Below are 576,716 nucleotides of genomic sequence, written 5' to 3'. Positions count from 1 at the left end.
AGGCTGAATTGAACTCAATCATCCTTCTTTGCCACTTTTAAATGAAGCATTCTGTTCTGTCATCAGGTGAAAGGGAGAACAATACCTTCAAGATCTTATTTGCAGATACAATATTATGAGAAACTTGGCACAGATTTATGTATCAGCTTGTAATGGCACAATTAGGATCTTTAGCTGCACAGGGAAACATAGGCCAAAAGGCATTTTTCATTCTTTGAACGAGCACCAACCAAACATGGAAGGCTGTTGAAGTTAAAGAAGCAAGACTTCCAGTTACATTAATAAGTTTTACCTAGTGATGCTTTTCCTGGGCCCAGAAAATGACAGATCCAGAAAATGACATTTGTCCCAGCAGGGATTCTAAAACTGTGCTGTAGGTATTACTTATGTTGGTAGGGTCACAATTAACACACCAGATGTGCAGAGAAAGGGGAGCTTCTTCATTTTCTACAAGTGATAAAATCTTTCTCAGAAGCTTCTACCCTGCTGGGTGGCTGATGGGAGTAAAGGGTGGGGAGCAACAGGCTTTAACTTTAAATTTGCCTATTAATGATGTTTCAGCTCTTCTGGGTTACACAGCCTCTTTGAGATAATTTTTTAGTCAACTCAAAGTTCACTCCCTAATGGAACTGTTCTCCTTTCTCCTATTCTTTCACCAAATGATGTTTGAGTGCAGGGGATAAGTTAGTCTTCATGATTGGGGATGGAGAGGCCCTTGGTCTCATGCTGGTACCTAGGCAGTTGTCTATGTTAGGCTGACTGGTCTAGGCTTTGAAGGTGCCCTAGCTGGACATCCTACTGTGTTCACCTTTGAAATGAACAGCTGTAATTAATGAAGTTCTTGGAGAACCAGGCCATCTCCCTTGGTGAATGACTCAAAATTGGGTCTCACTACTCAAACTTGAAGCTGCATTGAGGTCTGTGACCTCCATTTGGTAACCTCCCAAATTTTTTTCTAGATTAGAGCTCAGAACATGTCATTTCCTTACATCTTCCTTTTCTCTTTCTACCATTGCACATGACTGAAGGCACAATCTTCCTATTTTCTCTTCCTTTGTAACTAGGGCTTCCCTTTCATTGTCTTAATCAGCTCAGGCTGGCATAAGAAATTACCATACATTGGGTGGCTTAGACAACAAACATATGTTTCTCATGGTTCTGGAGGCTGTAAAGTCCAAGATCAAAGTGGCAGCGTTTCAATTCCTAGTGAGGGCCTCTTCCTGGGGTTTGCAGATGGCCCTCTCCTCATTGTAACTCACATGGCAAAGACAGAGAAATAGAATGGAAGGAGGCTCCTTTCCAGCTCTCCCTAGGAGGGCACTAATCCTTTCATGAGGATTCCACCCTCATGTCCTAATTACCTTCCAAAAACCCCATCTCCAAAGGGCATCACACTGGGGATCAGAGTTTCAATAGAATGAATTTTGGAGGAACACAAACATTCCATCCATAGCAACAATAGTTTGGATTTCTTTGCCCTGGGTGGTGCATCCCCCAGCCCACACCTTCCCAGACGTCATATGATTCATGCCCAGCCTTAGAGGTAAAAAGTTTCAAGAGAATAAGATTTAAGGGATAATAAAATACATAGCATAGTATTTTCAAAATTTTATCTCTATTACAAAGCACCAAAATAAAAGCCTTTTTGAAAAGTACAAAGTTAAAATATCAGCAGTGTGTCTGTGTGTATGAGAGAGAGCATGTGTACATGCATGTGCATAGTTTTCTATGTCTATACATGTGTACACATGAAGTAGAGGCCTGTAAAGACTCATAGGGAGTACAGCCTTCTCAGCCTATGAGGGCAAGACCCTTTTGAATTATTCCACGTTTCACAATGTCAAAACTTACAGAGTATTTCATCACCTGCCATAGGTAATGGTGCCTTGAAAATAGACATGAGCTGTCAGCCCAGAACACGCTCCCCTCTAGGAACCTGAGTATTTCCTCCAGGAGGTATCAGGGAAATGTCAAATCATTGGAGACCGCCTTTCCAACCCCAGCTGGCCTCAGCCCAGGATAAAATACATGTTTCCTGAGAACACTTCATAATTTAGACTCCACGACAGAGGTCCCTTCTAGATTTTCCACACAGAGTATTTATTCTGCTCTCCCCAGACTTCCTCATGGAGAACAGACATACTACCCCTACTACAGTCTATGGATTAAGCTGATGTTTAGACAATCTTTTGTTTTCCCTCTGGAATAAAGTAAGTCTGTGTTTCTCTCCCAAATAGTATCCCAGAAGTTATTCTTAAGTAGACTCAATCTTAGGAAGAAATTGAGTAAGTAAAGAGGAAGTTGAGTAAATGAAATTTCCTACAGTAAATTCCATCTGCTAAATAATTATTTGTCATAAACTCTGGAGGAGTAAATTGACCTAACATGGTACTCATCACACCTCACTTATAACCAGTCTCTTTTTATAGCCAAGGATACAGTCTGATGGCAACTTTTAGTTACTCACATATTATTTATGAGTTTTATCCATATAAAATTTACTGGTAATCTGCTCTCCCCAGTTTTTTTTTTATTGCTGACAATTGAAAGAGGAGTGTAATTGAATTCACTTTATAATACATTGCTTTTTTGTCAAGGAATATATAATTATAAATAAATTGACTTATTCAAAACTTGGTTTGAATATCCCAGGTTGAAATTATCCTTCTAAATAGTATTGTGCAAAAAGCCTAGATTTGGAAAATTAAGCAGATCTGGATTGAAATTTGGCCTCACTACAAGCTATTTTAGAGGAAGTTGCCTTCTGTCTAATTTGGTCATCTATAAAATGAAACAATATTCTTACAGTAATTAGGAGGACTAAATGACATCAAGCCTGAAATACCTAAAACCATTCTTGGTAAATTCAGAATACTTTTTTTTCCTCTTCTGCCCTGGAAACCAACTCTAACAGTACATTATTAGCAGTTTTACATGTATAAAATGTAGGGAGGAGAGAAACCAAGGTCAGATAAATCTGCATGCAGTTTCCACTGCATGATCATGTTTCTGCTGAGCCTTGGACTCTGTCGGAGGCACCTAAGTACTAAACATAATATAACATAGCATAATAATCAACCTAAAGGGGATGGTGGGTGGTCAAGAAAGAACAGTATCCTCCAGGTTTGGACCCAGAGGGGAAAGCTCCCACAACACGGGTCCTCTGTGCAGCCAACCTTGAGACATCACTGACAGACATGTCTCTTTGCTCAATATGCCTTGTGAATGGGCCAGATACAGAGCACTGAGCTAAATAAGAGAGACGTGGCAATGAACAAGACAGTCCTTGCTCATTGTCTGTTTGGGGAACCAGAAAGTAAACCCGCAACTCAAATTTGGTATAGTAACGGCTAGCTGAGAAGGAAGTACTGAGTGCCATGATGAAGAATTTCTCAGAGGAAGTAGCATCCAAGCTGTGACCTGAAGAATAGGAGTGATCCTAAGGCTACCAATGCCGATACATACCTGAGGAAATCGGCTACTTTGTTTTCCATATAACTTGACTCAAAATTTCTGCTCTTGTCATAGTCTATTTTTATGCTGAGTATAATCTTATCTTTAGTCCACAACCAGTTTGTTTACTTTCCCAATGTTTCTCAGATATATATAAAATTAGTTACTAACAGCTAGTTATTTCGTTGAATTCCCTAGAAGTCACAGGATCCTCAATCAGTTGCCCATTCATGTAAGTGTAGGCTGCAGAAATTGCTCTTATAGTGAAGTAATGTCATGTTAACAAAGCATGTACTAGTTTTTTTATTTTAGTGTGTTCAAAGTTAATATTTGATAATACCCAGTTCAATGGATTCAGATGACAGGTTTCAAAATGCAATTTTAAAATGGCTAAAAATATATACACCTTTATCTTGTAAAGCTCATATAATTTGTACTTGTGTAAATAAACTGGGAACATGTTTGTTTACCTGGAATCTTTTTTGATATCACTTACAGAAACCTAATTCAAATTAGCTTAAACTGAATCAAAGAGAATTTATCAAATTATCAGATATGGGTAGATCCAGGTCTTCAAACATTGCATTGGTGCTCCTTCTCTCTCTCCCCCTTCCTCCCTCCCTTCCTTCATTTATCTCTTGGTTCTGCTTTCTCTTTGGGCATTATGGCAAAAATAATCCCCAACAACTCAACTCAAAACATATGTTAGATTTAGTTATGACAGAGAGAAGTCAGGGCTTCTTTACTAACAAATTCTGCAGAACTCCTGAAGATGCCTCTAATGGGCTAAATTTAAGTCATGTGACCATTTATGAACAATCACAAGAGCAGAGAGGGGGTGCCCTAGTTGGCCAGATTGAGTCACATGCCTGCCATCATGGCACGGGAGACACCTGCTTATAGCCAACATCTTCAACAGGTTGGAAAGGACAATTGCTGAAGGAAAAAGATATTGGGAAGACAACATAACAGCTATTCATTATAACATAAAATGATCAACTGTGATACCTTTTTTTAGCTAGGCCAGGAGAGCATTTCCGTGTGTGAGGCCTTATTGCTAGTTCACCTTGCAATAGTGCCACCTCTGCTAAAGAATGAGTGAGAATTATCTACAGCCCCTGCATGTATTTACAATCATATTCCAGCTCAAAGGGAATGAGCTCTCAAAAGTTAAACTTAAGCCCCAGGCTCAGACTGAAATAGGAGTTTTTAACGGGAAAATCAGAGAAATTTCACCTGGGATGAAATATCTATGAAACACATATGAACATCCAAAGGAGGTAAAGGCAAGTTAGGTCTTCATACTTCACACTTAATACTTCAAATATGGGAACTTCTTAACTGGTCACAAAAACATCCAGATAACAAGGCTTAGAAGGGGACATTTCATTTTAAGGGAATTGTGGGGCAATCAAAAAGTTCCAAACTGTGCAATAGAGATTTACAAAATATAAATGCAGTGAAAATTAGGGAAGTATGGATTATTTAGTGGACAGAAAAAGAGAAAATGATTTCTTAATTTTCTCTTTGATTCCCCCAGAACCATGTAACAGCTTAATTGCAAAGAGATGCTTTAAGCAACCATCAAAAAACATTAAACTGCTTTGTGATAGGAATTGTGCTAGAGGCTGAAGACAGGACAATAAATGAGGCATGGTCTTGGCCTCAAGAAAGTCAAAGTTTTATGGGGAAAAAAGTCCCCTTCAGCAGACAATTAAAATATAATATTCTACAATAAATGTCTATAGAAGATTCTATTACAACATACAGTAATTTAAGAAGTCACACCTGCAACTCTGCCAATAGATATATTCCTCTATATTGCCTGAAATTCCACCATTAGAAGTTGGTCTATCTGAGTTGGAAGGCATCTTTTTAAAATTTCAAATAGCTCTGATGTGAACACCATCTTAATCAGGATTGTTAGTTTTCCTTACTCGGTGTGAATTGATCAGTCTGATCGTTTCCCCTCTGAAGCACCTCCAGGCAGTAAACTCAAGAAATGGTGGTGTCTTGGGGCTTCAGGAACAAGGGTAATAGAAGAAGAGAACATTGGATCTGTGGGACTGGGGAACCCCCAAAGCCAGACTTCCTCTAAGAGACCAATTAAGACTCAGGCCAGCCCAGCATAGCTGCTTCCTCTTTCAGTGCACTGATGCACTGTGTATCAGGACATTAAAGAACACTCGATCCTATAGAATGGACAATGAGTCACTGATTCGATTACTTGGCTGGCGATGCACTCATCAGGAAGAACTGAATAAACTCTCCAACTGCACATCTTCTGTCTCCCGTGCCGAGGTGACCAGGCATTTGGGTCTTCAAGATATGGAGGGAAGTTTGCTAGGTAGAAACGAACCCAGGCAGACAATCACTAATCAAGCCTATGCACACCCACTGAGACAATTAAGCAGAATTTATCTGGGTTTGTATAGAAAGGCCACGATCTATACTGGGAAGAACTTGAATCCCTAGGGCCTGTAAATGGGATGAGATGTGCAGATTCTGAGAGGGTTGTGGGAATCTCAAATCACATCTGAGAAGACTTTATAGGCCTGGGCAAGGACAACAAGAGTGAGGCACCGCAGACTGGGGATGAGGTCCTCCTCATATCTTATGGATCTGTGTAAACCCCAGGATTTCCATCCAACAACATGAAGAAAGGGAAGGGAGTCATGAACAGTGAGTGTAGAAGACATCCCCTCAATCTTCATGGATACGCCTACATTGATAGAGCAATGTAGCAGTATTTGTACATTGGATAGTGTGGAAGAGTCCATTGCCTATTACAGAACTAGCTAGAAGTTATCTTTTCAGTGGGAGGAAATGCAAGATCAAAAGAGAAGATACTTAGAGGAAGGCAGAACACACACAGTAGTTAATTCCCCATAGTTTGTTGTAAAATAATATCAAGTGTTTAGAAATGGTCATTTGACCTAATATGGCCAATGATAGGAGGCATGCTGAAAATTTCTAGGAAAGGATTCCTCACTCCTAAGAAAGAGATATAAAAAAAAGAGGTGGTCCTTCTTCCTCTGAACATTGTATGTCCAGATGGGACTGCCAGAACTGCTACAGCCATATCACTATCAGCCCGAGGAGGCAGCCAACACATGAAGAGGCATAGCTAAGAGATTGGCTGACAAGTGGAGCTGGAATCCTGGCATAGCCCACACAGAGCCATCACTTCTTGTTACATAAGTTTCAATATTGCTTAAACCAGTGTTCTGTGACTTGCTGCCAAGAGCATTTGCTATACAAAGTACGACTGTTTTGGTGTGTTCTCTCCACACTAGCCACAGTTGGTGCATTAAGCTTCAACCTGAACAGTGGATCTATACACTATGTAATGGCCCCTCATTTCCCCAGTCCTACCTATTTTCTATCATATACCAAAGTGCTGTCACCCCCAAACAACCCCGCCAGACTGTATCTTTGCTTAAACACCTCTACGGGCTTCCCATTTCCCATAGGGGCAACTCTCTTCCATGGCAGACAAGGCCCTTATGCATTGGGCTTCACATGCCATCCTGTCATCTCCCGCCACTCCATGCCCTGTACCTGGAACATAAGCCATTCTGGCCTTCCCTCTGTTTCCCAACACAGTAGCTCTTTGTGTCTCTTAGACCATTTGTGGAAGGATTGTGCTGTCTAAAATGCCCTTTCTCATCTATTCTATCTGCATAGAAAAGTAGACTTTTCCATCTATACTTGTCTCTGGGAAGCTGTTCCCTGACTTTTCTTTTCTGTGTGTTTCTTAGCACTTGTGTCATATCATCTAGGACCTTTTTAAATATCTGTTTATATGCACTAGTTCTCCCCATTAGCCTGTGCACCTATGATGGTTAATTTTATGTGTCAACTTGACTGGGCTAAGGAATGCCCAGGTGGTTGTTAAAACATAATTTCTGGGTATCTCTGTGAGGGTGTTTCTGGGATAGATGAGCATTTGAATCAGTGGACTGAATAAAGAAGATCTGCCCTCACCAATGTGGTCAGGCATCATCTAGACCACTGACGGCCCTGACAGAACAAAAAGGCAGAGGGAAGACAAATTTGTTTCCCATTTGGGCTCAGACATCCCCCTTCTACGCTCAGCATCTATGCTCCTGGTTCTTGGGCCTCTGGACTTGGACCAGGACTTACATCATTGGTTTACCTTGTTCTCCAGCTTGCAGATGGCAAATAGTGGGAATTCTTGGCCTCCACGATTAAGTGAGCCAATTCCATAAGTCGAACAAATCGATCACTTTTGATGGATGATATAGATAGATAGATAGATAGATAGATAGATAGATAGATAGACAGACATAGATAGATAGATATATCCCATTGGTTCTGTTTTTCTGGGGGACATTTACTAATACAGTGCCTCTTGAGACCACCTCTGTAACCTCAGTTCTGGACTCATCCATAATAGGAACTTAGTGTTCCTGGAACAAATAAACAAACGAATGAATAAATGAGTACAATCCAGGATTTCAGAAAGTCAGAAACAAATTCTATAACATCTGGAGTCCTTCTGCGAAGTGAGCAACTACTTCCCACAACTCTTGAGGGTATCACAGCTAACCAGTCCACTAATACTTTCAACCCACACAGTGATTTGTTCCGCCACCTTAAGCTATATTCCTGATTACTGCTAATCTAAAGAGCAGGATCACTCTGGTGGGCATGACAATTTTCTACTATGCTTTAAGTGTGAATGCTGACTTTCGGCCACAACAGAGTTATTTGCAATGTTTGCTTAACACAAGTGTGACATCGTGTTAAGAAATCTAATTCAGAAGCATGTTATGTAGTGATGCAGAAACCAAAACAATTATCTTATGTATTTTTAATTAACTGGCTCCTACATATATTTATTGATCAGACACAAAGCACATATACATATTTTTAATATGAAGCATTTCCAAAGAAGAAAAATGCTGGTAGGAATTAAAATTTTGTCCTATTTTTACATAAAGTGGTATAAATAGTAACATTTATGCATGTAAGTATGAATGTATGTTAAAAGAGAGAAAATAAATCTGTATGGAAATACATAATAGGGAAGAACACAAATTTTTATGCAATTTTTGATGCAATTTTTATCAAGGGGTTCGCATCAACTGCTTGCCAATAGGACACAAACCATGGCATCCCAGGTCTGCAAAGCCACACTGGTCGCCAGCAGTTTGAAAAGTTGGCTGTAAATGAAGGTTTTCTAAGTGGCTGCTTATGATGCCATGTTGGTGGCATTAGTGCCTGGGAAATATGAAGAGCTAAATGCTTCCCCCATTTCATTTTCTAAATTTCATAGCCTGATGGCAGTAGGGCTGCAGGCACTGTATTCTGAAAGGATTATTGCACTTCCTGAGAAGTTAAAGTCACTCAGCTTTTGCCCCCATGGCTTGGGACACCAACCGAGACATACTGCAATCACACAGCTGCAATAGACTGTCTCTCATGGCTTACTGCTTAATGATATTCCAAACATTAGATCTCCCTTCTATTATGTAGCCTCTTTGCCACCAACTCCCTTTTGCTTCTTTTAAGCCTTTTTTCATTTTTGTATTTACCTTATTTATCTTACCTTCACACTTCCGTGACCTGATTACCCTTAGACATAATCATCTCCGGTTTTCCTTTATGTATCAGTGGCTGCCACTTGATATTATGGTGTTATTTTAATATCATAATGGAAAATGATAAAGGCCAATCAATTACTTTGTATTATCCATTGTGTTCCATTGGGATTGATTTTCCTCTATGTAATCATGTTTGCAGCCATAAAAACAAAGATTAAAAAGGGTTTTCTATTTTTCATATTCAAAAGACTCATATTAGTAACTCTGCTTCATAATGTTGCTGCTAAGAGAGCTAAAGCTCATCTAGAGAAATGGAGTCCCTGGGAGGTGGCTTGAGTGATGGGCAGGACCCAGGGCTAGTTCTAGGACACTGGTCCGCACCTCAAGTATTTATTTTCCCTGCTGTTCTCTGGAAAAAATCTGGCATCACACTTATGATTTAATAAATGGCAATCCTGTGTCGGCTGCACAGTTTTGCACATCAGAAGAGGTTCCCACATTGTCACTTTGCCTTCTCCTCACCACATAAACTGATGAAACTCTCCCATGTCAAACAACCTAGAAATGTACCGATAATGAATCTTTCCCAGTGCGGCTATGCCATTCACTCACTTAAACTTCAGCTGCCTGCTGAGGCTCTCAGTCCTTGAAAATAAATATACATTAGATGCAAGCAGGGTACATACAAACGCCAAGAAATAATACAAAGCAGGGTGAACAGCTTGCAGGAGGAACCTACGGAAGACTCCAGTCTCTCTACAGCAGGGAGATTCTCTGAGTGCGGAATCACCTTCAAAGAGACGAGCTACGGAGACTAAGTCCTCTAATCACTAGCTTTACATGCACTGAGATTGACAAGCTGGTGGGCAGCCCCAAATGGCAGCCTTAGGCATGATAGAGAACTTAGCTTCTCCATAGCCCAGCTCGGCTGCCGGAACTGTGCTCCCTGCAATTCCCATGGCCAAATGGGTAGACGAACTGTTTGTCTTTTGTTTGGTGTAAAAACCCATAGAGAAATCCAGCTTGTATGCAAGCTCTGCAATGCTAGGGTTTTATCTGACCTCACTTTTATTGCTCAAATGCTCCAGACTCTCTTTCCCTTCCTCTCGCTCAGCGATTGACCCTTTTCCTTGAAATAAGCAAATAGCATATATTAAAAATCATTTCAGGCTATGGGGATCCTGGAGCCAGGGATGAGGATCAGAGTGTGTGACATCAACATTCTCCTGCAGTATGCAGACACATAAGGATGCTGGTGAAATTTCAGAGATTATCTCCTGGAGCTGCTGTGTCCCCTGTGCAGGAATCTGGAGGCTCCCTGGTGCCTGGGTTCAGCTGGGGAGCTCTGCGGCCACTGGCCCCTGGTTCTCCCCTCTAGAGGCTCATGAGATTCAGTTCTCAGGGTCCTTGGCTCTGGAAATTGCTGCTTCTGTCAGTTACTACAGCTTAGACTCAGTGTACATTAGGGTGTGTTAGGACATGGCATGAATCTTATTTGCTCCTATTCTTATGAAAATGTGTGTATTACCTGTGTGTTTGGAAGGTGCTTCACAAAACTATTCTGCCCAGCTCCCTCCCTATAGATTCTGAGTTACACTTACCACTTCCCAATTCTAGAGACTTTCTCTTTTGCAGCTGCCTCATCTAGGGGAGTCCCCCAGGGGCCACACTGTTGCCTGACAAGCAAATGAAGCCAGGAGGAAGCAAGAAAGGCCGCTACAAAGCCATCCTCTCTCGCAGCAAAGCCCTAAGCTCCTGCTTGCTCATTTGATTAAAACAAAGTCTCCAGCTGCCTCCCACAGCACCCTCCCTTGGAGAGTTCATGCTCAGAGCCACCGAGTAATTTTTATTGTATAACAAACAGTTGCTTAAATAGGTTGTCTGCAAATGGTCATTATATCCGCCTCCGCCTCCACCTGCCACAAATCTCCCAGGGTGGGGGGCAGGCCCTGGCAGCTGTCGCCCTGCCCACCCACCCCTCAGCAGCCCTCATAAATAAGCTCCAGTATCAGCAGGACCAAGAGAGACCTGCAGTGGTAGGAGTGGCCGGACGACCTGGAACTTTGAAGGAAGCGTTCCAAATGCTTTGTGGCACACTTAGCACTTTGAGAGAAGGGAGGCTGTGGGAATAGGGTCAGATTTCTTCTGCAGGGAAATTACTCAAATAGGTTTTAAAATTTATAGTCTGTGTTGTGATAATAAATAAAAATAAAATATACTCCCCCCAACTCAGAGTTTCTTTGGCTGCAGAAGTCCTCTGGGGTTGGCTCCCTCCACTGCTATGCTGTTTAGACAGAAAACTGGAGAGTAGTTTTCCCCGAAGCTGCTCCAAGGCTCCGGCTTCTGTTCCCAGTTGAATTTGCATTCCACCGGCTTGATTCCTCCTAAAAGGCACCTTCCTTCTCTGCAGACTACCGCTGACCACCCTGACCCCCTCCACACCTCCTGTTCACTCCCACTTTGGTTCCTTCTTTCCTTTGGTTTCTGTCCTGCTTGGCCAGAGAAGCCCCTCCCAAATCACAAGCAGCTTCGCTAAGCCATTGACAGCACACACTGATGTCTAATAACAAAGCATTGCTCAATGATCCTCACCCTATCTACCCTGTTGGTCCCAACTCCAGTGCCACTGCCCCCCATTCTGGCTCACATCTGCCTGCTGCATAACCCAGAAAGGAGACATGCAGAATTAAATTTAAACATTCAAAATCTAGGGTTCCAATTGTGGGTGCAGTTACATAATTACAACACTTACAATATAATAGAATAACATTGTTTAGGGTAAGATTTTGGAGTTGCACTAATGGATGCTTTTTTCTGTTTTCTGTAAACAATCTTGATATACTGAAGAGGAGACATTGTCAGTAATCACAGTACTTCTCAATGCATGTCGTGAATTGTGTCCAAATGTAAGAAAAGCAGACTAGTTTTGAAATATCAACATCTGCCCTAATTTACTTGCTTCTGCATTACGGTTCTAATTGGACTCAATATAACCTATTGCTGTTGGATCCCCTCGGGGTCTTGGAAAAACTAGCAAAAAAACGTGGAATGGATTCCATGTGTGAAATCTACAGGCATTTTTTTTTCCTTCACCTTTTATTAAGTTAGAATTTATAACACTCCACAGCCCATATGAAAAGTATTTCAACTGATATCAGTGAAATTATCTCCTAAAACTAATCTCTCACATAAAAATTGAACTGGATGAACTTTTCTTGTAAGCAGCTGACAGGTGAGGAATCTTCAGTGAGATAACTTCAGTTTTGGAATATTCTGACATTAAACATATCCTTTGGGCAAATAATTCAAGTCATTTATAAAAAGCCTTTTAAAAGTGCATGTATCTGAAATCATTTTGTGCCTATATTAAATTTCATGTAATCTAAATCAATGACCATTTGCAGGGCCCCTTTTCTAGGGCACAGCATTATACATATTCTGGGGGTATTTGCCACATGCTTATTATTTTATTCTTATGACAACACCCCAGGAGTATTCTTTTTAGAATATTTTAGAATATTCTTGGGGTGTTGTCATAAGAATAAAATAATAAGGATATCTCTGTAGGAACAAAAGCAGGTCTATTTCTCAAAACATATTTATCATTGGAGGAAAAATGACATACAATTATCTTCCTTAATAAGAATTAATATCCGTATTAAGCACCTTATGCATTACCCATTTTGACTTGCATGACAACATTTTAAGTCTCATGACCCCCATTTTACAGATAAGGAAACTGAAAAGGTTAAGAATCATACTCAGCTGATACGTGGCAGAGGCAGAATTAAACAGAGGTTAGTCCACATATCACAGAAGCGTTATTACAAGAGGAAGACCTAAAATTGGCTTTTGTTGTTGAAGATGGTTTTTAATGCAGGCAGAATTTAGTGACTGTAGAAGAGCTGATGTTTGAAGATTGTTAGAGAAGGTCCCAGAGGAAAAAGTTGGGTCTGCAAAAAGGAAAGTAAACTTTTATGACCATGTTGTTGCAGAAGACTTGGCAGCACTAGTTACTCTCACAACTGCATGTATTGCTCTGTTACTTAATCAGTATTATACAGTGCCACTTAATCCTTTTTATGACTTAGCTTGTCTTGTAATGTGGTTGTACTGCTGATAAACCCATTCACAGGAATAATGTACCTTTAAAAAATCGACACCATGCTCTGTTTTTAACGTAAGGACATGTCTATGTGGAAGTTTATTATGTCCCAGCATTTATGACAACACTGACATTAAAAACAGGGTTACCCGGTAAAGACTTAGGAAACATGAAACCATTTTTAAAACAAGTAGTTATTACACTGTCCTCTGAGATTCTGATTACAGGGCATGAATCCTCTTGAACCATGGGTTAAAAGTACCCAGATTTAATTTTTATCATAACATATGTATTAAGTATGTAACAGCTAAAACCACAGTAAAAAATTTAAAAAGTAAAAAAGAGCACCTCAGTCCTGAAAACTTACACAGATTTATTTTTTTGACTCGTAAAGACAATATTTATTGTAACCTTTTTTGTAAAAGCTTTTTCAGTCAAATATCCATTCAGCTAGCAGTTTTAATTTTGCTAAAATAAGCATGCTTAAGTGGAAGAATTTTTAACATCACATTATAGTGACAGCATCAGTCTGCTTCCTTTGAGAATCAATTAGCAGCCAAACAACTATACAGACTCTGTAATGATACAAGTCTGTGGTATTTCCCCAAATTACCTGCAGCAAGGTAAATGGCATGAGAGCTTTGGTCACCAGGGAAAGCATGAAAGGATATACCACACAAGCATGAAGTTATTTAGGAAAAATATGCAGGAAAAAAAAAAGTGTCTGAGGCTACACGGCAGCTGTTTCAAATAATAAAATACCATTTGCATCTCTGCAGAGGGTTTTAGTTTTGTCGGCTGGTTGTGTCCCACACATTTTTTCCTGAACTTGCTGCTCATTTTTTTGAGCTTAACCAGTTACAATTAAACCATCAAGTAGGTACACTTGTTTGTTTCGGGTGTGTAAGAGACAGTAAAGCTTCATTTCAAATAGAGATACCCAAGAGGAAAGGGTTAGAAAGTGCTGTGCAAAGCTGTGAAACACTGACTAGCAATTTAAATTGGAATCAGACAATTCAGTGTGAATAGGGAAAAAAAAACAAAAACAAAAACCAAAAAACAAGCCCTCACATACACAATGTGTGTGAAGGGGCTGAGGATGGCAGAAAAGGTTTTATTTTTAGAAGTCCTTGCTAACTTCTTTATAAGCATCTCAATCTTTGTTAAAAAGAAACAGCAGATACGCACATTTCCTTGGGGGAGCATTTTTTTTTTCATATAAAATTTTAGTAGTTGGCTGCCTACAGTGAGGCTTTTTGTAACAGAATATACAAATTGTGTTTTTTATGGTTCCTTATTTATAGTGAAACAACCATTTTAATAAAATGATCCACTTAGATTATTTTATTGCTTTTCATTACGGATCTTCATATTTCTTCATTTGTTCTCATCTTTCTCCTGGCTAAAATTAAAATATTTGACTCTGCAATTAATCACAAATGAATTTGATTTTGGAGTATTTTATCCTTTCCAAAAGATTTGCTAAAATATCTTTCTACAAATGTAGAAATCAAAATCAATACAAACCATTTGGCTGTTCATAGAAGTCGCTCCTGAGCTGAGTTAAACGTTACTTAGAGCAAATATCTAGCATTTATTTATGGGGCAGGGGAAAAGGCAAAGTAAACTTAGTATGAGAAAGAACAAACTGTCCTCTCTCTTTTCAAATTATACGCACAATATTGATACCTACTGAATGCATTTTTTTTTCCCCACAATGGTAGGGTGTTTTGTTTTGTTTTGTTGGAGGGACAGAGGTGGCTGTTGTTTTGTATTTAAAAATCATAATCTAAAGTCTAGTCTGTAAATGGCTTTTTCATGTGGTATGTGCCATAGTTTATCTTAAATCATGAAGAAGAAATATTGTATTCAACAATGTGACTACTGTTAAAGAAAATTCTCAATATTGTGCAACTGGATTCCAGTAAATCCAGTTTAAAGCAATAGGGCTTGCATTTGTGGAGATGAGTATGGTGAAGTGTATCACATTATATGAATGCCTTTTACATGCCTCTTAGAAACCAAAGGGCATTTAGACAGCCAACTGGACATTTATGGTTCCCCAAAATAGATTGTATCAATACAAGGTAATGATTTCTCACCTTATTTCAATATGATCTAAAGCAATGTTAAACAGAACTGATAGTATTAATGAAAAATTAATCTAAAATTTTAAATTAGGGATTTCATTTAAACACTGGAAAATCTAAGAGCAATCTCTTTGTTTTGAATTTATCTTATTGCCAAAATATTCCATACGTTGCTTTGACAACATTCGGTGCACCTAGAGATTTATAGATAAAATGGGAGATTTCAATTGGAAAATATGTGTAAAGATAAACACTGCTTTTATTATGAATTCATATTCTCACAGAATGTGTTGCAGCTTAAAATGTAAAAATATGCACACACAAACACACACACACACACACACACACACACACACACAGATCTCTCCTCTACTTAATTTCCTGAGTTAATGTTCCTTCTCAGGAAATATATACTTTGAGTAAGATGGATTAAATATGTTGGTTAAATTTTAGAATGCAATAAAATGATTATATTAAAAATGACCATATTTAAGGGAAAAATAGCTAATTTGGGCTAATTTATTATTACTCATTGCATTTAAAGAAACTTGGACTAGAGATCAAAGTGCATTTTGATTTGTTTGAAAATTGTAAATGACCCATTCCCAGTTCTCCAACCCCATAAAGTTAGAATGCAGTCTGTGAGTACTCTCTGCTCTAATCAAGAAGGAAGGGGCTTCAGCTTCAAATGTCAATGCTGTAAACATGTTAAATCTGGAAAATATTTTCTAAGCAAGCAACCATGTGTAAAATTTACCGAACTTGTCATGAAATGGCTGCAGCTGCAAACCTGCAAACTTCTCACTTCCATGAAGACTCCAGATGCTGAGACAGGGAAGAGAGGTTTCAGCTTGGCTCCCCAGCTGTTGCACCTTAGAGCTTTGCATGCTGCCATCTTCTCAGTGTTTCACCAGGTAAAGAAGCAGTGACCATTTAATATCAGGAAAGAAAATCTTGGGCTTACTTCAGAAGGTGCTCCATGTAATTTATTGTAACACCAACCCAAACATTCAATAGTAAATTAAGGTTTGTAATCTGTCCAGCTGCCTTGCTAAAACAAGTTAGTTTAACAAAAGCTTCCAAAATACAGAGGGAAAATATAGGCTAATGACAAAAGTAAGCAATCGTCATATGCTACTGCCAAAGAGGATTCCCATTAAATTATACTTATGCATCATTTCGCGAAAACTCTTTACAAACCATGTTTGCTGCTTATAGCTAAAAACATCTTGGGATAAATTTGAAACTTTGCTTTACTACAGAAATATAAAATCTACTAGATATCATCATAAACAAAGAAAATTTGATGAATTTTTAAAAATTACTAACACTACTTTTAACACCACTAACATTATACATAATATTTACAATAGGCAATCTTCTTTTATAATGTGAAGTGTTTTTAAAATGAAATCTGCACCTAAATGCCAATATCCTCTCCTTCTGCCTTCTCACTTTATGACACTAACATAGGATCTCATTCACCAAGCCAATTGAAATTTTAATAAAAGAAAGCAGGAGTTTCTAATAAACTCCTGCAGTGAGCTGATAATACTAAACATCTTTAGCAGCATGGTGTTTTTTTATTATTATTTTAGCTGTATATTAATATGCTAGTATTTGTAAACTCCCCAGTGCCACTAGATTTATTTCAGAAGCCATCACTACATTCTTCTGTTGTGAAAAGTTTATCTGACAAAGAAAAATTCTTTTTTGGTGGTTCTCCACCCAACAACCACTTGACAGGAAAATATACAACTGACAAATATATCGTGACTACGCGTCTAGTCCTGAAAGAGCTCTAGCAACTGATTTCACTTATCGTGGTGCCAGTTCTAGGCTAGCCAGGAAAACCAGCATAATCCACAACTGCAATAGAAGCATGATTTGGGCTTTTGTTGGGGATTTAGCACAACATACTGACCTGTACCTCTCACCACTATACCTCCTTGCTAGCTTTACCTTCTATTCCATCCCCTCAACACCCCTACCCTCTAGATCCCCACCCCAACTTTCCAACTAGAGGATCACCACTCCTCCCTAACAATAGGGACTGTGGCTGCATAGCTTTCATTTAAAAATAATACACAAGGATCCATGTTCACGATGTAGTTTGGAGTGTGCAGTTCAAATAAACCCATAGGGGATATTCTTCTGTGGCCCTGGGTATGATGTGGGACTGCTACTGTCACTCGTCAATGAACTTCAACATACATTGTATGTAATAAGTCTTAACATTTAGACGGTGTTTATTATGCAGCAGGTGCTGTTCTAGGCACTTACACATATGAAATGACTTGATCCTTGCTACAGCTCTGTGTGGCAGATACTATTATTATCCCCACTTTACATATACTAAACCTATGATTCAGGAAATTACCTTGCCAATGTCATACAGCGAGGAATGGCCGTACCAGATGCAAACTCAAGTCGTCAGAGTTGGGCTATTCGTCACTCTGCCTCTGTAAACGTCGTTAGATTAAGACTGAAACTGTCTGAGCAACTAGTCTTCGTTGGGGCTGCTGCTCTGGAGGACACCTATTCCACTTCTTCACCGCTTATGCTCTGATTAAGCAGGACCCCTCAGGTTTTCTTAATCTTAAGAAATCTTAATCAACAAGCAAGGAAAACAAATTCTGTCATCCTTCATCCATACTACACCTTCAGTGTAACTTGGCAAAACAGTCAAGAAACATTTTTGTTGGTATTCTTGACACAAAGTTGAAAGGAAGGCAGGAACAACTCAAGCTGTGCTGGCCCTTCCGAAACTTTGTGAGATTTAGGACAAAGTTCAAAAGATGCTTGACTTGACAAGTAGGGGATTCTGACACACAACTTTTTAAAAGCACCCTTTCTCCCAGGCAGAGCCAGGATACAAGGCTTGGTGAAAACACTGCCATTTGCAGTAAGCATCCTACACATATATCACTATAACCATGATGAACCCTGTGGTCAGACCTGGAGAACCCTGATGGCAAGAGTGCACATTTTAGGAAAGGAGAACTTTGCTTCTTCCAGAGCCCAGATACTAAATCAGTTCAACAAGACAATGGCAGCAGCTGGGGCTGAAGTTGGGAGACAGTTTAAGCAGATGTACAAAAATGCATCAACACTGACCCAAAAAATCACAAGTTTACTTTATTCTCCAAATTTCCCATCTTCATCCTAAGTCCAAGTGTTGGTTTTGAGTAGGCTAGGCAGCCATATAGGGCAGTACCATGCCGTATCTGGAATTGCAGTTTAAATGCGCTGACATTCGATTACTATCCAATATAGCTCACAATATTCAGTCACATTTTGTCCACTAGTGTTTGGCAACTGCTTTCGACAGGCAGACCACTAGAAGCTATAGGCACATTTGAAAAAAAAAAAAAAAAGTAGCATTTGGTGATAGAAATACCATATATCTTTGTTTAGAAGTAGTGGCTTCTATTAATTTAATTACTTCCCCTGTGGCTTTAAATCAAGGGCAGCTTCTGTTAAATTTAATTACTTTCCCCTGTGGTTTACATGGCAAAGGTGTCATTACTACTTTCGGAGTGCTTCTGGCCAAAGTGAAAGCTTGGATATGATTTGCTCCATTATACCAATGCCTTCCTTCATAATTTTACCTTTTCCCTCTACCCAATAGCACATTTATATGGACATTTTATTCACGAAACCTGCCCTCAGTATCTTAAAAATTATTCAATTAGTAGCATGTGATTGACAGTTGAAATCTGAAGGAAAAAAGCAATGTTGATAAATTTCAACACAAAGATACTCTGGATTTATTTCACAGTTTTACTGTACAGATGTTTATGTAGCACACCAGCACTTTAAAGGTATTATTATGCATATTCTACATAAATGTGCACTTTCTTAAATTTTCTGAATTAGATAGTTATTATCACTTTTATTTTATTAGTTCCGTGCCAAGCTAACAATTTTTACTACTAATTATGTTGACACCAATTCCAATGGCTCTTCTGCCCCCTAACTGTCAAAGTTCACATTTAAGTGTAGCTACCTAACAATGTTGCCCTTTATTGATTTATCATTGGAATATATTCACAGAAGTGAATTCCTAAAAGTTTGCTTCTCTCAAGATGAAATGGATCTTCATTAACATTCTGAAAATGAAATGCAGCCTCACAAAAAAAATAAGGCAGCTTTCAGACCATTTTAGAATTTCAGAGGAATTTTGCATTATCTTTCCCATGATTCTATGCTGATGTCAGGCTGTATTTCAACTGAAATGACAATGAAATCATTTCAATTCCATGCAATGTGCAAAAAAACAGTCAATTTTTCACTTGGCAAGCTGAAGTCTAAAGTAATTAAGCACTGCTGTGTGGGAGGCAGCTTCCTGCTCTGAAGTCAGCCTGAGATAATTACCATATTAAAGTCAAAACATCATGTGCCGCGCTGATAGATAGATGGATGGAGAGATTGGGCATCTATTAAATGATCCATTTTGTTATGCTTCCTGGGAAATGTGCCATTGATGCCAATTAAGAAATATATATTCCAAGTGAGTATTTCTAAGTGGAAAAACTTCTATCTGGTAAATTGAATTTATTATTTACTGATCATGAAGTACTTAAAGTCATAAAATCTAGATAGAGACCAACCTATGAGGAGAATTACATGCTCTGACTCGGTTTACAAACCCCTCGTTACCTAATTGCCATGTTAGCATAAAGTTCTTCATAACATTTCTAGCCAAGGTACTAAGTTATTTCTGTCAGGAAAACTCTAGTTGGAATAATAATGTGATATTGCAGATAAAATGTAAACATTCAGAAATTTCAAAGTCACAAACAGGTGAAGTGAAAAAAATATTTTTTATGTTTAAAGGAAAGATAAATAAAATATACTTCAAAGAATCTTTCTTAGATATGAAAAAGGAAATAATCCTCCAAATATCGAAGTTGGATAAGTAATTTAACAACACAGTTTGGTTGAATGCACTGCGGCAAGATGAAGTTGTGTTAAAAAAAATTCCTAGCAACATCATTTGTTAAAAGTTAATAATTTATTAATATTCTTTTTCTAGTCACCAAACATATGATATTATTTAGGCTTTTATAAAGATATCTGGTTAGGAATAAACTAATGAAACAATCTGGTCTGTGATTTAAGTAGAACAGTTTATTTTAGTGTAAATATTAGTGAAAAAATAATATATTGGCTTCGTGAAAGAAGAGGGCATCTCCAAGTCAGGTTCTTTTTTTTTTTTTTTTTTTTTTTTTTTTTTGAGTGAAGAAGAATAGCCACCTCTATGTCTGCCTTGAAGGTTATGTTTGATCTTCTCTATTTTCTATGGGATTTATTTGCCACTATTTCCACTAACTTACTGATACCATAAAATATGGGGAACTAAGTAATATCTCTTTAAAATCAGAGACAAGAACTTCTGAGGATCAAAACTAATATTTTTATTGTTGACAAAAAAAGTAGATTTTAAAATACAAAAATCTTCACTTATAAAGATTAAATGATAATTAGTTTCTCAAGGAGGTAATCTAGAGAATCAATAGGCTGCCTTAATATCATATTCCATCCATGCCCTCTGGCACATCACTTGATTGGGGGTCCCAGTGGGTCAGGCAGTCATTTGAGCCTGGCTGGCATTGCTAAATTTCAGATTGTCCTGACAGACAGTCTCGGTCAGGCCTTTGGTTGTGTGTATGTTTCAAGAGAAATCACAAAATGAATGCAATTTTAAATTACCTTGTGTGGGAGAAAAGGAAAAATAGCGCTTGTCTCTGTGACCTGGGATTCAACAGAGAAGTTCACTATCTGACTTACTGTGATCCCTTTTCCATTTCTAGCAACACCATTTTCTTGTAGATGGACAGAGAAATAGAGAAAAAGTAATCATAATGGAGAGTAGGGAGGAAGAAATATTTTCTTTGATGTGCTGTATGATATAGATACAGATACACACACATACACACAGTAAAAGCTTTCTATTTTAAGCCCGAGGGAAAACCATCTAAATTAGTTAAAAATGGAAATGAATACTTTCATTTTGTTCTTCACAGGAGTTAATACTTCCTAGTGGTGGACCATGAAATTTTACTTTGGTCCTACTTTGCTTAATATTTTCAAAAATGAAAATGTACTGCTTTCATAATTGGAAAAATAAACTCTAATTTTAAAGCATTTATAAAAATTCAGTAAGAAATATTTAGTCATTTTATAATACATTCCCAAACAAAATGAAGATGGGAGGCCTTGGGGCAGGGAAGATTGCTTTGTAATGGCTGGTCCTGATTAGAAAGGAGGAAGAGGCATGCAAAAAAGTCTAGTCAGTGGCAGCCAGCCTTCTGGAGTGTGAAGCCAGCCCAGACCATCTGAAGAGGGCTAATAATCTCAACTCTGTGGTGTATTTGGTCACTTGTGTTCCATTCTGTAGACACAAATCAGCAACTGGATTTAGAATCGACTACATGGTAGGAATTTGGTTTGATGACTAGAGCTCTGGTCTGGGAGCAAGAAGATCTAGTTTTCCGTTTCTGCCTGTGTCACTGACTTACTTCGTGAATTGGTACAGTTTAGAATTTCATTCTTTCCTTTTTCTCCATCTGTAAAACGGAGGCAGTAATATGCCCAGCAGGACCCTTTAGCAAAGCAGGAGAATTAGCAAATAGTCGGAGAAGACTACTGTACATTCAGAGCATGATTACTTTGGGGAGAATTTCAGTTCTTCATTGTGAATGTTACTATCATTTTCACCTGCCCAAATCCAGGTGCCATTTAGAGAATTCAACTTCAAACATTGCATTTATTTTCTGCCCTTTAAATGTCCATGGTTTTGAGGGTTTTCTCACCATATTAACTGCAACAGTGAAATTAGATTGTTCAGCTTCAGTTTATAGTCCATTTCATTCTTTAATTTCTGTGTTCAGAGATGATGAGTTTTGGTTTGCACTCACAGTGTTTCAGAAAAATAACATAAAATGGGCTTTCATTTGAAACATATAAACTTCATAAAAAAATCTGGCTTTACCTATTGCACTGGAATACTGTGGATATAAACAGCATAATAATATATGTGAAAACTGTTTAAGATTTTCTAAGAGCCTCCCCAACTCTCATCCCCACCCCCAACACACTTTTGTATAACTAAAACTGACTTTAAGCTACCTGCCAACGTCTATTTTGATATATTTTGATTATGCACGGGAGAGCACATTTTTAAGATAGTTCTCCTAACATGCCAAGAAATGAAATAGATTAATTCTATCTCAAACTCCTAAATCAAATAAACAAGACATCAATGCATGTAACCTTTCATTCACACTTCATCCACCACCTCATTCTTTACTCTCTTGCAATTCACCCATGGTAATCTTCCTTCTCTCAACAAATGTCATATTCAGTAACTCAATCATACATCTTAATCAAAAGCAATAAGTGTAGCACCCGACATGAAAGAACACCTACATAAACATAGGCTTTTGTGCCTTCAAGTCTCTCTCACACTGACACTGTTAACACAAGACAGCACTTCTCATCACTGGAAACACACCCCTGAGTTTATTAAGTGCTCAACGCTTTCTCTGGAAATGTTGGAACGACAGCTAGCAGTGGTGTCATCTGATTTTAAAGCAGACTGGCACTATAAAAGTTTAGATTTCAGAATTAAGAGGAGATAAGAGAGTGCTTCTTTTATTACTAAAATAGTCCCCCCAAGTTACTAGACCAATTACCTGACCCTTAAATATTATTTTTATGTGTGATTTGTCTAATTGCTCCTGGCAACTAAGACAATAAAATGGACTCTCTTCTGTCTTCAAATTTCAAACCAAGGCAAAGAAACTAGATTTTCTGATGGGATGTGCTAATGGATTTTTATCCAGTGGAGTTTCCTGTCATTTTCATCAATGTCATCATCGCCTTGGAGAGTTTGATCACGTTCACCGTGTGCCTGGCTAGAGTAAGAAATACAACCATTCTCTTCTCTCTCATATTTTTACAACTTCATTTGCTTCCTAATACTGTACTAATATTACCCTGGTTTGACCTTAATATTTAAGAGGGTACTGATAGAGGAATGAAGACTAACATTTCTTGAGCCCCTAGTACAAAGCAGACACATTGCTAGATGCCTTCACGTAGTTTGTGTCAATTAATTCTCACAACTCTGTTAGACCAGTATTATTTGTCTCCATTTTTACAATGAAGAAAACTGAGACTCAGAGTTAAGCAAGCTACATCACAAACTAGAAAATGAGGGTGCCAGACTGAATTACGTATAGTGGACTCTCAGTAAATATTCGTTAGCGAACATATGAATCCATATCTAAGTATGCTCTACTCGATGCCGGGCTGAGATTCTCTAAGTATAGGATTTAGAAAAACAGGATTTTAAACTCTAAGCTGCTCAGGACTATGTGTTTTAGTTTCAGCACACACTCTCACACCAAATTATCTTCCATAAGCTAAAAGTTGGATACTATTTACCCCCATTGTACAGATGAGGAAATTGAGATTAAGAGAAATTGTGTTCATATAGCTAGTAAATGTCAGTACCAGTGTTATATTTAGACTACCTCTTCGACTCATATTTGAAAATGTATGAGGAAAAATAGACAGAATACCATTAAACAATAACTCTACCATTGGGAAGAAAAGTAATGTTTGAAATGACTTTGTATAATTTTTTCTAGTCTGTGTCTCTCATGGTGGTGACTATTGACTTGAGCATACATACTGAATGCAAGGCCAGACGATTGGGGTTCCAGTCCTGGATGTGCCACTTATTACCCCGACTCAGTTTTCTTCTATAAGAAATGGGGATTAAGTGACCTACTTTCATTTTGGCTTACCAATGAATTTCTTGCATCAGTACCTGGAATATAGCAAGTCCTCAACAAGTATTTGATGAAGAAATAAATGAGATGGTAGCTCACAGGCAGTTACATAAAAGTGCTTGATATGTGTGAAGTTCTGAGCGGATTTGAGGAAGGATAACTGCAATTCTCTAGGCTCTGGCTCCCCCACCTCCACCCCCATTTATAGAAAGAAGCTGCCTTTTTAAGTTGCTTAACGCTGTACATTTGTGTAATTTATCTATTAATAGTTCATTTGGGTTGATTTTACACTAGTCCTTGCTACACTTTAACACAATAATGATCTTCTTACTCTGGTCTATCACAAAGATTTAGGTCAGGGGTCAGCAAATTTTTTCTGTAAAGGGCCAGATAAATAATTTAGTCTTGTGGGTCATACAGTCTCTGTCAAAACTACTCAAGTCTGCTGTTGTTGCACAAAATTAGCCAGACAATACATAAGTGAATGAGCTTTGCTGTGTGCCAGCAAAACTTTATAAATGGTGGGCAGATCTGGCCCACAGGCTGCATAGTTTTCCAAGACCTGATCTAGTATGCAAATGACCACCAGAGACTGGCATATCTTCATAGTCATTATGTTATTTCAAGTGCTTTGTACATAGTAACTGCATGATGCTACTTTGCTGAACTGAAAGAATTTTTTTAGTTGTGCTAGGTGCTATACTATGCATCCTAGAGAACAGAAAGCAAAAGAAGATGGTGGCCTCAATAGCATACCTGTTTGAGAACAGTTTACCAAGCAACACACCCAGGAGGGCTAATTGGTCCACTGTGGTCTGTCAATAGTGCTAACACCCGGCAATAGAAAGTGTTATAACAGAATATTCCTTTTGGGTTTGTGGGCACATTCCTTAATGTACAACATATTTAAGTTTCTGCAATAATGAAGTATGAGCTATAATATCACACCAATGACAAAATGAAAAGAAAGATACATAAGTGATCCTTGTCAAGTCAATTATATCAAGAAAAGCTTTTATCAGGAGCTGGTTTTCAAGAGACAGCAAAACAGTAGAGGTGGAGAGAAAAAAAAGGCATCCCAGGTGGGATGAAAAACACATACAAAGCCATAGAACAAAGCAAGTAAAAGACAAGTTGATTAGCTCACATGAAACAATCATGTTAGTGAATAACAAGAAACAATATCAAAGATTTGCACAAAACCTTGTTCACTCAGTCTGTCCTTTTGTTGTACAAATTATTAACTGGAGAACCGGAGTTATAGTGTGACCAAAATTCTCAAAAATGATTCCCATGGAAAGATATGATTTGAGGAAATGACTCTTAACTGTGTACCTCTGCCAGAAATGAATTTTATTATGCAGCAGGTAGTAGATTAACAGCAACGAATGAGTTAAACTCATAAAGAACATTCATGTTGTTAAACAATAGCCTTAGCCAACCAAAATCACTTAAGTAAAATTAGGTGTAAGGAGAGGAATAGCCCAAGTATAAGACCCAAGCACAACAAGGATTTCCTAGACCTGCCAGCAGTGCTGAATTACTTGTCTTCTGTAGTCCACACTCGCCGGTCACATGGCTGCCCCTTGTACAGTCTTGAACTGACAGTACTTGCAACAGGCAACATCTATCAAAATGCAGCCGGCTTCAGTAGGCAGGTAAAGTTCAGTAGCCAAATCTCTTTTCTTATTTTTGCTTTTATTGAAAGAAAAGTTCGTTTTACAGCATATGGGAAAATAGCAAACCCACATGCTGCCTACTTGGAAAAGCCTCCTGTTTGCACTGGGGTTAGAGTTTTGCCCTTTCCTCATCAAAAGCTATTCTCACAGCTGGGAATACTCAAATGTCTCTCAGTTCAAGGTAATACATAGGGCTCAGAGATGGGGACTCTCTTTACCATTCATCCCTGAAAAACCAGTGTTATTTAGGGTAGGAGGTGGGAAGAGACCTTGGTTCACAAATTCATTTAAGAATTTATTAGTTAAAAGAGAACTTTGGTTCCTGGGGACTGCCTTATGAAATACACCTTTCATTTTTCTAACAACCCAAGTTGGCTGTATTTCTAGTTTTATGGAGTCTCTGACTTTGGCTAATTCAAATGATAAAATGAAGACAGGCTGTATCTGTTGAAATTAAAATCCAAAAACAAAGCAAAGAAACAAAAACAAATGGACAATAGCAAGCCATAGAATTTTATATGGCAATGAATTATCTCCAAGATTCTCTGCTCCCATAATCTACCACACATACTGCAGCTTTAAAAACCAAAGTAACCCATTATCTAGAAGGCTTGAACAAGTAGATTGAAAACACTTCTCAGACTGGCATTAATTACAATTAGTAAATTGCCTCGTTTCTTCAAAAACACCACCTTTTTACTGGAAGTCTGTGATGGAATTTCTTTTTGATGGGAAGCAGAGAAGCAACTGCTTCAGTTGGGCAAGGGCACCAAGAGGAAGCATCGAGTCTCTCATCTCTCATACAAGATCTGCAGCGTGCATTCTTGAAGACAGAGTGACATCTAAAGGGATTTTGAAATAGCCAGGGCTGCTATATGGCAGCCAAACTGACAAAGTCAAGGGCATGTCATATTTTGGAAAACTGATGAGTTTTCAGGTTTCCGTGCTTGATTGTCCCAAGTAACCATGAAAAGAGGATCAAATTCCGATTTTAATGACATGCCTCAGGGTGCCCTCAGGACAACTGCCATTTTTATCTTAGATTCTGCAGGTCCTCAGTGAACAAAAGGGGGGAAAATCAGCTTTGAATAGATTCCTTACGCTCTTGTCAAAAGTAATCCAACTCTGAATATCTATATCCCAAAATATCATCACGCGGGCAGCGTTTATTAACCTGAAGAATTAATAGAGCAGAATATTTAAAATGGGGTTTCAGTTATTGATTCTCCAATTAGATCTTGTGTTCCCTAGGTGCTGTGTATAATAATGGTTTTTGCTCAGCCTCCTGCACCCGCTAGCTCGCTCTTGCTCTCTCTCTTTCTCTCAGTGTCTCTCCGTTTCTCATAAGCATGCATGCTTTGAATACACATGTGATGCATAATGACCAGATTTGGGAGGCGAGGCTGCATTTGTGGATTCTGATTATGCTTTTGAAAAATATCCTCGGTCCCCAAATTTAGTCTTTTCCAAGCTTATAATCCCCATTCTCTTTCATTCTGCACAAAATAATTTTTATTTTGGAGTTGACTATCATAATATGTGGCAGCTTAGCCAGAGAGCAGGGCCTGTGTGCTTGTTAACAGCACCCTGATGTTAACAATGAACTAATTACTTTTACTACTGATGTGCTCTGGGGCATTATTTTCTTTCTGTACGCTTTCCTACTGAACTATTGTCATTACTCAATCAGAGAGGACTGAGGAAAGCAAAAGCGAAAAAAAAGAAAAAAAGCAAACGCATTTTCCTCCACAAGGCTGAAGCCAGAGTCCCATATCCTAGGTCTTGTTTTTCTCCGTTTTCTTTAATTGTGCATTCCTTGGGAGGTGGGCATCCTTCTGATGCATTTTTGCTTATTTATGAAAAATAGTATAAAATCATGCAAGGCTCCTGGGATACTCTATCACATTTATAACCATGATGCCCCAGTGAACCGCTTAAGCACGGATCAGCTGCAGACCGAGAAGTTAACTCTTTCTTCTTTACAGAAGCTGTGTCAAAGTGGTAAAACAGTTTGTGGTGTATTCCCTTTTCAGTAAAAGTGCCTCTGGAAAAGAGAAGTATGCACATTTCTCCATTTGCACAATAGTATTTCTAGTTTTATTAGAGTTGGGAGGCACGAAAGGGAGGGGAGCAATGAGAAAGGACCACATTAGCCCAGAGAAAGCTATGATAAAAGAACACTTACAGTGGGATATCATTTGCAGCAAAAGTGTTATTTTGCCTGAAGATAGAATTTGTTCATGCGACTGATTTTCTGTGATTGTTTTCATATAAAACACCCACCCTAGACCCATTCACACATCTACCCAAACAACAATATTTCACTTTCATGTCAAAAGAAGTTGGCATAGAAAATTCAGAACAAAACACAGAACCTGAGGCATTGAAACGATAAATAATGACAGGACCTTTCAGCTAGTCTTAATAAAGGAGATTAAAGCAACATGTAACATAAGATGTATGTTAATAAAACAAGTGGTGAAAAATAATGAATTGACTCCCCTAATAATAGACACATCTTTACATTTCCATTAGTCTTTTGCCCATGCCATCTTTTTTTTTCAACACTTACAAATATATTATAACCATAGAAAAATGTTGATTATCAAGCCAGAGTGTTCTTGAAAATATGACTATCTGGGTTGCTGTTTTAAAATAAGTTTTCTCATACAGCAACTTTTTATTAAAAGCTGCTCAATCAGAGCAAGAATCAATCATTGTATGTTCAGATGCTGCTCAGTTTCCCAGAGCTGTCAGTGCCCACAATCTGCCTCAGAGGGTTGGAATTCTGATAAGAAATGAGAAATGTAAAGGCCAGAAATAATAATAATCATCATCATCTAATATATTAGTTCACCAGGGTTTAGGACCAGAAAGAAATTGGCTTCCTATTATTAATGCAGTTTGAACTTCATTGCTAAAATATTTCTTTAAGTGTGAGTCAGACACTCATTTTGATTCTTTTGTTCTTCCAATAGTTGTTTTCACACCAAGATGTTGCACGTTTAGCTGTTTTTCCTATAGAAGAGAAACTATGCTAATAGAATAGGTCTTTGTTCCTGGTGTTTCTTTCCCCCAGTTGAGCAACAGCAACGTGAAAAGAAACAGTAGAAATGGAGAAGCAGAGGGATGGCATTCTTCAGCTAGTATGCTGTATTCTCTTCACCATACCACTTGTAAGTCTGGTTTAGTTCTTGTTCTAATGTAAAACTGTAATTTTATGTTGCAATATCAGAATTTTATGAAGTTGTTTCTTTTTTTTTAAAGTAAACATCTTGAAGGTAGGACTTATAAATGAACACAACAGTAAGCAATTAAAATTGTGCCAGAATAAATCTAACAAGGATTATGCTAAACTATAATAGTTAGGCATCTTGCAATAGCTTTAGCTAGAATCATAAAACCAAAATGTGGCCAGTGCATAGATCTAGTGAAAGAACAAAAACCCTGAACTATCTCAAAATTTAAAAGCAAACCAATACTAAAAATATGTTGACTTTGCATTTTTAAGAGGTAAAAAGCCTATGATTAGAAAGCAGACAATTTAAGGATTCTATAGTATATTTCAGCAAGAGAGGGAGAGGGAGACAGGAGTGACAGCAAGAGTATTTGGGAGGGTGAGGCTTTCAATTCTTCCCAAATTGTAATTTTATTATCTAGCCAGACCTCTGTGGATTTTTGCCTCTGTTGAATAGATGATAGACTTGATTTAGATGTAAATTTTTTAACTTGGTAACAAGTAAATCAGGTTTGGTCAATGCAAAAATATTTGAATAATTTTTTTAAAGATTTTCTCAGGAGTTTCTTTACAAGTGTTTGTGAATTATTCAGCCTCAAGTCTGGACTTTCTATTTATGAAATAGAGTCTTTTGTTAATATTAAAATAATAATCTAAAATATTCCCATGTATCACATACAATAATTTTTAAATTGTTTGTGATTCAGGAAAAATTGGTGTAGAGCCCAAAATTAAGAGAAGACCTAAGTAATCATCTAAATAGGCTTAGTTCTGTGAGCCTTACATGGCCAACAACAGTGTCCTATGCACTATTTTCTCCTCAATAGGATAATGGTTGTTAATAATGAGTAAAAGATAGTATATAAGGAGGGCGTTTTGAACAATCTGAAATCAGTTTAAGTTCTCACAAAAGGAATGATCCAGACATTGATCAATTCCATGCCAGCCATTCCCACATATTCATCTACATCCTGAAGAGAAATATGAGATGTAATTACAATGTTGGCTGAGCTTAGCTGAAACTGTTGCTATCGGGAATAGCCAACAACTTCCACTCCTTATTGTACAAAATCCCCATCCCCTAAAAGGAGGGTGTCTTTTTCTAGTTCTCATTTTAACTTGAAAAATCACATCTCAGGAAACTTAATATTGCTTTTAAGTGTAAGAACAATTAAAATGATATATAATATATTCAGCTCATAACAAAGTTATCATTGAGACAACTTCCAAGATATGAAAATATATCTCGTAAAGCTTAAACTTGGTTTTGTCAGAAAACCAGTATTAAAAATAGCAAGCTGATTATATAACTTCTGGGAGGGGAAATTGAGGCATTTGCAAACAAATGAATGAAGGAAAAAAATAAATCTAAATACCATTTTCATGAATTTATAAAGAAATGAGTTACACCAGAATAAGAGTCTAAGTTTCTAGCCAATGAGTAATCAAAAATAAAATAAAATAAAAGAAGCTTTAAAAAAAAATTAGTGAAGCATGCAAGTTTTTGATAAATACTGTACTTGGAATTCCCTGGCACCTTCTCCTGAAGAATCACTCTGTACTACTTCATTTCTTGTCATGGTATTGAATTAATAAGAGCTATTTTCCTTGGCACAGTTTTATAGAATAACGAAGCTGAAGAATATATTTAATTCTCCCAATTGTCTTAATATCAAGTCGGCCCTTTAATTCTCTTCTTTCTTTTTTAGACCTCAAAGCACCACTTAGCATATAAAACACAGTAGGTGTTTTCTAAGTGCCTATTAAATAAGGAAACAGTTTAATAACTAACTGTGTACGCAAAGGTATGCTTAAAAAAAGAGTTCTTGAAGCACATTTCAAACTTATGTTTTAAGTGTTATTTTAAATATAGACACCACTAGCTGTCAGAAAATGATCCTGGATTGGCCAATGTGTTTATTTTCAACACTAGCTGACCATTACCATGTGACAGGTGTACAGATTCAAGGACAAATATAACACAGCTCTAGCCCTCAAGAAAGTCACAGTCTAGTGGAGTATGAGACAAAGTCTCTGCAATTATTAAATGAATGATAAATGTAAAAATAGAAACAGCCCCAGTATAGTAGCTCCAAGGAAGAGTATCAGCAGGATGGGGTGGGAAGCAATTCAGAGGCAGCTTCCAGGAAAAGGTCATCCAGGCAAAGAGGGAAGGGGAAGGATATAGAAAGTGATTCCAGGCAGAGGGGGCTGTGTCGGGAACCCCCAAGGCTACCTCCAGGTTTGATGTTTTACTACAAGGACTTACAGGACTTACCATATATTCACAGCTATGATTCATTACAGTGCCAGGACACAAAGCAAAATCAGCAAAGGAAAGAGTCACATGAGGCCAAGTCCAGGAGAAATCACGACAAACTTCTAAGAGTCCGCTCTCAACTAAGTCACACAGGACTTGCTTAATTGAAATGAGTTGTGAAGACACATGAAATGTTGCCAACCAGGGAAGTTTGTTAGATACTCCAGGATTTTTACTAGGGGGCTAGTCACATAGGCATCTTTTCCTAACATGTACCAAAATTCCCAACTCTCAGAAGGAGAACAACTGTTTAGCATAAATCATATTTTAGCACAGTGCAGTCATTCTTACCAGTCCTAGGAACGGTTGGAACTGAAAACCTTCTGACATCCAAGTTTTCAGATCATAGCCAAGGGAAAATCTTGTAAGCAGGACTTTCAAGAGACAGCAGTTAGCCCTGCTATGTCAACTCTTTTCTGCATAAGGGTTAACATGAATAACCTCGAATAAGCAAAACACAGCTAGAGGCATGATAGGTAGGATGACCTTATTATCCAAACTGGCACTCTTAAGAGCGAAAGGAGGATCAATTAACTATTATGCCAGGATGAGAGGTGTAAACCAGAAATGCCCAGGGTATAAACATATTGTTGTGGTAAAATATGAGACAATAGTTTGGTGCTACTGGTGTTTGGTGTTGCATGAGTTGGGTAAGGCTCAGGAGCTGGTTGAGGCTAGATGATGGAAGGCTTTGCATTTAAGAAGTTTGGGCTTTACACATGGATGGTGAAGAGCTCATGATCAGTTTTAAGTAGGAAAGGGACAAGGTCAACAGTTATCTGGAAAATCTAATATTTTCCATTGATGAGGATCTCAAAAAGAAAACTGCTTCTCTGCTCCCATCATGTACCATGGCCATATAATGTTTGATAAAGAGCATAGACCAAAACTCCTACATTCTCATCCTAGCTCTGTCACCTACTAGCTATGTGACTTTGGAAAAGTTCATCTCCTGTACTTCAATTTTCTAATTTCTAAACATGAGTAATAATAGCAGCTTCATGGGATTTTATGTAAGAATTAAATGTGCTATCCATATTTTATTGAATCAAAGGCACTATCAGCTATAAGATATATCAGAAAAAAGAAAAAGACTACCAAAAAAATTATGACTCAGTGCTTTCTCATGACTTAACGCTTTCATTTTGGCTGATTTGGTCATGGCTTTTCTCCTGTATTACTATGATACATACATAAAAAGCAAAATATAAGTGAAATTAATTGGTTATTGCTTTGAAATAAAATATTAAATTATGATCATTCTTCCTATAACATTTGCTTCACTAATGTTAAATGTTGCTGTCTTTTCTTGCCATTCTTAATATATATTCTTGTGTGGTTTCAGTGCTGAATCATAATGTAGTTATTTTACAATATCTTATTACTTAAATAATGACAATATAAACAGCCATAACCAGCTTTATGCATCCACAGGCAATGATGACTATGCCATGACTTCTGCCTGGCTGACAACAATTATAAGACGTCATATTTTATAGGACATATTCCATTTTCAGAGATATTAAAATATAAAAACAAATGTGCATTTTCAAATAAATGAAATAGAATAGAATAAGAAGTAGATTTAATGTGAACCTAATGAAGAGAGAGCCTCATGGCATCTCAATTGCATAGGCCCTTTCCAAAGCCTTGTGAGTAGTAGTATACTCACAGTCATGCAGTTGTGAAAATTTCTATTTTAAGAAGCTAGAAAAATAAGAGAAAATTAAACTAAAAGTAAGAAGAAATAATACAATAAGAAAAAAAAATCAGTGAATTAGAAAGTAGATAAACCATAGGGAGAAAACAACCAAGTCAATCATTGGTTCTTTGAAAAGATTTACAAAAAGACTGATTTTAAAAATGAGATAAAATGCAAATCACTAATATTGAGCATGAAAAACGGAATATCACTCAACAAATATTTTAGAAGATAATGAGGGGATACTATGAGTAACTTTAGCCACTATGGAAAAAGTCCTTGAAAGACGCAACTTACCAAAACTGACATAGAAATAAATAGAAAGTGTATGTAGCCCTATATCTACATGATAGACAGAATCTAACAATTATCTAACAATTATCCCCACCTCCCACTATTCATGCCTTTAAGAAATTCCCTCCCCTTGAGAGTAGGTGGGAACTGTGACTTTCTTTAATAATAATATAAGGCAAAGGTGATGGGATGTCACTTTCATGATTATGTTACACACAATTGTAACCTCCTTCTTGCTAGCAGACCCTCTCTACAGACTCTCTCCTTTGCTGGCTCTGATGAAGTTGCCCTGTAGAGATGTTCACGTGAGAGGGGACTGAAGGCATCTCCAGCCAACAGTCAGCAGGGAAGAGTCCCATATTCCCAAAGGGTACTGGATCCCATCAATAACCAGGTGAGCTTGGAAGCTAACCTTTCCCCAGTTGAGCCATAGATATGACTCCAGTCCTGACCAACACCTCAATTGCACCCTTGTAAGAGACCTTGAAGCAGAGGTCTCAGCTAAGCCATGCCTGGATTCTTGACTCACAGAAAGAGTAAGATAATAAATATGTGTTAAGTTACTAAATTTGTGGTAATTAGTTACACTGCAGAAGGTAAATAATAAAACCTATTTTTTATTTAATTTGCAATACAAAATGTTCTCACAAATAAAATTTCAGGCCCAGAAGACTTCAGTGGTTAATTCCATCAAACAATCAAGGAAAAAATAATACTAATCCCACAAAAAATGTATTTCAGAATGCAGAGGAGAAAGAACTACTTTGCAACTGATTTCATGAGGCAGCATAATATTGAACTCAAGATCTGACAAAGATATTACAAGAGAAAAAAATACAGATCAATATCATTCCTGAAGATGGATACAAATAATATATTTAAAATATATTAGCAAATAGAATACAGAAATATATAAAAAGAAAAATATATCATTACCAAGTGAGTTTATCCCAGGAATGGAAAGTTCAGTCAACATTAGAAAATCTATCAATGTAATTCACCACATTAACAGAGCAAATGACAAAAAAAGTCTCCATAGAAACAGAAAAAAAAAAACTTGACAGTATCTGTCCATGATAAAAACTCTCATCAAGTTAGAAATAAAAGAAAGTTCCCTCATCCTGATAAAGGCATCTGTATAAAACATATAGCTAATATCATATTTAATGCTTAAAGGCTGAAATTGGAAAAAAGTTAAACATTACTGTTCTCACTACTTTTCAACATTCTATTGGACATCTTAACAAGTACAATAAAAAAAGATAAATACATAAAAGATGTAAGTATTGAAAAAATAGTAAAACTGAGATTATTCACAGATGATATGATTGTGTACATAGAGAACTACATGGAATCTACAAAAAATAATAACCGATATGTGAACTTAGGTTACAAAATACAAAGTCAATATTTAAAAATCAATTTTATTTCTATGCATTAGCAATGAACAATCAGAGCATGAAATTTTAAAATAAAATTTCCAGAAGTTTCAAAAACTGTCACATACTTTAAAAAAATTGATGAAAATGTGCAAGAGCTCTACAAAAATATTATAAAACACAACTGAGAAAAATTAAAGACATAAATAAGTGGAAAGACACACCATATATACGAATCATAAAACTCAGTAGTATTATAATGCCCCTTCTTTCCAAATTTGTCTATATCTTCAATACAATCTCTATCAAAATTTCAGCAAGGATTTTTTAAACAATTGAAAGTTAATTCTAAACCTTATATAAAATGCAACAGACAAAGAATAGCCTAAACAATTTGAAAAAGAATAAGTCGAAGGACTTACACTACTTGATTTTAAGACTTATTGTAAACCAAAATAATCAAGACAATATGGTACTGGCATAGGATGTCAAATCGATGAAAAAAATGCGTCAATAAATAGACCCTGATATATAAGGAAAATTGATTTTTTTTTAAACTGCAGCACTGAGTTAATGGAAAAAAGACTTTTTTTTTTTTTTTTTTTTAACAAACAGCGCTGCAACAACTAAATATCTGCATGGAAAAATAATAATAAACCTAAATGCTGTTTCACTCCATATACAAACAATTCTAAATGTACCATAGACTTAAATAAAAAACTCAGAACTATGAAGTTTCTGAAAGGAAATATAGCACACAAGAAACTGTCTTTGCAAGCTTGGGGTAGGCAAAAATTCTTTGGACAGTACAGAAAAAGCTTCACAATGATCAAAAGAAAAAAACTGATGAATTGGGCTTCATCAAAAATAACATTTTCAGCCAGGTGCCATGGCTCACGCCTGTAATCCCAGCACTTGGGAGGCCAAGGCGAGCAGATCATGAGGTCAGGAGATCCAGACCATCCTGGCCAGCATGGTGAAACCCCGCCTTTACTAAAACTACAAAAATTAGCAGGGCGTGGTGGCGCACGCCTGTAGTTCCAGCTACTCAGGAGGCTGAGGCAGGAGAATTGCTTGAATCCAGGAAGTGGAGGCTGCAGTGAGCCGAGATCCCACCACTGCACTCCAGCCTGGGCGACAGAGAGACTCTGTCTCAAAAAAAAAAAAAAATTCTGTTTATCAAAAGACACCATTATAAAACCGAATAGGCAAACCCCAGACTGGGAAAAATTTTGGAACATGTATATTTTAAAAAGGCATATAACTGGAAGATATTTTTTAAATTCCTACAATTGAGACTAAAAATACAAACAAACAAATGAAGAGCAAAGACGTAACCACTTCAAAAAAAAAGATAAACAAATGACTAGTAAGGACATGTCAGTGCTCACGGTCAAACCCATAATATGGTACCAAATTAAACCCGTAATCTGGTACCAGTTCACACTCACTACGATGGATAAAATTTAGGAGATTAAAAACACAAAATGTTAATGAGGAGATAGAGCAGCTAGAGCTATTCTCACACTGGTGGTAATGTAAAATCTCACAACCACTTGGAAGAACTTCATGGCAATTTCTTGTAAAGTTAAATACACATTTACCCTGCACACCTGTAATTCGATCCTGGGTATTTATCCAGAGAAAATGAAAATCATCCACAAAAACACTGTATTGGGCTGTTAATAGGCCAAAACCTGGCAACAACTTAAATGTTCATCAACAAAACAATGGGTAAATAAATTGTATTATATTTATAAAATGGAATATTTCTTAGTAATAAAAAACAGTGAAGCGCAGATTCAAGTAACGACATAAATGAATTTCAAAAATATTAAGATGAGCAAAAGAATCCTGGCCTAAAAATGTACTGCATGTTTTCATTCACATGGATTCAAATGACTGATAAAGTTAATCTACGGAGACAAAAAGTGGTGACCGAATTCCAGCATGGGGGTAGGAATCGATTAAGATGCATGAGAGAATTTTCAGGGTGGTGGAAATTTTTTGCTTTTTTAGTGAGTGTAATGTCTATAAGGTTGAAAAATATCATTAGAATGCATCAAATGAATATATAAGATGCATGTATTTCACTGTATGTTAATTATATACCAATTAAACATTTTAATTTTAATTTAATTTAAAAATTGCAATCCAACAAACAGGTATTAAAAATCTACTATTTAGAAAGTACTGTGTCATACTGTGAAATGCCACATTATTTAAATTGGAAGAAGGCCAGATAGATCCACACGTTTAGCCAGGTAGCCCCATATCTGCCAGTGTTGGTTAGTTACAGAGGTTTTAATAAAACCATTAAATATATATTCACAACTAGTGCACAATTAGTACACATTTTTGCTTTTTAAAACTCAGTGGAAACAAAACAGCAACAACGAGACTTATTCCTACAGGATAAATGTAAACATCTGCCAAAACATTAGGTCTTTGAAATGCAAAGCCAGTGCATTCAAGCAGGTAGAAGGTATCAGAAGGAAATACAAGGTGATTCAATAGAAGGAGGATAAGGTTAATCACAAAAAGGCCCTTTGTCTAGGATACCCTGTGACTCCTGCTAGCCATAAAGTGACTGACTTTATAATTGTTGTCACTCATTGCTCCCAGCAAGTGTTCTATCCCAAAGACCATGACCTTATCCAATTAGCACTCACTTTGCAAGTAAAATAGTGGGAGAACCTATTCAACATACTTTCAAAACACTGTGCTGGGTCATCTCATTTGATTTTCACTGATTCAGTCATTGCAATGAGGGAGAAAAAACTCTTTTTGGACTAATTTGGCATTGATTAAGTTATCCTCATCAGTTTTGATGTGTATTTTTGTGGATTTTTTGCTGCTATTTATAGGTTTAAATATTTTGTTTTAAAATGGAATTAGTTAATTTAACTATTTTTTTAGATCAAACCTAGAATGATCATTATCAGACTATCTTTGCATTTGTTAAAGCATCTTTGTCACCAGTCATTCATCCTTCTAGAGGCTTCCTGTGGTGAAGAAAATATTGTACACCATTTTATAACTTACCTGGGAAACTACGGAAATACATCACTTGATGCACAGTAAGGTGTTCAAAAAACACTTGTTGAATGAATGAATGAACAAATGTTATGGCCATAAAGAGCCAACATTTCATAATGTCCTGCTCCAAATGGTTCAAAATAGCATTATGATAGCATGGCTCCAAACAGTGTTATAATTATATAGGATCATGGGCGTTGAGGTCAGTCTCTAAAGTCTGAGTCTTGGATTCTATCATTATTATTTTTGAGATTTTGTGCAAATTTCTTAATTTTTCTAAGCCTCGGTCTTGTCATTTATTAAACAGGGATAAAACTATTTGCACTTTATATAATTATAGTAAAAATAATGTGTACAAAGCATTTTGCAGCTGACCTGTAAAAATCTCTCAAGTACTTGTTGCTATTATTTTAAGTTTTTTCATAATTTTAAAATTGTATTATTGTTATTGTATAACAGCTAAGAACACAAACTCTGGAGCTAGACCTCTGCTCTTTAGTTTTCACATAAAGATGACAATGATGATAGTATCTATTGCATAGGGTTGTTACGACAATCAAATAAATTAACAGGTGATGTGCCTAGAATAACAAATACAGCATGAGGCTTAATTGTTCATGTTGATGGTGGTAATGTTAAAAGATATCCAACTGGGTAAATGTGATTTTAGTGTTACATGGGTTTGAATCTTAGCTCTGCCCCTTACTTAGTATGTGATCTTGTATAAGTTAATTAACCATTCTGTGCCCCAGTTTCCTCATCTCCAAAGAGAAATAATAGCACTCATCGCATACAGTTATGGTTACGATCCAATGAAAGAATACATGTACAGCACTTAGATTAGCACCCAGGACACAGTAGGTGTGTAATGAATGTTAACTATTATTGTTGCCATGGTGTGGTTATCATCGTCATCTCTGCCAAAGGAATTCATATTTATAGCCTGAAAATATTGACAGACAAAAGCCCTGTTTATAATGAACACATAGGGAAGATTCTCAAATTGCATTCCTTTAGTTCAAAAACTTAATGCTTCCCTGTTTCAAGGGCCTAATTTTCTGAACTTCTCTTTCATCTTCCTATCCATCTAGATAGTTGAAAATCTCGCACCATCAAAGGCAACCCTTCCTCATTAGCTTTGGAGGCCATTTTCTCACCAATTTAGTTATTCCTTTAAAACTAAAAATATAATAATTGCAAATCCTGTCCCATGAAGATCAAAATATGTGAGTTCTGTTCCCGAAATTGCCAATAAATTGGATTCCTTGGTGAAATCATCATTTCTCTGAATTATGCACATTCTTCCTCAAAAAATATGTCCACAAGCTAACTTGCAAACTAATACACACTTAATATACAGAAACCAACTTGGGGCACTGAATAAATATTCTACATTGGTTGTAATTGTCACCACTAAAATTCCAGGAAACCCCATCAAAGATGTAGCTGTAGCTGATCCTCAGCATTACTGGTCAAAGCTGGTCATTGCGAATCCACGCCCCCTCAACATTCTGCCCAGTGTGTAAGTGTTGTTCAATAGCCACAGAAAAAAATATAATTAAAAGACACCAAAGCTGAGCTAGAAGAGATATTAGAGGTCGTCTGGATTAATTCCTTATAAGAACAGGAAATGCTAAATAACTTTGCCAAGGCCATAAATTTATTTGGGCAAATTTAGCAGTTAAATAACAGAAATAATAAGAACACTTTACATGTAAAAGCCCTTTTTTGAGACAGAGTCTCGCTCTGTCACCCAGGCTGGAGTGCAGTGGCGCGATCTCGGCTCACTGCAAGCTCCGCCTCCCGGGTTCACACCATTCTCCTGCCTCAGCCTCCCCAGTAGCTGGGACTACAGGCGCCCACCACCGCGCCCGGCTAATTTTTTGTATTTTTAGTAGAGACTGAGTTTCATCATGTTAGCCAGGATGGTCTGGATCTCCTGACCTCGTGATCTGCCCGCCTCGGCCTCCCAAAGTGCTGGGATTACAGGCGTGAGCCACCGCGCCCGGCCTATGTAAAAGTCTTTTATAGTTTAGAGCGCACTTTCAGACCTATTATCTTATTTGATTCTCATGGCAACTTAATAAGGTAGAAAGAGAGTAAGCATCATCATCTACATTTTACAGGTAAGGAAACAGGCTTAGATAGGTGAAATGATTTGACCAAGTTAACACAGTTTGTATGTGGCAGAGTAGAAATTAAAAACCACTTCCCTCCAGATTCTCATGCCCTACTTTTCTTCTGCAATTATATTATCAAGTCATCTAACAGTAAAAAAGTTATTTTTCAAGTGTGTGGCTTTATTGCTTGCCTTGTGGTAAGAAGAATGTAGACTATTTCCTGTGCATTTTTCTAGTATTGTAGAGACATAAGGATCTGTGAGAACCTTTATCTATTCCATCCTCCAGCATCAAAGCGGGATTTCACATAAATCATATAGGGCAGACCAGGCATCTATTTGAAGATAAGATATTTTTCAAAATTCCAAGAAATGTGGCTTTAGCCAACCTCATCCACGATGTATTTTTAATATTAACCAGATTGGCAAGTCTTTTGTGTTTTACCTAGTTCTTTGTGGAATTAATAGGAAACTAAGATTTCTTTTATTAATTTAGAATAATTCTACTATTCTAAAAGTGATGATTATGTTTAAGTATCACTATGTACTTTATTTAAAATATCAAAAATAATTTAGTGGCTTAAATACCTACAAAAGGCCCTGATTAACATAATCCCGTTAGTGAAACTCATCTCCCAGACTACCATGATTGGTTTAACAACAGGCACATAATCCAGTTTCGGCTAATGGGTCAACAGGAGATGGTGTCTAGGGATTCTGGAAAAGGAGACACATTTTCACTTCCTGATGGATATGAATGAAAAGGCATATTGCCTCAGGACATGTTCAAAGCCATTTCAAGTTGGCCAGCTTTGGGCTAAAGTCAATATTGGAAGTTAGGGGGATAAACAAAATGAAATAGGTGTTTGGTGAAATGGTTGATCCACTGTATATGCTTTGTTTAGTACATTCTACTTTTAACTTACTTGAGCCAATAAATGCCTTTAACTTTTTAGCTATTTTGATACTAAGTTCCAGGTATGCAGTGCATGCCATTTGTGTGTGTGTATATGGGGATGTATTTAGCAAGCAGTGAGTTCTGGCCCTTTCATGAAGCAGAGAAGAGAATGAGGCCTTTTCTCTGGCCACAGAGACCACTGACATGTGGCAATGCCAAGCAATCTATCCTGTGACCTGCCTAGAAAGACATAGACAATGATACACTGGCAGGACCCAAGGGGAAATGGGACTGTTCCCCACCTCTCTAAGGGGTAGTCTCCCTTCCCTTGCCCCATAGTCCTGTAACACAAAACACACAGAAAACCCCAGCTTTGATCCCAAGGCCTTTAGGAGCTGGTAGACTAGGCTACCAAAACCTGACCTAAAGCCAGAAAAACCTCTGCTGCACATACTCATCAGCCATTGCTGCCTACAGATGAGATGTGCCCGCAAGTTGAATATTCCTTTACAGCAATGGGAAGGCCACTAGCAACCAGAGACAACCTCTCCCTGGCAATGCCACTCACCCGAATATCTGCTGACTCTAGCTCCAGCCACACTTCAGTCCTTAACCACAAGAAGGGAAATGATGATGCCCAGAGTGACCAGCTGACTGGTCCTGAGTCAGAGCTTTAGGATCATAGTCTCGGAGGCTACAGACAGCTATAAAAAACAAATCTGGGCAATTTAACCAGCTTCTTACCTTATTCTAAGACCCTTTCTTCTTTCCTTAGGTATCAGTAACCCAAGAAACTTCTGTCATCAAGTTGGGCATGGCAAGAAACGTGCTTTTCATTATCTGTTGCCCACATTTACTTTTGTTTCCAGGTCTTTATTAGTCAGACTCCTACGACCCATATTCAGGAAAACCCAGGCTTTGCCTTGATCCTAGCTAGCTGCTGCCAGTATTATTTACCTTGCCTGATAAGTCCTGCACTCTTACTGTCCTGATGCCAACTTATGGAAGTTCTGTTCCACAATAAATCTGAAGAGTTGGCCCCATACTGCAAATATGATTATACAAATAATACAGAATCTCAGTTTTATGTTCTCATCTCTCTCCAAACCCAAGGTCAGGTGTTCCACTGGTATATGGACACCAACTGAAGGCAGGAGGTCATCAAGCTTTGCATTTACCCCAAAGGGATCACAGTGTGTTTCCTAAAGAGTGGGTTGTTCTGCTTTTGCCATGAAAACCCCAGTTATCAATGTGAACATTATCTGTCTGAGCATGTCACCAGCTTCTGATGACCCACCAGCTCTAAGGGGATATATAATGTCTACAAAATGAGATACCAAGGGCACCTACAAATTCATCTGTATCTAGTGATGAATAAAAGGTGACCTTTCTAGTTTACCAACATACAGCTCTCACAGAACATCTCATCTAATCACTCAACCCAAGGAGACATGGCCTAATTTGATGAAATGCCAACATGCTATGTCTAGCTGGTATCCCATGAGCCAGAGCCTTTATTAACTACCTGAGGCCACCACCTCTAGGTTAACTCTGAGATATAGGTACGGTCATATACCACATAATGACATTCAGTCAATGGCAGAGCACATATAGGACAGTGATCCCATAACATAATAATAGAGCTGAAAATTTTCTATTGCCTGGTGATGGAATGTCATAGCACAATGTATTTCCTCTTTTATGTTTGAGTATGTATAGATACACAAGTACCATTGTGTCACTATTGTCTACAGTATGCTGTACAGGTTTGTAGCCTAAGAGCAACTGGCCTGGGGGCAATAGGCTATACCATTAGCCTAGTTGTGTAGCAGGCTATACCATCTACGTTTGTGTACACTACATATAGGGTACATCACAAGTACACTACATCTATGATGGGCATACAATAATGAAATCCCCTAGCCATGCATTTCTCAGAATAGATCTCCATCTTTTAGTAACACATGACTGATTTGAAAACCCTGAAGCGGAGAACTGGAACATAATCTGCCCACCAAAAAGTCTGGGGAGGGGGTTTTGCCTAAGGTATCATCAGCTTTAGTGAAAGTGACCTCAGGGCAATAAAAACACATCCCATCACTGCAGAGTTCACAGGTCACTGTCTTCCATCCACTTATTCTCCATTGTTTTGTACATTTTTCTCCAATAATTTTATGTTTGCTGGTTTGGACCATAAACCATTGCTGCATCCTAGGGGAGAAAGATCATATTTGTCTTTATCCCTCCAAATCCCATGTTGCTTCTTAGTTTCTCCCATTGTAGGCTATTAGACACCTAATTAGAGAAGGCGAGATTGTCCTGGAATTCCAGGGGAAAGGGAGAGATCATTTTTTTTTTTAGCACTTTTCCATTTCACCAGTATCAAGTACTCCAAAAGAATAAATAAAGCCCCTATTTTGGAAACCAAAATATGAGAGGGGCTTCATCTACTTCATCTTCACATACCTGCCCAGCCACTCTTGTTTAACAAAGATTTTCTGCTTTCATGGACTGTCATGCTACAGAATATTCAACTGCAGCTCCTAGAATGTTTCCAACCTTATATTAGGTTGGTGCAAAAGTAATTGTGGTTTTTGCCATTAAAAGTAATGGCATTTAAAAAAAAACTGGTTAAAATTCTCCAAGTTTTGATATACCTGTATATTGCTCACCATCCTCTAATAATTAACTAATTAACCGGAGAACTGAAGAATAACTCCATCTCCAAACTCCCGCAGACAGCAAACCTGGGCCACATCCTTGGTTTATATAACTTACTACACTTCTCAAACCACAACATTCCCTGTAACAGCAACTATGGCTTACAGCCATATGACCTTCTCTCTCTTATATTACATACAATAGGAAAAAACATGTCCTTAGAATGACCTCTAGGAAACTCATGGGTAAGCTGAGGAATAAAATTATCCTTTAACAGAAGTTTCTGAGTAGGAGGCTTCATGAAAGATAGTCTGGCTTTCCTCTAAGCCCATACATAGCCTTTGAGCCTCAAAAGAAGCTGGAAAAGGATATGCGTAGTTTTCCATCAATGCTTTTGGTCTTCCAAGTACAGTATTCTTTTTCCCCCAAAACATTCCCCTCATAATCTGCTCACCAAAAAAACTGAATTACTAAGGAAAGGAAGTGCTGGATTCATGGAGATTTCATGAACAGCTTTAATAGTTGATCCATTAGAAAGAGCATAGCCCAGAGAGCTAGACTTAGAAATTTGACTTGCATTTTCACATACTTTATCAGGTCTTATTCTGAGTAAACCAGGGAAACCCCAGCCCACTGATACTTGAAAGCTAGCTCAGTACCTTTAATAATGACACTATTTTGCCTCTTATTTGCCCTAAACATGTTCTATCTTATTTCTATAATGTATGAAAGATAGTCACAACTGTTATTCAGTGTGTTCCCTAAAATTGAAAACCTAGTTGCAGTCTAATTTTTAAGTGTTTTCACCAGGGTTATGTATTTCATAACTGATGGTGCCCAGTTGGAAAGGTAGATTTCTCTTTAGGGAAAACTTCTCGATTTGGAGCTTGAATCAACTTACTGCTTACCAGTTCATAAGATCCATGGCTACTTCTCCAGTAGAAACTACATGGACGCTCAAAGGAGCAGAATATATATCAAATGCGGATACATTTATGATTTAAGGCATTGGCAATGAAATATATATAAATAATTGTATTATTATACATTTATTTTGAATGAGTCATAAATTCTCTTCATCACTTTGAGCCCAGAGCAGCCTGATACTAACCAATAACTAAGTAAGTAAATAAGTAAATAAATAAATCAGAGACTCTTCTTTCCCCTCTTCCTATAAGTTTCTAGCAAATAACATACTTGCTGATGTTTTGGAGAGCTCAGTTATTAGGAAGAACTCTTAGGAGGAGATGTGGGCTATAATATCAAAATATTTACTGATAGTTTCCATAATATTTCCACAAGAAATAATATCGCATGTTCAAAAATAAAACTGGAACGTCCTTCTATTTTAGTTGACCAGACTCAAATCGTTACAGGTCATTTACTGTATGGCATTTTTTATGCTGCAGAAAGAGGGACCATACTGTTTCTACTCTGAAGAGAATTTCAAATCTGATCAGGAAAATAGTAAATTTCTATAAGATAGAATATGGTAAATGTTTAAAAAGAGGGAGTCACATCCATTTGGAAATCAACATAGAAGGTGTTAGGCTTTATGGAGATGGAGATTTCAAATCAGGACTTGAGAAATTAGGTAAGAATTCCAAAATAAGTGCTCTGGGAGGGTTTAAATAAATCAGCAAGGAGTGAGTACATTCATTGATTAATTAATTTATTAACAACTGAACTAATACATTCCTGAATGAGAGGATAATACACTGTTGTTCAATATGTGCTGTTTAGTTTCTAAGGATGTTGCCCTCAATAAGAACACTCGATATTAACCTCTGACAAAGTACCACTATAAATCTGAAGCCATGTATTAGTGGTTTAAATTAAGAAACAGCTGTGATATTAAAATTAAGACACTTTTGAATAAAGCAACAAGCCATATCATAGACTTCCCAGAAACAGAGGGCATTTCACATATTTCAGCATATACAGGAGTAGAATTCTATATATTTATTAATTTGATATGCATTCAATAGATATCGACCGTTTACTTAATATTGTACTAATTACTATGAAGACATAGAATAAAGTAACGAAATAGTTACTTCCTGATGGGTTGCCCAATATTTAATAGGTGAAATAAGGTATGTGAAAATACAATAGGAGAACATTTCTGGACAAAATAGGACAAACTGAGAAATGCAAATGCTACCTATGGTTTTGCTCTCCCAGGGGTCTCGAAGTATATCATAATTATCTGGCAGAATATTATTCTACAAACCACGAGTACCTGAGATGGGTCTCAATTAATTTAGAATGTTTATTTTACCAAGGTTAAGAACGTGCCTGTGACATAGCCTCAGGAGGTCCTGATGACATGTGCCCAAGGTGGTCAGGGCACAACTTGGTTTTATACATTTTAGGGAGACGTGAGACATCAATCAATACATGTAAGGTGTACATTGATTCGGTCCAGAAAGGTGGGACAACTTGAAGAAGGGAGGGGGCTTCCAGGTCACAGGTAGATAAAAGACAAACAGTTGCATTCTTCTGAGTTTCTGATTAGCCTTTCACTGAATACATGATTTGCAGGAATAGCCACGTATGCCTTTGTCTGGCTTAGTGAAACAACAGGGCAAAGGAAGCAATCAGACAGGCATTTGTCATGTGAGCAGAGGGATGACTTTGAGTTCCATCTGTTCTTTATCCACAGGAATTTCATTTTGGTCAAATTACAAAGAAAGTATGTAGCTTTTTTATTTTGGTAGCTATTTTTTTTTTTTTTTTTTTATGAGACAGAGCCTCACTCTGTTGCCAGGCTGGAATGCAGTGGTGCAATCTTGGCTCAGTGCAACCTCTGCCTCCTGGGTTCAAGCGATTCTCCTGCCTCAGCCTCCCAAGTGGCTGGGACTACAAGCGTGTGCCACCACACCCAGCTAATTTTGCATTTTTAGTAGAGACAGGGTTTCACCATGTTGGCCAGAATGATCTCGATCTCTTGACTTCGAATCTACCTACCTCAGCCTCCCAAAGTGCTGGGATTACAGGTGTGAGCCACTGTGCCCAGCCTGGTAGCTATCTTTTCTAGGAATAGAATGGGAAGCAGATTTGCCCTAAGCAGTTCCCAGCTTGACTGTTCCCTTTGGCTTAGTGATATGGGGGTCCTGAGAATTATTTTCCTTTCATAATACTTATAAGCATTTTACATGTGGATGCAAAGACGCTAAGTGATCCACATAAAACTATGTAAGTTGAGTTTTCTCTATGGTATATTGCTGGCAATATCAGTAGGCCCAGAGTTTGAAGGCCTCAAGATTATAAGTACTTGGTACAATATCATTATTACTAATTTATCTATTTATTATGAGCCTATACAAAGTTTAGATTAAAGCGAAGGAGATGTTCTGTAAAGAGACTGAAGATACAGAGGAATCTGTGCTTCATTTGATAGGGTACAGTGCAAAATTTGGGGTGGTAGAAGAAGAAAAGCTGAAAAGTATATTAGAAACTTCAGGTGCCCAGACACAAATGCTGGAGAATAATAGCTGTGGGTGTGTGGTGGTTACAGAGGATCTAGGCAGCCCCGCTGCATCTCTCTTGGCCACAAAAAGTCTTTCTGTATCCCCCAAGATGGGTTCATAAATCAACTAAAAAGGAAAGAAAGTTATCCAAAAGGTTGTTACAAAGATATGCCAGAAGAGAAAGCAGCAAAGGTGGTAAACTCAGAGACCATATGGAAACATGGGGGTCTGGCCACTTGGTGAACATCAGCATGGAGTGATGACAGTTCCTGAAGACCTGCTCCAACATGGACAGACACCAGCAAATGGCCAATGAACTTCCAGATGATACCAGGAAACTATAGAGATCCCTAGGATTTTTGATGTCACTATGAGGTGAAAAGTAAAGAACAGCAAATCATGATCAACTAAGTTTAAATTTGAAATGGCTGAGCTAACATGAAGTAACTGTGGTCATCTAGAATTAACTGGGAAATTCTCCATCATACATACAGTATAGAAAACCTGACATAGAAGCTATGTTCCATATAGAAAAATAAAGCTATGTTTTATGGCCACCTGATATTGTGGACTGAAAATATCACATCTGCTATAGATTATAGAGTGCTATGGGAAGTTTGTTGTTGTTGTTGTTGTTTTCAGATGGAGTTTCGTTCTGTCACCCAGGCTGGAGTGCAATGGCGCTATCTCGGCTCACGGCAACCCCGCCTCCCGGGTTCAAGTGATTTTCCTGCCTCAGCCTCCTGAGTAGCTGGGATTACAGGCATGCACCACCACGCCTGGCTAATTTTTTGAATTTTTAGTAGAGACAGGGTTTCTCCATGTTGGTCAGGCTGGTCTCAAACTCCCTACCTCAGGTGATCCACCCACCTCGGCCTCCCAAAGTGCCAGGATTACAGGCATGAGTCACCACTCCCAGCCAGGAAGCATTTAAGCAGAAGAATATCATAATCAGATCTGTGGACCATGAGGATGTGTATGGGAGGCAGAGAGGGAATAGACGGCAGAAGCAGGCAAGATGGCAGCCTATGCTGGCCTAGCTCAGTGCTCCTCAAATTTTAATGGACAGATGAATCATGTGCAGGCCTTGTTAAAAGGTGAAGTTTGATTTGTCCGGAGGGTGAGAGAGTCATTGAAATTCTAGCCAACACCCAAGTGAGGCTTATGCTCCAGTTCATGGAGCATGTTTTAAGTAGCAAGTGTCTAGGTGGCAGGTGACTTAGCCTGAACTTGGCAGTAACAATGGAAAAGCAGGGAAGACACAGCTGAAAAGCATCAGGAGGAAAAATGACAAGACTTAGTGACTGCTTGGAATAAGAGAAAATATTCACGATGACGCCAAGATTTTTAGGCTTGAACAACTAAGAGTATCATGGTGCTATTAACTGAGTCCTCAGAAATAAAGATTATGCAGAAATACCACAAAAGCCCTTACACATACTGATTTCTACCAGATTGGAGAAAAACACCCCTACTGTGTAAGGTTGCCTTTTTCTTTTCTCTCTCTTTGCCCACTCAAGCAGAGTCCTTGGTAGAACACTGACTGCCTATTTTTCAGCCCTTTGGTATTACTGCTTAGCACACAGGCCCCCGCACCACAGGAAGATATTTGAGATTGGGATCCATTCCTCCTTGCATACGAGGTTTTGGCTGCTTTGTTTTCATTGCACATTGTTAATGATTTGTCCCTGAACAAACTGAAAATATGCCATTAGAGAGATTAACAGATATGGAACTCCAAAGAACCTAAAAGTACTTCAGTGCAGCTTGAGAATTATAAAGTGAGTTGTTCCCAAAGTAGAAAGAAAACTATGTCAAACAGGTGTTTTAAGATTCCCCAATAGTCCAGAGAGGGCCCTGGGACCCAGCAACAGTCTTCACTTGCTGTGTGAATTTGGCTCCCAGTCAGAGAGAGAGAGTGATAAAGAGATCAGGAGAGGTCTCTGCTTCTGCTGATGCCCAAGAGTCATCATTACAGGTGAAGCAGCAAGTCAAGAATGGTCCATGCAGTTGCCAAAAACCATTTATGGAGATGAACTATGGGAAATGGCCATGCAATTTCATTTCTCATTTCAGATTCTTATTGAAGTGAGACCAGATTAGACTCAAGCCCCTGTCTGTACTGCCTGTGTGTGTTTTGGGGGAGGGAGGTGTGATGGGAGAAGGAAGGAGGAATGCCTGGTATTGTGCTTCTGTGAACTGGTTTCCTTAATGCATGAAGGTAACACTTAGAACAGTTCATAGCTTCCCCAGGAAACCATTCTAAGTGGGCCACGTGCCCAATGGTTTCTATCCCAGTTAAGTAAATAAATGAAATATGCTAATTAGCACCCTATTAGCTCACAGCAGGGAGTAATCCATGGCATTTTGATTGGAAAGAATTCTGTCATCCAAAAGGCTGGTCTGTAACAGAATGCAAACTGGTCCAATTTCCTCCCTCCCTTCCTTGTGGCAGTTGTCCAAATGTCTCAGAAGCAGACCTCACAACCGTGTGCAATTCCGAGGGTGTCACTTCACTCCATGAACGCATCTCCTGGCCTCCACTAAATCTGGCACCATGCTGCACTCAAAGCATGGATTTATGCAATTTAGAAATATGGACCTGAGCTCAAAAACACAGAGCAGGTTGGGGAGGATCTTTGACGGGGCAGGGGCAGTTCTTATTTCTTTCATTATGAGAATATCCCTACTTTTATTCTCTTGCCCTCCCAGACTCCAATCTGGAACATATTTCTTTAACTCAGGTATGCAGGCATGCTGCCATGGAGTGGTTCAGTTGAAGCAGTCTCCTTATTAAACGGTAGAGCTTTGGGGTTTTAGTTGGGGAAAGGCCAGCTCATTTAGGTTTACCTCCATTTTTATTGTTTCAGCTGCAGGGAAATCCCATTTAGCTCCTGTTTCCCTAGTACTATTTCAATGCTAGATTTACATCTTGCATCTCCTGTAGTACTTTGCAGAAGGAAGGGATTGGGGGGCAGTACAGATACTGAAGGAAAAAGCTCAAGACAAGAACAGCATGTTTTCCAATCTGCTCTTTTAAAACATCCACTTTCTAAGAGCTTTGGGGTTTTAAAGGGATTAGACATTATGACACATCTGTCAGGTTGCCACAGAATTTGTCGAAAATCCCCATAAGAGTGGGACTTATGCAATGAAGCTTAGTTATATCATGGATAGGCTTGTAACACATTTTCTGTTCTTTATACCTAAAGTTACAGGGATCACCTGTGTATTTGCTGGTGGCTGTCTAATAAAAGATGTGGGTGTGGAGGAAATAGATTTTTAATTATCTGAATGATATAGAGGTAAGTTTCCAATGAGTTTTCTTTCTCATGTTTGGTTTTCCCTTTGCATGATGACCTACTAAAACCAAATAGATTTTGAATGCCTATGGCAATGCCTCATGAAAGCACTGGTTCTCTGCATGCTCTCTTGTTTCCTCTCCAATAAAAAATCAATTAATATTAAAGTTAAAATATATCAATAGAATGTATTGGTTGTAAGTACATCACTTTTTCTTGCATCCTAGTTTTGCCTTTTTTTTTTTTTTTTTTTAGTTTCTGCTTAGGTATGAAGAGAATCTATTATCTTGATTAGATATAAATTCAAAACAAATGTTGAATACCAGCTGTTGTATTCTCAACATTTTAGAATTCAACTTTAAATGAAATCTTCAAAAAAGCTAGTCCAAGAAAAACCTCATAGTAATATTTGTGTCTCATTCACTACCATCACCAAACGATATTGATTGCAGTACCTGAAGAAATCATTAGGCACCATATGACACTGATGTCTGTTTAGAGTGTTTTTTATTCTGTATTGGAAAATAAAGCACATTACCTAAATGATTCAAATGGCAAGAAAAAAATTTATCCCTAAAAGCCATCTGTGAATTAGCATATGGGCTTCTGGAACCCAACATCTTGATTCTATATGTGAGTCAGGAGGAAAAAAAAACAAAAAAGAGAAAGAAAGAATGAAAGGAAGAAAATGGGATCCTGTCTCTAAATATAAAACAAGAAATGGTTTTATTCAATCAAGGAGATTTCAAAGAAAGTATTTATGAGAATGAAGTAGTCAGCTGGACCTCACAGAGGCTTCACCCAGGGCTGATCCCAAGAACAGTCACAAAACTTTAAGTTAGCCAACACCCAGACTCTGCTGATGGAAAAATATGTTCCTGCATCCTTGCTCTGTAAATCTAGGCACGTTCTATATCCAATATAGGCTTTGTAGTTTTGGCAGATCTACCTATCTTGAACTGGAAAACAGTTCAGTGAAGCCTGAAGAAAGAACGAAAGAACGAAAGGAAGGAAGGGAGGGAGGGAGGGAGGAAAGAAGGAAGGGAAAGAAAGAAAGAAAGAAAGAAAGAAAGAAAGAAAGAAAGAAAGAAAGAAAGAAAGAAAGGGAAAGAAAGAAAGAAAGAAGGAAAATATGAATCAAAGGCAAGAAATCTAGCTGTAGTGGCAGCCACTGCCATTACTAGGTAAGTGTTAGTGAGTCTTAAAAGACTCCTGCCTTTGTCCCTTCAGCCCAGCTCCCAGTCAAGTTGGCAAAGCATAACTTTGCTGCTTAGGAAAAGGCAACATGTCCCTCTTGCATTTATTAGATAGTGTATATCTGCCTCGAATATATAAACTAATACAAACCAATAAAGTCAGGTGGACAGAGGAATGAGGCCCAAATTCTTTTACGTACTTTGAGTTGCTGGGGAATATTTTTCCTGTATATTCACATGTTCCAAATATCTGTCTTACTTTGAGCCTGGATTTCTGAAGTAAACATGTACAACCTAGCAGTGGGAACAAAAGACAGAAATAACTCTCTGTTGACACTTTTAATTAGATGTGGTTGCAGGGCCACTCAAGATGACAATTAGCCCCACTGCAACTACTATTGACGGATTACAAGCAAACACCGCCTGCTACCTGGTAATTCTACCTGCTAATTACTTGGAAAGATTCAGTCACTCAACAACTGACCTGAAAGTTTTTGTGAATTGGAGGACCTGTTAGAGAGGGGTGGGGGACGACTTTAAAAAAACCACATGGTGAAGCTGAGAGTCAGGAGCTGCTGAAATTTTATCAAAAATATTCTTGCAGCATAATGAAGCTTTCCAGGGAGTCAATCTCCCCAGACATTTGCCTTTGCCAACAGTTACAACAATGAGGAAAACTTTAATAGTGGTGTGGCAATTATTTTTTTAATGCTGACTATGAAAACACCCACTGAGCTGTTTGCAGTCTCTGCCAAGTGGCAAGTGCACAGTGAATTTCAGCTAAGAGAAGACTTTGGACTTCAGCCCTAAAGTGATACTTAGAAGGGGCATGTGTGTCTTTCTGGATGGAAGAGAGAAGACAAGGAGGTCTGGGGCTGGGAGAAGCAGGGAACCAAGGAAGATACCAAGAAACAGATGAGGAAACACTTAGACAAGCCCACGCTTTTGCTTGATTTTCTCCTACTTCTTCTCAGTCATCCCAGTGGGATAGCATCGAGTGAAGCCTCAGGGCCTCTCCAGTGATAACAGTAGACATCAGTGTTGTTGCAGGCTCTGGCTGGGAAACAACTGACTGCTGTGGAATGCCTGTCGATGGAGGAGCAGCATTAGGGGGAGGTATCTAGCTGAGGGATTCAGATGGTGAACCAATTGCCAGAGGTCACACAAGTCACTGCTCAAGGTAAGAGTAATTAGTTTGTTTATTCAGTTGCCATTTGCTGAGTGTCCATTATGTGCTAGATGCTGAAGATGCATGGCTTCCATAGGTAATTCAACCACAATCAAAGCTGCAATGGGATTCATTCACAGGAAGGAGGAAAAAAGCACAGTTTCTTGTCTCCATGAAGCTCACGGTCCTAGAAATAATAAGTCTTTATATTCTTACTTTGTACTTGGACAAAAGCTACTTTGTTATATCCCCATTACACCCCTTATAAGGTAAGACTTGTTATCCTATACATTTACAGATGAGGAAAATAAGCCTTGACCTTGCTGAAACTCATACAGCTAGTAAGCAGCAGCACCAAAACTTAAGCTTAAGTATCTTGATCCCCAGCTATCTAAAACCGTGGTCCCTGATATCTGGGCTTTAGCTCACTTCTGAGTTTTGATGCAGCAAAACTCAACTGAAGTCAGTGCCTGAGATCTCTGAGCCCCTATTTAAGAGCTATTTCCACTCAAACTACATGCAGACCTGCTACAACAAAGGTTCGTGAAGAGACACATAATATAAATACACTTAAAGCTGCAAAGTCATTCATTAACAGAAGTGTAGATTGCGTAGTTGACAACTTGAACTACAGAATTTTTTGAAGCATAGTCTTACCACTTTCAAGAGCACTTTTGAGCTAGTTTCAATGTTTACATATCGAGATTTTATCTGACGAAATTGTATTTTGCCCAATATGTTTATCATGGCATTATTTATAATGGCAAAAAATTTCAAGATAACCTAACATTAATATTAGAGAAATGATGAGGAAAACATGGTGCCTCTCTAGAAGACAGTATTATGTAGTCATTAAAAGTAAGTATCAATAGTTATATGGCCAGGTACAGTGGCTCATGCCTATAATCCCAACACTTTGGTGGGAGGCCAAGGCAGGAGCATCACTTTAGGCCAGTTGAAGACCAGCCTGGAAATATAGCAAGACCCTGTCTCTAAAAAAAATATATATATATATAATTAACCTGGCATGGTGGCATGCACCTGTAGTCCTAGCTATATGGGAAGCTGAGATGGGGGTATTGCTTGAGCCCAGGATTTGAAGGCTGCAGTGAGCTATGATGGCACCACTGCACTCCAGCCTGGAAGACAGAGTGAGACCCTGTCTTCAAGAAAAAAAACTTTTTTTAATTTATGCAGTACAGAAATCGCTCACTCCTCTAGATTGTTTACTATGCACCAGATATTCTTCTAAACATTTTATAAACTCATTAATCCTCACAATAACCCAATGTACTATTATCATTTCCAGTTTAAATAGAAAAATTAAGCACAAAGAAAATGACAGACGAAAAATCACACAGAAAGAGAAGAGGCAGGGTTCAAACCCAAGTAAGCTAACTGCATGATTTGCATTTTCAGTCATTCCACTATATCCACTATACTGCATCTCCACCATTCAGTGAAAAACATAAGAGACAAGTTTATGTACATTTTGATTGGACCTATCAAGCACAAGCATCTCTACAGCAGAGGGTGAAAATGGAAGTAAATAAACAGAAGGGTATTAATGCTGATTACATTAGCTTCTTGTTGCTGGGTGACTAAGTTACCTCCAACACTTGGCGATTTGAAACAACAAGCATTTATTATCTCACTGTTTCTCCATGCTAAGAATTTGGGAGTAACTTAGCTGGGTAGTTCTGGCTCAAGGTCTTCCATGAAGATTGCAGTCAAGCTATTGGGTAGGGCTGCAGTCATGTGAGAGCTGGACTGGGGCTCTTGGATCTGCTTCTAAGAAGGCTCATGCATATGGCTGGTGGCAGGGGGGCTCAGTTTATTGTTGTCTATTGCCAGGAAGCACAATTCCTTGCCAAATGGGCCCCTACATAGGCTTCTTAGGTGTCCTCACAAAGTGGCAGCTGGCTTCCTCCAGAGTGAGTGAACCAAGAACAAGGAGGAAGCCACAGTGTTTGCTGTGAACCAGGCTAGAAAGTCATACATTCTCACTTCTACCACATTCTATTTGTTGGGATCAAGTCATTAAGTACAGCTCTTACTCAAAGAGAGGAGAATTAGCTTTCTTCTTTGGAAAGAAAGATTATCAAGTAATTTATGGATGTTTTTAAATCACCATAGTAGCTGGGGGATGTGGCTGATGCCTGTAATCCCATCAATTTGAAAGGCCGAGGTGGGAGGATTGCTTGAGGTCAGGAGTTCAAAACCAGTCTGGGCAACATAGAAAGACCTCATCTCTGAAAGATGAGCCAAGCATGGTGTTGCATGCCTGTAGTCCCAGCTACTTGGGAGGCTGAGGTGGGAGGATTTGTTGAGCACAGGAGGTTGAGGCTGCAGTGAGCCATGATCACACCACTGCACTCCAGCCTGGGTGACAGAGTGAGACTGTCTCTGCAAAAAAATTTTTAAATTTAAAAATTGTCTCAACTACCCTGATATAAAAATAAACACAAAAATTAAAAATAAGTTTTTTAAACTACCAGAGTAATCATATTAAGATTATGAGAGTAGTAGGTAATTTTTTCTTTCCTAGTCAAATTTCTGTATTTTTATGACTAAAAACTTGAAAAGACAAACTTGTATTTAATATTTAAATAGTTATAAACATGTCTGCAATTACATTCAATGCACTCAGCAATACATACATACATATATACATACACACATACAATCTCTCCAAAGCTCAAATTCAACTCTATCAAATATTCCTCTGGTCTTTATCACATCTTCTGAAAATGACAGTTCATCCTCAAATGTCTGAGAGGAAGGAATATTTTAAAAAGCAAGCCTGAAAAGTACATGCCTCTCTTCTGCTCCCCAAAGTATTCTGATGTCTGCCTATCAGTGCAGGCAGACCTCCTCATAAGCCTAGATGCCCTTAGAATTGTGTGAAGTTGCACAAAAACCCCATGCCTCTAGCTTTTTCAAGGACACTGCCTATTATGTCTCTCAATGTCTTCTATAGGATGCACTGCCATGAAAAACTCGCTCCCTTGCAGAATCGATGTGCCTGTTCATCCCCGAGTTGAAAAGCTTCCTGAATTTCCTTTCTTTGTCCTTGCTGCAAGGAAGCTCACAGTAATATACTGCCTTTTGCAGTGAATATAGGCCTTTTTTGTTTTTCACATGATCCTGTTTTTACAATATTGTAACCTTATTTTACATAAGTTCTTTACTCAAAAAGTCCTTTTTGGAAAGAAACAGGTAGGAACAACAGATACTGTTTTAGTGCTTATCATGTGCTAAACACTAGCAAGTTGGTTCCCCAGTGAAAAAAGAATTTCTATTTTCCTTTTAAGCATTTGGAGTGCCATTTGGGAGTGGTTGAGAGTTTTCAGTTTCTCTAGATGGAGACCTTTGGGACATTCTTTTGGAAGCAGGGAGTTGCTATTATTATCAGGAAAGTTTACTATTACTACAGTAAAGCTCAAAGCTAGTTCCTATCCATAGCTGTCTAGGGAAAAAAAAAACCTGTGAAGTCACTCCAAGTCCTAATGATGATGCTATAGATCAAGATATTGTTGTATTTATTACAATATAAACTAGAGCTAGCTTTAACTATGCTATATCCTTGCTTATGTAAAGAAATCTTTTTGAAAATACAGATTTAGACTAAAATTTGGAGCCCACATACGGAATTACTGAAGTTGGAGAAAACCTACGTTTTGAGCAATGTACTCTCAACTTTCATGATTGTCTTGTCAGGACAATAGAGTTCAGACTGTACCTCCGGGTAGGTTAGGAACATCCCCTGAAGAAAATAAGTTTCCACTGTCAGTCATGCTCAGACAGGAAACACCATGGCCTTGGACAGTGGCAAGGGAGGATCCCCACCAATCTCACATGCTGTGGACGGAGACACTCGGGGTATCTGACAATGAGAAGCACTGTGGGAGCCAGAGATTCCCATGAGAAGTGGGACCTCCGCTGCTTGGGAGCCCATAGAGAGCAAAGCAAGGACTTTCAAATGGGGATCAGAGCCTATAAACCCTAAAAGGAATCACTGTTGACAGTCATATATATAATTATTTTTGCTTGTTCACTGAACACTTGGAGGACTTTCTCTCAGTTAAGTAGTATGATCTTTATATACATCTCTAGCCTGTTTGATACCTGCCACAGCACTGACACATTATATTTCTATTTTTCTCTAAAATATTTTTCTCAAAATAAAAAAAAACTTAAGAAGCTAAGTACTTCTATATGGCCATCCCATATAGTCTATACACTCCCACTTGGATAAATACAGGAGAGCTGGCAGGGCAGACCAGACCGCTGACTTGTGGCTAATGAGCATCAGAGTCAGATGCTGGAAACACTCTCAAAGAGCTGAGTGCATGCTGTAGTCTTTTCCCCTCTGTGCATTCTCTTTCTGCCATTTATTTCTGGCAAATAGTTTTAATGCATAATGGCTGACAAGGGTAAGCAAATGAAGTGTTCAACTTGCCACAAAGAATGAGAATTATGCTAACTCTTCAAATGCAAGTTTTCTGGCTGTTCAAGGATACAATAAAGCAAGCCAAGGGTAAAGATCAGCAGTCACTTAGGTATTGGTTGGTCTTTCATGAATATCACTGCAGAGTGGAAGGATAAAGCAATATTCTTGGAAGTGGGATCTACAAGAAACCATGGCCAGAGGTGTATCACCACCTGTCTGCCCTCAAATCCTTTAGAGTGCTAATTTGTAGGAATACAGCCACTCTGCACTAAATGGACTACATGTGTATCATTTCATTTAATACTCATAACAACCCTATTATGTTACAGATTGGGAAACCAGAAGCCCAGAAAGTTTAGGGGAAAATGCTGCCCATAGTCTCATAGCTAAGAAATTATCACAGAACCAGTGTTTGACCCAGACAATCCGACTCTAGAGCCAATGTGCTTAACCATTATGCAATATTGCCTTCAGCTCTCTGCAGTGTTATTTTCTTATCATCCTCTGCATTCAATTAAATTTTATTAAATTAGACTCTTGGCTGTTTTGAGTCAGGGGAGGGAGTGGTAATGGTAAGGGAGTACGCTAGGTCCCCACCTAGAGTAGCGTTGCAAATGAGAAAAGCCTTGTGAGATGAGAAATTGCCAATGGCCCACCCCTAATATCCATTTTCCCCACCTCCTCAATGATAGGAGCACCTATAACCATGTGCCTAGCTAATACATATCTCAGTTTCCTTTGCCGACAGGTGTGGTCATATGATGAAGTTTTGGTCAACAAGATGTATGCAAAAGAATCCTTATGTGCACAAGGGCTCACTCATCTTCAATCCTTCCTCCTTCCTACCATTTAGAACTTGGATAAGATGGCATGAGCTCTAAGGCTATCATGGACCATTAAATGACCCTAACACTGGAAGCCACATACTTAGGATGGTGGAGCAGAAAAACAGAAACCAGGACTCTGATGATAGTATGAAACGGTATCATCGGGTCAGCCTTGGAAGTCCTACCTCCTTTTACATGAGCAAGAAATACACTTCTATTTTGTTTAAGCCAGTGTTGTTTTGGGGTTTTATGTTACATGCAGCCAGGGACTACCTAGGCCTGTTGCTCAAGGTTGTATTGGTTTTTTAATTTCCAAAAGCATCTGGCTAAGGAGAGGAATGAGGGCTGAAATGCAGCCGGCGTTCTCTTCAACAAACTGTGGACCCTGACATGGGGCTGAGTCCACCTGGAAAGACAGGACATCATTTTCTAATTCATTTAAAGGCCTAGTCTGTTCATGAAGTCATGGCCCTATTTGGAAGGATCACCTTTTGGTGACTGACACAAAGGCACTATATGGGCTAGCTGGAGCTTCGTTTTAATTCAAGTCCAGAGAAGGGAGCTATACAATAGCAAGAGGTTACACAAGACATTTGGAGCAGCAGAAATTGTTCAGTGGAATAATGACTACCAGGTTAACATGTAGAACTTAAAACTACTTTCTCTGGGCCAGGCATGGTGGCTCACGCCTGTAATCCCAGCACTTTGGGAGGCCGAGGCAGGTAGATCACTTGAAGTCAGGTGTTCAAGACCCCTGCCCAACATGGTGAAACCCCATCCCTACTAAAAATACAAAAATTAGCCAGCTGTGGTGGCACATGCCTGGAATCCCAGCTACTTGGGAGGCTGAGGCAGGAGAATCTCTTGAACCCAGGAGGCAGAGGTTGCAGTGAGCCAAGATGGCGCCACTGCACTCCAGCCTGGGTGACAGAATGAGACTCCATCTTAAAAAACTAAAAAATTAAAAATTAAAAAAAACTGCTTCCTCTGATGTTCCCCAAAATAGTCTGGAGACTCGTGGCTATCTACTCAAAGGAAAAGAAGTCATCATATGAAAAAGACATTTGCACATGTGTGTTTATAGCAGCACAATTCGCAATTGCAAATATGTGAAACCAACCTAAATGCCCATCAAGCAACAAGTGGATAAAAAAAATGTGGTATGTTTACATCATGGAATACTACTCAGCCATTTAAAGAATGAAATAATGGCATTTGCAGCATACGGGATGGAATTGGAGACCATTATTCTAAGTAACTCAGGAATGGAAAAATCAAATATTGTATGTCCTCACTTACAAGTGGGAGCTAAGCTATGAGGATGCAAAGGCATAAGAATGATATAATAGATTTGGGGGATTTAGCGGAAGGAGGGGGGGTGAGAGATAAAAGACTACATACTGGGTACAGTGTACACTGCTCAGGTGACAGGTACATCAAAATCTCAGAAATCACCACTAAAGAACTTACCCATGTAACCAAAAATTACCTGTTCCCCCAAAACTACTGAAATAAAATAAATCCAACAAATCTTGGAGAAAGGGGATCCAATAGAAAATTGGACTTTCTATAATCAGTAGGATAAGGGCTTAGAATAATGTAAATATTAATATGAAAAAGTGACTTTTTAAATCATAAACTGTTGTGCATTCCTTATCTCATTTAATCCTCAAAACTACATTATAATTAGGTATTATTGTTTCAGTTCTACAGAAGAGAAAGCAGTCTGAGAGCAAATAAATAAATTGTTCAAGTTCACAGCTAATAAGTGGCAAAGCCAGGATTCTCACCAGGTCTGACTCCTAAAGTTGTGCGCTGAACCACTACTCTGTATTTCAGTCTAGCACCTCCTAAGTGATCACATGTCCAAATTAGTGAAGTCTAAACTTGACTGAGCTTATGGAAATTTGAAAACACCCCATAATGGGCCCAGATGATGTGTCAGAGCCCCTTTGTTTAGAAGAAGGAAGTTGCCTTACTTCCCCAGTCATTTCTGTTTCAGAGGAGAGGCATGCTCCACAGATGTGTGAAGTGGCCAGGATTCCCACTCAGCGTGACACAAGTCCTTCCAGCTTCAAGAAGTCAGACCTAGACCTCTCTGTGGAAAGGGCAAGTCCTCTTTAATGAAATTTCTCCTCTGGAGGTACAGCTTCCCTCTGGTGCTCAACTCGAGTTCCTCTTGGGATCACCCTACCCTAAGTTATTTTAAGGCAGTATTGTTTTATGACTTATTTCTTAGTTTCCTGCTGGAAAAAAAAAAAGTTACAGCCCAGGCATTCTGCCTCGGACACTGCAAACAGCTGATGTGTAATTCGGAAAAGTATATTTTATTGTGAGTGGGAAGATATGCAAGAAATAGGAAATTATTTCTGTTAGAGTAATATCTGTTTCTTTTTCTCCCCCTTGCCCCAGTGCCCACACCCCCATCTCTGCACACACACACCTTGGCTCTGGTAGCAGAGCTCTGCACTGACACTTCCTATGTAAGATTTACCCTAGAGAGACAAAGAGTTGTTTTTGAGCAATTTTTTGCTTCTAAAAGTTGACTCAAGATTGTTTCAGGGATACGCCCTTGGATTCTCTTCTTTTTGGAGGTCTCTGTGGGTCCTCCCCAGCCTCAGATGTGCACGTGTGTGTGCGTGCATGTGTGCAACCATATAAAAAATATATATTTCTACCTCCACATAAAAGCTGATGCTTAATAAAAGGAATACTAATAAAATTGCCCTAGTACCCTGATGAGGTCAGTAATGCCTGCTTTTGCTAAGAAGAAAAATGGAAAAAAAAAAAAAAAAAGAGAAAGAGAAAGAGCCAAGTTACAGAGTGGCTGTGGTGTAAGGGAGGGACATGAGCTCGTCTCCCCCTGTGTGATTCCTGAATCCATCCACTCCTGGTGGAGCTCTATTCCCATCTGACCCCACACACAGCAAACCAGACATACCCTAGGCCTATTCCTGAAACCACTTCTCTCACAACATCTAGGAGAGAGTAAAACATTGTCTGTAAAGCAATTGCTGCGACTTGTCCTAAAACTAAAAACAGATAAACAATTCTTAGAAAATGAAAATAGTTTAACAAAACAAATCCTGAAGACTTATCTACTCCACCCAAGGGTCGAGACTTGTAGCTGCTGAGTAGAGTAGCTGACCACAGTGAAAGCTGAGAGGACGATTACACCTTATATTCAAAAGGTTTTATACAGCAGAAATATGACATCATTTCAAATTGCATATTGGCAAATTTGTACAAATTTCCACAGACTAATTTTAAATATATATTCTAAGGAAAATTATTTGTCCCGTGTTAGAAGAAAACACTCTGGGGAGGCAAGGACTGCCTCTCCTAAGTCCCAAATGCTTAGGACCCCTTTTTATGTTAATAATTGTTCAGTGATAGCTTTATGCTAATGCTAATCACATTATGTCTTTTTTTTTTTTTTTTTTGAGACAGTCTCACTCTGTCACCCAGGCTGGAGTGCAATGGTGCCATCTTGGCTCACTGCAACCTCCGCCTCCTGGGTTCAAGCAATTCTCGGGCCTCAGCCTCCCAAGTAACTGGGATTACAGGCACGCACCACCGCACCATGCTAATTTTTGTATTTTTAGTAGAGACAGGGTTTCACCATGTTGTCCAGGTTGGTCTCGAACTCCTGACTTCAAATGATCCACCTACCTCAGCCGCCCAAAGTGCTGGGATTACAGGCATGAGCCACCACACCCAGCTAATGCTAATCACATTATGTCTTACTTCATTTACTCAGTACATATCTATAATGTAGGTGCCATCATTATTCCCATTTAAGGGATGAAGTAACTGAGACATAGAAACTTTAAGTAACTCATTCAAGGCCACATCGATTTAAACCAGACCTGTCCAGAACTAGCACTTATGTTTTGAAATCCCAACCATATGCTCCAGGAGGCTTTGTCTGTATTTGTTTGCCAGGAGATGGTAAGGGGAAGGTAGAGTATCCGGAAATGTGTCAGAGAAAGGACTAAAATTGTAAGAGGGCCTCTTGTGACACCACATTCTGTGTACATCAATAGAGGAGAATATAATTTTCGTGGTGCATTTAGTAGTTTAAAAACTGCACATTTCCTTTGTAATAACCTTATAATAAACTACTGCACATTTTTCCCACAGACCAAAGTGATAAAATTATAAGCTTATGAATGATCACAAACAACTTGTAGATTCCTACTGAGCAAAGCATCATAATGTTCAATAAATGGAAGCTATTACATTGCTGTTCTTGTTCGTATTATGGAGACATAGCATCACAATGTCTTCGAGCAAAAGTGGTTTCACAGCCCTTTTCTTACCAAACTACATAATAACCTCAGGGCTATTCCTAAAGTAATGTATTACTTCATTCAGTCACTGAGTGCCTTTGCTGGACCCAACACCACAGTGGTTCCCCCTTAACAACAGGGGATACATTCCAAGACCCCCGGTGGCTGCTGAAACTACAGATGGTACCAAATCCTACCTATACAGTAGGAGGTTTTTTCCTGTGCATACACACCTATGAGAAAGTTTAATGTGTAAATTAGGCACAGTACTCTTACACTTCGGGGCCATTATTAAGTGAAATAATGGTTCCTTGACCATAAGCACTATGTTGCTGCTACAGTGGATCTGACAGCCTAGATGGTCGCTAAGTGACCGGTATGCAGGCAGTATATACAGCGTGGATGTGCTGGGCAAAAGGATACACTCCAGGGAGCACAAAATGGAATGGTATGAGATTTCCTCACACTACTCAGAAAGGCACACAATTTAAAACTAGCAAATTCCTTATTTCTGGAAATTTCCACTTAATACGTTTGGACACCAGTTGACCGTGGGTAACTGAAACCACAGAAAGCAAAACCTCGAATAAGGGGGCACTACTGTATTCTATTCACTGGAAATACTGCCAGTGAAGGAAACAAAGTCCTATATTCTAGAAGAAGAATTAGGCTTTAAATAAATAACAAGTGTGTGTTTGTGTGTGTAGAAAAAATAACGCTGATTAAGGGCTAGAGAGTGATGATTGCTGGTGCTAATTTAGACAGGGTAGTCCAGGAAGACCTCCCTGAGGAGGTGACATTTGAGCAGAACCTCATAGTGTAGCTATATGGGGAGATCAATATTCTGGCATGAGGAACAACAGGTACAAAAGTCTTGAGGTGGGATCTTGAGTTCTTTGACGTGGGAAACAGCAAAGAGGCCTGTGGCATTGGAACATAGCCAATAAGATAGAGAATGAGAGGAGACTGGAGAGCAGGCAGGGTCACATTGCGTAGGGTCACACAGGCCCTGGGATGTCAGGGCCTGATGGTTTATTCTAGTGAGATGGGAAGCCACTGGAGGGCACTGAGCAGGAGAATGTCATTTATTATCTGGCATGTTTTAAAGAATCACTCTGTCTACTGTGCCAAAAACACACCATAATACCTAATGATCCTAATGATGGGTGACAGCCACTCAGGGATTTGGAGATAACTGCAGTATTAAACGCTAACTGCAGTAATTGCTGGTGTCTCCACCTTCAATACCCACAGACATTGAGGCAAGGTAATTTGAACCTATCCCTAAGGGAAAAAATCTTAAGATGGGGCTATATACACTGAGAAATATGAACTTAAATCAGGAATATGAGCTTAAAAATTATGCATGCATCTACTGATACCATCATGGAATAAAGTAAGACAATTCTGTTCTGGAAGAAGGCAACCAGGGCACTTCTAGGAATCCCAAATGCTCACCTTCCCTTCACGATGGACAAGGAGATGCTGACCAAGTAACAGCATTACAGGAGTGTTCCAGCTGCAGGGTGAGCTAGTGTTTATTGATTTGCTTTAGATTAGTCCAGAGAGAAGAGGGAACTAGGAAGGGCTCATAGAAAACAAGAAAACTGAGGTGACACAAAGCAAAATGGGCCCACAGGAAATTAACTAAAAGAGAACCAAATTGCAGGCCTACTACGTGCCAGGCACTGTGTGAATGTGGTCTTGTTTAACTGGAACAACAACCCTGTGAAGAAAATGAAGCTCAGATATGTCCAATAACCAGCCCAAGGTCAGGCAATTGATGAGAGGCAGAGCAGATATTTAAGCCCAGACCTTTTTCTTTTTCTCCAAAGCTTGTGCTTTTTTATGCAACATTGAGTTGTGCTGATAGTGTTGGCACAGTGACAGAGAGAAAATTGTCCTAAATAAATGTGAAAATAAATCTTGGGCTATTCATTACCCAAGCTTTATAAGCAAGCCATCATCCCTGTGGCAGGGTTGAACTGCACTAGAAAAATCTCAGTACACAAATAGTAAGCATCATTCCAGTTTATGGTGCTCTTACCTGCCAGATTATAGAGGTGGGGTCTGGAGGAGAAAGTCTCCCCCCAAACAGTCTTACCTGGAACTGAAAAAATAATAAGGGAAACAGAATTCCAGCAAACAGGAAAAGGCCTCTCAGATTGAGTGAGCTATTTTATTCAGGAAACATTATGCATTAATTTTAACCAATTCTCATTTAATCTCCATCTGGTTTGGAATTTTAAGAGAACCTAAATTACTCAATATTTAAAAAATATAGTTAGCTGCCTGAGTCCACCGCATGTGACAGTGTGGATCATCATTGCCACAGGTGAATATATTTTTATGCCTTCATCCAAATATTTATTGAGCATCATTATGTGCCAAGCACTTCAGTAATTGGTCAAAGAAACTTCTAAATCCTGTTGGTGTTCTTCCTGAAACAATCAAGTCCTCCTGATACATCTCTGATTCTTAATAACAAATACCTGATGGAATGCTTCCCAATTAAATTATATATAAAATCAATTGCCTTTGAAATTTGGATCTTTACATTAGATGAAAAATATGATATACAGATGATTGCCCTTCATTTTTCAGTAGTCTTGCATCTTGTTCTCATTCTCTTAAGTCTGGTTATTATTAAGGAAAGAGAATTCTCAGCACACTATAGCATATTAATTTCCATTGGCCAAATGTCAACTAGAATGAGTATTTCTTATGTGTGGTTGGCATGTGCATGTGTGGAGGTTGTTAAAGTTTCCTGATTTGTTCCGAAACTCAGATGGGCCTGGGTGTGGAGAGATGAAAACCCCATCATGAACCAGGGCTTCCCATCTGGCTGGTCACCTTCTTGTTGCACCATCATCTCTGGAATTAACAATTGGAGGCCCTCCAAGGGAACATTCTCTGTGGCAAGTTCCCAACTGAGCTTCAAGTTACACTTCTGGAGTTAAATGGGACAGAAGAGAGCGTTATCTCAAAGGCCATCCCTGTGCTGTTAGTCCAGGGTATGCTTCCTTTCTGGAGTTCTGCCTGACACCCATCCTGCCTGCCTGCCAGACAAAGATTAATCCAGCAGAGGTAGCCAAACTGACAACCTAGGTGACACTATATGTGCTAGGGGTCTCCCTGGGGCAGATGGATATGGAGAACTTTGCAACAAAAAGCACCTCAGAGCCTGTGGTAAGCTATAATATATTAAAAGATAAATCACAGTGTTGAATTTTAGAGCAGGAAGGAGGCTATGTCCACCGTTCATTTTACAGAGGAGAAAATAGCCATCTAGAAAAAGCACGTGCTGTAACTAAAGATATTTCACTGCTAACTTGCAAAGCCAGGCCTGGTCCCCATGACTAGAATCCCAGCCCCAACTGTACATGGAGAGCCACAGTAGGCACCGCCCTGTTGCTGTGTTTTCTAGAGTTATATTCTCAATGGGATAAAAAGGAGCTCCCTCTAAAGTGTTAACTCATAACATATTCAGGCCTCCCCATAGGAGATTATCTCTCCCCCACCTCTTTTAAAATAAGTAATCTCAAACTTATACAAAAGTTGTGCCTATAGTAGCAAGAACTGTTTTCCCTAAACCATTTATGAGTAAGTTGCTAGCATGACATCCTAAACCCCTAAATGCTTTGGTGTGTATGTATCATAAACAATGATAATTTTCCCATATTATAAAAAATCTATTTATCTTATATTATCTACTATCAAAATTAGGAAATTAACACTTATACATTACTACCATCTAATCCACAGATCGCATTCAGGTTTCCTCATTTTCCCAAAAATGTTCCAGTCCAGAATCATACAATGCTTGTAGTTGTCATAGTCTCAGAATGGTTTCTCCATGTTCTCTTGACTTTCATGACCTTGACATTTTTGAAGATTACAGGACAGCTTTTGGAAAATGTACCTGAGTTTATCTTTGTTTGATATTTCCCCATGATTAGAGTTAGCTTTTTGTACTTTTGGCAAAAATATTACAGAAGTGATGCCATGTGTGCCTCATTGCATCCTACTGGCAGCACATGATTTGGATTTTTTCCATTTCTAATATTAACATTGATCACCTAACTAAGGTGGTTTCTGCCAGGTTTCTTCACTGGATAGTTACTTTTTTTTCCTTTTGCAATTAACATATATTTTGTGGGTAATACCTTCAGCCCATGTAGCCATCCCATTCTTCATCAGATTTTCAATTTATTTATTCAATTATTTATATGAATATGAGTACATTGATTCTTATTTTATTCAAAAGGTTCTAATCTAACAATGTTACCATTGCTGTCTTTTTTTTTGTTCATGGGGAAACACCTTCCTGCAGGATTCTGTGTCCTTTTGGCATGTTCTCGTCATTCTTTGAGCACTTCATTGCTTTCCAGAAGATTGTGAGGCTCGCCTTGTAACTGCCCTGGCCCATCTGCCAAACCAACCAAAGATGTGGATGTTGGTTGTACTCACTGCTAGGAGTTTGTCACTGATCTCAAGCACTCTAAGCCCACCCTAAGCACTCAAAGCTAAAAAATACACACACACAAACACACACACGCACACACACACCCCAAACTCATATCTCTCTATGTATTGGAAATCATGAATTCAAACTGGTAACTCCATTTCTAATACAACACTAAAGAGTTCTTCTTTTTTTCTCATTTCCATACATGGAAGTACCTTCTCCAACAGTGAAAAATCTGACCCACATTATTCCTAATATATTTCCTTACTTGGTCCATTTCTATGGCTGTCCCACTGTCTCCTCGCCTGGACACTTTCCTGGGGGGCAGCCCTTCTTGCCTCACTTAGGCTCCAGCACTCTATGCTGGGCCCTGACTCACCTTCATAGACACCTTTACCCCCCTGTTGGAGGGACCATGGAGGCTCCCCTCACTGTAGCTGGAAGACACCACTCTGCTTGGTCCCTGCTAAAATCTTTGTGAAGAATTGTTCAGGAAGTAGAGAAAAGGAGAAAGATGAAGAAAAAAAGGATAAAACTCTCTTCTCTCTTTTGTCTATGTGGCCAACTCCTAGACCCCTTAAGCTTCCCCATTACTCTCAGGGCCTCCATGGTCTGCCATCACTTTCTCCTCACCTGTGAAATGGCGTGAATCACACTGTGTAATGGTCATCAGCGCATGCAGGGTCACTTGCCCCAAGCTACTTTAGGCAGCTGTTATAGCCTCTTTATCTTTCTTTTTTTTAAATTATTATTATACTTTAAGTTCTAGGGTACATGTGCACAACGTGCAGGTTTGTTACATATGTATACATGGGCCATGTTGGTGTGCTGCACCCATTAACTCGTCATTTACATTAGGTATATCTCCTAATGCTTTCCCGCTCCCCTTCCCCCAGCCCACAACAGGCCCCTGTGTGTGACGTTCCCCACCCTGTGTCCAAGTGTTCTCATTGTTCAATTCCCACCTATGAGTGAGAACATGCGGTGTTTGGTTTTTTGTCCTTGTGATAGTTTGCTGAGAATGATGGTTTCCAGCTTCATCCATGTCCCTACAAAGGACATGACTCATCATTTTTTATGGCTGCATAGTATTCCATGGTGTATATGTGCCACATTTTCTTAATCTAGTCTATCATTGTTGGACATTTGGGTTGGTTCCAAGTCTTTGCTATTGTGAATAGTGCCACAATAAACATACGTGTGCATGTGTCTTTATAGCAGCCTGATTTATAATCCTTTAGGTATATACCCAGTAATGGGATGGCTGGGTCAAATGGTATTTCTAGTTCTAGATCCCTCAGGAATCACCACACTGACTTTCACAATGGTTGAACTAGTTTACAGTCCCAACAACAGTGTAAAAGTGTTCCTATTTCTCCACATCCTCTCCAACATCTGTTGTTTCCTGATTTTTTAATGATGGCCATTCTAACTGGTGTGAGATGGTATCTCACTGTGGTTTTGATTTGCATTTCTCTGATGGCCAGTGATGATGAGCATTTTTTCATGTGTCTGTTGGCTGCATAAATGTCTTCTTTTTATACACCAACATAAACTCTTTATATTTCATAGCCAAGGTCCAGCATAGTGCTTCCCATGGAGTAGGGACCCAATATATATTTGTTGAATAGAGATTACATAAATGAATGGATGATCATTTAAGTTATAACCACCTCTTTATCCCATAGATGCATTTTCCTTTTAACTAATGTCTCATAATGATTAAATGTTTTCTAGTGCTAAATGGATAAATATTGCTGTAATTTGGATGTTTGTGCCCCCAAATTTTATGTTGAGATTTGATCCCCAGCATTGGAGGTGGGGCCTAATGGGGGGTGTTTGAGTCCTAGAGGTGGATCCCTCATGAAGGGCTTGGTGCTGTCCTCCTGGTAATGAGTGTGTTCTTGCTCTGTTAGTTCCCGAGAGAGCTGGTTGTTAAAAAGAGCCTGGTACCTTCCATCTCTCTCTTGCTTCCTCTCTCACCATGTGATCTCCAGACATGCCAGCTCCCCTTCCCCTTCCACATGAGTGGAAGCAGCCTGAGTCCCTCACCAGAAGGAAATGCCAGTGCCATGCTTCTTGTACAGCCTGCCAAACCATGAGCCAAATGTATTAGTCCTTTCTCACACTGCTATAAAGAACTTCCCTGAGACTAGGTAATTTATAAACAAAGGAGGTTTAATTGACTCACAGTTCTGCATGGCTGGAGAGGCCTCAGGAAACTTACAATCATGGCAGAAGGCAAAGGGGAAGCAGACACCTTCTTCACAAGGTGACAGGGGAAAGAAGAGCCAAGGAGGAACATCCAAACACTTACAAAGCCATCATATCTCATGGAAACTCACTCACTATTAAAATAACAGCATGGGGAAACTGATCCAATCACCCCCCTCCCTCGACATATGGGGATTACAGGTCCCTCCCTTGACTCATGGGGATTACAAATTGAGACAAGATTTGGGTAAGTACACAGAGCCAAACTGTATCACCAAATAAGCCCACTTTCTTTATAATTTACCAGCCTCAGGTATTCCCATACAGCAACACAAACAGACTGACAGAAAATTAGTACCAAGGAGTGGGGCACTACTATAAAGATACTTGAAAATGTGGAAGCAGCTTCAGAACTGGATAATGCGCAGAGGTTGGAAGAGTTTGGAGGGCACAAAAGAAGAAAAATAAACAAGGAAAAGTCTGGAACTTCTTAGAGATTGGTTGTACGGTTGTGACCAAAATGCTGGTAGAAATACAGACAGCAAAGTCCAAACTGATGAAATCTCAAATAGAAATGAGGAATTTACTCAGAACTGGAGCAAAGGTCACCGTCGTTGCCATAGCAAAGGACTTAGCTGCAATGTGTTCATGCACTAGGGCCAAACTTAAGAGTGATGACCTAGGATATCTAAGGGAAGAAATCTCTAAGCAGCAAAGCTTCAAGAAGGAGCATGGCTGCTTTTAACAGCTTGTGGTCATATACAGCAGCAAAGGAAGGACCTAAAGTGGAACTTATAATTAAAAAGGAAGCAGAGCATAAACATTTGGAAAATATGTAGCCTGGCCCCATGGTAGAGAAGGAAGGAGCATTTCCAGAAGAATTCAAGGGCACTACAGAGCAACCACTCACTAGAGGGATTTATAGCACTAAAAGGGAGCCAGGTGCTAATAGTCAAGACAATGGAAAAGAGGCCCCAAAGGTATTTCAGAAATTTTCAAGGCTACTCCTCCCATCACAGGCCCAGAGGCCTAGGAAAACAGAATGACTTCCTAGGGTGCAGCTGTTCTGCTCCATCTCAGGGGGCTGCTCCCTGCATCCCTCCCTCAGTCTGCAGCTTTGGGTCAAAGGGCCGCAAGTATTGATCTGGCCACTGCCCTGAGGGCAATAGCCATAAGCCTTGGTGGCTTCCACATAGTGTTAAGTGTATAGGTGCACAGAATGCAAGAATGGTGGTGGCTTGGCAGCTTGCATCTAGATTTCAGAGTATGTATCAGAAAGCCTGGGCACCCAGGCAGAAGCCTGCCACAGGGGTGGAGCCACTGCAGAGAGCCTCAACTAGGGTAGTATTGAGGGGAAATGTAGAGTTGGATTCCCCTGCACAGAGTCCCTACCAGAGCACTGCCTAGCAGACCTGTGAAAATAGGGCCACAGCCCTCTAGACACCAGAATTATAGAGCTACCAGCAGTGTGCAACTTCAATCTGGAAAAGCCACAGACACTGGACTCCAACCCATAAGAGCAGCCATGTAGGCTATGCTCAGCAAAGTCATGGATGTAGGGCTGCTAGAGCCCTTGGGGGCACACTCTTCACACCAGTGCACTCAGGATACGAGACATGGAGTCAAAGATTATTTTGGGGCTTTAAGATTTAATATCCACCCTGCTGAATTTCAAACTTACATGGAACCTGTTACCCCTTTCTCTTGGCCAATTTTTCCCTTTTGGAATGGGAATGTTTACCCAATGCTTGTACAACCATTGTATCTTGGAAGTAAATAATTTGTTTTTGATTTTACAGTTTCCCAGCTGTAAGGAATTAATCTTGACTCCCAGATAAGATTTGGGATATTGGACTTTTGAGTTGATGCTGGAACAAGTTAAGACTTCTGGAGACTATTGGGATGAAACGATTGTATTTTGCAATGTAAAAAGAACATGAAGTTTGAGGGGTAAAGGGTGGAATGCTATGATTTGGATATTTATCCCTCCAAACCTCAATCTGAAAGTTGATCCTCAATATTGGAGATGGGATCTAATGGGAGGTGTTTAGGTCATGAGGGTGGATCCCTCAATAATGGCTTGGTGCTGTCCTAGGGGTAATGATTTCTCACTTTATTAGTTCCCACAAGAGCTGGTTGTTACAAAGAGTCTGGCACCCCTTTTCCCAGGTTCTTGTTTTCCTCTCTCAGTATATGACCTTTGCACACGCTGACTCCCTTTCACCTTCCTCCATGAGTGGAAGCAACCTGAGACCTTCACCAGAAGCAAATGTTGATGCTGTGCTTCTTGTACAGCCTGCAACACCTTAAGCCAAATTAACCCCTTCTCTTTATCAATTACTCAGCCTCAGGTATTCATTTATAGCAACACAAATGGACTAAGACAGATATCTACTGTGGTATTGTACAAGTAGATAGATGGTAGGAGTGACATCTTTATATAGGGATTGGGGTCAAATCAATCAGTCAGAAGGGATCTGTCTGCTTTTCCTTCTTGAGGGGCTACCCATGTAATAAAAATATTAAGTGTTTATAATGCTTGAGGCACACGCATTGTAAACACCTACAAGGTGCTCTGGCACATTACATGTATTCCTTTCCTTTCCACTTGTACATGGGTTATCTGACCTTCCAAGCCTAGGTCAGCCCTCATGTCATACATGAATCTTTGCTCAATAATTCTAGTCCACATGAACTCCTGGAGTTTTCTGAACTCTTCTGGAGCTCTCTGGATTTCAACTGCACTTATAGTTAGTACCACCAAGCCAGCCCTAAATTGTATTTAAATTATCTCAAAATAGACCATAAGTCTACTGAAAACAGTAGCAGGCCTTTTACATCCTTTTACCACTGTTATCTCCAACAGTATCTAGAAAAATATTAAGTGCCTAATAAGTATTTGATTGACTCAATGACTGATTAATATCTGGTAAGTAGCAATAGAAGTTTTAGTAGTCAGTATCCCTGAACCTATTGTTTTAATAAATACTCAGAAAAAAATATTCCTTTATAGAAACTAAAATGGCTATAGAGAACCATCTATTACAAGAGTAAATCTGTGAATTCTCAAGGAACCAGACAGCACTCTAAAAAGACATATCTGACATGTAAAAGACATATCTGACTGACTCTTATCCTAATAGACAAATAACTCTTAAAGCTCAACAATAAGGAAATGAACCATCTAATTAAAATATTGACAAAATATCTGGACGGACACCCCACCAAAGATGATATACAGATGGCTGTCATTGAAAAGACACTCAACATTGTACGTTATTAGGGAATTTCAAATTAAAACAAGGAAGTATCACTACACACCTACTAGAATGGCTAACATCCAAAACACTGACAATACCAAATGCTGGTGAAGATGTGGAAAAACAAGAACTCTCTTTCATTGATAGTAGAAATGAAAAATGGTACAGACATTTTAGAAAACAGTTTGGCAGTTTCTTACAAAACCAAACATACTCTCAGCATAAGATCCAGCAATCACACTCCTTGGTATTTACCCAAAAGATCTGAAAATTTATGTCTACATCAAAACCTGCACATGAATGTTTATAGCAGCTTAATTCATAATAGCTGAAACTTGGAAGTAAGATGTCTTTCAATAAGTAAATGTATAAACAAACTGTGGTACAGCCATATAATGTGTTTTACTCATACTACCTTGGGTGAGGTATGGTGAGTCCAGACACAGAACAAGAGGGAGGAATTGGAAAGAGTTTTATAGTCTGTTACACTCACAGTTCCCTGGGGAGAATACAGCATGCTATGCAAGGCCATTTGGGGAAGCACCGGGGCCACTCACAAGACAGAAGGAGAGAGGAGAACTATGAGCAAACGCCTTGACCATGGTTTCAGCAGGAAAGAATGGGCAAGTCACGGTAAGCGAGTTTAGGATTGAGTAGTTCAAATAATTTCCATAAACTCTTGGGCATAGAGGCTGTACCTGGTTGTCTATAGCCTGGCCTGGGAGGGGTTTGAGTGGCTCAATGCACGAGAGCCTAAAAAGGGAGACAGTTGGGAGTGTGTACTTAATGGGCCACTCAAGAATGGAAACTGATTGCCTCTAGCTAGAGCTCGAAACTGGGTCAATTCAATTCTTTTTTTAAAAACTATATTACACAATGAAATTTTATTCAGTGTGAAAAAGAAATGAGCTATCAAGCTACATAAAGACAAGTAGGAATCTTAAATGCATATTGTTTAGTGAAAGAAGCCAATCTGAAAAGGCTGCATACTATATGATTTCAACTATATGACATTCTAGGAAAGGCAAAGCTATGGAGACAGGAAAAAGGTCAGTGATTACCAGAGGACCGGGGGGAAGGAGGGATGAATACATGAAGCACAGGGGATCTTCAGGGCAGTGAACTCATTCTACATGATACTATAATGGTGGATACATGTGATCATACATTTGTCAAAACCCATAAAAAGTATGACACCCTTAGAATGTACAAAGGATGAACAATCCATAGAATGTGCAACTCTAATGTAAACTATGGATTTTGGTTTATTATGATGTGTCAATGTTGATTCATTAATTGTAACAAAAGTACCACACTGATATAGGACGTTGATTGAGGGGAAGGCTGTGTATGGGAGGAGGTACCAGGTATGTAGGAACTCTGCACTTTCTTCTCAATTTTGCTATGAACCTAAAACTGCTCCAAAAAATAAAATCTATTAATTAAAAAATAAAATAACACAATGTAAGTCATTTAGAAACAGAAAGCTAAAGGAAAGCTTTCCTCCGGAAATCAAGATTGGTGACAATTATGAAACCATTATGCAATAAAAAGGAATAATGAAAGGGATGATGAAACCCCATTATTATTAAAAGACAATCTAGAAAAAGGAGTCATATTCATAGAACAATTACTGAAGGGATACTACATGCTAGCCACCACAAGAAGCATTTAAATAATGAGATATTATCTCACTTAATCACATTTAATCCTTACCTGTTACTCATAAAAATGTATAATTAACCCATTTGAAAATGAAGAAGCTGAGGTTCAAAGATGATAGGTGGTTTGCCCAGATTGATTAATTCAAGGTTGCTTGCCCAGTTTGATTAATTCAAGTAAGCAGAGTTGTCTCTATAGAAGATTGTTCTTATTTATCATGGAATCTTCTCAGAGTTTAGTATACTGCTTGCTCAGAATCTTCTCTCAGAAGACTATATGATAAATAAGAACCATCTTCTATAGAGAAAGAACTGACAACTTCAAGAAAATGTGGTCATATGCACCACATCAGTCAGGGCATAGGGAATGGAGGGGTGCATGAAAAAATTAACTTTACTTGCAAAGATCCAAAAAAGAAGCAGCATTAGAGCTAGGCCTTGAAAGATGAGTACAATTTCCAATAAACATAAAATGTCGTAAAGGGTGGGTAGGAACAATGGCAAAAGCAAAGAGTTATAGAGAGCAGGGAGACCAGAATGGGTGAAGTATGGCTCCCAAAGAGGGATGTGGCATAAAAGAGGACAGAGGAGCATCCCAAGGCCATGGAGGTCGTGCCAAGGTGCGTGGACTTGACTCAGAAAGCAATGGAGAGCCACTGGATCTTTTGAGGAAGAATGTTACACAATTCAGTCTATATTTTTGGAATATCATTTTGTGTCAATGTGGGAATGCCAGTTACAGAGAACCAGGGCTGCAGACAAAGAGATCCTAGTTAAGCAATGGTAATACAGTGAACCAAATAAAGCAGAAGCAGAACAGGGTTTGTGGAAGGATCTTTATGTTCTATGAAGTAATTAGCTGGAAGTATTAAGGGTTCAGTGAGAGAAAAAATGTAGTATATTCTTCTAATTGCTTCAGAGTAAAGTAGCTTTTATCTAAAATGTTTGTCTAAATGTCACCTTCTCAATAAGGTCACTCCTAACCACCCTATTTAAAATTGCAATTTCACTCCAGACTCCTGATCCCCTTAGCATTCCTTTTTTCTTTTTTTTTTCACAAAATCTATCAACATAACTAGTAACATTCTATATAATTTACTTTATCACTTTTTTATTGTCTGTCTACCCCCACTGGAATATAAGCTTCATAAGGAAAGACACCTTTGGTATGTTCACTGAGTATCCCAAACACCTTGAGTACTGCCTAACACATAGTAGGTGCACAAGAAATATTGTTGAGTGAGTTAATGAACACAGGCATACACTGACATAATGCTAGCAGTGCTTCAAGCTAGGCAAAAGATATGGTATAAACTACAGACAATTTCAAGGATACTTAAAATCTATTTTCTTTTTATTTATTTTTATTATACTTTAAGTTCTAGGATACGTGTGCACAACATGCAGGTTTGTTACATATGTATACATGTGCCATGTTGGTGTGCTGCACCCATTAACTCGTCATTTACATTAGGTATATCTCCTAATGCTTTTCCTCCCCACTTCCCCCACCCCACAACAGGCCCCTGTGTGTGATGTTCCCCTTCCTGTGTCCAAGTGTTCTCATTGTTCAATTCCCACCTGTGAGTGAGAACATGCAGTGTTTGTTTTTTTGTCCTTGCAATAGTTTGCTGAGAATGATGGTTTCCAGGTTCATCCATGTCCCTACAAAGGACATGAACTCATCATTTTTTATGGCTGCGTAGTATTCCATGGTGTACATGTGCCACATTTTCTTAATCCAGTCTATCTTTGATGGATATTTGGGTTGGTTCCAAGTCTTTGCTATTGTGAATAGTGCTGCAATAAACCTACATGTGCATGTGCCTTTATAGCAGCATGTTTTCTAATCCTTTGGGTACATACCCAGTAATGGGATGGCTGGGTCAAATAGTATTTCTAGTTCTAGATCCTTGAGGAATTGCCACACTGACTTCCACAATGGTTGAACTAGTTTATAGTCCCACCAACAGTGTAAAAGTGTTCCTATTTCTCCACATCCTCTCCAGCACCTGTTGTTTCCTGACTTTTTAATGATGGCCATTCTAACTGGTGTGAGATGGTATCTCCTTGTGGTTTTGATTTGCGTTTCTCTGATGGCCAGTGATGATGGGCATTTCTTCATGTGTCTGTTGGCTGCATAAATGTCTTCTTTTGAGAAGTGTCTGTTCATATCCTTCACCCACGTGTTGATGGGGTTGTTTTTTTCTTGTAAATTTGTTTGAGTTCATTGTAGATTCTGGATATTAGCCCTTTGTCAGATGAATAGATTGCAAAATTTTTCTCCTATTCTGTAGGTTGCCTGTTCACTCTGATGGTAGTTTCTTTTGCTGTGCAGAAGCTCTTTAGTTTAATTAGATCCCATTTGTCAATTTTGGCTTTTGTTGCCATTGCTTTTGGTGTTTTAAACATGAAGTCCTTACCCATGCCTATGTCTCAAATGGTATTGCCTAGGTTTTCTTCTAGGGTTTTTATGGTTTTAGGTCTAACATTTAAGTCTTTAATCCATCTTGAATTAATTTTTGTATAAGGTGTAAGGAAGGGATCCAGTTTCAGCTTTCTACATATGGCTAGCCAGTTTTCCCAGCACCATTTATTAAATAGGGAATCCTTTCCCCATTTCTTGTTTTTGTCAGGTTTGTCAAAGATCAGATGGTTGTAGATGTGTGGTATTAATTCTGGAGGCTCTGTTCTGTTCCATTGGTCTGTATCTCTGTTTTGGTACCAGTACCATGCTGTTTTGGTTACTGTAGCCTTGTAGTATAGTTTGAAGTCAGGTAGCATGATGCCTCCAGCTTTGTTCTTTTGGCTTAGGATTGTCTTGGAAATGCAAGCTCTTTTTTGGTTCCATATGAACTTTAAAGTAGTTTTTTCCAATTCTGTGAAGAAAGTCATTGGTAGCTTGATGGGGATGGCATTGAAATCTATTAAAATCTATTTTCTATAAAAACATTTGTATATGATCCTAAGGATAAATAATTATGAAAGGGTTTACAGGATTAGTAAATAGTATAGAACTCCTGTCCAGGAGACCATAATTTTTACATGTACTAAAATCTTCTATTATACTCAGTATACTTAGAGATTGGGCAAAAGACTGGTAATGAGAGGGATGCTTTAGGTGCGACAATTGAGTCATAGTAAGCCCATGTCATGATTTGATGCACCACCACAGATTTTTGTTTGTTTGTCTGTCTGTTTGTTTTGAGACAGAGTCTCACTCTGTCACCCATGCTGCAGTGCAGTGGTGCAATCTTTGTTCACTGTAACCTCTGCCTCCCAGGTTCAAGCTATTCTCCTGCCTCAGCCTCCCAAGTAGCTAGGATTCCAGGTACCTGCCACTATGCCCAGCTAATTTTTGTATTTTTAGTAGATACAGGGTTTCACCATGTTGGCCAGGCTGGACTCGAACTCCTTACCTCAAATGATCCACCTGCCTCGGCCTCCCAAACTGCTGGGATTACAGGCGTGAGCCACTGTGCCTGAACCACCATGACAGATTTTTTTAAATGTATTTTATCTTAATTAGTCTTTGTAATCGTTTGTCAGCACTGTGATATGTTGTTATTTTCATTTAGCATATCAGGAAACTAAGACTAAGAAAGGCAACTGGCTTCTCCGGGGACATAGTTTGAACAAGTCCACCTGATTTCAATGCCTTGTTTCTCACTGCAGCCAAGGAAATTGTAACAGTAACATGGAAAGAAAGAAGACTTTGTTAAGCCTTTAATCTGGACAAGACACTGTGCTACTCACTTTACAACAACCCTATAAGATGGTTAATATCAGTTTACCCATTTTACAGATAAAGAAACCTAGCACAGAGAGTTGATAGAAACTGCTCAAGACCACATGTCTAGCAAGTTCTAAAACTGGGACTCAGACCTGTGCCTAATGAACTCTACAGCCCAGGCTCATAACCACTACACCATATTGCCAAGTGGGAAACAGTGATATTGCCAGATGGAACAGGCTGAGGTTTTGCTGATTTGGGGGAAGGGGAATTAGTAAAAGATAGGTTTTCACAAGGCAAGTGCAAAGAGACAACCATTCAGCAAATTAATGCAGAGTTTAAAGGGTAGTTTAAGCAGATGCCATGTGGAAGTTACCAGAGAAAACATCAGTTCTTTAAGCCAAATGGTATTTTGCGAGCATGAAGATAATGTAATTATAAGATTTTTAACCATAAAAACAAATCCATATACATAAACACTTAGCTAGAAGGAGAATAGGGCATAGCTGGGTATATTACATTAAACATGTCTTTTACTAATTAATAAGATACTGGTCATACTGAAATTACAAGCACTCAAATGCAGTGATTATATTGGGATTTGATGTATAATTACTGACGTTTATATTTACCCAGAAATACAAATCTTCCCAATCACTTCTCCCAGTGAGGGCTTCTGTGAGGACAAGGCAGGAGCAGAGAATGTCTCATGCGTGATAGTCCAGGGCACCCCTCCAACCCAGAAAATAGAGCCAGGAACTGTGCGAGAAATGGAAGTCAGAGGGGAGCTGAAGACAGGTTACTGAAATGAAGGTGCCATGGCAGAGATCAACAGCTGCCTACAACAGATGCTGTGCTTTTCACAAAAGCCATCTTGTCTTATTACTTTTGTCTGCATGTTAGAAGGTAAGGACTCCAAAGGGACAGGTGGTAAAGAGAAATAACTTGGGCGTTCACCAAGAACTTCAACATATATGAAATACCTTACTAGTCTATGAATAATTCAAAGGCTGTGAGTAGAACTAATCCATCTTTGTTACCCCAGCTCCCAATATGGGCCTAACAAGTTGCTCAGCAAATGTCTGTTGACCAAAGAATGACTGGTCTCATTATCAACAGATCTGTGGTGATTCTTTTACTTTAGGGTGTGGCTTGTACACAACAAGCGATAAAGACAACCTAGAATATCTATTTAAATAATGTAACATTTGTAACTACTTATATGTAGCCTGGGGGACCTTCCCTGCCATATTAGGAGATAATTAAAAGAAGCAAATTTCACTCATCTGACCAGGAGATTGACCTAAGTGAACTGGGTTCCAGTGTCCCATATCATATACTTAGCCAGTGCTAATGTGTGTTTGTGCATGGCAATGTTGAAAGAATGTGAAACATTTTCACATTATGTGAACTGGAAGCACAGAAAGAGAGAAACTTCCTCCAGCTGAAGAATAGAGAGTAATCTCTTCTGTTAAACAGTGAGAAGCACTCAGTCTGCCATACGATCCAGCCTGCTTATTTTGAGGAATGGAATGAACAAATGTTTTTCTCATTCTACTGCATTTATTTCACCAGCAGGCAACAACATCTCTGCCACCACCCTTCTGAATGCCATGCTCAGATGGAAGTTTTTGCCTCACTGTAAAGTTTAAAAATATCTTACAATTAGAAGTAGAAATAAACTAAAAACAATGTTGAACAGAGAAATACTTGACAGAATGGAATCCAACAAATGTATTTGGTAGCTTACTTTTCGCTAGTTAGGTGGAAGTCAATCTTGGTAAAATTATAAGTTAAAAGTACTGTCAACTAGCACACATGTGATACATCTTTGGTACTCCGTAAATATTTGTTGAATTAATTAATTAATCTTAGCTTTCACAGTGTGATACCAGATGGGAAGATTCAACATCATTGTCAAAATGTACTCAACTCTCTGCTCACCAGGCTGTGTCACACTACGCTTTGCTAAGTCTCCTCTTTCCTCTCCCCGCAGTCTCCTTCACTGGCATTCTCCTCCTCTACCCTCTCAAAGAGGTGGTATCCCCAGCTGACTCAGCATAGCTTCTTGTTCTTCTTACTCCATACGTTTCACGTGAGCACGCTAATCCTGTCTAATTGGCCTTAACTACAGCCCACATGGTAATGATGCACACATCTCCATCCCCAGCCAGACCCCTGCCCTGAGCTTCAACTCTGGAAAATTTCCCGTGTCCACCCATCATCCCCTTTATTGTCCTGCCTGCTGTGCTTCCCCAGGCTCTCATCAGTTCTCTCCGGGACTACTGCAAAGTCTCTTGTCCTCCACCTCCAGCCTCGCCCTTCTCAAATCAACCCTACTCAGGCTTTTAAGCCCAAACTAAACCAGACTAGTCACTCACTTCATGGCTTTTAAAGCTCTGTCACCCCACCTCTGCCTATGGGAAAAATTTCTACCTCTTTAGGGTGGCATGCAAGCGTCTCCATGATCTGTCTCTGCCTACTTCTCTACACCCACCCCCACTCTTTATCTTCCACTTTAGTCGCTGGCAATTCAAACTGCTTAATGTTTCACACACTTCATGCTCTTTCAGCTTCTCAGACTTTGCCGTCACTGTTCCCCTAAGCCCTACTGCCTTTTTAAACACTTGGTTCCAGTGGCCTCTCCTCCAGGAATCCCTTCATGATCTCTTCCCCTATTTCCTGGTGACTGGGTCAGGTACCGCTTGTCATGGGCCACCTTAATACATTTCTATCACTGAACTTACCACACTGCAGTAGAATAATCTAGTAATAATTCTTCCTCCTCCAACAAAATCTGCATGGAAGAGGAATAAGGCTATATTTTATTCAGCTTTGGGTTTTCAGCCCATAACATGGTGTCTGGCACAGAGGGTAAACAAAACAAGTATTTGTGGAATAAAACTGAACTGATGGTTGCAGATGTGTGCATTAATTAGCATCTCAACAATCTCTGAGTGCACAGCTACTCAGAGCACAATCAATTATTCCAATTCCCACATCCCCCTGGGGGAGAAGCTTACCCCACTCCATGCCATTCAGAGGCATGATTGCTTAACTGATATTGCCAAACTGGGTCACAAATAATGAGAAAAGTTCCATTTCCCTCAGCTGTGAAGGTTTTGAGGCACATAAAATGATACTAGAAGCCTAGCCACTTGGACTATGCATTTAGGATCATGGCACCTGTCGGTATGAATGTGTTGCCTAATTAAGTATTCTTTGGGTAACAGTGTCACAGGCCAGGACAACCAGTCTGCAAGGTAGATCTCCCCTTAACCTCCCTGGAATTTCCAATTCTTTGTCTTTACACTGTAAGCAGAAACAACTTGCCAATTTTGTTGATGCAAGCACATTCTCAAACAACTTGAAACTACTCCCAAAGACCAACAGCCATGTGAGAAAGAGATGACATGCAGTTTGTGGAAAGTAAATTCTTGATTGTGTTGGAATTAAAGGGTATATATTTTGCTGCACTTTCAAGAATTACAGGTAAGAGGCACAACAGTGTTTTACTCCTATGTTAAACAAAGAGCTGGTAATTTACTGTGCAAAATAAACAGATGGAGAAAAATAGAAAGGTGGTACCTCTGCTTTTTAACTATATTCCTCAAGGGTCGTCACAAAGAGAGAAGTAATAATTATAGCAACGGAATGAGTGTTCTCTTGCCTCTTGGAAAGATTTATAGGCCAGTTGTTTACTGCTAACTTTTGGTGAAAGACTAGTTTAAGTATGTCAAAGCTTTATGGCCTGAGTGGGAGCCATTACATATGGAAACTGACCTGACTGCTACTTATAAGGAGGTCAGAGACTGGGATTCAAGAAATAATGATGTTACCATTGCAAAGACAGAGAACAAAATTGTCCTAGGAGATCATTTTGAGTAATCAAGGCACTAGCTTTCTGCTACCTCAATGTGCAGGGACAATATGTGTGGTGACCTCTTTGAAAGAAAAAGACAAAATCTAGACTCCGAGAGGTGTTGAGTGGGCATATATTTACAAGGTTTGAAGTAAGTCACAACCAGCATCCATGGCTCACTTTGAGGGCACTAAATGGATATGAAATAAAACTCAAAATATCTGAATCTATACCTAAGCAGTGCCTGGTATCTGGCGATCTGTTGGGCTGTTACGGATTCACTAATCACAGCAAAATATACAAGACCCAAGTTTGCTTAGATTGCTTAATCTCTTCTTCATAATGGTTCTATGGGCTGATCCTTTATTTCTTTACCTGCTTCTGTCAGTTTAGTCCAAGACACTGTCACTTCATACTGGAGCTAGTCTCCTAACTAGGTCTCCTAACTAATGACTTTCCATTTTCCAGTCTCTTCTTTACATCTCTATCACACTTATCCTTTTAAATACTACTTCGGTGGCGCAAACTTCACCCACCTCCATTCTTTTAGGAAAATATTGCTTCCCTTTTCTAACCATGCATTTTGGAGTGAGGGGAAGATGCTGCTTAGCACAAATATCCCCACCCAGACACAGGGGTAAGCACCTCACCTCGAAGGGACCAATCACAGCACCCCAATCCCCTGGCCACACACTTTTTACTGACAAGGAATCAGCTAAGTTTGGCAACTTCTGCACAGGTGAATTTATTGTGACACTAGAGATGTTTAAACTTCAGGGCCTCTCACTAGAACAGACTCCTGGGAGTTGAGGGCATCCTGGGACTGGCAATGTCCTGCTGGGGAGGCAGAAGCCAGGTTTTAATCATAGAGGATTTCTGTGTAGGCATTTCTGGTAAGTTGCTTAAAGACGTCTCAGATGACAGAGACCTAAATCTCTAAGGCTCCAATAATTTGGTGAGGATTTATTTTTTCATTTCAGATAATTTTTGTCTATACATAACTTTAAATTCATAATTTTGTATTCTTTTTCTTAAAGAAGTCCCCCCAAAGTAAACAAACTGCAGACTACTGTTCCAGTGCAGAGATATATGTGCCCTAGTCTTCTCAGACTCCTCCAGGAGATGAGCCATTTTCAGCCACATTCTTCATGACTCTCCCTTCCATGTGCATCCTTGCTTCCATCCTCCTTACCTACCAATCACGCCTTCCATGTTCTGTGCTTTCCAGCTTAGCAGCCTCTGCTCACCCGTTCTACCTTGGAGTACCCTTTGGCCCATCTGGATCAACCAAAGACAGATCCTTCAGGCCCTGCTGAAACCTCACCTCCTTCATGAGGTCCACCCAGCTAAATTCACCAGAATATTCTTACTACACTGTCTTTCCGTGCTCTGTGTACAACCTGAATAGATATTTGTGGAATAAAACTGAGTTGGATTAGGATACTCATTGCATTCTACCTTGCATTAGTTACCTGCATGTTGATTTTTCCTTCTTCTTGATGAACTCACAGAGGTCAGGACTCTATTTGCCTCAAGTTTACATGTCTACAGCCCCTCTCGTAGCTTTGAACATAATAAGAGCTCAACAAATAACTGAACTGAACAGACCTGCTCATTAACTGATTGTTGATTGACTGAGGGCTAAAAATTTCTATTTTGGCAGATATTTCCTGAGCTCAGAGACCTAGTAAACTGCCATAGAGGTAATTGTTTCCATTTCTCAGATTTTTCTCCTTTAGCACAAGGAAACACACAGTAGGGAAACAGGCACGGCAGCCTTGTACTTCCTGGAGTGGGTACTGAAGTCCTGTTCAAATAATTTCTCTTCCTCTCACTATTCCAGCCAACAATGACAGCTCATGATGCTGTCCCTGTGAGTCCCTGCTGGATCTGGCTATTGGTTTGTAATGTCCCTCTGGCAATCAAAATCTTTCTTACAACTTTCACTAAATAAACCTTGCTGCAGGGTATGTGGAGAAAGGCATAGCCAGGGAGCCTAAGGCATAGATAGGTAAAGCAAAGTCACTTCCCCACCCCCGCCCCCAAATCCTCTGTTTAGGGAATAAAACCATTAAGCAAATAAATAGCAGGTCTAACCACAATTCACAGTTGTTAATCTACTTTGACTCAAGGCATGGGAGGGGGAAATAATAAAGACTGCAAATTGCACATGGACCTGGATTGCTCAGTTCAGATTCAAGGTATATCACTTGGGGTGACCTGGGGTGATTTGTTAACCCTTTTATAGTTTTTGTTTGAAGAGGAAAAAAAGTTCTTCGGGCAATGTTGAGGCACAGATTTATATGGCAGGGCTTTTCTTACACTATATAGTCCTGTTACAGTGATGCTGTCTATATCGGAGTATTTCCTTTCTGAGGTTGATGAGTATTTGAGAAGGCTTCTTCCTTTTTTGAGCTGAGGTGGTCAACACGAGCGAGGCTTCTTTCTTTCCTCTCCTGCTTCAGTATCGCACTTAGAGATGCAGAGAGAGTAGTTCAGGCCAGCAGGGAGTAACCAGAATCCACAGGCAGAAAGAAAAAAGGATTCCATTTTGGCTTGACCTCTGCCTTACTCAGGAAGATTGAGTTTGCTCTCGGAGTCTGAACAAGCTCCCAGGGGTTGGTGAGCTCTCCCGTTTGAGGCTCCCCTTTGTCACAAGGTAAAGAATTTACTAGTGAGAAATTTCAATTTCAGACCTTCAGATTGTCTTGGTTGGCCTCAAGCTCTGTCCACAGCACATATTGTAATATACTTCCTATCACTGTTTGAACATTTTTTTACCCCATGATCCTTTCCATGCTTATTTGAAAAGGGATTTTCTTTTAAAACAAAGGAATTATTGCTTCATTAGGGCCATTTTACCCATTCTCCCAAAGGATTCCTAACGGGCTATAATAATTCTTAAGGGAGTTAGTGGAGAATTCCAGCTGAATTGTGTAATGCCCATGTTCTGGTCAGTCTTCCCAGGACCAAGTGCAGCACCACTGCCCTTCCACTTAGACGCAGCATGTGGGGATCACTGTGATGGTCTGCTAGAGCTGCCATGACAAAGTGCTAGACACTCGGTGCCTCAAACATAGAAATGTGTTCTTGCACATCAAAGTGTCAGCAGGATTGGCTCCTTCTGAGGGTAATAAGAGAGAATCTGTTCCACTTCTCTTCCCCAGCTTCTAGTAGTTTGCTCCTAGTTTTTTGTGTTCCTTGGCTGGTAGATATCTGCCTTCATCTTCACCTGGCATTCTTCCGTGTGCATGCCTGTGTGCCCAATTTCCTATGAGGACATCAGTCATATTGGATTAGAGCTCACCCTAATGGCCTCCTATTAAGTACTTACATTGGCGACAATCTTATCGGTGGGGAGCAGTACACTACTCAGCCCATAATAATCGCTAAAGGGACATCAGGAGGCACTTGGAAGTAGCCTGACTTATGGTCTAGATTTTGTGTCATTTGTTATATGATAATCCTGAGTTAGTCAGAAGACATTAGGATAGCCTTCGGTAACAAATTAACTCACAGCTTAACATAATAAAGGCTCATTTCTCACAACGAAGTCTGATATGGATTCAATGCCTATTTTTTATCCAGTGGGGGCAGCTTTCTTCCAACAGTGACTCAGGGATCCAGATGACTTTCATCTTGCATTCCAACCATCCCAAAGTTCTTTCTTTCCAGCTTGCAGATGAGAGAGAAAGAGCCTTGGGAACAGGTCACTGCTCTTAACTATCTTGGCTTAGAAGTAACACACATCACAGAAGTGGGCCACAGAGTTCACAGGCAAGAATTAGTCATATGGCCTCAACTCAACTGCAGAGAAGACTGGGAAATGTAGTCTTCTACATTTGAAATATTCCAAATATTCTTCTATATTTCAAATATTCCAAATGTAGTTTTCATGGATATTTGCTGAGCACACACTACTTTTGCTATGTCCTCCTTCACCTAGAACATGATAGGCTTGATAAACTGTTTCTAGGAGAGGCAGAATAGAAAAGCATATTAGTTTTAAAATCTGGGCTTTGCAGTGAGGTTATCCAGGTTTGAAAGCTAGCTACACTACTTACAAGCTAAGTATACTTAGCCAATTTACCTAATCTCCTGTCTCTCAGTCTTCTTCCTGTAAAATGGGCATAATAGGCATAATAATACTACCTATCCCGTAAGCTTGCTCTGAGGATTGTGTTGTAAGTTTTTATTACATGTGTTTCTAGAGCATGATTCCAGAAGAAATGGGCCATTCCATTCATAACAGATAATTTACAAATATTAAAACAAAAACAATGGGGAGGGAAACATGTTGCCAAACACCAAGGGATTGGCTTAGATCTGGTTGCTTGCTGCAAAGAAAGCCGATCACAGAGATGGCAAGTATTGCCAGGGAACAAAGGCTGTATTACAGATGGTGTCAGCTGAGAGATGGGATACAAGTCTAAGCTAACTAAAATAAAGGGTTTATATAGTGGGTAGTTAGGAAGGGGTAAGCAAGAGGAGTTGGCCAACAGGCAGCAGGTGTGTCTCATTGTCCCAATGCCACGATCTGAGATGTTTCAGTTTCTCGACACTTTCTGGGAGGCCTGATGGTCAGGTTCCTGAGAAAGGAACTTAGATAAAACAAATGTCTGTTACTCAAACTTCAGTTCTACGGGAAGATTGGGCTGGTTTCAAACATATGAAATGTTCCGAAAATGTTACTGATCTCAGTCCCGAGTAATTATGTGTCTTGGTACTTAATAAAATTTATATTAAAGAATGAAGAAAGCTGGCTTTGTAGTGGCTGAAATGAGAAGAAAAAGTCATAATTTATGCCATCATTGTCAGTCATCTCATTTATAAGAGGGAGTCAGTTCACCCTGCTCCTCAAAGCTGGGGCTATGTTGTTCCTGTGGAGCTTCGTTCACCCCTTATCAAGTGAGAGATCCTCCATATTTGTGGCAAAATCTCACCATAAAAGTGAGGAAAAGTGGCAAAATCTCACCATAAAAGTGAGGAAAAGGATGCAGGTAACATCTGATCCTAAATATCATCCTGAGTGGAGAAAAAAAAAGAGAGACTGTGTTGAAAAAGCTTTTTTTTTTTTTTGGTAAAATTTTTTAATTTGAGGTAGAATCCACACAGTATAGAATTAATCATTTTGAAGTGTACAATTCAGCGGCATTTAATACATTCAAAACGTTGTGCAATCACCACTTCTATTTACTTTTAAAATATTTTCACATCCCCAAAGGTAACCCCAGCAAGCAGTCGGTCCCCCCATTTCCTCCTCTCCTAGATATTGGTAACCAACAATCTGCTTACTATCCCTATGGATTTACTGAATCTGGATATTTCATATAAAAGGAATTATACCATATGTGCCCTCTTGTGTCTAGCTTCTTTCACTTGACATAATGTTTTCAGCTTCTTCCATGTTGTAGCACTTGTTCCTTTTTATAGCTGAATGATATTCCATTGTAAAGTCTTATCACATTTTGTTTATCCATTCATCAGGAGAGGGACAAAGTTGTTTCCACATATTGGCTATTGTCAATGCTGATGCCATGAACTTTCATTTATGTGGCTTTTTTTTATTTTTATAGATTTAGAGGATACAAGTGCAGCTTTGTTACATGGATATATTTTAGTGTAGCCATCACCCAAATAGTATACATTATACACATTAAATAATTTCTCATCCCTCATTCCCCTCCACTTCAGCCCCCACCCTTCCAAGTCTCCAAAGTCAATTATTCCACTCAAGTGTTTGCCTGAATACATGTTTTCAATTATTTTAGGTAGGAGTAGAATTACTGGGTCATAGGGTAATTTTGTATTTAACTTTTGGGGGACCTGCCAAACTGTTTTCCACAGAAGCTACACCATTTTACATTCCCACTAGCAATGTCCAGGTGTTCAAATTTCTCCACATCCTTGCTAATACTAGTTATTTTCCATGTGTTTTTTTTGTAACCATATTAGTGGCTGTGAAGTAGTAACTCACTATGGTTTGGATTTGCATTTCCCTAATGATTAATGATGATGGGTGTGTTTTCAAGCACTTGTTGAATATTTGCATAACTTCTTTGGAGAAATGTCTATTTAAGTCTTTTGCCCATTTTTTTTAAAAATGAGTTTTGTCTTTTGTTGTGGAGTTATAAGAGTTCTTTATATATTCTGAATACTAGGCCCTTATCGGGTATGTAATTTGAAAGTATTTTCCTCCTTTCTACAAGTTTTCATTTTCTTGATAGTGTTCTGTGATGCACAAAGGTTTTTATTGTGATGAAGTCTATCTAATTCATCTACTTTTTCTTTTGTTGCTGGAGCTATTGGTATCATATCTGAAGCCTTTCAAAAAATCAGTTTCTTAAAGTTTGACTGTTTCATTCACAGACTAATTGAAAAGAAAATCTAATTTATTAGCCAAGACACTGAAATAATATAGAAGTCTTACATTCTCTTCGTTCATCTTTAAGAATTTACTAAAATTAGTTTCTAATTTGTAATATATTTCCAAAAAATCTATCTGTTGTTAAAATATCTTAACAAGTATGAGAAATATGCAGAGTCCAATAACATATCATTAAAGTATTCATAAGTATCATGGCCTAGAGTGGCAACAATACTATAGAAAGGATCCAGAATTTAATTAGGAAATATAGAAAATAAAGAGTAAACTGTTGGCAGTTATATCTTGGTTGGGGGTGTTACAGACTGATCCCTATTCAAATTAGCTGAAGCAATTAGATTAAAATGTATCTTGAACTTATGAGGTAGGAGTTGCAAAATAAACCTCATCTGAAGGATGTAGCTTGGGGTCCTTCTTTTTATAGCAACTATTTAAAAGTGCTTCAAGTGTCCATATTTGAGATAGAATCACTCTGAACATACACAGCCCAGATTCCACATCTGAGATGATAAAATTGTTCCCTTAGTGAGTATCTTTCCAAATCCAGGATGGTTTCCAATTAATTATAAAGATGAAAAAGTATTAATATTTTTGTGTCAAGTTCAGGAATGGATTTTTAATCATTGGTACAATTTGTGTATATTCAGTATTTAAGGTGTTTGTAATGATTTAGGATTGGCATGTTGGAGACTCTGACAGATTACCCTGGTGATTCCAATTTAAAATATGTAATTGAGTTGTGATTTAAAGTTGAAGGTGTAAGTTTTGACTAAGTTTGTAAACAGAATTAGATCATTTCAGAGAACTAGATTTACTATGTTTATAAATTTAATAATTTATTAGACTTCAATGACTTATTTAAATTCTCAAGACAGTTTTGCTCATTAGAGACATGAACTTGTCACACTGGTCAATTACCTGAAAAGCTTAAAAAGAAAACTGAATATATTATATTTATGGTTGCAGTTTCAAATTCCCACATACATAAATGAGACTGATTGTTTAAAGAGAAATTAGTTAAGTTGATCAAACACTTAATCAATTGCCCCTCAAAGTTATGATGCTTAATTCTTAAAAAATGTAAATTTTCAATGATAATAATACTTACAAATCAAACTTTAATATTTAGGGAAAACTATGGGGTTTTAACTTTAAAAATCCAATACCACTATAATTTATATTATAGGTAACTCTGATTGTACAAAGCACTGAATTTATGTGAGGTGCCCATGTGTCATAATGCCCATTCAAATTACACAATCAAGGATAAGTAGTAGTCCTAGTATAAGAGAAATGAATTAGTGAGCAATGGTCAACACAAGATAAAGTGAGTGTGGGCAATTCTGCACAATTTAGGTAAAGGCTTATTTATTTATTTGTTTATTTATTTTATTTATTTATTTATTTATTTAAATGGGGAAGGTAGCCTCCTTCCACACAGTTACAAAAAGGAAAAACAGCTTTAGAGTAAGGTATTGTTCCCTGGGTTCTCCTAGTGGAGAAATGTAATTGCTGCAACCAATGTGTGTCTCTGAAACATCGGGGACCAGACTAAATCTCAGAGAAAGACAAGGTCTTGACATTCAGGACGCTGAGCTCAACATCCTTTTAAACTGCTTGCACATGACTTTGTGGTTTTCAAATGAAAAACCTGCAACATTTTAAAAACCTTAAGGAGTGAATAACTGATAGGTTTCTCTAGTGGAAAATGAAGGCACTGGATGGCAATAAAGACCTGTCTTTGGACTCAGATAGCTTGGGTTCAAATCCGAGCTCAGCCACCTATTAAAAGAATGACTTTGTACAAGTCACTGCCCTCAAAGAAAGTTCAATTATTTAATAGAACTGTAAGTAGAAGGTAATAACTATCTCTTATGGTTGTAAAATATCATAAAGTGTTTAGCACCATGATCAACACATAAGAACCATTCAGTAAGTTACTACTGCAGTCACTGTATTGTTAGGAGTAGGAAATTTCTGCAAAAGGACATGAGTTTACCATTCACGTGGTGGCAGATTTTTTCTGCCTTCCCTTTGGCTAAGAAATACACTTTACTGTATACATTAAGTTCATGATTTTCATACACTTAGAGCAAGTTGTCTCTTTAAGAATCAAGAATGATACTGTCATCTGCTAAAAATTTGAAGAAAGAACATGAATGCTCAAGGCTTTTATTAAAATGTTGCTAGATATGAAATAACATTCTTCTCATTGAATGGTCACAAATTGAGAAATATGAAGAAAACCAGCTTGCACAGCTGTGAACATCTAGTTACTGTAAACCAAATTTTTGCTTTTGAAAACTTCATTCATACATGAAACAACTATGAAATTATTGAGATGTGATAGTTTGAGAAGCTTAGGCATGAATTTATTATTTTTTTAATTGATCTTTTAGTACTTCGCTGTTGTTTAAATTAATTCTCATGCATTGGTCACATCAGTCATTTCAAAGCATTAATAAAATGAACATGGTCACCTTTGTTCATTGTTAGATAAATTTGGGAGACCGGAGATGAATATATGGATCGTGTCCTCTAAGACCTCTGAGGCCACTTGGGAAGTTAAGTCTTCCGGAAAAACACCACATGATTCACCTCCACCTACCTAAGTTTCCAAGAAGACAGTCCTCTTATAAGAAAATTACTCTGCTAAATAAATGTTTATTACAAAAAACTTGAAACTGTGTGTAGAGACAAATAACATTTTTCAAAACAACGTATTCTGTATGGTTTCAGTAAGTACAATTTTTACTATACTCATAAAGACTTGGGGTTTCAGTTTTTAGCTAATTAAGAAATATTTTAAAGAAATTAGTATTTCAGTTTTTAATCAGAGTGAGGGAGAGGTAGGACTATCATGAATAAAGAAATTCTATACAGATATGGACCAGCTGTTCCTTATCTCCACTGGGAGAAAAAAATAAATAAATTAGGAAAGAAGGCCCTCAAATGTGCAGAAGGACACTTAGATACTGAGAATGACTGAAGAAGGTTATGAAACCTCTATACCTGGAAGTCTTTCAAAGGACAATCCATAACTACCTGGGGTGACCAGGTCCTCCTGCACCAGACGCTATCTCAAAGCCTCAATTAATCTAAATATTCTATTTTTGACAGATGTACTCTTGGGGTTTCTATGACAGGAATCTGAAATTTACAGTTGAGGAGTGCACCTTTGATTGTTAAGTACTAAAACTAAAACTAACTTGCCAATACCAAGTTAGTCTGACCCAGGATGTGGACTTTGATCTCAAAATGGTTGAATCCCAAAAATACTGTCATTGTCTTTAGAAAAAAAAACCCAAGAACTGGAGACAGCTTTTTAAGTAGTACAATTAATGTGGAAGCATCTTTCACAGATTTCATGGCATAACCTTCCATGAACCTGAGAGGGAAGATTTCCTCACACCCAGCAACTGGGAGGGTTTTTCCTTACATTCCTATTTATCCAGTTTAAAAAAAAAAAAAAAAAAAAAAAAAAAAAAAAAAAAAAAAAAAAAAAAACCTTAAAACTAAAGCACATTTAGGGCTCAGAAATTGTAGTACTTAAGAGGATTTATTTAAATCTCTCAAATAACAGCTTGAAAACAAATCCTGTTAAATGCTCCATTTCGCTATTCTTGTCAAAAATTTTTGCTTGGCCCTTTCCCTTTTATTAAACTCTGTAGCTATCCATTATGTTGCAAAATAACGTGTATGGTTGTTAGCAATCACCTATAGCCATCGGCATTTCTGGAAGCAGTTAGAAAGCAAAGCCGTGAGATTTGCCAACATGGTAAAGCTGGATTATGAAGATACGATTCATTAGAGAAAAGAAACTGAGAGAATTTTTTGGAAATGCTATGAACACACCCCTTCTTCTTCAGATCTTTTCCCCCATTAGCATCACCTGCAAGAATTATTTACTCTATGAGTGGGTGCCAATACCACGTTTTAAACTGAATATACACTGCAAAAGCTGATGGGCTTCACTTGTCCCAGAGGCAGGAAAGGTCAGCCAGGTCTTATTTGCAAGAAGACTCAAGGATTCGGAAAAGCTTTCGAACTGCTGAAACTGACATCTGACTGCCAGGGCTAAGATCCCTAAAATGTCCAGGAAGGAGGCCTCCCACAGGCTCCAAGCACGGTGACTGGGTGGACACTGTCAAGATGGAGATGATGCTGATGGTCTGATGAGGGAAACAGGCCATCCTAAGAAGGTGAGGTCAAACACTTAACCCAGGGACACAGTTGGCGGGGGGAAATTACAGGAGACAATGACTTTGAGTACCTCTCAGTTTGGTGACACTCAGATAACCTTCAAAGGAAAATGCTTATAAAAAATATTAAGTCATAGGGAAGAGTCAAGCTACTAGAGATGAAAAAGGAAGAAAGCAAGAGAGAAAAGAGAGCATTTTCCCACTTCCACGTGGAGACCACTGGAGCAAGACTGAAGAACAACTGGAACTAAGCTACTTGGAAGTAGCAACAGATAATACCACAGATACCTGGGAGCAGCATGGCTTTTGCTAAAAGTGACAGAGCAGAAATGCAAGGTGAGATATGTGGAAAGCTGCTGAGCCAAAGGACTTGATGACAGACCATAGGATACTTCTTTACTTGAAAGGAAGGGTTTTGGGGAATTAGGAATCCATTGATTTCGCTAAGCTAAAGATTATTGCTTTTCACCAATGTCATGATCCTGTTGTGGCTGCAGATAAGGATCCCAGAAGAAAGCAAGTGTAATGAAATACTAAATAATCTAAGCACTACAAGGCTTGGCCCCAGCTGCATACTTTCTTGTCAAGGGAGGTGCCCTCTGACATGATTTCTCCCAACCTTCTCTTTATCTGCCCCTGACAAGAATCCCCACAGCCTCCCTGCTGTTGATGTCCCTCCATACAGCACTGGGGCAGCATCCTGGACAGATGGTTCAAGCCTGGCTGGCCCCCAGTAGTGACCTAGAGATCCAAAAGAAACTCATAGAACCCTGCTAGGCCAAACAGTGCTATGACCACTGGCAATATTTCCATCCCCGCTCTTCCTTCCATTTCATGCCAATTCCTGTTTCCCTTACTCAAATCAGCAAGTCTGCTTCATATGCAGATGTCTACCTGTACAGAAGAAGCCAGTCTTTCCTTTTATTAGCCACCCTTACACATTTAAAAGGCTGTCTTAGCTCTCCTCTCACTTGATCTCGTGTGTGGGGGGAGGTAGGTGTCCCAAGAATGTGCCATCCACTAAGCCAACAACTTCCCTAATTATTCCCCTTGACTTCCTTATGTAAATGGAGAGGATAATAGCAGGGATAGTTCTGCCACCTCTTTTAGGTCCTGCAAGGATTTTTGGAGGTTCTGTTCAGAAGAGAAGGATTACTGTCTTCATTTCGAAAGATTTATTTGCAAATCTGAGACAAAGACCCAGTTCAATTCAACATCCTGTTACATCCAGTAAACACCTTACTAGAGGGGATGTTAAATGGGGCAGCAAAAATGCTTGTAATCAAAGAAGCAGTCTCAGAATCTTTCTTATGACAGTATCACTGCCATTCTACTGGTATAAAATATAATAGCAATATTATTTTTATTCTCATTCTATAGGCAACAAAAATGAGGCTACAAAAGGTTAAGCAGCTTGCCCAAGATCACACAACTAATAAGGGATGACAACAAAATTCTAACTCAGTTCTCTCTTGAACATACTGTAATAACATTATATGGTGGTCAAAGGTGTTGAGAGAGTTGTGATTTGATAGACTGTCACAAGTATCTCCTATTGTTTTCCCTTAAAGTGAATATTTTATCTACTTAAATCAATATCCATGTGTTGACCTGCCTGAATATTTTACATTGCTAAAAACTAAACTTCATAGTCGTAGCATCTCAAATAGATATTAAATGCACATTGACCTAAACATATGGCTAAACCCCCTATATCTACAAGATCAATTATTTGTAAGTTGACTCTTCATATTCTAATTCTCTAATAGGCTTTGTAAAATTGAGAATCCATTCTCTGTTGTGTGAGGAGAGCAGAGTCTGTAAGTATGATAGTCTTATATCAATATCTACTACTTGAGACTATCTCATATTGTACATCCTCTAATAAACAGCAGGCCAATTACAGACCAATTAGGTAATGTGGGAAAGTCATTAGTGAAACTAAATCTAGCATATCTGGATTTCCAAGCAAACACCATGCAAGGGAAACAAAAAATCAATCTGACCCAGCTTTACTCTAAAGATACTACAAGTCCAGCTATGCATTGCATCATGTCCAGTACAACACATCATTCTAATACTGGTGAATTTTAACATTCTGTCTAGGAATATCCCTGAATAATAACACATAGATTTGATAAACTTTTATAGGGCAGCCAGCTTTTAATTTTGTCCTAAGTATATTCCAATTAAAAGTCAAATGCCAACTGGATGCATCCAGAGAAAATCCTGTGTTCAACAACAAAAGCTTCAGCTGTGAGCTAAGGCAGTGAAGATTATGTGGTGGTCAAAGGTGCTGAGTTAGTTGCTATTTCATGCCAAAATGAAGACAAAATCCCTGCACTTAGGTGACCTGGGAAGTTCGGGTACAGGTGGGAAAATACAAAGAAGAGTCAAGGACACTTTGGGAGTACTCAGGATGGAATAAATTTACTCTTCTCAAAGCAGAGGAATGAATACATAGTTTACTTAAATGAATGGGATTTGAGGCTTGTATGGATTGTCGGTAACTTGACTGAAAGAATTAATTAGCACATCTAAATTGGATCAATCATTTCAAAGCAAAGAAAGAGAAGAGTCACAGAAGGAATGCACAGGTGGTGCTCATCAAACATTGTTGGAAGACAGGATAGCCTGCCAGGCCAACATGCATATAATAATTTTGACAGGTTATGCAGTAAGGACAACACAGCAAATGTAAGGTCCTACAATTAAACATCTGAATCATATATGAATTTCCTTGTTCTGATTTTATTCTTATCAAGAAATATTCTAATATTTAGCTTCTTATGGAAATTTTCTGTGGGAAGAAATTTCGCCTGTCCAGTACGTGTTCAGTATTTTTGTAAATTAATAAATTAAAATTTCAGGTTTTATGAATAAGTTTTATATCACTTAGGGTTCTCTGGAAAAAAGCAATTAAAATTAACTTTGACTAATGTAATCAAAGGAGAAGCTATTAGAGGAACAAACAGTTGGAAGACTAGAGATCCAGTCCTAGGAACAGGCAGGAACCAAAGCAACTCCAGAGACCAGAAGCTGGAAATATTAAAGTTGTCTTAGAGCTGGAGCAACCTGGACAGGGAACAGCCTCTAGGCTGCTTGACTTCCATACATCTCACCTGTCATTGTGCCATATGCACAAAATCTAAATCCCAGAAGAGAATATCTGCTTGGCCAAGCTTATTCACAGAAGTGCTCCTGGCCATAACAGAGTAATGAAAGTATATGGAAGGAGGAGCCTCTTCATCTGTAGCAGGTACCAGAATTCACTGTGCCACCAAGACAACACAAAATAAGACATAGCTATTTCCTCCTCTCAAAAAAATCAGTGCTAGTGGGAAGGAAGAAGAGATGTTTGATGGCCAGAACCCAAATGGCCACCACACATTCCCATGAGTGTTTTAATGGGACTCAAGAGTCCAAAGTCTGGTTATATTTGGGGCAAAGACAAATTTAAATTCTTAAGTCTCCAAGGGTAAGGGGCAGAGTCTGAACCAAGGCAAATTCACAAAAACAAATGTCACTTTATGAGTTTTGGAATGAAGAGCTTTTATAGGTCATACAGTCTTACTCCATCTCAACCTCCCCATTGATTACTGGTATTCTGTTACACATCATGTCTGAAAAAGATTGCTTGACCTGATAGTTTCCAAACTTGGTTTCATATCAGAATCACCTAAGAACGTCAAACAATACAACTCCCAGATTTCCAGTGCTGCAAAGAATTCTGGGGTGGGCTTAGGGATCTATAAATTTATACAACCTCCCCAAGTCACTCTGATACAGCCCACTCTACCTTACGACTATTCTGAATATTAGAAATTTCTTCCTTCTATTGACCCCAAAAGATACTAAACTGTAGATTAATACCCATTAGTACATATTTTAATTCTTGGGACTAAAATGAATAATGACTCTTCCTTCTTCTCCCAGCAGCTTTCAGAAATTTGAAAGCGACTATTCTGTCCCATTACATACTTCTTAATTTTCAAGACACCTCCAGGCCAGTTATTCCAAGCTTTTCCAATCTTTCCCATCATGCCAAGATTTTAAGTCTTTTTACCTTCCAGGTTACCCTTCTCTAATGCTCTTCAATTTCACTCTATTACTCTTAAATATTTCAAGTGATCTGTGATCAGTTCAAATATTATAATTTCTCTTTTGCAAACTAAGATCACATAGCTTATGGGTGGCTATATCTCACATAGCCCATTAACAAAGGTCTCTCAATTATTTTTGTTAAACAAGCATTATTACCAAGCTAGTCCCCTGCCCAAGTCCCCTTTCTCTAATTCTGTATTGTTACAGCTTGTTCAATTTTATTTTGGACTCACACACATGACCTTACAGTCAACTCAAAAAACTCATTTACTTAGGTTCTGCTTATCCTTCCTGTCTGTCAATCTTTATCTATACTACTAATTTTGTCCTCTAAATCAAAGTGACTGCAGAATTTCTACCCATGAGGGTCTTTGACAGTGAGCAGGAATCCACCTAGAGACAGGTTCTTAAAGAAGCATTTGCCAAACATATTAACAAGACTGAGAAAATCGCTAATGGAGGCTAATGAAATGTGGGGGATAGTTCTGCCAGTTCATCTCTTGATGTCTCCATGCATCAAATATTTGATATTCATCCCAGTCTCATCAGCAAATTTGAAAATCACACCTTTCATATTTTCAAGCAAACTATTGACAGAATGTTACACAGAACATGTTTGAAGATAGCAATATGTTTATTATCTGATATGCAACCAGATTAATACTGATTAATTCATCAGAAATGCTTGGATACTGTTGTTCAACTTGTTGTTACACTATCAAATTTTACCTCCATACAGCCTTTGTATTTCTTCAATTCAAGCTTATCATGATACAGCTGGCAAAAGTAAAAATAAAAATAATATAGTTCTAAGATCTTCCTGTAAGATAGCTTTGGCAAAGAAAAAAATAGATTAATAAGTCTTGTTTTCAGTAAATCCATCCAGTCATTCAATGGCTATCCTACAATTTTGCCTGGAATTGACATCAGTTGCCAGAGTTTACCTTTGAGTTTAGTATATTGAAAACTCCATGACAGCAGGGAACCATAATTGTCTTGTGTCCTGAGAGTCCTGCAACACTGCCTGGCACCCTGAGGGCACTCAATAAATGTTACAATATGTACTTTTTTCCATTTTTGAAAAATCAAACTGGCATTTATCTCAGTCTTTTGATTCCTCTACCATTTCTCGAGAAGTTCTCTGCCTAAGATGTGGCAAAATGGTATCCAGTTATGGGAAGGATCAGCCTTGAATAGACCCTGGGGCAATAATAGTGGAGTACTATCCCTCCCAACCAGTGATTTCATAGCTCCCACATCCTGTGGTCTGTAAATTTTGTGTCCTGAATATCTAAAGGAGTTCTTACCTTTAGCCCCTTATTCTAACACTGACCATATATGTCGGAATATGTGCTAGTATGCACCTGACTACCCTTGCATCTAATTTCTTTTAACCTGGGTGATAAATAATCTAGGCATATAATTTTTCACTGGAACTAAGCCCTGGCACGAATCCCTGCTGCTAGTGGTAGTGAACTCTTCTTTTTATTGCCAACCAGAGATTAAATCTTGCTTGTAATATTCTTGTTACTAACTTTATGCAGCAATATGACCTATCAGTTACGTACTGTTGCCATGCCCTGCTCTACCAATTCACAGGGCCCCTTGGCACCACCAGAGTCTGAATGGAATTAGAATTTGCTATCTCCTTTGTACTGAGGGGCCTTCAATGTCCATCTGATTTCTCCACATGTGGGAGTAGATCTCTGGTAAGCTCTCATGTATTCTGCTTAGTTTCCTTAGCTCCCATTTTGCCAGTCTCTCTCTGGATTCCTAGAATGTCCCCTGTTCATGGGAAGAGTGGCCTCCAGAGTGTAAGACATCTGTGCTAGGAGACTCAACATCATTTCAACCATCTAGGTCTTCTCAGAATCTCTGTCATCCTGGGCTCTATTTTCCTTGTATAATTTCAGTTCTAGTCTATGTGGTTTGAAGATTAGTTTCCTTGACAGTTAACAGAAGCAAAAACAATTGAGGAATTCTGTCTTTTTTCTTTTCTATTGATATACAACATCAGTTCTTAACATGTAAAATACACTTCCATATTTTGTGTTTTAATCTGGTTGGCATGTCACACAAACACTGGAATGGCCCAAACTAAAATACTGCCACCATATGCTGGTGAGAATGTGCAGCAGCTAGAACTTATACACTGCCGGCAGGAGTATAATAATGGTACAACCACTTTCGAAAACTGGCAGTTTCTTATAAACATATGTCTATCCTGTTCCCTAGAAATTCTTCTTCTAAATAGTTACCCAAAAGAAATAAAATCATATGCCAACAAGAACATTCATAGCAGCCTTATTCATAATAGCCAAAACAGGGAAAAAACTGAATGTCTATCAACAGGAGAATAGATTAAAAACAAAAAACAACTGTGGAATAGTCATACAATAGGTTGCTATTTAGCAATAACAGAAAGAACGAATTATTGATATAAGCAACAACTGGATAAATCTTAGAAACATTATGTTAAGCAAAAATCCCCATATAGTTTATTATTCCATTTATATAAAGTCCAGAAAAAGGCAGAACAAATCTAGGTGTTAAAAATCAGAACAGTAATTGCCATGGGGTTGGAGATTGCCTACAAAGGAGCACGAGGGAACTCTCTAAATCTTGAGCGAGATGTGTTATATGGGTGTTCACACTGTCCACACTCATTGCATTGTACACTGGCAATTTATGGAATGAATGGAGGCTGTGATTTACAAAAGAATAAACTGAGTTGAATAAAGATTCCGGGAGAATCCACGGTCAGTGTTTAACACCTGTCAAAATACTTAGATATTTTGCACATATGTATACATGCATACAAACCCCAGTGACCGAGATGAGGCAGGGGAGAGAGGGAGAGAGAGAATAGGAAAAGGGAAAGTAGAAGTGGAGTGCTATGGTTTGAATATGTCCCCTCCAGAATTCACGTAGAAACCTAATCCCCATTGTAATGGTATTAAAATGTGTTACTTTTACGAGATGATTAAGTCATGAGGGCTTTCCCCTCATCATGAATGGATTAATGCCTTATAAAAGGGCTAGGGGCAACCAGCCTAGGCCTCTTTTTGTTTTTTTCTCTCCATCCCCTCCGAAGGATGCATCAACAAGGCGCCATCTTGGAAGCAGAGAGCAGCCCTCACGAGACACCAAACTTGCTGGTGCCTCGATCTTAGGCTTCCGCCTCCAGAACTGTAAAAAAAAAAAAATGAATTTCTCTTCTTTACAAATTACCCAGTATGTGGTATTTTGTTATAGAAGCATGAACAAGCTAAAACATGAAACTGGAAAGTAGGGATAACTCTTTGGGGGAAGTTCTGCTATAAAGAGATTCCAAAAAATGGAGCATGAAGGAAATGCAGAGGCAAAATTGGCTTAAGTTTTTATAAAGTCATGAGATATTTAAGCATTTTTGTACCATGAAGATTATTCAGAAAAGAAAGAATGTATGAAGATGCAGGAAAAAGAGGGCACACATGTGGAAGTGATGTCTTTGTGAAGGTGAGAAGGGGAGAATCCAGTGTACAAAAAAGGGCTCTTCTGAGAGGCCCTTGAACAACCAGCCTGTTTCTTTAAAACACCCCAAATTCAAAGAGATGGTGTGCTTAAAATGTTTATTGCGGTATATATTCAGTTAAGAAACTAATTATTATTGGCAGCTGCTCTTCCTTTCTCTTTTCCTTGATTACACAAATTACATGCCATGGGTGATTGCACAACAACTTACACTCCTTCAAGCATGCATAGAAAGCAAACTTTGTACTAGGGAAGGATGATGAATGTGCATTAAGGGATTGTCACAAAAGGTTTTAGAAACTGATAACTTTAATGGTTATTCTCAAAAGAAAAGTACAGCAAAAAGTGGAAACATAAAAAACTTCTTGGTCCAATCGAGGTTCAAGGGCTGAGTAAAAGTTACAGTAGAATAACTGTTAATCATCCTTTTCTCATTTTGAACTGATTGAAAGCTCCAACTCTTACATAAGTGCTACAAATATCCTAAACTGCCTGTGATTTTCCTAAGCCTCACTGGTTTAGAATTAATATCGCTAAAGCTCCATTCTCACCACATACAGGACTATCTCACAAAAAAAGCCTGTGTTCACCATCGACAAATACCCACAGCTTGAGATTAATAGTCAGGATTTAGGAGGGCAGGAACCTTCCATAAAAACCACATGTGAAGGCCAAAGTGGATTTTTAATATTAGGGACAACAAGCATTAACTAATTTTTCCTACTGGAGTGCACTGTCCTTTAGTCTCTATTTTTGCTCCTAATTGTTCCTGCAGGTAGTAGGTTAACATGTAACGTACTTAGAGAGGGAAGCAATTGAACATGGCATAGATACTGAAAGAAAGGGCTCAATAAAAGAGCAGCATGTGCTCTAATCTGGCCTTTTACAACATCCACTATCAAAGAGCTTTAGGGGTTTAAGGGGATTAGATACCATAACCCATCTGTCAGGTCATTATGGAAGGAAACACTCCTGCTGTTTTCAAGGGAAGATGCCCTACTGTATATTATTATCATTAAGCATTTACAGAGTACTGTAGGCTTGCAAAGCACTTTGAAAGCATTTTTATTTGTTGTTCCTCATAAAATGCTGTCAACTCTAGGAATTATCTACAAATGAAGAAACTGAGGTTCAGGAAGATGGTAACAAATATTTCAGTCACTCAGGGAGTGGCAGGAGCTATGAGGAGTACTTGGAGCCTTCAGAAGAGGGAATACTTTCTATCTCCTCCTACCTAAAAACATGCCAAAGCTGTGTTCATGTGCATGTGTGTGTGTGTGTGTGTGTGTGTGTGTGTGTAAGGCCTAAACCAATTCTCTTGGGTTTTCCTGCAATCTTATACATTATTCCATAACGAGTACTTATGAGTTATTTTCTGTAGACACAGGATGTATCTTAACAGCAGTCGTACGTCATGATTGACACTGTTCCATATGGGAGGAGAAGCAGGATGCATTCAAGCATGAGCATGTGTAGAGATGGACTGACATATCGCAGCTATCATTTACAAAACTGGAGATCCCAAATCTAAAGCATAATGAGGCAAAAATGAAACACTCATGCCCATTCATCCGTGTTGCTTGTAATTTGCTAGAAATAATTTAGCATTCCAATAAATTCTAAGCAAGCGACTTAGTATACAGGGAAAAAGATAAAGATGTCTACTGGAAAACAGCAAAGCTATCTAATATGGGCTCCCAGGAGAGGAGCTCTAACACCCACAATAACATGGCTGCAGTTACCTGATCTCATTTCTTTTTCTGAGATTCTCCCTTCTATTTAGAACAGAATTATGGGAGTTATTTTTGTGAGTCTTACAATTGAGGGGATTGTAATTTTCTTTTAAAAGGGAATTAATCTCCATTAAGATAAGGAACAAACAGCACTGATACATTTAGACATTAAAGGGAGACATTGCCTCAATTGCTTAAATATACTGATCAAACTGGATGACTTAATTAAATGGTTATGTTTTGTATCTTTTAAAGTTGTTGTGTCTTGAAGAAAATGGAGAAAAACAATTTTTCATACTATTTTTTAATCATGAGTTGGTAAAAATGATTACTGATATTCACTTATTTATTCTATACTGAGCATCATCTATATGCTAGACACGATCTCTTTCCCAAGGAGTTCAGAGCCTGATAAAAGAGATAAGATATATTCACATATAATTATATTACAATGTATGGGGTGATGGTTCCATAGCAAATTATAGGTAAATTATCCTGGAGTTTGAGGGAAGGTCCAGTGCTTGAGAGGATTATCATCTCATTCACGGAAGCTGGGGTCAGGTAAGAAAGGAGGGGGAATATGGGAAGGCTTTACAGGACAGATTTCAACCAAGGTGCTTCTCCAAGGTTGTATAGGGATTGGGCAAACAAGAAAGGAGAAAATGAGACATTCCAGTTAAAGGCACAGGGGCAAAGAAGCAGCTGGTAGGGGAGCTCAAACAGTAGCTGGTAGTAGTTCACAGTTACTACATGCTTAGGCTAAGTCATACATAACTAGATGTAAAAGGAAGGAGGAGAGAAGGTGAAAGCAGACCAATTCGTGCCACGGTTCCCAAATCTGGCTAATCCAAGAGATCCTGAATCCTGGAGATTCTGGTTTTGGCTTCATAGATTCAAAGCCCTTCCACCCTAGCCTTTGAATCTATGTAGCTATAATTATCCAGCTACTTGCAATCCTCTCTCATTCAACTTATCACTTCATTTCATACCCAGTGCCCTACCTCTGGTCCTTCTTATCTCTCAACTGGATGATTGCAGTAGCTTCCTGCCTTGCTTTCTTATTACTGCTAGAATCATGTTTCTATAATAAAATGTATTTCCTCACTGCCATACTTCAAAGCCATTAATGGCTCCATGTTGCATAACAAAGGACATCGTATACTAGGTTAGTCAAAATCTGGGCAAAACCTACCATTTCCCCGGCACAAATGCACACATACATGCACACTCTCTAAACATTCCCTAAAACCCATTCAGCCTCCATCGGAATGCTTTTTGCTCCTCTTGTCTCCCAGCAGAAATATTAATAACATTTAGCATTTCATACCTGGGAATCCATCCTAAAGAAATAATCTAAAATGTTAAAATATCTCTCCTTAGCCTCATCTCCTGTGATTTCCCACCTCACTCTAGCTCCAGTGGTAAGAAAGTACTGGGAGTTCTCATTGCCTCTGGGCCCCTCGCAAAGGGTGTTCCCTCTGCCTGATGGCTTCCTGCGGGTAGATTTTTCCCTTCTTGCTTTTTATTTTTCTGTATTTCAGCCTTAAAAGTATCAGTTAAAACATCCATACTCTGTTGAATCTTCTCCATTCTGCTAAGCATTTAGCTATTCCCTTCACCAGTTTTCCACAACACCTTGAACACATCTCCACTATCACGCTAATCACATTGAATTATAATGGCTTAGAGGTCCATCCCTCTCTAAACCACAAGAGCCAAGAGAACAAGAAGCATTTCTTGTCTATCCCCGTGCTTTATCGCTAGCATTGAGCCCTCCAACATTTGTGAACAGTTCAAATGAAAATTATGAAAGCTTCAACCAGGAGTGTTTGGAAGTCTATAGCAGAGGTAGAATTTATAGGAATTGTTAAATGTGTATGGAGTAACTAAGAGAGGTGTCAAAGGGAAGGTCAAGCCCAGGTGATGGTGAGGATGATCTTGACAAAAGAAATCAGACAACGCAGGATGAGAAAGCCGTTTAAAAAAGAACATTGACAAATTCAGCCTGGGACTTGAAAAAAACAAGGCAAAAAAGACCTCTGAGTTCTAGGTATGGAAGAACCATGGTCTGTTCGTTCACTCTCTCTCTATCTCCTTTATCATCTCCCTCTGGCTTTCCTAGAGTTGGAGGAGTGGGAAAGGAGTGTCTAGAGAAAGAGATGAAATATTTTCACATAGACAGCGCTCCTTATAGTTCTCTATTGACTATTCCTGGCCTCTTACACGCCATCTGTAGGTCCAAATGTTAACTTTTTCGCAGGGTCTATTTGTGGGTATTTCACAGCCTCCTCAGCTCCCATGAGATGTGTGGATCAGCTCATTCATCCCTCCTATAGGCTAGGAAGTCTGGATATTTCCAGCTCTACCTATGATTCTTCTTCCTTTAGCTCTTATGCTATTGAGATGCAGTGTGGGTAGCTGTTAGTCACTGTATGACTACATAAGAATCAATAGAAGTGTAACCAGTTTATTGAAAGGGCTGAACGTAATCAGTACAAACAGGAAGCAGCTGTTATTTCCCTCCCACCACTGCCTTTCGATATGTCAGATTCCCCTTGCCTATATGCATACCTTAATGACATTTCAGGCAGCTCCCAGAGCTTTCCAGTCATTTTAAACAACAACAACAACAAAAAGCAGTCTCATTTCAGTAATTATGAGTCACTTCTAGGTAGTAAAAGGCTCTGGTAAATTTTGACATTCTAATCGCGTATCTCAACCAAAGCTTCTCCCCTCTCCCTAAGACAAGCTCAGTACCCACCTGATTCCAAGCTCCTGCAGTGGAGAGGCTTGGCATGGTCTGTTCTTTTACTCTCTCTGTCTCCTTCACCATCTCCCTCTGGCTTTCCTAGTCAGACCAGAAGGGAAGAAGATTCTAGAGAAAGAGACAAAATATTTTCACTTAGACAGTGCTCCTTGTATTTCTCTATTGACTATTCTTGGCCTCTTACATGGCATCTGTTAAATCCAAATGTTAACTTTTTTGCAGGGTCTATTTGCAGGTACTTCACAGCCCCTAACTCCCTGACGTGGGCACTCTCTGGCTAACTTCCTGTGATCCGCATATTCTCTCTCTCTCACTTGCACGTGCGTGCGCACACACACACACACACACACACACACACAGAGTCCTGTCAAGGCGGCTGGAGCCTGGTTACTTCCAACACTTGCTCCATGGAAACTATACATCTGTGTGATGCTACATGATGGGAGGATGGGCTTGTCTAACCGCTGCCCCTTCTCCCAGCACAGGTGGCTCCATAAGCGCCATAAAATCTTGACGAGTTTCCCAACACTCAATAATGAACGGCCTTTTCTTTGTCTCAGAAAGATCAGCCTTGTTAAGATAGAATGAAAAGAGAGGAAAATGAAACAGTCAGTGCTCAGTTCTGAGTTTTAAGGTAGATTTATGAAACTGATAGCAGAGACAGAAGTGTGAAAGCAAAAGCTTTTACTTGCAAGAACTAGGTTATTTTGCAAGAAAGAATTGTTTTGTTATTTTTTTTTAATTTAAAAAGTGTGGTTTGGAGAATTAAGCAAGGAATAAAAAGGCACAGCACTGAAGGCGCTCAGGGCATAAGGTTTATGCCATAAACACTAACGAGAAAGCCCAAAAGAGAGCCAGGCTACTGCACTCCAGCAGACATAAAGATAAAGAGGACTGAAAGAGGGAAAAGACAGAAATGGAGGAGAATGTGATGAGGGTGGGAAGTCAGCGAGGCCCCTGCTGGGGACCCACGCCTGGGAGAAAAACATGGTATACCCAGAAACTGCCCAGCCTTTGCCAAAGCAAAAGCCATATGTCACCATCAAGCACCAGAGTGGCTCAGGGAACTATCTCATTGTCCAAAGTCCATTCTGAGAGCAGCCAATGAACCACTGCATATGACTTGTGCTGAGAAATTACATCAGCTGTACTTTTCATCACCATCCCGGGAGAACTTACTATCCACTGCAGTCTGCTTACCACTTGGCATAAGCTCCAACTGAATCATCATTTGTGAACAATCCACCCTTCTCCCTGACCCTTTAGTGGCTCAGAACATGTGAAAGTTCCCAACACAGTGCCCTGGAATCTTAGCATGGTGGTATTACTGTGGGAAGAGAGGTCCCCAGCCCCTAGCTCCTATACATGTGTTGCACTACATAGATTGCTCTCACCCAATACCTTTAGCAGCCCCCATGCCAAAACACTACCATTATATACTGGTTTTCTTAGGATAAGGTCCAAACACACCATAAAACAACCCAACACTTGCCTAGAAGACAAGCATGATAACAACAATAGAAATAAAACCTGGCAATTTGAAAAATGCAGAATAAGGCAAAGTAAGTTTCCATTCTACTTACAAGTAGATACAAGTTAATCTTATCAGTCACCTAACCCTTTCCTCAACTTGAACATGTGGGAAAATGGGCTTTCCAGCGTAGCTGGGCTTTAAACCAATTTCTTCCTTAGCATCATATATTAAAAGCAGTATAACAATAATACTTTGCTCTCTTCCAGAAACTAAATTATGTAGAATAGGTCCCTTGCCTTATCAAAAGAAAACCAAGGAGAATATGTGGAAGAGATATGGCTATGAGGAATACCAAAGTCAAATAAACACAAGTATTTAGAGATGCTATATACTGAATTTGGTAACATGGAATTTTCAAAATTAAATACCCAAAATTTAAAAGAAAACATCCATAGTGCATTTTCCAATTCCCTAGATATTCACAGGCAAGCATTTCAGTCAGCCTTAGAGAAATTTTCCAGAAAGTCCTAAAATGTGTATTGACCATTTCAGAACCTGTCAATGCTGACCTCAACAATTCCAAGTTGCAACTCCTCCCTCCTATTGCTTTCCATATCAAGAGGCAGCATGGGTAGAAAGCCTTAATGTTCAGTTAATTTATTACAGTCCTTGGAGAAGTGACTACAAACAGTTCATATACTCTATTCATGCCTATAGCTGCAAAGTACCTTTGTCGGCTACAAGGTATTACTCAATAAAACACTGTTTTCTCTGTTTTTCAACATTTTAATAAATATTTACTAAAAATCGACTTTGGTGTGCTAGGAGTTGAAGATACAAAGATAAATGAGAAATAATCCTTGCCTTTAGGGAGTTCAAAATCTCTTTTATTTAGTATGTTTATATGGTGGCTTTTTTTTTCTATTCAATTTATCTAGATAAATGGGGTGTGTATGTTGAACTTTGTATTCATACTCTATGTTGTTATGTCACTGTGTTTGAGGGCAAATCCCATTCTCTCTTCCTCTCTTTGTAGCTCTCCATATGAATGCCAGAAGTCTATTTCTTTTTCTGATTATCTCCCTCCCTTTACTTCAAACTTCCTCCCTTCATTCTCTCTTCTTTAAAGAGTTAAGTGGGAATATATTTTATTTGTTAGAGTTGTTACATTTTTGTGTTCCCCGATCTTAAATTTTAATTTTTGCACTTCAAATTTTTCCATATTATTTACTTATGTAGCTCTTATGTAATTTTTTTCCATGTACATGTCAGTAGAACTTGACAGAAAAACAAGTTCTCAATCTCCTGAACTAACTACTCCCAGGTAAGATATATAAGATACATATACATAAATTCACACATAATGGAAGGATAATTATATTCATCACTCACTTTTACTCATTGGTATCAAAAGTCTCATTATGATTTTCATTAGGATTTGGCTTGATTTCTTTTATGCTCATAGTATGTGGGCCAGGAAAATACAATTTAAGAGCAATAAGAAACAGAGGAATAGGAGGGCCAGGCACGGTGGCTCACGCCTGTAATCCCAACACTTTGGGAGGCCAAGGAGGGCAAATCACGAGGTCAGGAGATTGAGACCATCCTGGCTAACACGGTGAAACCCCATCTCTACTAAAAAATAAAAAAAATTAGCCGGGCGTGGTGGCACACACCTGTAATCCTAGCTAATCCGGAGGCTGAGGTAGGAGAATCGCTTGAACCCGGGAGGCAGAGGTTGCAGTGAGCCGAAATCGTGCCACTGCACTCCAACCTGGGCAAAAGAGTGAGACTCCGTCTCAAAAACAAAGGAAGGAAGGAAGGAAGGAAATACCCCTAAAAGAAATCAGGAAACGGACAGATTATAAGCAAGAAGAAAAATTCTGTGATACCTAGAATATCACATGTCAATAAACTTGGCTCAATCACCATTTTACTTTATTTCATAATCCCATATAATTAACTCCCCAGTATAAAATAAAAATCAAGTTTTACAAATATATTAATCACACCCTTTTCTAAAGCACTATTATTCTAAAATCAGTCAGATTATTTACTTTATTCATTCTTATTTTGGGGCTTATTATTAAGCCTTAGCCTTTGTCAAACGTAGCTCAAAGTACTGAGTGATGAATATTATCAACTGATTTTTCCTGAAACCTTTGCCTCCTTCCAATCTACTTCATGAAATTTATGAATCCACAGCTGTAGATTGTTGCAGCTCCCTGTCTCTAACCTGCACAACATGTCTGAGTTCTCTCTGTGGGGACCTATGATCCTTTGTTCTGACGGCTGCCTTCTCTCTATGTTATGTGATCGGAGAAAGTTTTGAAGATCTTTTGGTCACGTTTCTGCATTTGGAGCTTAAACTGAAAGTCAACTGCACCACTTGCACTGCTACCCAGAGCATCTGTGTAGCTCAAACATCCCCTGCCCTCTGCGAATCCCCACAATAGTCCTTACTGACTTCAGGCTCAACTCTCACAGTGGGCCATGAGTAATTTAGTACAGTTGAAACTTAGGCAATATATACTCTGTGTTAGGCAATCTGATAGGTGTCTAGAGACACAAAATGTAAAGACAGGAACCTTGTTTTGATTAATTAGTGCACAATTTCATAAGAGGGAAAAACATGAATAATCACAAGAAAGTTTTAATGCAACATTAGAAATCAGGATTATATACCCTTAACATAAAAGACTGAGGCATTTTTTAATGGGGACAGTAGTGGCAGGTGGGGACTTTTGACAGATTTCAGGTCAGAGGAATAGTATTTCACAAAAGGAAAAGCAAGTAGATAAACAGTAGAGCTTCTTCTGAGACTTTGCATGGGGTATATGGAGTACCTGCTATGGATGAGTAAAGAGCAGCTCAAAGAGGTTATGTAAAAGGCTGAAGATGGCAGCACTAGTATTTGAAGCAGAATTAGTACACAGGTCTATCTGACTCCAGAATTCATGTTCTCTACATTACTGCCTCAGAATAGACGTCATTTACTGTCTGTGTTATACACATAGAGCAGCATGTGATGCTTGCTTAATTCCTTGTTTGGTACCTGTGCTTCCCATAATACGTTCAATCTAATTTAAACTGACTTCCTTCCCCCCACTGAAACTGCCCTTATGAAGGTGACACACAGCCTCATGTTGACTAATCCACCTCTCTTATCTTACCCAACTTCTACATAGCTTTCACTCCTTGAAACAATTTCTCCCTTCATCCCTATGACTCCACAAACCCCTGACATCTGACCTCAGACCTCAGTGGCTGTTCTTTTTCGGTCTCCCTACTACCTTCTCATCTCCTTCACCACCTCTAGTGCAGAAATACCTAGTCATGACTGTGCATCTTTCTTCTCTCTACTTCTTTCCCCCCCGAAATTAGCTCATTTCAACATCATGGTCTTAAATGTCTCTAACCTTGAATACCCAAATGGCAGAGGAGTGGCTAAAAATGTAAACTCTGGATCCAGGCTTCCTGGATTCTCATCCCCGATCCACTGATTATAAACACTTAAGTTAGGTGCTTAACCCCTCTGTGCCTCAGTTCTCTTACCTAAATGGAAAAGACAATGGTAGCTATCTTTATACACAGCTACCTTCCCTACAGCTTCACTTAGATATCAAATTTAATGTGTCCTAAACTGAATTCTGTATTCTCATCCCCTCATAAGCCTGTTCCTCCCCATGTAAATAAATATCATCATAAACTCAGATACTCAAGTCAAAACATTTAAGCACATCCTCTAGTCTTTCCCTTTATTGACTCCCAACAGCAGCAACTCTCAACTGCTGATATGTATGTATCCTCCAAAATATGTTTCAAACCTCTCCAGTTTTCTTCATCTCCTCTTTCCCACTCTAACCCTAATACCATCATCTCTTACTTAGATAACTTTAGTGGCCAACAAACTGACCTTTTGCACTTGCCACCCTACAATCTATTTTCCATATAGAAGTAAGAATTATCTTCTTCAAAGTGTATAGCAGATCACATCTCTCCTCTGCTGAAAACCTTCCAGTGGCTTCCCACTGAACTTAACATCCAGACTCTATACCATGGCCTAAAACACCCCATGTAAATGGCTCCTTCCTTTCCATCTTCTCTGTACCTCCCTCCCTGACTCCCCACACAGCAGTCACAATAGCCAATTTCTGTTCCTTAAACATGCCATCTTGTGTCACTCCAGGACTCTTGAGCTTCCATGGAATGTTCCTCCACTGGCAAAGATATATTTGATTGCTAGTACTTACAGAAGCCCCTGGCACATAGTATGTGCTCAGTATGTATCTGTTTAACAAATTGATGGCTTTATAGTTCTTTAAAGTTAAGATTTCATTCATTTAATTTCTATTTTAAATTACTAGGGGTTCTGTCTGTGTAAAGGAACCCTGAAGAGAAATATTTTTAAATGTGTAGAATCATTCTTAAGTTACAATTTTAAAAATAGGATTTTTGCCATTTTTATATAGGCAATTGTAATTGGCTCCTTATATAGGATAGATAGATAGATAGATAAACAGATAAGACAGAGACAGGTATCTACTTATACATATATACAAATGATCTAAGAACATGCTTTTTTATGAAAAAAAGGTGGCTCACTGAATACATAAAACTTGTTACAGTCTGAGATAACAATGTTAAATATAAAATTGGACCAAGGATCTAGAAATAATTACTACATTTTCAAGCCTCTGTACAAAAAGATAAGAGTAGTACCACACCACAAGGGTTCACAAGGCAAATGCCTTCTTTTGGCATTGACATTCCTAACACATGCCTGTCAACATTCTGAACAGCAAGCTGTAGAAATCATACAAATATTTATACAGAATTTTTTAAATCCACAAGCTCTTGCCTATAAAGACTTCTAAAAATAAATATTTTAACAATAAATCATTTATGTGCATTTTTTCTGAATTTTTCTTAATTTACAATCACATAAAAATACGTTTCCTGAAAGCACAGAACTGTTGCATTTATTTGTAGCCATTATCTTTTTTTTTTCTTTTTCTTCCCCTATCCTGGTAAATGCTTCCCACTCTCAAGGCTGAAAAGTACCTGAAGATCTGTAAATCATGAGTTTAATAAGTATAATAAATCATTTGTTACAGTTATTTTTAAGACTTGACCTTATCGAGTTTTAACTGATATGTTTTGCAGGTACTCCTGCTGTTATATAGAAGCAATATAAGTTTAATATTTAGTTACTGCAACCTAAGGACACTTTCTTTTACTGAAGTATGAAAACTTCATACTTCAGTGTGAGTGGAAACGGTGTCCCTAAAATAATTAAGGCAAGACTTTAAGCCACAAGATACAGCAAAGTTTCTAATTAAGGTTAATCTTTGAAAGTTCAAAATTTAGTGATGAAATCTTCAGGTTTCCATTTTATGGTCAAATGTCAGTTGTTTATATTCAAACAACTGCCATTACATTTAACAGTACTAAAATCTTAAAGAAAATTTCCAGACATACCAGTTCTCTTAAAGTTGGATATATACTGTCTTAAAATTTAAAATCCACCATTTACACATTTAAAACTATTGCAATTTTTCCTAACCTTATTAGCACAGATGGAGAAACTGTATCCTGTTGAAAGCCATTTGTGACAGGAAAAGCAATGTCAATTTTTAGACACTCATAAATGTACACCATAAGTGAAATCATAATGAAGTAACATATTGTGCATATGAAATATCTAAAGACAAAAAGATGATCTCTATAGAATGCATCATCAACTGCCATAACCCTAACTAATCACTGCACTTCATCCATCAAGTTCAGAAGCAGATGAAGTAATAGATTCCTAAGTAACACATGTACATGACCCTACTGCTTACAACGTAAAATGGCCACTTCAATATATTCTGTTACATGTGCTTATGTTGCTCTCTCTTGGTGGAAAAGCAGTACTGTTCAAATTGATTACCACTGATTTTTTAAAACTTTTCTAAAGGCTTTCATGTTAAGAGAACCAGTTTGTTTTGATACAGTATTTTCAATGCCATTTGCACAAATTAAAGTGCTAATTGCTAACCTTAGAACAGCTAGAACTACTTTAAATAATTCCGAGTTTCTAAATTGATGTGAATTAAAGCTGGTTGGAGCACACACTGAAATGTTTTCATTTATGGACTCCCAGGAGAGTTCATCTTGTAATAAACAAAGTACCAAACAAAATGAAGAGCAAGAGGGTACTAACTCTGTAAGAATTCAGCTTTGAAAACCTGAGTCACTGAAAGAAGGTGAAAATATTGGTAGAGTCTCCTAAGTGCTCCATCCCTTTATATATTTGCAGAAACAAACTAGGATTCATTTTTTAAAGTTACTGGACAAACATTAAGTGGTGGTGGAAGCCCAAACATGTAACAGAAAAAAAAAAATTTGTGATAACTGATTTTAAGATGAGAACCAGCGGTATGCTGTAGCCAGCTGGTGCCAGTTTGTGAGAGCTGAATGTGCACGTATCTTCCCAACTCCATGTTTAGTGGCATAATTTTGACAATTGAAATCTGTCATGGTGGGAGTTTTTACACTACAGAAATTTTCAGTCATTGTAAGTAAGGGTTTTGTCTTTCTTTTTGTACTTGTTTCATTTTTTTTTTTTTATTTTTTGGAGGACTGGTTGTTATTTACCAGCATACCACTAGAAATGCCAAAGAACATGCCAAAAAGAAAATCTTTCTCCCTTTGGCTAATGACATTTAAAAATGTTTCTTAATTGCAAAGGATATAAATGCCAAATAAAGGACTTCTCGGAGGAAGTCCCTCCTTTTAATACACTGATAAATCAAACAATATATAGCATTTTATGGTCAGAATAGAAACCATTCACAATGACTATTTCCTCTCTTGCAAATCAAGAGTCTTTTCAGAGAGTGGCACGGCAGTTGTATTTCTAACCAGTTCTCTACAGTAGTCAAAAACAGCTGAGTAACCTTTGGGAAATTGTTCACTTATCAAAACGCTACATTCAACCGAAGTGAAAAAATGTTTTGTATGCTGCTGTATGACTGGTAACATAGATGTTCAATAGCATGAATGAAGATGTCAAAGATGGAAGCAAAAAGTCTGGTAAAGACTTGAAAATGATGCTTCATAAGCCAAGCCCCTCGTGTGCTCACTGGGTTACCCTCACCTTTAGAAGAAGGCAAGACTTGGGAACGTTTTAGGGTCTTCCTTTCACTTGGGAGATTTACCCGTAAGTTCAGAGAAACAACTTCAGAAAAAAACTGTTAGGGCATTTAAAATCTTAGAGAAGCACCTCCTATCTAGAAAACATGAGAGTTTAAATTCTGAAGCATCACGGTCTTCTGCAGCTCACATATGTGAACAGCATGGAAATAAACTCGTAATGCACGGTCTGGTAGCTTGCGCTTGCATTAGGTACAGCGCACTGTGTGGGGAGGATTATCAAGGGAAGGTTTGATTGACTATTACTCCAGTTCTGCCTATGCCCCCAGGACCCACTTGAAGACATTATACTTCAAGGTGACTATTCTGTTGAAGAGAACATAATATTAATTAATTAATGATTACATATAAATAATGGAAAGAGACTAATTGAGCGATAGTTCAGCTAAATAGCCCCAACAATGTCACCAGCAGTGACAGCACTGCTGAGCAACTGATAAACAGTACCAGCCATGGAGGGCGGAAACAGAGCCTTTTAAATTCATCTTTTCATGTATTTCCTTATAATGAAAGCCAATCACAAAAGCATGTTTTAGGCAAAAAGATGTTAAAGAAAATATAATCATTGAACAGCAAGGGTTACTTGTTTACACAAACACTAAAACCTCAGAATAAAAAGATAGCTCATGATGTAAGATTGTTTCCAATTATTGGCAGAAGGACAGAAAGATCATCATATCAGTAACATAGAACAATCATGCTGCAAAGAACAATCAATGGAAATGCAATTTCCAATGTTACAAATCATTAAGCTGAAGATATATGAGTATCAGTTTTAAATATAACATGTAATCAGAATCTGCCGTAAAACCAGATAAACAATAACTTTGAAAAACTGTACTAAATCAATGAGGTATTCATTTAATAAAATAAAAATCTGACTTCTGGGTACAGTCATTTTGAAGGCTCTATCATAGGACATGAAAATGAGACTTCATCTCTTAACTTTAGAAATACAAAAATCTTCATAACAATCTTATGGGGACTATAATTATCATCCCCATTTCACAGAAAAGCAAAATGAGAAGCAAGGTATTAAGCAACTTATACAAGGTCAGCCCATTAGTAAGTGGTGCAGGTGGGATGTAAACTCTGGCAGTTTAGCTCCTGAGTCCAGCCTCTTAACAACTACATTACACACCTCTCATCTGGATAAAACATAAAATGTAGAAAATCCAGGAGTCCTTTCTAAAGAGAGAGGTTTTAGCTGGGTTTTGGAGGTAGGTTGTCTTTTTTTTTCTTTTTGCCTCTACTATATGCCTTTATTTATAACCTAAAATATTAGATATGCAATTCTGCCTTCTGTTAAGCAAATGACCCATTATACCTGATGTCCATAAGAGCCATTCCATCTGGAAACCAGAGCTAGTCCCTTAATTGTTCCACGCTAATAGTTAATAGAACATTTGATAGAATTCCTTACATATACCTTTGTTATTTAGCATTATGACATTTCATTAGAATTATTTAGATGACTTTTTCCTGTACTAGAATTTGAACTCATGGAAAGTGAGGATGTTATTAATAATTTGTTTCTCTGTTACCTAGCATAGCAATTGACACACAGCTGACACTCAACATACATTTGTTAAATAGAAATTACATGCCACAAAGAAAGAAAGCCTGAAAGAAACAACCTTAGCCTGCATATTAAACGCGCAGATAATTGCCCGTTTTACACCAAATGAACTTTTTAACAACAATGAAAAAAATTTTTAGACAAGTTTCCTGACCTCTATCCTTTATTCCTCATGTAAAATAGGTCAGAAAGTCTGAACGATCCTTTCTCAGACACTTCTCCTGAATCTGGATCACCACCATGCCACCCGGGGTAGGCTCTGGTCCTAACTGGCCTGGACTCTGAGCAACGGTGTCCTCACTGCTCTCCTGACACCTGCCACTCCCAGGCCCGGCCACTCGCCGTCTCAGCGCCCCCTCGCGGCCCTTCTCCACCCACCTCCGGACTTCTCAGGCCTCCCGGCTCCGCCAGAGACCCTCCCCGTCCCAGATCCCGCCAGGGCCCAGCTGCTGCCTGGGACAGCCAAAGGCCGGCCCGGGCGGTTCTTCCCCAGGTGCTCTGGGGCGTCCCGGGCCGCACTGGCCTGGCCCAAGGGCCTCGAGGAAGGCGCTCACCCAAGGACCACTGTCCCAGCGGCTTCCCCCGGCCCCGCCTGGTGCCGCCTCCCCAGCAGCCCAGGGGGGCAGGTTCTACTCGGGAAGCCTGTTTTATGTCTTCTTTCACACCCATTTCACACCGACAACGGTGAAGCTGTAGAACTCATACCTCGGCTGGGCCCCGCCGCCAACTCCTCCCGCACGGGAACTGCGCACAGGACGGGGTTCCGCCAGGGGCGGAGCTTCCGCTCTGCCCTCGGGCAGGTGAGCCGGAGCCTGGCACGTGGGCCTGGGTGTCCTGATGTGTCCGGAATTGATGGGTTCTTGGTCTCACTGACTTCAAGAATGAAGCCGCGGACCCTCGCGGTGAGTGTTACAGCTCTTAAGGTGGCGCGTCTGGAGTTGTTCGTTCCTTCTGATGTTCGGATGTGTTCGGAGTTTCTTCCTTCTGGTGGGTTCGTGGTCTCGCTGGCTCAGGAATGAAGCTGCAGACCTTCGCAGTGCGTGTTACAGCTCTTAAAGCGGCACGTCTGGAGTTGTTCGTTCCTCCCGGTGGGCTCGTGGTCTCACTGGCTTCAGGAGTGAAGCTGCAGACCTTCGCAGTGAGTGTTACAGCTCATAAAAGCAGTGTGGACCCAAAGAGTGAGCAGTAGCAAGATGTATTGCAAAGAGCGAAAGAACAAAGCTTCCACAGTGGAAGGAGACCTGAGCCGGTTGCACCTGCTGGCTGGGGCAGCCTGCTTTTATTCTCTTATCTGGCCCCACCCACGTCCTGCTGATTGGTAGAGCCGAGTGGTCTGTTTTGACAGGGCACTGATTGGTGCGTTTACAATCCCTGAGCTAGACATAAAGGTTCTCCTCGTCCCCATGAGATCAGTTAGATACAGAGTATCCACACAAAGGTTCCCCAAGGCCCTACCAGAGTAGCTAGATACAGAGTGTCCATTGGTGCATTCACAGACCCTGAGCTAGACACAGGGTGCTGATTGGTGTGTTTACAATCCCTGAGCTAGACATAAAGGTTCTCCACATCTCCACCAGACTCAGGAGCCCAGGTGGCTTCACCCAGTGGATCCTGCACCTGGGCTGCAGGTGGAGCTGCCTGCCAGTCCCGCGCCATGCACTCGCACTCCTCAGCCCTTGGGTGGTCGATGGGACTGGGCGCCGTGGAGCAGGGGGTGGCGCTCATCGGGGAGGCTCGGGCTGCACAGGAGCCCATGGAGGGGGTGGGAGGCTCAGGCATAGCGGGCTGCAGGTCCCGAACCCTGCCCCGTGGGAAGGCAGCTAAGGCCCGGTGAGAAATCGAGTGCAGCGCCAGTCGGCTGGCACTGCTGGAGGACCCAGTACACCCTCTGCAGCCGCTGGCGTGGGTGCCAAGCCCCTCATTGCCTGGGGTCGGCTGGGCCGGCCAGCTGCTCCGAGTGGGGGGGGCCGCCAAGCCCACGCCCACCCGGAACTCCAGCTGGCCCGCAAGCGCCACGCACCCCCGGTTCCCGCTGGCGCCTCTCCCTCCACACCTCTCCGCAAGCCGAGGGAGCCGGCTCCCGCCTTGGCCAGCCTAGAAAGGGGCTCCCACAGTGCAGTGGTGGGCTGAAGGGCTCCTCAAGTGCCACCAAAGTGGCAGCCCAGGCAGAGGAGGCGCCGAGAGCGAGTGAGGGCTGTGAGGACTGCCAGCACACTGTCACCTCTCACTGACAGCCCTGGCCCCCGCCGCCTCTGTACCAGGGAGAGCGCCTGGAAGGCGCCGCTGCCTCTCTCTCCCTAGGTGCCCACCTGCCTCTAGGAACTGGTGAGTTACTTCAGTTGTATGTGACTCTCCAGTGCCACAATTTAGTGTGTACACCAAACAGTGTTATTGAATAGATGAAGATGATTACCACCTGGTAATGAGTTTCCTTAGTCCCGTTCTTACAGAACCTGAAACTCAACACTAACCACCCCCGCCCCCGACTTACAATCACAAAGTAGATAGAATCTTTCTGACAATCGGGTGAGTTGGGTTTTTTTAATATGCAATGAGGAAATTATACTTTACTCCAAAGACTAGTGCTTGTTATTTTCCTCACAACAAAACTCTCAGATAGACAAAGTTGGCAACCCTATTCCACCCAGCAAGTAGATAGAAGAACCAGGATGAAACTATGATGGGAACCCACATCTTCAGCTTCCTATTGCAGTGTATGTTCTATTACATATGAAAAAGAGACAATAGAGGATAAGTAGGACGCTAGAGAAGTGAGGAAAGAGAGAATCCAGTGTTTGTAAGGAGCTTCCTTTTATTTTCCCAAAGCTTGGAGATTACTTGGCAAAGTGTGATGGTGCTACACAGCCCTTAAGAAATTTGTAATCACCCATCTAACAAGTACCTAGGCTGGATCTGCAAACTGCGTGGAAATTTTTATCACGTGTAGGAAGAAGCATGATCAACATTTCTTAGAACATTTCAGGTCCAGAAGTGGCCCTTTTGCAGTTTAGCAGGACATATATTCTCAAGAGATTCTGAGTAGCCACAGAACTTACAGAAGTTGTCATTATTTACCTACTGCTCAGAAAAACAGGACACTGACTGTGGGCCAATTTGCTAAGAAAAAAATTTAAATAATATGTAAATAAATGTAAATAATAATGCAGAAGCACAATCTGCCTTTGCTCTTTCCTATAAATATAAGAAAACGTTTTCATTAAAACAACCAAAAAATAGACAAGATTTACCCAGCACCTTTAGAATGAAAGTAACGTGGCAGTGCTTCACTGGGAAAAATTGAAGCCGAATGAGATGAAATTTAGAAACTGAGAAATGGTCAGGAAAAAACAAGAATTCAAAAAGCAAATAGAAGTATTATTTGACTGAAAAACCTGAGGCTAAAATATGAAATCAAGCTAATTTCTGAGGTGTCTACTTATTCTTTGTTTCAAGACAAGTCTGACTCCAGTTTGGGAAGAGTCAAACAGAATGGAATTAGCTAAATTTGCTTATTTTTAAAACTCCCCTCAATTTCTCCCCCAAATTTGAGTTTCCCTTTGTACTTCTCACATTATGATGTAGAACATTTACTAAACAAATACCAATTTGGACCAAAATGATATTAGGTTTTGATGATCTACCTATTTTTAGCCTAAGGACTAAGTGGTTTTCTGAATTCACATTTTCATCGTTTTAATGAAAATGAGGCAATATGCTGAAATGGTATTTTCTTAAATTGTATTAAGGTTTACATACCTAGATTTTTCACATACACTGTGTCATATACTTTTCCTCTAAATCCAATATATTATGAACACATGGGTAATGTTTTTACTGCTAACAGCATGCTGTAGGTTTAAAAAAATTATTGTTTCTTGACCTTTTACAAGTTATTCTATCACTAACAGCAGCATAGTTGTAACAGGACAGAAGTTGACTAAATAGAGTTTTATTATCCTTGATAATTTTTGTCACTGCAGTGTCTAGTTAATACTTAAAGGGTTTTTGTATGTTTGCACCTATTCTTAGAGAGGACAAGAGTTTGAATTTGCATATTCTCACTGTGTGTTTCTATTACAATATCAAAGATTGAAGGCTGCCTTAATAAAACATTTCAAAAACAATGAGAGCCCATTGCTGTGCAATAGTCAAAACGCTATTGCACAGCAATACTCATCTTAGTATTTTTGATAACCGTATAAAACAGCGCAATTTAGGTCACTAAGTGCCATCAGCATATACTCCCTAAATATACCAAATAGTGGTATATTTATTGTATTTTTAAAGAAGGAGATTAATTTAGCAGTATTTCACATGGAACCATACAGAATGGAGTAGGATAAAATTTCTTAAGGCCTAACATGTTGCTTAAAGAAAACTTAGACACAGAAAAAAATATCTGACTTGACAAATGCTGTCTCTCACAAATATGACAAACTCTGAATAAATTCCAGCTTTGAAGGAAGGAAGTCAGCCACAAACAGGCCTTCTCGTTTTGTGTAAGAAGATGCTTTCAGATGGCCAGCAAGTGTTTCTAGATATATCCTATTATTATGCAAAGTTCTCATCTGCTGATGGATGACTTTAGACTCTTATTAAAGATGAACTTTTATCATATATGACCCAATAAATAATTAATATCTATTCATAAAGGCTTGGATCACATTCTGACCACATTCTCAAGCATTTTGCATTACTTCACATGTCGTGATTATGTTGCAAATATCTAACATAACGCATGTTTATCATTAGGGTTATTTACCTCTGGCCATCCTTCCTGGCTTCAAGCCACCCTCTTGAAACCCTGGTTCAAATATTCCCCTGGAAATGACCAAATTCTCAAGTGACAAGTGCAAGTAAATTTCTTGCACCAGATTTGTCAGTGTTCATATTTATACCACCAGTCTATATTTGATAAATACATTATTAAATGCTTTGATTACTTTATTAGTGAATGAATTTGTGTATTTTGGTGTTTTCTAAAGTGTGCTCAGTAGAAGTCACTTAGTCCTGGGAGATGCGCTGCAATAAAACATGCCATGGTGAAATTAGTTTGGGAACTGATGCATGCTGCTGTCCCTTTCTGAAAAATCTCAGTGCATCTGAGGATACTAAAGACTCTGGAAGTACTGAAAGTAGAGAAACACCTTCCAATTTTTATACCGTTTCCAAATTTGCCTGACCATGGCAATGGGCATGATTGTCACTATACTGTATACATACCTGATGAATAGCCATTAAAAGATAACTCTCTGCAAGTTAAAGATTATGTTATTCTCTACAAAAGAACCAAATGCTTGTTTTTAAGGTACTATATAGTTTTCTAACACTTGAAATTATTCCAAGATTATTTCATAATTTAAAAAAGATTTTCATTCCATTAACAATGAAATTATATATATATAATTAAAATTATTTGATAAAATAGGGAGATAGCAAACTACCCATATTGGCTTCATGTTTAGCAGTCATTGAAAGAAATCAATTCAACTTTCAAAGTCTTTATAGAATATTTTAACTTTATAAAAATAATAATGAATTTTTAAAAATATATTTTTGAGTCAACCATTATACCATTTGGTTGTCAATTCCAAAAAGCAAGGCATACATGCATTAACATCCCGATTTCCTAAATTTTTATCCAAAGTTTGTCTTTTTTTTAAAGGAAAACTATTCTAGATACTTTATGCATAATTATCCTAAAGAACAATGGCATAAATGGCAATATGATATGCTTATTTTTGAGGCTTAGTATTCTAATTTTTAACGATGAGATTATAAATTACTGAAGAAAATGAACTTCATAGCGGAGATGCTGACATAATTGTAATCAGATTAGTAATACTTTTGCTATAATCCATGATGCTAGATACAAAAATGTCATTTCTAAATTTTAGCAGTCGGCCTACTAGCTAACTACGAGAGTTGACACCAATTATGTTGACTTGACCTGACTTTAATAGCAGATAAAGTTATCCCCATAGTGGTATTGCTCTCTGTACACAGTAAAAATTACTGTAAAAATGTATCTCATCACTCTGAAACCTTAATTGGGAGCCAATGTCTTCTATTACATTGTGTGTGTGTGTGTGTGTGTGTGTGTGTGTGTGTGTAAAACAGAAATAAGCATTTGATGACATATTGTAGCTTTCTTAGGTTAAACTTTTTTATTATAGTAACATATCAGAGTAATTGAAATAACTTCACCATACAGATATCACATGCTGGAGCATGACAATGCAACGCTAATTGCACACTGTATTGACATTTCAGGCATATTTTCTGTAACATTTGCATTCATATACAGGTAGTAAAGCACATGGGGATAATTTGAGTCATGATTCATGTTAGCAAATGTATTGCTTTCGAGCTAATCCTCATACCCAGAATATGCAGCAAAACCATTAATATTCAGATGTTGTAGCATGTACAGTAGTTATTGTATGAACCGAATAGCTCAGGACCAAGAATTGCTGTTAGCCTTTGAAAGAGAAATACCAGTGTTATTTCATTACTTTTGTAAGTCTTATTACTAATTTAGGAACTATTGGCCCATTGATTGTAGCTGTAGATAATACAGTGCAGTTAACGTAGAATGTGTAACTTGAGTAATTTTCCCTCAATATACGATACATCCCTTTATGACGTGGTCCAAAAAGCACCAAAAAATGGCAACAATCTCCAAGTGTGCAGTAAATTTTAATATACCAATTTTGGTTGCAAGACTTATTTGTAGCCATGTATCTTGCTTTATATGGATCCAAACAATAAATGCTTTTTTAGGCATAGAGACTTCAACCTGGTTCTTAAAAATAATCTCAGCAGACAAACTGAACTTGATGCAACAACATATTTTATGTTTTATTATTGCTGAGGCAAAACCACACCACCATAACATGCAAGGAAAACCAATGTTTAAAAGGCAGAATTTCTCTTTTCTTGAGGCTTTGTTAATACAAAGGTCAAAATTTCACCTTTGAACTAAAAAAGAAGAAATAAAGAATAGGCAGTGTAAGTAACAAAATTGTCATCATGAATATAGTTCTAAATTTTTATTTATTTATAAATCAACATTAGCCCAAAATATTTAGATAACTAATATGGCCCTTGAAAACTTAAATTTCTTAATTTAAAGAGAAAAGCAAATTTTCAAAAAATCATCAGGTCACAAGAACACAATTAATTGTACAGTTATACATTTTATTATTTAACCCCTATGACCATGTAAACTAAGACTCAAAGTTTAAATTAGCATTACAGAACAGAAAAGGAAAGTTTTCTGTCATTCTTGAGGTATTTACTATTTTTTAAAGAATATACATTTTAAGAATGAATCTGTGTTTTATAGAAAATCAAATAATGGCATTTCTGCAGCTATCAATTTTTTGATACTTTTGAAAAAGTCGAGTAATGTATATGTTTAGATCTAAAGAAATTTTGAAACTATTAGTACTTTGACATGCTAAAGAAGAAAGTATTTGGATTATTAAAGCATCTGAAATTTCAAGTTAGATACAAAATTCCATACTCATATTTTTTACAAATTAAAAAGACAGTTAAAATGAAATCTTTTTATTGATGTCTAGAAGCTACTATTATCTAGTTGGGTATAACTATTAGATGAAAAGAAGTTTAGGTTTCTTCATTTGGGTTTGGTTTGGTTTTAGTTTTAGGGAGGAAGAAATAGTTGAAACTGTTTGTGTATTTAGAAATAATTTTGACCTATGATAAAATTTCTATAGATCTTTGCATCTTACAGACAACCAAGGACATTCAACTATATTCTAGGCAGAGTTACCATTGCCATTTCCATATTTGATCCTGTTACAACTTCATTTTTACATATTTAAGGTAAATGCAATGCTACTAAAATAAAAATTTGTTACTAGTAAAATTAATCAAAATATGAATAATAATAGTTCCTTCAATAGATTATATAGAGCAAATGGTAACTAATCTATAATGCTGGATTATTCAAGTGAAAACTAATTTGCAGTCTCAGACTACATTTGTAAGTGATGATATAAAATAAAAAAGGTTGTTTCTTAGACATTTCTAGAAATTATTCAAATATTGCATAGTTCTAGAAAGCATTCCAATCTTAGATTTACTGAATGAGCAGGGATATGTTTTTCTATAGCAGAATGAAAATATGCTTTCATTGTAAGTAAACCCAGTTCCCCTATTAAAAACCTCTGGTAAGATTAAGTAGCTTTTGGAGTTTTCGAATAAAGCTATTTTCTCTCTTAGAAAAGGGAGTCACACCTGTACTATCACTTATGCTGATATGTTTTAACCTATGAATAAAAATTTATAATAAAAACTGGGGAGTATTTTATACCTCTAAATCATTTCCATGGCCTCCCGACACTTCCATGGTTTATTGTTGTGTCTTCTCTTCTTAGTTGCTCATTAGGGAATAGCACTACAGCAGACACAGTCCATAGCATACCAGGTAGTATATATAAATAATGAACACAAGGCTTTTATTCACAACTTCATCATATCAAACTACATCAGTCTAAACAGGCAAATGAAGGCAATAAAATTGTAACGCTCAAAATAAGGCCAGACATAAGTAGCTAGAGAAATGAAATTTATTTGTTGAAATCAATTTGTGGGGTACGTTCATATATTTAAATTTACTCAGTTTTTAAATTGTGTGTGTGTGTGTGTGTGTGTTTTCTGGGAGGAGCGTTTCTCCTAGTGATGGACATTCTTATTTTTTGTTTTAAATAAAAATTTTGCTCTGGTACAAAAGTTGCAAAGCACACACTCCAGCAAATTAAGTAATTATTTGTGATTTAAGATAATGCAAATGAGTGGCCAACAAACTGGGCTGTTATCATATATCAGACACTTGAAAGTTATATATATATTTTTGTGGCCAAATCATGAATTTAAAAGAAAAATGAACTCCATGACAATACTTATTACTTGTTGATCATCCTTATGGTGATTCTGTAGTATCCCAATGTTTGCATTATTTTTTCTAAAAAAAATCTATAACATATTTAAGAATTCACAAAATGGAGTCATAAACAGTGTAGTCACTGTAATTTCCTTCATTCTGACACTCTTATCCTCTTCTTCCACAAATAGCAAATTCTTCTTTGGGATGCATGCAGATAGGAAAAGTACCTACCAAATGTGGATGTTAGGTAGTCATAAGAATCAAGTAGCTAGCAATAATTTGGGAAAGAAACAAATTATTTCAGCCTAAAAAAGGCTCAGAAGATGGTTTGAAAAGCAAAATACATCGAACTTATAACTTTAGGTTGCCAATTATTCAGGCTGTGAATTAAACCAGGCCAATTTGCCCCTCTCAGTTCTCCTGCTTTGGGGCCACTTCTTGAAATAACTTTCAGAATAGTAAAAGGAGGTAAAACATTCATGAATTTTGAAAATAGCAGCTAGGAGAAAATAAAACTGTTGGGAGAAGTTTAAATAAATTCTAAGAAGTGACGGCTGCACTGATGATTTCAATGTCAAAGTAGTACGGCTTATATTTTTATGGAAAACTGAAAGCACATTCTTGGTTTTAAAAACTGTACTCAAGAAAAGGAAGTAAACTGCTATTAAACTTATGCATAACAACTTTGGACAAGAACACTTCGTTCTCTGTTTTGATTTTTAAAAAACCCTCAAGGGTACACTGATGACTTGTAATATGTGATAATTGAAATCTTCTATTCACAATCCTTTAACTGTTTCTGTGGTGCAATGAGAAACTACTGTATTAGACTTTGCAATATAAGTTGATTTCAACCTTGAGAGATTTATAAAAATAAGTTTGTCTCATTATCCTATAACACTAAAATGAGTGAAATGTGTCAGCTCTTCTACTTCTGTGAAACAGCAGAAATTGTATTTAACCATATGTTAAACCCATCAAAGATAGACTTTCCAAATAAAAATGAGTGGTATAAGACATAAAAGCCATATAGAAAGATTTTGTTACCATCATTTTCTGTTCCTTTATGTGATTCACTATGAAAAGTAAAAATGAAAGCTAGTTTACATTTTATTTTTAACCCATTGGATTGTCTTCCATTTTATTTATTTTTATCTTCTTGTTATTTATTTATTTATTTGAGACAGAGTTTCATTCTTGTCACCCAGGCTGGAATACAATGGCACGATCTCGGCTCACTGCAACCTCTGCCTCCCGGGTTCAAGTGATTCTCCTGTCTCAGCCTCCCAAGTAGCTGGGATTACAGACGCTTACCACCACGCCCAGCTAATTTTTGTATTTTTAGTAGAGATGGGGTTTCACCATGTTGGCCAGGCTAGTCTCAAACTCCTGACCTCCGGTGATCCACTCACCTCAGCCTCCCAAAGTGCTGGGATTACAGGCGTGAGCCACCAAGCCCAGCCTGTCTTTCATTTTAGATCATAATATGATCTCACCAGATCCTTACTGAAAACGTACATTATTACAAGTAGCTAAATTTCCACATAGAGGAATAAAAAGGTTGGAGAATCAGGTTATGACTTTTCTAGTACTTTACAGTGTGCTACAGTAATGATAAACCCGTTTTAAACTTCTTAATCTTATCATCAAGCAACACCAGGCTTCTAAATCTTTTTGTTTCATTTAAAATGGCTACTATATATGAGAATTTTTAAGGTATTATACTAAACCGTTTTTCAGGTCAAAAGGCATGTTATCTGGAAAATAATTTCACACTGTAATTGGATCTTCAAGATCAATTTGTTTTATATACTCTGCAGCAAAAATAACATTTCTAGTAGGAAGGAATTAATTATAAACCTAGCAAGTTCTAGACATTCACATATTTGTGTAAACAAGTTTAACATGGTTTATTACATTTCCAGAAAGGTTAAGTCTTATATTCCATTTTCTGCTAATTCTTCTTTCATATATTATTTAATATAATAAATATATGTTATTTGGGTGCATATGTGCATATATTTTCACACATATATATGTCTTATATACATAAAACAGCACTTAATGGTCATGTTCTTTGCATGTTCAACTTCAGGGGAAAAAAATGAATTGCTGTTATGTATAACCAATGGCGATCTTCCCTTCTGTTTCACAAATGGCCATATCTGGATGTAAACAAAACACTGGGGCGAGTCATTCCGGGTGAATTGTACTTCAAGTTGTAGGTTGGTGTTCTCAAGAAGAATTGGGTACTCCCTGGTAGTAAATACCTAAAAATGACAGTTAACAAATTAGATTTTTACAAGCGAATTATAACTAACTCACTAAAGGATTATGTGTTTAGCAATTTACATATTCTATATGAGAAATGTTACTGTAACAAAAATGCAATTCATATAAAAAGATTTCCTCCCCAGACTGTAGGAAAGAAGGAGAGAAGAGTTAAATATAGATGCAATATATGATGTTAGCATCCCAAGACATCCCATAAAGAGCCACTGTACTCAAATACTGTGAAACTGTTTATGTGGCTAATGTTAATTTAGAATTCATCATCAGTCCTTGTAAGTAATATGTGGAGCCAGTCAAATATTTCTTTAAAACATGTGATTTGAGAATTTGACTTAAGCCACATTATTGTTAAGCCACATTAACAATAATTGTTTGTTTCAAGGGAGGTGGAACCACTGATTATAATTTAATAATACATCATTAATGTATTATTACTATAGGTAACCTAATAGAAAAAGTTAAAGATTAACATTCCTAATTAGAATATAAATTTTATATTCTTTGATCATAGAGTACTCATGATTACAGAATATCAAAAACAATCAGCCGGGCGCAGTGGCTCACGCTGGTAATCCCAGCACTTTGGGAGGCTGAGGCAGGCGGATCATCTGAGGTCGGGAGTTCAAGACCAGCCTGACCAACATGGAGAAACCCCATCTCTACTAAAAATACAAAATTAGCCAGGCATGGTGGCAGATGTCTGTAATCCCAGCCACTTGGGAGGCTGAGGCCAGGCAATCACTTGAACACAGGGGCAGAGGTTGCGGTGAGCTGAGATCACGCCATTGCACTCCAGTCTCGGGGACAAGAGTGAGACTTCGTCTCAAAAAAAAAAAAAAATCATGATTACAGGTTGCATGTAACCCTTGCAGCCAAATGTATTTCAAAATATGTGATTTTTTTCTTCAGATTTTAGAAAGACAATATGGTGATTTATATATATTATATAGTATATATATTTATATACATTTATATATACTATATTATATAGTAATATTTATATTACTCACTGCAACCTCTGCCTCTAGGTTCAAGCGATTCTCCTGCCTCAGGCTCCCAAGTGGCTGGAATTACAGGTGTGTGCCACCACGCCCAGCTAATTTTCTTCTTTGTATTTTTAATAGAGATGGGTTTCACCGTGTTAGCCAGGATGGTCTCAAATGAGTTATGTTTTGTTTTCAAGTTTGCAAAGCTTAGGAAGTTAGACGTTGCAAGTGAGAGATTGTACACCTGTAGAATCTGTTTTCCTATGAAAAATCTTGACTAGCATTAGGCCAGTCCAATCTATATGTCTGGAGAGAAATGGTCAAGGAAATCCACATAAACAAATGCAAAAAACACTATTCAAAGTATAAGTCCTAGTAATGATGAGGAGGAAATGCTATAAAATCAGGATAAAGATACTTATGAGGAATTTCCAAGAGCAGAAGCAGCAATATACAGAGATTTATGATTAGTCTTGGGAAATAAATAGTGGGACAGTATCAAATCATTTATTTTCTTCACTTGACATTAGAATTCTCCAGGGATAGGCCCGGCGTGGTGGCTCACGCCTTTAATCCCAGCACCTTGGGAGGCCGAGGCGGGCGGATCACGAGGTCAGGAGATCAAGACCATCCTGGCTAATGTGGTGAAACCCCGTCTCTACTAAAAATACAAAAAAATTAGCCGGGCGTGGTGGCGGGCGCCTGTAGTCCCAGCTACTCAGGAGGCTGAGGCAGGAGAATGGCGTGAACCCGGGAGGCGGAGCTTGCAGTGAGCCGAGATGACGCCACTGCACTCCAGCCTGGGTGACAGAGCAAGACTCCATCTCAAAAAAAAAAAAGAAAATAGAATTATCCAGGGATAGTATCATACTCCCACAGATACATGAAAAACGGAGGGCCAAGGGCACAATTAGCTGTCTATTCTATGTTAAATAATATTGATAACTATGATAATTCTATGTCAATGGAAAATTATAGTTGTGTTATACGAATTATGTAGAAAAATGCATTATAATCAAACTATATGCAGCATTCAGATTAAAATAGCAGAACTTTCTATAATATCCATGAACATTTTGTCATGAATTATCTAATAATATCTTCTAAACCTATTACCTAATATCACAAATTATAAATAATTACTCAAATCATTAAGTTAATAGAGCAGCAAAATAACATAAAACAAACCAAATTAAATCCAAATTGCATAACAGGTGATGAATAATGAAACAAGTGATTTCTCACATCACAGATTATATAAATCATTTTCTTAAAATCACTCGGGTAATTTACATGGATTAATTATTATGTCAACAATTGGTGGGGTCATGATGATTGATCCAATATCTTTGGCCATGAAAAGGCTATCCTTCCTATCTAGGGCAAAGTTGCAAAAGAAAACGAGGTGTTTGATCAAAATCCACTATTCCATAGTAGTTCAGAGTTATTCTACCTTCTACTGAAGATACATTCTGTTGTACTGATAATTACACTGTAAACAGTAACATCTACCAACTTTCTTTCAAAGAATTTCCAAGTAATAGTTACTATTGACATTTCAGTAACATTTACATATTCTTTTGAGATAAAGATCACTATTTTGCACATGAAAAAATAAAAGCACAAAGTCCAGGATCACAACTAACTTACACTATTTTACTGAACAAATATTCAAATAGTGTTTTCTATGTGCCCAGCACTATTTGAATTGCTTTACAGATATCAACTCATTTCGTTCTCATAACAATTCTATACAGTAGATATTACTGTTAGCTCCATTTTACAGATAAATAAACTTCACGAAGCATACAGGGATCAAATGCCTTGCTCAAGGTCTCCTACCTAGTAAGTGGCAGAGCCAGGATTCAAATCCATACAGGCTAGCTCCAGCAGCAGAGCTCGTAGCAACCATACTATATTGTCATGACAATTCTACATAATTATCATTGTATACTAATTTCAGTTTTAAAACTAATGGGTACAATTATTATACTCATTTTTTCAGAAATATGAAGTATAAAATAATCTAGAAAGTAGAAAGATATTATATATGCCACAAACCTAAACTTTTTCATAGAAGCAGAAAAAGATGAAACTTTTTATTAAGACTTGAAAAGAAGTTCGGCATGAACTAAAAAAAGCATATAAAATTACATTGGAAGAAACACTTTTCTTCCCTAATGCAAGTGCTGTGGGATATTTTAAAGTGTTGCAGGGAAATACAATGGATTATTTGCCTTAATATCTCCATCAATATGTCTTGGGAAATCCAACACTAGCTGAACATCGAAGATTGTTTTTGAAATGTTCCTTGCAATGAAGTTAAATAATTTGATTTTTTTAAAGCAGGAAGACTATCTCAAGGAAGTGGGTTTACGGATTAAAGAATTTGTGTAAAGCACTAAAAAATGGGAAAAGTTTACAGCTTACCTATTTTTCTAGCTTATTCTTTACATATGAAAATGGCTAACTCATTGCTAACTCGTGCCAAGGAGAAATACCTCAGACTACCCTATTTGTTTCATAGCCTCACTCCTCATCCTCCTCATCCCTAAGGCAGGTGTGCACATCTTTACATAACCATTATATTAAATACAAACATAGAGCCCGCATTTATGTAATTCCTGATTGATGTAGAATTAGTTTGTCTTTTATATACCAATTTATTGCTGACCAGGAGGATCTCTGGAACATGAAGCATTTCAAGACTGGTAGAAATTAACCTCGAAAACATAAGCTACACCCACCTTCCTTTTCCTCTTCCTGGAGTTAAGACCAGGACCCCTGATTTCCCCAGAATAATTTTAGGACCTGGTTTGGAAAACTCAGGGTAAATAAAGTTCATCAGAATATTTGTCCTGTCTTTTTAAAATATTTATATTATAGTGAAATATATAACATGAAATGTACTATTAAAGTGTTTTTCTTACCATTTTTAATTGTACGATTCAGTGCATTAAGTACATTCACAATGTATGTAACCATCACCATTACTTTCAGTACTTTTCATCATCTGAAACAGAAACTCTATACCCCTGAAGTACTAATGCCCCATTTTCCCTTCCTTCCTACCCCTAGTAACATCTATTCTATTTTCTGTCTCTCTATGAGTTTGCATATTATACATGCCTCATATAGGTGGAATCACAAGATTTGTCCATTTGTGTCTGGCTGTGTAACTTAGCATGTTTTCAAAGGTCATCCATATTGTAGCCTGTATCAGAATTTCAGTCCATACTGTGGCTGAATAATATTCTATTATATGTGTATACCATATTTTATCTCTTCAACTGTTGATGGGCAGGGGTTGTTTCCATCTCTTGGCTATTGTCTTACAAATAATGCTTCTGTGAACACTGGTATACAAGTATCCGTTTGAGTCTTTGTTTTTCATTCTTTTGAGTAAACACCTCGGAGTAGAATTGCTGGGTCATATGGTAATTCTATATTTAATTTTTTAGAAACTCCCAAACTGCTTTCTACAACTGCCACACAGTTTTATATTTTTACCAGCAATGCATAAGAAATCCAACTTCTCCACATCCACGCCAACACTTACTACTTTGTACTTTTTTGATAATAGCAGTTCTAGTGGATATGCACTAAATCCTGTGATTTTAACTTCCATTTTTTGGGGGGAAAAGCCCCAGTTTCAAATTCTACCTTTGCCACATCTAAATCCAATATAGATTTGGATAAGCCTCACTTTTCTCAGCTGTAAAAAACTCCAATAGTTTCTGCCATGCATGGCTCACAGAGTATGGAGCCAATGAAATAGGGTACATGAATTAAATATTATTTATAATTTATATATTATGAACACTGGCCTCAATAACAAGAATATCTCTGTTCTTAGATAGATATATCCAACTATCTTAACCTAAGAACATAAATAATACCATATATTTAACTAGTCTTTTTTAAACTTTTAAATTATAAATTATAAGGTATATTAAAAAGTACATAAAACATAAATGTTCTGTTTAATGAGTATTAAAAAGTGATTACTTGTGTCATTACCACCCATGTTAAGTAACTGAACATTCCTAGCATCCCAGAGCCCTGTATTACAGTACCCTCCCTCCTCATAAAGTTAACCACTATTCTGACCTTTATGGTAATTACTTCCTTGTTTACTACCCAATTATACATTCCTTAAACACCATAATTTAGTTTTGCCTGTTTTTGATTTTTCAATAAATGGACACAATATATATTCCTTTGTATCTGGCTTATTTTACTTAACTTTATGTTTGAAACTAACCCTTCTTGCTATATGTGTAGGTGCAGTTTGTTTATTTTCAATGTTGTATAATATTCCATTGTATGAATATTAGAAAAAATGTGCCCACTCTTTCATGGACATTTGGGTTGTTTCCAATTTTTAGCTATTATGAGTAAATGCTACTATAATCATTCTAGTAAGGGTCTTATGCACATGTGCACACATCTCTGCTGAGAATTTACAGGGAAAGTAGCTGTAAAAAGCGTAGGCTTTAGATGTAATGCCAAACTGTTTGTAAAAGGTATCAACTTTCACTTTACAAGCAGGGTAAGTGAGTTCCTATTACTCTATGTTCTCATCAGCACTTGTGATGGATATGTAGTGATTTTGACATTTTGCATTTCCCTGATTATTAGCTTAAACACTTTTTCAAATGTTTATTGGTCCTTGTTTTTCAATTATCTTCCCCATTTTTCTATTGTGTGGTCTGCTTTTTTCTTAGAAATTTGTAGGAGTTCTTATATAATCTTGTAAGATTTTTTTATAGATTATATGGGTTGCAAACACTTCCTTCCATCCTGTGGCTTGCTTTTCCACCTCTTAATGGGGTCTTCTGATGAACATATGTTTTTAATTTTAATATAATCTTTTCACTTATTATTAAAATTTTTTGGTTCTATTAATCTTTGCATACCTCAAGGTCATGAAAATATTCCCCTGTATTATCTTCTGAAATCTTTATGCAGTTTTACCTTTCACATCTACATACTAATTTCATCTGGAAATGGTTTTCGTTTACGGTGTAGGTAAAGTTAAGTTTCTTTTTTATTATTTGGAAATACAATTGTCCTAGAACCATTGTTTAAACAAACTTCCTTTTCCTATTTGTCATAAATCAGGTGTACACCACTTTTGTCATAAATCAAGTCTCCAGGTAGGCATGGGTTGGTTTATGGTTTTTCTGAATGGTTCCAATGGTCTATTTGTTTATCCTTTTTGCCAATATGATACTATCTTAAATTAACTTTATTGTAAGTCTTGAGACACTGTAGTTACTAAATCCTATGATGTTATATTGCTCTGTTTCAAGATTGCCTTACTTATTCTTGGTTCTTTGCTCTTCTGTATAGTGACAGAACAAACTTTGGTCAAATTCTTCTCCCCGCCAAAAATAAAAAATAAAAATGTGTTGAGATTTATAGTAGAATTACATTGAATTTACAGATGTATGAAATTATTTAAGAAGAACTGACATATCGATAATATTGAGTGCAATGACGAATAAGACATACTTTTTCAATTTTTACATTTTCCTGCATAAAGGTCATATACATTTCTTGCTACATTTATTCCTAAGTATTAGATATTCTTTCATGCTTTTGAAAAAATTTTTAAATTTTATATCTCAGATATTTGTTGTTGATAAAGAAAAGTGCAATTGATTTTCTTATATTGACTTTGATTTACATGATTTCATCAAAATTTTTAAATTCACTTTATAATCTATCATAGATTTATTTACATTCGTATGAATACAATCATATCCACTTACTGAGTTTAGTTCTTTCTTTCAAACCTAATGCCTTTTATTTCTTTTGTCTCATTAAACTAGCTAGGACCTCTAATACAATGCTGGATAGAAGTGGTGATCACAGACAGTCTTGTTACTCATTTGAAAGGCAAAGCCTTCAGTGTCTCAGCACTAGGTATTTATGTTGTAAGTTTTTCTTAGTTATCCTCATCAAACTGGAAAACATCTTTTCTGTCTAGCTACTAAGCACTTTTTAAAGCATGAATGCATATTGAATTCTATCAAGATTTTTATCTCTATCTTTTGAAATTACCTTTTATGCTATTACTGTAGCAAATTACACTCATCACTTTTTAAAGTTATTGCATCCTTACATTGAGGCAATAGGCAGAAGTTGGTCATGATATATTATCCTATTTAAGCTTTCTGGGTTCATCTTCCTAATATTTGGTTTAGGAGTTTTGCATCTATGTTTAGGAGTGCAATTGAACTGTTATTTTCCTTTGCCATAATGTCTTGGTCAGGTTTTGGTATCAAAAGTATGGTAATCTAGGTCAAGTTGAAGAGTGTTCACTCCTTTGCTGTTCTCTGGGTGGGTTTGATAGAATTGGCCAGTGATGCCATCTACAGCTGGAGTTATCATTGTGGAAGGGCTCTTAATAATTGATTTAATTTTTTCAGTAGTTATGACTATTTAGGATTTTCTATGTCTTCTTTTGTTTGGCAGTATGTGTTTTTCTAGGAATTTGTTAACATCAATGAAATTACTACATTTACCAGCATGAAATTGTTCATAACATTTCCTTATCAAATTGTAAATATCTGTAGAATCTGTAGTAATGTCTCCCTTTTCGTTCTTGATATTAGCTATTTCTCCATTTTATATTCTTTATCAGTCTCACTCGGTATTTATCAATTTTATTAGTATTTTCTAAAATCTGCTTTCGGCTGTGTTTATCTTCTTTATTCTATGTTTGTTTCATTATGTCATTAATTTCTTCTGTTTTTATTTTTTTTTTCTGTATTCTTTGGGTATATTTAAATGTTATTTTGTTACCTCTAAAAATGGTTGCTTAGATTTAATATTTGCCTTTCCTTTTTCCTGATATATTTATTTAAAGCAATAAATATCCCTATATTACTGATTTAGCCATATTCTACAGGTTTTATTTCTAATATTTTTCTTATCACTCAGTTCAAAATATTTTCTTATGTCCATTATAATCTCTTATTTGATTCATGGATTATTTAAAAGTATATTTTTTGACTTTCCAAAGCATAGATTTGCTGTTTATATTTTTCTATTGTTTTCCAGCTTAAAGGCATTTGGTCAGAAAAAGTTCTCTGTATAATTTCAATCTTCTGAAATTCTGTGAAAATTGGGTGTTTTTTTTTTATTCCACTATATGGTTGATTTTTAAAAATTTCCCATTGTGCCTGGGGTACTGAAATCTGAAGTTAATACATTTACTTCTACATATGACAGTTAAGTCTGTTAATTTTATCATTAAAAATTTTATATCTTTACTGAGTTTTTTCTGAGAAATGATTATTAAATCTTCCTCTACAGTTGTAAATTTATTTCCTTTTTGTTTCTGTCAACTTTTGCTTTGCAAACCATCCTGAGCACTGTTACTCCTAGGAATCTAGAGTGTTGACAACAGCCACCATCTTTGGCAGGCCCTGAACTCCTATTTCATCCCCTAGGCCCACACAGCTGTCAAAAGCACTGCTCAGCACTAACAAATACTCACTAACAGGTACTGGGTTAGCAAGTACTTTTGAGCAAACGTGATATTTTGTACAGCTTTTCTAGTTATCATCAGAGGCAGGATTTAGCCAAATATTTAATGCTCTATTACCAAAAGCAGAAGTGCTAACTTGGTGGTTTTAAAAATGTTTTTTAGCTACGGAACCCCTTGTGAAATGTGCTTATATGAAAGCTCAGTACATAAAAGGTAGAAACCCAGAAATGTCTTTTCCTTTGGTATGCATATTATTATTTTTTTCTGAGAATGCAAAGTTGAAGGCCACTCTCTTCCATGTAATAGATGCCATATACTCTTTAAATCCTCTTAAGAAATATCCAGTAGATCTTTGGTAAAGATAAACCTGGTCCCTAAACCTGTCTGCTGTTAGCTCTATTTTCTATCTGTTTTAATTTTATAAGTAAATTAACCAAATATGAATCTCCTCATAAATTATTTAGGTATACTTCGTAAGTTATTTCTATTAGGTACATTTACATTTATTTATAAATACTATAAATATAAATTCATGTTTATATTACCAAGTATACTTCATAAATAAAATGTGTCAATCTATTAATAAATATTAAGTGACTTCTACATTTAAGTAAAATGTTAAAGAGTCCGTTTCTTACCTATGAGGAAAAGAAATAGGGCCACTTTTTACATATTGTTAAATTAATGTGACATTGACTTGGGTTTTAATAGCTAGATATTAGGGAGAAATGTTTACTTCTCTTTGCTCTTTGTGTTCCAATGTAGAAGAATTTCCACTACTGTGAACTTCCTGGCCTCTTACCAGAACGAAATTATCTGATTTGTGGATTTAAAAGAAGGAAACAGGCACGCATAGCTCAGCCTCTTTGTCTTTCTGGCTCTGCCTTTCTGCAGCAAGGATGCATCTTTTCTTGCTCTCCTGCCAATGCTAAAAGAACAAGACTTTATGGGCTAGTGACATGGAAGGTTTGTGTTGATTCTGATCTGCCTTTGACTGGGTGGATAAGCTGAATTCCAAAATTCAGTATTAGAAAACTCACTTGGCTCACATCTACACCATGTCCCCTAATGTAACTTTTATCAGCAATAGTACTATGGAGTAACAAAGTAATAGATGATGACCATATGTCTGACTCTAGTATTTCTCTATCAAATGGTTCTGAGCTTGGGCAGGAATGAAAATGTATTTACTGACATCTCAAAATGATTATAATCACAATACTAGGCCATCCTGATCATTTATCAGAAGTCCAGAAGTCAAGATTCCATGGTCAGAAATATCTCTTTTGACCACCAGCAGAAGAAAATAAAAGAGTCTGAAGCAACTGTAAAGCATACCTTTTTCCTCCAATGTAACCAAGAAGACTCATCCTACTTTGTGTACCCACAAAAGCTAAAAGATCTATCAACAGAAATTAGTTTATGAAATCTAGAATTATGGAAATGACATTAAAGAGTCTCAGTGAATTACTTCTTAGATTGAAATTTAAGATTTTCCTGACCATGCTCCCAGAGTATCACCCCTTAACAAGAAGGCTCTTCATTTACATGGTATGATGTCCAAAAAATGGCTATCATTCTTTTAATTCATATAAAAGTATTAACGAAAGTATTAAAAGTTTTATTTCAACAATTTGCTTCAGTCAAACCATTAAAACTGTAGAATATAACTTTGATATTTAAATATTTTAAATATTAATGGTTACCTTTACCACTATTATTGTGATCAACCAGCTTCTATTTGTAGAAGAGTTAAAAGAGGTTAAACATCCTGCAACACTACAATGACAGAATCCAAGACAAACAAAAATTTAAAATATTTCTCTTAATACTTTCTATTAAAAATATTCTGAGCCATTCTGCTGTTACAGGACACATCTGTAATAAAGTTAGTTTTATTATACTCCCTGAGTTTTTTAAATAAACAGATCAATTTCTAGATGTTTTCAAGAAAAGAAAATCCAAGCTATAGTGGTTCCATTTTCCTCATTGTTTATTCAACTATTCACTGACTTTTTGACCATCACTTAGTTTTTCAAAGTCATGGCTTAATTTCTTCTATCCTGAATAGTACTACAACTTACAAATACTAAAACTAAAGTTATATATTCATCTCTATTTCTAATGAGAACTACAGTTGTCTTGAGAAATGCTAAAAGGTACTTTCTTTATGTGTTTTTGCAGCTTAAAAACAATATTGCTTTTCATGCTTTTTGGAAAACTATTTTAACTGGATATTTGTGAAACTCATTTTTCAAATAGAACTTGACAAAACTTTACCGCCTACATATTTGGTAATGAAAGGAATAGCAGAGGCAAATTGAACAATAAAAATGAAACCAAAGGTATCTTCCCAACTGTATAGTAGGCTCAAGGATAAATGTTGAAATATCTCTATTGGAGAACAGAAGTTAAATTTATTTACCACATTTTTGGATACTCTTGCTCTGGACTTTTGAAAGTGAAGGTATATAAGTCAAATAACTTCATTTCCAAGTATGTTTTATCACCTTTAGGTTTGTCATTGCTGTCCTTGTTCAGGCCCTTAAAGGTAAATACTGTACGAATTAAACATATTTTGCAGATAATAGCATGTATGAACTTTCAGTCTTTAGCTTTTTCTCTACTCACATAAACAAAAAAACACTGTCAATTTCAAACTGTGTTTTAGCATTACTTTATATAAAACTCTCAAGGGTTAGAGAATGTGAACAAGTACCTGGAATTACCCCAGTCAGGACCAATGCCTGAAAGTGATCCTCTTTTGTCAGTTGCATATTTGTAAACCACTAGCAGGCACTGTTTACAAAGCTCCACCAGGCGCTGGCAACACTGGAGCTGCAAAGGAGTCACCACCTCCGGGCTTTTATTGAATATACTCTCCCAAGAGGATCTGTTGGCATGGAAACAGACATGATCTCATGTTGGCTGTTAAAAATGACAACCAGCTATATCACTTCCCTAGCAACAAACCAATAAGGGAAATAGAAATGGCCTCATACACTTGCAATAACTATGAATGGTTTAAAGATATATAGTAAACACAAATTAGGAAATTAATCTTTATATTAAAGAAACAACATCAAATACATATACTATTTGTCTGTGTGTGTGTTTGTGCATGCGGGTGTGTGTGTATTTGAGAGAGTGTGTCTCACTATGTTGCCCAGACTGGAGTACAGTGGCTATTCACAGGCACAATCATGATGCACTACAGCCTTGAACTCCTGGCCTCAAGTGATCCTCCCTCATTTTAGCCTTGAAGTAGCTGGGACTACAGGCATGTGCCACCACGCCCAGCACTATTTGTCCTTAAAGCTTTTAAAGCTGCCAACTCTGGATGGCTAATAGGATAGTTTTCTAACACCTCTTAAAAAATGGAGTTACTCTATATTAAGGTATTTGTAAAATACTGAGCTAATTTCTCAAAAGTTAAGTATTCTTGGAATTTAGGCTTTCTCGGAATCTGTATTTACCTTAAGAATGATCCCTTGAAATGATTAAAAAGTTGCTGAAACAATTGTTGACCTCTCTTCACTAGGAGAATTTAGGTTAATACTTGATTGTGACCATCCCTTTCAAAACACTTTTAGACATAACTATATCCATGATATTCCTAGAGCACAGGTTCTGTGTGCTAGAAGTAATGCTATCTTAACAAGTACTGCCCTACTGCAATCCCAGAAGCAGTGTGCCTTCTCTTTCATTGAACTCAGCTTATTCCAAAGCAGGTAATGGTGCATACTTCCTTGGTAAACTTCAATTTTGTGTGGGGTGTGTGTGTGTACGTGTGTGTGTGTGTGTATGTGTGTGTGTGTGTTAACCATTTCTAAGTTTACCATCATGGCATCATGGTTTATATCAGGAAACACCTTAGTACTCCACCACTAGGGAGGGAGGGAGGGAGAGACAGAGAGAGAGAGAGAGAGATTTATTCCTCAGACTTACTCCTTGAAACTCTTCAAGCCTCCAGGGGAAATTTTGGTTTGAGACTTGGTAATGATTCACATCTCATTTTGCATAAACCAATTCACATAACCCTCAGAGAGAAAAACACAGACTTTCAAAAGGAAAAAGTATTCAGGACAATATTTTCCTGGAAGTAAACTTCCCAATGGGAAACACAAAGACTCCACTTTCAACCTTCTGTGGATATTTGATATATTTTGAATTTTTTAAAAAATGCCGTAGAAACAGAAATGTATTTTTTACTAGAAAAGCTACTGTTTATTTTTTCAGAGAAATGTGGCCCCAAATAGACAGCATGTCATCAATGAATGACAGGTTTTCCTAAAGGGAGTAAGACTGAAATGAGTTAATTGAAAGAAACAAATTTTCTTCAGTGTTCTGAAATGTTCAGGACTAACTATAATAGGCTTTTAAAATACTGGGGTTTTTTAATTGGCAAAGGAATGAAAATTATTTTTATTTAAGAAACAGTAATTTGATGGTAAAATTAACTGTAAAAACAAAATTTAAATTATTGCTAAATGGAAGAAAAACCAGATATGACACATGTGTTATCAAGATTTATAGATGTAAATGGAGATATAAATCTATCTACCTAATTTGATAAAAAATGCTGGAAAAATAAATTAATTAGGGAATATGTTTATAATTAGTATACTTTGATTTAGCAGACCCTATAAAATTTCATATAAATGTGAATACATTAAAAAAAATCCTGTGTTTTGACTGTCTGCCTAGCACTTTTCTTTCTGCTGGGATTTTGGGTATGTCTATAAAAGTCTACCTCCATCCCACCCTCTACTCTTAACTTGGATATATTTATTTCTTGATACTCTTGAGCTATTTGATCAGATCAACTATCAGATCACTCATATTATGGTAATTTTTCTTTAGAGGTAGGGAAAGAACAAATAAAATGGAAGAAAGTTAAAAGGGCTTCTTCAGTAACACTCTAATCTGATGTAACTTCTTGAATAATATGTGAGTTATAATATGACCAGCTTTGGCTTCTCACTTTCTTATTCTCCCTCAAATATTTAAAATAAATATATGAATCAAGGTCCTATACATATTTATTTCTGGTGTGTATATTTACCACTACTAGCCAAGACTAAATTCTACTCTATATATTAATCCATATTTAGGTGTCAGCATGCCAAAATACTCAAGAAAATGAAAGCAACCTGCTCCATCTGGCCCTAGGGCAGTGGTGCCCCCTCTACACAAAGGAAACCTGAGAACAGAACTGTATCCCCTACTCCTACCTGCCACCTGGCATAGCTGAGTAGATGTGAAATGCCTCTGTAATACTCAAGTATTTCAACTTTCAACACTAGCAACACAAAGTTTTTTTTAAAGGTGAAGGGAGGTAAAAAAAAAAGTTAAAATACCAGTGCTTTTATCAAAGAACGCCAGGTCTCATCTACCTGCTTTTTGAATCTAAATTCCAAGGAAATAGGATCACCAAAATCCATGAATTCAAAAAGAAAAATTAAATGATTAAAAAGTTCTTTCTGGCTCTCCATAATCCTCACAGCAATATAAAAGGAAATCGCTTTAAATGACTTTTTAAAGTAATATAACAGTAAGACATAGAATACTGAATATCTTTGGCAACAAAGGAGAGTTATTCACGAAATCCAGAGACTTAGAAATCCTCACATTATCCAGTAATCCAATAATTTTCACCCACTTTCTCATCAAAACATTTCATAAAGCAGTTATCTAAAGAGTGAAACTGATTCATTCCTTTCTCCACTGGTACAAGTCCTGACTAAGTAGCCCAAAGTTAAGTAGCAGAAAGGAGAAAGGAAAAGTTGTGGTGGGGGGTCCCTAGAATTGGCCCAGGGGTTTTACTGATGCATCAAACAGAAAACACCCTTGTCCCTCTCTTTTCCTCTTCCAGGCTGCTGAAGTTTATACATACCAACACAGTAATCACCAACAGAAAGATTAATGACCTAAAAAGTATAACAACAACACATCCAATTGAAAGTGATATGAGAACAGGGAGATTCACATCATTTTAAGTAGTCTATATATTATGCATACCTTTTCAAGTAGGCATAATCCAGCCTAGAAACAGACTACCGCCTTAGAATATTCCTTAAAATTTCTTCTTGCCCTAAGATTCTAAAAGAAAAGCTTTTACATGACAACCCCCCACAGGAAAATACTTTCGCCTAGGGAATCCAAGCCAGATTCTCTTCTTTAGGGTTTACATATTAGGATTTTGAGTGGAGATGGGGCTTTTCCAAACCATGCATTCCTTCTCGCATATTACCCTGGCTCCTCTCTTGGCTTTACCTCACAAAGTCCTATTCTTCCTTTAACTCTCACTTGAAATGCCACTTCCCATAGCCACCATTCCCCAGCTCTCAGGCCTAAGTTTGAGTCCCATAGAACTTCAGACTTCCTCTATCCCAGTAAAACATGGTAGATAACTTTATTTATGGAAATTCCAAGAGATATTTCCCTAAAGTAAACATATTCCAAATGTGGGCATCATAACACTCCCAGGAGGCGGCATGTGATAAAAGGGTTACTGGGCATGGGCATCAGCAGCCTGGTAGAGGAAAAGAGAGGAACAAGGGTGTTTTCTGTTTGATACATCAGTAAAACCCCTTGGCCAACTCTAGGGAAACCTACCACAAAGATCTACATTACTCTGGTGTTTCTGGAGGTGGACAGAGGATGGTTTACTTACTTTGTTTTATTGTTGGGGATGTTGACAGGCAAAGGCAAGAATCAAGGCCTTGGATTCTTGGATATAGTCAAAGACTTGGATTATATTTTTCTAAGATTTTACACCTAACTGTGAAAGAAAGTTGAACCTTTTATTAAAATCATTCCTTAAAAACTGAGAAGAGTAGATTTTCACCATGACTGTTAGGCCTTCGGACCAAAGGTTAAAGGAGTATACATTGAGAAGGCATGATTCAAAGGATAAAGAACTATTCTGGGTCCAAACTGAGAATCAAACACACACAGTCCTATGTGACTTCACTAAATTGAGGAAGCCTAAAAAACTCATTAATGCAAAATAAAATCCGATATTAAATTCACCTCTTTAACCTACTAAATTGAAAGAAGTAGATGAGAGTGGAGTCAAATTGGTCTCAAAACTACTCCTGCCTCACCTGCACAGGCATAGTAGGCTAGGGATTTGGCTAATGCTATGGACTTGCAGTAAAACAAGCTTGGCAACCATTGGCAAATCTGCTTTGGGGAATGTCAATGAAGCACAGAGTTAAGAGCTTGGGCTTCTGACTCAGATTACCTGGATTTAAATATAGGCTCATACAGTTACTATGGGAAATTGAGTAAATTATATACTCTGTTTATGCTTCAATTCCTCATCTGTAAATGATGGTAATAATTTACTCAAAATACTTTTTGTGGAGATTATACAAATATTTAATATGTAAAACAATGTCAGACATTTAGTAAACCTTCAATAAATACTACTTACTATCCCTATGATTACTAGTACTAATAGATACCAACAGAGAAACTGGCAGGCAGTATTGTGCCAAGGAAAGGAGAAAAGGATTCTGAATCAAGTTAAAGTATGTTAGCAAAATAGTTCGGGAAAGAGGAGCCCTAGAAGCAAGGAAGCACCACTTTATGGGTATCTTTAGGGTCTGGTGTTGGAGATTATCTATGGACTCAGAGCCACAGCATTGATTTCACTAACAGATTTTCTCATTGCTCTCCATGGTAGAGAGTAGCTGGGATTCATATATAGCATCAAGCCAATGGATCAACCAACAGAAAAAAAATTTCCATTATAAGTTCAGATTGGGAGAAGTTTTACAGGGAGCCATCAACTAAGGGGCTGTGGAGTTCAAATGTTTCACTTCAGTCTCTGTAGAAATAATAGCCCAAATTATTCTCAGATTTCAACACACCCAGAGTGCCTTATTAATTCTCCCTGTTAGTGAATGGCAGTTAAGAAAAAAAATGGTAGAAAGACTGAGTCTCCAAATGATACGAATGATTCTGTATCACATGGCTAGAATATTTAAATGAAGAATATTCTGAGATCATTTCAGAATAGAACAGTCTGTTAAGGTTTTACAGAAGAGGTAGGTATAGTATGGAGCTTTACATTAGATTCAAATAATACAGAGGGTACAGAAGGTTGGGGTGGCAGAAAGCCATCCAATCAGATATTAAATGACATCAACAGTTCAGAGGAAGAAAACGACAAATTTTTAAGAAATCTGAAAAACAATGAGTTTTTTCTGGAGCAGAATTCAAGTAGGAGAGTAATGAGAAGGAAGACTGGGGAAATAAGAAGAAAACAGCATATTAGATAGCCTTGTACCTGTAGATAAGAAGTTTAAACTTAAATTATAAATGAGGAAAATCACTACAGATTTTAGGAAATGATTCTGACCGTAAGAAGGATATGAGAAACAAAAAACTGGAACAAAAATGCCTAGAAATCTATTCATTTCACTTAGCTGTCTTACCAAAAAAATGCTCCTTTTGTCTAAAATACTGTCATACTTTATCTGTATCTCTTTTATAATGATGTATTAGTCCATTCTCACACTGCTAAAAAAGACATACCCAAGACTGGGTAATTTACAAAGGAAAGAAGTTTAATTGACTCATAGTTCAGCATGGCTGGGAAGCCTCAAGAAACTTACAATCATGGCAGAAGGGGAAGCAAACATGTCCTTCTTCACATGGTGGCAGCAAGGAGAAGTGCCAAGTAAAAGGGGGAAAAGCCCCTTATAAAATTATCAGATCCCATGAGAATTCACTCACTATCAAGAGAACAGCAGCATGGGGGTAACCATCCCCATGATTCAATTACCTCCCACCAGGTCCCTCCCATGACACGTGGGGATTATGGGAACTACAATTCAAGATGAGATTTGGGTGGGGACACAGACAAACCATATCGAATGATTTGCTTTGTATATATCATACTTTATCTGCTAGAGAAATCAGAGTTTACAGGTTAAGAGCATGAACTCTGGGGTCAAGGCTAAATGAGTTCAAATCCCAGTTCCACTAGGTCCTTAGCACCTAACTGTGCCTCAGTTTCCTTATCTATAAAATAAAGATAAAATAAAACCTGACTCAAATTGATGTTATGAGAATTAAATCACTTAACACATGTAAAGTGATTAGAACAATGCATCTCACACAATAAGTAGTATGGTTAGTTATTGTCTGTGTCAGATTCAACACTGTACCTCCAAAAATATTAGCACAAAACTAAGTACTTAATGATTGTTGAAAGAATGAATGGAAACAAGCTAGTTTAGCCATGTGGGAATGTGACAGAAAAATAATAGGATTTAGCAAATGATTGAATAAAGACAGTCAGGGAAAAGGAAGATGCAGATGCCCCTGTGATATCCAACTTGTATGACTGAGAGAATAATAATAGGATTAAGGGAAGCCAAAAAAGGAAGCCATTTCTGAATAAAAGGACGTGGAATGTTTGGTTTTAGATATCTTGAGGCTAAAGTGACACTGAGTCACAGCAGCTTTAGCAGCACTAGGATTCTGGGGAGGAGGAGAAGTGTAGCCATAATTTTAGAAGGCAACTGCAGAAGAACTTCAAGGATATTGGTTTGTATTTTCTTTAATTAGGACTACCTTCTCTCCACTGAATTCAAACGAATTAGGTTGTGTTGTGTTCATATTCATCATCTTATCTAGATCAGCTTAATTGATATAAATTATAGTTGAGTGCTAAACATTACATGCAGTAAAAGAAATCCATATTTTAAAAGATCATTCAAGCATTTTATTAGGATACCTCTATAACTAAATAGTAAAATATTAAAAATGACGATAATAAAAGATGACTTAGAACTTACCCTGAATCACAGAAACAGTTCCACAGCCCTTGGCCATGACTCCAGAGTAAGCGATTAAAAACCCGGTTGAAAATCCGATATAAATTTACTTCTTCGACATCAGGCACCTTCCAGATGCGTGGAAGAACTGTACGAATGCTTGTTCTCACTATGTCCAAAACCTAGTGGAAAAACCAAAGTACTTACAGTCTAGGAATGTATATCTGTGTCTACAATTCAAAGATGTAGCTTGAGCCCAGGAGTTCCAGACCAGCCTGGGCAATATAGTGAGAACTTGTCTCTACAAAACTTTTTTTAAAATTAGCCTGGCATTATGGCCTACATCTGTAGTCCCAGCTACCTGGCGGGGGGTGGGGGGGGGACTAAGATGGGAAGACTGCTTGAGCTCAAGCAGTCAAGGATGCAGTAAGCCATGATCAAAAGTAAAAGAAATAAAAATAAAATTCAAAGAGGAACACACACACATGAACAATAGCATAGAACAAAAAGTCTAGAAATAGGCCCATGTATTTATGAAACTTCAGTGTATGACAGAGGCAATTAACTTAGATCAGTGGAATAAGAAGAGACTGTTCAATAAATAGAGATTTCAAAATTATAATCTTTATGGATTGGATGAAGAAAAGATAAAGCTGAATCCCTCATTAAATTAAAAAGAATCAACTCTAGAGGGGTTAAGGTCTTACATGTTAATAAAAATAAACTATTCTGTATCTTAGTGGAAAGTACAGGTGAGTATTTTTTGGACCATGGGCTAGAAAAATACTACTTAAGTCACAAAAAGGTATGGACCATAAAAGATTAATAGATTTTGATTATATAAAAATTAAGAACTTCTGGTCATTAAATATACCTTAAAGAAAATAAAAGACAAACTTACAAACTGCAAAAATATATTCAAAACATATATATCCAACAAAAGATTAGTATCAGGAATACATAAGAATTTTTACCAAAATTTTTAATAGAAAAAATGGATAAAACATTACAAACAGGCATTTCAGAAAAGAGGAAATAAATATGCCCAATAAACATAAAGAACAAAAATTAAGGCTATAATAAGATATCCATGTAGCTGACAAAAATTAAAAGTCTGACAATATTAAGTGCTAGAGAGGATATGGAATCTACCGGGTCTCTCAGACATTGTTAGTGTGAGTACAGATTGGTGCACAAAGGGGAAAACAGTTTGGAGTTTGGTATTATCTCCTAAAGTTGAAAATTAATATCCCTATGGCCCAGCAGTTTTATTCCTGAAATTATTTCTCATAGGTAAAAACAGGAGGCAGCATGTACACGAACGTTCATAGCAGCTGTTAACAATTGTAAACACCTAGAAACAATCAAACTCTTCAACAACAGGAGATTCAGTAAATAAACAGTGGATACTCACCCCCTCTGGACTATTATGCAGTATTAATACAGTAGTCAAAATGAATCAAATATAACACACAAGATAGAACATCTTCCTAATAAATGGTAAGGTAAAAAAATGTACTAGAGACTATATATAGCATGATACCACCCCCATTTTTTTGAGGCAACGTCTCGCTCTGTCACCCAGGCTGGAGTGCAGGGGCACTATCTCAGCTTACTGTAGCCTCAACCTCTTAGGATCAAGCTATCCTCCCATCTCAGCCTCCTGAGGAGGCGGGACAAGAGGCTCACACCACCATGCCCGGCTAATTTTTGTATTTTTTTGTAGAGACAGGGTTTCACCACGTTGCCCAGGCTGGTCTTGAACTCCTGGGCTCTAGTGATCTGCCCACTATGGTCGCCCAAAATGCTGGGATTACAGGCATGCGCCATCACCCCTGACCATGATACGCTTCTAATAAAAGTAAAAACAATTTTTAAAAACACATGGGGAATACACATAAACATTATACATATATATATGAGAGAGAAGAAAGAGAAAAAAAGAGAGATAAAGAAAAAGAAAGAGAAGGAAGGAAGGAAGGGAGAGAGAGAAAAAGAAAGAAAGAAAGAAAGAAAGAAAGAAAGAAAGAAAGAAAGAAAGAAAGAAAGAAAGAAGAAAAGAAAGAAGAAAAGAAAAAGAGAGAGGGGGGAGGGGAGGGGAGGGGAGGTGAGAGGAGAGGAGAGGAGAGGAGAGGAGAGGAGAGGAGAGGAGAGGAGAGGAGAGGAGAGGAGAGGAGAGGAGAGATGAGATTAGTGAACACTGAGTTCAAGAATATAACTACTGGGCTGGGCGCGGTGGCTCACGCCTGTAATCCCAGAACTTTGGGAGGCCGAGGCGGGTGGATCACGAGGTCAGGAGATCGAGACCACGGTGAAACCCCGTCTCTACTAAAAATACAAAAAAATTAGCCAGGCGCGGTGGCGGGCGCCTGTAGTCCCAGCTACTCCGGAGGCTGAGGCAGGAGAATGGCGTGAACCCGGGAGGTGGAGCTTGCCACTGCACTCCAGCCTGGGTGACAGAGCGAGACTCCGCCTCCAAAAACAAAACAAAAGAATACAACTACCTGGGAAATGGGGAGCCAGGGGGATGGAAGGGAATCACTCGGTTATATACGTCATTTCCAAGAACCTAGCTTTTGATTTGCGTGTTGGGTTCACAGGTGGTATAATAAACTTAAAAACACTAAATAACACTAAATAAAAGCAGGCCATGCACAAACCAATCATGAAAGAGTATCATGAAATAAGGACTATGATTAATCTGGACCACTGAAATCCTAGAGGTCCTAAAAAATTTGTAAACCCCAAAAAACTGTTTTGTCTAATTCACATGTACTTGATACTTATGCAATGTAGGTATTTCCAACAAAATTCTTTTCTAAAAAAAACAAAAAAAGAAAGGAAAAAAAAGAAACACCAAATACTAATATTCTGATCTCCATTCATCAAAGTGGATTTTTCACTTTTTGTTTTATCTAGCTATAATTATGGCAACTGCCTATACAAATGAAAGTGAAAGATGAAAAGGGAAAAAGACTTTCAAACATAAACACTAAATAAAGACATTTCTCTCAACAGACATAAACATGAAGAATTGGAAGCAGATGAAAGAATGATTTGTTTCTCTTTAAAACAGCAATATTTAAAGAAATGATGTTAGTTATCTCTGATCAAGGCAAATTTAGAATAAACATTTGTTTAAAAATAAATTTAGTAAAAAGCTTTCAAGGTGATATTTATAGAAGACTAGGAACTACAGCTTCTCACAGGGAACTGTGTGACCAGCAGCATTCCTTCCCTTCCTGTTCCAGCTTCTTGCACTGTGACGGGGGCAGTAATACAAATCCTACTGTAGGTCAGGGTGTGTCCTAGGGGAAGGGGCAGGGGATGAGGGGGGAAAACGCAATCTGTAATAAAGTAGTGTGAGAAAAACCTCATGAAAAGGCTCATTACAGGTAACAAATGCTTCTTTATAAAGAGTAATATCTTAAAACTTCACAATAATACTGAAATATGAGTATCAAGGTATTAATTCATGCCTTTAAGTTTTTACAATTTTAAGCTATTAGTTTAACTCTTTATATTTTTTAGTGTAGAAAGCAGTGCTCATGACTAATGTGATATAAGAATAAACATTAACTGTAAATGATAAATTTAAATCATTTTTCTTCTCACTTTTCCTTTCTACTTTCTGTCAATATATTAGTAAGTAATAATAGGCCAAAAGTCATAGTGCAGAAAGAAAAGAATAAAAAAGTAGCCAAGATAACCCATATATTAGTCTCAAGGATAAATATGAGTTATATAAAATAACTGAAATTGAAAAGTGTTATTGATACTGGCAATTTTAACATTACCTTAAGTTCATCAGTTTTCACATTATATTATAAAATGATTATTCAATTTTAAAATGATAAAGGATTTGAGATCACGGAGTATTCATTCATTTCTTTTTAAATACACTTCAAGGGCAACTAACATGTATCATCCACCTGCTCTATGCCAAACAATGTGCTAGGTGCATTACTTAGAGGAGATTCTTTTGACCACTACTCTGCATATACTTTCTTAATTTAGAGGGAATTTTAATAGCATGACAATACCATATTCTAGCCCATACATGACTAAAAGCAGCAACTTGAGAATGGAGCCAGGGAGTTAGGGATGGGGAAGGCTTCTGCTCCATTCCTAATGTTTTCTTCAATATGGAGATGGAAAAATCTGCAGGCACCATGGCACACCATCAGGCACCCCTACCTAAGAAGCAATTTCCCAGATTGGTGAGACTGGCATGGTTTGGGCAAACTAGGCACATTCTCCTTCCTGTCCAGAGCAAACCACTGGGAACATGCATTCCTCTTTGCTTCTCTTTGCTTTCAGTTTTCAAGGAGCCTCCACAAGAAGGCAAGCTTTGGTCCTGGGAGACCCACCCCTATAATTTGGAGGACATGGAATAACAGACTGAGGGAACAGGAACCCAAATCCCTCAACTCTCCTCTGAGTCTTCACATAAGCTCTTTCCTCTGCCTGAAACAGTCTTCTCCTTTCTCTTCATCTGATAAACTTCTATGTTTCACTTCAAATGCCACTTCTAAGGGAAACTTTATCTGCCACTGAACTATTGTTTGATATCTTAATGCCCAGTTCTTCCTTTATTAGCAATCATCGTATTTTATTTTAATTTCCTGTTTAATTAATGGTGACTGTTATGCATATAAAGGGAGTAAATTCTGCCCATCTTGGTAATAAAGTTACCAGGTCCCCAAGGCTTAAGACAAGGTCTATCATTTAGTAGGTTCCTGTCTTAGTGAGTCATTCCTTGCAAGAAAGTAACACCTATGTAGACAAGGTAAAAAATCATTGAGAGAACTTACCATGTGCCAAGCACTGTTCTAAGCACTTTTACATATATTAACTTATTTAGTCCTCAAAACAAAAACATGAGATAGATACTATTGGTCCACAGTCCCTTTCCAAAAATCTCAAGCTTAGATTCCATAATCATACATATTATTATTTCTGCAGGAAAAAAACATAAATATTCAAAGCAAGAGATAGACAAAATCAATACATAAGTTCTTGTCAGGGCATTGTCACCAAATGAATTCAGGGAGGTTAGGTTTTGCTGCCTAGGGGTTATGAAAATTTTTTTGGTCGTGAAAACATTTTGGATCCCCATTTTATGGATGAGAAAACTCAGGCACAAAGTAGATAAGTAACTTGCCCAAGATTACCCAGCTCATTGTATCCAGACCTATGCTCTTAACTGCATCCAGCACTGCCTCACAATTTAGATTTTTCAGATGCCAGCAGCAAAAGCCTAGAGAGAACCCCATTATCTCTTCTTAGATTCAGATTCATCTCTAGTCAAATGGTATTTGGGAGGAGGGTGGGATCACTGTGTAAAAACAAGGTTGCCTAGGCACCCCCTCCTTTATGGCCATGGAGTATGGAATAGTTTGTTTAGAAGGCTATACAGATGGGGAGACAATGACTGCACTTTTAGCCAAACACTCACCTGCTAATTTTAAGAAAGCACAGACCAGGCAGGCAAGAAATGAGACCGGAATGAGATAAATTAGTGCCAGTTCTACTTGTGATGCTTTTTTGGATTTCTGGTGCTTTGGGGATTGAAGAAATTGGGTGTAAGATGAATAATTTGTGAAACACAAAAATAAATGATCAGCAAGGTGCCCTTGTGTTATCTGTGGGCTTAAGTGAGGCTAACTTATAGAATATAGGTATCCATTTCCTTACATTATGACTTTTAAAAGCATCCCAATCCAACATTAAGCTCTCCAAGGGAAAAAATAAATGGGAGAGTCAGTCAATGACAACATTAATAAAATGAAAAGATTTGTCTTTTCCACATGAAATATAGCACATTTGAAGGCATAAAGCACACAGACAAATTCATATTTTGCAAGAGCATACAGATGTTGAATGACAAACTGCTCCATATGGCTGAACAGTTGGTCCTAAATTAAAATAATGGCACGAGGTGAAGGCGGTTTAGAAATAACATTAAAATCACTACATGCTGTACTACTGATGCATGCAGCAGCGATGGCTATAGGGTAAAGGCATCTTTGCTGATGCAAAATGAACAGCTCTGAACAGCATCTATGTCAGCCTGAATAAAACAGAGATGGAAAATAGTATCATCAAAATGCATGCAGAAGCAGCCGCAGTAGGTATTAAAAATAAACTGCTATTTAGAGAAGTAATACTTGATAAACAAGGATCTCTTAGCACCCTAAAATAAATGCAAATATAGTACAACCTTAATATCATTAGTTATTTCTCTTCATCCTCCACTCTTAGTTTATGTTTAGGTATCACATAAGATAATAAGCTTTTCGGCAAATCTGGCATTCTTTGCAGCCCACCAACATGACTATATTTTCATACTTCATATATATTCCTCACAAACTATATAAAGCAACTGCATTCTTGGGAGAAAGCTAAATTATGCAAGTATGGAGTTACCACAACATGACGTTAAATAAGATTAACTATTTCCATTTTCACCTGGTGAGGGTTCTTTTCAGGATTTAATTCTCATACCCTTGATCTTTACATTTTACATCCATTAAGGAAAATTTGAAGGCAAATAATTTTTTTTTAATTTCCAAGAACAGAAAAAAGGAAAGCATGTGGAAGACTCTGTGTGTATGTCATTCTAATCTCGGAGCTTTACAACAGGCTAATAACCACAAATGCCTCAATCCTGGAACAGGAAAAGTGGGACACATATTTCCATAATGGTCTCTAAATGGAATTAAGATACTTAAATAAGAATCTTGTGCCTGCATACCTTGACTGGTGCCTGGGGCATGGTAGTCCCTCAATAAATATCTGTTGAATGCATGATTAAGTGAGCAAATAAATGAATGAGTAAACAACTCTCGAAATCCCTAACAGTGTCTAGCATATTATTTGTATAAAATTGGCAACCAATAAATGTTTGTTAAATTAAAATGTATCATGCACAGTCTTTGTGGCAGCCATGGAGATGTGCCACTTAAATTAACATGTTTCAAAGAATGCAGTTAGCTGATGGCTTCCCCACTGGGTATCCACTGCAATATTCAAACCATGCTTACACTCTCCCGAGATAGTTACCAGCCAAGGATGAAGCATGGCTGGGATAAGAGTGAAGAGCTATTTCTGCTCACTGTGATCCCTTCAACAGCCAGTCTTTGTTCTGGGCTCCCCATCAGCCTGACCACGACTTTCTCAGAGATCCACTAAAGTCTGAGGTTCTTCCTACCCAGTCCTCCTCCCTTGCATTCACTGGAGTCAGACCTGCATTGTAGCCCTAAGGCTCTTCCTGCCTACCTGCGCTCTCTCCCCCCATTATCTTCCTTGGGTGTTTTCCACTAAAAAAAAAAAAAAAAAAAAAAAAAAAAAAAACTTTCACTGTTAATTCCACCTTAGTGTCTGCCTCCCAGAAGATTAAGCTGGTAAAGCTTTTCAATGATTATTGACTGACATCACAGCCAAAAGAAGGATGGATCTGATTAACATGCATCTAATGTAAATTAGTTAAGTCCTTAGCTTTCTAAACAAATACATTTTTATAATATCTACTTCTGCATTCCACAGCTGACCTACATTTCCAGGTTTCTTTTAGTTTCTTGGATGCAGTTTCTAGCTTTATAAGACAATAGCACAAGTTTCTAACTGATAGCCAAATAAATGATCAACATGTTATAGGCCAACAGACAATTTTTATACATCATTTTTATATATTCTATACAAAAGAATACCCCATATGAAGAATTCTTAGTAAAATAAAATATGTCAGAGAAACAGTCTGACACGGGGAACCTTAGTAGAAATGAAAAAATTTCAGCCTGCAACCCTTCTAAGGCTAGAGTACATTCCCTTATGATGTCTCGCTTAAGCACAAGGACCCTTCAATACTTAATGTTGTAAACCTCAGAGAAGTTCTGAGAAGTCACCTGTCCAAGGTAAAGGGCATAGGCAATACTGAACTCAAGTCCATACTGCTTCATGAGATGTCCACTACAATGGCATGTAATGAAAAGAGGTCTAGTAACTCTTTCTATTACATACTTTTTCCTCTCTAATTTCACCATATAAAGCATTTTTTCAATGCACTTTGACTCATTATTATATTAGCTCTTATATTGTCAGGCAAAAAAAAATATTTCAGTCAGTCACTGTCTGGTCACTTTACCTCTGATTTTATCGGAAATAAATTTCGGGTAGGGAAGAGGTGGAGAAAAAAATTATATATTAAATATATGTATATAAATAAATCAGCTAAACACATTTAAATTTGTTCCAATGATTATTTCCAAAATTACCTCTATATTTTTCTCTTATTCCTGTCTGGGGTAAATTTTGAGTATTTCACATAATTAATTCTAATGCTACTTATTAAGTAGACAAAATTTTTTTTAAAAAATCCCAATAAGAATCTGTTTACATTAGAGTTCAATACCTCTGTTGCTGGCTGGTTTGCACTGCTGGCTGGCTTGATGATTTGTATTCATGATGTGTATATTTGTTAGGCTTCTTTTTGTGAATATAGATAAAAGAACCTATACATTTCGGCAGGGTTAACTTTATAAAAATGGAAAGTTCTACAAAACTTTATAGTAAATTTTTAATATAAAGCTCCTTATATTAGTTACTCATGGGTAAGGGGTCTTAAATTACCTGAATAAGGGAAAGAATGTCATCACAGAATGAATGCTGCTGAAAGCTGTCCTCTGCTTATTTTCCCAGACGTGCCTCACATTTCACTATATATCTGAGAAATTTGAGTCTGTTTTGGGAAGGCCTCTTAAAGAACAAAACTGTTGAAGGGAGAAAAGGAGCCCCATAATCATGAGAATAGCAAGAAAAATTGCTATAAACAAGTTGCACCTGTTTAAATCCTGGGCTTCCACTTCTTTCACAGCCTAGGAGTAGCACTCCTCAGCGACTTCCAGGGGTCCATAAAATTGGGCATCTTTGCAAGATAAACTTGCTGTAGTTAAGATCAGCCCTTTCTGTTCTTTTAAGAGCCAAAATTCAATATATGAATTTTTCTGTGAAAAATAGAATTGTCTATAGAATTGTCTATTAAATTGTCTATGTAGAAGAATGACAGTAAACGTTTGGGTAGTGCAAACTGTGGGACTTTAACAAGCTTTTACTGAAGACAGAATACATCGTTACTTTCTGCAAGCACAAAGGAAACACAATACCTTTGATTTATACCAAAGGAAGAAGCAGTGAAGAAGCAGCAAAGGAGCTCAAAAAAAAGAGTAGCAGGGTATAAAAATTGTAATAAAGCTCCTCCCCTCACATTAGTCCTTCCACTCCCTCCACATAACAGTGTATGATTAATACTTAAAGGTGGTTGTACATCTGAGAACTGGAAGAAAAGATTACATAAAAATAGTTCACTCCAAATATTCTTAGAGTAAATCAGTATCAAAGAAGTAGATATACTGGTATATGTACTCAGTAGTAAATTTATAAACAAGCATTTATTTTTCCTCTAAATGTGGAAAGTCAATTGAGCATAATAACCCTAAAACATATGAAATTGTTTCTTCCAATTCACAAATATTATTATTCACACATATCATTTAATCATCCCGGCCGGGCGCGGTGGCTCACGCTTGTAATCCCAGCACTTTGGGAGGCCAAGGCGGGCGGATCACGAGGTCAGGAGATCGAGACCACGGTGAAGCCCTGTCTCTACTAAAAAATACAAAAAATTAGCTGGGCGTGGTGGCGGGCGCCTGTAGTCCCAGCTACTCGGAGAGGCTGAGGCAGGAGAATGGCGTGAACCCGGGAGGCGGAGCTTGCAGTGAGCCGAGATCGCGCCACTGCACTCCAGCCTGGGCGACAGAGTGAGACTCCATCTCAAAAAAAAAAAAAAAAAAAAAAAAAATCATCCCATCAATGTTTATCAGGCCTTCTCACATCACAAGTAAAAAACAGAATAGCACTGTCTTATTGCTGTCAAATAAACATCACTAACTAGTAAGGAAAGAAGGCTACAGAAAGAAGCAGCTAGCTTGCTATTGAGTCTAGAATTACAAGAGCCTAGAATGGAATCAACAAAAATTGATAGAAAGCCTTCTGCAGGTAACTACAAAATGAGACCCCTCCTCTGGCTTTTTAGAGGGATGGAAAAAATTATCCATAAATTTCTCAAGGGAGATCATAAGATAACTGAATACAAAGTGCCATGAAGATTCAAGTAGGGAAAGATATCTGCTTGTAGGGGACTCCAGATGCTTTGTGAAGGAGATGGGGGTGGACCTTCAAAATATGTGGTGTGTGAGATTGTAAAGAAGGTATTCTAGTTAGCAAGGACAGCCGAAGCAAGGTCCTGGGGTCAGGGAGAGACACTCTCTGCCTCTTTCCCTTATTCCTACCTCAATACAAACAAACGCATAGCACCGTTACTTCACAAGCTCTTTCCATGGAAATGCCTTATCACTGTGATGAATGCTCATGTACAAAAATCTTTTATACATTCAGGCAATTATTCTGTAGGATGGAATGCTGGAAGTGGTTTTGCTGACTCGTAAGATTATGAACATGTCATTTTAATAGATACTACAAATTACTTTTCTAAAAACTTGTACCAATGTACTATCTTTCTCTCTAATGGTATAGCAAAGGCCCCTTTACCCATACTATTTCCATCACTGGATATTATGTGTCTTATTAATTTTTGCTCATATGATGTTTTTTACTTGCTTTTTCTTCTTCATTAGTAAGGTCAAGGATCTATTTATATGTCAAATGGCTTTCTGAAATCCATAAGTTGTCTTTTCTTGGTCTTTCTATATGCTTTGCCATTTTATTTGTCAATATTTACAGGCAATTTTATTTTGTTGATTGATTTGCAGAAGGTATTGGCTCACTAGTGTTACTTTTCATTTTATGTGCTACACTTATCTGTCTTCCTCAAACTCCTCCTCTATCCCCCACCCAATTGCCCTCACAACTTCTGCCTCTTAAGATATCTTTTACCTTTCATAAGATTTTATGTAATCAAATCTGTTGATCTTTTCCTAAGATTATAAACTTATCCTTTGTATTTTCTTTTAAATCTTTAACATTTTCTTTTTTACATAGAAAGCGGCAATCATAAGAAGTTTGTTTTTATATGGTGAGAATTAAGGCTCCAACTTAATTTTCTTACAAATAGATAATTGCTTCAGTACCACTTAGTGGAAAAATCATCTTTTCTCTATTGGTTTGAAATGCGACATTTATCCTGTATTATTAATATCGTACTCTCTATTTTTTTAGATTAGCAACGTATCTACACTTCTCTCTCTTCTAGATTACAAAAATTATATGGACTTAAGGAAATTCAGGGTTCCAATTCTAATAAAAAGTCTGTAACTCCATTAATCGAAGCCAAAGTCAGCAACTTGAAAACATATTCAGGGCTTCCCATGTGTTTTGCAATCTGCCTCTGTCACCAGCTTTACTATACCCTCCTCAACAGTGTACTCTACGTGGCACATGGCAGGACACTAAGCAAATATTTGCTGAATGAGTTAATGAGCAACAGTGAGTTCAGCTTACTCAGATAAAAGTATATAACTTAACAGTTATCATGTAATCAGCATCAAGTTTCAGCTTATTCATGATAATTCCTAGAAAGGGCAAGTGATAGTTTGTATTACTGAAGGAATTCGACAACTTCACTCCGCTACTAAAATAGACTATCTCCCAGAAAACAATGTTACAGTGCAGTTGATGGGCCCCTCACGGTGCTGGCCACTCCACTCTTCCACTCTCCAAGACAACCATTATGTACCTTATACTCTCTCCCCAAATCTCCAGAAGCCCTCCCCAACCAGAAGAAAACTTTCCCATTTTCCACCACATTCCCGTGCGCCTGCCTTCCCCCCTGTTAGAATAAATGCTCTTGATTAGGAAAACCCTCCCCCTCTCACAGCTTACTTACTCAAGAACTTTTTATCACCTCTCTTTCCTGGGCCATTCCTCAATTCTAACGTCATTCTCATCATCATACAAACTGAAAATACCTTCATCTTAAAAAAAAAAAAAAAAAAAAAAAAAACCTTCTTGTTGGCCCACATTCCTCTCCATCTACCACCACCACATTTCCCTTTGACCTCTATAGCAAAATTCCTTGAAAAAGTGCCTGTAGTAACTGTGGTGTTTTGCCCTCCACTTTTCTTCTTCTTGTACATATTCCAAGTTTTACTCCCCACTACCCCTCTAAATTTATGATTGGAGTCATCACTAACATCCACATTGCCAAAAATTACAGTCGGTTCTTAGTGCTCAGCTTACAACCTCTGTCAGCAACACATGACACGATTGATTACTCTGTCCTTAAAATAATTTCTGTACTTAGCTTCAAGGACACCCAGTTCTCATGGTTTTTTCACATTTTACTGGCTGCTCCTTCTCAGTCCCCTTTGATAGATTCTCCCCATGTCTCTTATTTCTACATGTAGGAGTGGCCCAGGCCTCAGTCCTTGAAACTCGAGGTAGTTTCAGCTAGTTGACACCTTAAATATCTCAGAGACTCCTAAATTTTTGTTCACCATATACAATCTTAGCCCTAAACTCAAAACTCTTATACAACTACACACTCAACATTTTCACTTGGATGTCCAATCAATATATCAACATCAACATGGTCAAAATAAAAATAAAATGAAACAACAGAAACAGCAAAACCCTCCCCCTCTTTCTCCAGCATCCATCCACTCAGTTACCACCCTAGCTAAGCACCCGTTAGCTCTTGCTTCAGTTACCCTAAAAACCTTCTAGCTGGTCCCTATTTCTATTCTGCCAAATTCTCACTCCCCCAGTTCTATTCTCCACAAGTAGTTCTCATGATTCGCTTAAATTCTAACAGGCTATGTAACTTCTCTACTCAAAATTTCCCGTGGTTCCTCATCAACTGGAATAAAACCCAGTATCTTTCCATAGCCTATAAAGTTGTGATCTAGGTCCTCCCTATCTGTCCAACCTTATCTCTTACCAAGACTCCATCACTCACCATTTTCCAGCTAAAACAGACTATCCTATAAATATATAAATAAAATGGTGACTTGCTCTGCTTCATATACCCATCAAACTAATTTCTACCTCAGCATCTCTGCATTTGTTCTTCCCTCTGCGTGAAACATTGTCTCTGCAGATATCTGTATAGCATGATTCTCATTTCATTTAAGTCTCTGCTCAAATACTACCTTCCCTCTATTTTTTATCTCAATTTATTTTTCTTCATAGTACTTAGTACAGTCATCCCTCTGCACCTATGAGGATTGGCTTCAGGACCCCCACTCCCAGATAGCAAAATCCATGGATGCTCAAGTCCATGATATAAAATGGTGGAATATTTGCATATAACCTATGCACATCCTCCTGTATATTTTAAATCATCTCTAGATTACTTATAATTACTTATAATATCTAATACAATGTAAATGTTATGTAAATAGTTGTTACACTCTTGTATTGCTTAGGAATAATGACAAGAGAAAAAAAGTCTGTACATGTTCAGCACAGACAAAGCCATCCTTTTTTTTTCCAAACATGTTCAATCCCTGGTTGGTTGCACCCATGGATGTGAAACCCACAGACATAGAAGGCTGACTGTACTACCTTACATTCTATTACACATTTGTTTATTATCAGACATCTTAACTAGAATGTAAGTTCTATGAAAGCATAGATTTTTTAAAATCCACTTTTGTATCCTCAGAACCTAGAAGAGTGCCTGACACATAATAGATACTTAATAAGGGTTTGTTGAAGAAATGAGTAAACAAATGAGCAAATATACAGTCTGTCCATGAATTTGGCTTAATGATCCTAGCTTAATACATAATCCGAGAGGAAAAAACTGTTTTTGAGCATTACTCACTTTTCGTTGTTTTACAGAGTCCAATTTTATGAGCCAATATGAAGCCACTTTGGTTTTATGATACTTCCAGTTATCGATGATCTGTTTGGAAGGAGAAACATTAAGAAATTTACAGGTTGAAACCCATTTTTTAAATTAATTTGTGTAATGAAAGCACTATAATATTACTTGCAACAAATAATGCCAACTTTCATAAAAAGACATGTGCAAAGATTTCTAATACAAATTAAAGAAGTCATCTACATCCAAAGCTTTCTATTCTACTTGTATTAAGAATACAATCTCTGTGGCCCACACCTGTAATCCCAGCACTTTGGGAGGCCAAGGCAGGCAGATCACTTGAGGCCAGGAGTTCAAGACCAGCCTGGCCAATATGGCAAAACCCCATCTCTATTAAAAATATAAAAATTAGCTGGGTGTGGTAGTGCAGGCCTGTAATCCCAGCTATTTGGGTGGCTGAGGCACAAGAATCACTGGAATCCAAGAGGTGGAGGTTGCAGTGAGCTGAGATTATACCACTGCACTCCAGCCTGGGCAACAGAGTGAGACACTGTCTCAAAAACAAAAACCAATCTCCAATGAATGAAAGTCAAATGTCTTCAGGCACATAAGATTTGGCAAGAAATCCAAGACATAGATTTTTCATTTGTATTTTAGAGGCTGATTTATGACATCATTCATAGTAATAAAATATTGAATAATGCATTAGAAGGCAGCCTATATAAAATGAGAATTCTACTTTGTTTTGTTTTTTGTGCAAGTCTGCAAAACTTCTGAATATATAGTCTTGTAATATATACTGTAGTAAACAGATTAAAATATTTACCACATATAGTGAACACACAGTAAACAATTTGATGTCTGCTATAATTATTAATTATATTTTATTAATTATATAAGCCTATATATATTCTTTATAGAACAATCATGATAGTCAGAAATATTAGTTTTACTCTCCAATTGTTTAATTTTCTTCTACCTGATTCAAAAAGATGGGATATAACTAATGTCTCTAAGAAATATATAAAATAAAGTGCTACAAAGTCATTAGCTATATGTAGAAAATTTTATCAAATAAGATGACATATGTAAATAAAAGCACATCTAGCATAATACTTAACATCCAATGCTTTCTTTCATTTCCTTTGATGTAACTAAGTAGCACCTAGCTTGCAAACAAGTTACCATTTTCACTTTTTAAAAATATATATAACAACAAAATATATAATAATTGGGGGCTTTGCTTATGACTGTGTCATCAGTACATAATATAAATTGTAATTATGGGTATTTTTCAGCAAGAAAGTCTCTTTTATTGTTGTTTGTTTGCTTTTTGTTTCTACACACTTACTTTAGACAGGTCTAAAGTATATGCTAAAAACCGAAAATGCCAAGTGCATGGCTGTAGTTTTTATCTTATAACTGGCCACTAGATGGTGCCTTCTCCTCTGGAAAAAAAAACACATATATATATATATATATGTGTGTGTTTATATATATATAAAATTTATAAAATTGTATTTGTAAAAAAATATATGGCCCAAAATACATTTTTATGTATTTATAAATACACATGTGGCCCCCAAAAAACAAGGTTCTATTACTGAAGGAACGAAAAGGATGTTTGAATGAAGAAATGTAATCTTGCGTGAAGAAATGCTCTTTCACCAAAATTATCTGAAATAACTTGGACCCTCTTTCTAAATTAGGAGTAAGTCACTGATTTTAATGTGAATTTTAGGACCCTCTGACATTTTAGAATGTTCCACTGGGTGGTGCACATGTGTATGTAACCAGAAAAACACACAGCTCAGCATTAGTCATTTCAAAAATCTGACCCCAAAAATGTGACATTCAAGGTGTCACATTCGAATATTCTTGACATTTTATGCCACAGCCCCACATTTTTCATCATACCGCATTCCATATTAGTTCTTTCTAAATCTTTATAGCAGCAGGCTTAACATGATATTTGATTAATCATTAAGAACAATAATTATTTAACACTAATTATTCTCACTTGATGAAGCAGACTTATCATTAAAATAGCACTATATACTAAAAGATATTTTGCACTGCTAATTATAATCTGATCTCACTGTTCATGAATTGTAACAATTAAAATAAACCCCTGCATTTTCTAAAGCTAGTAGAGGTTGAAAAGAACATCAATTAAATTTACTATGTCATTGAGCATAATACCTTCGGAAATAAATTCTAATATTTTAAGAAGAATAAAAAGGTACCAGCTCCTTGGCATTTTAGATACATCAGATACTCACATCTTCTATCAGAAGTTCTGATTCTGCATCTGACTTTCCTGGAAACCGGATCTTCATGTCCTTGAGAACAAATAAGGTCTGACTTGTTAGATCATCTTCTTGTTCTTTTGTTTTCAGTTGCCGCAAAGACTCACTCTTAAATTTGAAAGAATACAGATATTTGGAGGGGGTCTTATTTCATTGTGCCAGTATAATCTGAAAGATATTTCTAGGTAAAAATGATGCACTTTTAACTGAAAACAATAACAATGAAAAAGGAAGAAAATTTTCTTTTACACTTGTGAATTCTTTGGATTAAATGGATATGAATCCCAAGAGTGTCTTTCACACTTCCACAAGGTTATACTTATTTGGCTCAAAGTACTAAAATAAAAATATAAATACTTAAAAAGGACTTCCTGGTCAGTTTCATTTGCTACATATACCTTAGGCAATTTTTCTTGATTAGAAAAAAAAATTCATTGTTACCAAGTGAAATTCACTCACTTATATTTCCTGACTTCCCTTTGGAAACACGATCCATATTAAATAAGCAAATTAAATAAATCCTTAGTCTATGTGAAGGTAGTCAGAGCTATCTATTTGAGCATCTAAAAGTAAGCCTTCTTACAAACTAAATTCACTACTTTCTCAATACCAAATCTCTGGGATTCATGCTAACAAGGGAATACTATGTTAATTTAACATACAGAACACATTATAAATAACATTGTACTTAAGTGTTCTAAGGAGAATTTATCATTTTTTTAACCTATTAATCAACTGTCCCATTAAGTAAAATTTTCCAAATTTCCTCAAATTTAAAGATAGATTGCATAATACACTGCAAAACCATACATTTCCTCAGGTAATTTTCAGTAATATTATCCTACTATATCAGCAAATAGAAAATAAAATATTGCTCTTCTCAGTGTTCATCTTTGAGTTCTGTGATAGAGTGAAGTCTGCACTTTTTAAGAGTCATACTAAATTGTAGGCTAAGCTAGGTGAATAATCAAATTTCAAGAGGTCATGAGTTGAATTATGGAAAGGATCTGAGGTTCAGTCTGTCCTCCTCTCATCTGATCCCCTTTGCCTGAGTACAGAGCTCCCTGTAATCTTGAAAGAGCAAAACAGACGACCTACCACTTGAGAGTTGGTAGAGCAGGCATCATTACTGTGAGGCAGATGCCTCACATAGGAGGAAGCACGGTTTAAGGAATGTGACCGAGATGCAGAAGTTGGCCGTGACACAGATATCATTTGTTGAGCAGAAAATGGGCGGGTGTCCCCACTGGAAGGTGACTGAGCAGAGATGGACCGAGGGCAGCTGACTGAACGTCTTATGGAGCCTATCAGTGATGGAGAAGAGGGATACTACAGTAGCAGTATTAACACAAGTTTTTCACTGTATGAAGTCTATATAAACTAAAGATTATAGCAGCTAGTAGTAAAGTGGCAATAAATGTCAAAGCATAGGCATCATCAAGAGAATATGAGTTTGGAATACATTTTTCAACAACAGTGAACTTGTTGCAGAAGAACCCCTGTGATGTATAAAAAATGGCCCTTGTGGGAATAATACTATCAACAATCCTTCAATGTTACATCCTCAAAACATGAGATAAGAGAACCAGAAAAAGGAAAATTAGCATTTATGGAGCACCTTCTATAAGCCAGGCATTGTGCTAAGTGCTACACTTTTATCTTAGTCCTCATGGAAACCCTCTGAAGTAGGGATCTCCATTGCCCAGAGGCTTAGAGAAAGAACTTTTTCAAGGTCATACAGCAAGACAGTGGTCAAGATCAGGTTTCAATCCTGACCCTATCTAATTCCAGTGTCTTCCCTTTTTCTATAATACCAGATGCTATCCACTATCCCTTGAGATTTGACTGGTCACTCACAAGAATCTCTCTATAGGTTAGAGATTGAACATTTTACAGCAAGATTCATAGGGAGCGCTGGAAAGGAGTATAGAGAGTGTACAGGCTAAATAGGTTAAGTTATAGAATTTAGAACCCATGAGGAAAAAAAACGGTAATAAAACAAAAGAAAAATATACAGATTATCCTAACGGAGTTTAAATATAGAATTGGTTATTATAAAGAGTAGTACTGAACAGAGAGTATTCTAATTCACAAGAGTAAATAATTTTTTTAACTAGGTTAAATTCCAATAGAAAAAGACTTAAGTAAAGAAAAAAATGTATGGAGCTATAGGGTTGTTATCTGAAGAAATATCTAAGAGAAACCATAAAATATCTTCCCCAATGCATATTAAGAACATCTAATAAAGAAAACCAACTATTCCAGATAAATTTTGACTCCTGATACAAGGAAATAGATCATCACTCAATACTATCAATATTTTTATTGTTTTTCAGTGCCTATGGTCTATATATCCTCTGTTCTGTATTCTTTCTCTGCTTGGGGAATATATCTTCATTAATTAAATAATTTAGTAAAATTCACATGAAGCCAGGTTGAATACCCAAGTATTTCTCTTCATTAGCTTTTGAAAAAAAATTTAAACCTTTATAAAGGGAATAGACATAAGCTTTATATTTAGGGATGTACTTCTAAATTAAATTTTGGAGAGTACAAAAAGGTATACTTATTAAAGCTATAAAAGATTTTTAAAAACTTCTCTTTGTTCCAATGATTAACTTCCTTCTGAACCTGAAACTGTCACCGCTTTTCAAAATGACACTGCTTCTATATTTCTAGAGAAGGGCTATGTGAGGAACATACCACTGGTCAATCTTTTTTTTTTTTTTTTTAACAAAGAACTGCACATATTTAATGTGCGCCGAGAGCAAACTTATACTAAGAAAATACCCAAGGCATGTGCTTGTAACTGCACTGTAGTCCTACTCCCTTTGAGGGGTTATGGTAATGGTTTGGTTGTATATAACCTGATCACTGGGCAGAAGGAAAATATCCTTTGTCTTGAATCATCACAGATTACTTTTTTTTCTTCTTTTTTTTTTTTTTTTTTTGCCTACACATGCTAGAAATTCAGATAGAATAAGTAGCTAGACATGCCAATGATGTTTGGGTAGGTTCACAAAAAATCTTTGTAACTTGCATATCCCTTTGAAGCTGAAATAAGTTTGAATTTTTCAAACTATATACAAGAGAAAGTGTTACGCATAATCTGGATTTTGTCCTTGATCATCAGCATCACTCTGAAGACAAAACGCAAGTAGGATTTGTGGCTGAAATGTTCCTTAATGTAAGATTAAAGAAAGAATAAACACAAAGTGAAAGACTTGTTACAATTTCTCGTGAATATAAAAATAAAATATAACTAGTAAAAAAGACGTAATTAAATCAGGCTAGATTTCAAATGAAAATTCATACTTAAAAACATTTTAAAAATCTGTATATTTTAGTGCACTATTGTCTGATATCAATTTGTTAACCTATTGGTCTGAGAACAAAGAACAATCTCAGAGTTATAAGAATGTTAGCAAATTTTCCCTAACCTGTCCTCATCCCCCATCAGTTCATGCCATTAGGGAGTTACACATCAGCTAATAGGAAAGGGAATTAAAAACTGACCAAATTTGGGCATAAAAATGTCAGCTTCTAAAATCAACACAGAGCCATACTTACACAAAGACACACTGAAAGTATTTCAGGAATCCTTAAGAAAAACGGAAGCAAATGATGAAATAGCTTACAAACTGTGTAACAGGTGCTCAATAAACATTTCTTAAATGAATGAGTAAATAAATAAATGAAATGGAACACAATACATTAATTCTCCTCCAAAGACATAAACCCGGAAAGATATGAAGTAGTAGCAATGTTTCTTTAGAGAATAACATATAAACAAAGACCATTCCTCTAAAAGCTTCATCTATTGGTTCTTTATTCCTCACGCATTTTGCCGTAAGTGTTTAAGGCCAGTTTTAAAACATCCACATTATCAGGGAAGTTAACATATTAAATACACTGCTGAGGGTAGAAAGGGCTCAGAATTGTGTTCACTGCATTATTGAGCTGGTTCCTTTAGTGGAACCCTAGGACAGTGGAGCACGAGGCAAATTGAGATATGAGAGACGAGGGTTCAGATAAGTCCTGGACTGGAGGCAGCATTAGGAAGGGGTTTTCCAACTGAATCTAGGCAAACAGCAATCCCACACTGGACATTTGGGGATGAAAGAAAAATCACAGACACAATATTGCACATTTGGAATTGAAGAATAAATGAAAGAAGAGACAAAGGAAGAGAGAGAGAATGTAAAAAGAAATACAGACAGAAGGAGAGAAAAGGAAGCAGAAAAGGAAGGGGATGGAGCAGCTGGTTGGCTGCTATCCTAAGTAGTTCCTATGCATCATAAGCCCTGACTTAAGTACTCACCCGTGATGAAAATGGGAGGGAACAAAACTTCAACTATTTCACAATTATGTAACTTACAGATACATTCAAGTCAGATGCCTAGGGATATACATACTTTTTGAAAAATATATAATAAGTGATAGTATAAAACAAAGTGGGTGAAGGAAGTAGAGAGGCAGAAATTGAATGAGAGAGAATATATTGGCTTAAGAGACACATAATCATCAGATCAGCCATGAGGCACATTTTACAAAACCCAGGCAAAAATCTGGCACCTAACAAAAACGATGAAATATAAAAGAATAGATCCTTAATCCAGCCCTTTCGTTTTCTATTTGCAGATCTTGAAAGGGATTAAGGGATGTGCCCGAGTCTGGTTAGGGAAGGAAGTGGGATGGAATCCAGGTCTCCTCACACACAACAGAGTACATTTGGCCCAAGGACCTTTTACTGGGTTTAATAATTTCAGTTCCATAATTCTTTATATAACATCTAAATTAGAAGAAATTGACTTACTGGGTTGTTGAATTAATTTGTAGTGGTTGGAGGGTTTAAGATTATATGTAACTTGCTTTTCTCTCTTCTTATTTTGGTACTCTTCTTTTTCATTTTCGTCAGATTCTGAAGAGCTGCTGCTACTATCATAACTGCTGTCACTGCTGCAGTACTTTGGTCTTTTCATTATCTCAGTACTCTCAGGCATAGAACACAGAGGCTAAAAAGACGGAAATGTGTTATTTTGTTAGAATTCTTAAAAAAGGTTTATTGATATGATTAGTTACTATTTTTAATTTCCCCCTATGCTTGCTGCTTTTTACTGAAGGTTGAGAATCCCCCCAAATACTAGTGCTGCCATGCTGCTTAGCCTACAGTGCTATGCATTGATTGTTGTTTCTGCAAAATATTCTTTCTTAGATGATATCGTCATGATGAAGAGTATGTTGTTCCTACATGATTGGAATAGAGGGCCAGAGTATCTATAAACAAAGAATAACAAAATAAAGGGAAAATATTTGAGATAAAAATATAAAAATAAGAAATATAATCAGCATTTTTCATTCCATAAGAAAGATTACTCATCAAGACTCAGAGATCTACCTTTGTCATATCATTAACGTTCAGAGTTACTCAATAAATGTGTATGCATGTGCACGCGCAAGTGCATCCATGTGTGTATGTGTGGTGTGTGTGTGTGTCTGTGTTTGTGTATGTGAGGGGGTGGAAGGAGAAAGAGAGACAAAAAGGATAAAGAGAATAAGAATACTAAAACTTTGCCTGTGAGCCTATCCATTCAGACAATGTGCAGCAAGAAGTTAGGTATCCCTTACATGACTAACTGGCTATGGATATTTATAAAAATAAAATTTTTAGTTAACTGTCCACTTTCCAAACTGCTCAAGAAGAACTGATGTCTTTTCTCAGAGTATTCCTAACTCTGGCGCGTAGCTTCTGGCCATAATAGAGTGACATAACTTTTCATTGCCCATGCTACATTTTAAAAATTAATAATATAATATGAAGTTCAGTATGGGTAAATTTTCATGGGGGAAGGATAAATTCCTCTAATAGAGAATGGAAAATCTGTAAAGATTGAAAATGCCATGCTGTTACGTGTTACCATCCCTATTAGAATTACTTGTTTCTAGTCCTCTCAATCAATGTGTTTCCAATGATGCCAACTGAAGGAATGGAAGGAAAGGGATGTGGGACAGCTTCACATCAGAAAGAATGTGCATAACCAAGAACAAGACAGTTTTATAACTCAGTCATTCTAAGAGACTATTTATTACACACACCATATGCCTCCTATTCCTGATGGGAGAGGTTCCTTCAGTTGTATACTAGTTGCTTGTTTTCTGTTAAATCAAACAAAAATGTTTTGATGTTAGCATACACTATAATGAAATCCTTGGATAGCATGGGGATTTCACTGAAAGAAGGTATACCCTCTAGTGTAACAGTGTAGAATAAAAATAAAGACAGAAATAGCATTTCATGAAGTGCCTGGAATACAGAGTGAGCCAAAAAGCATGATCTTCTTAAATTTACAGTCTTTGCAAAGGATGAAAAATAACCAAAGCAGGAAAGTAGTTTAATTCACTAAGGTACCAACTTGTGTTTAAAAGCATGTGCTCCTTCTGATGGTCTAATATTTACTAAGTACTGACAATGTTCAAAGAGATATGCATAAAAACATTTACCAGTAACACAATCATCAAACATTTTGACAATCTTGGGGAATATGAATTCTAGAGGAAGGTTGTTTCCTCAGAAGTTTAGCATACCCAGAAGAAACAGTGGCACAATCAGGCTTGCTAGTAGTGCCTTCCTTCATGTAGCAAACAGCTTTAAGTGTTCTTAAAGAGCTTGACTACATAATGAGTTATTCGACCCTATAAAGAATCACAAGGGGAAACGTACAGCTGAGCCTTTGTGTCTTATATGCACTTGGGACTTTTTGACCAATACACTGTTCAAGCAATAATTAACTAGCAGTCACAGCAACATAAACTCTAAATAGTGTCTTAACTACAAAATGGAATTTGTAAACTGGCATTGAATTATGGCACAACCATACTACTTATTTTTTATGTCCAATTTTATTATGAAGTAGGCTATATATAAAAAATGTATAAATACATGAAGAATAAACACCCACATGCCTATCACCCAGCTTAATAAAAAGAACATTGCTAATATTTTACTGCAATTCCTTTTGTACCAACCTAATACTTTATGTGATATTTATTATTTATGTAGCTAATGTTTCTTAGATTCTCAAATTAGTGAAAAGTTACTATTTCTCCTACTACAAGTACCAGTTTTATTTAACTTTGATTATCTCCAATTATTCTTCTACCAGTAAAGACACTGGAAATCAACGTTTGGTGTGTGATACCATCCCTCTAAAAAGGAACGGCTGTTTTGAAGTTTGGCTTACTTTGAACCCTTGGTAAACAACATAAAATTAAAAGTTAAAAAGTTTCTTCTAATTCAGACTGATTATGCAGACTTCAACAACTTTGAAATATAGCTGGCTTTAACAACTACAGGAAATATCTAGTTCATTTCATTTCAACAAATACATTGTTAGTTTCCACTACTTGCCTAGAATGAAAGGGATTGAACAAATCAGACAAAGTGAATTCTTCTTCCTCCCAAGAGGTTATAGTTTTGTTTGGATGACAAGCCTTATATAAATGAAACCCAGGAAAATATAAGACAATATAAAGCTGTCTCAAGGCTTCTGCATTTGCCATTCTGCCAGAAACACTGTGCCTCCAGGATATCTCCTGTCTGGTTTGCTGAATAGCAATAATTAATATACAAAGCTTAGAAACTTCCCAGTGTTTCCCAAAGTGATGCCATGACTCATGCAAGTATTCACTTTTACAGATACTCTAAAATATATTTCTTCCAAAGGAAGTATCAATGACATATTCTACAATGCCTCAATATAGAGCACATAATTCGGAACAGTCTCTGACATCCAAGATCTCCACCAGATAAGTATCTTATCTGTTAACCAGGCTCACCTGTATCATTTCACTATCCAAGAACCTTCCACTTGAGTCATACCAAACTTTTCATGTTTCTACAACATCCTATAGAGTATCATAACTCCATATCTTTGCCTTTAATGTTCTGTCTACCTTAAATGTTCAATGTTCTTCCACCTCTTTTTTTTTTTTTTTTTTTTTTTTGTGAGACAGAGTCTTGCTCTGTCGCCAGGCCAGAGTGCAGTGGCGTGATCTTGGCTCATTGCAACCTCCGCCTCCCAGGTTCAAGTGATTCTCCTGCTTCAGCCTCCTGAGTAGCTGGGACTACAAGCACACGCCACCATGCCCAGCTAATTTTTGTATTTTTAGTAGAGATGAGGTTTCACCATGTTGGCCAGGATTGTCTCAATCTCTTGACCTCGTGATCCGCCTGCCTTGGCCTCCCAAAGTGCTGGGATTAGAGGCGTGAGCCACCGTGCCCTACCTCTTCCACCTCTCTTAATGCTTAGAGCACTACTCATTTTTCAAGATCCAGTTCTAATAGCACTACCTTTCTCAAGCCATCGACATGCTACCAATCCCTTTCTTCTCTATGCTGCTGTAGCACTTTACACTCCCTTTATTATACTACTTGCCACATTACTCCCTGGTTTTTTATTTACCTGTCTGCTCTTCTACTAGCCAATGAGGTTCTTATGGATATATTTAACAAATTGAACTAATGGATTTTGAGAACCTACTGTGTGTCACACACTGGCTAGGTTCTAAGGATGCAAAGATGAAAATCTACTTGCTACCCTCAGGAACTTGCAACCTCATACTGAGGCAAACATGCAAATAATTACCTATCACAACTGCTCTATAAAAGTGTTATTTATGGAACAGCAGGAGAAAGAAAGAAGGGAAGGTCTAAGCCTAACTGGGGAAATGAGGGAAGGTTTCACACAAGCAACAGTGATTCCGCTGAAATAAGAAGGAGCCTCAAACAACAAGCCAATGACTTTTTTTTTTAGTAGGAAGACATTTCAGAAGCATGGAAAAGCATGAACATGTGACAGAACAAAGCTGGAGGCATCACACTACCTAACTTCAAACTATACTACAAGGCTACAGTAACCAAAACAGCATGGTACTGTTACTAAAACAGAGATACAGACCAATGGAACAGAACAGAGCCCTCAGAAATAATGCCACATACCTGTAACTATCTGATCTTTGACAAACCTGACAAAAACAAGAAATGGGGAAAGGATTCCCTATTTAATAAATGGTGCTGGGAAAACTGGCTAGCCATATGTAGAAAGCTGAAACTGGATCCCTTCCTTACACCTGGTACTAAAATTAATTCAAGATGGATTAAAGATTTAAATGTTAGAACTAAAACCATAAAAACCCTAGAAGAAAACCTAGGCAATACCATTCAGGACATAGGCATGGACAAGGACTTCATGTCTAAAACACAAAAGCAATGGCAACAAGAGCCAAAGTTGACAAATGGGATCTAATTAAACTAAAGAACTTCTGCGCAGCAAAAGAAACTACCATCAGAGTGAACAGGCAACCTAGAGAATGGGAGAAAATTTTTGCAATCTACTCATCTGACAAAGGGCTAATATCCAGAATCTACAATGAACTCAAACAAATTTACAAGAAAAAAAAAACAACTCCATCAACAAGTGGGCGAAGGACATGAACAGACACTTCTCAAAAGAAGACATTTATGCAGCCAAAAAACACATGAAAAAATGCTCATCATCACTGGCCATCAGAGAAATGCAAATCAAAACCACAGTGAGATACCATCTCACACCAGTTAAAATGGCCATCATTAAAAAGTCAGGAAATAACAGGTGCTGGAGAGGATGTGGAGAAATAGGAACACTTTTACACTGTTGGTGGGACTGTAAACTAGTTCAACCATTGTGGAAGTCAGTGTGGCGATTCCTCAGGGATCTAGAGCTAGAAATACCATTTGACCCAGCCATCCCATTACTGGGTATATCCCCAAAGGATTATAAATCATGCTGCTATAAAGACACATGCACACGTATGTTTATTGCAGCACTATTCACAATATCAAAGACTTGGAACCAACCCAAACATCCAACAATGATAGACTAGATTAAGAAAATATGGCACATATACACCATGGAATACTATGCAGCCATAAAAAATGATGAGTTCATGTCCTTTGTAGGGACATGGATGAAGCTGGAAACCATCATTCTCAGCAAACTATCGCAAGGACAAAAAACCAAACACCACACGTTCTCACTCATAGGTGGGAATTGAACAATGAGAACACATGGACACAGGAAGGGGAAGATCACACACTGGGGCCTGTTGTGGGGTCGGGGGAGAGGGGAGGGGGGAGGGATAGCATCAGGAGAAATACCTAATGGTAAATGATGAGTTAATGGGTGCGGCACACCAACATGGCACATGTATACATATGTAACAAACCTGCACGTTGTGCACATGTACCCTAGAACTTAATTTAAAAAAAAAGAAAATACAATAGAAGACAAAGTGTCTAAGGACAAAGAAATAGCATAGTAATTCTGAAATATAAATGGAAAACAATGAAAAAAAAATCCAAGATTTTTCTAATTCAACTCTTTCCTACTCTACTAGCAAGAACTTTGACATATATCAGAACAGCACTGGATGCAGTGGCTCATGCCTATAATCCCAACACTTTGGTAGGCCAAGGCAGGAGGATCGCCTGAAACCAGGGGTTCAAGACCAGCCTTGGCAACACAGCGAGACACCATCTCTTTAAAAAAAAAAAAAAAGAAGAAGAAGAATTTTTTTTTTAATTAGCCAGGCATGGTGGCATGTGCCTGTAATCCCAGCTACTCAGGAGGCTGAGGAAGGAGGATCACTTGAGCTCAGGAGTGTGAGGCTACAGTGAGGTATGAACATACCACTGGACTTTAACCTGGATGAGAGTGAGACCCTGTATCAAAAAAAAAAAAAAAAAAAAAAGGAGAACATGTAGATGTCATCTACATGACAGCTTTCTACTTATTTCTAGGAATTACACCTATTTTAACTAAAACAAAATCAGTGTTGCTAGGTCAGCAAAAGATGGGGCTTCTAATTAGGGTCTCTAGATTTCATGATTTGCCTTATTTATATTGTTACCCATTTATTTGATAATTATCTGTCTAGAGGTATGAGGCAAACTTAATACTTAGTTTAGAATAAGAGTACTAGCTCGGGGTCCCTTTTGGCCCTGATGGTCTTTTCACTGACATCAGGAAAATAACCAAAATGACAAATGAAACTAATAAAACAAAAAAAAACTCCTGAGTGTAAGGTATCATCATCTTCCAAACTCTACCTGCACTGGGCACACAGTCCCTGTGGTTCCTTTTTTAAAGCAGCACCAGTCTTTCTTATAGTGAGAAGTATCAAGGGCTAGTAGCATCTACTTGGTAAGTAAGGAAGGTAGAGATATACTGCACCTTTGGTCCTCGAGTCTTGGTAGTTTTTCCCATCAACTTTTCATCATCAATTTCACATTGCTCCAGAAGATCCAAAATATCTTCCTCCTTCAAAAAATATTCTAATTAAAATTACAACCACTAATGGACTCTAGAATTTTTCCAAGTTAATTCGTCTCCACAAAATAATGCAGAGCAAGGATTCCTGAAATTATTTAGTGAAGATTGCTCAGAACAAAGGAGAAATATTAAAGGGTCACGGCAAATTCTCTTGAAACTTTCACTAAAATCTGGCATTATAATTAATACATAGCCAAAATCTATTCTGTATTAATTATCCTAAACAAATATATCTTTATAGTACAGTATAGTATTAAAATCTTAGAGTATAATACTTCAATACATTAGACCATTGGACACTAAAATTTCTGGAAAGTTCATGCTGTTTTCCAGATTTTAAGTTTATGAATCATTTCTATACAGATTAGTGCAAAATGGTATTAAACCTCCAGAGAGAAAACTGATAATTGGACTACCAGTTTCACTTAGAAACATTCTAATGTGAGTATTTGCACTGGGCACTATTTAATGAAACTCAAAATTTTAATGATTGCATAAAAGTATTTTTAGAACTTTATAAAGGTTTTCATTCTATAGTCATCAAAGGTAGCAAAAAGCCACAAGTGCCCTAACACCTTTCCTGTGTTCTTCTAGGGTCATATTCTGAATCAAAAGGAAATTTTATAAAAGCATACACCCCAGTGGATATTAGGCAAGTCAGAACAATACGAGTATAATAGCTACACTGAAAGAGGTATAATCAACTGTATCATTGAGTTATTTAAGAAAGGATTCTAGAAAAGGTTTTTGAAGAAACTAGAAATCTCACTGTGCAGTAGAAATGTATAAAGTAAGTTACTCTTTGTCTCAATCTAAGGAAATTTAGCTATTGAAATCCCAAAATACTCTTATTATACATTTTTTATTAAATAATAATCTTACAATGAATTCCATGGATAGCAGTACAACATAGCCAAAAAGAAACTCAAGGAGTTCTGCTTCTGTTTAGGAGAAATATAACAGATAATACTTTCATCATAACAGCCAGAAAAGGCCAGATAAACTAAACAATCATTTTCTAAAACATCAGAAAGCTGTAGGTAAAAAGTAATGTAAAGAAACTAAATTCCAAAGAGGAACAAGCTCTTCCTAGGTGAGCAGAGATGAGTGGCCATTTTCTTCTTTGGGGTCATCTGTCATGTCTGGACATATGTAGGCAGAGATCAGGTCTAAAATAGAGAGCTCCTACTAGGATAAAAAGAATCTTCTTGAAATGCTCCCTTTTAGACTCCTGAGCTACTATATTGAGAGGTCTGACTACCTTGCTGAGAGACTCTGTAGGGAGGAAGAGATACTAGCCAGCTCCCAGATGTTCCAGCTATCTTATCTGACACAGCAGACATGTGAGTGAAGCTACCCTGGATTTCTAGCCCCAGTCGGGCATTCAGATATATGCTACTCTATGATTCACCCCAGGAAAGACAAGCAGAAGAACCACTCAACTGTGCCCAGCCACGATTGCAGAGTAATGAGCAAATAAATGAAGTGGTTTGTTACGCTGTAATAGAAAACTGATAGACCTGTTACTAAGGTGTACAGATTAGAATGTGTGTGTGTGTGTGTTTCATTTACTTCCTCTCATATGCCAGATCTACGTAGCATCAAGAAAAAGTACTATATAATGTTTGTTATAATCCAAAAAATAAGAATGCTACAAACCACTAGGTTAATTCCATGGGTTTCTTTATCCAGTTACATATACACATCTATGTAAGAAGACATGTTATTATAATATATTGATATTACAACATAATATCACAATTCTCTACTCCATAATTTGTCTTGGTAGATATCTTATTTATGAAGTAAGTTGGTTCATCATGAAATGTTACCAACTGTTAAAATAAAAAGCTTGAGGAAAGCGTATCTTAAAAGTAAAATGTTTTTATATGTCGGACCAACGTGTCTTGTCTGTAAAGACATATTGTTTAGCTTTATTCCTTTTTCTCTATATAAAACTTTCATTCTCTTACCTTCATCCTTTTCAAAGGATTATTCAACTCTCGCTGGAATGAAGCTGCTCTTCCTGAAAGGAAGGTCTGAAAGGCAACAGCTAACAAATTTTCATACTTTTCAAGTAGTGCTTTATCTTCAGGAGGATAAATTCGTCTACAACAAAATCAGATAAACCAATTTTTTAAAAAGAAGCTGTCGTAGCTCAATAGTTAATATCAACTCCATAGATAATCCTTCACTACCTATTCTATACTAGTCACATTGCCAGGTATAAGCATTTCTATACTGATTAGTGCAAAATAATATTAAATATTAAACCTCCAGACAGAAAACTGATAACTGGCCTAATAAATTCACTTAGTAACTTTCTAATGTGAGTATTTGCTGACTGGACACTAATTGATGAAATTCTTTCAAAACTTTAATGATTGCACAAGAGTATTTTTAGAACTTCATGAAGATTTTCAGTCTATTCATTAATAGTGGCACAAATCCACAAATAAAGTTTATCTAGAGAATTAGCATTAAACAATGCAGTTCCAGAAGGTACAGTAAAAGGGTTTAGTTGGGGGGAAATGGTTGAGGAAGAATGGTGATTGGGCAAATTGGATAAATATTGAACTTTATAGGAGAGTGTTCAGGTAATAAGGGATACTGCAGGAGTTTTTTACTTAGTATGGTTACTGAAGTATACAAAAATGTAGACAGTGGTTCTGAGGATCTCTTTTGTAGTGATGGAATTTGCCTCTCTAGTAGAGAGAAGTGGGTAGAAGTAGAGTGGGAGGAATGTGTTCTCATCACTACTGTTGTTGGTGTTAAGGCCATGAAAGAACACCTTACCATGAGTGCAAGAATGCCCTCACACATTCCTTTATCCTGCTCAGGCAATGTCAAAAGTTGGAAAGTGGGCAATCTTTCCAAGAACACAATGAGCTGGGTGGGGTAGGGGGGTTTGAATCTGTCAAGGGTGATATTGTGGAAGGGTTCCAGTTTAACATAGCCCACATCCCTCTCCACTGTCTCATACTTAACTCCTTCAAACATTTTCATTATTTGCCTAGTTCCTGAAAAAGTACAGTAACCACCATGGATTGGCAGGAAGAATACCAATAGACCTGAACTCTGATTTTTTTTAAAAGACCACATTATAACTAAATATAGTCACAGGATAACAGCGGGTTAAAAAGACCTCCTACAACCACCCAGAGGCTGGCTAGCAGGAGCGCTGTCAAGGCTGAACCATCTCCTTGCTGACTACCTTTCTTTCTGAAAGACAGTAAGCAAAAAGCACTTGCTTGGAATGAAAGAAAAATGCTTAAAATAAGCACACAAGATTAAAACATGAAGAATCATTGCTTTGATACTTCATTTTTTCAATCTATACAAAAATAGCAGCACAGTTACCTATAATTCCCCATATGTCGATTTTCATGTTCTTCTCGTGAGATCTGCTTTCGTACTTGAGCGAGTCTCTCTTTCTGGAAATGAGAAAAATTTTACAAATAAAATCTGACAAGTGAATTATGCAATTTAAATTGTGGGTACTTTCTTAAAACTTTCATACCAGCTCTTCTTTCCGCCTCTCCAACTGGTGTCTCTGCTGTTCCCAGTCTGAGGAGCCTGGTAAGAGCCTTTTAATTGAATTTTGACCATAGAGCCTTCTTTGAGCCTCAGCTTTTTGTTTGGCCAAGTTTCTCCTTTTGTCACTGGTCCTAAAATATAAAACATAAGACCATATTCTAGAACTCGAACAAGTTCTGATCTTATCCCTGTGAGGAGAATTTGCAGAACAGGAGACATAGTGAAGCTCAGAATCAATGTTTATTAAACTTATATATTCACTTACATTATATTCATCTAACCATACCTCAAATATGGCACTCTGGCAATAGATATGGTAAACAGAAATTCTGAAGATACAGAGACAAAATGGAAACAGTGCATGTTTTAGAGGATCAGAGAGACCTAGTTTCACATTTTGCCCCAACAATTTACCACTATACAATCTTGGGCTGGTCAATTAACTGCCTAGTTTGGATATAGTTTCCCCGTCTAAAATGTCAGCAATACTGTTTCCTCCTTGAGTTCTTATAAGATTAATTTGTGGTAACATTAATAGGTACTTAATATGTAATGGTTCTCTTCTCCTTCTTCAACCCAATTCCATTTATACTGACCACTCTTTAATACATTTTCATTTCTGACCGAAATCTCAGCCTAACAATCATCATTTATTTAAAAACATCTGCATAATCCTTCTCGTTTTTTACTCAATTATGAAAATTTACTTATAACTCTCTGATTTTTAAGGAAAAGTCCTGTTTTGGGATTATTTTCCTCTAAACCACTTTCTCTCTCTTCCCTGCCACGTAGCTGGTGAGATAACACAAGCCCGAGCATTTTTCTCTCCAGCCCCTCCAACTTAAAACTCTACCATACCATCATTGAAAGACCTAGCAGGAACAGGGTGTACTCCAGGAAAAAAGGAAAAGCAAGGCCGATTCTGCCCTCACCTTTAGGGCAAACAAACAAACAAACAAAAACAGAAAACAAAAACAAAACAGAAAGTTCTATCCTTAAGCTTACATTTCCATGCTTCTATTGTCATTAGGCTGGTAGGGCCCAAATAAGAGTGTAAACCAAAGGAAAGGAGACAAGAAGGCCATCTGGCTAGCTTCCAGTGCAGAGGTAAAAGAAGTGCTTACGTTTACATATTGCCTCATTTAATTCATCATGAGATTGCATTAAGAATATGAGTCCAAGGCCCTAAACAATAAAGAGTGTTCTTTTGCCTCAAGTATGTACCATCACAACTTGACATGTTAGGAAACTGATCCATTCTCTTTCATGACAACATTCAGGCTTGAGTGGCAAGAGGTCAACAGGTGGTCAGGTAAAAGGAATAATTTGAGAAAATAAATAAACACATCCAGAAAACTGCAAGTCATTCAGGATTACTGGAGCTCTGGGTGAATGCAAGAAACTCAGCTTCTCACATGGGCTTGAATACTAGGTTATTGAGCCTCAAATTTAACTTTACACAATGAAGGAGGACATAATTTTTTTTTTTTTGAGACGGAGTCTCGCTCTGTTGCCCAGGCTGGAGTGCAGTGGCGCGATCTTGACTCACTGCAAGCTCTGCCCCCCAGGGATCACGCCATTCTCCTGCCTCAGCCTCCCGAGTAGCTGGGACTACAGGCGCCCACCACCTTGCCCAGCTAATTTTTTGTATTTTTAGTAGAGACGGGGTTTCACCGTGTTAGCCAGGATGGTCTCGATCTCCTGACCTCATGATCCGCCTGCCTCGGCCTCCCAAAGTGCTGGGATTACAGGCGTGAGCCACCACGCCCGGCCGACATAAATTTTTTAAAAGAGGGCATAATTATATTTGCATATGTTAAAGATTACGCTCTTGGTAGTATATACAGTGGCTTAGAAGTAGATGAGAAAAGAAGCAGGAAGTTAAGATGAGATGCTATTTCATTAACAAATATAAAGTATGAGGGCTTGGAACAGGGGGAGCAACAAAGGGATTAGAGAAAAAGGGTAAGTTTAGAGTAATATTTTGGAGGAAGAATGGATATGCTCTGGTGACTAATTCAATATGAAGAATAAGAAAGAGAGATGAACTTGTGATGACACCAAGACTTCTGATTTTAGTGAGTCCACTGGCATTTTCAATGATGAATACAAATTTGGCTCTGAGTTTCCCTAATTAAGGGTAAAGGAAATGCCATGGTTTAGGTAACTCTTTAAATTTTGATTTTTTTTCATTTTATTATATCTAGAGCAATCATTTTATCATTCTATCATATATCAATGAATATATTATCATATATCCATTTAAAATGGATAAAATTTGTCCGTTTTATCTAGCATGATCATTTCTATATAGCATTCAGTTTAAAAGAAAAAGAAGACAGGAAAAGGAAATAGAAATGAAAGGAGGAATAGAGAGGAACAAAGACTAAACAATCCACAAGAGAAAAAAATAGAGGAAGCAAAAAAAAGGAATGAAAAATTAAGAAGAAGTGAAAAGAAAGAAAGATGATATGATGAGTATTCTATGAAAGAAATAAACATAGATCTATATGAATATCTACAGCAAACAAAACACTCATAGACAAGGATACTTATACACAGTTTGAACACACACAAAGAAGAATAACAAAAATAAGCACACAGAAGTTCCTTCAGACACATTAAGAAACAAAGAAAATCCAACTACCCTGAGACATTTTTTTGTATAAAGGAACGTTCCCACTTTCTGGCCTTTAGGAATATTGTCATTCTAAAAACTATTTGCATTTCTATGAATATTCACAGGCATAAATCAGCACTAATGACTCTCAGTACTTACATCACAGGCCAGAATAAAAATCTAACCAAAGCCCAAAAAGATCACCATTCATTTAGCATTTTAATTAGCATTTTCCATTCAACTATATCCATATACTGACCTAAGCAATTTAGTTTACCACTTTCTTGAGTCTTTTCCACTACTTATTACCCTATAATTCCATCCAAGGGATTTCTCTGATCACTTGCTTCACGTGCTGTATACTCCAGGAATGTAGAACCACTAGAAGTTCTATGAGCTTGTTTTGCTTTGTCTCACTTCATCTTTCTACAAGTAGTTGAATGGAATGCCCTCCCCATACCATTGTCTTCCAACTCAAATTTTATTTAGTACTCACTATTTGTTAATTCCAGATATGGCCCTGGGGATACAAAGAGAACCTGACAGGGCCATTACCCTCAAGGAGCTGACCAAATAAAGGAAGTGGGAGCAATGGCATATAAACAAAAACACAGAGTATGATGAGTACTATTTGAAATGTGGGGGGAAGTATGATGATAGCACAAAGGAATAAGTAAACCATTTTGCCTCAGCAAAGGCTTCAAATAGAATGTCAGGCTTGAGCTAGGTTTTATGAATGTGCCGACAAAATATGTGGTATTCATATACATACAATAGAATGTTATTCGGCCTTAAAAAGGAGGAAATTCTGACACATGATGCAACATTGAAGAACTTGAAAACATTATCCCAGTTACTTTAAGCCAGTAACAAAGGGACAAATACATATGATTCCACTCTTATGAGATACCGAGAGTAGGACACTCAAATTCATAGAGACACAAAATACAGTGATGGTTTCCAGGGACTGGGGAGAGGGAGGAATGCGGAATTAGTGTTTAATGGGTACACAGTTTCACTTTTGCAGGATTAGAAGAGTTCCGAAGATGGATGGTGGTGTTAGTTGCACAACAATGTGAAGTACTTGATGTCACTGAATTATACACCTAAAAATGGTTAAAATGGTAAATACTATGTTAAGTGTATTTTACCACAATTTAAAAAAATCAGTTGGCCTTCACCAAAAAGACAAAGGTGAACAAATATTAAATGAGAACAAGTGCAAAGCTACAGAAATTTGAAACTGTACCACAAAAGAGTTCTTAGAAAAGTCATTTCCAAGGCAAAGGAAAAAGAACAAGAAACAATCAGGTTGGAAAGAGATGTTAAGGGCCAGCTCAAAAAGTGCCTTGTATATAATATAAATATCAAAAAGTGCCTTGTATATAATATAAATATCAAAAAGTGCCTTGTACATAATTCTAAGGAGTTTAAACTTTATCTGACAATGTGGAAACAATCTGATCAGAGTGTCAGAGCTTATAAATCTCTCTTCTGATACTGGCATCCCTCAGGGTTCTGTCCCTGCCCTTCTTCTCAAAACACAGTCCGACTGTGTGATCTCGTCCATTAGGTTCAAGGGCAATCTATACATGAATATCAATCAAATAGATATCTCTGTCTCCTGGGGCCCTGTATATCAAATTTTCCAGTTAACATTGTCTCAAAGCATCCCAAAATTAGCATGTTTGAAACTGAATCATCTTTTTCTTTCTATCTTCCCCCATTACTTTTCTAAGCCTCTTTCTCACCTATAATCTTCATCCCAATGAATGGCACATCATCAGACAAGTCATCCAACCCAGAAGCCTAGGAATCATAGGAGGCACTGAACTCCCAGTACCTATTGCAGTGGTAGTGGACTCGAAATAAATGGTTGTTGAATGATTTGCAGAACAACAGAATGGAAGATGCAAAATGGGATGGAGGTTAGTGCTGGAAGCAGGAAGGAAGCCAATAAAATAGCCCAGGAGAAAGATAAGAAGTTTTCAACCTTGGAGAGGAGATGGAGAAATAAAGTGATAGTCAGAAATTTGACAGGATTCAGTAGATTCATAATAAAGTTAAGTATAACTCCCAGCTTTCTAGCCTGGACTTTCAGCTGAATCGTTTTGCCATTAACTTTAGCAAAGCAAAATGGATAATTACATTGTATTGTACTTATCTATGAGCATATATATCTCCCTTTTAACAACTGAGCTACTTAAGGTGGGGAAATTTTATTCATTTTTGTATCTCTAGCTTCTAGCAAATCATAGGCTCTTTAAAAATGTCCAGTAGGCCGGGCACGGTGGCTTACACCTGTAATCTCAGCACTTTGGGAGGCCAAGGCAGGTGGATCACCTGAGATCAGGAGTTCAACACCAGCCTGCTCAACATGGCGAAACCCCGTCTCTACTAAAAATACAAAAATTAGCCGGGAGTGCTGGCAGGCGCCTGTAATCCCAGCTACTCAGGAGGCTGAGACAGGAGAATCGCTTGAACCTGGGAGGTGGAGGTTACAGTGAACCAAGAGTGCGCCATTGCACTCCAGGCTTTTTTGGGACTCTCTCAAAAAAAAAAAAATCCAGTAAATATACATGAGTGATTAGGTTTAACCTTTGTGGGTTGGAGGTATTTGATATTGTTAGCAGAGAAAAAAAATAATAAACCCAAGAGGAAGATGATTGAAGGAGAAAATAATTCAACTTTGGCAATATTGAATTTAAGTGTTAACAGAACACTATCCATTCATTCATTTATTTATTTATTTACTTACTCACTCACTCACTCACTACATGTTTATCGAGTATCTATTGGACCAGGGCATCCAGGGTACATGGTCAGCAGAGAGCTGCAAATGCTGGACTAGAGCTCCAGAGTGGGGCAAATCTAGTGAGAGGTACTCCAATCTATATTGCTACATACATGTTACACTCAAAAATGATGCCACAAAAGGGAGTAAGACTGACACAGGAGAAAAGAGGGCTGAGGCAAGAATACAGTGAGAAAACAACGGGTAGGGAGCAGAAAGTAAGAGAAATCATAAGAGAAGACTAAGGAATGCTCAAAGTTAAGTAAACTCAGAGACCAGTGTCAGAGAAGGCCAGTGAGGCTAAATGTTCAATAGTAGGGTAGCATTAAATGCTCATGCTGCAAGCCTGTAGCCCATGAATTAGTCGTAAATAAGGGACAGATAGGCAATTTAACTTAATTTAATTTAATCTAATTAACAAGTATTTCAGACCCAAGGGCTCATGGGATTGTGAATGTCTTTTCTAGGTTCTATTTTAATGATTGTAATAGAATACTTATGGAGGAAAAAGATTCTTCTTATTAACCCAGTAACACCATCACAGAATGACTGGATTTTCCTTTTATTAGAGAAAAAAGAACTTTTACTTGTTCTACATATAACCCTTTTCATGTTTTCTTGTCTCTGAGGACCCCAAGCCTAATGTTTTAAAAAATTATTTGAATCTGTACTCAAATTGCATTCTGTCATCCAAGTAAAAAAAAAAGGATCAATTCTAATGCCCTCCATGTGAAATTCTGTTTTCACAGCAGTTGTGACGGAATATCCTGAACAATTTATATTCTTCCGAATTTCCTTGAGACTAAAAGCCTATGTTTACAAAATGAACCTGAAGGTCATACTATAAGCAAAGCACTGTACTAAGCACTGTGAAGCATGTAAAAGTATGTACTCTTCAACTTCAAGGAGCTTAAATCTAATTGAAAAGAAAAACCAGCTGTGCCCAGGTAAAACACCACAGAGGATAAGAGAGTAAACAAAGTGATAAGCCATATACTATGCAGACAAAAATTCCTTCTAGAGGTCCAAGAAAGGAAAGATTCATTTTGGTCAAAAGGAAGACTTCATAATAAAAGATGGGATTTGAGTCACAGGCAATAAGGAAAGGCATTCAGAGTAGAGAACAGAATAAATAATCAGTGAGAATGGGCAAGCTATGTGAGAAAAATAATGAGGCAATCAGCCTAACTAAAACAGTTTGGGTTGGAGAGAAACAGGAAATAAGATAGAACAGCTAAGGTTAAGTTATATTAGAAGCTTAGGCTTCTGTTGGTAAACAGAACTCTATTTAGGTTCTTGAGCAGAAAGATAACACAATGAAAGGAAGATCATTCCCAATAGTTTGATTAAAATTAATGTAAGTAGGGGATTTCTGGATTCACAGAACAATTCGTTCTGTCCAAAATTAAAGCACTCCATATGAAAATTAATTCTATTTAATAAATAGACAATAATTTTCCTAGTGTTCTTAGTTCCTGCTTAAGTTACTGTGATGTTCCCAGTGAAACTCAAGTCTAACACATGCACCCATGGAGCTCTCCACCCAGCTGGAGGAAGAAGGCACTTCTGAAACATAAGCCTCATTAGCATATGCTCCAAACGTTAAGAACTGTGCTAAATTCTCTGTGGAACAACACTAAGATAAAGAAAATGAATTTCTACTTTCCCTTAGTTTTAGGTCTAGAAATTTTTGACTGCTTAAACTATACATACCTCACTTTTAAAAACACCAAAAACACCCACAGATAATGTCCTGAATTGATACCATAAATGGCAAAGTCAAAAGACATGCACACACAACAAAAAAACTAAACACAAGGCTTATTTAAATAATAATAGTAAACTTTCATGCAAAAAACATGTATAGGCATATTGTTTGGAAACATCTTAAATTTTAAAATTGCTTGGAAGCATACCATAACTCTGCCAGAACTCTTGAATGATAAATAAATTGAAATCATAAAATCACTGAGCTTAAATCACCTCAGAGGCCCTTTAATCCAATACTCTAAGCTCTGTTGGAACACTTCTAATAACACGTAACTCACTATTTCAGGAAGTGTTTCAGTCAAACATCTAAAAAATTCATTTTGTAATGAGCCAAAAGCTTTTCCCACATAACAGCATTTCACATATTTGAATCCCACGATCATGTACACTGCAACCAGCCCTACATCCCTACTAGCCAAGTCTTTTCTCAAATTTTACTTGCCTCTCCAAATGGAAAAGTTAACTCTCACTGAACAAATGCCTCTCTTTTTTATTTACATAGGGAGCATGATGTAATGGGAAGACCTCTGGAGAGAAAGTTAGAAAATCCATGTTTGAGATTTTTTTTTAATTTCTTGAATGAACTCTTTGTGCTTTAGTTTCTTCTTATAAGATGAGGAAGATAATCTAGAGGGTCTCTTAAAGTACTTACCAATTTAATCTTGTACTCTATATTAAATAATTATACCTACATTGAAATTTAACCTGATTTACTGCAGGTACAGACTGTTGCCTGGGAAGCAGGGAAAGCAGTATACAGGAGTAGGGGGGAAAGATTTTTTTTTTAACTATATGAGTTTAAAGAATAGATGGAATCAAGAAATGAAAAATACAAAATGGATGGAACCAAGAAATGAAAAATACAAAATGGATGGAATCAAAAAATGAAAATTACAAAATATAAAAATAAAAAATACTATTCTGAAAAGCCAATTTTATGTACAAATGATTATGTCAAATGTGGAGATAAATGTCCAAAAGATAAAGAAAATATTTTACCTTACCTTATGTTTAGTAGCTTCAATGCATTTAGCAGCACTCCCCTTTTTACATCATAGTCTATTTTCTGATCAGTTCCAAAGCTTGGGGCTCGGTTAATCTGAAATTTACAAAGAAGACAATATTGGAAGGTGAATAAGTATTCAATACATACTTGTTAATCCAATGTGGGATCTCTAGCCAGTAGAACAACTCTACAATAAACCTCAAAGCTTTACATGGTAGACGGCCCAGTTGTTATTGCCACATCTCCATTCCGCATCACCCTAGGTCAACAAATTGCAAGGCATTGACTATTAGCACCATCTCCTTCCCACGGCTGCCTTAGTTCAGGAGCTTTACTGTCAGTATAAGCTGGCCTCTCCCTCCATTCCACTCTCTCCATTACCCCATGCAATTTAGGTTTTTTAAGTTTAGGAAAGTTAAAAGTGATTTAGCCTAACAAAAAGGAAATAGTGATATTCATGTTACCAACACAGTAATAATTATATCAACACAGTAATAATTATATACATCTATATATTTAAAATATGGAAACTATCAGTGCTCCCTTTTCACTGCCTCAGATCTTCAGGAATTCATTAAGATGAAAAATAAAAGAGCTGGAGTGTTTGTTTTTGTCTTTGTTGAGTCTTGTTACTATTGTCATTGTTATAAAAATATAACTGGAATAGCTGATGTTTAAGAACATTTCTTAATCAGTTAAATCAGTTGGTTAGAACACTGCTGAGTTCAACACAACAGCTTAGCTTCTTGACCACCAACTAATCCCTTAGGCTATCTCAAATATATGTATGTATGCTACTAGTCACAGTTATACACACCTGTCACCACAAGAGACAAAACAATTGAAAGCATGCATTCCACAACTTGCACCTGAAGAAATATCACATTATAATCAAGAAATTACCCAGGAATCCAACATCTTTAATTAGAAATGTGTCACAGGTTCACCTCAGAAAAATAAGTAAAAAGAAGGAAAACAAATAACAAAAGATTACCTGTAATCCCACTACTTAACAGTTAAGTGTCGTGTTAACCGTTTGGTAGATAGTATTCCAGATATTGTCTATGTATACATATTTAAAATATTCATTTTACCTTCCAAATGCATGTCTATACTAACCATACTTTATTTTACATTCCAAGCTTTTCTCTTAATAATGTATCATGAAAATCTTTCATCATGCCATCATTTTGATGGACGCATGGTACTCCTTTTAGAGAGATACGCCATGTTGTATTTTGATTCCTTTGTTGATTTCTGATTTAGAAGGTGATGGACACATTCCTTTATTTGTGATACAGTCTCAAGGAGAAGGAAATAGCTTGAAAACAGCAATAACACCCATTTATTATAGGTCAATTTGAGAAAGGGAGTTTATTAATCTATTACGAAAGCTCTAAGCATTTCCTTTTACAAGTGCAAAGAAAATGTAAAGTAATATATATATATATATTTTTTTTTTATTATACTTTAGGGTTTTAGGGTACATGTGCACAATGTGCAGGTTTGTTACATATGTATCCATGTGCCATGTTGATTTCCTGCACCCATTAACTCGTCATTTAGCATTAGGTGTATCTCCTAATGCTGTCCCTCCCCCCTCCCCCCACCCCACAACAGTCCCCGGAGTGTGATGTTCCCCTTCCTGTGTCCATGAGTTCTCATTGTTCAATTCCCACCTATGAGTGAGAACATGCGGTGTTTGGTTTTTTGTCCTTGCGATAGTTTACTGAGAATGATGTTTTCCAGTTTCATCCATGTCCCTACAAAGGACACGAACTCATCATTTTTTATGGCTGCATAGTATTCCATGGTGTATATGTGCCACATTTTCTTAATCCAGTCTATCGTTGTTGGACATTTGGGTTGGTTCCAACTCTTTGCTATTGTGAATAGTGCCGCAATAAACATACGTGTGCATGTGTCTTTATAGCAGCATGATTTATAGTCCTTTGGGTATATACCCAGTAATGGGATGGCTGGGTCAAATGGTATTTCTAGTTCGAGATCCCTGAGGAATCGCCACACTGACTTCCACAATGGTTGAACTAGTTTACAGTCCCACCAACAGTGTAAAAGTGTTCCTATTTCTCCACATCCTCTCCAGCACCTGTTGTTTCCTGATTTTTTAATGATGGCCATTCTAACTGGTGTGAGATGGTATCTCACTGTGGTTTTGATTTGCATTTCTCTGATGGCCAGTGATGATGAGCATTTCTTCATGTGTTTTCTGGCTGCATAAATGTCTTCTTTTGAGAAGTGTCTGTTCATGTCCTCTGCCCACTTTTTGATGGGGTTGTTTGTTTTTTTCTTGTAAATTTGTTTGAGTTCATTATAGATTCTGGATATTAGCCCTTTGTCAGATGAGTAGGTTGCAAAAATTTTATGGGAGAAAAGTTTCAACCATACTAATTCAAATTTCTGGAGTTTATAATACAATTAATGACAGCGTTGCCACTATATGTGACAGGGTTATAAAATAAACCAGACATTAAAGAACTGATGAGTCAGTGGTACATTGGAATGTTATCTGTCTTTATAGAATTCCTCAGAGTTTCCATTCCAAATTTCAGTGTGGAACTGTGCCAGGCATATCCCTCCTCCAGGATGGTACTGAAGCCATCTCAGATCTCAATCTCTCTCTCTCTCCTTACCTATTTCAAATTTTTCTCTCTACTATAAGATAAATTGGTCTGTGAAGAGGTATACCCACACAAGATAAACTATTAATAATACGTGGAAAGGCAGGAAACCTTTTTCAATTTAGGTTTTCATTCAGGGTTGTTCTTGTTTTTTTTTTTTTACGTTTTATGAGAAAGGTAAAGAAAAAAATAAAAGAAAAACCAGGGATGGCTGACAGAAGAAACTAAAAATTAGTGTTCCATCCAGCCAAAATTCTCCTTTATAATGAGATGATTTATTTGGTTCTCATTTCCTACCCCAATTCTAAAACAGACAAAACATAGATGTTAAAGTCTCAAAATTCAACAGCTTGTAAATGCATTAAAAAATGAAAATTATTATAAAATATATTAAATTAGTAAACACTATTTTCAACTGTCCTAAAAAGTTTTATCAAAACAAACAATCACTTTTTCCACAAATTAAAGTATCCATAATAGCTTCTGTGCTCCTAAGTTAGTGCTGTTCCCTCTGCGTCACAGCCTTTCCCCACCCCTGCTTTATCTCTCTCAGCCCCCAGCCCCTACCCCACCCTTCTGTAGCCCTACAAACTTTGCTCAGGTGTTTCTTCTGCAAAGATTTTTTTTAACTCTCCAATACACACAGGTACACAGAGATATTAATCATGCTATTGTTTTTGTCATTTCCCTTTTACCTACTAGTATTTATAACTATTACCATAAAATGCACATCTGAATAATGGCTACACCAGCGCAAGTATTCTGTCTTCTTGTATCCCCACCACCTAACACAATGACTATAACTTACTAGGTTCCTGTTTAAGAGTACTTAAACTATTGATGGTATCTTCATACTCCACCCAATTTCCATGTTTTTCCTAAAAAATTTTTTCTACTTATGAAAATTTGTGCAATTCTGCCACTAGCAATCAGTCCCTGAAATTATTCTGGCTAACTAAAAGTTATCACATACCCAAAAGCACCTTCTACCTCATTCCACTTGATGGCGCCAAAAGGCTTTTAACAATGTATATTAGACCCACTAAAATATCAGCAGGGAGCAAAACACAAGGCAAGATTAAAAATTCTTTTAACTGTTTTAATATAACAAATGTTCATTATCCACAGCTCTTGGTTATTGTGGAGTGTTTTATTGGTTCTGATTGATCTAGAAACAATGAAGGAAAGAGTAAAGACTGAAGAAACATTCATGCAAACAATGGTTATTTTGAATATTTTAAAATCCAGAATTCAACCATTCAGTCAATTCTGACTTAGCAAGCTAATGGAAAGCTCTAGTGAAGGAAATGTTTTTTCTAAAAAGGTAACTAAGATATCTATAAAGTCATTATTTCCTACTATCCTCCTTATGCATGTGCCTTCACTTTTTCCCCACTCCATCAATGACAAAAGAAAAGTAACAGGGGCAGAAGACAATATAGCTAAGAACAGGAAAGGACTGCTGCAGAAAAAGGAAGAAATCTAAAGAAAACTTCAGGCCTTAGCAAGATGAATGGTCCATAGTGCATAGTCAAGTGTTTTCATATCCAAGGAACGGAGGAAGCAAAGGATAAGTAAAACTCCTCACATTTATCTTATCTCTAAGACCCAGGCTGGAGCAAACTCTGAACATCCAACAGAGAGAACTGCATTTCCTTGGAGACACAATACATGTTATTATTTAAAGTAGATGTGACCACACACAGGCACACACACACACACACACACACAAGCACACACACAAAATCTTTGGCCCTCAAATTAGAGAAGTGTCATTTCTTTGAAATGTATTTTAGTATCTTCATCTCACCTACCACTCATTCAATTTGCTTATGCAAACCTTGATATTATACACACAACTTCTAACTTATAAATCACTAACAAAAAGAGAGATACTTGATTTAAAATGAAAGGTAGTGGTTGACTACATCTTCTATAGCAATATGTTCCTGATTAAGTTTCCAAAACATGGTATTTAAGCAGCCACGAGAAGGTGTGTAAACCCAGATCAAGGAGCTTAAAGGGAACTGCTGGATGGGATCTTCCAGACCACGTGACTTCTAAGGTTTCTTCTGGGTAATATAAATATAACTAGCAGGAAAAAATATAAAAATTGTCAACAGAGATAATTTTTACTTTCTCCTCTTTACTATTCTGTATGTGTTACATGACCTTTTATCATCAAAGAAAAATAATGGTAACTCTCACCCTACCAGGGACTGGCAGCAAACCTGAAGGCATACAGTTGACAGTCTCCCTGAGGGAAGCCCCAGGTATATAACACGGCCTTAAAGGAGAAATTTACCACCTGGGGTATCGGATACTGAATACTGATTAGTGAACCAATTGGAGCCTCTCGGAGAGTTTGAAGGGGAGACACACTGAAGGCAAGATCCTGAAGCCCAGGCACCCACAGAGAGGAGAGACGCTATCCAGAACTCACAACATGGTAGAAGGGAGGAGGCTGAGAAAATAGTAGAGCAAGTAAAGCAACAAATCAGTAAAAGCACCTCCATACTTCAATCCCAAATACCTGGCCTAGAAATTCACTTGATGCTAATTTGGGAAAAGTAATATCAAACACTGTGATTCATTCTTAGAACTGTTCTAGTCCCTGAATTTTTATCCTCTTCTTCCCACTTATTCCATTCAGGCTTCATTCTGGACAGTTAATGAGACAACTGTGTTAAGTACACATTTTTAAAGCATTTATTTTAATACATAAGGACAGTAATAACTCTTCTTTTTTTCTTAAAGAATGCCTTACCTCCAGAAGCCATGGCTTTAGTTTTCTATCCAACAATATATCAAATCCCAGGACTTCAAAGCAGACACTTTCGCTTCCTGGAGGTTGACCAGGTCTACACATTCGATACGCATGCAGGACATGAGGTTCTGCTACAATCAGGGTCTTTACCACCAATTCCTATAAGATTGTGATAAAAGAGGTGAAAATGCCTTTGTGTCTCATTTCATATGTGCAAATATAACCGCGGCCCACAAACTGGCAGCCTGGCCAAGTTTACAAAGCTCTGTGGCATCTAGCCCCTGCCACTGCTCTGACTTCATTCTTCACTCTTACCCCTGCCCACTGCACTCCTCACACTTGCTTTGGGTTCCTCAAGTAAGTGACACTTCTTCTTATCTTAAGTCCTTTGCATTAGCTGTTCCCTCTTGTGAAATACTCTTTCCCCTATATTCCCAAGTCTGGCTCTTAGACATTCAGAGAGGCCTTCCTAACCCTCAAGTTAAAAGCAACCACCCTTCATTTCTTACTGTACCACTACACACAGCATATAACCAGTTGATATTTTTCTTTTTACATTACAGCAGGGTCCTTCTCTGACTTATTTATAACACCATTCCCAGTGCCTACAATAGTAGCTGGCATTTAGTAGATATCCAAGTAAATCCAAGTAACTTGTTTGTAAACAAGTAAAACAAAGCTGATAAATATGGTTTCTATATGTTAAAAACAAGTAAGGTAGGAGCATACGCTAGCCCCATCCAGAAAAGATGAGGGTGATAGGAAGGAAAAATTCCAAGGAGAGTAAATTATTTCACAAACACCAGTATAGAAACTCCACTTAGATAAAGGCTGAAAGTGCTGGAAGACAAAATCTATGAGAGTTGAGTTTCTTTATTCAGTGATGATTTTGTAGTGTGTAAGTTTTATCTGAGAAGAGCGTTATCAATTAAAAGATTGGCTCTCAATATTTTCTGAGAGAAAACACATAATACTACTAGGGTGAGTTATTAACCCTAATTTTTAAAAAGTTGTTTTACTGAAGTTTCAGAATAAGCTGTAGGAGAAAAGCTGTCTCATTTATTTTTGCTCAGAAGACACTGTCATTTTAACTGCCTCTCTACAGGTATAGGCAATAGAAAAAGACAGTTAAGAACCTGGCTCTAAAATAGGCTTCTTGTGTTTCTTCCTGGCTTTGTAACTTGTTAGCTGTGCAACCTCAGTCATGTTGCTCAAACTTTGTCTCATTTTTCCTAAATATAATCTGCAAAAGGTTAATGTAAGAAAAAAATGAGATTCCACGTAAAACTCTTAGCATAGTGCCCAGAGTACTATTATTGTTACTGTTATTCTATCATTCCTCTAGAATTCCACCTCATATATCAGGTTAGACTCAAATATTCCACTACCTGGTGGAACAATATTTATTATATGGGTGATAAAAGGGAAGACAGAAGTTAACCTCACTGTTACCCAGAACCAAAATCCAGTTCATATTTGGGAATAAGTATCAGATGTCCCATGAGAGGCTGTTTTCAAAAAAATTTGTTCAAGGTTAACAAATTCATGACAGCACCATAGCATGTAAAATAAAACACAAAAAGCCACTTTATATAAATCTTCACCAATATTACTGAAACCACTTGAGAGCAGAAAAAGTTAAAACTTTGACTGATAAGTATCTGCATGGAACAGTACGGGCTGAGGGATGGGGTGGGGACTGATTATTAATCAATAGACCCTGAATTACAAATCTGTGTTTCTGCTACATAGAAAATAACCCGCTTTTAGATTGTAAAGGCAAGTTTTCAGTAGATGTGAAAATGAGGAGTCATATAAACAAACACAAATGAAATTCCACTACTGTTTTTGAGAATTTACAACATAATATCACTGCTTTAAAATGTGATTTGTAGATTTATACCTTAGGTATACAAAAAGCAGTAAGGATAGTTTTTTTTTAATGATTATACTCATTTTTAATCTCCATGGCTTGATTTTCTACTGATTTTTATTATTGACCAGACCAAAAGTACACAGCTCTGTTCTTCACGGAAGGTATTGATCAATGCTGCTTTTTATATATTGATAGTTACCTTTTAGAGAAATTGCCCCCCAAAAAGACGTTATGAAAAATAAGTTATAAATTAAATTCAGGGAATTCGTAAACTAAGACATTAAGATAAAAATTTACTGCATAATTGCTTTCTTCACCTCCTCCTGTCATTCTCTTTTTATATTAGCCCATTGATTCACCTTAAACACTTATCTATATAAAGTATACCAATTCTTAATAAAGACAGCCAATTTTCAAATAATTACATAAATGCAGACAGGTGTTTGACAAGATAATTAAAATAAAAGTATTTGAAAAAGCTAGATTTATTAACTGATTGTTTATAGATGATTAATATGCATTCTAACTAACATAGCCAAGAATGATGCAAAATTTACCCACCTATAGACAAGACCATCAAATGTGTCAGAGCTTAATAGGCCCACATTGGCTATGTTTGGGTCATATCTAAAAATTATACTTAACGTTCTAACAGAAAGTTAATTTCCATATCCTCTCATTAGTATTAGTCTTGCTTGTTTACCTTCTCTTAATTCAGTTGTGTAGGAAAACGCCACTTAAAACCAATACATGTAAAGCTAATGACCCTCATTATTCTCCCTGATTCTCTCTACACATGCCTCACCAAAGCAGCCCAACAGGTTCCACCTTTTCACAAACATGTCCCCAAAGAGCCAAATCCAAATGAGGGTTACAAATGTGTACAGAAAAAGAAAGAATGCCAGAGGGTATATAAAACTTTCTTGGTCCCACTGAGCAATAGACCAATTCATTGAATTATCATCAGATGGATGATAATATGATCTTCCATCAATGAACTATGGTCCAAAATTAATGAATTTTACCATTTTGATGCTTCTGACTCGCTATGATAGTAAACTGTCATTAGAATGGTTTTTGGAATTTCCACAAAATTGACCTTGAGAAAATAATTACATAAACAAATAAATGCAGCATTGTTATGATCCAATTTCTCATTTACATGCATTTCATCTCTCAGGAAGCTCTAACTGAAAGTTAACAAATTGGTGGATATCTGACCAAATCCAGATGACATTTTTGTTTGTCAGAGTCCCAACATTTTTAAAATTTTTGAGTCCATTGCCAACATTTAAAATCATTTATGTCATTTATGTCATTTACAGGTAATTTATCAACAAATTAGAAGAATGAGCCCCACTGGGCCTGAAATATCACTGGCACCAATAAGCTGGTGCTGAGTGGTGGCTACCTCCTTCAGACCTCTCCTGACTTTCAAATTATCACAGTTCGCAGAACATCCTAGTTTCTTCTATCCAGAGACCACTTCACTCCTTCTTACTTGTCTGACACCTAAGGACCTTTGGATTTATGGCCTGTGATATAGAAAGTAAGGTAAAAATGTCAACAAACAAAATAAACAAAGCATAAATAGAGTCGTGTGCCACATAACAGTATTTTGGTGTACAATGCATAGCATATTCAACAGGGGTCACATAAGATTATAATACTGTATTTTAGTGTACCTTTTCTATGTTTAGATATACAATCTTTACCATTGTATTACAATCGCCTACACTATTCAGTACAGTAATTTTTTTTTTTTTTTTGAGACCAAATCTTGCTCTGTTGCCCAGGCTGGAGTGTAGTGGCACAATCTTGGCTCACTGCAACCTACGCCTCCTGGGTTCAAGCAATTCTCCTGCCTCAGCCCGCTGAGTAGCTGGGATTACAGGAGCGTGCCACCACATCCGGCTAATTTTTTATATTTTTGGTAGAGACAGGGTTTCACCATGTTGGCCAGGCTGGTCTTGAACTCCTGACCTCAAGTGATCCGCCTGCCTCAGCCTCCCAAAGTGGTGGGATTACAGGTGTGAGCCACTGTGTCCGGCCTAGTACAGTAATGTTTTGTACAGGTTTGTAGACTAGGAGCCACAGGCTACACCATATACAGGCTATATGATAGCCTAGGTGTGTAGTGGGCTATTCCTATTCTAGGTTTGTGTAAGTACAATCTGTGATGTCTGCATAATGACAAAATCACCCAAGGATGCATTTCTCAGAATACATTGCTGTTGTTAAGCAGCGTGTGTGGCTGTGTAATGATCTGATTTTTTTCTCTCTGGTCCTCTCAATTATAGGGAACCAAGTTCAATCAACTCTTAATGAACTTTCATGGCCTGATGATGCTTCAAATCATTGCTGAGGAAAGACTGTTATAATTGTGGAATGGCATAATCTTACTGAAATATCACTCCAAAACTTAGCAACATCATGTTGATTTGCTTGAAGGAATTCTGTAAACCATTTGATGGAACGTTTGCTGCCTTTGTTCTCAGTTTCATCCCGTTCAAAACGCTCATTATGCTTGTTCACGGAGTAGTTTGTCAGATGCATGTATAACTGGGTCTGTAACAAGTAAGAACCAAAGTTGTTATCACCTATGACATCCTAGAACTGCGAAGTTTCAGAGGAAAAAAAGACACTCAAAGACTAAAGAAAGTTTTAAAGTTTAAACTACGTAGATGAACAATCTCATGATTATTTAGATAATATCCCAATTAAATGGAATGGCACATTTCCCTTAAAAGGGTTGAGAATGTAATCATCTAGAGTTACTTTACATATTATTTGAAATATATCTACCATTAAAAAGTATCAAATTAATAAGAATATAGAGTAATTAAAATGTGAAACTACATATTGCTAAGCAAGAAAAATGATCTGAGTTTGTTGTTGTTGTTTGTTTTTAATGTTTTTGGCTCTGAGAGTTTTCACTCAAATTTGTTTTGGGAAAGGAATTTTCTGAGAGAGCATTCTATGGCTTTTCAAAGAAAAATAAAAAATGAAAACTCAAGTAAGTAACATAAGCTGAGAGGCAGGACTACCCAACACAACCTCTGCACACCCATACTGACTGAGAGGCCCCTTTAGCTCGGTACCAGAGTGCACTTAAGAGTCAGCAGACAGAATGCACCACATAATACCGTGCAGGTGTCCAGTACCGTATCGTCCTCCATACTGGAGGTCTACGTTTTTGTCTCTTTATAATCTTACATTTGTTGATACTATTTTCCTTAAATAAACTTGAAAAAGAATCCAAAATTTAAAACTCCTCATAATTGTCAATTAATATATATCTAATGGCTTTTTATCAAGCTAGCACAAGCATTCATAAAAATCTATCTTTAATTCCTACCCTCCTCATGATCCTAAAGATTACTTGAGATAGCAATGTTACATCACAATTAAAATATACTTCATTCACATCATTATTATTTTGATTTGTTAATAGGCAACTATATTCATGTTGTATTTTATTTTTGCTGCAGTTCCTTAGGCCTATGGTATTGAAATCTTTGAAGCAAGAAGGCAGAAACGATAATTTGAGGTACATGTTGTTTATTAATCCATGTGCCTACCACTGATTAAGAATTTATTTTTTTCATTCATTAAACAATATTTAAGGAACACCTATCTGCAGCAATCTCTGCTGGGCACTGTCGATACAAAGACAACAAAATAAACAACAATCTCTATTCTTGTGAAACAGGAAAAGTTTTAAATTAAATGATACTTAAAAGAAAAAGCATAAATCTTATGCTTACCTAATTTTAAGTGCTTAATTTAAAGAAAAAGGAAATTAATCAAGCTGAAGCATTTCCTGGTTTCCAAAATACAAATTTTCTTTAACTTTTAAAAAAGAGGTTTGGAAAATAATTTTGTAAGGAAGTCTTTATTTGGCAAGACTTTCTTAAAATTAATAATACTAATAAAAACACTAGTATTCTACTGAAAAATTAAGTAAGGGAACTTTGCATTTTTCTTAAACAGTATCTTTGTAAATGGACTGGAAATTCCACAGCTTCACATTTACCTTGACAAAAATAGACATCTAAGCAGTTCACTGCCAGTTAGTCATTTGCAAGAAATAGAAGCAAAAGCAGCTATGAACCATATAGCAATCTGCAAGGAGTGAAAATAATATAACCATAGCCCATCCTGTTTTTCAGCATGTAGGCTTGATATAATAAATTGGTGTACACAAAATTTTTCAAGGATTGGCCAACCACTACATCGGTAGCAAAAAACAAATGTTTATTATATTTCAATGTTTGAAATTCTGTCTTATAATCTCCTTGTATGTAGTTTATAAACATTTAATTCTTATAGAAATAATACAGCTCAATATAAAATACATGCCCACTATTTTAAAAATTTGAAATAGGAAGAAGGAAAAAATATGTAGTAAGCTGCCATCCAGAAACAACCAATGAGAGCACTTTGGTTTAATTCTTCTAGTCTTTTTTCTAAACTTACCTTTTACATAACCGTGGTCTCACTTTACAGACACTTCTGTATTTCACTTTTTAATATTTTCATATCTCAACGTAGAAATTCAATCATGAAATTCTAGAGATATATGAGTGATATTGACACTTAAGTATGAGAACATCCTTTTTCTATATATGTAAAAACCAAAGCCTGGAGCTTATGTGATTCAAGAGCACATAGCAAAATGAGACCTAGAGGCCACATTTCCTTTCTCTCAATCTCTCATTGAGATTAATCCCACTGGACTTAAGCGAATTATATACACATAGGACATTAGAATAAAGCACTTTATCATCCAAAAGAGCTTCCAAGTCTTATTCTTTCCAATACTATAAAAAGATCACTCCCACCTTACATATATATAATCCACTCTTACCCATGCCAATTATTTAAATTATCATCTATGTATTGACAAGTCTCAAATTATGTTTGTAGCTAGAAATGTCTTCTGAACTTCAAACTTATACTGTATAACCAAATGCCTACAGAAGAGATCCATTTGGAGGTCACATAGGCCTTTAAATTGAATACATCCGCTTTCCACAAAACCTTTAATAGTTCCTGTATTCCCTTATCACAATGAGTAATACACCACCCATCAGATGTCAGAAACCTGAGTTTTATTCTTGATTTCCCTTTCCCTTGCTCTCATTCCACAAATCCAACCTGTGACCATATTGTATCAATGTTATCCATGTTATCTTAAATATATCTCAAATCCATGCTCTTATTCTTGGTCCAGACCCACTGCTACTATTTCAATTTAAGTCCTTTTTCCTTCCATATATGGTCAGACTAGAATACAACTTTACACATTATTCAAAATATATATAACTTCTTGTCTCTCTTACTCTAATCATTCCCATCCATCTCCACCACCATCTCACATTCCAGACCAGGGGACCATACCTTCTTTCGTTAGTGTAAAACCTTTCAATCCTTCCTTTTATCTTAAGTTAATTCTAAAATCCTAGACAAGGCCTACAAAGCCTTAAGAGATCCTGGCTTCTAGGACTCACCATCCTCATCTCTGAACAGCCACTCCTTCTTATTCTATACTTTAGCCAAACTGACCTTGTCTGCTTTCTCCAGACATGCCATACTCTGTCTTACCTCTGAGCCATTCTTTTGCCTGGAGCTTCATCCAACACTACCCTACGCCTGAACCTGGCTAACTCCTCATTATTCAGATTTCAATCTATACAACACTCCCTCTCTAACCTTTGTCTCCAACTGGGTTATGTGCCCCTGCTATGCACTGCCACAGCACCCTCAGTTTCTTAGACCATCACACTTACCATCAGATTATAATTGCTTATTTTATTTTCTGCCTCCCCACTAGACTGTTGCTTCTGTGAAGTCAAGCACTGTATCTGTCTGGTCATTGTTTTTCCAAAACTAGCACAGTGCCCAGAATGTAGTAGAGTTCAAACATTACTTGATGATTGGCTTTATCTAGACCGTATAACCTTTAATAATGTTTCTTTCTTTTAACTTCTTTTCCTATGAAAAGTTTGACAGTTTCCTTATTCTTCCTTTGCCAGTTTTACAACATTTTTCACTTTATTGAACATAGTACCATTTATGATCAGTCATTATTTAATGTTGAAAAAATGACCGCACTTAATGGAGTTAATTGTGTGCATAATATTAGGGGAAAACAATAACCAGGTATTTGACATTGGGAAACAATTGTAATTTTAACTATAGTTAGGTAATTCCAAAAATAGGTTTAGAGATTAACTAAAGTTTAAGTATGCATAATAAATTATAATCTAACTTTCATAAGCTACAAATTACAGTAATTATTTTCATGATAAATTATAGCTATAACTTTTATAAATATGTTATGGCTGCACAAAAAAAGCCTTAATGAAAAAATATCTACACGAAGCTCCATTTAATAGGCTTTAAAATGCACACTGAAACTGCTCATTTGTCTCAACTTCACATTGGTCAATGTAAGTTGACAGCCTTACTTCTCTTTTATTGCAACAGAAATTAATAACTACTTTCTGATAACTTTTGCTTTTTCCTTTTCATAAACTTTCTCCCACATTCAACATGTTCATACCCTACACGTTATACAAAGCCTGCTCAAATGCCACGTCCTCCATGAGAAGCTGAACACAAACTGTCCCAACACAGATCCAAAACACTTAATCTGTACTTCTCCATTGCATGTTAGTATTATTTATAATATAGTCATTTCTATACAGGGCCACTGCATAAAGATGTTTGCTTTGAAACCCAGCCTTGTGCTCACAGCATCCAGAGAGGGTACTTTTCCCCAGTTAGCCTTCAATTAGCAGATACCTTTATTTTCTAATGTCCATAAAGCTGCCTGTAAGATAAAAGCAATCTTATTTATGCACACAATTCTTCCAGACCACAAAAACCTGAGAGGAGAAGCTTTCATTCATACAATCTATATGCCTAATGGATGCTTTAAAAAGTATATGTTGAACAAATGAATGAAAACATAAGTTTCTGTCTGGTATCACTTACCAAATTGGACTCATTAGGTGGAATGTACTTCTCTGTACCCATTCGCACAAGTCCATCATGATAGAGAAATATTTTTAGTGGATCACACGATGTAACCAGAATATAAATTCGTAAGTCAAACTTGTAACCTTCCATTAGGAAAGGCTTTTCAATGTATTCTTGAACAATCAAATGATCCTGAGATGGAAGTTTGTCACCATTTCTTATCAAAGAAATCCTACGTTTAAAGAAAAAAATTGAAAGAATGATTTGACATAGAGCAAGATGTTTAAAAAGTTACAGATATACTCAAATGGAAAATAGTGGAGTAAGGGACTCCAAAAGTCTGTCCCTCCACAAAAGCAATGAAGAGCAAAAGAAATCATAGGAATCAACTTTTTGTAACCCCAGAAACTAAGCAAAGGCTTGCAGCAAATGGAATACTTAACTAAGAAAAAAACAGCTGGATCTGTGTCAAAGAGGTTTGTAACATTTTAAGTCAATCTAGTCCCATCATCCACTCCCAGCTCAGCAGCAGCCTTGAAGAGCCGCATTTTCAATATCAGTACTGGTCCTGGAGGGGGTAGAATGGGCTATTCTTAACGGTTGTTTGTTTTGACCTGTCTGGTGGCTTCCTGGAGGACCTCAAAGGGCTTGCTTTTAGCTTGCCTAACTTGGAACTTTACCAGTGCTGAGGCAACTACTTTCAGAGATAATTGTTGGAAACATTTAAAGGCAAATGTATTAGTCACTACTGTCTAGGTTGTCTAGGGCAACAGTTGGGCAGACAATAGACCAATTAAAAAGACTGGGAAGAAGGGCTGGGCAACGAGAATCTTTGAAACTTTGAAAAGCTCTGACATACTCCTGGGAATCTAGACGACCAGTTACATGCCCAAGGTTAGAAGCATGCTCAAGAAAGACCCAAGAAGGCCCTAAGCTGTCCCCTCTGTCTAACTATCAGACTCTGTACAAGCAGGAAGTTAAGGCTAAGGCAGAGTTGTAAATTATTTGTTTGCACGTTGAAGGCATGTCCCAACAATCATGCACACACAGCCATCTACAAAAATTGGGAGCTTTTTGTTGTTTGTTTTGTTCTGTTTAAGGAAATCCCTGTCCAATTATTAGCTGACCACTGAGCTAACAGAACAGGAACTTCAGGGGCCATACACAGCAAAGAACACAGACTACAACTACTACAATGAGCTGCAACAACAAATTGTGTAGAGGGGGAGAGTCTGATTTCTAGAATTGCTATAGTATAGTACTCAAAATGTTCGGATTTCAACAAAATATTATGAGGCATGCAAAGGAAAAAGAAAGTATGGCCCATATACAGGGAAACTATCAATTAATAGAAACAGTTGCGAGGAAGCCCAGACATTGGGTTTACTGGATAATCAGCTATTTAAAATTTGTTCAAAGAGCTAACAGAAACCATGTACAAAGAACTGAAAGAAACTATGAGAACAGTGTCTCACTAAATAAGGAATATCAATAGTGATAGAAAATTGGGGAAAAATAAAGGAACCAAACAGAAATTTTGGAGTTGAGAAGTATAACTGAGATAAAAAAATTCACTAAAGGAGATAAACAGTGTACTTGACAAGGCATAAAGAGAATCAGAAAACTTGAGGATAAGCCAACTGACATTATCTAGTCTGAGGAACAGAAAGAAAAAAGAAGAAAAATGAACAGAGCCTACAAAATCTGTGAAATACCATCAAGTACAGCAACACACACATAATAGGAGTCTCAGAAGGAGAGAAGACAAAGAAAAAAAATCCAAAGAATATTTGAAGAAATACTGGCAGAAAACTTCCCAATTTGATAAAAACATTAATCTACACATCCAAGAAGCTCAATTACCTCCAAGTAGGATAAACTCAAAGAGATCCATATCAAGATACATTATATACATTACAATCAAATTGTCAAAGAACACCAGAAAGGTGACTACTCAGGTAAATATAAAAGTTCTGGCCGGGCACAGTGGCTTACACCTGTAATCCCAGCACTGTGGGAGGCCAACATGTGTAGATCATCTGAAGTCAGGAGTTCGAGACCAGCCTGGCCAACATGGAGAAAACCCTATCTCTACTAAAAATACAAAAATTAGCCAGGCATGGTGGTGTACACCTGTAATCCCAGCTGCTCGGGAGGCTGGGGAAGGAGAATCGCTTGAACCTGGGAGGCAGAGGTTGCAGTGAGCCAAGATCACGCCACTGCACTCCAGCCTGGGTGACTGAGTGACAGAGCGAGACTCCGTCTTAAAAAACAAAAAAGTCTCTCTTACTGTAGTTTCGGTTTTTAACTCCTCATTTTTCTTAATGAATTAAAAGACAACTGCATAAAACAATAGTTATAAATCTATGCTGATAGACACAGAAGGTGCAGAGATCTAATTTGTGACAATAACAACATAAAGGGAGTAAATCTATGTAAGAACAAAGTTTTTAGACACTACTGAAATTAAGTTGGTAGTAATATAGACTGGATTGTTATAAATTAAGATGATAATGGTAATTCCAGGGCAATCATTTTTTAAAACTCAATATATAGTAAAAGAAATAACAAGGGAATTAAAATGGTACAGAAGAAAATATCTATTTAACACAAAAGAGGACAATATAGAGAAATTGAGGAATAAAAGCTACAAGACACATAAATCAAGTGGCAAAATGGCCTAAGTAAATATTTCTTTTTCAGTAATTACATTAAATGTAAATAGATTAACTCTCCAATAAAAGGCAGAGCTTGGCAGAATGAATTTTTAAAAAACATAGTCCACCAATATGCTGTCTATAAGAGACACCCTTTAAAGTCAAATAGATTGAAAATGAAAGGATAGAAAAGATATTGCAATAAAACAGTAACCTGGAGTGGCAAAATTGTTACAAGAGACAAAGAATCACATTATATAATGATTTTTAAAAGTCAATGCTTCAAAAATATATAACAATTGGAAACATTTATATGCCTAATAACAGAGCACCAAAATACACGAAGCAAACACTGGTAGAATTGAAGGGAGAAATACTTCAACAATAACAGTTGGGTTCTTCAATAGTCCACTTTCAATAATGGACAAAATAACAAGATAGATTAGCAAGGAAACAGATACAATTCAATAGATGAGAGAGGTGTTCTTTACCTAGGTGCTACTGCATTACATGAGATAAACCCTGGGAACACATAATGCCCTTTCAGTTATCTGCTTTTCCAGCTATTTGTTTATATTGCCATCAAAATAAATTAAAAGATTATGTATGTTTTAATATCAAATATAAGTATATAAATATAGATATTTTAATATTAAATTTTTAACATTAAAATTGAGAAAAATGTGAAAATCAATTCTTTACCACCAGAAACATTCCTTTAATGCTAATAGAGAGACAGCCAACTCAGCATTAAGCAACTGGTATAAAATTCCCACTAATACTATTAGTTTAAAATTACCAAACCACATTTACAAATAATGTATGATTGGATTATTAAGTTATGATTAAAAGTTAAAAGAAAAATTTTGAGCAATAATTTACCTGCTAGCTATATTTCCAAATATTTTTTTTCCTACAGCATTTTAAATTAAAATGACTCAAGTGTATTTTTTTTTTTTTTTTTTTTGACAGTGTCTCGCACTGTCACCCAGGCTGGAGTGCAGTGGCTCGATCTTGGCTCACTGCAATCTCCGCCTCCCAGGTTCACACCATTCTCCTGTCTCAGCCTCCTGAGTAGCTGGGACTGCAGGCACCCACCACCATGCCTGGCTAATTTTTTGTGTTTTTAGTAGAGACGGGGTTTCACCGTGTTAGCCAAGATGGTCTCGATCTCCTGTCCTCATGATCCGCCCGCCTCGGCCTCCCAAAGTGCTGGGATTATAGGCGTGAGCCACTGCGCCCGGCCAAGTGTATTTTATTAAAAGCAGCCTCAGCCACATTTTCTTTGAAAAAGTACATTGCAGAAAACTAACATAAGCAAAAGGAAACAAGAATATTACTTGCACATTCTTTTTTTATAGTAAATACATAAACCAGTAACAGTCATTTATTTTCATTATTAAGTATTATGTACTGTGTATAATTGTACATGCTATACTATTATATGATTGGCAGTGCAGTATTACTTACACATTCTATTCTCAGTTAACATGTCTAGTTCTTGGAACTTCAGTTTAAAATGTGTTCTACTCACTTTTAATCCAATTACCATGGCTACATAAAGAAAAAACTTATTTAAAGGCAAAGAAGAAACGTACTTTCCTTCAAGATTTCTAGCTATGAAAAGAATAACTCCCTTTTCATTTCTTTCTCCAAGTCAGTTTTAGCTTTACTGTAGCAACTGATTTTACTCTCCAAGCCTATTGAAATTATTATAAATGTGAGTTTTATGTTTTAGAAAAAACCAGAAAATAGCTTTTTCCCCTTATATTTTGTTATCTCCATTTAAAGCCTCATAACCTGTTGATTAAATTTTTAATTGAATTACTGAAGCCTGTGGGAGAGTTTAAAAGAACAGAGATCATTAAATATTTGGTTCCAAAAATACAATAGTTAGAAACCTATTTCGTTATTTTTTCATATTGGTACTCACCCAGAAGTAAGTATGCACATTTATTCTCCCCACTCCCAAATTTTTTTTTATTTTTATATATTCCAAATAAAAGCAAACATACCCATGACCCATTGCACCATTAGCTGGTTTCACTATAAAAGTTTTCTGCTTCCGTTTTCTCTTCAATTCTTTCACATAATTTTGGAATTGAGTATATTCAGCAGGAAAGATCCATGTTCGAGGAACAAAGGTATAATCCAGAGGCCGAGACTTGATCATTCTGTAAATTGGACATAATAGGAAAAATAATTTCTATTCAAACTTGTATATATTTTCTTTCTCTGGGCTACTGATATTTGCCACAAAGATTTAAATTTTCTCCATTCCTTCATTTACTTATTCATTGATTCATTCATTCAACAAATGTCTACTGAGCACCTATTAAGTGTTAGACACTATTCTGGACTATGGACACATCAGTGAAAAAAAAAAAACCTTACCCTAATATGTACTAATTTACATATTAGTATATCAAAAACATTTTTTTTAGAGTACACACTCTGTGCTAGGTACTGAGGATAGTAAGATAAATTAGTATCATCTCTGCTCCCAAGGAATATATAGATAGGCTATTCATATTAAACAGTGTGACAGGTGCACTAAAGGCATATAAGGCAAGGTAACATGTAGAAGGAGTCAATAACTCTGCCTCAGGGATGGGAGTAGGGAGTAGGGAATTATTCAGGCAAATACTATTTATATTGCTTCTTTACAAATTATTTTGAGTCTCTGGGTCACCCATAGGGAAAAGTTTTTGATTACCTTTTTTTTTTTAGACGGAGTCTCACTCTGTTGCCCAGGCTGGAGTGCAGTGGCGCAATCCTGGCTCACTGCAAGCTCCGCCTCCCGGGCTCACACCATTCTCCTGCCTCAGCCTCTCCGAGTAGCTGGGACTACAGGCGCCTGCCACCACGCCCGGCTAATTTTTTGTATTTTTAGTAGAGACGGGGTTTCACTGTGATCTTGATCTCCTGACCTCGTGATCCGCCCCCCTCGGCCTCCCAATGTGCTGGGATTACAAGCGTGAGCCACCGCTCCCAGCCTGATTACGTTTTATACTATCATTTTTTAGAGTCACAAAGTTTACTAAATCTCTGTGAACTGTCTTCTTTTTTAAAAAATTATCAGTTTATCACTCAACTTTCTTAAGCTAAAAAAAAAGGCAAAAAACCCTAGTCAACAGGAATATAAACTGCATAAAAATTTTTCAGTTTATTAAGTAAAAGACTGGGGTACTTATTATCAGCTTTTCCATGAAAGTAGATTGTTACTCTAAATATTGGTTGCAGAGATAAATATCTGTGCATGTATATCCCTGGGTGAGCATATATACATGTGTCTTTGAGTAAGTGTGTGCATACATGTACCTAGTACAATCCCTGGCACATATTAAATGCTCAATCACCAGTATGAAAACACACACAAACACATGCGCGCGCACACACACACACACACACACACACAGCTTATAATGCAACAAATTAGTTCCTGCAAAATTTAACTGAAAATAAACAAGTATCTCTTAAATGACAGATAACCTCTTACATTTAAACGAAAAACTCTGTTACTAAAGAGGCGGCAAGTTGCAGTAAAGAGGGCTGAGATTCTGGAGAGTGATTCTGATCCACCTCTGCTATTAACAATTTGCTTGAGCCTGTCCAAGATATTCATTTCTCTGACCCTCATTTACCTCCTCTGCAAAGTGGAAGACTGGAACCAGAGACCTTCTAAGACCTTTCTAGCTCTAAAATTCTATCACTCTCATCTAAATATCATTTCAAATCAATGTAACCTTGTGAAAGATAGCACTACAGTATTTATGGTATAAATTTTGAACAGGTCTTCTCCATTACAAGAAAATAAAGATTACTTGGTCATATTTCTTGCTAAGAAATCCTTCCTACAGATCTCCCCCATTCCTGGAAAATGGTTGATCCTCTGGAAAATAAAAAGGTAAATATTAATATTCTCAGCGAATTAATTATATTCATGTATATGACAATACAACACTATCCATCCTTTGAGTTTTATGTTTTAATAAACTGCCAATTATTAATCTAAAAGATTTAACATTAAATGACCTACAGTGAATTTGTAGAATTAAAGAGTATGGTAATCAGAGAATAAAACTGCAAAATTTTAAAGAAAACACAAAAGAATATCTAACATAGATAGTAAAGTTATAATCTTCTAGGTTGAATAGTGATAATTCAATATCCAAATTACTTTTGTTATTCTAGATTCACTATATTCACAGACATAAGCACTGGTAAAAATGACTTATTTGTTCACTACAGTCAATTTTACATTACCTTCTAAACTAATAAATGAAGAAGGTCTACACAAACTGTCAATTCTCTAGAATTCCTTATATTTGGCTTTTTAGTTTGAGGTCTATTTTCTTCTGAACATAAGTTTGTATTATGTTCTAAAAATAAAAGAATGAAACCAGATTACATATAGCTGACATCACAAGTATTTCTGCATCCTGGTCTCCCTATGCAATCTATTCTACATCTTTAAAGCACCATCTTAGGAAGAGGTTTTTTTTTTTTTTGGTTGTCGTTGTTTGTTTTTTGAGATGGAGTCTCGCTCTGTCACCAAGCTGTAGTGCAGTGGCCCGATCTCAGCTCACTGCAGCCTCCACCTCCCGGGTTTAAGCAATTCTCCTGCCTCAGCCTCCTGAGTAGCTGGGACTACAGGCGTGTGCCACCATACCCAGCTAATTTTTGTATTTTTAGTAGAGACGGGGTTTCACTATGTTGGCCAGGAAGGTCTCAATCTCTTGACCTCGTGATCCACCCGCCTTGGCCTCCCAAAATGCTGGGATTACAGGCGTCAGCCACCGCGCCCAGCCAGAAGAGGTTTTTTCTATTGATTCTTCCCTAAAGATAGAAAGAGGTTAAAACTTAAGTCTGCAAAAGATGCAGGCTTCATGCAAAGAGCCAATACAACTGGATAGCAACAAAACAGGCTATTCAGGTGAGTAAGAACTGAAATGTAATAAGGCAACAGATTAAGAACCTATCTAAAAAAGTTATGGTGGAATCCATATAAATTTCCTCATACCACTAACCGGTCATGATTAATTTCCTACCTGATAATTTTGCAGCTCTGAAATTTTCTCCTGCTGAACAGCAGAATCACACCATATAAGATTACTTGTTTCATCCTCATCTGGAGTTTTCATAAATCCCATTTCATCTATTACTAAACGAACTGCAAATAAACAGTTAAGTTAAATCAAAATTAAAATACTTCTGAAATATATTCATTGCAGAAACATTTTTCTATATAAATTTTAGTTCACAGTATTTCATTTGAAAAATATTAGTTATAGCATAACCTTATTTTAAGTTACAACAGTTTTGTCTAGGGCCAAATTATTCTCAGTAGTAACTGCGAACTGTTTTTCAGTTGCACCCAAAAATCCTTCCTTTTGATCTTCTCAGGTTTAACAGGTACACAAAACTGCCAAAGGGTTTAGTGATTATTTATGGCACAAGGAAAACACACACAGCTGAGACAATATGTCTACTCAGGAAAATGTACTTTTTATAGCTTTTTTTATGACCTTGGATTAGGTACAAAAGAGCAAAAGTAAAAATATCCCCTGATCATCACACCTATGCCATACTTTCCACCTCCCTAGTTCAAATTATTTTTAGTACTTAAAATCAACTCATCTATGTTTACTTAGGACGTGAAATAATGAAGCAATATTCACAGGAGAGATTTGGATTTGGTTCTCCACTGCTCCCAACCCTCTAATCCTACTGAAAACGTTTATGCTCAGAGGAACATTTCCTTTTTAGTACAAACTATTCATGTGTTCCTCTCCAATCTAGATTTTACAATTAACATATTGGCATTTTTCTTCCACTGAATTTCAAGTGTGGAATAAAGATAAGCAGAAGACTTCAGGTAATTTTTGGCTTCCAACAGAATCCGGAGTCTTAACAGAATGGTGTCAGTGTACAATCCCAAGAGTTGGGGAAAGGAACATTCCTCTCTCATCTGTCACAGACCACCATGCAGCTTTGGCAACCTGAGGACTCAGCAGCTGCTGTGCCACCTAAAGCTCATGTAGAGAGCAAGGGCAATAGCAACACAGACTATTCCTTACCTGGCTCACAAGCAGAAAACAACAACAAATTCAGAAGAGCATGTCAGGAGCACAACTGTTCCTGAGTATATGAGAGACACTGCCTGCAGCATCTCAAAGATACCTGGGAAGAGCTTGGTGAGATAAATGGAACTCCTGGCAGTTACGTTTAGAAGGAACGTAGGCTGGGCACGGTGGCTCACGCCTGTAATCCCAGCTATTTGGAAGACCGAGGCGGGCGGATAAGGAGGTCAGGAGATCGAGACCATCCTGGCTAACACAGTGAAACCCCGTCTCTACTAAAAATACAAAAAATTAGCCGGGCGTGGTGGCGGGCGCCTGTAGTCCCAGCTACTGGCGAGACTGAGACAGGAGAATGGCGTGAACCCGGGAGACGGAGCTTGCAGTGAGCCGAGATTGTGCCACTGCACTCCAGCCTGGGCGACAGAGACTCCGTCTCAAAAAAAAAAAAGAAGAAGGAATGTAATGTGTTATTTAAATTTGGGTATTTATGTATACACAAACCCATGAGGCTAGGAACATTCAGGTTATATATGAATATTGGAAGGATCCATTTTTTCTTTACATTCATAAATTCAAATTTGTCAGGTCAGTCATATATAAACCTATCTTATTATGAAATTCAAAGCTTGAAGAGCTGACAAAATTAAACTTCAAAGAAAAATACAATGCCAAGTCCCTTTTTTCAGCTAAGATGTCTAATCATATTAAGTGTTTGAACTAAAATTTTAGAAATCAGTTGGGATCTTTTTAAGGATATCATCCTCTACCACACAGAAAAAGAATCCTTCTAATATGTTAGACATTTTATAGAAGGCATTTAAAAATCCATTATATAAAAGATAGTTATCTCTCTGGATTTCTACATTGTTTTTAACACCAAATCAGTTTTTCCAGCAATTATGAGAATCCCATGATTGATTCTAAGGAAACCTACCAATTTCAAACTTTGTCCCGGCAACATTTGCTGTAATGGTTCCCTTCTTTTTCTTCTTTCTGACTTTCCTTTTCATTGTGCTTTGATAAGGTAATTCTGTATTCAAATCCAGGGGAGAGGGTCCCTGAATAACTTTTAAAAAATGTAAAATAATCAGATAACACTGAAATAACAAAAATCTATACCAGACAACACAAATACCACCCCCACCCCACAACAAGGTAGAATTATAAATTCTGGTACTTTAAAAAGTCCCCAATTAATTTTTAATACTTTAAAAAAATTAACAGTAATGAGGTATAACACCTCCATATTTTGTAACATAGTTAAGTCAATTTCCCTACCTCCTTCTTGAGGCAGAGATGGCATTATTGCCTGTGCTGATTAGCAAGCAGTGTGTGCTGCTGTACCAAGCTCTCAGGAAATCTGGAAATTCCACATTAGTCTAAGTAGGATATGGCTCCAAATCACTGAAAGTTCTTATCATATTATCTTGGTGGAATCCTCAGATTTCAGGATAACCAATAACCAAAGTTATTGGATAACAAGGTACCTGCAGTGATTTTAAAACAAGGTCATTTAGAAAAAACTTTTTTGAATTTTTTTCATATATGCCAAGACTATTCTTTTTAAAAGTCAAGGTGAAAGTTAATGTGTTCAATCAACAAATAATTGTTAATCAGTTTATTAAACCTTATGCAAAATGCCAAGTGATGGTTTCCTATCCTGAAAGAATGCATAGTCCAGGGGAAGAAGTTTTATTAAGTCACGTGTCACATGTATATTCAATAAATAATATACTATACACAAACAATAACAGCAATAACAATATTCACTACCATTTATTGAACACTCACTATCTTAGGCATTTATATTATACCATTTAATCTTTCAACAAACCTGTAAGGTAGAAGCTTTTATCCCCATCTTACAGATAAGTTGAGCTTAGAAAGGACAAATTATCTTGTATATCTTTACAAAGAAAATTACAACACAGAGATTAAAATGAAGATCCTTCTAATGTCAATGCCAGAGTGTCTTATTTAGAAACCCACACAACCTTCAACCCAATGCCTGAAACACTGCTTTTAATATGAGGCAGTGAAAAGTGCCAGGCAGGGTAGAGGTCACATGTTGACAGAATGCAGAGAAGTGATTCCTTTATAAGGGAGTAGGGGGACAACTTAATAAAATAAAGTAAACCACATCTTGAATTGTGCCTTAAAAAATGAGAACAGTTTGAGAAGTGTCTGTTCATGTCCTTTGCCCACCTTTTGATGGAGTTGTTTGTTTTTTTCTTGTAAATTTGTTTGAGTTCATTGTAGATTCTGGATATTAGCCCTTTGTCAGATGAGTAGGTTGCAAAAATTTTCTCCCATTCTGTAGGTTGCCTGTTCACTCTGATGGTAGTTTCTTTTGCTGCGCAGAAGTTCTTTAGTTTAATTAGATCCCATTTGTCAATTTTGGCTTTTGTTGCCATTGCTTTTGGTGTTTTAGACATGAAGTCCTTGCCCACGCCTATGTCCTGAATGGTATTGCCTAGGTTTTCTTGTAGGATTTTAATGGTTTTAGGTCTAACATTTAAGTCTTTAATCCATCTTGAATTAATTTTTGTATAAGGTGTAAGGAAGGGATCCAGTTTCAGCTTTCTACATATGGCTAGCCAGTTTTCCCAGCACCATTTATTAAATAGGGAATCCTTTCCCCATTTCTTGTTTTTGTCAGGTTTGTCAAAGATCAGATAGTTGTAGATATGCGGCATCGTTTCTGAGGGCTCTGTTCTGTTCCATTGATCTATATCTCTGTTGTGGTACCAGTACCATGCTGTTTTGGTTACTGTAGAAGACATTTATGCAGCCAAAAAACACATGAAGAAATGCTCATCATCACTGGCCATCAGAGAAATGCAAATCAAAACCACAGTGAGATACCATCTCACACCAGTTAGAATGGCCATCATTAAAAAATCAGGAAACAACAGGTGCTGGAGAGGATGTGGAGAAATAGGAACACTTTTACACTGTTGGTGCGACTGTAAACTAGTTCAACCATTGTGGAAGTCAGTGTGGCGATTCCTCAGGGATCTAGAACTAGAAATACCATTTGACCCAGCCATCCCATTACTGGGTATATACCCAAAGGACTATAAATCATGCTGCTATAAAGACACATGCACACGTATGTTTATTGCGGCACTATTCACAATAGCAAAGAGTTGGAACCAACCCAAATGTCCAACAACGATAGACTGGATTAAGAAAATGTGGCACATATACACCATGGAATACTATGCAGCCATAAAAAATGATGAGTTCGTGTCCTTTGTAGGGACGTGGATGAAACTGGAAAACATCATTCTCAGTAAACTATCGCAAGGACAAAAAACCAAACACCGCATGTTCTCACTCACAGGTGGGAATTGAACAATGAGAACTCATGGACACAGGAAGGGGAACATCACATTCCAGGGACTGTTGTGGGGTGGGGGGAGGGGGGAGGGACAGCATTAGGAGATATACCTAATGCTAAATGACGAGTTAATGGGTACAGGAAATCAACATGGCACATGGATACATATGTAACAAACCTGCACATTGTGCACATGTACCCTAAAACCTAAAGTATAATTTAAAAAAAAAAAAGAAAAAATAAGTAAATAAAATAAAATAAAATTTAAAAAAAATGAGAACAGTTTTGAAGGACAGAAAATGAGTAGGGTCATTATTATGATGATTTTATTCAGTCACACAGAGGAATGCAACAATGAATGAACTAATTTGATCTGGCTACATCTCAACATGGCCTATAGTACACTTTGCTTGTATTTTCATTGTAAATATATGAACGTAGGCATTTATGCCCTAACAATACCATATTGCTCAGTCTGTACTATCAACTTTCTAATTTTTCCTTCACATTGTAAGAATCCTTCAGTTCTTGTAAAATATCTACAAACACAATGAAAAATGAAAAAACCTATTATGATAAGCAAAGGTATAATATCAACACCTTTATTAGATTTTCAAGTTTATCAGAAATTCAGAAACATTCAACATTCAGCTACATAAAATGTGACTATATCACCCCAAATATTCATTATTATTAACGTTTCAATATTAAAGAAAATTTAGGGTTTTATTTGTTCTCAGGTATCATTTTTACTAAAATGATTCTCTAGTATAATTCAATATCAAAACTGGGGAGCTTTTATTTATTACAGACCAACTGTAGGCAGGCATTCTATTAAGCATTTTAAATATTTTATTTCATTAACAAACTTTAAATTTAGGTATCATTTCTCCCTATTTTCCAGAAAAAGAAACTAAGGCTAGATAAGTTAAATAAATCAAGGTAACATGGCTTAGAAATAGAAAACTTAGACTTTAAACCCAATTCTAATTATTCTATTCATTAAGCTCCCCTATTTTCAGACCCCATGCTAACACACTATATAGACATATGAGAAGTTTGCAACCCTACTGCAGTACATGCCGCAAGATATGGCCATATTCTGGGAATCTGCAATACTTCAAACAGTGAATTCACAGTAAAACATCTCTAAACTGATCTCAGCTCCCAGTGCCAAGCTGGAAACAGACTAGATCACTTCTCAGAATAAAAGAAAGGAGTAGTGTAAAGTTTAGTTCAGTTTCTTTCTGGAGGCGCTCTGAAACCTCAGGGAGGTAACTATTTGAGTTTACAAGTTTTTTGTCCAACATCTTGTTACTGGAGTAAACAAAGATCCCCTTTACAGTAACTACTTATTACATTGAAAGTAGGTGACAAAGTCAACAAGACTTTGAAAACAAGCTTCGCCTAACTATACTAGATCCTACAAACAAATTTGTTAATTTTTGACTTAAATAATAAGCCAAATGACTGATTTGTACAGAGTTCAAAACAAGAACTTTTATCCCTTCCCCAAGGCATACAGGAATTTAAAGTTCTTAAAATTGTACTATGCATATATGCGCTTTACTTAATTCCATTTATGCCTTAGTCAAAGTGCTTTAACAAACGCAAGGACTTCATTCAACCATGGCAATTCTAACCAGCTCTATTCTAAGCAAGAGATCTGAGATGACAGATTTATCCCGCCACTCATTTGAAACCATAGTTACCTACTTTCCAAAAGCAGAAAACATGTTTCAGTTACCTCTGAAATGCGTTAAGCCAATGGCTTCTCAACCTTGGCTGCAAAGCAGAATTGCCTGAGTGAGGAGCTTTTGAAAATCCTGCTGTCCAGGCCACACCCCAGAACCAAGTGGGGCCCAACCATCAGCATTTCTTTTTTTTTTTTTTTTTTTTTTGAGACGTAGTCTCGCTCTGTCACCCAGGCTGGCGTGCAGTGGCGCGATCTTGGCTCACTGCAAGCTTCGCCTCCCGGGTTCACGCCATTCTCCTGCCTCAGCCTCTCCGAGTAGCTGGGACTACAGGCGCCCACCACCACGCCCAGCTAATTTTTTGTATTTTTAGTAGAGACAGGGTTTCACCGTGGTCTCGATCTCCTGACCTCGTGATCCGCCTGCCTCGGCCTCCCAAAGTGCTGGGATTACAAGCGTGAGCCACCGCGCCCAGCCCCAACCATCAGCATTTCTAAAGCTCTTCATGTGATTCCAGTGCAGCCAAGGTTGAGAACCTCTACTGTAAGCACACGATGACAATGCAATAAATAATAGCTAATTATAACAACACATGAAATTACAAGAAAAAAAGTAAAAGAAAACTCATAACTTTTTAAAAAAGACCAAATAGGTAAAAATTACCTATAAAAATCCTGTTTTCCTATCTAGTTCAAAGAAAAAAAATTTGACAATAAGCACAAAATGATTTTTAAGATAAAGAAACGGAATTTATTTACAAAAGTAATCAATTTTCCAAAATTTCAAGCAAATGTTAACCTTGAACATAGAACTGTCAAGCACCAATAGATAAACGAAATTGAAACAAAACCAAAATAATTCCAGTACATTTGTGCTAGAGTACCATTTCTTCCATATTCTTCCGTTGAGCTTCTACCACACTTAAATTCCACATAAAATACCACTTTTTCCTGAAAGCTTTCTCTGATTATATCTGAAGAAATTCATTTCTCCCTCTTTTGGGCTATCAGAGGCCTTATTTTTACCCTTATCATAATCGCCTGCCAAAAAGATGGTTTTCTTCTATCTTGTTCACTCCTCCGTTCCCAGGTCCTAGAATAGTGCCTGATCATGGTATTCAATAAGCACTTGTTAATGCGTGCTATGGTTTGAATATTTGTGTCCCTGCAAAATTCATGTTGAAACATAGTCCCCAATGAAATAGTATGATGAGGTAGGACCTTTAAAAGGTGATTGGGTCCTGACGGCTCCTTCCTCATGAATGGGAAGGACTTTATAATCAAGGCTTCACACAGCATTCAACCTTTCCATCCCTTCCACCATGAGAACACAGCATCCATCTCCTTCAGAGGGTGCAGCAACAAAGTACCATCTTGGAAGCAGAAACAGCAGCCCTCACCATCAATGAACCTGCCACCACCTTGATCTGGACTTCCCAGCCTTCAGAAATTTGAGAAATAAATTTCTATTGTTTATAAGTTATCCAATTTGTGGCATTTTGTTACAGCAGCACACACGGGCTAAGATACTGAGTTAATAAATCGGTTAATTAGCCAGGCACCATGGCTCATGCCTATAAATAATCCCAATACTTTGGGAGGCCGAGGCAGGAGGATCACTTGAGACCAGGAGTTTGAGACCAGCCTGAGCAACATCTCTACAAAAATTTAAAAATTAGCCAGGCATGGTGGTGCCTGCCTGTAGTCCCAGATACCTGGGTGGCTAAGAAGGAATGATAGCTTGAGCTAGGGAGGTCAAGGCTGCAGTGAGCTGTGTTCATGCCACTGCACTACAGCCTGGAAGCAGAGCATGTCTTTTTTTTTTTTTTTTTTTTTTTTTGAGACTAAGTCTCGCTCTGTCACCCAGGCTGGAGTGCAGTGGCGCAATCTCGGCTCACTGCAAGCTCCACCTCCCAGGTTCATGCCATTCTCCTGCCTCAGCCTCTCCGAGTAGCTGGGACTACAGGCGCCTGCCACCACGCCTGGCTAATTTTTTTTTTGTATTTTTAGTAGAGACGGGGTTTCACCGTGGTCTCGATCTCCTGACCTCGTGATCCGCCCGCCTCGGCCTCCCAAAGTGCTGGGATTACAAGCGTGAGCCACCGCGCCTGGCAGCTCACTGTAATCTTGAACTCTTGGGCTCCACAATCCTCCTGCTTCAACCTCCCAAGTAGCTGGGACTACAGGTGTATACCACCACAACTGGCTTTTATTATTATTATTATTATTATTATTATTTATTTATTTATTTATTATTTTAGAGATGGGGTCTTACTATATTGACCAGGCTGGTCTCAAACTCCTAGCCTCAAGGTATCCTTTCACCTCAGCCTCCCAAAGTACTGAGATTACAGGCATGAGCCACTGCACCTAGCCCACTTTTTTTTTTTTTTTTTTGACACAAAGTCTTGCTCTTATAGCCCAGGCTGGAGTGCAATGGCACAATCTTGGCTCACTGCAACCTCTGCCTCCCAGGTTCAAGTGATTCTCCTGCCTCAGCCTCCCAAGTAGCTGGGATTACAGGCATGTGCCACCATACCTGGCTAATTGTTTTGTATTTTTAGTAGAGACGAGGTTTCTCCATGTTGGTCAGGCTGGTCTCGAACTCCCGACCTCAGGTGATCCGTCCACCTCGGCCTCCCAAAGTGCTGGGATTACAGGCGTGAGCCACTGTACCCGGCTCTAACCCACATTTTTAAGTGGAAAAAGCAAAGTACGTAAAAGTTTACATATTACACTGCCATTTGAGCAAACTAACAGAGGAATATATGGAACATATCCACTGAGCAGTTGTGGCCTCCTATGGCTAGGCGTGGGGCTAAGGGAGACTTACTTGTACTTACCTTTAGTACTCTGTGTATGTATTACCTGTTCAAAAAAGTAAAATACATCTGATAAAATTTTGTATCAATATTATCATGTTGATAACCAAAATCATCAAACTGTGTTCTCCATTTAGGTGAAAATATTTTTATTTCATTTAAATGAAAGTATAATACGGTAGAAAGAGCACTGAACAAGGAGTCAAATCAAATTCCTATCCTTTAATTTTCCACTTAGCAGATATAAATTCTTAGGCTGCAAAAGTAAAAGATTTATTCTTTCCACCCCTAAAGTCTAAAATGGCAACCAATGAAGATAACATTGCTGATATATTTTATGGCAAAAGATGAAGACAAACTTCTTTTACTTAAAAGAAGGAAACACAAAGGAAACTCAGACCGTCTCCAGCAACCCCCAAATCCATACCCCAGTAAATATAATATAAGAGGTCTTTGTACATTAATTTTTAGCTCACCCAAAGATTACTAAAATAATCAAACAAAAAGTCAAGAGGATCCAAAAATAGGGTTAAGTTAAAAACATGTAAAATAATATTATATAAAAACATAATAAGAGCTGTTTTGTTGTGACAAGAGGAAGGAGAAAAGAACCAATACAAACCAGTATCTACTTTCACATAACTTTATTTAGTCCACCCAATAAATACCCAGTACCTTTTATTCCCATTTTATATATGGGAAAATGTAGGCTCCAAGGTTAGAAACTTGCACAAAGTCACACATCTAATAGGTTGAAGTGGTTTGTGTCTTCTACCTATTAGAAGAAGTATGGGAAGGAAACCGATATTCCTTCCCACTTTTTGTGCTACCTTCAAAATTCAGCCTTTAAATAAAACATATTGAAGATTTTGCAAAGATGCTTGATTTTGTTCAACTGAATCTACGTTAAAAGCTGGAGCCCAAGGACATAGTGAGAAGGCAGTCCTCTGAAAGCCAGGAAGATAGCCCTCACCAGGAACCTAATTGTCTTGAACCTTTTTTATCTTAGACTTCCCAGCCTCCAGAACTGTGGGAAATAAACATCTATTGTTTAAGCTACCTAGTCTATTATACTTTATTATAGCAGCCTGAGCAGACTAAGACATTGAGTCCAGTCTGCTCCTGGCTTCACACAGTAGATAATTAAACTCTATCCTGAGCTTGCTATGGATTGTAACAATGATAATGAGGAAGACCAAGAAGACGACAAAGAGGAAGAGAAGGATGGAGTTGATATCATCACTTATGTAAAACATCCTATGTGCCAGGCACTTTTTTGAGGTTTTTACATATAAAACTCTGACTTTCAAAACCCTAAAAGATAGATCATTATCCTCATAGATAATCGTTTAAAGAAAAGAGATATAATGAACAATGATATTGAGAAACAAGTTATAAGAAAATTTTAAAGTAACAATTTTGCAAATATGTCTCAAGATAATCTTCTCCAGATCCCTAAATTGTAATTATCGGATGAAAGATATTTCTACTATCACTTCCAACAAAAAGAGAAAAATAACAAATTTAACAAAAAATATATCCAAGTAAGCTTTTACTTTGAGGCAAAAACACTCTCCACACACATTAACATTATTTGCAGAGAGGTCATTACAATTAACAGTCAGAAATCTATTGCTTCCTAAAAATTATAAAAATAAGGCAGTTGATTTTTATATGCAAAAAGTAGTATTTCCAAATATCAGGTCATGAATGAAATTTTGTCCATTTTTGTATTATTAATTTCATTAAATTTTAGCACTTGGTTCCCAAACCAAATTTGATATATGCTTTCTTATACGAAATCATGCTTTCTCTTATACGAAAGAGAATAAAAGTAAATGAAACATGCCACTTTTCAAACATCAAAAATTAAAATGCTTATTTGTTTTGAATATTATTCAGATTAGATTTAATGTCAGTTCTACATTAGTGTTTCTTAAATTGTAATGTGCACACCTGGGACTACTGTTCAAGTTCAGATTCTGACTCGTTAGGTCTGAGGTAGAGCCTTTCTGACAAGCTCCTAGGTATGCTGGTTCACAGACCACACTTTGAGTAGCAAGGCTCTGGATGACCACAATGTTTATCATTATGCAGATACAAATTTTTTAACTTAAAGCCCTTCTTTAAAACAGTAAAAATTAGGAAATTATAACATGATTGAAAAATTCATGTAGGTGATTGTGAAATTATATATTAATGTCTAAAGAGTTCCATGAATCAAAAAATAAAATAGGTTGGGAAATGCTGAACTTGAGCATCAGTATCATCTGCAAACTTCTTAGAAATGCATATTCTCAGGCCCAACCCCAGAACTTCTGAATCAGAAATCTAGAGGTGAGGCCCATCAATTAACAAGCCCTCCAAGTGAATCTGATGTAGGCTAAAGCTCTGAAAACCACCGCACTAGAAGGCAACAGCTGGTGGCCAGGGCAGATCCAGGAAAGTGGGAGAACACCGCTGCTGGAGTCTATTCCCTCCTACTGGTCTTTTGAAGCACAGCAATGTGGGTGACTTAGAAATCACCTGGCCAAGTAATGACTGGAGGAGAAAGCATTTGCTCAGCAGGACTCTCACTTTTTTTTCATAATCTGCTTTGGAAAGCATCTAGAAAAGAAGAAATTTGCTACCAAAGATCTCACTTGCTACTGCCAACCGCCCTGGTAAGTGAGATGAGGTTTGCTAATCTAGACAGTTTACACCCCTTGTTCGACCCCAAACCAGCTACCAATGCTCACTAACCAACACACTCATTTTGTAGAAAAGCAATCCACCAAAAATAATTAAACTTATGAGGATTAACAACAACCACAAAGATTAATAATACACCCTCTATGGATAGTAAAAAAATTGTAGAGGGAAGGGAAAGGAGGAATGCAAATCAACATCAACAAGGGAGTGAAGACATTGCAATACACTCATACAATGAAAATACTATATATCAGTGATACATGCTGAATCACAAAATGAAGATTTAAAACAGCTGATGAATACATACAATATATCATTTACATAAAGTTTAAAATTATACAAAATAATATATATTTCTTATAAATTATGAAATAATTATGAAATAAGCATATAAAGAAATACACAGGAATGATAAACACCAAGTCTGATACCCCTTGAGAGGAAGGATGATGCAATAGGCAGTTCTACAGAGAGTGAGCACCTGTGTTCTTATGCAAAGAATGTAATTCTTAATATAAAGAATAAATACATAATTATCATGGTTTAGGCATTTGAAAGAAGAGGTAGAAATGAAATAACCACCATACTTTTGCTTGAATCATCATGTGTCTTTTTGTAAGTATTGTGATATAAATCATACTGCTGAAACTTAGGTCTGATCCTGACTCATAAGCAATGTGAAGTCACTGAAGGACTCTAAGAGGAGTAACATAATCCAGATTTATTTTTGATAGATTACACTGGCAGTTATTGTGGGGGCAGTAGTGGAGACAGTCTTAAGAGGATATTACAAAAGTCCAAGAGAGAGATGATAGGAGCTTGATCACAGATAAAAGCAACAGACATAAGGAGACAGAACACTGCTATTGCAGTATTAGCAGAATAGCAGCAGGACTTGGTGACTGATAAGGAAAACGTAATCCTGAATGATTTTGCAGATTTCTAGCTTAAAGAATTGGGTAGAAGATGGTACAATTCATCAAGAGAAGGCTTGAAGACAGAAGATCCAGTTTGAGGGGTGAGATTATTTCAGCTTTGTATTTGCAATAATGGTGGATGAAAATAAACAGAAAATAAGACAATAGAATTAGTGGAGATAAGAGATAACGGAATCCTCTACTTTTATAGGTAAAATGGTGTTAATTAAACACAAAGGTCCCTTCCAAAGCATAACTGCTCCTATTTCTGTCCTTTCTGCCAAGAAAGGACAATAGGTTTCAAAATGCACAGCTGCATGACTGGTATACAGATGACATCACCCAAACAACTCTCATAACAATAAAACATTGCCACCACTCATTGTGTGTACAAATTGAAAGGGTATTTAGAGAAGCTACTTACTCCTTGAACATAGTAACTTTTGTCTCCCTTTCCCTGGCTGGGCCCATTACCCAAAGCTGGATCTGTCGTGTATTCTAGACCTGAAAGAACTATTTGATCAACTACTTCTAAAAACCTGCTAAGAGCCAAGTATGATATTATGTAAGAATAAACACAAGAACTATTTATTCCTTCTAGTAACAATTAACCTTGACCTTGAGCAACAGTAACTCCCACTAATGTACTTAATACTTATTTATTGTTCAAATTGGCTGTAGCCTATTCCCAGAGCCTGGAACATAGGAGTTCAACTGCTGAGCTACCATATCCGGGAAATACAGTTCTCTAGAAGGTTTTTTGAATTTAAAATAAAAAAAATTCAATTGTGCTGATTTCGAGAATCAGACAAATTTGTCACAATTTTCAAATCCCTCTAAATTAAATTTAATCCCATAAAAAATAAGCCATGGTCCAAGAATTATGCAAAGTTGGGAAAAGCCATATGGAAAAAGGCAAATGTATAGTATGTGTAATTAGAGCAACCACACAAAATGTCTACTAAACTCTGTGGCCTGTCTTGTCTTTGGAATTTAGCCTATTATGACATGAAAAAGCAGGGACTGATAAATGGGTAATGATAACACAGCATACCTTCAAGGCATTTTCTCTTATTAATATTTGTATTTCCAGTACCTAGGATAATGAAAAAGCAGAAAATCTCACTCAATAAGTGGTGAATTGAATAGAGTTCAAAGCAAATAACAGCTATAACTCGGTTATTAAGGTGACAGAAGACAAGGTTATTTCATAATATATTCATCAAGCACTTAAGCAGAATCAAAAGCCCCTTTGGGCATATTTCTCCTACAACATAATATTTCAGTTTTAAGTAGTTCTCTAGTAGCCTAAAAGTCTTATTTGCTCCCTACGAATAATATGTGATGTAATCAGTTAACTTTTGCATATCTCACTCACTTTTGTCAATCCATTTACCTCTCCCATTTCCTGATCCTGCAAAGAATTGTACCAAACCTAAGAGAGCTGAACTTCATATCCTCAAAACACCCAACCTGTGCTTGACTACGCAAAGACTTCTCTTGTTCTGAGCTGTGGAGTTGAAACTTAGGGTCCGTTGTACTTAAGTCTCCTGAGATTTCAATAACTTTGATCACAAGGTTTAAAAGAGAGGGACTAGGGGAAGCAGAGAATTTCTAAAATAGTCAGTTCATTCTTTGCCAAAAAATGCACAATAGCTATCAAAATGTGCAGCTGCTTAGCTGGTGAACAAATGACATCACCCAAATGTCATCTGATGCCAGCATTTATAGTTTTTAGTGTCCAAAACTTAACTCTTTAACTTTCCCTGAAAACCTGATATTCCTCTTATGTTCCATATCTTGGTAAAGGGTATCACTAATAGCCAAACATCTAAGAGATAGATACATCAGAATCATCTTTAACTTTTCCTTTGACCTCTTACTTTGATACTTATTCATTGCACGCCTTATTGCCAATTTTATGGTTTGTATTAATTTACTATTTATATTTCCATCTACTTTTATGTCTTAAATCTTAAATATATAACATTCACTGAATTCTTAAATAAACCTCCTATGGCATCCATATTATTTAACAAGTAACAAAGACAACTAGCTCCTTACCTAACAGCCATTCACTAGTTCTTCCTTACTAATAAAACACCTATTCCATTGTTATTATTAGTGGTAGCATTGTGCCTAACTAAATAACTACATTTCCCAGACTTCCTTACAGGTATACGTGGCCTGGCCAATGAAGTGTAAGCAGAAGTTATTGAGCAGGACTTCCCAGTAAAACACCTCTAAAGGGAAGTAGACAATCACTGGACACTCATTTGCTTCTCTTCCTTCCAACCTGGAATGCAAATGTGATGGCAAGAGTTGCAGCAATCCAGTGTGACATTGGTTATGCTCCATCAGCTTTGGACCACCTAGCTCCAGAGAAAGTAAACCTCCATCTTGTTTAAGCCAATGTTATTTGAAATTTCTGTCACCAACAGCTAAATTCATCTCCTAATGGACAACACTACTCTAATAAAAATTATTATTTTGGTTTCTAAAAAACATACATAGCCTAAACACAAAGTCAACAGCACAATGACTTTGGACATTTATCGTTTTTGCCATAGCCTGCTTTTACCTATTTTCTTGTAACCATAATCTGAATTTCCACTAGTGAAGCACTACTTCCTCATTCTTCAAAGCATATGTTTTGGGTGGAGTTGATGCCAATCCCAGCTCCAAGGATGCGTACATGACTTAGGACTAAACAATCATGGGATCCCATCCTCTTGACCATAGAATTGGTTCAGAGATGAACACAGGATCCAACTAATGCCAGTGAGAATCAGGCTCAGTACTCATTTTCAGAATCTAGAAGAAGACAGGTTCTTTTGTGAGCTGTGTTTGAACCTGAGAGGATGCACTACCTGCAGTTGCTGGTCCCCATCCTTTCTCTACACACAGCCTGTGGATGAAGTCAACATGAAGGAGGCAGAGCAGAAAGAGAGAGGGATAACAGATTCCTAAACTTTTCAGTAATACAAACTAAAAAAAAAAAAAATCATGTTTTTTGCTTAAACCAGGTTCCTATCCAAAACAAATAAGGAACTTAGATCCATTTTTTATTTTAAAATAAAGAAAATTACTTCAAAATTTCCTTGCATAAAATGCCACAACTCACATGAAATAAGAGGAGGTTTCCTTACGTGTTTCCTCCATGAGACAACTGGCTGCTAGATAGCAGCTTTTAAAGTGTCTTTTAATTTACATATTCTCCAATCTCAAACACACAGCCTGGAACACAGTAGCTAAACTGCTGAGCTACCATATCAGGGGAATACAGTTCTCTAGAAGGTTTTTCAATTTAAAATAATAAAATTGCAATTGTACTAATTTCTACAATCAGGCAGAATTTGTCACAGTTTTCATATACCACTAAATTAAATTAAATCCCAGAAAAATTAAGCTATGGTACAAGAATCATGCAAGTTTAGAAAATCCATGTGGAAAAAAGCAAACGTACAGGACTAGTTCATAAAATGTTCTGTATATCTTCCCTCAGTTTTGTGTATAACCAAAGATTTTAAGGAAGGAAGGAATAATAAGGCTATTTTGCTTTTAGATTATTAAACTAGCTGCAGAGTTAATTTATGAAATCACCTTTGGAAAGAAACAAAATACTAATAGAATTTACGTGAAGGCCCTCTCCAAAGAAAACTAATTAAATTCAACTATATTTTAATAACTTTAGCTCACTTTAAAATAAGAATCTTTTCCAAACCCCACTCCAAATCTTTGAAAACAGTGTATCTATCTGGCACCACAATCTTTGCCGTGAAACCAGTCCTTTTATAGAAATGCAGAGGAAAAGAACTATTTTTGTCCTTCATTCTAACAAACAATCATGGAATGCAGAATAGAATTGGTGCCTGAAGTTAACCATTGCACAATAATATAATCTCTATAGATCCTCTCAAATGTCCAAATTTGTTTTTTCACTCATTCTTTCTTCTCTTGACCTCTACCTTCCCTTCTCACAGAGTAAACACTGTAGAAATGTATCACCAATCTGTTTAAACTTTAATTATTGTTTCATTATTTTATTCTATATCTTGTTAAGGCAGTAAACATGTTTTTAATACTCATCATCTTATTGGGTGCTCCAGCAAGAAAAAACAGTATCCTCCTAGTTTCAACGTATACATTTTTCATTCAGAGAAGTTCAGAGATTTTCTTTCAGAGAAGTTCAGAGTTTTGCAGCTTTCAGAGCTTCACAGCTCCAAAACTACCTGAAATCTAATAATTCATCTAAAACATACTGACACTGATCATGTCAATGATAGATATATTCAAGAATGACAGTTGGCCCTAGGTATTGATAAAATTATACATGTAACCATATACCCACAGTGTGCATCTCAGTTTTATAAACTGAATATTATACTAAATCAACAAAGCTGATTTTCAGTTGTGCCTCATGGGATTTAAATTTACTATTTTTTAATCCTATCTAGTATTCAAAATTATCCATATATACAAGTCTTACTAGAAAGAAAAATGTGCATTCTTTAGAACAATCTTAATCAATGGACCACAAAATTGTCATCTATTTCTGCCTTGAACTGGCTTTGGTGAGCATGCCATGTTGCTGGAACTTGTGGATTATTTTGGAAGAGGTCATCGATCTCTCCCCAGTCAATCTATCTTTTAAAATAGACTTGCTTATATTAAGAACATTAAAAAGATGAATCTTACAACAATACTGATATGGTTTGGTTCTGTGTTCCCACCCAAATCTCATCTCAAATTTTAATCCCCATAATCCACACGTGTCAAGGGAGGGACCTGGTGGGAGGTGACTGAATCATGGGGGCAGTTTCTCCACACTGTTCTTGTGATAGTGAGTGAGTTCTCACGAAATCTGATGGTTTTATAAGTGTTTCGAAGTTCCTCCTTTGTTCTTCTGTCTCTTCTGCCACCTTGCGAAGAAGGTGCCTGCTTCCCCTGCCACCATGATTGCAAGTTTCCCGAGGCCTCCCAAGCCATGCAGAACTGTGAGTCAGTTAAACCTGCTTTGTTTATAAATTACCCAGTCTTGGGTAGTATCCTTATAGCAGTGTGAAAATAGGCTAAAACTTGGTATTATAATACTTGGTATGCAATTTTAAATGCTCTCCCTAACTATAGTATTGTTTTTCGCCTTATTTGATTATTTAAATATTTCATTTGAATATCTTCTTTAAACAACTAAAATATAAGCTTCTTGAAGGGAATATACAGTGTATACATTCTGCATTCTCTACAGCGCAGACATTGTGCTCTGCATTTATAAGTCCACAATTATTATTTATTTAAATAATTAAATATTTCAAACTCTTCTTTCTCATCAGTAGATCTGACTTCTACATCGTGACCACATCCCCAAAGATCTAGAGTCTGACAACTGAAACTTTCCACCTGCTAATAAGTAGGTAGTAATTGGTGAGAACGCTAAGATCATTTAGGAAGCTCAAAATGATGTCCATGGCAAATCAAGATTTGCTGTCACACAATTAAGATTATGAATAAAGGTAAATTCATTGTGACAATTAATGTTATGTGTCAACTTGGCTAGGCCACAGTACTCAGATATTTGTTCAAATACCAGTCTGGATGTTGCTTTGAAGATACTTTGTAGATGAAATTAACATTTAAATCAGTAAACTTTGACAAAAGCAGATGACTCTCCATAAATAATGTGGGTAGGCCTCATTCAATCAGTTAAGAGAATGCAGAGTGAAGTCCCCCAAGAAAGAGAGAATTCTGCCTCACACCATCTTTTGGCTCAAGCTGCAACATCAGTTCTTCCCTGGGTCTCCAGGCTGCTAGACTACTCTGCAGGTTTTTGACTTGCCAGCCTCTACAATTGCATGAGCCAATTCCTCTCCCCCTCCCTCCTCCTTCCCTCTGCCTCTCTCTGTCTCTCTGGTTCCCCCCAACCCCTCTCCATACATATAATTGATTCTGTTGCTATGAATAACCCCGACTAATACATTCGTTATTCCATAGGATCAGCTACATTTCATGAAACTATAAACCTGATTTAAAATACTCTATGAGGCAAGAAGGTTCTGGAGGAAATGATATACCAACCTAAATATAACCACGGCCTAAACTAAGGATGCCAGATCATTATGAAAAGAAGGAAATGGATGAAGACAGTTGTATAAAGAATAATTTACAGTATTTATCTCTAGAATAGAAGTAAGGAAATGGGTAGAAAATAGAGATTGTCCATAATCACCCATCATATTTCTTTGCTTCTATCCATACTGTTTTTTTTAACATTTAAAAACCTCTAAAATTGTGATTATCTTATAATCACTGTCAAGTGGTTAGTCCTGACACCATTATCACTGCTGTACATACACATCAAAATTTGCAGAATCCACGTCAGAAGCTGAAAGAAAAACCCAGAAAATAGTGAAACACTCTTTTAAGAAATGTGGCATCAACTCTTGATGGCCAGAGAATTATGTTGTGTGGAAAAACATAGACAATGAGGGCTGAATCAAGAAGAGATTCAGAGGAGTCTGTCTTCCAATGTGAAGAAGTTTACAGAATGCCTTAATGAATTTATTTTACTTAAATTTTCCCTCTTTTGTATGGATGAAAGCAATGCAATATTTTTAAAACTACCTTTAAAGGGTTCTTTTGACATGTATAAAATAAAATTGTACTACTAAGAAAGCACTGTTGCATAGTTGAATTTGCAGAGGTTTTTTTGAGTAAATAAAATAATGGGGTGTCTTATAACAAACAGGATCTTAGATGTGATTTTTTAAAAAGCAGTTAATTGGCTATCAAAATTTCTAGAGTGCAACAAGATTTCTAAGGACAACAACAACCACCTTTTGCCAGCTATGCCAACAGTTCTCAAACTTGAATGTGCACAAGAATCTCCTGGAGAATATTACTAGACCCCATCCCTGACTTCTGGTTCAAGGCAGCACAATTCATTCAGACCTCATCTTTGGTCAGGGCTAAGAATCTTCATGTGCTTTGACTGGGAAGGATTAGCTCAGGAGGAAAGGGCTGAACTTGCAGAAGGAGGACACAGTGTCTGCAGCTGCACTGTGGTAGGAGATGCAGTGACTGCCTCAGGAATGAGCTATTTCCAAATCCAGTTCTAATACCAACAATCTGCATGGTAACTGCACAAGGCACTGAGGTTCCCAATTATTAACATGAAAAAAGAGAAAGTGGAACTAAGACCCCTTTTCACTCTAAAATTCTAAAATTTTTGGCCCCGGAAAAATAGTATAATTTAGTTGTTCATAACCTAGATAGGTTTTCTAACTCAAGCCCTCACTCAAAATACAACTTTTAACATTCCAGTTAAAACCAGATCCAAAATGGCAAAATTTCCAAAACGCTGGAATGAGGAGTTCAGCAATTCTTCTCAAAAAACAATGATAGGCCGGGCGCGGTGGCTCACGCTTGTAATCCCAGCACTTTGGGAGGCCCAGGTGGGCGGATCACGAGGTCAGGAGATCGAGACCACGGTGAAACCCCGTCTCTACTAAAAATACAAAAAAATTAGCCGGGCGTGGTGGCGGGCGCCTGTAGTCCCAGCTACTCGGAGAGGCTGAGGCAGGAGAATGGCGTGAACCCGGGAGGCGGAGCTTGCAGTGAGCCGAGATTGCGCCATTGCACTCCAGCCTGGGCGACAGAGCGAGACTCCGTCTCAAAAAAATAAATAAATAAATGATAAAACAGCAAAAAAAAAAAAAAAAAAGTCAAGAATAATAATTTCATGACTCTTGAAAATGATCAAAGGCATACAAGAAAGGAAGACACTTTTATTCAGGAAAAACTATTGAACCTGGGGTAAGAACAGTAGGGATGGCATTTTCACCTGGAGCCATTCCCACACACCACCACCCTCCAGCTCCATTGGTGCAGCAGTTCTACCAGAGTTGGCAAGGTATGAAAACCAGCAACTTTGCTGTGGGAGACTGACTTAATTTGGAGCAAAGTGTGAAAAGCACCATACCCATGGGCTTATAAAAAACAATAACAAACTCAGTGGCAAATAACAATGGATGGCCAATATCACAGCTGCCTGTTGTTGTGATACTGGGCCATAATATTATTGGACAAAAAAAAGGAGTCATGAGTACCAGCTCTCCATCTCACCTAATCCCAAAATGAGGTTGCCTGCCATCTTTTCTGCTCTCCTTATTCATAACCTCAATTACTGACCCACCAAGAAGATAAGAACTGTACCATGGGAAACAAAGGCAAAGAGATTATATCTCAATTCATGTTTTGAGTAGACACATTACTTGGGCTAACTAGAAGTATATTTACCTTCTGATTCTCACTTGGGTTCTAGTTAGATGAAACTAAAACAGCTAAATTCCAAGCTGAAGAGGTTTAATTACAAAGAGTAATAGAAAAAAAAAATATGTATTGGAAGACTCAAAGTCACCTAGGATACTGGCCTGGAAAACTGTCATTTCTCTTGGTCTCTTTTAACATTGAGACTAGGAAACTGAAGTATCTTTCTCAGCTCATGAGTTCCTCATTATTATTCCTACATGGAGTACTCATCCTATACTGCAAGGAAAAATGAGAAGCCGACTTCATGATCTAAATCTGTATTATTGTCAAATAGAATTTTCCTTCACCAAAGGTGGTGGTAAGTTGTAAGGATATCAATAATAAGCATTAAAGTTGTTTAGAGAAGTCTCCCTTCAATATAAAATTGAAATAAATTCCATGTTCTCAGAATGAGAACATTCTTACTTATCACAATGGGAAATAAGAAAAATATACACAAAAAATGTAATTTTCCCTTGAATGCAGAAATTTCTTCTGAACATAGTAGGTACTCCATAAGTATTTCTTAAATGAAATTAATAATTTTAAATAATAGCTGCAAAAAACTACTCAATTTCATGTACAGTGATTTTCTCAAACATAGATATTATTAGCAATGTGTCAAGAACACCATTTGATGATATTCAATGTCAGTATTTTGTCGTCACATTACTTTTCTCAAGTTTACTTTTGGTAAAGTGACTATATAGGTAATAGAGTAATTTGGTAAAAAAAAAAAAATTCGGATTTCCAGAGAGAATGCAGGTACACTAGAACAGGCTACTCATGATGGACAATGGTAAGTTTCTCAGTTTACACTCTCAATTATATTGATTCCAATCAGTGTTACATTACTAAACTTAAAATGTTATTTACAACTAATATCTCATATATCACAAAATTAAATATCACTTTTGTATATATAAATCATCACTTTAAGAAGAACTCACTGACTTTAGTATTATTAACTTACAAAACTGAGTAGAATAAATTACTTAAGTCAAACTCAAAGCAATTTATTAGTCTACTTCTTTGAAGGTGGCCCATAATGTTTGTCTCTCTAGACCATCACTAAAGGAGAACACTGGAAAACAATTAGAAAGTATAACAAAAGTCTAAATTACACAAAGTGTTTATGCTTTTGATTTGTTAATTCCACTTAGGAATCAATCCTGATAAAATTGTCTAAAATGCTGAAGCACATTTGTGAAGACGAACGTATGTCAAGCCATTATTAATAATACCTGTAACTGAAAAAAACCTAAAAGTATCCAATAAAGAAATGATGTAAATTACAATATAGCCAAACAATGGATAATTAAATGGTCATTAAAATTGAAAATGAAGATCTTTCGCTGGTATGGGAAGATGTAATTATTTGAACAAGGATAAGAATGATTCATAATAAATGAAATGATATGTATTTTACCATGAATGAATGAATGATAAAGTTGAAGATTTGCTTTAATTTACTAAGCCTAAACAAATATGCCTAAATTGGAATATTATATTCACTGTCTACCTGCTTCACATGTCACAATTTGTTTTTTGAAAATTCAGGATGTTTTAAAGCAATGATGAAAAGAATCAATTATGAATCATACACCAGGATAAATTTTACTATACATTATTGATAAATCTTAAAATAATCTATAAAATTGGCTACTTCCAGAAGAGCCTGATTCCTAATTAGTACACAAGGTTATGATTGTGAATTACATTTTGTGTTTATTTTAGTACTTAGAATATTTGCTACTACCTCTGAGGTTAACACTTCCAGAGTAAATAAAAATGTAAACTAACTGATTCCAGATTCCAAGAATTCAAGCCAAGACTGAGATCGTTATGTGAAAATAGCTAGCAGTGAAGTTACAGTACAGGTTATATTTGTATGAGGTACTATTCACACCCAAATGAGAGAAAATTAGGAACATACAGTACATACTGAATTCATTTAAAATATTTCCCCTTAGAAATGAACAGAAAGAAAGCACACAGACAAAATCCTAGAATCTTTTTTCCTAATCAGTGTGGAAGCAGTTGGTTTTTCAAGTTCTGATTTCAATTTGGACAAGTCAGGTTTGAGATATCAACAGCATGTCCAAGTAGAAAGTCCAAGAAGTACTTGAAAATTAAAAGATAATTGCTAATTAAGAAAATAAGATGTAGTTTTTCTCCTGTCTACCTTTTAATTGAGGGTGTTATCCAAGAGGTCTTAGTTTGAGGTCCCCAGAAATAAACCTTGATATGAGGACTCAAACAAAAGCAGTTTATTTTGGGAAGTGTTAGAAATACCGGCAGGGGAGCAGGGAAGCAAGACAGAGTAGGAAAAGCAGCCAATAAAGGGTGTATGATAATGACAGCTTCATGGTGGGTGGCAAGAGCTTAATCCCCTAGGAAAGTCTGGGAACCAGTGTAAAACACACAGCTTCAGAGTTAACCTAACTAGAGTCAACCAGCAGTTGAAGGCTGCTGTGGGTGTGAGGGTGAGTATTAATTCCATGGCAATTCCTGCTCTTCTGGTAGGGGGAAGGGAATGTAGGGAGGACGCCTGGAAAAGCAAAGGCCTGCAGACTCAAGGCTCCCAGAAGAGTTCTTGAAAGCCTTCAAGCAAAGAAATGCAGATACTGACATACAGTTGGAAATACAGCATAATTAAGTAAGATACAAGGGATATGGGCAGGACATTGAAGGCATCTACTCAACACTTATCCCTAAATTATATTATTTGTGCCCAAGACTTCAACTATCATTTACCTGATGATGGATCCATTGAGATGTGGCCTTTAAATTCAGCCAACACACCCTGCCATGGTCCAACTATTATATAAACACATATTAAGTATTAGCACTGATTCTTAGCAAGGCCTAGGATCTAGTTTCTATGTGGAGGATTTAGGAATTAAAATCTGTTTGGTGGATGTAATTAAATGCTTTGATATGGCACAGCAAGTACACTATAGTTGATTATATTGTTCATTTGTTGTACTTGCATAGTAGGTATTTCATATTTACTTAGTTTTTTTGGAGTGATTTTGATAGAGTTTTTGGAGAATGGTCCATACATGGTTCACATCCCCAGGATGCCGCTCAGTTTCCTACTGCTGGAATCTTTCACTCACTGTTAACTCTACTGGACTTCCTGGAGTTTGCTAGGCTCTTGGTTCTGTACTCCATCATTGATCACTTTTGAACCTAGTAGTTTTGCAGGTCATTCAGACTTACCTTCTAGTTCTTGGCACATAATTCTTGGTTCTCCTTGCTTCTAACGTTTTGATGCCTCTGTTATCTCTAGTAATAAACTCCCCACTTCAGTCTCCCTGTCCTGTAAAACCAGTCCTAGCCATCTTAGTAATAGAATGTAAGACAAAGAAGAATATTGGAAAGAAGGCATTTAGATCATCTATCTCCAGTTCCTAACTGTTTTCAGAGCCTAGGGCCAAAGATTTTTCATATTGACTTATTTAAATACTTAATTTTTAAGAGCAGTTTTAAATTCACAGAAAAATTAAGAGGAAGTTACAGAGATTTCCTCTGTACCCCTCCCTGCCACACACACACATACCTTCCCCCATTATCAACATCCACCACCAGAGTGATACATTTTTAACAACTGACAAACCTACATTGATATATCATAATTACTGATCTAGTTTACATAGGGTTTACATTAGGGTTCACTCAGTGTTGTACATTCTATGGGTTTGGACCAATGTATCCATCATTACAATATCCAAAAGATTATTTTCAGTGCCTTAAACATTATCTGTACTCTGTCTGTTCATCCCTCCCAATCCCTGGCAACCACTGATCTTTTTCCTATCTCCACAGTTTTGTCTTTTCTAGAATGTCATATGGTTGGAATCATACAATATGTGGCCTTATCAGACTGGATTCTTTCACATAGTAATACGCATTTAAGGTTCCATGTCTTTCTATGACTTAATAGCTCATTTCTTTTCAGTGCTAGATAATATTCCTTTGTCTGGATGTATCCATTCATCTGCTGACATACATCTTGGTTGCTTCCAGGTTTTGGCAATTATGAATAAAGCTGCTATAAACATCCATATGCAGGTCTAGGGTAGACATAAGTTTTCAACTCCTCTGGGTAAATACCAAGGAATGTGATAGCTGGATCACATGGTATGAACTGCTAAACTGTCTTCCAAAGTATCTATGCCATTTTTCATTCCTGCCAGCAATGAATGAGAGCTCTTCTTTCTCTGTATCCTCATCAGTACTTGGTTTAACTTTCATTTCCCTAATGACATAGATGTGGAGCTCTTTTTATATGCTTATAGCCATCTCTATATATCTTCTTCAGTGGGATATCTGTTAAGGTCTTTGGCCCATTGTTTGAGTTGTTTGTTTTCTTATTGTTGAGTTTTAAGAGTTCTTTGTATATTCTGGATAATAGTCCTTTGTCAGATGTGTCGTTTGCAAATATTTTCTCCCAGTATATGACCTGTCTTCTCATTCTCTTGACTTTGTTTTTCACAGAATGTAAGTTTTTAATTTTAATGAAGTCCAGCTTATCAATTATATCTTTCATGGATCATGCCTTTGGTGTTATAGTTAAAATGTCATTGCCATACCCATGATCATCTAAGTTTTCTCCCACATTATTTTCTAAGAGTTTTATACTTTTGCATTGTACATTTAGCTATTTGGTCTGTTTTGAGTTAATTTTTGTGAAGAGTGTAAAGCCTGTGTATAAATTCATCTTTTTGCATGTGATGTCTAGTTGTTCCAGCACGATTTGTTGAAAAGATATGTTTGCTCCATTGTATTGCCTTTGAGTCATTGTCAAAGATCAGCTCACTATATTTATGTGGTTCTACTTCCAAGCTCTCTATTTTGTCCTATTGATGTATTTGTCTATTCTTTTGCCAATACCATATTGTTTCGATTGTTGTAGTTTTATAGTAAGTCTTAAAGTTGGGTAGTGTCAGTCCTCCAACTTTGTTCTTCTCCTTCAATATTGTGTTGGCTCTTCTGGGTCTCTTGCCTTTCCATAAAAATTTTAGAATCAGTTTGTCAATATCCACAAAATAAATTGCTCAAATTTTGGGAATGCAATGAATCTATAGATCAAGTTGAGAATAATGGAGATCTTGACAATGTTGAGCCTTCCTATAACTGAACGTGGAATATATGTCCATTTATTCAGTTCTTCTTTGATTTTGTTCATCAGAGATTTTGTAGTTTTCCTCATATAGATCTTATACATATTCTGTATGACTTCATTTACACGAGGTTAAAAAGCAGGCAAGACTAAATCTAAAGTGACAGAAGTTAGAATAAAGGTTACCTCTGGGCAGGATGAGGGATAATTATTTGGGAAGAGTCATGAGGGAGATTTCTGGGGTGCTGGAAATGTTCTCTATCTTGACCAGGGTTATGCTTATACAAGCATATGCCTAAGTAAAAATGCATCAGGCTGGATCCTGAAGATTTTTGCGGTTCACTCTATATATGTTTTACCTCAAATTTTTTTACTAACTCATTCACATTTAAGAGCATAGGTATCCTACAAATGTTTTAATAATTGAATAGGTCAAAAGAAAAAACACAAAAGAAAAGCAAATAAACAGGCATTTCACCTAAACAAAGCTGATGTAGCAATTTATAAATCCATTTCATGGACACAGGAAAAATGTTATTTGAATGCATACTAAGTATTACCAACACATATATCTATGAAAAAATGAATGCTTTTTCAGTGCCATTATAGAAGCTGTCATTGAAAACTTGGAAGAAAACCAAAGACTACGACAAAATTAGTAAATTCTTATTTAAGTGCAAGGTAAATGAATAGGTTATATATTAAAATAAATCATTGTTTTAAATTTTCTTTTTAAAGCCATTATTATGAAAAAATCATATTGAAAAATAATCACAACAAATTTTCTAAGCCCAAAATCCAAAAAAACAACAACTAACAAAAAGTATACCAGCAGACTACTAAATGTATCTACTTAATACAATGAAAAATATGGATCTTGTTAATAAACATAAGGTATTGTCTTCATGCCATTAAGCCTAACAAATTTGGGTGTCAAGTGAATTATAATATGGCAGACGCTATTTGTTGGTTAATGTTCGCTTTTTGGTACCATACAGAAAACATATTAGACATGATCTACTACATAATATCAATACATCCCTGCTAAAATTAGTATTGTTACATGTTTTTATCTTTGTCAAATTGACCTATTTATCTTTGAAGTATTTATCTTTGTCAAATTGACCTATTATACCTACCCATAAGTCGTTATCTAAGGTTTAAATTTTCAATCTAAAAATTTTTTTAAGTTTACAATCTCTATTCTGGAAGCCAACTCCATAATTCACTGAAATAATTACATATGTAACTTAGCTCCTGATGATAAAAAATAACCATTTTCCTCTGTAATAAGCAGTGCTCTCTCTTTTTATCCCAGCCACATGCTAATTCATTACTTGACAGAATAACAAGGCACACATTTTCTATATGATATGAAAAGTGCTCTACACAGTGCCTATTACATAGTGAGCATTATAAAAATGCTAGCTATACGTTAGTTTATATTTATTCAAGGGAACAAGACATGTATCAAATATCTACCATGTTACATACATTGCACTATAGGCTTTTCAACCAGGCATTTCAATATAGACTGCATAAAAGGAGCTTTAAGAAATACTGATACCTGGCTCCCAGCCCCAAACTTTCTAAGCTAATGGGTCTGGAGTGCAGCCTTGACATAGGGATTTGTTAAAGCTCCTCAAGTGATTTAAATTTGCAGTCAAGTTTGAGACCCACTGTTTAAACAGATGTGTTATTTCATTTACTCCTCACATATTGCTTTATTAGTTCCATTTTACAGATGAGAAAACTGAGACTTAAAGGCGTTCAGTAACTTGTCAAAGACTTAGACAAATCTGTTTGATTCTCAGAACCTTTGTAAACAGATGTGTTATTTCATTTAGTCCTCACAGATTGCTTTATTAGCTCTATTTTACAGATGAGAAAACAGACTCAAAGGGGTTCGGTAACTTGTCAAAGACTTAGACAGGTCTGTTTGATTCTCAAAACCGTTGTGCCATAGCATGTCGCTTTTTGAATGGCAAATATGCCAGTCATCAGTCTGTTTCCAACCATCTTGAAACCTTGCTGAAAAAGAGTCAAATAGTTACTTTGCAAATCTGCATATTTCAAAGGGGCCTCCCCATATATTCTAATGTTCTTTTTACTACAGATGTAGTAAAAACGTAGTATTCTAATGTACTTTCTACTACAGATTTTTGTTTCTATTTCATTTTTAAATACAGACCATAACCTCTAGAGGATCATGAAATCATTTCGTGAGTCTCAATAAGCATTTTATTTGAAATAATAGAATAGAATACATGAGAATATTACAGTGCCAGAGTGCACAGCATGTAGTAAGAAATGTATTAACTCTAAGTACTGTGTCCTGAAATTTTCTCTCTCTCTCTCTCTCTCTCTCTCTCTCTGTGTGTGTGTGTGTGTGTGTGTGTGTGTGTGTACTATGTCAAAAAGTAAATTGTATTTCTTACCATGGATTGCAACGAAAATAAGTCTGAAAGATATTCAAACTAGAGATAAAAATCGTAAGATAAAAAGACAATCCAGAAATGTCACTCATTTTCTAACTTACATATACTTACTTGTGTTTTTATCTTATCTTGGATTGTCTTCCTTCTGTAGCCATCATCAACCCAGCCTAGCTGTCCCCTCCCTTCCTTCTCTACAAGGTAGAATTAACTGTCCTTCAGTGTATTACCAATCTTAAAAACTCATTATATCATATATTTTAAAGTGTTTGCTTCAAATTTTTTATTGGAAAGGGCAGTGTCTCTCATTCTGAGCAAAACAAACAAAACAGAGAGTTTGATACAAAATGGAGTTTAGTTTCTTTCATTAGGTACAGCAACTCTTCCGTATTCATGAAATTTTTGTGATATGAAATATAAATTATTAATAATGAACTGCATCTTTCAGCTTTTTAAATAATTGCAAATTCCCACTAGAGTTACTTTAATAGCAGGCCAGGCGCGGTGGCTCACGCTTGTAATCCCAGCACTTTGGGAGGCCGAGGCGGGCGGATCACGAGGTCAGGAGATCGAGACCACGGTGAAACCCCGTCTCTACTAAAAATACAAAAAATTAGCCGGGCGTGGTGGCGGGCACCTGTAGTCCCAGCTACTCGGAGAGGCTGAGGCAGGAGAATGGCGTGAACCCGGGAGGAGGAGCTTGCAGTGAGCCGAGATTGCGCCACTGCACTCCAGCCTGCGCGACAGAGCGAGACTCCGTCTCAAAAAAAAAAAAAAAGGGTTACTTTAATAGCTGGGTGATCCATGCCTAGTCCCAACAATACTCTTCTCTGCAAAGATGACATCAAAGGAGAAGGAAGACAAACTTTGAAAGTAGCTTTACTGGATTATCCAATGTTTTATACCAGCCTATTCCCTTACCCATTTCAATACTAAATAGACCATTCCATTTCCTGTTTCCCTACTTGCTCTTAATTCCACAGACATTATTGAACACTGAAATAAAATACGCTAAATCAGTTTCGTTTCCATTTCATGAATGGTAATGGAAAAAAAATTTTACAAAAAAATGTTAATCAAAAGGAAACAACCACTGATTCTCTCTTAACATTAACTTAACTCCATCAAACTCTTTTTATTACCTATGTTCATCTATATGAAGCCATTTTATTGTATATTTCCCATTTTTTAACTTTATTGAAATACTGGGACTTTTGATTATTCAAAAAATATTTATTTAAAAATAAATAGTATATATACATATATAGCTTTAATACCTTATATTGCTGATGAGGCAAAAGTTCTGTATTATCACAGTGATCTGAATAATTAAGACATTTGATATCATCGACTGCATCTAGTAAATACTAGTCAGTATCTAAACAATATATAAATTTCAGTAACACAGAACTAAAATTTACTTAGCATTAGAAGAAAGCAATTTAAAATTAGAGTAGGATAGAAATGAGAATTAAACTTTGGAGAATTCCAGAGAGCATATACGCTGCTCCATAAAAATCTATTTTAGGAATCCAGGTGAAACAATTCATCCAGTCTTTCTGGAAAGTTAACCTTCAATATTTCTAGTTACAAGTTTATGCAATCTTAAAACATGGAGGAAAAAAATTCACATACCTTTTTTTTGTTTCAAATTTTGGGCCTAAATCAAATGACTTTATGATGTTTTACTTTATGCAGCCTGACTTAACACTATGGGCCCAGCTATTAGAGTCAAAAGCCAGCCATGAGTTGACTGGCAGACATCTCTAATTCATCTCAGGAAGAGACAGAATGCAGCATCCACAATTCTGATGATGTCCAAAGTAGGTAAAGAATTGGTCATATGCCAAGTAGTTCCCCTTGGAACACAAACAGAACGGCTGGAGGTGGAAAAAACTCATAGCATGCTACTATTTAAATTTAAATTTAAATTTAGCTCTTTTTGGCTAGAAAAGGGGGTGTAGTGGGGGTAGTGTAAAAGCAATAATTTGGAAAGTCATATTGTGACTGCAAGATCAGACAATGTAGGTATGGTTTTAGAATAGAACAATGTTTTCCTTATTTGTTTAATGTTATTAACAAGAGTTATGTGACTATTTCATCTAAATATTTAGTTTGTACTTTGAGTATAATTATCTCTGGGTAGCCTGTAACAAAACAATGAATTTCCTATTTTCCTCATTTTAGTCCATTAGGTTTTTTTTAATAAGAATTTCTTTTAATTTTTAATTTTTGTGGGTACATAATAGATATATATATATTTATGGGATAAAAATTAGGTTTTATATATCATCTATCTCACCTACCAAATGTAAAACTAAACATCATAGAGTTAAAATAATAACTCATCCATTATGGAATCTGAGGCAGCTGCTGAGGTAGACCATCAGGATAAAAATGATGCAGACACCAGTAAGAAAGGGAGATTGAGTTACAAATGTGCCCCAGGGAATATATGAACTGATGAAGCTTTTCTTTCTCAGCTTCCCAATCCTTTTTAGCTAGCTCCTCACAAACGGACGAGAAATCACTAGAGGGAACAGCTAACCAAGGGACCCTTAACCAGAACCCTATCCAAAGCTCAAATGAGACAGAAAAATTATAGTCAGTTAAAAAAAAGAAAGAATTATTCATTTTAATCATCCTCTAGAATGGCATACTGGAGATTTTACATATTGAAAAGAATGATCTTTGTCAAACATCATAGTCATCTAGTTTTTCTATGAAAAACTACAAATCTCAACCATGAAAGGATGATTTAAAATAGGTGGCAAAAAATTATTGTTTTAATATCTTTGTAACTGATTTTTATAACTCATTTATTAAAAATTAGTTTAAATCAGAATTATATCAGAAGGCTTTCAGTAAAGGAAGAGGTACTTTGGCACTTGGAAAAGGAGAAGTAAATGAGAATGATAGCAGAGCATATAGTTAAAACCCTGAAATTCTAGACTAGCAATGATCAAAATGGAAATGTCTAATATAAAAGACATTTGACTGTTATTATCAAATTAGTTGCTTACAATTTCAAAATAGTTATGGAGCATAAGATACATAAACTTGACTCTGAACTGATTCTTAATTTATTCATTAATTCAACACATATTAAAAGTACCTAATGGCCTGAAAAGCTTATGACCATGACTCCTCCCCACTGAATTAGTTTGGACAGGAAGGATCTAGCCCCTTCTCTTGTGAGCTCTCAGAAGCAGAGAGGAGACCATGCTTAACTTCAGCAGCCCACAAATGTAATCACCCAACGTTACACAAACAACAAGTTCACGAAGACCATGGTATTGCAGTAAGGAAAGTTTAATTAACAGGAGGCCAGTCACACAGAAGACAGAGCTATCACTCAAATCAGCCCCTCTGAAGCCTCAGAGATTAGGGTTTTTCAAGAATAGATTAGTGGGCAAGGGGCTAGGGAATGGGGAATGTTGACTGGCTGGGGATGAAATCATAGGGGTGTGGAAAATGTTCCTTTTGTGCTGAATCTGCCTCTGGGTGGCGGCCACAGGACCAGTTGAGTCAGGAGTCAAGGGTCCAGGTGGAGTCACCCAACAGTCAGAAATGCAGAAGTCTGAAAAACATCTCAAAAGGCCAATCTTAGGTTCTACAATACCGATTTTAGAGAAATAACTGGGTAAGTCACAAATCTTTTAATATCCAGATGAATGGCTGGTTGTTGTTTAACTACACCTACATTTTAGCACAATGCAGGCCCCTCTCATAATCCTAACCTTGCAGTCTTTCATTAGTTTTAAAAAGGCAGTTTACTTTGGGAAAGAACTATTATCATCCTTGCTTTAAGGTTAAACTATAAACTAAATTCCATCCAAAATTAGCTTGGCCTACACCCAGGAATGATCAAAGATAGCTTGGAAGTTAGAAGCAAAATGGAGTCAACTATGTCAGAGTTCTCTTTCTGTCATAATTTTGCAAAGGGGCTTCACAAACACCACAGTGAATCTAAGTACTCTTGGGGTAATCCTGAGAAGGCTTTTAATGGTGTGAAAAATATATGGGGCTTGCAGGACTTGCTTATGGCAAATTTTCAAGGGATTACTAATGAAAACAAAATCAACTCTAATAAAGACTCAAAAGATTTTTTAAAATCAAATACACATCATGTTCTTCTGATAGCTAACTTTAAAAGACCACTAAGGTATCAACCCAATCTTCTGGAATGCTTGTGCAATTACTACAAATTAATTTTACACTTCTGTTCAACTAAAACATATACGTAAAGGCTAGGGCTTAATTCATCTTTTAGTGAGTGAGAATTTACCAAATCCCAACAATCTTGTCTTCTCTTTCCCTTAACAGAATTCACTGTTACAAGAATATTCTAGAAGAAAAATTTTGGTCTGAAGAAAAAAAATTACACTTCCCTCTAGTAAAAGTGGAGGTGGTGGTCTTGCTTATCATATTTGTGCATAAGACTGCTGGCTGAGATAGGCATTTGGAGCCACATTCTCCAAATGTGGCTGAAGCACAGAGGCACAATCATAGCTCACTGCCACCTTGAACTCCTGGGCTCAAGGAATCCTCCCACCTCAACCTCCCAAGTAGCTGGAACTACAGGCGCACACCACCACGGGCCTGGCTAATTTTTAATTTTTTTTCTGTAGAAACAGGATCTTGAGCCATCTTGGCCAGGCTTTTCTCTTTCAAGTGCTGAAAGAAAGTAACTGTTAATCCCATTTCCTGTATCTGGCCAAACTATCATTCAGGACTGAGGAGTGAAAAAAGACATTCTGGACAAAGGAAAACTAAGAAAATTTGATACTACCAGATGTCCTATGAAAGAATGGCTTCAGGAAGCTCTCTTAACACAAAGAAAATGATAAATCTGAGATCTTCAGAAGGGAAAGAGTAACAACAGAATTGGGAAAAATACAAGTACACATAACAGACTATCGCTAACATACAATTCTTTAATAATATTTTATGGAAAAAGCAACCATCTCTTCTGTTACTCAAAGTATGTATAGGAAATACTTAGAACAATTATAATTAAAAAAAAGAGAGGGTAAAAGGACCTAAATGGAAGTGAAGTTTTCTATACTTAATTCAAAGTTGAAAAATGTAAAACAGTAAACTATGATAAACTAAGTATGTATAAAGTAATACCAGGGGAACCACTAAGAAAAATAGTAATACCTAGGACAACCACCAAGAAAACTATACGAAGCTACGTTTCAAAAACTTACAAATAAATAAAAATACAGCTCTAAAAAATCCAAGTAATCCACAGAAAGGCAAGAAAAAGAAATAGAAAAATGAGAAAGAAAGGAAATAAAAAACAAGAGGAAAAAAGTAGACTTGACATATCAATAACTACTTCACACATAAATGCTACAGACACATCAATTAAAAGAGAGATTGGCACAGTAAATTTTAAAATGCAACCCAACTAGACATATCTATGAAAACTTCTTTTCACACATAATGACATGTATAGATTGAAAATAAAAATATGGAAAAAGATATATCATGCAAGTATTTATTTTTAAAAAGCAGAAGTGGCTATATCAATATCATAAAATAAATTTCAAAGCAAAAAAAAATCACTAGAGCCAAGGAAGGCTACTGCAAAATTATAAAAAGCACAATCCACCAAGAAGATATAACAATAATAAGTGTATATCCACCAAACAAAAGGGCTTCAAAATACACAAGGCAAAAACTAATAGATCTGAAAAGTTTAAAAATCAACAAAGGTAGGCCGGGCGCCATGGCTCATGCCTGTAATACCAGCACTTTGGGAGGCCGAAGCAGGCAGATCCTGAGGTCAGGAGATCGACACCATCCTGGCTAACATGGTGAAACCCCATCTCTACTGAAAAATAGAAAAAAAATTAGTCGGGCGTGGTGGCAGGCGCCTGTAGTCCCAGCTACTCAGGAGGCTGAGGCAGGAGAATGGCGTGAACCAGGGAGGCAGAGCTTTCAGTGAGCCAAGATCACACCACTGCACTCCAGCCTGGGCAACAGAGCAAGACTCCGTCTCAAAAAAAAAAAAAAAATCAGCGAAGGTAGCTGGGGATTTCAATACCCCATTCTCAGCAATTAATAGAATTACTAAATTAAAAATCAGCAAGGATATAGGAAAACTGAACAATACCATCAACCAGTAGGCTATGATTGACATTAGACATTCTACTCAAGAATTTCTCAAGTGCCCATAGAGCACTCACCAAGATGCACCATATCACAGCTCATAAAACATGTCTTAGCATATTTAAAAGAATTTAAACCACACAGAGTATGTTATCTGACTAGATTGAATTAAACTAGAAACCAGTAACAGAAACAGCAGCAAAATCTTCAACACTTGGAATTAAACAATAAATTTCTAAATAGTCCATGAATCATATTTTTTTGAAACCACATAGAACTGAGTAAAAGTGAAAAGAAAACATAACAGAATCTGTCAAATGCAGCTAAAGCCAGGCTGAGAAGGAAATTTAGACACCTAAATGCTTACATTAGTAAAGAGAAATGCTCTCAAATTAATAATCTAAGTTCCTATTTCAAGAAATTGCAAGAGGGAGAAAAAAATCCAAAGTAGACAGAAAAAAATTATATAAATATAAGAAATCAATGAAACTGAAAACAGGAAAACAATAGTGAAAATAAATGAAACAAAAAAATTAGTCTTCAGTAACATTTCCATACACCAATATTGTTCTAGCTGATAGCCAAATCAACAACACAATCCCATTTACAATAGCCACACACACAAAAAAATGAAATATGTACAAATATATCTAGCAAAAGAACTGAAAGATCGCTACAGGGAGAACTATAAAACACTGCTGAAAGAAATCAGAGATAACACAAAAATGGAAAAATACTCCATGCCCATGGATTGAAAGAATCAGAACCATTTAAACGGCCACACTGCCCAAAGTAACTTATAGATTCAATGCTATTCCTATCAAAATACCAATATCATTTTTCACAGAAGTAGAAAAAACTATTTGAAAATTCATATAGAACCAAAAAAGAGCCCTGATAGCCCAAACAAACAATCCTAAGCAAAAAGGACAAAGCTGGAGGCATCACATTACCAGACTTCAAAATGTACAAGGCTACAGTAAACAAAATAGCATGGTAATGGTAGAAAAACAAATACAAAGACCAATGGAACAGAACACAGAACACAGAAATAAAGCTGCATAGCGACACCTCTCTGATCTTTGACAAAGTCGACAAAGATAAGCAATAAGGGGCCAGGCAATAAGGGCTCACACCTGTAATCCCAGCAGTTTGGGAGGCAAAAGCGGGTGGATCAGTTGAGGTCGGGAGTTCGAGACCAGTCTGGGCAACATGGTGAAACCCCCATCTCTACTAAAAATACAAAACGTAACTGGGCATGGTGGCGCACACTGTAGTCCCAGCTACTTGAGAAACTGAGGCATGAGAATCGCTTGAACCCAGAAGGCAGAGGCTGCAGTGAGCCGAGATCGCACCACTGCACTCCAGCCTGGTGACAGAATGAGACTCTGTCTCAAAAAAAAAAAAATTTGAATAAATAAGCAATAAGAAAAAGACTGTCTATTCAATAAATGACACTGGGATAACTGGCTAGCCACATGCACTCCTGCAAGTTGTCCAAGAAACTGGACAACTCCCTCTCACCACAAGCAAAAATTAACTCAAGATGGATTAAAGATTTAAATGTAACCCCTCAAACTATAAAAATCCTAGAAGAAAACCTAGGAAATACCCTTCCTAGCAAACACTGGCTTTGACAAAGAGTTTATGGCTAAGTGCCCAAATGCGACTGCAACAATAACAAAAACTGACAAGTGGGATCTCATCAAACTAAAGAGCTTTTGTACAGCAAAAGAAACTATCAACAGAGTAAACAGACAACCTACAGAATGGGAGAAAATATTTGCAAACCATGTATCTGACAAAGCTATAATATCCGGAATCTGAAAAGAACTTAAATAGCTGAAAAATCAAAAAACAAATAATTTTGTTAAAAAATGGGCAAAAGGCTGAGTGCAGTGGCTCACACCTGTAATCTCACAATTTAGAAGGCCGAGGCAGGAGGAGAGCTGGAGCCCAGAGTTTGAGACCAGCCAGGGCAATACAGTGAGACTTCATCTCTACAAAATATAAACAAAATTAGCTGAGTATGGTGGTGTGCACCTTTAGTCCTAGCTACTCAGGAGGCTCAGATGGGAGGACTGCTTCAGCCCAGGAGGTCAAGGCTACAGTGAGCCAAGATTGTGCCACTACACTCCACCCTGGGTGACAGAGTAAGACCCTGTCTCAAAACAAAAAAAATGGGCAAAAGACATGAACAGACACTTCTCAAAAGAAGATGGACAAGTGGCCAACAAACATGAAAAAATGCTCAACATCATTAATCACCAGAGACATGCAAATCAAAATCACAATGAGATACCATCTCACATCAGTCAGAATAGCAACTAACAAAAAGTCAAAAACCAACAGATGCCAGCAAGGCTGCAGAGAAAAGAGAATGCTTATACACTGCTGGTGGGAATGTAAATTAGTTCAGTCACTGTGGAAGGCAGTTTGGAGATTTCTCAAAATAACTTAAAACAGAACTACCATTTGACCCAGCAATCCCATTACTGGATATATATCCAAAAGAAAATAAGTTGTTCTACCAAAAAGATACATGCACTTGTATAATATGTTCACTGCAGCACTATTCACAACAGCACAGACATGAAATCAACTGAGGTGCCCATGAGCAGTGGACTGGATAAATAAAATGTGGTACATATACACATGGAATGCTATGCAGCCATAAAAAGAATGAGATTATATCTTTTGCAGCAACATGGATGCAGCTGGAGGCCATTATCCTAAGCAAATTAACGCAGGAACAGGAAACCAAATACTGCATGTTCTCACTTATAAGTGGCAGCTAAACATTGGGTACTCACAGACATAAAGATGGCAACAATAGACACTGGGAACTACGAGAGAGGGGAGAGAGGAAGGGGGACGTGGGCTGAAAAACTACTGATTGGGTACTATGCTCACTAAATGGGTTATGGGACTATCCATATCCCAAACCTCAGCATCATGCAATACACCCAGGTAACAAACCTGCATATGTACCCCTTGTATCCAAAATAAAATAAAATAAAATAAAGTCTTCTAAAAGAATGTGTAAAATTGATAAACATCTAGCAAAACTGACAAGGATTTTGTATCAGTCACGGTTCTCCAGAGGAACAGAACTAGTAGGATATATGACTACATATATAAGGGAGTTTATTAGGGAGAATTGGCTCACAGGATTACAAGACAAAGCCCCACAATAGGCTGCCTGTAAGCTGTGGAAGACAGAAGCTGGTAGTGGCTCAGTCTGAGTCCGAAAGCCTCAAACCAAGGAAGCCGACAGTATAGCCTTCAGTCTGTGGCCAAAGGCCCAAGAACCTCTGGCAATTCCCTGGTGCAAGTCCCAGAGTCCAAAGGCCAAAGAACCTGCAGTTTGAGGTCAAAAGGCAGGAGAAGCAGAAGGAAGCATCCAAGGCTGGAGAAAGAAGGCAGCCAGAAGGCTCAGCAAGCAAAGCTTATCCCACCTTCTTCCGCCTGCTTTGTTCTAGCCACACTGGCACAATGAGGGTGGGTCTTCCTCTACCAGTCCACTGACTCAAATGTCAATCTCCTCTGGCAGCACACTCACAGATACCCCTAGAAATAATACTTTACCAGCTATCTAGGCATCCTTCAATCCAACCAAGTTGACACCTATTATTAACCATCACAGATTTTTTAAAAGATAAGACTCAAGTCGCCAACATAAAAAATGAAACAAAGACGGGGGAGGATTGCTTGAGCCCAGGAGTTTGAGACCAACCTGAGCAACATAGCAAGGCCTATCTCTTAAAAAAAAACAAAAAAAAAAAAAAACACACACACACAAAAAAAACTATCTCAACAGAATCTAAAGACAATAAAAGGATAATAAGGGAAAATTATGACTAACTTTACTGTTATGAATTCAACAACTTAGCAAAGCTAATCAATTTCTTAAAAAAACACAAACTACCCAATCTCAGGCAAAATAAAACAGATCACCTAAATAGTTCTATAACTACTAAAGAAATCATTATGATTTTGTCATTAAATATCCTGAAAAAGAAATGTCCAGACCAAGGTGGTTTTATTATGCAGTTTTGCCAAACACTCAATGAAGAATTAACACCAATTTTAAACAAACTCTTTCAGAAAATAGGAGAAGAAACACTTTCCAACTCATTTTATGAGACCAATAGTACTCTGACAACCAAAGCCAAAGAAGCACCAAAAAAAGAAACTACAGACCAATATATCTTTCACTAAGATGCAAAAATCCTTAAAACTTTGCAAACTGAATCTAACAATATTTGTGGATATACTGTGTGTTACCTAATGTGTGTGTATGTATAATGTATGTGTATGCATAATATATGTATAAGTATGTGCTGTCATGACAAAGTGAGATTTATTTCATCTATGCAAGGCTGATTCAATATTCAAAAATAAATCAATGTAACCTACCATATCAATAAGAAAGAAAAATCATACATCTATATCAATTGATACTAAAAAAAGCATTTGATGTAATTCAACATTCATTCAGGATAAAATGTCTCAGTATACTAAGGACAGAGAGAAATTTTCTTGACCCCGTAAAGAGCAGGTACAAAAACCCTACACAATTAGCATTACATTTAATAGTGAAAGACTGATTTCCTTCTATGATTAAGAAGAAGGCAGCCAGGCGTGGTGGCTCACGCCTGTAATCCCAGCTCTTTGGGAGGCCGAGGCGGGTGTATCACCTGAGGTCAGGAGTTCGAGACCAGCCCGACCAATAATTGTGAAATCCCCTCTCGACTAAAAACACAAAATTGGCCAGGAGTGGTGGCATGCACCTGTGTCCCAGCTACTCAAGAGGCTGAGACAGCAGAATTGCTTGAATCCAGGAGGCAGAGGTTGCAGTAAGCCGAGATCGTGCCACTGCACTCTAGCCTGGGCAACAGAGCAAGACTCCATCTCAAAAAAAAAAAAAAAAGAAGAAGAAGGCAAGGATGTCCACTCTCACCACTTTTATTTAACATAGTACAGGAAGTTCCAACCATTGCAATAAAGCAAGAAAAATGAAGACATACGGATTGGAAAGAAATAAAACTGTCTCTATTTTCTGATCACATGATTGTCTACATTTAAAAAAAAAACCTCAAAAGGTCTATAATTTTCAGAACCAAAAAATGAAGAACACAATGTCAACACACAAAAATCAACTGCATTTCTACATCTTGACAATGAAGAAATGGAAATGAAATTTTAAAACATAGGTATAATTTTCCAAAGAAAATTGAAAACATAGGTATAAATCTAAGATAACATGTGCAAGATTTATATAATTAAAATTATAATTGTGCAGGAAGGTTTACATGGAAAAGAAAGAAAAAACAAAAAAAATTAAAAAATTATAAAATCCTGATGAAAGAAATCAATGAAGACCTAAATACCTGGGGACATGCCATGTCCATGGATTGAAAGAAGCAACGCAGTGATGATGGCAATTCTCCCTAAATCAATGTGTAGGTTTAACACAATTTCTATTAACATTTGGTTAAGTTACAACAACAAAATTCTACATTGGATAGATCTTTTTAAAGTGGCTCTTCCACAGAGACAAATTCCATTGAAATTAATTTCAATTTGTAAAATAATTATGGCATGTATCATTACATAGTCTCAAGAATACTACTGTGGACTTTAAATAAGGAGGAAAGGAATTAGTAAACAGCAATTTGAAACAATTCTAACAATATTTTTTTTAAACTGCTAATAACAACAAATGCTACACAGGCAACAAAAGCAAAAATAAACAAATGGGACTAAATCAACTTTAAACTTTTTGTGCACCAAGGGACACAATCAACAGAGTGAAAAGGCAATGTACAAAATGAGAAAATGTTTGCAAAACATATTATCTGACAAGGAGTTGATACCTAGAATATATAAAGAACTACAACTCAACAACAAAAAATCAAATAACCCTATTTGTTTATTTATTCTATAATTTCAACTTTTATTTTAGATTCAGGGGGTACATGTGCAGGTTTGTCACCTGAGTATATTGCATGATGCTGAGGTTTAGGGTGTAATTGATTCCATCACACAAGTGGTGAGCATAGTACCCAGTCGGTAGCTTTTCAGCCCACATTCTTCACCCTCCTACCTCCCTATAGTAATCACCAGAGTCTATTGTTGCCATCTTTATGTCCATGAGTACCCAAAGTTTAGCTGCCACTTATAAGTGAGAACATGCAGTATTTGGTTTCCTGTTCCTGCGTTAATTTGCTTAAGATAATGGCCTCCAGCTGCATCCATGTTGCTGCAAAAGATATAATCTCATTGTTTTTATGGCTGCATAGCACTCCATGGTGTATATGTACCACATTTTATTTATCCAATCCACCGCTGATGGCACCTTGGTTGATTTCATGTCTTTGCTACCGTGAATAGTGCTGCAGTGAACATATTATACAAGTGCATGTATCTTTTTGGTAGAACAACTTATTTTCTTTTGGATATATATCCAGTAATGGGATTGCTGGGTCGAATGGTAGTTCTGTTTAAGTTATTTGAGAAATCTCTGAACTGCTTTCCACAGTGGCTGAACTAATTTACATTCCCACCAGCAGTGTATAAGCATTCTCTTTTCTCTGCAGCCTTGCTGGCATCTGTTGGTTTTTGACTTTTTGTTAGCTGCCATTCTGAGTGATGCGAGATGGTATCTCATTGTGGTTTTGATTTGCATGTCTCTGGAGATTAGTGATGTTGAGCACTTTTTCATATTTGTTAGCCAGTTGTCCATCTTCTTTTGAGAAGTGTCTGTTCGTGTCCTTCGCCCACTTTTTTTTTTTTTAAGATGGAGTCTCGCTCTGTCTCCAAGCTGGGGTGCGGTGGCACGATCTCAGCACGATCTCAGCAACCTCCATCTCCCGGATTCAAGCAATTCTCCTGCCTCAGCCTCCCAGGTAGCTGGAATTAGAGGCCTGCGCCCACCACGCCCAGCTAATTTTTGTATTTTTAGTAGAGACAGGGTTTCACCACGTTTGCCAGGATGGTCTCAATCTCCTGACCTCGTGATCCGCCCTCCTCGGCCCTCCAAAGTGCTGGGACTACAGGCATGAGCCACCACGCCTGGCCTTTTGCCCACTTTTTAATGGTGTTATTTGTTTTTTGTTTGTTCAACTGTTTAAGTTCTTTAGATTCTGGATATTAGACCTTTGTCAGATACATAGTTTTCAGGCATTTTCTCTCATTCTGTAAGTTGTCTGTCTACTCTGCTGATAGTTTATTTTGCTGTACAGAAGCTCTTTACTTTGACTAGGTCCCACTTACAAATTTTTTTGCTGCAATTGCTTTTGGGGACTTAGCCATAAATTATTTATCAAGGCAATGTTGGGAAGGGTATTTCCTAGGTTTTCTTACAGGATTTTTATAGTTTGGGGACTTATATTTAAATCCTTAACAGAGCTAGTTTTTGTACACAGTGAGGGGTAGGTGTCCAGTTTCATTTTTCTGCATATGGCTAGCCAGTTATCCCAGTATCTTTTATTGAACAGGGAAACAGGAAGTATTTTCCATATTACTTTTGTCAACTTTGTCAAAGATGAGATGGTAGTCACCATGTGGCTTTATTTCTGGATTCTCTATTCTGTTTCACTGGTCTATGTGTCTGTTTTTGTACCAGTACTATGGCTATTTTGTTTACTACAGTCTTACAGTATATAGTTTGAAGTCAGGTATTGTGATGCATCCAGCTTTGTTCTTTTTGCTTAGGATTGCTTTAGCTATGCAGGGTCTTTTTTGGTTCCCTATGAATTTTCGAATAGTTTTTGTTTTGTTTTGTTTTTTTTAGTTCTCTGAAAAATGACTTTGGTAGCTTGATAAGTATAGCACTGAATCTATAGACTGCTTTGGGCAGTATGGCCATTTTAACAATATTGATTATTCCAATCCATGAGCATGGAATTTTTTTTTTTTCATTTTTTTGGTATGTAGTCTCTGATTTCTTTCAGCAGTGTCTTGTAGTTGTCCTTGCAGAGATCTTTCACCTCCTTGATTAGATGTATTCTTAGGCTTTGGTTGTTGTTGTTATTATTGATGTTGGGGATTTTTTTTTATGGCTACTGTAAATGGGATTGCATTCTTGATTTGGCTCTTAGCTTGAATGTTATTGGTGTATAGAAATGTTACCGGTTTTGTGCATTGGTCTTTTATCCTGAAACTGTATAACAGCTGTTTATAAGTTCCAGAGGCTTTTTGGCAGAGTCTTTAGGGTTTTCTAGGTACTGGATCGTATCAATAAGGAGAGATGATTTGACTTCTTATTTGCATGCCTTTTATTTCTTTCTCTTGCCTGATTGCTCTGGCTAGGACTTCCAATAACCCTATTTAAAAATGGGCTAATGCCTTGAATAGAAAGAGGATATACAAATGACCAATAAGCAAATGAAAAGATGTCCAATGTTACTAATCATAAGAGAAATACAAATCAAATCTGTAACGAATATCATATTGCACCCATTAAGACAGCTACAATCAAAATATCACAAAATAAGTGGCAAGGTTGAGGAGAAATTGCAACACCTGTGCACTGTTGGTGTGACAGTAAAATGGTACAACTCCTATGGAAAACAACAGGGAGGTTCCTCAAAAATTAAAAATAGAACTACCATATACTCCAGCAATTTCACTTCAGGGTATAATCTGAAAAGAATTAACAGCACAGTCTTGAAGAGGTATTTGCATGCCCATGTTCATAGAAGCAGTGTTCACAACAGCCAACAGGTAGAAGGAACACAACTGTCCATGGATGATGAATGGATAAACAAATGTGGTACATACTTATAACAGAATAGTATTCAGCTTTAGAAAGTAAGAAAATTCTGACATATCCTACAACATGGATGAACTTGGAGGACATTATATTAAGTGAAATAAGCCAGTTACAAAGGACAAGTATGTATGATTCCACTTGTATGAGGTATCTAAAGTGGTCAAATTCATAGAAACATAAAGTAGAATAGTGGTTACCAAGGGCAGAGGGTGAAGCTAGGGGGAGGTGGGTGAAAAGCAGAGTTGTTTAACGAGTATAGAGTTTGAGGTTTACAAGATGAAAAAGTTCTGAAGGTCTGTTTCACAATAACGTGAACTACATACTTCTGCACTGTACATTTAAAAATGTTTAAGACATTTTCATCACAGTAAAAAAAATTATACAGCCAGGCATGGTGGTTCACACCTGTAATCCCTGCATTTTGGGATGCTAAGGCTGGTGGATCACTTGAGCTCAGGAGTTTGAGACCAGCTTGGGCAATATGGCAAAACCCTGTCTTTACGAAAAATACAAAAATTAGTTGGGCACGGTGTTACACCTGCAGTCCCAACTACTCAGGGGGCTGAGGTGGGAGGATCGCTTCAGCCCAGGAATTTAAGGCTGCAGTGAACCATCATCACACCACTGCACTCCAGCCTAGGTGACAGAGGGAGACCTTGTCTCAAAAAAAAGAAAAAATATATATATTAAAAATAATGCTACAAAATATTTACTGGAAGAAAAATTTGCCTTTGTGGAATGCCTACAATCACCCAAATAATTATATAAATACTAAGATTTTCACACTCTTGAACTATATTATCAGGTAATTTTACTTGGAGATCTAAATCACTCTATAGATATTGCTGAGTGTATTTGCTTAATTTTATTCCCAGTAGAAGCTACACTTGAGGACCTTCACACATCCTGTGTTTATATTATTCTATGTCCTTGAAGGTCCTAAAAACAAAATTCACAGATACACTCTTAAGCACAATATGGAAGTATATGCCCTACTAGAATGAAAAACCATATTCACTTTTAATCCTAAGTCAAGGATGAAAATAGGTCTTGATGCGTATTATATACTCAAGATAAATGTTTAAAAAAGAAAATGCCTCTTATTCTGAAATGTCAACCCCATAACATATGTAGCAGTAAATGTTTCTTTCTGCCAAAAATGCTCATTTGGCACTGATTTTTGACAAGGCTTTTTGCACATATATATTATATATATATATATATATATATTTCACTTAATTTTGAGAAGCACTGATCCCTCCCTTTCAAATTTTCCTTACTATTTGTCTATTTCCCTATCATTATTGTGGCAAGTTCCAGAAACAACTTATTTATATTTTCCAAAAAAACAATGGGTTGAAAAGTATATGTACTAACTAAGGGGGAAGCTGATGTAAACTGGAAATAGGCATCACAGATTAGTTTAAGAAAAATTCAGTTAACTTGAGAAGATACTTTTTCCTCAAATACTCTGAAGAAAAAAAAAAACAAAAGGACTAATAAACCAATAAAGGTTGTCCTTTTACATATGACAGCAAATACTGGCATCTACTGTCAAAATTAGTATCTAAAACAGGCAGCTATAGACCAATTTCAAATCTCATTATGCTTCTGCATGCTAATTCTGCCTTGCTTTTTCTCTCTAGCTCCATTTTTCACATTGTAAAAATGGTGGAAATAATATCTGCTAATCTTTAAAATTCTAGATTTAAGAGATGCTAAAAAAAATTATCATCTTGGATGTGATCAAACCTAAACATAAATGAAAATGCCCCCATCTGGTTTCATAAATGTTAAACTGGTTATAGAAAGTATTCAGGTTTTTTTTTTTTTTTTTTTGGAAATGTTTAGTTTCTAGCTTTTCTCTCCATAAAACAACTAGCATGTATTTGTTAGTTAACTGCAGACTGACTGATTCTAAATATAGACTAAGATGTGTGCTAAAATTACTGTCCTGATTTTTCAGCAATCGTTATGAATATCACACATGGTCATAGATTTTTTTTTTTTTTTTTTGAGACGGAGTCTCGCTCTGTCGCCCAGGCTGGAGTGCAGTGGCGCAGTCTCGGCTCACTGCAAGCTCTGCCTCCCAGGTTCACGCCATTCTCCTGCCTCAGCCTCTCCGAGTAGCTGGGACTACAGGCACCCACCACCATGCCCGGCTAATTTTTTGTATTTTTAGTAGAGATGGGGTTTCACTGTGGTCTCGATCTCCTGACCTCGTGATCCACCCGCCTCGGCCTCCCAAAGTGCTGGGATTACAAGCGTGAGCCACCGCGCCCGGCCAATTTTATTTGTTAAGTACCTTGAAAAAACAGATTTTTAAATAATAGTAATGACAAAATACACATGAAAATTTTCCCATCAAATGCAATAATTCAAATTAAACCCAAAGATGCTAACTTTTTCTACCAACACTTTACATTATGACATAGTGTTAAGACCACATCAATTAAAGCAGATTTTACACAATAAAGTTTAAGTGGAGTCATTTCACTTACAAAACAAAAATAGTCCTACCTTACATGAGAGGTATATCTAAGCATCCTGAAAATTCCAATCCAACAAACAGCATTGAAATGATCTTGAAGTTGCTGCCTAGATTACTGCTGAGCCACCTTCCAAATCTAAAAATGCTCAATTTACTTTAAAAAGTCAACTTCACTACATATACACTAATGGAAGAGGGAGGAAAATGTTTATAAAAACAGCTACTGCCATACTGTTGAATTAGACATGGCGCCAGTTCACACTCTGCAAAATAGGGGGTAAGAGAGATGAAAATTTTCTAAATAATCCTTTGTCAAATATACTGTTCCATTACACATAACTAAGCAGAAAAACAAAAATAACACAGAAGTTAGAAAGCTCAGGTGCTACGGCACAATTTAGAAAAAGCAAACAATGTGGATGGTTCAATATGCCCAGTGGACCAACAATCTCACCAATTTCCAAAGAAAGGATCAGAGACCTTTGGGTCAGCCACAGAGAAGACCCAGTGAATGCTGGAGTACTTAACTCTAAACCTTCAAAGGAAACATAAGCCAACTAGTTGCTTGCAAATAAAAGGTGAAAGAAAAAGGGGGAAAATTTACTTATCACTCACCTTCCCAGAGCCAAAACAATTCCAATACCTTGGCTCTGTCAACTACTGTGTGTACTATAGACAGAAGTGTGTTAACAGATAAATGTCAAATAGGAAATAACAGAAATAAAGATTAGAGGAGAATACTCAAGCTTATTTAAGTTTAACTTTTCTACTTTAACTCCAGGAAAAATATTTGCTAAGCTCACTTCAACTTTGACAGATAACGCCTGAGAGAAATGGAGATAGATTTACCACCTTCTAAGAAGTTACAAACTTTTCAATAATAGGTTTCAACTAAGCACAGGACAAATTCTGCCTAAAATACTCTGCCTATGTTAATGTCCAGCTTCTATCAGAAATCCTCTTTCAGGACCTGAAAAGTGGGGTGGGAATCCTCTTTTTGGTTTATAATGTGATGCTTTTGTTTTCATTGTTTCAAGTCTCTCAAGACTGATGGCATAGTATCAGAACCTGCCTCTCTGCTCCCTAGTTGTGCCCTCAGGCACATTCATCTGCCTTGGCTCTGCTTCCACTGGCTCTCATAGACACTTAATGGCCTGCCTACCTCAATGGATTCCCAGCCTTGTGACCTCAATGGATTCCCAGCCTTGAAAGAGAGTGGAGGTAGGACAGTGAGGAAGCTCAGGTGAGAACCTGGAGGAGCAAGTCAGGAGCCCAAAGTACCTGTCCAACACTGGGCCCCTGTGCTTCTCATTGCAAGAAGGTAGTGCCATGTATCCCTACAATGAATAGAGGAAACTGAAGCACAGTCTCTCTCCTCCATGAGGGGAATTTCCTCTGGTGGAAGGATACTGGGAACAAGGGGAGGGGGAGCATCTGAATGCTGAGAAGAGATGTTGGGAACTTTATGCCTCTGACAATCACTGTTCTCAAAGGTCGTCTCTGGCAAATGTACAGGGGAGGCAGGAGAGGTCTTTAATGTCTGTCAGCTGTCCCTCTCTTACACCTTATACCTTGTGCCCAGGACTTCTGCTCAGACCTAAGCAGAGGTCCCAAATTCCTGCTCTCACCTTTGTGAATTCCCCAAATTAGAGTGCAAAAGTGAGCTCACAGCTGTGCCTTGCAACATCAGGACCCTGAACCTGGAGACCTGGGAATCTAATACAAGAGGATAGAATAAGCTGAAATTTGAAGGAGATAGATATGTGTGTTGTGGGTGAGGGAATGCAGAGGTTTATAGCTGAAGTCCACAAATACAACACTGGAACCAGAAAGTAGTCTATCACATATTCTCCTTCTCTGACCATAAACTCTTACTCACTCTCACCAAGCCTGTTCTCCAACTTAGTATCTTCTCTCCTCAGTGACACCAACTGCCTGCCTTTCTCCCAGTCTCCATGATTTAATCAGTCTTTAGTCTAATCAAAAGAAGTTGCTTGAAAAAGTATAATCTGAGGAGCCACCGACAAGATTGGGTATTATGAATTACTAATATGCAAATATTCTATAATTGACATGTAAGTATTCCAAACTGAACACGGGGAATTGATATACTTTGGATATGGGTCCCTATCCAAATACCATGTTGAATTTTATTCCCCAGTGTTGGAGTTGGGGGTGGGAAATATTTGAATCCTCGGGACATATCCATCATGAATGGCTTAACGCATGCCTTTGGTGATAAGTGAGCACTCACTCTGAGTTCTCGCAAGATCTGGTCACTTAAGGTGTGTGGCACCACCCCCTCACTCTCTCTCTTGCTCCTGCTTTCTGCTATGTGACATGCCTGCTCCCCCTTCCCCTTCAACATGATTGGACGCTTCCTAAGGCCTCCCCAGAAGCAGATGCTGCTATGCTTCCCGTACAGCCTGCAGAACTGTGAGCCAATTACACCTCTTTTCTTATAAATTACCTAGTTTCAGGTATTTATTTATAGCAATGCAAGAATGGCCTAATATAAGAACTCAGTAGTTTCAAAACTTGCTTAAAATAGTGCAACTTCAAGACCTCATACCCTTTAATCCAGAAATTTTATTTCTGAGACTCTATGCTAAGGAACTAATATTCAAAATACAAAAAAAAGAGCATATGCACAAAGATGTTCATCACAGTGCTATTATTATCATCAATAACTGTTTATTATGATGTCATCAATAGTGACAATGAGGAACAATTAGGCAATGATAATACATCTACCAAATGGAAAATTATATAGGCATTTTTAAGCCTGCCATTAGGCATTTTAAACCTAGTATTAAGCCCAATTGTAATTAAATGAAAACTAAACTTATAGAATTTTAAATTTAAAAATAATATAAAAGTAATATAGATACCAAAACTAAAACTATGCATGAAAAAAGTGGAAAGAAACATGTCAAAAATGAATAGTGATTGTCTTTAGTTGGTGAGATTTTGAGGGTGTTTTTTTTCCTTTTTATATTCTTACACTTTCCAAATCGTTCATAATTCTCTAACGGGGGCCGGAGCTAAAAGGCAAATTCCTTTGGAAGAGGAACAATTGTACTTGCACAGAAAACTTTTTCTCAGTTTAGTTGACAATCCTTTTAGTACCCAGGAAACAGATCACTTCCTGGAAGGGGACTCAGGGCAAAGGATATGGAGAATGTAAGAAAGAGAAATGACTAACAGATCAGAAACATATCTCACTCTCTGACATTCAAGTTTCTTCATGATCTTTCACCATGTATCCAAACAGTAGATGAGCACTTCTTAGCTGAACCTTTATATAGCATTCTCTTTGCCTATCAGAATCCTTCCAATCTCTGAGACTGAATTAATTCACTTCAACCCATGAAGACTTTCCTGATCCTCTGATCATCCAAGGCTCTACTATTTCTCCTTTCTCTTAAGGTACAGATATAGCAGTTAGGTCTGCACCACCCTTTTCTGGTATTAAGCCAATTCTAAGTTATCTGTTAATTACTCATGTTTAAGTAAAATTTCCCCTGCTAGACTTTAAGTTCCTTGAAGTGGGGAATTTAGATGGTTTGCAGACTGTAGTCATTGCACAAACAGAGAGAGGAGAGAGAGCAGTTCTAAAGCCAAGTTGGTATTATATTCATACTCTCAGTGATGTCATCTAAGTAAAATGTGCTGCCTCTGTTTTAAAATGTTGCTGCTGACCATCCATCACCAGGACATGCATTTTCCTTTTTTTTAATAGCAGTAGTATTGTATTTTTGCTTATTCATTGATGCCAGTTCTGCTGTCCCCCTTAGGATTAAACAGATTGGATTGCAAGATGCCTTGCCAAGGTTCAGGATATAGGTTATAGCCATGTAAAGAACAAAATGAAATGACCTTTTAGGAATCAAACTCAAGACTCTTCACAAGACCCCACTTATCATACTCTTGTTTGAACAACGAATATAAATTTGTGCCTCCATTTTATGTCTTTATTTAGGCAGTGGACTTTATCAATATCCCCATTAACTTGAAAAAGAATTCTCCAATGCAAATCGTTCAATACTTTAGAAATGACATACTAAGATGACTCTGTTCCTGCCTACCGTCAATACTATGTGAGTATTTAGAGATAATGAGCATCTGTACTATAGCAACCTGCCTCCTGAGACATAAACAAGAGATGCATCTCTTAAGAGAAAATCCGTAAGTCGCTAATGAAAGCAAGTCAAAGGACCCATCAACGGGCGAAGAAAGACCTAGCATCCGTTATTTTTACAGAAGGAGCATAGAAGGTGAATATAATCGTTGACTCTTAAGGGCAGGGTAACAACAAACTAATTCAGTTTCCCACTATATAAGAACTACATTTTACTACAACACTCATATTTCTAAACTAAGAGTCAAGGCTTGTCCAAATTCCACGGCTTACTGAGTGGTCTTAAACCTTCTCCGAATTTTGTTCCTTAGTCTGTAAAATGGAGTTATCACCTGTTATGCAAAATCACAGAGTTGTAATGAATCAAATAACCTTATCTTAGAATGGGTTCACCTGTCACCCTATTGTGGGGTGCAGTTCAGTCGCACACCTCATCAACTAAGTAATTATTATTACTGTAAATGTCTCCCTAACATTTAAGACAGAAAAAGATTTCCAGGGTTCTTCTTACTTTTTTAATCGACTTCTCCAACACTTGAGCATCCACCAAATATCACTGCCAAAAATGTACTGAACATCTCCTGTTATGACCTCACTCTCCTATGTAGTGTTGTTCACATATTTTTTACCATATGCTTTCTAAGAAAATAGATTATTTTTCACATGATTCAAAGCATCTTTCTTTCATATTGAAGGAGCAATAATTCCTTATGCAGGAAGTTTACAGGTTGTTGTTGCTGTTGTTTGAGATTACTCCTCAATTAATTAATTCTATGTTTAATATCTAATAGAGCATATATATGTACACTTGGACACACTTTATTAATACAGTGGAAAATCCATGGACTATAGCGTCAGGAAAACCTATATTCGAATTCTTGTTCTGTGACCTTGAGAATGTAATTTAACTTCTCTGCTCCTCAGTTTCCACATTTGGTTCTGGATTATGATGATTTAATAAAATACGATATATCAAAGTAAGTGCCTAGGCTATGAAAGTATTATTTCCTACCTCTCCTAAATCTTTTCTTTCTATGCCAGGATCAATCAAACCCACCCAGAATACAAAGCAACTTTCATAGGGTATCTTTTACATCAGTCGAGGGAACGCTGCGATGTGATAAAAGTGGATGAAGGCATGAGTTAGGCATCCAATAGAGCAGGACGTGTAGAAAGTAAGAGGTATCTACAAGGGCCCTAGACTTCACTTGCATGTGCGAAAAGGGCATTAATCTGACACACTTTCAAGAATGCCCCGCATACTCGCGGAGGCTTATACCAAGATGTGGGAAAACGACGGAATTACAGAATAAACCAGCAGGGAGCCTCCTCGTTCACCCAACCCGACCCCGCCCGCCCGAGTTTCCCATCTGGAGCCTAAAAACTGAGCTGAGATCACAGCAACTGACCCCGTCCCCTCCGCCCCCTCCCTCCCCCATTCTGCCCAAACCTCTCAGGGCACGAATGGTGCTGAATCATTTGCACGAACGCAGCAGCTCCCCGTTCCGCGGCTCCCAGCGGGGACGGTGTCCCCAGAGCAGTGACAGTTCGGGGATGGGGGCCCGGAAAGAGGGCCAGGGCGGAGCCTTTGGGGGCGTGGGGACATGGAAGGGGGTCGGGGGAGGATGGCGGCAGCAGGTACTCACCAGGGTGAGTTAAGCCCAGCCCGGGTCCTCGCGTCCCCGCTGCGAGCGGTCCCCCAGGTGCTCCCGCGCCTCGCAGCTTCCCCGCGGGTGGCCGCCCCGACTCGGCAGCCTGCACTGGTGGTCCGGTGCTCTCCTCCGCCCGCCCACCGCCCGTGGCAGCCACGGCTCGGGACTCCGGTGCTCGACACGGAGCGCCTGGAACAGCTGTCGCTGCCCAAACGGGTGGCGGCTACCGACGGGCCAGACCATTCGCCTGCTGCGGCCGGGGGTGCACGACGTGCGGAGAGGCGCGGGCGCCGGGGGCCGGCGACGGTTGGGAGGAACAAAGGAAGCGGGGAATCCTCTGCCCCCTCGGAGTCAGGAGGTCTTGGGGACAGGAAGGACCAACGGAGGGGCCGCTGCCTCTTCTGGGGGTTTACTGAAGACACTGCTCGAGCTTTCCCGCGCCACCCCCCCCCCCCCACCGTTTGCCTTGGTCCCGCTCGGGGCTCCTGTAGAACGCGGCAAACAGAGGACTTAGCAACGCGAGCGCCTGGGCGGCGCCCCACCTCAGAGATGCGAGAGGCGTTGGCCTGAGCGCCTCCTGCCACCTCCCTCTGCCTCCGGGCCCTAGGCGCCCGATCCACCTGCCTGTCTGACCACAGACATCTTCCCACAAAACAGTGGAGCTTCTTGAATCTTTGAAGAGAGTCTTCAGATCTTTTATCTAAGCATCTTTGTGAAGCAAAGAATAAACGGGTGAGGCCAGCTCGAAAGTTAGGAAATAAAATCAGGTGGGGCCCCATCCCGTAGCTGCTGAGGGACAGCTCTGACCTAGGGTTCCTGCTAAGCAAATGTTGAACCACAGCAGTTTGAAAAAATGTAGATTTAGGAAGCCATTTCGAGATAAAGATTTACAACAGATTATTGCAGAAATTAAAGAATATTTGAGGTACATTGTTCACCATTTTAGAGTTGCGTGTCTTGAAAACGGGAAGGCAATCTATGTCTTCTCATAAAATGAATTGTATAGAACTGGAAGAAGTCCTAACACATGAATTCCTTAGACTTTTGTGGTCCCTGCTTCTGTCACACCGGGCTCACACAGGTTCATTTCAGACCATGGTGAAGATCAGGACAAGTGCACAGTTTTCCCTGTAGAAAAAAAGAAAAGATAGAACAGAATTGGCAACTACCTATAAAATGTGATTAAAGGTAGGAAAAAAAAAAGGCCCTCCAAGTGCATCCCAAATAATATAAAAGTTCACAATTTAAAGTTTTGTCCTTTGTTGAGTAAATCAACATAAATTCAGCACTTTGTATAGACCACTGTACTGAGAATAGTCTCATTTTCATTTCTTCGTTTATTCTTCTAAAAACTGCTGTGAGATTGGTAACCTGCAATACACCTCCTGCAATAGACCTCCAGCCTTGCCAGCAAGGGGAACTGATCTGCTCAGTGAGGGCATCTTCTCATAAAGGACACTGGTGAGAAACTGGGCTCAGGGTTTGTCGTGCTGGGTTAGTCTCACGATCATAAGCGGCAGAGCAGACATTGCCACCTGGAGTTTTTGACTTGTTCCTTTCCCCTAGAATGCCTCTGAGAACGATATACATTAAACCATGTCACATCTGTGATTGCAACTTGAATGTGAGTCTGTTTATCCTTCCTTTGTGAGAAGGGGTTTTAGAGTGGAGAGGGGGCAGTTAGGTGTCTAGGGTAGGCATCACCCTGAGGCAAAAAGAGTGATCAGAAAGAAGAAGCTGGACTTCACCCAGAACTAGCCGAACATCAGCATCACAATACACTGTCAGGGTCACATGAAAGTGAAGAGGAATTCTCCACTGCCTTCTTGTTAATCATCTTTACATCATCATTTTCACTATATTACACTTTACACTACGCATACACTATTACTATATTACATGTTATCATTCTTCCTTTCCCAGGAAGGGGCAAGAATTTTTCAATGAACCTATTATCATGGGTCCTCATATACCTTATCAAAAAAAATGTTAAGTAACAGAGGTATTAGCAACACTTAACATCACCTCAAGAAAGCTTTTTGAGAAATCAGCAATAAAATTAAATTGTTTCTGTATGATATGATATTGTTACTATGTTAATGGTTGTTGTAAAGGTTCACACGTCAGCACCAGCAAAACAGAAATCCCCAAAGCTCCACGTTGCCAAGGAGCTGGAGCATTGGGTCCCCCAGTGGCCAGACTGGCCTCAGGCTCAGAAATGTGTGATTCTTCTCTCCATGTGCAGTTGTTTCACTTTCAAAGGCAACAACAGGAACAGAACACAAGTAGATGAGGCATCTTCTGAATCAGTGCTTTATGTCAGATGTTAGATGATAGGGATATAGAAAGGGATTTAGAACCTTATGATTTGTGGTCCTGATGGGCCAGTGACATCTGCAGCAATCTGTTTGTATAAGTTGACATTCTTGGAACATATGTTCCTGAATGAAGAAAGGGGAATTTTTGTGCTGGCAGCCTTGGGAAATTGTCAAAAGAAGTGGAAGGAATGGTGTGATGCCTGCATTCCCTGCTTTCCTCAGAGTCCAGAGTCCTCAAATGGTTTTGAGCCTGCTGTGGAAAGAACTTAGGGCCAGAAGCTAAATAATCATCTTCCCCACAAATGACTTTGTGAAATTTAAGTTCTAAGAAGTACTACTTTAGGCCTGGTGACAAAGGACAGCATGGAGCTGGCAAGAGAGCCATTCTCTCACCCATCCTGAAGCAGACCTCCATACAGCCTTGCCAGCAATAGGAACTGATCTGCCCAGTGAGGGTATATTCTCATAAAGAACACTGGTGGCTGATACAGGGTCAAGGTAACTTAAGTAGGAGCCCAGAGCAGTAAAGCAGGAGTGGTATTATTCCTGAGCCCCTGAAAGACACTGCTGAGGATTTCTTGCTGCAATTGATGGAGACTAGGGAGGCAGTTGCAGGGTCAAGGGAATGATTATTAAACTTAAGATGATTGTTAAACCTTATTTAGGCACCGATGTTAACATGAACTCATTTGTATTCACAAACTAGCATGATCTGGGAACATTCCAATGATATTACTTTTTAAATGATACTAATAAGGAGAGAGCTAGAGAGAAAGAGAATACTTAATGCCTTTGATAAAACTTCATTGTGAGCCACAAAATGTTAAATCTTGATGCAACATATTCAAGTACCTGCTATGTATTGGTCTCTTACCAAAGCATGTGGTGACATTAACCTCTCAACTTACTCTTGCTGAAGAGTGTTTAATTGTGTTGTTTCTGTTTGCGTTTAGCTAACACTTATTAAATCATTAGTGTTTGAGTAACTAGTATTATGGGAAGTAAGTACTATTATCACTCCCATTTTATAAATGAAGAAACTGAGAATTACAAGGGTGTATTAATTTGTCAAAGGTAGCACAACTGGAAAGAGACGAAGCTGGATTTCAAACACTAACCAATACATGACATGAATATCAGCATACTTTTACTGTCTCCTGCTATAGAGAACAACATGTACATTGCAGGTTTCTCTGCAGTAGAAAATCTATTTTTTATTTATTTTTAAAAACCTGTTTTCAACTCTCATTTCTAAGAGGAAATGAGTCCTTTCCCACAGAAGATTTAAACATTGAATACCCTTTTCTAGGTTTCTGTGCTCAGAAAAGAGACCCTGAATTTAAGAATAAGAAGTGAACCTTGTAACGTAAACTTGACCAGTGATGCCTAAAATTCTTGCTACAAAATTATGATTGCAGGAACTCTTGCATGAGACTCTGGAAACTAGATTCTTATGAAGTTCTGTAGGTGGTTCTAATGTACAGCCAAGTTTGACCAGACCATACTGGACAAAAACAATAAGGGGCCTACAAAACAAACATTCAGGCTTCTAGACTTAACCCCTTAATCCCACCTTTTATTGAGAAGGAAATAAGAGGCTGGTATTTAAAACCTACTTTATGTAATTTTACATTTATCATATAAAATGTATTTATTAAAGGGTTTAGAATTTTTTCTCACTGTTGTTTTGGTCATTCTCAACAAATCTTCAAAAAGCCCCAAGTTTAAAATGACACTCATTCAAAATTACTTTTATATATAGATATTGGACTTTAGGCCCTTTTTAATTATTATATGGCATTTTATACAAGACAAAAAGTCATATTGCATTAGACTTTTGTATTAATTTTTGGAGAATTTACATGACAGTAAGTCATTTCATCCAAGAAGATAATAAGCTTTTCTAGTTTATATTTTTTCATTTCCCAATCATATTTTTATAATTTTGCTTATATATATGTTCTGTAACTGTCTTACCAAATTTGTACCAAATTTTTTATAGCACTTCTATTCTGAATGAAATGTTCTTTCCATTTCCTTTTCTAGGGGCTTTTACCAGAACAGAGAGATGATGCTTTCTGTAATTTATTTTGTATTCATGCAGTGCACCAAATTATCTTATTGTTTTTTCATGAGTCCCTTGGATTTTCCAAGAAAACAGGCATTTCAGCAATATCAAGAACTTTGTTTCTGGCTAGGCACAATGGCTTATGCCGGTAATCCCAACACTTTGGAAGGCCATCGTGAAAGGAACACTTGACCCCAGGAATTTGAGACCAGCCTGGGCAACATAAGGAGCTCTGTCTCTATAAAAAATAAAAAATTAGCTGTGCGTGGTGGCACCTGCCTACAGTCCCAGCTACTCAGGAGGCCGATGTGAGAAGATCCCTTAGTCCAAGAGTTCAAGGCTGCAGTGAGCCTTGATCACGCCACTGTGCTCCACCCCGAGCAACAGAACTGTTTATAAAATATATAAAAATATATATTTATTATAATTTTCACCAGTTATTTTATTTATATTTGTTAGAATCACTAATGTAAGTGATTGTGGTGATGCCTGATTCCAGATTTTAAGTGAAAGATTTAATTTTTGTGATTTAGGATGATGATCGCTATTGGGCTTTCCTTTATTATGTAAGAAATTTTTTCTGATTCTATTTTGCTTAGAGTCACTTGACTTTTATCTGATGCCTTTTCACAACTTATTGATAATGGTTGGGCTTTTTCCCTTTAATTTTTAATGTAATCAATATGTAACAAGACTTCCTGATATTGAACCGCCTTTTCATTCCTCTAATAAAGCCTATTTTTTCACGCTATGTTATTCTCGTGATTCATTCCTCTGTTGTACTCTCTGTTATTAAACATTTGGCAGCTATATTCAGAAATGAAATCAGCCTGTACTTTTAATTGTTGTTTTACTCCTTCTTAGGCTTTTGTACTCAAGTTAGTCTGGCTTCATGAAATTAACTGGAGAACTTTCCATTTTTTTCTAAGACTTACAATAGTTTAAATAATATTGGAATTATCCGTTCTTTAATAGTTAGATTAAAAATTCAGCTGTGAATTCATCGGCCCGTGGCCTTCTTCAATAGCAGATCATTAATCACTTCTCCAATCTCTTCTGTAATAATTGGTCTATTCAAGTTTTTCACTTCTTCTGTGTCAGTTGTGATCATGTATATTTTCCTAGGAGAGTATTCACTTCTTCTAGGTTTTATTTTTCTAATGAGTTGCTAGAATCATCTTTAGTATTCACTCAGAATTCTTTTCATCTCTTTCCTACTTTCGCACAATTGATCATGTCTAATTTTGATCTTATTATCTTTTCCTTAGCAGGCTCACATGATGTTTGTCTTTTTAAAGACACAATCTTTGAATTTATCATTCTTTTCTACCATTTTGCCTATTTTAATAATTTCATTGTTGATACCCTCTTCAGAGTTTCTTTTGTTTTGTTTTTGCTATTGTTGTTGTTCTTACATGCACTCATTACTTACTTAATGCCTTTGTACTCACCTTTCTGCTTCCATAATTAAAGGCAACACATTTTCCTCTGAGTTCAGTTTTTGCTGTGCCCCATTATTTTTAGAGTGTTTGATTTGTCAATGTTTCTGGACATTTCCATATTCTTTAATTTCCTCTATCATACAAGGTTTGTCTTATTATGTGCTTCTTTATTTCCAATTTATTTTACTGGACTGTGGTGAGAGGATGTAACCTGTAAGCTTTCTACTTCTTTGAATTTGGTTTTCCTCTCAGCTAAGCACATGATTTGTTTTGTAAAAGTTTTAGGGAACTATGAAATATATGTGTATATATGTGTGTGGGGGGGGTGGGGGTGTATATATATATGTGTGTGTGTGTGTGTGTGTGTATTCAAGGAATAAAATGTACTATATTAATATGTGCTCATGCCTGTAATCCCAACACTTTGATAAGCCAAGGCAGGAGCATCCCTTGAAGCCAGGATTTCAAAACTAACCTAGGCGACAAAGTGAGACCCTGTTTCAACAAACAAATTGGCACACCTGTAGTCCCAGCTACTAGGGAGGCTGAGGTGGAAGGATCACTTGAGCCCAGAAGTTCGAGATTACAGTGAACGACGAGAGCACCACTGCATCCAGTCCAGGTGAAAGAGTGAGACCCTATCTCAAAAAGAAAGTGCCATAGTCTGAAAGTTTATGTTCTCCAAAAATTCATATGTTGAAACCTAATTATCAATGTGATTTTATTAGGAGGTGGGGCCATTGGAAGATGATTAGATCATGAGGGCAGAGCCCTCATGAATGAAATTAATGACTTATAAAAGAGGCCCCAGCCAGCTACCCTGCCCTGCCCATCATTCGAGGACACCAGGGAGAAAGCATCATATATGAACCAGAAAGCAGGCCTTCACCAGACACTAAATCTGCTGGCGCTTTGATCTTGAACTTTACAGCCCCAGAACTGTCTATGGTATTTTGTTATAGCAGCCTGAATGGACTATGACAATGCTTAACATGTTAAGTTTAATAATTGTATTACTCACTTACTCTATGTTGTCTCCATAGCTTTTCTTTTTTGTCAAAATCATTTCATTTCTGGGAGAGATACACTGAAAAATCCAGAACAATTATTTTTATCAGTTCTTTAATTTCCTTTTTTTAATTTAAATAAAATGTCCCCTTGCAGTCCTAAAAGTTTGGCTTGTTTATTTAGCTTTTTTATTTTGTTTGCTAAAAACAGAACATATAATCAATTTGATAATATCTTTCCTTATATTACTTAGTGCTTTAACCTTCTATTCTGCATTATTTGCTGTTAAAATTGCCTCTGTTCATACTTTTCTGTGCTTTTCCGTTGTTTGGTTTGGTTCTTCTTTTATCTTCAGCCTCTTTTATTACTGTATTTTACGTATGCATTTTTCAAAAAACATAAATCTACTTTTTTAAATAAAATCTTTTTTTGATAAGAGAGTGTCAGTCCAATCACATTTTGTGAAATGCCTGATATGTGTAACTTTATTCTTCCCATCTTACTTTGTACTTACTTATCATGTTGTTTTCCCTTTTACATTTTTTTATGATTGCCAGTCTGATCAAATTTCATTAATTCCCCTTTCTATTCATTTATCTGCAAGCTTGCTGGGATTTTTCCTTTTCATAAATTGTTATTTTCCCTTCCCTTGATGTTATAATAAGATAGTATTACCAGACCATCATATGAAAGAAAGATATTATTTTCCTAATAGTTGTATTAGTCCATTTTTACACTGCTATACAGTTTTCATACTGCTATAGAGAACTGCCCAAGACTGTGTAATTTATAAAGGAAAAAGTTTTAATTGACGCACAGTTCAGCATGGCTGGGGAGGCCTCAGGAAACTTACAATCATTGCAGAGGGGGAAGCAAAAACGTCCTTCTTCACATGGCAGCAGCAAGGAAAAGTGCTGAGGGAAGGTGGGGGGAAAGCCCCTTATAAAACCATCAGATCTCATGAGAACTCACCCACTATCATGAGAACAGCGTGGAAATAACCGCCCCGATGATTCAGTTACCTCCCATGACTCATGGGAATTATGGGAACTACAAGATGAGATTTGGGTGGGGACACAAAGCCAAACCATATCACAGGTCCTATATTTCCCCTCTTTCCTCCACTTGAATGAGACAAGTCTTGTAGAATATTTTCACTTTCTTCCTTTTTCAACATTCTTTCTCTCCTATCCTTCAGCTCTACTTCTCTCTTCATCATATTCCATCTCTAAAGATTTCTATTCTGGTCTATTTACTGTTAAGTTCAGGCCTTTTCTTATGGATTTTCCTGTGATGAAATACTAAGTAATAAACTCTTTCTTGTGTATCTATGAATATTTTTATTTTATGTTGAGGGATGAATGATATCCTGTCCAGCTACTGAATCCTTTGGTTAGGGCCCAATTCTTAAACTATAGATACTAGTTAATTTTTGTTTCTAGCTTCCATTATTACAAATGTGAAATCTGATGCAAGTCTAATACTTTCTCATTATAGATAATTTGTTCTTACTGCTTGATACTTGTGAGTTTTTCCCTATATCTTTAACATTCAAGAATTTTACCACAGGGGCCAGGTGTGGTAGCTAACACCTGTACACGCAACATTTTGGGAGGCCTAGGTGGGAGGATCACTTGAGACCAGGAGTTCAAGACTAGCCTGGGCAACATAGTGAGACCCTGTCTCTAAAAAAAGAGAGAGGGAGGGAGAGAGAATTTCACCACACTTAGGTCTTAAACTAGGAAATTTTCTTCTGGTTATTTTAAATTATTGTCTTTTGAAATTTAAAACATGCTATCATTTCTTTTTGAGGTTCATGCTCTTTTGCCTTATGCTTTGAAGTATTTCTCAGACCTTGATCTTTCAGACCTTTAGTTGAGATTTCTATAGAGACTATCCTGTCCTTCAGTTCTTTTTGTGAATTTTTTATTTGGGAAGCCATGTTTTCAGTTTCAGAAAGAATTATTTATGCTACTCTTTAATCGCAATTCAAGTTGTCACTATCCCCTTTAACTCTAACAGTTCTTTGTTTGCTCTGATTACTGCCCCTGAGCCATTGGACAGGTTATTTTTCTACATCAGTTCATTGGAGCTCAGATGCTTAATGACAAGAATCTCACCGACAGTGAAAGATAAAGCCCTCTCCACCTACAGTTGAAAGCAGAGAGGCCACCAGACCCTGCTCCAGGTCTTGAAGGAAACTCTCCTACTCTCAAGTCTCCTGGTACTCTCAGAGCCTCAGAAACAGGAAGATCCAGTCTTCCTGCACAGTTCTTTCTTGGCCTTGTGTAGAAGGTGTGGAGATCTGAACCAACATTTTCTTCTATCCAAAGATCTACAGATTTCTTAACCACCGAGCATTCCCTAGGTTCCAGTGCTCTTTGTCCTCACTAAGTCCCTGATATTGTTCTTTGCCCATCCTTTGGGAGACAAAGCACTGGACTAGGTTTCCTCTGCTAGAATCCCAACAGAGCCTGAGACCTCACTTCTACCCAGTTGCACATGGAAGCCAGCTGCCACTAGACTTCTGAGAGACAGACACCTTAGAGCTGAGGATGAAGTGAGCTGTGTTTGTGTCAACATATGACCCGATCTCCCTTAGGTCTAACCGTGTTTTTCTATAACTCAAATTAACTTTTATTTGAATCTCCCATTCCATCAGGCCATGAAGATTTAGTCTCAGTCAATTCAAAATCTTCCCATATTTACCCCGGATCGTGGTTCTGTGGTTCTTACATGATGGATGCTGAGATGTAGAGGCAGAAGTAGACATCTAATCTGCACCATCTATTTTACTACCTACATAGAGCCAGGCTGTCTGTATTAGTTATTATTGTATGTTGCACGCTCTAACACCTATTTTCATCTTATAAAAAGGATACATAAAGAACAATGAAGCTAGCATTTACAGAGCTCTAGGTAGTCCATGCTTTGAAGATAAGTTTGGGCTTGTCTGGAAGATTAATGTCTGCCAAGAATATATCTGAATAAGAGTCTGAGGAGTTTCCCAGTAAAAAAGAATTCATTCTAAGGGAGAAAACGGCAGGCACACAAATTTGTTTCAATAACCATAACTTTGTGCCAGAAGGGAGGGATGATTCAAATAGAGTTGGATATCTATTGCTCACAATGTCCTCCAACCCAGCTCCCAGGCTTAAGTCCTGGGAAGATGTTAGTCCGGCAACACTAAAGAGCCTGTTTTATTGGAAACTCAGTAAGACACGGAAAGCACAAAACACCTGGGAACTCCATGACAAAGATGAGTGAGTCTTTTTGTTTAATTTTTGGGTTGTTGCTGTTTATTTGCTCTAATTTCAGCTGTTCCCATTTCTGTGAGCAGTAACTTATCATTGACGTCAGCAGTACCAGCAAACTAGGGGAGAAGTGGCACAGGAGGTGGCAGCAGACTCTGATTTCCTGGAATCTCAAGCAGAGGGGAAACTTATCATCCTCCATGGTGACCGAGTGTCCTGAGTTGGGCAACTCCCCACCAGCCCCATTCCTCTCCCTGAAATAACTAGAGAACATGCTAAGTGGAACTCAAGGAATCTCAGAAGATACAGAAAGAACCAAGGTTAACTACTTGTAGTTACTGTGTCTCCATTTACCTCCAACAGCTGAAGTTTGAGGAAACATAATTTTATAATCAAAATCCGACCATGAAGGAAACTGGGTTCCATAAGAAATCAACAAGCGGACCAAGGATTAAACTAATTCATCTAGCTCATAATGTTATTTATGAGCTATAATAAATGTTATTTATGGAAGGAAAGACTCAAATCACAAACAAATCACATGAAAAAGGCAAACCCTTAAATATTTGTTCTATTGATTACGGCTCTATGATTTTTATGGTACAATGTGAGGACTACACACTTGTTAGCCCTTCAGGAAAGAGTGATCTTTGGTCTTCTGCATGGCTCCTATACTCAGCTGATATGATCTGAAGAAGGATCATGGCTCTTCTCATCCATTGCAATCTTCACTTCAGTCTTTCAGGGACGTGGCTTAAGGCTTTCTGTTTGTTGCTCCCAGCAATGGATACCTTCTTTTTATAACTGTAATTTGCAAGTCTGATTATTTTAAGAGTGAGACTAAAATTTCTGGTTGATAATTATAGTAAGTCAATGTGTATTAATAACAGGACTCAGTACATCAAATTTATCTTCATAAAAAAAGTAAGCAATTAAACCTAAATCACCCACAGAAGCTACGGGCTTGGTGGATTATTATAGTAAAATAGCTAAGAATGATAGTTATTTTTTACTGAGCTTTCAGTAAGCACAATACTCTGTACAAAAAACTTCATTTAATTCTCATTAGAAGACCATATTACATCCATCTTATAGATAAGGAAAGTGAAATTTTCAATTTATCAAACAAATTCCTCAGGTTACAAAGCAAAGTGAGATTCAAAACTCAATTTGTCTAAATCCAGTTCTTTCTGATTTCTGGCTTCTCTTCCTCGTTAAGGAAGAGAAACGAGTATAGTTCATTACATTTGTGAACTCAAGTATCCCAAACATACAATATTTCATCCTCAGGCCAATTCCTTAGGAAAATCATTCCATTTGCCAAGAAAATAATACAACATTAAATTTGCTCACATTTTGGTTCACTCTCCGATTCCAAGAAAATTTCCTTAGAAGCACAAGGAATGAAATCCTGACTCATAATAAATAATCCTATCAAATGTAATTCTGTACTACCTTTGACCTTGCTCTTTTGCCTTAAGTCACTGCCAAGACTAATATAGATCTCATAATATTCTCAGGGAATAGAGAACAATCATTGAAATTCAGCTAATTATAAAAAGGAAAAGAAGCATTTTTACAATATACAGAGCATTTGTTTTCCAAAATCTAAGCTATCTCTTTTCCTTAAAGTATCATATAATAATCCACATGATGATTTTGCATTTTCAGTGTGTAAAATAGTTACCCTAGTATTATTCGCTACCGTCCCTTATTACTCACTGCCAAAACAAAAGATTAGCATTTTACACATTCATTATTACCTAAATATTCAAGAATAAAACCAAGAAATAAAGCACAAAAATTAATAATTTAATTAATAAATGTTCTTTGTCTGTAATTCCAACAATAACATTGCCTTTCATATAACAAATACCAAATAAATATTTGTTGAGTGAATGAATGAATGAATGAATGAAATCTGGATTACAACAGATTGAAATCTGTAGACCTACTGCAAAATTATTTTGTCTTACCGACCCAGAATCCATTCAAATTACTCCAGTTATATAACAACTATCTTGATGTGTTACCTACTCTCCATTGTGTCTTTCTGAAATATACTGTCTTCCTGAAACCAAAGGATAAGCGTGAGGACTAAGCTGGTTATCAGAAATACTCCCAAGACTTTAAATCTGGAGTACCTGGGAGAGCTGGAGTTCATTCCTTTTAGTCGAGGTGCCCTAACAAGATAGTTAAGTAATCCTTGTTGACTAGGCCTTTGAAAGTACCCTGGTTCTTGTGTAATTTTTAACCTTTTTCTGTTTATTGTTTGTTTCTTTTTTAGAGACAGGGTCTCACTGTATTGCTCAGACTGGAGGGCAGTGGCACAATCACAGTTCACTGTAACCTCAAACCCCGAGGCTCAAGCGATCCTCCCACCTCAGCTTCCCGAGTAGCTAAGACTATAGGCACATGCCACCATGTCTAGCTAATTGTTTTTTAATGTTTTTACAGAGATGGGATCTTGCTATGTTGACCAGGATGTTCTCAAACTCCTGGCCTCAAGGGATCCTCCCATCTCAGCCTCTCATAATGCAGAGATTACAAGTGTAAGCCACAGCTCCTGGCCTGAACCTCTTTCCTTCGCTTACCTGTGGGTTCAGTTAGTGCCCCAATATCAATATAAGGGTCTTTTTTGCTTAAGTTATCCAGAACTGATTTCTATTACTTAAAACTGAAGAATGAAAAATTTCAGTTTCCTTTTAAGATACTTGATACAAAGTTAGTGTGATAAGGATTATCACACTAACCCTAAAAACAAGGAAAAAGATGATTAATCTATAAAAGCATAACCTGCTCTGAGCATTTTAGAAAGCTGCAGTCACTAGGCAGCTGAATTGATTAACCTGAATTCCAAAGTGAGACAGATTCCTTCAAAAAGAGACAGAGCACATGAACCTTTAGACCTCTGGCGAAGTATGGGAAAAACTGGTGGTCATCATGTAAGTACGTAACCAAAAAATTGTCTAAAATAAATATAAAATAAAATTAAGCCATATATAGGACAGCATGTGAGTTTGGGATAATTGAGCTTCTCAGAAACAGAAACTTCACTCGCACTTGGACTTTTTTTCACAGCCCACCGCAGGGTGCTCACAAAAAGACTAAGGTCTGAAAGGCTCATCTCACTGGCTCAGGTATGAAGGAAGTGATTGGTGACTGTTAGGGGACGGGCACAAGACCTGACTTGCTTTTGGTTCCTTTTCTTCTATGAAGCAAACACCTTAAAAACTGGGAATGGAGCAGCAAACCTTCTTTCCTACAACCAAAGGCCCATTTCACGGGGAAAGAATAGAATCAAAATGCATCTCCCTCTTAGGGAGAGGCAAGAAACCATCTTGGGCCCTGTGTCTTACACCCCTACTAATCAGAAGTCCGCTGGCTGTCGGGGAGAGGCAGGATACTCCTGCACAAAACCAATCCCAGAACAAGACAGTTTCACTGCCACTTGGAAGCTGTGCAAGAATAGTGAGAAAGTGCCACCCTGGAGGCCCAGCTGCACAAGGCCTGACTAAGAATGAAGTTGGAACAGGACAACAGGGAGTCCCTCCCTGGAACAGCATTACACCATTGAGGAAGGGGAAGCAAGAGTGTAGGGAGTGATTCCCTCTGCAGCACAGGTATGCAGAAACGACTGAAAGATGAGGGAGGAGCAAAAACAATGAAAGAAACCCTTCAACACCCTGTTTTCTATCCCAAGGAGTACAAGGTAGTAGTATCCCAACTACTAAAGGAATTTGAAGCCTGTGGTGCACTGAAAGCAACAAATGAAAGACAATACCCAAATCCAACTCAACACCTAACTAGATTGACCCAACTCCACACTAATGGCCTGACAGAAGAAGAGGCATGAACATATGCAGGGGTTAATACTGTTTACCTTCCTCTCTACTGTTGTACACATAATGGTCCAACATTCAATCAAAAGTTACAACACTGAGGCTGGGCACCATTACTTATACCTATAATCCTAGCACTTTGGGAGGTCAAGGCGGGAAGACCGCCTGAACCCAGTAGTTAGAGACCAGCCTGGGCAACATAGGGAGACCCTGTCTCTAAAAAAAATTTTAAAAATTAGCCAGGTGTGGTAGCACACGCCTGTGGTCCCAGCTACTCTGAAATCTGAAGTGGGAGGATCACTTGAGCCTGGGAGGTTGAGACTGCAGTGAGCCATGACCATGCCACTGCATTCCAGCCCAAGTGACAGAGTAAGACCCTGTCCCCCCAAAAAAAAAAAAAAAAATTACAAAACTAAAAAGAAAGAAAAAACAACCTACTGTGAAGATATAAAGCAACTCACAGAACCAAGTTTAGAGACGACTCAGATATTGTAACTACCAGATGAAATCTTTAAAATAATTATGATTAATGTGTTAAAGACCAAACATGTATACAACATGTAAGAACCAATGAGGAATTTCAGCAGAGAAATAAATCAAGAGCCTTCTACATTTTTGAGGAAATTATATTGCTAAACAAACTGTGAGCTCTAACTAAAACAGCATTTAACCATTTGAGATTTAAAACAAACTTTAAGGCCCCAAATTTGCACCAGAAAAAAATGGGCATTGCTATTTTCAATAGTGCTGCAATGAACACCCACATGCATGTGTCTTTATGGTAGAGTGATTCATATACCTCTGAGTATATACCCAGTAATGGGGTTGCTGAGTTGAATGGTAGTTCTGTTTCTAGCTATTTAAGAAATCACCACACTGCTTTCCACAAGGATTGAGTTAATATACACTCCCACCAACAGTGTATAAGTGTTCCCTTTTCTCCGCAACTTAAATGCCCAACAGTGACAGACTGGGTAAAGAAAATGTATATATACGCCATGGAATACTGTGCAGCCATGAAAAAGAGTGACATCATGTCTTTTACAAGAACATGGATGGAGCTGGAGGCCATTATCCTTAGCAAACTAACATAGGAACAGAAAACCAAATACCATATGCTCTCATGAAGTGGAAGCTAAATGACGAAAACTCATGGACAAAGAGGAAAAAACAGACACTGGGGCCTACTCGAGGGTGGAGGGTGGGAGGAGGGAGAGGATCAGGAAAAATAACTACTGAGTAGTAGGCTTAGTACCTGGGTGATGAAATAATCTGTACAACAAACCTCTGTGACATAAGTTTACCTATACGACAAACCTGCACATGTATCCCTGAACCTAAAATAAAAATTAAAAAAGGAAAGAAAGGACTGAGCTGTGAACACTGGGCAGGGCCTTTCCAGAAGGATTTCCTAATGGGTTAGATATGGGATATGAAAAGGAGGAGTTAAGCTTCTAATTCATCCTAATTGGAAGTATCCAATTTTATTAACTGAGCTGTAGAAGCCTACTGGAGAAGGTTGTTGGGAGTGGGAGAAATAAACAGTTCCATTTTAGACATGTTAAGCTTAAGTCGTTTATTGGACATCCAAGTAGAGCTGTCAAGTATAAAGTTGAATGTATGGGTCTGGAATTTCAGAGAGATATCTGGGCCGGAGAAATAAAATTGGGAATTAAAAACATACAGATGGATTTGAAGCCATGAATCTAGCTGAGGGCACTATAAGAATGGATGTATATAGAAACAGAAAAGATTCAAAGACTAAGCCTCAGGGAATTCCAAACTTAAGAGGTTGGGAAGAAGAGGAGAACCCAACAAAGGAGACCCATCTGCTATCCCTAGACTAGACACACCTGATTATAGAGTGGTCGTATAGTCTTGACAGACTGGCAGCTGTCAATGCATCTTATTTGATGGGTCATCTTAAAAACCTGGAAATACAGACTTCTAAAAATAATGAGCAATCATAATATTGTTTTATTTGTACCAGGTTTTTGAGCTAATTTTTTTTTTGCCAAACTGAAAATTTAATATGAGAATTATGTCATTTTCTGTTAGTAGAGTATTTTTAAATGTATATAGTGGTTAGTTTTTAAAATAATTTGCCTTGAGCCAAACATACCATTATATAAATCTATGAATGTAACAAGTGAGATAAAAGGAGTATAAATAACAAGTTTTGCAGTATTTACACTTGTATAGGAACTACCGCCAAATGGTTCTAAAGAAAATAAATTTGCAGTTATAATGAAACTATAAATTCTGCATACTGGTGAGGACTTTAATGTTTTTCAAAGTTTTGTATATTTTCAATACAAATTATGACTGCATCTTTTCATAGAGTAATTTGTGAAGCATGACATGCTTTCACGTAGTAATCATGTTTTCTAACTTTTGTATTTGATGTTTTGACATCTGGGGCCTTGCTGACCCTAGAAGGGCAGCTCCTCCCAGGGACAGCTAATTCCTAGACGGCACGCAGCTCACCTGCCTGCACATCTCTCATGTAGGAACCAGGCAATCCTCACCTACCTCCTGTAACAGCATCTTATGCCCAGTACCACTATTCACCTACCCTAGTCAACCCAGATTCAAGTAACAGACAACTAAGTACAGCGCTATGCCCCAGAGACTGTGGAAATAATTTAAACTAGCCAATCCTAAACTTACTAACCAACCATGGTACTTCCCCATATAGCCCTGTGTGGTGAGACAGCCGTTCCTCCTATGTCTAGGGACCGGTGAGTGTAAACTTCTTCCTTCATGACCATCATTTCTGTGTCTTTGTGTCTTACCATACCTGATTAAAATAAATCCTGGATACCTGATTAAAATAAATCCTGGATACCTGATTTCTGTGTCTGTGTCTTACCATAATGGATTAAAATAAATCCTGGGTACCTGATTAAAATACTGTGAATGTCACCTCACAGTAGGAGGTTTTACTAGAACAATACCAAATTTTTTAAATGTCCAGCTCAGAAAAGGCAAAAATCCCCCAATTCAAGTTTTTCTTACTGTCTGTCTGGCTTCTTTCTTTAATGAACAAATGATACAGTCGTCTCTGGTTTGCTGTAGGGAGCACTAATTAGGAGAATAAAGCATTCCATTTTCACCATGCACCATAACTGAAGGCCTAAAGATTTAAGGTTTAAGAACACAGATGTTTTTCCCTTTTTTTCTGAACTTTTTTTTTTTTTTTTTAGACAGAGTCTTGCTCTGTTGCCCAGGCTGGAGTGCAGTGGGCGATCTCGGCTCACTGAAGCCTCTGCCTCCCAGATTCAAAAGTGATTCTCCTGCCTCAGCCTCCCGAGTATCTGAGACTACAGGCGCGTGCCACCACACCCTGCTCATTTTTGTATTTTTAGTAGAGACGGGTTTTCACCATGTTGGCCAGGATGGTCTTGATCTCCTGACCTTGTGATCCACCTGCCTCAGCCTCCCAAAGTGCTGGGATTACAGGCATGAGTCACTGCGCCTGGCCTCTGAACAATTTAATTTATCTTGGAGATGATTCAGATCTTGCTCTAGTTCTACTGTATTTTCTAGTATTTCTTTTCTGACAATTCTAAGAAGCCATTTTACTTTTACCCCTCCTATATATACATATATATATTTTTATATATATATCTCAAATTAATGCAAGTAGAGACATTATTGAACTTCTTCTCTGACATCATTTTACTGAAGTCATTAATGGGGAGATTAAAGATATTTTTCTTCAGAGAATAGAATAGAGAGCTTTTGCCCTTAGCTCATCTCTTGTGAGATGAGATTACAGGCAGCTTAAATTTTTGGCTTTTATAAATGGTTTTTCTTTGTTGCTGTTTTGTTTGTTTTATTTTTGAGATGGTGTTTCACTCTTGTTGCCCAGGCTGGAGTGCAATGGCGCTATCTCGCCTCATCGCAAATTCCGCCTCCTGGGTTCAAGCAATTCTCAATTCTCCTGCCTCAGCTTCCCGAGTAGCTGGGATTACAGGCATGTGCCACCACACCCAGCTATTTTTGTATTTTTAGTACAGATGCGGTTTCTCCACGTTGGTGAGGCTGGTCTTGAACTCCCGACCTCAGGAAATCCACCTACCTCAGCCTCCGAAAGTGCTGGGATTACAGGTGTGAACCACCACACCCAGCTAATAAGTCGGTTTTTTTGTGTGGTGACAGGACGTACAGGCAATTCTTTCTTTCATGTGTTTGCCTTCTGGCATCACTCACAAGGGCACTTTGCCCCAAGGTTGTTAGAAAAGACACTCTAAATCCCCGCAAAGGACAGAGGACCAGTCTGGTATATCCTTCCAGGGCTCTGTCCATATCTTTTCCATTTCAGAGTCACTAAAGCCATGCAGTACCTAACCCTAGCTGGGGATTTCCCTGAGTGTTTTTGGGATGCCATTCTGTGAGGAGTCGGAATTATGAAACTGTACTGTTTTTCAGGGTGGTTTTGGTTGAGAGCTTTATAAAGTGATAGCTCATAATTAACATTAATCAATATTAATAATAATATCAATGTTCATATCATTTAGAAGTTTAGAAAGAGATTAACTGAAATTAGCCAAGGAGTGTGTGCTATTATTTATACTGGGCTCTCCTATGAAAGCAGAATAAAATTTATCACATTCATTTTTATTAAGTTGGTGCAAAAGTAATTGCAATTTTTGCATTACTTTTAATGACAAAAACCAGGATTACTTTTGCACCAACCTGATATTTTACTATTATTTTTATAGTAAATTCAAACGTATTAATACTTAAAATTTTAAATTGTATGCACTTAATGAATTATATTAAAATAAAATGTATTATTTTAAGAATTCTCTGCCACATGGTTGAGGTTTTCTGTGGGAGGATGCTATCTAATGAATCTTTGGAGCATTAAGAAAATGTATATTATAATTACCTACTTCTTTTTCCAATGAAGAGACTGATTTTGTAGAAATGATAATTGTCATTGGTTTCTAACCAGTTCAGATTCCGGACTTGGAACAGTGGTGGTCTCAACAAGTTTGTCATTTTGGATATTAAGACAGTAATTATGGAATGGATCATAGCTCCTCCCTCTGCTGTATGAGTATTATTATCATATGATATCATGTTGTGTTCTACGAACCAATACTGAAAGACAGAAATTTCAGGTGGCTGAACCAGATTAAGGGTAAGCAAGAATAGGTTGTCGAGGAGGCACAAACATCATGAAGGAAAAATGGAAGCATGGCTGCAGACACTCCAGTCTTACAAACTGGGATATTTGCCTATAGAGGTGTAGAATCAGCTGGGAGAGTAGGCTGAGCTGGTTGACTTGGGGGATTAAACCCTTCTTTTCATCTAATTGTTGCTTGGCCCTCGAGGAGTTGTTTTTGTGATTCCTTTTTAAGTTTGTTCTCTTTCGCCAGCTTATGTTTCTATCACTGTCTGAAATTAAACATATCATATTAGTGTAAAGGTTATATCTTGCCTACAAAGTCTGTCAATCAAGTCCACGTTCCGCTGGAATGGTAACTGGGTTGCCATGGGCCCAAGTGCATTACACTGGGCTCTTGAACATGTGCTGCAGCACCCCAGGAGAGGCCACACTCCTTCCAATTTCCCCTTCCTTTCCTGTTTCCCTTCTCCACCTCCCACCTGGTGGAGGGTGCAGGGTGGCACAGAAGCAAGAGCCTAGGAAAGTTTTATGAAGCCCACACAGATAAACTACAGATTGCTTGCTAGTTTGCAAATTAAAAATTTTCTGCTGCAAATCAGGACTTCACTACCAATTGCAGCATTCCTGGGGACAGCTGGGAGACTGGGATCATTGCCTGACTAGGTCCAGAGACACATAACACCACTTAGTAATAGCAATAATAATGATAGTTGGTATTATTATTGCTCTAGGCACAGCACTATCTCATTCAATTATCCTAACAACCTTATGAGGTAAGTATTATTATCTTCCCCATTTTACAGATTTAAAAAACTGGTTTAGAGAGATGACCCAAAATGACACAGTGTGTGGCAAGGCTCAGATTCAAACCAAGGTCTATGTAGCTTCTACACTCTACTTCTGCACAAGGAAAATGATCCCGTATTTCCTAAAAGTCATCCACAAAATTTACCTCCCCCTCTTTATGCCTACACTCTAGCTTATACCAACTATCCTAATTGTACACTGCCAGAGCCTTCTGTACTTCTCTCTCAAAACACCCATCACACATTTGATATTTGCCTCCCCTCAGCTCTGAGGGGGACAGGACCATGTCTGCCTTGCTCCCCATTCTATCTCTCAGGCCTAGTGATTAGTAGTCAGTTAATAAAAGTTTTAAAAAATTTTAAAATTCTCATAATTTCAGAATTTCCACTTTAACATACATGAAAACATTTGATGCTTAAACCTTCTGTAATGAATTCTGTATTTTAAAAGGTACTCTCTTCATGACTTGAATATGAGAAAACAAGAAATTTGACTCCCTATGCATAAAATCTTTCTTATAACACATACATTTGTAGAGAATATGTCACAGAATATGTCCATTAGGAACCTATCCAGTTCAATTCTCTCATTTTACAGGTTAGGACTCAAACAATTATGTAACTAAAACAAAGTCACATAGTTAAGCATAACAGAGCTGGAATCAAAAGCCTGACTTCTAGGTTAGTGAACTTTTGAAGTCCACCTGTCAGTTAATTAGTTGACAGCTTTCTATTTCTAGAAATATAAATTCAACATTTTTGTGGTTGTGGGGGAAAATTAATATGGCGTGTACATTTAGAGAACTTGGAAGACTAAAAAAAGCCAGAATAATATTGGCTGAGTCATTAGGTGCATATAATATATTCGACATCAAAGGATAGTGTAGAAAGGACCAGGTGCTTGGTGGGAGCGTTAGGAATAAATCAACAAAGGAAACATGGCTTTCTTTGTAAATAGACAATTACTTTTGCTGCCAATTGTTTTGTATTTACCTTCCCTGTTTCTTTAGCAGTGTGACCATCCTTTCATTATGTTATATACATTGAAGTCTTTCATACACAACCAGGACACATGAGGTGGGAGCAGACTCCCTGGTTTGTCCAGCAACTAAATAGGAGCCCCATTGGTACTTCTACCAACACAAACACTCCACTGCCTGTGTTCCAAGGGCAGAGAAAGCCACAACACTCACAGAGAGTGTGCATTTTAAAAAATGTATTTGAGAATCCCCCACTTTTACTCACAATGTATTCCCTTAAAAAGTGAAAAGTGTCTGAATGTATGAAACTCAAAACTAGACATGTATGTTATAGAATCGTAATGGTTTCTGTATCCAGATAATTCAAACTTAATTATAATCACATTTTAGAATCTATCTTTAAGGACATATTTTATCATTTTTATATCTTTTAAAATTTTGTTATTTACTCTTGCAGTTATTAAAGTATGCCCCAGGCTAACAGACAAAATGGGCTCCCTGTGGCTAATTTGCTAAAAGTTAAAATAGAATCAGGTGGCCATGGCTGAGTCAAGGAGTGGTCACAAACTCTATGTTCTGGGAAACACGTTGTAAAAGTGTCACAGGACCTGTTTTTCTGTGATCGAGCCAAACCAGTTCTTGTCACTGCCAAGATAAACTGCCACAGGACCTCTCCTGCCCCCAGCAGTTGAAAGAAACATTTGACAGAAACTCCTGGTTTGGGGCTTGGAAACCATTCAATCAGGGCTTGGCGACCATTCAATCAGGGATGGGCTATTTTGATCAATCAGAATTGAATAAGTTTGAATCCTTCATTTGTGTAAGTGAGCCTGACTGAGAATCCAGACAAGAATTTTCCTATTTAAGCCAGACCCTCCCTTTGTTCTTCAGAAAGTACACTTTAACTTGGGCAGGAGGCTGTGCCTCCCCAGTCTGAAGATTTTTTTTAATATATAGGAAATAAAGCTCTCCTTTTTTCCTCTGTAGATCTCATAGTCTTTTGTTAACACAGTTGACTGGCATTGTACCAGGCATTTTATTTCATGTATTAGGCTGATCTGCTATAATAAAAAGACTCAAAAATTCAGTGCTTAAAAAAAAAGAAATTTGTGTTCTCTCATGTAACTGTCTGGAGTGTAAACCAAAAAGCATCTGAGACAGGTCTCAATCAATTTAAAAGTTTATTTTGTCAAGGTTAAGGATGTGCCTGGGAGATAGGTGAGTGCCTTTCTCCAAAGATGATTTTGAGGGATCCAATATTTAAAGGAGAAAGGTGGGCTGGAGGGGAAAGAGGAAGAGTGTGGAAATCCACATATTGTAAGAGAACAGGAGCAGGTAGGGGAGTAGTCAATCATGTATTCATGCAGTGCTCTGTATATCGGCACTTTACATAAGATGAAAGTACAAAGTGAACATAGGGTAGCTACCCATGGAGATATTTAACCTCTCGTCTGTAGCTATCTGATTAGGAACAAAAAGAAAGGCAGCTCCTTGCGTGACTCAGCTTTTGGCTTAATTTTTTCCTTTTGACATAGTGAATTCGAGCCCCAAGTTTTATTTTCCTTTCACATTTCTTCCCCCTTTTCTTTTAAAAATCTTTTGGAGAAAAAATTTTAGAAGAAAATGAGTCTCTGGTCTTGGGTTTTCTCTGATCTCTTGTGGCTAGGACAGTTTATTTCCAGACAGATAAGTCCCACATTGTTAGTAAAGCTCATTTTTAGCAGACTGTGAAGTCTCACATCCCACAAAGAAAAAAACAGGAAAGGAAAACAGAAAGAAAACAAACAACACCAACAAAAAGTACCAGAAAACAGATACAGGCCATATTACTCTAAAGTCCATACATCAGTAGGTAGGTATGAAAGTGGCTCACGTATATGAATAGGTTACTGTTCTTTTCTTCCAAAGTTTAAGTTGTCTAGCTTCTGTGTTTCAAATCAGGAAAAATGGGGGGAAAGAAAAAGAAAGAAAGAAAGAAAAAATTGAAAACATTATTTTGGAGACTTGTGGCCAGGAAAAATTTTAGGATTGGGTCCAAATTGTACAAAATAATAGAAATAAAAAAAAAACTGGACAAGGTTAGAATCTAATAACAGGTTGTATTAGTCCATTTTCATGCTGCTGATAAAGACATACCTGAGACTGGGAAGAAAAAGAGGTTTAATTGAATTCACAGTTCCACATGGCTGAGGAGGCCTCAGAATCACGGTGGGAGGAGAAAGGCACTTCTTACATGGTGGCAGCAAGAAAAAATGATGAACACGCAAAAGCGGAAACCCCTGATAAAACCATCAGATCTCGTGAGACTTGTTCACTACCATGAGAATAGTACGGGGGAAACTGCCCCATGATTCAAATTATCTCCCACTGGGTCCCTCCTGTAACTTGTGGGAATTATGGGAGTACAATTCAAGATGAGATTTGGGTGGGGACACAGAGTCAAACCATATCACAGGTGTACTATGGTTTATTTTGAAACATACATTTTCTCTCTCCAATTCCCCAGTTTTATTAATGACAAAATCATAGGACCAAATTTTTTGTAAAATAAATTTTAGTCCTATTCTACTTGGCTTGATTATTTGCATAAAATGCAGCAAGAACCATCATTTGCCACATACTCTCTCTCTCTCTCTCTCTCTCTTTTCAAATTGGCTTTGCTGGAAACTTTTTCCTAAGGAACTTCATATGAGACCTTTTTGAAAGCCTCAAGCCCAGCCAAGGATTTATCTGTGTCTGCAGATACTTATGAATTGGGTGAATTCCCTTCTTTTTGAAGTCTCAAGAAAACTTAGAGTTCCTAGGCCTGTCAGAATATGACATTCTTTACTCAATGTGGATCAGGACCCTGTAAAGGACAAGGTATGGGGTCAGTTTTTCTAAAGTATTTTTTATCAGCTCTACAGGTCAGCCTCATTTTCTCAAGACAGTCTGAAAATGTCACTCCAGTCAAAGTGTGGCAAAATAACCGGTGTCTCCAATTTTGCCTTATTATATATAATATAAAGATTCTTATTGATTTTATGCAAATAAGTATATTGTCATAAATTACGAATACTCACAAAACAGTTTCCAAGTTTGGGAGGAATTAAATTGAGGGAAAAAATTATATTTCAAATTTTTCTCATAAGAGTAGACTTTACTCAATTGTTAAAAGCTGTAAATAGCTTTAAAAAGAGAAAGTTTTCTTGACTATGAAAAACAAAACAAAAACAATCAGCAAATGTTTTCAATCAAAGAATTATAGAATATTATTTCAGTCTTCTGTTAGTTCAGTTCATGAAATTATCTCCTGTTTTGTTCGGTGTTGGATCAACAATCCTCACAAATACATCAGCTTTCCATGAGAGTCCTATCTCTATTCCAATGACACAATCTCTAAAATGATTGGAAACCTATATTTAAGAGTCCTCAGAATTCTGTAGCTGATTATAAACCACCCTACAAAAGGACCAAAGTAAAACAGCAATTGTGGATGAGAAAAAGTCTTACAACAGCCATGGCTAAAGACACAATTTACAAGGAAATTTGTTTACATCTGTGGCATACATCAATGTTACATAATAATTATAATTATAATTACTACTAATATTATCTTAAGACATATCAGAATCACAGGACTCTCACACAATTTTGGAACACATATTAGTCATACATTTATATAAATGTATATCTCTCATTTTATCTATCCAGTGTGCATGGAAACATATTGAAACATATTTTCCAGTTTGACTTTTCCCTTTTGATTTTTATACAGCTCAATACACCTTAATGGTCTGGCAATACTTCAGTTGGCCATCAATCCATAATAATAATAGCTAATAACAAAAATAATAGCTACCACTTATTCACTGCTTATAGTTATGTGGGCAATTAGTATTAGGGTGTTGTTAATGGAATTTCTTAAGCATTCTGTGATTCCCAACTAAAGTATCATATCAGAGCTTATAGTCATAGCCAATCCAAAATTTTAAAATTTTACTACCAACTTTCTATGCAATTTTCTTGTCTATTAACAAAACCACTGTTGATGCTTAATCCCAAAATGTGTCATCATTCCTTCTGAGTGGATGTGAAAAATCTAGACTAATTCTGAGTACTTGGGCTACTTAACCTGGAGCTGGATGAAGGCTCAAACTCAAAGATATCTAGTAAGGAACTAAAGACAGAATAAGAGCCACCCAATGTTGCAAACCAGAACTGGCATTGTGACAAGATGAAAGAAAAGGTTTTTAACTTTCTTATAGAAGCATTTTTCAGAATATCCATTTTGAAGAAACACTATAGCCATCCATGCTGTCTTCCTCATAAGGCCTATCCATCCCAGAAATACAACATTAACAAATCGCAGTGGATGGCATACTGGCCTATCTTTAATATATCTCCAAGTCTTGTAAGTACCTTAGAGGGTCTCTAAAATTTGTCCCTGATGACAGTGTGCAACTTCCCTACCAGTCCTATGATGGGAGTATTATTATCAGCCCAATTTTGTAGATGTGGGAATAGAGGCTCAACAAGAAGAAATAACTTGTCCAAGGGCACAAATCTAGGAAGTAGCAACCAGGGCTTAAACTTAAGGCTGCATCTCTAAAACACTGAACTATACTTGCCCAGCTGCAGGAAGCTCAAAATTTGGCAATCATTTGAGTACTCATCATTCAGCCTTCTCTCCCATTCACGCACCAAGTCCTGTCCCTTTTTTTTTTTTTTTTTTTTTTTTTTTTTGAGGTGAAGTCTCACTCTATCCCCAGGCTAGAATGCAGTGGTTGTGATCTCGGCTCACTGCAACCTCCGCCTCCCAGGTTCAAGTGATTCTCCTGCCTCAGCCTCCAGAGTAGCTGCGATTACAGGTGTGTGCCACCATGCCTGGCTAATATTTTGTATTTTTAGTGGAGATGGGGTTTCACCATGTGGGTCAGGCTGATCTTGAACTCCTGACTTCGTGATCCGCCTGCCTCGGTGGATATCTTTTTATCTCTATATCCTTTTTATCTCTATAATAATTTTCCATTTGTTCTCACTTCTGTATTACTATTGCTCATAAGTTAGTTCAAGAGCTTTTCATTTTTTTCCAAGATTACTCTAATTCTAATAATTACCTAATCTTGCCTTAGATTTGGTCCCACTTCTATTCCATCCTCTATATTATTGTCCAAGTGGTTTTGTTTTAATAACACAAATCTGATCTTGCCTGTTTGATGCTTAAAGGCTTCACTGGTGCTCCATGGCCTCTAAATTAAGTTTAGACTCTTTGATATAAAAGACCCTTGGAAATTTGCTCTTGCTTAGCTCTTAATCCCATCAATCTCACCACCAGCTCCTATACCCACTGTACAGCCCCCATATGGAAAAAGGTCACATCTCCCATCACCAAGCAGCTCTGGTCATGGACTTCCAAAGAATTCTCTATGTTTGTGATTAATTATCCAAAAATTTACTTTTAAAGTACAACGTCTTTATCAACTATATTTAGGTAGCCGTGAATATTTGTGTTTCTGTAAGCTTTTTCAAAGGCAATGATGAAATATATGGAGATGCCTTTTTTCTGTAACTCTCCAAATATACCCTGCTATGAGTGACTGGGAGTTCTATTTTCTCTTTCTGTGTGAAGTGGGTAGTGGTTTTTTAGATTGCCCTGACTTTTGGTAGGACGAAGCATTTCCAAAATAAGCACTATACAAAAACTTTTTTCTTGCTCCTTAGAAGTCATTTATTTCACTGTGTGGAATTGTCAAATGTCAAACCATGACTGCGTGACTTGATATAATACACTAAAGGTAATCAAAATAGTTGCTGTCCCTCCCTTTTAGTGCCATCCTTTGTGCCCTATTGATGGCAGGCTTAGCTACATGACTTGCTGTGACCAGAAATAGAGTGGAAGTGATGATGCCAACTTTCGGCAGAAGTTTTATGAGCCCTCATATGATCTTACAATTTCACAGTTGCAGCAATGGCTATGCACAGGCTTCCTTTACAGCCTGACTCCAAGAGAATGAGATATGGTCCAGAATTTTACTCAATTTGAAGCTAACATGGAATGAGAGTAAGAAAGAAATCTTTGTTTCTTTCTTGTTAGGCCACAAAGATTTTGGAATTGTTTGTAACTCCAGTATATCTAGCAAAAACAGACTGATGGAATTGGGGCTTCGATATTTGCCTGCTCCATATTCCACTATGTAGATTATTTATTCACACATTCTCATCTATAATCATTTAAGCATCTTTGGTTGGCTTTCATATGCACCATAATGAAGTCTTAGCACATATCTTCAAAATTCAAAGGAGGAACATTGATTCTCCGAAGTCTCAGGTTTGAAGGGGACCTTAATGTCATTTGCCCAGTTCCCTATATAGCACTTGCATATTCTACAAGATTTCCATGACGAACTTCTGCTTAAACAACTCTGGTAGTGAGAAGCTCACTCCTTTCCCAGGAAAAGTCATATCATTTGAGGCAGCTTGACTTGTTAGAAAACTCATCCTTACATTTAGCCCAGAGGCAAGCAGACAAAGGGAGTGGGGAGAGAAGCATATGGCCATTGCTGGATATGGATAAGAATATTTGTATGATGCCACAAAACCACTTTAATGGCTTTTGCCAGCATTAAATGATCATTTCATAATCTCAACCATTCTTAGGACTTCTCACCTTTTACTTCTCTTTCTAAAGAGAGAAATTTGTTTTTCCCTTAATTTCATATAGTCAGTTCTAACTCTATGGCCATATGCTTCTCTCTCCTCTCCCTTTGTTTGCTCGCCTCTGGGATAATCATTTCTGGAGCATTTGAATATTCGTCATACGTCATGATTTAAATTCCTCATCATCATAATGGTTGCTTTCATCCAAAAACACTTGCAGTTAGCATCGTCCCTCTTAATGTGTGTATTCAGGACCAATCAGAGTAATAGAAGTATGCTTTGATACCTGGTGGAGCGTATAGACAGCCTATCATTTCCCTTTTTCTGGACTCTATATTTTTGTTAATTCAAACTAAAACCATATCAACTTCTTTGACAATTACATCACATTATGGGAGAGAGGGTTTTTTCCTAAAGTAAAATTTAAATTTTAGAAAGGGAAATAGAAACAGAAAACAGAGTTGTAAATATTAATAAGACTATAATACTGGATATGGATGAGAATATTTGCATTATGCCATAAAACCACTTCAATGGCTTTTGCTAACATTAAATGATCATTTCATAATCTCAACTATTCTTAGGACTTCTCACTTTTTACTTATTTTTCTAAATAACCTTTAACAACATATTCTCCTTAGAGAGGTATACACCTCCTTGCATTCTAACTAAAACACATCTACTTTCTATGGTATTTCCTAATTTCCCTACATAATTACTTTTTTCTTTTTTTGTTTTCCTATAGCACTTTTAGATACATCTATTAAACCCACTTACCACACTGCATCATAGTTATTTACTTATATATATATATACATATATATACACATATATATACATATATGTATACATATATACACACATATATATATACATATATATACATATATATATACATATATATATACACATATATATATATATATCACCATTAAGGATAGTGTCAAATTTAAAATTTTATTCCCTGCACTTAAAATAAGATATAGCTAACACTTATTGAGTTCTTACTACATGCCACTCTACTAATCACTACATACACCATCTAGTTTAATGGTTATCACAACATATGAACTAGGTACCATTATTGTCCTCATTTTTTCTTTTTATAAGACAGGGTGTCACCCTGTCACCCATGCTGGAGTGCAGTGACATGATCATGGCTCATTGCACCCTCAACCTCCCAGGCTTAATTGATTCTTTCACCCTAGCCTCCCAGTAGCTGGGAGTACAGGCTCACAACACCATGCCTAGCTAATTTTTCTATTTCTTATAGAGACAGGATTTTTCTATGTTGCCCAGGCTGGCTTCAAACTCCTGGGCTCTAGCGATTTGCCCACCTTGGCCTCCCAAAGTGCTAGGATTTACAGGCAAGAGACACTGCACCCAGCCTCTGTCTTCATTTTATATATGAGCAAATGGGGCTTACACCTTTCCCAACGTGGCACAGACAATAAGAGGAAGAGTTGGAATTCAAACCTAGATCTCTCAGTCTCCAGTTTGTGCATAGCAAACACTTATAAAGATTTACGGTTTAGGTCAAAACATCGATTTCTTAAAACTCTGAAGTCATGAATATAACAAAAATAGCTTGCTCGCTAGTGTTATCCACTGAAGGATAACATTCTTCAGTGGTTATTGCTCTCAAACAAGCTAAGGCCCTACCCCCAAGTCCTGTGCATCCCTTGGCAGGGTGCTGGTGGTTCCTGTCCCCTGATTTCCCACTATTGTTGTTGTTGTTGTTGCTGCTGCTGCTGCTGCCAATCTCTGCTCCACCTCTTCGGGGCCTAGATCAGCTGCTTCTGCCTTCAACACTGTCATTGTCCTGTTCCCAATTTTGTTGGTTCCTCCTCTTATAGTATAAGCAAGTCGATCTAGTCAACATATTTCTTTTATTTAAGACTCAGTTCTCATATCTGTGATATTTACCTCAAAGTGAGGTGTGTGTGTGTGTGTGTGTGTGTGTGTAGACAGTGCAGGGAGGATGGGGAGTGTCGGGGATGGGAAAGAAAGGAGGAGTAAGGGCACATAAAATAAGTAGGACTACTAGTTACTTCCTTATTACTCAGCTTCTGGAGGAAGGTAAAAAGGCTAGGCAAGCACCCACTCCTGTTCCCCTAATATTTTGTTACAGTAACTTTGAAAAAAATGTGTTTTTAAAATATATGCTAATGAATTAAATTCTTATTTTATGTCTTTCCACATAAATATGCCATGTTCTGATACCAACTGACAAAATATTAAGTGGAATTAAATAGAACTTACCATTTATTGTTTATTGGGTTAATAGCTTTATATACACTGAAAGGTAGGAAAAGATGGAGAGGAATATTTTGAATGACTTAAATGGTTAGCATAGCAAATAAGTGGCAATAGCCAAGCAAATTTATTTAGGAACTCCCCAAGGCAAAGGGATTAACCCAAGAGAAAATAGAGCAACAGGCAGGGATTAGAATTGTTGCAGAATAAGTGTTTGTGTCTCCCCCCAAATTAATATGTTGAAACCCCAATCCTTAGTGCTGTTGTGGGGTCTCTAAGGAAATAAGTAAAATTAAATGAGGCCACACAGGTAGGCCCCAGATCCAATAGGATTAGTGTCCTTGTAAGAGACACCAGAGGTCTTATGTGCTTTCTCTAGATACATAGGTAGATAGATAGACAGATAGATAGATAGATAGATAGATAGATAGATAGATAGATAGATAGATAGATAGATAGAGATGGATAGATCTGTATCTATCTGAATATCTGAGACATGTCTCAGTTAATTTAGAAAGTTTATTTTGCCAAGGTTGAAGACACGCGCCAGTGACTCAGCCTCAGGAGATCCTGATGACATGTGCCCAAGGTGGTAGGAGCACAGCTTGGTTTTATACATTTTTGGGAGACATGAGACATCAATAATGTGTAAGATGTACATCGGTTCAGTCGGGAAAGGTGGAACAACTTGAGGCAAATGTAGGACAACTGGAAGTTGGGGAGGAGGCTTCCAGGTCATAGGTAGATAAGAGACAAATGGTTGCATTATTTTGAGTTTCTGATTAGCCTCTCCAAATGAAGCAGCCAGATATGCATTTATCTCAGCGAGCAGAAGGGTGACATTGAATAGAATGGGAGGCACGTTGGCCCTAGGCAGTTCCCGGCTTGACTTTCCCTTTAGCTTAGTGCTTTTGGGGCCCCAAAAGTTATTTTCCTTTCACATTTTATTAAAGGAAAATAATTTTCCATTCACATAAATGTGTGCGTGTGTATATATACATATATATAATAGATAGCTAGATAGATAGCCAGATAGATAGATAGATAGATAGCCAGATAGATACATAGATAGCCAGATAGATAGATAGATAGATAGATAGATAGATAGATAGATAGATAGCCAGATAGATAGATGGATAGATAGATGGATAGATAGATAGATAGATAGCCAGATAGATAGATAGATGATAGATAGATAGATAGATAGATAGATAGATAGATAGATAGACAGACAGATAGATAGATAGATAGATAATGCTCTCTGTGTGCACATACTGGAGGAAAGACCATGTAAGGACATAGTGAGAAAGTGACAAGGGAAACCTTCTTGCAAGCCAAGAAGAGAACACTTACTAGAAACCAAATTGGTAGATATCCAAGTTCAAGGTTCTGGCTTGAACCTTTATCTTGGACTTCTAGACTCCAGAAATGTGCGAAAATAAATTTCTGTTGCTTTAGCCATGCAGTCTGTGGTATTTTGTTATGGCAGCCCAGCAGACTAATACAAGGACCTAGAGAGTGTCAAGAAGTAGCAGCAAGGACCAAACATGTGCATCCTAAGGCAAGCAATCAGTAACACAAAACTACAGCATCACTGGAAAACTCCAGGGTCAGTAGAGACCACTGGAAAAAAAACAGAAACCTAAAATTTTGGAATAAGACTCCTTATTCCAAAGGGATAGGGAATCAAAGCAATTTACATACAAGGAGTGGGGGCTTAGGTAACCAAAGCAATTTACATACAGGGAGTGGGGGCTTAGGGAACCAAAGCAATTTACATACAGGGAGGGGGGGCTTAGGGAACCAAAGCAATTTACATACAGGGAGTGGCGGCTTAGGGAACCAAGCCCCCTTATTCCAAAGGGATAGGGAACCAAGTCTCTTATTCCAAAGGGATAGGGAAACAAGTCTCCTTGTTCCAAAGAAATAGGGAACCAAAGCAATTTACATACAGGGAGTGGCGGCTTAGGGAGCCAAGCCCCCTTATTCCAAAGGGATAGGGAACAAAGCTTCTCATTCCAAAGGGATAGGGAAACAAGTCTCCTTGTTCCAAAGGGATAGGGAGCCAAAGTAATTTACATACAGGGAGTGGGGCCTTAACTTAATTGTAAACATTTATAGACTACTTTTTACATGCCAGAGACTTAATGTATAGCAGTCTGAAATTTATAGTCACAATACAGACAAACAGTAAAGTCGTCATTATTTCTATGTAAGTGAAATTAACTTGCTCATCATCTCCCCATTTATGCTCTGCAGAGAAAAGCACGTCCAGTATTATAACACATAGGTTCCCTGCCACGTGAAGTGAGGGCTATTACAGTGGGAAAGGCCAGATGGAAGCCACTAGAACTGTCTCTACCAGGGGAAATAGTAAACCAAAAGCAACACCATATCCCTGGAGGGATTGCAGAGATTAGTGCCATGATCAAGCACTTGAAGGATGCAGGGATGGTGATTCCTCCCACATATTCATTCAACTAACTTATTTGGCCTGTGCAGAAGATAATTGGAACGTGGAGAATGACAGTGAATTGTAAGGTTAACCAGATGGTGACTGCAGTTGCAACTGTTGTATTAAGTTGGCGCAAAAGTAATTGTGGCTTTTGCCATTAAAAGTAATGGCAATCAGGAGTGGTGGCTCACACCTGTAATCCCAGCACTTTGGGAGGCTGAGGCGGGCAGATCACCAGCGGTCAGGGGTTGGAGACCAGCCTGGCCAACATAGTGAAACCCCATCTCTACTAAAAATACAAAAAAATAGGTGATGTATTTTGCTTGGGAATCCATTGAATCTGTAGATAAATTTTAGGAAGAAGTGACATCCTAACAAAATTGAGTCTTCTGATGCATGAACATGGCTAATCACTTCGTTAACTTAGATCTTCCTTAACCTTTTTTTTTTTGAGATGGAGTCTCACCCTGTCGCCAGGCTGGAGGGCAATGGCGCGATCTCGGCTCACTGCAACCCTCCCCCCTCCAGGGTTCAAGCAATTCTCCTGCCTCAGCCTCCCGAGTAGCTGGGATTACAGGCATGCACCACCACACCCAAGTAATTTTTGTGTTTTTAGTAGAGATGGGGTTTCACCATGTTGGCTAGGCTGGCCTCAAACTCCTGACCTCAGGTGATCCACCCACCTTGGCCTCCCAAATTCCTGGGATTACAGGCGTGAGGCCCCATGCCACCGTGTTAACGTCTCACAGCAATATTTTATAGTTTTATGTTTACAGGTCTTGGACCTCTTTTGTCACATTTATTCCTAAGTATTTAATATACTTGATGCTGCTGTTAAGTTGAGCTTTAAAAACTTTAATGCACAAACTAGAACTTTCAGTAAAATGTTAAATAGAAGTAGTGAAAGCAATCACTCTTATCATGTTTCTGACCTCAGGAAGAAAGAATTTGATGTTTCAACACTTGTTAGCCTAAGGGTTTAGGTAGATGTCATACATTTGGATGAAGAAGTTCCCTTCTATTCCTAGATGAAAGTTGTTTTAAAATCAGAAATGAAATTGGATTTTATGAAATGATTTTCTGCATCTATTGGGATGATTACGATTTCAATATTTTACTGTTAATATGGTAAATTATATACACTGATTGCTTTTCAAATGTTAAGACAATCTTGCATTTCTGATATAAGCCCCACTTGGCAATGATGTATTATCCCTTTTATACGCTATTGGATTTGATGTGTTACCATTTCATTTAGAATTTTTGCATGCATGCTAGTAATTGATATTGGTTTGTAGATTTCTTTTCCTTTTTTTTTTTTTTTTTTTTTTTGTGACAGAGTCTCGCTCTTGTTGCCCAGACTAGAGTCCAATGGCGTGATCTTGGCTCACTGCAACATCCGCCTCCCAGGATCAAGTGATTCTCCTGCCTCAGCCTCCTGAGTAGTTGGGATTACAGGCACCTGCCACCACACCTGGCTACTTTTTTTTTTTTTTGGATTTTAGTAGAGACAGGGTTTTGCCATTTTGGCCAGGCTGGTCTTGAACTCCTGACCTCAGGTGATCCACCTGCCTTGTCCTCCCAAAGTTTTGGGATTACAGGCGTGAGCCACCATGCCCAGCCTGTAGATTTCTTTCTTGTAACATCTTTGTCTGGTGTTGGTAACAGAGTAATGCTGGTCCCACAGCGTAAGTTAAGATGTATATCCCCATCTTTAATTTTTGGGAAGACTTTGTGTAGAATTGGTATTATTTTCTTCTTAAATATTTGGTAGAATTCACTAGTGAAGCCATCTGTACTTGGAGTTTGTGCCCCAGTGCTACGCAAAAATTTGTTAGATATGACAGCAAAATCATGATCCAAAAAAGAAAAAAAATTATAAATTGAATTTCATTAAAATTAAGAACTTCTGTTCTTTGACAGACAGTATTAGTAGAATGAAAGACAAACCACAGATTGAATGAATATATTTGCAAATAACATATCTGATAAAATAACTGTATTCAGAATAAAGAACTCTCAAAATGCAATAATAAAAATAGAGAACCCAATAAAAGTGGGCAAAATGTTTGAATAACTATTTCATCAAAAAAAGATACGTGGATGGCAAGTAGGCACAGAAAAAGATGCTCAATATTACTAGTCATTAGCTAAATGTAAATTATTACCATAATAGAATACTATTACACATTTGTTAGAATATCTAAAATTAAAAATTAAAAGGATTGATTATATTAAAGTGCTGGTGAGAGTGTGGAATAATTGGAACCCTCATTCTGTTGGGAATGTAAAATGTTAGAATATCTTAGGAAAACAGCTTGGCAACTTCTTTAAAAATTAAACATATGTGTCTCACATGATCCAGCCATTCTACTCCTAGGATTCACCCAAGTTAAATGAAAGCATAAAATCATACAAAGATTTCTACATGAATATTCACAGTAGCTTTACTGTAATAGCCAAAATTGGAAATATTGTAAATATTGATCAACAGGTGAATGTATACACATAGCCATACAATGAAATACTACTCAACAATAAAAACCAGTGAACATTTTTTTTTTTTTTTTTGAGACAGAGTCTCACTCTGTCGCCCAGGCTGGAGTGCGGTGGCACGATCTCTGCTCACTGCAAGCTCCGCCTCCCAGGTTCATGCCATTCTCCTGCCTCAGCCTCCTGAGTAGCTGGGACTACAGGTGCCTGCCACCACGCCTGGAGAATTTTTTGTATTTTTAGTAGAGATGGGGTTTCACCGTGTTAGCCAGGATTGTCTCGATCTCCTGACCTCGTGATCCGCCCACCTCGGCCTCCCAAAGTGCTGGGATTACAGGTGTGAGCCACCACGCCTGGCCACCAGTGAGCTCTTGATACGTGAAACAACATGGATTAATCTAAAAATAATTATGCAGAGTGAAAGAAGTCATACCAAATAAGATTACATACTGCTTGAGCCCATCATTTAAATTCAGTGAAATGCAAACTAAACTATAGTGACAGAAAGCAGGTACATCATTAACTAGGACTTGGTGGGCAAGGAGGGGCATGAGGGAAGGATTACAAAGGAGCAAGAGGAAACTTTTTAAGGTGATGAATATATTCATTATTGTAATTGTACTGATGGCTTTGTGTGTACATAACTTTTAAAAATTATTGCACACTTAAATATGTCATTTATCTTTAATAAAGCTGATAAAATATTAAATACATCAGAAATACTAGAAAGGAAATAAAAAGTCTAACCATGTGTGATGGTTAATTTCAGGTGTCAACTCGACTGGACTGAGGGATGCTTCTGGATGTGTCTGTGAGGGTGTTTCCAGAAGAGATTAACCTGTGAGTCAGTGGACTGACAGAAGAAGACCCACACTCAATGTGGGCAGGCACCATACAATCAGGGGGGGCCTAGGGATGAGAAAAAAACAGGGGAAAAAAGAGGTGATTGGTGATTCTCTCTGTCTCTCTCCCTCTTCTCTCTTTCCCTCTATCCCTTTCTCCTCCCCCCACACTCCCTTCCTGGAGCAGGATACTTGTTCTACGTCTGCCTTTGGACATGAGACTCCAAGTTTTTCAGCTTTTGGACTCAGCAACTTGCACCAGAGGTTTCCCAGGGCTCTGGTGCCCGACTGGGAAGCTGGACTGTCAGCTTCCCTGGTTCTGAGGTTCCTGAACATGGACTGAGCCACTACTGGATTCTTTTCACCTTGGTGATACCATGAGCCAATTTCCCTTAGTAAATCCCCTTCCATATATCCTACTGGTTCTGTTTCTCTTAGAGAACACTGATTAATACACCATGAATGGGGAGAAGATAATTGCCACATATATAGGCTAGAAAAAGTTAGGATTTAGCAAATATGCAGAGCCCCTAGGAATCAGTAGGAAAAATGTTAACAACTCAATACAGAAGTGGATAAAAGTAATGGAGAGAAATGCCACATAAGTGGCTCTCAAACATATGAAATTTTATACAAATTTTTTTCAGCATGCAAATTAAAACCACTTTTCAGATTGGTTAAACTAGACTTTTGGAAACACTGGTTTTACTGGTTATGGCTTTGGAATGAGACAGATCTGGGTTGAAATGAAGTATATATAGTTCTTGATTTCCTAAGGTATAAAAATTTGGGCAAGTTATATTACCTGTCTCTGCCTGATCTTCATTTTGTGAAATGGGAATATAACAGTTCTTTAAATATATTACTTCTTATAATTCACAAAACAGTAAATTGTTGTGTGAATTATGTGAAGTAATATATTTAAAGGGTTTTAGTGCAGAGCCTGGTAGATGAGATAAGCTTTTGTAAATTTTAGTTACAATTACAATTGGTGGTGGTGTTGGTTGTGATTTTGTAGGCCAGAGGTCAGCTGGGGCCATTCAGCTACTTCACTCTACAAAAAGTTGATTCAAATCCCAATTACATGGATTTCGTATCCAAAACCTTCCCCATAATTTTATACACACCTCTTATAGGTTTATATTTTAATATGCAGGTCATACATTTTCTGAGACACTCTGGTTTTCTGAATTCCTGTCTGTCAAGAGTTTTTGGTCTTTGTTCGATAATATCTTATGGCTATTCATTTCTCTGTCATAATTTTAAGTCAAAGGCAAAAATGCCCTTTATAACTTTATCATTTCCTTCAGAGTAACCACAAAGATGGGCTGTTGCTTGTAGCAAAACTTTAATTGAAGATTTGGGGGCTACCTTAAGTGATACATAGGAAACAACTCAGAATCACTTGTTAGATCCTTTAACTGCAATAGCTGCTCCCAACTCCTGCAATCTTCCTAATTTTCCCTTTCTATCTCCGTTCTTTCCAGATTACTCTTAATTTTGAATTATCCTTTAATTAAACAGAGCAATTCAGCTCTCTATCCACTCCTACACTTGCATAGTTACTGATAAAACAAATGCCTTTTACTTACCAAGAGTCATTGTTTCTTAGAGAATAAATGTGGTTATAAGTAGCATATAATAAAATGTTTGGAAATAAAGAAGTAAAAATCATCTTAATGTTCTGCAGTGGTTCTGCCATATCCCAAAGAGAGTATTTAAATAGCCACTTCAACTTATAGGTCAGAAAAACTAAGAAATTGTATTTGAGTTCATTCTCTTTAATTAGACCCTGAATAATTATTTAACATAATATTTTAAAAGAAATTAAACTTCAGTTTCCTTCTTTATCCTTTCTGTGTTTCCAAATAATCATGAATTATAGTGGTAAAACCCTCTAACACATCTATCTGAAGTTCAATGAAACACTGGCTTGGGAATCTAGAGCCTTGGTTTCAGTCCTGTTTTTTTCTCAGACAATTTAACAAATCCACTTAACCTAACTCTATTTTATCTGTTTTCAAAATGGAGTGGAGAGCATTCATTTTCTACTGCTGCTGTAACAAATTACTATAAAGTTTGTGGCTTAAAACAACACAAAATTATCTTATAGTTCAGAAGGTTAGAAGCCTAACACAGGTCTCACTGGGCTAAAATCAAGATGTGAGAAGGGTTGTGTTCCTTTCTGGAGACTAGAGGAGAATTGGTTTCCCTGTTCTTTCTATCTCCTAGAGGCTGTCCATATTCCACAATTCTTGGCCCCCTTCCTCCATCTTCAAAGCCGGCAATGGCATTGAGTCCTTCTTACATCTCATCACTCTGACCTCCTCTTCAGCCTCTCTCTTCCACTTTTAAAGACCCTGGTGATTACAGTGGGCCCACAGGGATAGTCCAGGATAATCTCTCTATTTTCACATGAACTAATTAGAAAAAATTTAATTTTCCGTTTTCATGCAAGGTACCATATTCACAAACTGTAGGAATTAGGTCATGGACATCTTTGGGAGAGGCATTGTTCTGCCTACCACATCAGGTTGACAGAATATTTCTAGTATATTTAATCCAAAATGTCTATGACTTTATAATAAAATTCACCACATTTTTTTAGGGGGAAAGGGATACTCCAAACAGCTCTACTGAGAAGAAATATTTGTCTTTACTAACACTGTTAAATAAATCCTCTGTAGTGGACATTGTTGTGTGTGTTTTTTGGTTATGTTTATGTTTTTTTTCCCCTAAGTGTTCAACTTCTATTCCATCTTCTTTGGTAATTGAAAATTTCTGCTCTACTACTGATGAGTCTCACGGGACTGCTAATCATTTGCCTTGCTCTGGGTAAGAAGCAGAAATGTAAACCAAGGCAGGCCAATTGAACTGTTTCCTTAGAAAGTGAATTGTGGGAAAAGGAACAAAACTGAATAGGCTTTGTTTTTGTTTGCATTCCATTGGCTACATTAGGGGAAAATGTCAGGCAGCAACTGCTATTTCAACTCTTTGGAGCTGCCTAGTTCCTGAGTGTGCCAAGCCTGGTTCTTTAGCTTTTGCATTCCCTCCTATATGCAGCTATATATTCGTCCAATAAATTTGTTTTGCTTATATTAGTTAGAGTCCATTTCTAGCATGCAGTCAACCAAATTAATATTCCTCTTTCTTTCTTGACTTTTATGACTGTGTTTCCTTGTTCTCTCCGAACTTGTCTGACCACTACAGGCTCCTACTATACCAGACTCCCCTTCTTCTCTGTTCTATAGCTATCTATTCTTAGCTGCCTTTTTTCTCTATATTTCTATTTCATTCATAGTTGTGGCTTTGACTCTCATCTTTACACTAAATTCACAACTCATATATCTTTATAAATTTATTTTTTATTTCAATAGGTTTGCAGGGAGCAGGTGGTGTTTGGTTGCATGAATAAGTTCTTTAGTGGTGATTTCTGAGATTTCGGTGCATCCTCACCCGAGCAGTGTACACTGTATGAAATGTGTAGTGTTTTATTTTTTGTTTTTTGATTTTTTGGTTTTGTTTTTTTTTTTTTGAGACGAAGTCTTGCTCTGTCACCAGGCTGGAATGCTGTGGCGTGAACTTGGCTCACTGCAACCTCTGACTCCCTGGTTCAAGCTATTCTCCTGCCTCAGCTTCCTGAGTAGCTGGGATTACAGGCACATGCCACCATGCCAAGCTAATTTTTGTATTTTTAGTAGAGATGGAATTTCACTATGTTGGCCAGGATGGTCTTGATGTCCTGACCTCGTGATCCGCCCGCTTTGGCCTTCCAAAGTGCTGGGATGACAGGCATGAGCCACCGAGCCCAGCCCCCAATGTGTAGTCTTTTATCCCTCACCCCCTCCCATCCTTTCTCCCTACTCCCCAAAGTCCAATGTATCATTCTTATGCATCTGTGTCCTCATGGCTTAGCTCCCACTTATGAGTGAGAACAAATGATGTTTGGTTTTCTATTCCTGAGTTACTTCACTTCGAATAATAGTCTCCAATTCCATCCAGGTTGCTGCAAATGCCATTATTTCATTCCTTTTTATGGCTGAGTAGTATTTCATGGTATATATATCCCACATTTTCTTTATCCACTTGTTGATTGATGCGCATCTGGGATGATTCCATATTTTTGCAATTGTAAATTGTGCTGCTATAAACATGCAAGTGCAAGTATCTTTTTCATATAATGACTTCTTCTCCCCTGGGTAGATACCTAGTAGTGGAATTGCTGGATCAAACAGTAGATCTACTTTTAGTTCTTGAAGGAATCTCCACCCTGTTTTCCGTAGTGGTTGTTTTAGTTTACATTCCCACCAATAGTGTAAAAGTGTTCCCTTTTCACCATATCCATGCCAACATCTATTTTTTTTTATTTTTTGATTACGGCCATTCTTGCAGGAGGGGTAAGGTGGTATTGCATTGTAGTTTTGATTTGCATTTCCCTGATAATTGGTGATGTTGAGCATTTTTACATATGCTTGTTGGCCATTTGTATATATTCTTTTGAGAATTGTCTATTCACGTCCTTTGCCCACTTTTTGATGGGGTTGTTTTTTCTTGATGATTTGTTAGAGTTCTTCATAGATTCTGGGTATTAGTCCTTTGTTGGATGTACAGATTGTGAAGACTTTTTCCTACACTGGGGGTTGTCTGTTAACTATGCTGATTATTTCTTTTGCTGAGCCAACTGAATTATACAACCCCTTTTAAAAAAATCTTTTTTACTAACCTTATTACGACTTACATAGAACATTTACAACATGCTTAGACTTTCTGTTTTGTCCTAAATATCCCTTTTTCTTGAACAACCCATTTTATTGTAGTACAAAAATTTACCAAACAGGATTCTTTCTAGTATAAATTACTTTCCTTTTTACCTTTTCTATCAAAAGTACTTCTTTATATTTTTAACCTTTTTACATTTCTTATTTTTTGGTTCCTTTTATCTTGTTTTATAAATAACCCTTAAATAAGCTTTCAGTTAGACAAATCTATTTACCTTTTAATAAGAACATTAAAATTTTTTTCCCATAATTTTTAATTGGAAATTACCCAGATACTTAATATTTATTAATAACATTAGATTCTAAATTATATAACATGTTTGTTTACGGGCATTTATTCCATTACATTTACCTGATTGATTTATTAAATAATTTACCTAGATTATTTACAAAAACTGTGATAGTCATTCTGTAAGTTATTTCCCTGTTAACTATTTTTACAGCTGTGAATTTTAGGTGTTTACTTAAGTAAGAAACTTAAGGTTAAATATAAGGGTATTTTTACCAATAACTTGAGATTTAGCTGTTTTCATTAAACCAAGAGTATTCCATGTCTTACTTGTCAAAAATTATACAAGCAAAGATCATTTTGTCTTGAGCTGGGTTTCATAGTTTTATAACCCTTATGGCTTATAGTATTCTGTAGGAGTAAGCACAAAACCAGTTGATCAAAAATGCTAACAATTTTTAAGACATCTCTAATATTATTTTACCAATAATTTTAAAGCCAGATTATTTTATTAAAATTTTTACTTAAATCACATTAACTTGAAAAAGCATTTGACTAGTCTTCTTTTGATTATCCGATTTAAGTGCTTTTATATTTTAGCCAATTAGCTAGAGCTGTTTTATTTATTTTTAGTACTGAAACACTGTGTACACAACACATAAATACATAGACATATTTGTGCATACCAATAGAAATAAATCTTATAGATTTAGCTATGAGATAAATACAAATTCCCCGGGCTGCAAAAAAAAAAAAAAAAAAAAAACAAACACCTGTTAGATCTAAACAGTGGTTTTTCTCTCAGTGGAAAAGTAACGGCAGATTTAAAGTAGGAAAAATGAAAACAGAAAAAAAAAAGAGAACTTAGGAACTCTGTCGTTTGCAGGTCGACCTTAAGGCTCTTTTTCCTTAATGTAAATGTGCACAAAGACCATATTACTTCCATTTTACACAAACTCTGGCAAGTAGAGGCACCAGTGCTTGAAGAGGGGCTATTCTCCTTGTTTTCTCCTCATGCTTAGATTATTTGTTTCCCATACTTTATTTATTTTTTTTTTTTAAGGAGGAATTGAGCTGTGGCCTAGCGCTTTCGTGGAGTGGATTGAAGTGTTTGCTGCTTGCGGGCAGGACTCTACAGTGAGTCACCACTGAGTCGTTGCCACTGTCTTATGTGTCTCAGTTTTTCTCTCTGGAGATCTAAGCCCCTCCAGATGGGCTCAAAGTATGAAGTGACCAGCTCCTATATGTGCTTCCTGGGCAAGCTTTTTTAAAACCAATTTTGTTGGGGGTTCCCTGTAGGGCTGCCACACCCCAGACACTCCCATGAGGCCCCTGGCCACCCAGAGGTGCCTTTCAGGTGGGAGGAGCAAATACCCTTTCTCTTTGGAGCTGAAGAAACGCAGTCTCTCATTTACCTATGGAAACAACAATTCAGTTCCTTACTCAAATGTGCACCAACAAGCCAAATTGAGATTAATTTTTGCAGAAAAGCAATGGAGAAGACCCTTTGAATGCTAGAATTAAATTAGGATCTGAACTAGAATTAGGATCCTTAAACAACAACTTCCTAGGAGAAAAAAAACCAGCTCAGAATAAATCAAGGACCCTCAACCAAAGGGAGGTGCAGGGCTCAGGAGGACACATGAGCTCCACCAGAGGAGAAGCTCAAAGTCAGGGAGGCCTCAATGGGCCCCTGCTGGTACTTTAGCACTGAGTTTGGGCAACTCCTGTGGGGTCCTGAGTCTTCTCTGAGGCCCAATATGTTTGGGTGCCAAAATATTAATGAAAAGTCAAACTGTAAAATATTTTGAAGAGATTTATTCTGAGCCAAATATGAGTGACCATGGCCCATGACACAGCCCTCAGGAGGCTCTGAGAGCATATGACCCACAACTCATGTATTGATCTAACTTTATATTTTCCCGCTGTTCATCATCCCTGTATAGAAGTCCCACTACCAACTCAAACTCAGTATGACCCAAGTTACACGTCTCTCACTAATTTAAAAATCAGTTTTGTTCCCCTTTATTCCTGATCTCATTATCCACTCACTTAGGATAGAAAATTGATTGACAGCTCTAAGTTTTTATTTTCACTATATTGGGCATCTGCTGTTTTTGTCTACTCCATAGGATGGTTTCTTCTAGAAAATTATACTTATTTCACGTCAACCATGGGGTCCTCTCTTCATAGGAATGTGAATGTTACCCATACAGAACCAATATGTTTAATATACAGGTTGGATCCCTAATCCAAAAATCAAAAATGCTCCAAAAGCCAAACTTTTTGAGCAACGACATGATGCCATGAGTGGAAAATCCCATACCTGACCTCATGTGACAGGTTGAAGTCAAAATGCAGTTAAAAACTTTGTTTCATGCACAAAATGATTTAAAATATTGTGTAAAATTACCTTCAGGATGTGTATAAGGAATACATGAAATGTAAATGAATTTTGTGTTTGCACTTGGATCCCATCCTCAAGATGTCTCATTATGTATACGCAAATAATCCAGAATCTAAAATCTGAAAACATTTTGGTCTTAAGCATTTTGGATAAGGGATATTCCCCTAACTTTATACTATACCAATGCTGGGAAAGAAAAGGCATTATTGTTTAGATTGTTAAGCTGGGAGGATGTAAACTTGTCATATGGAGACAGCCTGTTTGGCAGAATACAGTCAAATATATGAACAGAATAAGGATTAATATGTAGAGATATCCATCCTTGGATCTATCTAATCCTAAAACCATGTCCAACCTAAATTTTCTAGTTCTGTGACCTAGTAAGTTCTGCTTATTTTTTCTTATGCTAGTTTGAATTGGGCTTCTATCACTTGTATTATGCTAAAGAGTCTTAACACTTACCAAATTCTATAGATCTTAACATTCAAGTATCTGATTTGCATCCTTTCTTTTTTCTTCCACTGCTGATATACTATTGAATGACTTCCTGTCATTCTTCTACTACAATAGTCATCTCGATGCCAATCTATTGTTTCTCCAACACATCCATCACATTAGTATTAAAGTTACCTTATTAATAAAATGTGGGATTATATTACTTCTATCTTTAAATATCTTCAAGTTCTCCATTGCATAATAAACAAAGCCTGTATTTCTTAAGTGGCATTTAAGGTTTCCCCAAATAAATACAATCTGATCTGAACCTACTATTTATTCATTTGTTCACTCATTCAGCAAATATTTATTGAGTACCTACTATATACGAGGCATAATGCTGGATATAGTAGATACAGTGATGACAAAATCAAAATTCCTCCATATATAGCTTACATTCCAGTGGGAAAGTTGTAACTCTTACTACACCTTTCCATAACATCTGGTCTAGTATGACCTGGGGATAATTTCCATGGAAGCCTCTGCTCAAGCTGTTCTTAGTTCTCAATGACCTTCCCCATCTGTTAAACATCAAAATTCAATGCTAAATTATCTATGATTTAATGGTACTTACTTTTATGTTTCCTGAGTAATTGTTTACATTTATGCTATAGTACAAATTTATCTTATATAATTACTGATTTATTTATTCATCTTGCCTTACACAAAAACTTCTTGAGGACAGGGAACTGATTTTGTTCATTTTTGTCTCTTTCATAATACTTTGCGTATAATACAAACTCATTATTATTCTATTTGTTGTAATCAAATTTGTTGAATGATTGTTGTTGAAACATACACATGAGAAAATAGAATGTTATTGAGGACTGGGGGACAGAGTTATAGTTACTGAGTGCCTATCATATAACAAAAGTTATCCTAGGTGTTTTTCATAGACTATGTGATTTAATACATATAACTTTACACTACAGGAAACTAAGTCAAGGGAAATGAAATAATTTAGATATTTCGTAGATATTTCAACGTAGATAGTGGCCAAACCAGAACATGAACCCAGATATTTCTCACTAAAATGCTCAAAGCTTTTCTACCTCACTACATAACATTCTATTTTGTCACTATCAATCATATAAATGTATTAATAATTTAAATTTTGTGGACCAGATTCTCCCCTTTTCACCTTGATCAAAGATAATCTGATTATAAAGGCTGAGATTCTGTGAAAGCTTTTGTGCCATGCTTGATTTCAAAAATCAGTAAATATTTTGTAAATTTGGGTGTTATTTTTGTCTTACAGGTACATGTCAAAAAATGCATAACACAACACTGAAATAACAGAGATTTAGGCATAGTTTTTATAAATATACTAGTACAATTAGAATACCCCAAAGAAACATAAACTTTTCTGAAAGAGAGAATTTCATATTGAGAAAAAAAGTTGGTTTTGTGGCTCCTCACCCTGGCATAATATATATATATATATATTTTTTTTTTTTTCCTTAAAGCTTTCAGTTTGTATCCCAGTCCCTCTGTGAAAGAGAGAAGCTATAATTCCACTTTGGCACTAGGTCATTTTTGTTAATATTCTGGTTACTCAACCAGCGTCAATTGTTTTAGTTTCCCTATCTGTAAAGGAATATCCAAAAAGATGAATACTGAAACTCAGATAAAAAAAATTCATCATTGAACAAAAGGATTAGAATTATGCCCAACAAGAAAGCTTTGTACTGTATTAGAATGATTTAAAACAATTATCATATTTGTAATTTATTGGCCATAAAATTACTTCCTCATTTTGGAAATACTACTTTGCCCTTTGCCTGGTATTTAATGTGGTATCTTTTTGTTTGGTATATACCATACAATAATAAAATATTATACAACGTGGATGATTATCATTCAAAAAAATTATAATTCTATGATGATTAAATAAATTCTCACTTGCATTTATTTCATGTAAAATATGATATAAAAACAAAATTAGCTTACCCCTGCTTTGGTTTAAGGAAGGTTATACTTTACAAGTATAGTTTGCTAAATAGTTTTTAATGAGTTAACATCTACAATCATGTATTTGTGATTACATACAAGTTGTTTTTCATCATTGGTCACTCTAAGAAAAACAAGTACTTCCGACATACTTTGTTTGAGGGTGTTTTACTTTAAAAGGACTTGGAAATCAAGTTGGCAATATAAGTAGAAACTACAAAATAAATTTGAATAAAAATTTACTAACTTTCTCCCCTTTTCTCACTCCTGAGTAAAGAGGTGGCTCTAGAAAGAAGAGTGCCAAGGTTCTTTGTTAATAAACCTTAGTTTTCTCATCTGCAGAATACAGATTTAAAAACCTCATCTTAATGAGGATTAGACTGTTTGTTTCAGAGTGACAGCATATAATCTAGAGCTCTGCCTCTTACCACTTGAGTGACCTTGGCCAACTTACTTCACTTCTTTGAACCTTTGTTCTACTCATTTGTAAAAAGGGGCTAACATAGTTATCTGGCTTATGTATGTTTACACCTATCACTGGTATAATTTTCCCTTTTACACAGTGCTGCATGTTCTCAGATTAGCAAAAATATTATATGGAAGGGGACTCAGTCTTTTCTCTGAATGAGTCCCCTCTTACTGCATCTGCTTTCCTAGGGAAACAAAATTACATAGTTCCATCTCTGTCTTTGTCTAGGGTACAGCAGTCATTCGTGGCAAAGGATAGAAACTGCCCCATGAAACCTCCAATTATCATGAATAACTGGACAGTTGAAATTCCTGCCCCCTCCAGAATGTTAAAAAAACAGTTCATAAAACATAGTCTTTTAGATGCTACATAAACAACGAATTCCTATAGAAAACTCTTCTAATAATGAAAAACAACTTGTTTGTAATTACAAATAAATGATTGTGCATGTTAACTAATTAAAAACTATTTACCAAACTATACTTTTAAAGTATAATCTTCCTTAAACCAGAGCAACAGCAAGCTAATATAAGAAGCTAATATAAGAAAAAAGTGGTATAAAGAAAAAAGAAAAATAGCAAGAAATTTAAATTGCTGATCACTTTTTCTCTATCATTAACAACTTATTTCCTTAACCAATAATAAAGTTAAATTGAGAAAGAAGGGGAGACAATTTGTGAAGCTGAATTTTTTGCTTTACTTATTAATTTTTCAGGCATAGTTATATTGTATCCATTTTTGTAATAGCTCTCAATTGTCTCCTTTGTAAATTAATGATTTACTAAGTAGATGGCTGCCCTCTTACTAGAGACCTAGAATTCAAAATTATGTTAAAGTGCCAAATTATGCACACAACCACTTTTATTATTAAAGTGGATTTATTTAAAAAGGTATACATTTAAAACTCATCCCAATGACAGTAGTATGAATATTCTGATACTAGAAAGATTCCCTCTAGAATACATAATATCAAAAGTTGTCTTTAATTTGGTATATACGTGGTTCAGTGCTATTTATTGAATTTTCTATATATGTATGGCAAAATATTACAACCACAACACAAAACCAAACGTGGAGATGACATTGTTGTGACACTGTTGCATGCTGACACAAAACCTCACAGCATCTAGTCCAAATCCTTGGTTCACTATTTTTATTTTATTTGAATTAATTGAAACCCAGAAAACAATATAATACATTTCCTTGGGACGTATACTCACTATGCATCTATCTCTTCAAGTCAATGGGATTTCAAATGAGAGAAAGCAATTTACCACAACATCCACAAGTTTTTGGTCAACATTATAGACAAAGGATCAGACTTTGGAGCCCAATTGCCAGGGTTCAAATCCTGCTTCCACCAGATAACAGCTGTGTAACCTTGGGTAAGTCACTTCTTTGTGCCTTAATTTGCTCCTAACTAAAATGATGACAGTAAAACCACCTCTCTCATAGGGTTCTTATGAGGAGCAAATGAGTTACTGCTTGTATAGAAGTTGTAATGCAGTATACATTATTAATGGAATTGGCAATAATAGGGAGTTTACTAAGAATCTTTTTATCGCTCCATTTTTTGTCAGTAATGAAAAATTTTTTAAAAGTCTGAGAAATTTCAACTCAACAGGTATTCATAAAACACCTACTATGCCTGGTGCCTTGGGAACATAGAATAAATTGGTAAGTTACAGTCTATTTTGAATTTGGAATAAATGGAAAACACAGAGCAAAGTTCAATGTAACATGCAACAACAAAAATGTTAGAGTGCCACATAATTTACCTAAGTAAAGCTAACAGCAAAATCAAGTACTCTAAGATTTATATTAGTAAAAACGCAACTAACAATTGGTAATGTATTTTCAGATCTACACAGAAGTTGCTAAATACAATGCTGTACATCAACGGAAGTTCTGCAGAAATAGTAAAATTTTTCTTTATCTCCACCTGGGAAGTCTGAAAACATCATAGGGCTTGTGACTGGAGCCTAATAACCCCGAGGACAACGTGGTGGGCTGAGCAAATACCTCAATGCGCGAGGGAACGAAAGGCTCGAATCACGACTGTGCCTAGGGACCAGGCTTTTCCTGCGGCTGATGCCAGGCAGATGCAGACCCAGAGGCCATCCTTGCGCGCGATCTCCAACCCGACGGTGCGGCTCCTCTCGGACCTGGAGCTGTGGGGAGAAGGCAGCCTTTCAGTGAGGAGCCGCCGCGTGGCGGGACGCAAGGAAAACCACCCGAGTCGCTGAACAGTATTCCGCGACTCCACTCCAGGGCACCGGGAACGCCAGGGTGAGGAGGGACTCTGCGTTCTGCAAAGCTAGCGGTTCCCACTCCACCTCCCACAATCTCAGTAATGGGCACCCGAGCGCCAGCCCGGGCGACCGCGGCGGAGGAGGCGGTCCGCGCCACTTCAGGCCCCCGCCCCAGGCTCTGCCAGCTGGGGGTCCACCGCCCGCCCCCGGGGTCCCGGGCCTTACGTCACTTCCGGCGCGCGCGCCCGCCTGCGAAGATACAGTCGGGCCAGGGCCTGGCCCGGGCGCGCGGCTGCCCGGGGGCGCGCAGGGAGGGCGGGCCGCGCGAAGGGGGAGTGTCTGCCTGCCGCCGCCACTGCTGCCGCCGCAGCCGCAGCTGCCGCTGCCGCTGCCGGTGCTAAGGAGTTCGCTGGAGCCCTTTCCTCAGACCCGGCCCGGTCTTCGCGCCCGGACTCCTGGCGCCAGCGCTAGGCGCACTCATCGTTCTGACGGGTGCAGAAGCGGGAGTTGTCCCAGACTGTGGAGTGGCGGGCACGGCCCCAGCCCCCCTTCCCTTCCCTGACCCCTTCTTGCCATCGCCCCAGACATGGGGAACGCGGCGACCGCCAAGAAAGGCAGCGAGGTGGAGAGCGGTGAGTTGAAGGCCGGGTCTGGGTATCCGCTGGGCGGGCCGGCGCGGGGCACCGAGCGCCCTCCGGGTCGCAGCTTCTGAGGCCGCGGGCACGGGCCAGGCCTAGCAGCGGCCGCCGAGAGTCGTTCTAGGGGGACCAGCTGCCTTCCTCCTCCATTCCGACCCCCCAGCTCCGCGTTGAGGGCTGAGTGCGAAGGGCCGGATGTGGGGATCCTGGGAAGAGCGTTCCCTGGGATTCCCTTTCTCACTCCAGCGAGGAGGACTTGCACACGTTCTGGAACACTTCCCCAAATATGGTCCGAGGAAAGAAGTCCCTAGGGCCATCCCACCCCTGCTTTCCCCCCTCGCCGACTCTTTGGGAGCTACAGGTAGTGCTGTGGGTAAGGTTGGCTCTTCTTCCTCCATCACTTGGGTCCGACCCAACCTTATCATAAGGCGGGGGCTGCTAGTCTGGCTCTACGCAAGTGAGGCTAATCCTGAGTGGACAACCCTGTCTTAGAGATCCTTCATTTCTTCAGATTAGGAATGGAAAACATAATGAGACCAAACAGCAACTTTATCCATTAGAGAAAAAAGCCAGGCAGGTTTGCCTTTTCTCTAGACATTCAAGGATCTGCTACAATGCCTATAAAACTTAAAGGTCATTCGGAGTTGAAGTGCTTCCAGAACACGGTTAATTTCTTCTGAGAGCTGAAGGTGCGGGTACTCCACACTTTACATCAAACAGTAAAAAATCATGAAAATGGAATTTCTGTATGGCGATAAGGTGTGTGTGTGTCTGTGTGTTTGTGTGTGCATGTATACACATGCATATATATGTGTGTATATATGTGTCAGTCAGAATGGTTGTGAAATAAAAATTGGTTTGCCTTTGTAAAGTTCGTATATTTTTATAATTCAGAATGGCCAAATAACAGATGGTATTTGTTATATCACCAGGAGTGAATGACATGTTAGCACTTAAAGTGGGCCTGGTGATTTTAGTTTGTGTAAATATTACTTGTAATGTTTTCATGGTTGTAACGTAAGAATTAGGCTAATTTTATAACTTTGCATGAAGAAAATAGCTTTTTTCTGTATTAATAAAGTAGAATTCATTTAGAAGGATTTAGTCATTCGTTTTGTTTAACATAAATAGATCAGATTATGTGGTTTATGTTTCATCAGCAAGGTTTTGGTATTAATTTTCAGGAGCTCCAGAAAAGTTTGATGAGCTATTATAGAAACCAAGAACACACAGTATGTCATACGGAGATTTAAAGAAGCCAATGTAGAGGTAGAATGTATGTTATTATTATTATTATTTTTTGAGATGGAGTTTCGTTCTTATCGCCCAGGCTGGAGTGCAGTGGTGCAATCTTGGCTCACTGCAACCTCCGCCTCCCAGGTTCAAGGGATTCTCCTGCCTCAGCCTCCCGAGTAGCTGGGATTACAGGTGCCCACAACCACACCCGGCTAATTTTTGTATTTTTAGCAGAGACGGGGTTTCACCATGTTGGCCAGGCTAGTCTCGAACTCCTGACCTCAGGTAATCAGGTAATCCACCCACCTCGGCCTCCCAAAGTGCTGGGATTACAGGCACGAGCTACTGTGGCTGACCTATGATATCTTTTTAAAATTGCACAAATATAGTAACTAACTGTACAGGAAGTATAAAGAATGCAAAAAGTATAAAGAATTATTTTTACCTGATATGTTGTCATTTTTCATGTTAATTTAAAGCTCTATTAACTTAAAACGTGCTAATTGTGTTACAAAAGAGTGTGCTTGGAGAATGATTATATTAATAGTTTTCATTAGCAAGTGCTGACCTGTATAATGTTTATATTTTGGATAATGATAGTAGACTCTTCTGTGACCTATATATTTTTTATTAAGTTACCAAAACAATTCTCCCTTAGTATTAATTTGCAACTCATAGCTGTGAAATAACCTTGGAATATTTACTGAAAACAGAATGGAAACTTTAAATGTTTATCTGAACACACTTAAATTATTTCTATGGATAAATTCTTTCCTATGTTTTAAGTGTTAATGACAAGCTAGTTCTTAAGTATGTTAGTCTGCTTTTTGTGTAACTTTATTTATGGAAACTGAAGGTCATTATAATAGTTTAAAAAGCTGTTGTGAAGTGACCAAAAAAAATAGCATGTTGTGTGTCATAGGGAAAATTATTTGAAATGTCATGCGTTGATTACTGTTTGTAATTTCATTTGGAGCAATGTTATCAGGTATATGTTGCTGTTCTGTAGTGAACAAAGAAATTGTATTTTAAACTTAATGAAAGAACTCTTATCATTACGTACCTAACTGTTGTGTGTATTTTTTTAAAGAATTATTCTTGAAAATTTGTTTTTCAAAACTTTTAGAAATATATGATGTTAGAGATCAGCCTGTACATTCATTCTCTTTCAAAGATCCTGACCTCCGAAGAAGCTGGAGTTGAGATCATACTGTTAGTAATAACAGAGTAAGGAATAGAGTCTGATGCCTGGACTCCATTCAGCATCAATAAATAATCAATTAATACGTTTATTTTCAAAATATTCACCAAATGTTTTAGTTTCAATGAAAGACTATACGTAAAAGCTAAAAAATGTTACTGTCTAATGGGAAAGAAAATATGTATATATAAGAGTTACCTGAAAGGCAAAAATACAAGTGCTAACATTATGGAAAGTGGAATTAGAACTCTGAAAATTGCTGTATGAAAATGTTTGATTTGAAAAGTTGATTAAAAATATCAAGTCAGTTAAGATTTCAGGTTCAGTTAGCACCAAGCTTCAGAAAGGCAGGTGATTCCAGAGCTTAGTTCTAAAAGTATTCCAAAAGAATGAAGTTAGGCATAAAGATAATTTAGAAGGGTCTTGGTTAGCTTTAACTATCTGGTGCCTGTATTGTACTCTACTGAACATTTTCCCTCTATTAGAATTAACATTTTCTGGGGTAAGACCTAAAAGCTAGGTGAGATTCCATCTTCATCTCCACAGGTTTTGGAGATAACATTAACTTAGGTACCTGTTGTTCTGGTGTATTGAATTAGGAAATTGTACTGATGTATCTCAAAACTTAATGAAAGAATAACTGGTACTATTATATACCTAACTGTTTTGTGTTTGTTTTTAAAATTACCCTTGGAGATATATTCCTTTTAAAATTTGAGCATAGTTATTTAAACATCAGCTAATACAGAGAAACATAAACTTTTAGAAATATGATAAAATTCTCAGAAGTTTTAAACTCTTGTCAGTTAAGTTTGTTTTATTTATCCAGTCTTTTACTTTTACACCGGCCCCAGTCACCAACACACCAAAAAAACACGCTACTTCTTTTAACCTGGGAGGGGTTTTTATTTGTTTCATTTTAAAAAAATACTATACCTCCAGGTTGCCTGTGGGGCTTTGTATTATACATTCATTGCAAAAATGTTGAGGCCCATGGGTGAAAAGTGTTAGTAGGGATTTGAATGTAGATTTTTTCATGACTGCAACTTGTAAAGTTATCATGTGACCTAGTGTTCCCACATGATCTTTGAATGTTTTCCAGAGTATCTCTCTGTCCTATGGATTTGAAAGTCAATAGGAATTAATCAAAGAAAGCCACCAGTAGACTAGGTTCAACAAAAATGCGTTTCTTAACAACTGACATTTTTTGAGGACTAATATGTGCCAGGTTCTCTAATGCTTTCCGTGTATAAACTTTTACTTAATCTTTTATACTGTAAAGCGCTTGAGTTATTCCTTCATTTATGGATGAGGAAATGAAGGCTCTGAGAGCCTAAGTGACTTGCTTAAGGTTGCATAGCTAGTAAGTCAAGAAGCAACATTTAAGTTGAGGCAACTGTAACCCCAGAACCTGAAATTCTAACCACTTTGCTGAACAGCCTCTATATCCAATAGAATAGCCGATGCTAAGACACACAGAATAGCTTAGACAATTATAGCACATTTTAGTTTTCAAACATGACTTTATTTGGTGTATTAAAATCTTAAGTGAAAAAGATTTTTTTCTTGTACCATTCTCTGGATTTTTATCATCATTATCTTTTCAGATTCAATATAGTAGAATTTCAAATTAAACCACATAAAACTAATTTTATGTACTTAAAGCCTTAATTACTACAGTACTTATATTTATTTTTCCCATTTGTAAATGTACACTTTTCCCTTCTTGCCCAATAGTCAATAAAAAAAATTATTATTTGAACTTGTGTTACCACTTTAAAAGTATTGGCAAATTCTCATTTCACCATGATTAGAGTAGCCCTGTCCAATCAAACATTCTGTGATAATGGAAGTGATCTCCACCTATGCTGTCCACTGTAGTAGCTACTAGCCACATGTCTTATTGAGCACTGGAAATGTGACTAGTAACACTGAGAAACTGAATCTTTAACTTACATGTGGCTAATTAGTGTTTGGTATATTGGACAACACAGATTTAGAACATAGTTGTTTTTACATTTAATAAAAATGCCAACCCATCTTTCTGTCATCTTGGTTATTTGTGGATCCTTACAAGTGTGTGTAGATGAACCCAATGCTGGATTTATTTTTTCTCATTTAAGAATTAACTTATTTCCTCAGAATAAGCATTTATAAACTTAGTGAGCAAATTATTATAGTTCAATAATTTGTGTTTAATTTATTAACTACAAAGTTAAATTATTTTGGGGGCTGTACTAGAATTAAAATTTCGGGATTTTTAATAATCTCAGTGAATATTCTTCTATTGAAAAATTTTTATAGATTTAAGTGCAATATAGTGATTTCTTATATCTTACTTAGGTCTTTGCACCTTTCAATTATCAAAGGAAAATCAGTAGCAGATATTTGTTCCAATTCAGTAGAATGCAGAGGTACTTGGGAAATCTTTCTTGGGTATAAGACAAAAAAAATCAAAACAATCAGTTATGCAATTTTGATGATAAATACATATGACCTCATCCAGTTCCATGATTCTGTGATTCTGTCTATGGAGATTGTGTACTGTATCAAATTATCTCATGTTCAGGAACCATTTTTCTTATTCTCCTCCTCAGTGTCCTTCACTTAGGCTGTAGACAGATTGTTGCTTTTTCATTGCCAGCAGCAGGATAATTAGAGGCATGAAAGCCAGCTTAGGAAAGTAAGCCATGGCTGAGTGACAGAAGCAGCACGTGAGAAGGTCCTAGGTAAGCCAGGATGGCTATTAAGATCCTGTCAGATAATTAATAGTTGACCATAATTCATTTTGGCATTCTATTAAATTAATTTTTAAAAATTAGTACAACTTATGAAGTTCTATATCTAGGTGATAAATGTTTGTATATGTGGGTGATCAAATTTCCTCAGATTAATAAATCCTAAGTTCTTAGTGAATAACGTTGTGTTAAATAGAAAAGTGTGAAATTTATGAAAGGTAAATATGCTTAGGTCACTATCATTTTGGGTATTTAATCTTACTTTTAAGTGTATTCCTTCAAGAATGTCCTATATAGTTGTTTGTTCATTGCTTCATTCATTCCTTAATTATTCAGTACACATAATTGAGCTCCTAAAATGTGACAGACTCTACACAAGACTATAGGAATAAAGATTGAATAGGACACAGTACCTGCTCAGGGTGCCCATATTCCAGAAGGGGGAAGATAGACATGTCAACAAACACATGAAACCTGCCACAAATCCTTTCATTAAAGTTCAGCTGGGGAACCAAGGAAAAGAATCATCATTTCCACTGGGATTGGGAGGAAGAGGTTCAAAAAGGACTTCAAAGAGGAGTTGAACCCTGACTTGAGCATTGAAGATGATAAATGTTCGTCAGATGGATTACAGGAGGAAGGGTGTTCTGAGTAGACAGAGCATTGATAAGTGAAGATGCAGAGGAGTGAAACCATGTAACATATTCAGGATAAGGAAGTAAGTTGCCCATTATTATTAAATGATGGAATGTGGGGTTGGTGATAGGAAGAGGGGACATTGTATAATGACAGATGAAACTGAAGAAACGGACAGAGGGCCACATAATGGAGAGAGTTTGAATTTTATCTTTTAGACACTAGGGAGCCATCGTGCACTTGGAAATAAGAGAGAAACGTGATACAATTTGGGTTTAAAAGTGGTTACTTTGGTGGTGATGTGAAGATAAATCATTATGGAGCAAGTGGAATAGAGGCAAGATCAATTATAAGACTCCTGTGATAATTTGAGTGAGGGATTTTAAGGGTCTGAACCAAGGTGGTAGAGGTAGGGATGGAGAAAAGGATCTGAAATGGGAGAAATTTGAAAAATTGAGCAGAATGTGTTTTACTGATTGCATGTGGGAAATGAGGAAAAGGAGGATTGGGGATGACACATTAAGTTTTTAGCTTCAATGCCGTGGTAGATGGGTTGTAACGCCAGTAATAGAGTCAGGAAATGAATACAGAGGGCAGGAGTACATTGGGGGTTGGGGTGGGGACATACTGAACTTGGGATACCCGTGGCATTTCTGATAAATGATAGCTGATTGGTTATTGTATGTGTGGATTGTCTTTTATCTCCCAGCCATGGGGGAAAATGACCTTGGATGTTCAATGGACCTTTTCCACATTTTATCCTCATTTTACTCTTTTCAAAGACAACTGTTTAGAAACTATAGAAACTATAACATCTGGCATAACTTACATAAATTAAGAATTCTATATACTAAAAGTTCAGCCGTTTTGTTTTGAAAAGAGGAAAGCCAAAGTACTGATGAGAACAATGTAACTTTTAAAGAACAAAGTAATTTAAAATCATAAAATATTACTTTTATAATTTAAGTGTGCGTCCTCTAAGCTATTCAGTTTTGTAGTTATACAGCGTAGTGGAAAGAACATGTAAAAAATAGCACCAACATCTATTATGTACTAAGTAAATGTTTTATTCCCCTAGAGTTCTTTAACATAGATGTTTAAAAGTTCAGATGTAATTTAGTAGTAAAATCATAAACTTGAGAGTAAGAAAAATCTAAATTGTCTTTTTTCTATTACATTCTAATATCTCACTTTGGACAAATGTTTTAATATCTCCAAGAGATGGTATAAAATCAAGAGGGATGGATTGGATAATGACACTGTGATCTCTTCTTCCAGCTTTATAATCCAATGCATCTATTATATTTATTAAAAGAAAAAATACACACTTAGGAAGCAGCAAGATGAGGGAATAAATCATAAAAAGTGCTCACAAAATGTGTGGGCAGAGAAGTGGCAAATGATCCTCAATTGAGCAAATAAATATATGGTAATGTATTTAGGGAAAACTTTTGATCTACATTTAAGGAATGATAATAAAGGACAGGAGTGCCCTTGACAGGCAGGGAGGGCTGGGCTGTGCATCCCTCTGCTCGCGCTGCAGGGAAATGTCTCAGTGACTTTTCCTGAGGAGGTTCCTGGCCTCGGTCGTCTCCAGGAAGCCCTCTCAGGATCGGTGGCCACCTCTCACTTCCGGAGCCCTGCAGACCCCACAGTGCAGTTCTGGTGGCCTGGCTGTAACACCCAACTCAGCCCAGACAATATACACTACCAGGATCTCCTCGATGACTGTTAATATCCAAGATGGACCTGACTTTCAAGACCAACAGTGAGATGCCAATGCCTGTGGATTTCCACGCACAGTGGTGTGGACCCTGCAAGATCCTGGGGCTGAGGTTAGAGAAGATGGTGGTCAAGCAGCATAGGAAAGTGCTGATGGCCAAGGTGGATATTGATGACCACACAGACCTCGCCATTGAGTATGAGGTGTCAGCGGTGCCCACTGTGCTGGCCATGAAGAATGGGGATGTGGTGGACAAGTTTGTGGGCATCAAAGATGAGGATCACCTGGAGGCCTTCCTGAAGAAGCTGATTGGCTGCCAAGCAAGGACAAGTCCTGGTTCCCTTGCCCCTGTGGGACCCCAGTAGAACTCGGCCCTTCCTGCTGCCTCCCTCCTGTCTGGCCCCTGGGGCCCAGGCTCTACCCATGAGTGCTTCCGAGCTGGCGGACTGCCCAGGGGCCATCAGAGGATGGTGCTGCTGCTGATCCAGGGACTGCCTTCTTCCCTCCCACATGCCTTTCGTCCCCTCCCTCTAGGGCCTGTGGCAGTTCTCTCAAGATGCAGAGAGAGCTCAAGAGCTCAGGCCAGCCCACAGCACTTCTGGTTAGGCAGCCACACCTTGGTTCTCATCTCTGGTCCCTTCCGATCTGAAGCCTTGTGCCTGGCTCATCTGCCACCTGCATTTCTCTTTCCTGCTGCTGTTTTGTAAAAAGAAAAAGAGAAAAGAAGCCCAAACTAGTGAGAATAATATGTAACTCTCTCATTTTTCGTAGGTCTGTAATAAAGAACTTAGTCATCCCTTCCACCTCCTACTGTGAAGAGCAGACCCTGGGTCCCACACTCAAATCCCCTGTAGTCACCCATCCCTACCCCTCAGGAAGCCCCCTCCCAGCTAGCCTCCCAGGCAGGGGGCACAGAAAATGAGTGGTGGGCTGGGGAGCCCTGGAGAGCCTTGACTCTGGAAGGCTTGAGGCACCTCCTTTGCTCCTTAGCTGGCCTGTTGGTCCTCTGAGCAGGGGGCTTAACTGTGAACAAATCAGACAATAAAGCAAGGGTCTGCACCTAAAAAGACAAATTTATGAATCACTATACTGATCTTCGAAGATATTTTCATGTTCTACTGCAAGTAAAGGAGCCATCAAAGTGTTCGCCATCGGGCAGAGTCTTGAAAATAAAACATGAAACATTCTACTCTTATGTGAAACCATTAGTGTACCATGTGTAGTTGTGGTGTTTTGTGTATGGCAGAACCAGAGGAAGTTTAGATCAGGGGCAGCTAACAGGAGTAAGAGCATGGGAAGTCTATTGTGTGTGAATAAAGTATATATATATATTTCATTTAATCTAGAAAAATTAAAGTTACATGATTAAAGTGTATAAAATCAAGTGGCATAGACAGAAAATCTGGGATTGCCCACCTAAACTTGAAACACTAGAACTCATGGACTATTCTTCCAAACCTAAGCTTCCAAAGCTAGCTGTAGAACAAGTAAAATGAATTATTGTAAAACCTTGATATAGACTGGGCTTAGACAATAAATGTATTTAACTGATTAGTCATTTATGTTTAAAGGTGAAACGTGTTTACAAATTTAGGTAGTATTTTTAGCAATTTCAAAAGCTAGATAATGCTTTTCTACTCTTTAAAATAATTTTTTATTTTTACTTATTTATTTTGAAACAGTTTTACTGTGTTGCCCAGGCTGGACTCAACCCCTAGGCTCAGGCAGTCCTCCTGCGTAGCTGGGACTGCAGGTGTGTACTATCGAGGCTTGATTTTTTACTCTTTATAGGTTTTATAATCTCTCCAGCCCCCAGCACTTTCCAAAAGAGTCATCAGTATTTATAAGATAAGTCTTCTTCTTGCTAATACTAAGGTTTACTACTATTATGCAAATAAATTGTTTCCCCTGATACAGTGGTATAGCTTAAATTGCTTTTAGTGGATTTATTTTAATTTACTATAATTAATTTATTGATTTAGTTCATTTTTATTCCCTAACCAGTGAAATAGGGAGTAAAGAGTTGTCTTCATGTAGCTTATAGTCTGGTAAAAGATTTAGACAAGTAAAAGCGCAATTATGAGAATAGTGTAGGAAGTGGATTATAGGATGTGTTTTTTTGTAATGTGAATTAGATTCAGTAATGCTATGTATCTACGCAGAAAATTTTGCGAATCAAATTTGGGATTCTTGTAAGTTAAATTGATACACTAGCATAATTGAAATTAGTTCTGCCTTAGAAACCACCCCCCCAATGTAGATGCCAAATTTTTTATCTGGCCTGGTGTAACAAGGTATAAAGTCCCAGGCTCTGTGGCCATAGTTTAATGTTATATTCACTGTTGTCTTCTATTCATATGTTAACTTTTCAGGGACATCTGAAACTTGTTTTGTTGTAAGACAGCTGTGGAATCTAAACCTTTAGGTCTATGACAAGCCTGTTTTCTTGATCTGGACTTTGTCCTTTGAAAATTAAAGAGACTGTTCTTGTGATCTTATTAGTTTAGAGTCCTGTTTAGTAAAATGAATATTCCATTTCTATACTGTATTCTTCTTAAGTAGATGACCATATAGCATCAGCAGGCCATTGTTGTATGTGAGCCACAAACTTGAGAGAACATGTTGGTGTACATATTACTTCTTTTACAGGGTCTAGCTGTACTGGTAACTTAGCTCTTTCAATCTTAGCTCAGCTCCCTCTGAGGAGGAGCCATGACAGGTTAAACTGTGGAAGAATATGAGCCTCACTTTAGGCTATAGTCTTGAGGTCATGAATAAGCCATAGTTCAATTCGTAGAATGACAGGCAAAACATTCACTTATTTGTCTTCCATTCATTCTTAATCAGTACTTATTGAGCACCTACTTTAAACCAGGCACTATGCTAGTCTGTAGACGTAAATAAAAATAAGACTTGGTTCCTGTCCTTAAATTGGGAGACAGATATAGATATTTATAGTAAGGCATACAATGATACATAGATGCCTGAGATTAATACTGGGGTGAAAATGTAGCATAGGAGTTTATATAGGAGTAGTATAGAATTTCTGAGATCATCTTGGGAAATAGACTGAAACTGACTGAAATGGAAACTTGCTTTGAGTCCATTTTGGAGATATTTACATCTATAATTGAACTACATTGCTTTTTCAACTCTTATCTCCACTACAGTGTGATCTGGCAAAGGAGTGTCTATGTTGTTTAGTGTTTTAATCTCTGGAATGTGGCACAGTTCTTGGCTCATGTCATGGTGGAAGCTAAAATCATGGATAGTTAAATAGATCAAAAATTCAAACCTCTTGTAGAAGTGTACATCCTCCTCCCTTTTCCTCCATTGGCAGGAACTTTGTCAGTAATGTATTGACTATTTGGGGGTAATAGTTGATTAATGTGATAAGAGAGTACCTCTTTCCCTCCTTTTTATAGTATATAGTAACTTCTTTGACATTTATATATCAAAATTATATTACAGTTGATATGGGGAGATTGGTCTCAGGCAGGTAGGAAGAAGACACTGGACTAGGAAAAACTAGAGTATTATGCTCCCAACCTTTTGAAAAATTTGTTATTCGAGGCATATATCATTCAACTGTGCCACTGTGTTTCTCATCCTTGTTGCTGTCATTTACCAGTCTCTTGCTTACTTCTTATTCATCAAATATTTTGGCATCTGGCCCACAATGTTTCTCTATACTCTAAGCTCTGCATTCATCCTGGATGGTTTCAAATTCTATGTTAATGACTCATCTATCATCACTGCACCTCTGTTCTTTGACCATGTTATCTCCTGTTCCCCTTTTGTTCATTCAGATGTCTGGTCTTGCCAAGGACCTTGTCATATTCATTAACTGCTCAAGAATCACCAATGTGTGTGATTCTTTGATCACAATTTCCTCTCCTTTTTGCTTGCTTTTTAAATATTCCCATTATGATCATTCTTCATCAGAACCTCTCATCCATTTATCCATCAGTCCTCTCACTTTCGTTTTTTCTTCTTAACCATTTTAGATTACTTGGTCCCAAAATTCCTTTGCACATCTGCCTCTTTATCAAATCTCTCTAACAAAACAGTAACTCATGATAAACTCAGCTATGTGCTTTCTCAGTGCTTTCAGCCAAGAGCTAAGCACAGCTAGAGAAAGCCACACAGAAGAACACTAGAAATTTACTATCATCAACCTCAAATGGGCTGACAACATGACTTTACAGTTTTACCACATTTCTCTGATAACTCTGTCTCATTCTTCACAAGTTCTATTTCATTTCTCTCTCTTTATACCTCTGACTTCTCCATTATCTCTCTCATTCTAAGTCGTTATATTTACATCATATTTTATAAGGAAAATAAAAGCTATCAGACAGGAACCCCTTTAACTTCTTCCTATTAAATGTTCACACCTACTGTATTTTAACTTGACCATCTTATTCTGTTATAATAGAGGAGTTGTCTGTTATATTTATCTATTGTTACATCACCTAGGACTCCTAAATTTAGCATCTTAAAGAGTGACAACATTTATTTTACTTATGAAAGTAAGTAATTTGGGCAGAGCTCAGCTATGTGCTCCATATGACATCAGCTATCTTAGCTCTGCTAATAAATCACTGCTATGGTTCATGGGGACTAGAAACACAAAAAGCCTTGCTCATTTACATGTGTCCCTGTTGATGCTGGCTGTACAGGTAATTTGAACCTTACCTGGGACTGTCAGCTGAAGCACCTACACATGACCTCTACATGTGGCTTGGGCCCCATGTCATGTGGCTAAGTTCCAAGAAGGAAGGAGAGAGCCAGGTATAAGCTGTATCACCTTTTATGACCTAGCCTCCAAAGTCAAGCAGTGTCACTTCAGCTGCATTCTGTTTGTTAAGTGAGTCACTTGAATGAGTCTGTATCAAGGGAAGTTGAATTAGATTCTGCCCTTTGATGGAAGGAGTTAGAAAAATTTGGGGACATGTAGAAATCACATTGTACATTTTTCTCTGCAAGCCCAATCACTCCACTATTACTTTGGATCCCAACCCCTCCTGCTTTCCCAGGAGTCTTTGTATTCTTATCTTTTATATGTATAATAATATGTCTTCTCATTTATTTAAAAAACGTGTACCCCTTTTCCCTTCACTTTCAGGTTTCTCTTTGGCCCTACTTTCTCTTTCCCTTTCTCATCGCTCACCTACTAAAGTGAACTGGCCTGTGATTTACCGTATGTGTGATCAAATCAGTTGACTTTGGTGCCCAGGCAGGTAATTTTAATGTGTCTTGGGTAAAACCTGAGACGAGAAGAAAGAAAAAAGAGAAAAATGTTCTTTTTCTGCTCTTGCTGTATGATAGTTACTTACAATCAAGATACAGAGAACTTAAATTTAATGTAGTTCAGCTTTTAGAATATAACATGTTTGAATGTTGTGTTCTGCATATTAATATTTAAGTACTGACGTGAAGTTATATGAAGTATGTAACAACATAAAAAATGTCAAACTGGGTTACATGCACAACCTGGTTTAATATATAAGAACCTATTCTCTAAATACCTTTAGAATCTTTGACCTAACAATTTCTTGGTTCTTTATGATTAGATTTAACTTTCTTGTTTTTTTGGTTTTTTTTGTTGTTGTTGTTTTGAGACAGGGTCTCACTCTGTTGCCCAGGCTGGAATGCAGTGGTGTGATCATGACTCCCTGTAACTGCTGCCTCCTGAGGTCAGGTGATCCCTCCTACCTCAGCCTCCTGAGTAGCTGGGACTACAGGTGTGTGCCGCCCTGCCTGGCTAATTTTCATATTTTTGGTAGAGATGGGGTTTTGCCATGTTGCCTGGCCTGGTCTTGAACTCCTGGGTTCAAGCGATCCACCCACCTCAGCCTTCCAAAGTGCTGGGATTACAGGCATAAGCCACCACAACCTTCTTGTTCTATTACTCACACAAGTTTAGCATGAGAAATAAACACGTTAATGACTTCTTATCTTTAATCTTTATTGTACTCAACGGCATCAGTGACCCAAAAATCTTCAAATGTTTTTTCCCAGTGATATCTGCGACAATAACAGTGGGAGCCATAGTGGAGGTAGAGTGGGCAGAAGGAAACTTTTTTGGTTTTTGTTATGATTGGTTTTTGTCGTAATCTACTTTATAATATTCTGTGTAGTAGAATTGAGAAACTATGTTACAGTAGTACTATTTTCAAGTAAAAATTTAAAGTATACATTTCAAAAGTATTCAAATCCTAATTTATAGGCTAATGAATTTGATAAAGTGAACACCCATGTGAATTTTCACCCATACCAAGAAATAGAATATTATTGAAACCCCAGAAACTTCCCTCCTGCCTGTACCCAATCATTACTAGATTTAAAATGTGGAATACTGCATCATGTTTTCCTTTGTGACTGCCTTCTTTCACATACGTATTTGTGACACTTATCCATGTTTTTGTCATAGCAGTGATTTATTAATTTTCACAGATATATATCATTGTATAAGTGTGGCAAAACATTTTTTCTATGGTTGATGTAAATTTGGGTTGTTTCCAGTTTGGAGCTCTTATAAGTAATGCTTTGAACACACTTGTACATGATTTTTGGTAAATATATGTATGTTTTGGTGAATATGTATTTGATGAATATGTGTTATGTATATACTCATATACATACATGCATATATACATGCATATGTGTCTTTGTGTGTGTATGAGAGAGAATGATGTTGAATTAATTGCTGGATTTCTGGGTCACAGATCATGTGGTTCTGGTAAATACCACCAAATAAATGTTCAGATTGGTTGAATCTGTTTCTAACCAGCAGTGCTTAGGGTTTTAATCACTCCACATCCTTCCCAAACTTGATGTTTTTCATATTTCTAATTATACCTATTATGGTAAACATTTCCTGGTTATAATTTGTACATCCCTTATGACTGATAGTGTTGATCACTTTTTCATGTTGGTATTGGTCATTTGGATATCCTCTTTTTATAAAATGTTTTTTTTTTTCAGGTATTTCCCCATCCCTTTTTTGTGGTATTCTGTTGTCTTTTTCAAAAAAATTGATTTGTAGAGTTATTTAACACGGGTACAGGATTTTCCCCCCAGACATATGTACTACAAATGTCTTCTTCTGTTTAATAGCTTGCCTTTTCACTTTCTTAACAATGTCTCCTTCATACTGTTTAATAATTTTCAAACTTACAAATAATTTACAAATCATTTCCTTTATGATTTGTGTTTTGTTTGGCCTTCTTCGGTCTTCTTTAAGAAGTTCTCACTACGCTAGGGTCATAGATATTTTCCTATGTTAGGTTTAGAAGCTTTCTTTTGCCTTTCGTATTTAGAACTACAGTCTGTCTGGAATCAAGTGTGTGCATCTTACTCTCTCTCTGCGTGTGTGTGTGTGTGTATGCGCTTCTGTGTGTGTGTGTGTGGTGAGGTAGGAGTCATTTTTTAATATCAGTATTTATTTGACACATCACCATTTAAAAGGTAAAGGAAATTGTCCCTTCCCCAAAGCACTGTAATGACATCTTTGTTATCAAAGGCTGAATATATTTGGTTTACTTCTTTTCTGTTCCATTCGTTTTGTCTATTTTAGTGTCAGTACAAAAACTGCATGAATTCATATAATTTTATAATAGAAGTCATCATAATCAGTAGTATAAATCCTAAAACTTCATATTTTACAATAATTTTGAATATTCTTTCTTTTTGATTTTCCTTTAAAAATTTTAAATCAGCTTGTCAATTTTCACATACATAATTATATGCATGAACCTTTAGGAATCTTGAGATTGCATTGAATATATAGTAGTTTGAGAATAATTTTCAACTTTATGATATTGAATTTTTAAGTCCATTTATTTAGATCTACTTTAACTTCTTTTAGTAATCTTTGTAATATTCTGTAACTTCTTTTAGTAGTGCTTTGTAATATGCTGTTTAAATTTTAAATATAATTTAAAAATTACATTTGTTCTTAGTTTCACATGCTTTTTTATGTTACTATAAAGGGTATCAGTGTCAAAGTTTTATCTTCTAATTTTTCATTGTGAGTATATAAGCATAGGGTTAGAAATTTTATGCTGACCTGTCTAGTGATCTTGCTGATTTTATTAACTGTAAGTTATGTATAGGTACATTTAGATTTTACATATACACAAGTCACTTTTTTCCTTAATTTTGACAGTGTAAATTTTTTCCTTTTAGTCCTTATACATTTTTTTCTTGCCTTATTGCACTGATTAGGACTTGCACTACAATAGCACATAGAAATCATGATAACAGCCACACTTGTCATATTCCTGGTGTCACTGAAAAGCTTTCAATATTTTGGAACCAGGCAGAAAATTTTTAAGATATCCTGTTATCTGTTTAAGGAAGGTTTCTTCTATTCCTGGTTTTCTAATTATTTTTCCTTTGAGAATGGGTATTTAATTTTATCAAATGTTATTTCTGCATCTATGAGTTCTGAATGATAAATTAATATTGCATACCTGGAATAAACCCATTCTGGTTGCAATATATTGTCCATTTCATATCCTTTTTTTAATGTAATAGTGAATGTGGTTTGCTAAAATGTCTCAGTATGTTTTCTTTTTATCATTATTCCATTGTTTTTTCTTTGACTAATGGCTACATTGGTTAGTTTTCAAATATTTGGGGGTTTTTAGCTTAGTTTCACTGTGTTCAGAGAACATGTTTGGAATGATTTCAGTTCTTTGAAGTTTGTTGATACTTGCCTTATGGGTCACCATATAGCCATATACAGTAGTCATTTGTAAATGTTCCAATGACTTTTGAAGAGACTGTCTATTCTGCTTTCGTTGCCTACATGTACTGTCTCTCTCTCTCACACACACACACACACACACATACACATACTAAGACAATTAATTCACACTGAATTCAAGGTATTCTGTATCATGTTATATTTCTTTAGAGAGGACTTATTTTACTTCTGGTGTGATTCAATATTATTTTTACTAATTACAGTCATGTGGTATGTAACAACATATCAGTCAAAAAGATACTGAATATACTATCATGGTTCCAAAAATTATACTACTATATTTTTAATGTACTTTTTATATGTTTAGATACACAAATACCATTGTATTACAACTGCCTACAGAATTCAGTACAGTGACATGCAGTATAGGATTGTAGCCTAGGAGCAATAGGCTATCCATATAGCTTAGATATGTAGTAAGCTATACGATCTAGGTTTATGTAAGTGCAGTCTACGATGTTCGTACAATGACGAGATTGCCTAGCGACACATTTCTCAGAATGTATCCCTGGCATTAAGTGACACATGACTGTATTTAACACCCCATCATGCATTATTATTATTGTTCAGGGCCCTCAATATGTATTTATATTTATCCCATATTTGCTGTTTTTTTTCACTTACTCCTTCATGCATTCTTTGGTCTAAGTTACTTGTGCCATAAATAAGTCTTATGTAAAGGTGTCCTAGTGATGAATTATGTTAAGTGATGAATTATGTCAGTTTTTATTTATCTGGATTTGTGTATTTTTTACCTTCACTTTTTAAGGATATATTTTATAAGTATAGAATTTTAGGTTGAGAATTACTTTCTTTGAACACCGAAGATGTTTCATCATGTTTTGTTTTCCATTGTTTTGTTGAGAAATCAGCTGTTAGTCTCAGTGTTGCTTTTTGAAGGCAGTATATCTTTTTTTTTCTTTGGTTGCTTTGAGATTTTCTCTTTGCCTTTGGTTTTCAGCAGTTTCACAATATGCCTAGGTGATTTTAGTCCCCCTACTTTCTGTTTGCAACTTTTTAGAATCATGGCTCAAAATGTTTCATTTATTTAAGATAGTTTTCAATAAGCATATCTTAATATGTTGCCTCTATCCCGTCTTTTCTTTCCTATTCTTCTGAGATACCAATTACATGTATATGTAAAATTTCTGATATGTAATTTCAATTATTATATTTTTAATATCTAGATTTTCCAGTTGATTTTTGAGTTTCTACTTATAAATTTTTCTACTCATTTATATTCTTGTACAAATTAATCATAGCTATATTAAAGTTCATGTCTGAATTTACAATTTTTATTACCAGTGTGTTTTTCTGTAGTATGTTTGGTCTCTTATTTGTGGTTATTTGGTCTTATCTTTTGGCATGCCTGGGAATCTTTAATTGAATGTATTTTGTATCATGTTATATTTCTTAGGAGAAGACTTATTTTGGCTGATGGTTAGAGTTGGGTCAGATTGTGTTGATCCAGTCAACAATTAAGATGACTTGTTGGCTGTTCTCAGTCTTTGCGAGGCTTGGTCTATTTCCTATTTATCCTTACTCCTATCGATGGAGCCTTTCAGTGGTTTTGACTGAAAGCCTGGTGGTGTTTATCAGGGCCCTACCTCATGCTAGCCCTGAACTTCAATTTTTCTTTGCTCACTGTGAGATTACTGAAATATTTGCTTAGTTTTCTAATCTCCTAAAAAGGTGCTTCTCACTATCTGTTCTTTAGTGTCATGCCTTAGGTATCTTAAACATCTGAATGTTTCAAGAAGAAAAAGTAGTACAAAATGTTGGGATTTTTAATTCTGGTTTCTTGGCCCTAAAGTCTCTGAATTCCATTTTTTTCCCTTGTCAGCCAAATGTAATGTTGAATATCTGAACCTTAGCTTTTTGCATGTCCTTACTACCAATTGGGGAAACGCCCTGAGGGCAAAAGCAGTAAAGACTATTGATCTCTAATCATTTCCCATCTTTTCAAGACCTTGGTGTTCCTCAAAACCTGCTGACTCCTTTGCTAATACTTTCAAACAACTCTTATCCCCATTCCTACCAATATTTATGTTATTTTAACTAGAGTTTTTTTTTACATGTCACTTTATTGAAGCAGAAATCCCTTGATAGTATTTTTTTCTTTTTGTAAATCTGTGCAGTGAATCATAGTATAAAGTGTGCACATTTTTAAGCTTATAGATTGAAGAGGTTTTGCAAATGAATTCCTCATATAATCGTGACTAGATCAATATATGCAAATTAACAGCATTCTAGAAGCTTCCTTTGTCCCTTCAGAGTCAATAAGCATGCTTCCCTCAGACGTAACCACTATTCTCATTTCTGTCACCATAGATTAGTTTCGCCTGTTTTTGAGCTTTACATAAGTAGAATAACAATTATACTGTTTTGTATCTGGGATTTTAATTTCAACATTGTTTGCAAAATTTAGTCCTGTTGCTGAAGGTAGGGTTCTTTACTTTTTGTTAATGTATAGTGTTCCATGGTGTGAATACACAATTTATTTTTTCTTTCTAAATTTGATGGTAATTGGGTTGTTTTACAGTTTGGGACTATTATGAATAGAACTTCTGTGAACATTGTTGACCATTTTTGTGCATTTTCATACACATCTATACTCATTTCTGTTAGGTATATACCTACAAATGGAATACTGTCATAAAGTATGTGTATCTGTTTTAGTAGATACTATCAAACTGTTTACCAAAGAGGTTGTACCAATTTGCACTCACAGCAGCAGTGTAGGAGAGTTTCCATTGCCCCATATTTTCACCATCTTTGGTATTGACAGGTATTGTTTTGTTTTAGCCATTTTGGTGTGTGTATTAATAATGGTTCTCCAGAGAAACAGAACCAATAGGAGGGGTTTGTGTGGGGGGAAAGATTATTTCTATAATAAATCTCCTCTTACATACATATATACTTAACTATGGAAATTGACTCATGATTATGGAGGCTGGTAAATCATACGATCAAGTTGGGGAACCAGGAAACCTGGTGCTGTAATTTAGTCTAAGTCCAAAGACCTGAGGAAAGGGGAGAGAAAATGGTATAAGTCCTGGGCTGAGTCTGAAGACCTAAGAACCAGGAGCACTGACGTCCAATAGCAGGAGAAGGTAGATATTCCAGTCTTAAAGGAAAAGAAGAAACAAAAACAAAACGAGCGAATTTGCCCTTTCTCCACCTTTTTGTTATATTCAGGCCCTCAATACGTTGGATAATGCTCATCCACATTAGTAAGGTCGGTCTTCTTTATTCAGCCTACTGATTCAAATGCTAATCTCTTACAGAAACATCCTCACAAACACACCCAGAAATAATGTTTACCAGCTATCTGGGCATCCCTTAGTCTAGTCAAGTTGACACATAAAATTAACCACCATAGTGGGTGTATATCAGATATAATTATGCTTTTAATTTTTGTTTCCCTGATGATTAATCATGTTGAACACGTTTTTATGTGCTTATTGGGTTATTGAGATATCCTTTTTTAGATGTAATGCCTATTACATTAAATTAAATCTTTTGCCTGTTTTTCTACTGGGAAAAGAAAATAGGAGTTATTATTTTGCAGAAATGTTATACGTACACATAGTATATGAATAGAAATAAAAATATTTTCTCCAAGACTATGGGTTGCGTTTTATTCTCTTAATTATATATTTTGATGAACACAGCTTTTAATCTCAATATACTGAGAGTACTAACTTTTTACATAGCCCATTTTGTTTCCCTTTTAACAAATCTTTGCCTACTCCAAGTTCATGAAGATAGTTTCTTTTGTTCTTCTAAAAGACCTATTATCTTTGTCACATTTAGGTCTGCTTGCATGTCTCAGAGCAGTAGAAAGCAATATTATCAGTTGTGAGGAAGAATTATGGGAAAAGTGTTGGAGGTTCGGTAAAGAGGAGAAGGTATAAAAGTCATCTAGAAGAGTGGGAGGTTGGATGGACTAGGGAAGTACAATATGATTGCCAGACAACAGTAAGTACACACTTGAGGTTTCTGGTTATGAACTTCAAATCATAAAAAGTTCGAGTGGTTTGTTTTTCTCCAGTCTTACCCAGCTGCACAAGTGCAGGCACAGTGTAGGTATAGAGATTTCACCAGGGTTCTAGTTTTGCCAAGCAAGTAAAGACAAAACGAGAGAGAGGCAAGTGGCTGAAAATGTATGCAGGAAGTGATTATAATGCTCGGCTTTGGAATTTGTGATTTTTAAGGAGGAAAAAAGATAATATTGGGATATCAAGGATCCTGAAAAGGATTAGAGATCCTGGTAAGGTTTAAAGATTGTTGAAGTTGAGATTTTAAAAGGGAGCGAGCTAAAAAGATAGAACATGGTTAGAGAGAAAGGGTAGAATGAAATGGGCTAAGGGTATGATCTTTGGAGTCAATGGCTAAGACAGGGTAGGGTGGGAATGTACATGTTAAATGAATTTAGATATTGTATTAGAAAGGTTAGAGGATATACATATTCAATGAATAGATATATTTTCAATTAACTACAAATAGTCCAATTTTATTTGTAGTGTTAAGTATAGTAAGAAATATAGGTTACAATACCTGTTTTAAAATTCTACAAAATATTTTAGCAAAGTACTTTTTAAAACTTTAATTTTTAACTTAATGTAATTTTCAGGTAAAAGGATAATATATTCAGTGCATTTTAATGGCATGAGTTTTTAATTAATGTTGTGTAGTCGAAGACATAGTAGTGTCATGTTAGTTTATATATTTTCTAGAATAACATATTTCAGTTTAAATATGTATTTATTTTTGAATTTAAAATATTCATGCTTGAATAGTTAAATGAGAATGTACCCTTATTTCTGTGGAAATATAGCTTTTATTAACAGCAAATATAAATATATCTAATAGAGAAAGTAATTGAATTGTCCCCCCCCCCTTTTTTAATTAAGTGAATATCCTGTGAGAATTTAGGAGCTAGCTACTTAGGGGACCAGAAGCTACTTACCTGGGCACTTAATATTATTAACCTGGTATATGGATCACATTGACATCCAAAAAGTAAAAAATATTCTCAAAGAAGCAATAATAGACATAACAGAGGATTTGTATCATAATTCACACAGTTACTTTCAGATTTTTCTCTTTTGCAAAATAGAAATAGTTTCTAGTTGTGAGGTTTAGAAATCCTATGTAATGTGTTACTCTTGGTACCCAGAAGATGCTCAATAAATAGTAAATATTGTTTTTAAGGGAAATCCTTAAGCATGGTCTATATAGATTAGGCTCATTTTAACAAGTTATTTGAATTGTCAGTCTGTGGACAACTAGAAACAACAAATTCATCCACTGGGAGTAATTTTATATCAGATTGTAGGGAATTTTGTATTTGTCCATTTTCACACTGCTATAAAGATACGAGACTGGGTAATTAATAAAGGAAAGAGGTTTAATTGACTCAGTTCCACACGGCCAGAGAGGCCTCAGGAAACTTACATTCATGGTAGAAGGGAAAGCAGGCATCTTCTTCAGAAGGTGGCAGGAGAGAGTGTGAGCACATGAAGGAAGAACTGTCAAACACTTATAAAACTGTCAGATCTCGTGAGAACTCAGTCACTGTTACAAGAACAGCATGGGGAAAACCTCTCCCATGATCCAATCACTTCCCACTGGATCCGTCCCTCAACACATGGGGATTATGAGAATACAATTCAAGACAAGATTTGAGTGGGGACACAGCCAAACCATATCAAATATATTTATATTCATATCCTCAGGATCATCAAGAATAAAAAGATATAAAAGTGAATGGGGACATTTTAGAAAGTTATTCACCAAAACTTTAATAATTACAAAAAGTGGCTTGTATCTCAGAATAACCCTATGTAGTAAGAATACTGAGGCTTAGAGAAGATCAGGTCACACATGTAATGGCAGAATTTTGAATGATGCAAACTCCATCAGTCTGATTCTAGGCCCTCTGCTCATAAGCACCATATTATACCATTTCCCTAACACAGTGATGAAAATTTTCTTTTAAAAATTATGTACTTAGAACTCATCAAATCTGAAGGACCTTAGAAGGTCTATCTACCTACCTATCAAGTTTTTAGAGTATTACGTAGCTTTTTCTATGTGTCAGGCACTGTTATCAATCCTATAACAACTCATTTGATCTTTACAACTCTTTGAGGTGGGAACCATGATTGTTCTTATTTTATACAAGAGGTAACTGAGGCATAGACTAAGCAACTTCTCCAAAGCCACACAGTTAAAAAGTAGGCAAGCTAGGACTTGAACCCAAACAGTGACTCTAGAGTGTTGTTAACCATGCCATATTGACTGCCTTTCTAAAAATTTGTTAAGTTTTTACTTCATTTAGTTTTCTCCTTATTATAATTTTTTCAATGATAAGAAACTCATTACTCTGTAAAGCTATGTGCCAGTCAAGAGTTACACCAGAGAAACAGAACCAGTAGGATATATCTGAAGAGGTATATTGCAAGAAATTGACTTATTGATTGTGGTGGCTGGCTAGGTAAGTCTCAAATCTATAGGGCAATCTGCAACGAAGGGCAAGCTGGACCTCTCAATCACAGGCTGAAGCTGTACTTTACAGGCTAAGTTTCTTCTGGGAAGCTTCAGTTCTGCTCTTAAGGGCTTTCAACTGATTGAATCAGACCCACCCAAATTATCTATGGTAATCTCCTTTACTTGAAGTAAACTGACTGTGGACTTTAGTCACATCTACAAAATACCTTCACAGCAACGCCTAGTTCAGTGTTGAATAACTAAGGACTATACCCTAGCCAAGTTGACACATAAAAATGTCCTATAGGCATATTTTTTCCTTAAATCCTGACAGGTTTGGGGGTTGGTGGTTCATTTTCCCAAGCCAGAAATGGAACTTTCTACTTTCTTTTTAACTTACATTTATTACTCATTCTTGTCACCTCCTCACCTCCCATTACCACAGCCAAAAAAGATTTCAGGTGTTTTTCGATAGAAGGCATATATAACCTTTAAAGCAAAATTATAAATACAAGAGCCTTGAAATCAAAGGAAAGAAGATGGCTGAACCAATAAACCGATGTTGAAGCTAGTAACTGTATTTGAGCATAAAATTTAGCACTACATGGTGAGGGTACAGTATAAAGCCACTTTCCTAGTGCCAAATTGTAACAGGAATTTAATCTATCTAAATACAGGGAGCAGTGATTTACATAATAAATGAGATAATTATTATTTAATAAAGATTTAGAGAACTCTCTAGATTCCTGTGTGCAAGAAGGAGGGCCTCAAAGCTGCCTGCAGTTATATTTTTATGATAATTGTTAATATCTCATGACTTAAAAATTCTCTTAACAAATAAAATAACTACCTTTTAAAAAATACTATAAGACCCTTTGCTATGACCTCAGATAATTTAAAGTGGTGCCTCACAGACCTTTATTTAGACTGAAAGGCTTATAAAAATTTTGTGTGTGCCTGTAATCCCAGCACTTTGGGAGGCTGAGGTGGGCAGATCACGAGGTCAGGAGTTCAAGACCAGCCTGGCCAATGTGGTGAAACCCCATCTCTATAAATAAATAAATAAATAAATAAATAAATAAATTAGCTGGGCGTGGTGACGGGCACCTGTAGTCCCAGCTGCTTGGGAGGCTAAGGTAGGAGAATCGCTTGAATCTGGGAGGCAGTGGTTGTAGTGAACCGAGATTGTGCCACTGCACTCCAGCCTAGGCGACAGAGCAAGACTCCATCTCAAAAAAAACAAAAACAAAAACGCAAAAAGAGAATCTTGTGTGTGGCTCACGTTACTCTAAATTAGACAGTTGAGGTTTTTAGAAATCTTAAGGACTTGTCCCATAGCAGTCTTACGCGAGGCCCAAGGTAGAGAAAGCCCTCTCCAAAGGGAATGTGGATGTGGCTTTTTGTCTATTGGAATATATTAGAATTTGATAATATGAGAAGCCCACAGAGTTTTAAAAGAAATTGTATTAATGTTGATTGAAAGGGTCAGAGATAATAAGGAAAAAAAGTGTACGGGCCCTCACCTACTATGGAAAGGACGCAGGCTAAAAAGCTACTCACCTCTTCACATAGGCCATTTCATGTGGAAGAATGATTCAGAGAAGGCAGCCAAGAAGCCAGATAGTATAGCTAAGAGACAAGGAGAACCACTCTCAGGACTAATCAAGGAATTAGTGACACGTACCCAACTGGACTTTAGAATTGCTATTGATGAGGGAGTGTTTATACCTCTTGTTTTCCCTCTTTTTGAGTGGGAGTATCCATTGCAATTTCTATTCCTATCTCACCATCATGTATTGGGTGTGTATTGGGCAGATAACTTGTCTCTTTAGTTCACAAGTCTTTAGATTAAGAGAAACTAAGTATGAGGAGTTGCACTTAGGAAACTGGATCTGAGGGGCCTCTTCTATACCTGCGTTGATTTAGATTACATCCTGGACCTTAGGATAAGGCTTCTTGGGGTCTTGGAAGGAGTTAAGTATATTTTGAAAATGGAGGAGTATTCTGTGACAAAGTGAAGATGGCTACAAATTCTTAACCACCCTTTTCATCTAGAAGCATAGCATATTTCTTCATTCCACTGAATCTGGGCTGGGGCTGGGCTTCTCATTGCTTGAACCAGTATAATATGGTGAATGTGATGCTAGATCGGTTACAGGGTTGAGCCTCTGTCCTCTTTTAAGCGAACTGCTATGCAAGAAGTCTGACTATTCTGAGACCAACATGCTATTCAAAGCCCAACTAGCCACTTGGAGAGAAAGAGACAGAGAGATGTGGAGGTGGGGGGTAGAGAAAGAGAGATTGGTAGCACTAGATAAGGTGAATTATTTCATGGGCCTTTTAGTCAGCCCAGCCTTCAGCTGAAGACAGATGAGAGAGTGACTCAGCAAACAGTGTGAAGTGAGCCAGCAGACCTATGACCTCATTTGGGCTGTTCCAGCTTCTTGCAGCTGTTGAGCCACCCAGCTTAGACCCCAGACATTGTGGTGTAGAAATGAACAGTTCCTACTGTGTGTTGCCCAAATTCTTGACCCAGAAAATTGTGAGCAAAATATGGTGATTGTTTTAAAACTAAGTTTGTTACATAACACAGACAACTGAAACACAAATAGAAAAATTCTATCACCTGCCCAACCTCACAGAGCCAGTAAGAACTAGTGCTCTCCCCTTCCCTTTTATTTTTAGTTGACACGTAATAATTGTACCTATTTATAGGATACAGAGTAATACTTTGATACATATGTAATGTGTAATGATCAAATCAGGGTAATTAGTATATCCTTACGATAAACATTTATCATTTCTTTGTGTTAGGAACATTTAAATCCTCTCTTGTAACTGAAAATGTACAGTAAACTATTGTAAATTATAGTTACCATACAGCGCTATAGAACACTAGACCTTACTTTTCCTATCTAGCTGTGAGTTTTTTGTCAGTTAACCTCTCTCTAATCTGTAGTAACCCACAATTATCTAATTCTCTTCCAAACTTTTAATAACCACAATTCTCCTATCTACTTGTATGAGCTCAACTTTTAAAAGCTCCCTCATATGGGTGAGAATATATGGTATTTTTCTTTCTGTACCTGACTGATTTCACTTAACGTAACATCCTCTAGGCTCATCCATGTTGCCACGAGTGACAGGATTTCATTCCTTGTTATGTCTAAATAGTAGGTCATTGTTTATATACATATATATATACACTTTCTTTTTCTGTTAATCTGTTGATAGACGTTTAGGTTGATTCCATATCTTGATTATTGTGAATCGTGCTGCAATCATGGGGTGCAGATATCTCTTCAATATACTGATTTCCTTCCCTTTGCATTAATAACCAGCATTGGGATTGCCGGATCATATCTTCTATTTTTAGTTTTTTGAGGAAGCTTCCATACTGTTCCATAATGGCTGTACTAATTTACATTCCCACCAAAAGTATATCAGAGTTCCCTTTCTCTGCATCCAAAAAGACTATTGTCTTTTTAACAATAGTCATTCAAACTGAGGTGAGATGGCTTTCATTTGCATTTCTCTCGTGATTAGTGATGTTGAGCATTTTTTCATATACCTGTGGCCATTTGTATGTAGAACCAATGCTTTTAATCACATGTCAAACTGCCTATGTCCCAGTCCTTTCCAGAGAGCCCTCTGGAACCCTTTTTCCATTGTAAACAAATTTATTTAAACCTACAGGTTTTCCATGGAATAGAAGTTTATTCCTTAGTACCTTGCATCTACTAGTTGGGCAGTCATGGTGAGCATATCTTTTTGACTTAATTCTAGAGTAATTATATAATCGGACATACAGCTGGGAAGCATTCTTTAGTTAAAAAGTCTCAAGTGGGACTCCCCTTGGAGTGTTCTCTAAAAAAAAAAAAAAAAAAAAAAAATCATTTTCTTAAAGGCATTTAGTTAGCAGAGTAGAGCTGACTGAAAATTTCTTAACTACAATTCAGGATAGTTGTATAAATACCAAAAGGTAAATAAGCAATGTAGTCCTCATGAGATATTAAAGTTTTTTTTCAACTGTCTCTCTGACTGCACTGTTAACTGGAAGTCTTCTTTCTTGACCATTCTCTAGAACAGAAGACAACTGCGGTCACTCCTCTCTTCTGGATGTTTTTTTCTGGACCATCCAATTCATTTCCACCCCCTTATTATGCAGAGAAACTTTCCTCTTTCATGGAAAAGTCATTCTGACATCAAGGCACCATGACTTGCTTTTGACCTAGAGTAAGCATATCAAACTATTTTTCTCAACACAATAATTTTCAGAAAAAATATTAAGAAGGTGAAAATTTCCATTCATCATTACGTACATGTAAGAAAAAAAGAAAAGAAGAAAAATCTCTACCAGAATCCCAGCATTTACAGATAACCACTGTTAGCATTTATTTATTTATTTATTTATTTATTTATTTATTTATTTATTTATTTATTGAGACAGGGTCTCCCTCTGTTGCCCAGGCTGGAGTGCAGTGGCACGATCACGGCTCACTGCAACCTCCACCTTCCGGATTCAAGCGATTCTCCTGCCTCAGCCTCTTGAGTAGCTGGGATTACAGGTGCACGCCACCACAGCCCAGCTAATTTTTGTTCTTTTTAGTAGAGGTGGGATTTTGACATATTGGTCAGGCTGATCTCGAACTCCTGACCTCAGGAGATCCACCTGCCTCTGCCTCCCAAAGTGCTGGGATTATAGGCATAAGCCACCACACCCAGCTTGTTAGCATTTTTTGAATACTGTTGGCTTTCTATATCCACAGATTCAAACAATCAAGGATTCAGCCAGCCATGAATCAAAAATGTTGAAACAACAAAACAATAATAAAACAATAAAGTAGTAGAAATGATAACAGTAACTATTTACATTACAGTATAGTAGGTATTATAAGTAATCTAGAGATTATTTAAAGTATACAGGAAGATGTGCATAGGCTATATGCAAATACTATGCCACTTGACATAAGGGACTTGAGCATTCATGTATTTTGATATCCAGAGGGGCCCTGGAACCAATCTCCCATGGATACCAAGGGGTGATTGTATATCCTGTTTAAAAGTATATGAGTGAGTTTCCTCCTAGTCAACATAGTGTTGGAAGTCCTGGCCAAAACAATCAGGCAAGAGAAAGAGATAAAAGGCATTCAAATAGGAAGAGGGGAAGTCACATTATCCCTGTTTGCAGATGACATGATTCTATATCTAGAAAACTCCGTAGTTTGCCCAGAAGCTCCCTGATCTGAAACACAACTTCAACGAAGTTTCAGGATACAAATAAATATACAAAAGTCAGTAGCATTGCTATACACTAACAGCACCCAAGCTGAGATCCGAATCAGGAATATAATCTCATTCCCAATTCCCACAAAAAAGGATAAAATAGCTAGGAATACAGCTAACCAAGGTGAAAGATCTCTACAGTGAAAATTACAAAACACTGCTCAAAGAAATCAGAGATGACACAGACAAATGGAAGAGCACTCCATGCTCTTAGGAAGAATCAATATGGTTAAAATGGCCATACTGCCCAAAGCAATTTAGAGATTCAATGCTATTTCTATCAAACTACCAATTACATACTTCACAAAACTAGAAAATACTATTCTACCATTCATATGAAACCAAAAAAGAGCCCAAATAGCCAAGGCAATCCTAAGCAAAAAGAACAAACCTGGAAGAATCACATTGCCTGACTTCAACCTGTACTATAAGACTACAGTAACCAAAACAGCATAGTACTCGTATAAAAACAGACACACAGACCAATAGAACAGAATAGAGAGCCCAGAAATAAAGCCACACACCCAGGAGGAGGGAGAGGTTCAGAAGAGAAAGATAAAAGGGAAAACAAACGAACAAACAAAAAAACCAAACCTGTTGAGTAGTATGCTTAGTACCTGGGTGACAAAATAATCTGTACACCACACCCCCAAGTCACAAGTTTACCTATATAACAAACCTACAGATATGCCCCTGAACCTAAAATAAAAATTAAAATATATTTAAAAACATATATAAAATGGATATATGTGTCAGTTTTAACAAACTGATATTTGACAAGGCTGATTAAACAAGCAATGGAGAAAGGACTCCCTGTTCAATAAATGGTTCTGGGATAATTGGCTAGCTATATGCAGAAGACTGAAACTGGACCCCTTCCTTAAACCATATGCAAAAATCAACCCAAAATGAATTAAAGACCTAAATGTAAAACCTAAAACTGTAAAACCCCTGGAAGATAACCTAGGAAATACCATTTTGGACATAAGAACGGGCAAAAATTTCACAACGAAAACGGCACAAGCAATTTTAACAATAGCAAAAGTTGACAAATGGGACCTATTTAAAGAGCTTTTGCATAGCAAAAGAAACTATCAACAGAATAAACAAGCAACCTACAAAAATATTTGCAAACTATGCATCTGACTAATGTATAGTTAGTCTGGGTCTAATATCCAGAATCTACAGGGAACTTAAACAAATGTACAAACAAAAAGCAAACAGCCCTATTAAAATGTGGACAATCGACATGAACAGACACTTTTCAAAAGAAGACATACATGCGGCCAACAAACATGAAAAAATGCTCAATATGACTAATTATTAGAGAAATGCAAATCAAAACCACAAGATACCATCTCACACCAGTCAGAACGGCTATTATTAAAGAGTAAAAAAATAACATGCTGACAAGCTTGCAGAGAAAAGGGAACACTTACACAGCTGGTGGAGTGTAAATTAGTTCAACCATTGTGGAAAGCAGTGTGGAAATTCCTCAAAGATCTAAAAACAGACCTACCGTTGGACCCAGCAATCCCACCAAGTATATATCCTGAGGAATAGAAATCATTCTACCATAAAAACACATTCACTTGTTTATTCATTGCAGCAATATTCACAATAGCACAGAGATACAGTCAACCTAAATGTCCATCAGTGGTGGACTGGATAAAGAAAATGTACATATACACCATGGAATACTATGCAGTCATGAAAAAGAATGGGATCCTGTCCTTTGCAGGAACATAGGTGGAACTGGAGGCCATTATCTCTAGTAAACTAACAAAGGAGCAGAAAACCAAATATCACATGTTCTCACTTATAAGTGGGAGCTAAATAATGAGAACACATGGACAGAAAGATGGGAACAATAGACACTAGGATATACTTGAGGGTGGAAGGCGGGAGGAGGGACAGGTTTAGAAGAAAAAGAAGAAAATAAAAAGAAAAACTATTGGGTATACCTGGGTGATGAAAAAATCTGTATGCCAAACCCCTGAGTCACAAGTTTTCCTATATAACAAACTTGCACATGTACCCCTGAACCTAAAATAAAAATTAAAATACTAAAAAAAGTGAGTTTTAACAAATTGAGATTATAATGATAATAATATAGTGCTTATTATATACCAGACACCATTATAAATGCTTTAATCTGTTTATTTAATCCACCAGAAGACCCTCCAATAAGGAGTGTACTTTTATTAACCTCATTTGCAGATGAGAAACTGATGCCCATAGGTGTTAAGTAATGTGCTCAAGATCACATAACTGGGATTTACATTCACATAGTCTTGATTTAAGAACCTGCCCTAGTAACCATTATTCTAACCTGCCATCCATATTATATATTCTGACAAAATTTGCTTTTTTCATTTTTGAATTTTTCTTTGCATTCAGATAATCTTCTGTAAGGAATTTGTTGTACAGTCAGTATGTTAAATGTATTAAAAAATAAGTGTATGGAACTAATTTTTTATTTCCCCAATTCAAGGGGAACCATTCTCTCTACTTTGACAGGATTGATTACATTTGCCTCTTTTATAAATGTAATCACACAGCATGTACTCAATAAGTACTCTTTTGTCCCTGGTTTCTTTTTGCCTGACAGTTTGTTTGTGGGATTCATTCCAAGAGGAATAGGTATAGTTGGAAATTGTTCATTTTGTTTGCTGTATAATGTTCCATTGTGTGAATGTGTCGCAGTTTAAATGTTCTACTATTGATGGGATGTGATGTTTCCTTTTCGGGCCTACTGTAAATGGTGCTACTATAAACATTCCAGTACACATATTTTGGCGAACATATGTATGCATTTCTATTGAGTATATATATCTAGGAGTGGGCATTCAGCTTTAGTACATACTGTCAAATATTTTTCTAAAATGGTTGTATGAATTTGCACTACTAGCATTGCATGAGGGTTCTCATTATTTCACATTCTCATCAACTTTTGGTTTTTCCTTTCACTTTTGCTTTAGCCATTCTGATGGATGTTAGAGTAGCATTTTTATGACTATATAGTGTTCTCTTGTATGGTTATGTACTATCTTTTATAGACAGGAGTCCCTATTGTTGTGCATTTAGATTGTTTCCAATCTTTCTTTGAAAAAATACAAACCGTACTTACACTAATACTTTTGTAGACATACTTTAAGTCTTGTGATACATGTTCCCATACACGATTGAAAAATAACAAGTGTGTTTCTCTGAAACATTATGAAAATGAGTTATAATTTTTGCAACTTCATCCAGTTACTAAGCAAAAGGTAGCCTCTCATATTTTTACTTTAATTTTTTTTATTTCCAGAGAAAGTTGAGCATTATGTTTATTGCTAATTTTTATATTGGTAATTTGTATATATTTAATAAATCACCTAGTCTCATCTTATGCCCATATTTCTATTGAAGTATATGTGAATATCTTAAGCCCTTTTATTAACCCTTTTCTGGTTATATATGTTATAAACTTTCCCTATTTGTCTTTCAATTTTATAAAAAATTAACTTTTTATATAGTCAAGTGTACGTTTTATGGCTTTTGCCTTTGGTATCATGCTTTAAAAGGCCTATTCATACTTTCAGCTTTTTCATTCTTCTCTGTTCTTCCCCAAAGTGCATGTGTATGTGTATGTGTACATATATACATGTATGTCTATTCAAATTTTCCCATAAAAACATGATACAGGTAGCCCTCCATATCATTGGATTCAGCCAACCAAGAGAATTCAACCAGCCATGTATCAAAAATATTAAAACAACAAAACAGTAAAAGATAACAATACAACAATACGAAATAATACAAATAAAAACAATACAGTATAACAACTATTTACATAGCATTTAGTGTATTAGGTATTATAAATAATCTAGAGATGATTTAAAGTATATGGGAAGGTGTGCATAGGCTATATGTGTGAGAGTGTATGTATGTTTACATATATATATATACTTGAGTTTTTCCCATAATGTTCAATTTTCTCTGGAAAGAAAATGTAAACTTGCTTCCTCTATGATCTTATTCTCAAATTCCCTTCAAAACCAAACTTTTTAATTAGTAGGGTAGCACACTGCTTCCATTTTCTTACTTTCTGTTTACGCCTCAAATCCTCTGAGGATATCTATCCTCAAATCCTCTGAGAATATCTATTCCTTCCTGCCGTGGCAAACGTCATCAATAATTTGTTGTGAGTTTTTTCCTTTACTCTATAGTAGAGTTTCCCTAATCTATAGTGTTTTCCCCAAGTGACTTATTCACTAATTACTTCATGTTCTGCCAGTTCCAATTACTTTCTATCTTTGTGACAACATATATCTCTTCTGTGCTCTGAGCGTATCTAATTTTTGCTGGATATGAACCCTGCAAAGTCAAATTGGGGAAATTATCTTTTCCTGAATCTATACTTCCTATTTTGGTGAAAATGATGCACCTCTTTAGTCATATAAGCCAGAATTTTGGGTGTCATCTTAGATTCTTTAATTTTCCTTGTCCTCTACCTCTCCTTGTTGACTGAGTCTTAGGAATTTCTCCCATCATTTCTAATTTCACTGATTCTAGCTTAGTTCAGGTCTTTATCAACCCTTTTGAGGATATCTACAACAGTTTCTTAGCCATTCTCCCTGCCTTCAATTTCCCTAGTCGATCTTCCAAATCTATTCTAACTCCCTGCTTAAAATTATCTTTATGGTGCTCCATTGCATATAAGATAAAATCTATTCTTAGCCTGACATATAAGATGATTTGGCCCCTTTATCTTGTTTCACTTTTTTCCCTGTCACTTCTTAAAGTACTTCTTAAGGCACAATAAGACTTTGTTATTACTATGATTGCACCAGCATTGCTATGGACTTTAAGACCCAAAATTTTTGTATACAGAAGTGTGCCCCAAACACAAAATGAGTCTTTCTGTACTGCTAGCTAATGTTTACTAAGATCTTACAAATTACTTCTTTTATTAGTTTGGAAAAAATATGGGGTTAGTTCAATGCTAAATCAAAATCGTTTGTCTGTTTTCTGCTTAAGATAATCTATAGTAATACCTTACATTAGTATGGATTATTAAAGATTTACTGTACATAATCCTTCCATTATTTGATTTTATAGAAACATCTCAAAGGAATTAACCCAAGGGTAAAATACTACCCATACATAATTTCCAACATTTTGATCAGATTCTACCGGGTAAGTATATATATTTTTTTAAGCTATAATTCCTATAATCTGTGCAACAAACCCCCATGACACAAGTTTACCTATATTACAGACCTGCACATGTACCCCTGAACTTAAAAGTTAAAAAAAAAAGTACATGTCCATGCCATAGAAGACAAAGAAATGCCGTAGAAATTTTCTAGGTTAAAGGCAGAGTAAAAGATATAACAACTAAATGCAAGACCTGATATATATATAAAATATATACATATTGTATATATTTTATATATATAATATACACATTGTACATATTATGTATATATATACATTGTATATATTATGTATATATTTATATATTATGTACATATACACATATATTTATATATGTGTATATATGTATATATACATATATATGTGTGTACATTTATACACATACATTTATACACATACATATACACACATATATACACATACATATACACACATATATACATATATATACACATATATATACACATATATATACATATATATACACACACATATATATATATATATGACTGCAAAAGCATCTCTACTGACCCCAGAGAATGGTGTGGCAACTATTGTTTACAATTTTTATTTAGTATTTATTTCTAATATAAGATTGGGAAAATAGCATCAAAATACAGCTGCTTAGTAGTCAAGAAGACTAATTGTGTCCCTGGAAATAATTACAACTGTGTACTTCACCTTCAGGCCAGAGTTTACTTATTATATTAATAAGAAACCAATATTGCAAGTGAGTCTTACGAGCCTAACTCAAAGACACAAGATTAAATGATTAGTTTTACAGAATGAGAATATAGTGATGCAGTAATGTATATCCATTGGTGACATTGCCATTAGCATTGGAGGCAAGTGTCCATTTCACAATAGATGGTGTCCTACGTTGGACTACTTTTTTTTTTTTTTTTTTTTTTTTTGATATGGAATCTCACTGTCTCCCAGGCCGGAGTGCAGTGGTGCGATCTCAGCTCACTGCAACCTCCACTTCCTGGGTTCAAGCAATTCTGCTGTCTCAGCCTCCCAAGTAGCTAGGATTACAGGCATGCACCACAACACCTGGCTGATTTTTGTATTTGTTTTCAGTAGAGATGGGATTTCACCATGTTGGCCAGGCTGGTCTCAAACTCCTGACCACAAGTGATCCACCTGCCTCGGCCTCCCAAAGTGCTAGGATTACAGGCATGAGCCAACATGCCTGGCCGTACTTTTTAACTATGTCTTGCCTCATTTGGTTCCTGGCTAAATCTGGTTTTTCATTCTTCTCGTCCATTCCATATGTACTCAATCTAATAAATTCATTTTCCGCTTAAATTGACTAGCATCAGTTTTTATTTTACATTTTTGCAACTGACAACCCAGACTAGTACAGGTCCTAAAGGGGACTCTAATTCACATGTCCTCCCAAGAAAGGCAGGTAGCAAGGTATTTTATTTGTATGTGTCTGATAGGGTTCCCAAGAAACCATTGGAAGGTACTCTTAGGACTGATAGTTAAAGTCTTAGGCACAGGAATCAAGGAACCTAAGACTGAGTGACAAAGGAATGTTTTTACGAGGGAGAACTCTGAGATACAGTGTTTGAAATTCCTTAAGGAGGTTAGTAGGAAATATTTTCCAAGAATAAAACTGACAGAGGATTAATATCCAGAATAAAGAGCATTTTATAAGTCAGCATAAAGAGACTAAAAATGAAATAGAAAAACATAGCAAAGGATATAAATGGATAAATTACTAAATATGAAATTTAGATTATCAATTAACATATGAAAATATTTTATTTCACTAGTGATCAGTGAAATATGATTTAAAATGAGGTACCTTTTTTAATTCACCAAATTAGCAAAGATGAACAAGTCATGTAGTATCACATATGACAAGCATGTCAAATGTAAATTGGGATAGCCATTCCTGAGAAAATTTGGTTATATCAGTTAAAATGAAAATGGGCATAAACTGTGACCCAGGAATTCCACTGTTAAGTATCTTCTGAGTAGAAACATTTACACATGTTCAAAAGGAAGTATGTATCAAAAAAAGACATACTGGTGAGGATGCAAAGACATGGGAGCCCTCAGACATTGCTGGTGGTAATATAAAATGGTACAGCTGCTTTGGAAACAGTTTTGCAGTTTCTTAAAATGTTAAGCATCAGATTGCCATACCCAGCAATGTGTACTTCTAGAAAAATAGCCAAGAGAACTAAAAACACTCCTCCACACAATAATTTTTACTTGAATATTCATAGCATCATTATTCTTAGTTGCTATACAGTGGCAACAATTGGTAAATAAAGAGAATATCGCTTATCCATACAATTCAATACTATTCAACAATAAAAAAGAACAAGGAATCAATACATGCTGCAACATGATAAACCTCAAAAACATGCTAATGAAAGAGGTGAGACACAAAAGACCACACATTGTCTGATTTCATTTATATGAAAAGGAAAGGCAAATCTGTAGATACAGAAATATAGACTGATGCTTGCCCAGGGATAGGGGAGAGAATGGAAAATGACCACGAATGGGAGTGAGGCTTCTTTTTTGGGATGATGAGAAAAACCATACAGTATTAAATTATGGCAACCATTTCACAACTTATTTAAAATCACCGAATTTTACATTTAAAACTGGCGAAATTTGTGGTAAATAAATTATCTCAATAAAACTGTTAAAATGATTAATAGCTAGGGACTTTATAAACATTGCTGTAACCTGGGATGGTAGACCAAGACTTGTAGGAAGGATAGCTGGAAGAAATCAGGCGTGTCATGTTAGGAGAAACAAAATGGAAACAGAAAGAAACAGACATGAACATGATGTCCATTATTGAATTATTTGTAATATTGGAAACTAGAAATAACCTAAAAGCCTATCAATAAAGAAACAGGTAAAATATAGTACATTTGAAAAAAGTAATTTGCAAAATATGTAGAGCATGATACCATCCAGGCAAATTACAAAAGTAAAGCAGTATATGTTTTCCACATAAAGATGTATGTAAAAGTATAAAAAAGACATTTGAAGGTTATAAGCAAATTCAGAACAGTGGTTGTTTCTAAGGGCAGAGAAGGAGAATCAGGATGTGGATAGTAATCAGGAGGGCCTTTAGTGTTATTTGTAGTGTTTTTTTGTTTGTTTGTTTTTACAAATGTATGGGGTAACATGAATTTTGTTACATGTATGTAATTTATAGTGATCAAGTCAGGGTATTTAGAGTGTCAGTCACCCAAGTACAATATACTTTTGCTTACTTACCCTACTCTGCTATCAAACATTAAATATATTCCTTCTATCTTACTGTATGGTTGTACCCTTTAATTCACTTCTCTTCAGCCTCACCATCCCCCTCCCCGCTCCGTCCTAGTCACCCTTCCCAGTCTCTGCTATGTATCTTTCCATTCTCTTGCTTCATGGGATCAAATATTTTAGCTCCCATCATATAAATGAGAACATGTGATATTTGTCTTTTTGTGCCTGGCTTATTTCAGTTTAAATAATGACCTCCAGTTCCAGCCATATTGCTGCAAATGACAAGATTTCATTTTTATATGGCCAAGTAATATTGCGTTCTGCATATATACCACATATTCTTTATCCATTTATAAATCGGTGAACATTTAGGTTGATTCCATATCTTTGCTATTGTGAATAGTGCTGCAGTAAACACACAAGTGCAGATATTCTTTGATACACTGTCTTCTTTTCCTTTGGGTAGATACTCAGTAGTGGGATTGCTGGATCATATGATAGTTCTGATTTTAGGTTTTCGAGAAATCTCCATGCCATTTTCTCCATAGTGGCAGTACTAATTTACATTCTTACAAAAATATATAAGAATTCCCTTTTCTCCACATCTTGCCAATATCTGCTACTTTTTTTTTTTTTTAATAATAGCCATTCTGACTGGAGTAAGGTGTTATCTAGTTAAGGTTTTGATTTGAATTTCTCTGATGATTAGTGATGTTGAGCATTTTTCATAAACCTGTTGGCTGTTTGTCTTCTTTTGCAAAATGTCTACTCATATCATTTACCTGCTTTTTAATGGGATTATGTTTTTCCTATTAAGTTTTTTGAGTTTCTTGTATATTCTGGATATTAGTCCCCTGTTGCATGCATAGCATGCAGGTATTTTCTCCCATTCAACAGATTTTTTTCTGTGCAGAAGCTTTTTAATTTAATTAAGTTTCATTTGTCTATAGGTGTTTTTGTTGCCTGTATTTTTGAGGTCTTAGTTGTAAATTCTTTGCCTAGGCCGGGCGCGGTGGCTCACGCCTATAATCTCAGCACTTTGGGAGGCCGAGGTGGGCAGATCACCTGAGGTCTGGAGTTCGAGACCAGCCTGACCAACATGGAGAAACCCTGTCTCTACTAAAAATACAGAATTAGCTGGGCATGGTGGGGCATGCCTGTAATCCCAGCTACTTGAGAGGCTGAGGCAGGACAATCTCTTGAACCCAGGAGGCAGAGGTTGGGGTGAGCCGAGATCATGCCATTGCACTCCAGCCTGGGCAACAAGAGAGAAACTCTGTCTCAAAAAAAAAAAAAAAAAAATTCTTTGCCTAGAGCAATGTCCAGTAGAGTTTTTCCTAGGTTTTCTTCTAGTATTTTTATAATCTGTGGTCTTACATAGTCTGTATTCCATTTTGAGTTGATGTTTCTATGTGGGGAGAAATAGGGTGCTAGTTTCATTCTTCTGCATGTGGCTATTCAATTTTCCCAGGACCATTTATTGAAGAGAGTGTCTTTTCCCCAGTGGAAGCTCTTGTTAGGTTTGTCAAAGATCAGTTGGCTGTAAATATGTGGCTTTATTTCTGGGTTCTCTGTTTAGTTCCATTATGTGTCTTTTTTTATACCAATACTGTGCTGTTTGGGTTACTATAGCCTTCTAATATACTTTGAAACCAGGTAATGTGATGCCTCCAGCTTCGTTCTTTTTGCTCAGAGTTGCTTTGACTATTTGGGCTCCTTTTAGGTTGCACATGAATTTTAGAATTATTTTTTCTAATTCTGTGAAGAATGATGTTAGTATTTTGATATGGATTACATTGAGTCTGTAGATTGCTTTGGGAAGTATGGTCATTTTTAACAGTACTAATTATTCTAATTCATGAGCATGGATGTTTTTTCATCTTCGATTTCTTTTATTTGTGTTTTATAGTTTTAAATGCAGAGCTCTTTCACCTTCCTAGATAAATTTATTCCTGGGTATTCTTTTTGTAGCTCTTGTAAATATGATTGGCTTTATTTCTTTCTCAGCTAGATGTTATTGGTGTATAGAAATGCTACTGATTTCTGTATGTTGATTTTGTCTCCTGCAACTCTACCGAATTCATCCATCAAATCAGGGAATTTTTGGTGAAGTCTTTGGTTTTTCTAGGTATAAGATCATATCATCAGCAAAGAAGGACAATTTGATTTCCTCTTCTCCAATTTCGATGCCTTTTATTTCTTTCTCTTGCCTGTTTCCTCTGGCTAGGACTTCCTGCACTATGTCGAATAATAGTAGTTAAAGTGGGCATCCTGGTCTTGTTCTATTTCTTAAAAGAAAAGTTTTCAACTTTTCCCCATTTAGTATGATGTTAGCTGTGGTTTTGGCATGTATGGCCTTTATTATTTTGAGATATGTTCCTTCTATGCCTAGTTTGTTGAGTTTTATTATGAAGGGATGTTGAGTTTTTTTTTTCAGATGTCTTTTCTCATTCATTGAGATAATAATGATTTTTTCTTTTGATGTGGTGCATCCTACTTATTGGTTCAAAGCATATGTTGAACCATTCTTGCATTCCTGGAATGAATCCCACTTGATTGTAGCTTATTATCTTTTTGATGTGCTATTGGATTTGGTTTAATAGTATTTTGTTGAGGATTTTTGTGTCTGTTCAGCAGGGATGTTGACCTGTAGTTTTCTTTTTTTGTTCTTTGTCAGGTTTTGGTATCAGATTGATGCTGACCTTGTAGAATGAGTTAAGGAGAAATCCTTCCTCTTTGATCTTTTGGAATAGCTTCAGGAAGATTGGTATTAGTTATCCTTAGTACATTTGGTAGAAATCAGCTGTAAATCCATCCAGCCTTTGTCTTTTCTTTATTGAGATACTTTTTATTACTGATTCAATCTCTCTGCTTGTTATTGAACTATTCAGATTTTCTGTTTCTTCCTGATTTCATGTTAGTAAGTTGTATGTTTCCAGGAATTTATCTATTTTCTCTAGCTTTTCCAGTTTGTCAGCATTTAGTTGTTCATAATAGTCTCTGATGATCTTTTGTATTTTTGTGATATCAGTTGTAATGTCTGCTTTTTCATTTCTGATTTTGTTTATTTGCATCTTCTCTTTTCTTGGTTAGTGTAGCTAGCAGTTTATCAATTTTGTTTGTCTTTTCAAAGAACTAAACTTTTGTTGATCCTTTATGTTGTTTTTAAAGCCTCTATTTCATTTAATTCTGCTCTGATTTTGTTTCTTTTCTTCAGCTAATTTGGGGCTTAATTTGTTCTTGCTTTTCTGTTTTCTTGAAGTATATTGTTATATGTTAATTTGTAATCTTCCTACTTTTTTGATAATGGGCATTTATTGCTGCAAAACTTCCCATGATGACTGTGCTCCCAAAATGGCACATTGCTGCAGCTGTTCATGCTTAGGTGGGAGTGAGTGAGCCAGCATGAATTCCTTGTCTGATGCAATGCCTTCACACAATCTCCAAGTCACCAACCATGCTAGTTTCAGCATTCCTGTTGGTAGAGGAGTTCTACTGAGGTTTAGTTCACAGCAGTCCATGGCAGAGATGCGAACTGCTAAAGTTCTGTCACTTATGCTGTCCCTGTAATATGGAGCCCTTCTAGGCTCCCAGCCAATCTTGACCAAGTGGGCCACTTGCTTCCTTTTCCTTCTGTGCCTCAAATGTTCCCTGTGTGTTCTCCATTGTACTCTAGTGTTCTTTCCTAGATGTTCTATTTATAGTATGATTTTCTATTCATAATTGTGGTTCTTCTTTCTGGAGAGAGCAAGTGTCTCACATCTCTAGTCAGCCATCTTGTACCAAAATCCCATTATTTGTAATTTTCTTAATAGATAATATATTCAAAATGTATACATTTTAACATTACAGACAGAAATATGGACTTGAAGCAAATATTCCAAAATATCAATAATAGTATTTCTGGGTGCTGGGAATAAGAGTGACAAAAGAAAAAAATCTAAGAAACAAATATAAAACAGCCATCATTCTCTTTGGTTACCTAATATAAAGCTTAAAGTGAAGAAGAAAGCCTGGAAAATGGCATTGCAGACCTGAGAACAGCAGAAAGAGTGAAACAACAGCTCCTTACCAAGGACACTGACCTTTTAAACACAGCATCAGTGACTACAGTAGGAAAACCTAGGACTCTGCTTGGAAACAGAGGGGCCTTAAGGATCACTTAAAATAATATTTACTTCTTCAGTTGAGGAAGGTGAGAAGTCATTTCTGTTGTTACCTAGCAGCTCTTAGAGATGAGTTTATATACCAAAAGTAGTTGACATATATATCAAAAGTAGGATAATCTAAGAAATACTCTTGTTTTTGGAATATGTATTCAATGAGTTTCTTTCAGTTGCAAGAAGCAGAGACCCTATTCAAACTGATTGAAACAGAAAGGAAATAATTTTTTAAGGTAACTTCAAAGTTCAAGTGGTGAAACAGCGTTTAGGCATTGCAGTATCCAGGACCTCAAATGATGTCATTAGATTTATGTATTTTTCTCCCTCTTTCTGTGTTTGTCTCTCTGCCTCTGCCATATCTTTCTCTGTCTTACAGTATGAATATAATTTTTTTCATTGTTCAGAAGCTGGAGCTGGAAGTGACTGAAATACTTCTGAGAAACCTTATTTCCATGACCATGCTTGTCATCAGAAATACACATTCAAATATCGTAGAAGAGCATCTAGTGGGGAGAACTTTATTTTTATCCAAAACTTTAAGAACAAGGAGTCCAGGAAATATATTTTATAGCTTTCCAAGCTATCCAACTATTAAAGAAGGAGAATGGAAGGGACATTGAATGAACCAATTTGCAATATCCAGCATGGTCCACTCTTTTGGCTATTCATCACCTATTTATACCCTTCTACTGATGCTTTCAAAGAATGGGAATTACACTATGCTACAGCTAACTTAATGCTACTGTCCTTCACATAAATGAAAACACTCAACTTCTACCCAAAAAGAGAGATCTAAAAATCCATCAGCCCCATATCAATTTCTGTTGATATGATATTCACTCATATCATTTAGCCATAATATCACCTTGACTTTCTGCAGCCCTGGTACTAAATTATAAAGTTAATGACCACGCCTTATGTAAAGTTCCTGGGGAAAGACAAGAAGGAAATTGATGTGTTTATATATACACACATACATAGGCACACATATAGCATAGCAAGGTGGCATTTATGGGTAGCTGCTATAGTCCTTGTTCTGTTTGAAAGTTGCTATAAATTTCCCACTGCAGCATGTAAGTGTAGAAGGGATTCTTTTTCAGGGTAGTAGTTTAGACCATCATTCTTGAGTCATTGAGACCTTGGTAGTGTTTCCTATATTGGAATACTGATGTCTTCTCTGTTTTTATACTCAATATGCAAATTACAAGAAAGTACCCCACCTCCATCTATAACACAACTTTATGTCTCAGTAATAACCAGGATTAATCACTCAAACAGAAGTAACTTTCCTTTTTGGCCTGTATTTTTCAGTGAAATGTGACCAGAATGCCCAGCTGGCACTCTAAACTTCTGGTTCAAGGGATTAATTGTTACAGGTACTCCCCATACTTGAAGAGCACTTCTAAATTCATATTTCTTGAAGAGTGCTTCCAAGGGTATTAAAATTTCTCAACTGTTAGAGTCCAAAGTTACAGAGACAAGAAGTAGAAAATTTTCAAATGGGTAACTTATGATACTGTAGTTCATTAATTTTAACATACGTACTTTTGTCTGACATTTTAGTGTATTTGAAATTAGGATGCTTCCTAAAATGATGACATCAGTCAGGCAATTCTTGTGATGTGCTTGTTATTGTCTATGCATGCACAAACATGAAAATGAGTATCAGCAGGGGTTGGAAGAAAATATAGGAGATGGTAGTAGAGCGCCTCAAAAAATACTGTATCAATATTTTTGATATCACAAAGAACAATAATTGTGTAAAAACACACAATAATGACTGTGCACCAGAAAATAGTCTGGAAGAGTCAGACTATGAATATGAAAGCATTTTAGGAATTTCTTAACAAATTTAAATTTTTTTTTCACTTTATATGTGTACAAGAGTGATATTAAAAAGTTATGTCCAAATAAATCAAAAATAGTTCTCTGTTAATAGAGAAAAAATTTATAACTGACAAAGTATCTCATAGTTTAATTGCTGTACGTTTTTCTTTTTTTTTTTCTTAGTGGTACATGATATAATGGTGATTTTTATAATTGATAGTCATAGATTCAGTGAAATAGGGTGGTGATATCTACCACTCCCACTTCCACCTTCTGGTTCCCAGATACTTGTTTTTTATGGTTGAAGAAACACCAGGTAATGGTCCTTGAGAAGTTTCTTTTGTATATGAGCTACAAGATTTCAAGACTTTTCAAATCTTGATCTTAGGTAAATTTTGAAGTAACAATAATCACTAATAGTTTATCTCTAATGTTCTTGTACTAGCTATCATGAGTTTTATGTATCTTTGTTATTGTTACTATTTTGTATCAATTGCCAAGAGACTTAAACATCTTTTCCAACATGTTCATATTCTCTTGATTAATTACATTATGAAACAACATGCCTATTCATTATTTTTATTTGGAATTTTTCCTTTTTTCATGATTTAGTGTATTTGTTATACAAAATAACTTGAATTCGCTTTTCTATATAGGAACATTTTTATTGATTTTATGTCTCATCTTTATAATCTGTTTCATATTTCATTATGTTTCTTCCAAATTTATCTTGTTTTTTTATACATAAATTTGAAGATGAAAAAGGGGGTACTCCTCATATACATTCATGTATTATACATATATATTCATATACATATATATGTACACATTCAAATCACAAGTCTGTCATTTTTTACTTTTTAATTGAAAAATCCCCAAACTTCTTGCCAGTCGTAGCTAAAACTGTACATTACCCCTCAACTTTCCCTTACCCAGATCTCTAAAATGCCTGGCGCCACTCCATTAGCACCTGACATAATGGAAAGTGTGAAGAAGGGGAAGTTGGAGAGAAAAGAGACAGCAATCTCAACCAATTGCTATTAAAATATCGTACTTTTGCAAGTCTTACAAAAGCATGTGTCCTTGTGAACACAATGCTAGAATCTCTCCCAGGGTATTAGAAGGGTCGCCTGCACTTGAGAGGTCCTGAAATTTAATCTCTGTTAGCTTCACAGTAAACCTGCTGTGGCCCTCAGATTTCAGTTCCCTTTGTAAGAGAAGACCTCTCCTCTGGCTGGCCATTTATGATTCCCTTGCCCACACTCTCTTTTCTGGGGTCTATAGGACATAAATGTATTTTCCCTGCTATTCCAAGTTGAGCCCCCTCTCAACACAATTCTTTTCACTCTGCCACTGTGCAGAGGTGGTTTTATCTACCATTTAGTACCTTTACATTTTGTACATTTGGTGAGTCCCCCAAAACAGTCCCTGACTCTTATAAACCCTAGCAGATAGGGTACATGTTAAGTCTCTGAGTGGTTCCCTTGAAGCCCCTCAGTTGATTTGAGGTAAGGGTGACCTCCTTCCCCGGATGTGTTGCATACCTCATAACTCCTCCAAAAGAATTCTCTCCAGCACTCTTCAACCTCTCCCTCTGATGTAAATTGGCTAATGTTGGCAGATCTGGCTTTAAAATCTTGTTTCTGTGGGTGGTTTTATTTTTCATTTGGGAAGGCTGGTCACCTGATAGAAAAATAAAAATAACCATGTTAAGACAAATTGGAGTTTTAGCTGTCTGCTTAATTGCTTTCGGACTTCAGTTTTCTCTTTGAAATCTTATACTCAATTGAGCAAGTGTTTCTCAGTTGAGGGTTTATGTGTTCTAAGTCCTGTGATAGGTACCAGGAATGCAGAGATAAACAGATCCACTGTAAACAGTCAAATGTAATAGAAGAATCATATGGCTAATCTGCCATATATTAAGTCATAATGTCTAAACTCCATTAAACCAACTCAATATAAGAACTACTGTTTTCTTAAAAGTTATATGAGATTTTATAAAATATTTTACCTTGCCGTTATATAGTAATTATGATTGAACTTACCAAATTAAATGTAATGTAACATTTACTAGTATTTTTCCATTAAATTGTTAGTGAATTAAAAGGACATTTTGGAATTATATGGGGGATCTTTGGAAGACTTAATTTTTTCATGGGTTGTATAAATAGATTTATGAGAGAGGGAAAATGGGTATTAGTTTCTGATATGGTAGTTTATGTGAGAATTTTATAGTTTGATTTGTATAAATAAAATAATGTTATTGCATATTTCTAGTACATTACATTTTTATTTGTATAATAAGCTAAAATTGTGTTTATCTTATATTGCCAAAATTTAAGGTAATGACAATAAAAGATTTTTCTGGTATGTATATGAAGCCTAAATGGCCCCATTCTGCCACCTTCTGGCTAACTCCATAGCTTATAATACTGTGAGGTAAGTATCATCTAACCGTTCTGCCATGGTTGGCAGCAGACCATACATTTGAGGCCTGGGTGATTTAAAACAGGGTCAGTTTAAGCAATAATGTAGTTCTAGCGCCTCAGGCTCACATTTATTTCGTAATTCTAAAATGTGTTAGAATTTATTGGAATAGGATACCACATAGTGATGTATGAGATTGTTTCTCCCAGAGTATGGAGTTGTAGTTAATTTTGACTTTTCTGCAATACTAAAGTTTCTTCAGATATTACTTGATAATTAAAACTATATCAACATTGTTAGCTATTTATCAGAATCACCATAAGATAGTTACTTGGAGAGTGATATAGAAATGAAAGTTACTGAAATCAGCACCAATTCCTTATAGAGAAACTAATGGGTTCAGTAATCACTTACTGGAGTTCTAAAATAAAAGGAGAAACCATATGTACAACAAAAAGTACTAACAAAATCTTAGTAATACAAACCTCTAGTTTTGTAACACTTCTATATATTGCCATTTATTTAAAAAAAGAATTTGGGAAGGCTTAAAACTTTTGGAAATGTAATTCATTTAAAATTGGTTTGATAAACTTCTTGGAGAGGGATAGAGAAAATAAAGTAGAACGCTATAAAATGTTGCAATTTGTGACCTTTTGCAACACACTTTACCTCTTTGTCACTCTGGAAAATGGGATAATAATATCCAATATAAAGGTAGATTGTTGTGAGGAATAAATGCTTTATTTACTTCATGTAAAACACTTAGAATGATATCTGACATATAATGTTAGCATTGTTATTATAGTCAATCTTACAACATTTAGAATATGTTACATAGTCTAATATAAGTGGATTCCAAAATATTCTAGGCAGTAAGCTTTGTATTTTCTTAACATTTTTACACTCAATAATATTAAATTAAAATAGAGAAATTGAAGACTGGAAATGCGTAGCTCCCTAAAGTAGTGTAGAAATATATGTGATATATTGGGGCCTAATAAAGGGCCTCTATTTCTGTCTGTGACTCATCTTTTAGATACCTAAAGCTATCTCATATAAAAGCTATGGTATCTTGAAGTAATTAATCAATTCAAAAACATTTATTGAGTGCATACTGTGTGATCATCAGTGTGTTAGATTCTGGTAAGAAATGATATGAGAAGCTCACAAAAAGAGTTGGAAGTATAAACATGCAATTACTACAATGTGGTCAATACAATAATGTGGGTGTTAATATATTTTAGGAACTAGAAGAGAAGAAATAACATTGAACTACACTTTGATTAACAAGTAGGAATTAGCTAGGAGAAAGTCATCTTACATAAATGGAACTTCTATGCATGATTTTTGACTACTGGTTTACCTGAAGTTTCTTACATTTTGTATTAGTATAACTTTACAGCCTTTCATATCCAGAATGCTTTTTCACACATTATCTGAAGAGTGAGGTTTTCAGGTTATTATCTGAATGGTGAAAATTGGGTTTCTATTGTAGTAATTATGGGTGAAGGGGAAATATGTGTTTTTTAAAACTGGACACTTGTAATGTTGCTGTCTGAGCCTATAGCCCCCTACCTTCACCTCTTTATGCTGTGGAGTCAGGGCAACTACACTAGCAGTCAAATAAATGTCTGAAGTTTGCAGTTTGCCCTTATCGATGCTCTTGAGGGTTCTCATGTGAGTGAAAGGAGTGACTATCCCATGCCCTGCACCATTTCTGTGGTGGTAGTGGTGGTTGAAGGGAGAAGTTTCATCTTCACATTTCAGGTATTTTGAAAGCCCATCTGGAGATTTAGTTATGGGACTACCTGGCTATAGTCTTGGCTAGGGCGTTAGTAGATCAGTGAAATTTTCTCATCAACACGAAGGGCTCTAAGTGTTAAAGGGAGACAGTGCCCACATCAACCATGACCACATGTCCATATTTTGTACATTTTAGTACTCTGGAAATAGAATCCCACTTTCCTCATCCCCATCACCTTATTACATTTAAGTCTTGTGTTAATTTTCTGTTATTGCTATAACTAAATAGTGGCTTAAAATAACACCCATTTATTATCTCACTGTTCTGTAGGTCAGAATTCTGGCAGGCTCTTATCTGGAGTTTCTGGGGAAGAATTTACTTGCAAGCTGATCCATATTTCTGGCAAAATCCAGTACCTTATGGTTATAGGACTAGGGTCTCTGTTTCTTCATTGACTGTCATCTAGGGGGCTCCCTTAGCTCTTAGAGCCCTCTCTCTGGTGCTTCTACATAGGCTGTAATATCTCAGAGCCAGTAATGGTGTGTTGATCATTCTGACACATGGAATTTCATGACATCTTGCCATGGCTCTCTTCTGTTCCTAGCTGGACAAGGTTCTCTGCTTTCAAGAGCAAATTTTTTTAGATCGGGCCCACCTAAGTAATCCAGGGGAATCTATTTAGTCACTAATTAGTAGCCTTAATTACATCCTCAGAGTCCAGTTAGGCATATATTGAAACATATCCACAGTTTCCAGTTAGTAGATGGGATTAATAGGGGGAGCACTATGCTTATCAGAAATCCATCGGGAGTTTAGAAAGAAGAGGAAGTACAGAGAGCCTGTGACCTGTGGTATGCATTTCAAGACTCAGTCACAATTAAGAGGAGGATCTACTTAATAGTTAAAGAAAATTTAAACCATCTTTCTTCCCTAATACAACCAGAAATAGAAACTAGTTGTTAACAGATATGCGTATGATTAAAATAAAATTTAGAAGGCAGTGATGTGTTTCAGACTCATATTCAGCTATCTTTTTGAAATCTCCATTTGTATGTCTCGTAAGCATCTCAAATTTAATATGTCCAATAGAATTTTTTATTACAACACCCCTCCAACCCCTTCCTTCAGAAATGGGATAGTTCCCTTGACCCCTTCGCGGGACTCACAAAGGGATTAACTTGTTTACTCAGCTCGCAGCTCTCAACCCCTCACGGGACAGGGAGCATACAGGTGAGTAGGTACAGGGACTGGGACAAGTACTTCTGGGCGTCTGCAGGAGTAGAATCCTGTGCAGTCCAGTGGCAGCTTCCTGGGGATGGGTGGGGAGAGGAGGGGAACCTGTGACCTCCGGAGTCCTAGAGGGCATGTGTCATAGTGTGCTCATTTAGCTTTGCCATCCACAGACAACTTAAGTGTTTAACAGATCAGTGGAGGGTCAGAGTGACAGCCTTTTGCACCCACCCTCTTGGTACCCGAGTACTTGTCTGGCATCCAGGAAGAATAAGGTCACATGAATGAATTGAAGGGTGGTGAATGTGGAGGATTTTATTGAGCAGTAGAAGTGGCTCTCAGCAGGATGGGGAGCTGGAAAGCAGATGGAGTGGGAAGGTGGTCTTCTCCTGGAGTTCAGCCGTCCCCTGCCGAACTCTTCTGCGAAGTCCCGCTGTCAAGCTGTTCCTCTGAAGTCAAGCTGCTTCTCTTTGATGTCCTTCTGCTGCTTCTCTTCTCTCCTCTGCCACTCTGCCACTCTGCTTGTGGGGCTTGGGGTTTTTATGGGTACAGGATCGGGGAGGTGGGGCCGGCCAACGTGGTTTTGGAAAAGGCAAATTTGGGCAGGAAAACAGGAATGCATGTTCTCACTTTGGACTGCAGGTCCAGGCTTGAGAGTGTGGCCCTTGTTGGGGTCTGCCCTCTTCTACCCAGTATTTCCCTGCCTCCTGTCTATATCACTTCCTCACCCTTCCCCAACTTAATAATAACTGGCATCACTATCCACATGCTCAAGCCAAAAAAATATAGGAAATATCTTTTATTACTTTTATTAATTTTCTAGGTTCAATGAATCATCAAATCGCCCTGTTTTTCAAAAATATATATGAAATCTGTCTGTTTTTCTTTCCCACCACAACCTCAGTTCAGGTATCCATCATCTCTTGCCTGGACTTTTGCAGTAGTCCTTAACTATTTTTCATGTTTCCATTCTTACCTTCCACCTACACAGAAGATTCCTGAATCCATTCCCTTCCTAGTAGTCATACTCTTTTTGCCTTATTCCTCTATCTGGGTCTTTAATTCTCAGCTTCATCTGCTTGGCATACTCTTCTTCCGTCTTTCTATAAGTTCCTCTTTTCTTTATACTTCAGGTCTTGACAGCTGTGTATGTTACATGAAACACATTATAGAAAATGTACATTTGTACATGAGATAAATAGGAAGACCAAAGAGTAGAATTATCTGCTAAGTTGAACAATTACAAAATAGTAATCAATCAAATAAAATCTTAAAATAGCTGTATGTAATTTAAGCTTATCATTGATAAGCATCCTAATTTTCCCCTGCTCCTTAAAATTACCTATACAACATTGAGCTAAAGCATTTCTTTGTTGGAAAGAACAAAACTTGAAAACAAAAATGCTTGTGTATTCAGCTCTGCAGGAGGGATATTCAACTGTATCAGTATTAAAAGTCTATCTTTCCATAAAAGAAGTATTTACCTGCTGGTATTACTAATAGTTTAATTAGGTAAACGGCATGAGTTCAAAACAATTTATCATCTGCCATAAAAGTCTAATTATTCCTGGCACATTACTGAGCTATTTTTACTGTGTCTGTGAGATAAATATGAATTTTGTGGGTTTTTTTTCTTTTTCTTATGTTTGATAGCTATAGACAATAAATGTAGTTCTTATTTTCTGTTGGACTCTGACTTTTGAAAAGTTATTTTGCTAACACATTCAATTGACTATATTTACTGTTTTCCTAACTTGATTACTACTTTATTTTACTTCTAGTGAATATATTTTATGTTTTGAAGAAAATATAATATTTCCTATATTTAAATCATAAAATTATTTTAAGGATAAATATGTAGTTAGTGGGAATTTTTTGTTTAAAGAAAGCCAATTTGCCAAATTTTACATTGTGTAAAAAATAAAGAGGCTTTGCTCAGGATTCCTCAGATTCCAGTCTATTCTTTGTTAGAATTATTTATTTATTTATTTATTTATTTATTTATTTATTTATTTATTTTGGAGACAGAGTTTCACTCTTGTCACCCAGGCTGGAGTGCAATGGTGCGATCTCGGCTCACTGCAACCTTTACCTCCCAGGTCCATGCAATTCTCCTGCCTCAGCTTCCTGAGTAGCTGGGATTACAGGCGCCCACCACCACGCCCAGCTAATTTTTGTATTTTTAGTAGAGACTGGGTTCCACCATGTTGATTAGAATTATTTCTGTAATGTATGTACCTTAGCTGCAAAAAAGCACAATTAAAAAAAAGATGTTTCAGCATACAAGATTTTTAGACAGTATAGGACACATAGAACTGACAGCTTTCATGTTGAAGAACAATATTGTCTTGATTTCACTGGAATTGTTCATTTGGGTCTATAGCATTCTGTCCAACTTGCAGAAATTGATTGTTATGGCATACCCACCACTTTCATGCTCAAATGTTATAACAGAATAGTTTTTAAAAATCTTGTTTGAACAGTTTGATTGTTTGCATGCGTCCAGTGTTTAGACTTTTAAAAAATGGTTTGAAAAAATATGTTATTGAAGTGTACTTTGATTTTCTTTAATTTAAATAAATAATAGTCATATACTTATTAATCAGATATATTACTGTAATACAGTTTACAAAGAAATTTCATGTATATTCTCTTAGTTGAGCCATATACAAAACTAGTGATATAGTCAGGGAAGTTATTAATGATTTCGTTCAGCAGAAGAGGAAACCAAAGATTATAGAGGTAACTGATCAGTTTAAAAAGTGGCATATCTGTCAGCATTATGTGTGTTCCTATTGCCCAGTTTTGCCCATGTAATTTTCTGTGATTATAGAAATGTTTGATGTTGGCACTGTCTACAAATGTAGCCATTTAGCTACATGTGGTTGTTGAGCACTTGAAATCATGGCTCATGTGACTGAGGAACTAAATTTTTAATTTTATTTAATTTTAATTTACAAAACCATGTGTCACTAGTGACTATAATATTGGACAGTGTACTCTCGACTCAAACATATGAATAAAAGCAATTTGAATTCCTGGAAGAAAAATTAGAGAATACTTACCTTTCAATGTACAGCATATGTTTTGAGCAATTGAATATTCTTACATTAGAATTGTGAGATTAAATAAATTTCCATTTCTCTTTTTATGTTGAATAGTAAGATCAGTGTTTTTGCATATTGTATTAACTTATTGCTTAATATTCAGCACAATTATAAACTTTTTTAGTTTACTTTGAGATATAGATTAGTATTATAATTTTAGGTATTCTGGTGAGTCCAAGGATAAAAAACATGGAGTGTAATTGTGGAAATTTGTTTATATATTTGAAAATATATCAGTTTGCCAAGTGTGAATCAATTTCATATTAATAATGACACCATACTTGATAGTAGTAATTATGAAATTTTGTATAAAAATTACATTTTTTTAAAGAAATGTATGCATGTAACTTTTTGTCTCATAAAGTAGTGTGACAAAAGTACTACAACTTTACTGTGGATTTACTCAGAAAAATGTACGTCAATTTCATACTGAGATTAAGGTGAAGCATGTTGAAAGTAAAACTTTACCTTTTACATTTTGTATTTCTAAATCTATTATTAAATTATTAAAATCAGAAGTGATGAGATTAGCTTCTAGTTCCAATTAAGATGGAGTAAGTAAATGCACATCACTCTATTCCTCCCACTGATTATGCCTAAAAAAAAATTCTGAACAGAATACATAAAGTAGCTGTGGAAAGACTTTGAAAAGTAAATATAGTAGGAAGATTGGAAAGGGAAATCAAAACTTGAAAAGAGACAAATACAGTAGTGAATTTCCTGCTTTTAACAATTTCTTCCTACATCCTCCAGCTTAGACTCAAGGCAGTCCGAATTCCAGAACTGTACAGTGGATTCAGACAGAAAATGCTGTGGCTCACTCCTGTAATCCCAGCTCTTTGGGAGGCCAAGGCGGGCGGATCACAAGGTCAGGAGATGGAGACCATCCTGGCTAACACGGTGAAACCCTGTCTCTACTAAAAATACAAACAATTAGCCAGGTGTGGTGGCGGGCACCTGTAGTCCCAACTGCTGGGGAGGCTGATGCAGGAGAATGGCATGAACCGGGGAGGCAGAGCTTGCGGTGAGCCAAGATCGCGCCATTGCACTCCAACCTGGGCAACAGAGCAAGACTCTGTCTCAAAAAAAAAAAAAAAGAGAAACTGTCTTTCTCTAATGAGAGATCCTGTAAGGAAATCCCTGGTGACAAGGAAAAAAATGAATGAAATTCATTTGTTTGTTTGTTTTCTGGTCCTGCTTTGAGACAAGATATACTCCTAAAACTGCACTCCTGTGTCAGTGGCAATAGCAGCAATGACCAAACAAGTACCTCCAATTTTGAGAAAGAATGGAGATGACCCAGAAAAGAGTCAGTGAATTAGAACAGAAGATCGGAAGAAATTGTCTATTGTAAACAACAGGAAAACATTTGTTTAATAAAGGGAAAAGAGCCTTAAGAATCTGTAAAACAATATAAAAATGTCTAACCCTACAGGTCTTTGAAATCACAGTAGGAGAGGAAAGAGATTGCTGCAGAAATTTCTAAAAAATTGAATATGTAATGGCTGAAAACTTCTCAAATTTGACAACTGACATAAATTTACAGATTGAAGAAGCTTAGTGAATGCCAAGAAAACCACATCCAAAGATATAACCAAATTACTGGAAACCAAAGAGATAATTCATAAACAGCAGTGCTGCTTTAAAAGAAATGCTAAGGAAAGTTATTTAAACAGAAAAGAAGTGATACCAGAAAGAAACTTGGAACTTCATGAAGGAAAGAAAAGCAACAAAAATAATAAATATCTGGATAAATATAATAGATTGTTTTTTCTCCTCTTAAGTACATTAAGATATGTATAATGGTAGAAATAAAAAGTTACAATATTGTCTGTTGGGGTTTCCAATGTGTGTAGGTTGGAAACAACTAATCATATGAAGGAGAAGACTTTAAAGAGAACCAAATGTCTGTAAGGTTTATAAGTTACCCATGAAGTGATTAAATTTTAATTATAGCTGGGTGCAGTGGCTCACGCCTGTAAACCCAGCACTTTGGGAGGCCGAGGCAGGCAGATCACCTGAGATCAGGAGTTTGAGACCAGCCTGACCAACATGGAGAGACCCCCCTCTCTACTAAAAATAAAAAATTAGCTGGGCCTGGTGGCACTTGCCTGAAATCCCAGCTACTCAGGAGAATCGGTTGAAGCCGGGAGGCAGAGGTTGCAATGAGCCGAGATGGCGCCACTGCACTCCAGCCTGGGCAATAAGAGCAAAACTCCGTCTCAAAAAAAAAAAAAATTAATTCTAAGTAGACTTTGAAAAATGAAGTACATATATTGAAATCTCTAGAACAACATCAAAAAAGGGAAAAAAACAACTATGCAAATATGCAGATGTTCAAGTAATTCAAAAGAAGGCAGAGAATGAGAAATGGGAATGAAAAACAGAGAGAAGATACTCCATTTTCAGCACTGACGTGTAAAGAACCTAGAATTTACCAGTAGCATTCTTACAAGATAAAGCTAAAAAATTGAGAATCAGTGTTTTGTTGTTTTTTCCCCCCATCAGAGAACTGAGACTGCAGGGCAACCACTAGCCTGAAATCTGGAGAGAAAAGCAAATCCAGAGACTCATGGCAGAGATCTGCTTACCTAGAGCCAAAGCCACTGGAGCCAAAAACTGGTGGGAACATTTAAATGATAGTTTCGACAAATTGCTGGAGGCTGAGTGTGGACTAACATGGGATTGTGACACCTCTGGGAGCAGCAGTCTTAGGGAGGCCCCCACACTTTCATGGATTTTGCTTCTATGTATTTTATCAGGTACTTCATATTTTCATGAAGATCCTGGAAAAGGTCCCCTCGTAGTTCTTGCAGAGGGAGGGAGGGTAATCATTATGAAATATACCCAGAGTATTCTCCAACAAAGGTCTACTCTGTAAGGGAAAATACATTATTAGACCCCTATCCTGGTTTGGGGAGGGCATTTCTCCCGCTTCAGCTCCCTCTAGCCTTCCTGTGTCTGTTTCAGTGGGGGAAAATGTATACCACTGGAGAAATGCCCATGAAGGTTACAGCTCAGAGAAAATAGGCAAAGTAAAAAATAAAGGTTTAATCCTAAAATTATAGACTGTTTTTCATTCCCCATACCTTACTACCATACCAACAGAGTTCTGGTATAATAACAATGCATTTCAGCTGGAAGAGCTGCAAGGATGGACTCTTTTCTGAGGAATAGTACTGAGACAAGCTCAAAGTCAATGGATGAGACAAACATAAGGATACTAGAGGAACTTGAAGTTTCTGACATCTATAGCAAACATTAAACACAGCTTACCTCCTGGCCAGATTAACAAATCCACATCATATGTTTACCTTTGTTCTTATTACTCAATGCAACATGGTGAACCTTCAACAAAAAAAATTAGAAGGCACACCTAAAGGCAAGAAAAAACAGTCTGTAGAGATAAAACAAGAATCAGAACCAGACTCATATGTTACAGATATGCGAATTATCAGCTAAGGAATATAAAAAAACCATGATTAATATGTTAAGGGCCCTAATGGAAAAAACAGACATCATGTAAGAGCACAGGAGATACATAAAGCAGAGAGACACTAAGAAAAGATCAAAAGGAAATGCTAGGCATAAAAAACACTATAACAGAAATGAAGAATGCCATTGATAGGCTTATCAATAGAATGGGCACTGCTGGGGAAAGAATCAATGAGGCAAAGATATGTCAATAGGAACTCCCTAAAGTGAAATATAAAGAGAAAAACTAATGAGAAAACAAAAACAGAGCATCCAAGAATGGTGGGACATTTTAAAAAGGTATATGATTTATCTATCATTGGAATACCAGAAGAAGAAGGAGGAAAAAGAAGAAATATGTGAAGTAATAATGGCCAAGAATGTTACAAAATCAATGACAGACTTTAAAATATCCAGGAACCTCAGAAAATATCAAACAGAATGAATGATAAAGTAACTAAACCATGCACATTATATTCAAAAACTGCAGAAAACCAAAAACTAAGAGAAAATCTTGGAAGAAGCAAGAGCTTGGAGGGGAAAATAAAAACTTACCTATAGAAGAACAGAATAAGAATTATGGCAGACTTCTCATTACCATGCAAGCAAGAAAAGAGTAGAGTAAAATATTTTAAAAGTTGAAAGAAAAAAATACCAACTGACCTATAATTATATATCTGTGAAATTAACCTGGAAGCACGGCCCAAAGTGAGAACATACATTCCTGTTTTCTCCAGAAAGTCTTATCAATCCTAAATATATGAACTTAGCAACAAAGTATCAAAATACGTGAAGCAAAAGCTGACAGAAGTGAAATGAAAAACAGCCAACTCCACTATTATAGTTGAAGACTTCCAACACTCCTCTTTCAATAATTGATATAGATTAAGCAGGCAGAAAATCAGTGTAAGTATATAATTGACCTGAACAGTACTATCAATTTGATGTAATTAGCATTCATTAAATGCTCCATTTAACAACAGCAAAATATACATTTTTTTCTTCAGCTTATAGGAGCATTTACCAAGATAGACCACATTCTTGGCCATAAACCATATTTAACAAATCTTTTAAGATAGTAATCATGCAAAGTATGTTCTTAGACTACAGTGGAATTAAACTAGAAATCAGTAACAGGAAGAAAGCTGGAAATTAGTTAAAGAACATATTTCTAAATAACACATGGGTCAAAGAAGCCTCCAGAGAAATTTTAAAATATTTTAAGCTAAATGATAATCAGAGTACAGTTTATCAGTTTTTTTTTTCTTGCAATTTAGTAAAAGCAGTGCTTAGGGGAAATTTATAGCCTTAAATGCAGATTCTAGAAAAGAAGAAAGGTCTAAAATCAGTAACAAAAAGTTCTACCTTAGAAAACTAGAGAAAAAAGAGCAATTTAAGCCCAACGCAAGCAAAAGAAAAGAAATAATAAAAATTAGAGCAGAAATCATTGAAATGGAAAACAATAAATTCAACAAAACCAAAAGTTATTTGAAAAAAAATAAATAAATTTGATAAAATTCTAGCCAGGATAAGGAAGAATAAAAGAAGATAGAAATTACCAATGTCAGAAATGAAAGATGGATCTTCACTGAAGCATCCATGGACATTAAAAAGATAATAAAGGAATACTATGAAAAACTTTATGCCCCAAAATTTGATAAATGAAATAGACCAATTCCTACAAACTATCAAAACTTACACAAGTGTAAATGAATCTGAATGCTTTTATAGCTTTTACAAATTGAATCATTTAAAAATTATAATTAATAATTTTCAGAAAAAGAATCAGGACCAGATGAATTCACTGGTGAAATATACAAAATAAAAATCCGTTCTAAGATAACAAACAACCCTATTAAAAAGTAGGCAAAAATTTGAATAGCCATCTTATTAAAGATATAGATGTCAAATAAGTATATGAAAAGATATTCAATATTATTTGTCAAATTGAAAATTAAAAACAATGAGATACCACTGTACACTTACTAGAATGGCTAAAACCACACACACACACACACACACTCACTCTGACTGCCAATTGGTGACAAAGATGCAGAGCAACATAAACTCTTTTTCATTGCTGGTGGTAATGAAAATGGCACAACCACTTTGGAAGACAGTTTGGCAATTTCTTGAAAAATTGAATATAGTTTTACCACACAATCCAACAATCACTCTTGTAGGTATTTAACCGATTTAAAAACAATATCCACACAAAAACCTGCACATGAAAACTGCACATTATAGCTTCCTTCATAATTGCCAAAAACTGGAAGCAACCAAAATGTCCTTCAGTAGGTGAATGGATAAACTGTGATATATCCATTGATATGGCTAGGCTTTGTGTCACCACCCAAATCTCATCATGAATTGTAATCCCCATAATCGCCATGTGTCAAGGAAGAAACCAGGTGGAGGTAATTGAATCATGGAGGTGTTTTCCTCCATGCTGTACTCATGATAGCAAGTTCCCACAAAATCTGATCTTTTTATAAGGGGCTCTTCCCCGCTTTACTTGGCACTTCTCCTTCCTGCCACCTTGTGAAGAAGGTGCCTTGGTTCCTCTTCACCTTCTGCGGTGATTGTAAGTTTCCTCAGGCCTTCCCAACCATGCTGACCTGTGAGTCAATCAAACCCCTTTCCTTTATAAATTACCCAGCCTCAAACAGTTCCTTATAGCAGCATGAAAACAGACTAATACATCCATATGATCAAATATTATTGAATTATATAAAAGAGCTATGAAGCCATAAAAAGACATGGATAAATTGTAAATACATATTACTAAGTGATAAAAACACTGAAAAGTCTGTATACTTTATGATTGCAATTATATGACATTCTGGAAAAGGCAAAACTCAGCAATGGCAAAAAATATCATTAGGTGCCAAGGTTCAGGGAAACACAAGGGGATTAATTAGGGTTGTAAAATTATTGGATACATGGTATTATGCATTTGTCCAAATCCACAGCACTTACAGCACAAAGAGCAAGTCTTAATATATGCAAACTTAAAAAAAACTCATTTAGAAGGTTGATGGATCTCAGGATGGAATGCAGGAGATGAGAAAATAATCTAACTGTAGTACAAATATATGAAACAACCTACTGAAGCAAATGGAGATGAAATGTGTTGACTTAAGTTACCTTGAAAATAAGTGGAGTCTGTAAGACTGGAGGCAAAAGAGTACTGCAGTCTAGTTGATAAAGTTATTTTCCATGGGAATAAAGTTTGTTAACCTACCTACCAGGTTAACAATTCTGATATTTCTGTATGTATATACTGAAATTGAACAAGTAAATAAGTTGATGGTGGATGGTGGGAGCCAGGTTTCTCTCTATTGGAGTAGGATTTACAGATAAGCAAGGGGAGGCAGCTAGAAGAAATCATGTAGTAATGCATTAGAGTTGGGAACCAGAATGAACTCATGCTTTGCTTATAGACACAGTTACATATGGAAATACTTATAGATAAGGGAATAGGCAAATGTTAGTATACATGTATATTTCCTTGCTCTCAGAGAAGAGGGCCTAGAAGCAACAACACCCCAGTAGATGAATGTACCCACTTGCTAGATCTTGATTTCTAAGACCATTCTCCAGTAAAAGGAACTAAGGCTCCTTGGAGAAAGGCTGATTCTAAAAGGGCTGGGGCAGGAAATACACAAAGTGAGCATGGGGCATCTTGCAGTGCTAGAAAGTAAGGATGTGCTCAAACACATACACATGTGTACACACATGCACACATACACAATGATGGAGGTATATCAAAGGGACATAGGAGAAAGTTGATGGAGCTTCTCATGGTCAAAGTGGAATAATTTGGCCAACAAAATAAATAATGTAATGTTGTATACATGCTACAGGCATTAAAAGAGTAATAAGTGTATATTAGAAACAACTTTATTACACAAAGTTGGCAACTTAGTTGAAATAGACCATTTCTTGAAAGACACAAACTAACAATATTCATTTGAGATGAAATTGATAACTCAATAATACTCTATCTATTGAAGACATTGTATTAGTATTTGTAATCTTCAAAAAAAAATCAAAAACAAAAACGAAAAACAAAACACTGTCCCAGATAGTTCTGGGAAATTCTACAAAACATTTAAAGAAGAAATGATACCAATTCTCACAGTTTCTTCTGGAAAAATATAAGACAGAATACTTCTCAACTTATTTTGTGAAGCCAATCTTAACCTGCTACCAAAATCATGCAAAGATGGCACATGAAAATAAAACTACCAAACAATGTATCTTTATGAACACAAACAGAAAAATCCTCAGTAAAATATTAGTAAGTTGAATCCAGCAATATATACAAGGAATATTACACCAAGACCAAAAGTTGTTCATTCTGATAATTCAAGGCTGGTTCAATATTTGAAAATTAATCTGTGCAACCCACCATATTCGTAGACTAAAAAGGTAAAAACCACATGATTTTATCAACAAATGCTGAAAACACATTAGGTAAAATTCAGCATCCTCCTAAGATAACTCTCCACTAACCCAGGAATAAAAAAGGAAACTTCGTTATCTCAATAAGGGGCATATACAAAACAGTGTCTACAGCTAACATTATAGTAGTTAATGATGAAAAACTGAATGCTTTCTTCCTAAGACTTGGAATAAGGCAAGAATGTTCACTGTCACCACTCTTGTTGAACATTGCACTGTAATTCTTGACCAATGCAATAAGGCAAGACAAATAAATAAAAGGCATACAGATTAGAAATCAATAGTTTATGTTGAAAGATGACATGACTGCCTACATAGAAAATTCCAAGAAATCTATAAAAAGAAAGTCTCCTAAAACTGAGTTTAGCAACAATAATATATAAAAATAATATATAGTAGCAATGCACAATATATTAGTTTGGCACAAAAGTAATAGAGGTTTTTGCCATTGAAAGTAATGGTGAAAACCGCAATTACTTGTGCACCCATCTAATAAAACATTTTTAAAGAACTGTTTACAATAGCTTCAATTTTTAAAATACTTAGGTATAAATCTAACAAAATTATGTGCAAGATCTGTATGTTGGAAACTATAAAACACTGATGAAAGAAATCAGAAGACCCAAGTAAATGAAGAGACATGCTATGATTATGGATTGAAAGACTCAATATAGTTAATATGTCACTTCTTCCAATAAACATAATCCAAATAAAATCCCAGAAAGATTATATTTGTAGACATAGATAAACTGATCTTAAAATTTATATGGAAAGGTGAAGAAACTGTAGTAGCCAAAACAACTTCGAAAAAAAGGAAAAAAGGCCGGTCACTGTGGCTCACGCCTGTAATCCCAACACTTTGGGAGGCTGAGGCAGGCGGATCACGAGGTCAGGAGATTGAGACCAGCCTGGCTAACACGGTGTAACCTTGTCTCTACTAAAAATAAAAGAAATATTAGTTGGGTGTGGTGGCATGCATCTGTAGTCCCAGCTACTCGGGAGGCTGAGGCAGGAGAATAGCTTGAACCCAGGAGGCGGAGGTTGCAGTGAGTCGAGATCACACCACTGCACTCCAGCCTGGGCGACAGAGTGAGACTCCGTCTCAAGAAAAAAAGGAAAAAAAAATAGAAGATTTACACTATCAGATTTCAGACTTACTAGAAAGCTATGGTAATCAAGACAGTATAGTATTGGTGAAAGAACTGACACATATATAGGTCAGTGAAAGAGAATAGAGAGTCCAGAAATGGACTCACACAAATATGGTCAATTGATTTTTGACAAAGGTGCAAATGCAATTCAACAGTAAATGGATATATAAATTGTGGTAATTCCATACAATAAAATTTAGCCATATAAATGAGTGAACTATTAAGATACACAACATAGATAAATCACAATTGCCTACTATACTAAATGAAAGAAGCCAATCTGAAAAGGTTACATAGCCTATAAATCCACTTATATATAACATTCTGGAAAAAGCAACACTATTACCCTAAAACCTTTATTTGAATAGCAGGAGTTATAGTCATGTCATTTGTCCTCTACGTGGAGCAAATACATCATTTACACGTTAAATATGTTTTCATGTTTTTCTTTTATTTAACCTTTAAACTCTAAAGTACATAGTTCTGCTTGGCCCCAAGATGATTGTAAGAAACATGGACAATGAAATTGAATGGCTATAGGTGACCATCTTAATTAAAGCCTTCTCATAGCAGATTTTCAGACCTGGGACAATATACCCAAGAACGAATCTTACCCACCACTATTTTTTCACCCCCACTTCTTCACCCTTATTTGGAAAATAACTGCATTTAAAAATAAAATGTTTACTTCATGTGGTAATCAGTGTCTTGCAGTACAAGGAACCCTGATCTAGTAGTTTGAAGACCTAGGTGACTTTGGGCAAGTCACGTAATGTTTATAAGTTTATCTTTTGCATCTTAAAATAAGGATAATAATACCTGTGCTGCTTACTTTATTTGTAAGGATCTCATGCGTATTACAGTAATTTCACAATGGTTTTACAGAGCGAATCACTTTATATGTTGTAAAGTGCTTGGTAAATGTGTCATCACTATTATTAAATAAAATCAATATTTTGTGGTATTTTATGGCAATTAAAACTGGTTCAACTCTGAAAATTTATATAATTTTAAAAATTAATGCAGAATGAATGAGGAATAAAATCAACCTCGTGAAGTTGATTACTCTCTAGTTTTAAAATCTTATTTACAAGATAAGCTATTCTGGTAAATTCTGGGTGCATGGCGAGACATTTAGTGCAAATTAAAGTTGTGGAAACACCACTAGGAAGAATAACAAGCAATATACTTCTTAAAGTTAATTGCAGTTATGAAGGAATTCATAGTTTTAGTTAAAACTGCAGTTGTTTCTTTCTAGCAGTAGATGCCAGTAGAGTTCTTCTTTTTATTTTTATTTTTTTAATCAAAAATCAAATATCCGAAGCACTTTTATAGCAATAGCTTCCTGGTCACATTACCATATATAGAAACATTGCTTTAAAGATTAAATATTCTATTTTCTGGAAGGACTTGATAACAGATTGAAACAATTTTATTTTTAAAACAGTGCAGATTTAAAATACAGTGTTTTCAAGATACTCATCTAGTGAAGTTTACTCTTTTTGCTTTAGTAATTTTGTTTTAAAGCTTATGCATTGTTTTAAATAAAGTAATCTACGTGTTCTAGTTAGGAATCTGCAACTTCTGTACTTGAGCAACATTGAATATAAATAAAAAATCTGGCTAGGTGTGTTAAAAATGAATATGGTCCAGCTGAAATGTTAGGATTAGTTTGTGTATTTGGCAATGGAATACCATGAGTGTAATATTTTGGGGAGGTTAATATGTCAGAGACGTGAATGATTAAAGGGAGTAATCGGAAGCAGGGAAAACAAATTATTTTAAGAATTCCACATTGGCACTGAGTAAAAATGTAATTCAAAGAATGAATAAAATTTACTAACAAATAGAGAAAAAAGGAGAAGTTCAATGATAACAGTTCTATTACTGTTGTCTCTATATATGAGCAACTTGGTGCTTCTTGGATTATCTATAAATATGGTCCCATCGTAAATAAAATTCAAACATTTTCAAGTATTTGATGATTCTACTTAGACCTTTAAATTGTTAAAAATGAGTGAATACTTTTTTCTTTTAACATGTTTATTGGGTATGTAATACATGCATTTCATTTATGAATTCAAGTAACTCACAATTTAGGGTCATATAAATTCATAAACAGTACCTTTTAACATAATATTATGAGATCAGTGAAAACAAAGCAGCAAAGTTTGTTTTCCTAGGAAGTATGTGGCAGACTTCACTGAAGAGGTGCCATTTGAACTGAGCCTTGAAGATGATTAGAATTTCCTTCAGTAGAGCAAATCAAGGGAATTCAGTAATTTTATCCACTTCTTCCCTTACAGAATCAGTCCATGCTCTGTAGATATTTATTGAAGACTACAGATACTTAATAAGTGTCTGTTTTGTGTAAGGCACTACCAGCTGTTAAGAAACAAATTATTGTTATGCACACATAATATTTATACGTAAAGCTACAAATTTAAGAATTCTGTCATATGGATGCTGTTGTGTATTTGTTTAGATTGATAGAAATTTTATTACACAAAACAAAGTATACAGAAATGAGCTGTTACATGGCAAAATTCATTGGTCAGTGTTTTGTTAACTGTTATTTGCACATAATATTTATACATAAAGCTATAAATTTAAGTTTATCTTATAGATACTGTTACATACTTGTTTAGATTGATATGAATTCCATTACACAAAGTATACACAAATGAACTGTTAAATGGCAAAATTCATTAATCAGTGTTTTGTTATTGGCCTTTTATGTAGTCCTAATTTGATTACATTATTGTTCGTATTTATTTTACTTGTCAGTATTGTTTCTATTTTTATGTTTGTCAAACAGTTGGCAGTAAATCTGAAGTAAGGTTTTTTCAGATAGATTGTTTTAGATAGATCTTTTTCTTTCTTTACTTTCCTTCCCTTCCCTCCCCTCCCCTCTGCTTCCAAAGAGAATCACAGAAATTTCTTATCCTTTAGTGTCAAAAAACAAGTGCTCAAAATTTTTGTTAAATGCCACAGGTTACTTTCTTTCCTGAAAATTGACAAGGCAAGTTTTACTTACTTTTAATCAAAAGAGATGTTTTGGCCAGGCGCGGTGGCTCACACTTGTAATCCCAGCACTTTGGGAGGCCAAGGCGGGCATATCGCTTGAGGCCAGGAGTTTGAGACAACTCCTGACCTGGCCAACATGGAGAAACCCCATCTCTGCTGAAAATACAAAAATTAGCTTGGCATGGTGGCGCGCGCCTGTAATCCCAGCTACTCGGATGGCTGAGGGGCGAGAATCGCTTGAACCTAGGAGCGGAGGTCACAGTGAGCGGAGGTCGCACCACTGCACTCTATTCTGGGGGACAGAGTGAAACAACGTTTAAAAAAAAATAGAGAGGTGTTTCTAAGTGAGATCACTAAATCAGGGGTTTAGGTAAGTAGTAGTCTTCAGTGGTAAGATTTTAAAATTAACATGTCTCAGCCAACTAGAAGGAACTTTTTTCTCTCAATTCAAATTTCTTGCTATGGTGGATTTTATCTAATTTAAATCTTGTATTTTGTTCTTTTCAAATTTTAGAATGTTTTAAAATGTACCCCTGGTAATAGACATATGTCAGCAGATTATAAGTTTGATAAGCAATACTGACATACTAAGTGTATGTAGTTCCTGTATGTATTAGGCCTAAATCAATGAATTAGAAACATTCAATTTTTTAAAGTGCTATTTCACATTGTTTTATTTATATGTGTTATAAATTTGTTTTGCAAGAGTTTTTTCATACCCATTTCATACTAGTTTTTTAATGAAAAGTTAGCTGCTTATAAGGATTCATAAAATCTGTGTATTAGTTGATTTCCTAGAAAAAATACAACCTGTCTTTAGCATGTTATGTTTGGAGGACGGCTTGGCCTTCAGTTGTTTGCATAGACTTGTCATACATGTTTAACTAGTTTTCCTTTATTTAAAAAATGTTTAGCCTACTATATATATAAAGCTTTATGTTTAATGCTCTTATTAGCCTATATATTAATATTAAAACACCCAAACATAAAGCCTTTTAGGCAGATATCACAAGTTTTTAAAATCCTCATCTCTAGCTGAAAAGTGTTTTGCTAAGAAAAGCTCAGTAACGTGCTGTTTTATATTAACAGGAAACAGAACAGCAGTAGTGGTTTGAATACCCTGCAAACAGGAAGTTTGACACATGCATAGCTCTTAGCTTCTGTGTAAGAAGTTGTGAGCTCCTTCTGGAAACATTTGCAGTTACATTAAGTAAAGTGTAAATGCACATGAATGGCAGCTTATAGAGAACCACCTTGTAACCAGTATACAGGTACAACTACAGCTCTTCAGAAATTGGAAGGTTTTGCTAGCCGGTTATTTCATAGACACTCTAAAGGTACTGCACATGATCAGAAAACAGCTCTGGAAAATGACAGCCTTCATTTCTCTGAACATACTGCCTTATGGGACAGATCAAGTAAGTTTTGTTTTTTAAATGATACATTATAACTAGCAACTAAAATGATAATTGGAGTTTTACAATCAAACATAAAGAACCCTCTTTTGTTTGTTGTTTTCTGATTTTCACAAGGACATTTTGCAAGATGAAGTTGAAAGAATTCCATAAAAACTTGATTATAAGTTGAGCTGAATCAGTCAGCTTTCATCATTGTATGGTTTTATTTTTGACTATTTAAGTTCAATATCAGTGACAAGGTTTTCTATAAAATTCTTACATCATTTCTAATGTACTTTTTTTGTTGTTCTTACATAAAAATGAAATACTTAAGTTTCAGAAACAACCATCTGTTTACTTCTTAAAATGTCTTGTATGTATAAGCTTTAAACTTTGAAAGGGGCAACAAGACTCTTGAATTTATAATTACATTTCTATTGTGTTTGCCATGGTTTTATTTTTAAATGCATGTGTGAAAGTTATTTCAGTTTTACAAACAGGAATTTCTAAAATAAAACATAATTATTCTATCTAAATTCTTACACTTATAACATTATGGATATCAAAAACTTTATAATTTTATGTTATTTATACATATGACTTAAATGCAGGAAAAAGTTGGTTATGCATGAATCACATTCTTTCCAGGCATGTTAAAATGTTTGGACTTACAGCTTTGCTAAAATGGTGCTGTGGAACCATTTTTGGTGCCATACCCTCTAAAAGATAAATTGCATATATAAACAATACTAGTGCCGCCATTCTACATCTCACCTTGGACCCTCCTCAAGGTATTTCTGTGACTCCAATTAGAGGAACAATAGAATTACCCTTGAAACTTTTGCCCTCTTTGGTGTGTTTGTTTGATCATCAAATAGCACTAGGGTTTGACTCTTTCTGTTTATGTATTTGGTAGCAGTTAAGGAAGAAAACTCAGACAACCACAACAGCAAAATCAAGAATGGCTTACAAAATTTACTCCTAGGTTTATACAGCACCTTGACAGTGTTATAGAAGCTTATTTGAATTAATTTTTTATTGAATCAGAAATTTTTTTACATTCTTCAAACTATTTTTGGGAGATTGAGGAAGAACATGTATTTGTGCATTTTTTCCACTTCAAAGGTTTTGGGTTATTTATAGTCTTTACTGTATAGCAAGTTGATGGATGAGGAATATGAATGTATATCTTCAAGTTAATGAACTGTTGAATATTGAAATAGTGGTATATTATTAAACTTTACCATGTCACAAAAGCTTGTTAATTATTGTCCTTGCCCTATTCTTTTAAATTGCAGTATTCTAAATCCTTTTGGAAATTATTTTTATGCATTTCAAATATCTTTTAATTTAAAGTTAAATGAGGAATGAAGACAGAATTGAATTAATTTATGTTTCATTAATACCTGCTCCTCATATAGTGGGTGTTTAGTAAAAGTGTCTCAAATAAATGAATGTTAGGGGTTTTTAATAATTAAAAGTTATGTTTGAACTAGACTTTCACCACTTTTTAAATGTATGGGACCTGTGATGCTTTCTAAAACATATTTTAAAATCTAATAATGGAAAATAGTATCATGAGCCATGATTTCTATTGGATAAAATGCTGTTTTTTTTATTGTGAAGTCAAAACAAATAGGATCCTTGTACACAAATAAAATTAGGAGCAAACCATGTAGCACTGCAAATAATATGCATGATGTAAGAAATACTTAAAGAGTAACTGAATGTTCATTAATTAAGTATTCCTCTACTTGACTCTCCTTCTTATATCCCTGAATACCATAATAGAGATAATAATTTTACATCTAAGGATGAGTATGGTAGCATGAAGCTATAATTTCCTATTATGAAATGTGTTATTGTAGAGGAGAAAACACTGATAGAGCTGAAATAGAGGAATCCGATCATTTCAAAATTCCAAGGTTTATTTTTGTGGTGAAAACACAATTTTTATTTATTTGGCGAATGAGTTATAGAAGGAGTTCTGACTGTACAAAGTTTCATATGAACCACATTATTCAAAGCTACTTAAAGCAGTTTACTTGCATGACTCATTTGACAAGGGAATGTAATGTATCCTGATGATAAACACTGAATATGTTTATTCCTAAAGTGTTTTTATAATGAAATAAACTAAGCATAGAAACTACATCAATTTACAAAAAAAAAATTCATAAACCTTTGTATAAAGATCAATTACCAATTTAGGAGACATGAAATGCAGCATGCTTTAATCCAAGTTTCTTTCGTGTCCAGTGACATATATATAGGAAGAAACACAGAACAAAGGCCACATAGTGGTCTCCAGGTGTTTCATCTTTTACTATTAAACTAAGTAACAGAAATTCCTGTTTGATTAAATAAATATGTAACAGCTAATTGCATGCACATATAAATACATGAAGTTCAAAGAAAAGCATGGAGGAATTCTGCTTTTTGTTCCAACTCAGAATGAATGAGAGCATTGACATGCGTTAAGTTCTCTTTCTAGCAAATTTATTATAGTTAGCTTTTTAATCTTCCTTTGATCTTAAATGTGTAGAGTTATACAATGCTGACTTAATGAAGGTCTAACTACAGTATTTTAGGAAGCAAATAGGTCAATACCATCAAATACTTTTTCTTCTCTTTTCCTATGAATTGACAGGCTGTTTCTCTTGTAAATACAAATCCATATTAGTAAATCTTAGATTTAAATATGACATTAAACAAATGAGCAGTTTTGATTATGGATGTCCTCTAGCAAAATCATAAAGTGATTGCAGTAGACCACTTCAGTCAGTTTTACCTTTGCAAATTTTATACAATCTCTCAGACAGTTTACCTCCTATTTGTTAGCCCATTGAATCTGTATCATTTTAACTTCTCAGCTAAAAGACTTTCCACCTTTGTCTTTTTATCTGCTTTTTCCACTTGAAACTATTCCGTAAGCTTCTTGATAATAGTCAATTTCTACTCATTTGGTAAAACTTTTCTGAGTATTTACTATATCATAGTAAGTAAGCAAGTTTCCAGGAAAAATAAGATCTAGTTCTTACCCCCAAAAAGAAGAGTAGGAAGAGCAAACATAATATAATATTCAAGGCATAATGAAATAGTTGCTTTAAAATGTCTAAGCTTACTGTGGGAGCTAAGTGTAAGAAAAAAGTTGTTACTAAAGAGATAATGGGGGACTTCAAAAATATTAAAGAATAAATAGAATTTTGAGACCAAGAGAAGAAGGTTATTTTAAGAAAATAACATACACAAGTATGTGAAAATATGAACATTTAGAACTTACTTAAAAGGTTTAGTAAGATACTGTCTAGAAAATTAGTTTCTGGATTTAAAGTTTAAAAGTTTTCTATTAGACATCCAGAATTTTGTACTATGCTATATTAGTGGGGAGCCAATGCAGTTTTTTAAAGTGGAAAATAATATAATGCAACTTTTATTAAAAGAGCCTAAAGATTTTAACTATCATAATACAGGATAAGTTAACTTACTTACTTTACTACAGGAAAATGTGTATAGCTACTATACATCTTCCGTTTTTGCTGGGCATTTAATTAGAACTAATGCTTTTGACGTGACAGTCAGCATGGCATTGAATAGTCAGATAATGGATTCCTTTTACAACAATGCTTGTTCAAGATGCTGCTTCTGTCTGGAATTCTCTTTCTTCACTTCTACCAGTGGTGAGTTTTGCCCATACTTTAGGCATCCTCTCAGGTATCATCTCCGTAACAAAACCATCAATGCATCCTATTCATCTATCCTTCATCCTTATTAGAGTCTATGCTCTTCCTTATGTTCTTATATCACCTTATACTTAACTTTTATTGTAGTTTATTTATAGTATTTATGTAGTATAGTTTATATACTATATATTATAGTTTATTTATAGTATTTAAAATATATTACTATTAATCCTTATGTATCTATCTCTCATGTTTGATTTTGAACTCCTTGAAGGCAAATAACTTGCCAGTTTATTTCAGTATTACTAGCATAATTTTCAATAAATCTTGAGTTATTTGTTAAATTAACATTAAACATCACTGCATATTACACAAATGAGCTTCTTACTAATTTGTTCTATTGTGATCTTTGCAATTTATTTTAAAAGCCCATGGCTATTAACCAAAAGCAGTCAAATGCTGACCTGGCTCTAGTAAATACCAATTTTCAGTGTTACCTGTGTATTTTTATCATGATTTTCAATAAAAATTTAAGTAACAAGCAGACTTTATAGTAAAACTAAAATAGTTGGGATATTAAATGATGTTGAAATCAGGAAATCATTCCATGAGCCATTTAGCAATGCAAGTACTATATCAACTGTACTAACATAACGAGAAGCTTTTACTTGCTTGTGCTTTGCAAAAATAGCCATATGACAGAGTTAGAAGACAGCTTGCTACTCAAAGTGTGGTCCCTGTCCAGCATTATTAGCATCTCCTGGGAGCTTGTTAGGAGGAAGAATCCCAGGTCCCACCTAGACCTACTTAGTCAGAATCAGCATTTCAACAAGATTTCCCAGCTGATTTATATGCACATTAAGGTGGGAGAAGCACTTTCTCCCTAATAACATTTTAATATGATTTCCAAATGTATATCTTCACTGGAGAAAATTTTGAAACTATAGGAAAAAACAAAGAAAAACGTAAAAAAAAGTATACACAATTCTGCCAAAAGGTAATGACTGTTCATTTTTGTATATATACTCTATTTTGTGTATAGACACACAAATTTCTACCAGCTCCAATTTTTTTTCTTTTTAAACAGAGTCTTACTGTGTCACCCAGGCTGGAGTGCAATGGTAGGATTTCGACTCACTGCAGCCTCTGCCTCCCAGGCTCAAGTGATCCTCCCACTTCAGTTTCCTGAGTAGCTGGGACTATAGGCGTGTGCCACCATACCCGGCTAATTTTTTGTAGTTTCACCATGTTGCCCAGGCCAGTCTTGAACTCCTGAACTCAAGTGATCTGCCTGCCTTGGCCTCTCAAAGTGCTGGGAATACAGGCCTGAGCCACTGCACCCAGCCCAGCTCCAAAATTTGGATCTTTCAAAACGTAATGTTTAGTTAACATTTTTCTTTATAAAGAGTTGTTCTACAATACTATTTTGTATTAAATCATAAGGATATACTATAATTTATTTAACCAATCATTGGCCATCTAGGCTGTTTTTAATGTTTTGCTATTAAAAAATGCCATGATAAACATTTTTATAACTAAGTATTTGTACATATTTAGGATTATTTTTATATTTCATAGGATTAATTTGAAGAAGTTATGACCATTTTAAGGCTTTTGCATTAAATTAATCGAATCCCAGATAAACATGCATATCCTTTTGGAGTTAATTATTATAATAATTATTTTTTCATAGATTATAGCACTTGAGAATGTGTGAAAATAATTATATAGCTACTATCCTTAATGATATTTTTAAAAACAAATTTAAGGCCGGGTGTGGTGGCTCATGCCTGTAATCCCAGCACTTTGGGAGGCTGAGGTGGGCAGACCACTTGCAGTCAGGAGTTCAACAACAGCCTGGCCAACATGGTGAAACCCCGTCGCTACTAAAAATGCAAAAATTAGCCAGCCTCCATCTACAGGTGTGGTGGTGCACACCTGTAATCCCAGCTACTTGGGAGGCTGAGGCAGGAGAATCACTAGAACCCAGGAAGCAGAGGCTGCAGTGAGGTGAGATTGCACCACTGCAGTCCAGCCTGGGTGACAGAGTGAGACTCTATCTCAAAATAAATTAAAATAAAATAAAGAAAACACACTTAACATTGTAAAATTTATTCTCAAAACAGTATATTGATATTTTTAAAAACTAAAAATACAATGGCCCATTATACTTCTTTCTGTTACAACTACCAGGGTCACGGTAAGAACATTATATGTTTGTCCCCTCCAAATCTCATGTTGAAATGTGATCCCCAGTGTTGGAGGTGGGGCCTAATGGGAGGTGTTTGGGTCATGGGGGAGGATCCCTCATGAATGGCTTGGTGTCCTCCCAATGGGTAATGAGCTGGTTCTTGCTTTATTAGTTCATGCAATAACTGGTTGTTTTTTAAAAACAAACATAGCACCTCCCCCTCTCTCTTGCTCCCTCTCTTTGCCTGTGACACGCCTGCTCCCTCTTTGCCTTCTGCCATCATTGAAAGCTTCCTGAGGCCCTCATCAGAAGCAGATGTTGGCAGTGTGCTTCTTCTACAGTCTGCAGAACCATGAGCCAAAATAAATCTCTTTATAAATTATTCTGCCAGGTATTTCTTTATAGTAATGCCAAAATAGACCAGTCCATAACAAAAATCTGAATGTGGAAAATATGGACTGGAGAATTTAACTCCATTCTTAATAAGTTGACACTGGAAAGTTTATTTCTTCCTCCCTCCCCCTCAGCTTTATTAAGGTATACTTGACAAATAAAATTGCATTTATTTATAATGTACAACATGATGGTTCAATATAAGTATACATTGTGAAATGACTAAAACAAATGAATATCCACCTCACATAGTTGCTTTTTCATGGCAAAAAATTTAAGATTGAATCTCTTAGCACTTTTCATGTATAGTCATACCTCAGAGATACTGCAGGTCCAGTTCCAGACCACCACAATACAACTAAAGTCACAGTAAAGCAAGTCACACACATTTTTTGGTTTCCCAGTGCATTTAAGTTATGTTTACTCTATAGTCTATTCAGTGTGCAATAACATTATATCTTTTTAAAAGTACATATCTTAATTTGAAATTATTTTATTGCTAAACAAATACTAATGATCATCTCAGCTTTCAGCATTTCCCAATTTTTTTGCTGGCAGAGGGTCTTGCATTGATGTTTGGCTGCTGATTGATCAAGGTGATGGTCGCTGAAGGTTGGGATGGCAGTGGCAATTTCTTAAAATAAGACAACAAAGTGACACACTTGACTGACTCTTCTTTTCATAAAAGATTTCTCTGTAGCATGTGATGTTTTGGGTAGCATTTTACCCACAGTAGAACTTCTTTTAAAATTGGAGTCAGTTCTCTCAAACCTTGTTACTGCTTTACCAACTAAGTTGATGTAATATTCTAAATTCTCAGGTGTCATTTCAATAATCTTCACAGCATCTTCACCAGAAATAGATTCCATCTCAAGAAACTACTTTCTTTGCTCATCTGCAAGAAGCAACTCCTCACTCATTATAGTTTTATCAGGAGATTGCAGCAATACAATCACATCTCCAGGCTCCACTTTTAATTCTAATTATCTTGTAATTTTTTACCACATCTGCGGTGACTTTCTCCACTGAAATTTTAAATCACTCAAACGCATCTATGAGAGTTGGAAACAACTTCTTCCAAACTCCTGTTAATGTTGATATTCTGACCTGCTCCCATAAATCACAATGTTCTTATGGCGTCTGGAATGGTAACTGCTTTTCAGAAGGTTTTCAATGTACTTTGCCCAGATCCATCAGAGGAATCATTATCTGTGACACCTTTAGCCTTATAAAATATATTGCTTAAATAATAAGACCTGATCCATGCCTGCAGAATGGATGTTGTGTTATCAGGCATGAAAACAACATTCATCTCCTTGTACATCTCCATCAGACCTCTTGGGTGATCAGGTGCCTTGTCAATTAGCACTAATATTTTAAAAGGAATCTTTTTCTGAGTGGTTCCCAATGGTGGGCTTAAAATAGTAAACCATGCTGCAAACAGATATGCTGTCATCTAGACTTTCACATTCCATTTATAGAGTACAGGTAGAGTAGATTTAGCATAGTTCTTGAGGGCACTAAGAGTTTCTAAATGGTGAATATTGGCTTCAATTTGAAGTCACCAGATGTATTAGCCCCTAGCGAGAGTCAGCCTGTCCTTTGAAGCTTTGAAGCCAGGCATTGCCTTCTCTCTAGCTAGGAAAGTTCTAGATGGCATCTTCTTCCAATAGAGCAGTGTTAAGTCTGCATTGAAAATCTGTTGTTTAGTCTAGCCACTTTCATCAATTATTTTAGCTAGATCTTCTGGATAACCTGGTGCAGCTTCTCCATTAGCACTTGCTGCTTCACCTTGTACTTTTATGTTATAGAAAGGGCTTCTTTCCTTTAAACCTCATGAACCAACCTCTGCTAGCTTCAGACTTCGCAACTTCCTCACCACTCTTAGCCTTTATAGAATTGAAGAGCGTCAAGGCCTTGTTCTTAATTAGGCTTTGGCTTAAGGAAATGCTATGACTGGTTTGATCTTTTCAGACCACACAACTTTCTCTATATCAACAATAAGGCTGTTTTGCCTTCTTATCATTAGTGTGTTCACTGGAGCAGCACTTTTAGTTTCCTTCAGTAACTTTTTTCTTTTGCATTCTCAGCTTGGCTGTTTGGTGCAAGAGGCCTAGCCTTTGGCCTGTCTCAGCTTTCAACATACCATCCTTACTAAGCTTAATCATTTCTAGCTTTTGATTTGAAGTAAGAGATGTGCAATTCCTCCTTTCGTCTGAACACTAAGAGGCCATTGTAAGGTTATTAATCGGCGTAATTTCAGTATTGCTGTGTCTGAGGGAATAGGAGGGCCCAAGGAGAGGCAGAGAAATGGGGGACCAGCTGGTGAGTGGAGCAGTCAGAGCACACACAACCCTTATCAATTAAGTTCACCATTTTATTTGGGTTCAGTTTGTGGTGCCCTAAAACAGTTAAAATAGTAACATCTGAACACAGATCGCCATAACAGATATAATAATAATGAAAAAGGAAATGTGAGAATTATTAAAATGTGACACAGAGATATGAAGTGAGCACACGCTGTAAGAAAAATGGCACCAATAGATATGCTTGACACAAGGTTGCCCCAACCCTCAATTTGTAAAAAGTGCAATATCTGCTGAGTGCAATAAAGCAACACGCAATAAAAGGAGGGGTGTGCTTGTATTAATGCATTATTATTAACTGCAGTTACCATTCTATACGATGAATCTCCAGGACTTATTCATCCTAAGTGAAATTTTGTACCCTTTAGCCAACATCTCCTAAATCTTCCTTCCCTGAACTCTCCCATCCTTCAGCCCCTGATAACCAGCATTCTATTCTCTACTTCTGCGAGGTTGATGTTTTTAGGTTCCACATGTGTGACATTATGCAATATTTGTCTTTCTGTGTCTGCCTTATTTCACTTAATATAATGTCCTCCAGGTTCATTCACGTTATCACAAATGAAAGAATTTCCTTCTTTCTTAAGGTTAATAGTGTATTCCACTGTGTAGAATACCATACGTTGATGCCATATCTTGTGAATAATGCTGTAATGAACATGGGAGTACAGATATCTCTTAGACATACTGATTTCTTCCTTTTGATACATACTTAGAAGCTGGATCATATGACAGTTCATTTTTAATTTTTTGATGATCCTTCATATCATTTTCCATAATGGCTGTACTAATGTATATTCTCACCAACAGTGTGCAGGGGTTCTCTTTTCTCCAGGTCTTAACCAATGCTTGTTATCTTTTGTCTTTTTTATAATAGCCATTCTAACAGATGTGAGGTAATAGCGCATTGTGGTTTTAATTTTCATTACCCTCATGAGTAGTGATGTTGAGCATTTTTCATATGCCCATTGACCATTTTTATGTCTGCTTTTGAGAAATGCCAATTCAAGTCACCTGCCCATTTTTTAAATTGGGTATTTGTTTTCTTGATATTGAGTTGTTTGAGTTCCTTATATATTTTCAATATTAACTCCTTATTAGATATGTGGTTTGCAAGTATTTTCTGTCTTTCTGTAGGTTGTCTCTTCACTCTGTCGATTGTTTTCTTTTTGCACAAAAGCTTTTAGTTTGATGCAATGAACAAACCAATAAGGAATATGAAGACTTTGAATCAGTAATCAAAAAATCCTCCAACAAAATAAAACCTAGTAGTACTTCATGGCTTCACTGGTGAATTTCTATCATTTAAGAAAGAATTAATGCCAGTCCTTCTCAAACTCTCCCAAAATAACTGAAGAAGGGGGAATACTTCCAAGCTCATCTACCAGGGCAACATTGCTCTGATACCAAAGCCAGACAAGGACACTGCAAAAGAAAATCATAGGCCAATATCCCTGATGAACATAGATGCAAAATTTCTCAACAAAATACTAGCAAATTAAATTCAACAGCACATTAAAGGATGATACACCACAATCGAGGATGGTTCAACATACACAAATCAACATATGTGATACACTATTAACAGAATGAAGGGTAAAAGTTATATATAATCATCTCAGTAGATGCAGAGAAAGCATTTGAGAAACTTTAACATTCTTTTACGATGGAAACTTTTTAGTTATGGAAGTGCTGTACTTCAACATAATAAAGGCTACATAGGATAAGCCCTCAGCTAACATCTTAATAGTGGTGAAAAGATGAAAGGTTTTCCTGTAAGATCATGAACAAGGGAAAGGATGCCCACTGTTAAAACTTCTACTCAATATGATACTGGAAGTCCTATCCAGAGCATTTAGGCAATAAATAAATAGCATCTAAATTGGAAAGAAAGAAGTAAAATCTTTTACATGTGCAAATATTATCTTATATATTAAAGACCCTGAAGACTCTACCAAAAAAACTGTTAAAACTAACAAATTCAATAAAGATGCAGCATACAAAATTAAAATGCATAAATCAATAGTGTTTCTGCATACTAACAATGAACTATGGAAAAAAGAAATCAAGAAATCACTTCTTTTTACAATAGCACAAAAAATGCGTAGGAATAAATTTAACCAAAGAAGTGAAAGATTTGTACACTGAAAACTGTAAAACATTTATGAAAAAGTGAAGAAAACACAGTGAATGGAGATATCTAATGTTCATGGATCCGAAGAATAAATGTTGTTAAAATGCTTCTAGTATCCAAAGTGATCTACAGATTAAATGCCATCTCTTCCAAAGTTTCAATGACAAGTTTCACAAAAATGGGAAAACCAATCCTAAAACTTGTATAGAAACACAAAAGACCCTAATAGCCTGAGCAATTTTGAACAAAAACTTTTTCCACTTTAAAAAATTGGTCAGTGGGTAATAGCAGATGGTCTGAGAGACAGAGAACTTTGAAAATAAGATGTCATTCAGAAAGAAGTAATAAGTTGAACAGGAAGAATGGTATGTGTCTGAGAGATTGAATATTACTTTCATGTCCTGAAACCATGGTTGCTTTCAGCTTTGGTGTTTCATTATTGTTATTTAACAAGAATGGCTCACTTGAGAGACAAATAAGTTGTCGTCTTTTAAATATTCAGTTTAATCACTGGCACACTTACCTATTCAAATTAGCAAGAATTCCAAGGAGGTCTTTTCTTTGAGTCTTCATTCAGCTGCTTCAAGTATTGCTGTACTCCTAGGAGTTTACTCATTCCAAGGATACTAATTTGCTCTCCAAAAGTTGAAGAAAGAGATGGGGATTTTTATTTTTATTTTTATTTTTTGTAGACAGAGTCTTGCTATGTTGCCCAGGCTGAAGAGTAGTGGTGTGATCATGGCTCACTGCAGCCTTGTTCTCCTGGGCTCAAGCTGTTCTCCCACCTCAGCCTCCCAAGTAGCTGGGAATATAGATGCATGCCACTGTGCCAGGCTAGTTTTTTTAAGTTTATTTTTTGTAGAGATGAGATCTTGCTGTGTTGCCTGGGCTGTTCTTGAACTCCTGGGGTCAAGCAATCTCCTGTATTGGCCTCCTAAAGTGCTGGGATTACAAGCATGAACATATAAGCTAGTGATATCATTTTTAGCCACTGTTGATTTTACCACTGCTACATTGTTTCATGATTCAAAAGTGGCCCCAACAAATTTTATGTACCTTGTTTTGTTGATGTGATGCCACTGATCCTTGCAGAGACCTCAATGGTTCTTAATGACAGGATGATTCACTCTTCAGTATTATGTTCATTCAAAGGTTATGTCAAAGGATTTCATTTCCTTAATTTATACTCATATGCTTAGTCATCTTGGCTTCCTTGCCAAGTTGGATGTGTGAGAAGGTACTTTCAGCCCATCCCCACACTGTACCAAAATTAGCCTTTCTTTCTTGAAATCTAGTCCAGGGATAGAAAACCAGTGGTCTGTGAGCCAGATGCAACTTGCAGATATGTTTTGTTTAGTTCTCATGTATTTTTAAAAATAGTTGAATTTTATGTCATTATATAAAAATATAATATACCATGATTTTAAATCAAGAGCTTCATATAAATATCTGGACTTTCATATTCTTGAACCATTGGAGAAACTGATTTCAGTGGCCTCTTATTCTCTCATGAGAAAAAATTGGTTGCACTGAATGATTGTCCTCTTTAATCAGATATACACTATCTGATTTGCTCCAGCATTCAGTATTTCTGTTGCTTTACCTGCCTGGCCTCTGTAGGCACTTGGATTTAGCCTACAATGTCTCTACTTTTCAGCCTGAATCACCAACCCAGATTATCATTTCCCCTTGGATAAAGCCTCCTTAAGCTCATATTCCTACTCGTGAGCCACAGACCTATCACTAAAATCTATGAAAGAGATTTTTGTAATTCTGAACCTTGAAGAGGATGGAGTCTAGGAGTTGATCCCTTTCAGAATTCCTGTTTCATTTTTTTATGCAGATCTATTTACCTTCTTTCCTTTAATTATCTCTGTTTACCACAGAGTATTGAAAAGGCATGGCCCTTACGAAGCCTCAAAAGATTTTGTTAGATCATTCCCCCGAGGTAATGGATGCCTACCAGCCTTACATTTGCATAATTAAATTGTCCACTGAAATGATTCTTCCCACAGCAAAGATCTATTTCAAGCCAACTGTTTCCTCCTCGGTAGAGAAGCATTTGACAACTTTTTAAAATTGAGGTATGTTTTCATAACCATATAAATCACTCATTATAAGTGTATAATTCAGTATTAATTAGTAAATTTAAGGATTTGCACAACCATCAGCACAAATCAGTTTTAGAACATTTACATCACCCACAAGGTTCTTTTGTTACCCATATCCATTCAATCCCCACTCTCACCTCAACCTCAGATAAACACTGATCTGCTTTCTGTCTCTATAGATTTTCATTTCTGGATGTTTTACATAAATGGAATTATATAATATGTAATCTTTTGCTTTTGGCTTCTTTCACTAGAATAATATTTTTGAGGTTCATCCATGTTATAGAATATATTAATAATTGGTTCCGATTTATTTTTGAATTATAATATGTTGTATGGATATAATACATTTTGTTTAGCCATTCTGCAATTGATGCACATGAGAATTGGTTTGTTTTTGGCTATTTGGATAATGTTGCTATAAATATGTGAAAACAAGTCTGTGTGGACATATGTTTTTATTTCTCTTGGATGGATATCTAGAAGTAGAATTTCTAGGTCATATGGTAAATTTATGTTTTAAAGAAATTGCCAAATTGTTTCCCAAAGTGGTGGTACCATTTTACGTTTTCACCAGTAATGTAAGAGGGTTCCAGTTTTTTCACATGCTCATCAATGCTTGGTATCATCCGTCTTTTTTTTTTTCCCCCTGAAACAAAGTCTCACTCTGTCACTCCGGCTAGAGTGCAGTGGCGCAAGTGATTCTCCTGTCTCAGTCCTGAGTAGCTGGCATTACAGGCATGCGCCATCACTCCCGGCTAATTTTTGTGTTTTTAGTAGACATGGGGTTTTACTATGTTGGCCAGGCTGGGCTTGAGCTCCTGACCTCAAGTGATCTGCCTGCCTCAGCCTCCCAAGTGCTGAGATTACAGGCATGAGCCACTGCACCCGGCTCATCAGTCATTTTGATGATGGCCATTACATGAGTGTGAATCTGTTGTTCACAATTGTTTCACTTTGTGTTTTCCTAATAACTTTATGATGTTGAGCATAATTTCAAGTTTTTATAACCCATTTGTGTATGTACTTTGGAGAAATGTATTTTCAAATATTTTGCCCACTTTCAAAATTGAGTCGTTTTTCTTTTTCTTATCAATTCTCAAGAATTCTGTGCATATTCTGAACTAAGTTCTTTTCCAAAAATATAAATTTCAAATATTTCCTTCTAGTCCGTCTTATGTTGTCATTTTTTAAAATGATGTATTTGAAGAGCAAAATTGTAATTTTAGTAAAGTCCAATTTATCGTTTTTCCCTTTTTGGATTGTACTTTTGGTACCAGATCTTAAGAAATTTGTATCTAACGCAAGGTAATGAAGATTTTCAATCTGTACTTCCTTCTAAAAGTCTATTTTTTGAGTTAATTTTTATATATGTTGTGAAGTATGAATTGAAGTTCTTTTTTCAACATGTAGATCCATTTTTTACTGTACTACTTGTTAAAAAGAATTTCCTTTCCCTATTAATTATCTTGGCATCTTTCTCAAAAATCAGTTGACCATAAATGAAAGGGTTCATTTCTGAATTCTCAATTCTGTCCCAGTAAACTACATGTCTATCCTTATTCCTATACTACACTGTCTTGCTTACTGTAACTTTAAAGTAAGTTTTGAAATCAAATAGTGTAAGTCCTCCAACTTTGTTCTTCTTTTATCAAAATTGTTTTGTCTATTTTGGGGTCCTTTGCATTTTCATATAAATTTCTGGATCAATTTGTCAGTTTCTAAAGAAAAGCTTTAGTAGATTTTCATAGAGACTATATATTGAGTTCATAGATTAACTTGTAGAGAATTGTTATTTTAACAATATTGTTAAAATTGGAATCCATGAACATGAGATGTTTCTCCATTTATTTACATATTCTTTAATTTCTTTAGTGTTCCAGTCTTATAAAAATGATTTCTAAGTGTTTTATTTCTGTTGATATTATTGTGAATGGAGCTATGTCTTAATTTTACATTTGGATTGTTTGTTGCTAGTATATACAAATGTTATTGATTTTTGTATTGATCTTATATCATCCTATGATGTTGCTAAACTCATTTTTTAGTTCTAGTAGTTTCTTTATAGATTCCTTATAATTTTCTACATATAGAATAATTTCATCTGCAAATAAAGACAGTTTTATTTCTTCTTTATCCTTTAATATCTATTTTCTTGCCTCATTGCACTGGCTAGATTTCCCAGTACAAAGATGCATAGAAGTGGTGGATGCCTTATGCCCTGTCTTAAGGGGAAAGCATTCCATCTTTCATCATTAAATATGACATAAGTATAGAGTTTCCCCTGCCCCACATGTCCTTTATCAGTTTGAGGAAGTTCCTTTCTAGTCCTCATTGTTGAGAGGTTTTCTCATGGCTGTTGGATTTTGTGGAGTACTTCTTCTGCATATATTGAGATGATTATTTGGTTTTATACTTTATTAATATAACGTAGTTCATTAATTGGTTTTCAATGTTGAACCAACCTTACCTTTCATGGAATAAATCCCACATGGTCATTGTGTATGATCCTCTGTATATACTGCTAGATTAAGTTTGCTAGCATTTTGATAAAGGTTTTTGCATCAATGTTTGCAATGGATATTGGTCTGTGGTTTTCTTTTGATCTTTGCCTAACTTTGGTATTAGGCCTCTTAGAATGAGTTGGGAAGTGTTCCCGCCACTTCTGAATTCTGAAAGAGTTTGTATAGGGTTGGTATTATCTTTGGATGTTCATATAATTAACCAGTGAAGCCATCTCAACTTGAGCTTTTCTTTGTGGGAAAAATTTTAATTACTAATTCAATATTTGTGTTACAGGTTTATTTACATTTTCTATTTCTTTTTTAGTTAGTGTTGGTAATTTGTGCCTAAGAGTTTTTCCATTTCACCTGTTGTCTTATATGATTGGGATAAGGTTGTTTATAGTATTCCCTAATAATCCTTTTAATTTATCTAGTATCAGTGGTGATAACATAGTTTCATTACTGATTTCTATAATTAATATCTTCTCTGTTTTCTTTTTGTTTATTTTGTTTTGATATTTGGTCAGGCTAGTGAAAGTTTTATCAGTGAGACTTTTGGTTTCATTCATTTTTCTCTATTGTTTTTCTATATATTTTACTGAATATATTATATGTAATATAATACTATAATATATAATAATATATATAAAGCTTAAGTTACTGATTTGGAACTTTTCTTCTATTTTACTCTAAATGGTTAAAGCTATGATTTTTTTTTCTAAACCCTGCTTTATCTACATCCAATAAATGTAGATATGCTGTAGTTTATTTTCATTTACCTCAAAATATTTTCTAATTTCCCTTGGAATTTCTTTGTGAGTTAATATCTAAATATTTAGAGATTTCTAAAATTTCTCTCTGTTTTTATTTCTAACTTAATTCTGCTGTGATTATAGAATATATTTTGAAAGCTTTAGCAAACCCTTCAAATTAATTGAGACATTATGTTTTCTAGCATTTGCTTAATATGTAGAATATCCATGTGTGCTTGATAAGAATGTGTATTCTGCTGATGTTAAATTCTGTATTTTATAAATGTCAAGATTTTTTTGATGGTGTTATTTAAGTTATTTGTCTCTTTTCCAATTTCCTGTCTAGTTTTTCCATCAATTTTTGAGAGACAAGTATGGAAATCCCCAACTATTAGTATTAAATATTTTTCTCCTTTCAATTCTGTCCGTTTTTATTTTAGTACTGTAGGGGCTCTTCTGTTCAATGCATATGCATTTCTAATTGCCAAATTTTTCAGATGTATTGGCCTTTTATCATTATGAATGTCCCTTTTGTCTCATAATTTTTCTAGACTTAAAGTCTATTTTGTCTGATATTGATATAGACATTCCAGCTGTCTTACGGTTACTGTTTGCATGATGAATCTTGTTTTTCTCTTTTTACTTTAGCCTATTTATATCTGTGAATCTAACATGTGTCTCTTATAGATGTTATATAGTTTGATCTTGATTTTTATCCAATTTGATAATTTCTGCCTTTTGATTTGTGTTTCTTCCATTCATAGTTAATGTCATTATTGATATGGTTGGATTTGTAGCTTCCACTTTACTGTTTTCTGTCTCATAGTTTTTGTTGTCCCTCTTTTCCCTTTCTACCACCTTCTTTTCTATTACATATATGTAGTGTGACATTTTAATTATTTGGTTTTGATTTTTAAAGATAAAATTTAAAAGGCATTTTCTTAATATTTCTTTAGGGATTATAATACACAAGATTATAATTTATCTTGTCATAGTTTACTTGAGGATAGTACTGACTTAATTCTAGTGGAATAGAACTGCTTTGATCCGATATAGCTTCATTTCTTTTCCAAATTTGTGTTTTTTCACATATATTTATATATTTTATAAATCCAGCAACATAATGTTGTAATTATTTCCTCATACAACTTTAAGTCTCCTAAAGAAATTAAGAGATAACAGAAAAATTGTGTATTTATATAGTCTTTTATTTATATATTTACTATTTTTAGTGCTCTTCATTTCTTTCTGTCAATTTGAGCTATTGTCTAGTGTTATTTCCTCTCAGCTTTAAGGACTTCATTAGGTATTTCTCCTTACAACAAATATCCTCAGTTGTTTCTCTGGGAATGTTTCATTTCACCTTTATTTTTGGAGGATAATTTTCCTGGATAGAGAAATGTTGGTGGACGTGTTTGCTTTCTTGTTTCTTTTAGCGCTTCATTTCTCTGCCTTCTGGCCCTTCTTATTTCTAATGAGAAGTCATTAATCATATTCTTTTTCCCCTGGACGTGATTTGTCATTTTTCTCTTGCTGTTTTCATAACTTTTCTCCTTACCTTTCAACAACTTGACTATGATATGTCTCAGTGTGGATCTTCTGGGTTTTGTTCTAGTTGGCATTGGCTGAGCTTCTTGGATCCATAGGTTACTGTTTTCCATCACATTGGGACATTTTTCAGCCATTAGTCCTTCAAATGTTTTTTCATCACCCTTTGTCTCTCTCCTTTTTTTCTAATTCCCATGAGATGTATGTTGGTTCCCTTGATATCCCATAAGTTTCTCAGGCTCTGTCCACTTTTCTCCTGTCCTTTTCTCTCTGTGTTCTTCCAACTGGATGATTTCCATTGATCTATCTTCCAGTTCACTGATTTGATCTTTTGCCCTTTTAAATCTGCTGTTGGGCTTACTATACTGAGTTTTAAAATTTTGGTTATTATACTTTTCAAATCTGCACTTTTTATTTTTAAATAGTTTTTCTTTCTGTATTGAAAGTTTCTATATGTTGTTCATTACTGTCATGTTTTCCTTTAGGTATTTAACACAATTTTCTTTTAATTATTTTCGTATCTGTATAATAGCTATTTTAAAGTCTTTAAAGACTTTGTCTGCTAAATTCTACACCTGGGCCCATTCAGGGACATTTTTTATTGACTGCTTTTTTTCCTCATTGTGGATCACACAAGTTTTTGTCCAAAATGTGTTTTTTAAAATAGCATGTGGTAGTAGCTCTGGGTTTTGATTATTTTTTCCCTGAGGGTTGTTTTTGTTTTTTTTTATTAATAACTTCCTTTGTCTTAATCTATGGAATCTGTATCCCTCATGATATGTGACTGCTGATTTCTCTGCTTAATTTTTTTTTCTTATTCTAATTTTTATTTTTTAACCTGGTTTCCTAGGGATTGCCCTGTGTCTCTGTAGCTTAACTGTTATTTAATGATTGATCAGAGGTTGTACTCAAACACTGGGACCAGCCAGTGCTGATGGAACTGTGTGCGAATTGAGGAGCACATGCAGTATTTAGGCAGTTTGGAAGTCTGTACCAGCTTTAACTTTACACTGGGCCCTCTTTCGTCTCCTTTGTGCATGTCATTACCTCCTAGTCAGATTGCATAGCAATGTGGGCAGACTGGGTGGCCTGGTGAACTTCAGTAGCCTCTGTCTGCCTGTCTCATCTTCATTTACCCCCTGCTATGTTTCTTGCTATACCACCAATGTGCTGCTTAGCTCTACCAAGTCCATAGCCTTAGACTTATTAATTTCTTTCAGTTTGCTTTTTTCGTTGACAATATCACTAATGAGTTTTTTGGCCTCCACTCCAAATCAAATCAGTTCCCTCTCGTGTCAGCCCCTTCCAGAAGTGAAGCTGCTAGTTTTCATGACCAGCCCTACCCTGGTAGAAGTACTCTCCTGACTGAGCTATAAATGAGTGGGAGCAGCCCCAGGCAAGAACATCTCTGACTCCCACTGTTTTTAGGCAGAGTTCAGTGGTTCCTCACAAATAAATGTTTCTCAATTTGTTGTTTATGACTGCTCGATTTCCAGAGCCATGAAATCATTGTTTTTGATAATTCTGTTCAGCTTCATAGTTGTTTCTTAGGGAGATTTCCTGACTGACTTCCACATCACCAAAAGTCCTGCCTCACATGGCAACTGTTAAAATGGCAAGTTCATGTGCTGAAGTTCTACTTAACAAGGAACCATTCTATAGATTATTGGTACCATTTTGGTACAAATTTTGGATCTCTGGTAATCAGAACAATCTGTTCACCATGCTACCCAGTCAGCCCACCTTGCTATACAATCTGTCATCTTAGTCCTGTTTCATGTGAGCAATTTTACATTTCTGCAGTAATTGCCAGTAACTTTTTTGTGTATTATTTTCTTTTGAATACCATATGGGTGGCATCTGACACTGTTTGTAATGCTGAATTTAATGGAAGTTTACAAATAGGTTATTCTATGATTCTCCTTTAAAAATGCAGATATACATATATGTATATAATATTATTCTCTTCCATAACACAGAATGTTTAAATGGTTAACATTTTTGCTGCAGTATAGCTTTCTGGCTCATGAAAAATGAAAGCTATCAGCGATCTGGGCAATAAGATTCATCGCCAATAGTCACTAGCAACAGCACACAGCATTTTAATATCAGTGAGGTCCACAGCTAGCAGTAAGAGCTGGTGTAATTGAAAGACGTTTAGGTGCAATCATTCTGCTGTTTGCTCCTTGCCAGGTTCAACATGGGATTGTGTGAGTATTTGAAGAAAACAGCAATTTTTTCATATCTTTGAAAGATTTAAAAAGCGTAGATTAGTGCTTAAATTTAAGAAATGTGGTAATTTAAAATCATGTGGCTCTAAAATAAAAAGGTATTTTATTTGTCTGGTTGATTAAAGCTTTAGAAAAGCTACGCCTTGGATACAAGTGAACCGATAATTCTGGTCTAATGTTGCCGTGGTAACAACTCATGCTGATATAATTGAGAACATCTTATACATCCTGGTTCGAACATTTTCTCCCTGCCATTTTGAGTTGTTCTAGTGGTATATGAAGGAGGCTGGGATTACTAGCTTGAAAGAAATTCAGTCTAGTTATAGACATCTTTGGCATTAATCTGATGTTTACTAGTGGTATCTCATGCTAGGCAGTTATGCTTTGCTTCTAGGGGCTTCTCTTTTTAAAACAAAAGAAAGCTCTTTTCGTTTTCTGTGTGCTGCATGCTCCAGTGTGTGTGTTTACACCATCGGTTCTTCTCCCTCTAGAGATTAGCATAACTCCCTTTGCTGTTGGATTGTTGTTTTGAGCAATATGTTTTGGAAAGGTTGGTTTTCATCATGAGTGGTAAGTATGCTCTCTGAGACTCTGCAGCTGTTTATTTAAAAAAATACATTTATAAGAGGAAAAGATATTTTTAAAGGGACAGTTATAAAGCCACAGCTACTGTGAATTATATTTTGTGGTGACGCTTTTGTACTTAGGCATTATAGTAAATTGCCTTCAAAAACCAGTAAGAACTGTAAACAATTAATGGCACTATTAATAATCAATACCAATAATCAGTTTCTAATTTTCTTTATGGTTTGATTTATTGCATTTGTTGGGCACTGTTATTAATTGTGTTATAAATTAGTGAATAGACTAACCATAAGAGAGTATTTTCTTTTAGTATCTGATCCTGAAGATAATTAGTTTAACTTTCCTTTGATTAGCTTTGTCATCCTAATGCTAATTTTTATTAGATTATTTTTATTAGATTTTTTAAATAGTAATTTTGAAAATAAGATGCTGCCAAAATTTTTTTGATGTCTTGGTTGCTTTTACCTACAATTTATTGAGAAATAAGGATTTAATGATGAAATAATTAGAGCATTTTGGTTTTGTAGGGTTTGTTAAAATTTTTAATAAACAGTTTTTTGGGGGAAATAATATTTTAGAATAAGTACGCTTGTGACAACTAGTCTTTTTTGTTATAATGTGATCTATTTTTTCTAAATATTTCCAAAACTGTTTTTTTGAAAAAATATACTACAGTATGTACTGCAGTTTATCACAGGGTAAAAGCTGTCACTTCAAGCCAAACCTGCAGCTAAAAATAGATATCCTGTTGTTAGAGTGAAAAACATTTGCTTAGAGCATAATTCATTAGCATCTTTTGCTTAACTGCAGAATAAGATGCTTGGAAGTTAACCTTTGATTCAGATATTTTTCAGAGAAGTAGAATATGGTTTCTCTGATAACATAACAGTCCTATAATTTGCTTTTATAAGATTTGGAATTGGAATTTGGAAACTGAAAGGTGGATTTTTGCTGTATAATGATAGAATTCAAAATTGACGAACCTTTTCTTTTGTAACTGGAGATCACCTCATTATAACCAATAAATATTCTTTATCCTGCTGCAGTGCAATATAAACCTCTTAAACACTGTTACATATTTGTTTATAGAATAATATTAGATATTAAAGGGACATTTTAACATGCAAAATATTAAGAATTAACTGGATTGTTATTTTCCTGTTACTGAAATAGATCTTTCTAATCTGCTGTTTTAAATTTGAACTAATATTACAACAACAACTTAACATTCCTTAGGATTTCTATGGATATCAAACTGAATATACCTGGTTATCATACATATATTTATTTGAATCAAGCCAATGTATATTTTCTCTTTGAAAATTTGGCATATAATCTAGAATCTTTAGGTAACCACCGTGGTGTTCTGGAGGTTTTACAACAAGATGGATTGGATTTAGCTGAAGGAAAATGTTATTGCTTCACTATTGCTTTATTTTTCTTTAAAAAGCTATGCATTGTAGATAGCATTTGATATATTTGATCATATTGGCCTTCTTTTCTAGCCATTTTATCCCACAAATACTCATAGTAATCACAACTAGGTGTTCTGACTTTGTCGAGAATGCCCAATTTCAACTGATTTTAATCATGTCATAAATGGTTAAATGTCCTAGCCATTTCAACTTGGAAAATTACAAGAGAAGTGTGGTTTTATTTGTAAAAATAAGCAAATGCTAGGCCTTTTAATCTAAGTCTGTAACTACACATGTGGTATTTATGTGTACGTGGTACTTTTCTCATTATAAGGGTATTCCTTTTATCCTTTGCCAATTAAATGTTGGTTTTCTCTGAGAATCTATCTTTGGCCTTCTTTTGATGCTACATTTTCTCCAAAAAATCTCATCCATGCCTACATCTTCAGTCATTACCTGAACATTCAGTTCAAAAGTGGATTTTCTTTTATCATCCCTAAATCTGCTCCATTTTCATTGACTCTGATATCTGTTAATGATCTCACTGCCCATGCAGGAAGTGAACACAGAAACCTTGGTCATTTCTAACTTGTTTCTTACCCTCAGACATGTACTCAGTCGTTAAGTTCTATTGATTCTACATCAAAAATCACTCAATATTCTCCAGTCTTACTGACACTGGGATGGCTTCTAGATCTCTTCTCAATCCTATTACAATAACTGCATTACTGGTCTCCCAGCTTCCAGTTTTATATCCTTCCAGGCCATTTTCCACACTGAAAATTTTAAAATGCAAATATGCCCATTTTTTAACCTAACATGAAAACTTTCAGTTACTCCCTATATTGCCTTTAAAATAAAAGTTAAGCTCCTTATTAAGTCACATGCAGTCGATGACTTACCTTTTTGGTTTTGTTTGCAAAATCTCTCTCACAAATTTTGATCTAGCCATACTATATTACATATAATTCCTTGCTACCTTTCCATATAGTCTTTATCATAAAAATTTAGAGAACCAGTCAGTACCTCCAGCACTGACCCTGTGGAATTAGGTGATTTCTCTGTACTCCCAAAGCAAACTTACAAACTATAACAATTATTGTATTATGTGAAATTATAAATTTGTGTGTCACTTTCTAATCTCTAAATGTTGAACTCAATTCAAGGATAGTGCCTTGTTCATTGTATGTTTCTAGTAGTCACCCCAGTACCCCAAACACAGCAAGGTACCCAATAAATACTTAGAGATTTAATGATAAACTAAATATAATTCATTTTTACATACTTGAACAGTTTCCTTACATTGCCAGTGAAAAATATCAGTGTGGGTTTTGATTTGTTTTGGTTCAGAAAAATACAATAACCATAGTATTTACTTGTTCCTTTATCAACTTTGTAGGATGAAGTCATATAAAATGCTTAAGAAACTAAGTTGTACCAATCAGTACCTTTATCTTTCTAGTATTTAAAAAATTGGTTATAAGTGTGAAAAGAGCCTTCACTTTCTAAATGTTTTTCTTACGTAACATAACCCTTTTTGTGAAGTTTTTGCTCTTGTAAAGCAAACAAGGTCTATAAAGAAATACTAAAGGAACTTCTCTAAAAATCAGTCAAACTATTGTAAGGCCCTCTTGTTTAGAGGATGTAGCAACTTACTCAAATGAGCTTAAGCAGAAGAAGATACAGGTATTATTAGGATGCAGAGGATGTCATGGAGCTCAAAGGCAAAAGTAGAGTTGAGCTGTCCCAAAGAATAGAATTGATTTGGAAAGCTGACTGGAATCATAATAGTACCTTTCTCAGTTTTTCTCTTTGAGATCACATGACATCTTTACTTTTTTCCTTGTATTTGCTTTATTATCCTCACTGTGTAGTGAACAGGTTTCTCTGATGCTTGTGCAAAATGGAGCTTAGTCATCTGAAAGTTTCAAAGTTTATGTGCTCTCCTAGTTCATGTGCTTTTTGATGTAACTAGCATCATTATATCAAAATCCTGGGTGAGAACCCTGGCCCAGCTGTAGTTGAGGGCAAATCTCTGAAGAAGAAGGTATGAATCTGCTATGAATTACAGCACCATACAGACTTGAATACTAACACTTCATTAATTTCCCTTTCTAGATCCTGACTGAAAATACTGTTAGAAAAAAAAAATTGGGAAAGCAGTACATCATTTCTGAAATTAAAGATGGTTATTTGCCCAAATATGTACAGGATTTTGATGCTCAGACTCCAAAGTCTAATTAACAGTTTTAACTTGAGTAGCTTTTCTTTATGGAAAAGAAAGAAATAATAGTTTCACCCTCACTAACTGGGAGGGATGAGGAAAATAAGTGGAAGATCCAACACTGCTCATTACTTTCATTCTAAAACAGCTACAGTGGGACAACCAAGAATGTATTAGGCCTTTTCAAGTTGAAAAGTGGCCTCTCTTTAAATATAGAAGACTCTTTCCTGACATAGAAGGCATCACTACCAGCAAGGAATCCTACAGTCCTGGCCACATTCCCATTTATGAAAGTCACTGGATTACTTAACTGATAATGTAAATATGTGTACACTAAATGATGTGAAGAGTTTAGTCTAACAGCACCTAAACAGGAAGTGAGAAGGGCAAAAGAAAAACCACTTACCTTATTTGGGGCATTCGTAAAGTTTTGAAAAGCTTGTAATTGTGCTTGAATGAATATAAAAGAAAAGCAACAATGTGGAACCTATAAAAGAGGTTATACACCATAAAACGATAAAGTTACAGTCTCCAAGAGTTAGAGAATGAACTTATGTTTAGAAAATATTTGTGCAGGAGAGTATAAACACAAAAAATTATAGATGCCATCTGTGTTAATTCTTAAAATTTCAAGTGAGCATGGAGTTAGTGAACTAAGACATGAAACAAAGATAAAACAAGAACCTAGAATGAAAAGATTACTGGCTGAGAGGCAGGAATGGAAAAGAAGCATAATGATGTGATAGGAAAAAGTTATAAGAAATAAACCTGGCATTTTTCGAATATAAAGCTGCATTAGAGGCAATAAAAAGCAGAATAATCACTGCAGAAAAGTAAATTAATAATGTGAAGATCTCTACAGATAGACCCTAATAGAATGTAGAGGAAATGGACAAGATAAAAATTATAAGATGAAAGTATGTTAAATAAAAGCAGGACAAAAAATTATAAAATAAAAGGACATTTTACAAATTGAATGGATAGCATTCCACAGAACTGAACAAATATGATTTATAGAACAGAAGCAATAATCAAAAATATGATTCAGGAAAACTTGTTAGTTGAAGAAAAACTTGAATCTTTAAATTGAAAGACCTCATTTTGTCTTAACAAGATTAACAAAGATGCCAATACCTAAATATATCCTGGTGAGCATTTGGAATTTCCAGCATAAAAAAATGAAATCCATAAACATTCTGATGTCTTTTCATCTTACAATCTAACATGAAGCTTGTCCTAAAAAGAAAAAAATCCAAAACTGGAGACTAGATAACTTAAAAATCTTTTGAGGGCAGAAATTATTTAAGATCAACAGCACCTTGAAATGCTGAATAAACTGTAACAACTGCCCCTTTAAATAAATACCTGAATTTACCCTTTAAGTGAATTCTAATTTAATTAGAATTAAATAAATTCCCAAAGTGCAAAAATTGAAGTGGTAAATGAAAACCAGAGCTGTAAGGGGGAGCATACTTCAACTGCCCTGAGGACATTTTTAGACCTTGGTGGGCTTTTGTTTAAAATGGCCTCACAGAGATGGGTGATAGGTTGTTTAGTGCATACAGTTTAGGATTTCTTAGCCCCCTGTATAAAGCCAGGATCCTGCAAGGATCATAACCTCAGTGAAAGCATAGATTAGAAAATAAAACCTCTCCACTGACAAAAGGAGAAAATAAGGAAGCTTGTGTTTCTTGGCTTGGGTTCCTGGGAACAGGGGAGGGATGTGTGTGCATGTGTAGGATGCCTCTCCTGAGAATTTTTAATCAACTGCCTCCTCTCAAGCAGGTTTCAGTTTTTAATCTGTATTAATTGTGTGGTCTAGGAACAACCAATAAAATACATTATCAGAAGAGTTGCGGGCTTGTAACATACACTCTACACCAGACAGAAGCTAATACAAAACCCCATACTGGGACACATCCTCAGACCAAGATCTCCAGGTTTCTCACAGATAAAGCCCCAATGAACTTTTTGTTCACAATCCAAAAACAAAATACACACACACTTACACACATACTGCAAATGATATTTAGATACAACAGGATTAGAACCTGCCAATAATGTCAGTAGACATAGTAAAATTATCACATATGACTACTATATTAGTAACATAAAAATAAATATGAGGAAAAAATGTATATAATTCTAATAGAGCCTTAAAATATACAAAACAAAATTGACCTATGTAGGAGAAATTGTATAGATATAGACAGAGAATTCTTACCCAGTAATTGAAGAATACACAGGAATAGGTAGAACACTTACAAAATTAATTATATGACTAAACGTATTCAACAAATTTCAAATAATTGATATACAGGCTACAGTATATCAATTCTTAATTACTTAATTACCACAAGGCAATTAAGTTCAATCAGTAATAAAAAGCTTAAAAAAAATCACACAAATGTATACATTTGGAGATTTAAAAATTTTAAATAACTTACCAAAGAATTAACTCGTAAATTTAAGGTGTAACTATGTATCAGAACTTGTGGAGTGCAGCAAAAGTGGATATAGAGTTAAATTTTAAGTGCTCAAATTAGGAAAAAGAAAGACATTCATGATATAAGAAAACAAGTTTAAAAAGCCACATGGTTAATCAAAAGAAGAAAGAAACTAATAAAGACATGAGCAAAGATCAGTGGGTGGAATAGAAAATAAAGATACATGAGAATCAAAGGTTAGTTTATGGAAAAATATTTTAAAGTACTAATTAGAACTATACCTATTTTAAAAATTAAATCACAGAATCTTTGAACAAAATTAGGACTGGAGAGTTTTACATACAAGTTTTAGGAAACATTCAAAGAACAAAAACTTCAATCTTGTATGGAATTTTCCAGAGCATTGAAAAAGAGAAAATACTCTTAAATTCATTTACTGATTCTAGGATAGTTTTACGAGTCAAGCATAGGAAAAGAAAATTAGTTAGATACATTTTCTCTGAAGTTGGGAATAGGGAAAGGATGTCCACTGCCATTGTTTCTGTACATCATTGTACTGTTAGTCATAACCTGAGCAGTAAAACAAGAAAAACGAGGAGAGAACCAAATTGTCGTTATTCACAAATGATTTGTGATTGGTTACATAGAAGACTCAAGTGAATCTACCAGTGTGATTTCAGAATTGACAAGAGTCTGGCAAGATTGCCAGATAATAAAAAAAAATCAATATATAAACATCGACTATGTTCTATACATCAGCAACAAACAAAAAAGGTAATTTTTTAAAATCTCCATTTTACAATAGCAACCAAAGTGCTAAAGAACCTAGGTATAAATCTAATAAAAGTGTAATAAGACCTTTAAGGGAAAAAGTATAAAATTCTACCCCGGGATATTTACCTAATCTTTTAACAATCAGACATGATTTTTTATACTCATTATATTAGCAAAAAATGGAAAGTCCAACATTAACAAATTTTGTTGAGGATATAGAGCATCAAGGATATGGTGGGACAATAAATTGATGCTACCATTTACTGAGTCATTTGCTACTGCAGAAGTTGATACTGTGTATTCATTATCATCTAGAAATCCATTCTTAACTCTATATTGTTGGGCAACAAGACAAAATATTTGAATTCAGGCCTTTCTGGAAAATCTTTGACATATGATTGTAGTAGATATAATACTCCTACAGGAAAAAGCCTCATTGAACAATTAAGGAAGTAAAATATACTTCAAGGAGCATTTCAAAGATTGCCTGGGTCATTAGTTTTATGACTATAAATTTACTTTGAGTTTTCATTACAAAATTATGTAGGAAACATCACAAGTCAAACATGGCATGGATGGCTGACGAAATCCACAGCATCACCAGATGGAGAGGTGTTGGGAGAGAAACATGTACAGATGATTAGTTGTGAATGAACACACTGTGTGAATTCGTAGTGTATCCATCTATCCTTGTAGATGCTAGTCAAATAAGTTAATGTATTTCTTTCTAGAGTGATTATTTAAATATTTAAATATATGTCTCATTAAAAGTGTTTATATTTTTCCATATAAAACTATAATAAAAATTTTTATTTTTCACAGTTTAGTGAGTCAGTCAATTATGCTGTTCACTTGTAACTAAGACTTGATGAAAGATTAGCAAGTAATAAAACACATCTACTGAGAGGAAAGAAGAATAAAATAAATTTTGTAATAGGAAGTGTAACTTTCATTGCCTATTAAACTTCCAAATACTCATATATATGTGATTTTAGTCTTTATAGAAAGACTAATTAATCATCTTAGAAATCAAAAGTAGGCATAGTCCAATCCAATAAACTGTACAATTACAAACTGAAGTATTAAAGTTGTTTTTTATACTCACTATCATTTTTAAGGTTATAGTGAATTTAGTTTGAATCAGTATGTTTAATATGTTGAGGCAAGTGCCCCTTCAGCAAAGTGAACACAATTATTCTTCAGTTTCAAAGGATAGAAGATGATAATTTATTCACATATTTCCAGAGAAGAGTTTTGGGTGGTTAAAAAAAAGGATATCCAAAGAATTTCTTGTAATCCTTATATAAAACATTTTTGGTATGTATGTTCAATTGTTTTATCATTCTATTTCTATGTGCAGTACAGTAGTGAACATGTATGGATGGGTAACTTCTTGTAGGTATGTTATTTTATATGTTATTTAATCTCTGTTTATTCTTTTTGATCAAGCACGCAAATCATCAGATGCATCTGGTAGGAAAACCTTTTTTTTACAGAATAATTCTGTTACCTTGATTATCATAAGCTAAATTTTTATGAGATATTTTGTGGCAATTAGAATATTTTGTGTTGAGTTTTTACAGTTCTGTTTACTGAAAATATTTTTAGTGTGTGTGTATGTGGGGAGGGGGAGAGTATTTTTAGAAATACCAAATAGAGGTCTAAACAGGTAGATATTTGAATAGGGGTGGAAGAAGATGAACTAATGCATTCCCCTAGATTTACACTTTCCAGAGATTTTTCTGCTGTTATTTAATGATAGAACTTGGTATTTTCATAGGTAACTTACCGTAGTTTCCATCCTGTTTTGTTCTTTCTGGCATACACTAAATAATTCATAATAGAATAATGCTTTTATTAAGGTAAAAGAGAGAGATGAAAATAATGACAAAGACAGTAGAAGGAACATGAATTATTATCTTTTCAGTAACAAATTTTTAAACTGTTATTACAAAAATGACACTATTAAAAACATATTATTGCTTGTGGTTCCTAATATTTTATCTTTCTCTAATAGAAAATTTGTAATAGCCCTGTTCCTTATTGCCTACAAAAATAGCCATCAAGGTCTAACATATTGAGACCTCTAATCCTCGTCATCCCTCATTATTTTATCCTATTCCCCTCTCCCTTAGCAAAAGATCTTGCCTTCTATTTCCCGGAAGAAATAGAATCTAGCAACTGTGAACTAACTCAGTTTACTCCTGTTTCTACCCATGCATTGAAAAGCATCACTATGCCAAAAAATACCTCCCTGATTCAGCATCTGCTTGCCTATGCACTTCATCTTCCATTGATGTTTTACATGTACCCGATGCTGCGGTTATTACAAGTCAGTTGCTGTTTCCTGGATAAACCATGTTCTTCTTCCATGCCATTTATGTAAGATCACCTCAGCCTAGGAGGTCTTTTTCCCCAACTTTATCTGCCAGAGGAATTCTTTATCTTTCAAGATTCAGCACAAATGCTGTATTCTCTATTATGCCTTACCTTACTGTCCAAGAATTTCCCCCTCCCAGCTCTCACAGCACCTTATGATTGCCTTTGTTGTAGTCTTTGTCCCATTCCATTATGATGATTCATGTAAGCTTCTCATTTCCTTAACAGTGGAAATATGTTTATTCTATGTAGTATTCAGAGTCTAGCTCAGAATCTGACACCACTAAATGGTGCTCAATAAATATTGTTGAAAAGATTGTTAAACCAGCACTGAGGAAGTGGAATGACTGAAAAATACTAAAGTCTTTCAAAAGGAAGAAACCAGGTGTTAATAATGCATAATGTCTTTCCTACAGTAGATTTTGACTGAATAACAGAACTCCAGAGGTGGTATTGCAATAGTTCCAGGATATGTATGTCAATATTTGCTTCTTAATATTGTTATGAGGACTATGGTTGTGAGAACGTAAAGTTTTTGTTAGTTGTTGTTTTAAGGAAAATAAGAAGGTTATTGATTTTGGCACTAAACGGTAGTTACTGATTTTATTTCTTTACCATTTAATTTGAAGATAACTTATTTGAATACATACAATCAAATAATTGAATTTCTACATTAACATTTTATTTCTGTATATAGTATTCTAAAAAAATGCATATTGGTGACTTCATGCTAATATGTTACTCATATAATTTAATCATTGTCTAATTTATTTTTTGGACACAAGCTTGCTCCTCTTCAGAAATATCTGGTAGGCAATTACTTTTTAATAAAACAAATATTACCTTTAAAATTTTTTATTGTTTGCAAGTTTTTATTTTCCTTATAAAGTTATATATTTTTAAGTATATCAAGTTAATGAAATATTTTCATTGATGAAGGAAATTGTTTGTTTAGTTTTGTTGGGTTTTATCTATATAAATGATTTATATTGCAATTTCTTGTGTGATATTTTAGAAAGAATAACTATAGCACCATGAAACAGTAGAAGATGTACAAGGTAGTAGAAGAAAGATTAATAAAGTAAAAGAAAGATAAATAAGTAGAAGAAAGATTTATAAACTCATAATACAAAGTATGAATGATACTCTTTTAAGAATTGGATAATGGTATACTATGACTAACAACATACTCTTTTTATCATAAGCAGTAACCTAGTTTATCTTACACAGCCCCCAAAAATACCTAATAAATACATTTGTTAAATGTTAATAGTGAAACATTCTTGTAGTAGAATTACCTGAATTATATGGGATGAAGTTATGATGTGCCTGAATTTTCAGTCAGTTTTCCTAATGTTTAAAATAAACTTTAAAATCTGATTTTTAAACTATGTTCTATGTATAAATACATTTAAAAATTTGAGGGGGGATAAGAACTAAGTTGTGTTTTTATGAACTTGTGAAAATGCATAAAAATTGTCTCTCTTTTTTTTTTTCATCTCTTGAATGTGGGTGAATGTTCCTGCAAACAAATCTTGGGTGAACATGTAGATTCCTTTGGTATGCTCATTTCATTTAGAATGCAATGTGATAGACTCTTTAAATCATACAAACAGAAAAAATATATAATTGAATAAATTAATTTTTTGTGTGTCCTCTTTTTTGTAGTATCTAGTTTGTTCAATTATTTACCAATAGAGAATAAAATGTATTTCAGAAAAGTCATTCTTCGAAGTATTTTTTTCTTAAGAAGAGTTACTAATCACTGTTAGATGCTTTGGAGATAGGTACCTATGATCACACAGCTAGAAAGCATTAGAGCTAATATTCTAACTCAAATGTGCCAAGCTCCGAAACCATCATAATAATTTAAATGGTTAAATGTAGATATGGCTTATATATTAGAACACAATAAGTAAACTAAATAATTGAGAACTTCACACTATATGCTTTATAGGGAATTCTGGGTTGAATGTGGAGCAGTATTTGAATCTGGCTGTCTCTCTCACATCTTATTTTATTAATTATCTGCCAGCACTTTATTTCAGTGGATAGAAATTTTTTAAATAACCAGAGAAGAGAAAAGCATTTAGAAGTGACATCCACCAATATCTAAACATAATAAAATTCAAAGCAAATACATATGGTTCTAGATTGCTTATTGTTTTAGGGTTACACATAATCCAATATATTGTGAAATATTTTATTTTTGGTAGATTTGTTATTAAAAGATGTATATTTTGATTAACTTATATTTTTACAAAGAATTAACTGTGTTCATCTTTGCATCTACATAGTACACATAAAAACTAGAGATTTCATATGTGTAGATATTTTTATATGACAAAAAATGTTTCAGGAACAGGTTTTCCTCGTAAAACTATTTAATAACATCATACTTAGTGCCCATCCTTTAATGTACTCGAAAAGAAAATCGCTTTATATTTTCAAGTAATTCACAAAATGTAATATATTTGATTAATACTCATTTCTGATAATTTTCACATAAGACCTTTATAAAAACCTTTACCTACTTTCTACGGTATTATTTGACAGTAAACTCAGGAATATTGATGAGTACAGAGAATATTTTAAAGAATTTCTTGCATATTCTATTAGTGAATAAAATTAAATAATACCTGAAACTTTTCTTATAGCTTATCACCAGGCAGGGAAAAGGAATTTTTTTCAACTTACCATCTTTGACATATACTGTCAGTCCTTCCTTTGATCAGTTACTTTTTTCTTAACTCCAGATGCACTTAGCATAAAGTGACAGGAGAAGCTGAAACAGGATGTTAAGGTTGTTTTTTTTACCTTCCCTGACTCTTTTCTTTGTCTCTAAATTATTTATACTCATATAGGCATCTGGAGAGTTTATATTGCAACTTGATGTGCAAGTTCTGTAAATAACAGATAACTAAAAATATTTTTCAGAAGAAACAAGAGGTATATTTTGGGAATCACAAGTTGTTTTTTCTTAAATGCCACAGTGCATGTTGCAATAAATTATGTTTTTAATTTAATTTATAGCCATCATGTCCAAGTGAATGCCACGTGCAGATATGTCTGCTCCATGCGAAAAAAGAAAATCTTACCTATAAAATTACTCTTTTTCTGTTGTAACTAGCACATTAATTTTTAGAAGCAAGGATGACTTGAACCATCCTAAATTCCAAGAAAAAATAACAATTTGGCCAGACACAGTGGCTCACACCTGTAATCCTAGCACTTTGGGAGGCTGAGCCAGAAAGTTCACTTGAGCTCAAAAGTTCAGGACAAGCCTGGGCAGCACAGTAAGACCCTCATCTCTACAAAAAATAAGAAAATTAGCCAGACATGGTGGTGCACATCTGTAGTCCCGGCTACTCGGGAGGCTGAGGCAGAAGGATTGCTTGAGCCTAGTAGTCTGAGGCTCTAGTGGACTGTGATCATGCCTCTGCACTCCAGCCTGAGTGACAGAGCAAGACCCAGTCTTAAAAAAAGTAATAGAAAGAAAAGAGAAAATGTGAGAATTTGACACCCTTAATCCACCCCTCAGGAAGAATTAGATTATATTTGGATGATTGGGTGAAATTCTTTGATTCATTGTTTTAGTGCATCAGATTTTCCTACAATGGGAAAGTTCTAAGTTTAAAAATTCTTTTTCTCAGTTTTTCTAAAAAAGGCATTCTGAGAGTATTTTACAGTAAAATACAAAGGACAGTTTATAGAAAGTACTAAAATAATGTCTTCAGAGATTCATACTCTAATGTTACTTAAAAACTAATGTCTGCTCTTGGTGCCTGTCATCATCATTTTGAAATCTCAAAACATTTAAAATGCCAAAAGCCTTTTTGGTTAGTAACAGTATTTTCCCAAAGGTATGACATTGGTATGACATTTATAAACGAGGAAAAATAAAGTATGTTTTAAAATAGGTACCTATCTCACTTCAATACTACTGTATCATTGAGAATCTTAAATAATTTGTGAGCCCTTCACTAGTATAGTCAGGTTTTATTCTTATACCTAAAGATATGAACAACAGTACATTTTGTTAATGCTATTTTATCTCTTTGGAATATTTTTCCTATTTGTTTTTAAACACCTGAAGTTGTTTTCTAAGATAGCTTTTGAAAATGGGGAAACTTTTAACTGGTTCATCATTTAATTTACAAATTTAAAACTTCAAACCATAGCTCTATAAAATAATGTGGCTATTTTATACCCACATTATTAACCAATATACAAACATTTGGTTTTGAATTGCTTTACTTTGGTGTGCATTTTAAATTGGGTACTCAGACATTTAGTTTATGCTGCAAATTTAGAATGAGATTGTTAAACTGTATTTTTTGTTGTTGATGTTTTGTTCTGTTTTTAAGTCTTTGTTGGTGTCCTTTATGTGCTAGTCTGTGCTTTTATTTTTTCCCTTTGCCATTAGTAAAGAGAATACAAATCTAATACATAACATAAATCCTTACACCTGAAAACAGCTCTTTATCAAGATCAACTATTTTTGAAATTCCACAAATCAGTAGGTTAATGTTCTCCAGATGTTTTCAATTCTTGTATCTAAAGGCTCTATTAATATTACTGATGGTCTTTTTACAGTCACTATTTTGTCCTAAATTAATTTCTGACTTTCTTACATTACTTTCTGGTATGTTTTCAGGAACAGAATTTTTGTTATGACATTTGAAATTATCAAAGTGGTTTCTTTATAGAACAATATTAGAGAATCTTAGAGATTTGAGAAGGTTCTTAGAGATACTAAATAGCTCTTTAATGTATCATGGTGATAAATATACATTTTATCACAATAGATGACATGTCTTTTTATATTTATATGCAATATAAATATCTTATACATAATATAAATATTCTTACAAGATAAATTTGTTTTTATATGTATATTTTCAGTGAAAGAGTTTCTAGCCAAAGCCAAAGAAGACTTTTTGAAAAAATGGGAGAATCCAACTCAGGTAAGGAATATTTAGGTTTTTCTACAATTAAAAATCTTGTGTTAATAAAATCAGGATTCTTGCCTAAGAAATTTATTACTTCAGAAATTTTAATTTTCATGTGATACTAGTAAACAGAAGCTTAAAATGGGAATTTTGCCATAGTTATACTTTGATGTATTAATAATCTTAATGTATGCCTAAATTGCAGAGGGAAATAATTGCCAGTATAATACCTAATTATAAACTTGATACTGATTCCAAGTTGCTATAAAATCTTAATATTTTCAAATATATTATTTTAAATTTTAAGCCATGAAATCAAAATATGATGAAAACAAGCTATAAGTAAAACAGAATTGCCTGCTCTCTGTAATGATCCAACAGGAAGCCAAAATGGGTCTCAAAAGGCAAGATTTGATTTGCAATACAGATAAAATTCAACTACAGTGAACTGTGATACCTATACAGATTCCTCACTGGACAAAGAATCATATTGCATCACATTTTTCTCAAGCTAAACACTACATATTGGGCCTTCAGAATATTTTTCTGATATTTTCATGGAGTTCTTTGCAATGAAACCTATTAAACAAATGGGTCAGCAATTACCACTTGTTGCCGTTTAACACATAATTTGTTCCTAATAATTTTCATTTTGTTGTGGCAGGAACAAATTTAATAGATTGATGCCTCCAGTTATTTGCTTCTGTGCTGTAGTCAAAGCCAAACAAAGATGTTTCCTTATAACAAAACATCTATTCAAGAAAAAAAGAGTCTGATTATTGTTCTGGGATTCTGGCTTTTGGTTCTTTGTAGAATGAGGAACTCTTCTTTCCTTATTGTTGTTGTTTTAGATAATACTGTGTTTTTATAATATAAAGAGAGAAAGCCACTAGGCTCTGTCATGCTGCTATTATCTAGTTCTATAAGCTTATATAAAGACAGAAATGAAGCAAGACTGATTTCTTCACAGGTAACTTTAGTGAAAGAGCTCTGATCCCTCAGTTTATCTATTCATTACAGTTATTTGCAAGTGCATTAAGTCTGTATGGCTTCTATGACTCTTTGTCGGTATGCCTCTGGTCAGTTTGTAATTATTAAAATATGAAACTAATTTATTGGAAGTTCAGTACTAAGATTAAAGTCCAATACTAGGAATGCATACTGGAATATAATCTTTAATATTTCAGCTGAGGCTCTTATTTCCTCCTATTACTATTATGCTCTGTTTTCCAATACATTCTCTCCTCAGATATTAAATCCTTTCTTATTCAAAGGGAAAAATAGAACCAATAAACTGGAATCTCAATAGCCTTTTTGTATTGCATTTAAACGGATAGTTATAAATGGGATTATCCATTATGATTATGTATTATTAAAGCATTTATAATTCCCATAGAGTTTTTATGAGAATTTTAAATTGCATTTATGTATTTACATATAGAATAATGCCGGACTTGAAGATTTTGAAAGGAAAAAAACCCTTGGAACAGGTTCATTTGGAAGAGTCATGTTGGTAAAACACAAAGCCACTGAACAGTATTATGCCATGAAGATCTTAGATAAGCAGAAGGTGAGTGTGTTTGTTGTTATTTACCTTCAGGGTAAACTTTAGTTTTATCAGCTAGACTATTAAACAGATTCAGTATAATCACTTACCATTGACAGCTTCAAATAATTTTATTATTAAATTTAATTTTTATTGTAACTAAATTTTTATTGTAACTATATTATGCATAGTTAATATACAGTCAGCACTTCCATATCCATGGATTCCATGTCCATGGATTTAACCAATCACAGATTGAAGATATTTGGAAAAAAAATTACATCTGTACCTAACATGTACAGACTTTTGTTTCTTGTTATTATTCCCTAAACGATACAGTGTAACAACTATTTACATAGCATTTGCAATATATCAGGTATTATAAGTAATCTAGAGATGATTTAAAGTATATGGACAGTGTGTATAGGTTTTATGCAAAGCCTCTGTCATTTTATATAAGGGACTTGAGCACCTGGGCATTTTGGTTTCTGCTGTAGGTCCTGGAACCAACCCTCAGGGATACTGATGGACAACTATAATTTATTGTGACAATTATGGACTAATTTGTTTTGTAACTATTACAGAAGTTAAAATGTATACAGTAGTGACCCAACCACTTCATGTTACAGATTTTGAAAACCTGAGGCCCAAAGATTTGAAATCATCTCCAGAGTCAGAAAGTTAGTTAAATAGAAGGCCTAGATTAAAACACAGATTGGACTCCTACTCAATTTATTTGCTCAATATTATCAGTATACTCCTAATTTTATATATTAATACCTGGCTCATATCTTTAATTACTTTTCTTATTTATATTTAAATTCTTGACTTCTGTGACTATCCTCACATTGACCATTAGACTCCAGCAAGAAAGAATGCCACCTTCTAATGATTTACACATACACAAGAAAATTATTTATATGTCTTGCTAAAGTCACCACTTCTTAAATTCAAAATAGAATCACATATGGAATAGAATCACAGTCTTTGTGAAGTCAAGATAAATTACTTTCCCCTTCTATTGAATAGAAAATCTAAAGGAAGCTTAAGTCTAAATGACCTAGGATACAAAGATAGTTTTTGTTATAAAGATAGTTTTTTCCCCAATATTTTGTGTGTCCCCTTCTATGGCAATATAAAATAAATTTTTAGAATTTATACCTATATTTATTTAGATATTATAAAATGAAAATTGTTCATTTTTACTCACTATTTTTCAATTATGGACTTTCTCTTCATTTTTAATTTTCTTATTCATCTTCTGAAGTATTTAAAATCACTATCTACTTATTGCAGAGATTTGAGCCAGCTTTTATAGAGGACTTTAAGTCATTAGGACCCTAGTATTTTCACATTAATTTTTAAATTACTTTAAGTAATTATATATTTGTTTATTTAAGTATAATTGACAAAACTAATTTTTAAAGTAATTTCTTATGGGTTTGTTTCTTATTCCTACTCAGCTCTCACTTCTTAATTGAAACCGTAGTTGACCTTCCTAAGACCAAGTTTTAAATCCTCTATTAGGTTTTCATTTGAATCCTGTTATTAAAAGTAATGGCGAAAACCACAATTACTTATGCACCAACCTAAAAGTTGGTAATTGTTATTATCTTCCTTATCCAATTCTAACAATTTTGCTTATCCAAGTTTATTACTATATGGAAAACTATTTTTAAATGATAACTTTTTAATTTTGCTTAAATACATTAAGAGATATTTATCTCTCAATTACAGGTTGTTAAACTGAAGCAAATAGAGCATACTTTGAATGAGAAAAGAATATTACAGGCAGTGAATTTTCCTTTCCTTGTTCGACTGGAATATGCTTTTAAGGTAAATTTTAGTAATATGTAAATAAGATATTTTCAACCTAAATTTTTTTTAAGATGAAACTATAAATAGGATTCTAAACCAGATGATAAGCCTGAAGAATATGAATAAACAAAACAAATACCTCTAGAGTTTGTGTAATTAAATCCTATTGTGCTTATAACTTAGGTAACGTTTGAAAAGGTTTTGATTCTCCCCGGAGAAATTGTTCAAAGGTGATACATGCAATTCTTCATGAGATGGTATTACAAAAAGAAATACTTCAATTTATCAAAAACCATAGGGATATCTTAATAACAATTCTTACACAAATTCATACACCCAACACATTTTCTGCTTTTATTAAGCCCTTTTTGCCACTATCTCATCTTCTTTAACTTAGTAATTTGAGTTCTAGTCTTTTCACTTATACAAAGCAAAATTTTTTTTCCACTATTCAAATGTCTGAAAAATTGTACAAGATTTATTACTTAAATTGTACACTTTTCAGCTCTTTGGAATGATACTGGCATCTCTCTGCAATATTGAATCATATGAAACATTTTAATCTTTCTTCTCCTTCATTCTTTAAATTAAATGAAGACCTATGTATTTAAAATATTAAAACCATTAATCTTTTATACATGAAATGTAAATATTCTTATTAACTTTTTCAAATTGTTTTTTAACTTTGTTATTCTTTTGCATATATTATAACATTATTTCATTGCCTGAGTATTTAATTGTTCCCGAACTAGATGTTCTCTGCAAGAAAAGGAAGAGCAAAAGTCCCAGACTAGTTTGTGGCAAAAATAACTAGGAGGGGAAAAATATGAGTGTCTCTGTATAGAAAAGCTAGAGCATGTTCCATTTATTCTTTATTTTTCAAGGTTATTAATCTGTCAGAGAGATTTTAAATTTTTCTAATTCAGCATTATATAATATTAAAATAATTTTGACCTAAGTTGAATAATTGTATTTCCTTTTTATTTGTTCATAGGATAATTCTAATTTATACATGGTTATGGAATATGTCCCTGGGGGTGAAATGTTTTCGCATCTAAGAAGAATTGGAAGGTTCAGGTAACTAATGCTTTTGCTTTCTTCAAATCTTTGTATGCTTGTGTTGTTTAACCAGATTTTTACGTTGATGCCAATGCCAAAAACTTATTTTGTTTGATTAATATTTTGGCCATATGAAGCATTAGGTGGAAACAAAGAGGCCACATCATACACAAGTTTTAAAATTCAAATAAAAGGGCTTCAAAGCCAATTTAAATGTTATACTACTGGTAGATATTGTGAGGGTCCACTACTTGAAGAGTTTTCAGAAAATGCAAAAATTAATTGAATTTTAAAATATCAATATTTATTAAACAAATATTAATAATACAACTCCAGGACAGAGGATTGTTTTAAGGATGAAGATGGAAAATAAATATACAGAGAAATAATAATAATGGTATTATGGTAATAAGATTATAAAAGTTTGTTTTTCACAAATTTAATTCTCCTTAAAGTTCTTGCTAAGTTTAGTTTTTAAAATATATACATAATTTAATGGGAGTTTGTACCTCATCAGGTTATGACTAATAAGATCTCACAGTTACTAAAATAGGTTATAGAATCTGATAGTTTTACCTGTACGTAATAGTTTATAAGCTTCTACTGTTCATTAATAATCACTAATAGAATAAAGCTAAAATAAAAAACAGGTACAGCTTCATTCAGTATAGTATGTTGAAGTCAAAATAAAAATGTAGAGACAAATCTCTAAATTCAACATTTTATTGAGGAAGCAAGAATTGCAGTTTGAGGCATATACACAGACTAGGTGGTCTTCAATGTGTCTAGAAAACAGAAAAGGTTGGAGGTTTTATAAAAAGAAATTTTATGTTTATTTGTTTTGAAACAAAGTTTACTAGCACTAGTTAAGTTTTGGGGAGCTGGCAAGCTCTGATTGGTGAGTGATGGTGGTGGGTCAAACTCGTGAAAGAGTCGCAGTAGGTTGTCTCAGTTGCTGTTAGAGAAAACTGGTTTCAGGTTACAATAGGCAGTTTCAGCAACTAGGCTTGTGGAAAATATAATTTTTTTTTTTTGAGACTGAGTCTCCCTCTGTTGCCCAGGCTGGAGTACAGCGGCACCATTTCGACTTACTGCAACCTCTGCCTCCTGGGTTCCAGTGATTCTCTTGCCTCAGCTGCCCGAGTAGGTGGGACTAGAGGTGTCCACCACCACCTCCGGCTAATTTTTGTATTTTTGGTAGACACGGGGTTTCACCATGTTGGCCAGGCTGGTCTCAAACTCCTGATCTCAAGTGATCCACCCTCCTTGGCCTCCCAAAGTGCTGGGATTACAGGTGTGAGCTACCACACCTGGCCTTAATTCTTGGAGCAGGTGCTGTGTGCCCTGAGTGTGTTATTCCCCTGGCCCCTAGACTCTGATTTAGTTGGGTACGATGAGAATGACTAATTTGTATAATCAGCTTTCACATTTTTCCCTTTTCATCAAGATCTTTCTCTGAAAGCATTGCTTGTCAACCATCTTGAAGTTAGGCTTAATTGTTCCTTGGTGCTCAGATGGACTTGTTCTAGTTGTCTCTGTCCCACATATGAGAGAAGGTATTGGTTGGGGTGGGGGTCTATGTAGGGACCTGGGCCACATTCAAGTAACCAACAGGCCAGAAGGAAAATTGTTCTCAAAGTAGATTTTTGTCTGGAGTCCAGCCAGCATCAAGTTCCCACTTACCAGTTCCATAGGTATTAGCAGTCATCTTTAAGTGTTGGGCTAACGTTATTCTGTTGGGACAGCTGCCTTTACCAAGACTAGATAGGCACTAAGAACAAAGCTTACAAATGACAGTACAAAAAAATTAACAATATAGTAAAATGTATTTGTGCAGTGCTTTTGAACTGAAGCCCAGGCCTAAGGGTAAAAAACTAAACAAATCAAAGGACCAGGGAAAACTGGTGAGACCTACTATAGCCATTGACTAACATTTTATGACTGGGTTGAACTAAAGCAGAGAATGCCAAACTTTGCAAGAGGGACCAGCAGCACAAATTAAACAAAAAATTGTGTTAAAAATATTGTCAATGTTGCGGACTAGATGAACTGAAAGAATTTCTTAAGTCAGGTTTTGTCAATGGCTATAGCAGGTCTCACCAGTGCCTATAGCAGTTACTGATTGTGAATTTTAAATTACAATATTATTTGGTTAAGTGAAAAAGGCAGGCATTAAGAGGGGTTAGAGTTTCATTACAATATGGAGTCTTGTTCCAGTGTTTTGAGAAAAGCTGTTCACACCATGGAAAACATCAACTTTCTTGGCTTTGTTTACAGTGTAAATGTCTCTGGCTAAGGCTTTGGGCAGTTTGATGAACTTTCTGTGTGGCCCATACATCAGGCATGAGACTTGTTTCTTTTTTTTTTTTTTAATTTATTTTTTTATTATACTTCAGGGTTTTAGGGTACATGTGCACAATGTGCAGGTTTGTTACATATGTATCCATGTGCCATGTTGATTTCCTGCACCCATTAACTCGTTATTTAGCATTAGGTGTATCTCCTAATGCTGTCCCTCCCCCCTCCCCCCACCCCACAACAGTCCCCGGAGTGTGATGTTCCCCTTCCTGTGTCCATGAGTTCTCATTGTTCAATTCCCACCTATGAGAGAGAACATGCGGTGTTTGGTTTTTTGTCCTTGCGATAGTTTACTGAGAATGATGTTTTCCAGTTTCATCCATGTCCCTACAAAGGACACGAACTCATCATTTTTTATGGCTGCATAGTATTCCATGGTGTATATGTGCCACATTTTCTTAATCCAGTCTATCGTTGTTGGACATTTGGGTTGCTTCCAACTCTTTGCTATTGTGAATAGTGCCGCAATAAACATACGTGTGCATGTGTCTTTATAGCAGCATGATTTATAGTCCTTTGGGTATATACCCAGTAATGGGATGGCTGGGTCAAATGGTATTCAGGACATAGGCATGGGCAAGGACTTCATGTCTAAAACACCAAAAGCAATGGCAACAAAAGCCAAAATCGACAAATGGGATCTCATTAAACTAAAGAGCTTCTGCACAGCAAAAGAAACTATCATCAGAATGAACAGGCAACCTACAAAATGGGAGAAAATTTTTGCAACCTACTCATCTGACAAAGGGCTAATATCCAGAATCTATAATGAACTCAAACAAATTTACAAGAAAAAAACAAACAACCCCATCAAAAAGTGGGCAGAGGACATGAACAGACACTTCTCAAAAGAAGACATTTATGCAGCCAGAAAACACATGAAGAAATGCTCATCATCACTGGCCATCAGAGAAATGCAAATCAAAACCACAGTGAGATACCATCTCACACCAGTTAGAATGGCCATCATTAAAAAATCAGGAAACAACAGGTGCTGGAGAGGATGTGGAGAAATAGGAACACTTTTACACTGTTGGTGGGACTGTAAACTAGTTCAACCATTGTGGAAGTCAGTGTGGCGATTCCTCAGGGATCTCGAACTAGAAATACCATTTGACCCAGCCATCCCATTACTGGGTATATACCCAAAGGAGACTTGTTTCTTAAAATCTATATAGTTTCAGCTTACAGGGCTTCAGGAACAGAGCGGTTCTCATTTTAGTAATTTTATGGAAGAAAGTTCGATTGGAGGAACCTAGAAGAATTTAGGACCTTGTCTAGTCTATAAGTAGATAACAAGACTCAAAAATAATGTACAGACTTACAGTCTAATAACAGGTATATTATAGTTATTCTTTAGAAACAACTTTTTTCTCTACATTGATTACATAGGAATCTTGGATTTTAAAACCTCTTGAGGCAAGGAAGCCGAACCAAGGCAGTCTTAGACTTTCCTTACAGTCTTAAGGTTCCTGGTCCTGCCAGGAAGTAACAGTTTTTATTTACTCATTGTAATGCTGAGAAACCCTTGAAGTTAGGCATTTTATGCACTTTTTAAATACGACAGTTCAGTTAGAGCCTCAGTAATATAATCAGTGTTTTCGTATTCTGCTATAAAGAGAGAGCAGATTTTTACAGGACCTATACAAATAGTCATATTCCCATAAAAGTACTTACAACTAATTTTTGAACTAAGGAGAAAAAAAGCAAATGCTTTTATCTTTTTTTACAAAAATATACTTCACCAAATTGCTATAAATTATAAATAGCTTAAGAGATAAATTTTTTTTAAATCTGGAAACCAAAATATTTAAGAACTAACAATGTTTTAAATGAAAGTTATGAAAATATTATTTTTATCAGTTCTGCTTGATCTTAATTAGTATTTTCATATACTCATCTTTTTTTATTAGGGTTCTGGAAATTTTTATTTAGTCTATTGATCTTAAAGTTATTAAAAACCTGTATTTAAGAGTACTTGTTGGGGTCTTTTCTTTTTTTTTTTATTATTATACTTTAGGTTTTAGGGTACATGTGCACAATGTGCAGGTTTGTTACATATGTATCCATGTGCCATGTTGTTTTGCTGCACCCATTAACTCGTCATTTAGCATTAGGTACATCTCCTAATGTTGTCCCTCCCCCCTCCCCCCACCCCACAATAGTCCCCCGAGTGTGATGTTCCCCTTCCTGTGTCCATGAGATCTCATTGTTCAATTCCCACCTATGAGTGAGAACATGCGGTGTTTGGTTTTTTGTCCTTGCAATAGTTTACTGAGAATGATGTTTTCCAGGGGGTCTTTTCTATGAATCTGATCGTAAATAATTTTGAGAATTCAAAATAATAACTCTGGATGACAAAAATCTAGAATAGCCATGGGTAAAAATCTGATGAAAGTTTACAATTAACAAGTAAACTTAGTTATTTCTATTTTATCTAGCATTTTAAGACAATAACCAGAATTATGAATAACAATTTCTATGAATTTATATAATTTTTGAAACATTCGTATGAACAACATAGCCATAAATGCAACTAAAAGATCTAGTATCACATCATTTATACAATGTCTCTTATATAATTTAAAAATAAATCTAATTATTTAATATGTCTACAAGATGAGATCTATGTCTTCAAATGTTTTCCAAGGGCCCAGCTGGAAAATCCCAAAGCTAATTCTAGATTAAGAACGTTTAATTTAGGATTTGATTTTTGGGAAGTTTGTTAAACATCTTAAAAGACTTAAAACACTTGGTCAAAACAGAGTAACAGGTCACTGTGAAATAATACTCATTTATTTAACCAGAGTGATAATCAGAAGACATCAGATGTAATACAGAAAGTTATATGAATGTAAAAACTTTTATTATTTTTAAAGCTCAGTTTTTCTGAGTAATGAAAAACCTGATAAAGACAACATAGGATATTATCTTGATAAAATATAAAATCTAGTTTTTTCGACAAATCACCAAAATGGTAAAGAAAAATCTTCTGCAGTATGCTCATTTTTTCTTATTTCTTTTTCCCACTTAGAGTTTTCCATTAAAAAAATTAGCAATCACCTGAAAGTTGATTGAGTACTTGAATTTAATCAGACACAGGAAGAATGTGTCCAGGGTTATGAGTGTACACTGTGTTATAGAAAAATATGAACAAGAAGAAGACTATCTTGAGCAGGGAAATACATGGCTCTCAGTAACAGCATGAGAAATTTCCTGGTTACATGAAATAATATAGACATACCAAGAAGAGCCAAGAATACGGATTCAAATTATACTGGAAGAAAACATTGCTTTTCTAGGCCTTTAAGATAAACATTTCAGCATCAGGCCATAACAAAGTTCAAACTGGAAAAAAAAAAAAAAGTTCTAGGAGTTGAGGAAAAAGGTTGAAGGAGGGAGTTATCACCCCAGCCAAGCAAAAAGATATACCTTTCAAGAAAAAGAAGGGGATGTATGACCTTCAAATCATGTGTAGTGTGATACAGCAAAAGTCAAACTTCTGAAATATAAATTTCAAAAGGAAAACTTTACCTCAAGAAATGGAATTACTATTTTTAATGAAGAGGACAGCATTTCAAACCTAAAACTAGGGAAATTAATTAGATCTCAGGAAGAAATGTGGCAGAAATAGAAACTGCACTTTGGAAGATGGCTGTCAAAGAAACAGATTTTATAATTAAAAATCACAACCTTTGGCAGTATTATTGAGAGCAGATCAATACTTCAAGAAAGCTTTGTTTAAATATAGAGAGCAAGACTCTGGTCCTGTGTCAGTGCACCCTTGACACCAATCATTAATTTTTAGAAAAATACGTAAACAATTTTCCTTTCCAATTTCTTTCCCTGTTTATACATAAACCTTTTTTCATAAGATCCATCCTTTCATTTTTCCAAACCCCCAGTCTTAATCTTATAATTTTTCTTTTCTTCTTCCTCTGTTTTTGGAACAGCCAATCATTTTACTTTAGGAAAAATATTTACCACCCAATACACTTTTCTTACAATATATTGTTTTCTTACATTCATATTTTGACTACTAGACCTCAATATACTTAAACTTTTTATAGACCTTAAAAACCCAATAAGTGATTTATATTTATTTAGCAATTTGTTTTAGTTTTTAATCTTATTTTGATATGGCCCAGACATCTAATAAGTATCTTATTATTTAATTTAATATAACATAACTGTAAGACTTTAAATTACATGAAACGTTGATTTATAAATGTTTATTTAATTAACATTCACCTAATTTATTCATTTTTATTAATTATCCATGGATTGCCTATGAAAATTGAGATATTAGGCAGAGTCATTATTTTAAGTTATTTTTATTAGCCAATTTTATAGCCTGTTAATATCAAATGTTTACCTAAATAAGAACTTAAAGTTAGATACATGAATATTCTGTCAATAACTCAGAAGATACAGATGTTTATTAAATCAATAATATTAAATTAATCTTTTTTATCAAATAATTGCATATATGAAGATCATTTTGTTTTAGTCTGGGTTTACAGCTTCATGACCTTAAGAAATTTATCAGAGGCAAATATAAAACTCTCTGACCAGGAAATCTAGGCAAACATCTATGTTGGCAATTTTGAAGACATTTCTCGTTTTATTTTATTAATAGTTTTTTAGTGTAGTTAAGTCTTGTTGAATTGAACCGTTGATCTTTATGTAATGCCCTTCCTTGTCTTTCCTGATCATTTAAGTTCTGTTTTATTGTATGTAAGAATAGACTCCTGTTCTTTTTTGTTTTCCATTTCCATGGTAGTTCTTTCTCCATCCCTTTACTTTGAACTTGTGAGTGTCTTTATAGGTGAGATGGGTCTCTTGGAGATAGAAGACAGTTGGGACTTTTCTTTTTATCCAGCTGCCTTTTAAGTGGGTCATTTAAACCATTTACATTCAGGGTTAGTAGTGATATGTGAGATTTTGATCCTGTTATTATGTTACCAGCTGATTGCTTTGCAGACTTTATTGTGTATTTGCTTTATATTGTCTGTGGGCTATGAGCTTAAGTGTGTTTTTGTGGTAGCAGATACTGATCTTTCATTTCCATGTTTAGGACTCCCTTAAGGACCACTTGTAAGGCTGATCTGGTGATAATGAAATTCACTTAGTGTTCGCTTGGTGTCTGAGAAAGATTTTATTTCTCCTTCACTTGTGCAGCTTAATTTAGTGGGATATTAAATTCTTAGATGGAATTTTTTTCTTTGAGGATGCTGAAAATAGGCCCCAATCTCTTTTGGATTGTAAGGTATAAGCTGAGAGGTCCACTGCTGATGCACCTGATGGAATTCCCTCTGTAAGTGACCTGACATTTCCCTGCAGCTGCCTTCAAGTTAAATGTGGTATATATATACCATGGAATAGTATGCATCCATAAAAAGAATGAAATCATGTCCTTTTGCAGCAACATAGAAGCTGCTGGAGGTAATTATCCTAAGTGAAATAACACAGGAACAAAAATCCAAATACTTCATGTTTTTACTTTTAAGTGGGAGCTAAACATTGAGTGTACATGGACATAAAGATGGAAACAGTAGACACTGGGGACTACTAGAGAGGAGAGGGAGGGAGGAGAACATGGGCTGAAAAATTATCCAGTGGGTGCTATGCTCACCACCTGGATGATAGGAACATTCATACCCCAAACCTCAGGATCATCCAATATGCCCAAGTAACAAACCTGCACATGTACCCTCTGAATCTAAAATATAAATTTTAAAAAATAAATAATTTAAAAACCAATTAATTTATCAAAGATGTACTTAAGTCATGTAAACTAACATATTTTATATTAGCACCCATTTATCCAGATAGCATTCTTTAAGGGATTTCTAGACAACTATGTCAGATTTTATTATATAGACACAGCATACAATATATGTACATATGCATAAAAGCATCTAAACACCTATACAAATGTATAAATAAAAATATTACGGCTTTTATTTTAGAACTTTAGTCATGAGATAGTAAAACAATAAACCCATCAGTTTATAAAAAGAGTTAGATCCAAATTATTTTACTAACAAAATGGGATGAGGCTAAACTTTAAACTTTTTTTAATAGGTAATATTATGAAGTATGTGAACTAAATTATAGGTAGAGTAGTTTGAGTCAATTAGCAATATACTGGATTAGACAAAGAATTGTTAACTGAGAAAATGTGAATGAATTATGTGAGGAGACCCAAATGATAGGAGTTATTCTAAGTCCGTACAATATTTTTTTGTCTCAATTCTTTGTCCCTGAAGGTAAGATTATTGCCATTTCTTTTAGTATAGGGACAGTGTCCTTTACATTGTAATTTTATCTTAAAAACAAAACAGCATGAAAATCACAATGATTTTCTTTTTTATCTGATGATTTTCAAGTGTTTTTACTTAAATAGTATGCCAAAATAGCTGAGGGTTTTTGGGAAAAGAGAGTTTAGTCTAGATTAGGATAAAGAAGAGGAATTGTAAATGTGGAGGGAAAAGCTCCAGAAAGGAACTTGTTTCTGCTAGCTTTGAGACAGTATTTTGTAGCAAGGCAATCTCTGAGTCCTGAAGTTTTTATTAGCCTTAAGATATCAGTTGAGATATGAGTCTTATTTGGAGTATATGATTTTATCACCATGGTCTTTTAGTTTTGTTGTAAGAACAACAGACTGTTTGAATGATTCCTATAATGTTTGAACATGTTACCAGCTGGAGTCTCAGAAAATATCTTGGCATGCGTTTAAACTTTGAGAGCCTATTTTTAACTAAATGTATTTAGGTGATTCGGTTTAATGCCAAATACATAAGAGCCAATTAAACACAAGTGCTGAATACACAAGGCCAAATAAACACAAGCGCCAACAGAAAATAAAGTATGTCCTTACCAGGAAGAACAATAAGCCTTCTCCAAATGAAGGGGAAAGTCTCCTCATCCAAACCTCAAAACTGAGGTCTAAACCTTACAGCTGAAGTCAACAGGGGGAAAATAACCCTCCCCAAAAGGAGATCAGTTAACCAGGAGGCAAAAGACCCCTCTCAAACAGGAAGGAGAAAGAGAAAGACACCTTCCCAGCCAAATCCCAAATAAAATAGAACTCAACCAAAATTAAGAGTTTAGTCCAAAAGAGACTCACTAAGGGGAAAAGAGGGGACTCCCCAGAAGCAGCGGGACTGAAAGGGCTCCAATGGGGGTACTTCATGCTGTAGTTCCCAGGGCCAGTGATTCTCCCTGAAGTATGTCAGCTTTAGGATCTCACTTCTGAAACCAAGTATATCAAAGTCAAAATAAAAACATAGAGATGAATCTCTAGATTTGATAATTTTATTTGAGAAGCAAGAATTGCAATGCAAGGCATACACACAGACCAGGTGGTCTTTGGTGTAACTGAAGAATAAAAAGAAGGTTGGAAGTTTTATAAAAAGGAGAAATTTTACGTTTGGGGACAAAGTTCATTGGCACTAGCAAAGTTTTGGGGAGCTGGCAAGCTGTGATTGGTGAGTGATGGTGGTGGGTTCAAACTAGTCTTAGAGTCACAGCAGGTTGTTTCAGTAGCTATTAGATAAAACTGGCTTCAGGTTACAGCAGGAAGCTTTAGCAGCTAGACATGTGGAAAATTGAATTCTTGGAGCAGGTGCTGTGTACTCTGAGTGCTTTATTGCCCTGGCCCCTCAACTCTGATTTAGTTGGGTATGACAAAAATGACCCAACTTACACAATTAACTTTCATAATTAAATACTGGCATAACTAAAACACAAGTATGAACTGAAACAGGACTGATGATGGTAATTTGATTCATAAAATGATGGTGGCAGACTCAGAATATCACAAGATGATATCAAGTAATGAGCAAACATTGGAGTCATTTTAATTACCTGAGGCCTAAGCCAAGATTCATTTATTGACTTAATATGTACAGGGCAACTAATATAATTAATATAGTGTCAGGTACTGTGCAAAGTAGCTTCTGCTCATCTTTGAGAATTTTCTTTCCTCTCCTATCATCCTCTCTCTCCTACTGCCCCTTGTTGAAGCAGAATCCTCATATTGCCTTATGGTTATTTAAAGTTTTACACTAAAGTACCACACCTGAACCTGTTCTCAAAAAAGTTTTTGTTAACTTTATATAATTGGTAACTTCTTTGCAACTCCTCATAGTCTTAGTACTCTTTGATATTGACTCTTTAATACTTGACTTGGTACTAAAAGGATAGCAAGTTGATTGAAGGAATTCACACTGAGACACTTGTCTTTTCTCATCTTTCACAAGTACTACATATACACTTGAACGATTGCCAGTGTCCATCTTAGAAGTTTTGAGGTAATAGGAATATGAGTTATTGTTTAGCATGGCTTTAATCAGAATCAAAGAAAGCATTATAATTCTCTACTTAAAGCTGTCTGGACTTAAAACTGCTACAGCATTAGCCCTTACCATTGTCTTCCTACATTCAATTAAATATTAAGTAGAAATACCCAATAACACTTTGCACTTGGAACATTTTACTTTCACCTTTCAAGAATTCGATTATAGGTTGAGCACAGTGGCTCATGTAAGCCTGTAATCCCAGCACTTTGGGAGGCTCAGGCAGGTGGATCACTTGAGCTCAGGAGTTCAAAACCAGCCTGGGCAACATGGCAAACCAACCCCTACACACACACACACACACACACACACACAAGTACAAAAAATTAGCTAGGCATGGTGGTGTGCAACTGTAGTCCCAGCTACTCGGTAGACTGAGGTGGGAAGATTGCATGAGCCCAAGAGTTTGAGGCTGCAGTGATCATGCTACAGCACTCCAGCCTGGCGACAGAGCAAGGAAAAAAGAATTTTATTATAGATCTATGTAATGTATGTGTTCCTCCAATTAAACACCAGCATATGGAAATTAATATTTTATAAGTAAAAAGTAATAATATTAATGACATTTTATGTTTACAGATGCATGGAGAAAGTAAGAGGGGGCCTCCCAGGTCAACTGTTTCCCAGTTTAAGCATAAATGTTGCAATGACCAGAATGATTATTTTAATCTCTGCTTACAATGTTCTCCTCATTCCTTGTCATTTGGCATACAATGTAGATTGACAGTGTTGGGATGAAGCTGAAACTGGAAGGGTATTACAAAATTTTGCTCCCCAATAGCATTTTTCTTTACATATGCATTCTTTCAACAAATATTTACTGAGCACTTGGGAAATGCAGTGACAAGCAAAAAAAGGCAGCACATAAAATGTTTTGTTGGAATTTGTATTTCTCTTGCTACCAGATCAAACTCATACCAACCATCTTGAGGGAAATCCTATTCATAGTTAAGGTTGTTCACTGAGGAAACAAATCTGAAAGTCATTGCAATTTATCAGGCAGATTAGTAGAATTCAAGTAACACATTAGAAGATAAATTAGAAACTCAGAAAATTGGTACATCCTTTTGGATTTTTCAGATTGTGACATCAAAATTACACTGATCTATTAATCTAATATATACATAAAAGAACTAGCTGGGTGCGGTGGCTCACTCCTGTAATCCCAGCACTTTGGGAGGCTGAGGCGGGTGGATCATTTGAGGTCAGGTGTTCAAGACCAGCCTGGCCAACATGGTGAAACCCCGTCTCTACTGAAAATACAAAAATTAGCTGGGCGTGGTGGTGGGCGCTTGTAATCCCAGCTACTCAGGAAGCTGAGGCAGGAGAATTGCTTGAACCCGGGAGGCAGAGGTTGCAGTGAGCCAAGATTGTGCCACTGCACTCAGCCTGGGCAACAGAGCAAGACTGCGTCTCAAAAAAAAAAAAAAAAAGAACTGTACATATTTATACTAACATAGGGATTATACTTATGTCTGTGTATCTATGTAAACAAGCATAGTAGAAGATTTGGAAATTCCGATGCCAAGATTGTATCTATGGTTTCTGAATGGGATTATGAGTATTCATTATTCTTCATCAATATTTTATGATATTTTTCCATAATGAGCATATGTCATTTTTGTAACAGGAACTATTACAAAATGGGTAAAATGGCATTAATCTGCAGATAAATGCAGCTAAAGAGCTTCTACGTAGGGAAATTCTATAAACACTTGAAATTTGTGAGAAAAGTAGATGGAGCCTGTTAACTATAGCAGTGGCCCCGATAGACACTCCATTTGGCACATTTGCTTTCCAATTATTCTCAAGATCAGACATAATTACAAAGACATCAATATATTCAAATATGGGCAATAATGATTCACAATGAGCTAACTATTTTAGGTTTATATTTTTCCTCAACATATGCTTCCCCATAAATTTATCAGAGCGTTATTTGAACACAATATAGAGATTTAATAAATATTTGAAAAGTAACAAGGTTCTTTACATACTTTTTTAAAAATACTTTTTGTTCCCAAAGTCCCTCTACTTCATATTAGTTTTTATGCATAATCTACTAATTAGAATGTATTAACTCATTTTTACAGAAAATCAATGGTTTTATTTCTTTGCAGTGAGCCCCATGCACGGTTCTATGCAGCTCAGATAGTGCTAACATTTGAGTACCTCCATTCACTAGACCTCATCTACAGAGATCTAAAACCTGAAAATCTCTTAATTGACCATCAAGGCTATATCCAGGTATGACTTTAACACATTATGTGTAATGTATATGAGAAAATACTAGGCAAGACATTGTATGTATGTAAACCCAACTTGGAATTTTTTTTGAAGAAGGCAATTACTTACTCCTCATAGTTTAAGCAGAGCTCAGAGTTTTGCTGCTATTACAGAGAAGCAAAAATCCTGTTATGAAAGGAACTTGTTTATATCTCCATTAATCTATAGTTGTGAACTGAGTGTAGTCTCTTGCATAAGGAGATATTAATAGCTAAATCTGTGAGCAGTAATTAGTGCCAGGCATATTCCAAGTGTTTTACATGTATTATTTATTTAATCCTGATAAACCTATGAAGTGGAAATACCATTGTTATCTTCATTTTAAGATTAACAAAACTAAGACATAGCAAGGTCATTTAGCCAATAAATGGTAGAGTCAGAATTTGAACCTAGGCAGTCTGATCCCAGAGTCCATGCCCTTTACAACTACAATATAACTGCCAAAGAATCCCTGACTACCAATACTGAACTCGTAGCAACGTTTTCTTTCCACTTCTACTACTAATAAAGTGGGAGCATTTCTTTTTACACAATTATCGATAGATTCTCCCATTGATGTTTTTACACTTCTGATGGTGCAACTAATGGCAGAGGACACATTGGGGTAAGGCAGACATTTAGCATTGTTTCATTTTTATTAATGCTATTTATTTTTACCTTTTATTTTCACTTTTTTATCCCTTGGGTCTAGGATCTTATAATAATGACTGAAAAGGATTTTGTTGTTATTAATTTGTTCCTTTTCTTTGAGTTGAGGAAGGATTTCCAACTTGGATTGTTTAAACTTTCATTCACTAAATATTCATGAATGAATTTCAATTACATGGACTTAATTTTTTTTCCATTTCTTTCATAGTTTCAATTTGAATTTTAAACTTTCAATTTAGGCGCAATAAATACATTTATTGTGAGGTAATACATTTTCACTACTATTCTTTTTTTCTTTTATAGGTCACAGACTTTGGGTTTGCCAAAAGAGTTAAAGGCAGAACTTGGACATTATGTGGAACTCCAGAGTATTTGGCTCCAGAAATAATTCTCAGCAAGGTATATTCATAATATCAATACATAAGAAGTAGAAATATGAGACATGCATCCCTATGGACTTTTGTAAAAACAGTTTATTGATCTAATTTTACATTTTTAATTTGATCTAAGTTATGAATTTAAATCTATTTGTGCATGATTACTAAAGAATTATTATTTAGCATCTACCACTAATCCTGTAACCTCTGTCAATTTTAACTCTGGGTCTTAGAGATATAATATGAATAAATATGACCTCTAGATCCATGTTTTGCAACCAAAAACATAGTCTTTTCTTAATTATTCCTAGTAACGGAAGGGTAGATAAGACTTGCTCTGGATTATACCAAGAGGTAAATCTAGAGATGATATGTACTAGTTGTCCATTCTTTCTTTGTTTCAAATTTACCAGTTGAGTAAAAGGAATGTATGAGAAGTGTTTTTAAATTTTAAATAGGACTATTAACAGCAATTGAATAGTTTTAGTCTTATTGAAGGCAGCTCAACTTTTCTAAATAGTGAAATGTGGTGAGAGAAACTGTACCTATATCCGAAAGAATGGTTAACTTTTCCTCTGCCATCTCTTGGTGGAGAAATCTAGAAAGGAGAACCTAACAATAACCAGGCACAAATAGGAGGGAGGAAAAGGAAGGGGATAAGACACACGCTTCAGTGGTTTCCAAATGGAATCATTGAAATATGGCTAACTTATAGAAGTGTTAAAATAAAAGATTTCTTTCAACTTTTCTTTCATTATCTTTCATAATTTAAATAATATATAACTTCTTCATGTTTTATAATCTAAATATCATTGCAGTTAACACACTTCTTTTTTGTACTTTAAGTTTTAGGGTACATGTGCACAATGTGCAGGTTTGTTACATAGGTATCCATGTGCCATGTTGGTGTGCTGCACCCATTAACTCGTCATTTAGCATTAGGTGTATCTCCTAATGCTATCCCTCCCCTCTACCCCCACCCCACAACAGGCCCCGGAGTGTGATGTTCCCTTCCTGTGTCCATGTGTGCTCGTTGTTCAGTTCCCACCTGTGAGTGAGAACATGTGGTGTTTGGTTTTTTGTCCTTGCGATAGTTTACTGAGAATGATGATTCCCAGTTTATCCATGTCCCTACAAAGGACATGAACTCATCGTTTTTTATGGCTGCATAGTATTCCATGGTGTATATGTGCCACATTTTCTTAATCCAGTCTATTGTTGTTGGACATTTGGGTTGGTTCCAACTCTTTGCTATTGTGAATAGTGCCGCAATAAACATACGTGTGCATGTGTCTTTATAGCAGCATGATTTATAGTCCTTTGGGTATATACCCAGTAATGGGATGGCTGGGTCAAATGGTATTTCTAGTTCTAGATCCCTGAGGAATCGCCACACTGACTTCCACAATGGTTGAACTAGTTTACAGTCCCACCAACAATGTAAAAGTGTTCCTATTTCTCCACATCCTCTCCAGCACCTGTTGTTTCCTGATTTTTTCATGATGGCCATTCTAACTGGTGTGAGATGGTATCTCATTGTGGTTTTGATTTGTATTTCTCTGATGGCCAGTGATGATGAGCATTTTTGTATGTGTCTTTTGGCTGCATAAATGTCTTCTTTTGAGAAGTGTCTGTTCATATCCTTCGCCCACTTTTTGATGGGGTTGTTTTTTTCTTGTAAATTTGTTTGAATTCATTGTAGATTCTGGATATTAGCCCTTTGTCAGATGAGTAGGTTGTGAAAATTTTCTCCCATTTTGTAGGTTGCCTGTTCACTCTGATGGTAGTTTCTTTTGCTGTGCAGAAGCTCTTTAGTTTAATTAGATCCCATTTGTCAATTTTGGCTTTTGTGCCATTGCTTTTAGTGTTGTAGACATGAAGTCCTTGCCCACTACTATGTCCTGAATGGTAATGCCTAGGTTTTCTTCTAGGGTTTTTATGGTTTTAGGTCTAACATGTAAGTCTTTAATCCATCTTGAATGAATTTTTGTATAAGATGTAAGGAAGGGATCCAGTTTCAGCTTTCTACATATGGCTAGCCAGTTTTCCCAGCATCATTTATTAAATAGGGAATCCTTTCCCCATTGCTTGTTTTTGTCAGGTTTGTCAAAGATCAGATAGTTGTAGATATGTGACATTATTTCTGAGGGCTCTGTTCTGTTCCATTGATCTATATCTCTGTTTTGGTACCAGTACCATACTGCTTTGGTTACTGTAGCCTTATAGTATAGTTTGAAGTCAGGTAGCATGATGCCTCCAGCTTTGTTCTTTTGGGTTAGGATTGACTTGGCAATGCGGGCTCTTTTTTAGTTCCATATGACCTTTAGTTTTTTCCAATTCTGTGAAGAAAGTCATTGGTAGCGTGATGGGGATGGCATTGAATCTATAAATTACCTTGGGCAGTATGGCCATTTTCACAATATTGATTCTTCCAACCCATGAGCATGGAATGTTCTTCCGTTTGTTTGTATCCTCTTTTATTTCATTGAGCAGTGGTTTGTAGTTCTCCTTGAAGAGGTCCTTCACATCCCTTGTAAGTTGGATTCCTAGGTATTTTATTCTCTTTGAAGCAATTTGGCTCTCTGTTTGTCTGTGATTGGTGTACAAGAATGCTTGTGATTTTTGTACATTGATTTTGTATCCTGAGACTTTGCTGAAGTTGCTTATCAGCTTAAGGAGATTTTCGGCTGAGATGATGGGGTTTTCTAGATATACAATCATGTCATCTGCAAACAGGGACAATTTGACTTCCTCTTTTCCTAATTGAATACCCTTTATTTCCTTCTCCTGCCTAATTGCCCTGGCCAGAACTTCCAACACTATGTTGAATAGGAGTGGTGAGAGAGGGCATCCCTGTCTTGTGCCAGTTTTCAAAGGGAATGCTTCCAGTTTTTGCCCATTCGGTATGATATTGGCTGTGGGTTTGTCATAGATAGCTCTTATTATTTTGAGATATGTCCCATCAACAACTAATTTATTGAGAGTTTTTAGCATGAAGGGGTGTTGAATTTTGTCAAAGGCCTTTTCTGCATCTATTGAGATAATCATGTGGTTTTTGTCTTTGGTTCTGTTTATATGCTGGATTACATTTATTGATTTGCATATGTTGAACCAGCCTTGCATCCCAGGGATGAAGCCCACTTGATCATGGTGTATAAGCTTTTTGATGTGCTGCTGGATTCAGTTTGCCAGTATTTTATTGAGGATTTTTGCATCAATGTTCATCAAGGATATTGGTCTAAAATTCTCTTTTTTGGTTGTGTCTCTGCCCGGCTTTGGTATCAAGATGATGCTGGCCTCATAAAATGAGTTAGGGAGGATTGCCTCTTCTTCTATTGATTGGAATAGTTTCAGAAGGAATGGTACCAGTTCCTCCTTGTACCTCTGGTGGAATTCGGCTGTGAATCCACCTGGTCCTGGACTCTTTTTGTTGGTAAGCTATTGATTATTGCCACAATTTCAGAACCTGTTATTGGTCTATTCAGAGATTCAACTTCTTCCTGGTTTAGTCTTGGGAGGGTGTATGTGTCGAGGAATTTATCCATTTTTTCTAGATTTTCTAGTTTATTTGCATAGAGGTGTTTGTAGTATTCTCTGATGGTAGTTTGTATTTCTGTGGAATCGGTGGTGGTATCCCCTTTATCGTTTTTTATTGCATCTATTTGATTCTTCTCTCTTTTCTTCTTTATTAGTCTTGCTAGCGGTCTATCAATTTTGTTGATCTTTTCAAAAAACTAGCTCCTGGATTCTTTAATTTTTGAAGGGTTTTTTGTGTCTCTATTTCCTTCAGTTCTGCTCTGATTTTAGTTATTTCTTGCCTTCTGCTAGCTTTTGAATGTGTTTGCTCTTGCTTTTCTAGTTCTTTTAATTGTGATGTTAGGGTGTCAATTTTGGATCTTTCCTGCTTTCTCTTGTGGGCATTTAGTGCTATAAATTTCCCTCTACACACTGCTGTGAATGTGTCCCAGAGATTCTGGTATGTTGTGTCTTTGTTCTTGCTGGTTTCAAAGAACATCTTTATTTCTGCCTTCATTTTGTTATGTACCCAGTAGTCACTCAGGAGCAGGTTGTTCACTTTCCATGTAGTTGAGCAGTTTTGAGTGAGTTTCTTAATCCTGAGTTCTAGTTTGATTGCACTGTGGTCTGAGAGACAGTTTGTTATAATTTCTGTTCTTTTACATTTGCTGAGGAGTGCTTTACTTCCAACTATGTGGTCAATTTTGGAATAGGTGTGGTGTGGTGCTGAAAAAAATGTATATTCTGTTGATTTGGGGTGGAGAATTCTGTAGATGTCTATTAGGTCCACTTGGTGCAGAGCTGAGTTCAATTCCTGGGTATCCTTGTTAACTTTCTGTCTCGTTGATCTGTCTAATGTTGACAGTGGGCTGTTAAAGTCTCCCATTATTATTGTGTGGGAGTCTAAGTCTCTTTGTAGGTCACTAAGGACTTGCTTTATGAATCTGGGTGCTCCTGTATTGGGTTCATGTATATTTAGGATAGTTAGCTCTTCTTGTTGAATTGATCCCTTTACCATTATGTAATGGCCTTCTTTGTCTCCTTTGATCTTTGTTGGTTTAAAGTCTGTTTTATGAGAGACTAGGATTGCAACCCCTGCCTTTTTTTGTTTTCCATTTGCTTGGTAGATCTTCCTCCATCCTTTTATTTTGAGCCTATGTGTGTCTCTGCACATGAGATAGGTTTCCTGAATACAGCACATTGATGGGTCTTGACTCTTTATCCAATTTGCCGGTCTGTGTTTTTAATAGGAGCATTTAGTCCATTTACATTTAAAGTTAATATTGTTATGTGTGGATTTGATCCTGTCATTATGATGTTAGCTGGTTATTTTGCTCATTAGTTGATGCAGTCTCTTCCTAGCCTCGATGGTCTTCATAATTTGGCATGATTTTGCAGTGGCTGGTACCGGTTGTTCCTTTCCATGTTTAGTGCTTCCTTCAGGAGCTCTTTTAGGGCAGGCCTGGTTGTGACAAAATCACTCAGCATTTGCTTGTCTGTAAAGGATTTTATTTCTCCTTCACGTATGAAGCTTAGTTTGGCTGGATATGAAATTCTGGGTTGAAAATTCTTTACTTTAAGAATGTTGAATGTTGGCCCCCACTCTCTTCTGGCTTGTAGAGTTTCTGCCAAGAGATCAGCTGTTAGTCTGATGGGCGTCCCATTGTGGATAACCCAACCTTTCTCTCTGGCTGCCCTTAACATTTTTTCCTTCATTTCAACTTTGGTGAATCTGACAATTATGTGTCTTGGAGTTGCTCTTCTCGAGGAGTATCTTTGTGGCGTTGTGTTTCGTGAATCTGAATGTTGGCCTGCCTTGTTAGATTGGGGAAGTTCTCCTGGATAATATCCCGCAGAGTGTTTTCCAACTTGGTTCCGTTCTCCCCGTCACTTTCAGGTACACCAATCAGACGTAGATTTGGTCTTTTCACATAGTCCCATATTTCTTGGAGGCTTTGTTCGTTTCTTTTTATTCTTTTTTCTCTAGACTTCCTTTCTCGCTTCATTTCATTCATTTCATCTTCCATCACTGATACCCTTTCTTCCAGTTGATTGCATCGGCTCCTGAGGCTTCTGCATTCTTCACGTAGTTCTCAAGCCTTGGCTTTCAGCTCCATCAGCTCCTTTAAGCACTTCTCTGTATTGGTTATTCTAGTTATACATTCGTCTAATTCTTTTTCAAAGTTTTTAACTTCTTTGCCTTTGGCTTGAATTTCCTCCTGTAGCTCGGAGTAGTTTGATTGTCTGAAGCCTTCTTCTCTCAACTCATCAAAGTCATTCTCCATCCAGCTTTGTTCTGTTGCTGGTGAGGAACTGCGTTCCTTTGGAGGAGGAGAGGTGCTCTGATTTTTAGAGTTTCCAGTTTTTCTGCTCTGTTTTTTCCCCATCTTTGTGGTTTTATCTACTTTTGGTCTTAGATGATGGTGATGTACAGATGGGTTTTTGGTGTGGATGTCCTTTCTGTTTGTTAGTTTTCCTTCTACCAGACAGGACCCTCAGCTGCAGGTCTGTTGGAGTTTGCTAGAGGTCCACTCCAGACCCTGTTTGCCTGGGTGTCAGCAGCGTGGCTGCAGAACAGCGGATTTCGTGAACCGCGAATGCTGCTGCCTGATCGTTCCTCTGGAAGTTTTGTCTCAGAGGAGTACCCAGCCGTGTGAGGTGTCAGTCTGCCCCTATTGGGTGTGCCTCCCAGTTAGGCTGCTCAGGGTCAGGGACCCACTTGAGGAGGCAGTCTGCCTGTTCTCAGATCTCCAGCTGCATGCTGGGAGAACCACTACTCTCTTCAAAGCTGTCAGACAGGGACATTTAAGTCTGCAGAGGTTCCTGCTGACTTTTTGTTTGTCTGTGCCCTGCCCCCAGAGGTGGAGCCTACAGAGGCAGGCAGGCCTCCTTGAGCTGTGGTGGGCTCCACCCAGTTCGAGTTTCCCAGCTGCTTTGTCTACCTAAGCAAGCCTGGGCAATGGCAGGCGCCCCTCCCCCAGCCTTGCTGCTGCCTTGCAGTTTAATCTCAGACTACTGTACTAGCAGTCAGCGAGACTCCGTGGGCGTAGGACCCTTCGAGCCAGATGCAGGATATAATCTCCTGGTGTGCCGTTTTTTAAGCCCATCGGAAAAGTGCAGTATTAGGGTGGGAGTGACCCAATTTTCCAGGTGCTGTCTGTCACCCCTTTCTTTGACTAGGAAAGGGAACTCCCTGACCTCTTGCGCTTCCCGATTTAGGCAATGCCTCGCCCTGCTTCGGCTCATACACGGTGCGCTGCACCCACTGTCCTGCACCCACTGTTTGGCACTCCCTAGTGAGATGAACCCAGTACCTCAGATGGAAATGCAGAAATCACCCTTCTTCTGCGTCGCTCACACTGGGAGCTGTAGACCAGAGCTGTTCCTGTTCGGCCATCTTGGCAGCACCCCTCTTAGTTTCTGACACATTTCTTTAAATACAGTTAACAAATAATGTGACAACAAAATGAGCACTAAAACTTTTACAAATGTGTATATATTGTAAAAGTAATACTCGTTGTAGAAAATGTAGAAAATACAGAAAAACATAAACAAAACAAAAAAAAACCTATATGTAATCCCACCAACCTAGAGGCAGCCTTTATAAAAATATTCATATCTGTATGTACACATATATGTGTACATACATATATATGTGTATATATACATATATATATACACACACACATTTTAGCTTTATTTTAGCTTTTATTTTAAGTTCAGGGATACATGTGAAGGTTTGTTACAGAGGTAAACTCATGTCATGGGGGTTTGTTGTACAGATTATTTCATCACTCAGGAATTAAGCCCAGTACCCATAGTTATCTTTTCTTATCCTCTCCCTCCTCCCTACCTCCACCCTCAAGTAGAATCCCGTATCTGATTTTTCCTTCTTTGTCTTCATAAATTCTCATCATTTAGCTCCCACTTATAAGTGAAAACATGTGGTATTTGGTTTTCTGTTCTGTATTAGTTTGCTGAGGATGATAGCCTCCAGCTCCATCCATGTTCATGCAAAATACATGATCTCGTTCCTTTTTATAGCTGCATAGTATTCCATAGTGTATATGTACCACATTTTCTTTATCTAGTCTACAATTGATGGACATGTAGGTTGATTCCATGTCTTTGCTTTTGTGAATAGTGCCACAATGAATAAACAAATGCATGTGTCTTTATGATGAAATGATTTATAATCCTCTGGGTATATACCCAGTAGTGGGATTGCTGGGTCGAATGGTAGTTCTGCTTTTAGCTCTTTGAGGAATCTCCATACTGCTTTCCACAACAATAGTTGAACTAATTTACACTCCTACCAACAGTGTCTAAGTGTTCACTTTTCTCTGCAACCTTGCCAGCATCTGTTATTTTTTGACTATTTATTTATTATTTATTTATTTATTTATTTATTTATTTATTTATATTTTGGAAATGGAGTCTCACTCTGTCACCCAGGCTGCAGTGCAGTGGCGTGATGTCGGCTCACTGCAACCTCTGCCTCCTGAGTTCAAGCGGTTCTCCTGCCTCAGGCTCCCAAGTAGCTGGGACTACAGGCATGCACTACCACACCTGGCTGATTTTTGTATTTTTTAGTAGAGACAGGGTTTCACCATATTGGCCAGGCTGGTCTTGAACCCCCGACCTCAAGCGATCCACCCTCCTCGGCCTCTCAAAGTGCTAGGATTACAGGGGTGAGCCACTATGCTCTGCCATTTTTTGACTTTTTAGTAATAGCCATTCTGACTGGTGTGGAATGGTATCTCATTGTGGTTTTGACTTGCTTGCATTTCTCTAATGATCAGTGATATTGAGCATTTTTTCATATCTTTGTTGGCCGCATGTATGTCTTCTTTTAGAAAGTGTCAGTTCATGTCCTTTGCCCACCTTTTCATGGGGTTGTTTGTTTCTTGTAAATTTGTTTAAGTTCCTCATAGATGCTGGATATTAGACCTTTGGCAGATACATATAGTTTGCAAATATTTTCTCCCATTCTGTAGGTTGTCTGTTTACTGTTGATAGTTTCTTTTGCTGTGCAGAATCTCTTCAGTTTAATTAGATCCCACTTGACAGTGTTTGCTTTTGTTGGAATTGCTTTTAGTGTCTTTGTCATGAAACCTTTGTCCATTCTTACATCCAAGATGGCATTGCCTAGGTTGTCGTCCAAGGTTTTTATACTTCAGGATTTTGCATTTAAGTCTTTAATCCATCCTGAGTTGATTTTTGTATATGGTATAAGGAAGGGATCTATCTTCAGTCTTTTGCATATGGCTAGCCAGTTATACCAGCACCATTTATTGAGTAGGGAATCTTTTCCCCATTGCTTGGTTTTGTCAGCTTTGTCAAAGATCAGGTGGTCGTAGGTGTGTGGCTTTACTTCTGTGTTGTCATAGTTGAAATCATAGTAAGTGTATATAGTCTTGTCTCTGACTTTTTTCACTTTTATAATAACAAGCATGCAAACATCATTCTAATGGCTTGTTTGCAAATGTACCGTAAAATATTTAGCCACTCTTCTATTGTTGAGTTTTCAGGTTTTATTTTTGATTTTTTTTATTATTATAAATAACTATGGTAAACATCCTTATACATAAAAGTTTTTTCCTTATTTTACATTATTTCCTTAGCATATATTCCCAGAAGTAGAATTACTGGGCCAAGGAGTAGGAACATTTTTAAGGCTTTTGATGCACATTGCCAAATTGCTTTCCAAAGTTATTATGCCATTTTACACTTCTACCATTAGGGTATTATAGTGCCTATTTCATAACACTATCACTGGGTATATTCATTTTTAAAAGATGTACTAATTTAATAGGCAACAAATTGTATCTCATTGTTTTAATTCTCATGTTTTTGATTTATTTTTCAAGTGGTTAATAGCCATTTGGTATTTCTTTGTGTGTCTGTAAATTATTAGTTCATTTCCTTTGCCCATTTATCTATTGTAATTTAACATTTTTCTTATTGATGTGTTTTGATTTCTATACCTTGGGTATTAACTTGTGTCTGACATATTTACTGTAAACATTAGCACACAATTTAAACATATGAATCAAAAAGTTAAACAGAGTTAATGCCTATTTCTATTAGAAAACAAAGTGCTATTCCTATTATACCACTCCTTCCCTTAAAAAGATATACATAGTATCAGGAAAAAAAAAAGAGAAAAAGAAAATCTCTATAGCGTTAAAGTATTATATTTTTGCTAGAATTTTGAAAACTAAGTAGTTTGTAAAGCTAAAATTTTGACAAAAGGGTGGAATGCGGTGAGTCGTGATGGTAGAGGGTACCTCTGAGGGCGGAACAATAGATCTGGGTAGAATTCAGCTTATTTCTCTTCATGACAGGTTGTTGGGGTTGTTAAAAAATCTCTTGTGTCAGTTGATACTGATCATAGTTAATAAACTATATTAGCATGTTAATATGAACATGTTATTCTTATTTATTTTCTTATAAATACTTACAGATTTTAATTTTAGTAAGGTGAATATGAAAAAAACATAACCTTTGATTTTTACATTTGGTTTGCAAAGCACTTTTTACACACATTGCTGGCTTTCATTTGATACAGTCCTCACAAAACTCTGTGAATTCATTTTTTTCCTGCATACCTTTTAGATATAGGAAGTAAAACATTAGATAGCAGAAGTAAAGTATACTTAAATATTTATATTAATTGGATTCTACATTAAACTTTTTGCTTTCACAAAATCCTATGAAGCAGATGGGATTATCCCTAGCACATTCACCCTCCTGACTCCAAAAATATAGAGTATTTTGAAGTCAACTTCATTATTTACTATGTAGTCCAGTTTCTATTATTTTCTTTGAAAACTTTTGATCTTTCTAGGCATGCTGTGGAAAATCTGATTCATAAGATTATGGACCTAGAATGGGCCTTAAGAAGTAATGTGGTCTAACTGCCTTCCTGTTATTGAGCAAGAACTAAATTATACCAGTGAAATAAAGAAAATTTCATTGTCTATAATATTCTTAATCATTTTAGGAAGAAGATTTAATAATCTTTCCTAATATCCAATTTCAATATCTGGAAATCCTCTCCTTTGTTTAATTTAAATCTGACCTGATACATTTGGTTCATTTTTAAATTCTGTCCTGAATAGCTGCTCAGCAATTGCTTTAAAAAAATTTTTATATGCTTCCAGATCATTCTGAAATTACCTTTGACTTCATTCTCTTTTGAGTAACTTAAGTAACAATTGATATTGGTGTTGGTTTATCTCAGGGCTACAATAAGGCAGTGGATTGGTGGGCATTAGGAGTGCTAATCTATGAAATGGCAGCTGGCTATCCCCCATTCTTTGCAGACCAACCAATTCAGATTTATGAAAAGATTGTTTCTGGAAAGGTAAGTAAAACATTTTATTATTCCTCTCTTATTACTGTACATGAATTTTAAGCTTCATGAATTGAAACTATATTGTGTCATAATTATTATTCTACTTTGGGAAAAATATAGAAAAATCTACAGTTGCTGCGCTTACTAGCATAAGAATTGAATCATTTCAGTCTCTTAAGAAAAAAAGGGCAGTTTTATAAAGAAATTAACAAAACAGTAAAGCAATTTCTGTATTTAGTATTTTTATCACAAACAACAGGATCATAGCCATAATTCTCAATATTCCTTGAAATAAATAAAAATAGTTTATTATTTCATGTCTGTCTTAATGGAGAAAAGTTTTAGGGGCTGTTTTATATGCACTTCCATTTTCAGGAGAGACTTCTTGTTTTAATTTGTCCAATACTATAACATTGGAAGTAAAAGTAAATATAAAATGAATAAGCCTTTTTAAGATGGAAATTTATAGAATTGATTTTAACAGAATTGTTCATATAGATTGTGATTATAATTGTCATTGGTTTTTAGCAAACACGGAAATAACATTAATTTTTCTTGAACATGAGTAGACTTACTATGTTGTAATATTTTACATTTTGTAAATTTCTTCATAAACCTTCCTTCTTTTGCACTTATAACCTCTAATTTGCTTCAAGAGTGTTTTGTTTAGGGTCAGTCATTTGCTCTTGCCTTAGCTCAGACCTCAGATCTTTTTTTAAAAGACCATAGTCAATTCAATGGAAATGAGCTTGAATTTCCTACCATGCAGCAATGAAAGAATAGGCTTTTAAACATTCCCAGAAGGAGACCTTGTATACATTAATGACAAAATATATGGGAAGGGATATTTTACTTATTTTCCCTTCTTTCTATTTCTACACGTGGTACTACTTTGTCTTTTCTTTCCCACATAGTCCCATTTAGAATATGATCAGGAAATAGAGCATCAATCTTGATATCACATTAGCCTGAGATGTTATATAGTTGAGGTTTTTTTGTTTTATTTTTTATTTGTTTGCTTTGTATTTTGTGACATTCTTAGGCAGAGACAAGCCGGAAGGAGACAGTAGAGGGAAAGTCTTTATTTCTTTGTATCTCAGCCATATTCAAGCTCTACATTTAATGTGAAAGTTTACCCTTAGCATCTATCAACTTACAATTTCCATTGTTAACTATTCACAAGGTACCCTGAATGTCTATAATGTGGTAATTTATCTTTTTTGCCAACACTCAAATTGAAATCATAGATGCTGCACAGCTGGGCTGTAGGAACAAGACATTTGCCAATAGAATTAGTCTGTCCAATCACCTAGAATATACATTTCAGCACAGTATTGTTCCCTATCTCGTAGTACATATGCACTCTATCTGGGTCACAAGATTTTCCCTTGTATTTTGCCACGTTTTATGTAGAAAGTTTTATGTATTATCAGTATTCACAAATTAGGAGACTGACTAAAGAATTTATACCCCAACTATGTCAAAGGTAAAAAAATAAATACCTCTTACAGATAAATAAACCTAGCTAGGTGTTGAATGCTGTGTACTGACAAAGGCTGTACAGAAAAGCAGAATGCAGTACTTATTTAAACAAGTATCAGTATCACTGCTGTTCTTGTTACATTTGTAGATCTCTGGCTTCAGACTTCTTATCTTTGTAATTGTTTTCCCCCAGCAGAACTTTTGATATGAACAAAACAAAATTTTGAGAAAAATTAACAGACAAGGCAGTGATTTATTTTTGAAGAATTTGAGAAGTGTAGACTCTCAAGAGGACTAAAGGTCATATGAAGAATGATGAGAGAACCAAAATACATTAAAATCACAAATGGAAGAAGAATATTTTACTAATACAAAAACTAAGGATGTAAATATTATAATAATTGTTTCAAATCATTTAATTGACAGTAATTATAAAGTTCTTGAATCTTTACTATATTTTATTTATACTTCATATAAGAAATCCAATTTTCTAACAAGGATACTGTCATAACTAAATTTACATTTATTAAGAAAAACTGCTTTAGTTAAAATTAATGTGTCTTCATTTTTATGCATTGGCCTCAATTTGCCAATCATTCTCTGTTGGTTAAAAGTTATATTCAGCAGTTTATGAATATATATTCATTTTATATCAAACTTTAAAATTTTTTATCTAATAATCAGCATATATTCTAAAATCATAACAGTCTAAATCCTGGGCACCTTAGAAGAATGACACCATAAAACCTTATTATATCACAATATTCTGTTTTCCCCTTCATTTATTTAGAAATATGACAGGATATTTGGTGTACTTTTGTTTTTTAACTAAAAGTACCGGATTATCTCTCCCATGTGGGATATAAAATTATCCCCATCTCTTACTCCCTTTACTCATCTAAAGTAGAAGTCATGAAAGTGGAATTTTTGCCATTAAAAGGCTCTGTATTTTGTGAAGTTAGATTGTATTAACCATTTCCCAATCAATCATCTGTTTCAACACTCAAATTCAAACTAGAATGTGTCTCTATTCACATTGCAAAAATATTATTGTCTCTCTGGTTAGTGGCTAAAAGCCAAATTGGAAACTAACTAGTTTTTTAAATTTTTTAAATTGCGCAAATTATTAAAAATCCAATTTGGTCTTATATTTGTGGATCCTTATATTTATATTTGCATTTGAACTTTTAATGGTTTTAATGATATATCATTTAAGAATATGCTTTTCATTCAGAATTATTTTTGTTGATTTTAGAAGCATATTATTTTATGCAACAGCATCTTATATTGATTATATCCTCCATTCTGAAGTCACGTTATAAAGATTATAGGTATCAATGACTTATCAAAGTTAAAGTTAAATTTATTAATTAAGTGATAAATTCACTAAAGTACATATATATGAATATTAGATTGTAAAATACTTTCTCTATTACAATATTTTAACTCAAGCTGGTATTTTTAAATGCACACAAAGATGATCAATCAACTTGTTAGATTCTCTCCTACACATATTTTGCCTTTAAAAAAACAGAGGAGGTGGTATTTAAATGTCACATTATTCATGCAATGTTAAGGTTTGAATCTACAAATTCGTAGTTGAAAGAAAAGATTTATGATTCCTGCATTAACTATGCCTCATCCTAACAATACATATGCTGAGTTTCTGTATGTAGTCTTTAAATTTCATGCCTCAGTGTCATGTACTCCATGACAAGAATCAGTTATGGTCTCTGTAGCAACTTTGTCTGGCTGCATTACCCATGGAAATATAGAAAGTTTATATTGCAGTCAAAAATTATACTTGCAAATAAGGTACTCAAGTAACAGCTACTATGGAAACCATAACTTTAGAGCCCTTGGCTTATGTAATTTAAAAAAAATTCTTAGCTTCAACATATCTAATGTAAATATTGTTCCACTCTTAATGAGTAACAATATATAAGGAGACATTATACAAAATAGAGAAGTATAAACATAAGTATATACTGAATGATCAAAGAGTTGGTTAATTTTTCCTAAAGGGAAATTCAATATTTACATGAAGGGTAATTGATTATCAGCCCAATTGCTATTCCTTTCTGTCTCAGGAGTCCCCAAGACTATCTCTAGGTTTGATGATTCACCAGGAGGACTCAACAAGATTCAGCATACAGTGGTACTTGAGGCTAAGATTTATTACAACAAAAGGGTACAAAGTGAAGATAGCAAAAGTCCAAAAGACACCAGGCACAAGCTTTCAAGAGTCCTTTCCGAGGACATTCGCAAGGGATGCACATAATTCCTTCAGCAACAAGCTGTGACAAGCGTGAAATTTTATCTACCAGCAATACTCATTAAATATTCAATGCCCAAGGTTTTCATTGGGGGTTGGTCACATATGCACCCTCTGCCTAGCACATGCCAAAATCCCAGCCTCCCAGAACAAAAGTAGATGTTCAGAATAAACTATGTTATTTGTACCAACAGTCTAGGCACAGTGAGCCACTCTAATCCTTTAGGGAAAGTTTCATGTTGGTATAAGGGCACTGGTACTATTCAAGTTGCCAGACATCTCTCAAGGGCCAAACTTGTAAGCAGTTCTTTCTAAGGGTAGCAGTCTCAGGCCTGCTATGTTAACTCTTTTCTACACACATTTGGTTTCCTAAATAACATACACATATGCAGATATTCCACTATACTTTTTCTAAGATACTATTGTTAATGCTTTTGGGGAAATTACAATGTCATTTACTATTTTGCTATGGCCATAGTTAAAGAGACTTAGAAGTATTGAGAAATCATTTTCATAAAACACAAAAGCAGTTTTACTCTTTTCATAAAACCCAGGGCCAGTTTTAAACACTTCACTGTGGTTATTTAAAATTCTTATTAATACCTTCTTTGTGACAGCTCTTGTGGTCCTATGAGCAAATAATTGCAAAACTGGCTTCTTATGTGAGAGCAGGGGGAAGGAGAATGGGGTGGATCATAATCCTCTGCAACCTTGTAGACTCATTATATCTATCACTGTTTTTGCATAGGTAAGGGAACAGATTAGAGAGCCCACAGATGCAGTACCAATATTTATAAATATTTTTAATGTCTTAACTCTTTCTTTTCACATATAGAATCCAGGCTGATTAAAGATGCCCAGGTCTTATGAGGTAGTGTGGAACTCAGCACCATATCTATAACATGCCTAGTGTATGAAAAGTTATTATGCCTGTCGAAAAATTGTCTAATGTGTATGTTCATTTTTGATCAATCAGTTCTTTACTGGGATTGCAGATATTTTGAGAACTTACTGTACCTAATTTATAAATAATTTGTTAAAATTTATCTCAACATGCTCGTAGCCAGTAGTTAATAGATTATTGCTTCTTGGCGGTATACAAACTCTTTTGAGTCATGTAAGCCTAATAATTTTATCCTGATTCATAAAAGATAATGTTACTAGTTAAATGATCATTTCTCATGCCAATAATTGCAGAATAGCAGTAAGATTTTTCCCTTTTTTGGAAGATCAACTTTGTAATTTCTATGATTAAGCTTAGTGTAAACAAATTTGATTTGGCCTTATTTTATTTCATTTTCTTCTTATTATTTTTATTTTTTATTTTTTTGAGATGGAATCTTGCTCTGTTGCCCAGACTGAAGTGCAGTGGCACAATCTTGGCCCCCTGCAGCCTCTGCCTCCTGGGTTCAAGTGATTCTCCTGCCTCAGCCCCCTGAGTAGCTGGGACTACAGGCATGTGCCACCACGCCCGGCTAATTTTTGTGTTTTTAGTAGGGACAGGGTTTCGCCATGTTGGCCAGGCTGGTTTTGAAATCCTGACCTCAAGTGATCCACTTGTCTTGGCCTCTCAAATTACTGGGATTACAGGCATGAGCCACAGCACCCAGTCGGCCTTATTTTATTTCTAAAAGAAAAAAAGTCAGAAAACCAGATAGTGAGTTTAAATCACTCAGTATGGATACCATGAACAACATGAATGGATTTAATTTTTGGTTGTAACTTCATCTTGAACTTTTAGAAAATAATAGTTATTCCTAAAACTCAAATGTACAAGACTTTATAATCAGTGCTGAAAGCAGAAGAAATATTCTGTTGAGTTTGCTCAATTCAGAGTGAATTTTATAGTTCGTTTAACATATTACATAATGTAATTTGACAGTAGTTTAGGATATCAGCCATATCGACAATGGTGTCTTTATAAAACAAAGTTATAGTAAGACATTTTCTTCCTCACTTTATCAAACTTAGGACCTTAAGAAAAGATGAAAGTGTTTGTTCTATAAATTAACAGGTGGAGCCAGAGACAAGAAGAAAGGAGGAACTTCCTATACTTTCCCAATGACTTTTCTAGCACAGACTGTCCTTGGCGCATCTGTAAAAATAACGATAGATATGGCTGTCTTACAAGTTCTTTCTTTAATTCAAAAATTCAGTTTCAGATCATTAAAATAGTATTCTAATGGGAAGGCTTAAAAAATAAAAACTGTGTTGAATTAATGTCTACAAAATACTAAGCATAATACAAGGCAGTTTCATGTAAGTTACGTAATTTCTTTTCATACCTGCCAGATGAGATGTACTCTCGTTGTTTTATAAATGAGGAAACTGAGACTCAGAAAAGTTTTCCCTAGATTGCAGAGCATTTATGTAAGTGGAGTTGGGATTGGAACCCAGGAATTCTTTCTACTAAAGAAATAGCTTGGTAGAATTTTTTAGGTGGCAAGGATGTTCACTTTTATTTCATTTAACTCTCTAGTCCTATATGTAGGTAAATCAAAACTCAGAATTACCCAAAGACAAAAGGTAGTTTGTGGCAAAGCAAGAAATAGAAGAATCTAGTTCAGTGATTCATTTGTTATTCCTTCACTTGGCTTCAGTGACTTTGTATCACTAATCATTCCCTCTCAACCTCCTTGGCTTGATCCTCTTCTCTTGTTTCTCTGCACTTCCTCAATGGGTGGTTTCATCCAGTCTCATGACTTAAATGCTCAGGACAATTCCCAAACTCATTTTTCCAGTCCATACTTGATTCCCAAATTCCATACTCTTGTATCTAGTTTCTAACTTGAAATCTTCACTTAGATATCTAATAGATACCTCAAATTCAACCTGTCTTAAACTGACAAGTTTTTGTCCTCTTTCCTACACTCCACCTACCCCCCTCCATGAAGCCTTCCCCGTCTAAACTGATGGCAACTCCACCCTTTCAGTTGGTCAGGCCAAGACACCTTGGAGTCCTCACTTCATGTGTAATGCACAGGGAAACCATTTTTGCTTTGTCTTTAGAATTTACAGAATTCAGCCACTTCTTACCACATCCACTGCTGTCACTCTTAAGTGAGTCACTGGAGTGGTTCCTTAAAAATGTTAACTCATATCCTATTATTCTTTTCAAAACCTTGCAAGGATTCCCCATTTTCTTCAGAGTAAAAGTCGAAGACCTTACGATGCAAAGTTTCATGAAAAAGATAGGATAACATTGTTAAAGGATCACTCGGTTGCTAAGTTTTAATTGTCTTCCTCACTAGAATGTAAACTCCATGAAGGCAGAAATCTTCATCTTATTTTGTTTACTTATATAATCCAAGCACAAATTCCTGAGATATATTAGTAAGCACATAGTACTTGCTTAATTCAAGCATAACACATAGTAGAGGTTCAATCAATATTTGTCAAATTTCAATTCATGCATTCATTAAATATTTATGAAGCTCATAGTATGTGCCAGACCAGTTCTACATGCTGGATACAGCAAGTCAGTTGTGGTCTCTGCCTTCATGAAGCTTTCATGAAGTGTACTCTATCTTTGGTATCTCTCCTGAGAGTTACTGACTCAAGAGGTCTTCTGTGGATTCAAAACTTTTTTTTTAAGTATCACAAGTGATTCTGATAAACACCATGTGTTGAGAGCTTGTTTTGTGTATCTGTACCTCACTGGGGAATTAGATTTATTCTCAAGAAAATATAATTAGAAAAATCAGAAGTAATATGGTCTCTAATGGTTGGAAAACAATCCTAAACAACAAATAATATTGAAGAAAAAATATTAAAGAAAACATCTTGGGAAGTGTATATATCACAAACACCTCTTTTATGTTGTACAAACACCTCTTCCATGTTAAATGATGCCAGTTTCCCACAACCTTATCTCTCAGACCTAATGGCTTAATGATTTTAGACTGTTTTTCTCTTTTCAATATCTGGCTCTTTACATTTACTTTCACATTATTTGTCTATCTTGGACTGGCAGAAAGCTCATAGGTATATGTCAGGAAGATTAAGTTATTTTCCCAATAATTCCACTAACGGAGTTGGTAGCCTCACAGGAGCTCAGATTCCTTATCTTTAAAATGAGAGTTTAGACTCAGTTAAACTAAGCTCCCTCTAGCTCCAATATTAGAAGATTCTGATTTCACTTTCTATAGTAGTTATAATTGATAATAATGATAAAAGTAACACCCTTTTGATGTAGTTTTAAAGGAAAAATTAGATAGTCACTCTTCCCATCATAGAAATCTTTAGTGTCTCCAGGTTGATGTATTACAAATAAAGGTTGTACATTTGAAACAATTTTGTTGAAGTTATTTTCTGTTTTTCACTAATTCCAGTTTGATCATGGCTCTTTGAAAAGTTCAGTCAGCAAGGAAATTACATTTCAGGTTAAATTTCAGAATAATTATAGGAAAAAATACTTTCACAATGACTTTCATTATTTCTCCCCCAAAATACTTTAAATATGTGACAGGTTCCCATTATTAACATGGACCACTCTGGGAGTGTGGGCTACCTATGAGAATCTCTGGGGAAGAGGGTGTGATATGGAGGTGAGAAGGATATGTCTATGATTTGAAAAGGTTCCCAAATCGTTCTGATATCTGCTGTCACAACCCATCACCACTCCCCATTTGAGAATCACTGTCACACACACACACACAGTCAAGACCATTACTTTATTTGCATTCCAAAATAAAGAACTACATTATTTAGATGATTTTATTTTTCATGCATTCCATTGCATATTACCTGAATTCCAAAGATAACTTATATGTAGTACATTACTGTCTGCCGTCTGAACATAATGAAAGAGATAACTGGTGCATTACCATGGAACAGTTCACACAAATTTAATCCTAAACAAATATAGATGTACTTCAAATAAATTATTTCTTTGGAATCTAAATAAAGTTCAGATTTATCACTGGAAAAATCTGAGCTAACATACCCACTGGAAAAATGTCATGTTATTTTTAAAGTAGACAGTGTGCCTTTTGAAAACCCCTTATTCTCTAGTTATTACTTCATCTAGGTAAATGAGGAAATGTGAAGCAAAATATTTTTAAGATGAAAATTTCGGTCTTTTAGAAGGTTCCTGATAATGACTATTTTTAGGTTATTGAATCATGTAAGGAGAATTGATAATTAAAAATAAGTACCCTGAAGTCAGTGTACCCAGTTTGGAATTACACCTTTACTATTTATTAGCTCTGTAATCTTAGGCAAAATAATTTCTGTAGATCTCAATTGCTTCACCCCTACCTATAAAATTTGGATAATAATCATACCTATGTTTTGGATTTTATGAGCTAGTACATAAAGTGTTTAGCATAATGCCTAGCTTCTAGTAAACCATTGTGTTAAGAATAAAACCAGAGAAGGTAGAAGTTTACATATCTTATTGTTTTAGAACATAAAACTGCTCATAATCTAGGATAATAAAGGGCCTTGCAAAAATGAGATTTTGAGTTGCTAATTTATATGAGTTGAGCCTAAATCCTGGTCATTTATTAACTATTAACCCTTTAAATAGTCTTTAGTTGTTGATACAATATTAGTTTTCTTCTGGTATGATAATGATTTCCATTTACTGTACTGTATTATTTACATTTAAAAGTTACAATCTTTTACTAGCATAGAAAATAAAACCTCTGCATAAAGTAGTGAACAGAGTTGAGAATAGTGCTTTTCAAGCTTTTATGTACATATGAATCCCTTGGAGATAAAAGCTCAGATTTTCAGGCCCAATGCCCCCATCATCTGAGGCAAGCCACAGGAATCTACATTTTTATCCTTTTGTCTCCCAGTTTATTCTGATGTGCATGGGTCCTAGGACCAGATTTTGAGAAAATTTACTTATAGACTAGCACAAAAGTGGCAGTCAAAAGCTATGGTTATGAATTTAACTTTACTATAAAACCTATCTGCATGCTGATGATCTAACTTCTACTTTGAGAACATGAGAATGTATGTCAAGTATGTTGAGCTTTTAGAAAGTCAGAATATAAATTAAGGAGTCTATATATTTGAAGACAGTGTAATAAAGAGCAAAATTCATGAAGCTACAAATCATGACTAGATTTTTAGTCCCAACTCTGCCACTTTATGGCCTGATGACTGGGGAAGCTATACCCAGTAACATTGCTGAATCTTAGTTTCTCCATCTTTAAACTAGAGTTAGTACCATATTCACTGAATTTGTCCTATCCAACTAGAATGTAAGTTCCATGAAATCAGAGACTTGCCTGGTTTTTCTCACTGCTATATATCCAGCACCTAGAATAGTGCCTGGCATATAGTAGGTACTCAATAAATAATTGTAAAATGGATGAACTACAGTATTTGAAATAGTCTAATAAATACTGATAATAAAAATGGCACAATACCTTCCCTCAGAAGCTCAGAGCCTGGGGGAGACAGAAATATGCACAAATACTATAGCATAGTTGAATGAATAAATAAATATATTATAAAGAGCAACTGAGGTAATGTAATAATGCACTATGTAAGTTATGAAGTGGTGGTAGTACTTGTAGTGGTAGCACTTGTAGAGAAACAAAATAAGAATGCCGAGAGTTTGGGGGTGGGTCTCTTTACCCTTTAAAGTGTTTTCTACAAAGTGCTATGATCAATTTGTAGTTGAGGCTGTAATAATCCAGATATGTATACACATACATGTGTGCATACATATGTATATATGACAGGGAAGAGGGTAATGGAAGGGATTGAACACAAGTTGGAAAGGATAGTGGAGAGGTGGTAGTGATGACAAAAAAGAACAAGGAGGCATAGATGCAGCTATTCCTTCATCCTTTGGTGGTACCCATTTTAATTTTTTAGGTACCCATATCAGTGAAACAGTAAGAACCAGAAGTTAGGTTGGTATAGAGGAGAAGAATGTGTTTAAACAAAACAAAATGAAAAATAGACTTAGGTCTCCTATAAATGTTACTTTAACCTTATTGGTTGCCAAAAGTCTTCACTTATTTGGGGGTTTCCATTTGTTTTTAAGGCCAGAGGCCAGTCTAGTAATTGTAAAGTCTTCACAATTTAGTAGGTAGAAAAATGCTTTTAAACCAGTCTAAATCATTTTTATACTGTTGCATAATAGGAGAATTATTTTTAAAAGCCAACTTCTGATAAATGAAAAATGTTTTCCTATACTGTGAAAGGCAGTGTGGGTTTTTACAACCATTTTTAGACTTCCTTTTTGATAGATCTCTTTTCAAAATGTACATACTGATTTCCTTCATATGCTGGTTCTTCTATTTATATTACGAAGTTAAATTTGTGTATCTTTGAGACACAGATTTGTAATGTACGATCCAAAGAGATTGCTCTTAAAGATAGGTGAACTTTCTGATATTTTGCAAAAGTTCTGTAGGTGTGCACATTTTTCTGGAGACTGCTCCATGTTCTTAAAGGCATCATAACCAAAGCAAGGCCCTAAGAGAACAGGTTTAGTTCATTCACCCAAGTAATTCTCTTCTTTATGACTACTATGGGGACTGTAACATGTAGTTAAAAGTATGTGAAGGTCATCGCTCCATATTTTTGTTTATATAATGGCTTGTTGCCTTAAAAAAAAAACTTTATGAAATCAAAACAGAAATATCATGAGTCTTAGAATGTATGTTTTACCAAATGGTGTGTTTGTGTAGGTCCGATTCCCATCCCACTTCAGTTCAGATCTCAAGGACCTTCTACGGAACCTGCTGCAGGTGGATTTGACCAAGAGATTTGGGAATCTAAAGAATGGTGTCAGTGATATAAAAACTCACAAGTGGTTTGCCACGACAGATTGGATTGCTATTTACCAGAGGAAGGTGAGACTTTCTTTTTTAATTTAAAAGCTTTTTTAAAGTTGGTGTTTAAATTATATGTGGTGGAGATATTTTCAACTTAACACATAGTTTTAATTTTTTTACCTTTTGAATTAATCTTGTGCAGGATCTAAAGTACTTTACAGCCCATAACTTAAAAATGAGTTTCCCCCTAGAATTTTTTTTTTTTTTTGAGGTGGAGTCTCACTCTGTAGTCCATGCTGGAGTGCAATGGCACAATCTCGGCTCACTGCAACCTCCGCCACCTCGGTTCAAGTGATTCTCCTGCTTCAGCCTCTCGAGTAGCTGGGACTACGGGTGCATGCCATCACACCTGGCGGATTTTTTTGTATTTTTAGTAGAGACAGGGTTTCACTATGTTGGCTAGGGTGGTCTTGAACTCCTGACCTCAAGTGATCTGCCCACCTCAGCCTCCCAAAGAGCTGGGATTACAAGCATGAGTCACCACACCTGGCCTTACCTAGCTTAAAAAGAAAGCATATATGCTATTTTGACCATCAACCTGAAATGTTTCCTTTGTTAAATTTTTCCTATCTATGCTTGTTACGCTTCACAAAACTGTGGAAATTATATATTAGACAATGTCCTAAGGGTTTTCAAAACTGATGTGAAGCCACATTAGGAAGATATATAAATAAATGTAGTTGCCCATCCAGAATTGGCATGTGCCAGATATATAATAACATTAAATTGCTAGTTTCATCCCTTTTTAGTCTTCATTTTCACCTCCCTGTGGCATATTGGTCTCTCTTTAGAGAAACAACTTTCCTTTATCCATTTGAAAGCTAATTTGAACATAATTCATACAAATAGGGGTTTTAATTCATGCTTTTTTGGAAGGTCAAAGCAAATTATCCGAAGTTACTACCTTTTTCCTTTTAACAATTATTTATTCATGTAAGATTTTTTCCAAATAGTTATCAGGTCCCTGCTTGTATGTTAGGTATTCCGAAAGGTGCTGAGAATACAATGATGAGCAAAACCAACCTTTATTCCTGACCATATGAAGCTTATACTTAAGGGGACAGGCAGATTAGTCAGATGGTCGTATAAATAAATGTAAAAGTCCTATACTGTGAGAAATGTGGAAATTCAGAATAACTTTGCACCTGAGTTTTTGAGATTTGTTTTGTTTGATCTTTTGTTTGACTCTTTGCTCACTAAAGGGATTCTTAGTGTTAGAAATTCAGGCAACTTGAAGACTTGAATATAAGTATAGATCAAGTTAATCGCTGGCATTATTATATTACCATACTAAAATAGAGAGCAAACCCCAGCTAAACTGTAGCATATTTAAAAGAAACTAGTATTTTGTTTTGTTTTGTTTTTTGCTATACAAGTTGCCAATATAACAGTTATGGTAACAGTAGTATATTAATTGATAGTAGTTATCATTTCACTTTTGTAATAATTTGAGACATTTAAGAAAAGATTTTGCTGCACTGAATTACCTTTATCTCTCATTTTGCTTCTTAAATGCTTAAAGATAATTTGTATGAATAAAGTGTTTTCATTTTGAATATATTTAATTTTTCTCTTTTTTTCATAAAACCAAAACTTGTAATGTTTTAGAGACTTGTCATCTTTAATAATGCTGTGCGACTACATGATTGAGTTTCCTTAAGGAAAAAAAAAAATGTAATGCACTAATTAATATTAAAAGCACAGTTTTTCTAATTTATATATTTTACAAATGATTACAGTGACAAGCTGGGTGCCCTGGCTCACACCTGAAATCCTAACACTTTGGGAGGCCAAGGTGGGTGGATTGCTTGAGTCTCACTCAAGAATTTGAGACCAGCCTGGGCAACATGGCAAAACCCCATCTCTACAAAAAATACAAAAATTATCTGGGTGTGATGGCTCATCCCTGTAGTCCCAGCTACTTGGGAGACTGAGGCAGGAGGATCACTTGAGCCTGGGAGATTGGGGCTACAGTGAGCTGTGACTATGCCACTGCACTCCAGCCTGGGTGACAGAACAAGACCCTGTCTCAAAGAAAAAAATAAATAAATAAATATAGATTACAAAAACAGAACAATTAAAGAATTTAAAATGCAGCAAAAAGAAAATATAGCCAGACCAAAACAATGTGAATGTAATACAGCCTATCTCACATGAGGGATCCAGAAACTGTCTGTTAAGTTCATGAATCATGGCTGTTAGCATTATTATCGCAAATAGATGTGTTATATAGTCAATAACAAGATTCATAGCACTTTAAAATAGATTTAGAAAACTTTATTTTTTATATTTTTTCTAAATTTGCTAACACCAATGCAATACTATAAAATTAATAAAAGCAACTCCCTATAACTTCGCTTTTCAGTCTCAAAATAATCCTGTGAAATAAGTGATACCATTTTCCCCATTTTACTGATGTGGATATCAGCTCAGAGAGGTTAATTTAAACATAATCATGCAGCTGCTAAATAATACCTATATTTGATCCCAGGTTCTTCAGATTCTCAATTCCAGGTCACGTTATCCCTTTAAAGTCCTTTTGACATGATTCTTAAAATGAAACTCCAAACCACTAAACAATAAATTGTTTCACAAGATTTTCATGAATTTTACGTGTATCATCTTCTTAACTTTTATGCTTTGAGCATTTTGGGAGTAGGAAGACTCTGTCTCAAAAGGCAGCAAAAAAAAGAGAATGAACTGTGGGGTTAGGTAGACGTTGATCTGAATCCTTGATCAACCAATCATTAGCAGTATGATCATGAACAAATGATTTAACCTCTCTAAAGCATCAGTTTTATCACCCTTAAAATCTGAATTTGGATAGAGAATGCAAAAGGAAGAGTAGTTGGTGAGAAAGATTAGATAGATTGGCCCAGGCTCCATTTTCCTTTCTGGTTGAGATAAGTTTCATATACTTATAACCAGGTAATTTATTAAGCAAATGAATTTGAAATTATCATAATTCCACCATCCAAATAGAACCTAGTATTTGACATATGTCTTTTTACTTTTTTATCCTGTGCTCTTCATCACTGCATTTCAGTCCTATGATCTCAGTAGCCAATTAAGATCTACCTCCTCCAACCCTGCACTTTACCATTTCCTTCAGTCTCTTATATCACAGTTGCTACATACTACATAATTACATCCGAATGACTTACTGCCATATTATACAATTGTTTTAAAACAGGCCAGGTGCAGTGGCTCACACCTGTAATCCCATCAATTTAGGAGGCCACAGTGGGAGGATCACTTGAGCCAGGAGTTCAAGACTAGATGGGCAACATAGTGAGACATCATCTCTTCAGAAAATAAAAAAGAATTAGCCAGGTGTAGTAGCACACACTTGGTCCCAGCTACCCTGGAGGCTGAGGCAGGAGGATCACTTAAGCCCAAGAGGTCAAGGCTGCAGTGAGCCATGATCATGCCACTGCACTCCAGCCTGGGCTACAGAGCCGAGACCCTGTCTCTGAAAGAAGAAAAAAAATCCTACTCCACAATAAGTGTATCTATTGAACTTCTATTTTCTTTTAGTGCTTTCTGAACTCTAACTTATTTTTTGTTGTTGTATAATAATTAACCAGTTGTCCCCTCCATATTTATTAAATAATTCTTATTTGGCCTCTTATTTGAAATTCTACCTTTACTAATATTAAATTAATATATACATCTGTCTATTTCTGAACTTTTTAAATTTTTATTGCTGCATACTATTTTTATATATTCATGAAGTACATGTAATATTTTAATACATGCATAGTATGTGTAGTGATCAAAGCTGGGTATTTAGCATATCCACTCCCTTGATCGTTTATTGTTTCTTTGTGTTAGGAACATTTCAAATTTTCTGTTCCAGTTACTTTGAAATATACAATATATTGTTGTGAAATATACAGTATAACCACCCTGCTCTGCTATGAAATGCTAGAACTTATTCCTTCTGTCTAAGTGTATGTTTGTTCTCAGTACCTTAGTTCTCTTCATCCCTTCCCCCACACACACACATCCTTCTCAGCCTCTGGTAGCTGTCATTCTATACATTACCTTTAAGAGATCAACTTTTTTAGGTTCCACATGTAACTAAGAACATGTGATACTGTCTTTCTGTGCCTGGCTGATTTCACTTTACAGAATGATCTGTTTCTATCCATGTTGCTACAAATGACAAGATTTCAGATTTCATTCTTTTTTTACAGCCAAATAGTATTCCTATATATATTACATTTCCTGTACCCATTCATCTGTTGAAGGACACTTAGGTTGATTCCATATCTTTGCTATTATGCATAGTGCCGCAATAAACATGAGGATTCAGGTATTGCTTTGATATACTGATTTCCTTTGGATTAATGGAATTGCTGAATTGTATGATAGTTCTATTTTTAGATTTTTGAAAAATCTCTGTACTGTTTTCCATAGTGGCTGTACTAACTTACATTCTTACCAACAGTGTATAAGAATTCCCTTTTCTCCACATCCCCTCCAGCACTTGGTATTTTTTGCCTTTTTGATAATAGCCAGTCCAGCTGGGTACGATGATATCTCACTGTGGTTTTGATTTGCATTTCCCTGATGATTAATGGTGTTGAGTGTTTTTTCATGTACCTGTTGGCCATTGTAAGTCTGGTTTTGAGAAATGTGTACACATATCCTTTACCCATTTTAATTAGATTATTTATTTTTGGCTATTGAATTATTGGAGTTCCTTGTATATTCTGGATATTAGTCCCTTCTTGGATGAATAGTTTGCAAATATGTTTTTCTCCCATTCAACAGGTTGTCCCTTTACTCTTTTGAATTTCTCCTTTGCTCTGCAAAAGCTTTTAATTTAATATAGCCCCATGTGCCTATTTTTGTTTTTGTTGCTTGTACTTTTCAGGACTTAGCCATAAAATCTTTTTTGTTTGTTAGGTTTTTTTTTTTTTTTTTTGAGTTGAAGTTTTGCTCTTGTTGCCCAGGCTAGAGTGCAACGGTACAGTCTCGGCTCACTGCACCCTCCACCTCCCAGGTTCAAGTGATTCTCCTGCCTCAGCCTCCCGAGTAGCTGGGATTACAGGTGCCCACAACCACACCCAGCTAATTTTTGTATTTTTAGTAGAGACAGGGTTTCACCATGTTGGTCAGGCTGGTCTCAAACTCCTGACCCACCTCAGCCTCCCAAAGTGCTGGGATTACAGGCATGAGCCACCATGCCCCACCCATAAAATCTTTGACTAGACCAATGTTCTAGAGCATTTCCCGTATGTTTTCTTCTAGTGTTGTTATGGTTTGGGGCCTTATTTTTAAGTACTTAATTCATTTTGAGTGATTTGGGGATATGGTGAGAGAGGGGGATCTAGTTTCAGTCTTCTGCATATGGATATCCAGTTTTTCCAGCACCATGTATTGAAGAGAGTGCCCTTTCCCCGCTGTATGTTCTTGATGCCTTTGTCAAAAATCACTTAGGTGTAATATGTGGATTTATTTATGGGTTCTCTATTCTGTTCCATGGGTCTCTGTGTCTGTTTTTATACCACTACCATGCTGTTTTAGTTACTATAGCTTTATAGTATATTTTGAAGTCAGGTAGTGTGATGCCTCCAGCATTGCTCTTTTTGCTCTGGATTCCTTTGGCTATTCAGGCTCTTTTGTGGTTCCATACAAATTTTAGGATTTTTTTTTCTATTTCTGTGAAGACTATCGTTTGTATTTTGATAGGAATTGCATTGAATCTGTAAATTTCTTTGCATAGTTGATCATTTTCCTATATTTATTTTTCTGATTCATGACCATGACCATGGGATGTCTTTCCATTTGTTTCTGTCCTTTTTAATTTCTTTCATCAGTGTTTTGTAGTTTTTCTTGTAGAGGTCTTTCACCTTCTTGGTCAAATTTATTCCTAGGTATTTTATTTTGTTTTTTTTTTGTAGCTATTATAAATGGAATTATATTACTGATTTCTTTCTTAGCTAGATCATTATTGGTGTATGGAAATGTCACTGATTTTTTATGTTCATTTTGTATTCTGCACCTTTACTTAATTTTTTATCAGTTCTAAGAATATACTGGTGGAGTCTATATGTAAGATTATGTCATCTGAAAGGATGGGCCTTGTATTTAGATACCTTGCATTTAGATGCCTTGTATTTCTTTCTCTTCCCTGATTAATCTGGCTAGGACTTTCATTACTATGTTGAATAGGAGTGGTGAAAGTGGACGTCCTTGTCTTGGTCCAATTCTTAGAGGAAAGGCTTTCAACTTTTCCTCATTCAGTATGTTAGCTGTGAGTTTGTCATATATGACCTTTATTATGTTGAGGAATGCCTCTTCTATGCCGAATTTGTTGAGAGTTTTTGTCAGGAGGGGATGTTGGCTTTTATCTAATGCTTTTTTCTGCATCTATTGAGATGATCATATGATTTTTGTTGTTCATTCTACTAAAGTGATGTATCGTGTTAATTGATTTGCATATATTGACCCATCCTTGCATCCCTGGGATAAATCCCACTTGATCATGTTGTATTATATATTTGTTGTGTTATTGGATTTTTGTTAGCTAGTATTTTGTTAAAAATTTTTGTGTCTGTATTTCTCAGAGATGTTGGTCTGTAGTGTTTTTTGTTGTGTGCTTGTCTGGTTTTGTATCAGTACTGCTGGCCTCATAGAATAAGTTAGGAAGAATTCTGTCTTCTTTAATTTTTTGGAATAGTTTGAGATGAGTTGATGCTAGTTCTTCTTTATAAGGTTGTGCAGCCCTGGGCTTTTCTTTAATGTTTGATGGTAATCTTTTTATTACATATTCAATCTGTTCCTCATTATTGGTCTGTTCAGATTTTCTATCTGGTTCAGTCTTTGTAGGTTGTATGTGTCCAAGAATTTATCTGTTTCCTCTAGGTTTTCCAGTTAGTTAGCATATAGTTGTTCATGATAGTCTCCAGTGATCTCCTGTATTTCTGTGGTGTCAGTTGTAACATATTTTTCGTTTCTGATTTTGTTAACTTTGGGTCTTCTCTCTTTTTTTCTTGGTTAGTCTAGCTAGCAGTTTATCAATTTTGGTTATTTAAAAAAAAACCTTTCATTTTGATGATCCTTTGTATGTTTTTTCTCTATTTCATTTAGTTGTGCTCTGATCTTTATTATTTCTTTCCTTCTACTAATTTTGTTTGGTTTGTTCTTGCTTTTCTAGTTCCTTGAGGTACTCTGTTAGGTTATTTGAAATCTTTATACTTTTTGGTGTTTATTGCTATAAACCTCCCCTTAGCACTGCTTTTCTTATATTCCATAGATTTTGGTGTATTGTGTTTTCATTTTTCTTTGCTTTAAGATTTTTTTATTTCTTTCTCAGTTTCTTCATTAGCCCAAGTCATTCAGGAGCATATTTTTTCATTTCCATCTATTTGTACAGTTTCCAAAGTGCTTCTTGTTACTGATTTCTAGTTTTTTCCATCAGGATCTGAGAAAATACTTGATATGATTTCAAGTTTTTAAAATTTGTTGAGACTTGTTTTGTGGCCTAACATAAATGGTCTATCCTGCTGAATGTTCCATGTGCTTATTAGAAGAATGTGTATTCTGCAACTATTGGATAAAATGTTGTGTAAATGTCTCCTAGGTACATTTTGTCTACAGTGCAGTTTATGTCCAATTTTTTTGGTTGATTCTCTGTCTCGATAATCTGTACAATGCTGAGAACGGAGTGTTGAAGTCCTCAACTATTATTATACTGGAGTCTGTCTCTCTCTTTAGATCTAATAATTGCTTTCTATATCTGTGTGCTCTAGTATTGGATGCATATATATCTGTTATATCCTTTTGCTGAATTGATCCCTTTATCATTATATAATGACCTTTGTCTCATTTTACTGTTTCGACTTAAAGTTTCCTTTATCTGATATAAATTTAGATACTCCTGCTTGTTTTTGTTTTCCATTTCTATGAAATCTTTTTCTGTCTCTTCACTTTCAGTCTATCTGTGTGTTTACAGGTGAGTGAGTTTTTTTGTAAGCAGCATATAGTAGATCATGTTATGTTTATATATTTAGACAGTCCATATCTTTTAAGTGGATAATCTGATTTATTTACATTTAAAGTTATTATTTATAGGTGAGGACTTATTCCTGTCATTTAAAAATCGTTTTCTGGTTGCTTTGTATATCCTTCATTCCTTTCCTTCTCTCTAATTGTTTATCATTATAGTTTGTTGGTTTTCTGTAATGGTAATAAATTTGAGTCCTTTCTCTTTCTCATTTATGTGTCTGCCCTACCAGTGACTTTTATACTTTCTTGTTTTCATGATGGTAAATATCATTGTTTCACTTCCAGATGTAGGACTACCTTAAGCATTTCCTGTCGGGCTGGTGTAGTAGTGATAATTCCCTCAGTTTTTGCTTATCTGGGAAAGACTTTTTTTCTCCTTCATTTTTGAAGAAAGGTTTCTTGGTTAGTCTAGTAGTTTATCTTTGGTGGCAGGGATTTTTTTTTTTCTTTTAGCACTTTGAATATATCATTGCATTTTCTCCTGGCCTGCAGGGTCTCCCCTGAGAAATCCACATTAGTCTGATGGAGGTTCCCTTATATGTGACTTGATGCTTTTCTCTTGCTGTTTTTAGATTTCTGTCTTTTCTTTGATTTTTGACAGTTTCAGTACAGTGTGTCTTGGAAAAGACCTTTTTGGATTGTATCTATTTGATCTTTGAGCTTCCTGTATCTGGATTTCTAAATCTCTTAAAAGAACTAGGAAGTTTTCAGCTATTATTAAATTAAATGAGTTTTTCTATGTCATTACCCATCACTTTACCTTCTGGAAAACCCCAAATTTGAATATTTCGTTGCTTTAAGGTGTCCCCTATGTCATGTATGCTTTGTTCATTCATTTTTATTTTTTATTATTTTTTGGCAGGTCTGTCTGAATTATTTCAGAAGACCTGTCCTCAATTCTTCTCCCTGATATAGTCTATTGTCAAAGCTCTCAGTTGTATTTTTCATTTCATTCATTAAATTCTTCAGTTCTGGGATGGATCTGTTTGGTTTTTTTTTTTTGAAATGGAGTCTCGCTCTGTCGCCCAGGCTACAGTGCAGTGGCGTGATCTCAACTCACTGCAAGCTCCGCCTCCTGGGTTCACGCCATGCTCCTGCCTCAGCTGGGATGACAGGCACCTGCCACCATGCGCTGGCCAATTTTTTGTATTTTTAGTAGAGACAGGGTTTCACCGTGTTAGCCAGGATGGTCTCAATCTCCTGACCTCATGATCCACCCGCCTCAGCCTCCTAAAGTGCTGGGATTACAAGTGTGAGCCACTGTGCCTGGCCTGTTTGGTTCTTTTTATGCTATCTCTTTGTTGAATTTCTCACTCATATCCTGAATTGTTTTCCTGATGTCTTTGTATTGTTTGTCTGTATTCTCTTATATCTCACTGAGCTTCTTTAATACCATTATTTTGAATTCTTTTTCAGACATTTCATCATTTTTTGTTTAATTGGAATCTGTTGGTGGAGAATTATGTTCTTTTGGAGGTGTCGTGTTTCTTTGCTTTTTCATGTTTCTTGTATACTTACATTGACATCTCCACATCTAGTGTAACAGTCATTTCCTCCAGTTTTTAGGATTGGCTTTTGTAGGGTAAGACTTTTTTCTGTGGATGTATCATCATGTTGGTTTGTTGGGCAGTTTAGCTTTTATTCTGGGTGCATGCAGTAGTATAGTCTCTATGATTTCTTCAGCTGTAATTAGCATCACTGGGTATCTGCGATTTCCTCAGTGGCTTAGGCCGCATTATTGGTGGAGCCTGTGGTGAGGCTTTGCTGGGGACAGGGACACCAGGCATCCTGATCCTCAGACCGCAGTGGTGGTAGCAGCAGGCCAAGCATACCTGCCTTTGGTCCCCTGGTGGCTATACACTGGCATCAATTTTATCAGGTCTACAAGGGACAATTCTTAGGCCTCCATGTGGCTTGCTCAGGTACCAGCAGTGGCAGTGGTAGGCTGGGCATATGGATGAGACTTTAGTCTCCTGTGCAGCACGTGTGGCATAAGCAATTGTAGTAGTGATGGCAGGCCAACCCTCAGGCTCCCAGGCAGTACACACTGCTGCTAGTGATGGTAGCAACAGACTGGGCAAGCCAGGCCCTAAACCCTCAGGTGGCATATGTGGGTAAGCACCAGCAGTGGTAGTGGTGGCAGACTGGGCAGGCCTAGCCTCAGGCCAGTAGTGGGTGGGGCAGGGCAATCCCCAGGCCCTCAGATGGCATGCTTGAGCATTGGGGTTGCAGTGCCAGGCAGTGCAGGCATTTACTCAGGCCCCTCAATGGTGCACATGGGCACAGGCTGTGTTGGGCCAAGTGAGGCAATCCCCAGGCCCTCAAACAATGTGTTTGAGTGCAGGCAGTCAGTGGTTTGGGTCTGTTGTTAGACCTCCTGATGGTGCATGTGCATGCCAGAAGCAGCAAGCAGGGTGGATGGATCCCCAAGCCTCCAGACAGTGCACTCAATCACTGTGTGAGGTGCCACCAGGCAGGGACGTCCTGTCCCCAGGCTTCTCTGTTGTACCTGTGGGGGCAGGCTGTGCTGAACAGGGCAGTCTTTGGGCTACTGGACAGCATGTTTTGATGCCAGTGGCTGATAGCCTGAGTCTTTTGTCATGCTTCCTGATCATATGTATGTGTACCCAGAGCGATAGACAGAGGGGGGCACTCCCCAGGCTCCCCAGGTGGTGTGCTAGGGCACTGGGTGGGGTGGCACTTAAAGGGACAGGCCTGTCCTCAGACCCCTATTGGTGCACACAGATACAGACTCTGGTAGGCAGGGAAGGACTATTCCTAGGCCCCTGGATAAAATACTTGAGAGGTGGTAGGCAGAGTGAGTCTGTCCTCATGCCCCCAAATAGCATCCAGATGGGCCGGTTCCCAGGTCCACTGAAGGTGCTGCAAGTACCTGGCAGTCCTGTTGTGGGGGCTGGGCATTGCTATCAGTGGCAGTGGCCCCACGCAGGAGGCCCTCACACTCTGGGGAGTGTATGCTTTGGCTTCCGGCCCCAGAAACAGCCTTCCCTAGTGTGCTGCCCTGCCTGTTGTTTGGAGTATAGGACACTGTGTGGGCTCGAGTGCTGGGGACCCAGCTGCACCATTGGGTCCAGCCAGCACTGTACCACTGGAGCCCCTTTGATAGACATGGGGCACTGTCAGTTGGGCTCCAGGTGTATGGAGATGCATACTATCTAATGGTAGTTGGCTTCTCAAAATGGCAGTGTGTTTCAGCTTCTTGGGTCCTGGGGGTGGGTGTGGGACCTGGAACAAACTCCCTCTCTGGAACAAATTCCCTCTCTGGAACAAACTCCCTCTCTGGAACAATGCTATTGTGTGAACTCCAGGCAGGTGCCTATACTTGTCTCAGAATTCACAAGGGTTGTGGGGATCTTACATGGCTAGGATTGAAAGAGTCTGTGGTGGAAACGTGGACCACTGGGGATCTCTCAGTTACCCTTTCCCCGTACTGGAGAACCTCTTGTGGCTGCCAGCTGGTCCCAGCCAGGCCAGCTGCTTCAATTCCTTTTGCTTCTCTGCCTCAGATGTTCCCTGTCACTTCCCTGCTAAATTTCAGTGTTCTCTCTTAGAGGCTTTATTCAACATGTGATTATCTACTCACTGTTTTGGTCCTTCTTTGTGGAGGAGAGTTCTGAGTCAGCCATCTTGAAGCCCTGACCTGTATTTTTTAGGAGTTCTTTTTGTCTGTTCTTGTACTATATATGTCACTGCTTTATGTAGCTTTAAAATATTTTAATATTAGATGGGTCCAGTTTCTTCACCCTTGTTTACCCTTTCCAAATTTTCTGTTCTCTTGCCCCATATGCATTATTTTAGAGCCAAGTTAGGTAATTTATATTTCCTAGAAAATCATCCTTATCTCCTGTATGTTTTCTCTTTCTTTTTTGATTAGACTTGCCAGTGGTTTGTGGGGTTTTGTTTTTTTTTTTTTGGTCTCTCTAAAGATTTATTGAATTTGGGGATTAACAGTAAAGTTGCATATTAGGAGAGAACCTGAATCTTGAGAATTTACCATTATGAACATGTTGCTTCTGCATTTACTCAAATATCTTTTGTCATTCAGTAAAGTTTTAGAGACCACCCCTTCCTCCATATAGGAAGGAATTTATGTCTTAAAATTATTGCTTAAATTTATATTTTGGTTGCTATTAATGTGTTTGCTTTCCCATTATAGTAGGATATGGGGAAAACATCATTTTTATGTTTGTATTATAATTGACCATGTTACTAAATTCTGTTATTGATCTCCACATTTTTCAGTGATTCCTTTGGATTTTTATTGACAATCACAGGAGATTGGCATACCATTTCGTCTGTTCCTTTTCAGTATTTACGTCTCGTTTCCATTTTTGTTTTAGTATACATGTTAGAATGTCTAAAACAATATTTTAATGCAGTAGGGCCCCTGAGCTTTCTTGTCTTGTTCCTGCTTTGAATGGAAATGCCCAAGAATATACTTTCAGGGATCATTTCTATAGTCTGTTGCCTTTCATGTTTTACCACCAAATATAAAGTTGGCCATTTGGCTGAGATAGGTATTCTTTATCAGATTAATAAAACATTGTTGATTTCTAATACACTGTATTTTATCTTTTTTGACATGTTAGTGTGATGAATTGTATCAAGGAGACATCCTCACTTTCCTGGAATGAATACCATTTAATCATGGGGTATTAACATACTAATATTTGCCTGAAATCTATTTGCCAAAATTTTATTTAGGGTTTTTACTTCTATAGTCATAAGTTTTATGAATCTATAGTTTCTGTTTTTCGGAAGTTGGGATTATATGGGATTCATAAAATGAGTTTAGAAAGTTTCCATGCTTTTATTCTGCAGAAAATTTAGGAACATAGAGTCATCTTATATCTATTCCTTATAAATTTTAACAGACTAATTCTTGGATATTGGTCTCTTCAAGTTTTTACTTTTTGAGTCAATTTAAGAAATTTATATTTCCAATAAAATCATCCATTTCCCTTTCTAATTATCATTGCTTATATTTATTGTTGTATTTATTGTTAATTAATGCTATTTTGAGGTATATTCTTTAGATTGCCTTGAGGCTTGTCAACTTTATTAGTATCCTAAAGATTTATGATGTATTTGAATCTTTTCATATTTATATTTAGAAATAAAATCTTCTGCAAAATAGCAATCATTTACTAATCTATTCATATTATGTATTTAATTTTTAATAATTATTCCTAAAAGGGGATAGAATGGGACAGCCACTACTCATTTAAAGTTTACATGCTTTTCAAAGGGCTTGACTTATCCCAGGTAGTAAACAGCTAACCCACCAACAAGTGGCACACTGTAACATACAGGTTGTAGTTTTGGACAAATTGATTGACAGCCAAATCTTGATTATCAATGAAACAGATGTAAGGATCCATGGACAATTTACAAATAAAAATAATAGAGTACTTTAACCATTTGTTTTAATATCTTCTCAAGTATTATAACTATGCACAGCAGTGCAAAAATCATAGTAAATATGAATAGTTTTAATTGTCTTCTTTATTCTCTGATGCATCTCCAAATGATCAAGGAAAAAAAAGGCAGAAGAAAGAAGTGGCCTGAACAACTCAAACTGTACAATCATTTTCTACATGTGATTGCCCCAATAGGTTTGTTATTCTAAATTGCTGGCTGGCTAGACATGAAGCAACTGTCTGCTTAGCTCATTCTTCTGAGTAGTGCAAAACAGCAGTCCTCAAAGCAGGGCGTGCAAGGCAACCAGCTCTCAAACAAAAAGATAATATTAGAAGTCCCATTCCTACTTATTTTTACCTTATTCTTTTTCAATACCTTATTTGTGTGTATATCTTATAATAGTATAGTCATGCATCTAAATAATTTGTAAGTAAATAACTATATATATATTGATTATGTGTACTAGAAAATGTTTTACTGAAAAGGATATAAATTAAAAACCCTTGGAGAGCTCTGGGCCAGAAGTGGAGAATCATGAATATGAAACCTGCTTTAGCCGCTTATCAGTCATGTGAATTTGGTCGACTCTTTTATAATCTGTAAAATGGGAGTAAGAACGCCTGTCCTTCCTTCCTCACAGTGTTGTATTGAGAACAGAATAAAGCAACTGTAATTGTTTGTAAATTCCATGAAGGCTGTGCAGATTATGATTTTTTTTAGCTTTTAAAATCTTTTCCTCAAATGTATTCAGTACCCACATTTAATCTTTATAGAAGACCATATTCGAAGTAGTGGGAAGACATTTTACTTTTAGGATCAAAGGAGAAAAATGTTTAAGGTTTAACAATTCTCTAATTCTAAAAGAGATATATTTCTTTCCAACCTCTCAGAAAGTTTTGATGGCCAGATATTTTAAACAAAATAAACTTGGGAATTAAAAAAGGAAAGCAATTAAAAGTAAGTCTGAGATTTAATTGTAACTTGAGGAGAAAAGAATTTTTACAAAAGGGATAGGAAAAGATAAGGTCTTAAAAACAAGGAACTAAAAATTAAGACTGAAGTTTTGTAACCTTAGGAGCCACAATTTTGATGCCAACAGTTAATTATCCCAGAAATTTCTTAAGTATTTTGTTGACCTGCATACTTCCTTGAATCAAAATGTTGAGGTTAATAGCTAACCTACTGCTTGCTGCTGCTTCTAGCACTATTACATTTTAGGAACCTAATGGCATCTAAGGATTTCACCATGTAATAACAGTGGGAATTTATTTTTCTTGGTGTTTGTAAACTCTCAGGAATTTTTTTTTCCTTTTTCTTATTTTTCTCTCTCTCTCAATTATAGGTTGAAGCTCCATTCATACCAAAGTTTAGAGGCTCTGGAGATACCAGCAACTTTGATGACTATGAAGAAGAAGATATCCGTGTCTCTATAACAGAAAAATGTGCAAAAGAATTTGGTGAATTTTAAAGAGGAACAAGATGACATCCGAGCTCACACTCAGTGTTTGCACTCTGTTGAGAGATAAGGTAGAGCTGAGACCGTCCTTGTTGAAGCAGTTACCTAGTTCCTTCATTCCAACGACTGAGTGAGGTCTTTATTGCCATCATCCCGTGTGTGCACTCTGCATCCACCTATGTAACAAGGCACCGCTAAGCAAGCATTGTCTGTGCCATAACACAGTACTAGACCACTTTCTTACTTCTCTTTGGGTTGTCTTTCTCCTCTCCTACATCCATTTCTTCCTTTTCCAGTTTCATTGGTTTTCTCTGAACAGTGCTCTATTTTATTTTGTTGGTGTTTCAGATGGGCAGTGTTATGGCTACGTTATATTTGAAGGGAAGGATAAGTGTTGCTTTCAGTAGTTATTGCCAATATTGTTGTTGGTCAATGGCTTGAAGATAAACTTTCTAATAATTATTTTTGCTTTGAGTAGCTCAGACTTGGTTTTGCCAAAACTCTTGGTAATTTTTGAAGATAGACTGTCTTATCACCAAGGAAATTTATACAAATTAAGACTAACTTTCTTGGAATTCACTATTCTGGCAATAAATTTTGGTAGACTAATACAGTACAGCTAGACCCAGAAATTTGGATGGCTGTGGATCAGAGGTTCTAGTTCCCTTTCCCTCCTTTTATATCCTCCTCTCCTTGAGTAATGAAGTGACCAGCCTGTGTAATGTGACAAACGTGTCTCATTCAGCAGGAAAAACTAATGATATGGATCATCACCCAGATTCTCTCACTTGGTACCAGCATTTCTGTAGGTATTAGAGAAGAGTTCTAAGTTTTCTAAACCTTAACTGTTCCTTAAGGATTTTAGCCAGTATTTTAATAGAACACGATTAATGAAAGTGACAAATTTTAAAGTTTCTCTAATAGTCCTCATCATAAACTTTTTAAAGGAAAATAAGCAAACTAAAAAGAACATTGGTTTGGATAAGTACTTATACTTTGCAAAGTCAAAAAATGGCTTGATTATTGGAAACAATATAGAGGTATTCATATTTAAATGAGGGTTTACGTTTGTTTTGTTTTGTAACCGTTAAAAAGAAGTTGTTTCCAGCTAATTATTGTGGTGTACTATATTTGTGAGCCTAGGGTAGGGGCACTGCTGCAACTTCTGCTTTCACCCCATGCCTCATCAATGAGGAAAGGGAACAAAGTGTATAAAACTGCCACAATTGTATTTTAATTTTGAGGTATGATATTTTCAGATATTTCATAATTTCTAACCTCTTTTCTCTCAGTAAACAGAATGTCTGATCGATCATGCAGATACAATGTTGGTATTTGAGAGGTTAGTTTTTTTCCTACACTTTTTTTTGCCAACTGACTTAACGACATTGCTGTCAGGTGGAAATTTCAAGCACTTTTGCACATTTAGTTCAGTGTTTGTTGAGAATCCATGGCTTAACCCAGTTGTTGTGCTATTTTTTCTTTGCTTTTAATTTTCCCCATCTGATTTTATCTCTGCGTTTCAGTGACCTACCTTAAAACAACACACGAGAAGAGTTAAACTGGGTTCATTTTAATGATCAATTTACCTGCATATAAAATTTGTTATTTTCAATCAAGCTGATCTTAATGTATATAATCATTCTATTTGCTTTATTATCGGTGCAGGTAGGTCATTCACACCACTTCTTTTCATCTGTACCACACCCTGGTAAAACCTTTGAAGACATAAAAAAATCCTGTCTGAGATGTTCTTTCTACCAATCTGTATGTCTTTCGGTTATCAAGTGTTTCTGCATGGTAATGTCACGTAAATGCTGATATTGATTTCACTGGTCCATCTATATTTAAAACATGCAAGAAAAAAATAAAATACTCTGCTCTAGCAAGTTTTATGTAACAAAGGCATATCGTCATGTTAATAAATTTAAAACATCATTTGTATAAATATTTTAATTTTCTTGTATTTCATTTAGACCCAAGAACATGCTGACCAATGTGTTCTATATGTAAACTACAAATTGTATGGTAGCTTTGTTGTATATTATTGTAAAATTATTTTAATAAGTCATGGGGATGACAATTTGATTATTACAATTTAGTTTTCAGTAATCAAAAAGATTTCTATGAATTCTAAAAAATATTTTTTTCTATGAAATTACTAGTGCCCAGCTGTAGAATCTACCTTAGGTAGATGACCCCTAGACATACATTGGTTCTGAGGGCTATTCAGCCATTCCACTTTACTCTCTATTTAAAGGCCGTGAGCAAGCTTGTCATGAGCAAATATGTCAAGGGAGTCAATTTCTGACCAATCAAGTACACTAAATTAGAATATTTTTAAAGTATGTAAAATTCCCAGTTTTAGCCACAATTTAGCCAAGAACAAGATAAAAACTTGAATAAGAAGTAAGTAGCATAAATCAGTATTTAACCTCAAATTACATATTTGAAACAGAAGATATTATGTTATGCTCAGTAAATAATTAAGAGATGGCATTGTATAAGAAGGAGCCCTAGACTGAAAAGTCAAGACATCTGAATTTCAGGCTGGAAAACTATCAGTATGATCTGAGCCTCAGTTCTCTTGTCTGTAAAATGGAAGAACTGGATTAGGCAGTTTGTAAGATTCCTCCTAACTTTCACAGCTGATGACAAGATTGTCTTTTTATCTGATATTTTGAAGGGTATATTGCTTTGAAGTAAGTCTCAATAAGGCGATATATTTTAGGGCATCTTTCTTCTTATCTCTGACAGTGTTCTTAAAATTATTTGAATATCATAAGAACCTTGGTGTCTGTCCTAATTTCTTTCTCACTCACCGATGCTGAATACCCAGTTGAATCAAACTGTCAACCTACCAAAAAAGATATTGTGGCTTATGGGTATTGCTGTCTCATTCTTGGTATATTCTTGTGTTAACTGCCCATTGGCCTGAAAATACTCATTGTAAGCCTGAAAAAAAAAATTCTTTCCCACTGTTTTTTCTGCTTGTTGTAAGAATCAAATGAAATAATGTATGTGAAAGCACCTTGTAAACTGTAACCTATCAATGTAAAATGTTAAGGTGTGTTGTTATTTCATTAATTACTTCTTTGTTTAGAATGGAATTTCCTATGCACTACTGTAGCTAGGAAATGCTGAAAACAACTGTGTTTTTTAATTAATCAATAACTGCAAAATTAAAGTAACTTCAATGGATAAGACAATTGATTGAGTCTTGAATTCTACTTGGTGCCCTCATCTCCTGATTTATTTTCCGCTGATACAAGAGATGCTTATAGATTCCTAATGTTTATGTGTTTGGGTTGGTTTCTGGGTGGTGGGAGTAGAGCAAATTGGGGAGGAATATATCCACCAGTCTACTCACACTGGATATTTACTAAGAAACTGCCAGATTCATTTAATAGTTTCTCAAAAGTGTTTCTACTTCCTTCTCATTTCTCATATTGGTTCAGATTACTCCTAACATAATGTTCTAAATATTCATATTTAAAGGATTTGATACTTCAAGAGCGCTCATCCTTCTATTGTAACAATGAACTATTAATTTCTAATTTTTTCTTCAGGAGTGTTTTTGAGCTTCACATTACCTCTTTTCATTTTAGACAGGTTAATTAGTGTGTATTTCCATAGTTGTCTTTTACCTCAAGAAATAATCATTTCTTTAGATAATTATTTTAATGGCTTGCCATTTTGTATGATTGTTCTTGCAAACATTTCTATTTATGCATTTTATAACATGGAGCTTACTATTTTTATACCAGTGCTCGCTTCATTTTATCATTATCAGGGCTTAATATAAATGCAGTTTTCTCATTTCCTTGTAAAACTAATTACAAAAATCTACGTATGTCTTTACTGAAGAACTATCATCATTTGAAATCTATTCAGCTGTAAATTTTCTCTTATGCACAAATACTGGATATGAAGTTAAGTACTTATTTTCATTTAAGCTTTCCTGAAGATTTTCCATATGCTTATTTAATAGCCTTTATGCCTTTTGTTATGGCCTGGATTGTGAACTGTGAACAAAATTCATATTGAAATTCTAACCACTAGTACCTCAGCATGTGATTGTTTTAGGAGGTAAGGCCTTTAAAGAGGAAATTAAAGTAAAATGAGGTCATGTGGGTGGGACTTCATCCAAGATGACTGATGTCCTCATAAGAAGCACACAGACAAAGGGAGGACCACATAAAGACACAGGAAGAAGATGACCATCTATAGGGCAAGGACAGAGGCCTCAGAAGAAGCTGACTTTGCCAACATCTTGACTTGGGACTTCTAGACTCAAGAATTGTGAAAAATAAATTTCAGTTGTTTAAGCTGTCCAGTCTGTGATACTTCATCATGGCAGCCATAACAAACTATTAATAATACTCCCGCTGAGCTAAGTATTCTCATGGTGAAAGACTTGCATTGATTTCCCTTCGTATGCTTTATACGTGGGCAAAACTGAATTTACCACAGGCAAAAAAAAAAAATCAGTGTGGTCACAAACCTCAGTGCACCTGCTGTCTTGTTTCTATTCTTCCTGGAATACAAGCAGGAAGTAGGAAACAGTAGCCACTGAGATACTGAGAGTAAGGGAAAGCATGAGTAACTCAAACCACTACTAACTCCTGGTCAGACTTACCCATGGAAGGATAGCCCTCCTCTCAAAGCAGTGTTAATATAACATAAAATTAAGCACACCAGATTCATAGAGTTTACAGTCTCTGCTCATCTTTTAGTGGTGATACTAACAATGAAATGGCCAAAAGGAAAGTGGGAGTGCAAATAAAGGGTTAATGAGAATACCCCAGCTGGTTCTTCCTCTCCTGATTATCAGGGGCTAGTAATGCTCACAGCAAATGATGACCTTAATGTATTAGTTTTCTACTGCTGCTCTAACAAGTCTCCACAAACTTAATAGCTTAAAACAACATAAATTTATCTTCTTACAGTTCAGGAGTTCTAACAACCAAAATGAGCCACACTGGGTTAAAATCAGGGTGTTGGCAAGCATGCATTTCTTTCTGGAAGCTCTAGGGAAGAAGCCATTTCCACATCTCTTCAACCTTCTAGAGGCCACCTGCTTTCCTTGACTCATGATGCCATTCCTCCATCTTCAAAGCCAGAAACATTGGGCCAAGTCCTTCTCATGCCACATCACTCTCACTTTCTCTTCTGCCTCCCTGTTTCACTTTTAAAGACCCTTGTGATTATGTTAGACCCACCTCAGTAATCCAAGTTAATCTCCCTATTTTATCTATTTATTATTTTTAAAAATTTATTTTTTATTTCAATATGTTTTTGGGGAACAGGTGGTGTTTAGTTACACGAATAAGTTCTTTAGTGGTGATTTCTGAGATTTTGGTGCCCCCATCACCCAAGCAGTGTACACTGTACCCAGTGTGTAGTCTTTTATCCCTCACCCCCCTCCCACCCTTTTCCCCGAGTCCCCAAAATCTATTGTATCACTGTTATGCCTTTGTGTGCTCATAGCTTAGCTCCCAATTATGAATGAGAACATATGATGTTTGGTTTTCTAATCTTGAGTTAATTCACTCAGAATAATAGTCTCCAATCCCATACAGGTTGCTGCAAATGCCATTAATTCACTCTTTTTTATGGCTGAGCAGTATTCCATGGTGTATATAAACCACATTTTCTTTATCTACTCATTCATTGGTGGGCATTTGGGCTGGTTCTGTATTTTTGCAATTGCGAATTGTGCTGCTGTAAACATGCGTGTGCAAGTATCTTTTTCATATGACTTCTTTTCCTCTGGGTAGATACCCAGGAATGGGATTGCTGGATCAAATGGTAGATCTACTTTCAGTTCTTTAAGGAATCTCCACACTGTTTTTCATAGTGGTTGTACTAGTTTACATTCCAACCAACAGTGTAAAAGTGTTCCCTTTTCACCACATCCACGCCAACGTCTATTTTTTTTTTTCATTATGGCCATTCTTGCAGGAGTGAGGTGGCATTGCATTGTGGTTTTGATTTGATTTCCCTGATAATTAATGATGTTGAGCATTTTTCCATATGCTTGTTGGCCATTTGTACATATTCTTTTGAGAATTGTCTATTCATGTCCTTAGGCTACTTTTTGGTGGGATTTTGTTTTGTTTTGTTTTGAGACAGAGTCTCGATCTGTCTCCCAGGCTGGAGTACAATGGCACGATCTTGGCTCACTGCAACCTCTGCCTTCTAGGTTCAAGTGATTTTTCTGCCTCAGCCTCCCAAGTAGCTGGGATTACAGGCACGCACCAGCACGCCCGGATAATTTTTCGTATTTTTAGTAGAGACGGGATTTCACCATATTGGCCAGGCTAGTCTTGAACTCCTGACCTCAAGTGATCCACCTGTCTCAGCCTCCCAAAGTGCTGGGATTACAGGCATGAGCCACCATGCCTGGCTGGGATTGTTTGTTTTTTACTTGCTGATTTGAGTTCTTTGTAGATTCTGGATATTAGTCCTTTGTCGGATGTATAGATTATGAAGATTTTCTCCCACTCTGTGGGTTGCCTGTTAACTCTGCTGATTATTTCCTTTGCTGTGCAGAAGCTTTTTAGTTTAATTAAGTCCCATCTATTTATCTTTGTTTTTGTTACATTTGCTTTTGGGTTCTTGCTCATGAAGTCTTTGCCTACGCCAGTGTCTAGAAGAGTTTTACCGATGTTATCTTCTGGAATCTTTATGGTTTCAAGTCTTGATTTAAGTCTTTGATCCATCTTGAATTGATTTTTGTATAAGGTGAGAGATGAGGATCCAGTTTCATTCTTCTACATGTGGCTTGTCAGTTATCCCAGCACCATTTGTTAAATAGGGTGTCCTTTCTCTCACTTTATGTTTTTGTTTGCTTTGTCAAAGATCAGTTGGGTGTAAATGCTTGGCTTTATTTCTGCGTTCTCTATTCTCTTCCATTGGTCTATGTGCTTATTTTTATACCACTACCATGTTGGTACTTGTTTTATAAACTTCTTAATAATAATACGACTGGTACTTATTTTTTTTAATCTGAAGTATATTTCTTTGGCTCTATTCATCATTACCTCTGTAACAAAATTATTCTATTAGTACATTTTCTCAGTTGAAATACCAAGAATGGTTTTTATTTTCCTGACTGGACAACCAATTGACATTTCCATTGTTACCACTCCCTTCTACATTGTACTGAATAATCCTAGCCATCACTCTATGAAAAGAAACAACAATGGTAAAATGAAGACCATTCCAAATAAAAGAGAATATTTACTACCAATAGATTCTCATTAAGGAATTCCAAAATTGTACTTTAGGAAAAAGGAAAATGGTCCCACAAAGAAGAAACAGCCTCAGAGAAATCTGAAGGAAAGAAATAAAAAGAGAAACAACCCCCCAAAATAAACATCATTAGGAATAAGAATTTAGCTACAGAATAGCTTGTAAAACTTAGAAGAGAATTGTGGTCAGGTTAAAACTTTAAAGACACCAACCCATCCTTTCCTCCCTCCACTGTCCCTCCCCAAACACGCTGATACAATGATAGAGCATGTTTTAAAATATCTGTAATGACATACATTGCACTCAGAACAAGATAAACGTCTCCAGACACCAGATGCAGAATGGAAATGGTGTTAAGTGGTGGCTGAAGCCACAGACACTAATATACAGAAAAGGCATTTATTATAGTGAGATAATTTCAGCAAATGCAAAAGAAAAAGATTAAAGAAAATTCAGAGATGGTAATGGATATTGAAAACAAAGATGATCCACAGTATAAGAAGCTAATAAATAAAATGGAAAAATTATTCATATATATCATATAGAAAGTTTATCTCCAAAATGAAGGAAGAACTAAATTTACATGCTGAAAGAACACCTGTTTTTCAGGAAAAATTGACATACAGCTTTCAACAGCAAGCCATATTCTGGTGAAGGTTTTGAATTTTAACAATTAAAATATTATGCATAAAAATAAACCCCCAAAGCTGGGGGTGGGGGTGGGGAGGGAACCAGGCTGGCCTCAGAAGTCTCCACAATAATATTCCATGCCAAAAGATGATTACATAATGGCTATAAAGTTCTAGGGAAAAGAAAGTATAAGCCAAGAATATTATACCCAGCCAAGTTGCATTTAATTTAAAGGCACAAAGCAGACACCTTTAAATACCAAAAAGAAAAATTATAGAAAACCAAATGAAGAATGTAGTAATATAGAAGCAGTGATGTAAAGCTTGTGGTAAACTCCGAATCTGTCTTAATGTAGTTCTAATTATAAGCAACTATGATGATTACAGTCATTGAACTGAATGTAAATGTTTTAAACCTTGGCAAACTTAGAATAATATAACTAACAAAGTTGTAAGGTAGAGAAAGAAAGAAGTGAGAGAAGGTAGAAAACTTCTAACGTCCATACATTTTATAGCAGGATGTCAATTAATGGAGTCTAAAATTGAAGTTGGTTAAATAAGATAATGACTCTAACTTCTCAATTTTTTCTTTATGGTTTTGTAATTTTTTTGTGAGGAAGGAACATATATAAACAGTTTTCATTTTCCCTTCAACTTCTTTTTCTTGTGTTAAATTTATTTTCGTTTCAGTTTTTTCTAGTGAATTAGATTTTGTAATATAGACAAAATTAAACTGAACACTTCATATTAAAAAGTATAAGCCAGGCGCCAATGGCTTATGCCTGTAATCCCAGCACTTTGGGAAGCCAAGGCGGGTGGATCACAAAGCCAAGAGATCGAGACCATCCTGGCCAACACTGTGAAACCCTGTCTCTACTAAAAATACAAAAATTAGCTGGGCCTGGTGGTGCACACCTGTAGTCCCAGCTACTCGGGAGGCTGAGGCAGGAGAATCACTTGTACCTGGGAGGCGGATGTTGCAGTGAGCTGAGACCACGCCACTGCACTCCAGCCTGGGAGACAGTGTGAGACTCTGTCTCAAAAAAAAAAAAAAGTATAATACAATTTTATAAAATTAGTGCTATCTAGGAGAGCGGCAGTGGCGACTGGAGCGGTAGGAGCAGCAATTTATCTGTGTGCAGCCCCAAACTGGAAAGAAGTTGCTAATTAAAGTGAAGACACTGACCAGAAAGGAGACTGAGATTGACATTGAACCTACAGACAAGGTGGAGCGAATCAAGAAGCGTGTGGAGGAGAAAGAGGGAATCCCCCCACAACAGCAGAAGCTCATCTACAGTGGCAAACATGAATGATGAGAAGACAGCAGCTGATTACAGGATTTTAGGTGGTTCAGTCCTTCACTTGGTGTTGGCTCTGAGAGGAGGAGGTGGTCTTAGGCAGTGATGGACCCTCCATTTTACCTCCTTACCCTGTCGCTCATAATGAGGCATCATATATCCTCTCACTCTCTGGGACACCGGAGCCACTGCCCCCTCCCCTGGATGCCCAGTAATGTATGTCTACTGGTGGGAGACTGTGAGGACCCCAGGATTCAGTATTCCTGGCCCAGAGGGCCCTTGCTGGCTACTGGGTGTTAGTTTGCAGGCCTGTGTGCTTCCCTCTCTTATGGCTGTGTCCCTGTTTGTCAATAAAATATTTCCTGGCCTCCTGGAAAAAAAAAAGTTAGTGCTGTCTAGTTAGGTACCTCTCTACCCTTCTGTCTCAATATGTGCAACAAGAATAGTGTAAGAATGTTATTAATGGTATGAGATTTGAGGTTATTTCCTAATTCTTCCCTTATACTTTGTTGAGTTGTTTGCATTCTTTGTAATGATAAAGTAATTAATCAAAGATAAAAAATAAACATGCCCAATAACAGAGCATTGATTTCTTAATTCAGTTTTTTAAAATCATCAATCTTGTAAGAGTCCTACTCTTAACAATTAAGCCATTTTCACCAGAGTTCAGTCTTAAGAAACTTTGATTCTTTAATTTCTTTTTTTTTTTTGAGACAGAGTCTCGCTCTGTCACCCAGGCTGGAGTGCAGTAGCACAATTTCAGCTCACTGCAACCTCGTACTCCCAGGATCAATTGATTCTCCTGCCTCAGCCTCCCAAGTAGCTGGGATTACAGGCATGCGCCAACACTCCTGGCTAACTTTTTTGTATTTTTAATAGAGATGGGGTTTCACCACATTGGCCAGGCTGGTTTTGAACTCCTGACCTCAGGTGATCCATCCTCCTCAGCGTCCCTAAATGCTAAGATTGCAAGCATGAGCCACCGCACCCAGCCTAATCCTTTAATTTTAAGATGGAAAATGCGATACTATATTATCAATATGCTTTTGTGCAAGCCACCAGATGTCACTAAAATGGCTTCTCTAGCATTATTATTGCCGTGAAGAAATGTTTCCTCTCATTCTTCATATCTCAAACTCATGAGAACGCTTTCTTTTAACAGCCAGACCACCGTCATGTGAGGGAAAAAAAAAAAACCCTCTTATCTTCACTGCCAATTTCTTCACCACAATATGCTAAAAACACATAATCAACACAACCAACTTTTTATTAAAGTTTTTACTATTTTTTAAATAGTGAGTCAAAGTCAGGAAGCACATGGCTGAGTTGGACCGTTTTCTGTCAATAAATCATGTGGTTAGTTGGACATCCAAAAAAAAAGCCTCTTTTATTCAAGTAGCAATGTCCTTCTTTGTCACTTACTTATCTGTTGATAACCTTATTCCTGTTTATACCATGGTTCAGAAAATAATCACTAACCAAACAGAAGTTTTCTTCCATGTGATAAAAAGTTGCTGAGTGTTTTTCCTTCGTATTTTCCAACTTCGGATTTTCCAACTCCTAAAATCCAATTCAGAATCTACTCATCAGCCATCTTACCTAGCTTTAAGGTAAAAATACATTGCTCTAGATCATATGCCACTGATAAGCTTTTTCTAATTTTGCTTTCCCTCCATAGATATCACTTGTCAGTTATTTGGGACTGGTTTTACAGATTTCCTAATAATAGTGTGTCCAGTACTGATTTTTGCTAAGGAGTTAGACTTTGAATCTTGCTTTTGTAGTTCTGGAATTGATAGTGATCAAACACCCTCTCCCTAGCAAGTGGCGGACCACACAATGAAAAGTCGTCCTTGCAAAAACAGAACAGCAGCTGACTCTCATAACCAGGAAGGCTGAGGATGGACTTCTGTCCAATAAGATCTAAAAGATCAGAAGATATAATCAGAACTCGGCCTTTCTCTCTCCACCTCTGGGCCACGCTTTCCTCAGAATTGACTTCATCCTCAATAAGCACTCTCCATGGGGCAGAAAATGAAACCACCAGCTACTCCAGACTCACACTTTCAAAAGAGTTTTGGTCCCAGTTAAAGGAGAAGGAAGTCTCCTGCACTATATCAAGCCCCAAAAGGGACTCTGATTGTCCAGCCTGGGTCAGAGCCTGCTTCTGTGGCTGGACAAGGAGAAATACATGATTGAAAGCCTCATCAGAATTATGTGCATTGGGAGAGGGGTAGTCCTCCAAAGAAAGATGTGCTGGTCAGAAAAGGAAATAGCCGATGTTCACTAAAATCTCTTCTTCACCTTTAAAAATAAAACCCAACAATTTTGTATAGAAAATAATTATTTTAAAATAAAAAAATTTATTTTAAAATAATTTATTTTAAAAGTAAATAATTATTTCCTGTTGTTTTGGGAAAACTTTATGGGTTGACGAGAGTGATAGATGTAACATTTCACTGATACCATACCACTTGTTAAGAAATTATCCTAATAACATCATGGATGAGAAGCAAACAATTGCCCAATCCTACAAAATCTTGCTCTCAAATATTTATGGTTTTTTCCTCCTCCTCCCACTTTTATTTTTCTACCACTTGTGAGAAATCATGAAACTCAAAGATTTGTTTCTCCTAATACATAGATTCAAAATTAATATTCTCAATAGAATCAGCTTCACAATTTAGTACTTAAAAATTATTATGAGTTAAAGTATTAATTTCATTATATTCATCACCACTTTTATCTTTTAATAAAAATTTTGAAGACTTTTTAACAATAAGACATTTAACACTAACATGTAATCATGTGAAATATTATTCAAAACAAACCATACTTTGTTAAGTGAATGTTATTTTAGGGAAAATGACTAAACACTTGTGGGACATTATGGCAGTTCTAAACTTGTATGCAGATTCTTTGACATTCCTCCTATTGAGAAGAGGGGGACATGTCTCCTACTTTCCCTCCCTTTGAACTTGTGCTTACCTTGTTGACTTACTTCTAACCCATATAGTGCAGGAGAAGCAATAGTGTGTGACTTCTAAAGCTGGGTCATAAAAGAATAATACAGCTTCAACCTTGTTTACTGAGATACTCCAATTTGGAGATCTGAGTCACCATACAAGAAGTTCAACTATCGTGCTTACGTCAGTAGCGCATACACTAAAACTGGAAGAAGTTCAACTATGGCGAAGTACAATGCTGTGAGAAAGCCCAGGCCAAACATAGCAGCAGTACATAGTATTCACAGCAGTATCTTCATGTGAAATCTGAACCAATGGCCAGCATATGTAAAGATTCCTCCAGATGATACCAGCCGCATCCACTGAGTCACCCCCAGTGGTCAGTGATCCTAGCTGAGGCCTCAGGCATCCTGGGGCAGAGATAAGCCATTTCTGTTGTTACCTGTTTAAATTTGTGATCCATGAAATTTTTAAACATCAAAAACTGATTGTTTTAAGAGGCTAAATTTTGGAGTAATTTGCTAGGCAGCAATAGATAAGTGGAACAGATATGCCGAACTGTTAAGCATGTAATGGGTAAAATGACAGTAAAATTCTGTTGTGTACACATCAGCTGGGCAAAAACTGAACAGGCTAATGATATAACTATAGCAAAGATGTGGAGCAATCAAAAAAAGCTCTCATACGCTGCATTGGAAATGTAAATTGGTCAACCATTTTAAAAGGAAAACTTGGCAAAATCTAGTATTAATAACATTGCCTAAGCGCATGTCCTGTGACCACATGTTTCACTTATAGGAATAGAGCCTAGGAAATCTCATTTGTCTACTGGGAGATATGTACTTAAAATGTTCTTTGCAAAATTATTTGTAGTAGCAAAAAATTGGAAGCAATCTAAGTAGCCATGAAAATGAAAATGAATAAATAAATAGAGGTAAATTTACATGATTGAATTATATACAGGTGAGAATACAAACGAATTAGACCCACAAACATCAATGTGGATAAACTTCAGAAGTATAATGCTGAGTGGAAAAAAGATAATTGCAGAAAATTTTCTAAATATACAGTTTATGTAAAGTTTAATTTCTTATGAAATAAGACCATTATTACTTACCATAATATTTAAGGATATACATATATGTAGCAGCATAGTGGTTAATTAATTGCAAAGATTATAAAGCCAAACTAACTGGGTTCAAATTGTACACAAACATCAACTGTGTGTCTGTGGAAGAGTTACTTAATCTCTATGGACTCTTCTCACCAGCAAAATGGACCAGCCTAACCAACATGGTGAAACTCCATCTCTACTAAAACTACAAAAATTAGCCGGGCCTGGGGGTGGACGCCTATAATCCCGCTACTCAGGAGGCTGAGACAGGAGAATCGCTTGAACCCGGGGGGCGGAGGTTGCAGTGAGCCGAGATCGCACCATTGCACTCCAGCCTGGGTGACGAGAGTGAACTCCATCTCAAAAAAAGAAAAGGGAATAATAATAATAATAACAATTATTATTATTATACCTGTCTCATAGAAGATATGAGAAGTTAGCATTTTTAAAGCCCTTACAAGAGTGCCTGGAACATTAAAGTGCTCCTTTGGCTAATATTGTAAATTGAAAAATTAAAAGAAGTGCATGGAAATGATAAATACCAAATGAAGAATAATGGTTACCTATAAGGTGGAGAAAAGAAATGGAGTTGAAACTCAGGCGCTGGGGGCACAGGAATTATCCTGTGTATTATTCTATTTTATTTTATTAGTATTTCCTTTCTTAACTCAGATGACACTTATATGGATGTTAATTGTATTTGTGTACATTTCTGTGTGAAATAAATATTTCATAATAATTGAAAACAACAAGGACTATGAGATTTCTGGGAAAATCTTAACCAAATGTACATATTAAATCTAAAAAATGACACTTCTGGACTGAGACAATGTGGAAATGCTTCTATCAATAAATAAAAACATAGAAATGCTGGGCAAAACAGAACAACAGCTCAAATGCTCAGAAATTTTCAAAAAAAATAAAGAAAATTCCCAGGTGCTATAAGTGAAAGGGGTGCTCAAAGCCATGGTGCAAGCCAAAGCTGATACTCTTGTGGTTCATGGAGATAGTGAGCTAGCTAGAAGCTCTAGGAACTGGCCATTGGAGTTTTATTGCCCACTAGGATCAAAAGACGTTGCCTTAGTCACACACAAAAAGAGTAACGGTAATGGATACTTGCGCATTAAACTTGCAGTCTAAAAACTGAATATCAATGAAAAGGGTATTAGAAGTATCCAACCTGCATCCTTGGCCAATGGCAGGAAAGAAGTTTATCATTTGGTGGTAAAGGTAGGGAAAAAAAAAAAAAACTTCGAGAAATCACATCTCCAAGCCTGGAACTTACACAAATATGAGATCAAATGTACAATGTGAGACTTCAATAGAGCAATTGATATAGACACTTGTCTGGCTAGTTAAACCTCTTTGTCAGATACAAATGCAAATTCTTATGATGGTCATGCTTTCACAACCCAATATTTCACCTGAAAAAATAAACCTAAAAACTGATGTTAAAAAAATCGCAAATCACATAAGGAAATCAACTATCATAAGGGAAAGTTGGCAAATATAAAAAAACAGGAAATCAGCACTCCAACAATTTGAGGTAATAAAACAAAAAGCAAAGTAATTTATCTTACTAAATTTTTAAAGGATGGAGGACTGGGAAAAGAACCAAATGGAAATTCTAGAAACAAAACATAACCATTGGGAGGTAAAACAGAAGACTATTGCATAGCTACCTATACACAAATGAAGACAGATCTTAGAAACTGGAAAGAAATGAATAAACAACTCAAATGCAGCATAGAGAGATTAAAAGTGTGTAAAATATAATAGTTTAAGAGACTTGTAGGATAAAATACTTTCTAGGCCTGCTGTTATGTTTTCACCTGAATTTCTTGTCCTTGAACTCCCAGTTCAAATCCACTATTTCTTACATTCTACATCTTTCACATATTTATATTGGTTGTTTTCCTCCAATCTCCAAGCAACTGTGTGAAAAATTACCTATTTAATTTTTTTTTACATTGTTTCACCTTCTATTCACTTGCCTTTCCTTGATTCAGATTCCTAATATGATTTTATTTGCCATTTACATTTTTTCTACTAATTGTTTATGTTCTTTGTGGTAATTTGTGTTTGGGTTGTCTTTTGCAAGAGCTATTTTATGTATACTGGAGATTAATCTTTTGTAGTACATATTGCAACATTTTTTCCAGAATATTATTTATTTTTAAAATTTGTTAGTGGAGCATTTTGCTTCCTAAATTTTAAATTTATGGTTTAAGACAGATCTAGTGGTGATGAATTCTTTTAGCTTTTGTTTATCTGCAAAAGCCTTTATTTTTCCCTCATTTCTGAAGAACAGCTTTGCCAGGTAAAGAATTCTTGGTTGGCAGGTTTTTTTCCTCAACACTTTGAACATATCATCTTACTCTCTTCTGGCCTGCAAGATTTCTGCTGAGGTATCCCATGATAGTTGTACTAGGGCTCCCTTGTATGTAGTATGTTTCTTTTCTCTTGCTGCATTCAGGATTCTTTCTTTGTCTTTGAATTTTGATAGTTTGATTAAAACATGTCTCACTGAACTCTTCCTTGGGTTGAATTGATGGTACATAAGAAGGAGAACTCATTTTTTTTAACACTAGAAACATTTTGTTTTGTATTATAAGCAGAATAATGGTTCCTCAAATATGCCCATGTCCTAATCCTTGAAATCTGTGAATATATTGCTTTACATGGCAAAAAGGAATTTGCATATGTGATTAAAGTTAGGGAATTTTATTTTATAATTTCAACTTTTATTTTAGATTAAGGAATATGCACATAGGTTTGTTACATGGCTATATTGTGTAAAGCTGAGGTTTAGGGGTGTGAATGATCCCATCACTCAGGTAGTGAGCACAGTACCCAATAGGTAGTTTTTCATCCCTTCATCTTCTCCTCTCTTCCCTCTAGCAGTCCCCAGTGTCTATTGTTCCCATATTTATGTCATGTTTACCCAGTGCTTAGCTCCCACTTATAAGTGTGAACATTCCATATTTGGTTTTCTTCTCCTGTCTTAATTCACTTAGGATAATAGCCTGATTATGAAATTTTAGATGGGGAGATTATCCTGGATTTTCCAGGTAGGCCCCGTTGAATCCTATGAGTTCTTAATAACAGAGAACCTTTCCAGGTTATGGTCAGAGAGAGATGTGATGCTGGAAGAAGATATAGAGAAATTCGGTGTTTGTTGGTTTTCAAGATGGAGGAAAGGGACCATAAAACAAAGAGTGCAGGTGGCCTCTAATAGCTGGAAAGGGCAAATAAAGGAATTCCTCCTTAGAGCCTCCAAAAAGAACCAGTCCTACTGACACCTTGCTTTTAGCCCAATGAGACCCATGAGACCCATGGCAGATTTATGACTTAAGAACTGTAGTAGACCTGTGTTGTTTTAGGCCACTAAGTCTGTAGTAGTTCTTATAGTAGCAGCTGTGTACTAGCTGCAGTCTGAGAGAAGCAGGAGTCATGATATTGACGTGTAGCCCTGCTGTGAAAAAATATTTCCACAGTTAAAATTGCATGAATTTATTTTTGGTTCTCAACCTTTTAGAATCAACCTACATGTAATGTAAAATAAGACTAAAATATGGTTACAGAACAGAAGATAAACATTAATGATCCAGATGACAGAAATTACAAGGTGGAAGGGGTAGCAGATGGAAGAGTGCCTCTGTCTTACAAAATTAGAGTTCAGAGACATCACTGAATGTTAATAGAGCAAGAAAGAGATATTTAAGTAGGTATGAAGTTACACAAAGGTATCCACAAAAGAACTAAAGATATTGGTGTTAACTATTAAAAATAATTAGGATGAAGAAGGAGAGGGGGACATGGGGATATAAGATAATATCCAGAATTTAAAAACCAGCAAATAGCAATATAAATGTAATTGAGTCACGAAGTTTAGTTCACATTTCACTCAGGGCAGAGAAAATGTAGCTCCTTTACTTTATCCCTTATCAATCTGGCTTTTCTCCCAAGCCCCCACCATCTGGCTAAGGGAGGAAATAATTAGTGTTTATACTATTCATTTTCAAGCATAATCCAGTCTGATAAATCAAGCATTTTCTTAGAAAATAGTCTCTCAGAGAGCACCTCTTCCACCTGACTCTTCAACTAAGATGACATGTTTGCAGGTAGGGAGAGGGCAGGGTTTATCTGTGTATCCTCATTACATGGGGGGAAAGGGGCCCTGCCTTGTGCTGGACTTTGGGAGTGACTGGCCAGCATCTGCAGCACTTTGGCATGAGACCCATGCATGCCCTGCATTTTTCAGTTCCTTTGTTAAGCTCTTCCACATGCCAGACACTATGCTAGGCACTGGTCTAAGTCATCGCTCTTTCCCATAAGTTATCCCAGTCTGCTTCAGGCCCCTTGAGTTCCCGTTCCTCTCAGCTTACAGCATGTTTTGTCCACACTAGACATTTGGCTGACGCCTGCAGTGGTTCTCAGGCACAACGGCTCTGAGCACATGAATGTACTGTCATCTGTTGTGAGATAACAGTTGGTATTTAGTTACTAATAACTAAAACACCAAAGATCCTCATTGATTTATTGTGATTTAACATTAAAGCAGATTTGAGTAATCCCTTTAACAGCATTTTCCTAGTTACTTGCATTCTAGTATAACACACTTTCCTGCGTAGGAAAAGAAAGAGTGATAGCTATGGCCCCACAAATACCCAGGGGAGTGTATCACACATGAGATCACTATCATTGTGTGCGTGATTGTAGATACGTGTGGAATTGCTGACGTGCTTCTTTGAGACAGCTCCTGTATTATCACGTTGCCTTTTCCTCACTGTCTGCATCACACCAGGTAGTGTGAACCTGGCAGGTAGGGCCTGGGTCTTAGTCCTCTTTGGATCAACCTGCAGTTTCTTCACATAATATATGTTGACTGATTGCCCAAATGTTGGGCTGAGAATACTCTGAACCCATTGGCCCAATAAGGTTATAAGTGGGTGGGTAATATAAGCTGTTGATTCCGGTACACAAACCCCAAAATTTGATTTTTACAACTATATCAGCAGTAGCAAAAATGGAACAGGCATGGACTTTAAGATAGCATCTCCCTAGAACCATATCTTGGCCCTATCATCTACTGGTTGTGTAAAATTGAGCTAGTGACAGCCTCTCTGATCCCCACTCTCCTCATTTGTAAAATGGAGATTAAAAATGCTAATACAATTAAAATACATTTAGAAAGGAAAATCATCTAGAACATGTCTTGGTTCATAGTAGGTATCCAATGGATGTTCATTCTTTTCTCTTTCCCTCAAGGAAGACAGATAGATAATATGCTCAGGGACACAGGGAAGATAAAACTTCAAACATCAAAAAGGTGGCATCTAGTAACTATGTATGTCCAGGAGCTGGTCTTTCTTTTCTGCACCTGGCATCTGCCCTACAGTTGGACAGACTGAGTGACTAGGGGAGCACCCTTGAGGTTGATCTTCAGCCCAGCTCTTCTAGTCGGTCTACAGGCTTTGCTGGCTGGGCTCCCTGTGAAGACAAGTGCCCCTTTGTGCCTGTTCCTTCCATTTTTAGACAGATGACTAATCCTTTCTCCGTCTGAGAGAGCAATGCTGTGTAAATTGTGGTCCTTGCCCAGATCTATGACTGTATTGCAGAATCCTGCAAGGTTCACAGGGAGCTGGCACTTCCTGAGATGGCATCACCATGGGATTAAAAACCTGACCTGGAGTGGCCTTCCCCTGTGCACTTTAAACAGGAGGCTTCGTACCTGGACAGGAACACTTGGGAACACCAAGGAAACACGGAGGAAATAAGCAAAGCCAAATTCCACTCCTGTTAACCCTTTTATCCCTTCTGAAAAATCCCCTTATATGAAACATTAGCCAAGGGTTGTTATTTTGTGTGGGTTATGGGGAAAATCATGTTATTCTAGAAAGGAAATGAAGTGGCATCTCTTGGCAGCCAATTTTGAATTCTGCATTTGAAATCACTCAAAGCACTTCTGCAGCTGGTGGAAGATAGCAACTTGTTCAAAGAGAGGAACAAGAAACTCATCAAAGAATTACACCTCCTTGGGGGTAATTTTGATCATAAACAGGACAGATGCCGTCTGTCTAGTATGACTTCATTCATTCACTTGTTCATTCAGAAACATTACTAGGCAGGTCCATTGTGAGGGCCCTGTGCTAAGTACCCATAATGCAAAGATGCTAAGACACAAAGATGGGAGACATGCATGTGAACAAAAAATTAAAGTCACATGAGATAGGTGCAATAAAAACTCATAATCAAAACACAGTGATAGCCTGGAGAAAGGGCTGTGGAAGTTGCGTCAAGGAAAGAGTCAGGGAACAGTTCACAAAGTAAGACCTGGCCTTCAGTTTAAGGATGAGTAGGTCTCCATACATATCAATGGGGAGGGGCATACCAGTCAGAGAGAAGGGCAAGTGTTCTCTTATATCCTTATGTGTATAGTGAGCTGCAACTAATGTTCTGTAATACTGGAACACCAGATAGCAGTGAGAAAGTGGTAAGAAATTAGACTGGAGGGTAATGCAGAATCATATCATAAAAGGTATGGAATGCCATACTAAGGACTTTGGACTTCACCCTATACATTGTTGGAAACCACTGAAGGATGTTAAGTAGAGGAGAGACATGATGTGATCTGAGCTGCCTTTTAGAGATTAGGTTGTGCTACGAAATGAATGTGTTCCCCAAAAATTCATAGGTTGAAATTGAATCCCCAGTGTGATGGTATTTGGAGGTGGGTCCTTTGGGAGGTGATTGGGTCATGAGAGTGGAGCCCTCATAAATGGGATCATTGCCCTTATAATAAGAGGCTTGAGAGCTAACTGGCTTTCCTTCTGCCATGTAAGAATAGTAATAGCCGTGTCTTCAAGTCTGTAACCTGGAAGAGACCCCTCACCAGAATCTGACTGTGAGGACACTCTGATCTCAGACATCCAGCCTCTAGAACTGTGAGAAATAAATGTCTTGTTTATAAGCCACCCAGTCTACAGTGTCTTACTATAGCAGCTGAAGCTGACTGACTAAGGCAGGCTGGAATCAGAAAGAAGAATGGATCCTAACAGATGAATTAAAAGAGAGTTGTTATAACCCAGTAAAGGGGTAATCAAGGCCCTAGGTAAAGTGCAAAGGAGGGAACGGACTGCAGGACTTGGAGACCATTGGATTAGCAAGCAAGAGACTCACAGGTTTTAGGCTTGAGCAGCAGGTTTGTATAGGGAAATAATAAGTCAGTGTGGCTGTCCAGCATGTGGTTGGAGATGTTGTTCTCAGCTTATCATAGAGGTCTGGCTGGACTGATAGGCTTACAAGTCATTGTGCACACTACATAATCCTTAGACATAATGTGATCATTTCCAGGGGGAGCATAAAGAGCAGAGGTTACAAATGGACAACCAAAGGCCAAATACAGCAGCAGGTATGTTTGGTTTGGCTTGCATAATGCCTTGGAATATTTAAATTCATTGCCAACATTTAAAAGTTGGGGGACATATTAAAGAAAATCTAAAGTTTTAGCTCTTCCAAAAAAATCAAATCTGGCAATGCTGGGCCCACATTCTCACATAGCAAAAATGAGCATCCAGTTCAACACTTGTGTTTCCCTATCCAGCTTCACTCACTTACACTGCCTGTTGGCCTCTGTAGGTCTGAGTTTGCAAAGAGAGGGCTAGAGAACAACAATAATAAAGAGGCTTTAGTAATAGAAGGCCCCCCACAAAAATGTCCATAGCAAAATCCCCAGAATCTGTGAATAGCTTATGAGGCATGGCAAAGGGGAAATGAAGACAGCAGATGAGATTGAGGCTGCTCATCAGCTGACCTTAAAACAGGGAGAGTATTCTGGCTTCCCCAAGTAGGCCCAATATCATCACAAAAATCTTTAAGGAGGACTTGGCCCAGATGTTGCTGGCTTTGAAGATGGAAGAATAGAAGAACCTTAAACATGAAAAAGGGAGGAAGAAGAGCAGGTAGAGAAAGAGATGTGAGTACAGAAGCACAGTCAGAGCAGTGCGATGCATGAAAGACTCGGCCAGCCATTACGGGTTTTGAAGATGGAAGAGGACCACGAGCTGAGGACTGTGGGCAGCCTCTAGAAGCTGGGAAAGGGAAGGAAACATTCTCCTCTAGAGGCTCCAGAAGGAATGCAGCCCAGCCAACACCTGGATTTTAGCCAGTCAGCCCTGGGTAGAACTTCTAACCTACCAAATTATAAGATAGCAACTTTGTGCTACTTCAAGCCACTAAGTTTGAGGTAGTTTAGCAACCCTAGAGAACTAATGCATGGCTGGTGGGAAAGCAGAAGCCAGGGAAAGATATTGACAAAAAACTAGAGAGAGAGGAGAGAACCAGGAATGCAGTTAGAGAATCAAGACATGGCCCATTTTCAAGAATGAGATACCGTCAAATGACACTGAGATGTCAAGTCCAGTTATGATGGCAAATGATGAACTGCATCAATGATCAAACCTAGAGGCATATCGGAATCACCCAAGGACATTGTCAGAAAGACCAATTCCCAGGTTCACTGCAGGCTACTGCTCTAGACTCTGATATACAGCCAGTGAGATGGGCTGGTGTTTTATTAGCTAAATGAGCACTTCATACTGTTGACTTAATAATGCCCAATTTTAAGGCTCCTTGTGGCCTTTTAACAGAAGAAAACCCATTTAAAATTTAATAGCACATTCTATTAAAGCTATTTATCTGAAAATTTTGTCCTTATGTAGGTAATAAACTCCTTGCAGGTTGTAGGTGCTTGCTAAATATTTGTTGAATAGACAAATGAATGTAACCATTCAAAGACTCTATTGTTTTCTAAAGCTAGCAGAATGAGCAGAGATCATTTCTCTCATAAGCGCATATAAATTAAATAATTCAAGCTATTTAATGAACATTCACTTGTTATATGGGTGGGGTTCTAATTTTCTGCTTAAAGACTGCAATCCTCTGCTCCTTGCCAGCTCGTCACAACCAGCCAGGATTAATTCCCAGAGGAGCTCTTGGACCAAATAACAGAGCACCTCCTTTCACAGTCCCACTCCTGAAATGCTCTTTAATAATAATACGCTAGCCCATATAAAATGAAATCCATCTCTATCCTAATCCTGGATGTTGCAGAGCATATTCCCAGTTCAACACCTAAAGAGCTAACCTTAGAGACTGGCCTCTGATACTTGCTGAGCTAAAAGAAGCAGTCTTGTGGTCAAGGGGAGAAGGCTGAGGCACAATAGCCATCCTCCTTGGAGGCTTGGCCTACTTATAAACGTCAAAACATGGCATCATGTGGGCCCCAGACATGCTAGATGATGACAGCCTGATCTACTTTGCCACACGGGACAAGTTGCCAAGGCTAAGGAGAATCTGTGCTGTGCTGCCACAGTCCCACTGCAAGAAAAGAATTCCAAATAGTCTGTGAATATAAGGCTAGAATTCCAAGCCACACTTTTAGCAAAAGGAAGCCCCATGAACTGAGATCCAGAGGGTAGAGTCTGGGAAAATGAGGGACATCCTGCCTTCTATGAGGAAGGGGGGCTCAACGACTGTGTGGATTGAATGAGTGGGTGAAAGGGAGAGCTATATGCTTTCATGTCAGTGATGTCAGAGTAAACTGTAACAACGGTGAAAGAGTTGAGACAGAAACCAGGTGGCAGTGGGTTAAGAATATGCTTCAGAAAGTCTCAGACAAGATGGGAAAGTAGGTCAGGGTGCTAGGAAGAAATGCCATAATGAAGGAAGATTTCTGTTTTGTTTGTTTAGTTGAATACTTGGTTTCTATTTTAGGATTAGAGACTTGAGCAAATATATTATCCGAGGAAGGGAGAGTCTTAAAACATACGAAATAAAATGAAAGCAACAAAGATGAAGGTAAGGTGAAGAGATGGGATCAACACTAGTCACAGATGGGGTTAGTCAATAACTAGTTATTGAGCACTTACTGTGTGCCAGACACAGTCTTAAGTATGGGAATAAACAACACAGACAGACATAGTCCTTTCCTAGTGACATTTACAGTCCAGATAGAGTATATTTCCAGTCCTCTTTAGTTGCAAGTAAAAGAAACTCTACCAGCTTAAGAGAAAAAGAGAACTGACCAACCCATGTAACTGAAAAAACTCAGGAAGCGCTGCCTCTGAAGACTCAGCAAAATGTCTTCCGGACTCTCTCTCTCCCTCTGTCTCCCCGTCCCTCTCTCTCTTCTCTACATCTTCCCCCTCCCCTTCCCGCTTCTTTCCTCTCTCTTGGCTTCACTTTCCTCTCTGTTGACTTCATTCTCAGGCAGTCTGCATCCATGTGGTAGAAAAATGGTGCTTACTATGTCCATCATTGTATGGTCCTTAAGGCCCACTGTTTCAGTAAAATAAGTAGCCTGCCTTTCAATGGCTCTGTCAAGACCTGGTGGACTCTGGTTGACCCAGGCTTATGTATGTATCTCTTCTGACCCAAAAACTCTGCCCAGGGGGAAACAGTGTCTTGATTGGCCATGAATGGTCACATGTCCACCTCTGGGGCAGGAAGAGGAGTGGCGTCCATGCCAACTCAATCACACGGGCTGAGAACAGAAGAGGGTGGTTCCAAATGGCAGTTTGGGCTTCTTGGCCAGAGAAGCGACACCAGAAAGGCAGAAAGAATATAAGTCTACTACAGAAGCATTGCTCTTGAACAGAAAGAAGTGCCTCTTATCTCCTCAGGCTGGAGGGGAGGAGGGAAGGGCTGGTGCCAAAGTAGACAACTTTGAAGATGCAGGCGTGACAATGAGCCCTAGCACACTGGGTTTCTCCACAGAAGTGGAGGCCGGTGCATGTGCAGAGAGGGTGGGAGCGGAGGTCAGTTGGGAGACTGGTGGGAAAGAGTTAAGGTTTAGAAGAGCAGCAGAGGGAATAGGAGAAGGAGCTGATAGTGACAAAAAGATTGTTATGAGTTAACTGACTTTCAAAACCATGAATTTGTCATAGCCCTAATCTGCACAATTGTACAATTCCAGGCTCAGTCGTGAATAATGATAGCTATGGCCATTTGTGTAGAAAGGGCACAGTGAGGAGCCCAATCTTCCTACCCATTCTGGAGCAATTAGGCTATCAGGCAGATCCCTGGGAGTTGTATTTGTACAAGGGCTCTCAAGCCTCGCAAGAGAAAAGATGAAGAGGAACAGCGGGTGAGTTCTGTGACACAGGGTTGAGGTGACATGACCCACCACATCTCAGGAAACCCCCCACTATAGACAGGAAACTCATTGAGTGGCCTCACAGTGTCCAGTGCTTGGACTATTCTGGTCCCTGGCACATTAGAGATGGCGACTGTGCAAGCTGCACCTTTGGCTGGCACCTGGCAAATGATTCATGGCCCTGTCCCTTGTGCTTTTCTCCCTGTTAGCTGTCAACTGTCTTTTGTGATGTTCATACTGAATATAGGGCACATTAAATTTGACATCTCATTTAGCCCTCTCATCACATTGATAAGATGGGTCTTATTAGCCTAATTTTGCAGAAGAGGACATTGAAGCCCACGAGGCTGATAAACTTGCCCAAAGTGACACAGCTAGCAAGGAGAGGGGCTGAGGTGTGTGTAAAGACAGGCCTTTGTCTGTCACCTGCCCTCCTGCTTCCCGTAACTGGAACATCCTAGAACGGTGTTCTAGAATGAACAGCATTCCCTAAATTGGGATCCAAATATTCCTGGAGGTCCTCAAAAATATCTTCAAGGTTTGTGAGAATGTTTTCCTCCTTTAGAGAGCCTGTAGTTGAGTTCCAGAGACCTTATCCTGGAGAACAGTGCTTGCCTGTGGGGAGATGCCCACACTCAGCCCTAAGCAGGTGTGCACAGGAGCTTCAGGCGTGAGTGCTGAGCTTGCTGTGGTGTGGATCACAAAGGACAGGGGCCACCCTGGCTAATGGCAGCATTACCTCTGCCAGGGGCAGGCTGGGGAGCCGGGAGAAGCCTGCAGGCTGCCAAGTGGAGAATGTCAAGGACAATCATGGTTACAGCAGAAAAAAAAACATGATTGGCCCTAAAAAAGCAAGGTTGAGAGGTCTCAGAATTTTAGTATAACACTCAAGAGGCTCAGACCAAATACCGTTACAAGCATTACCCACTCCTCTGCTTGTCCCCGGGACTAAGACTACCTGGAAAAATGAGAATTAACCAGGGCTGAGAAAAATATTACGTTGAAAAACAATTTATAGTTTTAAAAAATCTTATTTTCTCTTAGCAAAAGCCCCTCTGGAAAGGTATTATTAAGCCTATTTTATGGGAGCAGAAACTGAGCTCAGAGCCGTAAGTTTACACAGCAATATAGTAGCAGCCACAGAAATCAATCTTAGGCCCTCCCAGTTCAGGACATTATCACTGAGCCCACTCAGAGCACATTTCCCGGCAGAACTGGAGAGATCAGTGTGGAGGTTGCTGTCTCCTTGAGTTATCTAGTTAATATACTTCCATATCAACGTGCCATTTTCCCCTTCGGTAAACAGAGTGAGTCAACAGATGCCTTACAAAGGAATACTGGCTGGTGAAAAGTTGTAGAGTAGGGCAAAGGGCTCAATGTCTCTCATTCAGATGATGGGAAATTTTCTCTGACCGCCCCACCACCAGGTGAGGCCCTCCGTTAGATAAAGCCAAATATATCATTTGCTTTCATTGCCGAGGTAAACACAGGTCAGGCATATGGATTTTGGTTTTTGTAACAAAGGAGGGGAAATGGGACTTTGGAAAGCACTACATGTGTTCAGCAGAAGGCCCACAATGCAGGTGCCCATCATTCAGTCCTTCCCACTGCTCTTTGTTTTCTGGACAACACTCCTCAGTGCCTGTCTGAGAAAGAGGTGGTGAACCAGCAGCCCTTAGGCCAGGGTCACCCGGCTGATGTGATTTGTTTGATCTCCACAGTTGGTTTTTTTTTTTCCCCAACATTTAACATTTGGAAATCTTAATGTCAATATTTAATATCTGGGAAAGATCATTAAAAAAATCAGATTTTCTACTCAACAACAAAACAACAACCTGATTTAAAAAATGGTCAAAGGACACGAATAGACATTTCTCCAAAGAAGATATGCTGACAAGCACATGAAAAGATGCTCAACATCACTAATCATTAGGGAAATATTAATCAAAACCACAATGAGATACCACTTTACACCCATGAAGATGGCTACTATATAAACCAAACAAACCAAACAGAAAAGAACAAGTATTGCTGAGGACCTGGAGGAACTAGAACCCTTGTACATTGCTGGTGAGAATGTCAAACGGTACAGCCCTTGTGAAAAACAGCATGATATTTCCACCAAAAAATTAAAAATATAATTATATATGATACAACAATTTCACTTCTGAGTATATACTCAAAATAATTGAAAGCAGGTATTTATACACCCAGGCTCATAGCAGCATTATTTGTAATAGCCAAAAGATGTAAGCAACACAAGTGTCCATTGACAGATAAATGGATAGACAAAATATGATACATGCATACAATGGATATTATCCAGCCTTAAAAAAGAAGAAAATTCTGATACATGTTACAACGGGGATGAACCTTGAAGACATCATACCAAGTGAAATGAGCCAATTATAAGAGGCAAATCTTATGTGATTCCACTTATATGAGGTGAAAATCATAGAGACAGAAAGTGGAACGGTGTTTGTCGTGGGGTGGGAGGGGAGAATGAAGAGTTTTTGTTTAGTGGTCTTGGAGTTTCAGTTTGGGAAGATGAAAAAGTTCTGGAGGTGGATGGTGGTGATGGTTGCACAATAATGTGAAATGTATATTTAAAAATGGTGAAAATGGTAAATTTTGTGTGACATATATTTTATAATAATAAATAAATAATTGAATTTCCCTTTTTTTTCTTGAAAAAGATAGGACTATGCAGTGACATTGGGTTTGACAATGTTGTGTCCATGACAACAAAGGAGGCATATGAACAAGGCCTCACATGAGCCCACATCTAAGCAGTAGATTACTCTGTTATCCGAGAATAGATTACGATTCCACCCATAAGCAGTCAAGTCCCAGAAGGATTAAAAGGACCTGTGCAGGCCAGGGACGGTGGCTCATGCCTGTAATCCCAGCACTTTGGGAGGCCACGGTGGGTGGATCACCTGAGCTCAGGAGTTCAACATGGAGAACCCCGTCTCTACTAAAATACAAAAATTAGCCTGGTATTGTGGCACATGCCTGTAATTCCAGCTACTCCGGAGGCTGAGGCAGGAGAATCGCTTGAACCTGGGAGGCGGAGGTTGCAGTGAGCTGAGATCGTGCCATTGCACTCCAGCCTGGGCGACAGAGTGAGACTCTGCCAAAAAAAAAAAAAAAAAAAAAAAAAAAGACCTGCGCAGTAAAGGGGAATACACATGACAAAGCTCCAGACTTCAGTGTCATTTCTCGGGATGTGGGCTCCCCGCCAAGGCTCAGAGGACTAGTGACTGGCCGGGTGCACATCTGGACCACACCGTATATCCTTGCATCCATGCGGTACATCATAACATCTGGATCACAGGTATAGCACACAGATATAGATAGGTAAGACCTCATATTTTTTGAGCAGGGAACACCCTCCTCCATGGGGGTGCTTTGTTTGGGCCTCGCTGCTCAGGTAGAACTCCACTTACCACACATGCTATGTCTCACTTGGGACCCAGGTCACCTGGAGAGCCAGAAATTCCTCCAACCAGAGCAAGAAACCAAGGAGCTGGCTGAGATCTCCCTGAAGCACGGGGGTGGGCCTCACAGCAACAGGGCCAGGAGCCCACCGCAGCAGTGCTCCCATATTGCAGGAGTGGTCTTAGACTAAGCAGGACACGTCAGTTACCAAGAACGGTGTCTGAAAGAAACATCAGATAAAAGAATAGGAGACAAACAGGCAAGGGATATGGAAGACGGTAAAACGATAAGGAAGAAGGAGGAAGTCTATCAGTTAGAATAGAGTTACTAAATGGGAAGAACTAATGAAATGATAAATTGGAGGGAGAAGATAAGAGTTAAACTAGAGGAAGTAGAGTTCAAATGAGGTGCTGGGGTTCCTACGGCTGCTTCTATGTGGACCTCAGAATCACAGAGCACCAGCCTGAGTATCCTGCCATCCGTGGGTGTGGGGTGCTTCCTCTCCCCGGGCCAGAGATGTCCCTAAGAAGGGGGAGAATTCCAGACACATCACAGATTCCACTCTGAAATACACTTAGGAAATTCAGTTATCCGAAAACCTCTCAGACAATATCCATTTCACTAATATCATGAAATGATTTCTTCACAAGCAAAATTAAAAATAGTAGAATTAAAAAGACAATTACAGAAAAGTTGGACAAGTTGTGCAAATAGAAAATTATTCCGAAGGTCTTGTCAAACCAATATTTGCTAAGGAGCTCATCCTCATGTTTAGTAGGTGCTGGCCATTCAGAACCTTGAAGGTTTCAGGGATTATGGCAGTGGAAGAATTTCAAACTGAAGGCTGAATTTTTCCACGAACTGACTTCCTTTTACCCCTGAGCTGATTTCTTATGGCTGATTAGTAATTAATAGAATATGTGGTAATAATGTGCTAGCATATCATATAAATCTTCATACATTCAGCATTTGACTTTATTATTGCTGGCCTCCTGCGACGAAGATTCATTTCCAGTTAGGCAGTTTTTCCACAGTCTTTGCTATCTTTAGCCCATTTGCAGGAAGTTGTATAATATGTTTTTGTGATGTTACTACAAACAAGTATATTGATAGGCACCTAAGCATCTTATTAATTGTGAGCCTAGACTACAGAAGTTTCATAATTTTATTTATTTCATTTAATGTGCATTTCACTGAATGGAAAAGTGAAAGAAATAAAAAACATTATGTGTTAAAATTAGTTGAGAAGGAAAACTCAGTCAATGCATTTTTTAAGTTAACTTTAATGAAGTGCTAATGCCTTGAAATGTAAAGCTAGAACCAGAAATTCTGTTACGGCCCACAGGATACATGCAATAGGAAGAGTTGTGTCCCAAAATTTGAATAATGCCTCATCCCAAACTTAGGACTCCCCCAAATACTGAGCTGCTTCATTTACCTAACCAACAAATATCTAAGGAAACATTAGATGGTTCCCGGATAAATCAACATAGAAAGATATCAGTGAAAGCCAGAAAATGAGTATTGATTGGGCCAGGCATGGTGGCTCATGCCTGTAAGGCACTTTGGGAGACGGAGGTGGGTGGATCGCTTGAGGTCAGGAGTTCGAGACCAGCCTGGCCAATATGGTGAAACCCTGCCTCTACTAAAAATACAAAAACAGCTGGGCATGGTGGTGCGTGCTTATAATCCCAGCTACTCGGGAGGAGAATCACTTGAACCTGGATTCAAGTGAGCTGAGGTCGCGCCACTGCATTCCAGCTTGGGCGACAGAGTGAGACTCTGTCTAAAAAAAATAAAAGAAAGAAACAAAATGAGTACTGATTAGACAGCTAATATGTGCAGGGATTCCCAAGGCTGTGAGGATAGTGGGGTGGAGATGAGGAGGAAGGATGGTGGGCAGGAGGAGTGAGTCAGGGATGGAGCTGACTCCACAATGGACAGAGATGAAGCAAGCAGTTCTCTTGTGTCCAAAGTTATCTGGTGCAGCCAGTGGCTGAGCCTACTGTGCTCATCACTCACATCCTCACTTCTCTAGTTTTAGGAAGCTCTGTTGCTTGGAAACGCACATAAAATGTGAAGTGGGAGTCTTGCAAACCAACCCACTATGCCCTGTTTTTATTACCTTTACAGGTTTTCAAGGTGAAAGTCTACATTTAGCCTCATCTTTTGCTTCCTCTGGGAAATTCTAGACAACTGCAGAGAAGCTGTGAAGCTGCTTTTGCCTCAGTGGGACCCTGTGCTTTCATACTCTGACCTACAGGAAGTCTGCAGTTCAGAGCCTGCATCTTCTTTAGGACAGTGAATAATCTGGGAGCCATTTATGAACCATGCATGACTATTATTCCCTTTATTGTCTCTTAAATTCCACAGTATAACCTCGGATATGGGAACTTTTTTAAGAAATAGAGGGATATATATATATATAAAGTAATGACGGGTAGCTATTTCTAGACCAGTCTATCTGCTGTTGTGGGAACCTTCCCTAAAAAAAAAGACAGGATCTGTCGACATCTTTCATCTCTCCCCTCCCTTTCATCCCTTCTAATGAAAAATGCTGCTGTGGCAAAACTGCCTTTGCATCAATCTTAAGCTTCAAAAGCCATCTTGCTAATGCAAGATGCTGGCATTTTTCTGTGACAAGAAAATGAACAATTTGCTATTTTTTTAAGTGAATGAAAGCATTTCCTCACATTTTTTCAGAAATAGCAAAAACAAGAAGAGAGTTTTAGGAAAAAGATTGAAAACATTGCCAATATGTAGACATCTATATTTACCAGGAAGAGGGCATTTGACCCTTTTTTCACACCACTGCATATGTGGATTCAAGACCTTGTTCCTGCTTTCTATTTGCTATCTCTCACACATCAGATCATAAACCATCACTCCACCCAAACCATGCTGGAAAGTGTCTCTAATTCTATAAAGCATACGATAGGTGGCTGCTCAATTAAAGGAATAAGGTCTAGGCAGGGGTGTCCAATCTTTTGGCTTCCTTGGGCCACAGTGGAAGAAAAATCGTCTTGGACCACACATGAAATACACTACCACTAATGATAGCTGATGAGCTAAGAAAACAAATTGCAAAAAATATAACATTTTAAGAAAGTTTACGAATGTGTGCTGGGCCACATTCAAAGCTGTCCTGGGCTGCATGTGGCCCACAAGCTGCAGGTTGGACAAGCTTGGTCTAGAGTAAGAAGATCTAGACCTGAGAGCTGCATACTGATTCCCCGTACAGCCCTGAGCAATGTTATTGACACGAAGTAAGCCTGCTTTCTCATCTGTAAAATGGGGCTAGCAGTAGAACTTTCTTCAGTTTCTTCCCCTGTAAAAAAGAAATAATATTACATGACTCACTGGGTTAGTGGGAAGATGAAATGAAATGAAAGGGCATGCAATGTGTGAAGCACAGCATGCGCTATGCAGCAGACACTTAATCAATGGTAGTTATAAGGATGATAAAAACATAAAGATGGTGTCTAGAAAATGCTGTTCAGCTTAGGCTCGGACATCACACTAACACAGCAAGAAGAGCTCTTCTCTGGCCCGAGCGCACAGAGTCTCTTGACAAATGCTGAGAAGCTCTTGCTGTAGTTAGACTAAACTAAATTTATTCCACTCAGACTACTCATCAGTTATCTCTATACCTGAGTGCCCCATAGGCACAATGTATTCAAATTAGGCATCTTAACTTTTGTTCACCTCATGTGGACCTTGCCCTTCTTCCTATATTCATTCAATGTTATCAATCCCTCCTGCAAACAAGCAACTTAAGAGCGGCCCTATGGCCTCCCTAACTCTCCCTCCCGAACGATGAACCATTCCACCTCCTGAATGTGCCCTGAACCCATCATCCTCACCACTCCTTGACCACTACTGCCTTATATCAGGCCTCTCTTCTCTCTCCTGCGCTATTGCAATAGCTTCTTAGCAGTTCTTTCTCTCTAATCTCTTTGCCTTCTGCGCCACCTCCTTCCATGCACTCTTACTGCAGTGATCACTATAAAAAGCAACTTGGTCATGTTACTACAGTGACTAAGCCCCTGCAATCCCTCCCTATCAAGAAAATAATTATCTACAAACTCTTGGGCAAGTGTACAGGCTCCACATGCTCAACCCCTTCCTTCCCATGCCAACCCCACCCCCACCAATCTCACCCCCACCAATCTTTCCTGGTTGCCTACATGTCAATAATGGAAAACTGTTTGTAATCCCAAGAATACTGTGGTAGCCAGACTCCAAGATGGCCCTAGTGATCCCTGCTCCTGGAGTTCACCCTTTTTGTGGTCCTCTCCCACCTCCACATTGTACCAGGGTTGGTCTGTATGACCAACAGCATGGCAGAAGTGAGGATATGTCAGTTCCGAGATTAGGTTATAAATAACTGTGGCTTCTGTCTTTGATTCTTTCTCTTCGATTACTCACTTTCTGGGAAGCCAAATGCCATGCTGTGGAGAGGCCCATGTGGTGAGGCACTGAAGCCTCTTGCAGCAGTCACATGAGTGAGCTTAGATACTGCTTCCTCAGCCCCTTCAGATGACTGCAGCCCCAGCCAACAACTTGGCTGCAATCTCATGATTGGCCATAGGGCAGGATAAGATGGTTAAGATTGATGACCCTCAGAAATGATGAACTCTTAGACACTTATTGTTTTAAGCTGCTAAGTTTGGGAGGTAATCTGTGATCTAGCAATAGACAATGAATGCAAATCTCATCTTCATTTATACTTCATTTTTCTCGTGTATTCCTTTAAGAATGGTACCATTCACTGCACCATGCAAGCCTCAGCTAAGCAGCCACTTGCTCTATAAAACTACCTCGCTTCTCCTCAATATCCTCTCTGATGTGTCATTTTTGTTTACATAGCATCTAATATTTACCTCAACTGTAGCACTTGTCACATTGTCTTGTGATGGAGTAATGCCGCCCACCACCCCCCACCCCGCCAAAATGTCCATATCCTAATCCCCAAAACTGTGAATGGTAAGTTCCTTTAAGTGACAAAAGGGAATTTGTGGACGTGATTAAATTAAGGATCTTGAATTTATTGCACAGCAATGTGGCTAGAGTTAATAATCATAAATACCTAGCTTGTGTTACAACTGCCTGCAATATTCAGTACAGTAACCAGCTGAACAGCCTAGGAGCAATAGGCCATACCATTTCTCAGAATGTATCCCACTTGTTAAGCAATGCATGATTATGTGTGAATGATGGATATGTTAATTAGCTTGATACAATCATTCCGCAATGTATACATATATCAAAACATCACATTGTACCTCAGAAATATAGACAATTATTATCTGTCAATTAAAATATATATCATGAAAATATATTAAATATAAATAAATATATTAAAAAATATATAGCTATATATATTTAAGTCAAAGATCTTGAGTGAACCAGGAGGAGTCAGAGTGAGAGGGGAAGGCCAGTGAGGATGGAAGCAGAGATTGAAGAGATGTCCTTTAATGATGGAGGAAGGGCTATGAGCCAAGAATACAGGCGGCCTCTAGAAGCTGAAAAGGACAAGAAAACAGATGCTCCCGTAATGCTTCCATAAGGGACAGACTCCTGACACCTTGATTTTTAGCTGAATAAGATCCCTTTTGGACTTCTAACTTCCATAACTGTAAGAGAATAAATAAGCATTGTTTTAAGCCACTAAGCTTGTGGTAACTTGTCACAGCAGCAATAGGAAACTAACGCACCCTGTAATTGTTTGCTTACCTTCTACACACTAGACTGTTCGCTCCTGGGAGACTGTCATATCTCTCTGTTTATTCTCAGCACCTAAAACAATGCCTGGCATACATCAATATGCCAAAGTGCTCAATAAAAATGTGTCTTTTGTCGAATAAATGAACTATTTAAATCCTTCAGGCTGTAGTTTAAATATTTTATTTATTATATAATCAAATGTAATGGCTTCCTTCAAGCAAATTTCTCCCCTTGGTGAAATAATTAGTTTCCTGTGATCCAGACAGACCCAGGATTCCTGCCTAGGGAAAAAAAATATCAAAGGCATATCCTTGGAGCAAGAAAGAATGTTGGAGGTCATCCCCTGGGTGTGACTGAGTAGACTATTTCTAGAGTAAGTCTTTATTTCCTTGAGTGCAAAGTTTAAAAGAAGCATACAAATGTGCACAGAGTCCAGTAAACAAATTCAAACATAGGTAAAGGGCTGGGTTCTAGATGGTGGCATCTGATCTTACTAAGGGTACATCCACTCTGCCCCTAAAAAAGCTGTGAGACCCTGGGAAAGCCACTTATCCTCAGTTCCTTCACCTGTATAATGAAGTGGTTAATTAAGATTCATTTGGTAATTCATTCCATAAAGTTATTGAACATCTACTACATATCGGGTACAGTTCTAGATTTCGGGAGCACAACTTTAAACAAAACTCCCTGCCTGGTGGATTCTACAGGGGAAGTTGGACAATAAATAAAATAAATAAGAAAGATATACAGTATGTTACATGGTGACAATGCTATGGAGAAAGGAAAACAGGGAAAGGGGTAGTGGATATGAGAGTGGAGGTGGGTGAGGAATTCAGTTTTCAGTAGGGCTCTCAGGAAGGTATCACTGAGAAGGTAAAGTTTGAATAAAGTCTAGGGAAGATGAAGAAACATCCAGATAAAAGGGGGAAATTTTTCCAGGAGTGGAAATAGCAAGTGCGAAGGCCCTGAGGTAGGAGCATGTCTCGTGTGCTTGGATCCTCAAGGAATGGCAAGGAGGCCAATGTGGCAGCAACAGAAATGAGCAGGAGATAAGATCAGAAGAGGTTTTAGGGAGCCATCAGTTGCTATAGACCAGCTCTGTCCAACGGAAATATAATTCAAGCCACAAACATGAACCAGTTATGTAATTTTTAATTTTCTAGTAGCCACAGTAAAAAAGTAAAAAGAAATAAGTAAAATTGATTTTAATAATATATTTTATTTATCCAATGTATCAAAAATATTATAATTTCCATATATAATTACTATGAAAATTATTAATGAGATATTTTACATTCTTATTTATTTTACATTATTTCAAACTAAGTTTCCAAAGTCCAGCGCGTATTTTGCATCTCAATTCCAACTGGCCCCATCTCATGTGCTCTATAGCCACACGTGGCCTGTTGTGACTGCCTTGGACAGCATGACTGTAAAGCTTGATAGGCTTTTGTAAGGCCTTTCAAAGTTTTTTACCTTGGAGGAAATGCAAAGCAATCAGAGGGTTTTGAGCAGAGGAGCAACACGATCTAACTTGTATTTTTTTTTTTTTTTTGAGATGGAGTCTTGCTCTGCTGCCCAGGCTGGAGTGCAATGGCGTGATCTCGGCTCACTGCAAGCTCTGCCTCCCAGGTTCATGCCATTCTCCTGCCTCAGCCTCCTGAGTAGCTGGGACTACTCAGGAGTCCCAGCCACCACGCCCGGCTAATTTTTTTGTATTTTTAGTAGAGACGGGGTTTCACCATGTTAGCCAGGATGGTCTCGATCTCCTGACCTCGTGATCCACCCATCTCAGCCTCCCAAAGTGCTGGGATTACAGGCGTGAGCCACCGCACCCGGCCCTAACTTGTATTTTAAAAGGACCACGTTGGTTGCTGTGTTGAGATAGACTACAGGGACAAGGGAAGAAGCAGGGAGACAAGATGGAGGCTCCAGTAGTTATGCAGGCAAGAAGTGGTAGTGGTCCCACCTTCACTGCAACAGTGGAGGTGGGACAAGTGGTGGAACTCAGAACACATTTCAAAGGTGGAGCCAGCAGGGTCTCCTGACTGACTGAATAGGTCATGAGAGGAAGTGGGGTGTTGAGAACGAAGCCAGTGGGAAAAAACATTATGAAGCATTTCTCAAGTTTTAATCACTTGGTCACAACACGTAAATTTTCCAAGCAACAATATACTTCTCTGAAAAATGCAGACAACACTGTTTCAGGAAGAGGATCCCTAAGTACAGAAGCCCTGAGGCAAGAACGTGCCAGGTCTGTTCCAGGAAGGACAAGGAAGCCAGCATAGTTGCAGAGGAGCAAGCAAGCAGGAAAGTGGTAGGAGACAGGGTCAGAAAGGTGATGGGAAGGTGTTTATAAAGGGATTGTGTTGCGCTTTCTACAATTTCAGAGTATACACGGGATAATGAGTAAACTCACCCACAAACGAAGCCTGTGCCACTGGGCTGTGGTTAAGAACTCAGCCTCAGGCTCTTCCGGGGCATGTAAAAGATAAACAAACCCAGATGTTAGTTAAAACAGTGAAAACTGATTTTGTTCAGTAGCTACTGACAACAAGGGAAAGGGCTGAGCTCCATTCAGATTTGCACAGAGGTGGCTGGGTGTTTTTAAAGGAGAATGAGAGAGTAGGAGAGGCGTGAGCGGAGGCTCAGTGGAGTCAGGGAAGTGAAAAATTACAAAAGGTTGGTCAATGCAAATACTGTTAAGCCAACTGTGAATGCTTGCTGGCAATTATTGAAGTTAGGCTGCTATCCTCCCACAGAGACTAAGACAGAGGGCCTATCCTTCCTGAGGATTACATTTCAAAGGAATGGCTTTCAAGTCCTTGAGAAAGACACTCCTGAGTTGCAGGAGATGCATACACATCTGGAAGGGACAGAGGAAAGATTCACAATTGCAAGCCCTTTTTAGTAAATGCTGCAAGAAAGAGAGGTTAGGGACTGAACTCTTCCAGACAGGAACTCAAAAGGTGTTTGAGTCTTCCCAGAGACAAGGCTCAGGCTGCTAAAAGCCATGCTAAAGTATGGCTAAGTCTCTCAAGAAAGGGTGAATAACATGTTTGTGCCCAGAGTTTGTGCAATTCTCAGCCAAAATGATCCATTTCTATGGGAGTTTTTACCTCTTTTTATTTCAAAAATTCAATTTAACTAATATATATTGAAAACGTAGACAATTTGTAAAACAGAGTCTTTTGATTTTCTCCAAAATGAGAAAGTTGTACAGAGGTAAATCTGCTGTGAAAGTAATGAAGCTTAAGCTTTAGAATTCCTCATTTTTACAGACCTCTTCTGAGGGCCTTTGTACTTAATTTTATATTCATACAATGATTTTGTTTTTCCTTAAAGAGGCTATGTCCAAGTTGGATAAGCCTTAAGACCAGCACAACCCCCTACTTAGGGAAAGCTTTCCACCTTAGACCTAGCCTAGGAATAAAAATAACTGACTCGGGTAAAAGTAGGGGAGAGGCTGGGACACACCTGTCTGTTGAGCATTCCTGGCCCGGGCCTGCCATTTACATAGCAGGAAAAGCAGCCAACACCTACCCAGCTGCTGCTCTTTAGAAAGGTGAAGTTAAACAAAGAAGACTATCCAGAAGATTTATATGTTTGCCCTTCCCAACCTGGTTAGTTATAAAATCAGGTGTGCTGCTTTTTTAAAAAAAGTAGATTTTATCTTTTTAGAGCAGTTTTAGGTTTGCAACAAAACTGAGCAGAAGGTAGAGATTCCTCATATATTCCCAGTGCTGACACAGGCATCTTCAACATCCCCCAATTTTAACATCTTCACCACAGTGGTACATTTCTTACAATTGATGAAACTATATTGACACAGTATTATCACCCAAAGACTATAGTTTGCATTAGGGTTCACTCTGTGTTGTACATTCTTTGAGTCTGAACAAATTCATAATGACCTGTATCCACCATTATAGTATCATATAGAATAGTTTTACTGCTCTAAAAATCCTCTGTGCTCCACCTATTCATCTCTCTTTTCCTCTTAAGCCCTGGCAACCACTGATCATTTTACTGTCTCAGTAGTTCTACCTTTTTCGGGATCTCAGATACTTGGAACCCTACAGTATGTAGCCTTTTCAGACTGGCTTCTTTCGCTTAATAATATACATGTAAGTTTCCTCCATGTCTTTTCATGATGTGATAGCTCATTTCTTTTTAGTGCTGAATAATATTTCCTTGTCTGGATGTACCACAGTTTATTTATCTATTCACCTACCGAAGGACATCTCAGTTGCTTCCAAGTGTTGGCAGTTTTGAATAAAGCTGCCATAAACATCCACATGCATGTTTACGTGTGGACATAATACCAAAAGAGCATGATTGCTGGATTATATAGTAAGAGAATGTTTATTTTGTAAGAAACTACCAAACTACCTTCCAAAGTGGCTGTATAATTTGCATTCCCACCAGCAATGAATGAGAGTTGCTGTTGCTCCACATCCTTACCACAATTTGGTGTTGTCAGTGTTCCAGATTTGGACCAGTCTAATATGTATGTAGTGGTACTTCATTGTTGCTTTAATTTGCATTTCCCTGATGACATATGATATGGAACATCTCTTCACATGCTTATTTGCCATGTGCATATCTTCTTTAGTAAGGTGTCTGTTAAGGTCTTTGGCCCATTTTTTTAATTGGGTTGTTTGTTTTCTTATTGCTGAGTTTTAAGAGGTTTTTTTTTTTTTTTTGTATTTTGGAAAACAGTCCATTATCAGAAGTGTCTTTTGCAAATATTTTCTCCCAGTCTTTGGATTATCTTCTCATTATCCTTACACTGTCTTTTGTAAAGCAGAAGTTTTTTAATTTTAGTGAAGTCTGGTTTATCAGTTATTTCTTTCATGGATTATGTCTTTGGTGTTGTATCTAAAGAGTCATCACTATACCCATACTCATCTAGATTTTCTCCTGTGTTATTACATTCTAGGAGTGTTACAGTTTTACTTTTACATTTAGGTCTGCAATCCATTTTGAGTTAATTTCTGTGAAGAAAGTAAGGGTTGTGTCTTACTCATTTTTTGTGTGTATGTGATGTCCAGTTGTTCTGGGATCATTTGTTGAAGACTCTTTTTTCCATTGTATTGCCTTTGCTCCTTTGACATACACTATCTGCAGGGTTTATCTCTGAGCTCTCTATTCTGTTCCACTGATCTATTTGTCTATTCTTTTACCAATACCACACTGTCTAGATGACTGTAGCTTTATATGAATTATTGAAGTCAGATAGTGTCATTCCTCCAACTTTATTCTTCTTCAGTGTTGTGTTGGCACTTCTGGGTCTTTTGTCTCTGCAGATGAACTTTAGAATCAACCTGTTAATTTCCACAAAATGGCTCGCTGGGATTTTAATTTTGATTACATTGAATCTATGGATCAAGTTGGCAAGAGCTGACATCTTGACAATATTGAATCTTCCCATCCACGAACATGTAGTATTTTTCCATTTGTTTAGTTCCTCTTTGATACCTTTCATTAAAGTTTTTCAGTGTTTCTCACATGGATCTTGTATATATTTTGGTAGATTTATACCTATTTTATTTTGGGGAAATACTGTTTTTTTTTATTTCAAATTTCATTTGTTCATTGCTGGTTGCCATGGATTGAATATATCATGAAGAGAAATTTAATCCCCAATGCAACAGTGCTGAGAGGTGGGACCTATAAGAGGTGATTAGGACATGAAGGGCTCTGTTCTAATGAATGTATTCATGCTTATTGTGGGAGAGGGTTCCTAATAAAAGGATGAATTTGCCTCCTCTCCCCTCCCTTTCCCTCCCCCTCCCTCCTCTTTCCCTCCCCCCTGCCCTCCCCTTCCTTTTCCTTCTATATACATGCTCTCTTGCCCTTCTGCCTTCAACCATGGGATGACACAACAGGAAGGACCTCACCAGATGTAAGCCCCTCAACCTTGGACTTCTCAGCCTCCAGAACTGTAAGAAATAAATTTCTGTTCTTTATAAATTACCTAGTCTTGGGTATTCTGTTGTAGAAGCATAAAACAGACTAAGACACTGGTATACTGGAAAACAACTGACTTTTGTATATTAACCTAGTATTCCTCAACCTTCCCATAATTACTTATTAGTTCCAGGAGACTTTTCTGCCAATTTTTTCAGATTTTCTTCATAGACAATCATGTCATCTGCAAACAAAGACAGTTTTATTATTTCCCTCCCAATCTGTATCTTTTATTTCTTTTTTCTTTCTTGCTGTATTATCTAGAATTTTTCATCTGCTGTTCAGAAGCAGTGGAGAGAGGAAACATTTTGCCTTGCTCCTGATCTCATGGGAAAGCTTCAAGTTTCTCATCATTAAGTATGATGTTAACTGTAGGGTGTTTGTTTTTTTTTGTTTTTTTGTTTTTTTTCAGGTATTCTTTATCAAGTTGAGGAAATTTCCCTCTATTCCTAGTTTACTTAGAATTGGGTGTTTCCCTTCTTCCAGGTCAGTTAGGAGTTGGTAAAACCCCTGAACATTAGGCTGTGGCTAAGCAGTTCCTCCTAAGAGCAGACCACGTTCAGAAGAACAGAGTGTTCTGGTGTATTTTTAAATAGTTCTTTTCCCCTTCCCCTGGCAGAAGCATGACGGGATTTTTCTCCAATATTCACTGTGGGGGTGTGGTAGAGCTTCTAAAGGTAAAACACAAAAATGTGGGGGTCTCCTAATGACTGGGTCCCCCTGGAGTTTTTGACTTGCCCACACTCAGCCCCCAGCAATTCATCAATTACAGTTAAGGTTTTCCTACATGGACACCGGTTGCTGCAGAGGTTACTACTCATGGTTTCCTGCTCACAGAGTTGTGATTCTCTGTATTCCCCTGTTGGTCTCTCCAATTTGGGGGACAGCAGTTTGTCCTGTAATCTAACCTCTCTTAGAGATCTAAAAAGAGTTATTGCAGAGTCTTACCCTCTCACCCAGGCTGGAGTGCAGTGGCACTATCATGGCTCAATGTAACTTCCAACTCCTGGGCTCAAGCGATCCTTCCACTTCAGCCTCCCAAGTTGCTGCGACCACAGGTGTGCACCACCATACCAGGCTAAATTTTGTATTTTTTTGTAGAGATGGGGTTTCACCATGTTTCCTAGGCTTGTCTTGAACTCCTGGTCCCAGGTGATTGGAACCGCCTCAACCTCCCAAAGTGCTGGGATTACAGATGAGAGCCACCGCACCTGGCTTATTCAGCTTTTTACTTGTTGTTAGGGCTGACTGACAACTTTCAAGCTTCTTACATGCCAGACTGGAACTGGAAGTTGGTGTGTTACTTTTTTAAAATATAAATTCTGGGCCTTATCCCAGACCTACTGATTCATTCTCAAGGGGTAGAGCCTAGGATCTTTATCTTAAGAAATCCTCACCAGTGGGCACCCATGTATTATGGCTTCTGAAGCATAATTTTATAAGAATGAAACATAACTCTGGAAAATCCTGTAAGAAGAGTAGCCTTGGCCCCAGAAACAAGGTAGAAGGATTCCTGAGCTGTTCATTATTGAGTGAGACACCCAATCAGGGATTTATAGTTTGGTTAGCTCTTCGTCTACCGTCAAAGGTGCACCCAATAAAATGAAGGTCCAGCACCAATATCCCAAGACCAGGCACAGGCAAGAGGAGATGGTCACCAAGGGGCTGCCCTAGGTTCAAGGATGTGGTTGTTTTCCTCACCCAGGAGGAGGACCTGCATCAGAGCAGTGGGAAACTTTTATTTCTAAACTTCCAGTTTCCACACCTGGTATGACTCTGGCTGGAGCAAAAGAAAGAGCTGAGGAGAGACAGCCCAAGAATACCTGCTTACATGACAGCTGCAGTTTAGAGGAGTGAGGTAATTAGCCCAGGATCATCCAATCAGTAGGTAGGTAGATGTGAGATGATGCAAAAGAAGATATCAGCAGGAGTGACCCTCTGTCCCTATTGCATGAAATAAGTATGCTTTGCTGTAGAAAAGAAGGAAACCAAACAAATCATTAGTACAGATCTGGAAATGGAAAGAACGGGCATCCCCATGACACCACTGGGTCCCTGGACTGATACCTTCCAAGGCCAACCCCACATCTCTTCCTCCTACTCTTGTGAAGCAATAAATTATCTTTTTTTGCTTAAAGTAGTATATGAGTTGGGTGGCTATACCTTGAAGCCAGAATGTTCTAGTAAAAGTATTCCATATGTATTAAAAAGAATGGTTGGTCCTGATTCAAGGCCAGCAGTTTGCTGAAGCTGTTGGTTTCAAACAGGAGACTAAATAATTGTCTTTTTATGGTCTGTTGGCCATCTTACAACTTTGGAAATGTAATGGCCAATTCATTAGAAAGAAACATCTGGAAAAAAAAAGAATAATGGACAAATATACTGATAGAGAAAATGATGACAATAATTATTAAATGAAAAAGGTCAAATTACATAATAGTGTTTTTGGTAGTATTCTATTTGTGTATATAGTGTTTTGTGTGATTTTTATGTTACCTTATTTTATTTCATCTTATTTTTTTTTTTAGTAAATGACTAGAGAACAACTAGAAGAATACTTACCACACTGTTAGCAGGAGATGGGATTGGGAAATCCCCCAATTCTGAACCATTTACTGATGATGAGCATGTATTACTTTCATAATAAAATACTAAATTAAAAAAGGAAAGAGAAGAAAGTTAGTCACTGAATGTACCAGATACTTGCCTGCCCCCAACTTCTTGGTTTCCTTGTTAGGGAGAAAAGATAGTTAGCGATAGCAAACAGAATAGGTTCCATGGTTAAGCCAACCACAACTATATTGACTGAGTCAGTAATTCAGTGAGCTATGGACAGACTTAAGTATGTACAACTGAGAGAGTCTGCATCACAGGGAATTAAATGCCCAGAGTCTAACCGGTCAATAAAAATACAAAAAGGGTTAAAAAAGTGATCATTCATGTTGAATCCTCACAATCTAGGGGTGAGGAGTGCAGAATCCTACTCAAGGTACTGAATGGAGACTTCACATCAACTGTCTAGAATTTAGAGGGAGGCTTAGCAGGTGCTCAGAATGTGCAGCATCACCACTTCCAGTTATGTGGGCTGCAGAAAAGCCCCATTAAACAGTCACTTAAAAGGGAGATATTAAAGGAGAGGAGCGCCTGGAGAGGGAGCAAAGAGGGGGTCAGCAAGTCAACGCAAGTTAAGAAGGCTAATCCAGGCCGGGGGCAGTGGTTCACGCCTGTAATCCCAGCACTTTGGGAGGCCAAGGCGGGTGGATCACCTGAGGTCTGGAGTTTGAGACCAGCCTGGCCAACATGGTGAAACCCCATCTGTACAGAAAATACAAAAAATTAGCTGGATGCAGTGGCAGGCCCTTGTAATCTCAGCTACCTGGGAAGCAGGAGAATCGTTTGAACCCGGGGGGGCGGAGGTTGCAGTGAGCCAAAATCGCACCATTGCATTCCAGCCTGGGCAACAAGAGTGAAATTCCATCTCAAAAAAAGAAAGCTAATCCAGAGGCAGAAGCCCACCCCAAAAATGGAATGGATTCCAAGGAGATGGTTTTGATGAATTCTGTTACATTATTTAAAGATTCAGAGTAAACGATGCCCTAGGACTCTGTAAATCATTAGAGAAGCAACGAGAAAGTGTTTATCTTTCCACTGACTCACATGACACCACTTCCAGGAATTAATAAAAGAAAGTTTAAATATCTTGGTAATAACTCACAAATTTCACACACAAAAAAAGGCATGTAGCAAACAATCAGAGATGAGTTGATTTTCTTAGAACTAATGTACCAGAGAGAATATGAGGAGAAAGGGACTGAGTCAGAGGCAGAATCAGGTACTATTTTCAGAAAACAGCAGCCTTGGACACAAACCAAAGGGCAGGCAATGTGTATGCAATCGGCACTGAGACCAAGTCCCACATCAATCTCTCTAGTAACAGCTGCACACAGAGATAGCAAATCATCACCTTATCATCTAAGGATCTAAGATAAATATTGCATCACAACACAGCTCTTCCGCAAAGAAAACTTGTACCAATAGGCGCCTTGCCTCTGAGTTCAGGCTCTCTTTCCATCCTCTCTGTTGATCCGCAGACTGTAGTGCCAAATTCATCCCCAACCCAGAAAGCCCACTTGCCATACTAATCACATCTGAACGTGCTCAGCTGTTTGGAAACTCTCCTATCCTAGCAGCTAGAGGTAGAGGCAGAACTCGAGCACAAGTCTTCTTAATCTGACTTCAAATTTGGCTCTTTTTTTGTCTTCTAAACTAGGATTTATTTCAACCCAGACCATGCATCCATCCACATCCATCTAACCAGGAAACTCTCAGGCACTGTGCCTGGTGGTGGAGAGACAGAGTCAATAAGACATTATAAAACCAGATGCGAGTGTAATGCTGCCATTATAATTATAGGGCCATGGACTTATTGCTTCACTTTCTAAGCCTCAGTTTCCTCAGCTTAAAATTGTAGCTGAAGATAGGTACTTTTGGCAGTTTTATTGGTGATTAGAAATAATGTAAGTAAATTCCTTGGAATGCTCAATTAGTAACACATTACTATTACGAAAGACTATTAGAGGAGGAGACCTAACTGAAGGTTTTGGTGTAGTGCAATTAGTGCCATGACGTAAGAAAGCATGGGATGTTGCAGAAGAAGGGAAGGTTTCTAAATCAATATGGAGAAAAGGTGTACAATGAAGTTCCAGAATTTGAAGGATGAGTAGGAGTTGGCTAAATGGAGAAGGGAGGAAGAGCATTTCTGGCCAAGAGAAAGCAACGTGTACCAAGGCATGGAAGTGTGAAGTGCCATTATGTGTGGTTTTGGAAGATCCATAAAGATGGAAATAAAGAATGGGCTTAAAGGTTTGGATGGATGTGACACTAGAGGGATGATGAGGGGCCAGAACATGAAAAGCCTTGTGTGGTAAGTAAATGCCAGTGTCACAGAGGCTTCCTATGTATGCCCCACACCAATCTGTATAGCCTGCCTCCTCAGGCAAATCATCCAGCTAAATTATGTGTTTATCCTTCCTTTGCTTTAATTTGCATAGTTGCCTAAGAGTTTTTGTTTGCTAGTTTTAACGTGGATAAAAAATAAGTTGTATAGAATAATTTATCTGCAACCCTTCATATTAGCATGTGTTTGTTCTCTATTAACCTGTAATTTAGCGAATTGTATTCATTTGATTTTCTAAAGTTAGACCATCCTGTGTTCTGAGACTAAACTCAATTTGTTTAAATAATGTATTTAATTGTAATATGTTATCTTCTGTGCATTGCTGGATTACATTTTTATACTTTTTTGCAGAGTTTTGCTTCTACATTCATGAGTGAAGTTGGTTTGTCATTTTTTATCTCTTGTATCATCCTTATGTAGTTTGCTGTATAAAATACATATTTTTCCATGGAATGAGGCCATTATATTTTTTATTGGGGTGTTTTTCCTTGTTTCAAGTTTTTGAAAGTGTGCCTTACATTGGAATTATGTTTTTTAGGTGTTTATTAATAGTCACCTATAAAGTCATCTGGGCCAGGTCTTTGTGTAAGATTTTAAAGTTGGTGAACCAATTTCTTTAAGGACTTTACAATGACTCTGAATTTCTATTTCTTCCCGAGTTTGTTTTGGTAAGTTACTTTTTTTTTTCTAAAAATTTGACCATTTTGTCTCAATCTTCAAATGTGATACCAAGTTGTTTGTAGTAGTTTACCATTTTTTTTACATCTCTGAATTTTTTTAAATTACTAACATTTTTGTTGTCATCTTTGTCTTCTTCTTCCTCCTCTTCCTCCTTCCTCTTTCTTCTTTCTTTTAGTTCAACCAGGCCAGATCAATGAATTTTACTCACTTCTTTGAAAACCTTAATTTTGGCATTGTTGATCTTTTTTATTTTATTCTTTTTTTTCTATTACATTAATTTCCAGGCTCATCCTTATTATTTTCTTCCTTCTGCTCTCTTTAAATTAATTCTATTTTTAAAAATAATTTCTCATGAATGCTTAGCTCAGCAATATTCAGCCTTTCCCAGTTTCTAGTATAAGCATTTATGACTTAAAATTCCCTCTAAGCCGCTTTTAACCATTTGTATTAGTGAAGTTGGTAAAGTGGACTTTATTATTGTTCGATCCTAAACATTTTCTATTTTGCATTATGATTTACTCCTTGATTGATGAGTTATTCAAAAGTTTCTGAGTTTTCTAAATTTTTAAAACATAATCTTTTAGCTAAAGATATCTTTATTAATTGAATTGTGATAAAAATATAACATGTTTAAGATGAGTTTCTTAAAATTGGTTGAGACTTGATTTATGGCCTAATTCATGATAAATTATGTAGTGTTTCTTGCATAACCAAAACTAATTTGTATACCTTAATTTGGAGTGTAGAAATCTATATGTTCAGTAGATTAGCTTTCTGTATTGCTTAAATTAATCATATCCTTAATGCTTTTGGTCCATTTTACCTATCAATTATTGAGGTATGTATATTTAATGACTCACAATAGTAGAGAATTCGACAGTATCTCCTTGTAAGTATGTCAAATTCCCCTTTATCTTACTGAAGTTAGGTTATCAAGTTTTAAACTTTAGAATTTTTTCCACCTGGGGAGCTAAACCTCTTATCATTATTAAATAATCTCTTTTGTCTATCATAAGGATTTTTTGCCATAAAATCTATTTTACATTTTATATATATAGATATTCCAACTCTTTTTTCTTAATATTTGCTTAAAATATATTTTTCTATTCTTTTACTTTCAACTATTCTTTCTCAGTGTCTTAGGTATGTCTCTTATAGAAAGCACAAACATAGATTTTGTTTCTTTTATCCAATAGATTTTGGTTTTTTTAATCCAATCTCACAACTTCCCTTTCAACTGGGTTTATTTCATTGATATATTTAAATTTACTCCTGTCATCAGTTTTTTAACTTTCTATTTTTTCTGGCTTTTCTGTTTCTTTTTTCTCCTTCTTGCCTCTTTTCAACTGATTAATTTTTTTTTTTTTTTGAGATGGAGTTTCACTCTTGTCGTCCAGGCTAGGGTGCAACGTCGTGGTCTCAACTCATTGCAACCTCTGCCTCCTGGATTCAAACAATTTGCCTGTTTCAGCTTCCCCAGTAACTGGGACTAGAGGCACACCCATCACCATACCCAGCTAACTTTTTTGTATTTTTAGTAGAGATGCGGTTTCACATTGTTGGCCAGGCTGGTCTTGAACTCTTGACCTCAGGTGATCTGCCCGCCTTGGCCTCCCAAAGTGCTGGGACTACAGGTGTGAGCCACCATGCCCAGCAGATTAAATTTCTTAAGTCCCAACTTTCCCCCCTCTAGTTTTGAAGGTATAGGCTTTACTTCTCTTCTGTTAAGTAGTTCCTTTGAAATCAGAACATGGATACTTAAACCTAACAAACTCTACTTTTACAATCTTTATAACCTTCCCAAATATGCAAAGAGCTAAGAATGTTTTAACGCCTATCAGCACTTTCACTTTACCAGCAATTATTTTTGAACCCCACAAGCTACACTTCATTGTTTATTTATATGGTTTTCACCAGCAGTATGTGTTCAGATTTACCCAACCGTTTGTCTTTGACTTTACTCAGTGTGTTTTCTGTATCTCAGACTTTCCTTTTCAGATCATTTTCCTTCTTTTTGAAGACATGCTAAGAAGTTCCATTATTAAGAGTTTTTTAATGTTAAACTTTTTAAGTGTTTATCTAAACACCTTCTATTTCATCCCCATGTTGAAAAATAGTTGTGGCAGAGAAAGTCAGTATTACTGAATATCCATGTGATTCTCTATATTTCCCACTCTCCCTTGCAGTTAGTTTGGGACCTTGTGACTTATTCTGGCCAATGAACTATGACTGAAAGTGATAAGTTTCACTACTAGACAAAGGCAGCTGGGACCTGTGCTCCTGCACATCCTCTTTCCCTTCTGCAGTGATCTCACAGGTCCCCACAGCACTGGATGCTGGAGCTACAGAGGGCAGCACCCTCTCAGCCTGAGTCCCTAGTAATGGTGTGAGCAGAGCTCCATACAACCCATGCTGGATGTGCAACGTGAGAGGTTTCAGAGTTAATTTTTGATTGACATGAGAGGCCACAGAGGTTTCAGAGTTAATTTTTTACCAAAGCATAATGTAACATATCCTGACCAATAATTTTAATGGGTAAATAATTATATTTGAGAGTTACTCTCTCAATACATTAAAAATATTTTCCCACAGTCTTCTGTCTTATGTTTTTGTTGCTGAGAAGTCAGCTATCTAATTGCCATTCCTTTATTGGTAATTTTATTTTCTCTTCAGTTAATTTTAATGTCATCTCTTTGTCTTTGGCATTCTGAAGTTTTCTAACAATGTGTTTAGGGGTGTGTGTGAGTGTGTGTGTGTGTGTCTGTGTATGTGCGTCTCTCAATTTATCTGTCTTACTAGGGATCTTCTGGGGTTTTGGAATTTGAGGTTATCTTTCATCAATTCTAAGAATGTCTCATTCATTGTCTCTTTAGTTATTGCCTCATCCTCTCCTCTGTTATCGCCTCTTAAAAAACTTTGGTTACAGACGTTGAAGCATTTCACTCTATCCTCCAAGCCCCTCAGCCTCTCTGTCATATTTTCCAGCCTCTGTCTCCTTGTGTTGCATTCTGTGTAAGGTCTTCCAGTCTATAATTACCATTCTCTAATTCTCTCTTCGGCTGTGGTCTTGTCTACTGTTAATTCTTCCACTGAGTTTTTAATTCCAATCTGTTTATTTTTTATTTATATAAGTTCTATTTTGTTCTTTTTCAGATATGATAGACATTTTTATGGTCTTTTTCTTCTTCCTTGCATTCATATTTCTATTATATATTTTACTTTTAAATTTATCCTTGCATTTAAAAGATTTATACATTTTATTACTCATGTTAAGTTCTTTAGAGTAGGAGAAGTCTCCTCTCTATATTTTTACTTGTATTTTTATTATTTCAGAATGTTTATACCTTGGGATATAAGGAACATATCCCTCAGTCCTTCCCTGTCCCTAGATGCCTGATTCCTTTAGAATACCCACTATTGTAAGTAAACCAATATCACCTTATATTTGCTGTTTAATATATCTTTCTCTCGTCAGTGAGCTTGTCTTCAGCTGGTCATCCTTCCACAAAAAACTTCATTATTTTAATTCAGAAGGTTTATGATTCTTTCTAATGCTCAGAGACCTGCCCCTCTTTCCATATTTCTAGACTGCTGCTGTATTTTGGAGAACGTCCAGAAGTTTGACCTTTGGATAAAGGGATGAGGCTGTACAAACTTTTGCTTCTTAATACCATCCACCTAGGAATAAAAACCTCTAGATAGGAAGAAATAAAGGAAGGAAGAAAAGAAGACAACTTTTGGAAAAATCTGTAAATGCATCCTTCCCAGTAAGAGGACATGGAATACAGGACATATCCTGTATTCCAGTGATGACTTTTCAATGACTAGCGGTGGTTTCCACAGAGAATTCGGTTTCCTTATCCATACGTTGCTGTAAATCTTGGCATATCAACTGCCTAAAATTATCGTGCATTTCTAACAGATTTATAACTAATAATATATGTCACTCCAATTCTTATAGTAAGTATAGGTATCACCCATTTTGTAAACTTTCTAGACTAAATCATTTCAGTCATGTTCATTTATTACATGTGATAAAACAGATCCCACACTGAGGAAGAAGAAAAGGAAGAAGAAGAAGAAGAGGAAGAAGAAGAAAGAGAGGAAGGAGGGGAAGGAGAAGAAGGAGAAGTCAGAGAAGAAGAAGGAGGAGGAGGAGGAGGAGGAGGAGAAGAAGAAGAAGAAGAAGAAGAAGAAGAAGAAGAAGAAGAAGAAGAAGAAGAAGAAGAAGAAGAAGAAGAAGAGGAGGAGGAGGGAGGAGGGAGGGGAGGGGGAGGGGGAGGAAGAGGAAGAGGAAGAAGAAGAAGAAAGAAGAAGAAAAGAAGAAGAAAGAAGAGGAAGAAGAGGAAGAAGAGAAGAAGAAGAAGAAGAAGAAGAAGAAGAAGAAGAAGAAGAAGAAGAAGAAGAAGAAGAAGAAAGAAGAAGAAGAAGAGAAATAACCCTGAACTTGTTTTAAAGTATATACTTGGCCCTTCCCCACGTGTAGTGTGACGAGTAACAGCCCAAGTGTGAACCTCAGGTGCCCCAATGTTATCAAGGATGTCAACCTTAGCAATATTTGCAGGTTTAAAATTTAAAGCATATGCATCTATCCTCAATATCAGCATATAAAACCTACTTTAGTCACTTATCAAACTTTCTACTGTCCAACACAACCAAATCTTGATTGAGAGAGCTGACATTTATAAAACATTGTTGACTTTTTTATTTTTTTGAGATGGAGTCTCGCTCTGTCACCCAGGCTGGAGTGCAATGGCGTGATCCCAGCTCACTGTAACGTCTACCTCCCGGGTTCAAGCAATTCTCCTGCCTCAGCCTCCTGAGTAGCTGGAGTATTTTAGTAGAGACAGGGTTTCACCATGTTGGCCAGGCTGTTCTAGAACTCCTGGCCTCAAGTGATCTGCCCGCCTCAGTCTTCTAAAGTACTGAGATTACAGGCATGAGCCACCGCGCCTGGCCTCTTTCTTTTCTTATGGGAAGAAACTGTACCACTTTTCTTCCAAAGATCAACAATCAATAGATCCTTCTTCTTTAGGAAAATATTATATCAGTTATACCCTTTGTTCTGAATTTTCACATTTCTGCATCTAGTGGCTTCTTCACTTCACTGTACAAACATAGTTGTCTCCTATCCCCAATCCTAGAGCATCCTTTCACATTAAGGACCAAACTTTCTCCTGCCCTTCTTTGCCAAAATTCCCCATTTGCCAAATTTCTCAAAATTTCTCCATTTCCAGAATTTTAAATCTACCTCAGTCTGTGTTCTAGAATATACTTTATTGAATCATCATTGTTTCTGGGCCTTTATGGTTAGAGTAATTACCAGCTTGCCCCAATCCTCAACTGCATCAAAAAGGCTAAGTCCATCAAAAAGGTCAAGAGCAGAGATAGAGAGGACTGCGCACTCTGAACAAGTCAGCCTGCTCCCGGCAGGAGTGATGAATAAGCATTGGCCTAGGAACTGAGTCCTCCTCTCCCCGGGCCTTCAACATTTCATCAACATGGATCAAGAGTCCACCTGATTCTCAGACCTCTTCAGCCCCATCTACAGAGTCAGGGAACTCAAACATTCATCAAAACCCCCCACACTCACAACCTCTTCACCATTTTATTTCTTGCATTCTCTGGGACTGATTTCATTATACCCTTTATCCCTGTTTATGTGAGTCACCACAAGAAGTCCCAGACTACTAGGTCATCCCCCAAGTCCCATTCCTATAAGGCCTTGAACATACTTTAATGTATCTCCGTCTTCTGTCCCTCCCTAACCCCTGAAACTCTTCCAACATGTCCTATAGAATTCTTGATTTCTTTTCCACATCCACACCATTACTTTTCACTGCTACCACTCTAGTTCAAGCCACTAGTATTTCTTGCCTGGATTACTACAATAGCATCTTGCCTAGTCTGCTTCCACCATTGCCTCTTAAGATTTATCCTTGATAGAGCAGCCAGAATAATCCTTTAAATCTATGCCTGACCATGTCGCTCTTTCACTCTGAACTCTCCAACAGCTGCCCATTTCATTCAGAGTGAAAGCTGAAATTTCTTGCAATGCCCACAAGCCCTACATTATCTGTTTCCAGCCCAGGGGTTTTCTTATCCTCCTTCTACTTGACCCCTGCCCATATCCAACCACACTGGCATCTTTGCTATTTCTTTTCTCAGAAATCCACAAGGCCATTCTCTTACCAACTCCAGTTCTTTCCTTGATTATCACCTTCTCAATGAAGTTTACCCTGATCACTATATTTAACATTTCAACCCACAGCCTCTCCTGCACTCCCAACTGCCTTTATCTTCCTTTTATTTTTCACAGGATTTATAACTTTCTAATATAGTAGAGAATTTACTTATTTTGTTTATGCTTATTATTTATCATCTGCCTCTCCCACATTATGATATTAACTCCAAAAGGGCAATAAACTTTTTCTGTTTCATATATTGATGTATCTCAAGTACCCAGAATGAGTAGGGACTCCAGAGATATTTACCGACTGAAGGAATAAATAGTTCTCCATCTTGTCAATCTTAATGATCCCTTTTCATAACAAATATGAAACAATATGCTTTTTACCATTGTGAAGTAGAAGCCATAAGCTACCTACCTATGTAATTTTCTAAAATTAAACCAATATCTTAACTATAATATAAAGTACAAAATAAAGTAATTTACGAAAAATAAAGTAAAGTAAATAAATAAATAAAGTAAAATACTGCATGATCCGCCAGTGGCTCACACCTGTAATCCCAGCACTTTGGGAGGCCGAGGCAGGTGGTTTGCCTGAGGTCAGGAGTTCAAGATCAGCTTGGCCAACATGGTGAAATCCCGTCTCGGCCACGCGCGGTGGCTCACGCTTGTAATCCCAGCACTTTGGGAGGCCGAGGCGGGTGGATCACGAGGTCAGGAGATCGAGACCATGGTGAAACCCCGTCTCTACTAAAAATACAAAAAATTAGCCGGGCGTGGTGGCGGGCGCCTGTAGTCCCAGCTACTCGGAGAGGCCGAGGCAGGAGAATGGCGTGAACCCGGGAGGCGGAGCTTGCAGTGAGCCGAGATTGCGCCACTGCACTCCAGCCTGGGCGACAGAGCGAGACTCCGTCTCAAAAAAAAAAAGAAACCCCATCTCTACTCAAAATGCAAAAATTAGGTGGGCATGGTGGCAGGCACCCGTAATCCCAGCTACTCAGGAGGCTGAGGCAGGACAACTGCTGAACCCGGGAGACAGAGGTTGCAGTGAGCTGAGATAGCGCTATTGCACTCCAGCCTGGACGACAAGAGCGAGACTTCATCTCAAAAAATAAATAAATAAATAAATAAATAAATAATAATAAAACGGCATGATCCAACATGCAACTGCTCAAGCATCCCTAAGCTAAAAGACACAATGAAGTAGTCAGATACTTGTACCATATGCAGAATCACCATGAAAGAGACAGCCACAAAATGAACTGTATTGGTGATTCAAATTCTGTAAATGGTATTGCCATCCAATTTAGAACATTCCAGGAAAATTTGATATAACTTAAAACTGTGTGGAAAACAGTTTATATATAAAATAGATTCTAGGCTCAGATAATTATAAACAGATTTTTCACCTACATAAATGAGCTGAGCAGTGGGACAACTAAGTCACACAGGATGCAGGACAATTCTTTGCTCTGCGCAACTGTCCTGGTCAATGGAAGATGTCTAGAATCTTTGACCCCACCAACTATATTCCAGTAGTGCCCCGCTCCCTCATATGGTTTGGCTCTGTGTCTCCACCCAAATCTCATCTCAAATTGTAATCTCCATGTGTCAAGGGAGGCAGGTGATTGGATCATGCAGGCAGTTTCCCCCAGGCTCTTCTCATGATAGTGAGTGAGTTCTCACGAGATCTTACGGTTTTATAACTGCTTGGAAGTTCCTCCTTCACAGCACTTCTCTCCTTCTTGCCACCTTGTGAAGAAAGTGCCTTCTTTCCCTACCTCCATGATTGTAAGTTTCCGGAGGCCTCCCCAGCCATGTGGAACTGTGAGTCAATTAAACCTTTTTATAAATTACTCAGTCTGGGGTATTTCTTTATAACACTGTGAAAACGCACTGATACACTCCCCAATCACTGGGACAAGCAAAATCACTCAGGTAAATTTCAAAAAAAAAAAAAAAACCCTGGAAGCAGTTCAATCCCAATAGTTTCTTGATCTATAAATCCAGAGGCCTCTTTTCTGTTGTCATTGGCTACCTCTCTAGAGCATTTGACCTGTTAAGAAGCAGCTCCTCATCTCTCCATCCTCCCTTGCATCCCATGTCACTACACCCCTGCAGCTTTCCTTTCCTCCTTAACCAATTCCTGCCTGGTATTATTATCTGACTTCCCACCTCCCCATGCCCACGCCTGCTGTCCTTCCTTTTTCCTCTCCACACGCTCTTCAACTTCCTCTCCTAAGTAATTGACTCTCAAAGTCCCATTTCTACATGAAAAATCCAAATCCACATTTCCAACTTCCACTTGGTCATTCACACAGATAAACCCTTAAGATATGCATGTCCAAAATCAAACTGCAGGCCCCTTGGGAACATTGTGGGCTCAGTTCTAGACTACTGCAATAAAGCAAGTCACACACATTTTTTTGTTTCCCAGTGCATATAAATGTTTACACTATATTGTAGTATATTCAGTATGCAATAGCATTATATCTTTTAAAAAGTGCATATCTTAATTTAAAAATACTTTATTCCTTAAATAATGCGAATGATCTTAAAGCTTTTAGCAAGTTGTAATCTGTTTGCTGGTGGAGGGTCTTGCTTCAATGTTGATGGCTGGTGACTGATCAGGGTAGTCAGTTGCTGATGGTTGGCATGGCTGTGGCAATTTCTTAAGATAACAGTAAAGTTTACCACATCAATTGACCCTTCCCTTAATGAAAGATTTCCCTGTACCATGTGGTGCTATTGAACAGCATTTTAACCACAGTAAAACTTCTTTCAGAATTGCAGTCCATCCTCTAAAACCCTGATGCTGCTTTATCAGCTATGTTTATGAAATATTCTAAATTCTTTGTTGTCACTTGAACATTGTTCATAGCATGTTCACCAGGAATAGTTTCCATCTCAAGAAACCACTTTATTTGCTCAGTCATAAGAAGCACCTCCTCATCCATTCAAGTTTGATCATGAGATTGCAGCAATTCAGCCATATCTTCATGCACCACTTCCAATTCTATTTCTCTTGCTATTTCTATCACATCTGCAGGGACTTCATCGATTGAAGTCTTGAACCCCTCAAAGTTATCCATGAGGCTTGGAATCAGCTTCTTCCAAACTCATGTTAATGTTATATTTTGACCTCCTCTCATGAATCATGAATGTTCTTAATGGTATATAAAAAGATGAATCCTTTCCAGAAGGCTTTCAATTATGATGCCCAGCTCCATCAGAGGAATCACTATCTGTGGAAGCTATAGCCTTATTAAAAGGATTTCTTAAATAATAAGAATTGAGAGTCAGATTTGCTGCTTGATCCATGGGCTGCAGAATGGATGTTTTACTAGCTGGCATGAAAACAACATTCATCTTCCTATACATCTCCATCAGACTTCTTGGCTGAACAGGTGCATTGTCAATGAGCACTAATATTTTGAAAGGAATCTTTTTTTGTGAGCAGTAGTTCTCAACAGTAGGCTTAAAATTTTCAGAAAATCATGTTGTAAACAGATATGCTGTCACCCAGGCCTTTTTGTCTCATCTATAAAGCACAAGTAAAGTCAATTTAGCATAATTCTTGAGGGCCCTAGAATTTTCATAATGGTAAATGAAAATTGGCTTCAACTTAAGATCACTGGGTGCATTAGCCCCTAATAAGCCTGTCCTTTGAAGCTTTGAAGTCAGGCTTTGACTTTTCTCTGGCTAGAAAAGTCTTACATGGCATCTTCTTCCAATAGAAGGCTATTAAGTCTACATTGATAAACTGCTGATTATTGTAGCCACCTCCATCTACCTTTGCTAGATCTTCTGGATAATGTGTTACAGCTTCTCCATCAGCACTTGCTTCTTCACTTTGTACTTCATTGTTATGCTTCTTCTCTTCAGCCTCGTTTAAGAAACCAAACTCTGCTAGCTTCAAACTTTTCTACAGTTTCCTTACCTCTCCACCCTTGAGTTAGGGCCTTGCTCTGGATTAGGCTTTGGCTTAAAGGAATGTTGGGGCTGGTTTGATCCTCTATGCAGACCGCTAAAACTTTCTCCATATCAGGAATAAGACTGTTTCACTTTCTTATCATTCAGGTATGCACTAGAATAGCACTTTTAATTTCAAGAAATTTTGTTTGCATTCACAATTTGGCTGTTTGGCACAAGACGCCTTACTTTGGCTTATCTGGATTTCTGACACGCCTTCCTCACTAAGTTTATCATTTCTAGCTTTTGATTTGAAGTGAGAGAAGCATGACTCTTCCTTTCACTTGAACACTCAGAGGCCATTGTAAGGATATTAATTGGCCGAATTTCAATATTGTGTCTCAGGGAATAGGGAGGACCAGGAGAGGGAGAGAGGAGGGGAACAGCTGGTAGGTGGAGCAGTCAGAACACACACAACATTTATAGATTAATGGGCATGGTCTGTGGCACCCTAAAACAATTACAATCGTAACATCAAAGATCAATGATCACAGATCACACCAGATACAATAAAAATGAAAAACTTTAAAATATTATGAGAATGCCCAAAATGTGACACAGAGACATGAAGTGAGCACATACTGCTGGAAAAATTGCACTAATAGACTTGTTCAACACAGGGTTGCCAAAAACTGTCAATTTGTAAAATAAACAACAACAACAACAAAAATACACTGTCTGTGAACTGCAATAAAGCAAAGCACAATAAAATGAGGAAAGCCAGTGGTCATCTTCCTCCAAAACCTGTTTTTCCATCAGTTGTATCTATTTATGAGAATGACAACATCATCTACTTAATCTAGAAATAATAACCAATTTGATTCTTCTTCTTCCCCACATCCAATTGATTGTACTCTGTTTTCCCTATCTCATATGGCAACATAGTTGCCTTTCTGTCAGTGTAGTTCAAGCTGTCATTGCCAGTAGCTTAGAGTATTGCCACAGCCTCCTAACTGGTACTTCCACTCCAATTTATTTTTTGATACTAACACAAAGAGAATTTCTGCAGATAATAATAGTAGATAACATTAATCGCCTATCATATGCCCAGCACTATACTATGTGCTTCCTGTGTCTTTTTAATAGGCACAGCCACCTGATAAAGTCAGAACTTTTTTTTTTTTTTTAATTTTACAGATGAGGCAAAAGAGGTTTGGGGAGGTTAAAGAACTTACCTAAGGTCACAGAGATAGCTCAGAAGTGACAACACCAGGAATCCAAGGTTTATCTGGCTTCTAAAAACCCTGTTTGTTTTGCTTTCTTTGCTACTGGCCTGTTTGCAATCTTCAATGTCTATCCCTATCCCATCTGCCTTTTCCTTCTCCTTCTGTTCTTCCAACCCATGAGTCCTTCTTTTGGTTTCACTTATTTCCTTAAAGATTTACTTGTTAGTCATTTCAAGGAAGTCTGTCACAGCAGGCTCCTCTTCTTCTACTGTGTCCACATCTGTCCTGAGCCCGCTTTCTCTCCACTCCCTCTTCCCAGCTGCTAAGAGAGGCTGGAGAAAGAAATGAATAGACAGGATGGCTCCAACCTCTGCAGATGCAGATACACAAAACTCCCTGCATTGAGCTGAGATCGTGCTACTGCACTCCAGCCTGGGCAACAGAGCAAGACCCCGTCTCAAAAAACAAACAAACAAACAAAAAACTCCCTACATCTTTAGCTTTTCTCTGACTAACTCTCAGAGTTGCTTTACGGTTCTTATATGATGAATCAACCAAGTACAAAGTGCTTTGTAAAGAGAGCTATAAAGCACCCTGCATGTGTAAGGTGCAACTAACTACTCACCCTCCTTTTACATGCTCACGGCTTCGACTGAGTTATTCTGTGAGCAAGAATATTCTGTGTGCATCCAAGCAGAGAATGGCACATCTGTGTTCAAGGTGAAGGGAGAATAGAACCCTAAATAACATGAAGTTGGCCGGGAAAATCTCTACTTAACATTACTGCCAGAGTCCGGCTTAAAACTTCATTGGGGTTGTCATAAGCGAGTAAGACAGGAAGAAAATGGTATTAAACTAAAGAAACCTCACTTTAAAAATCTCTCTAGGAGGGTTCCCCTCCCCCCAGCTCCCTGGAAGTTTTAAGTTTTTGCAAACATCCTCCCTTGTCCTGCCCAGGTCTCGTCCCTTTTAGTTCTGGCCTTCTCCATTCCTGGGGGGCTCCGCCCCCGCCCCGCCCCTCCGACCTCCGCCCCGCCCCTCCGACCCCCGCCGACCCGCGGTGGACTACAACTCCCGGCGTGCCGCGCGCGTCCGGCCGGCTGCACCGGGGCTTGCGCGTGGCGGCCGCCGAGCTCCGCGCGGGGCAAACCTCCCGGCGCGGCCATGCGGGGAGGTAAGTGATCAACCTGTGCGGCCAGGGCGCGGGAAGGCGCCCGCCCTCTCCTCTCTCCAGGATGAAAGGAAACGAAGAATGCCGCAATGAAAACCGCTCTGCCCTCCCCAAAACACATTCTTGGCCGTGTGTCCAGTGCTCCTGCATCTCGTTGCACCCACGGACGTGGGCTCTCACCGTGGAGTGGAGTGGGGGCAGAAGCGTGCCCTGCCCCACGGAGAGCCCGGGCTCGCCTGGGGCTGCTGGCAGTGCTCGGGGAGCGGGACAGGGTGGTGGCACGACTCGGCGGGGTATCCCGCGAGCGCCACACGTCCACCCTCCACTTTCCAAAGACCGGCTTCCCCGGGGAGCCCCCACACTAAACGCCAGCGAACCGTCTCTCCGTGAAAGTCTTAGCCAGAAACTTTCCCCGCTCTGTCGCCAGTGCCACAGAGAGTCGTGTGACTCTGGGCCGGCGCTGCTGGTCCAAGAGGCAGCCTGGCGTCCTCTGCCTCTACCATCCCCTCTCCAGGCCAGTTCTCACTTGCCCCTGAGACGCCATTCCCGGCGCGGTGAGGTCGGCCCTGCCCTCGGGCGACTTCAGGCTGGCCGCACCGGGGGTCGGATCCCGGGAGGCAGGGCCGGCGGCTCCTTTGGGACGGCGCTGGCTCCCTAGGCGAGTCCTTTCTGCCTGGGGGATGAGTGCTGATCTAGAAAAGAAGCCTATCAAAGTCAACAGCTTCCCGCCCTTCCTAACCGCCTCCCCTCTCCCTATCTGAGCCCATTCCCAAGTGGGTCGACAGTTCTGCTCCAGAATACTGACACCAGAGTTATTTCAGCATATAATTTGGAGATTTCAGGATCTCCAAAGTTATTTCAGCATATCCCATAACGTGCTGGATCGGAAGGTCTTGTTTGGTTGCCTCCCTGCCTCACTCCCTCCCATACACCACATACACACACACCCCCACATACGTACCGCACCCACATACAAAGTACACCACATAGTGCACACATCACACACACATACTTTATGCTACACACTACACAGACAACTTTTTATCAGCAGAGGATTGATGTCAAACAGTTTGTTGGAGGGAGTGTGTGAGTACTAGTGTGTGTGTGTGTATATATATATATATATATATATATATATATTTATATTCACAAGTGTCAGTTTACTACCAAAGTTAGAAACTAGCTGGTAAGTGAAACCTCCTGTTGTCATAATTTAGAGTGTCTTTGTGGCTCACTTTTTATAAAACGGGATTAACTTCCTACAACACTTTCTGAAACTTTACTCTTGTGTAACAGGCAAACTTTTGATCACAGCAGGCCAGATGGGAGGGGATGTCTCTTTGTATATGTAGGAAGAGATGCTTGGAAAAACTTCACAGAATCCTTTCTCCTGTGGCTGTGTCTAAGGAAGAGCTGGGTGTAACTACAGTTTCTTTGCCTTTTCGCCCTCAAGAGTGGAGAGCTGAACATGCTTTTGTTCTGAGCAGCACTGTCAGGACAACCCCAGCTCCCCAGGACACAGAACTCCCAGTCCAACTGGCTTCCAATTTGCATTTACTGGGAGAATAGTTCAGGAATTTCAGATCAAGTCCGAAAGCATTATGGAATCGGTTACTGAAAGAGCTCTTTATCTCTGTAGGAGTCTATCATTTTGAGATCAGCACTGGTGAAAGATCCACATGCCTGACCCATGCTCAAAAAATAGTGCTCAAAAATATTTAATTGGCTCCTAGATTACTATTGTTTGCCTTTTCAAAGAAGCAATGGCAAATATTTGAAATCTTTCTTGGCAGTGATCTTCAAGGAAGTCGAAAATTTCTAATATAATTCCCGTAATAAGTAAAGGACAAATTTTTTGACCTTGAAATTCAGGTTCCAAATTTAGATCAAAGTTGATCTCCTAATGTCCTAAAAGATTATTTTTAAAAAGGGAGGCAGGCAGCTTTCTCCTTGGATTCTACCTGAATTCTACAGGATATTACAGCAACAGATAATTTTTTCCAGGATCTTTCTGGGGAACCTGTGTTCTGTGCCCTATCTTGAGTGGTTTTGTTGACCATCTTGACCTAAAAGTGTCCAAATGTTGATTGATGTTTATTTTAATGAAGAGGCAACCATGTATGTTTTCTGTGTATGTGCAGAACATTTTTGGGATGAGATTATTCTCCTGGAAAAGTGGTTTAAGCCAAGCAAGGGAACTGTGAGAATGACCAGGGTAACTTAAACAAAAGATCTTGCCCAGCATCTCTGCTCCACCTCCCAGTTTTCTGATTTGGTATTTAGGATGATGGTGGGAGAGACTATGAATTTTGGGGTGGGCATAATGTCTTTCTATTCATATGTAACTAATATAGTACCGGGTACTCATAGATTGTAAGTGTTGGTTAAATTTCTTGAATTATGCTTTTTGTGCAACTGGGATAAACAGTTAAAATTAAACCTCCCAGAACTAATTGTTTTCGTTTTGTAGAATAAGGTTTTGTTTGTTTCAGTTTGAATTTTTGCTGGCTTCATTTGGCAGGATAAATGCCAAAATAAAAGAATGTGGGCGTTTTCAGGAGATCTGGTCATCTATTTTTCATCCTCTCCGAATTATGTTCCTTCCTGCATAATGAAGTAAAAGGATTTGCTGCTGGGCAGTGCTTTCCTTATTCTCACAAAGAGATTACTTAAAAGCCAACCCTGGGAACTTTGTCCATGAATCTCTATTAGGAAAAAAAGAGTAACATGGGACTGCAGCTTCCGAGTGTTCTCTGGTTATAGCCCATAAGCACTGGGTTCTCACTCTTATTTTTCCCTCTGGGGAGAAAAAGAAATAGTTTGAAACATGACATTCATGCTCAGAACAACAGCTGAGACCTATCATGCAGCAACTATGAAGGGGAGGGAGAAAATAAGAAACTATTGAGACAGCTTGTTTTTCTTTGTACAAGACAGGTGCAGGGAGAATTCTGCAGGTTTTGGACTCCTGACTCATTTCTTGCACTAATTGTGCTGAAGGTAGTTAGCAAAAGTGAACAGGCACACTGTAGCTTTAAAAAGTCAGCCATGAACCAGAAGGCAGTTGGTGCAGCTTGTGTGTGATTCCTAACGTCATGTTGGCTGAGAGCCAGCCTGGTTTTATTTCACTGTGTCAAATTGTACCTCCTTATTGAATTCCTTTGCCAGCCTACTTTGTGAAAGAAAACATTGGGGTTTCTTTGGCTGTTCTTGATAAGCCTATAAAAAATGATATTTTTTAGTTGCTTATAGGTAGGTTTTCTTTTTACTCTTCCACAAAAAAGAAAATAATAGTAATAATAATAAGACAATGTAGTGTGGTGTTGCAGGGTATCATTGTGAGTGTTTTGTTTTGTTTTGTTTTGTTTTCTGAGATGCTTAGAAAATGGTGAATGTGTAACAATTTCCAACTGAAGTGAAATCATATTCTGTTAGCATGGAGCAGCAGCACTATCTTCCTGTCTACTCTCCAACGGTGTGTGAATGTATGCTAATATCTATCTCTATATATTAAATGTTGGATTTCTCTATCAATGATCTAAGTGGTTTGCAGCTGGAAGTTTGTGTGTATGTGTGTGTTTCAGGAGTGAAAATTATCCCACACTTACAGTGTTATTTGTTAATCATCTACTTCTCTAACAGTGATAAAATCTTGCGAATATACTAAATGATGCACTTGCCATGTCAGAGTAATCCCTAGAGAAGGAGTGCCGAAGTATAAAGTGATTTGAGTGGAAATGTATTTAATTTATGGCTTCAGCTGAATAAGAGCAAACACGTTTCGGGACTGTTTCTTCCTTTTTTTTTTTTTCTTAAAGCAGTTTTGTTCGTAGCTTTTTCATTTTGCTAATTGCATATTAATTGGGAAGGCTTTTAATTTTTCACAGCCCTCATCCTACTAAACAAAAAGACAGAGTGATGGATGCTACAATATCTCCTTAAATGTTTTGATGATTTTTCATAAATCTAATGAGCTGCCTACTGCCTACTCTTACACACACACACACACACACACACACACACACACACACACACCCCAGCACCACCTTTCTGTGCTAAGGGCTATCTGGCATTTTTTGTGAGCTTCCTGCTTTACCACAGCATGGCCATCTCACAGACGGGTTTTTGAGGCTTTCGTTGACAATGTGAGGTAGGGGAATACTTGCTGACAAAAGCTTTAAGTGTCCTTCTGCATTGCAATGAAAAAATCTAGGAGCAAGGGGGAGTGGACAAAAAAAAAAAAATACAATAAGAAAAAACAAATCACAGCCCATAATGGGAGGGGGGCAGGAAAAGGGGGATTGTTTTTCTCTACTTTGACTCATTTATGAGTTGCAGTGTCTTAAGTGAGAGCTAGGCACCCAGAAGAAGCTGTGCCAGTTCACACAGCACTTGTTTTCAACGAGGATTCAATTTCATTTGCAAATGCTTATTGTCAAGGCAGGGAGTGCCAGTACAGATGAAAGCACCCCAATCCGTCTCCTCCAGTTCTTTAGGTTTAATCACATCTCTCCAATCGCCGAGGGAACTGGAGATTTAAACAAACATACGTGAACTGGTGTGAAGCTGTAAAAGGGACCATTATGTTTCCGATTCAGAATATATATTCTTCTCTCACTTTCTAAGAATTAAACACAAGCTTTTCTCCCTTATTGATTAGTTGCTGAAGTAAAGGAACCCTGCAGCCTTCCCATGCTATCTGTTGACATGGAAAACAAGGAAAATGGCTCTGTCGGTGTAAAAAAGTAAGTGAAGCTGGCTTCTGAGTTCTGCTTCTGCAAACAACAGAGGGACTTGGTTTCTATTTTCGTACTTCTTGCTTATCTACTACAATACACAGTTTGGGGGTTGCCTTGGTTTGTCTACACTGGCCAGCAGCCTCCCTTCTCCCCCCTACCCCAGTTACCTTTTTCTGTATTCCATTTCTAAGACAGAGATGACTCAGACATCAAAATATATATGAAAGGTTTGTGTATCAGGCTTTGGAACAAGGAAGGTTGAGGATTTCAGCCCTGCATTCTGTATATTGAAACAAAAACTCCAAGCAGAGACTCTTCCATAGACAACACAGAATGGGGGCAGAAAATAGAGTTCGAATTTTTTTTTTTTTTAGATACAATCACCTCTAACGCTGAAAACTAAGAGCTACAGTGCAGGAAGGGAAAAAGCTTCAGTAAGAATATAGTTTAACAACTCCTCCGTCCTAATTTTATGAACTGTTTAATGAATGTGAAACATTTCAGTGCATACATGGTGTTTATTTTAATGTCTGTTCTCACATTTGAAGCTTGTGTTTATATGTGTTGTGTAAGAGTTATATACTTGATTCTTTTAAATGGGAGAATTCAATTGCATATATAACATAATATTTTGATATTTATGAGTATATGAAAAAATGTATATTCCCACTTAGGAGTTATAGCAAAGCAATAAGTACTTTGATTACAAGAAGAAAGTAAGTTCCAAGAGGGAGTTATCTGTTTCATTTCTTTCCATATCATTTAGTTTAAAATTGCCGTCAACTTGAGCTTTGGAGGAAACTAATTAAATATAATCCATAGAAGCTGTGATATCTAAATGAGGAAACAGTGTGCTATATGTTTATGAATAGAAGGTATATTTTGCTTCACAGCAGTTACATTAAAACTAACTTAATAAAATCTGTTTTCTAAAGTTCTCGGGTAATTTATATATCAGTGCCATACTGCCATGCTTGTTACCATCCCTAAAGTTTGGGGTAGGTAGGTGGAGGAGAAATGAAAGAAACAGATGCTGTTTTATGTGTGAGTTAGATCAGTGTTATCCAACAGTACTTTCAACAATGATGGAAATGTTCTGTATTTGTGCTGTCTAAAATGGTAGCCACTAGCCACATGTGGCTACTAAGAATATGAAATATGACTAGTATAAGTAAGAAACTGAACTTTTAATTTTACTTAATTGTAATTAGTTTTAAAATTAGCAGCTTTACTGAAGTATAATACTTGCATAATAAATTGCATGTGTGTAAAGTAAGTTTTGATATTTTTATCCCCTTTTGAAACTACTGCCACAATTAAGATAATGAATATTTCCATCACTTCCAAAATTTCCTTATGACCTTTTGTAATCTCTCCCTCCTGTCCTTTTCTGCCCCCATATCCCCTGGCAACCACTGTTATGCTGTCATTATAAATTAGTTTGCTTCTTCTAGAATTTTATATAAATGAATGTGTATACATCCCCCCCCACACACACACATACAGTTTCTGTCACTCAGCATAATTAATTTGGGATTTATCCATGTTATTGTGTATATCAATACATCATTACTTTTTAATTACTGAGTAATATTTCGTTGTTTGGATCTACAATAATTTGTTTACTACCATCCAAATGATGATAGACATTTGAATTGTTTGTATTTCTTAGGTATTATAAATAAAGCTGCTTTGATCGGTTGTGTACAGGTCTCTGTGTGGACATACGCTTTCATTTCTCTTTCATAATTACTTAGGAATGGAATTGGCTGGGCTCTATGGTGGGTGTCTGTTTAACTTGGTAAGAAACTGCCAAACTGTTTTCTAAACTGGTTGTCCCCTTTTCCTTCTCACTAGCAGTGTGTGGCGTGTTCCAGTTGTTCCACATGCCCATGAGCTTACTGTGATCAATCACTTTCACATTAGACATTAGATCAGGTGTTTTATGTTTTAATTTTTATTTCCCTAATGACTAATGATGTTGAGCATCTTCTCCTGGCTTATTTGCCATTCATGTATCTTCCTAGCTGAAGTATTGTTCAAATCTTTTGCCCATATTTGTATTGGGTTAGTTTTTTCATATTTATTGTATAGAGAGTTTTTATATATTGTGAATGTGTCCTTTATCATATATATTATTTGAAAATATTTTCTTTAAGTGTGTGACCTATCATTTCATTCTCTCCATAGCATCTTTCAAAGTATCAAAGTTTTTAAATTTTAATGAAGTCTAGTTTATCAATTTTTTTCTTTTATGGATGGTGCTTTTGGTGTCATATTTAAGAAATCTTGGCCTAATGCAAGGTTACAATTATTTTCTCCTATGTTTTCTTCTAGAAGTTTCACAATTTTAGGTTTCAGGGTTTAGGACTATGGTTTTTGAGTTAATTTTTGTTTGTGGTGTGAGATAAGGGTTTGAAGGGTTGAAGCGCTTTGTGTGGTGGTGGTAGTGGTGCTATGGATATCCAATCTTTCCACCTCTGTTCAGACACTTCTGCAATTTTGCTGAAAAATAATTGATCATATATGTGCAGGCTTATTTCTGGACTCTCTTCTATTCCATTGATCTTTTTGCAGATATTTATGCCAATACAACACTGTTTTGATAAATCTAACTTGAAATCAGGTAGTGTTAGCAATCCAACTTTGTTTTTTTCAAGGTGGTTTTGCCTCTGTACATTTCCGTATGAATTTTAGAATTAGCTTGTCAGTTTCCACCAAAGTTTTTTTGAAAATCTGTTGACATTTTGATTGGCATTGCATTGAATTATATATCAATTTGAAGAGAGTTGGTATTTTAACAATGTTGTGTCTTCCAACAAATGAACACAGTATTTTCCTCCATTTGCTTAGGTCTTCTTTAATTTCTCTCAGCAATGTCATGTAGTTTTCACTGTGAAGATCTTGCACCTTTTTGCCAGTTGCATCCCTAACATTTCATGTTTTTGATGCTATTTTAAGTGGTATTGCTTTTTTAATTTGAATTTTCAATTATCTTAACATATACAAATATAATTGATTTTTTATATTGGTCTTATATGCCACAACCTTACTAAACTCACTTATTACTTCTAGTAGCTTTTTAGTAGATTACACTACATTTTGTAACATAGACAATTATGTCTTGTGAATAAAGACAGTTTTACTTCTTCCTTCCCAATCTGAATGCCTTGTATTTATTTCTCCTTCTGTATTACGCTGGGTAGAACCTTCAGTGAAAAGTTGAAAAAAGTGGTGAGCTGGGTATGGTGGCTCACACCTGTAATCCCAGTACTTTGGGAGGCCAAAGTGGGCAGATCACTTGAGATCAGGAGTTCGAGACCAGTCTGGCCAACATGTGAAACCCCATCTCTACTAAAAATACCAAAAAAAAAAAAAAGAGAGAGAGAGAGAGAAAAATTAGCCGGGTGTGGTGGTACATGCCTGTAATCGCAGCTACTCAGGAGGCTGAGGCAGGAGAATCCCTTGAACTGGGGAAGCAGAGGTTGAAATGAGCCAAGATTGTGCCGCTGCACTCCAGCCTGGGTGACAGAGTGAGACTCCATCTCAAAATAATAATAATAATAATAAAATAAAATAAGAAAAAGTAAAGAAAAAAGTGAAAACAGGCATCCTTTTGTTCCTCATCTTTTTCATATCTATGTTATTCTGTATGTGTTTTTTTTTCTGTATGCTTTTAAGATATTCTCTTTATCATTGGTGTCTTAAGCAATTTGGTTATGAGACTTGGTGTGGTTTCCTTCATGTTTCTTGTGCTTTGTGTTTGTTTGGTTTCTAAGATCGGTGCCTGGGCCTAGTTTTCATCAAGTTTGGAAAATTGTCAGCCATTCGTTTTCAAATACTTTTGGTCTCTCTCTCTCTTTGTCTTTGGGGACTCCAATTTTATGTGGATTTGACCACTTGATATTGTCCCATAATTCATTGATGATTGGTTCATTTTAAAAGTATTTTCTCTGTGTTTCATTTTTGATAGCTTCTATTGCTTTGCATTCATGTTCACTAATCTTTTCTTCTAAAATGTTGAATCTGCTGTCAATTCCACCAATGCATTTTTCATTTCAGACAATGTAGCTTTCATCTCTAGCAGTTCAATGTGGATCTTTTTAAGAATATCTTTCATGGCATGACTTAACATATCCAGTCCTTCCTCTAGCTTCTTGAACATATAGAATATGGCCTTAATAACTCTCTCAATCTCCTTGTCCCACATTATTTGTATTATTTCTCAGTCAGTTTCAATTAACTGAATTTTCTTGGGGGGTCATATTTTTCTGCATCTTTGGATGCCTGGTAATTTTTGATTGAATGCTAGCCATTGTGAATTTTACCTTGTTGGGTGCTGGCTGTTTTTGTATTTCTGTAAATATGCTTGATCTTTGTCCTGGGATGCTATTAAGTCACTAGAAATAGTTTGATCCTTTTAAGTCTTGCCTTTAAGTTTTATTAGGAACACAGCCACATTTAGACTGAGGGTATTTTTTCCCCTTTTACTGTGATAAGACCCTTTTTTTATATTTTAAGACCCTTTTTTATGCTCCTGAACTGAGATTTTCATCTCTGGCAGGTGAAAAAGGCACTATATCCATCCCTGCATCATCTCCAAGACTCATTCCCTCTAAACCTTGAAGGTTTGTTCCCCTGCCTCAGGTAGTTTCCTCATATGCAGATGTTGATCAGGACTCTGCCAAACACTTGAAGGGAGCCCTCTGCAGACCTCCAGATTTCTCTTTTTTTGTAGCTCTCTCCTCTTCAGGACTGACCTTTGCACAGCCTAAAAACCTTCTTCAGGCAGTGAGTGGAATGGCTTACCCATCTCTCAAGGATTACTGTCCCAATGACCAATGTATTGTGTACCATTGCCTCATATATTTCATCTGTTTTTTTAATTATTGTTTTAGTTAGAAGAGTAAATATGGCCCCCATTACGCCACCTTGACTGGAAGTAGAAGTTCCATTTAATTTATATAGCCACAGGTTCCTAGTTGCTAGCACTGGACAGGGCAGAGTTAGATTATAATGCAGACTCCAGAAAGGGATAACACGTAGTCTTAAGGCTATGTTGTGGAGGGGGCTGCCCTATACATTGTAGGATGTTTCTCAGCATCCCCAGCTTCTACCAATGATATGCCAGCATTACCCCTCTCCAGCCTTGACAATCAAAAATGTCTCCAGACATTGCCAAATCTTCCCTGAGGGGAAAAATTTTCCTCGGTTGAGAACCACAGGCTAACTCTCACCTGAGTAATGTGTGACAGGGTTGCTTCTGGGCATCAGAAAGAAGTTTACATATTTGTACTGGTTATTTCTGCTTAAAACTCTTTAAAGATCATGGAATTTTAAATATTCCAATTTGAAGCTTCTGCTTTCTTTCTTTATATATCATAGAAGAGAAGAGCAGAGAAGAAGAGAGGTAAAATATTAACATTTTGGAGAATCTGGGCAAAAAGCATACGGGATTTTTGTACTATTCTTGCAACTTTTCTGTAAATCTGAAATTTTTTTAACTAAAAAAAAAGCCAGTTTATTAGTTGAGAAAGAAAATTTTTCTTCCTTTAGGAAAGAAGCAACACTCTTAACCCAAATTTGGAGATGGGGGGGAATTAAGCATGACATTGCAATGGCAAGTCTCAAGTTTAGAACACTTGGGTTTGACCTTGCTTTTGCTTCTTAAATAGTAGAATAATATTCAATAAATAAATCACTTAATTTCTCTCTGCCTCAGTTCTCTTGAATATAAAACAGAAATAGAGAGTTGTTGTGAGGAATCAAAAGGAAACGGTTATAAATTGCAGAGTGATACAGTAGTGATAAACTTTATATATTGCAAACTTTTTTTCAAGTAAGTAAACAGAAGCTCAGAGAAGTGAATATTTAAAAATGACGTGAGAAAATGGCAAACCTAAAGTTTGAACCCGGCTCTTCTGACTCCAAGATAACTCTTTTTTCTTCATACAGTTTTTGTTTTATAACTATCCTCACTCAGTCCCATAAACTGGAATGGGTTTGGTTTTAGGGAGTCTTGAGGCAGGCTTATTCCAAGGCTGGATCCTGGTTCTTGTGTCATTGCTGCAAGAGGAGGAAAAGGATAATTGAGATGCATATGTCAGGTCTTCTCATTTCAAACTTGTTGACCTAAATGACTATGATAAATGCTACCTTGAGAATTTTAAACAAACATCATGCTGGACTCCTCTCCTCAAATTCATTTATTCCTGCTAAAGTCTCCCAGCGTCGACCCACAAAATTCTTGGATCTCTAATGTGGGCCCTTGTTCAGATCTCTGTTATTCTGTATATTATGAGTCAATATGATTTTGGCATGACAATCACCAAGGCCTAGATTCTACTTGAACACATTCTGAAATAGAAGAGTAAGTGAATCTTATATTTAATTTTATATTCAGGGTCTTCAATAGTAATAAACAATAAATAAGTAAGAAAAGCACAAACAGAAAAATACCAAAGGAAAATGGCCAAAACATGAGCAAACATTTCACAGAAGAGGAAATATATATGGCCAATTAACATATGAAGAGATGTTTAGTACCATTAGTGACCAAGAAAATGCAAATTAAGATTATAATGACGTACCCATTCACTTGGCAAAAATTTTAAAACGCGGCAATTCTAATCATTAGTGAAGATATGGATAGGATACAATGCTAGTAGGAATATTAACTGATAGGGCAGCTTTGCAGAAGAGTTTGATATTTTTTCTAGTGTTAAACAATCGAATATTTTATAAATTAACAATTCAATTTCTGGATATATGTGTCAGTCAGTGCTGTCCAACAGAAATAAAATCTGAGCCGCATATGTAATTTTCAGTTTTCTAGTGGTCATATTTAAATAGGTAAAATAAATTTTAATAATATATTTTATTTAACTCATATCACTTTAACATGTAATCAACATGACATTATCAGTGAAATATTTTACATTTTTGTACTAAATTTCCTGAATCTGTTGTGTACTTTACATTTATAGTAGGGGGGTTCAAACTTTTGGCTTCTCTGGGCCACATTGGAAGAATTGTCTTTGGCCACAGATGAAATACACTACCACTAACAATAGCTGATGAGAAAAAAAAAAAAATCTCATAATGTTTTAAGAAAGTTTGCAAATTTGTGTTGGGCCACAGTCAAAGCCATCCTGGGCTGCATGGAACCCGTGGGCCACAGGTTGGAAAACTTGACTTATAGGATCTCTCATTTTGGACATAAAATTTTCATTGGACATATTTAATCTGCATTTGTATTTCCTAAAATCTACAGTTCAAAAGGTAGGATCACATACCCAAATAATTCCAAACATATTTAAAAGTTTTCCAATAACTGAATTATGTAAGAAATTATTTTCTTGTAATATTTACATCCACATTGACACAACTGATTTGTCTTGATTTGACTTGGAAGCAAAAGCATATTGATTTCAAAACTATGTCTGTTCAAGTTAAATCAATTTACTAACACATGTCAATATTACCAACATTGAATTCAAAGGGGTTTTGCATGAATTGATAAGCAACAATAAGCTTATCAATTTCAATAAATCTGCAAATTTTCTTGAAGTTTATTCATGTTAGAAAACGTATGAAATTATTATTGTACATTGTGTTGCACTCTGAAAAGTTGCAATTTTAGCCTAAAATTTTGTTCCTCTTTAGCTAGGTCACAAGTCAGCTTTTCGTTTCCTTGGAACTTCAAATTTAGCTGTTTCATATGCAGTGTGATATCAAAGTTACTCAGTCGTTTTTGTCTTTAATTTTTGAATATTTGGCCAGGCACAGTGGCCCATGCCTGTAATCCCAGCACTATGGGAGGCTGAGGCAGGCAGATCATTTGAGGTCAGGAGTTCGAGACCAGGCTGGCCAACACAGTGAAATCCCATCTCTACTAAAGATACAAAAATTAGCCAGGCATGGTGGTGGGCACCTGCAATCCCAGCTACTTGGGAGGCTGAGGCAGGAGAATCGCTTGAACCCAGGAGGCAGAGGTTACGTTGAGCTGAGATCGTGCCACTGCACTCCAGCCTGGGCAACAGAGTGAGACTGTCTAAAAAAAAAAAAGAAAAGAAAAGAAAAAGAAAAAAATTAATATTTGACAAGCATTCCTTCTGTTTCAGTAAAATCTTGAATTGAACAGTGCAGCAAATCTTTGTAAATCTTTTCCATTACTTAATCAACAAGCATTGGCAAAGAACACAGATTATTACATTCATTGTCTTCTATTTCTTTTAACAGTTCCATTAACTGGGATTGATCCATAGCATTTGCAAATATATGCTGAACAATTCAACAGTAGTATCTGTAACACTTTTCAAGAGTCTGCTTCAGAAAATGGAACATAGATACCATACAGTGGAATGAAGCAGTAAGAAAACACTGGTCTTTGTTTTAAAATTGCAATAAATTCCAATTCTTAAAATTCAGATCTTTTTAAAAACTAGCATTGCTGAAGCACCATCCATCTGGATAGAATTTAATTTTTGTATATCTAGCTAAAATTCTTTGACAGAGATAAAAGATTCGAAAATATCTAAACCATGAATTTAGTTTTTCAAGTTGTAAATAGACATTTCTTTATAAAATAGGAAGTCTTTTGAGATACAACATACCTTAAGTATTAATTAGGCAGTGTCTTTATGTTGTACTTTCATCTAAAACTAAAGTTTTAATGGCTTTTTACATTTTGAATCAGTTGGTCTTAGGTTTTGTTAGAAAGACCTTGTATTCTTCAGGCAATTGTTTGGTGGCTTGATAGGAAAATCTTTTACTTTTTGTCACATACCTCTCTAGTCTTTTCTGATAATATTCTAGCAAAACTTCTATAAGTGAAATAACCATATGTCCATTGAAAAATTGGTTTTTTGTCTATGTAAAGATCCAAGCCATTTATAGCTAAACAAAGTTATAAGCTCAGATTCTGTTTTAAATCATGTTATCTTTACCTTTTTTTACACAGCAAACAGCATTTTTTTCTCTCGCTATGTTCTAACAAATTGCAATTTCTATTCATCATGAAATTTCCAACATACCTTCTTTCAGTCCCTTTTTTCTTTATTGTGTGTTACTAGTTTCTGCATCTCCTCTCAATTCTGCTTTCTTTTTAGATTTTAAAATTTTCCGTGCTTATTTTTAACTAAAAATATTTAATTATATAATAATTAAGATAATAACAAAAATGTCAATTTAATTACCAATTACAATATACAAAGGGATCCTCATAACTCCTGCTGTCCATAAGCATTCAACAAACACATTACAGTGTTACCTGGGTGAATAGGAAAAAATTAATTTGAACTGAATCAATCTCTGACACCAGTCAAACAGGGGATGTACTACCAGAGAGGACACATGCACCTGCCGTGAGAACTTCAACAATAGTACCCTATAGGATGGAACAGTTTAAGTAAAATGTAGACAAAACAAAACAATGGAATTGTGTTTAACATAAACATATTTTGTACCACTTCAAGTTTTTACATTTAAACTAAATTAAATTTAAAACTTAGTTCCTCAATCAAACTTTAAATGCTCAGTAGCCACATGGCACTAGCTGCTCTACCATATTGAAAAGCACAGGTATAAACCCAAAACAAATTCTTGCATCAGGGGAAAGGTTATATGAACATGAGATTGAGGGTGATGATTAACTCAGGTGGGGAGAGTATGAATGGGGAGCTCTGACTCATATAGATAGACATGATTATTATTAAGATTCCAGATTTTATTTTGCCTAGTAGGTTCATGAGTATTTATTTCATTATTAAAAATAGCTACGTAAATAACTAAGATGGAGCCATCTGAATAGTTGAGATATCCTTTTTGACAGTTTTTGTACACATACTCTGTGTATCCACATGTATACATAATAACACAAGAATATATACATATATTCACATGCACTAAATAATGTACACATATATGGGAGCATACACAAAAATGTATACATATATTCAAAACACACAAATAAGCTTTTATTGAACAAATGGGATCATAGTATTCTCTTTTTTGTGGATTTCAGTTGCACAGATTTGGGATGAATTATAAACTTTGGTACATGACACACTCTTATCATTGATCTGTGTTTGACCATGTTAGATTCATGTTAGAATTTTGACTAAATTTTTTTAAATCCATGTATTTAACATGTATGTGCATATCTGTTCAAATCATGAAAATTCATTTTTTTCCCATTTGCTTAGTTTTTCTCACTCCCTTTATCAGATGAAAAATGTCTTTTTCCCCCTTTTTCATTTTATCCTGGGATGGGAGAAGGAACCGATGTTCCCACATGACAGATGCATGTAGTAAGTTCCTTTTCAACAGGAAGCAGTTTATTTCCCTACCACCACCATGCCCCTCAGTGGAGAAGACCTACTGCAGTAGAAAGTTCCCAGTGATGAAGCTTAGCAAGGACTTTCAAAGCAAGCCATTTCTTATTAATGCCACTTCTTTTCTTGCACACGTAGTCTTCACCATATTCCTCTGCCTTTGTGTTCAGTGTGTTGTTTCATTTTGAAACAAAGGCATTAAAAAAATTTTGGAACTAACATTCCTGTCTTAATTAGTAATGCAATGCTTTTTTTTCTTGGTAATGAATGTTGTAAGGTTTTGAACTAACTAAAATAATTACTTTTGAAATAGCCCTCTCTGAAACCTAACTGTACACTTGTTAAACTATGTATTATGTTAAAGAAATTACCATTTTTGTTCATGTGAATTAGAGGATTAGAAAGTGAATGACAGAAGTAAAATATTAAAGTAGACTTAGAAATTATTATGGTATTGCTAGAGTTTCAAAACTCTTGACTTCATTGTAGAATTAAAAGAACTTGTATAAAACATTGTAGAAAAGAGAACTTTTCATATAACAATAATAAAACAATGGCTACTATTACTTAGCTCATTAAAAAGAAGTCCAACCGTGCATACATGTACAGCAATCTACAGATCAGTCAGGTCTCCATCTACTTGGGAAGCAGTCACATTTAGAAATGAATAAAAAACCTCACGGTACTTGATTGTTTGCCTGGAAGCCTGGTCTGGCTTCTCATGAAAAAAGGAATGGGAAACCGATTGAAGTAACTATGTGCCTGATCACTCTGACTTCAGCATTTGTTTATTTACTCTTAAGCCTGTCCTCTTGTAGTGTAGAGCATAAATAATTATCAAGCCTCAGATGTATCTTCTTTGAAAGCAATGAGGGGATTTTATTTAGCTTGCTAGGTAGTTTCTGGGGGATCTCTCCACCAGGCCCAGTCTTGTCTGTTCTGTCCACTCTTCCCAGTCCCCACAACTGAAAAGAAAGAAACAAACTGAGCCAATAATTCAAACCTGAAAAGTGACCTTTCTAGCTAGGATCTGATGTTGTAAACCGTTTTCCAGATACGTATGATAAGATAAGTTGGAGTGTGCTATGGTTCTTTTTTTCCTTCCTTCCTTCCTTCCTTCCTTCCTTCCTTCCTTCCTTCCTTCCTTCCTTCCTTCCCTCTCTCCTTCCCTGTCTCTCTCTCTTTCTTTCTTTCTTTCTTTCTTTTTCTTTCTTTCTTTCCTTCCTTCTTTTTTTTTCTCTTTCTGTTTTAATGTGGTAAGAACACTTACTATGGGTTCTACACTCAACAGATTTTTTAAGTGTACGATACAGTATTATTATCTGTAGGCACAATGTTGTACAGCACATCTCTAGAACGCATCCATCTTCCAGGCAGAAATTTTATACCTGTTGATTATCAACTCCCCCTTTCCCCCTTCCTTTAGCCTCTGCCAACCACCATTCTATTCTTTGCTTCTATGAGTTTATTTTAGATACCTCATATAAGTGGAATCATGCAATATTTGTCCTTCTTTGACTTGGTAATTTCACTTAGCATAATGTTCTCAAGGTTCATTCATTTTGTTGACAATGTAATGATTTCCTTCTTTTTTAAGGTGAAATAATATGCCATTGTATATATATACAGCATTTCTTTTTTGAGGAATTTGAGACCAGGCTGGTCTCAAATTCCTGGTTCAAGGGATCCTCCCATTTCAGCCTCCCAAGTAGTTGGAATTATTGGCATGAGCCACCGAGCCCAGCTATTACACTGTATTTTAAAAATTCATTAATCTGTCAATGGACGTTTCAGTTGTTTCCATATCTTGGTGAATAGCATTGCAGTGAATATGGGAGTGCTAATATCTCTTTGAGTTCCTGATTTCAATTCCTTTGGATAAATACTCTGAAGTGGGATTGCTAGATCACATAGTAGTTCTATCTTTAATTTCTTGAGGAATCTGCAGTTCCGTAGCAGCTTCCCCATTCTGCATTTCTACCATTTCTACCAACAGTATACAAAGGTTATGATTTATTCACATCCTTGCCAACATTTGTCATTGTTGTTTTGATAATAGTATCCTAAGAGATATGAGATGATATCTCATTGTGGTATTGATTTGCATTTCCTTGATGATTGGTGATTTTGAACCTCTTTTCATATATATACATATTGGCTATTTGTGTGTCTTCTTCTGATAGATGTCTGTTATGTCCTTTGACCATTTTTTCAATTGGGTTGTTAGTTTTCTTGCTATACCATTGTGAGAATTCCTTATATATTTTAGAAAGTAACCTCTTATCAGATACATAGTTTGCAAGTATTTTCTCTCATTCCATAGGTTTCCTTTTTACTCTATTGATTATTTTCCTGGCTGTATAGAAGCTTTTTAGTTTTATTTAGCCCTGCTTGTTTATTTTTGCTTTTGTTGCCTATGCTTTTGATGTCATATCCATGAAACTATTGCCAAAACTAATGTCTTGAAGCTTTCCCTCTGTGATTTCTTCTAGAAATTTTACAGTTTCAAGTCTTATGTTTAAGTCTTTAATCCATCTTGAGTTGATATTTTGTGTATGGCAAAAGATAATCCAGTTTTATTCTTTTGCATGTGGATATCCAGTTTTCCCAACACCATTAGTTGAAGAGACTCATCTTTCCCCATTTTGTGTTCTTGGCATTCTAGTCAAAGATCATTTGACCATATATCCATGGATGTATTTCTGGGCACTCTGTTCTGTTCCGTTGATCTGTATGTCAGTCTTTATGCCATTGCCATACTGTTTAAATTACTGTTGCTTTGTAATATATTTTGAAATCAGGAAGTGTGTTGCCTCCAACCTTGTTCTTTTTCAAATTGTTTTGGCTATTCAAGATCTTTTCTGGTTCGATATGAATATTAGAAATTTTTTTCTATTTCTATAAAAATATCATTAGGATTTTGATGGGGATTGCATTGAATCTGTGGATTGCTTTGGGTCATATGGAAATTATAACAATATTAAATCTTCCATCCACGAACTTGAGATGTCTTTGCATTTGTTTGTGTCTTCTTTAATTACTTTCATCAATGTTTCATAGTTTTTAGTATGTATGTCTTTCACTTCCTTAGTTAAGACTATTTCTAACTATGACGTTATTGTAAATGGGATTGTTTTCCTAATTTCCTTTGCAGATAGTTCGTTATCATTGTATAGAAATGCAACTGATTTTTGTATGTTGACTTTTGTATCCTGCAACTTTGTTGAATTTGTTTATTCATTCTCACAGGATTTTTGTGGAATCTTTAGGGTTTTCTCTATATAAGAGCATATCATCTGTAAATATAAGGACAGTTTTACTTCTTCCTTTTCAATTTGGAGGCTATGTATTTCTTTGTCTTGCCTAATTGCTCTGGCTAGGATTTCCAGTCCTATGTTGAATAGAAGTGGCAAGAATGGGCATCCTTGCCTCATTCCTGATCTTAATGGGAAAGTTTTCAGTTTTTCACCTTTGAGTATGATGTTAGCTATAGCCTTTTCATAGATAGCCTTTATTAGCTTAAGGTAATTTCCCTCTATCCCGACTTTGTTGAGATTTTTTTTATCATGAAAGGATTTTGAGTTTTATCAAACACTTTTTTTTTATCTTAGACGATCGTGTGATTTTTATCCTTCATTCTGTAAATGTGATGTCACATTAATTGATGTTTGTATGTTGAACCGTCCTAGGAATAAATCCCACTAGGTCATGGTGAATGATCTTTTTAACATACTGTTGAATTCTGTTTGCTGGTATTTTGTTGAAGATTTTTACATCTATGTTCAATCAGGGATATTGGCCTATAATTTTCTTTTCTTGTGTGTCTTTATCTGGCTTGGTATGAGGGTAATCTTGACCTCATAAAAAAAGTTCAGAAATGTTCCCTCCTCTTCAATTATTTGGAAAAGTTTGAGGATTGGCATTAATTCTTCCTTAAATGTTTGGTAAAATTCTCCAATGAAGCCATCTAATCCTGGGCTTTTCTTTTATGGAAGGTTTTATACTACTGATTTAATCTCCTTACTAGATAGGTCTGCTTGGATTTTCTGTTTCTTCATGATTCAGTCTGGTGGGTCGTATGCTTCTAGGGATCTATTTCTTCTAGACTATCCAGTTGGTAGACCTATAACTATTTATGGTAGTCTGTATGACCTTTTTCACTTCTGTAGCATCAGTTGTAATGTCTTTTTCATTTCTGGTTTTATTTATTTGAGTCTTCATTCTCTTTTCTCTTAGCCTAGCTAAAGGTTTGTCAGTTTTGTTTATCTTTTCAAAAGCCCAGGTCTGAGTTGATTTTTTCTTACTGTTTTTCTATTCTCTATTTTATTTCTTTGTCCAACTTCTTAAGGTAGAAAGTTAGGTTGTTTTATATCTTTCTTTTTTTAATGTAGGTATTTGTGACTATAAACTTCTCAATACTGCTTCTGTTTCATTTCATAAGTTTTGATATGTTGTGTTTTTGTTTTTATTTGTCTCAAGATACTTTCCAATTTCACTTTTGATTTATTTGACCTATTGGTTATTCAAAAGTGTGTTGTTTAATTTCCACGTATTTGTGAATTTTTCAGATTTCCTTCTGCCGTTGATTTCTAGTTTCATTCCATTGCAATCAAAAAAGATATATGGTATGATTTCATCATTTTTATATTTGTTAAAAATTGTTTTGTAACCTAATATGTGATCTATCATGGATAATGTTCCATGTATGCTTGAAAAGAAATGTATATTCTGCAGTTGTTGGGTTGAATGTTCTTTATATGTCTGTTAGGTTCACTTGGTCTACAGTGTTGTTCAAGTTCACTGTTTCTTTGTTGAATGGTTTCTTGAATATTGATAATATATGGGAATTAATAGTGATACTTGTAAATGGCACTATTTTATTTTTCTTACTGAAGCTAAAATTCATTCCTTGATATGTTATAGTTATCTGTTCATTCTGATATATGGTCTCATGATAAATAAGTCTTTGATTATTCCCTTCAATTAAATGATAATGGGTTAAGAATTGAGTCTGTTTATTATTTTGAGTTACACTATTTTTTCCATTGCAAATAACTGCCTTGAAGTGTACATTTCAAAAGAGTAAAGTGCATAAAACTATAGAGTCAGTTAAACATATTAAGACATCATATTGCCAGCAGAATTCACAGACATTGACTATATATCTTTTATACATTGTCAGCCCTCAAGGACTGCTGTTTCTTATATAGTTTCTTTCTTGCTACTGGGATCCCTACAGAAGGAAAACCAAGTTTGTCTAAGCAGTGAAGCCACACCCAAATCCTTTGGAACAGAGACCATTGTGCTGTGGCTCAGAGCAGGGAGGAAAAGTTCTTCAGGTGGTCTTCAGACTGTTGTGTTTAGTATTAATGATTAGGATATGAAATGTTTATGTTCGTGTTTGGCATGAATTATAGCTGATAGTAAACAAAAAGTATTTCATTGAGTCTGCTTGAAAGGAGTGTTCTTGGCCGGGCGCCGTGGCTCACACCTGTAATCCCAGAACTTTGGGAGGCCAAGGCGGGTGGATCTGAGGTCAGGAGATCAAGACCATCCTGGCCAACATGGTGAAACCCCATCTCTACTAAAAATACAAAAAATTAGCCAGGTGTGGTGGCATGCACCTGTAGTCCCAGCTACTCGGGAGGCTGAGGCAGGAGAATTGCTTGAACCCGGAGGCAGAGGTTGCAATGAGCTGAGATACCGCCACTTCACTCCAGCCTGGGTGACAGGAAAAAAATTAAGGAGCATTGTTATTTACACTAGAGGATTTTATTTGTACTAGAATGTACAAATAAAAAGAGGAAAAGGAAAGGAGGCTGTTTATAAGATCCTTTGTTTTCAGAAAGATGGGTTGGGAAGACATTCCAGGCAGAGGTATGCCAAGGACAGAATGCTGTATGATTTCAGAGGAAAGCCATTAGCCTGAGGGAAGATACCTACACAGAGGAAAGAAATTGTGCAGGAAGATGCTCCATCTGTCTGGAGTGCCTGCTCCTAGTCTTACTGGTGACCCAGGGCTCCAAAGCCTTTCATCCGCACACCTAGCACAGCCTGACTCACATTGCCATGTTGACTTTCCATCCTTCTTTCAACCGTCTATTTCCCCTGTGTCTTAACCACTTTTTGGAATAGAGCAGGAAACAAACATCATGACCTTCTTCATCCCACAACTGACCCGAGATTATCCTCTTCATTAGACTATGAGTTTCCAATGCTTATTAAGTGCCTGGCTCATAGTAGACAGGTTAAAATTAATTAAGGAGAAACTAAACTGGTTTCTTTATAATGAGCAGGACTAATCCCTGGAAGTTGAACAGAAAGGGTTTGACTGACATAAGCAAAGCCACGGGTATGGGAAAGTCTAGGATGTTGCCCAGTTAGGTTTGAATCAAGCATCTAACATCTAAGCTAAAGAATTTGGAACATACAGAAGGTTTGATGAATTATTTGCCTTTTCAATGCTTTCATCATTTTGATGTGCCGAAGCTAAGTCAGTCAACCCTTATTTATCTGAATATTTAAAAATGAAAAATGTTCTGTCCAGAATCTGAACCATCCTTTCTCTTTTTGAGCCTGCCATCTAGCCAGATCCCTGCTTGTTAGCATGAAGGGAGAGGGAGAAAGGAATGGAAATAATGCTAATGCTCATTTAGTTGCTTCATCCTTAGGTTTGTCATAGGCAAAGAGATCAATATTAACTTATTAGGATCAGAATTAAATCGCTTTTAGCCAGAGGCTGTCTTAAGACATGAGCAAAGAATAGGTTAATTTCATTTTGAAAATAAGTTATAAATATCTAGGCAGCACAAAGTTAGAGTGCACTGCTGAGTGTAAAAATAAGTAACATTCAGAATTAGCTTTATAAAAAAAGTAATGTGACAAATATATCATCATAATATGTTAACCAGTGTCTAAAGTAACTTGCTCTGAACTTTGAAGTGGAGATACAATTGATGAATATAATGGAGTTGTGATATTACATGTGGATTGCATTTACCCAGTGTATCCTTTTGGCCTGACCAACTCTCAGCATCCATAATATCATAAATACCATAAAATGTACAGATGCTAGATTTAGAAAACAGTTTCAACTATTTTCTTCCTGCTTTCTTACAAGGGGAAATGGAGACTTTTGCTGCCAGAACTTAAAATTATGATGTGCCAACATGAAAACCTCATCATAAAGACTCAATTGATCTGCATATATCTGCCAAATTTGTTATTGTTGCATTTCTGTTCCCTTGGTTGTGTCTCTCTAACTCTCATTAAAAATCAGGTGATTGTTTAATTAGGGTAGAATCATTTCCTAGTGTGAATTATTCACGCATGATATAATTTTTATCAATACTTGATGTACCTAATCATATGCACAAGGACTAAAAGGTGACTGGGCTAAATGGAAACATTGATAATTTGATTAAGTGCTGAGATTTCTTGCTAATTTTTAATAATAAAGCTATATATAAATATATATATTAAAGATTCTGTGCCTTGAAAATACTCATAAATTTATCATATTAACACGTATTATATTCTAAGAAACATTTTGCTATGATGATAGTGAATAATAAGTATCAAATGAAAATGGCACTTTTGTATCTGCCATTTCATTTTATCAGTGCAAAATTAGCAGCCACAATGGAACCACCACCTGGCAGGTATTTTAAACAGTGACATTTAAATTCCCTCTGGAATTTGACATGCATAGGTCATAAGAAAAGATGTGGCGAGAATAGACCATTTATAAGGAAATAACTAAAGCTAAGTGTCTCAATTTGGACAACATATCAGTCCTTGGGGAGACATATTGTATTCCTAGCAGAGAATGGTGCCCCTTAAATCTATCCTCCAGTATCTCCCCGTGTCAAATGTTATCTGGCTTTGGCACTCTGGCTCCTGCCACACACACCCTTCCACTTGGACTACCCTTGTTATGTTATTTTGGATCATCACCAACTTTCTCCTTAAAACTGTTGCTGAAACCACTGGAAGAGCCCAGTGAAATCATCCATCGTGCATTAACACCAGCAACCTAGAAGTGATGGTGTGTGCCTGTGGAGACGTGCCTCTGCAAGCCATCCCCACTCTGGGGCCCCACTCAGAGAGTGTTGAGGGCAATAAATGCCTTTTTAAACTGCCATTGAAAATCTTCAAGTGTTCTAGGCAGGCTGAACTAACCAGCCCTCCCTTAACATAAATACGTCCTCAACAGCATCTTGTTCACCCCTCAATTCGAATATTCCTCAGAGCTAGCTGTTTCCACATCTGCTTTCCCTCACCAGATTGCCGGCTCCTTGAGGGCAGGGACTATGCATTCCCTGTCCTTGTAACCCTGCATCTAGCACAATACTGAGAAGACAGGCTTTTAATAAATATCTGTTGTGTCAATGAATAAGTATAGTGGAAAAAAAGCAGAGACTTGGAGTCAAGCATATCCGGAATCCAATCCTAGCTTTATCTACCATGCGATTTGGGGTGTGATTCTTAACCTTTCTGAGCCTTCGTTTCCCAAAAGCAGGTTACAGTAGCCAGTTCACAAAGAGGTGGGAGGCTGATACTGAGTAACGTGTGAAAAACAGATTTTAAGTTGTAAGTGCTCTCTGGTTGTTAGTGCATTGTAATACTTTGCTGTGTATCAACTGTGCACCAGTCAGACTGTGCTAGGTGATGGTGCTACAAAGATGAAGATAGGTTTTTCTTCTCAGGATATCAATAGTCTAATGTGATTTTTTTCCAGGTTATTTTGGCTTTGGGGGGCTATCAGGCTTTTAAACTTAGGTAGATCAATCATTAAATGTATTGGTTGGTTTCTAACCCCTTGTTTCTTCTGGGTGAATTCCCTTACCCTCTGTATGAAAGAGTGCTCCATTCCACATTGCCCCTATTCACAGTACACTGCCAGCAGTTTTACAAGTCTTTCTTCTCTGTGGCATTGCTATACTCAAGAATATTTCAAAATTATGGAAGTCATGATGTTATATCCCACCAGAATAAAAATCAGGAAAGCATCCCATCTTAAAATTACAATGTAGCATATTTTGTTATTACAATTGAATATTCTTTTTAAAATGTTTTATTTTAGGTTTGGGGGTACATGTGAAGGTCTGATAACTATTCTTGGTGAGGAAAGGCAACTAACTGAAGTCAACCACAGGGAGAGTGAATTCAGATGTTTTCTGGGGGCACTTAAAAGTGTGTTCGATGGGACTCTGTGTTCACTACCAGAAGTGAGCTAATTAGAAAACTGAAAAGATTTGTTGGAACAATGAACTCCTTTCCGAACATTCTTCAAGGACACCTTAAGAGAGAGGGAAGGAAAACGGTACCTTGAAGAGGGTCCTCAGTGCCAGTTGCTGATTGCTTATGTTGCTAGTGTATGGAAAATTCCAGCACATAGATAATTATTTTTTAAATTTACTATTCATTTAAAAACACATAGTTAATGTTTAGTAATGTTAGGGTGAAAAATAGTTTTCTTCCCGATGTATATTGCCTGTTAAATGGTAGGAAGATTGTGAGTGTGCATGTGTGCATATGGGTATGTGTGTATACAGGCATACAGTGGTTATAGATTCACCATCTTTAAGCCCAAAAGAGAAGACATTTAGAGTATTGGCTTTAAATGTTTTTAAATTAGGTGCTGTTGAGAAATGAATGATCACATGTGCCATCCATCAGTGACTCCCTTTAACTAGTACAGAAGTTGGTTTGGTTTTCTTAAATCAAATATTTTAGGTTCCTGCTATGGGCAAAACATTACGCTGGGGAATGAGGTGGCTGGATCCTTGACTCTTAGACCTTTAAAGATCTTCAGGAATCTCCCCAAATCTAGCCAATTTTGTTTCCATTAAAAGTAACCTGGATCTTTTCAACTTCCACTAAATATTGAACCTCTCAAGCTTAGTTCTAGGCCCAGCTCTTTTCTCCTCCTCTCTCAAGATTTCAGTTACTGTCTAAATGCCTCTGTCTCCCACAGGTGTACCTAGCCCACTCTTCTGCTTTGTGCTCTAGACTTATAGCCCACGTTAAATCTCCACTTAAATATAGACAGTACACCAAATTTAGCATATTCAGCTGGGTGGATGTTACCACCATCCATCCAATTCCATGACACTTCTACTCCCTCCATTCTCTATGTCTGGTCTAGCACTAAGTTACACTGATTTTATTCATTAACTGTCTTTTAAATCCACACACTCCTCTCGTTTTTCACAGCCACCACCCTAGTCTACACATGATCTCTGGCTTGCATGACTGCAATAGACTTCTCACTGGCTTCTTCCCCACTGGCTCCTCTCCAGCATCCTCTTTTTCAAAATGTGAATCTGATCAGGTTGCCCCCTTTACATAGGACCATTCAACAGCTCCTCATTGCTCTTAGCGAAAATCCAGAATCCTCAGTGTGGCCTCCAAGACCTGCATGGCTCCCTTGGCCGTATGTGTTTCTGCCACAGGGCCTGGAATATTCTTCATGTGACTTCTTCATACAGTTAATTTCTGGCTGCTTTTTAGATCGTACCTGAAAACAAACTCCCATGGGAAAGCTTCCTCTATCCCTTAGACTATCATAGTAAATGATGCTTGTCCTTCTTAGCATTTAGCATAACTTGCCACTGTACATTTACTTGTATGATTATTGATCAATGTCCACTCCCCACAGGACTGTAAGGCCCATAAGAATAAGGGTGGTGTCTGTTTTGCTCTCCAGTGTATTCCTAGTTGGAGAGAGGAGAGGCTTTGTCCTGAGGGACCTCCGAAGCAAAGTTAGCCTATGTGATTCGATGTACACTCTGGGAAAATCATCTTGGATGAGGTATAGAGAAAGCCAGACAAATACTCCCAATGCAGAAATGAGGCAGAGTCCCAATAACTGCAGGTCATTACCATTCTTTCTTTATTCTACTTCTTCTTTCCCTCCTCTCTGAATCCAATGAGGGGCATTACCCATAGACCCTCTCAGACAAATGTTTGATTGTCATCTGTTTATTTATTTGAACAATGTGGGTTAGGTTCCTAAGTACACACTTGATACTAGGAATAATAAACTGAGAAGTGGTCCTGGCTCAAATGCATATCTCCAGCCTGCATCTCCCACTCTAGTGGGAGAGACTGTTCAATAAACAGAGGGTATTATGCAGTGTGGAAGGTGCTACAATGGGAGTTTAGTGAAGTTCTAGAAGTCAAAGGAGGTTATGACTAAAACACGCCCTTGGAAGAGCCCGAAAAATGCTTCAAAGAGGAGGTAGTTTTGTACTGGTAGAAATGGTAGAATTTTGTCAAATAGGGACAGATGTGGGGGCATTGTAAGTTGCTGGGACAGACTGTGCAGAGGCTCAGATCTATGAAAGGACTTGGCCTATTGTGGAAGGGCTTTATCCCTAGATGTGTGGAGATGGGGCTAGGGAAGGTGTTAGTAAGACAGGAAGAGAGAGAGGTATGTTGAGGTCATATCGTAAAAGGCCAGGTGTTCTGAACTCAGAAGTATGAATATCAAACTCTGGGCTGCCAGCAGTCACTGGACCACTCTCAATATCTCTGGATTAAAAACCAGAGGAAATAATTTACATTAAATGTCAAATGGCTTATTAGCAGTGACTAAGCCAGTGAAAGTAATCATCATCTGAACCCAAAAAACATGAGAGGCCTGCCCCGGAAGACCCAGTTGTGAGCCTGGCCACACCCTTGTGCAGGCATTGCCATGACAACTGTCTGGATTTGTGTTTTGCAGTTCCATGGAAAATGGGAGACCACCTGATCCTGCAGACTGGGCCGTGATGGATGTTGTCAATTATTTCCGAACCGTGGGATTTGAAGAGCAAGCTAGTGCTTTTCAGGAACAGGTAACTTGGTCTAGAGAAACACGTGAGGAACATGTGATGAACCCACAGTTACCTCCCTTCCCAACAGTGGGCAGAAGGGAGTGAGGAGGAAGAGGACCAAAGAGCAGGGAGGAATCAGTGAGGCTCTGAGAAACTGAGGGGAAGGAGAATGGATGTACCAGGTGAATTATCCCTTTGTGCAAGGGGAAAACTCAAAGCCAGAGACAGTGGCAGCTGTGGAGAAGAAGGCTAAAGCTCATTTACATCTGTGTCCTCTGAAAGACTGATCATACTCAGGGGTGGAGTGAATCAGCCCTACCTTCAATGAAAACACACTAGAAAGCAGGAAACAGAAAAGAAAGGAAAAGCAGGGACAGACCTGACCGAGAGACATACACCACCTTCTACTACTGGCCTCAGCACCCAATGAACTATTAAGCCCTTTGCAGTTTGCTTTCTGGGTGCTTAGCAAGGTAGAGTGGAAAAAGCACAGGATTGATAGTCGAATCCTGGTTCTTCTATATCTATGTGACCCTAGGCACGTTACTATGTCTCTCTGAGTCTTGGTTTCATATCTATAACATCAGACTGTCAATAACTTTATAGGGATGTTGTTGTGAGGATTAGTGGACAATATATGCACAGTGCCTAAGATAGGTTCTGGCATAGCGTTGATGCTCAAAAAATGGGATTTCCTTTCCCTCAGGTCCAGGGATGGTATCAGAAAGAGGGAGGAAGGGGCAGGAGTCCGTCCCAATTGTCTAGGTGATTCATAGCTCCATGTTGCAAGCTGCGCTAGGTCTGCATTGTTGGTCTTCAAGGGGCTTTGACCTGAGGAGGCAAGTGGGGGCAACACAGTGTGGTTCACACCAGGCCAGTTCTGTGGGTAAACACAGAGTTCCTATTTCTCTATCAATGAAGGCTGCAGTTTTCTAAGCATTAAATTTTCTTTTCTAATATCATAATATTGTAGGGAGAATTAAAAACTGAAAAATGTGTCTGGCTGCTTGTTCCACATCCCTTCAGCCATTGTTCATTCTCTGAAACTATTAGCTGTATGGCCTGAGTTTGGATAAGGTAAACTTTTCTAAAATTGCACACGCCAATTTCTAGATTTCCTTCAACCCATATTTACTTCAGACTTGATCTTTGTACATAAGTATTTTTTTCCTAATTTGGAAAACTTGCTAAAATAGCAGCTTAAATTACTTCATACCCACCAGAAGAGCTAAAATGAGAAAGGTTGATAACATTAAATGTTCACGAGGATGTGGAGCAACTGGAACTCTTTCATTGTTGGTGAGACTGTGAAATCGACATTCAGACATCTACCCCATGATGCAGCAGTTTTACTCCTGGATATTTACCCAAGGGAAATGAAAACACATGTCTGTAAAAAGATTTGTACAAAATTGTTCTTACTAGCTTTATCACAATGGTCAAAAATTTGAAGCCTGGGTGTATATCAGTAGGGGAATGAATACACAAACTGTGATATATTCATACAGTGGAATACTCCACAGTAATAAAAAGGAATGAAATACTGTTATGTGCAACCATTTGCATGAGTCTCTAAAACATATTACTGATTGAGAGAAACCTTACATAACTGAGTTCATACTAAATGGTTCCATTTAGATAAGGTTTCAGAACAGGAAAATGAATCAGTGGTAAAAAACAATCAGAACAGTGGTTGCCTCTGGCTGGGTGGGTGTGCAAATGACTGGGAAGGAGTATGAGGGAAATTTCTGGGTGATGGTAACATTCTGTATCTTGATACAGGTTTGGGTAACAGGTATGCATGGGTCACTGCTTGCTTATACACAGGCATATGCAAATGATTCAGGTTTGTGCATTACAGAACATATAAATTTTACTTCAAAAAGAAAAGAACTATGAAAAACACCTAAACAGTGGTATAAAAACAGAAGTGTTTAGGGGAAAGTATACTGATATATACAACTCAATTTAAAATGCATCAAAAATATGCATTGGCAATTAAATAGAAGGGTGACCATGTGGACATATATGTGGTAAAGCAAGTACAGAAAATGTTAATTGTAGCATCTAGGTGTTCAGAATATGGGTATTTACTATAAAACTGATGAGTTTTCTTTATGTTTGAAAAACTTTTATGAATTATGATGGAAAAAAACTGCTGAAGTTGGAAAGTGGAAGGCCGCTGATCAGCTGGAACATATTTTATTTTGTTTTTCACTGGTACAATGTCCATTTGTGTCACTGCAATTGAATAGCACTCTTCTAAAATTAAATTTAAGTAGTATTGTAAATGGTTAACAAAAAAATACTTAGCTAAAAGGTCTCTTGGCCAGATTCCCAGCTGACCAAAAGCCCTTTGCAGGTTGAGCTTTTGCTCAGACTCCTTGGAGGCAGACATCCCAGACTGGGGGCACACGATGCTCTCTGGATCTTCCAGGTTCTGTGATTTGCCTCAGAAATGGGACTGCCAGCTCTAAGCCTGGCCCACAAGCAGGCACTTTCTCCCATGAATGATCTCATTCTGTCCCCATGGACACTGGGAACCATAACGGGAATAAACTCTTCTAAAGCATTTCATTCAGAAATCCTTCAAGGGAGAAGTGAGCATCGTCTTGCTACTATGTTCAACCTGCCAACTCGGAAGCCTGAGAAATGAATTCTCAAAGGATCAGAGTTTTGCAAGCATGGTCCAGAAGCTTGAGTTTCTTCATTCTCATGGAAGGGTGATTGGGTCAGGGAAGAGTCTGCCTTGAATTTGTCTCTGGCAGTGATTCAAATATCTTTTCTCCTTTTCCCAATAAAGGAGTGGAGGGCAGGGAGGGAATCACTGGCCAGGCTTAGGATGGTAAGATAAGTCGCTGCTGCGATATTCATGAGGACTGAGGACTGGATCCTCTACCATGTTAACCTGCCTCTTCCGTCATCACACTACAGAGGCCATCAGCATTTTACCTCTGGAGTCTTCCTGGCAATGAACCTAGTTGGTTAGCACCCATTCATCATCCTGATGGGAAAATGCAGGCCATCTCCAGCCCAAGCACATGGCCCTTCCAAGGTACATGCAGGTACATGCAAGGTCACAGCAGCTGAGAAACAATTAGAACAGCTGCCTCCTTAAACTCTCCTCAGGAAAGCTTTGCCCTTCCACTTGACAGAAGCAGGGCAGGGATGAAGAGCATCCCCTAAACCACTTTTGAAAAGGGCAAGTCCAGAAAGGGCAGCACGGTTGCCAGTGATGTGGGGAGCTTATTGTTTCATGGCTGACTATTATGACCTGAATGTTTATGTCCCCCCAAAACTCTTAGGTTGAAAACCTAACCCACAGTGAGGATATTAGGAGGTGGGATCTTTGGGAGGTAATTAGGTTTAGATGAGGTCATGAGGATGGAACACCCATGATGAGATCAATGCTCTTACAAGAAGAGAACAAGACACCAGAGAGCTTACTCTCAGTGTAAGGATACAGCAAGAAGACAGCCTTCTACAAACCAGGAAGAGAGCCCTCACCAAGAACCCAACCATGCTGGCACCCTGGTCTTTGACCTCCAGCTTCCAGAACTGTGAGAAATATCTGTTGTTTATGCTGCCCAATCTACAGTATCTTGTCCTAGCAGCCTGAACTGACTAAAATACTGGTATTGATGGCAAACATGTCCGCCATCAGATGGCCTGACTTCCAGGACAGTATCTATCTTTGTGGTATGGTCTCATAGCACAGTATTGGAAACTGTATGGCTGTGGCAACTAGACTCGGATGTGCTTTCTAGCAGCATGACCTCTTGGAAGATGTCAGGCCATTGAGCAAGATTTATCAGAGGGCAAGATTTGTCCTGTGGGGGGTGGAGCCAAGATGGCCGAATAGGAACAGCTCCGGTCTACAGCTCCCAGCGTGAGCGACACAGAAGACGGGTGATTTCTGCATTTCCATCTGAGGTACCAGGTTCATCTCACTAGGGAGTGCCAGACAGTGGGTGCAGGACAGTGGGTGCAGTGCACCGTGCATGAGCCGAAGCAGGGCAAGGCATTGCCTCACTCGGGAAGCACAAGGGGTCAGGGAGTTCCCTTTCTTAGCCAAAGAAAGGGGTGACAGACAGCACCTGGAAAATTGGGTCACTCCCACCCTAATACTGCACTTTTCCAATGGGCTTAAAAAATGGCACACCAGGAGATTATATCCCACACCTGGCTCGGAGGGTCCTATGCACACGGAGTCTCGCTGATTGCTAGCACAGCAGTCTGAGATCAAAATGCAAGGCGGCAGCAAGGCTGGGGGAGGGGTGCCTGCCATTGCCCAGGCTTGATTAGGTAAACAAAGCAGCCAGGAAGCTCGAACTGGGTGGAGCCCACCACAGCTCAAGGAGGCCTGCCTGCCTCTGTAGGCTCCACCTCTGGGGACAGGGCACAGATAAACAAAAAGACAGCAGTAACCTCTGCAGACTTAAATGTCCCTGTCTGACAGCTTTGAAGAGAGTAGTGGTTCTCCCAGCAGGCAGCTGGAGATCTGAGAACAGGCAGACTGCCTCCTCAAGTGGGTCCCTGACCCCCGAGCAGCCTAACTGGGAGGCACCCCCAAGTAGGGGCAGACTGACACCTCACACGGCCAGGTACTCCTCTGAGACAAAACTTCCAGAGGAACGATCAGGCAGCAGCATTTGCAGGTCACCAATATCCGCTGTTCTACAGCCACTGCTGCTGATACCCAGGCAAACAGGGTTTGGAGTGGACCTCTAGCAAACTCCAACAGACCTGTAGCTGAGGGTCCTGTCTGTTAGAAGGAAAACTAACAAACAGAAAGGACATCCACACCAAAAACCCATCTGTACATCACCATCATCAAAGACCAAAAGTAGATAAAACCACAGAGATGGGGAAAAAGCAGAGCAGAAAAACTGGAAACTCTAAAAATCAGAGCGCCTCTCCTCCTCCAAAGGAATGCAGCTCCTCACCAGCAGTGGAACAAAGCTGGACGGAGAATGACTTTGACAAGTTGAGAGAAGAAGGCTTCAGACAATCAAACTACTCCGAGCTACAGGAGGAAATTCAAACCAATGGCAAAGGGGTTAAAAACTTTGAAAAAAAATTAGATAAATGGATAACTAGAATAACAAATGCAGAGAAGTCCTTAAAGGAGCTGATGGAGCTGAAAGCCATGGCTCGAGAACTACATGAAGAATGCAGAAGCCTCAGGAGCTGATGCAATCAACTGGAAGAAAGGGTATCAGCGATGGAAGATGAAATGAATGAAATGAAGCGAGAAGGGAAGTCTAGAGAAAAAAGAATAAAAAGAAACGAACAAAGCCTCCAAGAAATATGGGACTATGTGAAAAGACCAAACCTACATTTGATTGGTGTACCTGAAAGTGATGGGGAGAATGGAACCAAGTTGGAAAACACTCTGCAGGATATTATCCAGGAGAACTTCCCCAATCTAGCAAGGCAGGCCAACATTCAGATTCAGGAAATACAGAGAACGCCACAAAGATACTCCTCGAGAAGAGCAACTCCAAGACACATAATTAACAGATTCACCAAAGTTGAAATGAAGAAAAAAATGTTAAGAGCAGCCAGAGAGAAAGGTTGTGTTACCCACAAAGGGAAGCCCATCAGACTAACAGCGGATCTCTCGGCAGAAACTCTACAAGCCAGAAGAGAGTGGGGGCCAATATTCAACATTCTTAAAGAATTTTCAACCCAGAATTTCATATCCAGCCAAACTAAGCTTCATAAGTGAAGGAGGAATAAAATACTTTACAGACAAGCAAATGCTTAGAGATTTTGTCACCACCAGGCCTGCCCTAAAAGAGCTCCTGAAGGAAGCACTAAACATGGAAAGGAACAACCGGTACCAGCCACTGAAAAAACATGCCAAATGTAAAGACCATCAAGGCTAGGAAGAAACTGCATCAACTAACCAGCAAAATAACCAGCTAACATCATAATGACAGGACCAAATTCATACATAACAATATTAACTTTAAAGGTAAATGGGATAACTGCTCCAATTAAAAGACACAGACTGGCAAACTGGATAAAGAGTCAAGACCCATCAGTGTGCTGTATTCAGGAAACCCATCTCATGTGCAGAGACACACATAGGCTCAAAATAAAGGGATGGAGGAAGATCTACCAAGCAAATGGAAAACAAAAAAAGGCAGGGGTTGCAATCCTAGTCTCTGATAAAACAGACTTTTAAACCAACAAAGATCAAAAGAGACAAAGAAGGCCATTATATAATGGTAAAGGGATCAATTCAACAAGAAGAGCTAACTATCCTAAATATATATGCACCCAATACAGGAGCACCCAGATTCATAAAGCAAGTCCTTAGTGACCTACAAAGAGACTTAGACTCCCACACAATAATAATGGGAGACTTTAACACCCCACTCTCAACATTAGACAGATCAACGAGACAGAAAGTTAACAAGGAATTGAACTCAGTTAACCCAGGGATTGAACTCAGCTCTGCACCAAGCGGACCTAATAGACATCTATAGAATTCTCCACCCCAAATCAACAGAATATACATTTTTTTCAGCACCACACCACACCTATTCCAAAATTGACCACATAGTTGGAAGTAAAACACTCCTCAGCAAAGGTAAAAGAACAGAAATTTTAACAAACTGTCTCTCAGACCACAGTGCAATCAAACTAGAACTCAGGATTAAGAAACTCACTCAAAACCGCTCAACTACATGGAAACTGAACAACCTGCTCCTGAGTGACTACTGGGTACATTACGAAATGAAGGCAGAAATAAAGATGTTCTTTGAAACCAGCGAGAACAAAGACACAACATACCAGAATCTCTGGGACACATTCAAAGCAGTGTGTAGAGGGAAATTTATAGCACTAAATGCCCACAAGAGAAAGCAGGAAAGATCCAAAATTGACACCCTAACATCACAATTAAAAGAACTAGAAAAGCAAGAGCAAACACATTCAAAAGCTAGCAGAAGGCAAGAAATAACTAAAATCAGAGCAGAACTGAAGGAAATAGAGACACAAAAAACTCTTCAAAAAATTAATGAATCCAGGAGCTGGGTTTTTGAAAAGATCAATAAAATTGATAGACCACTAGCAAGACTAATAAAGAAAAGAGAGAAGAATCAAATAGACTCAATAAAAAATGATAAAGGGGATATCACCACCGATCCCACAGAAATACAAACTACCATCAGAGAATACTACAAACACCTCTACTCAAATAAACTAGAAACTCTAGAAGAAATGGATAAATTCCTCGACACATACACCCTCCCAAGACTAAACCAGGAAGAAGTTGAATCTCTCAATAGACCAATAACAGGCTCTGAAATTGTGGCAATAATCAATAGCTTACCAACCAAAAAAAGTCCAGGACCTGATGGATTCACAGCCGAATTCTACCAGAGGTACAAGGAGGAACTGGTACCATTCCTTCTGAAACTATTCCAATGAATAGAAAAAGAGGGAATCCTCCCTAACTCATTTTATGAGGCCAGCATCGTCCTGATACCAAAGCCTGGCAGAGACACAACCAAAAAAGAAAATTTTAGACCAATATCCTTGATGAACATTGATGCAAAAATCCTCAATAAAATACTGGCAAATGAATCCAGCAGCACATCAAAAAGCTTATCCACCGTGATCAAGTGGGCTTCATCCCTGGGATGCAAGGCTGGTTTAACATATGCAAATCAATACATGTAATCCAGCATATAAACAGAACCAAAGACAAAAACCACATGATTATCTCAATAGATGCGGAAAAGGCCTTTGCAAAATTCAACAACTCTTCATGCTAAAAACTCACAATAAATTAGGTATTGATGGGATGTATCTCAAAATAATAAGAGCTATCTATGACAGACCCACAGCCAATATCATACTGAATGGGCAAAAACTGGAAGCATTCCCTTTGAAAACTGGCACAAGACAGTGATGCCCTCTCTCACCACTCCTATTCAACATATTGTTTGAAGTTCTGGCCAGGGCAATTAGGCAGGAGAAGGAAATAAAGGGTATTCAATTAGGAAAAGAAGAAGTCAACTTGTCCCTGTTGCAGATGACATGATTGTATATCTAGAAAACCCCATCGTCTCAGCCCAAAATCTCCTTAAGCTGATAAGCAACTTCAGCAAAGTCTCAGGATACAAAATCAATGTACAAAAATCACAAGCATTCTTATACACCAATCACAGACAAACAGAGAGCCAAATCATGAGTGAATTCCCATTCACAATTGCTTCAGAGAGAATACAATACCTAGGAATCCAACTTACAAGGGACGTGAAGGACCTCTTCAAGGAGAACTACAAACAAATGCTCAATGAAATAAAAGAGGATACAAACACATGGAAGAACATTCCATGCTCATGGGTTGGAAGAATCAATATCGTGAAAATGGCCATACTGCCCAAGGTAATTTATAGATTCAATGCCATCCCCATCAAGCTACCAATGACTTTCTTCACAGAATTGGAAAAAACTACTTTAAAGTTCATATGGAACCAAAAAAGAGCCCTCATCGCCAAGTCAATCGTAAGCCAAAAGAACAAAGCTGGAGGCATCACGCTACCTGACTTCAAACTATACTACAAGGATACAGTAACCAAAACAGCATGGTACTGGTACCACAACAGAGACATAGATCAATGGAACAGAACAGAGCCCTCAGAAATAATGCCACATATCTACAACCATCTAATCTTTGACAAACCTGACAAAAACAAGCAATGGGGAAAGGATTCCCTATTTAATAAATGGTGCTGGGAAAACTGGCTAGCCATATGTAGAAAGCTGAAACTGGATCCCTTCCTTACACCTTATACAAAAATTAATTCAAGTTGGATTAAAGACTTACATGTTAGACCTAAAACCATAAAAACCCTGGAAGAAAACCTAGTCAATACCGTTCAGGACACAGGGATTGGCAAGGACTTCACATCTAAAACACCAAAAGCAATGGCAACAAAAGCCAAAATTGAAAAGTGGGATCTATTTAAACTCAAGAGCTTCTGCACAGCAAAAGAAATTACCATCAGCGTGAACAGGCAACCTACAAAATGGGAGAAAATTTTCGCAACCTGCTCATCTGACAAAGGGCTAATATCCAGAATCTACAATGAACTCAAACAAATTTACAAGAAAAAAACAACCCCATCAAAAAGTGGGCAAAGGATATGAACAGACACTTCTCAAAAGAAGACATTTATGGAGCCAAAAAACACATGAAGAAATGCTCATCATCACTGGCCATCAGAGAAATGCAAATCAAAACCACAATGAGATACCATCTCACACCAGTTAGAATGGCGATCATTAAAAAGGCAGGAAACAATAGGTGCTGGAGAGGATGTGGAGAAATAGGAACACTTTTACACTGTTGGTGGGACTGTAAACTAGTTCAACCATTGTGAAAGTCAGTGTGGCGATTCCTCAGGGATCTAGAACTAGAAATACCATTTGACCCAGCCATCCCATTACTGGGTATATACCCAAAGGATTGTAAATCATGCTGCTATAAAGACACATGCACACGTATGTTTATCGCAGCACTATTCACAATAGCAAAGACTTGGAACCAACCCAGATGTCCAACAACGATAGACTGGATTAAGAAAATGTGGCACATATACACCATGGAATACTATGTAGCCATAAAAAATGATGAGTTCGTGTCCTTTGTAGGGACATGGATGAAACTGGAAACTATCATTCTCAGCAAACTATCGCAAGGACAAAAAACCAAACACCGCATGTTCTCACTCATAGGTGGGAATTGAGCAATGAGAACACATGGACATAGGAAGGGGAGCATCACACTCTCAGGACTGTTGTAGGGTGGGGGGAGCGGGGAGGGATAGCATTAGGATATATACCTAATGCTAAATGACGAGTTAATGGGTGCAGCACACCAACGTGGCACATGTATACATATGTAACAAACCTGCACATTGTGCCCACGTACCCTAAAACTTAAAGTATAATAATAATAAAATTTAAAAAAAAGAAAAAAAAGATTTGTCCTGTTTTCCTGTGGTATGGAGAAGCAGCTGGATTAAGGTGGTGGTCTTTGCCTAACCTCCTTTTCCAACTGTGCAGGCACCCCACTGCCACAGAACAATGATCTCCATTAAGTTTTCCTCTGCTGCAGTTATCTTCATCAGATTTTCTTCTGGCAATCCTCTTTTGAGTCTTCTGTGTTAGTCGCAATTACAAGTCAAAAGAATCATCAAGAATGAAGGCCTAAGTCCCTGCCTAGCCCATCACGAATAACCGAGTGTCAATCGCATGTATGTTTTGGACAGTGATGTCGCTACTCCTTGGGTTGGCGTATGGTCTGTGACATCAGGGTTGCAGTTACTCACCACGTAGGGAGTCGGCCTACTGAACTCATTCAGCTAGCACTCCAAAGGGTTCACTGGCCTATGAGAGCAGGAGGCTGTGGGAGCCCTGGAGAAGGTAGTGATTACAGCCTTGTCAGTACCATCTCTCTTTCCCACAGACACTGTGACGTGGGGGCTATTTTCCCAAGCGCCTTTTGGCAGACAAACATTTTAGGCTGTGGGGAAGGGAAGGAGTGAAAGTCATGACTTCTGATATGTTTTCTTCCAGTTTATTCATGGTTAGTGGATGGTCCTGGAGAATTTGCCTTTCCAGGAGTCAGATTTCTATAAAGTTAATAGAGTTAAACAAACAGAATACTGCTCAAGCTCCTGCTTTAAGAGTCAAAATATGTAATCCTAAAGCTGGTCTTCAAGAAGTATGCTTCAGTGCACAACACAGGGCACAAAACCACTTGAGACACAGTTGAATTTTTGTGAATAGATTTTTTTGTTTTTAATGGCACTTGTCCATGGGTATGGGCTGCTTAGCTTTCAAGAGTCAAAGGTACCTCAAGAATTCTACTTTGATAAGAGCTTTGGTTTTTAAGACACCATTTTGACTAATCTTGTTCAAAAGCATCCTTCCCTTCCTCACAGAGAACATTTAGGATAGAGTTTGCTTTGTCAGACTCTGAAGGCTAAATAAGCAGCATTCTCTGTTGTAAAGCCAACTATGGGCAGTGCTTTTAGTTGCCATTTAAGGAACTCTGGCAATCTAGTACAGTGACTTCACCACTCAAATTGGACCCTAATTGCAAGTCACAAAGACAGCTCTGCCTGTTGTGGTGGAGTCACTTCATTTCTATGTCTTTTTTCTGTTTGACTCACATACTTAGAATATATAAGAAGAAGATGGAAGACAGATCTGCCATTCAATCAATGTCATATAGTTCATATTTTTCAGATTTCTCAAACTTACAAGCAACATTCGTGATTTTATTTCTAGAACAATATGTATCTCTGAGATAATCATGACAAAATAATATGCAACTCAAGGTGACAAATTAATTTTACTCTCTTATCTCTTCATTTTTCTGAAACCACATGAATAAGAATAGTATCTTTACTCTGAAATGCCCAACTGGTTGCTTAAGTCATTCGTTTGAAATGCGAAGATTGACATCTCTTTACAGATAGCTTATTGCTAACTTTTGATAAGTTTCTGAAGTCACTGGCTTAATAAAAAATAAATAAAATTTCTTATGGCTACATATTGCCAAGTAATACTAACTACCTCAAAATGGAAATGTAGGGTGGGGAGGCCAATCAGAGCAACCCTGAGCATAGTGTTCTAATCATGGCCAAATTGAATTCACTTGTAGTGATTCTAGAGGGAGATTTCTAATTAGAACAGAGACAAATCCAGGTTTTGTGAAGCCTAAAGTTTATGCAATTCTAACAGCCCTCCTTGGTTAAAAAAAAAAAAAAATTACAAAATTATGGATAGAAACTTGTAAGGTGAAACTTAAACATCATTAGCTTTCATGGCAAATCTGGCTTTGAATTAGACCAATTAAAACCTCACAAATTGAGAATAACTTGATTTACTTCATCAGCATCTAATAATACCAAGTACTGAAAATATTTGAGGTGCTTTGGTGCCTGATAATTTTTAACAATTGAAGGTTACTGAAATGCTTGAAATATTTTGTAGCATAATGAACAGGGAAAGTGGCAACTCAGTCTCTGCTGGTGTGTCCTTTCAACCCATGAAAATTTAGAAAAGAGGTGAAATCACAAATAAGTGGGTAATGCTACCAATAAGAAAGCAGCCAAGAAAATTGAAAACTGATAAGGAAAAAACTTGTTGAAGTTTTTAAACTTTTATTTTAGATTCATGCATACATGTGGAGATTTGTTATATAGATAAATTCTGTGTCACGGGGGTTTGGTGTACAGATTATGTCATCACCCAAGTAATAAGCATAGTATCCAATAGGCAGTTTTTCAGTCTACCCTACTCCCACCCTCCACCCTCAAGTAGGCCCCAGTGTCTATTGTTCCTTTCTTCGTGTCCATATGTGCTCAATGTTTAGCTCCCACTTACGAGAACATAAGGTATTTGGTTTTCTGTTCCTGCATTATTTCACATAGGATAATGACCTCCAGCTCCATCCATGTTGCTGCACAGGACATGATCTTATTCTTTTTTAATTTAGAAATTTTTTTAATTGAGAAATCTGAAAAATATGAACTATATGACATTGATTGAATGGCAGATCTGTCTTCCATCTTCTTCTTATATATTCTAAGTATGTGAGTCAAACAGAAAAAAGACATAGAAATGAAGTATTCCATGGTGTATATGTGCCACATTTTCTTTATCCAGTCTACTGTTGATAGGCACTTAGGTTGATTTCACATCTTTCCTATTGTAAATAGTGCTGCAGTGAACACCCAGGTGCATGTGTCTTTATGGTAGAACAACTTACATTCTTTTGGGAATATACCCAGTAATGGGATTGCCAGGTTGAATGGTAGTTCTGTTTTAAGTTCTTTGAGAAATCACCAAACTTCTCTCCACAATGGCTGAACTAATTTACATTCCCACCACTACTGCCATGTAAATATTCCCTTTTCTAAGCAACCTCACCAGCATCTGTTTTTATTATTTTTTAATAATAGCCATTCTAACTAGTACAAGATGGTGTCTCGTTGTTTTGATTTGTATTTCTCTAATGATTAACAATGTTGAGCATTTTTTCATATGCTTATTCAACATATTTATGACTTCTTTTGAGACGTGTCTGTTCATGTCCTTTGCCCAATATATAATGGGTTGTTTGTTTTTGGCTTGTTAATTTAAGTTTCTTATAGATTCTGAATATTAAGCCTTTGTTGGACTCACAGTTTACGAATATTTTCTCCCATTTTGTAGGTTGTCTGTTTGCCCTGTTGATAGTTACTTTGCTATGCAGAAATTCTTTAGTTTAATTAGGTCCTGTCAATTTTTGTTTTTGTTGCAATTGCTTTTGGCATCTTTATCATGAAATCTTTGCCAGGGCCTATGTCCAGAATGGTATTTCCTAGTTTATCTTCCAGGATTTTTATACTTTTAGGCTTTACATTTAAGTATCTAAACCATCTTGAATTGATTTTTATATATGGTGTAAGTAATGGGTCCAGTTTCAATCTTCTGCATATGGCTAGCCAGTTATCCCAGCACCATTTGTTGAATAGGAAGTCCTTTCCCCATCGCTTGTTTTTGTCGACTTTGTCAAAGCTCAGATGGTTATAGATGTACAGCTTTATTTCTGTACTCTCTAGTCTGTTACATTGGTCTATATGTACCATGCTATTTTGGTTACTGTAGCCTTGTAGTACAGTTTGAAGTCAGGCAATGTGATTCCTCCAGCTTCTTTTTGCTTAGGATTCCCTTGGCTATTTGGGCTCTTTTTTGGTTCCATATGAACGTTAGAATAGTTTTCTCTAGTTCTGTGAAGAATGTCATTGGTGGTTTGATAGAAATAGCATTGAATCTGTAAATTGTTTTGGGCAGTATGGCCATTTTAATGATATTGATTCTTTTTATCCAAGAGCATGGAATGTTGTTCCATTTGTTTGTGTCATCTCTGATTTCTTCGAGTAGTGTTTTGTAATTCTCATTGTAAAGATCTTTCACCTCCCCGGTTAGCTGTATCTCTAGGTATTTTATTCTTTTTGTGGCAATTGTAAATGGGATTGCATTCCTGATTTGGCTGTCAGCTTAGGTGCTGTCAGTGTATGGGTGTTGTTAGGAATGCTACTGATTTTTGCACATTGATTTTGTATACTGAAATTTTGTTGAAGTTGCTTATCAGCTCAAGCAGCTTCTGGTCAGAGACTATGGGGTTTTCTAGGTATAGAATCATATCATCTGCAAACAAGAATAGTTTGACTTCCTTTCTTCTTATTTGGATGCCTTTTATTTTTTCTTTTGCCCAATTGCACTGGTTAGGACTTCCAGTACTATGTAGAACAGGAGTAGTGAGAGTAGGCATCCTTGTCTTCTTCTGGTTCTCAAGGGGAATGCTTCCAGTTTTTGCCCATTCAGTATGATGCTGACTGTGGGTTTGTCACATCAATAATAAGATGGCACTTATTATTTTGAGGTATTTACCTTTGATGCCTAGTTTGTTAAGGATTTTTAACATGAAGGGATGTTGGATTTTATTGAAAGCCTTCTCTGCATCTATTGAGATGATCTTGTGGTTTGGGGTTTTGGGTCCGTTTATGTGATGAATCACATGTATTGATTTGCATATGTTGAACCAACCTTGCTTCCCAAGGATAAAGCCTACTTGATTGTGGTGGATTAGCTTTTTGATATGCTGCTGGATTCAGTTTGCTAGTATTTTGTTGAGGATTTTTGCATCTATGTTCATCAAGGATATTGTCCTGAAGTTTTCTTTTTTTGTTGTATCTCTGCCAGGTTCTGGTATCAAAATGATTCTGGCCTCATAGAATGAGTTAAGGAGGAGTCCCTCCTCCTAAATTTTTGGGAATAGCTTCAGTAGGAATGGTACCAGCTCTTCTTTATACATCTGGTGGAATTCAGCTGTAAATCCATCTGGTCCTGGGCTGCTTCTTGTTGGTAGGCTTTTTATTCCTGATTCAATTTCAGAACTCATTATTGGTTTGTTTAGGGCTTCAGTTTCTTCCTTGTTCAATCTTGGGAGGTTGTATTTCCAGGAATTTATCCATTTCAACTAGGTTTTCTAGTGTGTATGCATAAAGGTGTTTGTAATAGTCTCTGAGGGTTTTTTAAAAAATATTTCTATGGGGTTGATGGTAATGTCCCCTTTGTCATTTCAGATCGTATTTATTTGGATATTTATTCCTTTCATCTTTATTAGTCTAGCTAATTGTCTATATATGTCATTTATTCTTTCAAAGGACCAACCCCTCGATTTGTTCATCTTTTATATGGTTTTTCATGTCTCAATTTCATTCGGTTCAGCTCAGATTTTAGTTATTTCTTGTCTTCTGGTAGCCTTGGGGTTGGTTTGCTCTTGTTTTTCTAATTCCTCTATGTGTAATGTTAGGTTGTTAATTTGAGATCCTTATAACTTTTTGATGTGGGCACTTAGCAGTATAAACTTTCCTCTTAACACTGCTTTAGCTGTGTCCCAGGGATTCTGGTATGTTGTATTTTTGTTCTCAGTAGTTTCAGATAATTTTTTGATTTCTCCTTTAATCTCCTTGTTTACCCAAAACTCATTCAGGAGCAGGTTAATTTCCTGTACAGTTTTGAGTGACCTTCTTCTTATTGATATATATTTTTATTGTGCTGTGGTTTGAGAGTACAGTTGGTATAATTTCCCTTTTTTTTGAATTTGCTGAGAATTGTTTTATGCTAATTGTGTGGTCGGTTTTAGAGTATATCGCATGTGCAGATGAGAAGAATATATATTCTGCCATTTTAGAGGTGGAGAGTTCTGTAGATGTCCTTTAGGTCCATTTAGTCAAGTGTTAAGTTCAAGTCCCGAATATCTTAGTTGTCTGCCTTGATGGTCTGTCTAAACTGGCAGTGGGATGTTGAAGTCTCCCACTATTATTCTGTAGTCATCTAAGTCACTTCTTAGGTCTCTAAGAACTCATCTTATGAATCTGGGTGCTCCTGTTTTGGGTGCATATATACTTAGGATACTTACATCTTCTTGTTGAATTGAGCCCTTTGCCATCATGTAATGTGCCTCTTTGTCTTTTTTTTTTAAATCGTTATTGGTTTAAAGTCTGTTTTGTCTGAAATTAGAATAGCAAACCCTGCTTTTTTTCTGTTTTCCATTTATTAGGTAGATTTTTCATCATCCCTTTACTTTGAGCCTGTGTGTGTCATTACATGTAAGATGGGCCTCTTGAGGACAGCACACAGTTGGGTCTTGCTTCTTTATCCAACTTGCCACCCTGTGCCTTTTAATTGAGACATTTACTATGTTTCCATTCAAGGTTACTATTGATATGTATGGATTTGATTCTGTCATTGTATTGTTAGGGGGTTATTAGGCAGACTTGATTGTGTAGTTGACTTATAGTGTTAGTGGGTCTATGTACTTAAGTGTGTTTTTGTGGCAGTCAGTAATGGCCTTTCCTCTCCTTATTTAGCACTCCCTTAAGGACCTCTTGAAAGGCAGGTCTGGTGGTAACTAATTCCCTTAGCATTTGCTTGTCTGAAAAGGATCTTATTTCTCCTTCATTTATGAAACTTAGTTTGGCTGGATATGAAATTCTTAGTTGTAGTTTCTTTTCTTTAACAATGCTGAATGTAGGCCCCCAATATCTTCTGGCTTGTAGGATTTCTGCTGAAAAGGCTGCTGTTAGCCTGATGGGGTTCCATTTGTAGGTGACTTGCCCCTTGTCTTTATCTGCCTTTTACATTTTTAATTTCATTTCAACCTTGGTGAATCTGATGACTATGTGTCCAGGGGGTGGTCATCTTGTATAGTATCTCACAAGGACTCTCTGCATTTCCTGAATTTCACTGTTGCCCTCTCTAACAAGGTTGGGGAAACTTTCATGGACAGTATCCTCAAATATATTTTCCAAGTTGCTTGCTTTCTTGCCCTCTCTTTCAGGGACACCAGTGAGTTGTAGATTTGGTCTCTTTACATAATCCCATATTTCTTAACAGTTTTGTTCATTCTTTTTAAATTTTTTTCTTTATTTTTGTCTGACTGAGTTATTTCAGAGAGCCAGTGTATTAGTCCATTTTCATGCTGCTGATAAAGACATGTAAATTGCTGAGACTGGGCAATTTACAAAAGAAAAGTTTTAATTGGACTTACAGTCCCACATGGCTGGGGAGGGAGGCCTCACAATCATGGCGGAAGGCAACCAGGAGCAAGTCACATCTTAACGTGGATGGCAGCAGGCAAAAAGAGAGAGAGCTTTTGAGGGGAACTCCTCTTTTTAAAACCATTGGATCTCCTGAGACTTATTCACTATCATGAGAAGAGCATGAGAAAGACCTGCCCTCGTAATTCAATTACCTCCCACTGGGTCCCTCCAACAACATGTGGGAATTCAAGATGAGATTTGGGTGGGGACACAGCCAAACCATATCACTGCACCCCTGGCCCCTCCCAAATCTCACATCCTCACATTTCAAAACCAATCATGCCTTCCCAACAGTCCCCCAAAGTCTTAACTCATTTCAGCATTAACTCAAAAGTCCACAGTCCAAAGTCTCATCCGAGACAAGGCAAGTCTCTTCTACCTATGAGCCTGTAAAATCAAAAGCAGTTTAGTTACTTCCTAGATACAGTGGGGGTACAGGCATTAGGTAAATACAGCCATTCCAAATGGGAGAAATTGGCCAAAATAAAGGGGCTACAGGCCGCCATGCAAGTTCAAAATCCAGCAGGGCAGTCAAATCTTTAAGCTCCAAAATGATCTCCTTTGACTCCATGTCTCAAATCCAGGTCATGCTGATGCAAGAGGTGGGTTCCCATGGTCTTGGACAGCTCTGCCCCTGTGGCTATGCAGGGTGCAGCCTCCCTCCTGGCTGCTTTCATGGGCTGGTATTGAGTGTCTGTGGCTTTTCTGGGTGCACAGTGTAAGCTGTCAGTGGATCTACCATTCTGGGGTCTGGAGGATGGTGGCCCTCATCTCACAGCTCCACTAGGCGGTGCCTCAGTAGGGACTCTATATGGGAGCTCCCATCCCACACTTCCCTCCACACTGCCCTAGCAGAGGTTCTCCGTGAAAGCCCCGCCCTTGCAGCAAACTTCTGCCTGGACATCCAGGCATTTCCATACATCTTCTGAAATCTAGGCAGAGATTCCCAAACCTCAATTCTTGACTTCTGTGCACTCGCAGGTTCAACACCACATGGAAGCTGCCAAAGCTTGGGGCTTGCACCCTCTGAAGCCATGGCCCAAGCTCTACATTTGTCTCTTTCAGCCATGGCTGGAGTGGCTGGGACACAGGCACCAGTCCCTATGCTGCACACAGCATAAGGACCCTGGGTCTGGCCCACAAAACCATCTTTTCCTCCTAGGCCCTCCTGTGATGGCATGAGATGCCATGAAGACCTCTAACATGCCCTGGAGACATTTTCCCCATTGTCTTAGGGATTAACATTTGGCTGTTCATTACTTGTGCAGATTTCTGCAGCCAGCTTGAATCTGTCCTCAGAAAATGGGATTTTCATTTCTATCACATTGTCAGGGTGCAAATTTTCTGAACTTTTTTGCTCTGTTTCCCTTATAAAACTGAATGCCTTTAACAACACCCAAGTCACCTCTTGAAGGCTTTGCTACTTAGAAATTTCTTTCACCAGATACCCTAAATCATCTCTCTCAAGTTCAAAGTTCCACAGATCTCTAGGGCAGGGGCAAAATGCCACCAGTCTCTTTGCTAAAATATAACAAGAGTCACCTTTGCTTTAGTTCCCAACAAGTTCCTCATCTCCATCTGAGACCACCTCAGCCTATACTTTATTGTTCATATCACTATCAGCATTTTTGTCAAAGTCATTCAACAAGTCTCTAGGAAGTTCCAAACTTTCCCACATTTTCCTGTCTTCTTCTGAGCCCTCCAAACTGTTCCAACCTCTGCCTGTTACCCAGTTCCAAAGTCACTTCCACATTTTTGTGTATCTTTTCAGCAATGCCCCACTCTACTGGTACCAATTTACTATAGTAGTCCATTTCACACTGCTAATAAAGATATATCCAAGACTGGGCAATGTACAAAAGAAAAGAGGTTTAATTGGACTTACAGTTCCACATGGCTGGGGAGGCCTCACAATCATGGAGGAAGGCAAGGAGGAGCAAGTCACATCTTATGTGGATGGCAGCAGGCAGAAAGAGAGAGAGCTTGTACAGGGGAACTCATCTCTTTTTTTTTTTTTTTTAAGACAGAGTCTCACTCTGTCACCCAGGCTGGAGTGCAATGGCGTGATCTCAGCTCACTCCAACCTCCACCTCCCGGGTTCAAGTGATTCTCCTGCCTCAGCTTCCCGAGTAGCTAGGATTACATGTGCCTGCCATCACACCCAGCTAATTTTTGTATTTTTAGTAGAGACAGGGTTTCACCATGTTGGCCAGGCTGGTCTCGAACTCCTGACCTCAGGTGATCCACCTGCCTTGGCCTCCCAAAGTGCTGGGATTACAGGCATGAGCCACTGTGCCTGGCTGGGAACTCCTCTTTTTAAAACCATTAGATCTCCTGAGACTTATTCACTATCCTGAGAACAGCATGGGAAAGACCTGCCCCCATGATTAAATTACCTCCCACTGGGCCCCTCCCACAACATGTGGGAATTCAAGACGAGATTTGGGTGGGATCACAGCCAAAGCACATCAGCCAGTCTTCAAGCTCTGAGAATCTTTCTGCAGCTTGATCTATTCTGCTGAGATTGTATTTTGAAACTCTTGAAGTAAGTTTTTCAGCTCTGCCAGATCAGTTTGATTCTTTCTTAAAATGACCATTTCATCTTTCAGCTCCCATATATACCTTAGATTCCTTGGATTGTGTTTTAACTTTCTCTTGAATCTCAATCATCTTCATGCCTATCTATATTCTGACTTATATGTCTGTCATTTCAGCCATTTCAGTCTGGTTAAGAACAATTATTGGGGAACTAGTACAGTCATTTGGAGACAAGAAGACACTCTGACTTTTTGAGTTGCCAGAGTTATTGCACTAGGTTTTTTTTTTTTTTTTTTTTTGTGTGTGTGTGTGTGTGTGTGTGTGTGTGTGTGTGTGTGTGTTTTGTCTCTGTGGGCTCATTCTTCTTCAGTCTTTGAAATTGCTGTCCTTTGGATGTGTTTGTTTTGCCCTTCTTTAATGCCCTTCAGGCTTTGATTGTGGTATAAGGTGATTGGCTTCATTTCTGCAAGATTTTAGGGGGACAAGGCTCAGCTTGGCACTTCTGGGCTGCATGCTGTAACTCTGGGGGGGTTGGTACTGGGCCACAGCTTTGTTCTCTGGCCTCTTGTGGTTAGCAACCTGCTTTACTGGAGGGGTCGAGGTATTCCCTATCTGCTGGCCACAACACTCCGATGGGGGGTGCTGGCCACAGAGTTTCATTGGGGCAGTGGCAACGGGATCTGTGCTTGCTCGTGCATGCCAGCAGCCACAGCAGCATGTCAGGGTGCACACACATCAGCTGGGGAGGAACTTTCTCTCCAAGTTGAGGAGTGAGTGGGAGGCAGGCCAGTAAGGGAGAAGCAGCAACTGGAGAGTCATGTAGGCAAGAGAGTTCTCTTCTAAGAGAGGAGACATCCAGACTTACTCACATCCAGGAAAGTAGCTAAAAGAATTGGACAGATTAAAATTGAAATAAATTGAGGAAAGTTAAGTGAAGCAAACTCCCTGAGGATATAGAAAGGGATGAGATCAAAAGAATATGGAGGAGCAAGGATGTGGAGAAATTTCTTTGTACATTGCTGGTAGAACTATAAAATGGTGCATCTGTTGTGGAAAATAATTTGGTAGATTCTCAAAAACTTAAGCATTGCTGGTAGAACTATAAAATGGTTCATCTGTTGTGGAAAATAATTTGGTAGATTCTCAAAAACTTAAGCTGGGTCTTTTAGGACCCAGCAATTCTACCCAAAAGAATTGAAAAGAGGGAATTAAACAGATACTTGTACTTCTGCTGTGGTTATTACAGCATTGTTCACAGTAACCAAAGGTGGAAACATCCCGAGTGTCCATGAACAGATGAATTGATTTTTAAAATGTGCTGTATACATATAATGGAATATTATTCAACCGTAAAAATGAATGAAGTTCTGATATGTGCTACAACACGGATAAACCTTGAAAACATGTTAAATGAAATAAGCCAGACAAATATTGCATAATTCCACTTACATGAAATATCTAAAATAGACAAATTCATAGAGATACAACGAGATTAGAGGTTACCAGAGGCTTGGGGGAGTAGGGAGTTATTAAGTAATGGGTGGATAATTTCTTTTTGAAATGTTGGAAGTGTTTTTAAAATAGATGGCAGCAATAATTGCATAACACTATAAATGTAATCAATGTGACTATATACTTAAAAATGGTTAAAATGTCATATTTCGTGTTACAAGCATTTTATCCCAATAAAGATTTTAAAATGTAATACCAGCCATAATATATGTCATGATTCAATTTGGTAAATAAAATATTCAAGTATTTTATTTTAAAAAATATTAAGTAATTAGCACCAAACAAGACAGAGTTCTCCTCCTCTGAGTTGGTGGCATAGGTGAAGTTGTGTACAGATATAAATAAGATTGTCCTTATGTGATGGTTAACGTGTCATCTTGACTGGGCGAAGAGAGGCCCAGATGGCTGGTAAAGCATTATTTCTGGGTGTGTCTGTGGGAGTGTTTGTGAAGGAGAGTAGTAGTTGAATCAGTAGGCTGGATAAAGAAGATGGCCCTAACTGATGTGGGTGAACATCACCTAATCCCATGATGGCCCTAATAGAACAAAAATGCGGAGAAAGGGTAAATCACTCTGTTTGACCTGAGACAGCCATCGTCTCCTTCCCTTGGAAATCAGAGCTTCTGGTTCTCAGGCCTTCAGACTCTGACTGGACTTATATCATAAGCCCCACCTCACCCTCCCATTCTCAGTCTTTCAGACTTGGACTGAATTACACCATTAGCTTTCCTGTTTTGCCAGCATGCAGGTTGGTCATATCCAACCAGTATCTCATTGGTTCTGTTTCTCTGGAGAACCCTAACTAATACACTTTGTCTTCATGGACATTAACAGAGTTCCTTACAGCCTCTATTTCCTTAGGTAAACAAGAGTCAAGCTCCTCTGCTTGGGGTAGATGGGGATTGGTAGAGATTTAATAAGGAACTGGAGGAGAGCAGTGAAGGTTAAGAACGGCCACCAAGGGGAATGGAAGTGGGAGATGACCAAGGGTAACAAAAGAACAGTTGAGGTATTCTACTGGCCAGCTGAGATTAGTACACTGCAAATGTGTAGTGTTTCATCTTCATGGTTTCTTGAATTTTTTTCCCCAGCTGCACTAGGTAGAGGAATTAGAGAAGCTGGATTGCTGGACTCATCCTGGATGGGGGATTTGTGGGATGGACACTGCAAAAAGCTAATGGCTTAAGAGGGCTACTTTAGAGGGCTAATAAAAGAATGGCTCTCTGGTCAATCATTGGGTTCAGACTTGGTACGAAAGAGGAGTCAGAAAGGGACTGATAACCCTGGAGAAAGTGAATTGACATGAAAAAGTGGGTTTAATGAGAGTGAGGAGTGACAGACAGAACAGGATATTGGGCTTTCAGTGTTGCAGAGATAGGACTCTTTTGGTTGATGATGTGATAAGAAGAGGTTGTAAAAGTGAAGGGGAAATTGTAGAAATGGTTGGTGTATTAAAGTAGACCAACAGATATGACAAGTAGTATATAATGGCTTAATTATAGTAGAATTTTATTTCTTGCTCATACAGATAGTCCAAGGTAGCTGGTGGGGATTTTCTGCTTCACTGTCATTCAAAGACTCAGGTGAAGGAGGCCTTGTTATCAGTTAAATAGCTTTCAAGATCATCTGGGCATTGACGTAAGTTAGCATAAGGAAAAAGAGCAAGAGGCCTGTGCAGGTAGTTTTATGGGCCTGAAAGAGGCATGCATCATCCCTTCCCATCTCATTGGCCAGAGCTTAGTCACATGACCACACTAAGTTTCAAAGAAGCCTGGGAAATCTGTAGTTGTGTGTCCTGCAAAAAGGGCAACCAGCAGCTCCCTTTTTAAAAGCATTTGTTGTTTTGATGCTGCTGCTCAGTTTAGTTCTTAAGTCCAGAGATAAATTTTGAAAAGGCTAACATTGAAAGATCCTTCACAGAATTACAAGAAACTATTTTAAAATTCAGATGGAACAACAACATCAAAGAAAGCTCATATAGCCAAGACAATCCTCAGCAAAAAGAACAAAGCTGGAGGCATCATGCTACCAGACTTAAAACTATACTATAAGGCCACAGTAACCAAAACAGTGTGGTATTGGTATAAAAACAGACACCTAGACCAATGAAACAGAATGGAGAACTCATAAATAAGACCACACATCTACAATCATCTGATCTTTGACAAACCTGACAAAAACAAGCAATGGGGAAAGGATTCTCCAGTTAATAAATGGTGCTGGGAGAACTGGCCAGCCACATGCAGAAAACTGAAACTAGACCCCTTCCTTACACCTTATACAAACTTAACTCAAGATGGATTAAAACCTTAAATGTAAAACCCCAAACTATAAAAACCCTAGAAGAAAATCTAGGCAATAGTATTCAGGACATAGGCATGGGCAAACATTTCATGACAAAAACATCAAAAGCAATTGCAACAAAAGCAAAAATTGACAAGTGGGATCTAATTAAACAAAAGAGCTTCTGCACAGCAAAAGAAACTATCACCAGAGTGAACAGGTAACCTATAGAGTGGGAGAAAAATTTTGCAATCTATCCATCTGACAAAGGTCTAATATCCAGAATCTACAAGGAATTTAAACAAATTTACAAGAAGAAAACAAACAACCCCATTAAAAAGTGGGCAAAGGACATGAAAAGACACTTCTCAAAAGAAGACATTAGTGCAGCCAACAAACACAAAAAAAACTCAACATCACAGATGATTAGAGAAATGCAAATCAAAACCACAATGAGATACCATCTTATACCAGACAGAATGGCAATTATTAAAAAGTCAAGAAACAACAGATGCTGGCAAGGTTGTGGAGAAATAAGAATGCTTTTACACTGTTGGTGTGAATGTAAATTAGTTCAACCATTTTGGAAGACAGTGTGGCAATTCCTCAAAGATCTAGAGTCAGAAATACCATTTGATCCATCAATCCCATTACTGGGTATATACCCAAAGGAATATAAATCATTCTATCACGAAGATACATGCACATGTCTGTTCATTGCAGCACTATTCACAATAGCAAAGACATGGAATTAACCCAAATGCCCATCAATGATAGACTGGATAAAGAAAATGTGGTACATAGACACCATGGAATGCTGTGAAGCCCTGAAAAGGAATGAGACCATGTCATTTGCAGGGACATGGATGGAGCTGGAAGCCATTATCCTCAGCAAACTAATGCAAGAATAGAAAACCAAACACTGCATGTTCTCACTTGTAAGTGGGAGCTGAAGAATGAGAACATATGGACACAGGGAGGGGAACAACACACACTGGGGCCTGTCAGGGGTGGGGTGGGGGAAAGGTAGAGCATTAGGAAAAATAGCTAATGCATGCTGGGCTTAATACCTAGGTGATAGGTTGATAGTGCAACAAACCACCATGGCACACATTTACCTATGTAACAAACCTGCACATCCTGCACATGTACTTAAAATAAAATTTAAATTTAAATTAAAAAAAATTTTAATCAACTGAAGAAGACTTATTTGACAATATATGGGAAGTCTTCAATTCTAGTTATATTTTGTAAATCTATTATTTTAAAAAGCCTGCCTAGTTTCATCTCTATGACCCAGTTTTCTCATTTGATAAAATGGGTCTTACTTATTTTCCTTCATCAGAAGTGTGTTTCAGGTTTTTTTGTTGTTGTTGTTGTTGTTTTTTTGTAATACAGACCCTTTATCACCTACCTTATGCCAGCAGAAAATATTAAATAACACTAGGAAATACTCATGAAGTCACTGAAAGCATTAGCCCTTACAGTGAGCCAAAATGGATTTTGTGTCCGATGTAAGTGCAAAAGCCATTTTGCTTGTGACTGTTACTTCAACAAATGAAATAAAGACTTTTGAGCCACACAAATAGTTTCTCTCTGAATAAGCTGCTCAATGTTGATTTTTAAATAAGGTGAAGCCTCCCCAAAGTGTATATTATCCACTCTAAATTTCCCACCGATAGAAAGGCAAGGCAAGCACAGCCATCAGCTAAGAGTCATTGGCTGAGAATGTTGAGCTCATAGTCACTCCACCCACAAGGAGCGGCTGACAGGGGGTGGGGCGGGGGTGGAGGCATGTGAAGGATCCATACAACAAAGAGGAACTTCTCTCCGGAAGACACTTCATCCCAAGAGCCTTGTGATAGTATTCAAAAGGCCTTGGTGTAAACTTGAATAGTTCACCATCTTCCTTTCCAACCTTACATGGAAAGTCTTCCGAAAATAAACCCTGTCTTGGTGGGGAAAGGCTGTTTAAAGAAACGTGAATCACTACAAAGTACTAGGTGCGCCTCAAAATGCTTCCTCCCCTGACAGTAAGAAGGCTTATCACCAGTTGGCTCTGCAGGTACACCCAGACAAGGACCCAGGGAGCAAAGAGGCATCTGAGGAGAAATTCAAACAAGTAGCAAGAGGCCTATGAGGTCTTGTCTGATGCCGAGAAATGAAATGAGTATGACAAGTCCAGAAGGAACCAAACCAAAAGGGAAACAGAGGAGATGGCAGAGACAAAAAACACTTGGAGGAGGAACTATGCATTCTCGGGATTCTCAGGAGATGATTTTTCCATTGGCCTGTGGGTAAAGCCAGGAGATTGCACTCCTCCATCTTTGATGTGACTCCTATATTGGATAAAGGATTTTCCACTTTTGTATCTCTGGGCTCCAGAGCATGTACCTCTACCTCTGAGATATTTGAACCCTTTGTAAGCAGCAGAATGAGAAACTTCAGACTGGTCACCACTTTTAGCCAGACAGTAAATGGCGAGAGAGTTGTTACAAAGAAAGTGCTGTAAGATGTGAGGGGGAAGAATGAAGCAGAAAAAGAAAGACTGTTTCATGAGATTCTTCCACATCATTGGTAAGAAGTTGCCAGCCGCTGTGTTCTTTAACAGGGAGATTTTCATATGAGGCTGCGGTGTTTTGATGCTTATGAAAGACTGAATTGGTATTTAGAATGTGTTCAACTAGGAAGGACAGAGGTCAGCTTAGTTCAAACCTCTCATTTCACAGAGGAGGGGAATAATGTGCCAGATGTTGCATAAGAACCTAGTAAGTAGCAGACTAGAGCATCCATCCCGTCTTCTGATTCTAAATTAAGCCTCGTTTCCCTTATGCACCATCTGGAACAGTAGAGGCCACCACCACAAATATGGCCTTCCCAGTCAGCACAGAGCCCTACCTTCATAAATTCCATTGACTTCTCTTCAATATTTTTTTCCTGCCCTACCTTGCAATTGCCTAGTTGCCTGTCTTGATGGCTACTCTTTTTCTCTTCCCAGGCTCTTTTCTCTTTGCTGCTTCTATTCCCACCTATTCTTTCTTCCTATACATTTCCCATGGACCATATCACAAATAGCTTCAATTCAGAGTTACCTAGGTATAGATTAATGCTGGCAGAGAGAATGAGTGAAAAGTAAATGAGTTGAGATCTTTATATGCTTTTAAAATTTATACATACTTTTTAATTTTAATTTTTTAGAGATAGGGTCTCACTGTGTTGCCCAGGTTGGCCTTGAATTCCTGGGCTCAAGCAATCCTCCCACCTCAGCCGCTGAAGTAGCTGAGACTACAGGCATGTACCACCACACCCAGCTTTTATATGTTTTTTTCAATAACTAGCATTTATTGAGTGATCAGTGCATGTCAGGAATTCTACTTCACAAAAGTTATCTCAATAATACTTTCAGCAGTGAAACATAGTAGTTACTTTCCCCCATCACATAGATAAGAAAATGAGGCTTAGAAAAATTCAGTAATGTGCCCCAGGCCCCACTAATAAGCAATAAAGTAGTGTCTTAGCTAGTGAGCTATAATATCTATGAATCCTACTCATTTATTTTTAAATCTAGATTCTTGCCCTCATTGGACGTTTAAACCTATCATCTCGGAACTTTACTTCCATGCATGAGTACTTGCTGGAACTTAATAAGTATGTAAACATTTTTTATTTCCCAACGGGAACCTGAAGGTTACTTTTACATAAAGACACAATCAATGTAAAAGTTTTACTGACACTAACAAATGATTATCAGTTAACACACAATTCCCAAGATGTGAAATATCTTTTTGTTTTGGACTTCATCATGATGTACATGCAAAATCTTGGTTTTGTTTAGCTGGAATTGGTCACACTCCAACCACTTCATTTATATTAATACACAGACTGGGATCCAGAGGAGTTTTTCCTTGCAGAAAGTTACTGATAAAGTCTGCATTAGAACCTGTCTTCCAGTTTCCAGTCCCAAGCTCATTGTAGTACAGCATACTATTGGTAGAATTTGGATTTCACTTGCATCCCATGGACATTATGTATCAAATTATTAGCTTTCTTAATCAAGGAACTTTCCTGTGTATACAATTTTTATGAAACAAATGTTTTATGTAGTCTTTGAACTTTTTAATCTCAGTACATTTTCTGAGCCTAAATAGGAATATGCCTACATCTTCCTGGCAAAGGGGAGCACACTGGCAGAAAGGAAGCAGAAGGTGGATTTGGAATCAGAACACATCCCATTTCTTTCAAAGCCTATCCATTTCCACTTAGTAGTCATTGAGAACCTCCTACATGTCAGGCACCGTGTGCGGTGCTTTCATCCATCATTTCTAATCTCTAAAGTCCTTTACTGGTTTATTTCCATCTTAAGGTGAGAGGAAACTGAGGCTCAGGGCAGTTAAGTCCCCTACCCAGGGTCACATAGCAGTCTGTGGAGACAGGATTCAGATTGCGGTTTGCCTGACCGTAAGCTTCATTTCCATTATTCTCTATTCCACTCTCATTCCTTTGAGCTGCTCTAGTCAGGGTTTAAGAGGAATGTTTGGTTGTATGTATGAATTAACTATATTTATTTCAACATTTCTAAAATGAGGATTTCCAGATGGAGCTTTCTTTTACCAACCCTGGTCTGAGGTGAACTGCAGTGTGTCTACTGAACAAAGGGAAAATCAGATTGAAGCATGAAACATGATTTTTCCATTATGTCTTAAGTAAAATCCAAATTTCAGCATTTTTCACAGGCATACTTGGCTTTTGACAGAAATGCTGAGTTGTCAAAGGACTTTTTGCCAGCAAAGATTTTTTAAAAATTCACTTTGAGTTAGTCGAGGAAGTTTTCTTGGTGTATAGAAATGAAAGCAGTGTCATCTCTTCCTGATGCCTGTTTAAAACATGTAGTAAGTGAAGTGTGAGCACACAACAGCCGAGGAAAGACGGAGGGTAGGAGGGCTTTACCGTTCAGTCAAACATTCCGAGCCAGTGTGCAAGACACAGCATGAGCTTTAAGGTCACATCTAATTTGGTCTCTGACCTCATAGTGTCTTCAGCACGGCTACTGTGGTTTCCAGGGGCCAGAGGCTCCTCTCCCAACTCTCAGACATGCAGGTTTCACTCATCAGCAATCTCTAGGATTACTACTAGCCTAAATAGGAAGCAAAGTACTGTAGGATTATTGAGTCAATTCCTGTGTCCTTAAGGAATTTTCTGCTCTTTGTACTATGAATCAGCTGCTTTTTAATGTTATAGTCTCTCACAAATTAATGCGAGACATTTTGTGTTCTGGTAGCTGACAGAATAAAGATTTCCCAAACTCAAAACCACCATAGACCAGGTAGAAGTAATTCCTTGTTCTGCTCTGGTTCATATTAGGTGGTTGACAAGTAAAATGAGGACCTGGTCCTGTCGAGAATGATGGAAGGGATAATAATGACAAGTGATTGTATAACTCATAGCTCAGGGAGCATCTGCAAGAGCGGTTTCTCATAGAATCTTGTCAGAAACCCCGCCAAGGAGGGAAGAGAAGAGAGGGGACTTGCCTAAGGTCACAAAGTGGGTGTTTCTTCAGCCGCCTAGCCTGCTGCTATTTCTCCCACACTCTCAGGAACTCAAAGCACATTTTCTTCCCAGCCTGGCAAGCAAGGCACATGAGAGTTGGAGGAGTCGCACTGGGGATGGTGTGGGAGGGAGTCCGTTTTACGTAGTTGCAGCTACACACGGTGTCCCCATGTCTGTCGGTCAGTGGAGGAGGTAGGTACAGAAGTATGTGGGTATAACCATGAACAGAAATGTCGTGACTCACCGACCATGCACAGCTGGTTTAACTCTTGAATCCAAGTCACCTAGGAACCAGCTCAGGTTCTTAAGAGACGTAAGGTCCCCATAGCAAACAATTACAAAAATAATGTGGCATTCAGTGTTCTTCTCAGTGCTTCCTTTCCAAAAGTTTCAAACCACTTTGTATATTTGGGATCCCCATCTCTTTTGTGAGAAGCCTGTTTTTATTTCACCCCAAAGCTTTGTAGTCTCTCCAGAATACCTGGAGTGCAGTGTACCTGACTCTGTGCCTAAGGGTGCAGGGAATGTACTCTGAGCAGAACAGGGAAGGGATTTTCAGCTGGCAAGGCCCTACCCCTCACTACCTTATTTGGAAGTTTGAGGATCCATTGAGAGGGAGTGTGGTAGGGGAACTCATCTTGGAGAGGTTGATTTTTGGGTTGAGGCAGGATGGTTCCCCCTTTAAAGGGCAGGAAAGTCTCCCAGAGGGTGAGTCATTTTTCTAATGCCGAATGTTGCAATTGTGAAGACTCCAGGAAACCTAAGACTCTAGTCCCATAGGACCATCTAAAAAACATATATTTAAGTATCAAGAGAAGCAGAGGGGGATTATAAAAAGAACATTGGCTTTGGCTGCAGGTATACGAGAGTTCAAATTCTATGCACCCCTTTCCTAACTTCTTGATCTTAGAGGGTGAACTTCTTGTTTGATCCTTGGCTTGCCTGTAAAATAGAGATGAGCATCTCTGCCCATTCTAATTTACAGAGTTGTTTTAGAAATTAAGTTCGTGGAAAATTCTGCATAAACTTTAATAGACTTTATAAATGGAAAGTGTCATTATTCTTTTCAGAAGCAACATCTTTGATCCTTAAGGTACATGCAGTAAGCTTGCTATCTGTTTTTTAAGATGTGATGTTTGTGATAGGATCTTGAAAGCAAGATCAGCTATGGATTGTATTTAATGCCAAAATGTAGCTAAAAGATGTAAGATAAAAATAGAGGATTGCATTTTTTCCATTTTGGCACTACTACAAATGTAATGTTTTCAGCTTGGGCACAATTGGTGTGACTTTTACATCTGAACTTCCTTTTTTCTTCATTATCCTTAAGCTTTTGGACTCACATGTTGGCTTTACCTTCTGCTTCCATTATAGGAAATTGATGGAAAATCCCTGCTATTGATGACAAGAAATGATGTGTTGACAGGACTTCAGTTAAAATTGGGGCCTGCTCTGAAAATCTACGAATATCATGTAAAACCTCTGCAGACAAAGCATTTAAAGAACAACTCTTCATAGTACAGTCAAATTGAGGTCTTCGACCTCAAAAAGTACATAATGACATAATTTAGTTTCATGTAATGAAACTTTGTAAACAGAATACATACATGTGTATATGTAAAGAATTTCAATCAAATGAAACGTTATCCTATTGGATAGACCAGGCAATTCATCAGCTCACCTGAAATCAGCCAGGAGGAGCAAGGACAAGATGCGCACAGGGTGGTTTTCCTCATGGATTTTGCCAAATAGAATGATCTTTGACACGATTAGACACTCCTCCCCACAAAGGCTTTGAAATCATAAGGATTTTCCTCATCTCTTTATAGATTGCTTTCCCAAAATCTTTTAAAAAAGAATTTAATTGAATGACAGTCTTTTGGTTACAGACTTAAGATGAGTAAAACAAGAAAATTTGGGGAGGGGGAGAAAGAAGAAAGGGATTGCTGTCTCCCTTGAATTCCTCTGCTCCTTAGAGCTTGTGTTACTTGGATGGAATTGCCGACACCCTTTTTTATAGAGGGTTCTCCACTTGACCTTATTAAGGTTTTATTGGGATATGCTGCAGTGTTTGAAATGAACATGCATCATGGCCCCTTCAGGAGCAGAATCATAGCTCTGAAAAGAGAAGCGCCATTGTGTACTGAGGATACCCATCCATATTCAGCTAGCTTTCAAATGGGGTAATGATATTTTCTGCATAGATTTTCTTTTACATTGGTTCTTTGTTTCTGAAGAAAGGATTTTTTTTAACTTCATGGTTTTATTTATAATAATTTGTTTTTGAAGAAATTTGCCGAGAGTTACAGGTCAAAAAGCCTTGTTACTAGTACAGAATATTTTTATATATATTCCTTCATGATGGTGTAATTTTTTTTAATTGTCCTATGCTTTGTTCAGTTCCTGGGTTAAGTACTTGTTTTTAAGAGCTTGGAAAAAGTGGGCTTGCTACATCTCTGTTCAAAGAGACATTTGTTCAATCTCTGTGTGTCAACGCCTTGTTGAATTGGTGCTTTGTGGTTGCAATAAAGCATTGCTTCAGTTTATTGCCAGTGTATCTTTGATCTTTTCTGTTTGGTTGCTTCTTCAGCTGGGATTAAGGATTAAGATCTCCTGGAAACCAGGGAAAGAAAATTAAGCATTTTTTTGGGAAAAAACTTTAGAGGTAGAAATTATACAAATCTATGTGTGGATTTATCTTCTTTTTAAAGTGAATCATTCAAGTAGATCTCATTTCTTCTCTCGTCCCCAAT

General features: G+C 37.1%; 4 protein-coding genes, 1 long non-coding RNA gene, 1 other non-coding gene and 2 pseudogenes across 16 annotated transcripts; 6 read left to right on the top strand and 2 right to left on the bottom strand.

Moving 5' to 3' along the window:
- Positions 1–120,361: 120,361 nt before the first annotated feature.
- Positions 120,362–256,886, bottom strand: TTLL7 (tubulin tyrosine ligase like 7). The gene is made up of 21 exons (XM_003260247.4): positions 256,478–256,886; positions 207,243–207,451; positions 206,899–207,030; positions 204,933–205,054; positions 203,706–203,773; positions 201,897–202,055; positions 197,240–197,456; positions 192,641–192,805; positions 188,362–188,520; positions 182,951–183,045; positions 174,746–174,893; positions 174,586–174,659; positions 173,199–173,334; positions 171,127–171,213; positions 164,673–164,871; positions 160,955–161,160; positions 159,830–159,964; positions 157,548–157,628; positions 143,726–143,886; positions 136,630–136,803; positions 120,362–125,401 (listed from the first exon to the last, which is right to left on the bottom strand). Exons 2-21 carry the CDS (start codon positions 207,265–207,267, stop codon positions 125,281–125,283), a joined length of 2,664 nt encoding a protein of 887 aa, XP_003260295.2. The 5' UTR covers positions 207,268–207,451; positions 256,478–256,886; the 3' UTR covers positions 120,362–125,280.
- A 437-nt stretch (positions 256,887–257,323) lies between these two features.
- Positions 257,324–304,808, bottom strand: LOC115837667. The gene is made up of 3 exons (XR_004032731.1): positions 304,377–304,808; positions 291,932–292,093; positions 257,324–257,611 (listed from the first exon to the last, which is right to left on the bottom strand). It is a non-coding gene; the product is annotated as an uncharacterized LOC115837667 (long non-coding RNA).
- Positions 304,809–304,856: 48 nt separating this feature from the next.
- PRKACB (protein kinase cAMP-activated catalytic subunit beta) lies at positions 304,857–463,508 on the top strand. 8 transcript variants are annotated; one of them, XM_003260252.3, is made up of 13 exons: positions 389,454–389,692; positions 398,608–398,631; positions 400,323–400,346; positions 401,089–401,097; positions 404,443–404,504; positions 405,931–406,059; positions 407,773–407,871; positions 408,848–408,930; positions 421,754–421,880; positions 422,871–422,966; positions 433,707–433,829; positions 445,236–445,400; positions 460,186–463,508. In XM_003260252.3, the coding sequence occupies exons 1-13, from the start codon at positions 389,683–389,685 to the stop codon at positions 460,309–460,311; spliced, it is 1,077 nt and encodes a 358-aa protein (XP_003260300.1). In that variant the 5' UTR covers positions 389,454–389,682; the 3' UTR covers positions 460,312–463,508. The 8 variants fall into 8 exon arrangements, with proteins under 8 accessions (XP_012355932.1, XP_003260296.1, XP_003260300.1 ...); XM_003260249.3 differs by lacking the exon at positions 389,454–389,692 and adding an exon at positions 389,836–390,283; XM_003260251.3 differs by lacking the exon at positions 401,089–401,097.
- Positions 312,208–313,405, top strand: LOC101178448 (thioredoxin, mitochondrial). Its single transcript, XM_012500481.2, is given in 2 exon segments — positions 312,208–312,817; positions 312,819–313,405. Coding segments are annotated over 2 exon segments (618 nt in total). The 5' UTR covers positions 312,208–312,524; the 3' UTR covers positions 313,144–313,405.
- Positions 457,852–457,931, top strand: LOC115837680 (annotated as a pseudogene).
- On the top strand, positions 460,323–469,867 carry LOC100597404 (annotated as a pseudogene). The gene is made up of 2 exons (XR_004032574.1): positions 460,323–460,370; positions 469,304–469,867. The product of XR_004032574.1 is annotated as an NEDD8 pseudogene (transcript).
- A 32,211-nt stretch (positions 469,868–502,078) lies between these two features.
- LOC115837784 lies at positions 502,079–502,215 on the top strand. The gene has a single exon (XR_004032836.1). It is a non-coding gene; the product is annotated as a small nucleolar RNA SNORA2/SNORA34 family (small nucleolar RNA).
- A 15,724-nt stretch (positions 502,216–517,939) lies between these two features.
- SAMD13 (sterile alpha motif domain containing 13) lies at positions 517,940–576,509 on the top strand. 3 transcript variants are annotated; one of them, XM_030823451.1, is made up of 4 exons: positions 517,940–518,002; positions 522,660–522,744; positions 544,804–544,915; positions 575,338–576,509. In XM_030823451.1, the coding sequence occupies exons 1-4, from the start codon at positions 517,993–517,995 to the stop codon at positions 575,479–575,481; spliced, it is 351 nt and encodes a 116-aa protein (XP_030679311.1). In that variant the 5' UTR covers positions 517,940–517,992; the 3' UTR covers positions 575,482–576,509. The 3 variants fall into 3 exon arrangements, with proteins under 3 accessions (XP_030679311.1, XP_003260308.1, XP_003260307.1); XM_003260260.1 differs by lacking the exon at positions 517,940–518,002 and adding an exon at positions 521,056–521,251; XM_003260259.1 differs by lacking the exon at positions 517,940–518,002 and adding an exon at positions 522,110–522,149.
- Positions 576,510–576,716: the final 207 nt, after the last annotated feature.

This window comes from Nomascus leucogenys, chromosome 12 (genome assembly GCF_006542625.1).
Source record: "Nomascus leucogenys isolate Asia chromosome 12, Asia_NLE_v1, whole genome shotgun sequence".
Classification (NCBI taxonomy): Eukaryota; Metazoa; Chordata; class Mammalia; order Primates; family Hylobatidae; genus Nomascus; species Nomascus leucogenys.
Note: the sequence above shows the minus strand (reverse complement) of the source record. Positions and strands in the feature narration are given on the sequence as shown.

Bases quoted from the DNA above. Each gene is read 5' to 3' on its own strand.
- PRKACB (XM_003260248.3), top strand. From the start codon at position 369,635: ATGGCAGCTTATAGAGAACCACCTTGTAACCAGTATACAGGTACAACT. The intron at 421,881-422,870 runs GTATGACTTTAA...TTTCTTTTATAG, and splicing joins ACCATCAAGGCTATATCCAG to GTCACAGACTTTGGGTTTGC. The intron at 433,830-445,235 runs GTAAGTAAAACA...GTGTTTGTGTAG, and splicing joins AAAAGATTGTTTCTGGAAAG to GTCCGATTCCCATCCCACTT.
- TTLL7 (XM_003260247.4), bottom strand. From the start codon at position 207,267: ATGCCATCTCTGCCTCAAGAAGGAG. The intron at 164,872-171,126 runs GTGCAGTATATC...CCGTCTTTTTAG, and splicing joins CCAAGACTCGAGGACCAAAG to CCTCTGTGTTCTATGCCTGA. The intron at 136,804-143,725 runs GTAAGTTCTAAG...CCATGCCAACAG, and splicing joins AACTGTTTCTGTGATTCAGG to ATCCTCTTGGGAGAGTATAT.
- SAMD13 (XM_030823451.1), top strand. The intron at 522,745-544,803 runs GTAAGTGAAGCT...TGTGTTTTGCAG, and splicing joins GGCTCTGTCGGTGTAAAAAA to TTCCATGGAAAATGGGAGAC. The intron at 544,916-575,337 runs GTAACTTGGTCT...CTTCCATTATAG, and splicing joins CTAGTGCTTTTCAGGAACAG to GAAATTGATGGAAAATCCCT.